At 43.3% G+C, this 576,716-nt stretch overlaps 1 protein-coding gene across 2 annotated transcripts; it reads right to left on the minus strand.

The window, feature by feature from the left end:
* Positions 1-13,623: 13,623 nt before the first annotated feature.
* EGFR (epidermal growth factor receptor) lies at positions 13,624-397,544 on the minus strand. 2 transcript variants are annotated; one of them, XM_029589569.1, is made up of 28 exons: positions 396,954-397,544; positions 150,028-150,179; positions 141,199-141,385; positions 140,377-140,508; positions 135,956-136,021; positions 132,444-132,562; positions 125,068-125,209; positions 124,168-124,284; positions 121,548-121,674; positions 121,375-121,448; positions 110,071-110,161; positions 108,259-108,458; positions 100,578-100,710; positions 99,089-99,179; positions 92,858-93,015; positions 86,756-86,794; positions 82,948-83,089; positions 58,931-59,053; positions 52,350-52,448; positions 47,203-47,388; positions 40,868-41,023; positions 38,150-38,225; positions 34,768-34,914; positions 30,550-30,647; positions 29,535-29,702; positions 29,205-29,252; positions 21,084-21,192; positions 13,624-20,822 (listed from the first exon to the last, which is right to left on the minus strand). In XM_029589569.1, the coding sequence occupies exons 1-28, from the start codon at positions 397,045-397,047 to the stop codon at positions 20,449-20,451; spliced, it is 3,648 nt and encodes a 1,215-aa protein (XP_029445429.1). In that variant the 5' UTR covers positions 397,048-397,544; the 3' UTR covers positions 13,624-20,448. The 2 variants fall into 2 exon arrangements, with proteins under 2 accessions (XP_029445429.1, XP_029445430.1); XM_029589570.1 differs by having other exon boundaries at positions 21,084-21,189; positions 396,954-397,543.
* Positions 397,545-576,716: the final 179,172 nt, after the last annotated feature.

A 576,716-nucleotide genomic window follows, 5' to 3' on the forward strand; every position in this document is an offset into this window, starting at 1 on the left:
TTGAAGATACATCTAGTAAAACTAACAAGTAGTTAGTACCTTTATCAAATCCTCATTGAATGATGTCAAAATTAGATCTTAGCAAAAGTTCTGTACTGTGTTTCTTGCGAAATCCAAATTGATAGGTATCTAACATCTGATGATCATATGAAAATTGTTCTAATTATAGCAACACAGCACATCCAATAACCTTTACTGGAAAAGTTATAGAGAAAATGGGTCTATAGTTTTGTAGGTCTTTTACATCTCCCTGAGGATATATATATATATTTTTAAACAAAGATCGAATGGATGCTTGTTTAAGCTAAGGTGGTAATTCACCAACTTCTAGAGACATATTCAAACAATTCTAAAAGCTGAGTGAAAGAGTCCCCTCTTCTAGAGTATATTTCATGCATATCTGTGAGTCGGAGAAGCCAGCTTGAAAAGCATGTGATTGAGAGATATATGACCTTTGCAGAAATTTAACTTGAGGTTCTCTGATGTCCATGTTGGAGGAAAGTGATTTAAGACGTGAATGTTTCCCAAATGCCCGAATCTGATATTCGAAAGCCACTCCCTTGTATCCAGTGAGACAAAGGAGTGACCAACTCAAGCTCTGTATCAAATTTCTGCAATCCTTTAAACATTGTGGATAAGACAAGCTTTCTCCACTCTTCATCCTTAATAACTTCCCCCAGGGAGTCCAAAAAAGAGGAATCCAAGTCTTTCAAGGACAAAGAAGCCACATAATGATGTAACTATATATAAGAAAAATAACTAACATCTGATTAAATCATATCGAATCTTTAACTCCTGAAAGGTAAGTATCTTGCCCTCTTTATCCAGGACATGATGAAAGTGTGTGACACCTCTGAACTTCTACTTGCAAAAGACTACTTCAGTATTGCCAGGAGAGATGTCCAAGTTTCCTTGAATAGGTAACAAATGAGAACACTGTGAAGACTGCTTCAACATTTTATTCAAAGGTGTCCAAGCCCATTTGAGCGTGGATATCAACAGACACTTTGACCAGCCCCTCAGCAGTTTACCATAAGGAGCATGTAATACATGTCAGATCAAAGGGATGGTCTAATGCTTTTTCACCAGCCAGGTCGACATATACAGATTTATTAAATATCCAATCCCTAAGTATTCTCAAACATGCCAAATTATAATTTCTCAAATCTGGAAGTCCCATTCCCCCAACTCCCCAATCCTTTTTCAAGATTTTTAAAGGAATATATGTTTTTTACCCTTTCACATCAAAATAAACATTTGAGATTTCAATGCATCCAGATCTTTCTTCTTGAAGTAGAGAGGGAGGTTTTGTAAATCATATAATCATTTTGGGAAAATTATTAATTTGAAATTATGTAACTGTCCTGCTAAGGAAAGAGGCAAATCTCTTCAAGCCTTAATCTTTTGGTTGGGTTGTTTCATAAGTAAAGAGATATTGATATCATAAATTATATCTAATTCTGTAGATATCTGGAGACCCAAATATCGAAAACGGCCCAGTGCCCACTTCAAGGGAAATGCCTCTCCCCATTGATCTTTTAGGAAAACTCAAAAAGTCAACGCCTCCAATTTATCCTTATTTAATTTAAAGCCCGAAAATGCCCCAAACTGTTCAATCAATTTCAACAGAGCCACCAGGGAAGTTTTAGGATTATTAAGACATTCCAAAATATCATTGGCAAATGCCGCATACTTAAATTCCTGATCTCCCCATTTCATTCCCGTTATCTCCACTGTCTCTTGAATGGAACACAATAATGGTTCTAAAAAAACCAAAAACAAAAGCGGAGAGAGTGGGCAACCTTGAATGGTACCTCTCAGTATAGAGAAAGCAGGCAGTTGGGTTCCATTAGCCATCATCCTTGCTACCAGCATAGGATATAACAGCTGAATTTCCTGTTGAAACTACTCAATTAACTCCATATGTTCTAGGAGATAAAAGAGAGAGTTCCATTCCACTCTATCAAATGCCTCTTCGGCATCACAGCTTACTGCCAGGTAGGGAGTGTTATGATTCTTACACAAAGTCATGACTTTCAGTAAGAGATGAACATTTGTTAGAGCATATCTATAACAGACAAACCCTACTTGGCTAGGTTTAATAACATTTGGGAGAAGCACAACCAACTGTGAGAACTATATGGAGTAGAAGAAACTGCCAGTGTTTTTAATTTGAATTGGGTAATACAAGATAAACCATTTACCTTCCCTGTAGGATGATCTGTGTCCTGTCCTGGGGCTGCTGGAGAGTGCTGGAAAGGTTGTGTGGCCTGGTTGGCCTGAAGTCATGGACCAATTTTTTTTTAAATTAAAAATAATGAGGCCTGGGAGAATTAGAGGGCTCTGGGAGGCCTGGGGATAATGGCCACGATGTTTTTATTTATTGTTGTGGCCCAGAAGAAGAGGCAGTCTTTTGCTGCCAGTAGCTTGAGCCCCGATTAAAAATGAAAGTAGCTGACAGCCGTAAAAAGAAGAGCATTGCCGTGGAAGCCTGGGAAGCTCCTCGTGGCAAGGAAAGCATGGCCAGAGTGGGGAGGGAGCTGGAGCAAGCAACTCGTGAGGCTGCTGCTGCTTTGACTCCCCCAAAGACAGTGGAGCCACAACTGTTATGGGCCCCGGAATCAGGGAAATTTACCTGGTGAGCAGCACGGGACTGCAAGGCATGACTCTGGACAAGAAAAGGGCCTGACTTCTGCCTAGCCATCCCTCTCCCTTACAGGTTGAACCCTTGGGTTCTGTGCGTCTCTGCGGCAGCAGTACAGCATAGGGGTGAGTCCACACAGGTAAGGCTTGGACAAGATAGGTTGGAGACAAGGCTTGGATAAAGGCAGGCTTGGATGAAGACAGGCAGGACAAGGCAGTCAGACTTGGCTGGCAGGACAAGGCAAGGCTGGATACTAAGCAGGACCTGGAACTAGCAAGACAATGGTGAGACAAGGCAAGGTCAGGGCTCTGGTACAGGCAAATAACTTGTGGAAGACTGGGAGCGTTAAGCTGAAAAATAAGGGGCAGATTTTATAACCTGCGCGCGCGGCCTACATTTGTGCGCATTACCTGGCGCACAAATGTATGCCCGATTTTATAACATGCACGTGCAGCCGTGTGCATGTTATAAAATACGGGGTCGGCGTGCACAAGAGGGTGCACACTTGTGCATCTTCCGTGCGCCAAGCCCTAGGGGAGCCCCGATGGCTTTCCCCATTCCCTCCGCTCCCCCCACCTTCCCCTCTCTTCCCCTATCTAACCCATCCCCCAGCCCTACATAAATCCCCCCCACCTTTATTTCAGGAGTTACGCCTGCCTCTGGCGTAACTTGCGCGCTGGCCGGCTGCCAGTGCGCCATCCCCTGGCATGGCCACTGTGCCAGAGGACTCTGTCCCGCCCCCGGACTGGCACCCCACCCCCTGCCCCGTCCCCTTCCTGCCCCTTTTTCAAAGCCCCGGGACACACTCGCGTCCTATGGCTTGTGCTCGGCGCGCGCAGGAGCAGGTTTTCGGGGTTAAGTGCGTAACCCTTTGAAAATCTGCCCCTAAGTGAAAAAGCAAAGATGAAACTAGCCAGAGCAAACCCCTGTTTCCTAATTCCATATCATCTCTGATTATGATGACATTTATATCTTACTCCTGGAGAACGTTCTAAGTGTTAGAGTTTGTGTTTTGGCATTGTTCTGATAACATGGTTGCCATGGTTACCATTTTACATAATAATCCAGGGAAAAATGGAATATGAGTAGTTCAGTAAGTGGGAGAAGACTGCTATTCTGGTTTGTGGGAAGCTTGGCTAATGGCAAGTAGGATAAACAGATAATTAGGATATGTAGTGGCCATCTTAGGTGATTGCAAAATGGAGATGTGGCAACAAAGGAGGAAGAAAGGAAGGGAGCATGGTTGCAGGGAGATATTTGCCTTACATGAAACTAAGCCAGGGCTTCCCAAACCTATCCTGGGAACCCCACAGCTACTCAGGCTTTCAGAATATCCACAATGAATACTCATGAGAATGCTGCTGGGATCTCTCCGAGCTCCCTGGAAATGGAGAAAATACTTACCTGATAATTTTGTTTTCCTTAGTGTAGACAGATGGACTCAGGACCAGTGGGTTATGTGCTCTTCTGCTAGCAGGTGGGAGACAGAGCCAGATCTCAAAGCTGACGTCACCCTAGATATACCCCTGCACTGACCTCATTTCCTCAGTATCCTCCTCGAAAAGCCATTGTGGATATATATCTTTGCATAAACAACTTGGTTAGACTTCTTAAACTTGATTAAACTGATTCAACTGATTTAAAAAACTGGAGACCGCCAGTGCACTCAACTAAGTTAACACAGATACCAGATTAACTGTGGGTGTCTTGAACCAGGGGTAGGCAACGGCTTACCCGTATTTGTTTAGTCTCGTGGTTCGCTTTCCGAGGTCCTCCTTCTCTGGGGCAGCTGTGGGCGGGATGCCGAGTCCATCTGTCTACACTAAGGAAAACGAAATTAACAGGTAAGTAATTTCTCCATTTCCTAGCGTGTAGCCAGATGGACTCAGGACCTGTGGGATGTCGGGCCTCAACATCCCGGACAGGGCGGGAGGCCCCCCATGGCCCACTTAGTACTGCCCTTGCGAAGGCTGCGTCTTCTCGGGCCTGAACATCCAGGCAGTAGAACCAGGAGAAAGTGTGTAGGGAGGACCACATCGCCTCCCAACAGATCTAGGTGGGCGATAGCAGCTTGGTTTCTAGAGATGTGTTTAGTTTTTGCATGTCCGCTCGGGCTTCAGCTCGGGCAACCCATGGAAAACTTTTCCAACGGGTCTTTTTTTTTTTGTTTGGCGATTTTCTTGAAAAACGAAAAACCCACCCCAATCCTTAAAATTTAGTTTATTACAACCTCCCCCACCCTCCGGACCCCCCCTAAACTTGCCTAAAATCCATGGTGGTCCAGCGAGGATCCCGGGAGCGATCTCCCGCGCTCGGGCCGTCGGCTGCCAGGAAACAAAATGGCGCCGGTGGCCCTTTGCCCTTACCATGTGACAGGGGCTACCGGTGCCATTGGTCGGCCCCTGTCACATGGAAGGAGCAATGGATGGCCAGCGCCATCTTAGACCCTACAGGAACTCAAACACTAACTTCATAGAGTGCCCCTTAGTCTTTCTATTATCCGAAAGAGTAAATACCGATTCATATCTACCCATTCTAGACCTCTCAAGATTTTAAACACATCTATCATATCCCCCCTCAGCCATCTCTTCTCCAAGCTGAAAAGTCCTAACTTCTTTAGTCTTTCCTCATAGGGGTGCTGTTCCATTCCCCTTATCATTTTGGTAGCCCTTCTCTGTACCTTCTCCATTGCAATTATATCTTTTTTGAGGTGTGGCGACCAGAATTGTACACAGTATTCAAGGTGCGGTCTCACCATGGAGCGATACAGAGGCATTATGACCTTTTCCATTTTATTCACCATTCACTTTCTAATAATTCCCAACATTCTGTTTGCTTTTTTGACTGCCGCAGCACACTGAACCGACGATTTCAATGTGTTATCCACTATGATGCCTAGATCTCTTTCTTGGGTTGTAGCACCTAATATGGAACCTAACATTGTGTAACTATAGCATGGGTTATTTTTCCCTATATGCATCACCTTGCACTTATCCACATTACATTTCATCTGCCTTTTTGATGCCCAATTTTCCAGTATCACAAGGTCTTCCTGCAATTTATTACAATCTGCTTGTGATTTAACTACTCCTGACAATTTTGTATCATCTGCAAATTTGATTATCTCACTCGCTGTATTTCTTTCCAGATCATTTATAAATATATTGAAAAGTAAGGGTCCCATACAGATCCCTGAGGTACTCCACTGCCCACTCCCTTCCACTGAGAAAATTGTCCATTTAATTCTACTCTCTGTTTCCTGTCTTTTAGCCAGATTGTAATTCACGAAAGGACATCACCACCTATCCCATGACTTTTTACTTTTCCTGGAAGCCTCTCATGAGGAACTTTGTCAAACACCTTCTGAAAATCCAAGTACACTACATCTACCAGTTCACCTTTATCTACATATTTATTAACTCCTTCAAAAAAGTGAAGCAGATTTGTGAGGCAAGACTTGCCCTGGGTAAAGCCATGCTGACTTTGTACCATTAAACCATGTCTTTCTAGATGTTCTGTGATTTTGATGTTTAGACACTTTCCACTATTTTTCCTGGCACTGAAGTCAAGCTAACCGGTCTGTAGGTTCCCGGATCGCCCCTGGAGCCCTTTTTAAATATTGGGGTTACATTAGCTATCCTTCAGTCTTCAGGTACAATGGATGATTTTAATGATAGGTTACAAATTTTTACTAATAGGTCTGAAATTTCATTTTTTAGTTCCTTCAGAACTCTGGGGTGTATAAATCACCGGTCCAGGTGATTTACTACTCTTCAGTTTGTCAATCAAGTCTACCACATCTTCTAGGTTCACCGTGATTTGTTTCAGTCCATCTGAATCATTACCCATGAAAACCTTCTCCGGTACGAGTACCTCCCCAACATCCTCTTCAGTAAACACCGAAGCAAAGAAATCATTTAATCTTTCTGCGATGGCCTTATCTTCTCTAAGTGCCCCTTTAACTCCTCGATCATCTAACGGTCCAACTGACTCCCTCATAGGCTTTCTGCTTCGGATATATTTTAAAATGTTTTTACTGTGAGTTTTTGCCTCTACGGCCAACTTCTTTTCAAATTCTCTCTTAGCCTGTCTTATCAATGTCTTACATTTAACTTGTCAACGTTTATGTATTAACCTATTTTCTTCTGTTGGATCCTTCTTCCAATATTTGAATGAAGATCTTTTGGCTAAAATAGCTTCTTTCACCTCCCCTTTTTACCATGCCAGTAATCGTTTTGCCTTCTTTCCACCTTTCTTAATGTGTGGAATACATCTGGACTGTGCTTCTAGGATGGTATTTTTTAACAATGACCATGGCTCTTGCACACTTTTTACTTTTGTAGCTGCTCCTTTCAGTTTTTTTCAAACAATTTTTCTCATTTTATCAAAGAAGAGCAGGCAGGAACATGCCACCAGTGCGCAGCAGGAAGCAATCTGCAGTGTCATTAAGAATGGATTCCAATCGTCTATCCTGAGTGTCCTTCAATGCAGCCCCTCCCTCAATGGGAATGGTTGTTCGCTTTGAGACAGCACAGACCATGGCGTCTACTTTTGGAAAGCATAGGCATTCCTTGGCCACTGGTTCCAGAGGGTATAATGCATCCAAGGCCCAAACTCTTTTAAAGCTGGCCTCGGGGCATCCCACTCCAGGTCAATCAGTTCCTGGATGGCTTCCATTATCGGGAAGTAGCATGAGGCTTTACGAAGGGACACCAAGATGGTTCCGCCATAGAGTCCGTGCCTGGAATACCCAGAGTCTTCAGAGTCTGGGAAACAAGAGCTGGTAATCCATCCTTGTGGAAGAAACGAAGCATGGCTCAGTTTGGTTCCAGGCCTGGAGGGATTTCTCCTTCTTCCAGGGAGCCGCCATTTTCATCTGAGGTGTCTGGGTCCCTGTCAGGGAGACTCTTGGTTAGGCGAGGCATTCGAGTAAGGCCGGGAGGATTTTGTGCTTCCGGCAGGGGTTGAGCCTGTGTAGCAGCCAGGGCTGATTGTGCCTGCACGAAGGCTTGCAGGCCTTGGAAAAATTCTAACCAGGAGAAGGTCCCTGGGTCCATGTTAATCCCAGGGGGTGTCGGAGTAGGAGCCCCTGAGGTGCCCTCCTGTGGAGAAGCCATCTCGGAGTTGCATAGGTCCGGGGTATGTAGTAATTCCGGTCCCGTCCTCAGACAGTGAAGGACCAGGCTTTGGTCCCCCCCCCCTGAGCTTCTTCACAATGCTGACACAGGCAGGACTCCAGTTCAGGCTGCACGGCTCTTATGTGGCAGGCTGTGCAAAGAGAGTGCCTTCTGTCCTTCTTGGATGCCGGTGCCATTGCCTCTATGTCTAGGCGCACAGGTAATAAGCTTCAATGCGCGCGTGTATTTTTGCGCAGCTGTAGCTATGCGCATGGAGTGCGCTCAGTTGTGCGCACCTATGTGTGCGTCTGTATGGGACGCACACAAGTTAGGCTCATCGACCATCCGGCTTGCCCAGCACGTACCGCCGGATGAGAAGGGAAGATGGCGCCGATGTCTCCCCGTGTGCAAGATGGCACACGGGGGGACACGTGTGTGGACCCTTGCACCGGATCGGGGCCTAGCCCAACCAAGGCTGCTCAACCCAAGTGGTGCTCCCTTTTAATCTCGCCGGAAGAAGGAATTTGTACGGCAATCCAAGCTCTGGAGACTGGAGACCTGACATTTAAAATTTTCTTCTTGCTTGGTCTCGGCGCTTAATGCTCGTGTGCCGGACGGTCTCCAGCTGCGGGGGAAGAGGGTTTTACCTTCACCGCTGCGCTCGGTTATGCACCCGCTGCATTTCAGCCACTCTGGGGGCTACGTCCACGCCGGGAACCGGCTACTGGACCAAGGCACCCCTCTCTGAGGGATATCTGAGATCACCTCAGGAATTCTCAACTGGGGGAGGGACCCTTAGGTATCACCACAGGAGAGCGGGGCTTGATCCTCTTTAATGTAAATTTTGTCTTCTTGCTGTAATTTTCCTAACACTGTGCTAGTGTGTGGGATAGTGTCCGCATCTGCTAGGAGACGGAGAGATACTGAGGAAATGAGGTTAGTGCAAAGGTATATCTAGGGTGATGTCAGGTTTGAGATCTGGCTCCGTCTCCCATCTGTTAGCAGAGGAGCATATAACCCACTCGTCCTGAGTCTATCTGGCTATACGCTAGGAAATCCTGGATATATCTCATCTGCTCCTATTGCCCTGCCCACGTCCAATTTTGCTACTTCAGTTTGAACCTTTTCTTCTGTAAATTGAGTGATATCCACCCCTCTGCTATACCGAATGTAACTCTGCTATCAGTGGTCTATCTTTCCCCATTCTCTTCTTTGCTGAACCGTGAACAAAAGTATTTGTTTAGTGCTTGTTTTTTTTCCCATCATTTACCACATATTCCTCCTTTTCAGCTCTTGGCCTGAAAATCTTGTCACCTTGGTTTGCTGTCTTAGCCGCCTTTTCTCTGTGCATGCCTTCCCTGTCCTTACTGCCTTCCCTGTTTTCCCAGACATTCTTCCCTCTTTTCCTTTCTACCTTTTGGTCCTTATCAAACATCTTTTGAAAACCACACTCTTTTTTGTCTTTTATTTACTTTGTTGCCCTCACAGGGGAGCAATTCTCCAACAGCCCTCCTAGCCATGGGTGCTTTTTAAGCACAGACCTTCAAGCTAATTTTCAGTGGCAACCTACATGGGTAGTTTCTGTTTGTAAATTAGAAGTACTCAGGAGTTGGGTACAACCTTTTTTTTTTATATATATCATCAGGGAGAGGGGTGGGGTATGGGTGAGTTGGCTAAGATAGCAAAGTATGTCTTCTCATTTGAGCATCATAGAAACATAGAAATAACGGCAGAAAAGGACCCAATGATCTACCCAGTCTACCCAGCAAGCTTATGCTTATGCTAGTATCCGCTGCACTGTGCAGATTACCCCCATGCTTATCAGTTTCCCAGACCGTAAAAGTCAGGGCTCTCATTGGATGCCGTGGTAATAGAGAGTAATGTTGGAGTTGCATCAAAAGTATTGGGTTTAAGGCCCAATTTTAAAAGGGCTGCGTGTGTAAAAACAGGGGGTTTACGCGCACTGTGCACATTTTAGAATGACCCCAGTTATGGGCAGAAGTGCCGGGTCCTGCAAAAGGGGCGTGCTGGGGGCGTGGTCTGGGAGGGGTAGGGGCAGGCCGGGACAGTGCCCAAGGAGCAGTAGGTATAAAAATTTAAAAAATGGGGAAGTTAGGGTTAGTTTAGCGGTCAGGGAGGAGAGGCGAAGAGGTAGAAGGGTAGGGTTAGCGATAGGAAAGTTCCCTCCCAGTCTGATCCTTAATTGGAGCTGACTGGGAGGGAACTTGGGGAGGCCTGATTGCGTCATTGTGCGTATTTTTCTAATAACATCTCTGTGCGCGGAGCAGGCCACCCGCCCGCACAGACGTGAAAATCCAGTGCGCATGTGCACGTGGGACCCGTATTTTATAACATGCACGCGCCGAGATGCGCATGTTATAAAATAACCGCATCCATGTGTGCACGCCGGGAACCACGCACACGCATTGTTTTTAAAATCTACCTTCTATTGATTAAGGGTAGTAAAAGCTGCATCAGCAAGCTACCCCCATGTTTATTTGTTCCCCAAATTCATGTGTGCTTTTTGTTTACAGGTCAATAGAGTCCAGAAGACAATATTGCTTCTACTGCTGGTGTAGTTATTGTTCCCTTCCTATGACTAGAAAACATGCCAGGACCCTCAGGCTGTGGGGTATGGATCTAGGAAAACAGGAGGGGCAATGAAGGGACCAGGGAGGTGACCTGGAGGTTCTTATCCACAGGGCTGTAAATAACATGGTGTGTTAATAGTGGAAAGCTTCAGTGCAAATGTTGAATATAAGTTTCCTAATGAAGCACGTGTATGGCACTGTTGCTTTGTGTCCATCTCATCATGCGGATGCGGATTGGCAGTCCACTGCACCATGCTTATGCCAGTGTTGTTTTGTTATTCACCGACAACCATGCCTCTGATTTTTTTTAGGGGAAGGTAAAGCATTCTTCAGAATGAAATCAGGCAACGTATTACTTAAACATTTATTACAATGAAAACATTATGCATTACTATGCTTTACAGACATTTGCAATCCAGTAATATGGGTTAAAGGACACCTTTCTCTGCCAAAATCATATCATGGTGTTTCAGCATGCAGCCTATGTTTTTTCATGCTCAACCTATTGTTTTTGGTTACTGTTCTTGGTTCAGTTCCCCAATTCGATGTAAACCGATCTGATATGGTCTCTACCATGAAGGTCGGTATAGAAAAGTGTTAAATAAATAAATAAATAAATAAATAAATAAATAAATAAAGGCAGCGATAAAAGAAGCAACATCAAGGTGCTGTAGTGGCTTTTCTTGGCATTTAAAATGAATTTATGCTAAATAATGAAAAGAAAGAAAACATTTGTATTGAAAGTTTTGCATTCACTGGTGAAAGTCTGATCTTCCTCTCTGTACTGCTTAAAACATCCCATTATTTCTGTCCCAAAGTTTACTTCTCTCTTTCAGAATTCACAGACCAGTATACCATAGGATTTTTTTTTTTTTTTTATCATTCAGAGCCTGCTTTTTAAAAATGATTTTTCTTGCATATTTGCTTTTAGATGGTTGCTGTGTTAATTTTACTAAACTGCTAATTCTCGGTTTTTCTGCCTTTGTTACTCTCCCGCTCTTCTGTCAAGCTCCCTCTGACACGCATTCTTTTCCTGTGGTTTCTGCAGCTATTAGTCTTTATTGCTTTGTGCTTCCTTTGTTCACCTTCTTTTGTCCCTTTTGCTTGGAGTATTAGGTACCTTCTGTACTCACGTTTGTTCCATTCCCTCTATGACATGGAAAATGGATGTTTTTCTGGGTATTGTCAGCTTATTTAACTTTTTTTTTTTTTTTTTACAATAGCCAATCAATTCTATGGACAAACACCTGCATGATATACAATTACACAACTCCTGCTGAACATTTACCCTTCAGAGTTGTTGTCCAATTAGTTCCCGGTGTGCAATATTCATCCTCTCTAGGAACTCATAGCATATACATATCCAGCTGATGAAGGTTCGGCAGGATCAAATAGAAGCATTTCTGCTACATCCATGAACTAGAATAAACACATTCCTATAAAACATATGTCTGGACATGCATTGCACACACAAAATCACTGCAATTCTTAGGCTGAACAGAGCCTTTTGCTTTTGGTGAAAGTTAAGGAAGCACAACAGGAGACAATGCTTATGCGTAATAAATTATGGGCCCTGATTTAGAATGCAATGTTTCCATCAGTATAAGGTGGGAGATAAAGCACTAGAAATCAGGCCCATGATCTTTAATGCATAATACAGTCACATTACGTCCTAGCAAATTCTTCTTCAGTTGGGCTTTATCTTTGTGGGCCGGATATTCAAAGCACATTTAGCCCTAGATAGCCAGACAAGTGGGACTTATCTTGCAATGTAGCGGCCACTGAGTATCCGATAAGTGACTTATTCAGCTATGTGAACAGCTGGATAAGTTGTGGGAGGGCAGTGGGCAGATCGGGGCAGCACTATGTAGCTGGATATGTTAGCTGGTTATGTAGCGATATTCAACTTTAAGATGGATAAGTTATCCAGGTAAGTTAGACCTGCTTAATAGCATGTTTAAACTTAGACAAATACAACTTACCCACCTAAGTAGCACTTACTATGGGTTTTTTTTTTAACAGTATAGCTGTGCTGCTGAATATCCCATCTAACAGGGTCATTTATGAAAATGCGTTATTGCAATGCGCATGCAAATTTTTTGAATTTATTCAAAGCGGTGGGATTGGGGAGGGGAATGGGTGGGATCAATGAAATAACTACACCTTTTTTCCTGGTGTTAAGCAGTGCGATATGCCCAAAACAGAATTTGTGATATTCCTTTTCAGAGAGAGAGAGAGAGAGAGAGAGACTCTGGGGTGGCACACATAGTAGTCAACTATCTATACCGCTATAGGAGGGCCAGCTAGTAACTGAAGGTGAGGTTTTGCTGGTGGTCTAGGGTTTTGGGACCAGTTTTATATGCACAGGCAGATGTACAAACAGCACAGTACACATCAGTGAAGATTTAATGTGATTTGGCGTAAGGAAAGGTAAACAAAGATGAGATTTCTACAATGTTCTCTCACCCTAGCTTGATAGTACCCTGGTAGAGAATCCATCAAGCTAGGATGAGAGAACATTGTAGAAATCTCATCTTTGTGTGACTTTCCTCACTCTAAATCATGTCAAATCTTCACTGATATGTACTATGCTGTCCCTATGTCTTACTGTGCATGTAAAACTGGTCCCAAAACCCTAGACCACCAGCAAAACCTCACCTTGAGTTACTAGCTGGCCCTCCTATAGCGGTAGAAATAGTTGACTACTATGTGTGCCACCCCAGAGTCTCTCTCTCTTTCTCTCTCTCTCTCTCTTAGAAGGAATGTTTAAGCAATGGCAGTCAGATCTGCTCTAAAGTTCATGTTTTCTCTTTTGGAAAAAGCTAAAGGTTTTAGTCAGATATTCTCAAAATAAACCTGGCAGCCACACTATTTATTTATTTTAAAACGTTTCTATACCGTTGTTTAGTTAGATACCATCACAACGGTTTATAATAAGGCACAAATACTAATGTTGGAAACATTTTGAGTTCTATCCATTAACCAGGTGCCAGTAATTACGGTTACATAGTATTATAATTATTCATAGGTGGGGTAATACATTATGTTCAAACTTATCAGTTACAGATTTAACGTATATAATTTATAAGATCTAATCCTTTGTAGATAAGTGCAAAACATATAGAATAAAAATACAAATAAAAATAGAAAATACATACCCGTATAGGTGTTTTGCAGGTTGCCTTCCATGTTCCTGGAATATCCTACTTATTATGGGACTAGATAAAATAAAATAAATGCTCCCCAATAGTAAAACTTGGTCATTAAAAAATACTGTAAAATTGTTTATATTTATTGAAAATAAAATCATAATATAACATCAATTCTAATGTATTATACAGGCCACTGATATTTTTAACACAAGACTCAGATCTATCCAAAGTTTTCTCCTGTACTGTACATGGGGAAAAAAAAAACCAAAACCTTTTGATAAATCAGGCTTCAATGAACTGCAAGTAAGGGTGTGTTTTGCACAAAATTATTTTACAAGAAATCCCCACAAGCTTAGAAAATACTACCTGCAACAATGATCATTTCTAATTGTGTTGGAGAGAAGAAAAGTGACACATTATTCAGTCCTACAAAGTCTGGATAAATCCTCACAAAGTCCCCTGTGAAAACCAATGAGAAAGAATACTTTTGCTGACACTTAACATACATATGAATAGAATGTTTCCATTTCAATACAATTTACTTACAACAAAGGCAATCCAAGTGTAAAAACACTTCTAAAGCATAATATACATTTTGCTTTTATCAGAATAGACTCAACATACAGTTGACATTGCTTACTAATCAATAGTATAAAGCATATAAAAATTATTTCAGAATTTGTACAATACATCACTATTCCTCAGGTTGAACAATGACCTAATTACAAAGCAGTCTAAAATAGACATTAAATCCATACAATTGCCTTATAATAATTAAGGGCCTTATGCAATAGCGATTTTTTTCCATAGCCTGTAGAATGGGGAAAAAGCCCTTTTGGAATGAGGGCCTCAATTTATGAAGCCGGGGCTTTTAGCATGAACTGATGGGATAGGGGAGGGTCAGGGGAGATGCAGTTGGGGGGATGTCATCTACAGGGAGACACAGAGTTATCTATTTAATTTTTTTTTTTTTTTTTTTTAATATTTATAGGAGCACAGGGATAAAACAGGAAGTTGAATGAAGGACATCAGGTATCCCTGTCAAAGCCTACTTGACTGTCCTTCCTAAACACATATTGTAACTCAGTGAAATATGAGACCCCCATGGGGGCAGGCACAGGAGGAAAATCAGAAAACATGTTTTCAGAGAAGGGTGGCACATGCAGGGAACGGCCTCCCAGAGGAGGTGGTAGAATCGAAAACTAACGGAATTCAAGAAAGTTTGAGATAAGCACAGTGGATCCCTAGTGGTGAAGAGGTGAGGGGAGAGCCAGAGACCAACTCGGTTGTATGATGCATCATCAGGAATGAAAGTGGGTAGACTAGATGGGCTGAACGACCATTCTCTTCCATTATATTCTGTGCTTGTTTGCATTCCAAGGCTTCCACCATACATCCCTGATGAGGGGGAGGTAAGTGTGCTAGCCAAACATTAAGATGCATATTTCCCTAGATTTTGAATGAGCAAGCTTCAAACCAACACCATACTTTGACAAAAGAAACACAAAAGCTACCTCTTAGTTGCAGCTTATCATGTCCTAAGTCTAGTTTTTCTGAAATGCAGCATGGATTGCTAAGACAACACAAATGACATACTAAGTCATCAGTTATGGTTTCAATAAAGCTTAAAAAGAGTTAAGATGTCTCCTATTTCCTTATTCTTTTGTATAAAAATGCCTTCCGTTTTTCTAAGTATGACATTTCAATCCTCCTGAAGTAAAAGGAAAGGTAGGAATGTAAAGCAACAACAGATTAAAAAAAAAAACCCAAACAATTTGAGGAAACCATAAAAAAATAAAAACTTAAGCAATATTATCTGTTAGGGACAAGCATTTACCAGTAGCTAACCAAGGGGATTTGATCAGTGGTCCTGCTCCTTTGTCTTAGTAAGCAAAGTGCACGATTATCTATTTTTGAATCTCCTTTTCTTAACAGAGAACTGGATGCAGCACTCCAAAGGGCTGGTTACATTCACGAACTGTCTGGGGTTCACAAATCCCTCAGCACAGCCAAGGAACGAGGAACTTCTGTGTCTGAACCAGCACTCCGCCTCAGACTTCTGATTTAAATATACGTCTCGCCGGCCTAAAAAGGCTATTTTTAAAAGGCAGCATCATGTCACCATGAAATGCACCTTTACATGAAGATATATACCGTGATCCAAGCCAGGCCACTTCCACTGTTCTCGCATCTATAGGATACAACGTTTAGATTTTTAACAACATGCTATTGCTAGGTTATTTGTATCAGTAAGTCTCAAAGCTAGGGAAAGAGAGCTTGAAAGGGTTTTATGCTTTATGAAGCTTTTTTTCCCCAAAGGCCCAAAGTAGGGAAAGTATTCTTATTGAGTAAGGTCCCTGATGGAGGATAAGCATAAGAGGCTTGGTAATTAATAATTTCCAGAAAGTTTGACTTTCAGGCATAAAAATGTTCTTCATAAAGAACCAAGCAGAAAAGAATGCGGAGAGACTGATTTTTTGTGAAAGGCTTCCTTACAATCAAAACACAACTTGGGACAATATAAGAAATCAGATCTTACTATTATTAAGACTGTAAAAAAAAAAAAAAAGATACATTACTAATCTACTTTAACAGCACCATAACCTTTTCTAAACATACAAATCCATAGTTTCACATTTGGGTCAGCAGATGCAGTAAGCTCTGGTTTAGCTGCTGTGGTGCTTTGCAGTTAAAGTCCCTGTACATCTATCTGCAGGTGAAAAGCAAATGCAATACGCACTTTGCTCTGGTAATCATTTAAAGAACACAGACTACAAAAATCTGAGCCCAAAGTTGAGTTAAGACCATGAAAACTGTAGAATTAAGCCTCAAACTGCATTTCTGTAACAATTATACAGTAATACAGCTATACACAGAGTTCTGATGTAACAGACACAATATATTCAATGAGCCGGACTCAGGTGAAATTCTGCAAAAATTGGAGGTGCAAAAGGTAGGCAAAAGAGTTCATTTCCACAGGACAGAGCCTGAGATGCTTGCTGCCTAGCTGGCCTGAATATTTGCTCTGCGGATTCATATGGCTTATGAATTTTGCAGAACTCGAGCCTGTGTTCTCCTGCAATGCTTGCTCACTGATTTGGGCCTTCATCAAGCCAAACTCCACTGTGCCTCTTACTGCCATGTGAGGAGTCTTTGTTGCCTGATACCTATAAAGGACCAGCCAAAAGGATGCTGTACTACATGAGCTTTCGAGAGCACAAATTCCTTCTTCAGATGTCAAGCTAACACAATCTAAAAAGATTCCAGTTTTCTCCAGGGCTTATATGGATACAAAAACTGTGCACTCCTGACATATTAATAATGCTAACATACGTTAACATGTAATTAAAGCCCCTTGCTACATATTGCTGATAAATGTAAAAGTCCTCTCATTCACAATCACATTTTTTTTTAAACTTGATGCAGTAATCAGGGACAAGGGAACACTTTTATAGTTGGGAAGGGTCCGGTCGACCAAGCTCTGTCACCGCTCCTTTCTTCTCCTTTCCCATACTCGCGCTTTCCTTTCTCTGTCGCCTTGTCCCCCACACCCCCTCTGTATCTCTTCCTTGCCCCCACCCTAGCTCTCTCTCTCCCTTCCTCTCCCATCTGCCCCCAACCTAGACTCTGAGTCTGAGCAGCAGCAATTCCAAAACCCTCTTCTAGTCATCCTCCCCTTTAGCCTGACAATCCCCCTTCCCCATCCTGATCAGCAGCAGGAGGCGAGCAGGAGGGAGGGAGGGTAGGTAGGGAGGTAGGAAAGTTCCCTCCCAGTCCGCTCCTTAATTGGAGCGGACTGGGAGGGAACTGGGGGAGGAGCAATCTTGTCGCCGGGCATAAATTCAGTTTTCACCACCCCTTTGCGTGCGCTGCCCCGGATTTTAAAACATGTGCGCGCATATTATAAGAATGTGCATCCATGTGCGCGCATCGACACATGCACATATTTTTAAAAATCTACCCCTAAGTATATGTTGCTTCATGAAGACCTGCACTGAAGTCTTACTTAAACATGACAGCTTTCAGATCTGAAAACCATAAGACCAGATGTTTTGATATAGAAATATAATTACATAGCAAATTAAATATTATTTGACCTATTCTGTTGGTGGCTGTATTTAATTTTGCCTGTACTTAATGTTGTTCCTATAACCATATGAACAAAATGTTCATATGGTTATAAACCCTACAGAATGGAAAAGCAGGACTGTCACAGGTAGATTAAAAGAATATAAAGCCCCCTGGCTCATAACTTGCTGGTCTCTACTGTCTACATCCAAGATGTTTGGGAAAGGAGTTTTGCCATGCTGCCTGCCACTTTGTCTTTTACTAAGGACATTGAAAACTTTACCACTCCAGGATTGAGTTGAGTTCAGCTCTGGTTGCCATATCAAGGAAGGATCATCCTCAAGCAAAAAAGACGGACAGGACTGTTAGCCAATCCTGAGCTCGCATGTATCTCAGTTGAGTAAATTGACATTGCTTCCTGTTGAGGGTTCCTTCCTGTAAGCCAGCGCAGAAGCAGATAGCACATTGGGTATGTGCCTAGGAGAGAGGTTGAAAAATTCTTCGCCAGCATAACAGAGGGACCAGAAAGAGAGAGACAATGCCAGGACAGAGCCACTTCTAGCTATCTGGAACTACAACCCTTGCTGCACATTCCCAGTGTGTAAGTACAGAATTTAGCAGTTTAATCCACCTTCTGGAAGAAAGACATCCTTATGCAGACCAACTTTCAAACCTGGCCATGGTACACCATTTGCGCATAGGTGGACGCACAGATTTATGCTGTATTTTGTAAACTGTGTGGTGGGATATGCATTTTTTTTTCATTTTTAGTATGCACTAATTTGTTTTAGTGTGCAGTAAATCAAATTAGTACGCATTAACTTGATTTAGTTCACACTAAAAGAAAAACGAACCAAAAAACATCCTCAATAGAATAATAAAAATAAAACAAAATGAATAATAAAAATAAAACGAAACAGAAAATATATATATTTTCCAGCTGCACATCCTGAGCCGCACAGTTTACAAAATACCACATATTTCTGACTCAAAAGTACACACATAAGTTGTAGTACACATGTATATTTGGATTGCAGAAATACATATACTTTCTCTACCATTTGAAAAAAAAAAGCACATATATTTTACACATGAAATAATTGTGACAATTTGCATGTGAAAGCACAGAATTAAATGTAGAGGCAGTCGTATTTTAAAGTATGTATATAGACCGTTCTGAAAATGCTTTCTTGCACATGTACTTGGAATCACCAGTTCACGGCTCCCCTCCTGCCAGTTGACCCAGACCCTCTAGCAGTTCCCTCAGACCTCACACCTAAGAACTGCAGAGAAAACACAAGTCTGATTTCACTTGTGCGACTTCAGTTAGCAGGTGTAAAAGCGTATGGATACGTTTGGCAATCTATGTGCATATACCTCTTACAAAACAGCAGTTTTGCACACGTACTTATGGATCCCACCCGGGGAATTTCCGTAGGCCTCCCCTTTTTTCCCACCGTTAAAATTTAGCCGAGCTGCTTATGTGCGCAACCCCTGTGCAACTCTTTAAAAATTCACCCAAATAAGTCAAGTTTAATTTCTGACTCTGCTGTATCAGAAGCATCAGAGGGAGAATATGTGGGGGCATCCTATATGTGGGGGGATTTTTATGAGAAGACTGGAGTACTACGCAGTGCGTGGAGCAAGTGATCTAAAAGAATCTGCAAGTTGTATTTTCCTATCTGTGTCCAGGGGAAAAAAAATGTTTCATTCAATTCTGAGCCCCCTTCCCTTGGTGCTGGGTTCTTGCGCCCTGCCCTCCACCTTACATTTCTTCAAAGCACTCCATGCTATGTTTCACTAAACAATACGATGGATGTGCCCTATTTTTCTAGAGGGATTGGTTCTATTTAGATCTGGTGTTGCTATTAACAATTCTTGATAGGTCCCTATAAGTAAGAATTGAAAGGGCTGTCCTTGATTTACCTGGGAAAAATCCTCCTTTGAAGTAACACACCCGAGTACAAGGGGAATATTTAGCATTCCATAACTTTTTTAATTTGGCACGCACATCCTTTCAACCTTACGTGACTCTACATTCATGTATTCCCTGCTGGGCCTTTAAACCTCGCCTTTCCTGCTCATGCCATGGAGGAATTTGTGAATATTTGCTAAATTCACGATTGGCTTTCCATGGCAAAATCAAGTCACAGCTATATGATAAAGTTATGCCTGCATCATGATATAGTTCTAACCCCCTCCTCTGTGTTTTTATATAGATATATCTTTATTCCCAGAAGTCCCTAGCAGATAGTTTGCTAAAACATGACTTCACAAAACATGCCATTACTAACTGCTGTTTTGAAAAGAGATTTCTAACTTTTTAAAAATTTATTCTGGATGCTTTCTAATTTTTACTAAGGTTCATCAGACAATTCTAGATTTTCATGTTTTCTGGGAGCAACGTGAAATTTACTCAGATCCTTCTGCTTTGTCTCATGCTAGACAGCTTTATGAATGAGTTTGTGATATAATAATCGAGGGAGCACAGGCAATGAACAAGTTCTCTTTGTAAAGATGGTAAATGTTCAGCTTTACATTTTGCAAAAATGCACCTCATCGCAATTTTTCTGGTACCATCCAGTCAAGTCTTTAAAGAAAAAGATCCAAAAATCGCTTGATAGTCCTAAAATCCAAAACCAAAAGTTCTTACATTGGTTATCCCAGTGGACAATTAGTGTTGCACCAAAGAACGGGCTTTGTGAATTCAGCCCACACGCTTCAGTTCAGAAACATGCATTTTCCTTTTCCCCATTTGTGGCTGTCCTTGTCTGTCAGAGGATGAATCGGAACTCAAGTCATTCAGATTGGACCATGGTGTTTTATTATTATTGCAGAAATAGGTTAGGAGTGGTAGATCCAATATAGAAATGAGGTCATGCTGAAGCCTCCAGGTAGTCACTTGTAGGTACAGCTACCCCTAAGTATTCAGGGTTCTCTGCTGTAGAAACTTTATAAAGGCCATTAGTCTTGACCTCCCATGGGAAGAAGTCCTGCTGGTAGTCAGGATTGTCTATGCTTATTTGGTGATTGGCTTTGCAGTCCCAGTGGTTTGGGCTGTGGAATGGAGCTTTGGTGGTGGGGTTCAGGCTTGTGTTTAGATACTCTGAATTGTTCACCGCCGGAGCGAAGTTCTGATACTGAGACTCAAGAGGGGTCTTTGGATCCAAAAGTAAACTGAAGTTGCTGTAGACTGGATTATGCACTGTAGAATCTGAGTATTTGAATGGATGGCTCTCATTTACATACTCTGAAAATAAAAAAAAAAATGGAGAAAGCAGACCTTATTAATATCACTGAAATTAATTTGTGCTTTTTAAAACAAACTAAAAACATTGAGTAAAAGTTAAATGAAGATTGTATTGTATAAGATGTCTGTATTTAATAAAAGCAGAAAGAAAAGAAAGTAATGTTTCCTATAAATCAGTGAAAATGAAGCAAGCATTCCCGACTGATTATCCATCTAGCTGCACACAAATTTTGGATAATAAACAGTAGTACGTTCACCAACCTGGAGCAGGTAGAAAACTGTCATCCATGTCGTCTTTTGGGCAGATGGCAGTCGGATCTGAACTGTACCTTGGGACAAAGCTGTCTTCTCTCATAGGACACCCCTGCTGCTTTTTTTGGAGTGCAGAAAAATTAGACAAAGTTATAAAGAATGGGCAGAGCCCAGAGAATGCAGCTCTTCTATCAAGGCCAGCAGTACAGCCTTCGCATAAAGACAGACTTCAGCTCCTTGGCTGGGTCGGAAAGGGTGCTGCGAGGTAGCACTCATCACTTATGGTGAGAAGCGAGTCCCAGCCATTGCACAAGACCCTGATTTACTAAGCATTGTTGCCATAGACACAAAATGGGAAAACTCTAGTACATGTGGCCAGATTTGGGGGAGGTGGGGGCAGTTTCCTTCCTAGTATTGAAATCACCCATATATATATATTTATTTTTTTTTTACCATTCCCATCCCCTACATTCTTTACTACTGCTCTAACTCAAAGCCTCTTACTTGGTTTTTTTTTTTGTTCTATGTCTTGTTTGTTATTTCGACTAGACTGTAAGCTCCCAGGAGTAGGAACTACCCCATTATGTGTTATGTGACTTTATAGTGCTGCATACATCTAGTATGCACTCTACACATGAGTAATAATAATAATAATGTCTTCTGGGTTCTATAAGGAATCATGGTCTGTGGCCAACTGCAATGGCTGGAGAGCGAGGAGATGGTTAAAAATGGGTGACAATCCTGGATAGCTGGGAATAAAGTCATGGTACTATAGTTCCAGAAGAGGTTGGTTCAACTGATCTCAGGAACAGGAGGAAATGGCTGATATATATATAAAAGAGATGTGTTTAGCACCCAAGCTCTGGATTATACACATTCTACTGATTTGTTGTGAGAAATCATGGAGGGATTGGATGCAATGCCTGATATTAGTTTAACTCTACAAACCAATGAGAGAACTCTAATGTTTTTACCACATTAATGTACCACACTATATCCAAGTCCATATTTTTTAACCTTTTAATACATATTTATTAGAAGGCACATATGAAATTATAATTCATATACTTTCGTTTAACCTATTTAGTGGGGTAGGGTGGATTGGAGTTTGGGCCTGCAGGCCTGCAAACTTTGAATTTCTTTTTTAGCACTTGTTAAAAAATTGGAATATAACCAGTTAAGGTAAAGTTATCTGGGTATATATTCTTGGATAACTTTAAGCCTACTGGAAAAAGAGTGGAAGAAAACAAAATGTTCAACAACCCTTCAAAGATACCGCACTCAACTTGCCATCTACAAAAAATCGATCACAAACACCAAACGCGACTACTACAGCCAAAACATACATACAACCTACAAAACATACATACAACCTACATACATACAACCTCTCCACCCACGCACCCAGACCTCGATCCATCCCCCTTCCCACCTGCACTTTTCCAGCATTCACCCAGCCTCACTTGCAAGCTTCCAGCATTCATCCAGTCTCATCTGCAAGCTTCCAGCATTCACCAGCCTCACCTGCAAGCTTCACCTGCAAGCTTCACCTGCAAGCCTCACCTGCAAGCTTCACCTGCAAGCCTCTCCTGCAAGCTTCCAGCATTCATCCAGTCTCATCTGCAAGCTTCCAGCATTCACCCAGCCTCACCTGCAAGCTTCACCTGCAAGCTTCACCTGCAACCCTCACCTGCAAGCTTCCAGCATTCATCCAGCCTCTCCTGCAAGCTTCCAGCATTCATCCAGTCTCATCTGCAAGCTTCCAGCATTCATCCAGCCTCATCTGCAAGCTTCCAGCATTCATCCAACCTCGCCTGCAAGCTTCTAGCACTCATACAGCCTCTCCTGCAAGCCGCTAGCATTCAACAAACCTGCACAGACAAGCCTCCAACTTTCACATAGCCCCCCTCATTATCCTTCTAACCTCGCAACATAGTTCTTACAAATGGCCCCTTTTTTCACAATTCCAATTCTCCAACATAATACACCAACTAAAAGAATTTCTTTCCGTCATGCCCAACAACACAACCTTAAATCCCTCTCTTCAATCTTGATCACTCCTACCACGCAACTGCTAGGCCTCACCCTTTTCTCTTTAAGCCTTTTCAATGCACAATCTCTAACGAAAAAGTCTGTAATCTTAAACGACTACCTCATCGACGTGAAACCGGAGATATGTGCAATCACTGAAACATGGTTAAAACCATCAGACACAGCAATAATTAATCAATTACCTACAGAGGCTTACGACTTCTTCTCGCTACCTCGTCATAAAAAAAAGGGAGGAGGTATTCTTTTAGCAACTAAAAAGGACCTCAGATTCTCACTACAGCAATCCAATTCCAATTCAAAACTTGAATTCGGCTTTTTCACCTCAGACAAGCTCCAAATCCTTCTCGTATATGCTCCCCCAGGACTCCTGGAATCAGATGCTTCACCCCTGATCGAATTAACCTCTTCCCTCATCAACTTTGACTCACCAGCTATCATTCTAGGTGATTTCAACATGCACGTAGATAACCCTACCCCATCACCTAACTGTGAAACACTACTCACAGCCTTCTCAGCGCTAGGCTTCACTCAATTAGTTAACAAACCTACCCACAAAGCCGGCCACACGTTAGACCTGATCTTCGTTAACGCTGCAATCAAGCCAGTATCTATCCCAGATTGCACAAAGGTCCCGTGGTCAGATCACTACCTCATAACAACTTCATTCTCTATAAAAGATACTAGCCAGGCTTGCTTTCCTTCGCCCTCCTTCACATACAGGAAAACTTGCTCCCCAGAAGACCTCAATAATCACCTATCACCACAACTCCACCAACTGGACCTTACAGATCTGAACTCAGCACTTCGATCATGGAATACAATCACCGAAACTATAGCTAACAAGCTATGCCCTTCAATTACAAAAAAACCACACCAGAATTCCTCCAAAAGACAGCCCTGGTTCTCCTCAGAACTAAGAAAGCTCAAACTCCAACTAAGACAAAATGAGGCTAAATGGCGCAAAAACCCAGGAACCAACACCCTTTCAATCTACAAATCATCTCTGCATCAATACAAATCAAGCACCTTAAGATCCAAGAGGGACTTTTACGCCTCGAAGATACACGACCTTGTATTCGATGCCAAAGCCCTCTTCAGCTACGTAGCCAACCTCACACAAGTAAACCAACCAGAGATTGCACATGACCAAGCTCAATCGAAAGCGGAAGAATTAGCTCTATTCTTCAGCAACAAAATCAACACTCTTCTATCTCAGCTCCCCACGAACCCCACTGTTCCACTAACCACTCCTCAACCCTCAATCAACCACACTCAGTTAGAAGAACTTGATACAACTTCATCCATGGAGATCCAAGGAATTCTAAGGAAAATGAAACCTTCTTCCCACCCTTCAGACCACATCCCAGCCAAACTACTACTATCAATTCCAGATTCTATCTCCAAAACCCTGGCAGATATCATAAATTGCTCCCTCACACAAGGACTCTACCCTGACAACCTCAAACTAGCCTCACTCAAACCCCTTCTCAAAAAACCAAATCTTGACCCAAACGATCCTAACAACTTTAGACCGATAGCCAACCTCCCCTTCATAGCCAAGATAATGGAAAAATTGGTAAACTCACGACTCTCAAACTACCTTGAAGACAATAACCTACTATTCCCATCACAATACGGATTCCGTAAAACCTTAAGCACGGAAGCCCTCCTCATCTCTATGACCGACCACATCATCCTAGGCTTAGACAAAGGACAATCCTTCCTTCTGATCCTACTCGACCTTTCGTCTGCATTTGACACGGTCAATCACTCTCTTCTCATCAACCAACTAACAGCCATAGGTATCTCTGGCACTGCCCTATCTTGGTTTAGAACCTTCCTCAGCAACAGAGGATATAAGGTTAAGATTCATAATAAAGAATCCTCTCTTCACCCCGCATCAGTAGGAGTCCCTCAGGGCTCATCCCTGTCTCCTACCTTGTTTAACATTTATCTGTTACCCTTATGTGAACTCCTCACTAACCTCAATCTCAAACACTTCCTCTACGCCGACGATATTCAGATCCTGATCCCCATCAAGGAGTCACTCGCAAAAACACTGTCTCACTGGGAAACCTGCCTCCAAAATATCAAACAGCTTCTCACAAGTCTCAACCTGATACTAAATTCATCAAAAACGGAACTTCTAATCATCACACCAGAAAACAGCTCCCTCACACACACTCATCCAACCTTACCAAACACTACACAAGTGAGAGACCTAGGAGTTCTAATTGACAATCACCTAAACCTGAAAGCCAACATCAACAAAACCACCAGAGACTGCTTTTATAAGCTCCAAGTGCTGAAAAGAATACGACCTCTCTTCCACACTCATGACTTCAGAACGATTCTACAATCAATCATTTTCGCAAAGCTGGACTATTGTAACACCATCATGCTTGGTCTCCCTTCATCACACACCAAACCATTGCAAATGGTCCAAAATGCCTCCGCCCGTATACTCACTAACACCAGGAGAAGAGAACACATAACACCTATCCTGATGGGCCTCCACTGGCTGCCTATCCACTTCAGAATAATCTACAAGGCCATTCTCACCATTTTCAAAAACATCCATCAATTAGCCCCAATCGATCTCCATATCCCCCTCCGATTACACTACTCAACAAGACCGACAAGAGATGCTTACAAAGGATCACTTCAAGTACCTCCAGCCAAAACTACCAGACACATCACGCTTAGAGATCGGGCCTTCTCCACAGCTGGTCCAACTTTATGGAACTCCATTCCCCCTGATCTTAGAATGGAACCCAGCATCTCAACATTCAAGAAAAGACTCAAGACTTGGCTGTTCACGCAGGCCTTTCCTAACTCCAACATTACTTAACTCCCTTCAATCAACATACTTCGCTAGGAATAGCATTAATAGCCACCCCTTATAATGTTATTATATATATATATAATTATCTGATCTTCATTTTCCTCCTTACTCCAAGTTATTGTTTCCCTGTTACATGTAACTGCTTTTCTGCACTATTGTTCAAATTGTAAAGTTTATTTTAATTGCACCCCTGTTTCTTGTGAACCTGCATGATGGGACTATCGTCTTGAATGTTGGTATATAAAAAAACTTAAATAAATAAATAAAATAAATAAAAGATAAAGAACGCAACAAATAACTCCAATGCATTATTCAATATCGTCAGAAACCTCACGGAAGAGAACAATAACACCAACACACATACCTCAAACAACCTAAGCCATGACCTAGCTATATTCTTTAAAAACAAAATAAACAAAATAACAAGCAATTTTCAAAACAACACATACACAGAAGACAGGCTCGGAACAAACTCCATAACCCCGTGGTCAGAATTCAAGACCATTTCAAACTCAGAAACAGAAAAAATGCTAAAAAAACCCAACCCTGCTCGCCATGACCTCGATACTATCCCAACACGCAATATGAAAGAAATAGCTCACATCATCACACCAACCTTGCCGCCATCATTAACAAATCGCTAGAAGAAGGAGAGCTACCAGCAGAATTAAAAACCGCAACTATCACCCCTATACTAAAAAAGAAGAACCTAGATCCCACAGATCTAAACAACTACAGACCAATCTCAAACCTCCCCCTTCTCGCAAAAATGACCGAAAAAGCAGCTCTTACACAACTCAACGAACACCTTGAGGACAACAACATTCTCCACGACGCCCAACATGGATTTAGGAAAAACCGAAGTACGGAAACTCTCCTCGTCAACCTAACAAACAAGATAATAAGGGGTTTCGACAACAACCTAAGCCACATCCTCATCCTACTCGATCTATCCGCAGCCTTCGATACCGTAGACCACACATGTCTACTTTCGAGACTAGCCAGCATTGGGCTCACTGGCAAAACCCTCAACTGGTTCAAATCGTTCCTGAAAGACAGATTCTTCAAGGTCACCATTAATAACCAATCCTCAAATCCTCTCCCACTCGAAACTGGCGTACCACAGGGATCTGCACTATCGGCGACACTCTTTAACATATATCTACTCCCTCTATGCCACCTCTTATCAACCATCGGAGTTACTTTCTATATGTACGCCGATGACATCCAACTCCTCTTCCCAATAACATCCACAATAGAAGAAACATTAAGCACCGCAGCCAAACACCTAAGCACCATAAAAGACATGCTGAACCACCTAAAGTTATGCCTCAACATGAATAAAACAGAATGCATACTCATAGGAAGAAATAACCCTATACAATCCTCCACATCCCTCTCTCTACAAATAGAAAATATCAACATCCAACTAAAAAATTCAACAAGAGACCTTGGAATCTGGATCGACAACGAACTCAACTTAAAAAAGAACATCGCTTTCAAAACCAAAGAAGGCTTCCACAAACTTCATATCCTCAAACATCTAAAACCGCTTCTACACCAACATGAGTTCCGAACAATTCTACAATCACTCATCTTCAACAGCCTCGACTACTGCAACTCCCTTCTGATTGGCCTACCAAAATCTACCCTAAAACCTCTGCAACTACTACAAAACGCCGCAGCAAGAATCCTAACCGGAAAAAAAAAAATCTGACCATATCACCCCAGTCCTCAAATCACTTCACTGGCTCTCAATCGACCAGAGAATCAAATTCAAAGCATTAACAACAGTTCACAATGCATTACATTCAACGGACAACACAGCCCTCAAAGATCTAATCCAAACACACAAACCTCAAAGAATGACCAGATCTGCCAATAAACTTCACCTCGAAATTCCATCTCTTCCTCAAGCCAAACTCACCAACACCAGGAACAGAGCCTTCTCAATAGCAGGCCCAAACTTATGGAACAACCTACCACAACATCTAAGCTCAATCCACAACATCAAAGCCTTCAAAAAAGAACTAAAGACATGGCTTTTCAGTCAAACATTTAGAGATGGCGTGGGATAAGAAACCCACCCCCTATTGAACCATCACACCTTGACGCTCCCATTCTTTCGATGATACTTTCTATTAACACTTTTCCCCCTCCTCCCCCCCCCCCCACAACACACCCTTCCCCCACCACTCCCCACACCTTGCCCTCCTCCCCCATCCAACAATCCCAAGACTTCACTTGATTCAACCAACATACTCCGAGCTCCTATTCAGACCCTTCCCAACTATAAATCACTTCTCATGTGCAGCACTTACGTTGTTAATTTCGTTCCATATGATATTTAAAGAATCTGATATACTAACTCTTTTATGTTTTATCTCTCATATAAATCGTCAATTAACATGTTAAATAAGGTTCTATGTTCTGAATGTTAAATACAGTTCTAATGTTAAATACAGTTCTAAGATATTTGTATGTATTAGGTTGTTATCCTGTAAACCGGAGTAAAGGCAAACGCTATACTTTGGTATATAAAAGAATCCAAATAAAATAAAATAAATATTCAAACATAGTTGGTTAGGTTTGAAAGTTATCTGGGAAATGTTACCCAGATAACTTTATTTGTGTATGTTCAATGGGACGTTTATCCTGCTGAATATCCCTGATAACTTATCTGGCTAACTTTAACCAGGTAAGGTATCCATTCGCTGCTTTTCTGAATATTGGTCTCCTTATGTAGAAACATACACAAGAAATTTAGGTGCTTCAGCTCACAGGTATAACTTATGCAGGTACTTTTAGTGGGATAATTTTCAAAGCACGTGCGTTCGTTCCCATTGAAAACTAGTGTAACTTGAAACGCGTATTTGCCACATAAGTTTCCCACAGTATTACAAAATTTTCCTCCCTACTATCATAACAATGCTATGTCAGGGTTTTTTCCTTATCAAATAAAGTGTTGTATTTTCATTTTTATGTTTCTGGATTGGGAGACAAAGGACTGCCTGATTGTCAACTTGGTGGGTCAGGTGAGGGAATGCCTTGTAACACTTTCTTTCCTATCCTTTTTCAATAGCATTTACAGTTCTAGTTTTTGAGCACTTTTTACAGTTTTTCCTGTAGCCTAACCCTATCTTCCTTCCACTGAGCTGCAATTATGCACTGAATTGCAAATGTGAGGACTTCCATTTCCCGGCAATTGCTTTTCAAAGCTGCTTCTTTCTTACCCCTTTCCTGGTGATGCAGTCTGCGTCTGACGTGTTGCTGGTTGTACTCTTCAAAATAAAGAAGAAAAGAGAATCATTGCAGGCCTGGATGTAGGCACAGGCCTAGGGTGCCGGATTCTGAGGGCACCAAACATCCAGACCAAACTGGAGCCGGCTTCAGCTTGCTTTAGGGCCATGAGCCTCAAAAAAGGGCTGTCGCCGTGGCATTCTGCCTGCCTATGGGTGCCAAAAAGTTAAATCTGGGACCCCGAATCACTGTCAGATATTTCAAGTGATGTTTATCTATTTAAACTTTTTTTTTTTTTTATTAAGGATTAAAACAAATCTCACCATTGAATTCAAAAGGGGCGTGTGGGATGTGGCGGGACTGCTGAAGAAGCCCTGATTGGGCATGAGATATTCATCGGCATCGACGATCTCCCCCAATTCCTCCTCGCCCATCACGCTGCGATAAAACTTGGACTCCGTGGGAGTTGGCAGGTGCATTCTTTCATCTCCCTGTCAAATAAAACGAGCACACGGATACTGTAATTTATTAGTGAAAGAGCACCGTCAGCGCACACACACGGAGCGCAGACAAAGATTTTTTTTTTTTTTAAAATCATCTATACATTGCAGCACCAAGGACATTAGAGAGAATCATGCTCAAAACTGTCTCTGCATCGTAGTCAGCCCCGGCTGGCTCAGGCTGCAGAGTCAGCTCCCTCTGATCGTCATGGGACCCTCTTTTAGAGCAGTCCCCGAACTGATGGGTTTGCCTACAGCTGATTAATGAAAAGGAGCCAAGAGAATCTGAGTCATCATGGCTTGTCCCCTGACAATTTTGTGTAATCCCAAATCTGTTTTTACATACAGTAGATTTTTTTTTTTTTAAATATACATATGTATATGTATAACTTTGCTGGGTCCCAACACAGTTAATTCTTAATGCCTGCTGGCTTAATAGTTCCCAGCCTGCTCCTTTAGGCTTCCAGTTCAACTGGAACCAGATCGTACAGGAGCCAGAAGTCTTCATTGGTAACTACCTGGGGTTTCTCCACAATTTTAATCTATCCCACTTCCCATCTAGCCCACTCATTGCAGCAAAACTCCCCCAGCCAGAAGCCACAAACTGCAGCTTCCGCGGAAACACAATACATTTGCACCTTGAGTAACGTCGCTAGGTATCATGATTACCTTCCGGCCGAGACTCTTTTGCCCTTCGAGGGCTGAGAATGTTGATCCTACAACACCCCCTGCCCTGACAAGCCCAAGGAACAGAAGCTAGGCAGGGGAATCAAATCCAGGTCTCCTATACAACAGTGTGCGAGTACGATATAATGTTAAGGTCCGAGCACTCACGTACCTGTATAACCAGATAGCGCTGTGGGTCACGTGCCATTTTGGTGAATTCTGCTATCAATTCGCGAAATTTGGGGCGGCTGTCTGCATCAATCATCCAGCCTGCAAGGATGGCAATAGAAAACACAGCAGAATGTAACTGACAGGATAAAATATTAACAACTTTTAACTCACAGGCAGGATTCCAATTTGCTTACACATTTCAAATCATGTATGTATTCTTTTTATGGGAAGACAGGCTACAGACTGCATTTATTACCTATGCTCTGCAGTGTCAATGGAAATTACATTCTGTTCTAATTTGCCATGTTCAGGTGTGTATGATATATTGTGCTTTTATGAGTCTTTAGGCTTATGGGCATAAACTGCACGTAGCATCTAGCACGCTCAAGCTAAAGCCTTTTCCTCATTGAGAGCAGCTTGTTTTGAGAAAACAAAATTAGCCATTGCTTTCGGTGGCATACCTAAAGTATTTGGCACCTGGGGTGGATACCTCTTTTGCACCCCCCCCCCCACCCAAGGTTCACTCCTCCATCCCCCCTCCCCAAGTGATCTCCAGTTCCCGCCTTCCTCACACAGGTCCCCTCTCTGTCTCTTTCTCTCTCTCTCTCACACACACATATCCGTGCACAAAGGCTCCCTTTCTCTCTCTCGCACATGCTCACCCCTTTTTACAGGCTCCCTCTCTCTTTTGCATACACTCTCATACACCCCTGCACACAGGCTCCCTCCATTTCTCTTTCTCACACACACACACACACACACACACACACTCTCTCTCTCTCTCTCACACTCCTGCACACAGGCTACCTCCATTTCTCTCTCATACATACACCCCTGCACACAGGCTCCCTCCATTTCTCCTTCTCACATACACACACACACAGACACACACACTCTCTCTCTCTCTCTCTCACACTCCTGCACACAGGCTCCCTCCATTTCTCTTTCTCTCTCTAACACATATACACCCCTTCACACAGGCTCCCTTTCTCACCCCCCCCCCCACACACACACATGCAACATCACCCCCCACACACACACAAACAAGTGTGCTCCCAGGCTCTTACTTAAGTAACCCCACCTTGGTATGTGTGTCCTGCATGAGTGAGGCTATAAAAGAATTTATAAGTTCTTTGGGGCAGGAATCCTGACTAGCTCGTCTCTGTTGCTCCTTTCCAAGGGTGTAGATCCCTTTGGCTTGGGGGGAAAGGGTTCCTTTAGGGTCCCAGTGCAGGGCTAATGTCCTCTTGGTTATCCCTGGGAAAGGGGTCACTTCTCTTCCTGTGTGCTTTGTGCCCAAATAAAGACTGGGTTAGTGTAAAACTTAAATTTACTAAATAAGATAGTTGCAGATGGCACAATAAATATGCTCAATCAAAAATCGACAAACCTTCCCACAGAAATATAAATGTGAACTAGGAGTACTTTTTTTTACAATTTTTTATATTTTAAATGGAGAAAGGCATAACCCTCATAACAACAGGCTAAATGCAGCACTGTTTTCTGCAACTTCCATAAGCCTGGGCATTGATTTAATCATCAGTTTATGACTCCAACCACCTGAAATTAAATTTTAGTGATAAAGTGAACTTGCAGTGAATATCAAAACAATTTGTAAAAAGCCCTTATCTTGAAACAATGGTGAGCGTTTGATTTAATTAACTCTCCATTGTCCCGGTAATATTGAAAAGAAGAGGACCAAAACCAACACGGTCCGTGTTTCGGAAGTATCACACTTCCTCCCTTAAGGAATGGCCTCTTCCTTCTTTCAGAAACTATCCTTAACGTTTCATCAGGGGGACGGCCATGCCCAGGCTCCTCATAGGAAGGGATTGGAATTTGAATAAGTCCTCCCCACCCACTAACCTATTCTAGCTAATTCTGTCCTGGGCATACTGGTAAGTAAAGATAGACTGGCTCTCAGTTACACACACACACACAGGCCCATGTGTGGTCATTCTGGGCCTCTCCCTTTTCAGCTGAAGGAGGGATGGACTCCGCATGTGGCTACACAGTCTCTCTCTTCCCTGTCTTCCACCATAAGCGGGATGGGCTCCACTCCTGGCATGGTGTGCTTCCTTCATCTTCTACCGTGAGTGGGATGGGCTCTGCTCGTGGTGCACTGGGCTGCCTCCATCTTCTGCCATTAGCAAGATGGGCTCGCTCGTGATGCGCTGGGCCGCCTTCTTCTGCCGCAAGTGGGATAGGCTCCATTCATGGCACACCAGATATCGCCGTTCTGCTAGTGGCCGCGGGTCGGACTCTTTAGATGGCACCCCCCTCCTGGCTGTCACCTGGGAAGGACTGCCCACGCCCCCCCTCTTAGTACCCCCTGATGGCTTTTTCCCATGGCATTTGAGCATGTTTAAGCTCATTCATTTCATTGACATGGTCTTGGTTTCAAAATTTATATTGTAGAATTATTTGTAGATGCTCTTAATTTTACTTTTAAGATTTAATTTATGGATTTTCTGTGGTTTTTTTCATTTACTTGATTTGTACATTTATTTTGATATTTGTTGATGTGTATTTTGAAGAATTGCCTGTTTATTAATTACGCTTTATGATTATTTATTTTTCTGATTGGTACATTGCTCTGAGAGATCTTATGGATAGGTGGTAAATAAATGCAAGCTATAAATAAATAAAAATAAATATAACTTGCATAAAGACATGAAGGTGAATTTTAAAAGCCTGGCATGCGCATTAATTAGGGGATGCATGTGTGCCAAGAGGATGTAAAAAGCCGGTGAGATATGCCAGAGTGGACACATCTCAGAAGTTTTCAAAAAGGGGCAGGTCATGAGCATGGTCAGGGTGGGGCATGGGCGTTTCGGGGCATGAACCTGAGATGTGTGCACAAATACTTATGTGATCGGGATGCACCGAGATCCCCTACCGCGTAACTTTACTTCTGCTATGAATGACATATAAGTTAAAAAATGTAAAGAAAAATAGACAGATCAGCGGGGTTTTAAGGGATAGGATAACTGGAGGGGGGGGGGAGTGAAGGCTATTAAGAAAGAGGTCCTCCAAATTCCCCTAGTTTAACTGAGCAAATTGGGGACGAACTGGTAAAACTGAGAATAGACTCAGCATGGGCTCCTTTAAAAATCCTCTGATTTATGGGGTAGAAGTGGCATTTGTGCGCACATGTGAGTGCCCACTTAAAATCTGGGGCACAAGTGCGCATGGCCAGGTTATTTTATAATATGCACGCCATATTATATCGGCCACGTCCCTGTGCCTGGGCCGATATACGCGCACCGATGTGCTCCCGCGCGCCGGTTTTAAAGTTACCTTCATGGTAATTAGAGGTTTCGGTACTTTCCATGTACTATCGTAAATCCAAAATGAATTACCATTCAGACTTGCCTTACATATTTTTCGCCTTGTTACTGTACTTGCTTCTTATAAACCATGTGTTGATGTGAATATACAGCAGTAGTCATAATTAAGAATCAACAAAGTTTGGTTTTATTATCAATCCAATTTCCTTAGGTGTTAGTTTAGTTTATTGATCTTAATATATAACCCATTTATGGGAGTTTAAACTTTGAAAATCAGCAGAAAATAAAAAGATATAGGGTGGATATTGTTTAGATGTGTCGCAGATTTTTCATTAACCCATTTTTTATAGATTATTCCGCATGTGTTATGGAAAGAGTGGCCCCTTGCTGTGCAAGTTTGAGTTCTTCAAATATACATTTTCATGAACAGCAAAGCAGCTGTCTTGTCAGCTTTATTCTAGGAAAGAGATGTTAGTGTGGTCCTAGTTTTCCAACTATTATCCCAATACATTATGTAGGTCAAGAAATAATAGATTTGCATTGGGAAGGGAGCAAGAAATCCAACTTGAACTAGCATGTGACGGATATGACTGAATGTCGGTATACAAAAAACAAACAAATAAATAAATAGCTTGGCAATGCTGTAGTAAGAAAAACTGACCATTATTTGAAAGCAGAACATAAAATATTTTCTCATCATTTTCAAAACAAAAAATGGCTCTACAAAATCAGGAAGATTTATCTCAAATAAGAGACCCCCCTTCCTTTAATTTATGGGTAGAAATAATTAAAGGGTGATTTTACTGATATAAATACTATAACTCTGACAACATGCTGCCTTCTGTACGTATTCAGTGTAGTTTCAGAGTTTCCACTATTCCAGTATATATATATTTTTTCATGTACTATGTTCCCCTAAAAGAACTCACATTTCACCATAATCATGTAGACGTCAATGGTGCAGATGGGGGGCTGGGGCAGACGTTCTCCTTTCTCCAGAACGGATGAAATTTCGCTGGCTGGGATTCCATCGTATGGTTTTGACCCAAATGTCATTAATTCCCAAACTGTGACACCTGTGGAGAGGGGAGGAAAAATATTATAAAACGCCAACGTGTCTGCCATTATTTGTTACAGATCTGGGGCGCGATCCGACTCTGAATGTAGCTGTTGGGACTCCCCGCTGGTATTCATCCAGGGGGGAAGTCTGAAGAAAGCAGTGACAGAAACATTCAGAAATCTGACAGGCTTCAATGAATTACAGGGAGGTGAACTTTTTATACAGAAAAGGAAGTTCAAGGAAAAAAGGTTTTGTTATGATATCTGAGGGAGGAAAATTCAGAGGAAAGACATGATACTACTTCCTTACTTGAAAGGCTGGTAGATGCCCCTAGTAACCTATCAGCAGAGGTGGTGGAAACCAATTCTATGACAGGACTCATTACCAACAGAATTGAGATTAGAAGCCAATTTTCAGTCAATTAAAAAAAAATCTTAAAACATGGTTGTTCATACAAGCATTTGGAGAACAAGGAGAATAATATAAAGCTGAATTTAGAGGATTAAAATGTATTATTCTATTCTACTTTAGTATACATTTATTTAACCCCTAAGAATTATATCTAGATCTATGATACAGTCATTTTTTAACATTTTATTTTGGATTATAATTGATTTGTTTGATTTTATTTCTGATGTTTATTTTAATGTTTTACTATGATGCATTTTTATATGTTATCAATCACACACTATCTTGGCTCTCACACACCTTATGTATTCCGGGTACCCAAATTGTAAACAATATCTCAAAGTGCTGGTACACCTGGTACTTTCTTCAAATATTTAGGAATAGCTATTGTCTCACAATAGTTTTGTAGGACCACTGCTCATAGGGTCAAGGTATTTTTACCGGACTCTTTTATGGTTTCTGGTCCAATTTGCTTTATATATTTTTTCAAAATCTTTTAATAATTTTTTTATATAACTTTTACTTTCTGTCACACTGGTGAAAATTCCAAAAAAGTCACATTTGAAAGTCTATAAGCTGTCACTTTTCTCAATCCCGATGAAAATTAATTCAGCAATAGTACTTATGCAAGATAAGTACTATTACTGAATTAATTTTCATCGGGATTGAGAAAAGTGACAGCTTATAGACTTTCAAATGTGACTTTTTTGGAATTTTCACCAGTGTGACAGAAAGTAAAAGTTATATAAAAAATTATAAAACAATTTTGAAAAAATATATAAAGCAAATTGGACCAGAAACCATAAAAGAGTCCGGTAAAAATACCTTGACCCTATGAGCAGTGGTCCTACAAAACTATTGTGAGACAATAGCTATTCCTAAATATTTGAAGAAAGTACCAGGTGTACCAGCACTTTGAGGCATTTTTATATGTTTCATTATGATGTATTTTATATTGTTGTAAACTGGTATGACTGTACCAGAATATCGGTATATAAAACAAACTAAATAATTAATTAAATAAATAGGGATTCAAGCATGTTTGGGAAAGGACAGTGGTAGAATCGGGAAAGGGAAGTTACACTACTACACTGAAAACAATCCACCAGGCACTCCCTGGAGGAAAGGTGCTAAGAAGAAAACAGAAGGGGCTGACAAAGGATGCATGACCTAGTGAGTATAGGCAATATGGTAGCTGGGTTGGAACCAGCAGACTGAAACGTTCCACAAACTGGCTGATTCAGTAGCAGCAGGCTGGTATTGGCCAGGTACAGTCTAGTAAGGCCATGGAGACCTAGATGACTGAATAGTTTAACACAGTGGTCCCCAACCCTGTCTTGGAGGCCCACCAGCCAATGAATATGCATGAGAGAAAATTTGCATGCACTGCCCCCATAACATGCAAATTTTCTCTCATGCATATTCGTTGTGGATATCTTGAAAACCTGACTGGCTGGTGGGCCACTGGTTTAACAGCCTCACTTGTTTTGGTAGCCATATAGATTATTAAAAAGTTTGCTGGTAAAATGGGTGATCAATGTGGATAATGAGACGTGGACTGAAACAAAATGAACAAATAGTCACGAGATGCATTAGATAGCACTTTTAAATAATCCCATTAAAAAAAATGTTAGCAGCTGCTGTAAATGTAATTAATAAGATATGCCTTCTTCTTAGAACCTTCCCCTCAAACATTTGATTGCTTCTTCTAGTTCACTGCTCTCACCAAAACAGAATTCAGCAGACTTGTTTGTACGGATGGTTATTAGACCCCCTATACTTGTGCCACTCTGATATATATGTTACAAGAAAACAGTAAGAATAGCAGAGATGTTCCAAATCAGTACTTTATTCCAACAAAGAGGACAAAACTATATGAAGTGAAACATCTTTCAACCAAAGATCAAAATCAAATACTACCGGAAAGGTGTCCTATCAATGAAATTAACAAGGACATGGACACAGATCTCAAGACAGCACTGCTGCTTGAAATCAAACATGATCTGCAGCATATCAACAGAGACTGGTATAATATCTTGGAGCGACGTGTCCAAGTAATCCTGACCAGGCTTTGTTTGTGTGTCCTAGCAGTCCAGTTCTGTCTGGATTCCACCCTGGGTTTTGGGGTTACTACCACCAAGCTGGTTCAGGCCCCACACACATAGGCAGATTAAGGAAAGTACCAGAGCAGTTGCACTGCCTGTAAAGCTGCAGCAGCGATGTTAGCAGTGGCAATCGGCTGGGGCACCTTGATGATGTTTCGGTGCTGCGTGGTTGGGGAGGGAAAGATAGCTCCACTAAGGCGCCACAGACCCTTGCACAGGGTTAACCTGGACGGAGCGCTGGCTACTACCTTATGAAACTTGCTCGGCAGATTGGATGGAGGCATTTGGTCTTTTTCTGCCATCTATGAGGGTGGTGGGGAGACACACAGCTCTTGATCCTCAAGCTGACTGTGAACAATCGAATGTAAAGATATGCAATGCTTTATGTAGTAATGATTAAATGGAAACCCAAACTCACAACATGCACAAGGGTTTGATTGTCCAAGGTCAAATACTAATTTAATGTTAATAAAATGTGATATACCGCCATTCGCAAAAATGTTCACGGTGGTTTACAAGCATGTCCTAACTGACAGAAATCTGCTTGAAGAAGTTAAGAACATTTCAAGAACGCTTCTTACTGCTTCTCCTACGTAGGGAAAGGAAAGAAAGAAAACAAATCCCTTTGACACGGAAGAAATACCTTTTCTCGGTAACTTGTAATTCAGACCAGTGTGGGATAAAATGAAGCGCGTTTATCCTACCTAAGAGACACTGGAATCTTCTCCTTAGACTCACCGTAACTCCACACGTCGCTTTGGTGGGTGTAGATTCTGTGCAGAATCGATTCCAGAGCCATCCATTTAATAGGAACCTAGATGGGTGGGGGTTAAGAATCAAACTGTAAGACAAGCAGCCCACAGCAGCTGCAGTGTGCTAATACTGAAAGCCGAATCAGGATAAATCAGGACACAAATGCATGACAAAGAGCAGCACTCTGAGCTGACATTTGAGCAGTCAATGACTGCCTGCGTATTGCTATTAATTCTCATGGTGGTTGTTTTTTTCTTCTACAGACTTTCAGGGCACAGTGGCATCGCTTACAGATGTTCGGGCCACACTGATGTAGCAGATGGCTTCACATGGCACTGGATGTCTTTGGTTCATGCAATGTGCGTGTGATATCATTTGTGACAATAGAGGTAAATCTAGATCCATTGGGGGGGCCAGCTCAGTTGCAAGAGATCTGGGTTTGATCCCCGGGCTTGGCTTCAGCTCCTTGAACCAATCTGGGCTGCGGATACTATCATGACAATGCTCAAAGCCCTCCCCGGGGAATGAAAGAAGGAGTCCCAGCCATCATACAATGGCAACACTTAGTACAGGGACTGCTGCAATTACCCCCTAGTCAAGGATCACTGTTGCAGTGGCTGGGCTCGACAGAAGTGTGTGTGTGTGAGAGACAGAGAGAGAGAAGAGAGTATGTGTGTGTGTGGGGGGGGGGGGGGGGGGGAGGAGAAGGAGCTAGAGATAGGAAGAGGTGGAATGAAAACTCGTGATATCATTGCCATGTAGAAACTGGTCTGATTGAGCTGACAGCCAAACATGCTGAAGATATCTGATGGTCCAACTTCCCCCTTCCTCCACTCCACCCGAAAATGTATTGATCAGTGGGAACTAGGGAACTGCTTAAATGATTTAAAAAAATGATTTGGTATTAAGATGATTAGTTGAGGATTAGAGGATGGGCATTACTTGTGTACTTGTGAAATACCACAGGATATATGGATAGTGTAACTTTCTCTTAACACAATAATTAGATGTGTTAGGGTGAGGCTGCATCCTCCTGATCCCTACCCTAAAGAGCTTACAATCTATTCAAATAATATAAAATGTTATATTTAGCACATTTTGTTGTGTAGCCTGTATTAGTTTAATGCATTAGAATTTAATATCATACTAGCACAAATTATGGCCAGCTTTGTAATATATGTGATTAGAAAGAGAGAGCAGGAGAGAGCCGGTCACAGGCAGCATAGGACAAATGAGGCAAATTCAGATGTATTTTAATTTTAGAAAGGATCTCAGAGGAAGAATGAGAAGCTCAGAAATGTATCAGATGGTGTCATTTTCAGTCCTCACCATGGGTATCTATGCTGAAACAAAAGCATGAAATGTGGACAAATAGAGCAGATTGTTTTCAATCAGATGGAACCATAGAAAGAAAGGGATAGATGGGATTCCAAGAGCTCAACTATCCCATCCTCTTTTCTAACCTGCTTTCAAAAACCTCTAATGGAGATTATTCCACCACTTCCCTACGTAGCCTGCTCTAATGCATAACCACCCTTACAGTCAGACAGTTTCTCCTAATGTCCAACCTGTTGCAATTTAAATCTTCTGCAATCTGTTCTTTCCTGCTCTCTTGCAGGCCAATGCAATATAGTGTGCTCGGCCGAGCGCTTTACACATGCTTGGATGCTCGTTTTGGACACGTGTCCAAAATCCCTCATGCAATAAGGGGGATTAGCGTGTTCAAACCAGCGCGTAGCTAATAGCGCTCATCACATGCAAATTCAGGTTGATGATGCTATTAGCTATTACCCTCCGATGCAAAAATTGCACGCGGCCACTGCACCCATTTTAACGCCTGCCCGGGAGCAGGCGTTAAAGCATGGGCACTCAAATGCTGACAAAAAAAACAACAAAAAAAGCCTGCTTTTTGTGATTCCTCCTATTAGTATCCTAGCGATACTAAATAGGAGGAACCACAGAAAGCAGAATTATGTGCCGCTCAAGGGCTTAATAAAAAAAAAAAATCCTGCTTTCTGAGGTTCCTCATAGGGGGAACCACAGAAAGCAGCATTCCCAAGGTCTGGCCCAGTCGGAACCTCTGCCGGCAGCGAGTGAAGGAGTGAATACATTAATATTAAGTGTTGGGCACTTGATATTAATTATTCACTCCTTCACTTCCTGCTAATTGATGCATTCACTGTCACATGTCAGTGAAAGGAGCAATCCCCTTTCAGACGGCTGTCCTGAAAGGGGATTGGTCCTTTTCACTGACAAGTGTCAGTGAAAAGGACCAATCAGGAACAGCCCTGCCTTTAGTGGGGGCGGGAGCTCTGGCCAGGCTGTTCTAGATGCACCTCCACTTCTCCTGGGCGCCTGATAACAGAGCGCTAGGGACGCACAAATTACCCTTTTTAGTGCAGCGGCTCATTTGCCTATTGCATCAAGCACCCAGGACAGGTGGATGTGCGCACGTATTTTACGCCCTGATATTGCATCAGCCTGTTGATGTTTTTTTTTAGAACAGATGATTCAAATCAGGTATGGCACCAGCCTCCTTAAAATGAGTACAGAGAACACTAACATTTTAATTTGCTGTTAATTAAAAAAAACAAAACCCAAAGGATTCATGGATTTTGCACTGGCATTTGTACAAAGAAGCAGGCATTTTAACTGGCAGCTTAGCGTCTCTCTGCATGAAAACATGAACGGAAGCCCTCTCACCTTGCCTCCTTCTGCATGGTACTCTTTTTCCTCGGCACCCAGCAGTTTGGCCAGTCCAAAATCCGTTATCTTTACGTGTTGGGGAGTTTTTACCAGGACGTTCCGGGCAGCCAGGTCCCGGTGCACCAAGCGGCGCTCCTCCAGGTAGTTCATGCCCTGCAACGAATGTAGAATGCAGGGGGTTTTATTTTATTGTTTTCACGTAACAGACATCGTTGGCAACAGTTTATGGGGAGTGGGGGAAGCTCAATCTGAGAAGAATCAGTGCTAATTTACTAAGGTGCATGAGGGCTGGGAAAGTGTGAATACCACCCCAGACAAACAGCATAACAAAGTTTCATTAAAAAATATGGGAAAATGAGATAAGTAAGAAACCATACCTAAGTAGAACAGACCTATTACCTCTCTACGACCTTGCCAAGAGGAATAAAGAGTGCATTCATCACTAGTATATAAGATTACCCTTATATTATTTTATGAGTCTTCACCTGCTCAAAATACTTTTGAGTTTACCAGAGAAGTCTGCTTTGGTTACTCAGCAATTCCATTAAAAGCCCCAAACTGGTGCAAACAAGCAGCACAGCTGGCTCCCTCACAACTTCTGGGTAGCACTGCTGTGTTGTTATTACGTGAACCTTGAGGGGGTCTGACACTACTAGTTCACAGGAAATACAGTTTATGGAAAATATAGCATACCACTGGTCTGAAGCACCAAGATACTTGTGAGAAAAAGTCCCTTATTACCAAAAAAAGACAAGAAAAGGATATTTATAGCTCCAGCTCAGCACATCTACGTTTGAACTCCCCTTTGAAATGCTGCTGTGCTGAACTGGTCTGAATAACCCCACAGTGACTCTAGCAACATGAGACAGATTATGGTCTTTCAGGCACTGCCCCTTTAGGGTCAGGGTGGGACCTCAACCTCCGGACTGACTGCAAAGTTCTTTCAACCAGCTGAACAGTAAAAAGGGGTTGCTTTATTTGCCTTTCATAAAAGGAGAGGGACTTAAGTGAGAATTCCCTGTTTTTTGGTTGCCCTGGACGTGACATCTGCACCTCTGACCATAGATTCTGTGAATTCAGCCTGTGAACCGAGCCAAGAGCCATGCCTATATAGTTGCTTAGGCTCTTTCAAGTTTCTTCCTTTAAGGAAGCTCCAGGCATTGAAAAAAAGCAGCTACAGAAATGTGTTGGTGGATAAGAACACACATGGTAATACTCATTCATCCAAATTTAGGATTAAAAAGCAATTTCTGGCAGAAAGTTATTTCCTAACTTCAGGAAATAAAAATAATCCAATTTTATACTGAAAACATGGCTCAGAAAGGGGGAACTAAATAAGCCCCTTTCTATATGAGTTTTTCCAACTGGCTCCTGGCTCTGAATTATGGCAGGTTAAGGAGCCACAGAGGCCTCCCCCTCCCCCAACAGCAGGGTAAGGCCCAGGCATAAATCCAAGCGCATGACCATCCCCTTACTTAGTCTGCCAGAAAGTGACTGAGAGTATAGTTATTTTTCATATTTTTTCTGCTCCTGAAATAAATATGCTTTATTGGTATATGGTAGTGTCACTTCATGGTGTCAATTCATGTATGGAGAGTTTTTGGTTGTGATGGGTATTGCTCTGGAATATGAGAGTATTGTAAGTAGATAAATAAAGAAATAAATAAGATGTATATATGTACTGAGAAGGAGGGGTAGGAGGGAAATGTGTGCAGTAGTTTGGAAGCTAGCCATATGACAGCACGGGGGGGGGGGGAGAGGAAGAGCAGCTCAGAGTCTTTTAAGCAGCTAGCAATGCCCGTGAGCCTGCCAGAAGCTTATAAATGTTGGATGCATTTGGGTGAGTAGGTGATAGTGGGCAAGCCTAAGAAGAGAACAATGGGCATTCATGGAGCATCTCTTCTTCTTCTTCTTCTTTGATTATCCCTTTTTTTTTCAGGCTGTAGTAAATATTTCTTTTTTTCCCCGACGTATCTACCAGATATCTGATTTTACAACCTTTAAAGGGGAGTTTTAAAATGCATGCCTGCGCCTAAATTAGGAGCTATGCGCGCATGTTGCACGTACGTGCACCCGCCTGATTTTAAAAGGCACCCACGTATGCGCACAAATGCCGATGCGTGAATATCTCACTGCAAACCAAAAAAAGGGGCACGGTTTGGGCAGGGCGTGGGCGTCCTGGGACGGAGCCAAGGGATGTGCACGGAAGTACTAACGTGCCTGGGTGAGCGCCCAGGTCTGGTGCCGCGTAACTTTACTTCTGCTACTGAGGAAGTGTACGTCGAAAGAACACAGTCTGAAGGCATTTCACAGGTGTTTGAGGGGGTCTGGGTTAACTGGGGTGCATGGAGGCTCGAGAACTAGGGGGGGATCTGGAGGACCTAACCGTAGACTGGGCAAACTGGTGGACGAACTGATGAAAGTGGTCACGGTGTTGACACGCGCCTGCTATAAAATTCTCCCACTTGCATCTGAAACCCGAATTTGCGCGGCTGTGTGTGCCCGCTTGCAAACGTGGGCGCACACAGCCTATTTTATAACATACGCGTGCGTGCATGTTATAAAATGGCCGCATATCTGGGTGCACCACGATGCACAGGTGTACATGTGCGCCCGTTTGAAAGTTACCATCGTATTGTTCAGGATTTTTTTTTTTTTCCCCAACTATTCACCTTCCAGAGGCCAAAAAGAATTTGGGTGACTTGAAATTAGAAATGTTGGTAGGGATCATTCTCCTCTTCTCTACTGACTACCTGTAGTCCACGGACTCTCACCGAGTACAGGTGATACTACAATGGCTGGCTCTAATGTAAAATTTCAGATGAGCCCAGTGCTACATAGAACAATTCCGCTGAGTAAATAAATATCCAGGAATTTTTTTTTTTTTTTAAAGTGGCAAGGAACAGAGAGAGTTGCTTCCCAAACTGCTTCTGACTTCGGACTCGATTCACAAGATTTTTCTCCAGTTGTTTCCACGGGGAAAAATCCATGGGCCAGTAATGTCATCCAGTACCCTGCCTTTATAAAACATACACCCACAATCGTTGCATTGAGTGTGACAGTAGGCCTGGTGATTGCACATCTGATATTTGGACTTTAGATTTAATTACATTTGCCTTTCCAAATTCAAGCTCAAGTCGAGTTACACATTCAGAGCAAAAAGCATACAGTGTGATTTTTATTGGGGAAATTTGTTAAAAATCTTACTTTATATTTTTCTTAGTTCTTCCTCTTTTTCCTGTTCTACTTTGATCACTGTATGTAGTTTACATACACCTAAATCATTTAAATATTCATAAGTGTGCAGCTGCTATGTTATTTCCTGTCTAGACTACATTATGGATTCTCTCACACAGTAAGTGGCAGAGCAACAAACCATAGGCCAGATTTTTAAACCTGCGGGTGTAGATTTGTGTGCGCAACCCGGCATGCAAAAACCTACCCCTGATTTTATAACATGCGCGCGTAGCCGCGCGCATGTTATAAAATCAGGGGTTGGCGCGCGCAAGGGGTACACACGCCGAGCCCTAGGGGAGCCCCGATGGCATTCCCTGTTCCCTCCGAGGCCGCTCCAAAATCAGAGCGGCCTCGGAGGGAACTTTCCTTCCACACCCCCACCTTCCCCTCCCTTCCCCTACCTAACCTGCCCCCCATCGCTATCTAAACCCCCCCCCCCGACCTTTGTTGACGAAGTTGCGCCTGCCACTGGGCAGGCGTAGGTTGCGCGAGCCCCCGGCATGACCTCTGTGCCGGAGGCCTCGGTCCTGCTCCTGCTCCGCCCCTGGCCCGCCCACTCCTCACCCATTTTTTCAAGCCCCGGAACATATGCATGTCACGGGGCTTGCGCGCGTCACCGGGCCTATGCAAAATAGGCTTGGCGCACGCAGGAGCGGGTTTTTGGGGTTACGCACGTAATATACGTGCGTAACCCTTTGAAAATCCGCCCCATGTGTGCTTACGTGCGAAAAGTAGCTTTCCTAGGGATAGGTGGTAATAGTTATACCCTTCCAGAATTACATAAGAAACATTAAAAGCAGGTAATCAAATGCCTTTTCATTTGGCCTTCCAGTAACCCACCGCATCCAATTAGGGTTACCAACTGGCTCCAGATTCTCCCAATAGAGTTAATCTAGTCCTGGTTTTATCCCATTGCATGTAGGGACAAGTAGTTGTGCTTTTCTTAAGAGCTGCAATAGGGGAATCAAAACTGCAGTTCCTTGCATGCAGTGGGGTAAATCCAAAACGGGATCAATGTTGTTGGTGAATCTGGAGCCGGTTGGCAACCCTGTATCCAAATAAGAAAATCACATTGTACCTTTAAGTTCCATCCTCAGCTGACCAGTACAATGGCAGCAATTATAACCCACTGTGAGAGGGAATTTAGGTTACCATAACTTGCCAAAAGGGAAAACTGAAATAAATGCAGCAGTAAGAAAGTATCTGTTCAATTCAATGGTGAGAAGAAAGGAGAATGTCACAGTCCAAAGAGAGCAAAGTGCTGTCAGGCCATTCTGCTGCATGATTCACTCGGAGGCATTAAATTGTAGTGCATGGGGATCCTCTCTGCATGAAAGGTTAATTATTAATCCAAAATATCAATACACCAAAATGTTGAAACAGGCAGGATTTCAAGTGGCCACATTCACTATAGGTTCCTGACCACCATAGGCACACAGGTCAAGCCCCTTTAAAGCAGTAGCGGGCAGCAGCTGTATGTGCAATGTGGTTAGCTCTATTTTGCTACTACCATAGGTTGTGCCTTTCCTGGGCTCATTTGTCCCAGGGACTGGAAGACCTGACCCCCCTGACCTGAACTGAGCTTCTCTGCTTGGCAGTGCGCAGTACTGCTGCTCAGCCGCCGGGCTGCTCCATTTGCCAGACTTCGTGGAATGCACATGGGCCTTTTTTTAGAAGCCAAGTGGAAAAAGGTTTTGATTTCAATAGCACAGCTGTACCAAAAGCCACCCCCTAGAACAAGGGAGGTTTATTTTCCAGCACGGTATCCCTTTCTTCCTTTGTTGCGGCTTGGCTTATTTACTTAATTATTTAAAGCTAGTAAATCTGCACCAGGTAAAGCAGACTAATTTATACAGAGAGGGGGTTTGGAGAGCATCACGGCTCTGTTCTCGAATTCATGATTTTGCAGTCACCAGCTCTCAAAAAGTAGCTACAAATATATTTTAGTTCAATAAAAAAATGGAGCACCCACTACTTGTTGGCTAACCTTTATTTCTGCAGACCTAAGACTAACACAGCAACAACAGCCCAGAAATCAGGACCTTAACATTTTTGTGGGCATAATGTTCCTCTGACCGTATTCCGTCACCTTCAAACGTGGGAAAGGATTAATTTCAACAAGCAAGAATTAAGATGCACTCGGTGGCAGCACTTATTGGCCCCCCCCTCTCCCAGAGGCGCGGGAAAGCCAGCCGCCGCGCCACAGACACAGCAATGGCCGGGATTCAGGCAGTGCGCCAACCGGGGTTCCAAAGGAAGCCACAGCACTCTACCAAGAACTGTCCCAGGGAGAGGAGCTTACACAGGAAAACAACGCTCCCCTCCTAATTTCCTGAGGACCCTGAATGAAGGCCTGCAGCACCTCAGCTTTGGGTCCCAAATCATAAATGGCAGTGAGCAGGGCTCCACGTAGGTTCCAACTGGAGGAAGCTAAGCCAGCAAAGACGCTCCACGTGACAGCAAAGCTGCCTGATGTTCTACACCTGGAAGGCAGCTGTGAAACGGCTATGTGGGCATTTTATTTTTTTTTTCACAATTGTTACTATCAGAGTGACTTAAACTTCTCTTGATTATGAAATTAAAAGTACCGTGGGCTGTTTTAGTTTTGATTTTGGAAGTCTTCTGAGATTTGCTGCTGTAAAATGGTACAAATCGCAGGCCGCTTGAGGATGACAACGAAAAGTAGGAGGCCCTAACTGCCCCAGTGAGATGGCGTTCGTGTAATGCCAGTGTCAGAAAGGTGGTGCTGTTCCACTCCTCTTAGAAGTGGCTGCATGTTTTTTCCCTTCTCTCTGAAGCATTATGCTGTCAAGCATATTGGGGCTGTGTTTGGGTTTCTGTGCCACATAAAAATCTAAATAATTATTATTATTAAAGAACTCCAGCCTATCATAAAGCCTACTAAAGTACCTCTAATCCCCTACCGTGAGAGTACGTGCTGCTAATTTATACTATTTTTGTAACATGTTCTGAGCTTCAGAATAGCAAAAACATTTGCCAGGCCAATCTCCTGTATCTTACTTGCTAAAAAAAAAAAAAATCAAGCAAAGCCGCCGCACTCTTCACGTTTAGTAAGAGGATTTCGGCGCAGTTACCTTTGCGATCTGCACACACCAGTTGAGAAGATGCTGGGAGCCGATGTTGTCCTGGTGCTCTCGGATGTAGTCCAGGAGGCAGCCGTAAGGCATGAGCTGCGTGATGAGCTGCACGGTGGACGTCAGGCAGATCCCCAGCAAGCGGCACACGTGAGGGTTCTCCACGCTGGCCATCACGTACGCTTCCTGTCCACACGGAACACAAAGGGCAGCTTGAAATGCCAATCAAAGAAGCACAGCGCTGCTGCTGCGGGCCTGCGCGCGCAGGGACCAGGGAGCGAGTGGGGCTTTAGTGTACAACTATAAAAACACCCCAGAAACCAGACAAAAACGCCCTATAGACAGAAAGTTCATCCAGGAAAACGGAATTTAATTGAACGACAGGAAACAAAAATGTTAGCGCATGGAAATGCTGACTCTAGAAAGGGAAAAGTGTTGCGTCATGGGGCATATTAGAGCTGAAGAAACCAAGAGCATGAACCGGCAGCAGCAAGAAAAACTGTGGTATCCCTCCATTGGTCATTCCTCCACCCCCACCACAAGCTAGGCAGCAGCTTTTTACCCAGTATTATTAGCTAGAAGGGCAGGTGTATCAAAAGTTTGCTGTTTCTTGATGGAAATATCTCACAGTTTTCAAGGGAAAAATGCTGGGGTGAAAGTGGATTCAAACCTTTGCTACATATACGTTTCAGCTGCTGGGATTTAAAGGAGACAGCAAGGAGCTGCTATCCACCAGGGCCTCTGGCTTCATCTGCTTTGTCTTGGGTGACAGAAGTAGTAATTTGCCACATCAACAGATGTAATTTTTTTTTTTTTTATCTTGTGTCATTATTTTGTTATTTTTATTTTGTTTTTAGTTGGTTACTGTAGATTTTGATGGAAGCTCAACATTATGCTACAGCCATTATGATTTTTTTTCAGGACTCGTACACTCTGCACAACCAAAACCCCCCATCCCTCTGGAGGTCCATTTTCAAATAACATTTAGATGAATAACGTAATAGTTATCCGTCTAAATGGCTTTCCCAGCTGTATTCAGCTTTATCTGGCTAAATTCTAGCCAGCTAATATATTAGGAGGCTAGAATTTAACCGGATAAGTTAGGGGCGCAACTGGGAGGAGATGAGTTAGCTGGCTAAGTTAACTGGTCAGCTCAGATATTCAGAGTTAGCCGGATGACTTAGCCGGCTAAGTCTGGTCGTCAAAGAGCTGCCCTAAAGTTAGCCGGCTATAAATAGTCAGCTAACTAATTAATGGGCTGATACAGTAAAGTCCGCGGGAGAGCGGGCAAAAGCCCGCTCTCTCGGCGCACGCACAGGCCACTCTCCTGTGCACGTGATTCTCTATTCAAATGAGGCCCGGCGGTAAAAACTGGCAAAAGGAGGCGCTAGGGACACTAGTGCGTCCCTAGCGCCTCCTTTTGGACTGGAGCAGCAGCTGTCAGCGGGTTTGACAGCCGACGCTCAATTTTGCCGGCGTCGGTTCTCAAGCCCGCTGATAGCCACGGGCTCGGAAACCAGGCGCCGGCAAAATTGAGCGTCCGGTTTTTGACCCGACAGCTGCGGGCCGACTTCAAATTTTTTTTTTTTTAACTTTTTGAAACTTTTGGGACCTCCGACTTAATATCGCCATGATATTAAGTCAGAGGGTGCACTTTCCCGGTGCCCGAAGAAATTAGCGCCTACCTTTGGGTAGGCACTAATTTCTGAAAGCAAAATGTGCGGCTTGGTTGCACATTTTGTTTTCTGAATCGTGCAGGAATACCTAATAGGGCCATCAACATGCATTTGCATGTTGCGGGCGCTATTAGGTTCGAGGGGGTTGGACGCGCATTTTCGGCCCCTTACTGAATAAGGGGTAACGCTAGCGCGTCGAAAACACGCGTCCAATGGTGGGTTAACAGTGCGCTTTGCTGGAGCGCACTGTACTGTATCGGCCCGTAAGATAGCCAGCTATATTCAGTGGTGTGTCTGCAGTGCTGAATATGTCTCCTAAGTTAGTTGGATAGGTTTATCTGGCTAGCTTTGCTATCTGGACTGTGTCTGAATATAGACCTTACTTCCTGCCCAATCAAGCTTCCATATGCTCAGGACACAATCATTTCCCACTCTCCTATCTCGAGGTAGCTCTGAGCTTCTCATTTATCACACAGCCTGTAAAGCATCTGACTCAGGGACAAGGGGGATTAGGAGCTGGACGTATGCAAGCTTGATGTGTAGGCCAGACACGCTGTGGCACGTTTCCAGAAGGACTGACGCTTTCCTTGACTCCAACTGCTCTACTGAAGCCAGCTGCTCAGTCCTGAGCAAAGAGGAATGGGCTCTGCATATTTCTCCGTTCCTTCACAAACTCTTGACAATTTAAAAGTAACCCTAAAAAAAATTGCTGGGCTCGGTATTTTTTTCCTTTAAGTTGTTTATCTTGGAAATTGCTGAGGTAGAATACGACCTGCTGCAAATATGCTTGGTATTCTGCTTCAGCTTCCTGAATTAGCCCTGCCGTAATAAAGCCATTGGGCATAGAATGGCTAAGAGTGAAATGTATGTTCAGGCCTCCCCCCCACCCGAACACACGCAAATACACAGTTTTATTTGCTGGAGCCTAAAGAATTTCTAAGAATAGGCTGGACAGTAATTAACCGCTTTTCTCCCATGGCCTCCGTGTGACCGGAGAGTTAGTTATTTAAAACAATTTTCCTTTTCAAAGTATTTCAGATTTTTTTTCACCTAAATAATCCAAACTGTGTCAAGCATTCCACACTAACAAGCTCAGCCAGATGTAAACAGTAGGAGCTCAATGTCAGCCATCCTGCTTCCACCAAGAACACACACACTGCACAGGGGGATAAGCGAGCTCTCAATTTGCCACATTACCAGGTTGTTCTTTGGAATTACTCTGAAGTGCCGATGAAAAGCCACATTAATCTGCACTGCCACCACCTTTCTCCGTGCCTTCCTGATATCTGGGGCCAAGTACTGGGCGGACTGACATCCCGGGATAACATGGAAACAGGTCAGCAACAGTGCTTGAGGAGAGAGTGAGCTCCGTGAGTGGGTGCCACTGTCTCATTATGTATGTAAAGGATACTTCAATTTCCCTTACTAACATTTCCTCCGGTTAACACTAGGGGGATCTTTATCATCTTTGGAGACCATCCCATAGATTTTCTTTCTCCTGCCCAGAGTCCTGGGATTGGTCCAGCTCTGGCTATAAAACCCCCATGTCTGAGGAAGAACAGTATAGTTGGATGTAGATTTCCTTTGGGTAAAGATGGAGCGTTTTTCTGGTGGATCCCCATAGACAAACCCCCCCCCCCCCCAGCCTGCCCCATTGGGATAAGCGAGGATGGTAGCCCAACTAGAGCCTTCATGGACCTGGAGGGTACTGCCTTGGCAGGAAGAGTTCAGAAGAGAGGATTTGGGGCTTTAAGAGAGTGGGTTCTGTTTTGACTTGCTCCATTCTGGGAGGGATTTTACCTCCTGCCTGAGGGGAGTGTGCTCTGTGCCTAGTTAAAGCAGACTCTGTGGTTGCCCAGGTGCTGCTTTGCCCTTTGTCCACTAAAAGTGGGTTCACAATAGTGTCTCGGGAGTAAGAATAGATTTTTTTGGAGAAGTTGTATTTTGCCTGTGAGAAGGCGAGAGGCATTTTTTCACCATTTTCCTGCCTATTTTTGGAGAAGAGAGTTTTCCTTTCCCATCCCTGGGAAGGGACTTTGGACACTGACTCAGAGGCTGAAGCTGGAGAAGGAGTCCGTGGCACTTGGCGTTTTCATTTTACTATGCATTCTCATATTTTTTTGCTATTTTGGTTTGGATTCCATTTTTTAAGTTGCAATTAATTTTTCTTTTTTTTTTTTTGTAATTTAAGTTTTATTCCAAGTTTTCTTTTGTAAAATTACATCAAAAAAGTCAAAACATGAGAAACAATCCTCAAATCCCCCTCCCCGCCTCACTGCAATAAGAAAGTTGGACTTTTTTCTTCATTCCAGGTTTGAAAAACCAACCAAATTGCCTCCAACGTCTCAGTCCTGTTTTGCCGTATTGCTGTAAGTTTTTCCATCTGATGAATGAATAGAAGAGCTTACTGGGCGCATTTTTAACTTCCGATGCGCTGCTATTTCACAGCATGCTGCAATCAGAATCTGAGTAACCTATTTGGCAGTTTTTCTTGGCATCCCGGGGATTGAAGCCAATAGTAAAAATGTGAATACATTTTGTAATGTCTAGAATTTAATGCTTTGTCGTGTCCCAATATCATTTAATTATTTCCTCTGTGCCCACAGTCCCTCCAGCAGTGATCAGATGTATCTGAAAACATTGTTCTCAAGCGTGCTGGCGTGTAATACCATCTCAGATAGACTTTTAAAGAATTTACTGCCAGTTGAGCTGATATAGACGTTTTTGCCACGTGCTATCGAATACTGCCCCAAATCTCATCATCATCAGAGCAGCCAAGATCCCTCACCCAATCTTTCTCATGTTTGAGATACAGTAAATTTTTCATTGAACACCACTCCAAGTCTCTGCCTCTTCTTCCTAGCCAGCCTTCTGAGACCTATATAAGTGAGTACCATTGAAGGAGTTTCTTGAGGAAGCAAGAAACTGTACAGGGTGTACCCAGCCTCAAGAGCCTAGGGCACCGAAGGCTTGTCCTCCCCTGCCGGTGGAACCCCAGTGGTGTCAGTGTGTGAATGAAGAAAAAATTGAGAAGTCCCGGACAGGGAGTTTGACCCTGGGGACTTTGTGTGGCCCTATATTCTGGTACAGCCGAACAAGGGGTTACATGTAGAGGTGACTTCATTTTGCTATCCTGGTTTACAAAAGAATACTTTGTTGTCCATCTCTATGCATGCCCTCAACCATGACATGCAACTCTTTAGTGACTATTATATAAAACAGCAGGGGCACATTCAGCCAATCAAAATGCTCAAATGGCTGACACTCCTCCTTCCTCCTCACCCCATGCCAGTGCAGTTGGTGATGCCTGCACTAGAACGGCAGCTGGAGAGAGCTAACCTAGAACTGACTGTACTGCCGCTATCCGCTACATTTGCAGTGTTGTCGTCTCCTTACAGGTTAAAGTAGAAGGGCAAGGTCACAAGAATGACAACCAATGTTTCAACAATTCAAAAGGAAATATGAACTCACATCAAGGATTTCTCTGTTGGCCTTGGGAGATGTGGCCTCTCTCAATTCCTTAATGGCAACAGGAATTTTAACACTCTCTCCTTCTGGCACCCATAATCCCTGCAAAAAAAGGATTAAGGTTAAATGTAATAGTAGAATAGCAGCATAATTAAATATTACATACATATTACAGATATTTGTATCATTTGCAACCAGACGTATTCTTCTTCAGTGTCAGTCATAAACATATTGAAAAGAAGTAGCCCCGAGGTGCCTCACTAGTTATTACCTTCTCTGGAGTTATGGTGCTTCACCAGTTCCCTCATTCAGTTGACCACTTTGGGGCCAATGCTCAAAATGATGCTGAGCCACCAAGATAGCTGGCTAGATTGCGACTAAAACTTGGCATAGCTCTAGCTGGCTAAACTCAGCCAGCCAGTTTTAAGGCTCCTTTCACGGTGCCTAGGCCTAGCTGACTGATTTAGCCGGCTATCTGAAAATTAGTGCTAGCTGGATAACTTTGCTCCCCTGTCCTGACACCAACCTCCTTCCCTCCCAGAACCTCCCAGAATTTCAGCCACTAAATGCAGCCATCTAGTTTTACCTAGGCAGATATTTTAGCAGCAGCTCTGTAGGGTGAAATTTATACCCTGACAGATTTAGCTGACTAACTCTTGGATAGCCAGCTAGATCTAGCTTAAAACTGGCCCCTTTCTCTTTTTGTAACACACTGTCTAGTTTGATTACCAATCGTATCAAAAGCTTTACTGGAATGCAGATAAGATACATCCACTGCTTCTCCCTGATGCTTTACAATTGCCACTTCAAAGAAGTCAATTGAGTTTGTCTGGAAAGATCTTCCCTTTGTGAACCCATGTTTAATTTCCTGTAATCCACTTGCTTCAAGGCACCACATTATTTTTTTCTTTAGTGGAGGTTTCATAGCATTAACCACTACTGAAAATAGCCTGGCAGGTCTGTAGTTACTTGCCGTCTCCTTGTTCTCAAATTTTGTGGAGTCAGACTACACATGCTCTCCCATCAGTTCCTCAGAGCCTTCAATTTCTCTAAAGGCACTAGGCTGATAGCTCCCTTAGGAAAAAAGAAATCTGAAGCTTCAATCCTTTGGCTGAATCCTGAAGCTGCAATCCTTCAGCTGAATGAATGTTTGGCTGGTGACATGGCAAATTGTTGCTAAACCCTAACAAGATGGAAATTTTATATATTGAGCTCTTGAATGTGGCTGGATTACAGAGCTTGTCAGTGATTGATGGGCTATTTCTTACACTGGTTTCAGAAGTAAAATCCCTGGGAGTTAAGCCTGACTTATCTTTAAGCCTGGATTCACAATGATCTGATATAGTGTGTGATGCTTACTGGAACTTGAAGTTTGGGAGATGGCTGCACCAGTTCCTTGAGTTGGAGGCATTGAAATCTGTTTTCTATGCCCTGATTATCTTGCAAATCAATTATTGAAATGCTCTATTATATAGGTTTGCCTGGTCCATCCACTTGGAGACTCCAGTTAATACAAAACACTGCAGCAAGAATTTAAAGGGTAGCCCACGGTGTACCCCTGTTAGGAATTGTGGACTCTTGGCCCGAGGTGAGGGTTGATGCTACCCACAGGTCCCCACTGTCAGGAGGCGAGGCTGACCAGGAACACAGGCAAACTGGGACTTCGCCAGTACCGGCCCTCATTCCCCGAATGTCGAGCCCTTGGGTGCCGGGGCCGGCTGGACTTAGGAGCACCTCTGTGTGGCTGGTCCCGGAGAGAGCAGGCGACTGGATGCAGGGAGTGTCCAAGAGGTCAAGTACAGTCCAGGACCGGAGCACTCTCAGAGGGAGAAGGAGAGAGAGTCTCAAGGGGTGCAAGGCTACTGCAGCTCCGAAGAGTGAAGAGCAGGACCACGTGGGAGTGGCCTGGAGGTGATGCAGGTTTGGAGGCTCGAACCAGGGTATGCTGAATAGGAGCTAGAGTGGGGAACCTGCTGTAGCAGGTGCCAGAAGAGTAGCAGGGCAGAGGTACTGCTTGAGACACAGCAATGCAGTGACAGGACCTTCTGTAGTAGAAGTGCTGGGAAGTGCCCCGAGGAGCGGGGACACCGAGACACAGTCCGGTAGAGTTTCAGCGCTGAGCCTTGGCCTTGAAGAGTAAAAGCACTGGAGCAAGATCCTCAATGTAGAAGTGCCATGGGAGTCCCAAGGAGCAGAGGACAATGTGGTAGGGGCTCACATATAGAGGCGCTGAGCCAGGCCCCGAGGAGCGGGAAGCGCTGAGAGTCCAGTTGAAGAAGCGCTGAGCTAGGCCCCGAGGAGCAGGGAGCGCTGAGGGAGAGTCCCGGTGACGTAGCGCTGAGCCTGGCCCTGAGGAGCGGGAAGTGCTGAGAGAGAATCCAGGTGAAGTAGCGCTGTGCCAGGCCCTGAGGAGCGGGAAGCGCCGAGGGAGAGTCCCGGTGACGTAGCGCTGAGACAGGAACCCAGGTGGAGAAGCGCAGAGATCTGAAGAGCAGGAACAACAGGTCCGTAGAAAAGGAACTGGCACCAATAGGAACCAAAGAACTCGTTGCCAAGTCGGTTAGTGGTGGCTGGAGGTGAAGCTTAAATATCCTGGGCCTGTGATGTCATCAGCCAGGGACGAGCCTGAGGTTCCCGCCATTGGCCCTTTAAAGGGAGGATAGAGGGTGCACACTCATGCCTAGGGAGGCCCAGGGTCGGAACGCTGGTCGGCGGCCTCCCAGCCACCACGTGGAGCACAGGGAGCCAGGAGGAATGCGGTGGCAGCAACTGGTCACCACCACGAGTGTACCGGGGTTAGTGAGTCAAGCATGACAAGACATGAGTTGAGCCTGCCACGGGCGGCTGCGGCCGGCAGCCATAACAACTCGTTCTTTGCTTGGATTGCATTGGTTACCCATTGCAAGCAGAAGCAAATTTTAGATACTTGTCTTGGCATTTTGGATGCTACATAGAAAATGTTCCCCTCATCTTAAAGACAGGATGCAATGGTACAGACCACTGAGGAATTTAAATCCAGGCAGGCAAGATTGCTAAGTGTTCGACCTTTATATCAAATTCATCACACGTGACTATTACCCAGAGCTTTTCCTTCAGTGGTTCCATTATTGTGGCACGATATTTCTCTAGAAATTCGATCAAAGTCTAGTCTGTTAACTTTCTGAAAGAAGTTAAAGACTTGGCCATTTTTACCAATTTAGTAGGTTTATTGCTTTAGCCTTGCCTGGGTCCTGCTGGCCTGAGCTTCTCAGGTGGTGCTGGTTTTCTGCTTTACCATTATATTTTGCTTTTAGTTTAAGCTGCGATTTAATTATAATTAGTGATGTATATAATTTAAGTTTCTTGTTTTTGTATTGATAAATTTTACTGTTCACATTGGGGTGAATTTTAAAAGCCTGGGGCGCACCGAAGCCAGGAGATACTCGCAGAAGTCGGGCCGGCACGCAATGCGCATTTTTTTTTTTAAAAGGCGCCCGCATACACACCTGTCTCCTGGCATGCGCACAAAATGTTTTTTCCCAAAAAGGGGTGGGAGCCTGGGCATGGTCTGGGCAGGGCATGGGCGTTCCAGGATGTATGAATGAAACCAGCGAGTAAATACTTATGTGCAGAAGTGTGCGCTGGGGTCCCCTGCTGCATAACTTTACTACTGCTATGGATGGGGTGTAAGTAATAAAATAAAAACATCTAGGCTAGTCAGTGGGGCTTTAAGGGTTGGTGCTAACAGGGTAAAAGGATGGCTATTTAATTAGGGGGGATTAGGAAGTCCTTACTTGGGCAAACTGGGAACAAACTGGGGAAACTGGGAATTGCCTTGGAACGCATGCCACTTACATGGCTGAGGCGGCATTTGTGTGCACATGACTCCTGTCCTACTAGTGAATGATTCAGGTCTGAATCTAATTCTGAACCCACACTGTACCATGATCGCCGGACCCTAAAAGGTGAATTTTAAAAGCCCGGCGCGTGCCAGAACTGGAAGATACGCCGACACGTTCAGCCAGCGCATGCCGAGTGGATTTTAAATGCCGCCTGGATACGCGCATATTTGCCGCTGCCTGCACAAATGAAAAGTTCAAAAAGGGGCAGGGTGTGGGTGTAGTCAGGGAAGGGCATGGGCGTGCCTGGATTTTGCATTGAAATTAGGGCACAAATATGTGCACAGGCGCTCTCCGGGGTCTCCTGCTGTGTAAGTTTTAATTCTGCTATGGATGATGTATTCGTTGTAAAACAAAAACTTCCAGGCAGATCAGTGGGATTTTAAAGGTCAGGTCTAACAGGAGAGAAGGGAGGCTATTAAACCAAGGAGTTTGGAAGTCCTACTATTTCCTTGGGTGAACTGGGAACAAACTGGGGAAACTGGTAATGGTGCTGGTGCACGTGTCTTTTGAAATGCCCTCACATGTAGTAGAAGAAGCTTTTGCATGCATAGGTGCATGTCCACTTAAAATTGCACGCACATGTATGCACATATAACATATGTATGTTATAAAATGGCTGCGTCCCTGGGTGCGGGCTGACAAATGGGCGTCTGCACGCCGGTTTAAAAATTACCATCCTTGTTTTCTGTTACAACGAGGTCAGTGACACTATCTCCATTTGTCAGTAGCAGATCTAGTAGAGTTTCCTCTTGAGTGTGCTTTTCAGCTATTTGCCCGGAGAGGGTAGGCACTGCTTGTTGAAGCAGCAGCTTGTAGGTTCCAATCCACATTTGGTAGATAGACGTCACCTACAAGTAGGATCGCTCCTTTGTGTGCTATCCTTACAATGTCTCATCATTGCCCCTTCTGAAGGAATTATTGCCTGGAATGGTTCTGTCCCAATTCTGATCTCCATTACACCAAGTCTCTGTGATTGAAACCATATCCTAGTTTGCCATCTGACAGAGTGGCCTCCAGTTCACTGATTTTATTAACAAGACTTTAAACATTCGCACACATGATTCTCCAAGACAATACTTCCTCTCGCTTGATTTCCTTGATTGTCCTTACATTTTTTCTCATTAACCTTTCCATTAGCTAACCCTCCTCTGCTTCAAATGTCTGTCTTATAGGTACTGTTTCAGAATTGATGTGGGGCATGCAGGGCTGGATTTAAAAGTCTGGCGCCCGTAGGCAGAGTTAGAGAGTAGGGGTTGGGAGATCCTGGAGTTTAAAAAGTGGGGGATGTCCTTTCCTTCCGCCACCCGCTATAGTCCCAGAGTGCTGTACTAGTGCTCCTTTGAAGTGGACTGCTGCAGGAGGCTCCTGCTTGGCACAGTTGCACTCCTCCTTGGCCTGGATATTTGGAACCTTCAAAATTTGGTGCCCTAAGTAAGTGCCTATGTTGCCTATGCCCAGGTCTGGATTTAATTGATAATCTGAAGAACAGTATCTACTGTTCATATCACTGAGAATTATAAAGGCTATTTTTTAAGCTGTTTTTAACCAAGTTTATTACCCTGGTATCTTATATATGTCAACTTTATTCTCAATGCCTACACACTAATTGGAACTGTTTTTTTAATGAAAATATTTATTTAATTTTTTTAATGAAAAACATGTTATTTTGAAGTAGGTAGAAGGTTTCATACATGTGTGTAGGCGTCCCTGCACAGTTAATGCAATATAATAATTAACCTCCTACCGCCTCCGTGAGAAATGTTTGCTCTTTTTTTGCAAATTTAAAGTCCCAAAACTTTCACGACATCCATGGTATTATTGGCTAGATGTTACCTTCATCGATGTTTAAGCATTGTAACTTGACGACTTTCAAAGCGGATACCTTCCAACCTCCTGTGTACACAGGTCTGGATTTAGGCACAGGAAACACAGGCAACTGCCCAGGCCACCAAATTTTGAAGGCGACAAATATCCAGGCGATAGAGAAGCCTGCTTCTGCTTGCTATAGGACCATGTGCCAGTGCAGCTTCAAAGGGGCACTGCCATGGCACTCTGCCTATGGGTGCCACACCCTTAACTCTGGTCCTGCCTATGCCTAAATCTAGGCCTAGGGGCATGTAACCCTTCAGGACTTTCACAATTGACCTCAAGTCTTTTCGCTTGTCCCATCTACAAATCTCCTGGGATCCACTGGTGGATGACCATCTATATAATTTAAGAAACCCTGGACTAAATCACCACGGATAAAAGATATTTTGGAAGATGTAAACTTCCTCAAGTAGAAATGCTTAGAGATGCCCTATGCAGAAATAATAAGTGACACAACATTAAAAGTACTCTAGAAATTAAAGAAAAATTAAGAAATGGCACAGTATGCTCATGCTCAGTGTGCTCTTCGCCATTCCATTTCCCTAGATGGTATTTAAGGAATAACTCAATAATATTAAACATCCTTTCAAGGTGTTATAATATAGTAAAGCCCAACACATTTTCCTACTCTCACAGCATCTTACAAAAGGCCTCTCATGGTAATAGCTATTACTTTCTATATGAGCTTATACTTCCCAGTAGCTGCTTAATCTGTAGCAAACATCAAAATCCAAATTGTACAGTGATTGTAAAATCAGGGTGTGTGTTTTCTTCCTGAAGTATATAGCACTTCACCGCTTTCATGCAGATTTACACTGAATCAGACGCTCTTACCTTGTACACAGTACCAAAAGCCCCAGAGCCAAGGACTTTGAGTTTTCTAAACTCGGTCTCCTTCAAGATCCTCAGAAGAGCTTGGTTTGGTGCTTCTCCACTGGGGGTGAGAGGTTCAACCAGCTGTGGAAGAGAAAGCAGGGGAAAATAAATGTTGTGCATAAAACAGACCGTATCATGAGCACGACCATGAAACAATCGTATATGGCGCAATCACAGAAAAAATGGCATGCTCTTGTCAAGTGATGAACATTCCAGTGCAGAAAATGAAACCCTGTGTTTGAATCTGCTTTTAAAAATTACTATGACTGAGAACTGCCTGGCTCTTCAGTTTCCTTCAGTTCTAGGCCATCTGAGTGCTGGAACATTTCTGCAATAACTGGCCCCTTATTCAGAGCTGGTTACAGTGTTGCTCAGTATGAAAAAGCATTGGTGTTACAGAAGACAGAATATGCTTAAAGGAGACAAATTTTCAGACCTAATTTTCACATCGAGACAAAGTTCTCGGGTTCCTTTTTTTTTCCAGAGGGAAAGTACAAACGTAACTTTCCCTTCGAAACTTTCAGATGCGTGCTCCTACTTTGGTGCGGGTACATTTTTGAAGGGTGCGGGTACATTTAGAGTAGTTAAATCACAGGCAGACTGTGATACATTACAGGAGGACCTTGCAAGACTGGAAGATTGGGCATCCAAATGGCAGATGAAATTTAATGTGGACAAGTGCAAGGTGTTGCACATAGGGAAAAATAACCCTTGCTGTAGTTACACGATGTTAGGTTCCATATTAGGAGCTACCACCCAGGAAAAAGATCTAGGCATCATAGTGGATAATACTTTAAAATCGTCGGCTCAGTGTGTTGCAGCAGTCAAAAAAGCAAATAGAATGTTAGGAATTATTAGGAAGGGAATGGTTAATAGAACGGAAAATGTCATAATGCCTCTGTATCGCTCCATGGTGAGACCGCACCTTGAATACTGTGTACAATTCTGGTTGCCGCATCTCAAAAAAGATATAGTTACGATGGAGAAGGTACAGAGAAGGGCAACCAAAATGATAAAGGGGATGGAACAGCTCCCCTATGAGGAAAGGCTGAAGAAGTTAGGGCTGTTCAGCTTGGAGAAGAGACGGCTGAGGGGGGATATGATAGAGGTCTTTAAGGTCATGAGAGGTCTTGAACGAGTAGATGTGACTCGGTTATTTACACTTTCGAATAATAGAAGGACTAGGGGGCATTCCATGAAGTTAGCAAGTAACACATTTAAGACTAATCAGAGAAAATTCTTTTTCACTCAACGCACAATAAAGCTCTGGAATTTGTTGCCAGAGAAGGTAGTTAGTGCAGTTAGTGTAGCTGGGTTCAAAAAAGGTTTGGATAAGTTCTTGGAGGAGAAGTCCATTAATGGCTATTAATCAATTATACTTAGGGAATAGCCACTGCTATTAATTGCATCAGTAGCATGGGTTCTTCTTAGTGTTTGGGTAATTGCCAGGTTCTTGTGGCCTGGTTTTTGGCCTCTGTTGGAAACAGGATGCTGGGCTTGATGGACCCTTGGTCTGTCCCAGCATGGCAATTTCTTATGTTCTTATGTTCTTAAAATAACAGGTATTGATTTGAAAGCCCAGTCCATGAGTGTTATTTTCCCCTTTGAACCTAAACATGCCCCCCTGGGAATGCCTTCTCGGAATGTGCATGCTAAAAGTCTGTGAGTGATGGAATGCTATGTGCACATTTGGCTGTGTTGAGGGAATGAGTTTTCATATGGCAATTTACATGGATATTGGAGAAATTACTTACCTAATAATTTTGTTTTCCTTAGTGTTTATGCTCCCCTGTGAGCAGATGGAGACGGAACAAGCTGTTGTTACAGTATATATAGCCCTGCAGTGACCCCAGTCTGCTAGCATTCTCTTCAAAAGCAACTGTGGACAGACTAGCAAAAACTAAAAACATAACCAGAACTGTACTCAACCAACTATAAACACTGAACTTATTTAAGATTCTAGGTATCCCAAGCTAGGGACTGGATGAACACTTACCAGTAATCCCCTAGGACTCAGAGCCCCACAGGAGGACTACTGACACACTCATGCGGCAGCCGAGGGTGGGAAGCTAAGTCCATCTGTCTACACTAAGGAAAATGAAATTGTCAGGTAAGTAATTTCTCCATTTCCTAGCATGTAGACAGATAGACCAGTGGGATGTACCAAAGCTACTCCCCAACAGGGTGGGAGGCTGCCCGCGGTCTGGTCAACACTGCACATGCAAAGGTTGGATCCTCCCGGGTCTGCTCATCCAGATGATAAACCTAGAAAACATGTGCAAGGAAGATCATGTCGCAGCTCGGCAGATATCGACGGGAGACAACAGACCAACCTCCACCCATGACACTGCCTGAGTCCTAGTGGAATGAGACCTAACCTGAGTAGCAATGGCTTTCCAGCATTCACATACACAGTCATGACTACCTCCTTAATCCAACGAGCTATGGTAGCCCGTGAAGCTGGAGTGCCCTACTTACTCCCACCATGGAGAACAAATAGATGATCTGTCTTTCGAAAAGACTCAGAGACCTCCAGATACCACATGACAAGTCGCTTGACATCCAAGGAGCACAAGAGGTGAAACTTCTCCGCAACCATGACCTTATCCAGGGATGGCAAGGAGATGGACTATTTCAAATTAAAGTCTGAGACTTCCTTCGGTAAGAAGGATGGAACAGTACGCAGCTGTAACATCCCCAAAGGAATGGCAAGACAAGGCCTGCAGCTCAGAAATTCGATGCGCAGAATATATAGCCACTAGTAACACAATCTTCAAGGTCAACAACCTTAAGGAAAGGGTACACAGTGGTCGGAACATAGGGCCCGCCAAAGAATCCAGCACCAAATTAAGACTCCACAATGGTACTGGTAACCTCAAGGGAAGCCTAAAATGCTTTACTCCCTTCAAAAAATAGGCCACATCAGGATGAGATGACAAAGAAACAGCATTCACCAGGCCTGTGAAAGATACAAGAGCTGCAACCTGCACCTTCAAGGAATTAAGGGCCAGTCCTTTATTCAATCTATCCTGCAAAAAATCCAGAATGAGAGGGATCTTAACTGAATAAGGAAGAGTACCCCACTCCTCACAACAGGCCTAAAAAACTCTCCAAACCTGCACATAAGCCAAGGAAGTGGAGAACTTGTGAGCATAGAGTAAAATGGCAATCACTGCAGAACAGGCGTGCCCTCTCAAGGGCCAAATGTAAGACAGAATTGAGTCAGATCCTCGTGAAGAACCAGACCCTGCTGTTACAGATCTATGTGCGGCAGAAGATGAAGGGGGGCCTCCACCACGAGTCATCATATATCTGCATACCACAGATCCCTGGGCCAGTCTGGCACCACAAGGAGTACTAGACTCCTTTTGCCTTCAATCTTGTGAATTATCCTGCCCAGCAAGGGCCACAGAGGAAAGACATAAAGCAATCTGTCTTCCGGCCAAACCTATATGAGAGCATCTATTCCCAGGGACCACGGATCTTTCCTGTGACTGTAGAATCGAGGAACCTTCGCATTTCGAGAAGTCGCCAGCAGGTCTAGGAATGGAAGGCCCCAGCGATCATAATCAGCTGAAATGCCTCTCCTGGGTCCAGATTCTCCCTGATGAGAAAGTCCACTCTTAAGTCGTTTTGCCTGCAATGTGAGAGGCCAAGATCATTTGCAGAAGACCTTCCACCCATTTCATCAGCTGGTCTATTTCCTGCGATACTTGCTGGATCTTGGTTACTCCTGGTGATTGATATAGGCCATTGTCGTTGGATTGTCCAACATCACATGAACCACTTGATCCCACAGCCTATGGCTGAACTGCAAGCATTGCCAGCCATACTGCCCAGGCCTCCAGGTGATTGATGTTCCAGTGGGACTCTTCAGCATTCCAATGCCCCTGGGCTGTTTAGCTCCAGACATTGAGCCCACGAAAAGTGGAGACTTGCATCCAGGTCAGAGAGGACAAGGGAACTCCCTTTCTTAGATGATCCTCCTGCAACCACCACTGGAAGTGGAAGCAGATTTCCATCAGCAAGTGGAACCAAACCACATAGTCCTGACACTGCGGGTTCCAACAAGATAGCAGAGAGCACTGAAGAGGACGCATATGCATCCTTGCCCACAGTACCACTTCTAGAGTAGCCGTCATCAAGCCAAGCACCTGTAGGTAGGTAGGACCACACCATCGGGCGTATGGTGTTCATCAACTGACGCACTTGAGATATCAATTTCTGGATCCGAATTTCCTGTAGAAAAACTCTGTTCTGTCCTGTGTCAAACCAGACCCCTAGATATTCCAACTGGGATGGCTGAAGATTGCTCTTGGACAGGTTTACCACCCAACCGAGCTCCTGCAATAAGGAGATCACCTTATGTGTCACCAAGTGGCTCTCTTCCTGAGACTGGCTCAAACTAGCCAGTCATACAAATACTGGTGCACCAGGATTTCTTCCTTTCATAAGGCCGCCGCTACTACCACCATAACCTTGCAAAATGTTCTGGGAGCGGTGGTTAGACCAAAAGGCAGCGCCCGAAACTGATAATGGTGCCCCAACACCGTAAAGCATAGAAAGTGTTGGTGTTCCAATCGGATGGGAATTTGAAGGTAAGCCTCTGACAGATCCAAGGAGGTCAGAAATTCCCCCAACTACACTGCCATTATCAAAGAGCATAAGGTTTCCACGCGAAAATGAGTCACATTCAAGTGATGGTTGACCCTCTTGAGATCCATGATGAGACGAAAGGAGCCCTCCTTTTTGGGCACAACAAAATAAATGGAATATCATCTCATACTTTCTTGAGATGTGGGCACTGGAACCACAGTCCTCAGTGTGAGGTACCTATGAAGCATGAACTCCACTGCCTGCTTCTTCTGTGGGGCGTGGCAAGGGGACATCATGAACTCGTCCAGAGGAATACTGTGAAATTCCAGCACATACCCTTCTCATATCACCTCCAGGACCCACTGGTCCGATGTGATCTTGACCCACACCTTTGATAAGCAAGAGAAAGACGTCTCCCTATTTCTTGTTCCAGAAGATGGGTCAGAAGACCTTTATTAGGTAGCTCAGAGCCTACTCCTCTCTTGGGCAGTTGGGAACGAAAGGACTAAGATCTACTGAAAGGCCAAGTCCACTGAAAGGTTGTCCGTCTGTAGGGAAAAAAATCTCTTGGAACCCCATAGATGACCCCTCATACCAAAGGGGTGCTGCATCTGCTTCTTATCCTCTGGCAACTGAGGAACCAGAGGCTCGCCCCACTATCTGGCCAGTTTCTCCAACTCGCTTACAAACAAGAACGAGCCTTTAAAGAACATCTTGATAAGATTGGCTTTGGAGGCTGCGTCAGCTGACCAATTTCGCAACCAGAGTTGATGCCTGGCCACTCTCACCAAAGCCACACCTTTGGCTGAGGTCCGGACCAAATCATAGCCTGCGTCTGCTAAAAAAATGGTAGCAGGTTCCATAACCGCTCTGGAATTCCCTCCAGACTCATCAACCTCCTGAGAGAGAAACAGACAAGATCTCATCACAAGGGCGCAACAGGAGGCAATCTGTAATTTTATTGCCATTGCCTCAAAGGCTTGCTTAAGAATAGCCTCAATCCTTCTTTAATGTACATCCTTCAAAGTTGCTCCTTCCTCTACAGGGATAGTCGTCCGCTTAGACATGGTACATACCAGAACATCCACTTTGGGAAAATGCAAACACACTCTCACAGCTGGATCCAGGGGGTATAGGCCTTCAAATTTCAGCCTCCATTTAAAATTTGTCTCTGGGGTGTCCCATTCTAGATCAAATAATTCCTGAATGGCATCCATCACATGGAAAAAACAAGAGTAAGTAAGGAAACCAAAATGGGATTCTTCTTTGGCTCTGACATAGCATCCGAACCAGGGACACCCAGCTGTTTCAAGGTCTGGGAAATCAGGGCTGGCAGTTCATCTCTATGAAAGAATCCCAACATGGTTCAATATGGTTCCAGCCCTGGAGGAATTTCCCCATCTTCCAGGGAATCAGGATCAACTTCATCATCAGTGCCATCTGGATTCCTGTTGGGAACATCCGCAGGGAACAGAGGCAAGCCCTGGCACTTAAGCATAGGACTGGAAGAGGGAGGAGCCACAGGCTGAGGGTCTGACCAGACAGAACTGGGGGAATCAGAGGACTGCACTGAAGAAAGGCTTGTAAGCCTTGAAAAAATTCCATCCACAAAAAAGCAGCCAGGTCCAGACCAAGCCCAGAAGGAACTGGAGTTGCTCCCACAAAACTGCCCTCACCAGTGGAGGAATCCATCAAGGGACACCCCAGATCTGGCATCCCTCCAGTCAAAGCTGCGACCAACCTGAATGGGAAGAGCCAGGCTTAGCAAAATCCGAGGAAGACAACTATCCCTGAGTGTCTGAGCAGCGCTGACACAGGTTAGAAGCCAGGTCAGGCAGAGAAGCCCTTAACACAAAAAGAAAGATGCTTAGGCTTCTTGCTTATCGGCGCAATTGCAGCGGTAAGCATGTGTCAAAATGGCTTGCATTCAAAAAAGAAATGCTTCCAAAAAATAAGTGTCAAGAAGAAGGTGAGGCATGCCTCATGCACAACCTGCATGCCAAGTTAAGCGCGTAAAAAAGTTTGTGCGTGTAAAAATCATGCACAAAATCAGAGCTCACAACGCGTGTGCAGAGCCAATGCACGCGCACACTGATGGCCTATAGAGGGCAGTAGCACACGCACAGGAGCACACAAAAACAGCTGCTGTGGCCTACTACGCGGTGTGCAAGAGCAAAGTCTAAGTGCTGGAGCTAGGCCATGGGGGCTACCCAACCCCAAAGGGAGCGGGAATGACCATCAATATGGCACGACGAGAACTGAAACCCCTCTAACTGACTCTGATTCAGGTTAAACCTTTTTTTTTTTTAAACCTTACCTGAGCTTAGTGTTTACCGGCTGAGTACAGAGACGGTCTCCGGCTACGGAGGTAGAGGGCATCTATCATCACTGCTGCGCTCGGCCTCCTGCACCCACTGCCTTTCAGCTAAGTCCACATCGGGAAACCCAGCTACCAGACCAAGGCACACCTCTGAGGGGCCACGGAAATCACCTCAGGAATTCTCAACTGGGGGAGGGACCTTTAGGTATCACCGCAGGAGAGCGGGGCTTTATTTTCCCAAATTTAGAATTTCAAATTTCTCCTTCCAAAAAGCTCGAAGCAATCCCCATAGGGAGATGCATGTCCACCATCTGCTGGAGATAGAGAATACTGGCAGGCTGGGATTATTGCAGGGTTATATATACTGTGACATCAGCTTGCTCCATCTCCATCTGCTGGCAGGGGAGCATAAAGCCACTGGTCCCGAGTCCATCTGTCTACACGCTAGGAAAAGTATGTTTAGCTATGGAGAAGCTTTGGAAGTTGTCTTCCAAATTCAATAGCATTATTCTGAGGAGGTAGTATGGTGGAAACAATTATTTTATTTCATCTTTGCATACTTCTATTCTTTTATTAGGATTGAGGGGAAAAAAAACAAGAAAAAGAAATCATGGCTATGAACATTGCACAGAGTATATGGATACATTGTTTGGGTGACTAGATATTTATCATATACCGAAACAATCAATAATGATATTGAAATCCACTCCTGGCTGAAGAAGAGAAAAAAAAGACATGAAAAAAATAAACAGATGGAAAACAGAAAGAAAGTAAAAGGAAAAAAAATGTGAGGAGAATATCCTAATAAGTAGTTTCACACAGAACTAATGGAGAATACTTTCTGGAAGAAGCACACATGTAAGGTGAAGCTAAAACCAATTCCCCTGCCAGGATATCCTTGAACCCCCTACACTGAAAATGTGATGTGGATTGGATTGGACACTGACTACAAATGTTATTAGGGGGAACATGCACACACAAACAGGGCAATCCCATAAGCCTACTTTTCTTCCATTGGAAAGGAGGCCATAAAGGAGAAAGGAGACAGCTATGTCTGGTGAAAAGAAAATACAGTAGCAAGAATGCTTTGATGGTAGAAAGCTATAATTGCTTATACTCAATAACTGGTTGCAACAAACCTAAATATTTATTTATAACTTATATACAGAATATATATATATATTTTTTTTTTTCAAGGTTTAACAGGGTGAGCACAATTACAAGCCATGCTGAAAAAACTAATTTTTTAAAAAGGAAAATGAAAATACAATCACAATTTAATATCTGATAGAAAACAAAATTCTCTTACATTATACTAACTGAAATGTATAGCACAGACAAAAAAAAATCCAACCTACCCAATAGTAAATGCAAACTTTGAAGATAAAAATGGAAGAATAGAAGAAACGCTCTCATGGTTCTTGATGTTTGACAAGCAGGAAAGCATTTAAGTGATCAGGATCATAAGAAATGACACGTGATTCTTATAAAACAGTCTTCATTGAGCTGGTACCCTAATGTAAATTAAGGGGATCATTTATCAAAGTGCTATATGGCGTTTTCCCATACATTAAGGCATTTTCACATGTGTTAAGCACCTTTAACGCATGCGAAAGCACCATAACGCATGGTGCGATGCAAATGAGAAAAATAGGAGGAGTTTGGGGCGGGATTTCAGGCCAAGCTCACAGTTTTGCGAAGCCATATCGCATGGCTTTAACACAAATTTTAACTACAACTTTTTCATTTGTGTAAAACTGTGTGTGCATTGTGATGTTTTCACAAATGCTGTTTTTAGCTCCTGGAGAGCCAGCCTAGCTGTCAGGGCCCTTCTACAACCAGAGGAGGGGGGGAGAGAGAGAGAGAGAGAGAGAGAGAAAGAGAGAGAGACTAGCCTAGCCATAATGCCCTCATCCTAGGTATTAATATCTCTATAGGAGGCCCACCTAGTAACTCGAGGTGAGGTTTAGGTATTAGTGTAGGGGTTAGAGGCCACTTTGACATTCAAAGTGAGACGTACGAACAGAATAGTGCTCTCTTGTGAAGATTTGATGACCACATCAAGCTAGGTTGAGAGAACATTGCACAAATCTCATCTTTGGATGAGTTTTCTCACTCCGAAGGTCGCACTGTTCTGTTCGTACGTCTCACTTTGAATGTCAAAGTGGCCCCTAACCCTTACACTAATACCTAAACCTCACCTAGAGTTACTAGGTGGGCCTCCTATAGAGATATAAATACCTACCTAGGATGAGGGCATTTTGGCTAGGCGCTCTCTCTCTCTCATTGTAGAAGGGCCCTGACAGCTAGGCGCTATCTTAGTGCTTCGCAAAGGTAGTAGCGCAAATTGCGATTAACTGCCTATTACCATAAAACACTTTTCCTATCACATGTGAGGTTTAGTGCATTTTGATAAATACAGGCCTAAGCTTGTATTCTTATTATGTATTGCCACATACCAATACTTTTCCTCCATGAAGCTTCAATAGCCCTTGAGATATCTGTAAACATTTGTATCTAAGTACTGAGAAATGATCTGTCTTTACACAGAAAATAGTGGGCCTCATTTTTCCCATAGACACAGAATGGAGGAAAAGCCTCAGTGAATCAGGCCCCTTGTTTGCTAAATTAAATTCTTATCTAATTGTAAGTGAACTCTACTAGTAATATAGTCCTATTCAACGAAAGTTGAAGAAAATCTTCCGCCAACATAGTATAATCAATAACTATTCCCCAAAGGGGTTAACGCCTTAGAAGTTCTAGTAATCTCAGATTGTTTTAACCTCCTTTATTTATTTATTTATTTTTTAACAATAGAGCTAGGCAAATAAAACGTTTACTACAAAGGCCATGCTAAGAATTCTCATAAAAATGATGAAATAATTATAAAGGATATAGAGTCAAGTTTAGAAAAATTAATTATCCTGAAGTTCCTTATTTTCAGTAAGATTTCTAAATTTTCAGTTTTTCTCCAAAGAGGGAAATTATCTTGTATGAATGAATTAGACAAAGCAGAAAGTCTCAGAGTCTTATCTTCCAAATCATCTACCTTCCATTCTGCGTGTGTGCGTGCTTGTGACGGGGAGGAAGAGGGACAATTTCCTTCTGTTGCTTTGGGCTTCCAGCTCAATTGTTACTAGGACTGAGATCTGGCATCATGGACCTTCATTTGCAACTAGCTTGCGATTTTCTTCTCCGTTTTATATTATCTTCCAACTCAACTAGCCCAGCCATCACAGTGACAGCCTTTGGCTAGGGCCCTTGCATCAGGAATCCTGACCTGGTTACTTAGCTGTTGCCATTGCACAATGACTAGCCCTCTCTCACCCTTCTCCCTCCCCGGAGCTGTGAACATTGCCTCTACAACATCCCAAATCCTGGCTGGCCCAAGAAGTGGAGTGGACTTCACCCAGAAATCGAACCCCGGTCCTCCACATGGCAGTACATATCACTGCCACTGAACCACTGGGCTGGTTTTTGATTCTGGTTTGTTTTTTTTGACTGTTACACAATAAGGTGGATTTTAAAAGGCCCGTGCGTGTAAATCCCGGGGTTTATACCCAAAAAGAAACACTGACAATGGGGCAAGAACTTCCTGGCTTCTGGTGGATCCAGTACAAGACAGGGCAAATGGTGCACAATTTGCTGAAATTAGATTTGTTTCCTTGAGCCAATACACTACTGAAAATCTATTGTTCTCTTGTGCGCTTCAGTCTACGCAGAGGAGATTGCTTGATATTCCATCTCCAAAAAATGGTCTGACTAGTTGAATGGAGGGAGAGGGCATTCTTAATGGTGGTCCCAGAACTCTGGATTTCCTTGCTCCATGAGCTTCGGCTTATGACTTGCTGTAAAAGATTTAAAGCATTCTTAAAAACATTTTTATTTAGGCAAGCATATGCAATACCTGATTGGTATTAATGCAGGAGTGATTCTCTAGCACTGTTTTGTTATGCTTGCTTTTTTATGCATGTTAGATTTTATTTTTATTGATGCGATGTGTTTAAATATTTGTAAACTACCTAGTGATTTTGATCATAGGCGATTCATAATTTTTAATAAAGATAAGAATAAAAGATAAGAACTCAAGAATAGTGTAGATAGCTGGCTGGTGTCATGTTGGATATCTTGGAGCGCAAAGATAAATATTTACAATGGGAGCCTCTAACTAGACTGGCTAGCTTTTCCATTGACTGAATATAACAAATTTGCAAATATCAATGCAATAATGTGAAAGAACACAGAGGCTTGCAGTGGGCTGCCACCATTAGTTGAGCAGCCAGCAAGAGAAAAAGCATTAAGCTCTTTTTGGTGAGCATGCAGAAATGTAAAAATGCAAATCTAAACATTTGGGGGGATACAGCTTCAGTGATGTGCCCTCTTGCAGTGAAAATCCTAGCCCAGAAGCCCTGTGTATAATAGGGCAGTCCCATCACATGTGGCTGAAAGTGCCCCTATCTATCTAGACTGCCTCTCCAGCATACATTGTGCAGCTTGGCTAGAGCAATAAAGGATTGATACAAAATGTTGTAGTGTTTCAAGGTGTACAATGCAGAGGAAAAATGAATTAAGAGCTTCCCATATTTCCACACAACAGGAGCAAAGTTATTACCTAACACCTTTCCTACCGGTAGCTCTCTCTGTGGCGGAACATTGGTGAGCTAACTTTCTCCATTAATATCACATATTCAGATGAGGTTAGTTTATCCCGCACACCCCCTCCGGTGCACAAAGGGGCTCTGGTTTCACTTTGTTTCATTCTGAGTGATTACCACTGCAGCCCTCTGGCCTGGGGACCGCATTTTTTTTGACAAAGCTTTGAGCCTTAGTTTTCCTTTCATGAGGGTTGCACACTGATGCTGTCTGTTTTCGTGCTGCGGTAGCAGTCTGGGCCCCCTGAGCCCCGCCAGCCGGTTTAAGAAGCATTCCAGGAATCAAACAACGACAAGGAATGCAAGTTGTAATAGTATCTCTTGAGCATAAAAATAAGCACCACAGGGGATACCAGAGTGGCAGAAAACGCCTGCACTCTAAATAAAGCAGAGGGATAATAAATGATAAGATATTACATGTAGATGTGGATTCTAGGTTTATTCGCCTGTTTAAACCCAAGTTCAAGGCAATTTACACTGCATCAAGTAGGGCTATAGAAGTGATAAGAGGTAATAGTAGAAGATTGGTACAGTAGGCATTTTCCTTCTCTACAGGTGTCTGTACGTACGTCTATATAGATATATAGTATAAATATGCAAAGGCGCTTGAAATTTATAGCATTCTAAAAGAAAAAGAGGCCCAGAAACGTGTCCCCGTCAAGACCTTCCAGATCCGTAGACATCAAGAGCTAGTAGTCATTTGTGCTATTAGATGTAATTATTCATTGTTACAGTCTAAAGAAAAGTAACAGAGGACCGTTACTTGATATGAAAATTGCAGAGGAAATATAAAGGGTTTCCTGAAGCTCAGACTCATTTTCTGCCTTTGTTTCACTATTTCCTCCCTTCCAGGCACTGTCAGATCTCCGGCTTCCCTCTCACATCAAACCCAACAGCGATTTGTTCTTTTTCATATGTTCTGCCCATTTCCCATAGCGATTAAGGATCCGATTTTTTTTTTTTAAAGCAAAACTGCCTTTAAAAAAAATATGATTCATTTAGCAGGTAAAAGAAAGAAATCCCTTTTAACAATGTATTATCCAGTTTACTTCACATGGAAAATATGTTTGAAAGTATTTAATAAATTTTTTATATATTAGAAATTTCTGCTGATACACCAGGCATAAAATTAAGTTTAGGAAATGTTATGTTGCAAAAACAAAGTAAGATTAATAGAAAAAAAATACAAATGAAATTTTCCCAGTACTAACATCAAGTCCATAAATTGCAGGAAAGATATTAAACAACTGAGCCATAATACATCTAATATTTAGATCTATCTCTGTCTAAATATATCCAATAAGATTCAAAGAATTATTTAAGAGTCAGATTTATCATCCAACATTCTCAACTATATAGGTTCATAAAAAATAAATATATTCCCTTGCAAGGGAATTTAATAAAAAGGTTGCCCCGGTGCTGAACTCATGTCTTGGAACTGAGAACAGCTTTTCTCTGAAGCTGTGTCTGCCTCCAGAAGTCAGGAAAAACACTCACTTTACCTCCTAAAAAGGAAAGAGATCTATTCTTGAAAAAACATTTCAGAGCTAGATCCCTATTCTTTTGAAGAGCAAAAGCAACAACCAAGGATTCTCTGGCCAAAATATCTAGATGTTTCTAATAAGGCAGATACATCTAAACCATGAGAGGAAATTAACAAATCAGCAGAATCCTCATGAATATTTGAAGAATGCCTTTGAAAAGAAATATAATATACCTTATATATTAGTGGGATATTTTGAGATGGAATCTCTAAATTTTCTATAAAATATTTCTTACTCATCTCATAAGGAGATAAACATCTGCTCCATGGAAAATAAAAAAAATATGTTATTAGGAGTAGAGGAGAGTCCAGTAGCTGCAACTGGAGCAATTCCCCATTACCCATCCACGCTGGCTCCTGAAGCTATTATGTCATCAGCTTCATCAGACAGAGTTACTTGAGAGTCCACAGGGAGATCCATGATTAAAGATGGTTGTGAGGGAGGAATTCAATTCTCGGGGCTCAACAAACATTGCTTGGAGGTGATATTGAGAAGCCTTCAACTGTTGTCCCTCCTAAAGCTTGCCCAATTAATTGAACTATAGGGGAAGTGGCCCAAGAATCTAAGGGTCCTGCCATTGTAGCTTCAGTCACACTGGGAGAGGGCATATTCTTACCCTTACCCCCCCCCCCCCCCCCCCCCCGGTGAGTCTGCTGAGACTCAAACGAATGGTAGAAAGTTACAGTTTCTGTAGCCTTCCAAGTGTGCCACAGCTCTCAAGGGGCACGCCCCTTTGGCTTGCACTTAGGCTGTGCACCATAGACACACTGATTTTATGTGCTGGAGTCGATGCTGGTGTCAGTGTGTGTGTGGGGGGGGGGGGCACAGCTCTTCCTCCTCTTGCACACCGCTGGCTCAGAGCTGAAAACACTGCTGCTCCTCTCACCAGGTCCTTCCTTTGAAAGTATTTTTAAAGCTTCTGCTGCTTAGCGATTGCCTCCATTATTCAATTACAATTCTGTAAATCCGGCATTATTTACCACATCTCCTATTTCTAATGGGGGCCTATTCACTAGTACCGTGAGCTTTCCGTGTTAATTCAGTAACACACCTTTGTGAACAGGACTGTGAAGACGATAAAGTTTCTGCTACTTTATCAGTGCTATAACACATGCAAAGTATGAACCCAACATGACCTGCTAGAGACCTGTTAGATGTGCCCCCTAAAGCAAGAAGATTTTTTTTGTGCGTGTCTTTTTGGCCATCTTTGTGGCCTTTTCTCCCCATCTCCCCCCATCCCAGGCAGGGATGCAACCCCGACGGGAGTTCGCTGGTTTTCTCAGCTTTCTGAAGCTCAAGCTTTTGCGCCAGTGGTCGACGAAGCTTCCAGCTGGCAGTTAACTATCTGCTGATGGGACATGAGGACAGATTATTGACTGGTGTTTTGTTTCCCTTTTTTTCTCTGCCTTCCCAGTAGATTTTGGATACCACCATTTATGTTCGATATAACTGGGGTTACACTATCTTATTGTACTATCTCTAGGAAGTGCTTTTCTTATTGCGAAGACGCTTATGGTAGTGGGGCGGGAATGGGGTCATTTGCACACCAAGTGATTGCCCTTAGTTTCATTTGGGGTTTATCTAGTGGGATTATGGGGGATATTGGGGGTGGAAAAATGGGTTTCTTCATTTTTCTCCAACTTGCTGCTTTTGAGTCAACTTATGTATTTTTTTTTCTTGTGTGTCAGTTATCCCTTTAGAAGTGTGATGCCAGAGGTTTAGGTGGTGACCTGTGCTGGAAAGGTCTCTCGCCTCTCTAACTGATTTTCACTCTCTCTACTTTGGTTTATGGGGGAACTGTGGTTAAATGTGGGAACAGGGCGTTAAACTCATTACTTGGAATATCTGTGGGATAAATTCTGTCGTTTAAAAGGACTAAAATTCTCACCTATTTGAAAAAGCACTCTGCAGCTTTTGCTTTCCTAAGCTTAAATGGGACTGGGTGGGTTTGATCCATTTTGCTTCGGTTTCTACAAAGTCCACTGGAGTTGCTATATTAATGCATAAAAAAGTCCCGATTACCATTCAGAAAGAGGTTAAGGATCCCAATGGTCGTTTTTTGATACTGGTGGCTCTTTTTAACAAAAAGCCTTTGGGGCATATACATTACAAAGTACAAACACTTTTAGTCAGATCTATCATCATTTATTTCCTTATGTAGACCAGGGTTTAGTGGTGGGAGGTGATTTCAGTTTGGTTCATGACCCACTATTGGATAAATCTCACCCGGCTAAAGCAGACAAGATTTCATGGGGTAAAGGCATATCTTTTCTGGAGGATTCGTCACATTTGGTGGATGCCTGGAGGGTGCTCCATCCCTCCGAAAAGGATTTCACCTACTTATCAAGAGCCCACTCTACATATTTCAGACTAGATTAAATTTTGATAGGTCAAGATATTTTCTCTAGAACCACTGATGCTCATAGAGAAGGGATTTTGATTTCTGACCATGCCTCTGTTTGGTTAAGGCTTTCTTTTTGTTCTGAAGACCAGTTGTTTATGGGCTGGCATTTTCCCCTATTATTTGGTGAACGATCTCCATTTCCAGGACTCTTTGAGACATAAATGAAAGGATTTTTGAGACTAATAATACGGTACTTTCCTTTGATCCTGGTTCTATTTTGGTATACAGCAAAAGCTGTGTTAAAGGGTGATATTTCATATATTGCACATAGGAGGTGGGTTCTTGATAAACAGGTGTTACAGTTAGAATCCCTTTTGAGAAAAGCAAAAAGTATATTGTTAAACGCTAATACCCCTGTGCATAAAGAAAATTATATAGCTACACAAGTAGTGTTGAATTCCCTACTCCATCAATGACTCACTAAAAGTAAACAGTACTATCAGTTTAAGCTTTATCAATACAGTAATAAAACTGGTAGACTCCTGGCCAATTTGATCAAAACCAGTCGAGGCTCCAAATATATTTCAGCTTGGAAAATGGAGACAAGGCGTTTAATAAATTTTAATAAGGAGATTCTTCATTGTTTCCAAAATTATTATGCTGCATTATATTCATCAGATAGCTGTGACATGGCAAAACGCAAACAACTTTGCAAGAAATTGAGGATCCCTAAATTTTCTGATGAGCAATTAACATGGCTCAATAGAGCAATTACTAGTGAAGAAGTCCTAGTTGGTATTCATCAAGCTAAGTGCTTTAAATCCTCAGGCCCTGATGGGTATAGTTCAGAATTTTTTAAGGTCCTCATCGATTCTATATCAGTACTTTTAAGTTTAGTATTCAATGCTTTGATAGATAAAGGTCAATTTCCGGCGCATGCCAACTTGGTACACATCACAATGTTGCCCAAGCCTGGGAAGGATCCTCTTTCCTCTTCTTCTGACAGGCCTATATCCTTATTAAACTTTGATCAGAAGCTTTTTTCTAAAATATTGTCTGATAGATTGGCGGAGCTTCTTCCATCCATTATATGTCCTGGGCAAGTTGGATTTGTTTGTAGAAATTCAGCATTAACGAATGTGCGATCATTATTAACAGCTATAAATCTCTGTCAACGTTCAGGAGAGCCCTTGTTTGGTAATTAGCTTTGATGCTGAAAAGACGTTTGACAGAGTGGAATGGGGCTATTTATTTTATGTTCTTGACCGTATGGGGTTGACCGTTTTTTTTCTGAAAGCTATTCACTTGCTTTATTCCCAACCAGAAGCTGTAATTACGACCAATGGCATGCAGGTGGAATTATTTTCAATCACTAGGGGAACCAGACAGGGGTGTTCTTTATCCCCTCTTATTTTTAGTGTCTTTGGAACCATTATTGGCATTTATTCATAATTCCAAATTGGTGAAAGGGATGTTACTAGGTACACAGGTTTTTAAGAATGCCGCCTTCACAGATAACATTTTGATTTTTCTCACTAGCCCGGTACCATTCCTAAAAGGGCTGATGGGCATATTTAAATATTTTGAGGCCTTCTCCAGTTTTAAATTGAATGCTGACAAGTACGAAGCGTTAGCATATCCAGATACGTTGCCGAGCTCTTGGGGTATAGTTTTTCTTTGTGCTGGGCAGACAAAATGTTTTGATACTTGGGTCTCCAAATTTCCCTAGATGTACCAGCCTTTTATGATTTGAATGTTTGTACCTTAGTTGCCACTATCTGAGACAAGCTGCTAGTATGGCATGATTTGCCACTTTCTATGGGAGGCTGAATAAATACTTTTAAGATGGTCTTCTTTCCCAAATGGTTTTATGTTTTTCAATACCTACGCATGCAGTTGAAACAAAGAGACAAGAAGCTCAAAGATACTTTACTGAGGAACTATATTTGGCGGGGAAAAAAGCCAAGGATACCCTTAGAATGGTTAAAGCGGAAATGGGTGCAGGGTGGTATGGGTCCCCCAGATTTAGAGACTTATAATCACGACAGCCTTTTGTGCATTGTCAGGGATTGGCTTATGGACAAATCACGTTATGTGAATATTGAAGGAGGATGAGCTCTGGGAGCACCTTTGGATTTGCGTTACATTTTACAGGCTAAGGCTACTCAACTCTCCCCACAGTTTCTGCATAATATTTTTATTACACCGATAAGATGGGCAGGGTCTAGGTTATCTCAGTTGCTGGGAACTTCGGCACATTGCTCCCTTTTACTACCAATCCATGGGAACTTGGAGTTCTCGCCAGGAATGGATTCCTTTGTATTTTGTTTTTTTCAGACTAGGAGGTTAACACAGATGTTTCACTTGCTAGTCTCAGAAGGTAAGGTACTATCTTTTGAGGTATTAAAGACTTGTTTTGGGATGGCTGAGACTCATTTTCCATATATTGAACTTCGCCATTATGTCAGGTCACTTCCTAACTCAGCTTTACAATCTTCTGTCCTCGATCTTTATGATGATTTATTTCTTTTTGAAGATGCCCATTGTTTATCTCTCTCTCAGCTTCATGAAGCTGATAGGTGGAATAAGGATGGGGTATTCCAGGTTCACTCCCAGGATGTGCAATATAATTTTCGACATTTGTCAGAAGTGTCTGTCCATATGTATTACTGAGGAATACAGTATAAATTTCTCAGAAGGGTCTACGTGTCTCAGCAATTGGCTTTCTGGGCCAAACTGTCTCCAACAGATATTTGTTGTAAATGTAATCAATTTGTTAACCATTTATCTCATGCTTTTTGAGAGTGCCCACTCATTCAATTTTTTGGAGTAAAATTATGATTTAGAACATTTGCTAGACATGTCAATTCTCTTTAACCCCTTGACAATACTTTTTGCTATTTCCCAGGCTTTGACAGTTCAGAGAACTGGGAATCGATTGCTGGTCAAGAAAGCTTGTGCATTGGGGAAAAAACGAATTTTAATGCACTGGCAAAATCCTGAAGTGCCTTCGTTTTGGCAGTGGTGGAATCTTAAATCTTTTCCATAAAATGATGCAAATGGATAATTTCTTATCTCATCATTCAATTAAGCTTCAAAGGCATTTTATGCCAGTTTGGGGCAAATATGTTCAAACATTATCTCACAGACCTCGCAGTCTTATTCTAAATGGTTAGGAGTTTTGTTTATGGGTTGACTCAAGGTTCTTAAGAAATGATCTTGGGGGGTGGGGGGCTTGCTGAGGTAATATTGAACACATTATCTGAAGGTGGGACAACCATATTTTTTGCTGTTTTTTAAATCGTATGCTCCTTGATGCACATGCAGCATACGTCAAGCGATTTTATTCTTTTGCCTTCCTACCTTCTTTTACGTGATTATATACTCTACTCATTTAGAAAATGTAAAGTATTTTGGCTATGCTTGGTCTTCTTCAGAGTCGCAGGTAGGCCAAGTGTTGTACAGTGGTTTCTTGTTTAATAATAAAATGTGTTATACTAAAAAATATACAATAATATATTTTGTGTGTGAAATAATTATAACAATTCATGTGTTAATAACCCAGACATAAATGTGAGGTCAGGTACATTTTAAAGTGTGCGTGTACACCAGTGGCGTAGCAAAGGTCTCTGGTGCCCGGGAGCCAATGCATTTGGGTTGCCTCCCTTACACACCCATCCTCTCCCACCACCGCCATCATCCTCCTCTTTGTAGAAATGCTAATGGTCACAGAAACAGCAGACATTTCTACCTGTGTGTGGCTGGAAACAAATACGAAGAGAGGCCCCCGGATGCCCCCTGCCTCCTTGCTATGCCACTGGCCTACACTGTTCTGAAAAATGCTTACTTGCACACGTGTTTGGGGCCACCAGTTCACCTAGATCCTCTAGCACTTTGCTCTGAACCCCCACCAGTTCATCCAGACCTCCCACACTAAAACTGCAGACATAAGGACAAGTCCAATTTCAATTGCACGAGTCAATTAGCAGGTTTAAAAGTGTTTGGACGAGTTTGGTAATGCATGCACGCATACCTCTTATGAAATAGCGTCTTGCGTGCGTACTTCTGAACCCTGCTCCCATATGCTCATAGACCGTCCCTCCCCCCCGTTACAATTTACACGCAGAGTTTATAAAATATCATAGATGTGTAGACGTGCTACTTACATGTAAATGCTATTTTTTTACATGCACCACCCCTGCAAAAGACTTTGAAAAATCCCTCCTTAATAAATATATTCATTTTCGATACAGATGAAGAATGAAAGAAAGGGGAGCCAAAGCAGAGGAAGGGCTATAACCGAGACACAACTCGAGCCGCTGTTTTGAAGAATGTGTGCAGTACTGGGGAGGGCTGAGGCTGTAGCAGGTGCCACCCACAGCACAGGAAAGGAGGGGGGATCTGAACCCCAGAACTCAGCACAAGCATGCCATGCCGACCGCAAATAAAGGGCTGAACAGAGAGGGCGATCTAGGCCGAGTCTCCATCAGCTATGCTGGGGGACACGCTGGCGAGTCCCCCAGCATAGCTGGGAATGTTGTTTTGAAGGGCAAAGCACTGCATGGTTAATGCGTTACAGCACCACAGCGCTGGATTTAGGCCCAAGCTAACAAAGTTCCAGCTTTGGGCCCCAGAGTAAGAGGGGGTTGCTAAATATACATTTACTAAATTTCTGGTTTTGCATTTTTTTTTGGGGGGGGGGGGGTAATGCTATGGGACCTCTTTAACTTGACATAGCTTTGGGCTTCGGAATGTCTTAATCCAGCCATGCAACTGCTGCTGCTACTTGCTCCTCCAATATTGCAGGACCAGACTGAAGGGTCCTAACTCTTAAAATAGTTCTGCTGCAAAGAAAGCTTTTTAAAAAAAATCAAGGACTTAAGTGTGCCTTATGTTTGCAGTAAACATATGACTTGGATTTACAGTGTAGGCCAGAACTCAACAAGAAAACCTTGCACAGAGGTTAGCAGATATCCACAGGTCATCAGGGACTGACTTCAGACTGAACTGTCATTTTCGCCCTTTTGAACTTCAATAGTATTGCAGAATTTGTAGTCTTGATTTTTCATGAGAAGTGTCAGACCAAATGGGTCTGTCTGAAATGGGATGGTATTATAATGAAACCAGACCTGGCTGAGTCAGTCCTGCAAAGTTAATTGTGGTTTGTCTGCAAGCTCTTTTTAGTCTGTCCCATTCTCTCATTTGATTGGCCTGTGATTTTTTTTGTGGGCTGTGCACCGCTCAACAGCTGGCTCCACATTCTGAGGACCAGGCGAGTCAGCCCTGCTTTCTCAAACCTTGCTTGCTCCCCCCCCCCCCCCCCCCCCCCCCCATTTTTTATACTAACAAACGCTTAGATTGCTTTGAAGCAGGAGTTGACTAGGCCTGACTCACCTGCTTCTTACAACCTGAAACCCAAGTGGTCAGCCTTTTTGGAGAACAAACTGGCCACAATTCTACGAAGTTCATGCTGCACAAAAACGTCTGCACAGAAAGAACAAACTGTAGGTCACAGCCAAATATTCCCTGAGACAGACTGATATCTTTCTTTTTGCGGTATGAGAAAAAAAAAATGCCATGGGTTAATGCTTTCCATATTACATAAGAATTTTGCAGAACTGAGATCCACGGGCCCAAGGGTATTTGAGAGCTGAAGTCTCATATTGACATGGCTAGATCAAATGCGCATGCTCTACATGTCTCTTCTAATTTCTTTTGTTAAGCAGCGATTTCACTACATGTAAATGATTTCTCTTTGAAGGGTTTCTATTAGAGTCAGCCCTGGGCATGCTGAAAGCAGACATTTTCTCTCTCTTTAAAGCAGGGGCCGCAAACTACAGCTTGCAAGCCACATCTGCCCCCCGTGGCCACATTTCAACTCAACCGGCGGGGCAGGAAGCCACGACAGGAACACGCTCTGCCACCCTCGCCTGCCCTGACAGCGACACCGCAAGCACGTCCCATACTCGTGGGCCCGCATTTCCTCGATGCATAAGATCTCAGCAGCGAGGAGAGGAAGTTTTGGCCTCAGGCTTTTGAACATGTTCGCGGTGCCAGAGCCGTGAGCCCAGCAGGAAGGGCTCCCTGCTGCTCATGCAAAGTGAGGCGGCAGAGGGAAAGAGGATAAAGGGGTATGGATGCTAGGGATGGGGGAAGGAGCAGGGAGCTGATTTGGGGGAAGGGGGGGGGGGGGAGGCAGGGTTGCCAACTTCCAAGAAATATTATTTTATTACTGACACTCTATCAGAACTATCAGAAAACAAATATCTCGGGAGGGGATTGGGGGGGGAGGGGGAGTGACCCCTTCAAAATGTTTACTGAGTGGGGTGGGGAGCCCTTCGAGAATTTGCCAAGCAAGGCGTGGGGAGCAGGGATCCCACGCAGCCCACTCAGCGGTCTTAAGTGCTCTATGTGGCCCTTACTTCAGAACAAATTTCTGATACATTTGTTTATTTGAACTATTTCTAGTCCGCCTATACTGACTATGCCATGCTAGGCGGATTACAAGGCAACCATAAAACAACAGGACAGCTTTTTGTTCGTGGTAAAATTAACACCGCATGACTCTCCTCGTCAAGTATTAACTAAAATGTGCGCTATCTAATAAACAGTTCCCAGTGAATTTTCAAAGCCTGCCATTTCCATGATGACAGTGGAAGCAGAAATACAGTGCCAGTCAGGAAAATGAGGGCCTAGCCAGTGAGCTTCCGGCTCACTGGCCACAGGAGATTCCCCTGCCAGCTGCGTGCTAATGGACAGCACTAGCTATCTGATCTAACCATGACTAGTACAGACGTGACTCAGTTACATAAACACACTGCAATCCAGTCCCCAGATTATGCATTTGTGTTAGAATAATTTCCTGTCTCAATATTTCAATGGATGTTCTTAAAGGAGCTGTCTCTGAAGATTAACTTTGAAAGGTCAGATGCCACTGGCAAAAATAATCATTCCTCATTGGAGCACTGCTCTTCAGAAAATAATTCTCTCCAATGCGACTCTGCTTTTGGAAGCACAAAAAGGACACATGACCCAAAGGCAACTTGTGATATTGATCAAGACCAAAACTTTGCTTTCTAGAGAGTAGCATAATAGGAGGAGGCACAAATTCCAATCCTCAACTCAGTGTAGGGGCTGATATCATGAGCGGAAAATAGAGAAAAACGGCTTGTACATTCCCTCAGCAGCTACTGAGTAATTGTCTAATGTACTATACTTAATTTAAAAAGATTTATTTCCCGCTTTTACATAGTTCAAGGCAGGAATACTTTAGCTTATGCACTGTTTCTCTTAAGTCATAATGTGCAAGAATATTTTTTTTTCCCCGAGTTTTAGTTCTGGTGAGACTTCAGTGGATGAAAGTAGCAAACATTTTTCAGTAGAATTCTAAATATAGCTAGCTGTGTTTCCTTGTTAAATTCCTATTTGCAAAAAAAGCATAGGGTAATTAAAAGTCAATTGATTGGTTGTCCATCCTCCAATGACAATAGTTTTGGTGTCTGAATTCATTTGTTAGTGTACTGGAGGAAAGACCATTTGGTGAAATGAGGGTAAAGACCTTTATGGAAGGATAGAAAAACTGCACCAGATTTATAAGCAAACACATCCCATTACTTCTGATGGCAATAAAAACGTTGGCGTAAAACTCTGGAAGCACACAGTGAGAAATACCATGCATTGAACCTTCATGAACCCTATGATCTTGTTAAATAAATATCAGCACTATGAAAAGAGGAAAAGGAAACGGTACAGAAACATGATTTATCCGGTAGACAATCCATGCTTACCAATCCAAAAGATACATTATGAGCCTTGGTTCTCCGCTGCATTCATTCCAAACAAATCAAATTTACTTTTCCAAACCCAGAGATGAGATACCCATGAAAGGCTCATTCTTTAAGAATACGCAGCTGAACCACCAACAGTTAAGTTTCAGTTTAACTGCTTTCCCACAAGATTCTCAAGCTGAAATATCCACTGTTAGTAGTGTTCGCTCCTAAACCAGAGGACTGGACTCTGAAGATGTTCATCAGAGCTAAACAAAGGGTTTTCTTAGGTCATCAGAATGCAATGTTTCCTGATGTGTCTAGGCTAGGCATAAGTTGTTTCTCACTAAAATTAACAGGAGTTGGTTAATTCGCGAGCATCTTTTGTTCTGCAATTTCCCTGCCAATGTGAGAGGAAGTGTTTTTTTTTTTTAACCTGACCAATTACACTTTTTCTTATTGGCGAGGGTTAAACCAACCAGCAATGCAGACCATGGGTAGAAGCGTATTTGGAAATGTTTTGAGGAATTTTTATTTCTTTTCAATTGCTTTTTTTTTTTTTTTTAAGGCTCCCTCCTATTGAGCTCTAATAATATATTACTTGTTGCTATCATTACATTTTCTTTGTCATTATGTTTATTTTCTATTAAATTTTACTTATTTCTGTTTGCCATAGAAGTTTCACATAAAATTTTTTTTTTTGTTTTATGATGAATATTATAAATCCAATAAAAAAAAAAAAAGAATACATACCTCCCTTTCTTGAAGTAACCTGCGCATTGTACGCTTCCTCTGGATGCGGATCCGGCGCCAAAAGAAGCCAGCAGCCAGGCACACCACAAGGAATCCAAGAATTCCTCCAACTATTCCTGCTGCGATGAATGGGACTGAAGATCTGGATGACAAGAAGGAGACCAAAATAACTGGTTACACTGCCCTGCAGCATATCATTAATATACAAAAGCAGAACAAACAACACACTGTGCATGTATGTGTCGCTCAGCAATCTCATCCGACGACGGTCACGGTCCAGACTCATTCAAACCACAGTACTGTATGAAGCCTGCTTACTAGTGGCAGGAGTCTGTATTCTGATTTTAATATTCATGCCCCATAAGGAATTTCAGTTGGGCTAATTCCAGCAAGTGCAGCGATGGCGGCGAACTGGGGATACTGAAGAGTTGGTCTCATGAGCCTGGCAGCACAGAGGCTTTCCTCCTCCCCATCATACATGCTTATTGTACAGCCTCTGCAGCAGCTGCAGTCAGTATTTAACATGCAGGGCTATCACTGCAGAGTCTACTTTGCAACTTCCCTGATTGGGGGGGGGGGGGGGGGAAGATGGAAGAAAGGTAGTAAAAAGTGGTATTGGGTTCTGGTCACTGATGCTCTTCTGCTACTGTCGTTGACAAGCATAAAATATTTTAGGACTCTTAAAATAGCAATTTGCTAAATACTTTCACAAGTACCAAACCAAAGCCTGTTTTTCATAAGTTTACCATTCAATACAGATGGTGGGCTATTTATTAAAGGGGACGAGGGAGGAGGGATGAGGAGGGACTGGGGATAAGTAGATTTCTACTCGCAGTGGGAGGAGGACGGTATAGAAGGAGGGGTGCTGATCCATGCCATATATTTTTTTTTGTCTGGTAACCCACTGTTGTGTCACTGGGGTGGGGGTTGGGGGGGGAATAGAGCCGATTAAGTGTTGCCAATGCTGTAAAAAAAAAAAAAGGCAATGTAGCCTGGTGCTGGGATCCCTTACCCCAGAACAATGGGCCATGTTCCCAGATAACCCTAACTATGCTTATGACCTCGTCTAGGGTAAGGTGAATAACTCATTTGGCTAATCCCAAATTTCGGAGTCAACTAAATAAGATGGTAACTTTCAAACATTTAATATGCGTGTGTGGGTGAGCTGTGTAATGTTGGGTTTCAGCCGCGCAAATGAGGGAATTTTATAACAGGCACACAATGCCATGACCAGTTCTAGGTCTGAGAGAGAGAGAAAGATAAGTAGGGAGTGCATTGTACAAATCATTTCCACTTTTACCTTTCATTGCTCCAAATGACAGAAAATCTTCACTGATGTCAACTTGCTGTTCATTTCTCTGACTGTGTATTTAAAACTGCCCCCTCCCAAAAAAAAAACTATCCCACCCCCCAGATCTCACCCTGAGTTATTAGTGCCCCCTCTTACCATGGTATAAATAGTAAACTTACATAGTCTCTACAGAGGCTTGCTCAGTCTCTCGCTCTCCCCTGCCCTAAACCACCATTTGCGATAAAACCCTTTATGGTTGGTAACGTGCCTGTGCTGGATTAATCAGCATGCAATGCAAAAAATAGCACAGGCACAATACACTTATCATTCATTGCAGAAATTACCTATGTGATATGGGAGCAGGGAAATTAGCCTAACCACACCCCCTTTTTTTAAATCACGGGCGCTATTTCCGCTATATTTGTGGCATTTTGATGAATCCAGGGGTAATTACTGGCAATATTCAAACATTGGCATTTATCCAAATATTATTAACTCAAAAGTTATCCAACTAATTGCTTTTGAATACTGACCTCCGAGTTTAGTAAAATAAGGGAAGGGATTACAAATGGGAAAAGAAAATATTTGGATAAACTTGATAAAATAAAGAATCATTATTGTCAGTTCGTCAGTGGTGATTTTCTTAAAAAAAAAGAAAGGTACTGTGTGAAAGCCAGCAATGGTCTTCCCTTTTTATTGCAGTGGGGAAAAGAAGCAATCAGCCGCAGTTCAAAATGCTTTCAAGGCAATGAACTGCTGCAATGTGGCAGAACATCAGCACTGAACAGGGCCCATTTACGCTAAATATAGCTTATCAGAGGGCAAGTTTTATAGAGCGCCACAGTTTAAATTTTAGAGAGCAAGTGGGGTCCGGGCAGGGAGATGGTTGCTGAATACAAGTTCAAGCTGTTTATGTGCAGAATCCTAATGGAGGTATTTCAGTCTGGCTTAACAATCTCTCTGGCCGTATTCATATCCTGTTTAAAAACTCATCCTCTTTGAAGCTGCTTTTAAAGTCAAAGTGCTTCTCCACCATAAATACACTTCCCACAGCGACCTGTTTGCCATGCATGCTTGTCTTGACTAGACTGCAAGCTCCATGGAGCTGTATTTGCTCAGTGTTGAATATGCCTGGAAGCGTTTTGGAAATGATAAATAACAGTATTATAACCAGTAAGGTATGTCTCTTGGAACATGGTGTATCTAGGTTCAGTAATTAAAATTAAGAATATATTACAAGTGTTAAAAAGACACAAGGCACAAATAGCGATACTTTGCGAAACACATTTAAAAGATTCCTACCCACATATGTTACTTACTTATGGAGCAGCATGGCAACACATGCTCTTCTTGTTCCAAAGGATGCAAAAATGTAGCTCCCTACCCCGTCCTCATTTCAGTTTCAAATGTTCTAAATCATTTAAATGTTTTCTTGGAGCAAACATTATACTCTTAGATATAGCCACTATAAACCTAACTTTCAAAGCAATTCACTGTACTGCGTTTGTGCAGGTAAGTGGACATGTAGAGATTTATCCTAGTACTTTACAAATTGTGCGGCAGTAACTGCACAGTTTATAAAATACCAAGCGTGAGCTGCCATTCCGTTTTACCAGTTTTGTCCCCAGTTTGCCCAGTAAAGAGAGAGAGGTCTTCCCATCCCCCCTGGTTTGATAGCCTTCAGTCCCTCTCCATCCTTGTTAGCCCTGAGGCTTAAAACCCCGCAGATCTGCCTAGTTTTCTTTCTTTTTTAACTGCACGTCGTCCATAGCAGAAGTAAATTTACACGGCAGGGGTCCTCGGCACGCGCCGGGTCGCGTCGGAATTTCCGCGCTTAGCTATGGCTCATGCCCCGCCACGCCCATGCCATGCCCAGGCCGCAGCAACGCCCTGCCCCTTTTTGTAGATGGGCATGCTGCAGGAGACATGCACATTTTGTGCTGGCTTTTAAAGATCTGCTCGGTGCACACAAGCCCGACTTATTTGCCCATCCTCTAATCAAGGTACATGCCAGGCTTTAAAATTCACCTTAATGTGCAGCCACAATCAGTTTGAAAGTTACCATCCCTGTGAACAGGGGGTTCAATCTGCTGCAATAATGAGGTTAACATTTTTTAAACCAGCAATTTTAAACAAGCAATTTGCACCTTTTTGGTAAATAAGCCACACCGTCTATTACAAAAGAGCTTAGATTAGAAAACAGAATGTAAGTGCCAGTCATAGTCAGCCAGAAGAAGGATTCATTCCTGGTTTTAAAACATGTAAACATATCCAAAATTATAATTTTCAATATTTTAATGTATAATTTATTTTTTTTTTGGGGGGGGGGGCATCTAACTTTGATTGCCTGCACGATTAGATTCTTGCAATGCTTAACCACTGCGTGCACTTCTGTTTAAACCGTGAACCTGCCAGAGGAAAAACGTCTCCGTGCACTAAGATTCTGCAGGTCACAGATTTGCACCAATGAATATCACTGGGCAAATTATTATGTTCACTAATTATAATGGGAATTACCTTGCAATAGCACAACCTTCAATGCCATGTCCCGTACATCTGAAAAAAAAAAAAAAAAAAACATTAAAAAGGAAATGACTTGATTATTTGCTGTTGCTTTAGAACATTTTTATACCCGTGGTATTGCAGTGTAACAGACTGTCCAGTCATTGCCATTAAGCCCTGGGTGAACCATTAGTAAAGTTGTATCACTGCAGGTTAGAGAACGGGGAGGAGGTTACCATTCAAATACAGCCCCTCCCCCTTTGAGGGTGCTGGAATGGTCAGCCCCCTAGGAGGCAATAAAAGCAGCTCTCTACAGAGAGACTGGGGGCAGTCCCTTACGGTTTTTGTTTGGAGATAAGTGGTAGTGAGGAGTTTTTCCGAGTTGTTTGTTTTTTTCTCAGGCCCAATCAGAGGAGTCAGACGCATCCTGCCTGGGGATTCTGATCAGAGTCGGGAGGCTGTTCCTTTCCTTCCACTCGCTGGCTGGTTGGGATTTCCCCTTGGGTTGATTTTTTTTCAGGCGGTGACACTTTTTTCATGGTAGGGAGGCCTTGTGAGGCCTTGGGTACCAGGTGGGCTCAGGGCACGGAAGGATCTGTCCCCTCCATACCCTCAACAAGGAAGGAGAGGTGTATTGGCGACCTGCTGCCAGGAAGAACTCCGGAGGTTAAATTCTGTTGAAGGGGGAAGGTTTTGAGCTGCAGGAGGAAGATTTTTGGCTGCCCCCCTTCCTTCCTGCAGTGGAGTAGTCTGCCTGTTCCAAACTGATCCCTCACATCTGGGAATTCTGAGAGCGTGAAACAGGAGAATAAACGAAGATCACCAAACCACGAGTAAGAGCAAACTGAGGCCACTGAGGACACCCATCAGGAGTCTTCATCCCCTGGGTAGAGAGGGGAATAACTCTCTGTGCAAGGTTTTCCTGCCCAACCAAAGGATGCCCTGCCCATCTGGGAACGCCACTTAGACAAGTCCTGGAGGGTGGATGTTTCCCTTTCCGGGCATTGACGTTCATGCACAGATAGAGGGGGAGGGAGGACTGTAAGAAAAAGGATAAACAATTGTGGTGCTGAGGATATTTGTTATTACTGCCATTTTTCAGCCTGATCGCCCACCAATAAAGAACTTTATTTTGGACACTAACCCAGTGACACCTTTGTGGTTTTTGAGCACAAACAGCACACACAATGAAACACCTCTCTCTCTCCCAGGGATCAGGACGTACGAGAAAGGCCCCTTTGTCACTCTGGACCTTGAAAGGGTTCCCTTTCTCCCATTTACAAAGGATCTACCCCTGGGGATGAAATGGGCTAGTCGAGCCAGCCAGAGGTAACAACCCCGAAGAGACAAAAAAAAAATCTTTTATGGCTCCATGGGAGTGCAGTCTGCACCTGGGGATGGGGTTACAGTAATGGAACCAGGGCTGGCTTCCAGAACCTCCACAGAGACTTTCACTTTGAAAATGAGGCTACAGGTCCATGCAAGCTGCCCAGGAACAATGACATTTGCCTCTTACACACATAAGAAAGAAAACATAAGACACTTCAGAAGCCCCAAAAGCAAGGGTAGCAATGAGTTTTTCTTTCTTTTTTTTTTTCTTAATAGAAGATTAATTAACATTTTTGCTTATCAAATCGCACATGCTATACTATTTCTAGATAGATTACAAAGCCAAGAGCATGCACAAATCTAATTGTTCAGCTACAATGAGTGAATGAAAAAGTCCTGGAAGAAGAACAGAGAGAGAGAGAGAGAGAGAGAGATGAGACTTGATCTGTGTATGTTGGCACACTTGTCAATAAGGAGCTGGAAAAAAACCCCTGTGATATCATCTGCAGATGTACATTTGTCACTGTAATTCTATTTTATGTCATAACAGACCACAATCCCACGGTGCATACAGGAAGTTTGGTTTCAAGAGTACAGCTCTTGTATTTTAGCTGTAGTTATTCAGATCCAGATTTTACTAACTGCTTACAAATAAATTATGAATTGCTACTACACCATCAGTCCAAATTCAAAAGCTGCTCCACTCTTCCCAGGTGTCTTGAAAGCTATAAGCACGTGTCCCATCCTATTTGGAATGGTGTGTGTGGTGGTATCCAACAGTGACATAAAAAGGCAATTCATATTCTTGGCTGCCTCCCAGGACATGCTAAAGCACAATCTGCTCTACAAGGCTCGAAAAGAGCATAGAAAGATAGAAACAGAGAAATGTGAAGGCAGAAAAAGATCAGACGGCCTGTCTAGGCTGCCCATCCGCATCCACTAATTCAGCTTAAAATTTCTATCACTCCCTCAGAGATGCCATGTTTATCCCATGCTTTCTTGATTTCAGATACTGTCTTTGTCTCTACCACCTCCATAGGGAGGCCGTTCCATGCATCCACTACCCTCTCTGTAAAGAAATACTTCCTTAGATTACTCCTCAGTCTACCCTTTCACCCTCATCTCATGATCCTTCCTTCCAGAGCCTCCTTTCCATTGAAAGAGGCTCACCTGCATGGATATCTTGGGGGTATTTAAATATTACTGTCATATGTTTTCTATCCTGCATGATGTACTTCTAAGTTTTCTTGTCACTTCCAATTACTTGTTCATATTGGGGCAGATTTTAAAAGTTACACACGCGGCCTATATTTGTGCGCTACCCGGCGCGCACAAATGTACGGCCTCAGAGAGAACTTTCCTTCCCCCCCCACCTTCCCCTCCCTTCCCCTACCTGTCCTGCCCCCCAGCCCGAAACCCCCCCCGTATCTTTGTTTTTGAAGTTACGCCTGCCGAGTGCTGTGCCGGCGTGCGATCCCCTGGCCGCTATGCTGGAGTCCTCGGCCACGCCTCTCAAACTGCCCCTGGACCACCCCACCACGCTCCCGGACTGTCCAGTCACGCCCCCAGACCGCCAAGCCACGCCCCCGTCCCGCCCCCTCAGAAAAGCCCCGGGACATACACGTGTCCCGGGCTTTACGTGCGCCGCCGGGCCTTTTGAAAATAGGCCGGCATGCGTAGGGCTTTGAAAATCTGCCCCATTGTATATAGGTCCCTTTTGTTAAGCAGCAATTTCACTACATGCTCTAATGAGCTAGCTTCATATTAAGTGATAAGTAACATAGCGCTACTTAATATGATACTATCGAGGTCCATATTCAAAGACTTTGGGTAACTTTACAAGTTACTCGGAAAAATGCTGAGATTGCAATATTTATTTCTTCTGACCTGCTAAGTTTCATCGAGGTAATTTGTCACCCACACAAAATTTACCCGCATAAACAAAGGAAGTGTTGGGGGTGGCCTGGGGATGGCGCTTCCCATTAAGCTGGCGAGCACTGATATTTAGCGCTATCCGGCTGCAGTTAGCCAGGTAAGTTTTGTCAGAAAAATCACTGTCCTAAAATTTCCTTGGTAGCTTTAACTGGGTACATTCAGCACTTCCCCGAGTATATTCCACTGAATATGTGGGTAAAGGTGCCCTGTTTACCGCCCTGCTGAATATGGACCTCTTAGTAAGTGACAGCAGATAAGACCATCCAGCCCATTCAGTCCAAACTGAGACCTTTTTCTCTTGAGTTTTTTTACCACTTGGGTAGATGAGCACACAAACTCCCATTTTCATGCCACTTTATTAAACTTGAAAATCGTTTTTCAGTTATCACCAGTCAATGTACAGCAATCAATAATTACAATTACAAAGCAATTACTCAGCAAAACATCATAAAAGAATTCAACACACCTGCTCCATCCCCCATGCCTTCCCGTCCGACTTTTCTATGCTGCTCCTACCACTGCCGTTCACAACTGTCCCAAGTATAATCCCTTTCTTTCATCTCTCTTTTCCGTTAGCCCCACCAGTCCTTTACCACCATCTTCTCTGCCGGTCTCAAACATTTCTAAATTCTGTCACAGTTTTTGGATGCCATTACCTCTTCCAAGTATCAATCATTTTTCTCACTACAGGAACATTTTTCTCACGCTTCCTCTATACATTTTCCTCCCTGCAGTTTCACATCATGACCTCTTCTGCTGAAAATGTCACCTTCCCATACTTTATTGAAACCTGTTAAATATGGGAACATTTCTATTATGTCCCGTTTCCACCCCACCCCCATCGTTTCTGACTTTTAGCAAGCATGTTCTAACCCTTTCTTTGTAGGGTTTCTGTTTCAGCCCCTGTATTTCTTTAGAAGCCCTTCCCTGAACTGCTTCCATCTTCTCACGGTCACCACGAACAAAGTACTTAAGATGGGGGGGGCCTCACAAGTGGCCTATACAGAGGCAATATTCCCTCCCCTTTTCCAGCTAATTATATCACGTTGGTTTATTCCATTGACTGGTTTACCTTGAGCTCATCCGAGAGGATTATTCCCAGACTTCCAGTTCTTGACCTTCTAATGGATTTTTGTGACCTAAATTCATAGCTTTAAACTTTTTCACGTTGAAGTTCATTTTACAAACCCCAGAGCTTGGCATGTCGATTCTGTTTCAGATCTTAGTATCCTATGCAAGCCTTTCCCCTCAAGCCCTTCTGCAATGCTGCTCTTAAAATAAATTGAAAAGAAAATATGGGTGCACAGGCTGAAAACTTTTGTTGCATTGCAGGGAGTTTCCCAGGCAAATGTTGTTTTTTGGGGGGACTTTTTAAATTTTTTTTTCATTTGGAGAAATTGTGCAAACTATTTCTCAACAGGAAAGAAATGAAAAACAAAGTCCAAATTTCAGGCTCACTTTTTTTCCATTTCATTTACGAACAAAATGAAACCAAGCAAGGTTTTTTTCATTTCATATGCGAACAAATGTACATTGCTACAAGAAACAGTCCCAGTACCGAGCCTTGTGGAATCCCACAGATTGCTTTGCTTTCTGTAGGGCGGACTCAATTAATCACCACTCTCTGCATCCTGCTTCTCAACTATTTCCTCACTCCCTTCCCATTTAGCTTGCTTAGCAGTCTTTTATGCATTAAGGGGTAGATTTTAAAACATTGCGTGCGTGCGTCCATGTGCGAGTGCTACCTGGCGTGCACACACGGACGCGCGATTTTATAACATGCGCAAGCATGTTAAAAAATGCCAGGTCAGCGTGTCCAATTAAGGAGCGGACTGGGAGGGAACTTCCTAACCCCCTAGCCTGATCTCCCTTCCCCTTCCCCAATGCTGCCCTCCCCCTTTCCCTGTCCTAAATCCCCCCAAAATCGTTAACTTCCCTTTTGCGCCTGCTTCTGAGCAGGAGCAAGTTGCGCGTGCCGGCACCCTGCCGGCACACGATCCCCCAGCACAGCAGCAAATGGCCGCTGTGCTGGGGGATCGTAAGTTATTTAAAATCTGGCCCTAAGTGTGTAGAAAGCTTTACTGAAGTCCAGAATCACAATATCTACTGCAGCCCTCTGATCCACCACTTTTGCCTCTTCATTCAAGAACCTATTCGAGTTTCTCTGGCAAGATCTTCCCTTTGTGAAATTGTGTTGTCTAGCATTCTACACTCTTACTCATTTCAAGGTGCTGCCCTGTCATTTTTTTGAGTAGCATTTCCATGGTTGTGCCCACTATTGACATTAGACTAACTGGTCCGTAGTTATCTGCTTCCTCACTGTTCCCTGCCTTTGTGTACTGGAACCACATTCACTCTGTTTCGGTCCCCTGTCTGCAAGGACAAACTGGACAGAGCTGCAAAAGGTGCCATCAACATACTCCTGACCTCATTCAGTGTCCTGCGGTATATACATCATCGGGTCCTAAGGGCTGAAAACCTTCATTTTTTAAGTACTTCAAGTACTTCCTTCCTTGTAATTTGTTTCATAATCTTTTTCACATTTATCAATGCTGTTTTCCATCTTAGAACCAATGTGGGACTGGAATATTCTGAACGTATCATAATGGTCACAGGGAAATCTTAAAAACTGATTAGGAACTTCCAATGTTTGAAGACCTAAGCTTTTGTCTGTTATGTATTTGTATTGATTTTATGTTATTATGCATGTTATATTGTAACCCATCCTGAGCTTAGGAGAGCGCAGGTAAGAAATATGCTAAATAAAATAATAAAATAATATAAATAAAAATCGAAAATGCTTCTGACTTTTTTAAAGGTTTTACGCTATAAGGAATTAGCTTTTGTACTCACCCACTAGTACAATTAGAATGGCACAGTTGGCAGATATTGGTTTTATCTGCATATTTCCAGATCTGGGTATCGTTTTCTCCCATAATTCCCGCTGGGCAAGATTTAACACAGTGAGGACCATCTCGATAATGAACACATGCCATACAGTTGTCTGGACCCTGTATGAATGTGAAGAAATTCATCTGTAGTCATTTGTATCTGATCATCTTGCTGGTTAGTTGAAACACAGGGAGGATAACTTTCAAAGACCTCTGCGCAGACTCATTTACATGGGCATGCAGAGATCTATTATAGTATTTTATAACCTGTGCATATCTGATCTGTGCAGATTAGAAAATACACATAGAACTTCTCCTCCTCATAAGCAAGTATGTGTAAGCACATGCGAATATTTGCAATGGGAGGAAAACGCTTACTTTTTAAAAAATCTACATTATAAGCATATGCATGTATATTTTACAGGCAAAAAAATTTTTACTTGTATGTGCAAAATCTTGATGTACATGCTGAAGTAAGTATATTTTAAAATATGCATGTGTACTTGAAATCACCAGTTTGCTGATAACTCTATCAGATCACCCAGTCCATCTCCAGTTCAATGAGACCTTCCTAGTACTTCACCCTAAACTCCTCCCAGTTCACCCAGATTTCCCACCCAACAAAAGCAGATCGTCTGCTATCAACTGTGCTGGTTTATTAGCTGTAGAATTACGTGAATAAGTTGGCCGGTGTATTTGCGTAAGTCTCTTATGAAATAGCGACTTTCGTGAGTATCTCTTGGACCCACCCTAGAATGCCCCTAGACCATCCCTTTATTGCACAGGTAAAAAATGTGCACACAAAATTAAAAATACGCGTGCACTTTTGATGTTTAAAAATACCATACACGCGCATATAAGCAACTTACGTGCGTGTAAGCTAATATTCTGTGCCTAATCCCTTTCAAAAAAGTATTCAATACCTTCATCCAAAACAAAAATAAACTCTGAAATCATCCCAAAACCAAACAAATTCAAAACACAACACATTTACGTTAACGGTTATTCACCAGGAATACAGTAAAATGTATAAACTCTATGATTGCTTATACTAGTTTACGTTTAGTTTGTGTGGTGATCTTTGGATAGGAAGAAATGATGCTGAGCCCACACAAACACTACAAGGGCACGTTTCTATGAGGAGCAGAAGTGATCTAAGAAACTTCTAGTGGCCTCCTTTCCTTTATGGTTGTGAACTTGACCCTATATTCTGTGAAATATGAAAGTGTGTAAAATGTTATGTACAGGAGAAAATCTCCAAGGAACAGAGATGACTACCCCTCAGGCTGGCTGGAATAATACTTCTGTGGCATGAGAATTAAATGCTGTGTCTCAGTAATTTTGCCAGAGATCTTTGTTTTTACTGCCAATGGGCGGTCAACTCCAGCCCCCAAGAGCCACAAACGGATCTCGTTTTCAGGATATCCACAATGAATCTGCATGAGATAGATTTGCATACAACGGAGGAAGTGCCATGCAGATTCATTGTGGATATCTTGAAAACGAGATCCGTTTGTGGCTCTTGAGGACCGGAGCTGGCCACCTCTGGCCTATGGTTTAACAAAGAAAGATTACCCCAGCTTTACATTTTCTGCAATGTTTTTATCAGTCCACATATGTTCTCTTGAGGAAGGGGAAGTGGAGCTAGGAAAGTTTGCAGCATGGATTCTGGCAACATTTATGATGTGAACTCTAAGCTATCCAAGCTGTTAAGAACAAACACCCCTGGCTATTTAATTTTATTTATTTGCTTCCATTTTATACCGCTTCATCTATAGAAGCTCAGAGCGATGGGATTGAAGACCAGCAGTACTTCACAATAAAAATGAATTGAAACCTAGCAGTAGTTTGCAATAAAAAGCTAATCACTGTTAATCCCTTTGATATTATTCACAATGATCTTTTGTTCATTGGGGCCATAATGTGTCTTATACAAACGCACCTGTAAGAATGTTTTATTTCTTGTTAATTTCCAGTTGTGAACAGATTAATAGTAATTGTGCACTCTAGCCAGTGTGATTGATTTAATTGTGATATAGTCAATAGTGAAGACTATTTAATAAGATTGTTTCTCTGTAAACAACTGTAATTGTATACATTTCAGTGAGGCATGCAATTGTTTAATTGGGATGCGAGTAATTCTCACTTCAGCTATAGAGTACAGAATGGCCCCAAAAGAAGGCAAAACAGAGATAGGAAAAGCCTTTTTATATGAGCGCTAGCAAAGAATCCTGAAATTCCCCACAAAGTAAAGATATTAGGAAAATCCGAGGAGAGAGACAAATGGTTTAGTCTGGCAAGTTTTTTTGTGTTGGTATAAAATACTTCAGCAATATCAGAGAAAAACTGGAATGGTTAACCTACAGCTAGAAGTGGCAAAAGGGTATTGGAATTCAAGAAAGCATGGGGGCATATTATAGAAGATGCATGGCAGAGGGAAAGTGAGAGTAAAGGCGGAGAACAAGTTGGGGCTCTGGTTTTGTGGCAGGTAGAGGAACTGTCTATACTAGACAGGCATAGTGGTCTTGGAGAGGGTAAATAGTGATTTACCCAGGTAAAACTGACCTCCCACAGGACTGCTAAAAGTACCTGTATGTTCCACAGCATGTACAATTTTAGTTGCTTTTAAGGGAGGAAGATCCCAGAGGCATGCAGCACATTGAGAGTAGAAAACAAAGTGTGTGGGAAAACCTATCCACACAAAAAGTCCACAGCTACTCTCTCTTTGAAATTTGGTGCAAGATCCGAAGGTGAAAAGTATTCAAAGGCTTTGCCCAAAAGCAGACAGACTGAAATGTGCCCCAGAAATATTCGGAGTTAGCAAGATGCCTTAGCTAAGTCTGGTCAGGTCAAAGAGCTAACTTAAAGTTAGGTGGCTATAGTTAACTGACGAACTTTAAGATATATGGATATATTCAATAGAGATGTGAATCGTGTCCTCGATCGTCTTAACGATCGATTTCGGCTGGGAGGGGGAGGGAATCGTATTGTTGCCGTTTGGGTGTGTAAAGTATTGTGAAAATCGTTAAAATCGTGAGCCGGCACACTAAAACCCCCTAAAACCCACCCCCGACCCTTTAAATTAAATCCCCCACCCTCCCGAACCCCCCCCAAATGCTTTAAATTACCCTGGGGTCCAGCGGCGGTCCGTAGCTAAAATGGCAAAATGGCGCCGGCTGAAGACGACGCGATTCAATAGCAGGAGGCCGTTTCGGACCGCCGCTCTACCCCAGGGTAATTTAAGGCATTTGGGGGGGGGGTTCGGGAGGGTGGGGGATTTAATTTAAAGGGTCGGGGGTGGGTTTTAGGGGGTTTTAGTGTGCCGGTTTTCCTGCCCTCCCCCTTCCCCCGATTTAGCTACGGACCGCCGCTGGACCCCAGGGTAATTTAAGGCATTTGGGGGGGGAGTTCGGGAGGGTGGGGGATTTAATTTAAAGGGTCGGGGGTGGGTTTTAGGGGGTTTTAATGTGCCGGTTTTCCTGCCCTCCCCCTTCCCCCGATTTACGATTTTTTGACGATAAATCGGGGGAATTGGTATTGTATCGTGGCCCTAACGGTTTTTGACGATTTAAAATATATCGGACGATATTTTAAATCGTCAAAAAACGATTCACATCCCTAATATTCAATAGTGTGGACTCACTATTGAATATACCTCCAAAGTTAGCCAAATAAGTTTATCTGACTAACGTTGCTAGCTGGACTGTGTCTGAATATGGACCTCATTTTTTCACATTTCTTTTGAGCTTCAACTTCATATGGCGACACCTTGTCCAAGAGCTTTTCATTCTTTGGAAGATGCTTCTTTCTGGAATTCTACTGAAGCCCGCTAGATATCTGAACGTTTGTATCATCTCTCACTTTTCCCTTCTTTCTTCTAGACAGTATGGGGCGGATTTTAAAAGGGTCATGTGCATAAATCCTCAGGATTTACGCGCGTAACCGCTCCTGCACACGCCGAGCCTATTTTGTATAGGCCCAGCAAAGCGCTCAAAGCCCCGGGACGAGTGTATGTCCCGGGGCTTTGTGAGAGGGGTGGGACGGGGGATGGGGGCGGGACCGAGGCCTCCGGCACAGTGGCCATTTGCTGCTGTGCCAGGGGATTGTGCGCCGGCAGCCGTAACTTACAAAATATAGTGGGAGGGGATTTAGGTAGGGCTGGAGGGCAGGTTAGATAAGGGAAGAGAGGGGAAGGCGGGGGGGCGGGCGAAGGAAAGTTCCCTCCGAGGCCGCTCCGATTTCGGAGCGGCCTCGGAGGGAACGGGGAAAGCCATCGGGACTCCCCTAGGGCTCGGCACGCGCAAGGTGCACAAGTGTGCATCCCTTGCGAGCGCCGACCCCGGATTTTATAATATGCGCGCGGCTGGTAGCGCGCACAAATGTAGGCCATGTGCGTAGGTTTTAAAATCTGCCCCTATATCTTTAGCTTCTTCGGTCTTTCTGTGGTCTTCCTTTAAATTGCCTCAACCTTGTCAATGTCCTTTTGTAGATGTGGTCTCCAGAACTGAACACAGTTCTTAATATGGGGCCTCAAAGAGATCTATAGAGAGGTAATATTACTTCCCTCTTTTTATTATCGTGGGGACCCTCTAGGACCCCACCATCAGCTTTGTCCCTAGCTTATGCCCTAAGTTAGGACTATGGTACGAGGTAGGAGTTGGCAGACCATCCCTGATAAGCACTTTCACTGAGGCTGCTTGGACTGGTCAGCTGGTCTGCATAAAAGCAGGCAAGGAGGGAAATACGTGTGGCAGGTTTTTTTTTGTTGAGGTTTGAGGAAGGAAGAGAGTCTTGGAGGAGCTCCCAAATTCAGGCCTCACAGTCTGATACCAATGAGAAAGGAGGCGGCAATTCCCCTGGCCCGGTACCCAATTGGTTTGGCAGGGGTCATCTCAGGAAGAAGAGGAGGGCTTGTTTTTGGGAAGAGTCTTTATTTTGTGCATGGATCCTAATCCTACCTCTGGGAGGGATTCTCCCCTCCCCCACCCCCCCCAGAGGAGGTCAGGGACAAGAGCTGGGTTTTCCTGCCTGCACTACAAGGATGTATGGCAGAGTTTGGCCATCAGGGAAGTGAGTTGAAGTGTTGAGAAGATTTTGTTCCTGTTTTTGGTTGGGAGGAACTTTTGTGCCATCATTCCTGCCTAGGAGAAGAAGTAAAGACTTCTTTTAGCTGTGTTTTGGAACTTTCTAACCCAGAGGTACAGTTAACACCAGGGACGAGACAGGAGATCCCAGTCCCCACTAGGAGCCCACCTTCTATCACTGGAAGTACTGGGTCTTTTCCCTAGTGCCTGCCACCTGAAAGGACATGAGCTCTGCTGAGCAAACCTGAGTTGCAAAGTGCACTTGGAAGTTTCTTCCTGAGATAATCCATTGGATATTTGTTGCTGATCAGTTTGAAGATATTTTTGGTTGTAGTAAAATTTTTTTTTGAATACTCCACTAGCGTGTCCAGTGTCATTTTGTGAATAAGAGGTCATCCTAAAACAAAGAATCTCAATTGTGATTACAACTGCGAGATAAAGAGACGGAGAGACTGTTTCCCTTCCCCCTTGATTGCACTGGGTCTTGGAGGATTATCTTTCCCCCTACCAGAAAGAATGCCAGCACTCAGCGTCTATGGACAGAGAGAGAGACAGAGAGAGAGAGGAAGAGAGAAGGAATACGTTTGTGGCCCCGGGTCACCGTGAACTCCTGCATTCAGGACACCCACTGAAAAAGGGGGTTACACTAGTGCTACCTTTCTTTATGCACTCAAATGTACTATTTCCCAACCTCTTTGTCATACTGACTGGTTATCATGAGGCCATCAAAGATGACTCTGTAAATGCATAGTATTCTGTGGGAGAATGCTTCTGTTATGCATTTCTCTGAGACATACAGCAAATGAGGAGAGAACAATGGTCAGTGATGTACCAGTTCAGCAGAAACACTCTCTGTGGTATTTTCCTGTCCTGGATTAAGGAGTGACTGGATGATACTGGATTGGTTGCCTTTCCAGTGTCCATTTATTTCACCAGTCCTCCATTTACCTCACAAGAAATAAGAAATATCATACTGGGTCAAACCAAAGGTCCTTCAAGCCCACCATCCTGTCTCCAATGGTGGCCAATCCAGGTCACAAGTATCCAACAGAATACCAAGGAACATATCCAATCCTTCTTGCTCATAACGGGAAGGAACAGTGCCTTACCTCTGCTGTGCAGGTAATAGTGTTGTTCTGTACTAAGCACTCTGGATGACATGGAAGACATTTTGAGTCACTCAGATATTCTCTTGGCTCCCTGAAAAGGAAACAGAAAAAAAATTAATGAAATGTCCAGTTTTGTTTTTTTTTTCAATTAAGTGCTAATGTTTTTGGGTCTAGTAGTTGCAGCTATGCTTAAATAAAGTACAGGACCTGGGTGTCTAATCTAACCTGGAAGCATAATCGTATCGAAGTAACGTGGTAACAACTCGGACAGCATAGATTTCAATTCAGAATTCTAATCAGTGATTCACAGTGGAACTTCTTTTCTAGAGACTACACTGATTGTCCTGACGCAGGGACCTGTTTCTTCCTAATTATTCCAAGGAAGCAAAACTCCTAGAACAATGCCAAACTGCTAGGTAGCCGGGGATATCTTAGTGCATTGCACACGCATCATTCTCAGACTCACAAGGGCAAAGAGGACATAATACCTAATTACATGCACCACAATGAAGTGAGACTTGAAGTGACACAAATGCTTTTGCATGCCCGTTACTCTACAGTGTGCATGGTTGACGTGTGTTTCTCATGTTTATGGCATGCACAGCAATGCACTTTCCATGAAAAGTTAGGACTTCACTACAGCACATACCATATGAGAAAATATGTCACTACGCAACACACATACATACAAACACTCACCATCCAGTCAAAAATGTACCTGCACTATTTAAAAAGAATTAACTTACAAATACTTCACAAAATATTGCACAAGTTAATTATCTCACACCCCATATTTGCACATGAATATGAACTTCCCCCAGAATTCTGTGATTTACTGCCAGTTCAAACTGTCTGGGCCAAATCTGAAATGTGTTGGGTTTTTTGTTTTTTTTAATTTCTATTTTGGGTGTTCTATAAGTAACATGAAAATCTAGCATGCATCAAACATACATTTTATACTATAATTTGTCTTGGCACTTTTCCTCCAATTCCTCTGGGCTTCCAGCTCAACTGGATCCAGCATCTAATGAGCTACTGCATCATGAGCCCTCATTCACAACTACCTGGGGATTTACCCCTGGTTTATATCCTCCTCTCAATACATGGTGCTGACAACCTGCTTCTCCCTTAATTCACGGCAACAGCACTGTGGACTGATGATACTGTGCTGCTAAGGGGTTGGAAGGTCCCAAACCCGTCGGAGGCTTGACCTATCTAAAAACAGAACTAAAAACATCAGAATGCATTGGGATACAAGTTCAAAACCCAGAGTCAACTGGGTCACTTGGCAGCTCTGTGTGCCAACCTGATTCACCAGGGAGTATACAAAAATGTAATTTTCTGAATAGTTTTGCTTTGGGACATCAGAACTGGAAGACATGTTTGAAGCTGTTGCATACTCTCTCACTCTTTGCTGGGGTGGTGATGTACTAAAACATAAAGAGAGTGAAACCTCTTCCTTGATCTCTGAGAAAATAGTAAACCTTACCCTTGCTCCAGGCTGCATGCCTCCACACATTTGCCCAAGCGACTTACATGACGACAGGTAAAGCACTGGAAGGGCCCGGGGCCCCAACAGCCTTGATCAGAACATAAGGAATCACAAAACTTGTCTTCACTCGCTGGAAGAGATTTAGATTAAAAAAAACAAAACAAAGAAACAAACAATGAATCTCAGGAGGCATAAACCACTTACAGGTATTGTACCTGTATATTAAATAATTCCTGCATCACTTCTAGAAGTCAACAATTTTATTCCCCTACCTCAGGTAGGATCCTTTGTACTTATATCGTCTCGGACAAATGTTTCTCCAACTTGCTCTTAAAGTTTTCTAATGATGGAGATTTCTCCTCCAAGCTAACTTGTTAGAGTGCACAACAACTCAACTGCTTCCTAGTGTCTAACCTAGACCTCCCCCTTCTCTACTATAAACCCATTATTTCTTGTTCTTTGCTCAGCAAGATGGAGAACAGCTGATTTCCATCCTCACTGTAGTTCTCTCCACCCCCACATTATGCATTTAAAGACTTCAATCAAGTCCCCCTCAGTCTTCTCTCTTCTAGGCATCTGACTTATCATTCAGCCTATGGTTTAATCATTTTGCTGCTTTCTTCCGAATGTTCTCTAATTTCTCCACATCTTTCTTGAAGTGTCACAAAACTGGACCCAATATCTCAACGATAGCCTTACCATTATTTCATGAGTCTTTTCCTGTAATACTCCTATTGGCTGAATGATTAGGCCTCCCAACTTTATGTCCTTTACTTTGTATGTTCTAATCTGTATTTTATGACATTTTTACTCACATTTCTGTGATTTCTATATTTGAGTTTTTCACTTTAAATAATATGACTCAAAATCTATATTTTAAATACTCGTTCCTTTTTTGTTGACACTTTGCTGGACATATGACTAAGGGAGCATGCATCCCCTAAGCACAGCAGCCAGGATTAAAAGCTAGACAAAATGAAAGGAGAAACCTCACGTTGAGGGAAAAGAGTTGATGAAAAATACAGTTCCCAAGAGGCTGTGCAGATTAGGAGACAATGGGATTCAAGAGCAGACTCAAGGAAGGAAAGGGGAGATACAGGAAATATGATAGAAACATTTAAATACCTCAAAGGTTTCCATGTACAGGAGGTGAGAACCTCTTTCAACAAAAAGGAGATGCTAGAACAAGGAGCCATGGGATGAGGGTAAAGGGGGGGGGGGGGGGGGGAGACTCAGGAGTAATCTTAGGAAATATTTCTTTACAGAGAGGATAGTGGATGCATAGAATGGCCTCCCAGTGGGGATGGTGGAGACAAAAATGGTATACGGGGAATCTCTAAGGGAATGATGGGAATTTTAAGGGCTACACATATTATTGGACAGATGAGCAGACTAGAAAGGTCATATGTTTTTTTTTTTCTGCTATCGTGTTTCTATGTTTCTAAGGCTGTAGAAAGAAATGGGAGACTTCCTGCAAGGGAAGCTGAGCAGGGACAGCTGCTGTGGGAGGGAAACTAGAGATGATTCCCCAGGAAGCAGAGTCCCTTGCCAGGTAAGCTGAGGGAAAGCTCTTAAAAAGTGCAAGGTCCAAGAAGGGCTAAAGCTGGCCCAGAGGCCCTAGAGGGGAGGCAGGCAGGCCCAGCACTACAGGGTATACAAACTGTTGGGAAGAGAAGAAGCCCATGTGGCTGATGGTGGGCCCCATCCCACAGCGGCTGAAGAAAGAAAAGGTCCATTCGGCCACCAGTCGACTCCATCCCATTGGCGAATGACGAAAGAAAAGAGGCCCATGTGGCTTCTGGTGGACCCCACCCCAAGGCAACTGAAGTCTAAAAAGAGGCCTGTGCAGCCATCGACCACCAGTGAACCCCATTCCCACCAACAATGGAAGAAGACCTGACCAAGAACAGAAGAAGAGGGAGCCCATTCTGCTGCTCCTTCTAATGTGTCAGCCCTGTGCTATTCAAAACTCATGAGGGTGGCACTTCCTCTTTGCTGAACTCATGATGCATGAGATCAGCATGGAGGAAGTGTCAGCCCCACGCATTTCAGTATGATGGGACCAGCACATGAGGAGCAGCAGCAGAACCTGCTCCTGCATTTTTCCAACAAGGCACCAACAGCAGCAGCAGCAGCAGCAGCAGCAGCAGTACTGAAGACAGGCCCTGGTGGAGCTGCTGGTGAAAAGAGGGAGTCTGCCTTGGTTATGTGTTTATGTATGTTTATGAATGGGAGTCTTTCTAGGTTGTGTGTCTATGTGAGAAAAGGAGCTTGCCTGGATTGTACAGTATGTGTGTATGAGAGAATGAGAGCCTGCCTGGGCTATGTGTATGTGTGAGTGAGTATGTGTGAGTGAGTGAGAGAGAATGGGAGCCTCCCTGGGGTATGTGTGTGTGTGTGAGAGAGAATGAGAGCCTGCCTGGGCTATGTGTGTGTATGTGTGAGTGAGTGAGAGAGAATGGGAGCCTCCCTGGGCTATGTGTGTGTGTGAGAGAGAGAATGGGAGCCTGCCTCGGTTATATGTGAAGAAAGCTTATGCCCACTAATTTATGACAAGCTCAGAGTGACTGGAAATCCAAAGTTTTCAGTTATGGAGAATGGGGGATCTTTCTGTTTTTATTAGTTTTAATTATTGGGTGTTTGATATGTCTGCTATTTTGAAATATTTTATTGCTGTTTGAAAAATTTGTAAAACATTTTGGGGCAGATTTTAAAAGCCCTACGCGCGTAGGGGGGTTACGCGCGCCGAGCCTATTTTGCATAGGCCCGGCGACGCATGCAAGCCCCGAGACACGCGTATGTCCCGGGGCTTGAAAAAAGGGGCGGGGCAGGGGAGGTCCAGGGCGGGGGCATGGCCAGAGGCCTCCCTAGGGTCTCTAGGCCGGTGCGTGCAACCTACGCCTGCCTGGAGGCGCAAAACAAAGTTATGGGTTTTTTTTTAGGTAGGGATGGGGGGTGGGTTAGGTAGGGGAAGGGAGGGGAAGGTGGGGGGGGGGGGGCGGAGGGAACAGGGAAAGCCATCGGGGCTCCCCTAGGACTCGGCGCGTACAAGGTGCACAAGTGTGCACCCCCTTGCGCACGCCGACCCCAGATTTTATAACATGTGCGCGGCTGCGTGCGCACATGTTATAAAATTGGGCATAGATTTTGCATGCACAAATCTATGCCAGCGCGTAGGTATTAAAATCTGCCCCTTTATGGGTTCTTGAGCATTGGATGTTATTCTATTCATCAGTTCTTTGGAAATATTATTTTTATTAGTATGGTTTTACTATTATAGATATTTCTTAATTTTATTCATTGATGATTTATGAGGACTGGCGATGCTTCTATTTTTCCATCATTGCATTGTATACAGAGTCTGACTTGTTGCAGTTTCCAGTTTAGTTTCTGACTACATGTTTTTGTTTTTACTTTTTTGGACTCTCTATTCTCTGTTAGGTGAAAGTCTGTCTGTGTTTTGCATATGTGACCGAATTGGCGTATTCTGCTAGTGTGTAGTTTCTTTCTAAGGATCTATAGCAGCCTGGCTTATTCTGTTTTCCTAACAGAAGGTGTATGGGTGGTTTAGGGCCTGCTGTTACCTTTGCAGTGTTGCCTTTTCATAAGTAAGTTTGTTCCTGTTTGAATACAAGTAGTTAGTACTGTTTTGATATGGATATTTGCTAATTTGTAATTGTAATTCAGTTTACTCAAGGCTTTCCCAAGGCCAAAGCCACACCCAGCACACCTTGCAGTAGGCCTAATACCATATGGGTTCCAAGTGTCTTTTTTGCAGGGTTTTCTGGGTGGCATAACAGCAATACATGTATTTCGGTACAACAAAACGGTGCTGGGTACAGGGCCAGCTGGTACCATTTTTACATACCGGTAGGTGGGGGAAGGAGCCCCTGGGGATCACTCCCAGGGGCGGATTGGCCTATCGGGGGATTGGGCATCCCCCGGTGGGCCGATCGCTCCAGTCATGTGGTCTGCCGTGCGCGGCCGTGACAGAGCCGCGCTCGGCAGACCACGTGATGTGTCCTGGGCCGGCCTGGTCCGACATCGTGAATCCGCCACTGATCACTCCTATCCAATTTAGGCATTTTGGACTTGCAGATGGGGTTAGATAGGTTCAGGGGGGTGCTTCAATTTTGAAAGTTTGGATCGCCAGAGGCAGTAGAACTTTTTTTTTTGACAGGGAAGGGGGAACCTGGGACAGAGTGTGAGGTTGACAGTTTCTATTGTGTGCTGGTTATTGGAAAAATAAAAATTCTCTGTTGAAAGAAAGAGAACGAGGAAGGGGACAGCATAGTAATTGTTTGCCCAGGGCGGCAAAAAACACCAGCACTGGCCCTGGAGGCCCGGCAGCCTTTACAGGTAAGAAGGGGGACGAGAAAGGACTGCAACTTATGTTTAAAAGGGCTATTTTCCTAAGAAGTAAGATTGGAAGCAGTACCATATTCTTCTGTGGATAAAGCAATATGAGCATTAAAGCTAATCCTGCAGATCCTCTGTGTCCTGTTCAGAGTAAGGGAGAACCCTTGTGTCTGGCCATATTTCCACAATACATGTTATGAACACGTGAGAAAAAGAAATTTGCTTTTGCTTTTTTTGGTACTTTTTAAAATTTTTGTAGATTATTTATTTTGTTGCTCATGGTCTGTTGTCACTTTCTGACCCATATCTGAACCTTTGCATCACTCAGTAACTGTTCCTAACTCAAAACCCTCCTCATTAGTATCAATGCATATGAAGGACGCTCCGTGCTTATAACTTATCTAGTGTTGCTTTCAAGGACTTCCCCTTCCCCCTGCCTGCTCTTCTATCTACATCATTTGCCTATTTGACAGACTCTCTCTAAATCACTTCCATCAGTTGCAATTGTACATCGGGAGGGTTTGAGATAAAATTATGCCAAATTGTATATATTTAATGTACCCCCCTAAAAATAAAAACCAGCAGCACATTGAAAAAGGCAGGGGATGCTGTACAGTGTAGCAAGAAAGGCATCAGGTCATACTTTTTTTGTTCATGTCTTTGCAATCCCAGTGAGAAATCCTATTAAAAAATGTTCTGGCCTGTCAGATTTTTCCAATAATGGTAGATACAGATATATGTGCATGTGATAGAGGCCACCGAATAATTCGGGGAAAATATGACAACCGCTGGCTGACAAAAGGTGATTATTTTCCTGGATTAAATTCCATCCCCAGGGCTGACCCTAGGGACGTGTGAGGCCCTGGGCAAATCAGCCGGAGCCGGACCTTGACAGGGTGATGTGCACGTGTGTGCCATCAGGAAATGACAGTACTGGGGATAGGGCTAGCCAGCGGCTAGCCCTATCCCCAGGTCCCCACTAAGAACGGACCTGTCCGTCCTGTGTTTTTGTATTAGCCATAGGAGGTCTCTGTAGTTAGTAGCAACTGCAGCCCAAATGGGCTTAAAAGCAGCTCAAAATAGTAGAGCCAGAGGAGACACCGACTCTCTTCTCAGCCACCACCTCAAGAATATCTAGACTGATTTCAGTTAGTGGTTCAGCTTGCCTGAAGAACTGTGAGATCTTTGGTAAGACTAATATTTTGCAGAAAAAAAAAGTCTTTGGCTTGGTGCAAAGTTGGGTAATGAGTGTGTGAAAATGAAGATAAAAATATGTCAGAAACCAATTTTGTAAACTTGTGTTTAAATGAAGCAAGTGCTAAACGCCGGTAATCAGAAGAGTAATTATAGAAGAGAGGTTGAAGCTGGGATTCAATGCCAGGAAGTGCAGAGAGTCATGCATTTGGGGTGCAGAAATCGAAAGGAGCTGTAAGTGATAGGGGTGAAAAACTGATGTTCATGGACCTGGAGAGAGAACTCGGGGGTGATAGCATCTGACAACCTGAAAGTAGCAATGGTTGGGAAACACCGGTCATGGGGAGTTCTAAGGAGTGGTTCAGAAGTACGTGTGGTAGGTGCTACTTTGTAAGAGATGAGTGTGTGATCATTAGCAAACTTGGTCATAAATGTTTTCATCTGCTAAAAGAGTCGTGTAAGTGAAATTGGACTTGTCTGTTGTCTGCAGTTTTTGGGTGCGAGGTTTGGGTGAAATGGGGACTCGGTGAAGTGCTAGAGGGTCTAGGTGAACAAGAGAAGGACCAGGCGAACCGGTGATTCCGAGAACTTATGTAAGTATTTAAGAACATAAGAAATTGCCATGCTGGGTCAGACCAAGGGTCCACCAAGCCCAGCACCCTGTCTCTAACAGAGGCCAAACCAGGCCACAAGAACCTGGCAATTACCCAAACATTAAGAAGATCCCATGCTACTGATGCAATTAATAGCAGTGGCTATTCCCTAAGTAAACTTGATTAATAGCAGTTAATGGACTTCTCCTCCAAGAACTTATCCAAACCTTTTTTGAACCCAGCTATACTAACTGCACTAACCACATCCTCTGGCAACAAATTCCAGAGCTTTATTGTGCGTTGAGTGAAAAAGAATTTTCTCCGATTAGTCTTAAATGTGCTACTTGCTAACTTCATGGAATGCCCCCTAGTCCTTCTATTATTCGAAAGTGTAAATAATCGAGTCACATCTACTCGTTCAAGACCTCTCATGATTTTAAAGACCTCTATCATATCCCCCCTCAGCCGTCTCTTCTCCAAGCTGAACAGCCCTAACCTCTTCAGCCTTTCCTCATAGGGGAGCTGTTCCATCCCCTTTATCATTTTGGTTGCCCTTCTCTGTACCTTCTCCATTGCAACTATATCTTTTTTGAGATGCGGCAACCAGAATTGTACACAGTATTCAAGGTGCGGTCTCACCATGGAGCGATACAGAGGCATTATGACATTTTCCATTTTATTCACCATTCCCTTCCTAATAATTTCTATTTTCATAATGGTACTTTATAAAATACCTACCTCTATGATTAATTCTGGGTGTTTACTCACGCAGTGTCACAACTATGTGTGTGAATGTTTATACAATGGGTAAAGAATATGTTTTATTGCATCGGAAACATAGGCTTGTACTGAAATATATGCACACACATTCCGAGCTGAAATACATGGCACTCTATAAATTGTACAGCTCTGCTGCACAGTTCATAAAATACTAGCATTAACCTCTGTGCATCAACTTACGTGTGCAAATGTTGTACCATGGTTTGATTTGAAAATTGGTCTCTCTACTTGGGCCTTTTGGCTATCAGATGGGGAGGGTGCAATTAAGGTTGCGGATGGGTGGGAAGGGTGGGGTGAAGGGGCAGGGGGTGGCTTGGTGAATTTACATAAAATATTGATGGTGGAGGAGGAGGTGGCCTCGGGTCGCTATGGCCTATATCTGTTTTAAAACATTTTTGGGGTTAGGAGGGGGTAGCCCACAACTACTTTGTAGTACTTTAAGGGAATTAGGCCTTGTAGGCTCAGAAGGTATTATTTTTTCAGTTACCCAGCTAGGTTCAGCATACATCCGTTTAGGTTTAAAGCTATCAGGCTAAAGTTAGCTGGATAATTTTAGGCCAGATAACTTGTCCGCTCGACACTTTTCTGAACATTGACCTCTCTATATTTATATTTGGCTCTCCCTCAATCCTTTGATTTGCTAGTAAAATGATGGGTATCTTCTACAAGATGACAGAAAGGTCTTCTGGGCCAGAATGACACTATATATGCGCCATAAAATGCACCCAGGAAAAACACCATCAGTCACTTACTGCAGTTAATAGCAGGCTTGTTGCTGTCAAATTTTAACCGCTGACTGGGTGCTCTGAAGAGATTAGTCCAGTTCAAGGAATCAATGTAGCAGAGGTGCCGGTTATTCTTCAGGACTATGTCCCCATCACTCACTTCCTTCAAAGAGCACAGTCCCAGAGCAGTTATGTCAATGTTCGCTACACCAAGAGCAAACTGACCACTATAATGAAGAGAAAGATGTATTTAGCTAGTGTCTATGGACATTTGTGATATTGAGAAGACTTGGTCAATATGCTGCTTCATTTTTATAGGGTTTTGTGTATTCAATTAATAATGCCAGTCCTCAGTTACTAAGCATTTTTCCCATAAACACAGAATAGGAGAAAAGCCTTAGTAAATCAGGCCCCACTGCTTGAAGTAAAAGAACATGAAACCGGATTGGTGCTTTTCAGAAGGCAACAGCAATAATTGGAGAAAGACTGCTCCATCTGAGGACTAAAATACCAATTTTTTTACATGTATACTCTTTTACAAGCAGAATCACCTTTTCTTTCAGCTGACCCAAGGCTCACTGTACATTCACGGTTCTTAAACTCAAGTTCTCGTGGCTCCCAAAGCACGTCTGTTTTCCGGGGGTAACTGCAGTATGTTTGGTTTCAGACCCAATACTGAATATGCACTGGCACCTCATGGCTGCTCATTATGGTTTATCCTAAAAAACCAGGCTTGTTTGGAAGCCCCAAGGATCACTGCTGTGCACACCAAAATTGACTTTTTAAAGCATAGGTTTTTTTTTTAAGCGGGCTATTTTCAAATGTTGCGTGTCAAACCTGCAGGTACCTGCGGGTTTTGCACCGGTTTTCTAATGGGACAACCACAAGCAGATGTTCCTTTTAAAAACTGCGCTGGGGCAAAGTGCCCGCAAAGATCCACACCAGCTTTTTCTGTGGGTACTTTTTCCATACAAAACAACACGCCTAGATTTGGAAATGTAATCTCTGTGCGTTATTTCCCTCCCCCCCCCCCCCCCCAACTAAACGTGCCCCTGGTCCCGCCCACTTGCACACAGGTGAAAGTACACGCAGTGTGGATCCCTGTGTGTACTTTTCCCTGGGGAAAGGATAGGCAATCTTTAGACAACCAATTTACCAGTATAAATAGTTCCTTAAAATGGGCCTTCTCATATTCTAAAGTATTTAGCACTCTAGTGAAAGGTGCAGGAATGATAGCTCTGGAAAGTGGAGGCCGCCACTCATCCAGAGAACAGCTGCAGCACAGGCGGTGGCGGTAGCAGCAGTGTAAGTTTAGCAGCACTGCCCTGGCAATGTACCTTACCCCTGCTCTGGAGGAACCGCTATTAAGGCATTAAGGCCAGGGTTCGAGTCCTGCTGTCGCTCCTTGTGACCTTGGGCAAGTCACTTTACCCTCCATTGCCTCAGGTACAAAAACTTAGATTGTAAGCCCTCTGGGGATAGAGAAATACCTACAGTACCTGAATGTAAACCGGTGTGATATCTCAATTGAGATTGAATGTCGGTATATAAAAATAATAAATAAATAAATAAATAAATAATAAATGTGCCACTTTTTTTGCGCCTCTGCTGAGGCTGCCAGCGGTGTCAATGAGCTCAAATCTTTTTTCTCTTAAAAGTGGTATGAACACCAGTACATTTCACCCCGGCCCATCTTTATTTGTCCTCGACCCAAGTTGGATTTTAACAGGTGACTCGAAAGTATAAGGCTCTGTAACTAGTATTTATTTACTTTTTTTTTTTTTTGACTCCTCTGGCTTTAAACCTGCTCCGTTCTCAGAAAAAAAGCAATTTACTTACTGTTGTTTTGTCCTGCCACGAATAATTTCCACATTTTCAAAAGGACTTAGATCAGTTACATTGGGAGCCCATGTCTGAATCATCAAGGATCCTAAAACATGTAACACAGTAACACAGCAATAAATCCTGTATAAATACCAGCCACATCAGACTCCTGCGGAGAACAAAGATTAATTTTTCCTTTTCTCAAACTTTTACATGAATTTTTGCTTGGAAACTTCCTTATTTTTACTTGAAAACTTCCTTATTTTTTTTGTTAAGGCATAGAGGGTTTTATTTAACACTCCTTTGTAAACAGTTTACTTTCAGGCCGCCTGGAAGGCGGTGATGCATTCTGAGAGCCTGGCACTTGTTAATTTTTTTTCCCCTGCAGCCCTAGATTTACTTTCTTCATGAAAAGCAAGGGCTACCCTACAGTTATTATACATATCAGCCAAATGTATTTTAGTTGAAGGCTTTTCCTGCTATCACTGATATTATATAGTAAAAGAAAAAAAAAAAGGAATTGTGATGGGTGTAGTGATGGGTGTACATAACACTATTGTGTCATATTAGAAGTTGGTAAATGTTGATATCATACAGTACCTGAGGGAAATTCATGTAGTACAAAATGTGAATATTTTATAATTAAAACCATAAGGCCTCCTTTCTTACTCCTAAATCTCCACCTTTGCTACTCAGTCTGTCTCACACACTCAGTGTGCAGGAGGGAAAAACTACGGGATATATGTAGTATATAGAAGTATGTTCCTAATGCTTGGAAAGGACCATTATACTAAACATGTTCTGTGCTCTTCCTTATAGTGTCGCTCTTCCCTCAAGAACACAGGAAAGAGGGGGGTTTTCCCTTCATATATGTGTGGGTATGTGTGTGTATATTTTTATTTGATTTTTGGTTGGGGGGAGGGGCATTTTTTTTTATCTACAGTAGCCACAAGAGGTAAGGCTGTATGCCTAAGCCCTTCAGACTAGACCAGCAAAAATGTACAAATTAGAAGCTGGAGCTGAACTGCACTTGATCCAAAAATCCATGGACTGCATAACTGGGCTTTGAACTAGAGATGCAACCAGCCAAAGATGGAGGTTCTCTGTGCTTTCTTCTAATCCTCTTCTACCCATTCCTGGGTGTCAAGAGTTAGGCCATCACAGCGCCTGTGACCCTTTCCTAGGCAGGATATGACAGAGGTTAGCCTTTGCCTTCTGCAGCCCACAGCCCCTGGTCATTGCCGATGCCCCCTCCCCCACAATCCAGGTATTGACCGGGCCTGATCCTGCTGCAAGTTCAGGTTCCTGAGGAGAGATGAAAGTGGTATGGATTAAAAACAACCTGCTCCTGAGAGAAGGCTGCTAGGCTGAGAAGAGCCAAAGGTAATCCAAACTAGCTCACCTCATCAATAATTCCCACGGTGTATTACTTTGTGAAAATAAAACATGGATTTGTATTGAAATCCTTTCATATTTAACACTACTAATCTCTTTCTGCTCTGTTATAATGCTATTTGACAAATATTGAAACACTGCATTTGAATAGGTAAGAAAACTGATAAATGGGCGATGCAGTCACTAGGTCGTCAATATTTAGTGCCACTTACTAGCCAAGTTCTTACTTAACCGGTTAAGTGGCGCTGAATGAATGAGTGACACTTAGCCAGCTGTTTAACCGGCTAAACAGTTGCAAACCAATGCTATACCATGCGGTGGCTGCAGTGCACGGTTTAACCTATGATTGGATGCACGTTTTGGATGCAAAACGGGGTTTAGCGTGTCCAAAACAGGCATCCAATTGCGCTCGTAGTTAATTGCACTCATCACATTCAAATGCATGTTGATGAGGCTATTATCTATTCCCCCCATGCCAACAAAAATGCACCGAGACGCACATTTTTACTCATCAAAATTAACGCCTATTCTGGAGCAGGTGTTACATTTTGGAGGAGCCCAAAAAGTGGTGATATTAAGTCATAGGAACTAAAAAAATTAGAAATGCCCCCCCCCCCCCCCCCCAAAATAAACAAAATGTACCGGTGGTCAGGTTAGGAAAATGGATGCTCTAAAATTGAGTGTCCGTTTTCCTAATTGGCTGACAGCCACCTCTCCAAGATAGTTGGAGAAACTTATCTGGTGAAATTGACCGAGATATTCGGTGACATGGCCACACCACTGAATATGCTAAGTTGTCTTACAGTTAGCCTGATACATTTGTCTGGCTAACTATAAGTGAATCACATAGTTGTCCTAAACTTAGCCATCTAACTGAGCTGGATAAGGCTGAAAATCGGCACTTATCTGGCTACATTAACCGGATAATAGCTCTGCCAGGAACACTCTTGTTCTGTCCCATCACTTTCCCGGCTAACAGGCCAATGCAATTTCGTTGCGCGTTAAAGAGGCGCTCAATCATGAGCGCCCACTCCCTGAACGTGTGCCGATCCACCTCTCCGGGGCGCCCAATGCAAAATGCAGATGGATGGCCTTGGTAAAAAGGAGGCGCTAGGGGAAATTGCATTGGCCTGTTGGCTGGAAAAGTCAGGGGGCGGAACGAGGGTCTTTCTGGCAGAGCTATTATCCGGTTAATGTAGCCAGATAAGTGCCGATTTTCAGTCTTATCCAGCTTAGTTAGATGACTACGTTTAGGACAGCTATGTGATTCACTTACAGTTAGCCAGACAAATGTATCAGGCTAACTGTAAGACAACTTAGCATATTCAGTGGTGTGGCCGTGTCACTGAATATCTCAGTCAAGTTAGCCAGATACGTTTCTCCAGCTATCTTGCTTGGCCCCATAGTGGCTGAATATTGGCCTCCAGGTATTTAGGGGGTAATTCTGTAACTGTCTGGATTGGTGTGAAGTCTGTGAGGACTTTTCACCAGTTTTCAATGGGAAAGGAGGCATGTACGTTCCTGCCAAAACTACCTACACACACACACACACACACACACACACACACACACACCTGCTAATTTGTACACAAGAGTTTTTCTGAAACATTTACATGCATATTTTTAAAGAGAGTAATTTTCAGCAGACGATGCAGTGCAGACTTTATGCAGAATTTTCAAAGTGGCCATATGTGCCTGTCCAGTTTGGAAATTCCCGGGTTGTGCCAGTTTGTGCCCAAGCAGGTGTAACTTTCTATATATAAAAATTAAAAATATATGTGTCAATGCTTTCCTCGCCCCAACCAGGCCCTCCTGCAGCGCGTACCGCAAGTACGGGGAAAAGTACCTATTGCATGCAAATCCTGATTCACGCCGACTTCCCCCCCCCCCCCCCCCCCCCCCCCCCCCACCAATTTCCGTCCCCCTCTCCGGTTGATTTTCAGAAGGCAATTTACACTCAGAAACTAAGGCTTATGCACATAAATCCTTTCCAGAATTACCCCCCCCCCCCCCCAAAATGTTAAATACAAATCCCTCTCCAACTCTGCCTCTGCCCACTATGGGTAAACTTATGCATAGCAGGTGGGCAATTTTTCTAAAAGGCCATTTTCCTGGGCAAAGCACTGTTCTGCCCACAGAAATAGCTTTGAAAATGACCCTCCCTGAAGGCAATGTGCTATGCAGCCAGCAGCTTGCAGCACTCTATGCCCACGGGGGCTGCAAGCAGATTTTTACAAGGGAAACTAGAAATATCGGCTAGTCTGCTGGTGCTGCCGGGAGGCTGTTGCCTTGCACACTTTGCAGGCACAGAGCATGCCGAGAAAAGCAGAAAGAAGCAGGCGCGAGGGTTCCCAAATGAAATCCTGGCGTGCGCTTCCACCAGCTCCCTTCCCCCAGCATAGCCCCACCCGTTTTCCCCCTGAGAAAACCCTTTTAAAAATGCCCACTTCAAGATAAAACTTTTTCTACCACCTCCCAAGAGCAGAATACTTACTAATATGGAGGGCAATTTTCAAAGGTACTAGGCCTCAGTAAACTGGCCTCGCTGAAAGTTGTCCCCCCTCCCCTACCTCGGCGCAGCTAGCAGCACACACGGGCTTTCACGGCGCGTGAACCTTTAGCCTAGTTAAACAGAGGCATTCCTGGGGCCTGTGCATAGGTTAGGCCAGGTAACGGCACGCGTACGTTGTCGTTTTCAACCACACACGCACTGTTTTGTTCCCAAGTGACCGCTCAAAAACAGCAGGCGCAGAGTACAGGCGCCATTCGCACGCACAAACTTGCTATTTGTCAAAAGGGAAGCTACCCCCAGGGGAGGGAAGGGAGTGACAGTTGTTGTGCGATGGATGCACGAAACTGACAGTTAGTAGGGCCGCTGAGTAGGGAAGTAACTGGGTAACTTTACTCGGATATTCAGCAGGCACTTCGTCGGGGGCAGCTCTGCCGCTGAACATACCCAGATAACGTCATCCGAGTAACTTTAGGACAGGAATTTTTCCAGCCAGACCTCCCCGGTTATCTTTAGCCGGGGTAGCGCTGAATATCGGCGCTCACCATCTAAACTTTTACTGTGCACCTGGAATGCCTCCAGCACTTCCTCTCTTTTATCTGGCTACGTTCTGCGAGGGCCATGAACTACCTGGACAAAATTCAGCTGGAGGGCAGGGGGAAGCTTTTCAAATTTTGGCTTTTTGTCCGACCAACTCCAAAAGTTACCTGGACAAAGCGTTTGAATGTGGACCACCATAGCAGTCAGACTCCATGACTCCAGGGTTCTGCAGGGAGCCTGCTGCGTGGTCCCCAGCTGAGGATTGTTGCAACGACTGGGTTTAGTGAGTTGAGAGAGAAGTTTAAACCAGGAGAGAAAAACAAATGAAGAGCTCATGGCACTGTAACCCAGAGAAGGTCAATACTGATTGAGCTGAAAACCCAAAGGAGCAGAAGGAAACTGATGGCCCCCCCCCCTCCCCCCCCCCCTATGTATTTATTTATTTATTTGTGAAACTTTTTATTTCAAAGTTTTCAAGGCACAGCACAACCGTAGCAAAGAAAATTAACATTGTATAGAGCTGAGATGGTACAAGGGCAGCGAGAAATAATTGGCAGTGTAAATTCAGAAGTTCAAACTTCCAAGAGAATCAGCAAATATCACATTGGGCCAAGGGTGAGGTGATTATGAAATAGATCTAGGTCCGAGACATATTCCCAGCTAGAAACCTAGGGTAGGGCTCCCATACAATATGGTATTTAAATACCTCATGGCGCAGAGTACATCTGAGTTTTTCCAAATCAGAAATAACTCGGACCTGGTTTCTCCAATAATCAAGACAGGGGTTCCTTTTCCAGACGGTAGCGATAGTAAATCGGGCAGCTAGCAACAGATGGCCAACTAATTTCCTAAATTTTTAACTTTAAATATTTTTCTTAAAAAAGATTTTTGACCTGGCCTCATTGCTTAGGCCAGAGGTGGGCAATTCCGGTCCTCGAGGGCCGCAAACCAGTCAGATTTTCAGGATATCCCTAATAAATATGCATGAGAGAGATTTGAATACACTTTGCCTCAGTTGTAGAAAAATCTATTTCATACATTTTCATTAGCGATATCCTGAAAACCTGACTGGTTTGTAGCCCTCAAGGACCACAATTGCCCACCCCTGGCTTAGGCCATAATGCTACGGCATATCAGGCTTATGCTGAACTCTACAGTCTGATAGACTGGGGAATATCGTGGACATGACACACTTAACTGACAATACAATAGTGACTTCTGCTGTCCAACAAGTAGCACTAAAGGGACAGTCTCATAGGAGATGTCCCTTCCAGCCTTCAGTCATTGAGGTGAACAGGTGGTCACTTTGGTAGACTGTCTGAAGAAAGACAAGGGAATGAAAATTAGGGGAAAAGAGGGATTTAAAATTTCTAGGGAGCAGCAGCTGTCCATCCTGGTCCTGCCCAGGAGAAGCACCGCAGGCCCCATCTTTGGCCACCCAGTCTCTGTCACCTGACTGCTTGGGGGCCTACAAAGTTCGGTGAGCAGCAAGGAAGGCTGGTTGTCCGTCCTGGTCCTGCCTGGGAAATGTGCCACAGGCACCATCTTTGGCCACTCAATCTCTGTTACCTGATTGCTTAGGGCCTTCAAAGTGTGGCGGGCAGCGACGCATCTAAGCTGCAAGCCCCTTACGCCCAGTTTCTTCTCGGTGGAGATGGAAAGAAAATAAAGTGTAAGATTGTTTCATCTATAAGCTCTACACCTGTACAAGGGCTTATATGTGTCACAAAAGTAAACAAAAGAAAGAGAAATAAGAAACCGATCTGGTTCTCAAAGGAGGTGGCTGATAAAATTAAAGAAAAAGAACAGCATTCAGGAAATATAAAGGATCCCAAAATGAGAAACACAGGGAAGAATATCTGGTGAAGACAAAGAAAGAAATCAAGAAAACTAAAAGTCAGGCAGAAGAAAGGATTGCCAAAGAGGTAAAGAAAGGTGACAAAACATTTTTCAGATATATCAGAGAAAGGAGAAAGGTCCGAAGTGGTATAGTGAAATTGAAAGGTGACAGAGATCAATGTGCAGAGAGAGACAAAGAAATGGCCGAAATATTAAATAAATACTTCAGTTTGGTGTTCACGTAAGAAGACCATGGAGAAGAACCATCACTAGTTAACAAGACTGTGGATGGGGATGGAGTAGATGATACTCCATTTACAGAAGAGAATGTATGGGAAGAGCTAGGGAAACTGAAAATGGACGAGGCTGTGGGGCCGGATGAGCTACATCCCACTATACTGAGGGAGCTCAGAGATGTGCTGGTGAGTCTGCTGATGGACCTGTTTATTAGATCCCTGGAAATGGGAGTAGTGCCGCAAGACTGGAGAAAAGCAGTGGTAGTCCCGCTTCACAAGAGTGGGAGCAGAGAGGAGGCTGGAAACTACAGGCTGGTTAGCCTCATCTTGGTGGCGGGAAAATTAATGGAGACTATGCTAAAGGAAAGGATAGTAATTTATCTACAATCCAGTGGGTTGCTTGAACTGAGGCAACATAGTTTCACTAAGGGAAGGTCCTGTCAGACAAAACTGGTTGATTTTTTTGATTGGGTGACTAGAGAATTGGATCAGGAAAGCACGCTCAATGTGATATACTTGGATTTTAGTAAAGCTTTTGATATAGTCCCACATAGAAGACTTGTGAACAAAATGAGAAGCTTGGGAGTGTGAGTCAAGGTAGTAGTATAGATTGCAAACTGGTTGACTGATAGGAGATAGCATATAATGGTAAATGGAACCTACTCTGAAGAAAGAACAGTGCTAAGTGGAGCGCCACAGGGATCATTTTTGGGACTGGTTCTGTTCAATATCTTTGTGAGAGCTGGCAGATGGGATAGAAGGTAACGTTTGTCTACTTGTGGATGATTCTAAAAGCTGCAGCAGAATGGACACATCTGAAGGAGTAAAGAGATTGAAAAGTGATTTAAGAAAACTTGAAGCGTGATCAAAGATTTGGCAGCTGGGATTCAATGCCAAGAAGTGCAGAGTTATGCATCTGGGGAGCAGTAATCCAAAAGAGCTATACGTGATGGGCAGTGAAAGACTAATGTGCATGGGCTGGGAAAGGAACCTTAGGGTAATAGTGTCTGATGATATGAAGATGTCAAAGCAATGTAACAAGGCGATAACTAAATCCAGTAGAATGCTGGGCTGCATAGAGAGAGGAATAATTAGTAAGAAAAAAAGAGGTGATAATGCCCTTGTACAGGTCCTTGGTGAGACCTCACCTGGAACACTGCATTCAGTACTGGTGCCCGTATCTCAAAAAGGATAAAGTCAGGATAGAGGCGGTCCAAAGAAGAGGGACCAAAATGGTGAGGAGTCAGAAGACTTAAGAGGAGAGGCTGAAGGACCTGAATATATATTGTATTGTAATGCTCTATTGTAATGCTCTATTGTAATGCTCTTTTCTTAGGAATGTCAGACCCTTCATTATACCCACTTCAACTGATCCAAAATTCTGCAGCCCGGATACTAACCAGAACTTCTCTACGCCACCATATCACTCCTATTTTACAATCGTTACATTGGTTACCCATAAAGTTCAGAGTAAAATACAAAATCCTTTCCATTATTCATAACTTAATTCATAATCATAATCATACATCCACCTGGCTCTGCTCACTATTACGCATATACAAACCAACACGACATCCAAGATCACTTAACCAAAATTTACTAGATATCCCTTCTTCTAAACAAGCCAGATTAGACCTCACCAGAAAGAGAGCCTTTTCAATAGCCGGTCCAATACTCTGGAATTCTTTACCAAACCATCTCCGCTTAATATCCAATCCTTCTCATTTCAAAAAATCTCTCAAAACCTATCTTTTTCAACTTGCATTTAACACCTCATCTAACTAAATTCATTCACCAATATCTAACCTACACTCATAAACCCAACTACACCCTCTACAACCTCCATTTATGCTATTTATAACTTCAATATACCTACTCATTCATATGCCTCCAATTAACATAGCCTCCTTCTTTTCCCTTTATTACTATACAATTCCTACATTGTACTTTTTCCCTACCCCCTCTGTTCTCTTTTTCCCCAAAAACAATAAGCCCATGGCTCCAAACTTTATTTTTTAAAGTCTTAAATACTAGCGCCCTGTCTAGCCATTGTCTATTTTATGTAAAGTTTAAAAATTCTATTTTATTTTGATTATTTTACCATTGTTTTAATTCTGTGAACCGTTTTTGACAAAATCTATTTTTTAAAAAAACGGTATACAAATGCTTTTTAAATAAATAAAATAAATAAATAAAATAAATATACACCCTGGAAGAAAGAAGGTGCAGGGAAGATATCTGAAAGGTTTTAATGATGCACAAACATCAAACCTTTTCCATTGGAAAGAAATCAATATAACTAGGGGATCATGAAATGAAATACCAGGGAGGATGACCCAGAACCAATGTCAGGAAATATTTCTTCACGGAGAGGGTGGTGAATGCCTGGAATGCTCTTCCGGAAGAGGCGTTGAAGACGAAAACAGTCAAGGAATTCAAAGGGGCATGGGATAAACACTGTGGATCCCTAAAGGCTAGAGGATGGAAATAAAGAAAAGAGTGCATGGGGGTAACTTGCTGATATGGCAGTTGCTACCCTTAACAAATAACAGTAGTAAGGCTTAATGCAACTCCATCATTGCTCTCTGCTTCAACAGCTGTGAGTGAGAAAAGGGGAATTGGATTCAAACAACAACCAACAAGGCCCCCAACTTTTATGGTTTGGGGAACAAATACACATTGGGGTAACTAGCTGTTAAGGCACTTACTACTACCGTTAATCACCAAGCCAATACTTTTGATGCAACTCCAACATTGCTCTCTGCTTCCACAGCAACAATTAAGGGAAATTGGATTCAAATAGCATCAGAGGGCCCTAGCTTTTGCGGTCTGGTAAACTGATAAGCATGGGACTAACCTGCACAGTGCAGCAGATACTGGCATAAGTTTGCTGGGCAAATGTTTCTGCTATGTTTCTATGTTAAGAGGAAGCCCCTATAATGACTTAGAAGCTGTGTTTCCATTGAATACTATATCACCTATGACAGGTGTTGATGGACAATTTTGTGCCATTCCAGGGCCTGTACAATTTTCCATGAGTGGGGATGGGAGTAACTTTGCTACTTTGGCTGCTTCTAAAGAGCCTGAAGAACATTTGGAGAATTGTATTGCGAACTAAAACCTCTATTTCTAAGGCAATTTCTCAACTTTGCCAATTTTCATCAGCTGTTTCCTCTAAATTACTTGAGTAGATAGCAGACTGGGGTCCACTGAAAGCAATTTGGGTATTCAAGTAGTAGCAATTACCAATGTACAATCCTTTTTGGCCTCAGGAATTAAAGATAACCTGAGTCTTCATTACAAGAGATCCAAGAACCTTGACTTGCTGAATTTTCCAAAGACCAGATTGTTATAGAATTTTACGGGAATAAATTTGTTTTTCTTGATCCAATTAATTTAGAATCTTTCATTATGAATAAAACACTTGAGAAATCTTGTTGGATATGTACTAGGAATTTCAGTTTACTGCTCTCATGATGTGGACTTGTTCTAATTAGATGACGGATTAGTTTAGTAATATATTTTACTTTTTCTTCTTTTCTGTTAACTTTTAAAATTCTTTGATTTTATTGGCAAAAATTGAATTAAAATAAATTCTGAATAATTTTTTTTATTCTTTTGCTTCCTTTCTCTAAATATTTTTCTCCATTTTTTCTGATTTTTCATTTTATTTTCCTTTCCTTCAATTTTTTCTCTTTTCATATGTCTCTTCTTACCCTGCCCTCTCTCAGTATAGTCTCTCTGCTCTTTTCAAATGTGTGCCCTTTTCTCTCATTTGCCTTGTTTCTCCACTCTAGCCTCTTTTTGCTCTTCCCATCCTTCCCTTCCAATCTCTATTCTCCCTCCCTCATTACCCCATTCCTGCCAGTCTGCCCTCTAGAGTTTCCCTCCCTGTTTCCTCTCCTCTTCTTCTAATCTTTCCTTCAGTCTGCACTAGCTCTCTCTCCCTCCAGTTTTCATCCAAATCTCATCTTCCTATTCAGTCTCTCCTTCCACTCTTAATCACCCTCTCTACATCAGCTCTCACTACCGCTGCAGTTTCTAGGGATGTGCACTCATTGCTCCATTTGTTTCATTCATTTCAGCGGGACATGCATAAATCATAAATGGATAGTAGGTGTGCAAAACTGAGCGTATGTAGGCGGCCACTTACATATGCACATACCATCAGTTTTGTACGCCTACTTATCAATTCGTAAGATACGTATGTACCGCTGAAATGAATGGATCACAAATGCACATGCCTAGCAGTTTCCTCCACTTTTTCTCCACAGTTGGCTCCCACCATTGTACGCTTCCCTCCTCAGCCAACTCCTGCTGCTGTAGCCCCTTCCCAGGCCAATTCTTGTTGACACCACATAGCTTTTTGTTATCTTGAGCTGCTTTTTTTGTATGGGGAGAAGGGAGGGTGGCAAAGAAAATGCAGTAACAATGAGAGGCTAAAATGGTAGCGGTTGACATTGGGACTGGCAGGATGCTAAGGTAGTGGAAAGAGGAAACAGCCGGTAGCAGCCGTAGTCATGGATTTGACAAGATTCGATGGCAACAGGCAAACTCAGTATCAGAGACATGGAATTGCATTGTTACTTAAGTCAGTCACAATGTGCTAAGTTACATTTTGAGCTGACATACTTCTCTGATATTGTATGATTGAAATGTGTGTACAATACCATATTTGTAGAGACGAAAATGAACAGAACCGAGGATGGCTTCACAAATGGTTTTCACTGCATATTATTTCATGTTTCCCTCTATTTCAGCCATCACCAATATTACATTGAAGAATCCGGGTTTGCTCACCTGTTATTTCTTTAACTGTTTTAAAGATGTTCAGTTTATCTGGGTTCAAAGGTGCGGTTTTGGTCAAAGTGTCACTAGAAATCAAGAATGCAAGAATGAAAATTACCAACCTTGGTAATTATAAATCACAAATATAAATGAAACCAAGTAATTTTGACCAGGTAATAACTTACCCTCTAAAGGTAACAGCCAGAATAACCACGTCTCCATTGATCTTGGTGCAGTTTTTGAAGGAGTCAATGTTTGAATCATTAATAGCAAGAACACCTTTAAGTTCACCTATCCCAATTCCACTGCAAACTAGAGAGAAAAGAAAGATTAAAGAAAAGAAAAATCAGTAACCTGTCAAGTTTAAGAAACCTACTAAGCCTCCTATTTATGACTGTTTCCATGGTATTTTGGACATGCATGTTATGGACAAGTTAATGCTGCTCTCTAGAAAGAAATACCCTGACTATAGAGCTGCCTGGAGAAACAGAAAAAGCAGAAAATGTATCCTTGTTTTCCATACAGCAGATGCAGATGAGAATAGAGCCCTGTCTCATGTACGCATGTGCCCTTGCGTATGACTTTTTCTTCTGCTTGTTATAAAATCGAGCGTCCATGTGTGCGCACAGAGTAGCACACGCACATGGACGCAGGCGCGCATTCTTTTAAAATCTACCCCTATATGTACACAGTTTGGTTCCATATTAGGAATTTCCACTCAGGGAAAGGAATCTGGATCCCTTGTGAACAATACATTGAAATCCTCAACTCAGTGTGCAGTAGCAGTCAAAAAAAGCAAAGAAATGTTAGGCACTATTCAGAAAGGAATAGGGAATAAAACTGAGAATTTCAAATGTCTATTTGTAGATCTATAGTGTGAACACACTGAGTATTGTTCTGGTCATCCTATGCAAATAAAGATATAGCAGTACTAGAAAATGTACAGAGAAGGGCACAAAAAAAAGGGGGGAATGGAATGGCTCCCTTATAAAGAAACACTAAACAGGCTAGGACTCTTCAGTTTGGAGAAGGGATGACAGAGAGAGAATACTTTGAAATGTCTGTACCAAATGCCAGAAGTTTAAAACATATGATAGGAGAATTAGAATGTATAGCAATGAATGAAGAGGTAGACATAACTGGCTGGATAACCAATGGGGCTGTGTGATACCAGAGTACAAATTATATTGCAATGATAGGGTGAATCAAATTGGTGGACAGTGGGGATGGTGTCATATTTAAGGATGGCATAGAGTCAAATAGGATAAAGATCCTGCAGGAGACCAAATGTACTGTGGAATCTTTATGGATAGAAATCCCATGAGTAGGAAGAGTATAGCAGTTGCCATACTCTGGCCAGTATGACAAGACAGATGATGAGATGTTATCAGAAATTAGAGAAGCTAACACATTTGGATTTCAATGACCCCAATATTGACTGGGTAAAGATCATATCAGAACATGCAGGGGAGGTAAAGTTTATAGATTAAATAAATGACTGCTTCATGGAGCAGCTGGTCCACGAACTGATGACAGGAGAAATTATCTTAGACATAATCCTTAGTGGAACACATGATTTGGTGCAAGAGGTAATGGTAGTAGGGCCTATGCAAAATAGGTTCGGCGTGCACAGGGGCACTTTCTTGGGGTCATGCGCGTAAGTTACGCGCGTAACCCTTAGAAAATCTGCCCCTCTGATTTTATCTAGTCTCGATATTATCTGGCGAAGTTTTGACTCTGGAACGGACTACCTACTGATGCTTCTTGATACTTTCACAGTCTTCTGCACCCTGAATCATCCTGAGTTGAAACATGACAGCTTGGTCACCAGTCCTGGGCAGACTTCTTACTCATATAAGTCACAAACTCATTGTATAAGGAATACACTCCAAACATATTTTTATTTATTTAGGCATTTTATATAACCATCGTTCCAAAGACGAAAACAATGGTTTACAAAATCGGTATTCATATTCATTTTCAATGGTCAATTATCACATAATGTGTGTCTACATTCGTTTTCTTGTTCTACGTAACAGCGAATTTTCTAGTTATTAGTCAAATATATTCTTGGATATCACTATAGCTGCTGTATAATCAGGTTCATATTCATACATTATCTGGTTCACATAATAGTAACAACAAGTTCTAATTCACCTCAACATAATGATAGAAAATACAAGTTCTAATTCTACTCACAATGCACTTTAAATCATTCATTACTATAGTTCATTCTGCTACAATTATCTCTGGTAATGACTTTGCTGTGCATAGGTATTTCACATTAAATCGTATGCATTTCTGAAGAGCTGTGTTTTCAGATTGTGCTTGAAATTCTTTTTTCTATTGTCTGACGTATTGACTCAGGAAATCCCACAATTTTGGAACTCTGTAATGGAGAACATTCGACTCTTGTTTGTATTCGAGGTGTGATCTGAGTGGAAGGTACCTTTAGAAGTCCTTGTATTGTGATCTTAGGTCTCTCTCTGTGGTGTATAGAGTTGAGTTGTCACTTCTGGTAAACATGGGTTAATATTGTTGATTATATCGAAAATTAGAGAATACTTTATATTGAATTCTGGATTGTACAGATAGCCAACGCAGAGAAATCAGCGAGGGGGTGATGTGTTCGAATTTTCCTTGTCCCTGATAAGAGTCTTGGAGAGGCATTTTGGACTAACTGTAGTGGTTTTAGAAGACTTGAGGGTAGGCCTAGTAAAAGGGAGTTGCACTAGTCTAGGTTTGAAAATATAAGTGATTGTGAGTGTCGAAGCACTCCATGGGAGTTCTATCACTTCACTGTACCTTTTTCACAAGGGCCTTCACATTTTTTACATTTTCTGACACCATTTTCCTCCACTTCATAGTAATCCACAGTACAGGAGCGAACACAAGATCCATGATCTATCACAACATAGTTATCTGTAATGAAAGGAAAACGATATCACTAGTACAATGTAGTAATAGAATGCTTGCATTAACATTGCACACTGTAGCTTGTCTAATCAATAAGACAGAGAAAAACAATCCAGATCTATATTCATTTTGTGTAACAAGGTATTAGCGACATGACCAACAGCAATGCTGTGGTGTCTTGGGTAATTTTCTTTTCGGATTCAAAATTCAGAATGTGATTTATTGCAGTAAGATTTTATGTAGAGTTTGGGGGATTCAAAGTGGAGTATTTTACATACAAAATCTGTGTGCCAATACAATGGCTGCTTCTACTCTCTGATCCCTATAGCAACTATTGCTGAAGATCAAATTCAACTGTGGCACAAAATGCATATCGCTGAAGTTAATTCTGCTTAATGGACACTGTTAATGTGCATGTGCACATTATATATAAAAAATATTTATTGAAATGTATTTATTGTAAAATATGAATGTTTCCATTTTTCTGAATAGGTACAGAAGAAACTGAAATTTAATCTGTATTTATTTTGTATTTGGAGAATGAGCTGTAAAAATGTATATATGTAACTCCATTTGAGGGAAAGCCTACATGCCCCCCTTGTTATAAAAGAAAATAAGAAAAAAAAACAAACAAGAAATATGGAAAATAAAAAAAATAAACAAATTTATCCTAGATATAGGAAGCAGATGCAATTGATCTTGTGTGTAAAAATTTACCTCCTCCCCCCCCCCCCAAAAAAAAAAAAAGAAAAAATGTGGATAGCTGCAGATTTTCAGTCAGTAACTCACATGGACATTGCTTCACACAAGTGGCTCCAAAGCTATATTTTCCATCTGGGTTTACATCCATTTGGTAGGTAGTGGGATTGTACACGAACAGTGATGGGCAGGATTCCTTGCATGTCCCATCATCTTGAAACTTTTTACAGGCCTGCCAAAGAAGAAAGCGATGTGATGCCACATGAAACACACAGTTCTGCTTGAGTTTTGATAGTACACATGGAAGAGAAATGTGGTAACTGCACGATAGTTTGAGGGACATCAGCAGTGCATAAGGGTCTTAAGTGAAATTAGGGTTGGCAACGTAAGTACATTTAGGACACATGGAACCAGATGGTCATGAGGTTCACAGTCAGTGGTCAGTTCTCTCTGCTAGGTGGTACAGATTATTAAGGAGGTAATTTTCAAAGGAGTTAAGCATCTAAAAGTATCATATCATAGGAATTTTCAAAAGCCTGTTTATGCATAAACAGGGCTGGATTAAGGCCAACTGATGCTCTAAGCCCAGCCCAGCCATGGCGCCCCCTTGGCCCTTCCATTGTTTAACTGATAAGACATTGACACTCAGTCAGTGCTGAAGGTGAAATAGATTAAAAATTCAGTTTTCTTCCAGGCCATCCCGCAGGCCAGACCCCACAACTATATTAAATATAATTTAAAAAAATGTATTTAACACTAAATAGCAGTAAGCAACATAAGCAAATTATTTACTTATTACTAGGGGGCAAGAGAAAAAATTGCAAATCATCAGCACTCTGTGGTGCCCCCTTCCCTTGGTGCCCTATGCACGTGCTTATTTTGCTTAATGGTTAACCCAGGGCTGTGTGTGTACAACCTTTTGAAAATTCAGCCTCATGGAGTTAAAGGCATAAAGGCAAGTATTTCCAAGAGCCCATTTGCCTACGTAAAAGCCAGCTTTATTTATTTATTTAAAATCTTTTCTATACCGTCATTAAGTTATTTACCATCATAACGGTTTACAGGCTGGCACAAATAGGCAAAACAAATGTTAGTACTTTAACAGCGGTGCCAATAGATAACCGGTAACAATTTCATGTCATATAATGTCCATTGAATACATGTCTCGTAGTTAGCTTACATGTAATTTGTTCTTGTACTTTCAGGTTAAATCTACTTTTATCAGTGAGAGTTTAAAAATAAATCCTTCTGAAATCCTTCTGAAAATTACCTCCTGTGAGCAGATAAAAGGAAACCAATGGGTGAAGCTATGCTGCAGTATTAAGACCATAATAATCAAGACTACTGCAATGTCTGTGGTTCTGAAACAGGTCTGTTTTGATTACAGGAATACCATTATGTTTGCAAGGCCGATCCATAGGAAAATTTCGCAGTAAGGGCACACAGCATTCTGTGTTTAAGAACAGTTGCAGAAATAAAATCAGAGAAAGCCTGCAGAAGTATGACTTTGGGAATGCTTTCCAATATAGATTTGTATAAGGGAGTATGGGGGGGGGAGTATGTGTGCAGGATATAGGGGTATGTGGGGCATGTGTGTGTGTGCAGGGGGTATTTGAGTGGGGGTCTGCTGGATGCGTATATATTTTCTATACCGACATTCATAAACAAATATCACATCGGTGTACAGCTTATTTATAAATGCCCTATTAAAAGCATTTGAATAAAGGACAATCAACAGAATGAAATTCATAAGGTTATTAAAAGTATTTATATATATATATATATATATATATATATATATATATTGTCTCTGGGTATGTGTCTGATGAGGGTGGTATGTGGATATGTATGGGTGCGAGCTATAGGTTTATAGATTTCAGATTTCATTACTCACCTTTACAAATCTGAGCTCAAGGTGTGTTACAAATTCATATACAGTAGGTATTTCCCTGCCCTAGAAAGCTTAAAATCTAAAGAGTCTATTTACTAAGGTGCCCTATTGTACTACAGCTTAGCTGAGTCAGCAGAATACCACACGATGATGGCCTCCCATCCTTGGACTGCCATCTTTTAAAGGAGCTCCCATATAATGCACCCAGACCTGATTAAAAGATAAACTTGGTGGTCATGGGCCTAGGCCTCATACCCCAGTCCCCCTAACAATACTTAGCCTGTGTGAAAGGTAAGACGACGCTTAGGCCCTTCCCCTGATTGAGAACCCCTCTCTTTCCACTCATCCAGCTCCCAGGAAACCCCTGAATCTTACAGTATATCCCTGATGTCCAGTGGGGGAAGGAACAAGGTTCATCCATTTCTACCCCATTGTTGCATTTTTCAAAATGGCGTCAGTTGACCCCTGATGCTTCTTAGCCTCTCTGCATGGGGTGGGATAGGTCATCGAGCATGAGGAGGCAACTTGTGCCATTTTGAAAAATGGCACCAGTGTGGCAGGAGCAAATGGAGGTCACTCCTGGCCCTTTAGACAACAGAGACTTACCCTAAGTTTCAGTGGGGGTTTTGGAGGGTGGAATGCGGAGGGGCATGCAAGGTGGGGCAAATTTTATGGAAGGGGTGGGGTCTAAAAGCTTCTTTACCTTTCACATTTTCGGCATAAGGGGCCCATCACAGGGTAGGGGAGAGCTGGAGCCCAGGGCCCATAGCCCACTAGACCATCAGGTTTATTTTTGAATCACACCTGAAGGGGACTATGGGGGCCACTTGGCCATTTTAAGGGCAACCCCTGAGCGCTTCAGGATGCTTGTTAGCATCCTCATACTCCTGGGGAAAGTTAGCTACACCTCTTGTGTATTGGTGTGTATGGGGGGGGGGTTGGGTTTGTGTGTATGGTGAGTGTGTGTGTGTGTGTGTGGCAGGTGAATGGGAGTGTGGGTGTCTGGATAAGTTGATGTGTGTGTTGAGTGTGTGAAGGGTATGAATGTATAGGAGGGATGGGGTTGTTGGGGGGGGGGGGGGTCTTGGTATGGAGAGTGGGGATATGTGAGGAGGGATGTGTTTATCGGAAGTTGTGGATATATATATGTGTGGGTGGACGCTAAGTGGGCAAGGGGGCTGAGATGTGTGTGTGTGTGTGTGTGTGGAGATCTAGGAGTATGTGTGATGGGTGTGTGTGTAGTGAGTGTGGTGGTTTATATGTGTGTGTGTGGTTGGATTGTTATTGTGTGTGTGAGGTGTGGGGTGTATGTGGAAGGATGTTGGGTATGATTTTGAAAGCGTGGGGGAGAAGGCTTTGAAGGCGTGTTTTGGTGCTATCCCTTGCCAGCTGCTTCAGTTTTTTTGCCTGTCTGCCTATATTGCCCTGGGCTAAAGTGCTGGAAGGGGAGAGGGGGGAGGGAATGGGAATTTTGGAATGGAACGTTGGTCAATATTTTGTAGCTTCTAACAGTTTCCCATAAAATGCATGGGGAATTTTTTCGGAAGGCTCTGTTCTCTGACAATACTGATCCAATGTTTCAGGTTTTCAAACTTATCTGAGATATTAACATTTTCTTCCTGCATGCCAAGTTTGATGAATTTCTGTTCCTGTCATGGAGAGTTATTGTGCCTATGGACGGATAGATGACAGACAGAGGGACATTGATTCCTTTTCATATACTGTCTGTCTGTCTTTGCAAAATTCCATATGCTGAAAGCATAAAAACCCAGATTCTTTAGGAATACTGAAACTCTCAGTCATTTCTACACAGTAGCTGGGTTCCAGGTCTCCATGTGCTGGCCGAGTTGGTTTAAACTATTTAGATCCCAGAGAAATGATGAGGAATACCAACAAGGTATCGGGGAGTTTCCAGCACCGATCTCATTCTCCCTCAGTCCCATTCATGGAAAAGGTCTCTAGTCACAGTCTTTAAGGCTGATATACAAATTGTCTCCTGGATGTACTGCATTCACCTCGCAGACTCAGCCTGGGAGTTCGGCGTGTTGCTGGAATCTCCCCATATGCTGCTTCAGGAGCTAGCCTGCAGAGCGTCACATGTTAAATCTGCCGGGGAATCCCAACATCCACAGGGGATCTCCTAACTGTTCCATGTAAACCGATATATGATATGATCTGTATCATAAATGTCGGTATAAAAAAATAAATAAGTGGATTTTCAGGGGCCTAGGGTACACCGTAGGCAAAATACTTATTCAAACAGGACTCCCTGATATTATACACCGTACAGGGCTCTCAAAATTACAACAGAGCACTTTATTCCACTGTGTAGAAGCTACATATTCAGAGACTGCTTGTCAAAAGCATTTATGTGCATAAAACCCAGTTTTATGTGTGTAAATAGCCTTTTGAAAAGCTACTGGGGTGGGGGGTGTGCGTGTGTGGGTAAAGGTATGCGTGAAACTTCATTTTGCACTTTTACCCGCGCGTGCAAGAGGCGTTCCGGGGGGGGGGGGGGGGAGGGAGATGACAGAGTTGGGCAGGGAAAGCATTTATGCGCACACTTTTGATTTTTGAAAGCATGCGTGTCAATCTACCACACACAAAGCTGCTTGGGAGGAGGTGCGGGCCCCGTGCGTGCCCGTCTGTGCGCGGGCCTGGTGTACCTGCGATTTTTCAAGGCAGATCTTTTGTGCACAAGTCCGCTTGGAAATAGCGGGCTGATGTCTGTGGGGTCAGGAAGTACCCGCAGACTTTGGCCCTAGGCAGACTGTTAAAAACCTTACCCTTTGGGGGTGGGGAAGTCTACTGGAATTCAAAAGAGGGGCTGCAGGGTGTAGGCATCCTGTACTGCACAGCAGTGTGTCCAAAGCACGCCAGCCTTCCACCATTCTGCTGCAAGCCAGCTGTTTGGCAGCGAGTTTGGCTCTGCTGTATTATGTTGTGCATTTGGCACACAGGGCAAGGTCTCAGGTATAACTCTAGAGCCCACAGACAACTGTTAAACCATGCTCAGTTGGCAGCTTGAGAAGATGTAGCTGTCTGTTCTTATTAACGTATACATTTTTTGTTTAACCTATGAATGTTGTTTGTGAGCCGCTTAGAATATCTGGATAATGCGGCACAGGCATTTTCTAAATAAATAAATAAATTAATTAATGAATTAATTAAAATAAAATAAGCAGAAGATGGAAGACTATAAAGTGCTGTGTTTAGCATTCTGACTAGATCCCCGAAGGAGAGCAAGTCTCCTTTCCAGAAGAGCTGGGTATCACCGTGATTTCAACCTGTTACTCATTAACAGTGGGGTAGAGACTGCTGATGAGAAGAGATTTGTATCCAGTTTTGAAGAGGGGAGCGTATTCTATTCTGCATCTCCTATTTATGTATTTTGGAAGAAAGAGAATTTTCCCACTCTTTGGGGAAGATTTTCAAAGGGATACGCGCATACCCCCCAAAAACCTGCCCCAAGCTCCCCCTGCACCACTGTCCATTTAGCAATACATCTTTTGGGCTTGCCTGTGACTTCCTTTTGCCCTGCAAGGTGAGAGTAAGTTTTACAAACCAGGTCGAATTCTGTCCCTGTATTACACTGATGACCTTTATGGATACGATCTCTCTTGTCAGGGTTACTGCTTAAGCCACTGCTGTCCATCTCAAATATGTTATGTTCAACTTCCCTTTGTTGTTTTTGTGTGCAAACTCTGGCATAGTGATCTTTCTCACCATGATTTCTCCATGTTGTGTCATAGGTTGGACACTTGAACAGCTTCATGTCATGCCCCACAGTAGTCACAGCTTTCAAGTGTATGGTGTGCTTTCTCTCCCACTTTACTGCTCGGTTGCCTTCTGTATTTTTGGTAGACCGTCCGTGATTGTGTTTACTCACATGATGCACCATTTCAAGCTCAGTGTTTGAAATGGAGTGAGTGCTTCCCCCTCCCCCCCCCAATATTTATACATATATGTGGCCTCTTAAAGGGTTAATATGCAGGTTCTGAGCTTTCTCATTTGTAATTCCTTGCCTTTGGTGCCTGTGACTGATTTGCATTCTCACATGAATCAGCCATTTTTTTGCAGCCTGGCATTATGCTGATCTACTGTCTCTGCAGAGGCTTGCACACATTTGTAAAAGAAGAATCATTCATATATCACATTACTGGTGGACAGAGGGCTTTTGGAGTGCATGCAAAATTTTGCAAGGCTCATCCTTGACGGCTGTGACATATGCAGATGCACCTGCAGCATATGGTCGTCTTTGTCCACTATAGCTGGCAGGCTCACAACCCTTATTTTCTTACCTTTTTCATTTAGGCCTGTTGCAATTTCATAATTCTCCTACTGTGCTCTGAAAAACAACAATTGTTGAAGACATCGCCTGCCATTTTCATGGGCCCAGGGATTGGAATCGGAGTCATGGCTGAAATGTGTGTTTCTTGAATTGTGCCGATTCTTTGTTTACCAGGGAACTCAAAATTTCTGACACCAGGTCTGAGTGGCAGAATCACGGGCTTTATAACAACTTAGATTTTATTCTGAAAGATTGAGAACATTTACAGGCGACTGTAGCCGCCCTCCTGGCACTGATTTCCTCCTGTAGCTTGACCTCTGATTTAAAGCTGGTCTGCTGAAGAACTGCCCTAGAGGATGTGGACATCTATCGTAACACATCGTTTGGTTATATTTTCAAGAAAGTCACAATTTAGATTACAAGCATTTGACTGGAGATGTGTGAACTTTACAAGTTGTGAACTCATTTGTTGAATCTGCAAGAACATTTTGGAGTCCAATATCTTACTCCTGCTTCTTTGGGTTTCCAGCTCAGTTGGAACCAGAGCTGGGATGTGGTGTCACAAACTTCTGTTCACAACTACCAGAGGTTGTTTTCCCTGTTTTTATATCCCCGCTCACATTGCCCAGTCATTGCAGCTACAGTCCTTGGCCAGGGGCCATTCCCCAGAGTTCTTTCTGGAGCTCTGCGATCATGGGCCCTAAACCTGGCCACTAGGTGTCACTATTGCACAATGAATAGGACACCATCCAAGCCTCCCCCGCCCCCCAAAGGTTATGAATGCTGTCTCTGCAGTATATGCAGCCTTGGCCAACCCAGGGAGTGGAAGACCTGACTCCAGAATCAAATCCAAGTCCATTGCATGGTAATGCACAGCAATGACATTGAGCCATTGGGTTAGTCCCAAGCCTGTAGGAATTTTTATGGGCTTTGTATAACATTTTTGGTAACACCCCCCAAAAAAAACAAACGCAATGTAGATGTCCATCAATCAGCGAATCCGCTTCTGATTTCTAGTGAATTTGCTGCATTGTGGAAATCCATGGCCATCAGATCTGTTGCAGATTACCAGCGAATTGTTGAATTCACACTGAATTTCAGCAAATATGTTTGATTTTCCCCAGATTTGCCTGGAAAACACTGATGAAATTTTCACAGCAGATCTGGGGAAAAATCCAAAACTTTTAACGGATTCAAATAACGCCGAAAATTTGCTTTAATTCAACTTGTCTACTGACCACTTTGCACATCTCTACTTTTAAGGTGATATAATCTCAGTATTACCAGGCAGTCATTTTCTCGAGGTCCTGTGCAGCCGGAAGCACACTGACTGTGACAGCAGTCACTAGGAGCCTTTCCCATGCATCGGCCAGAGCACTGCGGGGCACAGATAGTCTTTGTCACTGAAAAACAATAAAGGCCAGCAGTTACTCATTGCTTTTATCCCTCAGATACACAAAACAAGAGATATTCGGTACTGTAGACTTTCTGATATTCCATAAGAACACAGGAACATAAGAACATGCCATACTGGGTCAGACCAAGGTCCATTAAGCCCAGCATCCTGTTTCAGATGGTGCCGGCCCGGGCCACAAGCACCCAGCAGATCCCAAAAAGTAGATCTAATTCCTGTTACTCGCTGTCAGGAATAGCAACGGCTTCCTTTAGTTCTGCCTGGCTAATAATGTGTTACGGACTGTTCCTCCAGGACCTTGTACAAACCTCTATTAAACCCTGCCCTGTTAGTAGCCATGATTATGTCCTCTGACCACAGATTCCACAGCTGGATAAGGCGTGGTCCTGGTGGGAAATGGACGTTTCAGACCGTGAAGCCGAGATGCGCGCGTAAAATACTTATGCAAAGTGGCGCGCGCCGAGATCCCCTGCTGCGTAATTTTGTTTCTGCTATGGACGACGGGTAAGTTAAAAAATAATGAAAGCTATGCAGATCTGCCGGGTTTTAGGGGCCGGGGGTACCTGGAAGAAGTGAAGGCTGTTAAACTTGGGGGGGAGGGGGGTTAGAGGATTGCTCTCTTAACTTGGCGAACTGGGCATGAACGGGTAAAACTGGGAACAGTGTCAGGGCACGCGCCCCTTTTAAAATCCCCCGATGTACACGGGAGAAGTGGGATTTGCGTGCACATGCGCACGCCCACTTAAAATTGGGCACACGTGCGCACGGCCAGGCTATTTTAGAACATGTGCGCATAAACGCCCAATTTATTAAAAAAAAGCCGCGTCCCTGGCGTGCGCCCTCACGCTGGTTTGAAAGTTACCATCTTAGTGCATAAATTAACCAGAGCCCTGTAACAGACTCATATTGCAGGGCGAAAACAGCAGGGAGTCATTGTATCCTTTTTATGTAGTATTTACTTAGCAGCATGGGTTGTGTTCTGTCGTATACTCTCAGAAGCAATTGGTTTCATTTTAAGTTTAGTTCTCATGTTCTCTTTATGACCTCATATTTCCTGTCCCAAACAAACGGAGCTGAAACAATTTGCACTGCTGCACAAAAGTTAAAAATACTAAATCAGGCCCATGGGGGCAGAAGATTCACCGTCTTCTGTCAAGTTCTGATACCAGCTCCATAATCATAATTGCTGTCCTAAGCTTCAAAAAGATGTAAAAAAACAACAGCTGATGCCCAAGGCTTTTGTGAATGGGCTTCTTTATGTTCTGTTCTGCTCTTCTTGGCGTCATTGGACCCAGTGATGCTGCAGGGGGTGCTGGGGAGTACGAGACCTTTCCCAAATTCACCGCGCTTCATCTGCTCCCGGACACAGGATGGGAATTCCACAGCCATTCTAGTCCCTGCGGTCCCGCTACCGATAATTCTGCTCCTCGGACGATGAGGCAGAGGTGATGGCTCGGCCCCATGCCTTAAACGCACAGAGGGGGGTACAAATTAAAGCAGGTAGACCAGAAATTGAAGGATGTAAAACCCATGGAAGAGACCAGAGGGAGCATCGTTTACAAAAGTCATTTCTAAGGGTAAAACTGCTCTTTACCCATGGAAAATGGGCTTTTTAGAAACATGACCGCCTGACATGCGGGGTAAAAGTAGGCATGCATGTATGGTCTCCATTCAAGTATGTATATCCACCACACTTACGTCGGTAACAGGAGGAGGCGTTCCCAGGGCCAGGTCTGGGGAAGGGTTTGCACTGACACACGTACCACTTAAGTTTCAAAAGCATGCACATATTTTTTTCTTGGGAAAAAACTACCCGCCCAGCTTAGCGCATGTAAACTTGTGCCGGTATTATTTTCTGGAATAATCTGCTCAGGGAAAGTTCACATGCACTTTTCCTTTGAAAATGAGTGTAAAGTCTGTGAGGTAAAAAGTACCTGCAGACTTTGCACCAATGTGGGCAGATTTAAAATTAACACTGTTCACATTAAGGACTAGATGTGCTAGATGTTTCCCCCCATTTTGGACCCGTTTTACTAATGCTTTTGTCCCCATTCTGTGTCTATGGGCATAAAACTCAGAAAATCAGGTCCTTTGTGTCTAAGGCAAAACAATGCTTAGTACGTCAGGCCCTAAGTAAGTTAAAAAGAAATATCATCCAGTGAATGAGAAGTTTCAGTCCACAGAAAGATTCAACAGCCATATAACACCAAGTGCAATGATATCGTGTCTTAAGCCATTGGGAAGTGTCAAGTGGCCCATCTTAGTGGGAAAATATACCATTCTGGTACAATGTGAACTCCACTGCTACGGTCAGGATCCTATTGGAGTCTCTCTTCGTGTTTCTGCTAGGGAGGGAGTTGCAAACATGGAGTACAAAGAAACCCTTATGCTTATTTCTGCTGTTCCTACAGTGCAAGTGTACTGGGGAACCCAGAGCTTTATAGAAAAAAAAAAAAAAGATTATTCTACAGGGATCCATAATTTGTCCATTCTGTGTATTTCCACTGACCCTAGAGATAATCAGCTTTTCGTAGGAAGCATGTATTGTATGAATCAGCATGGTAAAAAAAAAAAAAAAAAGAGCCACGCCTGTGATGGATCTCCAGAATATACTATTTTTATTCTGCCTTTGTCTATAGCACTTTACAGGTTTTGACCACAATGGTTATTAGACAGGTCATTTTGCTAACCTCAGAGCGGTGAAAGACGGAGCCCTTCAAACAGGATTTATACCTGTGGAATTAGGCTACAGACAGATACTGGAAGAAATCTGCTGTACCCTGCCAGTTACTGGGCCAACTGAAGTGGGTCCTATTGACTTCAATGAAGCTGCAGGCAGCTGTCAATGTTTTATTTACTAAGACCTGGTTATTCCAGGCATCAGCCATTCTCTTAGTAAAGAAAGTATTTGATTACTATGAAGGATATCAGATCATGAAATAATTTATAAAGGGTGGTGGTAGTTGTATACAACCTGGGATATTTTAAAAGCTAACCTGAATGTATAACATAGAAACATGCCCATCCACTCAATTAATTTAGCATTATAATTCCCATCACTTCCTTAGAGATCCCCTGTATTTATCATATGTTTTCTAGAATTCATATACTGTTTTTCTTTCTACCACCTCCACTGGAAAGCCATTCCATGCATCCACCACCCTTTCCTTAAAGAAATATTTCAAGTCTCCCCCTTTCATCCTCATTGCATTATATATATAAAGAGAAAACAGATTACTAGATCCAGTAGCAAAGAATAGTCTTATTAGGATTTTGCATGCATATACAGGAAGAGAGCATCAGCACAGATACGACAAACTCTCCTAAAACAGAGCTCTCTATAACGCCATAGAAGTGCTTAATGGATAATTTGTTGACTTACATTTCTGGCAGTTTTCAGGACCTGGACCCCAGCAGGATGTGTTGCATGACTTGTCACACTTTGGACCTAGGATTAAAATACTAAATTAAACCAATGAAATGCTAATCAGAGTATAACAGAGCAGAAAGCAGTGACTAGCTGTTAAAAATCAATTGATATTCCATACATTTGGTATTCGCTATACAAATTATTATTATTCATAATACTACTACTAATAATAATTATAATCATGATAATATTCTTCATGTATAAACATGTACTCTATAATACCACAAATTAAGTGTAAATCATATTAGTGAACTTAATAGACAGGAAAGATCTGACAAGTCTGCACAAGTTTTCTGCTGCAGCTTAGATATAAGATGTAAGAGACACTTTCACGGTGAAGTATTATGATAATTAAGTGCATCTCAGCTGCCTCAGGGAAACAGACAATATAGAGAGTGCTTAACACAGAAAGCACATTAAAGTTACTATAAGAAAAATGACTGGGGGCATCTTTATGAACAATAGAAAATAAATGATGGCAAAATAGTTTCTCTTTATTTTATTTTTTTGGTATCTGTTTTACTCATACTTGATATCATTCCTGACAATTCAAAGAACTTCATATCAAATAATACTAAAATCTAGCTTCATACCAAAGCATAATACAATAAAAAGCAATAACAAATGAAAAATCATTTAAAGAAAACATAATAAAACTTTAGTTTTAAACAATAAAATTCAATGTCTTCAATTAAAGTAGCTTATCAAACACTCATTACCCAAGTATGAACGTCATGGTAAAGGCCTTAGAAAATTACTAAGCTTTTAGGCATTTCCTAAATGTCCAATAGAAACCCTCAGAGAATTCCATAGAACAGGCCCTACAGCACTGAATGCTGACCTGGTGTAGACACTAGCCTCCCCTGAGTAATGAGGAGAACCTCTGGCAGATCTTTGGGAGATATGTAAAAATTCTTAGCTGGATGATAGTGAATTAGTAAATCCTCCTAGATTTGCAGATCTCATATTGTTCAAACATTTCTATAGTGGGGTCATGATCTTAAACTTGCTGTTTAAAAGTCACAGTCTTCTCCATATGGATTGTAGTAATTGTTAATACAGAGAATTACAATAGTCTAATCTACTCATCAGTAAGATATGTGTCACCATTTCAAAATCAGGCTCAGAGAAAAGTAGATGCAATTTTCTAATCAACCAGAAGGCCATAAAAGAATTTCCACCATGGAAATTTGGGAATTTAAAAGCGCTTAGCATTTAAAATGACTCCCAGATTATGAACAGCCTCACTAGCTTGTAAAGTCACAACCCTAAATGACGGGCAAACTTTCCACATAGACATCAGAGATTTTGGGGGATTAACAAAAAGAATATGCAATGTTAACCAATTTGATAACTCGGCCAAGCAGGTGTTCATAGTTTTTATTGGGGACTCCTCATCTTCACCCACAAAATCATAGAGATGGATATAAGCATTCAACTACAAGTTCATAAGAACAGACAGTAAAGGGGACGGATAAGTATGAAATAACAAGGAGGGTAATAAAACCCCAGAGGGATCAGAGAACAAGAGAATAGACAATTTATCTCCCATTTAACCCAGAAGGAGAGTTGTAATAAACAAAAAGACCTTAGCCAACAATTCAGAGTTCCTAAAACTCCAATGAAATGAAGTTGTCGTAATAGCAGGTCATGGTTCAGATAGGTCGAGATACTAGGCGAGTGTCTCTGCCCTCATCCACTTGCATTTGTACATCATTGGACAGGACCAACAAAGTTGACTGTCCTGTGACCTTACTGAAATCTGGATTGCTGAGGTTGCAGGACCTGTTGTCTTTTTTTTTTTTTTAAAGGAAATCTATCATTGGTGAAAAAAATGCCTTTTCCAAGATCTTCCCCAAAAAACCTAAATTGGAAATCAGCAGGTATTGTGATGCTTGTGAAACATCAAATCCATTTTTCTTTAATATAGAAATGATTATAGCCCTCTTTAAATTAGCATGGAATCGTCATCTATTATGACAGGTGTTGACCATATTCAATAATAAAGGGAAAAGATGTGAGCCATTTCGAACAAGATTAGATGGAATGGAATTCAGGCTGTAAAAATCACATTCCGAGGCTGAACAACTTTTTCTAAGCCAAGATTAAGGATCAAAAACTACTCCACCCCACCGGGGCCTAAAGCTAAATTGTCAGACCTATCGATCTGGGATGAAAACCTCCTGAAGGGCAATGAAAAATATTCCTTAAATAGAGAGCAGGACCCAGCAGGCCTTGAGCCCCTGTCTGAACAAGGGAGGAATGTCTACCTTCCAGCTGTCTAGCTGGTGACCAAGTATAAGAAAAACATCATCTAATGCTGGAGTGCTCAAACTAGTCCTCAGGTCTCCCCCAGCCAGCCAGCCAGTCGGATTTTCAGCATATCCCTAATGAATATGCACAAGAAATATTTGCATACACAGGATGTAGTACATGCAAATAAATATTCATGAAAGATATCCTAAAAACTTGACTGGCTGGGGGGGGGGGGGAGGGAGGGAGGGGAGGGACTCAAGGCCCAGTTTAAGCTCCACTGATTAAATGATAAGTCATCTGGCCCAGGAGATTCTAGGTCCTTACCCTGTTGGAATACCAGTGAATCAGGAATAGCCAAAACATTAGTCTTGTAATGCTTTGCAAAAACTTCATATGAGATACCATCGGATCAAATCCCTGGGAACTTGGAATTTCCACCAGACGAGAACTTAAGTTAACTGAATCAATTTATATGAATGAATGAATGAATGAATGAATGCCTACCAAACTTAATTGTTTGGAAACATATTGCCACTTGGCCTTTTTTCCATCTCTGCCTGATAAATATGTATGAATTCCTTACATCTAATCAAGGATTCCTCTGAATTACAACTTCACCATTTTTGTTCACAAGTCTACCCCTTAAGAATGAAAAGGTCGTCAAGAAACTGTGGAGAAAATTGATACCATGTGTAGAGACTTTCTAGGTCTCCACTAGATGGCCCTAATCTAAGCCCTGAGATGAGAGATTTAGAAGAGGGGCATACTATTCTGAACAGCACCTCCTCTGAGGCTTTCAGGAGTGGTGAGCTCCTACGTGTATAAAGGAGGAGGATAGAAAGTATAGGGAGTAGTGTGGCATTTTTGGTTGAAGTTTGAAGGGGGAAGTAGTTTTTTTCTTGTACAGGCCCCATAGCCTATCATTTTGAGAGAGAGAAAGAGAAGTTTTATTTGCCCAGTGTACTCCTTGCCTGGAAGAGTCTACCTCAGGTTTTTGGATTGAAGTGAACTGTCTTATGAAGTCATTTTTGGGATTTGTTGGTTCCTTTTGTGTATCCCTGGTGCTGGCCAGAGGTGGGAACAGGTCCTGCCTTGGGAGGGTAGAGAAGACCTGCTGTGCGCTCCTCTCACATCCAGTGGAGGGACAGTGGTGACTCGTCACAAGAGAGAGTTTTGAGAAGATTTTGGTTTGGTCCTTTCCCTTGAGTTGGGGGGAAAAAGTTGGGCTTAATAATGCCAGCTGCTGGCCAAATTGTTCAGTCAGGGCCTGCACCGATCTCCAGGTTTTCTGCTACCCTGCAGTGATGGCTTGTATTACTCACTCCATGCTAGCCTACTGGCTCTGGTAACAACAAAAGTTTTCTTGAGGGGCTCCACCCTTTTCTGGAACACCCAGGCAACAACTTTCCTTCTCCTTGCAGGCAGAGCTATTCTCCTTAGCCTGCTGTAAATCAAACTCTCAGCTGCTGCTGCAGAGATGCCCAACAAAGGATTTTTACAATGTGAACAGGACGCAGACCCTGACAGACAGAAGTCTAAAGGGTGTGGGTGGCGATCTGAGGGGGGTAGTGGGAGTTATATTTTGTTGATGGAAGGAGAGGGAGGGATTGCAGGTACTAGTGGGCTCCCCCACAGTCTTTTATGAAGCTGGACTGGAGAGTGGATCATGGGGGTTCCCTCCCTCCAATCCTGTGATTCTTTGGAAGCTGGACAGAAGGAAGGATCGCAGGGCACTGTTGGCACCCCCTCCCTTACATCCAGTTTTTCACTTTGAGTGGGAGCGATGAGGATTATGGACGGGGGCGGGCCCTACATTTGTGTTTCATCAAAAAGAGTGGGAGATGACTTAGCTAAGTTTTGGGTGCCTCGGCTGATTTTAAGATGAAAATGAACTTACCTTAGCAAAATTTTGCATGTAGGCATTCTTTGAATATTGACCTTATTGCGATTTGAGAAAAGTATTATACTCTAAACAATTCCATTACAGTTAGTCACTGAAAATGCAACTTGCATATGCCATACAGTAATGAGGCTGAATATCCCTGGATGAGAGAGAAGTATACAATAGTTGTGATGACCTAAGAGTCAGAATGCTGTAACAATTCATGAATACTTACATTTTGAAGGACTTCTATTATCCAACGATGTTTCATTTAATGCGCTGGGCATGATAACATCATCCCACTGGATTGTGTTCAAGTAGCAAAGTTTTGGGTTCCTGACAATTTGAATTGTCCCTGAAAGAATTTCTGCAACACACAAAAAAGAGGATCAAGGGGACTTGGAGGTCCATATTCAGCCACTGACCAGCTAGAAAAGTCAGCTGGATAAATGCATCCATCTAACGTAGCCGGGATATTCAGCACGCAGCAAGGGCATGCTGCTGAATATACCTGTCTAACTTTAAGATAGCCGGGTAAGTTTATCCAGCAGACTTTAGGACTGCTCTTCAGCCGAAAATCAGCATTAACTGGCGGACTTAGCTAGATAATAGCACCTCACCCTGGAACACCCCCTAAAATCCCCACACAAAGACAGATATATTTTTAGTCAGGTAACAAGTCATCCCACGATGTCAGGGGTGGCCAGACCGGCTGGATTTTTAAATCCCAGCATTTGTCCAGCTAGCTGCCAAACTTTGCTGGATAAACGCGTTGAATATGGACCTCAGTCTTTTTTTCAGCTAAGCATACTTTACAAACCATTTAGCAAGAATGCAACAGTGAAGTGTAGTAGGTTTATCAACTGTGTTGTCTTCAAATTTGTCCTGCATACTTAAGCTTTACATTACCGATACTATAGTATTTGTTGGGCCATGCAGCCATATTTAAAGGCCCTGGTTGTGATATTAACAAGAGACATTTACATATGAATTACTAATTTTTTTTTCCAGAAAATTTTTTTATTTTTGAAATGATATAATATGTGTTCCCTCTCACCTGTTAAATTCCTCATGTTCAGCTCTTCCAGGCCTTCTTTTGAATCAGGATCCCTATTACTTACAACCACCAGCGCAAACTTGTCCTCATAGAGCGTGTTTCCTCGGATGATTCTGAGATTTTCCAGAGATATTTTTTGCACTCTATTAAGAGCTATCAGCACATAGCCGCTAACCTCCTGTATGGTCTAAGAAAAACCAAACATAAGATACAAGATGGAATTTCTCTGACATTTTCATAGTTTCACTTTATTTGTAAGAAAAATGGGAAGAAAAGCTTGAATGACCCATGCAAGTTTGGTTTTCAAAATAACCAAAATTATTTGGTTTAAGTTGAAAATCACGAGGCCCATATGATTGCTTCTTCTGATTGCTCAACAACTTCTGACGTTTTCCAATCCAGGAGAAGATGAAACGTGTGCATGCTAACACATTAAGAGTGGGCAATATTCAAACAGCAAACTGCTCTGAAAATTGGCCTTATAATGTAATTAAATGAGAGCAGGGCACAAGCTAAATAAAAGCATCTGATAACATAGTAATAGACTTAAAAGTTAAAAGCACACAAACACACTAAGGGCCTGATTTTAAAAAGCATTTGCACACTTAAAATTGTTTTACATGTTTACATGCACTTTACTCGAATGGGCTTTTGAAAATTGCTAAAATATACGCCATTGAATTATTTATAGGATTTACCCATGCAACTGCACTTTACTAGAGTAAATGACTTTTAAAAATTGCTAAGAACGTATGCTACATTTACGCATGTAGTTCTTTTGAAAATCCACTTATAACTGTTAACATTGCAGCTTCTTTTTGTTTTAGGTTTTTTTGTCCAGTAGCTTCCACCTAATCCTTTGGGCATCTAGCTCAATGGAAATTAACTTCTATTAATGCGCCTGCATTCACAACTACCTAACATTTTCTCTATTTTAGGGCATCCTTTCAATTCAGATGAGGCACTGCGGCGCAATCGTCAACTGGGTGTCATGCACCATGGCTCCCTCTGGAACACTGTACTCATGGACCCCCTAAATCTAGCGTAGGTGTTACACAAGGACTGGAACACCCTCCCATCTCCCATCCCCCCGGGGCCGTAAACCCCGCCTCTGCAGTATCCCCAGCCTGGGTCTCTTCCACATTGTACACTGTAACGTCATGTTCCGAACTGAAGGCCAAATGGATAGCTATGCATCTAATAAAATGCTAGTGCATGACTACTAGAGACAGTTCTGGAAGAGAACTAAGAAAAGAAATACTATGACTACAAAAACAACATTGAGAAAAATAAAAACGTTATAATTGTTATACAGATGACATCGTGAAAAATAATCAAAGTTCTCACTGAAAAGTAACACAGACTCATGCACTGAAAATAATCTGAGAAACCATGCCTTCACATGCGAATGTTAGAAAAGTCCAACACCATGTCTAAAAATCTGGATCCGTATGAATTAGGCATAGTACTCATGTTGGTGGAGGGGTGTAAAATGAAGCTGGGGAGTGTGATATATGGAGAGTGGATAAGGCTATATTTATTACCTCTGAAATATTAGCAGGCTCAAGGAAATGAAATATTCTTTTTTGATCATATTCTCTGTAAATTCTTAATATAGCTTTACGCTGTTTTGTTTTTACAATTACAGAAAAGGGTCGGAAAGGAATGGAGAATAAAACTTAGGATATCATAATGCCTCTGTTTAGATCTATGGTGCAACCACAGCTTGAATGCTGTGTGCAGTTCTGGTTGTCCCATCTCAAAAACAATATGGCAAAACTAGAAGACTTTAATAGGTTAGGGCTGGTCAGCTTGGGGAAGAGACAACTGAGAGGAAATATGATACAGGTTTATAAAATCATGAGTGATGAAGAACAAGCTAATAATGAACAGTTATTTACCTTTTCAGATAATACTAGGACTAGAGGACAATCCATGGAACTAACAGACAGCAGATTTAAAACAAATTTAAGAAAGCATTGTTTTTCAGCCAGCCCAAAATCAAGCTGTGGAAGATATGGTCAAGGTTTATGGGGAGATTTTAAAAGGCCGGCGCGTGCAAATCCTGGGAGATATGCACATGGCCAGGCCGCTCGTTTGCCGAGCGCATTTTCAGAGTGGCCCGGCCAGGCACCTATTTCCTGGTATGTGCTGAAGTGCCGGGCCTTTAAAAAAAAGGGTGGATTAAACTCTTTCCCACCCCCCCTAAAAAAAATGGTTCTCTGGCAACCCTGCCTGGCCTTCCCAGACCTGCTCCGTGGAGTGGGGTAAGTTCCAAAACAACAAAAAAAATGAATTTAGTTAGGGTGGGTTTAGGGGTCGGGGAGGAGAGGAGAGGAGAGGGGAAAAGGAGGAAGATTAAGTAGGGGGGATTGGGAACTAGGGATGGCCTGATTGCGTCACCACGCATTTTTTAAATAAAATACTCCCCCCTTGTGCACTGAGGTCCCGCAATGTATCGATTTTATAACATCCATGCGTCTCCGCGCACGGATGTTATAAAATTGGCGTGTCCATGTGCACGCACCTTTAAAAATGTACCCCTAACAGCATAGCTCGCTTTAAAAAAAAGGTTTTTAACAAATTTCTGGAGGGCAGGTCCACTGACAATTATTAGCCAGGCAAATGTGAAGATTGCTTATATTCAGACGTAAAAAAGGTGGCAATGGGGAATAGATTTTCTCATTAAGATTTGGGAGGTACTTCTGAGTGACCTGGACTGGCCACTGTTGGAGATAGGATAATGCGCCATTGGTCTGACCCAGCATGGTAATTCTTATGTTCTAATGTTGGTGTGGGGCATTGTAGGGGCTACAGCACTTTCTATTATGCAGATGATGTGCTACAAGATAATAGGGATATGCAGTCACAAAATTTTCAGTTCGGTTTACTTTTTCATTTCAGGGTTTATTTTTTTTTTTCCCCCCCGATTTGATTTATTTAATTTTTTTTTTTTTTCAGTTTGGTTCATGCGCCAAACCAAAGAAAAACAATAAACAAGAAAAAAAATCCGAACTGCTAAACTCTTCCCCACCCCTCCTCAAAAAAATAGTTCTCTGGCAACCCTGGCTGGCCTTCCCAGACCAAAATTGGGCCCTGGGCTGGAAGTGGCACCAAGGCTTGGCCCAGATCTGGGTCTGAGTCCTTCACAAGTGCTGGGGTCCGGGAGTACCCCCCAGGACCCCTCTTACCCCTTCCTTCAACAGCAAGTCACCACTATAATTATGGATCACCCTAAGATTATTTTTGTTTTGCCTGTATGTAAAATCTTATCAAATGTCAATTGTAGTTATCGAAGACAAATAGTTCTTCAGTTCAGGATCCATTTCTCTTGGAGAAGTACAATTGACATTTGCGAAGGTTTTATATACAATCAAAACTTTAAAAAAAACCCAAAAACCTTTGACCTATGATTATAGTAGTGACTTGAGAGAGAGAGTCAGCAATTCAATGTATGAGTGTACCTCTTAAAATGTATTTATAACCAAGGTCTTGTACATTAGTATTTAGAAGTGGATTTGTGTTTAATTCATGGTAGAATTCCTTCCATCAAGTAGTTCTATATTTAAGTAGTGACAAAGAAAACAGACATTTAGGGAGCAATTTTCAAAAAGATTTCCATGTTTAAAACTAGGCTTTACACATGTAAATGCGCTTTACCTATATAAGTAGGTTTCTGAAAATCACTACAATATATACAGGGCTGGGGTAAGGGTATTAAGCGCCCTAGACAAACCTTCTGCCTTATGTCTGTCCCACCCCCCCCCCCCCCTTTGCGCTGCCCCTCGGTCTTGGCACTGACTCCTACTTCATTTGTGCCCGCTGCGTATATGTTTCTCAGGACCGCGGGCAGGATGGGCACTGCTTGCGGCTCACCAAATCTCTACTCCTCTTTGCTGTGAGCGGGATAGGCTCTGCTTTCAGCCCCACTTGGCTGCCCTTTGGTGCCCCTAATGATCGGCGCCCAAGACGACTGCCTAGTTCGCCTAATAGGACGTGCCGGTCCTGAATACCTGCCATTGAATTGTCCATAGGTTTTACACACATAAGTGCACTTTAAGGGGGTAATTTTCTAAATGATTTACACATTTAAATGTAACTACTATTGTAACAATTTTCAAAATCCATTTACACATGTAAGGCGCACTTACATGGGTAAATACTATGGACAATTCAATGACATATACTGTACCAATTTTCAAAAGCCTACTTACATGGGTAAAGTGCATTTACACTTGTAAAGCCCAGTTTTAAGCATGTAAATGCTCTTGAAAATCAAGCTCTAAGGGCCTCATTTTCCAATATTGCATTGGTATCGCATGCAATACCAAAAAGGGGTGTACCTTATGCTAATAAGCATGTGTATCGCAAATTGTGATATCAGTTATGCAAAAGGCTGTTATTGCAAGTTGCACTATTAGCCCAATTTGGGCTACATTGCCAGTATATATTGTGGTTCACGATGTTTCCGGACAGCCTGTTTCAGTATGCTGCAGGCTAGGGGGGAGAGAGAGAGAGAGAGCGAGAGAGAGACTTGCTATAGTGCCTCCTCCCTAGACAGGTATTTGTATCTCTATGGGAGGCCCACCTAGTAACTCGAGGTGGGGATTAGGTATGAGTGTAGGGGGTTGGGGGCCACTTTCACATTCAACGTGAGATGTACGAACAGAACAGTGGTCTCTTGTGAAGATTTGCTGGCCTTCGGAGTGAGGAAACTCACTCCAAGATGAGAAGAAGGCCAGCAAATCTTCACAAGAGACCACTGTTCTGTTCGTACATCTCACGTTGAATGTGAAAGTGGCCCCCAACCCCCTACACTCATACCTAATCCCCACCTCGAGTTACTAGGTGGGCCTCCCATAGGGATACAAATACCTGTCTAGGGAGGAGGCACTATAGCAAGTCTCTCTCTCTCTCTCTCTCTCTCTCATACTGATACAGGCTGTCTGGAAACATCGTGAACCGCGATAAACCTTTACCGGCCTCTAGCGCACAACGTAACACAAATGAAAGAGGTGTAGTTATTGGTCATGTTAGGAGCCGCGCTAACACTGCGGCTGTTTCGCGGCACACGATAAATCCTCCCTACTTGACATTTGCTCCGCCCCCTGAGTACAAAATTAAAAATTTGCATTCGCAAATCGCGTTAACGGCTGTTAGCGCGATTTGTGGAATTATGACCCCCTAAGTGTGTATATGGGCTCTTGGAAATCGCTACAATAGGATGTTACAATTACATGTCTAATCCCTTTGCAAATTACCTCCACTAAGTGTAATTTTCAAAACCATTTAGACACATAAAATATGGGTTAATGCACATAAATAACTTACTATAAAATTGCCCAGGGGTCATGCACATAAAAGTATGTGCATAATCTGATTGTGCATATGCTCACAAAAGAGGCATTCCAAGGATGGAGATGGAGTGGAGTTTGGATCTGCATGCATAATTTTGATTTTAAAAAATGCATGCACCTGAATTCACATGCACAGTTTCCGCATTGCAAAGAGCAGGTGTTAACTTTGTGTGGGTGAGTCTGCGCATGTTATTTTACATCATTTTCAAAGCAAACTTATTTGCATGAGTTCACATTGAGAACTGGTGTAATTTAAGTGTGCAGTTGCTGCATACATTGTCCATGATGTTACAAAATTACCATCGAGGGTAATTTTCAAAAACATTTTCATGGGTACAACAGTGGGGGTGGAAATGGGAAGGAGTATGCATTTACAAGCATACTTTTGGAATTTTCAATAGCATGCGGATAATGTTTAAAAGGATTTATGCACGTGAAAGTAGCATGTATCATAGCAATTTTCAAAAAGCCCATTTTCGCACGTAAAACCCAGTTTTAAGCGTGAAAATCCTGCAGATCACCCCATATGCTTGGACATTTTCATGGGAACTTTGTGCATATGTTTCAGCAGATGGAACTGCAGTTGAATGTGGTGGGATAATTTTCAAAGTGGACTTGTGTATGTAAGTCCGCATGGAAAACTGAAATCTAGGCACGTGTTTGCAGGCTAAGTTATGCGTGATGTTGCAAAATGATCCCCTTGCATCATTTCCCTAAAGAATACACAAAAGGTGTATCAATATGTTTAGCAGGTAGCCGAATGCATCAAAATATATCAACTACTCAAAAGTACAATCAGAAGTAGTTCAGCAAATTAACAATCTCGCCCCACAATGGCTTCGACATCTACAATATTGTATCTGTGTCAAGAGAAATCTTTGCTTATCATATTTTGGTATTACTAACAATGTTCATTTGATTTTCTTTCAAGATGATTCTCCCTCTTCTGTTGTGGCTCCTAGCTCTTGGACTGGCACATGCTCCTCCATACTGTGCTGTATAGAACAATCAATATTTACCAGCCTAGGAGGATGTACTGGGAAGTGAAGTTTCATAACTGTAGAACAAAGAGCTGCATTGTTTGTGAAGGGACTGGTCCTCTCAGATGTGCACTGCTGCCGATAAGGGAGTGAAGGCAAGGCAAAGTATGCATTGGGGGAGAAGAGGATTTTTTTTGGGGGTGGGGTTGCTTCCTAATTTAGATGCCTTTTCTGACCTCTGCAGAACATTTTCTAGCATGTCGACATCGATATAAAAGTCTTTTTCTAACCACATTTTCAATTTTCGGTAAGGAACCACGGGTTCCTTTCCAGTTGTCTTGTCTTTCCCAGAGGAAAGGGAACTTTGGTCGAAATTCTTTGACCAACTTGATAGATATCAAGGTAAATCCAAGAAAGTTCAAGGCTGTAATAGCCTGGAGAGAATACGAAGGTCAAGGGAGGCCCTTGCATGTGTCAAGATTTGGTTATGTAACTGTTTTCAACAGACTTAACCAGAAGAAAATGGTACTATTTGTCGGTGTGTCTTTATTCATCAGTGAAGTAATTTCTTTTTCTGGAACAACACTTTCTGTGTGGTTGGTGGTTATGTATGGATTATATTCAGGTGCAATAACACTTAAGGGCCCTGAAGCATCACCTCCTCTCTGTTGAAGGCAGCTCCTCAAAGTGCCCCCCCCCCCCCATATCCTGTGAGCAATTGGAAGGTGGGTTACGTCTATTTCTAATTTTCTTTCCTTTACCCCTATTGATTCCTGTGGAGCTGTGTCACATAAGTGGTGCTGATTATATTTAAGTGGGACAGGTACGGATATTTGTATCTTCTTGCCCTTACATCAGCCTGATATCATTGTGTAAAAATGGCCCGGGTGCTTCCTTTGCCCAATTCCAGATGTTAGTAATGGTCATAAAGGGACCTTCATTTTCAGCTTTTATTTTGGTTTTTCCTGAGATTTTCAGTTATAACAAAAAAAAATAAATCACTGCAAAAATGACTTTTCCACTGATTTTTCACCGGTGTGTTATAACAAAGTCTTTTTCACGCTGATTTGTTTTTTGTTATAACATTGAGATTTGCATGAAAAATAAAATAAACACTGAAAACCAAGCTCGTTACATATATTGTTAATGACGTTGATAATGCATTATATAATTTGGAGCAGAATAGGGATGTGAATCGTTTTAGGACGATTAAAATTATCGTCCGATAATTTTAATATCGTCTTAAACCATTATGGAACACAATACAATAGAGATTCTAACGATTTATCGTTATAAATCGTTAGAATCGTGAGCCGGCACACTAAAACCCCCTAAAACCCACCCCCGACCCTTTAAATTAAATCCCCCCCCCCCCCGAACCCCCCCCCCCCAAATGAGTTAAATAACCTGCGGGTCCAGCGGTGGTCCGGAACGGCAGCGGTCCGGAACAGGCTCCTGCTCCTGAATCTTGTTGTCTTCAGCCGGCGCCATTTTCCAAAATGGCGCCGAAAAATGGCGGCGGCCATAGACGAACACGATTGGACGGCAGGAGGTCCTTCTGGACCCCCGCTGGACTTTTGGCAAGTCTCGTGGGGGTCAGGAGGCCCCCCACAAGCTGGCCAAAAGTTCCTGGAGGTCCAGCGGGGGTCAGGGAGCGATTTCCCGCCGCGAATCGTTTTCGTACGGAAAATGGCGCCGGCAGGAGATCGACTGCAGGAGGTCGTTCAGCGAGGCGCCGGAACCCTCGCTGAACGACCTCCTGCAGTCGATCTCCTGCCGGCGCCATTTTCCGTACGAAAACGATTCGTGGCGGGAAATCGCTCCCTGACCCCCGCTGGACCTCCAGGAACTTTTGGCCAGCTTGTGGGGGGCCTCCTGACCCCCACGAGACTTGCCAAAAGTCCAGCGGGGGTCCGGAAGGACCTCCTGCCGTCCAATCGTGTTCGTCTATGGCCGCCGCCATTTTTCGGCGCCATTTTGGAAAATGGCGCCGGCTGAAGACAACAAGATTCAGGAGCAGGAGCCCGTTCCGGACCGCTGCCGTTCCGGACCGCCGCTGGACCCGCAGGTTATTTAACTCATTTGGGGGGGTTCGGGAGGGTGGGGGATTTAATTTAAAGGGTCGGGGGTGGGTTTTAGGGGGTTTTAATGTGCCGGTTTTGCGATTTTTAGATTTTTAGATTTTTCACGATTTTTCATGATATTTTACCCCCCCAAACGGCAACAATACGATTCCCTCCCCCTCCCAGCCGAAATCGATCGTTAAGACGATCGAGGACACGATTCACATCCCTAGAGCAGAAGTCAGCCTTAAAAATATTTTGGTATTGCCAAAGTACAAAGGGTCTTTGAGCCATTCTATTTTAACCCAGGATGGGACCATTATTGACAATATCTTTCTGCTGGAAATTTTTTTAAGCCCCAGATTAGAGTGACTTGCTCTCATTGCCCATCTGATTCCCTTTTTAGCTGTCTACTAGAATTGCATTTACCTTTAGGAAGGAGAGATCATAATTGCGCGGAAAGTGTGTGATCTCCAGGTTTCCAAGCACCACCTCGCAGTTGTTGAAAACTCTCTGAAGGCTGTTGAAATGATCATCCATAGTCGCCATCTGTGTTAGCTTATTGCTCGCACCCTGGCAAACTAAAGTGAAAAAACAACAACAACAAAACATCAACTAAATAAACAGACAAACAAACTAATAAATAAAATGAATCCAGCAGGATTAAAAGTCATCAAAAATTCTTAGGATGTTTTCAGACTCCAGACATCCCCTCCCCCCTCCCCTCCCCCTTCCATCTTGTGGAGCTCTCTTAGCGCTGAGGGTTCAAGGTGTTATGCTCCTTTTAATGCAAGAAAAGAAAAAAAAAACGGTAGGTACAACAAGTTCTAAGCAAAGGAATTCCTTGCTAAATGACCACGAATACACATTTAACATATTCAACATGAAGTAACATTGAAAAAAAGAAACACCCCAGAGATTCTTCAGCTGAAGATGTATTTCTCTAAACTGTAGAACACGTCGGCCTGACCTACTATATGCAAATAGATTTATTGCAAAAAGAAAATAAGATGATTTTAGCCTGCTTTACCTACTTATAAATATTCACCAAAGGAAGGAACAGATATTTTTTTGCTATTGGTGTGCGCTGTGTGTAGTCTGACACACAAACACACTACAAAGATTGTCGATCAGAAATACTAGGAGCCAGGGATATATCCCAAGGAGAAGTCATGGAAGACCCGGAAACAGATTATGTAGTATGCAGTCACTGAGGCAAACTTACACAGCTGTAAAAGAATCTACATGTCAAACAGCAACAGATCAATGCTGGAGGTTCCCACAAAACTACAGGGCCCTGTGTATTCAGACTGAAGTCAGCAAAAGAGGAAGCAGATGCAGGTAAGAAATGCTGCTCTCCTACCAGCGGGAGAGAGGGGGGAGAAAGAGGATCATGCAAAAGGGATGCAGGAAATCTATCATGCCAGGAAGGAGGCGCGGGGGAAGAGAGGATGGCATCAGGAGGGGTGAGGGGACTATTAGGGAGAGGTGAGGAGTGACCAACTCCAGTCCTCAAGAGCCACAAACAGGCCAGGTTTTCAGGATATCCACAATGAATATGCATGAGATAGATTTGCATACAATGGAGGCAGTGCATGTAAATCTTTCTCATGGGTATTCATTATTGAAATACTGAAAACCAGACCTGTTTGAGGCTCTTGAGGACCAGAGGTGGCCATCCCTGTATCAGGAGGATTATTAGAGTCATGATCATGCCCAAGGTAAGGGGGGAAAAAGATCCCAGCTGGGTCCAGTCAAAGTGCAGGGCCTGGGGTGGTGGATCAGCTTCACCCTACCAGCAGGAAAGGCCCTGGATCTGAGGCACTTCCAAACAGAATTGGGACCCCGGCCCTGTGTACCAGTGCCTAGCAATGCCCTGTGTTGACTCATCTTTTTGTAGTTTCTCTAAATACATGGCTTCATGTTCTGCCCAACTGTAATTATCATATCAAAATCATATAAAATAGGACATTTCTTTGGTAGAGTCTATCAAGGGCCCAGGTTTGAAGAGCATGTACACTAAAGCCAAAACGCTAAGAACTAGTAAAACAGAGCAGGAAGCTAATAAACCACAACCCCCCCTATTTTGTAAAAGAATCATTGGGGTTATGTCTAAAATAATCCCTCTAGGGCAACATGTATTAGTTCTGCCAGGTTGGCATATTTGAATGTATGCACCTCACGGTCTTCTATTTATAGAAAAAATGGATTATAAAAAAAAAAAAAGTATGCAAATATAGTTATGTCCTGGGGTGAGAACTATTTGCTCGCAATGGAAATTGCACCAGTTATACGAGGTATATACAGGCAGCTGAAACCTGGCTTGGATGATCAAATAGTAATGTGGTGACTTCTAAATGCAAATTTGGCTGCTTTTTGATACAGTGCTACAAAAACCAACAAGAAAAGCTTAAATAAGGTTAAAACAATGCTCTCCCAATCCAGGTCTTATGGACTATACAGTCAAGGATAATGGTGAAAGCCAGTTAATACTGAATGCTGCTGAAAGTTTTAATAACATTATAATACTTAAAATATCTAATCAATATGGTACTATACAATATATCAAAACTGGGGATTGTTGTCCTATTTACACAACTGTTTTTCATGCAGTATCAGCTCCATCCTTTTCCTTACAAATGCTACGCAGTTAACACAATGATCAATGAACAGAAGCATCAGAACACATTTCTGGCGTTGGCTGTGACCCTCAGCAAAATCCTGGATGGCGTCCAAATCATCACAGACATTTTAGCCGTAAACGAATATCACTAGGATCCTATATGAATGACCTGAAGATACCTTTCAAATTCATTCCTCACTCTACAGTTCAGTATTAAATCACTGAATAAGAACATACCACCAAATGTAGAGACTCTCACAGCCCCTCGCATACTACTACTCATGGGACGGATTATGCGAGTGTATCACTCCGTGGAGTAGCATTTGTTGGAAGGAAAATGCAGCGTTTGTCTGGCCTGCTCTCTGGGAAGAGTGGTAGAGGATGGAGGGTTTGTCTTTCTGCTTCAGTTCGGAGAAGAAAAGGGATACCTGTCCTGGGACCCAGAGAGCAATAATTGGTGTACAATTTGTGGAGGAGTAAAGAGAGAGTTCAATCAAAGGTGCTCTGTCAAACCCAAAGGAGAGGATACGTATCCTTATGAACTGCACAACGTACAGGTGCAAGGGAAGTTTGCAATGGCAATGGCAAGTTTCATTTTTGTTATAAGAAAGTTCTCGGCGACAAGGGAGGCTGAAGAGATCCAATGAATTTGTGTTTTTGACTGTTTTGTGTATGTGCTGGACCGTAATTTTTAAACTATTTTCTTGTTATTGCAACTACTTTTTCTCATTTTGCTTCAGTTAACTCCAATGAATTGAAACCACACGTTTATATCTGGGGATGTTTCGGATGTTGATTGTATCCCGATTCCTCAAGAGCCTGGGACACTGGCTCCTCCCTGACCAAAGACCCCTGGGGTGGTGCTGAGTGTTTCCCAAAAGCCCTTTGCTGAAGGAAGGACCCTAAAAAAAAAAAGGAGTTACACAAATAAGAGAGATGTGCATCCGTTTGAAACAAATGGGTAAAACATGACGAATGAGGCCATTAGTGTTTCACTCATGGTCCCCAGAAACAAAATTTAGGGCACCCAGAAAAATAACAAACATTGTTTTGTTTCCCATTATAGTCTATGGGCAAAGTAAAACTGCAGGTGCCAGCCAGCAGGTTTTTTTTGCTATCAGCATAGCAACCAACCAGTGATGTCACGGTTTCCCAGTCTTTCTGGAGCCAAGGTGGGAAAATGCAGGGAAAAAGACAGAAAGGAGGAACAACCGGTCTATAGCTGGCACCTATAATCAAGTGATGCTGACTTCCTCCCACTGAAAGATTTGAGCATATGAAAACACCATTTTAAGATCACTTCGGTGTTGTATTTCAAAAGGGAAGGCTATGATTTCTGAAGTTCTGTCTGAGTGACAGGAAAAGCTTTTCCCAAGAGAAAATAAGGATAGAGAAGAAGTTGGGCAAAGGAAGGCTTTGTTTTTATCTTCATTCCTGTGTGAAAGACAGAGGCTCAGGGACTATAAGCTAAGTTTCCCATCTTCTGGATGGTTTGATTAGTTTCATGCCCTACACAGATGCAGGTCTCAGGTCCAATGGAAGATCACTACAGGCCTTCTCCCGAGATCTTCTCTGGATGTTCTCATGGTGCTTTGTGGTTTTCATGCCACTCTTTGAGCTGCTTTCACCCTTGGGGTTTTTCCTGACACCTTTGCTGCTTTGCTTGGGGTTTTTCCTGACACCTTTGCTGCTTTGTTTCTCCTTCATGATGCCTTGGGCTGTTCTTGTCACTCTTGGTGCAGCTTTGCCCCTCTTATGCTGTCTTGAACATAAGATATGCCATACTGGGTCAGACCAAGGGTCAATCAGGCCCAGAATCCTGTGTCCAACAGTGGCCAATTCAGGCCATAAGAACCTGGCAGGTACCCAAACATTAAATAGATCTCAAGCTACTATTCCTTATTGATTAATAACAGTTTATAGACTTCTCATCTAGGAACTTATCCAAACCTTTATTAAACCCTGTTACACTAACTGACATAACGACATCCTCTGGCAATGAATTCCAGAGTTAACTATGCATTGAGTGAAAAAGAATTTTCTCCAATTTGTTTTAAATGAGCAATTTGCTAACTTCATGGAGTGCACCCTAGTCTTTCTATTATCCGAGAGAGTAAATATCAGATTCACATTAACCTGATCAAGTCATTTCATGATTTTGTAAGCCTCTATGATATCCCCTCCAGACGTCTCTTCTCCAAGCTGAACAACCCTAACCTCTTTAGCCTTTCTTCATAGGGGAGCATTTCCATGCCCTTTATCATTTTGGTCACCCTTCTGTGCACTTTCTCCAGTGCAACTCTATCTTTTTTGGGATGCAGCATTCAAAATTGCACACAGTATTCAAGGGGCGGTCTCATCATGGAGAGATACAGAGGCATTATGACATCAACCATTTTATTTGCCATTCCCTTCCTAACAGTCTGTTTGCTTTTTTGACTGTCACATCACACTGATACGACGATTTCAATGTAATACTGTTACGACTGTCACTGCCCGACGTCTCCACTCTGCCCTCCTTACCTCTCTGGTGACTCCTCCTGCGGTTGACGGACGTTTGGCTGTTGCGGCATCTGCCTGCCGTCATCTCCGGTGTCTCCGGACCATCTTGGGCGCTGCCTCCCGCCATGCTGTTCAGCTGCCTTAGGGCGCGCGCGCTGCATAGCCCTGTTTCAAGTACCTTCAGTGGCGCGAACCTCAGGGACGTCCCCCTGTGATGATGTCATGCATCCAGGATACAAAAGGCCTACGCGATTGCTAGCTAATCGAGTTAGCAAAGGTTTCTGAACGGATGGGATTCACTCTCCGTACCTTGCAACTCTGCCTCCTTTGGACCTACTCTATTTGGGGTACCCGCTCCTCGGGGGCCTCTCTCTCTTTCTTATCTTTCAGGTCGCAGTCTGGAACCGGTACTCACTCCTCGAAGGCCCATGTTCCTGGACTCGCTACTTGGACTCCACTTCTGCCAGGAAGACACCGCTGCCTATAACATCTGTGAGTTAAAACCTCTATCTCTCAGAGTTATTCCCTGGAACCAGGTACTCGCTCCTCGAGGGCCTGCCTTTACTCCAGCTCCTGTGCTCCTCACTGAGAGACCACTGCGTGAACGAGGCTCTATTCCTGAACCCTATTATCTATTATCAACCTATTATCTATTATCAACGAGGCTCTATTCCTGAACTCTGCATAACCTGCTACTACTCACAATATCAGTTCTCTCCATTACAGCACAGCCATTGTGGGATCGCTGTTCCAGAGCCTGAGGGACTACAAGCCCAACAGGGCTACTTTCCAGCTCACTACTGCCACTTCTGCTGGTTCACCAATCCTGTATAATAAAAGAACTAGTGTGTGTGTGTCTCTTACGCTGAGCCTGACCTGTGGCCCCTCACGGGACTTCCCCCCATGGGCGTGGTCATCTGCCACAGGTCCAGGGATCCACCCAAAACCCTTACAAATAATAACAAATACCAACTTTGATTCCCAGATCTTTTTCCTGATTGGTAACTCCTAAAATGGAACCTACATCCAATGTAGCTATACAGCACGAGTTATTTTTGCCTATATGCATCATTTTGCATTTGTCCACGTTAAATTTCATCTGCCATTTGGAAGCCCAATCTTTCAGTCTGACAAGGTCTTCCTGCAATTTATCACAATCTGCTTCAGATTTAACTACTCTGCATAATTTTGTGTCATCCACAAATATGATCACTTCACTCGTCATACCCCTATCCAGATCATTTATAAATATATTAAAAAGCACCAGTCCAAGAACAGATCCCTGAGTCACTCCACCGTTTACCTTTTTCCATTGTGAAAACAGACCATTTAATCTTACTCTCTGTTTCCTGTCTTTTTACCAGTTTGCAAGCCACAAAATGACATCGCCTCCTATCCCATGACTTTTTAGGTTTCTTAGAAGCCTCTCATGAGGAACTTTGTCAAATACCTTCTGAAAATCCAAATTCACCACATCTACCAGTTCACCTTTGCCCACATATTTATTCATCCCTTCAAGAAATGTAGGAGATTTGTGAGGCAAGACTTCCATTGGGTAAATCCATGCTGGCTGTGTCCCATCAAACCATGTCTATCTAAATGTTTTGTGATTTTATTCTTTATAAAAGTTTCTACAATTTTTCCAGGTATTGAAGTCAGTTTTACTGGTCTATAGTTTTCCAGATCACCCCTGGAGCCCTTTTTAAATATTGGGGTTACACTGGCCACCTTCCAGTCTTCGGCTACAATGGATGATTTTAATGATAGGTTACAAATTAATTGCAATAGATCTGAAACTTCAGTTTTGAGTTCTTTCAGAACCCTTGATGTATACCTTCTAGTCCAGGTGGATTTACTACTCTTCAGCTTGTAAGTCTGGACTACTACATCTTACAGGTTCACTATGAATTGGTTCAACTCATCTGAATTGTCACCCTTGAAAACCATCTCCGGAATGGGTATGTGCCCAACATCCTCTTCAGTAAATACCGAAGCAAAGAATTTGTTTAGTCTTTCCACGATGGCCTTATCTTCCCTAAGGGCCTCTTTAACCCCTCGATCATATAACAGTCCAACCAACTCCCTTGCAGGGGTTATATGGCACTGTTGTTGGTGTCTTTTGCCCCAAGGTAGTAATTGCCGCTCCTTGCAGGCTACCCCCAAGCTTTTTTATTTATTCCCATCCTCTAGCCTTTAGGGATTCACAGTGTTTATCCCATGCTCCTTTGAAATCCTTCACAGTTTTAGTCTTCACCACTTCCTCTGGAAGGGTATTCCAGGCATCCACCACTCTCTCCGTGAAGAAATATTTCCTGATATTGGTTCTAAGTCTTCCTCCCTGGAGTTTCAAATCGTGACCCCTAGTTCTACTAAATTGTTTCCAATGGAAAAGGTTTGTTGATGACCATGGATCATTAAAACCTTTCAAGTATTTGAAGGTCTGTATCATATCACCCCTACTCCTCCTCTCCTCCAGGGTATACATATTTAGGTTCTTCAACCTCACCTTATAAGTCATTCGAGGGAAACCACTCACCATTTTGGTTGCCCTTCTCCTCCCATCCGCTTCCATCCTGTCTTTGTCTCCTTTGAGATAGTCTCCAAACTGAGCACAGTACTCCAGGTGAGGCCTCACCAAGGACCTGTACAAGGGGATTATCACTTCCCTTTTCTTACTAGATATTCCACTCTTTATGCAGTCTAACATTCGTCTGGCTTTGGCTATCGCCATGTCAGATTGCTTTGTCTACTTCAGGTCATTAGACACTATCACCCCAAGGTCTCTCTCCTGCTCCATGCACATCAGCCCTTTACCCCCCAACACATACAGTTCTTTCAGATTACCACACCCCAGATGCATGACTCTGCACTTCTTGGCATTGAATCCCAGCTGCCATATCTTTGACCACTCTTCCAGATTCCTTAACTCCCGTCTCATTTTCTCTACTCCTTCTGGTGTGTCCACTCTGTTGCAGATCTTAGTATCATCTGCAAATAGACAAATTTTACCTTCTATCCCTTCCGCAATGTCACTTACAAAGATGTTGAACAAAACCGGTCCCAACACCAATCCATGTGGCACTCCACTTAACACCATTCTCTCTTCAGAGTAGGTTCAATTTACCATCACCTGTTGTCTTCTATCCGTCAACCAGTTTGTAATCCATGCCATCACCTTGGAGCTGAATCCCAAGCTTTTCATTTTGTTCATAAGTCTTCTATGTGGGACTGTGTCAAATGTTTTACTAAAATCCAAGTAAATTACATAGAGCACTCTTCCCTGATCCAGTTCTCTAGTCACCCAATCAAAGAAATCAATTAGATTCATCTGACAGGACCTTCCCCTGGTGAATCCATGCTGCTTCTGATCGAACAACCCACCGGACTGTAGCTAGTTCACTATCCTTTACTTCAGCAGAGTCTCCATTAATTTTCCCACCACTGAGGTGATGCTAACCAGCCTATAGTTTCCATCCTCTTCTCTGCTCCCACTCTTGTGAAGTAGGACCACCACCGCTCTTCTCCAGTCACTAGGCACTACACCCTTTTCCAGAGATCTATTGAACAGGTAACATAGTAGACCCGCCAGCACATCTCTGAGTTCCCTCAGAATTCTGGGATGAACCTCATCAGGCCCCATGGCTTTGTCCACTTTCGGTTTTCTTAGCTCTTCCCATACATTCTCTTCCGTAAATGGAGTTTCGTCTACTCCACCCCCTTCTACAGTCTTGATAACAAGTGATGGTCCTTCTCCAGCGTCTTCCTTAGTCAACACTGAACTGAAATATTCGTTTAATATTTCTGCTATTTCTTCATCTCTCTCCACACATTGATCCTTATCCCCTTTCAATTTCACTATAGCACTATGGACCTTTCTCCTTTCTCTAATGTATCTCTGATGTATCTCCTCCCTGAAATCCCATAACACACTCACCACTTATCCAACTAACTACTTAGCCAGATATGTACTTAGCGGCTAAGTAGCAGCTGTTGCCTGATATTCAGCTGATACCAATTAGTCGGATAAGTCCCTACTTATTCAGCTAAGTAGTGCTGAATATCGGGCCCTATTTTTTTTTCAGATGAAATGAACCAAACAAATTTTGGTGACCAGAAAATGAACAAACCAAAATGAAATGTTTGCCACTGCACATTCCTAACATATAAACAGCAGGTCTTACTAACGATGAAAGCAATTTTCTGTTCTACTCTGCTGAGAGAATGAAAAGTAAACAGACAGAAAACAGGGAACGTTTAGTTCTGTGATCTTTTGACTACCAATGAATGCCGATCAAGTATCTTTTAGTGTTGCATAAAAATGAAGCCCTTTTAGAAAGAGGAAAATCCCACAAACTAAGAAGCTGATCAGCCTTAACATATGCAACTAAAAGATCTAAAAAACAGAAGCTATTATGGAAACTTTGCTGAGGGTAGCGATGATCATAATTACTTAAATTAATTTAACGAATAATATCATTGAAGGAATTTTTTGGCAATCTGGCCATGGTGGGAGTTGTTGAGGATGCTGAACCCTGGAGTACATTACTATTTCATATTATGTTTGAGAAAAATAGAGTATTGTGATTTGGCAGCAACATTATGTAACCATCAAAATTCTTTAATGCACACATTGGAAGTAAACTAATATTTTGGCAACCTTAATAACACTGAATTACGGCCAACCCAGTGGCTTTGTGGCAGCGCTGTTTCTCTGGTTTGATTTCCGGATGAGGTCTTCTGCATCCTGGGTCAGCTGAAGACAAGGGTGCATCAGAGGTAGCATTCACAATCCCTGCTGGTGGTGGTGGGAGAGGGGAGAGAGGAGTCATGGTCTTTATTAAGGGTGTCACCTTTTTGAAGCCATGATATGGGGTTCTGAAAGGTATCCTGGTGCACAGATCCCAGCCTCAGGACCATTGTTACGATGACCAGACTAGGAACAGTGGGAGATGGAGTCTATTAAAAATGGAGAAAAATCCCTGGGCAGTTGTGAATAAAGGCTCATGGAGCCAGAATCCCAGTACAGGTTCCTAGAAAGGAGGGTCTACTGGGTCAACAAGCCCCCAAACCAAAGCAAATACTTGATGACATCACTGCAGTCTTACTGTAATTTCAATTGAGAGTTTATAACCAGTTTTTAAAAAGGATTTAAAAAGTTTACTTTTTAAATAAAAGTGACATTTTTTTGCTCCTAGTGTAGCTGTTAGGTTTAATGAACTAAATGAGAATTTGCATTAAGCCATCTCAAGCTTCTGGGACAGAGCATTATGGGGGAACTGCTGCAAGCAAAGCGAAGGAGATGGAGGAGAAAGGGATCTGGAATCAGGTAAAGTAAGAGAAGGTGAAAGAGGAGAGAAAATGCTCAATGGAAGCGTGTGTAAGAGCAGGGCCAGCGTGTCCATTAGGCGAACTTAGGCAGTCGCCTATGGCGCCAACCCTTAGGGGGCACCGAAGAGCAGCCAAGTAGTGCCGCAAGCAGAGCCACTCGCGGCAGAGGAGCAGAGATTCGTCGGGACGTGAGCAGTGTGTGCTGCTCACAGCCCTGAGAAACATACTGTGGGTGGCGTGAATGAGGTAGGAGGAGTACCGGGCGCAAGGCAGAAGTCGTCTAGGGCACCTCCTACCCTTGCCTAGAGAGGGTGTTCCTAGTGACTTGAATGGAGCTACATGGCTGTGGGCAGCAGTCAACTGGGTTTAATCCTGCCTGAGGCAGGAGTAATTTATTCAGCCTGGATGGTACATGCACAGGAATTTTTGAAGAATAGCATTTTTTGGCTGTGCTGATGGGAAACAGTTGAGGGTGAATACACAGTGTGGTCCATATGCATTCACCATCCAGATAGCAGAGTTATCCAGTTAAACGTATCTGGCTAACTTTGAAGGTATATTCAATAACTTTAGGACAGCTCTTTGGCGTGACCAGACTTAACCGGATAAGATCAAGCTACTGCCCTAAGTCGAAGGTTTCTAGAATTATGTTTAACCTACTTAAACCCATAATGGAATAAATGCCCCCAAAATCAATTTGGTGCCATTGGTCAGTGCTGCCCTTACTCAGCTAACATAACTCCTCCCCAAAACAGCCCTGGAATGCCCCTAAGTTATCTAGCTAAGTTTTAGCTGGCTAATAATACAGTATATCCGGTTAAATTGTAGCCAGATAAGTGACCAAATATTCATTTAGCCGGATAGCTTCTGAGATATCCAGTTAAATGCCAATGAATATGGATCTCAGTGTCTACAGTGTTCCCACCCACTAAGTGACAAGAATGACTCTGTACAGGCCAGAGTCAAGTATTCCTTTCGCCAGTGCAAATATCTCTTTTTGCAGCATTAAAAACATGCTGAGGTCAGATATTAGGCCATTTATGTATCTTAGGGATTGAGCAGAAAGGAGCCCTATGTGTGCATGTGCCCAGTACACCACACAGGTTTAAGCCTGCCCTTCATTTACAGCCATTTTCACAAACTAAATGTGGCTAACACTGGGTGAGCTGGCAGGGCAGCTGCCATGATGAGGATTTATAAATCTTGGACACCTCCGACACACAAATAACCTGTGGGCCCCAAAATTGGCCTCTGAAATACGAAATGAGAGTGATTGGTGACAAACGGAGTTTAGACTGGCCTGAGTGCCAAAGAACACTAATTTCATGTAACAGTTCTTGGCAAGTAAAATATAACAATACACAAAATTCCCTGCTGGAGACGACATCCTGTCTCCAAGCATCACATGACAAACCTATTCATAATATCTTTATTAATAACAGATTTGAAGCATTATTAAAGGCCTTATTTATCTGAAGATCTGAACTAACATTTGTGAAGTGCGAAAATGCTAATTAATGTTTTCACAGTCATTGCTTTGGCTCTGAAATACAGCTAAATTTAACACACAAGAGGTGTAGGAGCAAGCGGATCAGAATGAAGACGAACCCATCATCTAACCATAGGTACCGTACTTGCAAACTAGCAATGTTGGGTTTTCTTCAAGTCGATGTGCGAGTCCACCATAATACAAATGAATGATGACAGAGGTGCATCAGGATCCCATGTCCATAAATTACTTTTATAACAATCCTGCATGTACAAGAATAGTGTAAACAAAGTATAAGCCCTCTGGGGATAGGGAAATAGCTTCAGTACCTGAATGTAATCCACTGTGAAGTGTCACAAAAGGTGGAACAACATAGCAACATAAGATCATAAGAACTGCTATTCTGGGTCGGACCAAGGGTCCATCAAACCCAGTATCCTGATTCCAACAGTGGCCACGCCCTGTTACAACCACCTGGCAGGATCCCAAGGGCAGAGAGGTTCCAAGCTTCTTATCCCAAGAATAAGTAGTGGATTTCTGCAACTCCAGCTTAATGATGGCTTATAGACTTTTCCTCCAGGAACTTGTCCAAACCTTTTTTTTTTAGAAGCAGCTACACTAATAGCTTTCACCACATCCTCTGGCAATGAATTCCAGAGCTTAATTATGCATTAAGTAAAAAGATATTTTCTCTTATTAGTTTTAAATGTATTACCCAGTAAGTTCATTGTGTGTCTCCAGACTTTGTACTTTTTGAAAGAGTAAACAACTGATTAACGTTTACTCATTCCATTCCACTTACATCAATTAATAATAATCTCTCTTTTAAGCATTTTTCATCTAAATGCAGTGCTCAAGAAATAGTCCAGACTCACATCACCTCTCTATATTTTTCTTAATAAAAAAAAAAGAAAAAATGGCAAAGGAGGTGAAGTGGCATCCAAACCTGTGAAAGGACAGAAACAAAATACCAGTAAAGAATTTTGTCCTCTGCTGCTCATGCCTAAATCCAGGCCTGCCTCTTTTGGCAGGAGAACTGGGGGCAGAAGGGTAAATATTAATTTTTCTGTTAATAAGCTGCCAGAATAATAGAGAAAAGTAATAGTAATCTCTTTTAATTCTGCTAGTGAAGGATAACCAGAGAACATTTTGGGAAAAACTAATCTCTAACAGTACATTCTTTCGGGAAGGAATTCCTGACCTGCCCACATTTCACTTTCTTCTCACAGGCCTGAAATGCATTCCATCTGCACGACAAGCACACAAACAGAATGCATTTCAGATCTCATTTGGGGGAAGTCAGATGGTCACCTTTAGCAATTCTGACAATGCCCAAGTCTGAATTATTAGACTAAATCCACAGAAAGCTGGACTTTAAGACAATGAAGACAGGGCCTTAGCTCTTGTAAGCTAGACAAGAAAAGTTAGTCCAATTAGAAAGGTATCACCTTGTTTTAAAAACGTGCTTGTTAACCTTCATTGCTGTAACCCCCATCCCATAAAATATTTGTGTTACTCGTTGGTGCTGAAACCTTCCCTGGCTAGCTGAACACTGACTCTTCCTTTCAGGGCCTGGGTCCTTTGTCGAAGGTGGGGGAAGGGGGGAGGAATTACTCCCAAGGCTCCGAGTGCTAAGGGTGACACCGCCTGTTCCTCTTCTTGTCTCTGGGAGAGGAGTACTTGTGTATCCCAGGGTGTGCTGGATGTGCCCAATAAGACAACTGGAGCCACGGAAGTGTCCACATTAAAGTTTTTACTGTCGAAAAGGTATGAAAATGGCACCCAAGTCATTCCACAGCACCACACTCTAAGGTCGATTTTAAAAGTTCCGCACGTGCGTCCATGTGCGCGCAGTTCCCGGCGGCAATCTTTTTAGGACACGTGCGTGTCGGCACGTGCATGTTCTAAAATGCGATATCCACGGGCACACGCGCGCCGGGTTTTAACATCTGCGCGTCCGCAGCTCGTGCGCGCAGGGAGGGAGAAATTTCAAAAGCACGCGCGGCGACGCGATCGGGCCTTTGCCCAGTTCCTTCCCAGTCCGCTCCATTTAAGGAGCATAATGGGAAGGAACTTTCCTAACCCTATCCTGATGTTTCCTTCCTCTTCTCCTCTCCTCCCCAACCCCTAAACCAACCCCTAGCTTTCCCTATTTTTTTTTATTTTAATACTTACTGCTCCTCCCGAGCAGAAGCATCTTCCGTGCACCAGCCAACTGCCGGCGCGCCCTTCTCCAGGACAGGGGCCTAATGGCCACTGTCCCGGCTGGCCCTGCCCCTCCTAGATCCCGCCCCCCCGGTCCACCCCTTTTTGTTGTCCTGTCACTTCTGCGCGTAACAGGGGCTATGCGCGTGGCCGGGCCCGTGCTGAAATGCACGCGCCGTGCACAAGGCCCAGCCAGGGCCCCCTTTTTTTTTTTTATGCACCTTTTAAAAAAAAAAAAAATCGGGCCTTATATGTTCTTTTACAATCTTCTCCTCGATCTGTGCAGGAATGTCTGATGCCAAAGCCAGAGAAACTTCCACCCTCCAGGGCTTGGAAAAAATAGAGTCCGCAGGTGGGCAGGGGGTCCTTTGGGATGGGCAGAACAAGCCTTCCAGCTGGTAAAGATACAAAATTATTGTCTCTGCACAGAGAGAAACTATCTCTCTCCCCAGAGGGATGAAAGCACTGGATGGGTGTCTCCAAGGATGTTAGGCTTTGCCTTTACTCGCAGATAGTTGATTTCCCAGTTTCTTTGTTTATGATGAACTCTTCCCCAAAAACTGACGATAACACCGGAGTGTATCCTTACAGCAGGTTATTGGCATTCCCCTTCCTCGTGGTGGGTATGGAGGGCAAGTCTTTCTTATCCTGCACAGCCCCAGACCCAGGGTTCCCCGTTCCCTCAGCCCAGGGTCTGGGGCTGTAAAATTCCTATCAATTAAAATGTAAAATTAAAAAAAAAAAAAAAAAAAGTACCCAGGGGGAAAGATCCAGAGCAGCCAGGGAGTGGACTGGAAAGAAAACTCCCAACCCTGGTCAGGACCACCAAGCAGAGCTTGCCTGGCTCCTCTGACTGGGCCTACAAAACAGTCTCTGAACTCTTCTGCAACCTAAAGGGACTACCTCCCACGCTCTAAGCAGAACCCTGCTCTATATCCTACCCGGGGGGGTGGCCATTCCAGACACGGCAGAGGGAGGGGCTGTATTTGAATGGATACCTCCCCCTTCATTCCATCCTGTACTAAACTAGCTGACCATCTAATCCCAGGGTTTGCTGGTAGAGGGACAGCAGTGTCCGCTACGTTTCCATGCAGACAATGAATTAAAAAAATGCAACTAGAGGGTAAAAGAGACTGAGACGTGGCCCAAATTCCCTCATTTTTCCCCAGTGTCACACATTCCCGGTCCTGACACAGCCTTTGCAAGCTCTTGTTTGCAAAGGAATGGTACCCGACTGCCATCATGGAGACGCCTCTTACTGCCAGCTTTATGGTCCCTATTAACAAAGTTGTCCCTCTATTTGGTTTCGACGACTACCATTTTATCTTCTCGCATAGACAAATTTTCCCTTAATACCATACTCACACTAGAAAATCACAACCAAGAAAACATCATCAGGATTTGCATAGTTTGCTCTGTATAATAGATTATTTTACTAGGGCTGCCCAAGCAACCACAGCCAGTGTCAGACAGACTGTAGCTGGGAGATACAGAATACGCAAGAAGAGGCTACTTACACACACATATAAGCTAATTTTTATGGGCATTAGGATTTGAAAATTCACTCCACTATAGGGGCCCTGCCGTGGCACCACGACAATCCTTAACTATGCTGTTAGCATTAATCAGGACACGATTTATAGGCGCATATTTTACCACTGCCTTCCGTTCACATATATTGGGCTGGGCTTTGAATAAAACATTGGGGACATCAATTCCAGTTTCTCATGTGGTTTTCTGGATGTTAAGTTTTTACGTGGCATGTTTATAGAACTTCTTTTAATATCTGTACATTATTGATTTCTCACAGAAAACACTATCTGATGAGAAAAATGTTCCTTCTAAGTGCTGGAAGTAAAAATTTTCACAAATGCTGGAACTGTTTTTTTATTTGAACAAAGCAAAGAAAATCTCTTTTTTTTTTCTGGGTGCTATCTTTCTTATCTAGTTTATAGCTTGTGCTATTGTAAAACCAGTCCTATATTTTATCGGAAAGAGAGATTCAGCTGCTACGCTTGTTTAATAAGCAGTAAAGCAGGCTAATCCAGGCAAGACGCCCGAGCAAAGATTTTAAAAGGTAAATTTGTTGTAAAGCCTATAAGGAGAGGTTCTATGATCCAGTAAAGCACTGTCACCCCTCCCATAGAGGCTGATGGCACGTAATCTGCGCCTAAAATCACCAAGGTGAGTGCGCAGGAAAAAAGCACCGTTAGCATGCGTCAGCTAGGATAATGCACACTGTTTTGCACTTTTTACATGTGCAATTTTTCTCTTGCGAGTTTAAGCTCATAATGATTGCTAGTGAGCTACGGTGATGCAAAGTTATGCAAAGCAGCTATGAACACAGAGCTGAAGTATGAATGACAACAGCTGCACAAACTCACTATCACAAAAATTTAGCTGCACCACTGGGAGATGTAATGAAGGGTTTTGTGATGAAACTCATAGGTAAAGTAACTGATAATACGTGTAATAAATGCGAGACAACGTGGCATGGATGCCTCCACCTTCTCTTCCCCCAGCACGCCGTGCAGTCCTCTAGGAGCACAAGTACGCACAATGCATCAGGCCTTAAAGGCCCCGCGCCAGGAAAGCACCATTCGGGCGCCTCCTGATACGTCATGCGGCTGGGTAATTTAAACCCAGCCGTGGCTCCTGCACTTTGCCTCAGCATCAGGTCTCCTGCCTTGTGTAGTGTATGTTGCTTACATTCCTGCTTGCCTTACCTCGTCCAGCCTGCCTTGCCCTATGTCTGTCTTTACCCTATGGGAGTCTTGCCTAAGATCTGCCGGCCTCCAGAACCAAACGGCTCAACCTGTAGGGAAAGGGGCAGGTAAACGTCAGGCTCCAGACTCAGCCTCGTCCCAGAGTATGCTCGCCAGCTGTCGGTGTAGGCCTAGGGGGGGTTCGTTCCTAGGCTGGGCCAACCACACCACAGAACTAAGGGTCCACCTTTATTACACTTTACTTTTGCATGTAAAATAGCATGTGTGTATTTAAAAATAGGTAGGAAAAATACGTGCGTTCAATGCATTGATATATGTGATTTCAATGCATTGCATGTACTTGCACATAAGCATACATAAGCACATATGTGGTAGGCGATCAATAAATTTTAATAAATGAAATGAAAAATGAAATATGTTGTGGGGTTAAGATGTATTTTATAAAATGTGCATATATCACACACCTGGGTTATAAAATACTTGCATATATCTGCTTGCAGCCATATGTGCAATGCCTATGCCGACACTCACATTTGTTTGAAAGTTATCCTCAAAGGGTCTTATTTCGACTTCCAAAAGGAGTGGAGCAATATTTTTCCCATTTTATATTGACTTTTCTTTCTAAAATTTGCTCTTACCCAGCAACGAACAGAATGCATGTTTTCTGGCGCCAGGAACCCAGTTCTAAAAACAAATGAACTGCTGGGGTCGACTGTCTTTTGAATGTCTGAAGACAGGCTTATGAAAAAACAGAGAAGCAAAAACGCCAACCACTTTGCCTTAGGATATGATAACAGAAAAAGCAGAAGAAAAAAAAAAAGACAGACAAACAGCATGTGCTGTACCCTAGGCACTGAAAACTATTCCTGGGAGCAGCCCTATAAACGCATGACTTGACATTTCCAATGCACACCAATGTAAAGGAAACACACACCAGAAACAAAAACACCGCCCCCCAACTCACTACCGAGTAATGCTGCACCATTGTATGACCATGCCCTGTGAACATGTGACAGCTTTGGAAAGATTAAACTTAGCAGGTAAATGCAAATCTTGCAGCTAAAGCCTGTGTGTGCGTCAGCTTTCGCAAAAGGCTTTGATTCTAATTTGCGAAGCTGCAGATGGCAGCGTTTGGACACGTGAGAGCACAAGCGCGCCTTGTGGCATTAGCAAGCTGGCAGAAGGTCTGGTAAGATCTGCAAATACGTCGGTTTGCATAAGCATCTGCTGGGCTGAGCAAGATAATATCTGTTAGCAGAGCCAGTTCATTGCAAGGCTTAGCAGTTTACGACTGGAAGTTTTCAGTTGCGTAATAAGTACATCTTGTACCATCCATACTTTCCAAGGTCCCTTTCTGATCTGTTCATGTACTGTTCAGGGATGGGGAAGCCGGAAAGGCATCAGCCTCTGAAAATGCTTCTTTCTTAAAACCCCATACGCGCTCCCCTGAAAATTCCCAGTTTGTCACATGGTTGTAAAAAAAAAAAAAAAAATAAATAAATAAATAAATAAATACATTGGGAGTTGTGGAATTTGTTGCCAGGGATGTGGTCAAGGCGACTAGCATAGCAGGATTTAAAAGAGGTCTGGACAAGATCCTGCAGGAAACATCCATAACACATTATTAGCCAGGTAGAGTACAGAAAGCTACTGCTGTCCCTGGGAGTGAGTAACAGGAAAGCGTTTGATGGGATCTGCCAGGTACTTACATCCCACACTGGCCCCTGTCAGAGACAGGATGCTGGGCTCAATGGACCATAGGCAGACACAGCATTTCTTATGTTTTTATGTTCCTTCCTCCCTTAAAAATAAAAGTATCTTGCTACCACTATGCCCTTGAAGTAAAAAATCTCAATATGCTTTCTCCGCTCACAGAAACTCCTTCCCGTTTAATTGTTTTTAAATCTGCAGCAGAGCTCCTGTCATTCGGGATCGCTTAAACAGTGAGCTGGACATTAAAGTTACACGAAGCCTTTCCTTCTTGCAGCCTTAAGGGTGACAGACAGACTATATTTTCAAAAGTTTAAGTTATTTCATGAGGCCAAAGAGATCCAATTTTGGCACCTAAAATTCACAGATGACTTCCAATCCGCATTCTAAGTAGCAACACTTGTATGGATCTGTGTTTCTTTCCACTCCCAGCCATGCTCCTTGCTTCTACTGGAAAATCTCTCACCTTAAAAGCACTGAAAGGAGAATCTGCATAAAAGGTAAAAGTAAACTTTCATTCTCAGGTTGCGGAACCTTTAAGTGCATTGTACCATGGAAGATGTAGGGATGCCACAGGTAAGCTGGCGTTCGTGGCCCCAGCAGGATTGACTCACCAGGTAGTTGAGAGTGGGGAAGAGATTCTCACTGCAGCTTCATGGCTGATGTGTAACAGTCTTCCGTGTGGTTCCCAAAAGTCCACGTGTACGCTCCTGCACCCAGACCACATCGGGGCCTTGCTATGCTGCAACCGGTCAGCTGATGGGTGCATGGACACGTTGGGGGGAGGCCACCAGGTGGAGTATTTGAGTGGGGCTGGGATGTACATCAGCCTCTAGCCTCCCACAATCCTCTCGATTCCTATCCACCCTGTCCCATAATGCAGGAAGAGGGATTGTGATATAGTGGAGTGTGGTGCTTTAGCGACAGTAAATAGGTTGAATGTGTTAAGGGCTATAGTCATTTGTATTGTTTGGGGATGGGCACAAAAAACATTTTTTGGTTTGGTTCATTCTTTCATTTTGGCCTTTTCTTCGTTGTGTATTTTTTTCACTTAATGCACAATTAAACTCTGGAATTTGTTGCCAGAGGATGTGATTAGTGCAGTTAGTATAGCTGTGTTTAAAAAAGGATTGGATAAGTTCTTGGAGGAGAAGTTCATTGCCTGCTATTAATTAAGTTGACTTAGAAAATAGCCACTGCTATTACTAGCAACAGTAACATGGAATAGACTTAGTTTTTGGGTACTTGCCAGGTTCTTATGGCCTGGATTGGCCACTGTTGGAAACAGGATGCTGGGCTTGATGGACCCTTGGTCTGACCCAGTATGGCATGTTCTTATGTTTTGTTTGTTTCATTTGTTTTTATATTTTATGCACGTGCATGCAAAATGGCATATACAAAACAGAATTGTATGTTCCTAGGTTATACTTATGTGCACAAAATCTAATTTTGTTGTTGGAAAAACATATGCGAATAAACTACCAAAAAGAATAACAAATACACATCCCTATTGCTTATTATAAATTACCATGGTCTGGTTGTATTTGCTTGTAATGTCTGACATATTTATACTGACCTTTGAAACTGGTGGGGTGGGAGTTAGGCCTGAGTGGTTCGTACGAGGGGGAGCCCTGACCGCTGTAAGGGATGCAGATTCGCAGCTCCCCAGGCACGGCAGGTATTTGACTGTCCCTAGGCCCACTTGGCCCTGGTGAGATAGCAAACCCAGTTGATCCCTGCTAAGGTTGTGGCAGCCTTGTTTGAGCATGGCGGGCTCCCTAGTGATGTCCAGAGATGGGGACAGACTTCGTAAGAGGACTAATGCCCTCCTTGCCCGTGGTAGGCCATGGGTTCCATAAGCCCACAGGTCCTCGCATGGCCCATGTTTGGTGCTCACCTTCCCACAGTGAGGGAAGAGGAGCGATTTGGGGAAGGCCTTGGGTCTTTAGGTTAGATTCCCTTGCCAAGTCATTACTATTCCACTCAACCTAACGAGTCTCTGTGCTTATTAGTTGTGCATATTAATTGTTCTTGTTATAGGTTAGGGTGAGGCTGGGTTGGTCATGGCTACTAATGTTAGAAATTTTTAAAGAGAGTTAAAAAAAAAATACATAGCTAGAAACAGTATGATACTGATGGAGAATTGTAACATTTGTCTGACAAGTGCAGAGCAAGCTAATTTTCTTTCCAGCCCTGTACCTAAAGTTATGTGGTCGCTGTGTTGGTCCACTCAAATATGCAGACATTAAAGGTCCGCCAACAGGCTGCAGGCGACTCCTTTTCACACGTTTGCATTTTGCACCAACCTGATGATGGGCGTACATCCCTGGCAAAGTTACTCGCAGACGTAACACACGTCAGTACCCTAAGAAGGCACTGCCTGCAACAATTCTGCACAGGAATACCGGAAAACTAAAGCAGCAGACGTTAGCTGCGGGTGGCGACTCCAGCAGAACTGAAATGATTTCAGCAAAATGCAGCCAGACGCTCACCACGCCGGAGACAGCCGGAAACAGCATGGAATTCCTTCTGTGAGCAGGGCAGAGGGGAACAGGTACAAACCTGAACCCTTCCCAGCAGAGCCCAGCCCCCGCCTTAAAAAAAAGGCATCTTCAGAGCTTTCACAGGCAGTGGTGCTCTGCTGAATGCACTGCTCTAATCTCTACTGTGGTTACCGCGTCTATTTCTCACATATATAATATTACACAAACAGAAAATGTTATGCAGAGTCACAGAGATATCACCTTACTGTTGATGCACGACTCTATAATATATACCTTTTCTTTGCTTGAGGTGGTGATACTGAGCGAGAGCACGAAAGAGCAGTAATAGAAGATTACCAGAAAGGCTTAGTCGTCTACAAAGACAGGTGTGTTTAGGAGAAAACTCTAAACATCCCCATGACACGTGCGCTCTCACCAGCATTTTGTAGCACGCTTGCGATGCCGTGTGCTGAGGGGCCTGGCTCTTTCTCAGCCTTGGGATGAGCGAGTCACGCATGCCACACCAGTATCACCACCAGGGACTTTGGCTTAACGTCTCTGCCCTGCTGGAAAGAGCAGGTACAACTAATCACGAATAAAGAAAAACCATGAAAGCCTGCAGAGGCTATGTAATAAGATTTTAACAAGTCGCTGACAAAATCCAACCTTGCACAGCATATTCTGAGATATGTGAAGGTGTAGGGCAAGCAGATAAAAGGCAAAATAACACAAAAGACCCCTCTTTAAATAGGGGGCTATCTATGAGTGGGAATACCCGTTGCCACACAAGCTAAAATGTCTGTGATGCCATAAGAAGCCATACTGAGGGCAAGAGTAAAGCTAAGACTTCAAATACAAATGTTATGTTAAATGATGACCTTAGGGGTAAATGATAAAATCTATGAGTACATGGAAAAGAAATTCAAGCAGCACAATCCAAACCTGCTCAGGTGAACTTTCATCACAATATTCAAAACAAAATGAATAATTTTGGATTATCCTGAGCATGGGAGCCAGACAACGGGTGAGAAGAGGAACAAACAGGCTGTCAAAGTGCTCTGATTATGCTGATTAACCAATACCTTGTAATCTGATCATCTTTCTAAGTAACAGATTAAAATAGAGATTTAGAGGTCCACATTCAGCTGCATTTAGCCAGATAATTCAGAAGATATCCGGGCACTTATCTGGCTTAATTCTATCCAGATAACTTTTTATCCAGTTAAAATTTGGCTGGATAAGTCAGTGGTTCTGCGGGCATAACTGGGAGGAGTCGCGTTAGCTGGGGAACTTATCTGGCTAACTCTGGATGTCCCGTAATACCTGTTCTAAAGTTAGCCGGATAAACTTATCCGGCTAACTTTTAGATAGCCGGGTATATTTAGCGGTGTGTGTGCTGCTGAATATATAGGCTAAGCTAGCCGTATAAGTTTATCCAGCTAACTAGCCGAGAATATGGACCTCTACATTTTTTTTCGTTCAAATAATCAGATTTTTTATTATCAGGGATAAAATACTACAGATTAATTTTACTTACTTTCCTTTTATTTTTGCATTTTTATGACTGAACAACCTCCCTACTCTTTCGCCCCAAAGGGTGGTAACTCAGTAGACCTGACTGTCCAAAGGTGCTCTCCCTATTTTATGCATATGGCAAACACCTTTTGAAAACAGGGTCTCCTAAGGTGACGATGCATTTGTGTTTCTGCATTAGGAAGATTTCAGCTTTTCTAAAGCAATCCAAATATAGGGTTAGATGTACGAAAGGGATTTTTTTTTTCCTTTTTGTGCCTATGCTATGAGAAAAATGCTTAGTACATCTGGGTCCACAGTTGGGGATTAATCAGAGATAACTTTCCAGGAAAATCTGTTACTGATTAATTTTATACAACAAACAATTGACCATGAAGGCATATGACTTTTGCTAGAAGCTAATTGCATTCTTCTAATTCTCATTAAGGGCAATCTTCATTGTACAGTAGTAAGGTTAACATCAGTTAAAAGCATTTTAGTTTTAAAATACCCTGGTTTATATTTTTAAAAGTCTTCAAAAATCAGAGTGTAAGATATTTCACTCCAAAAATGTATTTTTCTTCCCTGAAATCTGGAATAGTTTTCTTATTATGACTTTCAAAAAGATGAGAACACTTCCAAACTGAGATACGGATTTTTTTTTCCTTTTCTTTTTCTTTTTACTTCCAGAGCGTAAACTAACTGAACCCATGCGTAAGTATTTAAATGTTGTAGGAATTCTAAGAGCACCCCTGCAAACTCTCAGTCATGAAAGAAAGGCTGCTGGAGGTGCTGAGTTAAAACAATAAGAGTCTTTGATGCAACCCCAACATCTCCCCATCCTTCCACTACTGTCAAAAAAGCAGCCTGAGCAAAATCTCCTTCCCCTACGTTGGAATGTTTTAGTTAAACCATTCTCTTGCCTCTGTTAGAATGGGATGTTGCAAATGTTTGATAAGAGACTGCAAAGGTCTCCAGTAAGATGATACTCTGAAGTAGAGGATGTCTATGGGTTGCAGCAAATCAGTATGGTGCACGGTCTGACTGTGTCAAACTTTAAAAGGGAGCAGTTAAAACTATGTTATTGCATAATGGGTATTCATGCCACTCCTTTTCTCTAAGGGGCAAAGCAGCAAGCCTGGATTTGATTTGTGATTCTAGTTACTCGTGGGAGACCTGCTGTAGCAGTACTACAGGCACAGGGAAGGGGGGAAAATTGGCGCTCTTCCTTACTATTTGTGGCAGCAAAACAAGCACAGCAGTGTACAACACTTCCATTTCAAAGGTTGTACACACATCAGCTCTTTTGTCATCTTGGATATAGTTTATGCTCCAAATCTACTTTTTGAAAAGTCAGCTACAGTTCCTTCCAAAAAATAACTGATTGGAAACATCAGAGAGACCTAACAGCATCTGCCTATGGGAGATAATACAGTATGACTAAGAAATCTTCAATAACTTGTTAGCAGGAAGTCAGCATTGCCTACTGGATACTGCACAATATAACACCAACCTCAGTATCCCTGTGAGGCCTGGTCCCCACGGAATGTGAACCAGAGACAGCTCCGATCAAAGGATGGGTGTCCTGACCAGTGAACTAACCCAAGAACTCAGAAAACAAACAAAACTCCCCCAGGTCTCGAGGATAGTCTCTGGACCCTGAGGAAATGGATTGGCTGGAGGACTAGTAAAAAGGGGTTTCTGGGAACAAGAAAGCTGTTCTCAGCAACTTGAGGGCTGGCCAGCTTTTGCTACAGTACATCAGTTTTGTGTTCTGACTCGGTGCTTCACTTACTTACCCCACACCGGAACTAGGCCTACCTGCCACAGAGCTCTTGTTCAGGACTGGAGCTATTGGATCCCTGTATGTATAACCTGAAGTAAATGCCTGCTTGTCTGTCTAAGTGTACATCCCATAGCAGACTTGGCAAGCTGTATGGAGTGGAATATTGTAAAGCTAAGACAATTTTGCAATGGTTATTTTTGTATAGAACCATGACACACTCTAAACTTTTATCTCAATTGATTCTACCCCTCCCCAGCACAAGGTAGTATTACTATCTCATTTCCCCACAGGCTAATTGATAACTGCCACACAATTTAAGAAGGCCTTCTACTTTGATAATTTTTTTTGTGAGGGGAGGGGTAACAAGGATTAAATAACAATACTTGTAAATTGAGAATTATTCCCTCTTTTTGGAGTAGTCCTGGCTTAGACGAGGTCTTCAGTTGAGACTGTAAAGGGCACAAGGCTTTTCCCTCAGCTGGAAGAACAACTGTTCATTCTTTCAGAACGTACATCAACAGAAAAGCAAAAACGCCGCCCCCTCTTCAACTCTGTAAACGCACAGAAATGCCGGGTCTTGCAAAAATGACACCTGGCAAGTTTTAGAACTCAAAGGGCTTTTTGACTAATCTTCCAGTCTTCTTGATCACCACCATCTCGTTTTGGAAGGCCCTGACAGCAAGTGTTATTTTAATCTCTAGTAGATGGCATATCACCCAGTGGAAAATGACAATATAAAGCCTCCAATGAGAACCCCCCCACACACAAAAAAACACTGTTTGCACTTCCGATGCTACTAATTTAGAGTTTGCTCTTTTTCTGGTGACATGCAAGATGTATTTTCTTCGGTCAGTTACTCTTGCCAGTACTTTGTATGTGGCAGAAGGACATGAAATTGTATAAGAAGATTATATGGATTTTAGATTTTTGTTTTGTTTTTCTTTTTACTATGACATTGTAGTAGGAAACGCAATGCTGAGTTCTAGCAGCTGTATTCATCCTGGAGAAAACCGGATTCTTATTTTTTGCAGTGATACATTTCATGGGCCAAACAAAATAATTACCAACAGCTAGTGGTTTGCTTGAACTATGAAAACTGCCTCAACCTCTTCAAGACCAAAGAATCTGAAGGGACCTGCTCAGTCTTTAAAAAAAAAAAACCAAACTCATGTTTGTTGACATTATTGTATAATTTATATGTAGGTACAATGCAAAATATTACAATTTGCAAAGAATCTAAGAAACATTCATATGCATCAGTAGACTCCTGAGATTTTAATAAATGTTCTGTTTTTAAATCCTGTGCTAATGCAATTGGCAATTGTACTCTTGCAAAAAAACAAAAAAAAAATTAAAATGCAGATTTGGATTTTAGCACACCTTTCCAAACAATGCTCAAGGCAACTTACAACATTTTTAGAATTCAGGTACAGTAAGTCCCTTCCCCAATACACTTATAGTCCCGGTGAGTACCTGTGACAACAGGATATAATGTGACTTGCCCAAGGTCACACAAGTAGTGACAGTGGGAGAAGTGGGATTTGAAAGCTTAGCTTCTCTGGCTCTTAGCTCATTGCTCTATCCAGTCCACTAAGCATCTCTTCCCCACTATTATAGGTAATAAAATGCATTGAGGTGAAAAAGTTTGGGAGAAGACATGTTCCAATGGTTTGCATGGTGGAGGAGCCTAGGGCTAGATATTCAGATGCTGGATAGCCAGATAAGTAGGATTTATCCGGCTATCTTGTGGCCGCTGAATATCCGGTTATGTTGTTCAATGGCTGCTAGATACCTGGATAAGTCACTTATCTGGCTTTCTGGCAGGCCGGCTAACTTGGGAGTGGACAGTGGGTGGATCAGGGCAGTGCGACTTAGCTGGCTAAGCAGCGATATTGAGACTTAACCAGATAAGTTAACCGGCTAGTCTAGACCTGCTATTGAGCATGCCTAGACTTAGCCAGATAACACTTATCCGGCTACGTAGCGAGTTGTATGCGGATATTCAGCGGCACAGCCATGGAGCTGAATTTCCTTGTAGCTTAGCCGGATAAGCTGGCCTTTGAATATCTACCTCCTAGAGATTACAGCAGTGGGCTATGAACCAAGGAAGTCAGAGTCCAAATCCCACTACTACTCCTTGTGACCTTGGACAAGTCACTTTACCCTCCATTGTTTCAGGTACAAACTAAGGAGGTAATTTTCAAAAGGATTTATGTGCATAGATGGGCTTTTGAAAATGGCTAGAATATGCGCTATTTTTACGCGCGTAACTCTTTTGAAAATTCACTCCTTAGACTGTAAGCCCTCTGGGGATAGGGAAATACCTACAGTACCTGAATATGATGCTCCTTGACGTGCCCGAAAGGAAGAATATAAAATCAGATAAAATATATCAGAAGAATGCCCTATGAGCAAGAAATATTCCAGAGATTGCTTTTGTTTATCAGATTTCTCTCCCGTATCATGCCCTGTTAATGTCACGCCTCATGCTTCTAGGGGAGTTACAAATCTCAACAAATGTAAAATGTTATCACTTCTACTTCCACACATCTAAGACCAAACACACAATACTCAACATCCTGACCAACATGAGTTGAAGCCCTACTCCCCCCCTTTGACCTGGGGTAATCTTGAAAAAGCATCCTCCCTTTCCTGTGTCCATTTTCCCAACCGTAACCGAGTGAGAAAAACGATATTGTACTATCTCCTCTTACCAGTTTACAATTTATTATGTAGAACAGACACCTAGATTAGCAATCGGACTTCCTGCTCCAGAGGTGGCTGCATGCATTTTTTGGAAAAAAAAAGTCTGATTTTAATGCATGATGAGATCCAGTTTGAATAAAAGGTATCAGGCAAATGCAAACTAGAGTCATTACTAGAGGTGACAAATTAAAAAAATCTGACTGTTACCTGGCTGCCCTCATCTGTGAGAGACATTTCTTTGTCTGTCATATTTGGGAAATGCCTTTCCTAAACTGAAGGAACAGTTAAGCACTGTTTCTTGTCTCCAGTGATTTGCTGATATTGTTAAATACAGTATGATTCAATGCAATTGTTCTCCTCTGCTCATCAGATCTGGTAACCACTAGCATCTTCTAAAGAGGTTTGCATGTTCTCAGCCACGATCTTCCAGGCAGATGTAAGAGGGGAAAACCTTTTCTTCATGGCAGGTCTGCATTTTGGGTTATCCTGCTCCAGTTATGAAGGACAAGGCTCTAGGATTATGCCTTCCCACGGCTTCAGTCTGACTAGCACGTGATTGGTGATTTAAAGGAACTTCAAGATGCAAATTTTTATTTATATTTTTAAAAAGCCACTTCATTCTGAGTGGCATGTCAGCCATCCACACAAGTATGCATGCACGTTCTCACACACACATACACACCCATACACACATCTAACAATGGCAGGAAAAAGGCATTTACAGTAGAGGCTGATTTTCCCCATTATGCAGTTATGGGATAAGACCATGGTGAATCAAGTCCTGAATGGAGCATTACTAAGTGATCTCCAATTAAGTGTGTCCCAGTAATGCAGTACAGAAGGGTATGCAATGTAACTGTATTTTTCTTTAAGTAAACATTTTGGTTAAGGTGTCATTAGATGTATTGTTAAGTGCTTCTATTCTTCAGTCACTATGCTTGAAATGTTAAATGCAAATTTTAAACAAGGAAAAAAAATTGCTGGATAACAATAGCAAGAAGGCTGTTGTACAGATGAAGTAAAGTGTCTAAACAGTAGCTACCTTTCAAAAGAGGCAACAGCACTGCCTTCAAAAAAGGCTGCATGGGAGATTGTATCAGTGCTACTGTCTAGGAAGAGCTCAATTGCAAAGGATGTTTTATGTTATCGCCTGATCTATAGTCCACAAACACAGAGACCCAAGGAAGAAAAGTCTAGGAGCAGACAATAAAAAGAAAACTAGAAGAGATTGAACGAAAAGATATTATCAACTGGCAGGATATATCACAATGGGGAGAACCAGTTTCTTAATTAAAGTCACAACTATGGTGAAATGTGAAATGATAAAACCTACTCTGCCCTTCTTGGAGTCCAGGAAAGATTTTCATTGGCTAGGATGAAAGAAAACATATTTGACATTTACCTACTTAATTACAGCCTTGCAAAGATGCTGTAGAAACATTTCTACTCCAAGAGATCTAATGTCCCGTTGCATTGGGGGAGGGGTGGGGAAGCTTTTGCTGCTCCTGTATTTCCTTACATCAATCTGGGGGAAACCCTGCCTCTTTGACCCAGAAATGATTGTGTATTCCTAAAGAATAAATGCATCACAGTATTCAAATCCTGTTCCAACAGAGAAGTCACAAGCAAAGTGGCCCAATTGGTTTCCTCCTGTAGGGAGAGGCTGATCTAACATCTAAACTCTGCTGATTCCCTTGTGGAAGATCATCCTGTCCCTCATCCCTTTTCTTTGTTGGTAAATACCAGTGAAGATTAGACGCAGGTGGTAACACATCTGATGGATTTTTTTAAAGACATTTTTCAGCTTCTCCGGAGGTGGCAAGGCAGTGACTCATGAAAGAGGAAATCTGGGGGGCGGGGATGACACCTTCCTGTTCTGTCCCCACAGAATTAATACAGTGCCACGGTACTGGATGGGTTGTAATTGGCATTCAAGGCCTCCTCCATGTCCAAGAGCCACACCCTCACATGCACCAGGGCCTTCCACCTCTGCCTGTGCCACAGCGCTTTGCTTAACAGCGTCCACCCATTCTTTTCTTGGCATCACTTCGGGGCGAATTTTAAGAAAGAGCTGCTGGCATGAAAAGGCCCGTATGGGAGAGAGTCTGGGGCCGTGCGCTAGTGACTTCTGTTTTAAAACAGCCCAATTACGTGCCTATATGCGTGAGCAACCAAGGGCGTGGGGAAAAAGGGGCAGAATCGGGGTCTATCAGGGTCGTTCCATGGTGGGGGTGGGGCCCAACATTTATGCGTGTAAACCCATACTTTAAATCAGGCGGCTGCAGCGCCCGGCGGGCTGTTAGCCGCCCATAATTACTTCTGCTCTTGACGAGGCGTAAGTCTGAAGAAAACTCGTTTTAGGCCAAAAACCACTGGGTGAGGGGGTCTGGGTAAACGGGGGGGGGGGGGGGGGGGGGGCAGTGCAGGCTGAAGAACCAGAAGAGTCTGGATGAGCTCGAGAGAGAGACTGGGCAAACTGGGGGACTAATGGGTAAAAGTGGAAATGTCCTTCACACACCTATGTTTTAAAATCTGCTCACCTGTGCATAGTAAAAGCCGAAAAAAAGTCCTAAGGAAGATGCGCAAACTACATTTGCTTGTGAAACCACTTAAAATTAGGCGCACGCATATGCGCACATGAGGTATTTTAAATCTTGTGCATGCAACTGTAGGCAGAATTTAACATTTCTGTGTATGTGCGCTTGTATGCACGTGCGCGTGTCAATGGGTGCCTACACGCTTCCTTTAAAGTTACCGTCTTTGTCTGTACTGCATTGCCTATGGTGTTGCTTATGTAATTTTTTATTTTTTTTTAACGTTGATGAATTTTAACTAAAATCATAATTGCACTGGATTGTCTGTTGGGAAAATGTCACAGTACTTAGGAAATCAAGATAAAGGTGTGAACAAGAATGAACACTACCAATGCATGAACATGAGATTTTCCAGGTGTAAATATCGGAGATAATGTCTACATTGTATTTTTTTTTCACCTACCACTATGTATAGTAGGCAGCTGTGGGGGCCTATATGGAGAGTACACAGAGGCAAGCAAGAAAATCTATAGTATATTTGCCCTGCAAAAGCAGTGTGAAGACCGTGGTCTCATCTAGAGTAAACATTCATCCTTAACCATTTTTTCTCCCCTTAAATTATTTGTTTGCATGTGTGTACTCACAGGAGGATGAGCAATCATGATGAAAAATACCATATTATCTCTTCTATCTCTTCATGTGAAGCAGCTCCACATATACACTTGCAAAGTTGATCTCTACACATAATGTATAATTTTATTATTTGCAAGGATGACCATTTTTCAGAAAAAAAAATTGTATCGTATTTACTAGAAAGAGTTAAAGTTGGGTTTCATTAAAGCAGAGTTGGGTTGGCAGAGTGAGAATTGGTTTACTGTTTAATCACGTTCTATATAATTTGCAAGCACAACAGTTTAGTTTTACAGTAGGGTTTTCGTGGTAACCAGAAAGGGGTACCTGTACAGTGCACTCTTGCCAGGATATCATAAGAAATAGCATTGTGATTTCATGAAAGTATTTATTTATCCTACTCCTTTTACTCGTATACATTGTATTTGCCTCTATTTCACTAGCAGTAATAACTAAAACTAGCAGTAATAACTAAAAATAAGTAAAAACTAGCAGTAATAACTAAAACAGGCTTGTGCTGGCCCTGGTTTTTTTTTTTGTTTTTTTTTAGACATTCTGATTGTACGGCTGGGATTGGCAGCCTGGGCCTCATTCAGCTGGCAAGCACCAGTCTGTTGCAAATGAACTATTTCAGCTTCAGAATTCTTACTGAGCAGCAGAAGGCACAGAAAGATCCCTACACTGCCAGCCTGCAGAGGAGACTTACAAGCTCCTTTCTAGCCCTGTCATTTTTTTTTTCTGCCCTCTTTTTTCGCTGCTTCCAACGTGCAGTTCTGAGAGATCATGCATATCGCCAAGGAGAAAGAAAGGATTCACAATTCTGTGATCCTGCCTCTCTCCCTTATGCTATTCATCATTCAACCCCCCTTCTTTCTGCTGTGATGGTGCCACGAGCCAGAAGGCTCTCTCTGCCATGCACTGACCCTTGGGTATCAGAAAGAAAACCTGCTCTCCCCCAACCCAGAGGGAAAATGTAGAGAGGCCCGCTCCAGCACGCCTGCCTCCAAAATGCTGGGTCCTTTGATTGAGCTGATAGTGTGTATATTCTCCTGCCAGTCTATCTACTGAGAGAGAGAGAGAGAGACTTACTAAAATACAGTAACCCACACAGCTTATTTTTTTTCTCCTAGAAAAACAAGGGAAAAATAATCCAATGATTCCAAACAATATATGACAAGTAACTGAAAACAGGGCTTTCCTTACAAGACGTTGAGTGCTGGCATTCTTGTCTCGCACAATACTTTTGGATAACAGATTGTTTTACTGTGGAGTTCAGAACCGCTTTTGAACTCCATGCAGGGCACTTCCACCTACAACTGCGGCTAGCTGATGCTATTTTATCCATTCCTTATGATGCCCTTTGAAGATGGTATAAAATGTTGGATGGCTTCTAATAAAGAATTCATTTAAAATGTGCGGAAATGACTTTTTGTAGAAGACACTAGCCTTTCCCCGAAGATGGTTCTTATTCAGAGAACTGAAACAGCCAATTATATCTGTCCAATTAAATAACTAGCTGTCACTAAAAGCTTGGGAACGGCAGGTTCCTGGCTCTCTGGTGGAATTGTGTGCTTTATTCTAGGCCTCTGCAGATAATAACCACATGCATTCAAGACACTCCTGAAGCTAAGCAGGACTTCAAACAAAACAAAGCCTTCATACGAACTTTAGTTTGATGAGAAAAAATTAGGCCCTTGAAACATTTCTGTAACTCAGGCCATGCTTAAAAGAATGCAGTAGCTTGTACAGAGGAAATTAATCAGACATTTCAGGACGTGCAGCAGCTGCCCCAATCTGCACTACACTACCATTATTACAGGTGAGCAATGTAGCCCAAAGACTCATGGCACCATCTGAGATATGATTCATAAACATTCAAATGTACATTGCTATTACCCTTCATGTTCCTCTTTGCAGGGTATAATAACCAGTTAAATACTTACAATAAATACAATATGGGACGGTTCTAAACGCAGACTGTGGGGGGTCCATGCATTAAAACAGTCTTAGCCTGCACATAATAACAATTTTAGCATGCTCACTAAAACAGCTCCTCACATGCAATGCACTAAATAGTTTTGCACTGCCACTACAGTGAGTGTGCAATCACAGCATGCATACCATCTCCAAAAGTATAGTATGCACACTAACAGCAGCATGAAGTTCCCTGTGTTATCCTGCCCAATGTAAAAAGTGCAAGGTGGGTACTGAAAGGACTTCAAAACTCAGCAGACCAACCGATTGCTGCCTCAAATAAACATTTATTTCCATGGCTGATAGAGCTCTACATTGGCTGCTTGTCATTTCATTCCCAGTTTAAGCTGATAACTATGATCTTGAGGGCACTCAGGGATATTGGCCCCATGTTTCTAAAGGTTTTGGTGGAACAGTATATTCCAGGGAATCTGTTGCATTCGGCAGACAAAAGAGGGGATAGTGAGCAGTGATCTAAGCTCTGCCATCTCCAGAATACACGCAACTCTGTGACTGGCCCAAAGCTGTGGTTCTCCTTTCTGCCATCAGAATGGAAAGCAATCTGAAGGTATTCAGGAACAAAATTAAAAGCAATATGTTTGAAAAGGCTTTTCCAGCTGTATAAAGCATGGTTGTTGCTGGAGCTTAGTGTTTGTTAGCACTAGAGAGCAAAATATTTTTATAGAATTGATGCAGTATTATTAGGTGCACGATGTTATTCTTGTGTTTTTATACTTATTTATGTTTGCTTGGTTTTACATTTCTGTTTTACTTTTTTTTTATTATTTAAATTTTTTTTTCTTATTTGTATGATTGATGTCTGTGTTTTAAGTTGTGATCTGCCTAAAGTAACACTAGTTGTGCAGTTGGAACAGAAACTGTTTAGTAAATAAAGACTGGGCAGGAGAGAGCACCGTTCTCTTCCGCCCTGCTGCCGCTGCTTCTCAAAATGGCTCAGCTCTCCTCTCCCACTGCCAGCATCGTTTCTTTCTTTACATGCAGGTATGCACTAATCAGAGCCTACATCCACTAACTTCGCAGGGAAGCCACCGAGCATGCACACTAGAGCCTCAGTACAAAGGCCCCCATATAGTAAGAACAAAAGAAAGTGGGTCTTTATTAAAAAATAAAAATAAAGGGTCATGTAGATGCTGTTTTTAAAGTGGTGTTCCTTATCAAAGGGCACTTCTAGTCATTTACCTCTTAAAGCCTCTAGCATCCCTGTTGCTTTGTTTCCCTCATACTTTAGCACACGCATGCAATGTGGGCATTTTGCTCTTGCTGCCCAGTAATGACTCAGACTCCAGAGCAGCTCTGTCAGGACACAAAGTTCATCATCTCAAAGATAAAAACTGTGGCGTTCTGCTTTCCAGTATGTCCCATTTTCTGTCCAGTAGAAACCATTTGAAAATAGCCTTTTATTGCTGTCATATTACAGCGATTGCTCATTTAGGGCGTTCCATGACACCGATTAACAGGAAAGAAATCCTTCTGTCAGCTCAGCTAATCTTACCACTGTGTAGCAATCAACCTATTCCAGAGTTTACTATGAGCTTATTATGGCAGGCCAGGTTTTTTTTGGTTTGGGGTTTTTTTTCACTTGCAAACATCTAGCTTAGGGATCCTCACCTGTTCATTGTTGTGCCTGCTTAAGCTCATCTTTAGGCCTGCGACGGTTTAAATGGGAGTCTGACAGTATTCCTTGCTGCCAGAGCTATTGCTTCAGCAGCGCTCATCAGTCAAGCCTTGCTAAGCCAGAGCTGACAGCTTCCAAGTGAAGATGTTCTAACTTGCTGTGCAGCACTTACAGACAGATAAAGTAATGTGCTTGCCACGTTAGTACACTTCGATGCATGGAGAAGAAAAGTTTGACAAATGGAAAAAAAATAAAATAATATAAGGGGGTACCTTTTTATTGGACTAACGTTAATCCCTTTCTGGACCAGTTCTCAGAAGCTAGCACTCCCGTCCTCAACCTGAGCTAGTCACGACATAAAATGAATCAATCCAATGCAAAAGTATCATTTTATCCTAATATTTTTTTTTGGTTCCTAAGCTTCCTTGTCTAATAGCCCTGAATGTCCTCCTGCCTGAAGCATTTGGTTTGCTACATTAACCATCACATTGCCTCATGCGCTCTCATGATATTCCATAAACGTCTGGGCATCAGATTGTGCACCAAGGAATTTGATGAGAAGCTAAGTTAGCTGATGGCTTAAGCAAGGTCCTGGTTATGCTCTGTGCCAAGCTCCTTGTGATACTGAATTACCCCCCGCCCCTCTGCTCCCCCTTCCCCCAAAAATATAGGCACTAAATCTCCCTGGCAAGGTCCAGAAACTACTTTACCTGTAATTATACTGATCCCATCCACTTAGTCAGCCAGTGATGGATCAGTGATAGTGCATAAATTATCAGTCAGCCAGCGCGCTCATGTATAAAGAACAAATGTTGAACGAATTCATTCCTCCGACATTACTCACTGGTGACTCTACTTATTAGCACAGGTACAGATGCAGAATGCAGCTGCTGATAAAGCAAAGGCAGAAGCCTGAACAATGCAGTGCCAACAAGCTGGGTGTCTGAACAAATCCATTTTGACTCTAAAATGCTGCTCCCTGATCCCATATGATTCCTTGATGAGAGACCTTGATTTTTACCTTTCAGCTCCCACCACCTCAGCAGGGGGGTGGGGGGGGCCTGATTGCACGGCAAACCGTAGGACGCTTCAGATCCTTTCATTTGCATCAGTACTGCTGCCTGCGCTGTGCCTCGCTTCTGAAGAGTGCTTATTTTATCTGGCTTTCCCCCTCGATGTCAGTGTCGAGTTCCATGGTTAATAAAATCGCAGGCCAGGAAGCTCACTGCAATTTCTAACAAGGAATTCACGTGAAGGCTTTTCTTTTCTAAACCACCTTATCATTGCAAGACATGTTAAAAGTTGGATTAGGTTTAGTCCCGTCATTACCTCTGGGCAGGGCTATCCTTTGCCGTGTGTGTGTGTGGGGGCAATCGGAGCTTTTGGGGGCCCCGCACTGCCACAGTAGCTCTGCATTGCAAAGTCTAACAGCCCTTTCCGTTTCTCGGTGGGGCAGAAGCTGGGCCTTCTCCCTGGCTCTTCAGTTTCTGGGGTGCTCACACCCCCCCCCCACCTCTTCAATATTTCGGGGTGTCCCAGGCCACGCAGCTCGCCTAGGGTCAGCCCTGTCCCCAGGGCACAATCCTGGGTCAGAACTAAAGTGACATAAAACAATGTAGACATTTCCATGAATCAGATGTTCTTGGTTTCAGTATACAGGAATCCCAATTTTATGAATCCATTTATGAGGAAGGAGGTCCACTGATGATAGGTGAGTTCAGAAGCTCTGTTACAGGCAAAGGTTGATGACTCTCAGTTTTTGTTTTCCTTGTTTACTTTTTTTTTTCTTTGAAAACATTTTAAAAATTTTCTAATAGATTTATATGTTTAAAGGATAAAAGTCTTTTTTTTTTTTTTTTTCCAGTTTTGGGCTAGATCCATAAGCTTCATGGGAAAAAGTCATTTTGGAAATTTTGCGCTAGAGCTGTAAGTTTTATGGGAAAATGTTATTTTGATTTCGAGCTGCTATACCAATATACCTGCCTGGAATATTTAGTGGCCGTAAGTTAAATGGTTCTGGGGGTAATGTGTACATAGACTGGCAGGCTAAGCAAATATATACTTTTTTTTGTAGAGAAAAGTGCTAAAAAAGTAAAGATGTACAATATCATCTCCCCCCATCCCCCAAAAGGCAAACATTATTTATAGTGCATGCTCTCCAGATACAATAGCAAAGATGACTGAGGCCTGGCAGCCGTGAGTGGAGCCCATCGCGTTTGCGGCAAAGATGAATGAGGTCCGGTGGCTGCGAGCAGACCCCATCCCTGAAGAGCTGCTTTTGCCAGAAGAGGAGAAACAGCCTAGGTATATGTGCAGAGGGGAGGCGAAGAAAGCATTTTGGGGGAGGGGTTAAGGAGCTGAGTGCAGAAAGATCTGACAGGCTCGGTGAGAGAGGGATCCAATGTGTAAGAGTGTGTGTGTGTGTGTGTGTGAGAAAGAGAGGGAGCCTGTGTGAAGGTGCATGGGTGTGTGTGAATGTGGCGAGACTGTGAGGAACTGTGTATATGAGTGAGAGATTGGACACTGGGTGTGAGTATGAGGGATTGAGGGTTCATGTTTGTTTGTGATAGAAGGAGCCTGTGTCAGGGTGTGAGGATGTGATGTATGTGCAAAAAGGAGAGGGAACCTGTGTGCAGGGGAGCATAAAAGAGAGAGAGAAAGGTAGCCTGTCTGAAGGTGTGTGCGCGAAAGAGAGAAGGAGTCTGTGTGGGTGTGCAAGAGAGAGGGAACCTGTATGAGGGGATGTGTGCAAATGAGAACGAACCTATGTGTGGGTGTGTGTGCGAGAGGGAGTCTGTGTGAGGGTACGGGTGTGAGTGCAAAAGAGAGGGATCCTGTATGAAGGGGGTTTATGAGAGAGGGAGGGATGGTGCCTAGTGAGAGCTGTATGAGAGAGGGGGTCGAACTCTGGGAGTGGAGGCCTGGGGAGTGGAGATAGAGTGAAAGGAGTTAAACCTAAAGGGGAAGGGGAGAGATAGTGGAAAGCAGAGGAGTTAGGGCTTGAGAGGGCAGAGTGAAAGAGGTCTGGCCAGGGGAGTAAGGAGAGGGGCAGAAGGGGCACTCTTACAGTGTACCTCTGGGGAAATTCTGCTCAAAATAATTACAATTTTGCATCTTTGAGTAATAACTTTTCTGTATTACATTTCAAATTAATTAGTTAAAGACTGATGTGTATTGTGTTATTTTGACCAAAATAAAGAATGCAGAATGTTGCAGAATTTTAAATTTTTTTTGCGCAGAATTCCCCCAGGAGTAATAGCAGGCATTACACTTTCGAGCTCAGCTGCTACAACACTACACTGCATAGAATCTGGCAATGTGAAGTCGCCGTGGTTCTGTCAAGTTGTCACTGCTGCAACAGGATGAAAAGCAGCATTATCTTTCAGCTGCTAGAGTGAAGCTAAGTGGCGGGGCCAGGCCTGCTTGAAGTTAATTGTTGTATCGGCTGATCCCGCGTGCTGTCTGAAGTGCTACCTGCAACGGAACAGGATAATGGCAAGCTATTACCCTTGGGCTTCCCCAGTTACTGATACAGAAACCCCCACGGTAGCTAAGAACAATCATTTCTTAGCACTTTCCTTTCCCATGAGCCAGCCTAGGGTGAAGTCATGCTACCCTCATCCTTTTCTTGCCTAACTACACAACAAGAGCCTCAAGCAAAGAATTCCCTGCCCCACCATGTGACTCCACCTCAGAGGGAAGCATGCAGCTACAGGTTAAAGGTTAGGAAAGGCGTCGGATCCAGTGGTTGGAGTTGATGACGTGCAGTTAAGACTCCAAACCTGGCTCCCTTTGTTACGTTATAAAAAAGTCATTTATTTCACTAAGCCTCAGTCTTACCCCCCTCCGTTCCTCTTCCAGTTCACTATAGAAGAAGCAATGCGGTTTGCAAAACCTGAAGAAGTGGCCTGGATTCCACGGCAGAAATGCTCGTGAATATCTTTCTGGCTTCAGCACTATTCAACAGTGCAAAGTTGAATGAAAAAGTATTACAAAAATGTATATCATCATTATACAATGTTAAATCCTTTTGTGTGTGTGTGTGTGTCCCCTTCATGCACAATGGACACTTAACTTTGCCAACGGCTCTTCAAGGTGTCCTTTTTGTGTGCTACCCAACAAGCCTTGTCGTTCTGTTGGTGAATAGTGGGGTTAGCAAACGGGCTTCCCAAGCAGTGACTTGAGAATACCCAATTGTGTCCAATTTACGGTGTTTTCGCTGAAGCTCTCTCTTTTTTTGTATTTCTGGCTTCTGTTCAAAATTAGAGTGACAGACAAGGGCTAACAAGCAGAGCATTGCTAACATGCTGCCTTGTGTCTGTTTTATTGTAACAGCATGGGTGAGAATGAAAAACGAATTAGTGGCAGATAAACTTTCTGATCTCTCCGTGCAAACTGTATGTGAGACTCCTGGAAAATGGAAAATAACTTTAACATGATACCAGAGAGAGATCAAAGCTATTGCGGTGTGCAACAGATATGGTTACAGTCTGAGAAAAAGATGGCAACCAGGTCTTTAAGTCTTTAAGAGATGGATATTACAAAAGAAAGAAAAAAAAAAAAGCTGTGCTCTTAAAGCTAGGGACACGAGTTAAGCGCCTGTTTTCAGCCAAACTTAAAATCCTAAGTTTTCAGCTGAAAATTCACCTCAATTTAAGACCTAAAACAGGCTTACTAATAATGTGGCTAGATTTAGGGTCTTAAGGAGGTCATTTACTAAGCCATGGTGTTTCCACCTCCCAAGGCAGTAGCACGTGATAGAGGTATCTCTTGTATCGCCCTGGCTGGGGCCATTTTGAAGAGAGCGAGCGCTGAGCCTGAAGCTTAGGGGGCTCTCCGTGGCCCCACAAGACCACCGGATATGCCCAAGGAGATACGCTAGGGTAGGTTGGAGGAAAATGGATGCTACTGCTGAGGGGTGGCTCTTTGAAACCGGGGGGGACGGGGACGGGAAATATTGAAAACGGGGGAGTTGGGTAATCAGCGCCTCTAGAGGCAGTGGGAGTCAGGCAAGACTCTTGGAGTGGGATGTTTACACATGTTGTCGGGGAGAGGGCTTTTGGCCCACGATGGCCCTTTAAGAACGTCTGGAAGCATCAAGATGTGCGTTTTATGTTCTGATATTCCCCAGGAATGTTAACCACAACTCCCAAGTTGTAACAAAGTTTCTGAAAAATAACACAGCTTGCGGTTTTTTTTTTTGAGGCAAGCTACATTATTTGATTGGCATAAAATTACCTAGTAATCAGCTGCTTTACATGCATTTGCAAAGCTTATGGATGCAAAGCACATTATTGCTGAGTTAGGCATTTATCACCTGTTAAACACTGTTTAACTCGTGATAAGTCCATAACACGGCTTAGGAAAGAAACCCCTAAATTAGGTGCCTAGTACTTGAAAATCAGTGCTAAGCATCTCACTTTTTTCTCCACCCCAATTCTGTTCTGATGGCTACCCACTTTTAGACTCCTAGATGTAGGCGCCCAGTTAAAGAAGGGACAGCCCTGGCAAAATGGCCAATTCAGGGGCCTAACTCTCAAAGTTATACACCTCAACCATTTGAAAGTAGACCTGTAAGAGCTCAATATTCAAAAGATCCAGGCACCTAGAGTTTTTGAAAATAAAATAAAATAATTTGTAGCTTTTTGCATCTAAATTTAGGGACCTAAAAAAGGGGGTAGAGACAGGTTGGGTGAGCAAAGTTAGGCACTCAGCACTGATTTCCAGTGCTGTGCTGCTAAGTTAGAAATACCTATACCTGGCCTTATTTTGGGCACCTAATGTTAAAGTTAGAGGCTTATATTAAAAAAACATTTAGATGTCTATTCTCGCTGAACATAGTCACTTAACTTAGGAGCCTAGATTGGAATGCCGGGTGCTCTCTCAATTTTGGGCTCTAAGTTTCCAACAGAACATGAAGCCAGGAAGTCAGGCATACCATCCTCCCAATGGCCGTGACAGAATGAGTGCACCTTAATTCACAAACGTGCACAGAGGGGACTTACTGTGCACCCCCCAAGATTGCATTCCTACCCACTGTGGGTGGCAGTAAGATGTCTGCTAGTGGCAATAACACACAGCAAGCGGTAGTGCTAGTGTGTCGCAGTAAATGAATACTTCATTGCCTTTAGGGAATAGCAGTAACACAGACACTTGTCATATAATCAGCAGATAATCTTTTCTTGACTGAAATTTTTTTTCAATTTTTTTCTTTCCACTTTTTTTTTTGGCATTGCTTTTAATTCCTAAGACATACAAATGACAGTAGAGTACACACCAGGAGACATATAAGCAGACACTGACAGCAACTAACAGCAGCAGCACAGTATAGTGCTACGACTACTTACTCTAACCTCTGCTAGTGCTTCTGACATCATTTCTCTTCTGTGACTATTTTGGGGCCGGATTCCTCAGAGCTGTTTTCCGTGGCAGAGAGCGCTTATTAATGAGGCTCCAATGAAGGAAAGAGGGTCCGCGTGCTGGGGAAAACAGATTCTTCTGAGAGCAATATTCAATAGCCCACACCGCTGAAAAGTATGGGAGAATCTGTGTCCTCATAAACCTTGCAGGTAATTTTCAGAGAGGAACTACCAGGGAAGGTTCATTTTGAAAACTGCCTAGAAATGAGCGTTAGGGGTGGGGGTAACAAAGCATGGATGTGCTTGTATCTCTGTCGTCTTGCTTTGATCAGTGTGCACTATACCATTTGTTAAAATGCAAATGCAATTTTTAGCGTGCACTGAACCATTTAGGGCACACTAACGTGCGATGACGGCAAACTAAAACAAAAACTAAATAACGAAACAACAACAAAAAAGGAACAAAACATAGTGACAAAAACAAATATATTTTGGCTGCACATCCCTAGTACATGACCATATACTTTGCACTGCTATTTCTGAGGATGGCTGACTGAGAGCCTACTCACTGCAAGGAATCCCCCTTGTTAATCCATGTTGGGAGAGCCCTCATGTAGCTGCTGTGCAGGTTGGGGGGAGGAGGGACAATTTTCACTCAGGGGAATCGAGCCAGGGACTACTTAATTACCTAATTCACTTTGAAAATTGTCCTTTGATTTTTTTTTTTTTTTTTGGAAGCTCAAATTTGGCTTCTCCAGGCATTAGTGAGGTCACAAATTTTTTTATTATTATTATTTTTGGCTTTGTACACATCTATTTTACCAAGTCCAGAAGGCTTATGTTGGATTTTTTTTTTTTTTTGGAGAGGGGAGGGTTGAGGGGGGTTGTTGCTTGTTAAATGGCAGTTGACTCCTAAATACTGGCAAATATTCACACATATTCCCTAAATCAATCCACAACCTGGGATCCCAAACATAAACCTTAGCGTGGAATTACAAAAAGCACGATGAAAACACAGAGGGGCTTTGCAGATTAATGACCCCCCAATGATCACAACTGACTCTTTTCTACCTGTCGCAAGCCCAGCAGAGGCCCAGGCAAAAAAGGAAAAACAGTGTCACCTTTGCAATAAGTACAGTGCCTGCCTTAGGCGTCACATGTCAGGCAGCAGATTACAAGATGCAAATTGAAGACTGATTCCTGGCACAGTATGCACCTCTGATTCATTTCCTTCTTCGTCAAAACCTTCGGATACCTGGTCAGAACAATATTTTGTTTCCTGTTGAACCCATTACCTGCTCACTCCCCCATCTGAAAATCAGAGGAGCTTGAAGCCTTCAAACTGGCAAGCTCATTGCCCAATGCAAACATTACAAATCCTCAGCAGTTATGGATATCCACAGGGCAGTGCAAACCCTTCCAGAGAAACTGCTCTTGTGCAACTTTCTGAAACGGATGAAGGAGTGTTTTTTTTTTTCTCTCTCTCTCTCATCTTCGTGTTGTAAAGTTGCACCTATTTTCAATAGCTTCCCTGTACTTGGTTAAAGATTAACCCAAATTACGCTATTGGTCTTTTCTCTAAATGAACCAAATGTGTATTATAAAAAGTCACATGTGGTAAGCTGGATGCAAATATTGGCACAGAAGAGGGAAAAAAAAATGAGAGGTAAATGCTATTGCCCTTCTTTGTAATAATTTGTAATTGGCTAAATGGAAGTACAAACATAATTTCTTTTCCACAGCTGCGCTTCTCAGAACGCTGATATTCATATTAGCTCCCCGTGAGGCAAATTAGCTCAGATGCTTACAAACTCTGAAAAAAAAAAAAAAAAAAAGAGCCTACATGATTAGAACGGCTTCATAGCAGTGTTTTCAAATCTGCAAAGGTCCTGGGAAGGTGGACAATGCAAAGCTAAGCCCCCCCCCCCCCCTACAGTCATCTTACAATGTTGCTGGGGCTTGGATTATCACGGGGGACTTGCTCTCAGCGTCGCACCATTCAGAGAGTACAGCCAGTGGTGACTTGGAGAAACCAAGACCCCTGGAGAAAACTCTGGCCTGCTTCAGCCATCAGGCATGCGGGCACATCACAGACGCTAGAGGAAGTGGCTTCCATCAGAAAACTACACCACATCATGTGCCCTGATGTCAGGCTCCGCATGTCTTGTCTATTGGGATATCGGAGTCTTGCCGCTAAGTGAGGATGTGATTAGATGGACTGGGGGAGTGTGGGATGGACAAGACTACAGGGAGATAAAGGGAGGCAGAGGTGAGGCAGTAGAATACAGCAGTGGAAGAGGAGGAATGGGTTCACCCCCAACACAAACCAACAAATTAACTGAACTCTGAGGGCCAAACAGCCTGATTTTTCATGTGCACCTAATGTGATAAATGATACCGCAGACTCTTAAGAAGCAATGGAATCCCAGAGACCTCTGTGGGTGGCTCCATGCCGAGCAGTCCAGTTACCTGTGAGCATCCGCCAGCCCTCGCAGTTTATCCATGAGAATCTGGAGCATGTTAAGGAGGAATGGATTCCATGATGGGCCTTTGAAACCTTGCCCTACAGCTACAATATCATGCACTTAACATATCACTCATTCTTTAAAGACTGGGCTGCTAATCAAATTTTGAAAACCGAACTTAAGTACACCGGAGCTCATCTCCAAACAATAGGAAATATTGCCATGTCAATGTGTGTTTCTGCTGTTAGTAATACTTTCTTCAAACAGAACCAGAGGGAACTACTAGACATGTCGCTTTCAAGTGACTATTCCATACAACAACATGTGGAAAGAGAGAAGACCCTCGTGTCAAAAGGATGCCATCAGATACCAAGACAATGAAGCAGAAAGATACAGAAATTATTCCCAGTTGTATTGGCCACCACCAGCCTGATTCAAAAGGAACTTCCAGGCATACCTTGATATGCTGCCTGTGCATAGTACATCTTATAGGCTCCAGAAGGAAGCTTATTTTGGCACAATGCAAGTGTTAAGGTGAGAACTAGTAGGGATGTGCATTTGTTTGCGACAAAATAGGAAATATAGATGATATTTCCTATTTTGTCACGTTTCGGGGGGTCGACGAAACGATAGGAAAACACACAAAATTTCATGTGGTTTTCTTATCGGTTTTTTTTTGGGGGGGGGGAGAAAGGGAGGGTGGGGGTTGTAATTAATTAAATCTGAAGGGTTGGGGTGTTTTTGTTTTTTTTTATTGGTTTGGGACAGCCGGAAAAAAAATCGGCCCGAACCGCAGGAAACAAAATTTGAGTAGAAAATTGAGCTCATACTCAATATACTCTGGCTTCTGCGTGAAGTTCATTGTTGTCAACGTGTGCTATGCACAAAACATACCCATTTGGAGACATTACCTTAAACCCTTCTAGGCTTCCAAAAATGTTACACAGGCTTTTAGCTTTGGAATTCAGTCAGCTAAGGTTCCATGTACTCAGAAATCCCCATGCTGCAAGAGTTAATTCACCAAACGAAATAAACTAATCAAACTAATTACTTCTACAGTATTTTGCATGTAACAAATCACATCCTCAAATCCACACATCATTTCCTCATACTTCTCCCTCCTACTGTAATCCTTGAATCTCTTTCGTTTAATGGAACGTGCTTATTTCTTGTACTTTACTAATGACTACTAAATATCTGAATGTTTCTATCATATTCTCTCTTTCCTTCAGTGAGTACATTTTGAGTTCTTTAAGCCTCTCTGTGGATGCTTTGTGTTGCAAGCCCTGGCCATTGTAGCCATTCTCTAAACATTTTCCATCCTATCAACATCTTTTTGCGACTATATGACCTTCAGAACTGAGCACAAAGACTGAAATGGGATCTTACAAGTGAGCCATACAAGGGCAATATAGCTTTCCCTGCCACTTTATTACTCTGATTGACAACTTTTAGGATCCTCGCTTTGATTGTTGGGCTATACAGGGAGGAAGGCGGAGGCCAGTGGACGGTTAATGCAGAAGACTACGAACCAGGGAAGCCAGGATTCAAATCCCTCCAGCATTCCTTGTGACCTTGGGCAAATCGCTTCTCCCTCCATTGCCTCAAGTACAAAGTAAGGGGGGTCATTCACTAAGCTGCGGTATTTTTCCCTGAGGGGAGCTTAGGATATGCTCCGGGCCCCCAGTTCACCACCAATGCCTATTTGGTAAGTTGGGGGCGGGGGGATCAGGGGGCTACTACACCACCAGGGAGCTTGTTTTCTGAGTAAGGAGGGGATCCAGATGGGGGAGTCCACTGGACCACCAAGGCAATTTATTTTTTTGGGGGGGGTAGGCTAGAGTAGGGAGAGGGGGTCCTGGGCCCTGGGGACTGGATTTTTTCAGTGAAGGGTGGGACTTTATCTTTTCTTTAAAAATGCCCTTTTCTCTGTGTTTACTACGGTAGGGGCACCTGCAGGGGCAGTGGGGTTTGAGGTGGGACAGGGGAAGTCTAAGCAGAACCCCAGGGGTTCTTACAGCTAACGGGGAGGGGGGGGGGGCAAGCAGCCCCTTTAAGTTTAGGCTGCGGGCAGGGCCGGTGCTAGCTTTTTGCTGCTCTGTGCAAACAATTACTGTGCTGTCCCCCCCTCCCCCGATTCATTCAGTGTCTGTCCCGGGCCTATAAAAAAAAGAGCCCAGCTCCCTCCAGTAATCTTATTTTTTAAAAAGCCCCAAATGAAGCCCATAGTCAAGAAAAGAGTATTAGGTACGCAAGGCAATCCTTACAGCCTTGCACAAACACACATCCCCTCTACAGATGCACACAAACACAATTAAATTATACATTTATAACAGATTTTACATGGAAAAAACATTCAAAAGTCAATCTTCTGAGGCAAAAATAGCACTTACAACATGCAAATTATATTTACATGCACTGCTGTGGTATCAATCAGAAAACACTGCAAAAAAGACACTTGGAACGCCTATGGAATTAGACTTTTTGTAATGCGTACTGCATGCGGGCTTGGCGCTCAGAAAGCCATGAATAAATGGAATTGCCATTACAATATAGTAAACCTCCCATATCAAAACAGTCCTAATTGCCAGCACTCAAACAGTAGCAACCTTTTCTATGAAAAGGCAACACTGTACATATTACACCAAGACCTATAACACCAATACACCAATATTAGGAAAACAGAACAAATCAGACTGCTGTAGATCACTACAGATAAATTATGCAGTAGCAGAATACCTCACCTCAGTCACACATGGAGAACACAGACAAACACTGACCAAATATAGAATAAAGAGACCAGAAAGTATAAATAGAAACATGCTAAGAAGACCTGAACTGGAACCCACAACAAGCCAGCCTCTGTAAGCAGAGCAATGGAAAAACAGAAACATTACCATTCTTCATAAAACATTAAATAATAAAATCAAGACATCATCAATCATAATAGTAAAATCATAGTCATAAAAAGAATAAATATTTCAAACTAGTTAAATTAGAACATCCAAAATTTCCCAAACACCAATTAAATATTTCAAAACATTTGATGAATAAAAAAAAATCCAATAATTAAAATGTTCTAATATTTCCCCCCCCCCAAAAAAATTTCAAAACAGCAGAACATCAAATTACACCCAATAGTTAAAACTAATAAGAATGAAAAAATCTCCTGCTCTCTGTCTCCTTTGATTTCCAGTCACCCTGACATTGTCGTGCATTGAGCCACACAAACTTTATCTACATACACACAGACACACATATACATGCACACATATTCATTCTCTCACACAATCCCTCTCATATACATGCCTATGCTTTCACACACACTCCCTCTCTCTCCCTTACAGACACATGTGTATGTGCATGCCTGTGAGAGCCTATATGTCACATAGGCTCTCACAGATACACACGTACACATGCATACAGGCACTCACACATAGGCTCTCACATAGACATAGATATACACATGAATCCAAGCTCTGACACAGACACACACTCAAGCTCTCCCACAGACACACACACACACACATGAACACAAGCTCTCCCACAGACACACACACACACACACATGAACACAAGCTCTTACACAGACACATGCACACAGGTTCACAAACACACACGCACACGGCCTCCTTTCTCCAGGCCATGATGGGATGAGCTCCACCATGGCCTCCTCTTCAGTTGGGGCTGTGGTGGAATGAGCTCCACCACGGCCCTGCCAGCCTTCTTGCAATTGGAGCAGGTGGGAGCTGGAAAGCTGTGAGCGAACACTTGCAGCTAAGAGGGAAAACTGCCATGGCCTTTCCTCATTTTTGGCCAACGGCAGGTAGAGCTCTGCCGGCGGCCCTGCATCTTCTCCTACTGCTGCCCCCTCCCCCCCCCCCCCCGGTGTGCTGCCCTGTGCAAATGCGCAGTGTGCACACCCGGTCATGATGGGCCTGGCTGTGAGTGCATCGGGGACGAGAGCTAACATTCTGATGCACCTGCGAGAAATCAGCTCTAAATTCTGAGTTGTAGCTAATTTTGATTCAAATAATGCAGCTTGCTTCGGCAAGCTGCATTATTCAATTAGCATAATTTAGTGTCTGAATGAGCTCATTAACATGAATTTGCATTCTAATGAGCTCATTTAAATACACACAGTGCCAGCCTGGAATAACTTGAGATATTTGAAATATCCCCATGTCAGGCCATTTAGCATGTGAAAAAAAAAAAGCATTTATTTTACACAGGAAAAGGCCTAATGTGGCTTAGAGAATGAAGCCCTTAGGATTATAAATCCTCTGGGAATGGGGAAATACCTATGGTACATGAATATAATCTTCTTTCCTGTGGCTGACCAGTTTTGAAAGGTGTAATATAAGCCAGAAGTCAGGCCAAATCTGGACCATAGACCCTGATGGCAATGAAAAATAAAACAAAATACCCTGAAATGTAAAGAAAATTGCTACTACGAATTCTGAAGCAATGCAACCGTGTGAATCTGTTTGGTATCAGACAAGTACATGACCATTTGCTGGCTGAGAGAAGTCCCTGCAGCAGATGGTTCTGTCTGCAGAACAAAATGTAATGGGAACCCCATTTTAATAATAAGCTTTGATGTATTATCCTCCATTAAAGTGTGCATTTTAGGATAACCAGTGCTTTCACTATAAACTTCATTGGCTGTAATTGACCATATTTATGTTGGCTATAAATTACTTATATACTATAAGGAGTCAGAGCAAAAGGTCATTAATAAAGTTCTTAGTTTCATTAACCATCTGGAGCTTTAATTAATTAAGCTGTCTCAAAGGCCAAAAAAATAGAAAGGTCTTGGGTTTTTTCCACTTCCCTGTTAATCTTTTGATTACAATTTCTCAGTTTTTAGTCAAAACATGTCCTCTTGCCAGTCTGGACTTTGTGCTTTCTGTATCACTTGTCATCATGAGCCTTAAGTAAATGTTACAACATGATCAGGATTAAAATCTGATAGGGGGAGCACGAGACAAATGAAGAGGGGACCAGGGACAGTTATCAGAGAACTCCAGGTTGTCCGGGACCTCTGCCAGTTCTGATTTTAATCTCCCACCCGCTGCACACGTGGACCCGTCATTTTGCTCGTTTCTAGAAAACTTGGAAAAAAGTTTCTCTTTGTAATGGTACAGAATCAGAATTGATTTCTCTTGGGGCTCTGGAAGCGCAGGCAAGTGTCAGCAAGCAAAGAGTCGTCTAGACACTGCACGAGATATCATCAGGATGGCCTTGTACTTAAAGTACTTGTTACTAAACTACCCAGTCCTCAGAGCACAAGCAAACACGTACTGTGCAAGTGCCCCAGCTCCATAGCATGATCCGCAGATAAGGCTGTTACACTGAGACAGAAGCCAAAATCTTGCTACAACAGGGATCATCAGACATTATTATGAAAAGCTTCACATGCTGGAATCTTTCTCAAAAAATCCTCTTCCTGCATATCTTTGCTGCAGTACTAGGCTGGGAAACAAACGTCTGCACTTTTCAAATTCAGCAAAAACAAAAGGGTAATAAGATTACCCCTTATAATAATAAAAGCAAAACCAAAGAATACTTTATACTCTTCAGAGTATCATGAGGACATGGATGCAAGTCCTACCAGAGGATCTTTAATCCATCCTTTTACCTCCGTTGTTTTTTCAGTTTAACTCTCCAAATAAGCAGGCCGATGCCATGTCATGCGCTGAGCCGACAGGCTAACGAGGTCTTGGACATGCGTTTAGCACGTGCTAGGCTACCACCCAATGCAATAAGGGGATTAACACGTCTAAAATGTGCTTCCACGTAGCTAATAGTGCTCATCACAAGTAAATGTATGAAGATGAGGCAATTAGCTATTACCCCGATGCAAAAAATCCCTGTGCGCCAGTCTTATATGTTCTGAACCATCTACAAACCCCCCCCCCCCCCAACAAAGCCACAAAAACGCCCAAAATACTGGGAAGCAGCATGAAAAAAATGTTTTTGCTGGCGGTTAGGTTAGGGAAACGGATGCCCATTAATTGAGCATCTGTTTTCCTAACCAGCGCACAGCCACTTCTCCTGGGGTGCCTGATGCCATGGACGCGGTAGGGACGCACAATTTATCCCTAGCGTGTTCTTTTTAGCACGACCCCTCATTTAAATAATACATTGCGCTCCCAGCAGAGGTGGCTGGGCACACGTTAGGAGAGCGGTCGTTCAGTCATGAGCACCAGTTTTACACGAGCCGATATTGCATCAGCCTGAAAGTTTGAACATTTTTGCTTGTACCTTATCAGACTTTATAGTTTATTTTGGAGTACACTTCTTTGGTGTTGCAATTTTCAAATTGCCATCTTACCAATTCTGACTGTGTCCTATAGATATAGATATACACACATATATAAACATATACACACACACACATATATATATTTATTTGTCTAATTTATTAATGAATTAATTTAAATGCATTTATTTTAAAATATTTTTTAGTATGTTGGTTACTGTCTAAATGATCTGCAGCCTTTTCTTTGAATTTAGTAGCAAAGTTGAACTGGACATGATACAGGGGATCTCAACAGCAGTGGACTAAATGGCTTTGCCAATGGCAGAGAAGGTCAAAATGTCCCCCAGAGTCCCACGTCCAGAGGATGATGTCACGCACAAATAGGTTTTCCATACGGCAGCTCAAATCATTACTTGCACTGAGATGGACAGTCTTATGTAGTAAAGTTATTTAAGGTGAAATACAGTAGAGCTCTCATTTCACTTTCTTATCAAAGGGGGCTTAGGAAACTCATTTTAAGATGCAAAATCAACTGTCTGCATGCCAATTTGGAACGCACGTAAAATGGATGTAAAACTGAGGTGAAATGTACTGCAAGCAAGTTAATCCAGGGCTGACCTTTATCATGGCAGACATCGCTGGTTGTATTCCCATATATGTTTTCGTGCTATGGGTCTTTGTTAGACTCAGCCTCTGCTCTGTCCAGCTAGCAAACAGAACACTCACACTCTTACCACTTGATTAATGAAGAGAGAGAAACTTTACATTTAAAAGTGGTGAGAAAACTGACTCCAAAATCTCCAGGGATCAAGAGGAAAAAAAAATAGGGGATGAGAGCCCAACCATTTATAAATGCATACAGGTTTTTTTTTTAAGTTGGTTATGCCTTTTATTGGGGCAACCTAAAAATTATTCATAGATAATTTTGTATATGAATTTTGAGATCACACAAATGCCTTCTTCAGGTATCACATTTAATTAATGGACTTCGGTGATCATGACAATTCATTTACAATATCCCTGGATAAATCACAGGTTGCTCCAATAAATGGCATTATATCCAGCAACAAAAATAATCATCTGTCCATTATGACTGTGTGGGAATGAGTGGTGATTCTGACAGGCCTGGAGGCAGAAATTGAGTCTGACTCCAGCCTTTCTTAAAACATGCATTTTATTCACAGCTTCAATCATATACACACACAACAGTAAACTGCCTTTACCTTCAGACGGTGTACTCTCTCTCTACTCACAGTTGTGCTGCTTTGTCTCAGCTCAGTGTTTGGACAGCGTTATGCACAGGAGATGCCTTCCTCCCAGAGACCTGGGCCTGGTCTGGTTATCCCCACCTGCCCTGCAGGATCCAGCCCATAGAGCATGCTCTCCTTGAGGCATTTAAGATGGACCAGGCATCTAGCCTGGTCCCGCACAGGTAAATAGGGGAAAACTAGGGGCACTGCCTCACATACCCCTCCCCTCAGCTTGGATCCATCAGGCCAAGTGTCCTTACTCCCTTCTAGATCCCCATCCAGGAGAGTCCAAGACCTCCCAGTCCCCTTCACCATGTCATGACCACCACCCAAGTGTGTTGTTCATGCATTGCACATCCCCAGGCCTTTAATTAAGTCCTTTGCTGGCTCCAGGTTTGAATTCCACCCTGATGGAGCTATATGAATTGACTGGGGAACCACCAGTGCTGGTTCCTCTGTATCCTCAGTTACTGGAATCTCCACAGCGCCTCCTTCTGGGCTCTCTATGGACTCTTCCTCCAGGTTCTCCGCAGTGCCTCCCTCTGGGCTCTCTGTTTCCTCTTCTGTACACTCTGGCCCATTGCCCATGCTGGTCGCTGGCTCCTCCGCAGCCTCACTCACTGGCTTCTCCACAGTACCACCCTCTGGGCTCACCATAGCATCGCTCGCTTTCCTTTCTGTGCCCTCTCTCCCTTGTCTCTGGACTGCTGGTAGTGTTTGGGCACCCTACAGCATCTTCCTCACAACCTCCTGGAATGCCGACTTCCAACTTCTCTATACTGCCTCCCTCTTGAGCAGTCAGTGTCACCCTCCCTGGGGTTCTCTGTGAACCCTCTCTCAGGGTTATTCACAGCCCCCTTCTCTGCGCTTCTCATGGGAGCAGTCTCTGGACTCCTGGTATTGTTTGGGCATCCTACAGGGCTTGTTTTGGGACCCCTATAGGGCCAATCTCCAGCCTTGCTTCTGGCAGGCTAGGATTTTCTTTCAGCTCACTCACTAGCCTAGCATCCTCTGGTCCTCCTCCCACTGGGTCATCTTTGCTGAAATTTCTTGTAGTTGAGAGACCAGCTACTGCCATTCTATAGTGCCCTCTCCTGAGCTCTCTGCATCACCACTTCTTGACAAGGCTACAAGGCCCCACTCCACATAGAAGTTGACGACGGTCCAGGTCTGCTGAGTCCTTGCCAGGCTTTTTTGCAACCTTTTATCTTCCCTCTTGGAGAGTCTGGATCAAGGCCTCTGTCATGCTCTCTGACTGCTGCATTCTGGTGTTGCCATACCCTGGCTACTCTATTCCAGGTTTTCTTTCTGGCTGCACACCTAGCACTGCGGAGTAGCTTGCTTCCTTCTACAGGGACACACCCTGCCCTCACACACAGCACTCTCAGCTAACTCTGTCAGCTTTTCCAGGGCCACATCCTGCTCAGCACAGTCTTCCGCACCAGTGTTTCTTTCACTTTTCTTTTCAAGGCAAAATTTTTTTTAAAGCTGTTTGACCAGCAATAACTTGCTCACTATTAAATCTCTATCTTCCAGCAGGACTTCTTCCTTTAGCCGGTTCTACCCTAAAACCTCCTGGCTGTCCCTGCAAGCAGGTCCACACAGTTTCTGCTCTACCTGACACTTTAAACTTTGGGGTTATTTTTCCTTCACTGCAGCTTCTGAGCCACACCCTTTCACACAAGCTACAGTGCTCTGTGCACCCCTGTGCTCCGTACTTAGTTTTAGAGCCACAGGCCTTCTTCATAATTCTTTCTTTACTCCAAACAAACACTTTCTTGGAGGCTGGGGTTTTTTTTTTCTGTGCAAAGCTTTAGAAAAATCCCATGCATGACACCATACATGGAAAGGAGCAGTGATTCCCACAGGCCTGGAAGCAGAAATTCAGTCTGATTCCAGCCTTTCTTAGAACATGAACTTTATTCAAAGCTTCAGTCATATACTCAGCGGGAGACTGAATTTACCTTCGGACAGTGTACTCTCTCTCTCTCTACTCACAGCTGTGTTGCTTTGTCTCAGCTCAGTGTTTGGACACTGTTATACTCACAGGAGCTGCCTTCCTCCCAGAGACCTGGGCCTGGTCTGGTTATCCCCACATGGATCCCAGCTCTTATTCCACAGTCTCTGGTCAAGCTCTGAGCCCTACCTGCTGGATCCCACTCACAGAGCATATTTTCCTTGAGGCACTTAAGGTGTCTAGCCTGGTCCTGCACAGGTAAATAGGGAAACAAGGGGTGGTGCTGCTTCACAGACTACTAGAATTCTTGTTAGTTTCAACAAATTCTTTCCTATCATGCAGGCTTTTGCAACTGTGTCACTTTTCCATTTCAGGAATTCTCTTCACAGTTTGTATAAAATGGACTGCAGTGAAAACTTTCAAATGTATGTTTGGAGCTCTGTAAAGTAGATTACACCACAGTGGTTAATTTTTGACCTTTTCTTTCTATTTCTTATATTTTCTTGCCGAATACAAATATATTTAGCATTCTGAGTGAGATGCTCAATTAAGAGTTTCAAGGTATTGACTTCCTACCTGCCCTCTGCTGCTCATTTGAGATATTTTACATTTCCTCACAAGTGTGCTAACTTCATAAAAATATTTTATTTCAAGAAGCACCATGAAGATGGACCTTTAGACATCATTATTCAAAAGGACACAACATATTGGACAGCTGGATTCTTCAAAGCAGCAGCCATGTCTTGGAAAATGTTCTCCATAACACTGAATCTGCTGTCTTGCAAACATATTGTCCACAGTAAACTTATATACTACATCAGGAACCCTTTATGATACAAGAGAAGATTGAGAAAGCTGAGAGATTAATTACAGCAAAGTACTTCTTATCCAAAGACCCTTGATCTGAAAACTCCCAATACCTGGAAAATGTGTGGCTCCAGGCTCTACTCCATATCCTAGACCAGAGCACAATGCTGGAGTCTTGTCCTAGGCCTGAGCAGATGCCAGGGCCTCAGCTGAGCCCTCTCCCTGAATAAACTTACCTTAAACTAGGGTATCCACAGAAGCGGCCAGTCCGGGTCCAGATGCTGGGGCCCAGTCCAGAGGTGGGTCCCGACAGCTGGGCCTTGACCCAGACTGAAGCCAGAAGCTGGTTCCCGATGCCTGGGCCTTGGCCAGAGACCGGGCCGAGACCCGATACCACTGCCCAGCCCAGCGGCCAGATCCTGATGCCGGGGCCTCATCTTGGACCCAAGCTCGATGCCAGGGCCTGGCCTAGAGGCTGGATCTTGATGCTTGAGCCTCGGCCTAGGGTCGAGCCCACACCTCAGAGCAGCTCCGATCCATCCAACGTCCTTTTTTTCTTCAACTGAAGCTGTCCACTGGGGTCACATCAGTTAATCAAGGAGACCACAGTTTCAAAAGGATATAAACAGGATGTTGTCCAGAGGGTGCTAAAATGGTCAGTGGTTTTCGTTCTAAAGCATATGGAGATAGACTTAAAGATCTAAACTTGTATACCATAGCGGAATGGCGAGATAGGGGAGATATGATAGAGACATTCAAATATCTCAAAGGTTTCCATGCACAGGTGGGGAGCCTTTTTCAATGCAAAGGAAGCTCTAGAACGCGGGGTCATGAGATGAGGTTGAAAGGGGGTAGACTCAGGAGTAATCTTAAGAAATATTTCTTTACAGAGAGGGTGGTGGATGTATAAAACTGCCTTCCAGTGGAAGTAATGGAGACAAAAACAGTATCTGAATTCAAGAAAGCATTGTAGAAATACAGGGTGATCTCTAAGGAAGTGATTAGAATTATAATGCCAAATTAATTGGTCAGATGGGCAGACTGGATTGGGCCATATGGTCTTTTTCTGCCGTCATGCTTCTATGTGTCTACTGTATGTTTCTAACCTCTATTTATTTAAAATTCCATGTAGGGAAAATCTGCATCCCTCTTTTCCAAAATTATACAAATGAGTTCTTGTGAATTTTATTAATTCATTTAGGGGTAGAAATTGGAGCGGCCTCGGAGGGAACGGGCAGCACATGCAGGGCTTGGTGCGCGCAAGTTGCACAAATGTGCACCCCCTTGCACGCGCGCCAACCCCGGATTTTATAAGATACGCGTGTATCTTATAAAATCCAGTGTACTTTTGTTCGCGCCTGATGTGCGAACAAAAGTACGCGCGCGCGCTCTCTTTTAAAATGTACCCCAAAGGTTTTAAGCCACATAACACCTGTAGCTTAAAAAATCCTGAATGGATCATTGATTTGATTTGATTATTAAATGTCAGGCAAGTGTCAATCAGTACATCTAGACTTTTGACAGCCAGATACACTTATACCACAATGTTTTCAATACAAACAGGTTGATGTATTACAGCAGGGTTACCACACTGTAGAACTAAAATTTCAGTTTTTGACAGGTTTAATGCCAGTCATTGTCTCAAGACTAACATACAACAAGATAAAAACAAAGACGTTTCATCCCATGAGGAGCCCATCTGAACATAAATTTGTATGTCATCTGCATACCACTGGTATCACAAACAGAGCCCAGCTAACAGTCTGTAAACATGTGACATGTAAATATTAAATAATATATCCAGAGGGTATATCAAGAAGAAGAGCAGCTTGACTCAGTCCTTGCTTGTTGTCTGTCTGAAAAGATATGATCTGAAACAGTTTAAGACTGTGCTCGAGATTCCACACTCTCAGTCGACACAACAAAACCAGATGATCGATGGCATCAAATGCAGATGAAATATCACGCACACAACACAATTAACCAGAAATGCATCTCTGCCAAGGCACTGCTTTACGCTTTCATGCACAAATAATGCAGAGCACTGTGTATACATGCGAAACTTGATTACTGACAGGTTTAAACTTCTCAGTTATGTGAAAACTGGTATCCCAGTAACTGTAATATGTATAAATGTAAATATGTGAGATGTATGCTTTTTTTGAGTGGTGTAGGGATAATTTGTTGGTTTTAATTTGCAGGGCTCTAAGTGATGCTATATAAAGCAGTGGACCTTCAATGAATCACATTAGCAGCTTGGCACGTCTCCAAGGACCACATTCCAATGTTATTTTTGTATAAACTTAATATATCTGTATTAATTCTATTTTTTGCTCTGTGCTCTTTAAATTTAAAAAAAAACAAAAAAAAAAACAAAACCTGGCTGTGTGGAAGAGCACCCTGAGGCTCTGATTGAATACCACTGATATAAGCCTATCTACTTCCTGATTTTGTAGCTGTTGGAGGTACTTTTGGAAAAGAACCTGATATACTCAGCTGTAGGGGTATTACTTTTTTTTTTTTTTTTCAAACTGTGGCCTCAAAAGAAACAGAACCTAGTCAGATGAAGCCAAGAAAGTGCAAAGTCAAATTCTTTGAGGTGCAGCTGGAGATTTGGTATGGGGGTAACCACAAATGAGACCAAACTATGTGTGGTACTCCTTGGCCAAGCGTACCCATTGCACAACATTCATTTTATATATTTAGTTAACATAACAGCATGTCTTTTTCTCTCTCCTGAAATACAGGTCTGAAGTTATAATTTAAGGAATAAGCACATTTATGAAATATAGCCTTCTTCTGATCCAAGCAAAATATGTATTCCCCCTTTCTTCTTAGTCTTCAGTTATTTTCCCTCCTGTGAGCATATTCTGAATTTCTGAGAAAGTGAATTTAAAACTTGCAAAAGCCATAGGAAAGTATGGGCTGACTTTAAATTCATTTAAATATTTTACCTTACATGTTAATATCTCAAGAGGGATTTCCAATAATCCTACATGTTTCAATCTTGGTAAACACTTTCTACTCTTAACATAGTAACATAGGGGATCAATAATCAAAGGGTTTGTCCAGGTAACCTTTGGACGACACCCAAGATCTGAATGTTTTCCCCCCATTCCCCGGCAGAATTTTGTGCAGGCAACGCGTTACCTGCACAGATTTTACCCGGCTGCAAAGAGAAGGCATTGGGGAAAAATCTGGGGGCATGGACAAACAGGGTCATTTATCAAATAGCGAAGTGGCCTTATCATGTGCAGTAATGCCCTACCGCACGTGTTAACGGTCACATCATGGCAGTATTATTGAAATGAGGGGAAGGGGAGGGGTGTGGGCGGGGTTATAGCCCGGCAGCGCTGCAGGCGATAATGTTTTCTACATTATACACCGGCAGCACTGCAGGAAATAACAACACCTTTTCCCGTGGCACCATGGGGGCGAAAGTGTGCGGCCCGGCGGGTGAAAATGCACTGCCGTGATGCGGTTGGCTGCACAATTTCGCCACCCCCCCCACCCCCCCTTTTTTTTTTTTTTACCTCGGCTCATCATTCTTCTATAAATATATAAATATAGCAGAATGATGAATCTAACTAAAGGTTAGCTGGATAGGAAAGGGCCAGAAAAATGCCCCCTTTCCCCACGGGCTGTGAATGCTGCCACCACTAAATATTTCCAGATGGGAAAATGTTAATTAGTCTTCAGTTGGTCAATTTTGCTGTTTTTCTCCCCTTTTTCTGAATTTACAGATCCAATTCATGCTTTTGATCCTGCAGTCATCTTAACTGCATTACACCCATCCTGTTTTACAATGCAAATATGGTTATGTGCGTAAATGAGAAAGTTAGAAATCTTACTCATGCTGACTCATACAGGAAAGACGGTCAAGCCTTTTATTTTCAGAGAGCATCATACTGTATGCCCTACCCTCTTCTTGCTTAATGCTGTGTGTGCACATTTTTACAGTACTACTAGATGTATCCTGCTCCGTACAGGCACATGAAAGAGGCAGACCCTGTTCTAGGGAGCTCATAATCTAGTTAAGACAGGGAAGACATAGGGGAGAATCAGGAATTAAGATTTAAAGTGGTCTCAAAAAGTGAGTATATAGGTTGGATTTGAGGACAGGAGCCACTTGATCAAATTTAGTAAACAGGCAAAAAGTCAGATCTCTGCTCCACTGACATCTATTTAAGAAAAGCAGGAACACAGGCGGGTGAGGGGCCAATGTTTTCTCTTTCTTTCAAAGCCAGCCATTTTAGTAGTATGCTAATTCACACAAAACATACAAACAACTTTAAAACAAACAGACTAAATATTGCACCAGCATTTACCACTCACTACCATTTAGAAATCCAAATTGTGGAATATGGTCCCTAGAAAAGCGCATTTCAGACGTATGATTAAAACTTGTTTTTTTTAAGATGATGTTCTGTGTTTTAATCCAAGCATTATTTCTGACAGGATTTTAGTGGCCCTCTGCGTATTTATTTTTTCACTTTTTTGCTATTTATTTTTATGTTAGGATTTTAGTTACTCTCTGCTTTTATTTTTGAAGCTGCTTGTTGTCCCTATTTATTAATTTAAGTGATTTTTGAATAATTCATGTTTTTATAATATTAGATTGGTATGCATTAGGTAATTAATCTATGAGCGTTTTAAGGAAGTTTTCTATGTAAGTGCGTTACATTTATTTGTAGAATACGAAATATGCTTATAGAATGCCTTTGGGCAATGTTGGTGGAAAGGCATTTGAAAATTGATTAAAATAAATAAAAAAATCTAAATAAAGCATTCAGAATGAAGCTATCTTCTTTAGCTGGAAACAGCATGGAAGAGCAACTAGCTAGATTATTCTACCTTTAATCTAAGAACTCTTTGTCAGTCCTTGATGGCCCTTTAAGGAACTCTGCCATTATCCAAAATAAACAGCGTCAGTTTGGTCAGTCCAGGAAGAAGGGATTTTATATATAAACATCTCCACTTCACTGAGGGCAGAAATAAAGTGATAAAAGTATGTAAGATATCCTGAAAGTCAGTCTTTTTGCAGAGTTAGAAACTGCGTATCTTTTGCCCAAAGATTGAATTTTCTGTAACTTCAAGGAAGGGGAAAAAAGTCCAGAGTAAACCAAAAACTTCTAGAAAAAGCACTGTGGGAATTTTACCCTGAAAGTGCTAAATTTAAGAACTGGGGGAAAAAAGTCTCACAATGCCTTATGCACAAGGTTTTACTGGCACAATTTTCTCCTGTGCAAAAGATTCTCTGTTTTCAAATTGTGCAAGCAAACTAACTTGCAGATATTATATACTTTATTTGCGGTTTTTTTTTCTTTTTTGCACAAAACTTAATTCTGGCCTGGAGTAAATCAAACATAGGAGTAAATCTCTAGGAGACAAATTGAATCTCTCCTATGCTAACCCGGCTATTGCTCATGTAAGCATAAGAAAACTGCTTCAGGTCAACTATCTCTGGGTATTTTTTACAATTTTTTATTTAAGTTCCTAATACAAAAATTATGTACAGTGCAATAACTGAGTGAAAAAAAGTACAAATTTTCATGACTACACACACACATTATCGGGCGGATTTTAAAAGCCCTGCTCGCGTAAATCCACCTGGATTTACGTGAGCAGGGCTTGCACGCCGGCGGCCTATTTTGCATAGGCCGCCGGCGTGCACAGAGCCCCGGGACGCACGTTGGTCCCGGGGTTTTTTGAAGGGGGCGTGTCGAGGGCGGGACCGGATGACGCGGCGTTTCGGGGGCGGGATCGGGGCGTGGCGCCGGCCCGGGGGTGTGGTCCAGGCCTCCGGACCAGCCCCTGGGTCAGAAGACGGCGCGCCAGCAGTCCGCTGGCGCGCGTAGATTTACGTCTACTTCTCGCAGGCGTAAATCTAGGGACAAAGGTAAGGGGGGGGTTTAGAAAGGTCCCGGGGGGGGTGGGTTAGGTAGGGGAAGGGGAGGGGAGGGGAAGGGGAGGGGAGGGCGAAAGGAAGTTCCCTCCGAGGCCGCGCGGCTCGGCGTGCGCAGGCTGCCCAAAATCGGCAGCCTTGCGCGCGCCGATCCAGGATTTTAGAAGATACGCGCGGCTATGCGCATATCTTATAAAATCCTGCGTACTTTTTAAAAAAAATCTACCCCTATATATATATATAGATATATATAGATATATATAAATAAAAGGCAGATTTGCATTAACATAGTTCTTTAACTGGCTATGTCCAGGACATAATGTGCTCTATAACAACTCTAAATCCTGTTTGGATCTTTCCCCCAGTATTTGGGTAGATACTTAGGAAGCTCAGAAATGATGCTATTGTTTTGGTTACATCAAGCAGCAGCATCAGCAAAAAAATATTTCTTGATGGGAAGAGGGTGTGAATTTGGTTGAAAGTTAAACAAAATCATTAAGATTTTGCCTGTTTAGTCTGTGTTATTCCATTCTTTATGAATCACTAGTGTTTAAAGATCATAAAGGATTGTCTCATTACCAATTCACCATAATAAATGTAAATATATGAGGGCTTCACTGCACGGACTCTCCTTAGGTCTGATATACTGATATATGTGAAGTATGTATGTTCTGCTACCTATACAATAGTGAAGTGGATTACGGAATGAGATTTTCATAAAAAAGGGGATGTGACCACAATGAAAAAAAAGTGCATGCTTTTTTAACCCAAAAAATTGTAACCAAACATAGAATGTAAAATGCATAGGATGCAAGCACATAAGAGTAAAAGACAATATGACTGAAACAACAAAATAATTTACATTGATATTTTGCAAGAATTTGGAAAATTGTTGTTTCTTTGTTTTGTAGGTATCTCCATTTGTTTTATTAGTTCCATTAGTTTATTTAGGAATTTGTTATATAGTTGTATTGAGATTGAATTATATATTTCTGTAATTTGTATGTAAAATTGTGTACATCACTTTGAATGATTTTTTTAATCTGGAAAGTGATTTATGAATGCTATTAAATGCTATTAAATAAGTACATGTTAAACATTTGTTCATTTGTTTAACATTAAAATCAATGGGGGAAGCAATGCAGCCTATTTTGAGCTTCAAAATTGAGGTTTTCTAATCAATTCTATATAAACTTGTGTGTAGACATCATCATAAGGGGAAGAGAGCTCCAAGGTACCAAGATTGTAGCAAAGTAAATACCAAAAGTGACATGAATAGCTTAAGGCCCCGTAAAGGGGCAAAATGGTACCAGCAGTAGCAGGAGTTCTCCAAGGCACCATCAAAGCAGCAACAAGACTGTCAAGAACACACAAAGATTTCAAAAGAGGGAACCAATAGCAGCTGCTTGAACCCCGAAATAAAGTACAAGTGAGGCAAAATGGTACCAAGTGTGGCATGAACATCCTAAGGCACCATGAAGGGGAAGCAAAGTAGCAAAGGGACAGAAAAGAAACCCAGGCACAAAGAGTAACAAAGTCTCTTTACATGAGAGATGCAAAGTAGCTACCCACAGTGGTAGGAACACCTTAAAGTGTAGAGCCTAGGGTATAACTGCAAGAAAGATTAGCAGCAACACCCCCAAGGCATAAAGTCTGGGGTATGGCAACAAGGCTGAGTGGCAGCAACACCCCCAAGGTGGTTCATCAGTAGAATGAATAATATATAAATACCTGTGTATAATTTAACTCAGTTTTATTATTGCTCTTTTAATTTAACACATATACAATTCACAATTTATATTAAAACCAATACTATCACTCATACCACATTCACACATGCACATTCACATACCACAAAAAAAAAAAGATATTGCACCTAATTCTAATACAGCAATTCACCTATTACCAACATATTAAAATACATCCAACATTATTACAATCAGATAGCACCAGTTTTATATTGTATATTCCATTTAGTATACATCAGTAGAATGGCAACATGACAGAGTGACAGTAAGAAACTCCAGGTGCAAGGTCTTGGTATGGCAGCAATTTTGAGTGGAAGAAAAACCACTAAGATGTAGGATAAGTGGTATAGCAACAAGGCAGAGTGGCATGGGAGAAGTATGTCCTCCTAATGAAGCACTTGCTCCTTGTCAGATTTAGTACAAGAGAATAATCTGTCATCAGTATCATTTTTGTGACATAAACCTTTATTACATTCCCTATTTGAAATTGACCTTTGTGTTTCTTGTGAAATTTGCTCTCTGATTTAAATTTTATTCACAATCAGAATATGACTATGATTCCTCATTAGTATGGATTTTCTGGTAATTGGTGAGATTCACATGCTTAAGAAAGATTTTCCATTATTCTGCAGCTGAACACAATCTTTTCCCTTTGTTGATTTTCTGGAGTTACATTAGTTTTCTCTTGCTACTGAAACCTGTCTCTCAAACAGAACATGCAAAGGGTCTCTCTTATGCATGTTTTCTGTTGTATCTGCACTTCTTCCTTCTGAATGAGGGTTTTGCTGTAGTCTGCATATGTATATTTATCTGTCTTCAGTATTAGATCTCTCAAGGAACGGTGCCCTACTAAATGAGACCACAGAATAATTTACAATGAGGAAGCTTCAGACCAGTTGTTAATCTAGAACATGGCCATGCCCCAAGTATCTGGGGTCTGGACCTTGGAAGGCTCATAAGAAGTTGATGGGGAAGGTCCAGTGTTTAGACAACTTGATGGCTGAGGGCTACAGGGTGGAGCAACACCTCCAAGGTAGTATACATCTAGAGAATACAGGAAGGCAGCGTATCAGAAGGACCTTCATGGTGGTACATCTGGAGCACAGCAGCTATAGTTACCAGTTAGATACCCATAGACTTGAATGGGAAACAAAACGAATGAGACAAAAGTTTTTGGTTCATTCGTGGGCACCCTTCATTCATTTCAGGGGTCCATAAATGAAACAAAAATGGACTCATTTGGTGCATTTTACCCATTCATTTCAAATGAATGCACATCCCTACTAAATAAGCACATTCTGAGACTCTTACATGGGAGCACAAGTTTAGGATACAGATGGAACTTTACAATGCTAGAAATGTAACCTGGTGGTTACAGCAGGGCCTTGTGACATTAGACGCCTCAAGCTTGCTTTTGTTCTCCACCGCCCACTTTATGACCTTGCACAAGTCACTTAACCTCTCTGGGTCTTGTGTGCGAAAACATGTACTGGCCTGGGAAGCTTGAAATGGTCCACCTGTTTTCAGATTTTAATCAAATGATCTTTAAGATAAAGCTCATCTGGTCATGTGCTTTGTCTTGAATAATACTGCACGCAATGACAGTCCTATAGAATACAGAGCTATTTTAATTTTATTGGCAAAGTTATAAAACAATAGTATATTTTATTGTGTCCATTTGAGATTTCAGTCATTATGAAAGAGGGAAACTGAGTGAGAAGCCCCTGCAATAAAGTTTTAAGCACATCCTCACAAGCATGTTGATAAAGAATGAAACCAGCTACAAAAATACAGTGCGGCTCTTTAAAGGAATATATCCAACACATGACTAAACCTGCTGACAAAGTGAACTCCCAGTGCAAGCAGTAACACTGTTTAATTCATTTCCCATGTACCAAACTCAAACCTGTTTCACCATGCAGTATAACGGAGCCTGTTAAAGAAATTACACAACCTAGTGATTTTCTGGACATGGGATTTGACAGGTACCTTCTAGCTCTCAAAATTACAGAAGCAGGTTTCATTTTTCACCGGCTTTGAACTTCCAGCTCACACACATCCTTTCCAACTGAGAAATGTCAGGGTTTGGCACTTCCATGTCCCCAAGGAAGCACACATGGGAAGCAGGCATTAGGGCTGAGCTCTAGCGCCAGCACGAACCCTCTCTGCCATGAACTTTTCATCACAGGAAACAAACTCTGCTTTCATCTCAAATCTGCTGTCTTTGATGAGGGTACGCTCACGCTCTTTGGCTCGATTTGCTTTCTTCAGTGAGATTGGGAATTCATGGTTAAAGAAAAAAAAAATTTTCGGGCTGCCTTAGTGGCTGAGTAGCAAGTGCCATGCAGAGGATCAGATTCCTGATTCAGGCCTTCCGTTCTTCGGGTTGGCTGGGGCTGGAGATGGTGCAGAGGCAGTCTTTACAGCCCCTAGAGTAGGGGTGTGTCTTGGGCCCTCTCTCAGTGCTGACACCTCATGGCCACGATTAGGATCTACATTAAGCCAGGGGTGGGAAGGAACCAAAAGTTTCTGACCCTCGGTCGCGGACGTTTTGCAGCGAGGGCTCAGCTGAGTTGGAAAGGATTACAAAAATAGTGGGAAACCTCCCAGGTATTTGCGAAGTAAAGCTCGTGAAGCCAAGATCCCAGCCCTGGTTCTGACTGAGCTGGAAGCATACAAGAGTAGGAAGAAACTACCAGATGAAAACCCCTTAACTTATACCTCAACAGGGAGGGTAAGTCTACAACTTCCTGCAGAATGGTAAAGCCTGCATATAAAATATGCACGCAGATTTTACCGAGGATTTTCAAAGCCAATTTATTTGCATAAATTCCATAAATTTATTTATACATTTATAAATAAATTGCATAAAATATTTGCATAAATTTGCATCCTTCCTTAATTGGCCAGATATGTGAGGAACTGTCCCCACACAAATTTGCACTTTCTCCAAACAAGATATAACCCCTTGTGGGTGGAGACTAACATGCATGCTCTGGAAAATACAAAAGCATACACATAATTTGTACCCCTGCCCCAGCACGTGCCCCCTGTGCATGCAAAAGTACCCGTGAAACCAGATTATGTGTGCACTTTTATGAGCACTGGCCCCCAGATGATTTTCAAAGCTCCACTTATGAACATAAACCAAGGTTTTATGCACCCCAGTTGCTTTTCAAATCAGGCTTAAATAAAGGATAACTTTCAAAACTATTCACGGTAGAGCCATATATGAATGTAAGTGGACGTGCAGAGATTTACCCTATTATTTTCTAAACCGTGAGGTATAGCTTAGTTCTGAAATGAGTACAATTTTCAAAGGGGTTACGTGCATGAAATGAGCATATGCACATGAAAATGGCCTGTTTTCACCTATGTGCTATTTTATAAACATAAAAAATACAATATTTATTTTTTATTTTGCACACACATTTAGCTGTGCATAAAAGGGGTGGTCTAATGGTATTCCAGGGCGGGCCAAGAGGTGACGCATGGAAGTTGCTATTTTATAAAATATTTATGGGGATACATCGGGCAACTTATTCGTGCAATTTTACATCTGCTAATTCTCCAGCGCAACTGATATGAAATTTGCATGTCGTCTGCTATTGTTCGGTTGGAGGTCTGAGTGAACCAGGGTGGTCTTGGTGAACTGGAAATGGACTGGGTGAACTGGCGGTGGTGTCAGCAAACTGGTTATTCCAAGTACACGTGCATATTTTAAAATGTAGCTGCCTCTGCATATAAATTAGGGTTTTACATGTTATATATTTTTTGCATGTAAAATATACCTGCGTATGTTTATGAAATAAAGTATGTGCTTTCCTCGCATTAGAAATCTTGGCACATTCTGAGTCATATCCATGTACATACTGTTCATTTATGCATGTTGCCTGAACAATTTGGACTAACAGGCAAATAAAAGGGACTTATTGAATGGTTTCAGAGTCACTTGAACAAGAAGCTGTGGGTGTTTCAAAATAAATATAACCAGCAACCGTGCAAACCAGAGGTATATCTAAACTGCTCTTTCCAAGAACCTGCTGCGTAGGATGAGAGATCCTCCACAGAAGTTCACATGCTCAGGGAATGTGACTTACAAAAGTTACAGCATCACACCACTATTTTACTGTGTTAAAGAAATGTAACGTGGTGACATGGGAGTTGTTGGTATATAAAGGTCTCTTAGCCCATCTACTAAATCACTACAGACGCTATTTGATCTCAGGTCAATTCCCTCCCTTATCCTTATCATTTTCTTTCATATCTGCCCCAGACATCCTTCAAGTTTGTCAGTGTTTCGGTAGGTGATTTCAGGCATCCATCATCCTGTCAGTAAAGAAGCATTTCCTCACATTTCCCCTGAGCTCCCACTCCTTGCAACTTTGTACCATGACTTCCTTTCTCCTTAAGCTTTTTCGACTATGGAAAATGGCACCTTCTCGAGCCGTATTCCCTTCGCACACTTTGATCTGATCAGATGAAACATAGCTCTAAAATATCTTCAGTGCCTGGGATGTATACAGTACAAGCAGATGCATCATTTAATCTGTGGTGGATCTGTCCAAGAATTACTATCTATTTACCATGGCTTTATGTATTTAGGTTTCATTTATTTACATGGTCTTTAAATATTTTTCTTAGTCTGCAAACAGTTCCGCCTGCAAGTCCATCCCAACACACTCTACAGGTCTGCATGAGTACCGGAGCATGTAAGGGAGAGCAGAAGGGAGGAAGAGGCAATCCGTAGGAACATTTTACTAACAAAAGGAATAAACACGCCTGCATCTGAACCCTGCAAACCCATCCTTGGTTTATCCAGATGTGTGGCTATATAAATCACACTTAGTGCACTGCTACTGCAGTGCAGTTTACGTCATTCAGATCGTGCCTATCATGGAAAATTCCTAGAAAGGATACACTCATTGGTCTTCACATTATCTTTTAAACTGATGGGAGGTACTGCTACTGCCCCTTACTAAGGACAATTAGCTAACCTCCCATTCATAGCCAAGATAATGGAAAAATTGGTAAATTCACGACTCTCAAACCACATTGAAGACAACAACCTTCTATTTCCATCACAATACGGATTCCGTAAAACCTTAAGCACGGAAGCCCTCCTCATCTCTATGACTGACCACATCATCCTAGGCTTAGACAAAGGACAAGCCTTCCTTCTGATACTACTCGACCTCTCGTCTGCATTTGATACGGTCAATCACTCCCTTCTCATCAACCAATTATCAGCCATAGGTATTTCAGGCACTGCCCTATCATGGTTCAGAACCTTCCTCAGCAACAGAGGTTATAAGGTCAAGATTCATAATAAAGAATCCTCTCTACACCCCGCAGCCGTAGGAGTCCCTCAGGGCTCATCCCTGTCTCCTACCTTGTTTAACATTTATCTGTTACCCTTATGTAAACTTCTCACTGACCTCAATCTCAAACATTTTCTCTACGCTGACGATATTCAGGTCCTGATCCCCATCGAAGAATCGCTCGCAAAAACAATGTTGCACTGGGAATCCTGCCTCCAAAATATCAAACAACTTCTTACAAGTCTCAACCTGATACTAAATTCATCAAAAACGGAACTTCTACTCATCACTCCAGAAAACAGCTCCATCACATACACTCATCCTACCGTACCAAGCACTACACAAGTGAGAGATCTAGGAGTTCAAATTGACAATCACCTAAACCTGAAAGCTAACATCAACAAAACCACCAGAGACTGCTTTTACAAGCTCCAAGTGCTGAAAAGAATACGACCTCTCTTCCACACACATGACTTCAGAACGATCCTACATTCAATCATTTTCGCAAAGCTGGACTATTGCAACACCATCATGCTTGGTCTCCCTTCATCACACACCAAACCATTACAAATGGTACAAAATGCCTCCGCCCGTATACTCACCAACACCAGGAGAAGAGAACACATAACACCTATCTTGATGGACCTCCATTGGCTGCCCATCCACTTCAGAATAATCTACAAGGCCATTCTCACCATTTTCAAAAACATCCATCAATTAGCCCCAATCGATCTCCATATTCCCCTCCGATTACACCATTCCACAAGACCGACAAGAGATGCTTACAAAGGATCACTTCAAGTACCTCCAGCCAAGACTACCAGACACATCACGCTTAGAGATCGGGCATTCTCCACAGCCGGTCCAACATTATGGAACTCCATTCCCCCGGATCTTAGAATGGAACCCAACATCTCAACATTCAAGATAAGACTCAAAACGTGGCTGTTCACGCAGGCCTTTCCTAACTCCAACCCCATCTAATCCCCCTTCATGCAACAAGCTCCGCTAGTATTAGCGTTAATAGCCACCTCTCACAATGTTATTTATACATATATTTTACTATCTAATCTTCATTTCCCTTCTCATTCCAAGTTATTGTTTTCCTTGTTATATGTAACTGCTTTTCTGCACTTTTGTTAAATGGTAAAGTTTCACCCTTGTTTCTTGTGAACCAGCATGATGGGACCACCGTCTTGAATGTTGGTATATAAAAAACTTAAATAAAAAAAAAAAAAATAAATATGATACACACAACCTATGTAGCCTCCATGAGAAAGTTACCCAGTGCCTCACATTCATGCTTCCTTTCCCATGATACAGTGTTCACACAAAAGAATACTAAGTGCCTTGTTTTATCTGCACTGCAATAAGCCTTGTTGAATATGTTGTCCTTGTTTTAAATTACATGTTTTAAAACGATTACGTCCTTTACTCTTTTTTCGTGACTATCAATCAGTGCTTCAAGCATTGATATTCTCAGGTTTAGACTATTGTAACGGTCTATACTTCGGTCTGCCTGAACCTGTTGTCAAACCTTTGCAGTTGATTCAAAACTCTGCTGCAAGAGTTCTTACTGGAAGTGCCATGAAACATCATATCTCTCCTATTTTGCAAAAATTACATTGGCTGCCAATCAAATATAGAATCCGGTATAAAACTGCAATGATAATACACTCCTTATTAAATAACTCAGATTCTATTTGGCTATGCTCGACTTTACGGGTACATAAACCTACAAGAGAACTCAGATCTGCTACAAAACATTTATTAGAGATGCCATCTGTAAGAATGGCTGGGCTAAATGTTACTAGACAAAGAGCCTTCTCGGTGGCTGGCCCTATTTTGTGGAATTCCTTGCCTAACCCTTTAAGGCAAATAGCAAATAGGAATGACTAAGAAAGCATTAAAAACATATCTTTTTATAGAAGCGTTTGGAAATAGCGGTCTCTCACAGTAGCTAACAATTTATAGGTGATGATAACCCTAGTGCTGGTATTATCCCTATAAGCTTTCCTGATATGATTTTATATCTTAATTTCGAACTGTTCTAGTTTTGTTAAAATAATAATTATTATTTATAGTGCTCTTATTCCTGATATAGTTTTAAATTTTAATTATTTTATATTGATCATGAATTTGACTGTATTTTTTTTTCTAACTATGTTTATTTTTATTTTGCTATCGTTAGCTATTATCCGGAAAGGGTTTTGATATAGTATGATCTTTATTTTAATTTTGGTTTCTCAATATTGTAAACCGTTTTGGTCAACATTGTATTGGTAAGATGGTATATAAATACTTTAAATAAATAAATAAATAAATAAATAAATATAAGAACAAAGTGACACGCATAGGTAGCATGTGATTTGCTTGAGATTCGCATGAGATTCTTCACTTTGACTCTGATAAGGTTCCTTCTACTAATAAAGCTTATTTTCTTCCTTCTGTTAATAGAGTGCTAATCCATATTGATTAGTAGCACTTTATGGACTTCTTCTCTAGGAACTTATCCAAACCTTTTTTAAACCCAGCTACGCTAACTGCCTTAACCACATCTTCTGGCAATGAATGCTAGAGCTTAATTGTGCATTGAGTGAAAAAGACTTTTCTATGATTTGTTTTAAATGTGCTACTTGTTAACTTCACAGAGTGCCCCCTAGTCTTTGTATTATCCAAAAGAGTACATACCATTTCACATTTACCCGTTCAAGTCCTTTCATGATTTTGTAGATTTCTATCATACCCCCCTCAGCCATCTCTTCTATAAGTTGTACAGTCCTAACCCCTTTAGCTTTTTCTCATGGGGGAGTCGTTCCTTGCCCTTTATCATTTTGGTCGCCCTTCACTGTACTTTCTCCAGTGTAACATATCTTTCTTGAGATGCGGCGACTAGAATTGCACAAAGTACTCAAGGTGTGATCTCATCATGGAGTGATACAGAGGCATTATGACATCCTCCATTTTATTTGCCATTCCCTTCCTAATAATTCCTAACATTGTTTGCTTTTTTGACTGCCTCAGCACATTGAGCTGATGATTTCAATATAATATCAACTGACGCCTAGATCTTTTTCCTGGTTGGTAACTCCTAAAATGGAACCTAATATCATTTAACTACAGCAAGGGTTATTTTTCCCCTATATGCATCACTTTGCTGTCGATTTTAAAAGAACCGTGTGGGCGTCCATGTGCGCGCAGTTCCCAGTGTGCGTACATGGACGTGGCTATTTTAATGCACGCATGTTATAAAATATGGTTCCCGTGCACACACGTGTGCTGGATTTTAAAATGCGTGTGTACACGTGCGGGCAGGTCGGGACTCGCACGCGGGGGGGGGGGGGGGGGGGGGGGGGTAGAATTTTATAAACTATGCATGGCAACGCGATCGGCCGATTCCCAGTTCCCTATACCCCTTCCTACTCTGCCTCCCTTTTCCCCTTTTCTCCTTGACCCTTAAAACCCCTTTCCCTACCTTTTTTTCCTTTACTTCAGAGCTTACTTCATCTGCCGGAGTGCGCTTCCCTGGACAGGGCCTAATGTCTGCTGTCCTGACCAGCCCTCTCCCCGCCTAGACCCCGCCCACCCCTTGTCGATCTGCCAGCACTTCCGTGCGTACTGGCAGATATGTGCGTGGCAGGGCCTTTTCTAAAATGTTCTTGGCGCGCGCATGACAAAGCCACGGGCATATCTGCTGCATTTTACATGCATGCGCATTTTTAAATTCAGCCATTTGCTCTTGTCCACATTATATTTCATTTGCCATATGGACAGCCAATCTTCCAGTCTCATAAGGTCCTCCTGCATTTTATCACAATCCGCTTGTGACTTAACTATTCTGAATGTGTCATCTGCAAATTTGATCACCTCACTCATCATACCCCTTGCCAGATCATTTATAAATAAATTAAAAAGCACAGGTCCAAGAACAGATCCCTGAGGCACTCCACTCTTTACCTTTTTCCACTGTGAAAACAGACCATTTAATCCTACTCTTTGTCTCTTTTAACCATTCTGCAAACCATAAAAGGACACCGCCTCCTATCTCATTACTTTTTTCTTAGAAGCCTCTCATGAGGGACTTTTTCAAACGCCTTCTGAAAATCCAAATGCACCACATCTATTGGTTCACTTATATATATATATTTATTAACCCCTTCAAAAAAATGTTGCAGATTTGTGAGGCAAGACTTCCATTGGGTAAATCCATGCTGGCTGTGTTCCATTAAACCATGGCTGTCTATTTGCTCTGTGATTTTGCTCTTTAGAATAGTTTCCACAATTTTTCCAGGCATTGAAGTCAGACTCACTGGTCTATAGATTTGTCTTCCTCCCACCTTTGTTAATGCACAACACATCCATTCTAATGTGGACAGTTTTGTCAGGCAAGCCTCAAAGTTTGTGCAATGCCTTACACTTTTATTTCTTGTTTATTTCAAGTTCTATTCTGCTTCCCCTGTCTCCTTATAGACACTAGAAGAAAGGCACAGGGCAAGCAGCATCTTGCCATTTTCATTCTTTAATCTCAATGCCAAGTGGTCATTGGCAAAAAATGATAATAATAATAATAAAAATTGATGCTAGCCTTTGATACATAAGCTCCTTGAGTCTGATAATACAAGAACTAGGGGGTATCTGTTGAAAGTGCCAAGTAGGTTTAAAACAAACAAAAAAAAATGTCTCTACACCACACATAATTAAACCAGAATTCCTCGTCACAAAACATTCTGCAAGCAGCATAAACAGGTTAAAAAAAGAGATTAGGCATTATCGTGGACTTGACCAGAATGTAAGGTTGGTTTTTTTGTTTAGTTTTGTTTCGTGTTCTATAATTTGATTATCTACATTTTTTTGTTTGCTGCTTAGGGTTATAAATATGAATGAATGAATAAATAAACTGAATAAATGAATAAATATGTTGACAGCTTCTGCTCAGTGTGCAGCAGCAGCCAAGAAAGCAAAGAGAATGCTAGGGATTATTAGGAAAGGAATAGAGAATAAAAGAGAATATTGTAATGCCTCTGTATCACTCCATGGTACAACCTTTTCTTGAGTGTTTTGTGCAGTTCTGATCACCACATCTCAAAAAAAGATATAGCAGAATTAGAAAAGGTACAGAGAAGGGCAACCAAAATGATAAAGGGGATGGAATAATTCCCCTATGAAGAAAGGCTAAAGAGGTTAGGACTCTTCAGCTTGGAGAAGAGACATCTGAGGGGAGATATGATAGAGACTTATAAAATGAGTGGAATGGAATGAGTAAATGTTAATCGGTTGTTTACTCTTCCAAAGAGTATAAAGACTAGGGGGCACACAATGAAGTTACTAGGTATTACATTTAAAACCAATAAGAGAAAATATTTTTTTACTTAACGCATAATTAAACTCTGGAATTCATTGCCAGAGGACGTGGTGAAAGCTGTTAGTGGAGCTGCATTTAAAAAAATTTCTGATAAGTTCCTGGAGGAAAAGTCCATAAACCATTATTAAGGGGGACTTGCAGAAATCCACTGCTTATTCTTGGGATAAGCAGCATGGAATCTATCTGTCCCTTGGGATCCTGCCAGGTACTTGTGACCTGGTTTGGCCTCTGTTGGAAACAGGATACTGGGCTTGATGGACCTTTGGTCTGACCCAGTATGACAAGTCTTATGTACTTACCAAACATTTACAGAAAATAAATAACCTGTGATTGATCAAATAAAACAGTGAGGGATGTTACCTTGGATTCAGTGCACTCTAAACCAATTCTTATATGTATTCCCTAGGCTCACATTGCTTATCGCTTTCTGAAACAAGACAGGACATTTGGTCTGACCCAGTTTGGCAATTCTTTTTTTTTTTTTTTAAATGGCATACTTTCCTGAGGGTAAGGCGCAAACAAACTTTATTATATACTATATATCCCTTAAATATATTAATCTTAACTAAAGAGCTTTCCCCCCCCTTTACATTTTTAAATCAGGTGCCTGCAAATTTAACAAATCAATTCATTTTAGCAGATAAAAAGTACATAAAAAGGAAGGGAACTCTTTGTTTTCAGCAGAATTCCCTGATCCAATGAGAAGGGCTGGAGCAAACTTAAAACAAGCAAAAGAAACCCTTATACAGGAGGGGCGAACCTCAGAAGGATATCTGCTCACTTTACATCCATTTAATCCTCAATCCAGCCTCTTGCAGATACCAAGATAGAAACAAGGAGCTAATGCAAGTAACGCTGTCCAGAAGCCCATCCCTCTGTAAAAGTGCACACACCTTGTTTTCACTTGCTTGTGGATGATTGTTTATGATGTGCACTCACTAGCCTTTTTTTTTTTTTCTTGTTTTTGCAATGTGGTATCCTAAATGCATCATCTGTGCAAGGCTGCCTGCTGCCTCTGGGTTACCTAAAAGGCCAACCCATGTTGGAGTGAGGGTGCATGGTTTGCAGTAGGCTGCACCAGGTGCAAGGGACGCAGATGCTTTTGTACCCATGCGTTTTGTGGCTCCTTTTCAAAGAGAAGCTATCTGGCTACAAGGTATATGGGTTAAAAAAACCCAAAAACAGTACCCACGTACTGTGTGCTTTTTTGTTTCTGTGGGCCCAATACACATTGAAAAATATGTGCATATATTTAACTATTAAAGCTACATGCTTATGTTTCCTCCCTCAATCTAACCCCAGCACCCAGAATGCTCATTTTTCCCCCCAGCAGCTAAATATAACCACTGCTGTTTCGGGGGAGGGGCAATTTTGTAACCCAGAGATCGAGGCGCTTGACTTCTTGATTGGGAGTCAAGATCCCTCTGACAAAATGTCCTCCGTGACCTGCTTTAACTTAGGGAAATCAGAACTGCACTTCCATGCATGCAATGGGGCAAAACCAGGATTGTAAATGCTCCTGTGCCAGGTAATATGGAATCATGTGATAACCATACATCGACACCTCTCACCATACACACTGAAAAACTGGATGGATAAGTGTATTGGGCAGTAGGCCATGCAAAGAAATTCCAGGTCAGCAAACACGTTTCATAAAACACATGTTCTTCAGCTCTAACTTCCTCTATCGCCCAGCTCCCTTTTTTTTTTTTTTTTCCTTTTATTAAAAGTGGCGGCCTGGTTAATAAAAGAAGCAACCCAGAAGCACCTGAAATAACAGGGCATTAGCATCCGGCTCCTTGGGAGCTATCTGTGACTCATCAGCTGGCCTCGATGTGAACTGGAAAAATAATTTTTAAAAAGCATCAAATAAAGGCGCACAGCTTCGTGGCTGAAGTTCAATAATCTGACACCAGGGTCTCTAGCGTCGCGCAGCTAGAAAAGCTAGCAGAAAAGCCGCACACTCTTCTCACAGTCGTCTTAGTTACTATCATTAAGAGAGGGTTTGGGGTTTTGTTTGTTGTTTTTTTTTTAGCTTTAAGGAGACTGCAGTCGATGCCCAGCCCCAACAAACTGCAATTTACCCCATTCCAAAAAAAAAATGATAATAAAGGAGAGTACTCAAAACTTTGAAAAGAAAGTAAAGCAGCTGCATGACTGTTGCTCATGACCTGCCCGGCTCCGTGCACACCACAGGTTCCTCTCTGGCTTTGGGGAGCCAGATGTGGATGGAAGGCAGAGGAGCAGGATCCCGGATTCCAGCTGAGAAATGGCCCTAGGGAAACAGTACAGGGGGGGGGGGGAGAACCTGCTTCTCCCCTCTCTCTCCGGGAGGACCCCCTTTTGTAGATGTGACAAATTAAATGCATTGCAGCGTGCCCCCGTTTTCATTTCGAGAGCCACGGCGGTGTGACCCTTAAGTCCTACCCCAACCCTGACCCAAAGACGACCTGTACTCTGCCAGGGATTTCTGAGCAAAAAAATGGAAGACTAGATATTGTTCTGACATTCTTGGCTCCTGCCCTTGAAATATTGAAATGTACAGGGAAATAAATGAACGGCGAGACCAGAAAGGCAATCCTCTGAGCGAAAACATCACCGGAAAAAGTCCAGCTCCAAGGGCACATGCGTGGGGTTCTCAGTTTTCCTTTTATAGTACACGCTTTAAACAGGTAATCCGTACATTTCAGGAAGAAACTGAGCAAGGCTAACACTTACCCCCCCCCCCCCCCCCCCAATTAATAAGAATTTGTTTTGTGCAATCCCTGGGAGCTTTTGCACAAAATAGATTCTTGCTTTAATCCCCTGTCACGGAGATCACAAAGAACCCCTAGGATTGTCCTCCCACTGCACAGCTTGAAAACAGGATAACAAAGGGGGACCTGCTGTCGGCATGTTATTCCTTCCTAGGTTCACTTTACTCCCCCGGGAAAATACCAACTATTCTACTCACCCTCCCACAATCAAATGACAGTAAGTGGGATTTTCTCATCCACCCAGAAGCCCGTCAAGCCTTAGAACAATAACCACGTAAGAAACAGACCCTGCTTGCAACGGCCCGTGGTGGGTGGCCTCCTAACATATGTCCTTCCACCTAGGCTGCATACAAAATGAGACAGAACAAGGAATATTGTCATCATATTGGCCTATGGTAGCTGGAAACACTTAAGGACAGAGAGATAAAGTAACACTGAACAAACATTCTTCAGGCAGAAGAAACAGAGCAAATGCTGGAAAACGTTCAAGGGAACCAATTGGTCAAGTATATCGTTTATATTCATCTGCAGCACTTGTCCTATTAAAAAAAAAAAGGCAATGTGATACCGCTCGGGTAGGTATAAATAAAAGGCCACCAGCATTTAGGGTGAAGAACCTGGATAATTGCAGTGAAGGCCGCACCCAAGGGATGAATTTTCATGAAGGCTTCAATAAACAGGAGAGGGGGCGAGGTGGCGGCAATGGACTGAGGAAGCCGAGTCCACCACAAAGGTGCACGTATTAGATAAAAATAAATAAAAACCATATACAGAAGGCGGTATTGAGCTCAGAGAGAGAGAGAGAGATGACTCTGGTATTGGCGGCAATGTAGGCTAATAACAGACTAAAGATATAGCAGAGCCAATGTGTGCTAAGCAGAACAGGGAAAGAGGAGAGCTCTGAAATCAGCACAGGGACTGCACAGCAATCACAGACGATAACTTCTACACAGGTGCGTGAGCACACACACACGCGCGCGGGCGTTCATCGGCCCGCACCCAGGGACGAGGCCATTTTATAACGTACGCGCGTATATGCACGCTTCTTATAAAATAGCCTGACCGCGTGCACGTGTACGGGCAATTAAAAGTGCACGCGCGCCTATACGCACAAGCGCGACTTCTAGCGCATAAATGGGGTGGATTTTAAAAGTCACGCATGCAGACTCCATTACCAGTTTTCCCAGTTCGTCCAGGGAAAGGACTTCCAAACACCCCCCCCCCCCCCAGTCTAATAGCCTCCCTTCTCACCTGTTAGCCCCGCCCCTTAAAACCCCGCCAATCCATTTATCTTTATTTTATAACTTACACGTTATGCATAGCAGAAGTAAAGTTACGCGGCAGGGGACCCCAGCGCACACTTGTGCATGCGTGAAGTATTAACGCACTAATTTCAAGTTAAAATCCAGGAACGCCCACGCCCCGGCCAGGCCACGCCCACGCCCCTTTTTTGGAACTTTTCCATGGTGCGCGCAGTGGCAACTATGCACGTACCCTGGGCAGCTTTTAAAATCCAACTTGTGAGCTTATCTCCCGGTTTAGGCGCCCGCTGGGCTTTTAAAATTCACCTTATAACATGGAAAGAGTATTTTTAGCTGAGTTTTGGATCTTCGGAAGCAGGAGGAGTGTGCAGGACTACAGGCTCGCTGCAGGTGCTGAGCTGTTTATAGAGCAAACAGTTTTCCAGGCACTGATCAACACTTCTTCAGATGATAAAAAGGCAATGAAATGTTACCAAGTACAGCAATGTGCCGGCTTCTTATATGTGGTTTCTAATAATTAAATTCTGTCCACCTCAATTATCTCAAACCACAAAGTTTGCTAAGGATTAGCCAAAAAGAATTTCTAAAGAAAGCATGACATGCACTTGACAACTTGTGGCACCTAAGGAACATCTGTCCTTTTCAAAATGAAACAGCTAAGATTTTAAAGTCCTCATTTTTGCCCAGGGAGCAGTTACAAAATGAATGAGAAACAATGCCGCCTAAAACAAGCATTTGCCAAAGAAGGAACAGACAACACGTTTGAATAGCATTCAACCTGTCTTGATTTCATCCCTGCCCTCAGAAAGTCAGACTGATAAAATAAGGACAGCAATCATGGCAATGTTACAGGAGAGGCCTTCCCAGTTACTGTGCACAAAGAGGCTTGCTTCCAAACATTTAAAAGGAAATTGAAAACTTATCTTTTTGGCCAAGCTTTTCAATAAAATTAAGGATGGACTCCTTACGCTCATTTCTGGAACTGCTATATGGAGACGTGCTGATTTTTATTTTTTGTTCAGACAAAACAGAATTGTATTGCTGTTTTCAGTTGGAGGCATAGTCTAGTAGAGATATGTATCATACCAGCAATCGTTTCCGGTTTCGTAGAACCACGGGAAATTTTGTTTCCCGCGGTTCTGACCGTTTTTTTTTTCAGCTGTCCCGATCCGAAAAAAAACCCCAAAACACCCCGATCCTTCAGATTTAATTATTTACAATCCCCCACCCACCCGACCCCCCCAAAACTTGCCTAAAGTCCCTGGTGGTCCAGCGGGGGTCCCGGGAGCGATCTCCCGCTCTCTGGCCGTCGGTTGCCAGTAAAAAAAATGGCAGGCTATCGGTGCCATTGGCCAGCCCGTCATATGGTAGGAGCAATGGACAGCCAGCGCCATCTTAAAAAATAGCACGGGCCATCCATTGCTCCTACCATGTGACAGGGGCCGGTCAATGGCACTGATTGCCCTTACCATGTGACAGGGGCTAAGGGCCATCGGCGCCATTTTGATTAGTGGCAGCTGACAGCCCTAGAGGGGGAGTTAGCGCTCACTAACCCAAAAAACGATTTTTCACGGAAAAAAAACCCTGAACCGCAAAAAACGACATTTCCTGCGGCGGCCGAAAAACGACACGAACACAAAAAACGATTCACATCTCTATCTTCAGCAGCTATCTATGGGCCCCAGTTCAACTGTACTAAAGGCTGACTTGTGAACATGAGTAGATCAAAAGGGTTTTTCTGGATACATATCTCCACATCTGGAGTGCAGCAATGCCTGGAGGTACGCTGCTCTTCTCATCCTCCTTATATAAAGTGGTTTTCTCTCCACTAACTCCACCCCAGTGCTGGCAAAATTACATTGGTTAACAATTCACTTTAGGGTAGAGTACAAAATATTAATGTTAAGCCAAAAAATTATTTACAATCCTGACACCATTTGGTTGGGCACAAACCTACATTTACATCCACCACCAAGCTGCTTAAGATCAGCAAACGGGGACCTGCTAGCAGTTTCCATGAGTCAACAGGCTTATTTAAGGGAGGTACCGGAATGAGCAATATCTGTAGCTGGGCCTATATTGTGGAACGCAATGCCGGAACAGCTCCGTTTTATCAAGGATGGAATAACCTTCCAGAAAGATTTAAAGACATGGCTTTTTAGGACTGCATTTGAGTCTACTATACAGATAGGATGAAAAATATTAAATACCTAATGAATCGACTGAAAAGAAGGAAGGGAAAGTAGAAATTTTTGTATTTTTATTGCATGAGAGTTTATCCCATATCAGGCGTCATTGATTGAATTGTGTCTGTTTTATTGTAAGCCACCACGATCAGTGGAACGGGCGGCATAGAAATAATTTTAAATAAATAACTTGATTTCAACTGACTTTACCATTCAAAAAAGAAAAAAAAAATGACTGCATAATTTTTCTTTTGAAGTTAGAGTTTACAAAGTCCATATTTGGCCGGCCTGGTTGATTTTTACTGAAGAGATGCTGATGGACAGCAGAACCTTAAAACCGGCAATACAACTGCCAGCCATCCCCTGACAGCTGGCAGGCCCAATGCAAACGTATTTGGTGCCCTAGGCAAACCTTTGGTCGTTCACCACCCCTTCCCCCCTTCCACAGCTTAACTGCTGGTGGCAGTGGCTCTAGCACAGCACTCCCTTCTTTGACAGCATTGGCTCTGGTACAGCAGCCCTCTAGACCTCAAACTGGGAGGATTTTGCTGCCCCCAAAATCTTGGCGCCCGCCTAAGTTTGCCTAATGGAAGCACCAGCCCTAACCGTCAGCCTCACTGGTTAGCAGATGCTGCCCACCAGCAGACCTCACCTCCACCCCCCCTCTAAAACTGTCATCTCCTCGCCCCCTCCCAGCAATCATCTCCCCAACTCCATTCTCTCTCATGCCCTTCAGCCCTACCCCAGTCGGTTTTCCTTAGCAGCATCAGCAGCAGGGTACAAGCAAGCACATAGGGGTAGATTTTACAAATCTACGTACGCTGGATTTTATAAGATACGCGTGTAGCCGCTCGTATCTTATAAAATCCAGGGTCGGCGCGCGCAAGGGGGTACACATTTGTGCACCTTGTGCGCGCCGAGCCCTGCGCACGCTGCCCGTTCCCTCCGAAATCGGAGCGGCCTCGGAGGGAACTTTCCATTCATCCCCACCCCCCCCCCGCACCTTCCCCTCCCTTCCCCTACCTAACCCACCCCCCCCGGCCATATCTAGACCCCCCCTACCTTTATCAGAAAGGTTACTACTGCCTCCGGGCAGTAGTAACTTACGCGCGCCGGCGCGGCAGGCCCCGACACAGGCTGCTGTGTCAGGGCACTCGGCCATGCCCCCGGACTGCCCACACGTCCCGAACACGCCCCCGATCGGAAACCGCGCCCCCTGGCCACGCCCCCGACCACCCCTGTTTGCAAGCCCCAGGACATGTGCACGCAGTCGGGCAAAATAGGCTCGGCACGCGCAGGGGCATTTTAAAATCCGGCCCATAGTTTGTATGAGGCCAGGCTTGCAGTAGCTCTGTCCCCACCGTGGGTTCCCCTTTTCAAACAGGAAACACACAGCAGGAGTGCATGGAGCCGCTGCGGGACTGAAGAGTACGTGCCGGTAGGGAAACAAAGATGAGGGAGCTGGCCTGTTTCTTCCTCGAAGAGCAAGTTGGTAATCCTATTCTGAACGATGTAGTTACCGTTCACCGTGGGCTGTAGGTTTACAGTGAAACATGCCATTGCAAACCTGGCACATTTTCTGTCCAAATTAATTGACTACAGTTTGAAACAAATAATTTACAGGATTTACAGGATTTGAAATGGCCTTCCCAAGGATGCATGAAAATGTTCTTCTGCAAGCTTGCTGCCTAGTATAGTAATTTACAATCTGTATTTCTAACCAAGCAAATCCGCTTCATGTCAACACAGACTGGAAGGTCAAGGGGAAAAAAAACCAGCCACCACTAACTGGAGCCCAGAATTAGTTTCCATATCTATCCAACAAGAGGTATTCTCTCTCTCTTTTTTTTTTTTTTAAAGCATTGCTACTAGGAATTAAAAAAAAGGTATGTAAAGAATGCAATTTTCAGTGAGAAGAAGCAAAATTATTTATGAGCCTTCCCTCTACATTTTGTTCAGAGTTTTATTTTAGTCCCAGGAAGATAATTGTGTCTAAAATGCCAGCAAGTTCCTCCCGATTAGCAGTTCCCAACATAAGGAATCAATGCAACTCTGCTGGGCTTTATCGGAATCCCATGAGGTACCACGCCAAGGGATGAGATCTGCCGGGGGAGGGGGGCGGGGCTTTTGTGGTTATTCCTCGAAATCATAACCTTTCATTCCAAAAAATATATTTAGTGGGTAATTTTGCAACAGTCCTCAAAGTACGTACCTACTTTTTTTCACCTGAACATTATCTCACCAAAACCACCTGCACACATTCACTCCTAATTTGTGAGCAGAGGTTTTTTTGGGGGAAAAATTGCATGCAGGCTTTTCAAAATGCAAAAGAGTCTACACGGAAGTGCCATCTCCTCCCCAACCCCCTCGGCATGTCTCCGGTGACTGCAGGCTAACGACACGCATGTTTACCCACATATCGGGCCATTGCTGTGGATAAAGCACTGTTTTACCTGCAGAAATGGCTTTAAAAATTACCCTCAGGAATGCAAGAAGCCTTTGGGTCCCAAAAAGAAAAGAATCCCTAGGTATGAGATCAGGAAAGGAAGTAACGGGGAAGTTAATATTGGGAAGAATCCTTCTGTCACATTGTAAGACATTCCAGCTGCAATATATGCAGTGTACAGCCCTCCTGCCTTGGCTCCGATACATGTACTGTAGCTACAGTGCCTCACCCTACTTTTTGTTCATTTTATAACCCTTACAAGTAGGTAGAGGGATACAGCGAATGACTAATATGCATTTAGAAATCAAAATACATGAGAAAAACTGAATTAGCACCCAGGTCTTTTCCAAATTTCATTTTTCTCCCCTACGAAATGTCTAATACAGAATAGGGAGTAGTTCTTTTAGAGTATGGGGTGAAAGCCAATCAGCTTCCTCTGCAAAATCTCTCCGGAGAGCAAGAGGAGCTGGAGTAAGAATCCTGAATGAAGTGAGAGCGAAAAGGGCCATGTAATTTACTGCCTCTGGCAGGCTGCTCAGAAGCCACAGCAGAATTTTTTTTCTCTCTCTCTCTCTCTGCTGAATGGAGAAGCAGAAATATTTCCTGTGCGCTTCTCTCAGCAGTATCTCCACTTCTTCCGGCAGGATGCAGCCCCCCTGCTTTTCTCCTGCAGTCTGAAAGGAAATTCATCTGGTGTTAGCCCACAGGGACAGAGTTAGTCGGAGCCATTACAAATCCCAGAAAAGAGGTCATCCTTGGTATCAGCTCACTACATTGATGCCACTTCCATAGCATAAGTCTCTACAGTGATTTCTCTCCTCCCCACATGTTTATTTTACTTCCTAATACATGCAGAAACCAAATGCCCGAACTACAGGAAAGAAAGCCCTTCAAAAGCAATACTATCCTCGTGCTTTAATAGCACACTGATGCCATCCTTGCATGCAAACAATTCCAGAACAATCAGGAAATTTGTAAGAACAAAGTATATTGGCACATTTATGATATAAGAATGGTTCTCTCTCATTCTCCGTCTTGCAAACTAAGCTTAGGAAATCAGGCCCTAGGAATTAATGCTGGATAAATGGGACAGGATCCATACATGTCATAATGCCTCTGTATCGCTCCATGGTGAGACCGCACCTTGAATACTGTGTACAATTCTGGTCGCCGCATCTCAAAAAAGATATAATTGCGATGGAGAAGGTACAGAGAAGGCGCTACCAAAATGATAAGGGGAATGGAACAGCTCCCCTATGAGGAAAGACTAAAGAGGTTAGGACTTTTCTGCTTGGAGAAGAGACAGCTGAAGGGGGATATGATAGATGTCTTTAAAATCATGAGATGTCTAGAATGGGTAGATGTGAATCGGTTATTTACTCTTTCAGATAATAGAAAGACTAGGGGGCACTCCATGAAGTTACCATGTGGCACATTTAAAACTAATCGGAGAAAGTTCTTTTTCACTCAACGCACAATTAAACTCTGGAATTTGTTGCCAGAGGATGTGGTTAGTGCAGTTAGTATAGCTGTGTTTCAAAAAGGATTGGATAAATTCTTGGAGGAGAAGTCCATTACCTGGTATTAATTAAGTTGACTTAGAAATCAGCCACTGCTATTACTAGCAACGGTAACATGGAATAGACTTAGTTTTTGGGTACTTGCCAGGTTCTTATGGCCTGGATTGGCCACTGTTGGAAACAGGATGCTGGGCTTGATGGACCCTTGGTCTGACCCAGTATGGTATGTTCTTATGTTCTTATGGTTACAAATAATGTTTCCTTTTTTTTTTCCCATGTGATGCATATATCCTACGTGAAAGTCCATTTATGCACCTGTGTTTAGTGCCTTTTAATCTTGTTCCTTGGTTTTCTCTCTTTTTTTTCTGATAATATATTTTACTGTTTATCTCTCTTTTTTAAAATAAAAAGCAAGCAGCTCTTCTTATAACCATAGCACATCCCTTATTTTATTCTAAATTTCCCTTACAAAACATTCTTGAGAATCCATAGAGCAGTTCCTTGATCTAAGTAGATTCCTAAAAATCAGAGGAGGAACAGGCAAAGAAGGTAACTACAGCCATTCCCTCAGGAATAAAATAAGAATTGCCAAGGAAAGGACAGAGAGATTGGGCACAGCAAATAACCAGGAAGAACTTGTTACTCTGAACAGCGGTTTTTGGATTTGGTGAGGTGCTTTCAGGAGCAGTGAAAGAGAGGCTTATTCCCCTCCCCCATGCAGGAACCCCAGGGGGTTATGGGGCTTTCCCTTGGCCATGAGCCTTCTCCATGGGCCCCTGTGCCCAGGACCAAATCAGGGATGGGCCCAAAAAGCAGCAAGGTAGGCAATCTAGAAAAGCCGTGGGCAAATGTAAGAGAGTAGATGCCAAAAAAGATGTCTTTTTCAAAATCTTTATTGGCTGGAGACGTATGAAACCAATAAAACGCCCGACTCAGGCCGAGTTTCGCCACTACCCAGTGGCTGCCTCAGGGGGCTTGCAAATAACTTTGTCAAATTTATATCCAATTGGAAATCATTCTTATAGGTAGTCAGACATGAACCGCAGCATGGACGTATCTTAATGATGAACAAAGTGGCTCATAATCTCTTGAAGGCTCCATGCACTTAATGGTGCCTCATACGTTTTGTGCCGCCGGTCAATGTCATCATTAAGATACGTCCATGCTGAGGTTCATGTCTGCAGTGATGCACTAAGGGGCCGTCCATAAATGACATCACACTATTTTGGCAGGGAATCAACCCCCTCCCCCTTTCCTGTCACACTTCGTCACAAATCTCCAAACCCCCTTGTCACAAGAGTGGTAACCCCCTCCCCTATCAGAGCGAGATGTCATTTATGGATGGCCCCCTAACAGCTGGTGACCCAATAGCAACACAAAGTCCAAAAACAACACAAAAAATACATCTCAATCGCTTTTAGCAGCATTGCTCTGCCCTCCCATGGCCCAGGTCATGCCCTCCTTCCTTTGGGACCTCCCAAGTCACTGCTGTGAAGGCCACATTTCTCCTGTATCACAGTGACTTTCCCACTCTGGTGAGCTTAGCTTCTTCGTACCTCCTCCCCTAGATGAGCAGTTTCCTCCTTTCTCATACTCCCACTGAGGACAAAACCTTTTCCTCAGGATAGATGAGGAATTTTTAAAAGACCTTTGCTGTCTGGTAACTTTTCCTCTTCTACCTGTTGAACCCTAGGACCCTTTTTGTTCCTGGAAGTACAGGGTGCTCCAATCTTGGGCTCCAGGCCCCTTCAACTGGACAGGAATTCTTCTATGTCCAGACGCTCCTCAGTTGTGAGAAGGTCCCACTACTGATAATTTCCCTGTGAAAGACTCCACTCGACCAAGTGCTTGGGGACGTGGCACCCTCACTGAGGGTTCCCTCAGGCTGCAGTTAGCATACTGGCTTCTCCTGACTTCCTATTAGGAGTCCATGAAAATCTTCTCCGACTTATGTGTCACACGGGCGCAGCAGTTTTATCAAACCTACTGGGGAATGTCAAAGCGCCTTAAACAACTCTTGCCTACAATGACCTCACGAAAAGGGGCAGGGTCTGTTGAGACAATGGTGGCCATAACAGTTAAGGCCAAGTCTACTAGTAAGGAGCAAATTTGGGGGGGTCCCTTTACACTTCACTTTTAATTTTCAGCCTTTTGTACTTGTGTTTAATCCTAAAGGATGCCTGCTTTGTTCATCACCAAGAAAAGGGACATTTTAATGATTTTAAAACTGAATTACCTTTTCTGTTGGTCTTGTTGTTTCTACTAATGTTTTAAAATACCTAGACAGCCGAGGTAATGAGTTACTGAAAATGCAGGCAGATCCTTTCCTTGTTCTCATACCAGGGGAAACAAATGTATCCTTTAAATAGAGTTCCAAAGTACCAGAAGGACTAGGTGGCTATGGTTAATTCAAGCAGCATTAAAGCATTGGTATTAGAGTTGTTGTTTGACCCAAGTCAACCCCTGAGAAGTTTGTCCAGTTCTGGTGTAAAACCCCATTGCATCCATGGATTTGCAGCTCTGACCTTTCCTAGAGAAACTGGAACCAGAAGAGCCATGGATGGCAGAAGGCAAAAGCAGAGCAGGCGCAACCTCACAGCGTAGACCTGCTAGGTAACCCTAGCTGTCACTTACGATCATTCAAGTGTGAACCACAATAAGGACCTCCCAGGGTGCAAGCATTTATCAGATCACCCCTTTCCCTCCTTCCCCAGACATCTCATATGGGGGCTCTGGAGGTTGCCACCATCTAAGGGCTCCTAGGTGAGGACTGTCACAATGATGGAGAGGGGGAGGTGCTTAGATGGAAAAGGGGAGAGAACGTCCAAAAAACCCTTAAAAGTTGTGTATAAAGGCTTGTGGCATCATAGACCCATTTGGGGCAGGTTTCCTTTGAGATAGATGCCTAGGAGAACAGAAGGAAGTTGTTAGTCTTAAAAAAGCAAAACAAAATTCCCTAAAAAGGAACACCACCGGTCACCCACACTGATGCTGTTTTCCCATCTGTCTCTATGAAACCCCCCTAAAAGGGTCTGGTATTCTCTTCATCGCTGGATTAATTGTGCTGTAGCAGTCTCTCCTCCGCAAAACCTTAATGCAGAATACAGATTCAGAGTACAAAATGTTTCTCAACTCATTTGCCATGAAAGCAACTTTCTGGCAGCTACGGAAGTTGACAATGCAGAAACCAGGTTTTATGTGGTTGGTTTTGGCTCCTTAAGATTTACTTTACTATCATATTTTGAGAATATCAACTTATCTTAAATGGATTTGCCAAGATTATGGCTAAAAAAAAATAAATTGTGAACTTCTGAAATAGTATTGATAATGAAGTAGTAGGCCCAGATCCACTAAAGAGGTTTTTTTTCCTATTTTGTGTCTATTGGGAAAAATGCTTAGTATGGATGTCCCATATATTTTAAAAAGCACTTCTGCATCGAGAATCCCTTTCTTTACAAAATCAGATCCTCAGGACACAAACAGTGAAGCTTGTTAAATAAAAAGTGGACAATGGCAGTCACCGGTGCCATAAGTAGTAGTAATAATAATAATAAGTACAATTGAAATTTTATTTATTTATTTATTTAACATTTTTATATACCGGCATTCGTAGGACACATCATGTCGGTTCACAATTAACTGAGAAAGGAAATTACATTGAACAAGGGGGTTTAACTGGGAGAATTGGATAATAATTGGATAAAAGGAACAAGGTAAAAAGCGAAGAACGAGAGAAAATATAACTTAATTGGAAAGATATGGGTTTAAAATTACATATTACATATGTGAACTTATTTACAACGTTGGGGGGAGGGGTGAGGGGAGAGGGAAAGGGGGGGAGAAAATATGCGAGAGGGGAAGTAAAGGTAAAGGAGAGATTGATATGGTAAAGAAGGCGGGGGGGGGGAGGCTGAAGAGGCTAAGAGGCGGGGCGGGGGGGTGGGGAGTGGAGGGGGGGAGTTAGGGGGAGCATGGGGTGTGCTGGAAGGGTTACCAGGGTGGGAAAGGTGGGAAGGGCTGTATATAGAAAGCAGGTTCCTGTATGCGTGGGAGGCCTAGGGTTGAGAGGAGTTGGGGTAGGCCTGTTTAAACAGCCATGTTTTTATTCCTTTTTTGAAGTGGCTCAGGGATGGTTCTAGTCGGAGTTTGGCCGGGAGGGAGTTCCAGAGGGAGGGGCCTGCGATATGAAATTGAATAATCATGGAGGGAATCCATGCTGGACTATGCAATGTTACTTTACTTATAGCAGACTGAATTGCTGTTGCAGGAGGCACGGTACAGCAGAGTTGCTTACCTGTAACAGGTGTTTTGCTAGGGCAGCCGGATGTTAGTCCTCACACATGAGTGACATCATCGGATGGAGCCCGGCACGGAAAACGTATGTCAAAGATTCTAGAACTTTGATTGTGCACACTGAGCATGCCCAGCATGCTACTATCCACATGGGGTCCTTCTTCAATCTTGTAACATAGAATTAGATATAAATTAAAACAAAAAATAGGACAAACCCAACTCTGTGGGATGTTGGGTGGGTTTCATGAGGACTAACATCCTGCTGTCCTAGGAGAACACCTGTTACAGATAAGAAACTCTGCTTTCTCCTATGAGGATGGTAGTTCTCACACATGGGTGAATCCCTAGCTTCAGGCTGCTCCCTAAAACAAAAGGGGACCAACAAACACCAACCAGGTGCAATGGGCACAACAACCACAGTGCTGTTGGTAACAGAGGGGGAGACAGCCTGAACCCAAACAATGGGCCCTAGGCAGGGAGAGTTTGGTTCTACATCTCAAAGAGATTCCGAAGGACAGACTGGCTGAATATACTATCACATCGGCCATCCCTATCAAGACATTAGTTAGATGTGAATGTGTGGAGAGAACTTCACATTGCAGCCTTGTAGATCTCCTCCACAGAAACTGCTCACAAGTGGGCCATCGATGTTGCCTGGCTCTAACAGAATGAGCCTTGACATGACCCCCAAGATGCTGTCCCACCTGGGCATAACAGAAAGAGATGCAGACTGCTAGCCAATTGGATAGTGTCTGTTTGGCAATGGCAGCTCCCAACCTATTTCTGTTGAAAGAAATAAAAATTTGGGTGGACTATCTAAGGGCTTCTGTCCGCTCCAAATAGAAGGTTATGGCTCTCTTGCAATCCAAACTGTGCAGGGCTCATTCACCTTGGTGTGAATGGGGCCTGGGAAAGAATGTTGGAAGGATGATTGAATGGTTAAGACAGAAATCCGTCACCACCTTAAGCAGGAGCTTAGGGTGATATGCAAGACCACCCTATCATGTTAAAATTTGGTATAAGGTGGATAAGTCACTAAAGCCTGGAGCTTGCTGGCCCTGTGCACTGAAGTGACCACCACCAAAAATATAACATTCCAGGTCAGGTACTTCAAATCACAGGAGTGCAGCAGCTCAAAAGAAGCTTTCATCAGCTGAGCTAGCATCATGTTCAGGTCCTGAGACACAGAGGGAGGCCTTAGGGGTGGCTTCAGTTGAAGCAAACTCCGCATGAAGCATACAACTATCAGCTGAACAGAGATGGGCACACCATCTACATTTCGGTGGTATGTGCCAATTGCACTGAGATGAACTCTAACAGAGTTGGTCTTCAAGCCAGCCTCCAATAGGTGTAGGAGGTAGTCAATCAGGTTTTGTGTGGGGCAGAACGAATCTAGGGCCTTCTGCTGACTCCATACAGAAAATCTCTTCCACTTCAGCCCATAGGACTTTCTAGTGGAAGGCTTTCTAGAAGCCACCAGGACCAGAGACACAGCTCCAAAAGGATAGAGCAGCTAAAGAATTAGCCTCTCAATATCCAGACTGTGAGCAACAGGGCCTGGAGGTTGGGATGCCACAGCTTGCCCTGATCTTGTGTGATGAGATCTGGGGAAGTTCCCAGACTGATTGGTGTCCAGATGGACAACTCCCGAAGGAATGGAAACCAGATCTGTCTCAGCCAATGAGGGGCAATGAGAATCATAGTCCCTTGGTCCTCGTGAAGCTTCAAGAGAGTCTTCATTACTAGAGGAATCGGAGGATACATGTACAGAAGACATCTGCCCTAATGTTGGGCAAAGATGTCTGAAGCTGGTTTGCCATCTGACCTGTACAGGGAGCAGAACTGAGTCACCTTACTGTTGCAGGGGGAAGTGAACAAGTCCACATCTGGGTTTACCCAGAGGTGGAAAATCTGGTTCGCTACCCCCTGGTCCAGAGATCACGCATGTGGTCTGAAGGCCTGACTCTGTCTATCCGCTATCAGATTCAAATTTTCCGGCCAGATACATGGCCCTGAGTACCATCCCATGGGACAGGCTCCAGGACCAAATCTGAACTGCTTCCTGACACACAAACCTGTGCCTCCCTGCTTGTTGCCAATGCCAAAACCGACTGGGAGGCAGGAGGGCTGGCCAAATCTTCTTCGGATCCCCAAGGTGGATTGGTGACTATGGAGACCGTCATGGACCCCCGGCATCGATGGAGGGTGGGCACTCCTCACTGTGGGGTTGCTACAGGGGCATCATATCATGAGCCTCTGCCTTCATAAGCCTGGCACCGTGCATCAAGGGTGATTGGTGCCGATGCTTCCTTGGATTCCTTTGGTGCTCAGCCTGGTCTTTCCCCAGTGCCGAGGTTGATGATGATGAACCCGGCCTGGATGAGATAGACAGGGGCTGGTCTCTGGTGCCCCTATCAGCCAACGGCATCAAAGGTACCAACAATCTGCCAATGTCAATGGCTCGATGTCCATTGGTGCAGCTCCAAGGTCCATCAGTGCTGATGCCACTGATGTCTTGGACTTCCTCAACCCAAAGAGTTTTTCCATCTTGTTGAGCTGTGCACGACATCCCTTAGGGGCCATTTGGGTGCACATGCGGCAACCCCAAACAAAAGTCACAGAATTGCCACCTGCTATGATCATGTACATGGATTGTGCAAGCCTTTAAAATCTTCATCAACAAAACAAATGTGCCAACGATTGTTCTAGTGCTAATGAATATGCATGAGAAATATTTGCATACATAGGAAGCTATATATGCAAATAAATCTCATGCATATTCATTAAGGATATCCTGAAAATCTGACTGCTGGGGGGGCATCCACGAGGACCGGTTTGAGCACCCTTGTAATTATTAGATGCACTTAGCATGCGTTAAAGTTTGAGTTTGTGCTAATGTGTTTTGATAAATAGACCCCGTAGAAGGTTCACTATAATTAAAATAATGTGATGCCCCCAGGCAGACACACACCTCATGGGGGTCTGTAATGGACATGGTCCTCAGACACTGGAGGCACTGATAAAAACCGGATGAGGCCATGAGAAAAAAAGAAAGAGAAAATTAAAAATGGTGACGGCAGGCTGTTTCCACTAGCGGGCACCGAGGTACCATCACCAAGGGGGAAACGGAAGCAAAATTAAACTTACCGATAGACTAAAGGGAACCGAGAGGGATCCAATTTCGATGAAATTGCGAAAAACCCCAAAAAGAACGGTGGAAAGGTTTCCAGAGGCAATTTCTTAAAGAAAAGCCACAAGCTTGCTCAACCACGAAACGAAAGCTCTGTGGAAAAAAAAAACAACTAAAGAAGGACCCTGTGTAGACGTGGATTAGGGCATGCTGGGCATGCTCAGTGTGCACAATCAAAGTTCTAGAAACTTTGACATAAATTTTCCATGCCGGGATGATGTCATGTGTGAGGATTACAATCCTGCATGTCCTAGGAGAATAACAAGTTCTGATTCTTCATACTTAAGATTTTGATGCAAATTTAAGAGGACGCCCAAGGCAGCAGCTCAAAGGAGATCATTATATTTTGTGCAATGTATTTATTATTTACTTTAATTGTCAAAATTCTAACTCACAAATTTTATATGGGAAATTCCTCAAAGGACAAAAATAGTGGCTCCACTTTATAAAAAATGGGTCAGGAGTCAACTTTCATCCAGTAGAATTTGGTTTTTGTAACAAAGGTTGGGCAGAAGACTTCAATTTGTAATAACCAAGGTCAGTTATCAAAAGTGTTGACACACAAAGGTCTACTTATCAAAATGCATTTTAATGTGTGAGTTGGCAGTTCTTCTAACACACGAGTCACTAAAGGATGTAAAGCCCTTAGTCAAATTGTGTTAAAAGCATCACTTTCTGTTTACTACTGAGAGTGCATTAGTGCTGCCGTTAACAAACACAACTCCAACCATGTAGTTAAGTAACTGTGCTAACATTAACAAATGCATTTGTTAATGCAAGTGTGCTATATTTAAATTAGTTTATTAGCATCTTTTTTGTAGTCTATGTTAACAGTAACACATTTTTGTGATCATTAACACACCAGGGATGTTCAAACTGATCTTCAGCCTCCACGGCCAGTTAAGTTTTCAGGATATCACTAGAATCACCAAATTCCTTTACATCCTAGAAGTGCCGCCAGCACATTTTTTTGCCGCTGTGTTCTAGGCTCCATAATTAAAAGAAAACAAAATGTTTTTGGTACACAAATTGATGCTCTGTAATAAGTACAGACAAAAATTCTGCATTTTGTATATTTATTTCAACGTTTTGGTATTACAGTCTGTGACAACAGTAGTTTGTGTATTGCTGGTATTATATGATTACAATAAAGGAAATTATTGAAGATCTTTGGTTTGTTGATAGTAAATGTTTTAAAGTTAACATAAAATTAGCTGAAATAACCAACAAAATCTTAAAAAAATAAAAATTAGAACATTTACTATGCAAATACAGTATAATCTAAAAAAATATGCTAACAAACCGCACCCTAGAACGGCCACAGGCACATTTTTATGCCGCCATATAGTAGGTTCCATCAGTGAAATAAAATACATTTTTTCGGTGAACGAATTGAAGCTCCGTTGGATACAAGTGTCAGAATGCAAATAGAAGTAAACGCACCTCAAAAGGATGAGTGGAAATTGAGAAAATTCACTGGCGATCTTAGGATGTATGACTTATAGAGCAAAAACTGAAGGGGAAGGGTTAAAATTGTCAGGAATTAAAGGTCAGCATTAATGATGAAAAGTCACAGAATTGCCACCTGCTGTTATCATGTACATGGATTGTGCAAGCCTTTAAAATCTTCATCGACATAAAAAAATGTGCCAGCGATTGTTCTAGTGCTAATGAATATGCATGAGAAATATTTGCATACATAGGAAGCAATATATGCAAATAAATCTCATGCATATTCATTAAGGCTATCCTGAAAATCTGACTGCTGGGGGGGCATCCACGAGGACCGGTTTGAGCACCCTTGTAATTATTAGATGCACTTAACATGCGTTAATGTTTGAGTTTGTGCTAATGTGCTTTGATAAATAGACCCCATAGAAGGATCACTATAATTAAAGTGTCTTAAACAATTTTTGAACCTAACTTTTACTACAATCAAGCCAGAACATTATTTAGTGCAATTAATTTAGAAAGCATAAAGACTAGTCTGAGCGATATGAAAGTTTATTACTGCATGCTGTAAAGCCTTTGAAGCCTGTCCTCAGGAAGCAGGATTAAGGACCTGATTCAGCACGTTTTTCTCTTTCTGAGGCTAATTTTCAAAGGGACCTCTGGGGGGTAAAGCACTGCTTTAGAAAAATGCACAGCCAATATATGTAAAAAAAAAAAAAAAAAAAAGACACGCATACACACTGCATGCACCTCAGAGGCGAGGGAAGCAGTGGGATCTCAGTAGGGGTTGGGACTTTCACACATATTTTTTTATTTTACAAAGATTGCATGTACATTCTATTGGCCAGACTATGTGCATTAAAGAGCAGGTGTGAGTCTATGCACACAGTTTTACCCAGATAATTTTCAAGGCGGACTTATGCACTTAAGTCCGCATTGAAAACTGAGGTAACTTATGTGCATATTTGCTAGTTAATTTATTGTGCAGTGTTATACCATTACCCTTCTGTGTCTATGGGAAAAAGTTTAGTAAATCAGGCCTTAAGATGCTGCATGAATTAGTGCATCCCAAAGTGAGGGAAGGCGAGTATCAGATGTTGATTATTCAAAGACCCCTGCCAGGATAAGCTGAATGGTGTCAAGAAAATCACATGATACAAAGCCAATGTTCGTGAAAACCTGCAGTAAGAATGAAAATGTATTATTGTCCAGTTACAGCTGGGTTCGTCGGGTCATGGAGAGAGTATCAGAGAGGTGGTACGTATATATTCGAGAAAGGATGAAGATTAGTATTCTCATGTTCTAACCGCTAGTCTAGTAATGGTAAATGCTGGTCCTTGAGTGCCGCAAACAGGTCTGGCTTTCAGGAGGGCTAGACTATGTGTAGCTCCTCTCCCATGCTCCCACTGCAAAAAACAGGAGACTCTTAGCAATGTTCATTCCTGAGTAGTGGGGGGTGTTGATTCACTTCTAGGCCCTGTGAGTTTGCAGACTTGGTCTTGAAGAAATCAGTCTCCAAATTTGGAATGTATTTCCAACAGAAATCTTTACTGTAATATAACCACTTCGATCATGATAATCTGGCATACAGTACATTTACCTAGTGATCAATCTGTATTTTCCATTCACAGATTCATACGTCACACAAACAAGATCCTCTTTCTTCTCGATCACAGGATCTCCCATTAGTTAGGCTCTGGGAGTTCTTCTCTCTCTTAGGATCCAAGGTACATAAAATCCACAGAGCTGCACTGATCCTCTGTAGGATACTCTCCTCTCCTCTTCCTTTAGTTTATCTACCATGTTGGTACTAATTTCTCATCTCACCAATCGTCAAGTACAATTTGGCCAGCAGATTACACTGACTAGGGAAGACAACAAACTCTTTCTCTCTGAAGAAGCACAGTAGACTGCTGTTTGGGTTCCAGATCCCTTCTGGATACCTAGATTAGAACTCTCTTGAACTCAGGACTCTTTCCTTCCCTGAGAAAATCCCAAGAGATATCTTCTACTATCTGGGAAACACTCACTCCTCCTTATTCCTTGACTAAAGGAACTTACAGTAAATAGGAATGGAAAGCTTCAAACTTACTTTTCCTTCCTTAAATCTGTGCAGAAGAAAACCTACAAACCTGCACCTTAGGTCTGCAGATGTTCCTATGCTGTCTGTGTGCCTCCTTGCTTACTCCTGAACATTCTGGAAACACTAGGGGGGTCTCTATATATCCCCACAGGCACGATCCATTTGGGCAGCCTCTGAAAGGGGTGCTTTTGCCAAACTGACTATACTAATCACTTATATTATAAAGTATGTCCTTTGTGAGGGAGACATACCTATTTAGCATTGAGTCTAAGAGGTTTCCTATGTATACAATTAACCTGTTTTTTTGTATGAAATATATGCAAACATCTCATTAATGCTTCAAGGGTAATTTTCAAAGCTATTTCTGCAGAGTAAAACACTGCTTCAGCCACAGACATGGGCTTTCATAAAATTGCCCTCCTTGGGGCCGATGTAATACAATGTACTCAGCTTAGTGCACAGCTTGACTCATGGTTGGATGCACGTTTTGGACGTGCTAGAATAACTCCCGAAGCAATAATGGGATTAGTGCATCCAAAACACGCTTCCAAACCTGCATATAGCTAATAGCACTCATCACATGTAATTGCCATGTTGATGAGGCTATTAGCTAGTACCCCCCAATGTAAAAAAAAAAAAAAATCACAGTGCACTCAACGCACATATTTTAACCTTCAAAAATTAACTCCAGCCCCGGAGCTGGCATAAGGTCTTGAGACCCCCCCCCCCCAAAGCATCAACAGAAAGGCAGAAAATGCTGCTTTTCTGTGGCTCCTCCGACTTAATATCGTCGCAAATCTAAGTAGGAGGAACCACAGAAAGCTAGGTTAAGAAAAAGGATGCTCAACTTATCAGCGTCTGTTTTCCTAACCCGTGGCTGTGCGCATACCCACGTCTCCTGGGCGTCCTTTTTAATGTGGCTGTTCATTAGCATATCGCATTGCGTCGCATGCGCAGGAGAGGTGGATGGGCGCGCTTTAGGGATACGGGAGCCCAATTTGAAAGACCATTTTTAGCACGTCCATATTGCATCTGCCAGTCAGGTCCCTAACTTTACCTGCATACTGAGTGCACTTACATGCCTTAGCTTTACTCACAGTAAGGACAGGCATTTCCGGGGGCGAGGCTGAGAAGGGGGGGGGGGGGTCCTGCACTTCCACGCATACTTTTGAACTTTCCAAAGTCCACACGTACGTTTTCTCAGAAAACGTTAACTATACAACCGGGCAGGTGCTTACGTGTGCAGTGAATTTCCCTGGGGAAAAACGTCGTCGTCATCATCATTGTTTATATATGGTCACACTTTTCCACCATAAGAGTTCAAAGCGTGTGACATGTAGCAGTTCAACAAAAGGAAGCCTGATTTATACGGGGTTTAGAGTCTTATTTTAGCAGGTTTGGCGGGTTAGTGCGTCACACTTATCCTCTTTCACAATGAAAGCGTGTGCGTGTCTTCGCTGTGAAAACTGGTGGAAAAATCCGTGGGCACAACTTGGTACTCGCCGGCTCCGCACCCACGTTGGCAGTTACAAGATTTCTCCCTTTTTTGCGAAAGCCAGGCCTACTTGTGTCAATCGAGGATCAGCGTCTGCTGTCCCTACTTTCAACAGCTCCCTGAAGAAAGCAAGATAAAGCCGGTGGCCAGCGTTAACAGCGAAATCGATTGTGCGGCAGAACCTGCACAGTGCACAGAACATCTCCTCTGCTGGAGCCAGGGCAAGAAACAGCGTGGTGTAACCTGACTACTGCAACAGATTCGGGAAGACGATCCTATCTAGTTCTAGAATTCCAAGCATCGCTGCCAGATCCATTCTCTGCATTACTTCAAATCCATTTACGGCAGAAAGATCAGTTCTGGAAAGGCTCAATAAAAAACATAAACAAACAAACAAATAAATACATGCATACAAAATGACAAAAGAAACAAGATATGCAATTCTGGAAAAGAAACATGGTCAAATTACACACATTCAGAACTTGTGTGGGTGCATTATATCATTTCAGGCAGGCTTTGCTGTTAAGAGTTGGAAAACATTATCTGCTATTTGATTCCAAAAAAAAGTGAAAAAATAAGCACACTCCCACTCTAGCTCTCATAATACCGCCATCAGCATCAGTAAAAGGCACAGCAGCTGTACTGTGATTGTATCTGCTTAGAGAACAGTGAACCATTGTTTGTAGGACTAAAGACTTCTACAGATGTGTGTGTGTGTGTGTTTCTCTCTCTCTCTTTCACACATGCACATTCACATACATATGCTAGAATTACAGAGGGCTTGTTGCCAGAGAAAACAAGGCACTGCAGATTAAATTAGCCACTGCTCACAAAACGAAGCCACTATTACACCACCTCAGCACATCTGTAGGATAGGCTGCAGCCACATTGCTCTTGAAAACTAAAACCAGCTGGGATTGGATACATTTGTGACTGTGACCTCATAATTTACCCTTTATTCTAGGAAACACTCCAGGACTGAAACAAAAATAATCCATAGAAACAATCTTAACGCAGCCACCAGTATTAACAGGGCAGGAAAGCACGCCACATGTGGCTCACACACAGCAATGTGTGCTCCACCCTGACACACATTTCTCATGACGCTTCATTCAAGAACCTGCAAAATGTACCCAACATGATCATGGCTATTTATATCACCAGGTCTATAAATAATTTGTGCTGTGATTTTGCTCATGAATTAAAAACATGACACCCAACAAACTGGACACTTGCGAGTTTCCAAATTGTTTTGGCTGCATTTTGCCTCACCGTTTGACTAGTTAACAAAAAATTCAAAAAGATATTACAACTCTGCATCAAGGGCCCTTTCTACTACACTTTTTCTTCCATTTCTTTTTTAACTACTGGAAAAATGCTCAGCACACAGGGCTCCGACATCTAAACCACATTTTGTTTTCAGATCATATTACAGCATTTACAGGCAGCAACTGAAATCGTCCTCCTCATTCATTCCTTGAGGGGATACCAGATCAAGAGGCCATTGTACTAAGGTGTGCTGAAATTCATACAGAAGTCGTGGCTTTAGAATCATAGAAACGTGTTGCCAATAAAAGACTGTATCGCCCATCCAGTCTGCCCATCCGTCCAATTCATTTAGCATTACAGTTCCCCATCACTCCCTTAGAGATCCCGTGTTTACCCCACACTTTCTTGAATTCAGATACTGTCTCCACCACCTCCACTGGGAGGCTGTTCCACGCATTCACCACCCTCTCTGTAAAAACATATTTCCTAAGATTACTCCTGAGTCTACACCCTTTCACCCTCATCTCATGACCCCTCGTTCTAGAGCCTCCTTTCCATTGAAAAAAGCTCACGTCGTATGCATGGAAACCTTTGAGGTATCTGCACGCATTCATTTTCTACTGAGACTCAAATGCAAATAGAACCGGTCGAATACTTGCATGCAGACGTTTCCTATAGACATCTTCATTGAGGTGCCTATAGACATCTTCATTGAGGTGCCAGAATGATGGCTACTGCCTGGAGACAATACCCTTATTCAATAAACATATACATGGTTACTGTGACTCCAACATCACTCTAAGCTTCAACAGCAAGAGGAAATATGGAAAAAAGGATTGGCACTCACAAAGAGGGGAGTAGCTGGCTTGTTACGGCAGTTACTACCCCAAACCAAATAAGCCTAATACTTCACTTTCAATGCATATCCAGCATAGTTCTCTGCTTCAACGGCAGGGCTGAAGAAAAACTGATACTTCACACATCCAGCAGAGCTCTCTGCTTCAACGGCAGGTGAGAAGAAAAAAGGGTTCGCACTCACAAAGAGGGGAGTAGCTGGCTTGTTACGGCGGTTACTACCCCAAACCAAATAAGCCTAATACTTCACTTTCAATGCATATCCAGCATAGTTCTCTGCTTCAACGGCAGGGCTGAAGAAAAACTGATACTTCACACATCCAGCAGAGCTCTCTGCTTCAACGGCAGGGGAGAAGAAAAAAAGGGTTCGCACTCACAAAGAGGGGAGTAGCTGGCTTGTTACGGCGGTTACTACCCCAAACCAAATGTGCCTGATACTTCACTTTCGATGCATATCCAGCATGTCTCTCTGCTTCAACGGCATGGGAGAAAGACTGATACATCACGCATTTCCAGCATAGCTCTCTGCTTCAACGGCAGGGGATAAGAAAAACAACCAATAAGGGCTGTATAACATAGTCTGGGTAAAACAAATAAGCATGGGTGTAGCTTGCTTATTGTGGCGGTTACTACCCCTACTACCCCTAACTAATCAAGCTAGACATTTCACTTGGATGCAGCTCCATCACTGCTCGCTATATTAATGGTGGGGGTGGAAGGGAAATAGAACCAAGAGCTAAGAGAAACAGATAAGTATGAGAGAAAAAATGTGTGAGGCTTGCTGGGCAGACTGGATGGGCCATTTGGTCTTCTTCTGCTGTCATTTCTATGTTTCTATGTTTCTATGTAGGAGATTTATGAAGGTATGGGAAAGACTTTTAGAATACCTAAATTTAGGTGGCAAACAAGTTTCTTCCTAGAATTCAGCTGAAACCTTGCAATCCTGACCTGCAATGCGACACTTCTACAACAAAACTCATGGGCAGACAGTACTGAAGAGCCAAGTGTGCCTGGTGGATTTGCTTATTAATGAGAGTCATTACTTGAATGCATTGCTCAGTTCCTACTATTGTACAGCAGGCACGTGGTAAATAAGTGGTCTTTGTAACGTATCACAAAAACGTAATGAGGCCCAGTGCATACTGGATTTCCACTGCACTGTGAGATGAGAAGCAAATGAGTTCTTTCTACACACATATTATTTAAAGGAAAATGTGGATATTCAAAAATTTGTGACTCTTGGATGGGCTTTTCTAAGAAAGTTCTAGTATGTGCTTTAAGCCAGAAGAGGAAAGCTGAAGCTTACACCTGGGGAGAGCAATATTCAAAGCCCCTTCTGAGGGCAAAACAGCATTTGACCTGTAGAAGTTGGGAATGTTGAATATTGTCCAACCACTCAACAGGTAAAAATATGTGCTTTTTTGAACATGCATAGTCTTACCCAGAGAGTAACTATGTGGGTCTGTCTAATCATTCAGTTCTACCTGCGTAGTTTCTGACTGGCAAATTAACGAAAAAGAAAGCAGCTGCAATAATCAAAGAAAAAGCCTAAATGGAATTTTTCTTTGATTATTGATGCAACCCCTTGGGATGTGGCCAAGTTTGATTAGTGTCCCCATGGGCCTATGTACTAAGTATTTTTCCCTTAGATGGAAAATGAGAACAACTTTTTAGTACATGAGATCCTAAACTAATAAAATGATATGGATGGACAGTCATGATTTTATGACTTTCAAGCAGCTGTCTAAATTACCAGGCCAGTTTTTTTTTTTTTTTTTAATTAACTGATAGCCCTTATTAAACCATGGTTACTAATGGTATGAAATTTATTTAAAAATCAGTTTTGAAATTAATTATAACAAAAAAGAATATAAAATACCATTTTCTATTCTTTCCCCATTCTCTGATTTTCAGCTAACAATAACTCGAATCAAGTGCAAAGCAATTGATATATAGGCAATTTTCTTGTTGGTTACCCTGAGCTCTAATTTTTCAAATTGGTTAAATTGTGATATATACTGCAGTGAAAAGAAATCGATGTGAAGAGATTGATGTGAACTAATTAATGTCAATATTTTATTTTTCTAGAAAAAATGCTATACTTGTTTTTTCTACATATATTTCTGTGTGCTTCTCCCCCAATCAAATCCTTCCAACCTAATTGGATTCCCCCTCAAACACTTTACTGCAGCCAGAAGCTTGGAGCATGTCTAGTGTTGCTTTGACATAAGCTACCACCAGCATTGCTTGTTCCAAACAACTCACCTCAACTCAGAAGAGAGCCATATCATTAGGAAGCCCTAAACTCTGGAACACACTCCCAATCGAACTTAGAACACAACAAAACTTAAAAACTTTCAAAAAAGAACTAAAAACCTGGATGTTTACCAAAGCCTAGTAACTCACCCAATGACTCTCATACACCACGTCCATCCTACTGATCCTATGCAAACATGTGGAACCAATGCAAGCACGTAATAGAACACATAACCAAAACTGTATAGTTTGACATCCGAACTACGTTTATAAAACAGACAATATCTATGTTAACAAGCACAAGAACCTTTTTTGGAAACTCTGTTAAACATCGAAACTTTGTAAACCGTTGTGATGGCGAAACCGAACGACGGTATATAAAACTCGATAAATAAATAAATAAATAAAATACTTTGATAGCAATGGTGGAAGTCCCGGGAGCTGGGCCATTGTTCCAAGATTCTGGTATTGTAAGGGGCTTGATGGGTGGGTGGGAGGCTTTGATTAGGTCGATGGGGGGAGAGAAAAGGGCGGGCTTTTGGAGGGGCCTTTCTTATCACTATATTTTGCCAATTTTCTAGGGGGTAGTAGGGAGGGTGGCTTTTCAGGAAGAAAGGTAGGTGGGATCGGCCACAAAGTGTTGACATTTGATCACTGAGGTTCAGGATTGCAGGACTGCTCATTTTTTAAAAACGTTTCCATCACTGGTTAACCAGCTATATTCTTCAAAGGTGAATTTTAAATGCCCGGCACACACCATAACCAGAAGATACGTGCAAAAGTTGACCTGGCATGCTCCAAGCGGGTTTTAAAAGCCGCCTGGATGCGCGCATACTGTATACATCTACTGGCTGAATTTCTAGATAATTTTTCTTTTTGCAGCTTTACTGTATAATGTTTTGCAAATGAGTAACAGAAATGTCAGGAGATAGATTAATAAAAGCAGACACCGATGAACAGTTTGAGGCCAACCTAATGCATCATCAAACAATCTTAGAAAAATGGCTTTAAATTTTGGTCAATATCACTATGAAGGCTCTTGCCCAGGACCGGATACAGACAGCATGCGCTCATAGGCAATTAGGGAAGGGGGAAATCATCCATGCCCTCCTGCCTGAGTTGGGTGTGGGGAAAGAGAAGGCAATCCTTCCTGCCAATCCTCTCAGGGGGTCCCACCTCCCCCTTATCACCAAATCTTGGCTCCGACTCCAGATCGCAGCAGCAACTCAGCATGAAGAAAACTCAGTTCAGAGCATGGACCCTGCAGCTCCCCGCCTCCTCCACTTGCATGGGCTTCCTGTTACTAGGGAAACCAGCGTGAGAGGTGGGGCGCTGCAGGCTATGTCAATACTGGAAGGCTGATGAAGGCTCCACGCTGACTTTTCTCTATGCTGAGCTGCTGCTGCGATCTGGAGGCGACGCCGCTAGAGGAGAGATGTGGCGCCATGTCGTCAGACTCACATAGAAACTGGGTAAATAAACGAATGCGAGACACTTTGTCCCAGTGATTGCTGAGCCACAGTAACTGTGAATCAGATCCTAAAGGTTCTGGAGCATCATTGCCGGCGTCAGCTCCAGCACCTTTAGGAATCTGGCACCAGAGGCAGTAGCCAATGTTGCCCAGGGCTAAATCTGGGCCCGCCCTTGCCCCATGTTGCATTTTACTGCTCTTAAACTGATGCCAGAGTTAGAAAACAAATGTTTTTAGGAGTGACACTTTCACTGAGCAATGGCCAACGTGCCATCTTCGCCTACGGATTTCCCTTAGAATGGGTTCTTTTGTTTGCATATCTTTTTAAATTATAGACCACACTCGAACATGTCGCCGCTATTTTTTATTTCTTATTTTCTGATGCAGCAAAGGGGACCCGCTTCATTGTAGCCGTTGGAAAGCTAGAAACTGCTATGGTCACTGACGTACTCTACAGCTGCTCTTCTTTGCTCTTCCTATTCTTTTTTTTTTTTTTTTTTATGTTCACTTCAACAATTGAGGCGAAATGTTCCAAGCTTTGTCCCTCAGTGACAACCCTGTGGCCAGATTTTGGATAACTCAGAAATCCCTGTGTAATCGAGCAGTACAGCTGCCGGGCAAAACTACAACACTAAACTACAGTCTCATGGAGCCCCATAACAATTAAAGAAGAAAAACGGCACCTTTTATAGAGCAAGTAAACGAATGGGACAGAACCCACTGTTTCGGCTACCTTTCAGCTTGATTTCAGATAGGCTAAGAGAATATGACAAACTAAGTGTGAACACACTTCAGAGCCCTGCAGATCCGATTCACAGTTACTGGGACATAGCAGTCACTGGGAAAAAATGTCTCTCATTAGTTTATTTACCCAGTTGCTACGTGAGAACTGAGGTTTGAAATTAGGCCCAATGTACAGGCTCATACAAATCTACCACGGAAATATTAGTGCTATGATCTATCGTTATTCTCATTACAAATGCATCTGTATGGAGGTTATATCCAACTCATTGTAATAAGCAAAGAAGCAGGCTCCTCTGACCAAAGTTTTGGAGTTTGCCTCTGACCAAAAGGAGGCATTCGTAGATTTAGAAGTATTTTTTAAACCTGTACAGTAAATGTGTATTCTTATTGCAGTCCTTTTGTATAAAAAATATTTAAAGGGGATTACACTGTCAGCATTGACATGATGCCTGCCACCCATTTCCTCATCCCCACAAAGCCTCCACACACTCACTGCAAGTCCTAGAAGAGCCATGAGCATCAGCATGGCCTACGCCAGTGGTTCCCAAACCTTTCCTGGGGATTCCTAGTCAGGTGGCTTTTCAGGTCATCAGTGTATGCCATATTGGTAGTGTTTGCCAAATTGGTAGTGAATGAATATCTTCTCATGTATATTCATTGTGATTATCCCGAAAACCTGTTGGAGAACCCCTGGGCTAGGATATAGACAGCCACCATGGAAAGGGATCCCAGAATCTGGGGATGTCCGAATGAGTACAATGATCTCTGTTTTGAGCTTTCGTTCCCCTAGGGCCAGAGCCTGACTACACCTTCAGATGTCCTAGTGTGAATTACTGACAGGCTAATTTCACTTATGTCAGCTCCCCGAATGTCTCCTGGATTATACATGCACTCATTGTGTCACTTTCTTTGATTAAACAGATTAGTGCCACCTCTTTGGCAATATGATTCGCAAACATTTGTGATGAACCCCGCTCCCAACTTAGGGCAAAGGTATGGTATTGGCAGGCTGGAGCCATTTTGGAGAACGTCCATGCAGTCTCCAGAGATTAGGTGTGATCTAGGTCCCTTCGAGAATACCAGGGCAATTTTGGAAAGGCCTGGGAAAGGGAGAGTAGGCTGGGGGGGGGGGGGGAACAGGCTTCAGTGGAGGTATTTTGGAAACAGGGGGGAGGTTTGAGAAGAGTCAGGGGGAAGGGCCTGCGCCGCAACATTTGTTAATTACATTTTTTTTTTTTACTTTGGCTGTGTCAAGCAGCGGTGGGGGTGGGTTATTTTGCCACACTTGGGGGGGTTATTTCGGGCTGGTTAGCCCTCTTAATTGATGGCCTTGGAGGCATCAAGATAGGAGCATGAAAACACTAATGCCTATTTGAAAGTTAGCCATAGCTCATGAGTGGCAGCTAACTTCGAATCAAATAATGCGGCTTGTGATTTTTGAGGTAAACCACATTATTTGAAAAACATGTTTTTAACTGGTAATGAGCTGACTAACATGCATTTGCATACTAAAGTGATCATTACCAGAGTCACTGTGCCAAGAGTGGATAATGCTTGGAATTTGGAATACCACGTGTTAGGTCATTCACTGCACGGTACATGCCTAATGCACCTTAATAAATTTATTTACTTATTTTAAAAAATTTAGAGCCTGCATTCTTCAACAGTTTGAAGTGGGTTACAAATTTAAATGCTCATAAAATCAAAGAATACAAACAAACAAAAATCTACAGTAACAACGCTCAGGCGTGATAATTATGTCCTGCAGGCTAAGCAAGATTATACTAAACTTAACATCCAAAGGCCTCCTTAAATGAATAAATCTTATTTCTTCTGGAAACGAGTTCCATAGAACCAGGCCCATTACTGAAAGGCCCATTCCCTTGTCTTGATGATATATGAGCAAGCTTCAAAGATGGCTTCTCCAAAAAGCCAAGATTAGTCGAGCGTAGGGCACGTGTGGGTTGATAGATGTGCAGAACTGAATTAATCCATAAATTATCGGCTATTATTCTAAATGGTGAATATCAAAGTAGCAATCTTGAATCTGATGCACCAACAGACCGGTAACCAATGTGGATACTATAAAACAAGTGTAATGTGAATATAGGGACTTGCTCCAGTCCAAATCCAGGCAGTAGAGTTCTGATAATTTGTAAAATTATTGGGAAAGGCAATAAAAAGAGAGTTAATGTGCAATAGTCCAATGATGGAAAAATCTAAGGAATACATTTCAAAAGGATTTACATGCTTAAAACTGGGTTTTGCCTATAGAAATGCACTTTACGCGTGTAAGTGGACTTTTGAAAATTGATACAATATATGCCATTGAATTGCCCATAAGTTTTACTCATGGAAAATTACCTCCAAAGATTGAAGAATAGTACAGAAGGTATTATATGGCTCAAGTTGATGAAATATTCAATTTGAAAAAAGTGGATTTGGCTACTGATTTTAAATGCTGACGCACAGAGAGGGATGAATCCGACATGATTCCTAAATCGAATGCTGCTTTTTTTTAATAGATATGGATTGGCCATCAAACACAAAGACTGAGGGAGAATCAGAGGCAGTCTGCCGAAATAGAAAAAGCAAGTCAATGGTATTGATGTTTAATAATAGCTTGTTCTGAGAGAGCCAGCATTTAATAGTTGTAGAACAAATAAAAAGGAAATCAAACATGTGTTTCCAAGATCTCCAAGGGGGAAAAAAAAAAAGCTGTATGTTGTCTGCATACAGTTTGAAGTTGACTCCCAGGGTTGCAAGCAATTTACACATTGGCAGGCGATATAAACTAAAGAGCATTGCGGAGAGAGCAGATCCTTGTTAAACGCCAGCAGAAGTTGTGTATCAGTCAAAAGTAAAATGGCCAATCTGTACCTTAACTTGTAAAAAAAAAAACAAAAAAACATTAAAAAGATACAATCCCATAGCCTAGAAATGGATTTTCATGTCAAAGCCAAACCTTACATTTTTTTTTTTCAGTTTATAAAATCTGACTCCAAAATGGTACCCTTATGACCCCGACGCACAGTCAGGATGGTGGCCCTGAGGAGCCCGCCTTCGGCCCTCAATGCAGCAGTGCTGCTCAGTGTCCAATGCTGTCATAGCACTACCTTCTTTGCCTCTATGGCGCGCTGAAACGGCGTTAACACAGCAGATGCTGCTATTCTTCCACTTCCAAACCCAGGAGAAGAGTGGGTGGGAAGGTCCACTGTAGAAAGAGGAAGAGGATGCAGGACATAAAGTGCTAGGCTGCAACTCCCAGTTTGAAGCAACCTTCTCGGAGCATTCAGGGCCCGGTTTTCAAAAGCATTTACACGCTTCAAATTGGGATGTACACGTGTAAATGCACTTTACCCGAGGAAGTGGACTTTTGAAAATTGCTACAAACTATGCCATGCCATTGAATTGTCCAGAGGATTTACCCACGTGAGAGCACTTTCACACATAAATGGCTTTTGAAAATTGCTACAACAGTAGTTGCACTTACGTGTGTAAATCCTTTTGAAAATTACCCCCTTAAAGGGTAGATTTTCAAAGCCGCGCACACATGGACGTGCCGATTTTATAACATGAGTGTGGCAATGCACACATGTTATAAAATACAACATCCGTGCACATGCGTATGCCGGATTTTAACACCCGCATGTGTGGGTGGGCCGCAACTTGGGTGCGTGGGGGGGGGGCTAAATTTTATAAAATACGCAAGGTGACGCGAGGAGGCCTTCACCAGTTCCCTAACCCTAACTTTTCCCCTCTCCTCCCTGACCCCTAACCTAACCCTACCTAGCCTCTAATATTTTTATTTTAATACTCACTGCTCCTCTGGTGCAAAGGTTTCTTCCACGCGCCAGCCGGCTGCCAGCGCATACATCCCTGGGACAGGGGCTAATAGCGCTATCCCGGCCCGCCCTGCCCCTCCCCTCCCTACCTAGATCACACCCCCCGGGCCGCCCCTTTCAGCAGGTGTGGCACTTCGGCGCGGAACAGGGGTTACGCACGTGGCCGGGCCCTTTGTAAAATTATGCACATTGGGGCGGATTTTCAAAGGCCCGCACGCCGGCGCACTTATTTTGCATAGGCCGCCGGCGCGCGTAAGTCCCGGGGCTTTTGTAAGGGGGCGTGTCGGGGGCGGGGCCTACTGACGCGGTGGGCCCGGGGGCCGGCCCGGGGGCGTGGCGCCGGCCCGGGGGCGTGGTCGAGGCCTCCGGACCAGCCGCCGGGGATCGGAGGACAGAGCGGGGCTGCCAGCCGACGCGCAAAGTTACGCCTGCTTCCAGCAGGCGTAACTTTGCCGACAAAGGTAAGGGGGGGGGGTTAGATAGGGCCGGGGGGGTGGGTTAGGTAGGGGAAGGGAGGGGAAGGTGCAGGGAGGGCGAAGGAAAGTTCCCTCCGAGGCAGGCTGCGCGGCTCGGCGCGTGCAGGCTGCCGATTTTGCGCAGCCTTGCACGCGCCGACCCCAGATTTTATAAGATACGCGCGGCTACGCACGTATCTTATAAAATCAGGCGTACTTTTGTTTGCGCCTGCTGCGCGAACAAAAGTACGCACTCGCACAACTTCTTAAAATCTGCCCCATTACACGTAACCCCTGAAATGTACGCACTTGGCCCTTTTAAAATTGGGCCTTTAGTGTCCACAGTTCATGACTTCTCAGTGCTATAGGTAGAACGACTGGTTGTGGTGCACCTCAAATAAAATAGTCATCCTTTTTCAGTTATAAGCAATGTCTTGCATCACTGGCATTTTTTGAAACATATTCTATAGTAAGACATCATGACAGAAAAAACTTCTGATGGTCTTCCACTATCTGGACCAGCCAGGATAGGGGCTGCTGTAAAGGCAGCATTCACAGTCCCTGAGGGGAGGAAATGTTAGTCATTGTGCAGCGACTACAAATGATGGCCAAACGTAGGATTCACGACTGCAGGGCTCTGAAAACTTCACTGATGCATGGCGTCTGGCTGAGGATCATCGCCGCAATAACCGAGCTAGGGAAGCTAGGAGGGGATGAAAAATATTGGGGGGGGAGGGGAATCCACAGGTAGTAATGATGAATGAAGGCTCATGGTGATGATGAACCTCTACAGGCCAAGTTACATTTTGGGGCTATTTTGTTTATAATAAGTTACATAAATTTGTGGATAATTCCTGTGCCCAGTTTACCCAAATTTTCAATGTGAATTTATGCATGTAAGTTCGCTTTACAAATTATCCTGACAAAACTATGCGCGCACACACACACACACAAACACACACACCATTACGGATGCTATTGGGTGTGCATAGTTTTGTTGAGAGAATAATATATGCATACTTTTTAAAGTCAAAAAGTAAGCGAATAAGTTCCAGCCATGCCCAGACTCCAACCCCTGGAACGCCTCCCTCCCCTATGTGCACACAATGTGTCCGTGCTGAATTTTACCCAGGTAACAGTCGCACAATTTTCTATAGAGCTATTTCTGCAGATGTAGCAATACTGTACCCACTGCAGGCCTTTTGAAAACCCTCCTCAATTTTTTTTTTTTTTTTTAGAGATCCTCCAAATTTGGAAGGATTCTTCAATTGTAAAATATTAAAATAATAATTAAAAAGAAAAAAAAGAACACTATTTTCATGTTAAATACCCACATCCTCTGAATTTAGGATGTTTTTACATATTTGTTTTGCAAGTCAAATATTTGCTAATGAAGATTAACAAAAAAGCCCTGCCTCTGCCTCACTCATGCAAGTTCTAGTTAAGGAAGTGAAAATATATTTTGCTGAAAACCAGCAACACTATTTAGGAAAAAATTCCACTTGTGTTTACAGAGTGCACAGGGTGCAATATGTTCTCCCACGTCAGTAAAGGCTATGAGAAGGTTACTCTGACTAAGATTCCCTTGAATCACTCAGTTATCAGTTTAACTAGAGTAAATATTAGTTGTTCTTTACACTGTCTTCTCTGTAAATACAGAACCACGGAAAGGCAAAGGAGAAGGCCGGCAGAAATTGTTGTTTGAAAGGCTGGATGGATTGCTTGCTTGCTCCCATGTTTTTGTAAAGTGCTCAGAACTCTTTCAGAATGGCAGTGACAAAGTACAAGGTTTGACACTTGGGGCCTTTGATAAAGTCAACTGCACTTCTGCAATCACTACAATAAAAGAGTTGGTTATCAGAGGGTTTTAGTCTTCACAAGTAGGGAAAACTTAAGTTACGTAGGTCACTTTTTTTTTTTTTTTTACAAAAGTCATTTTTTTTTTTTTTTACAAGAGCTTTAGCAGCCGTCAGAGGAAAAGACAATAAGCCCTTTCCTAACAGATGCAGAATGCAAAGGAAGGGGCAAAAGTTGCCCAGGCACACATCCCTACCTACCCTCCACTGTTCCCCCTCAGACCAAGAAGACGCTGGGGTCTACTTTTTTTTCTCTGTAAATAGTTTCCTATTGTTTATATATGATGTGTACTGGCCATTCTTCTATGAATGTTTTGTAGAGGGTTTTGCATGGCTGAAAAGAATGGTCAGCTGAAAGTTAAGTTCCACGTGTGGTCGGAAGGAGGAGTGTACAGTAATTGATCTCTGGGTACATTAGGAAGGGTGATGGGAAGTGGATTATATGAGGTAGATCTCTGCTATGCTTTATTCATTGTGAGTGACCCATGCTTGCTCGTGTAGTTTTGCTATATGTCATCAGTGTCTTTGTTTACAGATCTCCCTACAGTCCTGGGCATCCATAGAGCCATAGATGTGTGCTGTGAGTTAGGCAAAAGAGAATTATACACGTGGAAAGTGATTTGTGTGCAGGTGTAAAGTGTATAAAGTGGAAATCTGCGCTAGGAGAAAATGAGTGAGAGAGATGAAAGTTGTGAATGAAAGTGAATGGAGTGATTGCTGTCTAGAGACTAACGTAGGTGTTAGGGTAGGCCCAAGCAGTTTGTAAAAAGCAAAACACCAGGAGTCCCTTCTGGGAATACAGTAATGACTCTTTAAATGCAGGTTTTGCACTGAAAACTTGACAGTAGTTAAAAGTAAGGAACAGAGGCCATGTGGAAGACCTGGATTTGATTTCCAGGACAGGTCTTCCGCTACCCAAGTCAGTCAGGGCTGGGATTGATGTGTGGGATTGATGTGTGGGATTGATGTGTGGGATTGATGTGTGGACCGTACCCAAGCCCAGGGGGAGTCTCAGCCAGTAAGTTTCACCCAACGGTGAAACTTACTGGTCAGACACAGAGCCTAGGATTGTAGGGTTCTGAAGGGCACTCTAATGAGTAGCCCCTGGCCACTGATCTAAATTGCAATGGCAGGGCTGAGTTGTCAGGGAATATAACATAAGGGGGAAAATACCAGTGTAGCTTCAAATGAAGGCATATGGCACCATAGCCCGACGGAGGCCAGTTCTGGAAGCTCAAAGGAGCAGGAGGAAAGTACTGAGTCCAAAATAAAAAGAATAATAATCATAACAAATAAGTAGGAAAAGGTTGTTAAAAACTGAGTGTTTGCTCTGGCTAGCTTTCCGAATTTTCCACACACTCAATATTTTCTTTACAGTATGACAATCACTTCCATCAGCACTCAGGGCCAGACTTACATCAGCTTGGAGCAGAAGCAAGTATACTCAGGTGTGAAGGCTTGTAGCTATTTGGGAGAACATGGGCATATCTGTGGTTGGACTGAAAGCTGTAAATGAGGGCATCAACCGTGGCAGTTCTTTCTGTGTATTCCAAATAGATTTCTTCATGCTATGGTAAATAATTCTTGTCCCCAAAATATTTGCTGTCATGATAGTTACTATTTGCTGTTTTGGCTCTATTTGCCCTCCAGGGGCCAAAAAGTCCTTTGTGTCATAAAACAACAACAAAAAATTATCGGTTAGATAGTTTAAAATAAACAAAAGGAATAACTTCTTAACACAACACATAGTTAATTCACACAAGAACGCATTGCCACAAGATATTGTAGAGAAAGCAGTACCACCAAATTCAAAACAGAGACAAGGATTAGAAAAGTCAATCATAGACTAATCAACATTGCAGTCAAGGATGCCACCCTGGGTTTACTGCACCCCTAACCACGAGTGCTGGAAACATGCCCCACCTCTTCTATGCTTTTTCTAAGTACCTACATTCAGTAAATGTAGGAGAGAGGACACTGGATTAGATGAACCTATGGTGTGAAGGAGCATGGTAGTGTTGTCTTACAGAGGTAGTCCAATGGCTTAGTAAACACAAACCCATCTAGATCAGAACACAGCTGGCTCATCTGCCAATGTCACCCTCTAAAATTGCTTCCCTCTAACAGGTACCACCTTATATCCTAAGGAGTCCGTATAAAGTCTAGAGGTTCAACTCGACCAAACTTTCAAGATGGCACCCCAAATTTCAAAATGAGTAAGATCCTCTCAATACAGTCTGAAGCACCTTCAGCTCCTACAAAGTACTGCCATGAAAATGTTGTTAGGTGCAAAAGCAACTGATCACATGAAGCCTATTCTACATCATCTTCACTGGCTCCCTGTAGAATGCAGACTAAAATTTAAAATTCTCTGCTTTGTCTACAAATACTACAGGTCCCTGAATACCTTTCTCAACTTCTCTACTCTTGCATGCCTCAAGGGAACTCCGGTTTGCTGACATGGCTCTTCCATCTTTCATCTCCTTCCCTGACTGTTGCCAGATTGTCCTGCATGAGACTCCGTGCTGTCAGCTGCTACACACCAAACATTGGGAACACAGCACCACCAATCCTGCGCCTGGAGCCATGCTATCTCAAGTTCAGGAAAAAAACGAAGACATAGCTTTTCAGTCAGGCCTTCTCTTAAGATCCACATCTTCGACCCAACTTCCCAAAGCCTCCAAGAAGAACTGTGTTATACCCAACAGGGACACAACTGGATCTGGAAACTGCTCCCAAATATAATGGATCCCAATGCTTTATTATTTGCAAATTCTGAGAAGACTGTAAGCTTTTCTATTTCCTCTGTTCATTTAAATTTATTGTAACCTACCTTGAGAATGTATGTTCATAAATAAATTAATTATGTTCATATGTTAAGTAAGGGGTACATTCCTTCATATTTCAGGCCAATGTCAAAAACCTTAATACATAAAGAACGACAAGAATGTACAATCATTTTGACAAACGGCTCCATGCGTAAATAATTCTATACTGTTCTTTTTGTTTTTATCCAAACCACCTATATTAAAATGCTGTTTTTATGACATGGATATTGCATATATTTATTGTTGTTCATTGCTTCATAATCTTTTTAGGTAAAGGCAATCTACAAATGTGAAAATAAATAAATACAATTTGGATACATGAAACTCTCAAGAATTCATTTGGTTACAATGCACTCATTTTATTTTGATGTTTCGATTTTCTCTGATTTGATATTTTTATTTGTTTTATGTATTGTTTTATATTATTGTAAATAATGACTGCTTTATTACACCTTTATTTATGATTGTTTACTATATTTATGCTTCTCCAATTTGTACCCTGCTTTGAGCTCTAGGGTTAGGCTATAAATAAATACAAAGTTCAAGGATCCCTGTCAGCAGATAGGGATTTTATCGATCATGCTTGTTGGATTGGTTATTTGACTAATGATATTCGGCAAGAACATGTTTTGTTGCAATAGGATGCTTTCAAGATCACCCATAGATACGAATTTGGTTCAGGAGATTCTTAACTTCTAAAATTGGTTTCTAAAATTGTACAGGTTAAGTTAGACAGATCCTAGACAGATCAGACACTTGATCCTGTTTCTTTTTGAATGTTACTGGCTGTATGTTTACCAGCAGTAAAGAGAACCTTTACCACTAACAAAGACGTAGAGACAGAATGCAAACACACACAAGGAAAGTTAAATATTCGTGCAAATGCATGACATTACTGCTCAGAGAAATGAAAGCCGAGGTAATATAGACACGCAGTCAACAGACTTCCAAATGGCGAAAAAAAACAACCCATGGCAACTTGTTTTGGCTCCATTGATTTTTAGTAAATATATGTGCATATCACACAAAACCCGTGTGTGAGTGGCACCAAAGAGTGGGTGGTGTTACGCCCGTCGGTCGCAGATGGCTGTGACTGCTGTTGCTCACCTATTTCTTCATAGCCTTGACCCCGTTTGGAAGACTGGCAGCCTCCACCAGCTACCACTGTCCTGCCTACCACTCCCAGGCCTCCCTGGATGGTGCGGACACTGACAACCACCATCTTGCCCTTGGAATCCCTTAGGCGTGCGCGCGCACAGATCAGTCTTAAGCACGTCATGGCGGGAACCTCGGGGGCGTCCCCTCCGGATGATGTCATTTGTGCAGGACATTTAAGCCAGCTGGCCCTGTCTACCTACGACTTGGCAACGAGTTCCCTCATTACTGAATCCACCTCACTTGCAGAGGACCCTTCATTCCAGTTTCTGCTTCCTTGGCGTGAGACGTCTCGGGTACCCACTCCTTGGTGGCCCTCCTTCCATCATTGCTATCTGCTCCTCGGAGGGCCTGGCGCTCAGGACTTCTGCCTGCCCCATTCCTTGGGGCTTCTCTGGAACCATCGCTACTCCTGTCATGAGTACCCCGCTCTGCAGACCATTATCTTTTCTACTGAGGACCTCATCGGTGTACCCCACTCTGCAGACCACTACATCTCTACTGAGGACCTTCTTCGGTATACTCCGCTCTGCGGACCATTACCATCTGTACTGAGGACCTCTTCGGTGTACTCCGCACTGCGGACCATTACCATCTCTACTGAGGACCCTCATTGGTGTACCCCGCTCCATGGACCTCTACCACCTCATCTCAACTGGAGAACCTTTGTCGGCGTACCCTGCTCTGCGGACCTGCAGTATCATCTATACAGAGGTATCCTCCTTGGATATCCCCCATTCCACAGATCCCATGGCACCTCTGTGTCTGTATGACTTTCTATTGCACCACCACTCTGCGGGTAGTGCTGCTCTACCTCTTTAATAAAGACTCTAGACTTGAACTGTGTCTGACGTCACTGTGACCTCGCCTCCTGACGGTACGGCTCACGGGGCTCTTCCTCATGGGCGGTACCATCTCTCACCTCGGACATTTAATGGAGTTTTACAAGTACTATGACAACTGAACACAAATATGCATAGCACCTCACCAATGCTATTAAGGCCATAGATAGTTATTTTCTGTCAGATCATGAGTGGCTTAGCATATTGAGGGGCCAATTTAATAAGCTGAGTTAAAACTGTGCGTTATTGAGACATTTTAGTGCTAGCTGTTTCTCGAGGGATTTACTAAACTATGGTATATTTCCACTCCCCTTGACCCACAGTCCTTAAAGAAATAGCTAACACCAGGTTCCAATTCCCCCCGGCATCACATTCCCACATTAAGAGATTCTCCTCTGAGCATAACTCCCCTGCCCTCCCATTCCCAAGACAGAATATGCACTTAGCTCTTTCCCAGGCCCAAACCACACCTCTCATCCGACTTACAAGAAAAAGAGGTCTCTCTTTTACCTTCGTGTAGCCTGAGATCCTCGGGGCTGGAGTGATGCTTAAATTCAAAATGGCACCAGCTGACCCAAGGGATAGGAACTTTAGGCTACCTGCCCCTTTAAGGATCGCCTGCTGGTGCTCTCGAAGAAAGTTAACTACTCCTCTTAACGTGTAGTTATCTTTTCCTGGCTTAATGTGAATTGTGATGTTTAGCACAACCTGCAGTAGGCCATCTTAATATTAATGAGCTGCTTTGTATGTGACTCAGCTCCTTAATAATTTGCTCACATTGCATTAGATATTCTTGGCGATATTGGTAGTGCTTGCATGAACATTATTGATGAGTATTAACGCTGTTTTAATGCATGTTAAATGCCAAATTCAGCATTTAATGCAGATTGCTCCATTATAGCTTCTTAGTAAATAGGTCCCAATCTGAAAAGTATACATCTGCAAATTCTTTGGAACAGCAGACCGCAGACAATTCTCCCCCAGCTAGCTGTGAAAAAATGTGGACTTTCTCTACATTGCTTCTTTTTTTTGATGTTCCACATAGGCAGCGGAAGTCATGAAAGCTTATATAAATGTTGACCATTAGATAAGAGGGTCATTATTACATTCTAGGACTTCCTGAATGGCCTAGAATAACAGAGACAGCGCTGGCTTCTGCCTGAAGGGAAGGAAGCACAGGATGAGTACAGAGCACGGAGGCAGCCAGCCACACACTTTTATTTTTGAAGGCAGTTCATGTAGCTGAAGTAAAGGAAAGGAAAGCAGAGTCACTACCGCAAGGCAGGAAACCGACACATTTTACACATCATTCCAGCTTCGGTACACCACCAGCTGCTTCAGCATTCCCCAGCTGAAATGCAATGCATTCCTTCACTCCAACTGGCTGCGAGAGCCTTCACACTGCTATTAATGCAGAGGAAGCACCTGCCCAGCTCAGGGAAAGCTCTCATATGCTCATACAAAAGGGTCTAATTAACAGCGTTAGCAAACAATATAAGCATGATGCAGTAGCACACTCTGTGTGAATTCTCTATGTGAACATATATGTGTACATAAAACTGATTGGTCTTAGTAGTCAGGTGCCCTTTAATGACACACATTTTTAATTGCAGGTTTCACTTTTACACAGGAAAATACGTGTTTCACTTTCAGTGAAAAAACCTGCAGGAGACTTATGCTCATAAAAATGTACTTTTAACTGCCATTAAAGTGGAAACATGAGATTGAAACTGTGAAACATATACTAGTGGAAGACTAAAATCACAAGGCTCCTGAGTGTCCGAAACACTCTGTCTCTTAAAGTTGATAGCAGAGAGGGTAATGTTCAAACAACTCCGCATGGCCCCCTTATATAGCCATGCAGAGATCTACAACAGTATTTTTTTTATAACCTGTGTGTGTGAGGTAAGCACAGATTATAAAATACACATATGTCTACCCCTCAATATATGCGCATATGTACTGTTATGCATGAATACCTGCAATGCACTGAAAGTGTATATTTTAATGCAGTAAAAGTATGCACTTTTCCTACCTATTTATAAACATATGTGCATATGTTTAATGTGATAAAATAATTGTGACTTGCGTAAAACTCTGTTTACATGCAGAAGTTGCTTTATTTTAAAACAGCGATTCTCAACCAGTGTGTCGTGACACACCAGTGTGTCGTCAAGATTGCTCCCCGGTCTCCTGCTGGCCCAGTTCCTCTTCCCTCCTTTTTCTCCACCAAATAAGAAGCAAACATTCTTCCACTGCTGCCACTGCCACCCGGTTCGGAATGGCAGCAGTCTAGGTGGAAGCTGGCATCTATAGTATGGCCTTTTCTTTTTCCTGCCTCCACAGCCCAGAAGAGGATATGCAGTGGGTGCATGAGAAGAAGAAAGGGTCATGTTGCATTGAAAAGTAGTAGCAGCAGCTTCAGCATTGAGCAGCAACAGTCAGCATGTGTGTGTAAGAGAGAGAGAGCATGTGTTTGAGAATGTGTATGTGTAACTGTGATTGACAGCATGTGTTTAATAAGAGAGAGAGAGCAAGCATGTGCAGTGTGAGAGAGACACTGGTCAGGGAGGTGCCTGGTGTATGTGTGAGAGACAGAGAGAGATGGTCAGGGAGGTGACTAGTGTGAAAGAAAGTGAGAGACTGGTAAGGGAGGTGACTGGATGTATGAGAGAGCATGGAAATGAGAAGCCTGTGTAAGTGAGACAGCACGGGAGTAAGAAGCGTGTGTGGTGTGTGGTGTGTGTGTGAGAGAGAGAGAAGCGCTTATGCGAGTGAGGAGCTTGTGCGGGTGGAGAAAGTGAGAATGATGTGGGAAGCCTGTGTGTGTGACAGAGTGCATGGGAGTAGGAAGCCCCTGAGTGTGAGTGCATGAGAGGGAGAGACTGGTCAGGGAGGTGACTGCTGTATGTGAGAGAGAGAGACTGGTCAGGGAAGTAAATGGTATGAAAAAGAGAGCTTGGTCAGGGAGATGACTGCGTGGCAGACAGTGATAAGATGGGGAAGTGACTGGTGTGTGTGAGAGAGAGATTGTTCAGGGAGGTGACTAGTGTCAGAGAGAAAGAGATTGTTGCGGGAGGTGAATAGTGTGTGTTGGGGGGAAGAAAGAGAGATAGAGAAACTGGGCAGGGAGGTGATTGCTGTGTGTGTGTGTGTGTGTGTGTGTGTGTGTGTGTGTGTGAGAGAGAGAGAGAGAGAGAGAGAGAGAGAGAGAGAGCCTGGTTAGGGAGAAAAAGACTGGTCAGGGAAGTGACTGGTCTGTGTCTGTATGTGAGAGGGAGAGACTTGTCAGGGAAGTGATTGGTGTGTGTATGAGTGAGAGAGACTACAAGGATGTGACTGGGGTGAATGAGTGAGAAAGACTAATTAGGCAGGTGACTGCTGTGTGTGAAAGGGAGAGATTGGTCAGGAAGGTGACTGGTTTATATATGTGTGAGAGAGACTGATCAGGAAGGTGACTGGTGTGTGTGTGTGTGTGAGTGAGTGAGAGAGACTGATCAGAGAGGTGACTGGTGTGTGTGTGTGTGTGTGTGCTTGTGTGTGTGAGAGAGAGAGACTGGTTGTGGGATGTGACTGGTGTGGGTGTGTGAGAGAGACATGGTCGTGGCCCATAAGGAATTGGACCGTGAAGACAAAGCTTCAGCAGCCACTGCTTCTGGTGTGTGCTATTGGCCTGCAAGGGAAAAGGAGTAGGAGAATTGCTGGAGAGGGTAAGTAAAAGTGGCTGTATAGGGAAGGTCCTACTTCTGCTCTGCACCCATTGGTGGGGTGGGGGGGGGGGGTTCTGTGGATGCAGAGTGCATGTTTACATTTAGACCTGTGACGGCTGTGTGTTCGGTGAGTCATGCATGAGAGAGCAGTCTGTCAGATGTGTACTGACAGAAAAAAAGATTGAGAACCATTGTTTTAAAACATGTGCACATAATTGAAACCACCAGTTTGCCGAAACCTCCACCAGTTCACCTCCATCAAGACATTCCTTCTTCACTCCGAACCCACCTCAGTTCACCATGACTTCCCACCCAACCAATTGCCAACACAATTGCGCAACACAATTAACAGGTATATATGTAAGTCTCTTATAAAATAGCAACTTGCGTATGAAGCTCTCAATCCCACCCCAGGAATGCCCCTACACTTCCCTTTTTTCCGCTCATAAATGTGTGGGTGAGACTGAAAATATGTGTGCACATTTGATGTTTTTAAAATACCATGTACACGAGTATAAGTCACTTACGCTCATATATACTAATTTCCCTGCATAAATGTTTTGAAAATTCACCCCCCAAGTGTGATAATGTGGCCGGCATATTCCTTGATAGAGTATCCTACATGCAGCAGGCTGTAAACACTGATGGATGTTTGTAGAACTTTAAAATCAACCAAAGTTACAAGGAAGTAATATGAGCAAACAATTACTTTCCTAAGAATTCAGTTGTCAGCAACAACAAACAAAACCAGCTTTTTTATATGTTTGTTTCTAAGTAAAAAGGAGTATTAATTTTTGATAGCTCCTCCTATATGTGGTCACTTCCAGCATCATGACTCCATGTAAATCTTGTGCCTGCTGTGCCGACCCTCTGGGTGCAACACTGTGCCACACTGCATCCCTCCTGATTCTGAGCATCTCATTGTACAGCACTGCATCCCATCCTGATTCTCTCCTGGTGCCACACTGTACAGCACTGTATCCCGCCTGATTCTCTAGACACAGCATTGTTAATTCCTCTGACAATCAGAGAGGAACATAATCAAAGAAATAAAATGAGTACAATAAATGTTCATGTATTTTCCTAACTTAGGCAGTAAATTCATGTAAATAAAATACAAAGAGACTGACTTAGCACAAGTCATGTTAGCATACACCCAAAAGGGTTAAGTTATCAGGAGGATGATATTCAAAAGGGTTTGTTCAGCTAAGGGGCTGAAAAATAGCAGGAATAAAGTTAACAAATAACTAAAAAAAAACCCAACTGTGTCGAGTAGATATCAATTCCCCCTCCCCGATTCCCTATTTTGCTAAACGGTGTTGGCCAAATTCCCACCTCCTGAAACTCCAGAAGTGATCTGCTGGGCTGACTACAAAGTGCAATACAGCTGAGAGCTCCTGGCACATTAGTATTAATTTACTCCCTTCATCCTGGTGACAAGAAGACAAAGTCATCTAGCTAACTTTAGGAAAATATAGTTACTCAGTTCTGAAAGGGGATTGGTCTCTTCCCTGACAGCTGTCAGGAAAGGGACCAATCATAGACATTTTACTCAGAGTAAAGTGAATAAATTAATACTAATATGGCAGGAGCTGTCGGCAATATTGCACTTAGTATTCAGCCTAGGCAGCCCCTTTTGTGGGGTTTGGGAGGTAGGGATTTCCTTAAAGGTAGGGGATGGGGGATCTGCACCTGCTCAGCATACTGGGTTTTCAATTTTATCAATATTCAAAAACCCAGTGAACAGCAAAATTACCCAAATAAGTTTATAAGGGCAACTTTAACTGAGTATATATTCAGCGGGAGCGCTACCCAGTTATGTCTCACTGAACATCCCATCCAATGATAACTGGTTAACTAAACCAGCCAACTAACTACCCTCCACACCACTGAATATTGACATCCATATGTCCAACGCGTATGCATGTATTTTTCAACATGAATAAGTAGACAGATTGTTTGACTGATTACAGAACCCCAGAATGAAGCAGAAATGTTAGCACCCCGGTCATTTATGAAACATAATGAGCACAATATTCATAAAACATAAAATGGATAAACTCGTCTGGTTAAAGATAGTCAGATAAGCTATCAGAGCAATTCAGTGGGATAAACGTCCTGCTAAATATCCTGGAAAAAATTATCTGGGTACAAATAGCAAGATAACTTTGAAGCCTAACTAGCTATGTTTGACTATTGCCAGTTAGGCTTCAAAGTTACCTGGTAACATCCTCCCAGATAACATTTAATCTTTGAATATAGCCGAAACTTTATAAAAAAAAACAAACAACAACTTTGCGGGTCTACCGGCCCAATATCTACCTCATACCCTGATCAAACAAATATTGGCCTTGCCGGCCAAGTTGCCATACCCCCAAGTCCCCCCAATATAATTCCAAACATTGTGGGTCTATAGGTCCAAAGCTTCCCTTCTCCTCCCCCCCACCACCAAATTTGTTAAATAGATTTCTGAGATAGGTCCCACCCAAAGCCTATTCACTCCCTTCCCCCCCCCCCGTCAACCCTACCTGAACCTGTCAGCTGCATCTGGAATCCCCCCAAAACCCCTTTACTGCCACCAGGAGCTCAGAACAATTGTCCGGCTCCCAGCATTGCTTTGAAAGCAACAAAGTTAATGCTACCAATCAGCTTTACTGTCAAAACAAAGCAATATTCTGATAGCAATACTGGAATGATCATTCTAAGCTCCCGGTGGTGGTTATGGATTTTAGGGGTTCCAAGTCGGGTGAGAGGAGAGGGGAGAGGAGAGAGTGAGCTTCTGTGGGGACCTACCCCATAATTTTATAAAGTGAATTGGGGGGGGGGGAGGAAAGTTGACATTTTGGAATTATTTTGTGGAACTTGAGGGGATGGGGGCTCTGCCAGAAGCATCAATATTTGTTTCGCTGATGTGGGGCGGTTAGAACTGCACATTTTTTTAAAGCTAAAATTGCTTCTTAAATGGCTATACTCTTTAACCCTACTCTTGACCAAATCTTGAGTTAGCCAAATAATGTATTCAGCTAATTCCAAATATCTGAGTTAGCGGGATAAGTTATTTGACTAATTCAATTCCATCCCAGAATGCCTCTCAAGTATCCAGATAAAATCTATCTGAAAATGACTTATCTGCATAAAATGGATCTGATTAGGTACTGACAATATTCAAAACTTTACATCGACCTCAAAATAAACATAAATATTTATCTTTGTTCTTTTTGTATCTCTTATTCACTCTGAAATTCTACATTTGCACCATTTTTATTTGTAATTGCAGTAATTAATTTAGACCCTTTACATCATAAAATTACTCAGTTGTACCCTAATTCATTCTTCTTTGTTATAACCTTATCACTTTTGGACCCACGGCTATTGCAATTTTGGACTTTTCTGCTGTAAAAACAATCTTTTTTTTTTTTTTTTTGTAACAGGCTTAAAACTCTATTGCTTGTAAATGATGATGATATAACACTAAGTACAATTAGATGATGATAAAAATAATTATAGAAAGTAGAATTCATAAAACATAACATAAAACAAGTACAGTTCACAATACAACCACCCAACAATATGCCATGAATCAGTCACCCAAGGGAAATAATAATTTATATTGCTATGACTGGAGGGTACATAAACACTGCCATAATTAAAATATTTGCTGGAAAAGCATCATGCCTCGTGAATTTACAGTGCCATCTCATATTCTCCTGACACCAAATCTATAAATATATTATTTTCCTCCTATAGAAAGATACTGGGTACTTGCCAGGTTCTTATGGCCTGGATTGGCCACTGTTGGAAACAGGATGCTGGGCTTGATGGACCCTTGGTCTGACCCAGTATGGCATTTTCTTATGTTCTTATGTTCTTAATGGAAACCAAGCAGGCAAAAGAGGAGGACGAGAAGACATACTCCTGCTCTGAGCCCATTAGAAGGATTGTTATTCCCATCTGCTTGCATGCTAGCGTCACCTCTATGAAGTGCTGCAATGTAAGTGAACAATGCAACCAGCGCTCTTACTGCGCTTTATAGAGAAGCATTAGCAAATGCGCGTGGAAACAACACACATTCATTGTGGGAGTTAATATTAATATCCATTGGTACAAGGGCCCCAGAGAGAGAGAGAGAGATGAGGGTCATGCATAATTGGTAGGAATTTAAAGAGCGTTATTTTTCTTAAGACCACAGACATTAAAATATGCAGCTGAAAGGTACTGAAAATGACTGAGCTTGACGCACTCTTCGTGGCTTTGGGATTTTTTTTTTTTTTTTTTCTCAGATCGAAGTTGACAGAGTGCGTGGACAGTTAGAGCTATTATTGCTGCCGGTTCAAACACCGCATAAAAAAAAAAAAAAAGAAATTCCTCACCAGACGTATCACTGTTCCAGCAATGAAGCAGTTCTGTTTTGACAGAAGGAAAAACCAAAAGCAGCCGCACGGGCCTACTCGTGGCAAAAATAATTTGAAATCTGTCGCAAGTAACAGGGCAGCAACTTCTGCAGTAAGGGAAGCCTCCGGATCTGATTTCGTATTTAATTTTTCTGGAAACTTTAAGAGGGGTGAGGCATAAGAGAAAGGGAAGCTGTTTTTGGTAAAGTAACGGGGTAGTATGAAAATGCCCAGGCAGGTTTGTGGCAGCACCCGAGACTGCAGGTCCTCCGATTGCCACTCAACAGCTGCTCTACAATTCAGTGGTTCAAGCTTATGTTTTTGAATTTGGAGAGCTCTGCCGAGGCAGAACATTACTCGGAATTAATAAGAGCTCACATTTGCTTACCAAAAGAAAATCTAAGTTAAACTAAGGGCCTCATTTTCAACGGAGTTTACCGCGTGCGATAAATTCGCAAATCGCGATATCAGCCGTTATCGCGATTTGCGAATGCAAATTTGTCAGGGGGTGGAGTTGGGGCGGAGCATATGCAAAACTATCGTGTGCGGCGAAACAGCCGCAGTGTTAGCGCGGCTGCTATCACGGATAATAGCTACAACCCTGAAATTTGCGCCGAGAGAGAGAGAGAGAGAGAGAGAGAGAGAGAGAGAGAGAGAGAGAGAGAGAGAGAGAGAGAGAGAGAGAGAGAGAGCGCGCCTTACTATAGTGCCTATGCCCTAGACAGGTATTTCAATCCCTATGGGAGGGCCACCTACTAACTCGGGGTGGGGATTAGGCATGAGTGTCGGGGGTTGGGGGCCACTTTCGCATTCCACATGAGACGTACGGACAGAACAATGGTCTCTAGTGCAGATTTGCTGGCCGTCGGAGTGAGGAAACTCACTCCAAGAAGAGATTTGGGCAACATTCTCTCCACCTAGCTTGTTGTTGCCCAGGTAGTGTTGCCCAGGTAGAGTGTCTCTCTCTCTCTCTCCCCCCCCCCCCGGCGCCTGAAACAGGCTGTCCGGGACTATCGTGGCCCGCGATGATTGAAGTGCAAAAACCGGCAAATATCGTGCACTGCGATGAAACACTGAAAGAATCATCGCACACTGGGAAAACATCGCGTGCGGTGCTAATGTTTTCGCGAACAGCGAAAACATCGCCGCACGCGATGTTTCCCCACTGCACGAAAGAAGCCTCATTTGCATTGGTAACGCCCCCTAATGCGTTACCAATGCGATATTGGAAAATGAGGCCCTAAGTTAAGGGGAGAAAAATATTCCTTGGAGGTTCCTCTACCTTTAAGTAGATCTTGTCGTCTTTCACAAAGTGCCTGATAATGCTGCCATTTCAAAACTATACTTTTCTGCCGCCTCTAGTAGCAGACGGCTTGGTGGCGTATTTCTGAAACATTAGGATTGCATAATGGCTTCTGAGAGGGAAAGGCTCAAGCAGAAGGAACCAGAGGCGTGATTTATCAAAGGTTTGTTCCACTGGAAAAAAGAAATGCTTGGATAACTTGGGCCCTCATTCCTATAATGGTAGTTCAGAAAACTGAAGCGTAAGAAGAAAAACTGGCCTGGTCAAGATCAGAAAGTGTACGGCAGGGATGTTTGATATTAATGCATTCCAACAATGGGGCCTATGGAACTAAAGCCTGAGCTAACAATCTTTCAGGTGCGGACACTAAAAAAGTTATCATGCACACTAAAATGCATGCACATTAAACATTTTTCGTAATAATGCTATCGGCATGCACGCTAACCCAAAAAAAGCAGAGGGCCTACAGTCCATATGTACTAACATGAGCATGCTCAATTTTCTTTTTCTTGTGGCTTCTTTTCCTTGCTTCAAACTGGTATAAAAGTTAGCTGGGCATATGGAGCTGGTTGTCAGTACTGAGGGAAGATGTGGGAGAGCAACTTGATCCCAGACAGGAAACTGAAGGAGAGCAGAGTGCGGCAGGAGAGGAAAAATCAGGCACGTGCATGGCTTGTGTTGTCTCTTGCACTCTTTTGTGTATGATCTTTCCTTTATTTGACCATCATTCCAGGTCTGTGAGTGACAAGGGGTGTGAGTGACTAAATGCACCTTTCTGTCCGTCTGTCTTCAGGAGTGAGAGGATGTGGTCAGTGAGATAATGGGGCATGGAAGGGACGAGAGACTGAATGCATGGGTGGGTGAGTAAGGAGCATGAGAGTTGATGGTATGGGTGTGTCTAGCGAGGAGGGAAGGGAAAGAGGTATTATTTATTTATTTAGATTTATATTCCGCTTTTCACACTTTTTTCAGTGCTTCAAAGTGGATTACATTCAGGTACAATCTAAGTTCATACCTGAGGCAACAGAGGGTAAAGTGACTTGGCCAAGGTCACAAGGAGCGACAGCGGGACTCGAACCCTGGTCTCCTGGTTCATAGCCCACTGCTCTAACCACTAGGCTACTCCAGAAGCAGAGTGCAGGCTACAGGAAAGAGATAGCAGTGAGGCAGGGACAGTGGCATAGCAGTCAGGCCAGAAGGTGCAGTAGGGAGTACCCATAGCACAAGTTCAATAGACACCAGGTGCAGGACCACAAGATAGCACTTCAGGAGGAGGAAGGTATGAGAGAAGGACAAGGGGGAATGACTCCCAAAAGCACCCCCCCTTCTATGTTAATTGAGGACTTAGAGGATGTAGAGGAGGAGGAGGAAGAGGAAAGAAACAGGAAATGGAGGTTGGACCAAGCACTCAGGACACAGGCACATGACTACGCCAATGGACGTTTCACTTCACTCAAGAAGAAAGCAATCACATTCTGGAGCCGATGCTGGAAAACTACAGTGTGCTCTTTGGCAGAGACTCTACAAGAAAATCCCTGGCAGCAAAGAATAGCATCAGACGTCAGTAGCCTTGCAGTCATCCCTAGCACAATAAAACACGTTAAACATCAATATCAGGACATTAAAAAAAGACACCCAAGTAAAAAGCACAGAGTTGCCTCCTTGTTTTCTTCTGCTGTTCCTGTCCTCATTCTGCCCCAGGGCTCACTGGCCTCCTCCCTCCTCTGGCTCTGTCCCTCTCTTCTCTTCCCTCATCCTCCTCTCTCTCTCTCCGTCTCTCTCTCTGACCCCTTACCTCTTCCTCTTCTTCTTCTACCCCTCTGTCTCTCCTTTCTTGTCTACTCCTCTTCAGAGTCGGTACAAGGGTATTAGGCGCCCTAGGCAAATCTTCTGCCTTGCGCCCCCCCCCCCCAGTCCAAACACACAACTAAAAATTATAGATTTATAATAATAGATTTTACATGAAAAAGGACATTCAAAATATAATTTTCTGAGATAAAAGTTTCACTTACAGCAGTGCATGTAAATATAATGTACATATTATCAACCAGAAAACCCTGCTAAAAGGCAAAAAAACCTCTTGGTACTCATATGGGATTAGACCTATTGTGATGTGTGTTGGGTTTAGGCTTAGTACTCAAAGCCAAGAGTAAAGTGAATTACAATTACAATATAGTAAACCTCCCATACCAAAGCAGCACTAAGTACCAGCACTCAAATAGTAACAACCCTACCTATGAGAAGGCAACACTATAAATATTATACCAGGCCCTAAAATATCAATACATCTCCTATTACAGAACCAGCCTAGCTGGTATAGAATCCTACACAGAAACTACACACTCTTTGATCACACATGCAGAACACAGACAAAACCTCACCAAATACAGAATAAAGAGACTATAAGGTAAAAATAAAAAATGTGCAGATGAAAACTGAACTGGAAACCACAACATTAGATTATGGATGCAGCGCAACAATGGGAAAACAGAAACACTGCCATTCTTCATAAAATATCAATCAATTAAATGAAGAAATATAAAACATTAATAAGAGTAAAACCATACTAGTAAAAGGAATATTTCAAAATAGGAGACAAATGGAATGACATCCAATAATTAAAAACTCATTCAAATAAAAAAATATTGTTCCAAATCCAAAACAAAAATTGAGAAAAGCACACACATCAAATATTAATACCCAATGAGTAAAACTAAGAAGGATATAAAATGAATCACTCACCATACTGATTTACAGATGCCCTGAGATTATAAGGATTAGCTGATGGGGCGGGGGAACGGGGGTTGTTATGCACAAACTTTCCCTTTTCACTCTCATATACACACCCATAATTATACATATTTGTTCTCTCTCACACACAAACACACACAGGCACTCTCTCTCTCACACACTCACATACACATTCCCTCATAGAGGCTCCCTCTCTCTCACACACACACACCTTCCCACTGTCTCTCTCTCATACACCGCCTCATACAGACACTCGCTGTCACTTGCACACACACACATCCCCCCACTTCACACAGGCTCCCCCTCTCTCTTTCATACACACCCTTACACAGGCTCCCTTTCACTCGAACATACACATATGCCCTCTCACTTTCTCACACAGGCTTCATACACACACAAACAGAGGCACCCTTGCATACACACATTCATCCTTTCAATCTCTCACTGGCTCACAGGCTCTCTTGGTCTCTTCCTTTTCCTTCTGCAGGTGTATGGGCTCTGCTCCCAGCTCTCCCAGCTTTGTTCTTCTGTCTTCAGCCATTCCCAGGCCCCTCTGTCTCTCTCTCTTCTGCCGCAAGCGGCCTGCCAAGTCTCTTCTCCTCTCGGCCATAAGCGGGATGGTCTCCACTCAAGGCCCAGCACCAAGTCTCTCATCCTGTTGGCCATGAGCAGGATGGGTTCCACTTGCGGCCCCACTCGGCTGCTCTTTGCCACCCCCTAATGGGCGCCCTAGGCGACTGCCTGGTTTGCCTAGTGGATGCACCGGCCCTACTCCTCTTTCTCTCTTTCCTGCTCTTTCCCTATCTCCATCTGAACCCTGTCCTCTACGCTCTTCATCCACCAACACTAACTGCTACAGAAATCACATCTCCTGCATCTTAAAACCCACAATCACCCTGTTAGCTGAGACCTTGAAATAGTTAATTCTTGGTCCAAGACAGGTGTGAAATTTTAGGCCTTATCCAATGCACGCTAAATAGTGCATGGAGTGGAGCATACCAAACTAATTCCCATGCACCTACTAAAGTCTAATTTTCTACTAACATTCCTTTATTTGATGGCACATATGTGCTCATTTTAGCATGAGTGGGGCTACTGTCATTCAGGACTGCGTTAGCATTCACTCTAGTTCCAGAGTGCATGTGAAATGGTCTTAGCACACACACACACACACACACACACTAAACTTTAATGTATAGGCCCCAATATTTAAATTCAGTCCCTGTCCCATTCTGGTTCTGAGCATAGGGACACATGGGGAGGGCCATGGACCACGACCAGGGGTCCTGCACAGGAGGAAGCAGAGTCTTTTCAAGGCTCTTAGGGTTTTCATCTCTCTGATGTTCTTCTGCACATCACTTTCACACACATCACAGACCACTCTTCACTCCAGCGGGTGTTGTTCAAAAATAAAATCTTTTACTGTAACTAATGGCAGGCTGAACAAAGTCCAAACAAAGTCTGGCGCATCACAGTACAATGCATGAGTTTGCAACATAAATCCAGAAATGTACAGCAGAAGCACAAGCTATTCCACATTCTGCTCCATGCTCCTTCCCCACCCAGGTAAGCTCTTTGTGATGGGTACTCTTTCTACTCTGGGCCCCCCCAGCACCTGTTGGATAACTGAAATCTTTTTCCTTAAGGGTTCTTCTTCTCTTCCCCCCTTTCTTGAGTCTCTGGCTGATTTTAGTAAAACTGGGCTTTGACTCTGGTGGACTTTCCCAGGCAGGATGCTTCTCCTCTGGCACCTCCCAGTACATACATCCCAGCTTCCGGGGAAATCCCTTCCTTCTCAGAACTCTCCAGATCTAAAGCTCTTTAGGACCTTTTCTCTTTCACTCCTTCTGGACCCATAGGACCTCCACACCTGGAATCCTCCTCCGCAATCTCCTCTGAAACTTCTCTGTGACGAGAGGCTCAAACAGAGCCACTCTGTGAAGAGGTAGGGCCACACACACTCAGGACTACAGATCTAGGAATCCCTCACTCCTAGCGTCTCCCAGTGGATGCAGGGGCTTTTATACCCTCCTAGAAACCCTTCCCAATGGGGAAGTGGGTCTTCTTAACACTCTAAAAGGCAAATTTTAAAAGCCATGCACGCCAAAGCCGGGAGATACGTACACAAGTCGGGCTGGCGCACGACAAGCGGATTTTATAAGCCGCCCGTGTACACATGTATCTTCCGCTACGTACACAAGTCAAAAGTTTTTAAAACGAGGTGGGCATGGGAGGGGAAGACCAAGAGATGTGCACGTAAATACTTCCATATACAAGCATGCACCAGGGTCCCCTGCCGCGTAACTTCTGCTATGGATGGCGCGTAAGTTAGGAAACAAAAAAAAGTAGAGATGAGCGAGGTTTTAAAGGTCAGAGTTAACAGGGTAAAAGGAAGGCTATTATACTAGGTGGGTTAGGAAACCATGTCCCACACCTGGGCGAACTGGAAATGAACTGGGAAAACAGGTAATTGCATCGGCGCACATCTACTAAAATCCCCCCACTTAAGCGGTAGAAGCGGCATTTGCGTACATATGTGCGCGCTTACTTAAAATTGCATGCACATGTGTGCGCGTTCAGCCTATTTTATACCATGCACGCATATACGCACGTATGTAATAAAATGGCCACATCCCTGGACTCAAGCTGGCAAACGCATGCACACGTGCGCCCGCGCGGCTGTTTAAAAGATACCATCTAACACTACAATAACATCGCATGAAGGCAAGGTCTAGTGAGATCCCATCGCTCTGCCGGGACTCAGACCAGCCGAAGTCTGTTGCTATCCAACTGAAAAAAGGCAGGGGCTACCTTCCAAGTGGCAAAATGGGGCAACCCATCACATAAATAAAAGCAAAGAAAACTGCATTGTATTCTGCAGAGTACTCTTGTAGGTCGTACAGCAGCACAATAAAGATTTGTTTAATATTTAACATAATAATCAAAGTGACATGGCAGGATAAACTGAACAGAAATCGATAACTCACCTGTTTTTAAATGGGTAATCACATAACATTCACCTCAGGCAATCATTTTCAAAGCCCTTTAGTTCTTTATTGTCACACAAAATCCTGCACGTGGTTTTCACTTTGCTTTTTTATTTTTTTCAAAGCATTTTTATGAGGACCCCTGTAAATTTTTAAGAGCTCATCATTTAATTATTTAAACTGAGTGAACAAAAAGCTGCAATTAAAAAATAAAAAAATCAAGTGGAGAGCTATGATTTCAGTTCAGTGAGTTCCCTGTTACTTTGCTTGACAATTGCATCCACATGTTTATTTCACCGAGGAAAAAGAAAGTGCCCGAGGGAGCAATGTTCCTGTGTACTTCTCACTTCATGGAGGCAGAGAAGGAGTATACCATTTCCTGAGATCTGAATCTCTTCCCTTCTGGATTGCTTTACATCACATTATTTTTATGCTCACTGCTTTCTCCCCCTCCCTTCCTGTAGATGCGCTCTTGGTGGGGCATTGTGTTTCACCAAAGGGATAATACTGACCCCTTTATTCTTTGTTGCCAGGGAACTCCGGTGAAGTTAAGTTGACAACTTACAGTTTGCTACTAGTGGAGGGAGAACACTTGCCTAAAGTGATCATGGAGCTGAGAAGAATGAATCACATGTGAAACATGAGTCAGATGCTCAAAAACATGAAAATCAGGGGGATGGGAGTGGAGGAAATAGAAGTATCTGGAACTGTATTGATTTATTGTTAACCAACTTGATATCTCTTGAGGAAGGTCGGTATATAAATACCTGTAAATAAAAAAATAAAATAACTCGATTGGGCACTCCTGTCAGCCAATCAGCAGAGATTCCTGTTAGCTGTGGTAGTCCTTGGGTAATAAATGGACCAATTCAAAGAAATTCCTGGTAGCAAATGATCAGGCTTTAGATGTTCTGGACCCAGGCTGCTTTTTACCCAGCAAGTCAACACTGATTTTTCCAGAGGAAAAAGGAAGTAAAAATGCAAGCACTATTGTATTGTGAAGAAAGGACAATAGTGCCAACTCTTAAGTAAAATATGAATCAATAGAGAACTCAAGACACACTGGTGATATTTGGCCATTTAGGCAAAAGACAAGCTGATGTAAGTCGCCAAAAGGTGGTGTTTTCAACTCAGCCCTGATGCAGCGCATTTATAGCAGCAAAACATGATGTTTTGTTTGGCATAGTGGCATAGCCACGGGTGGGCAATAGCCCACCCATTTTGGGCTCAGGCTCACTCAATCATGGCTGTCCGACACCAAACAAGGCCTGAAGATTGGCCAATACCGACTCCATTATCACGGTGGCTGAAGGAGAGAGCTCGCTGAAGTAAGGTCGCCATGGGAACCCATCCCTGTGGCGGTGAAGAAGGCTTGCCAAAGCAAGGCTGCTAAGAGAGCCCATCTCAGTGGCATCGAAGAAGAAGTCCCACCGAAGCAAGGCCACTGCAGGAGGGAGCCCATCCCCATGGCAGCGAAGAAGTCCTGCCGAAGCAAGGCTGCCACGGGAGCCCATCCCCAAGGTGGTGAAGAAGGCTCCCCCAAAGCAAGGCCGCCAAGGGAGCCCATCCCCATGAAGGTAAAGAAGGTCCCGCCGAAGCAAGGCTGCCACTAGAGCCCATCCCTGTAAGGTGAAGAAGAAGGCCCGCCAGAGTAAAGCCATGGCGGGAAACCATTTGTGAGAATGGGAGCTTGGGTCTGTGTATATAGTATCTATGTGTGAGAATGGTAACCAGGTTGTGTGAATAAAGTATGTGTATGTGAGAATAGTAGCTTGGGTATGTGTATGAGGAAGGGAGCCTGAATGTGTGTGTGTATATATGTGTGTGAGAATTGGAGCCTGCGTGTTTTGTGTTTGTGTATGAAAGAATGGGAGCCTGGGTATTTTGTGTTTGTGTGTGAGAGCTTATGTATGTAGTAGAACATGTGAGAGTAAGAGCTTGTATGTGTAAGAGAGTGTGAGAGAAAGCATAAGCCTATGTGTGTGTGTGAGAGAAAGCATGAGCCTTTGTGTGTGTGAGAGAGAGAGGAAGGGAAGAAGATAAGGGAGAGAGAAGAAACGGAGAGAGAAGAGTTGACCCTGGAGAAAGAGGAAAATACTGACAACAGGAAAGTGGGAAAAAGAGACCGGGACCAACTGATTAGGAAAATAAAAAGATCAAACACAAAGGTTAAACAAAAATTATTTTGAGATTTTAGCAATTGGAATATGACATCTTTGGGTATGTGCATTTCTTATAATTTTGTATTTTGCTCTTTAACATTCCACTGTTTAGAGATTGGTTTCTCAGGTCTTCTATTTCAGTTTTGCTTGCATGTTTCTATTTCTAAATTATAGTCTCTTATTTCTGTATTAGTTAAGGATTGATCTGTGTTCTGCTTGAGTGTGACTGAGGTGCAGTATTACTGCTAGCGTGTAGTTTCTCTGTAGGGATTTGTAGCAGTCTGGCTTGTTCTCTGACCTCAGTAGGTAATGTATTAATGTTCTAGGGCCTGGTGTAATATTTGCATTGCTTCTTTTTCGTAAGGTTGCTGTTATTTGAGTCCAGAAAGTCAGTGCTGTTTGATATGGTATGGCAAGGTTCTAGGCGCCTTTTTTTTTTTTTTTTTTATTGCAGGGTTTTATGTTACTTCACAAAATGTTTAGCAGTGGAGGGAGTCTTTTTTTTTTTTTTTTGCTGAGGTGACTCCAGAATTTAAATATAGGTTTTTTTCCTGTTGGGTTGAAATGTGAACTGTCGTAGTTTTGCTTTGCACCCATTCTTATGATTATTGCTGGTTTATTGTAGTTATGGTTAACTCTGTCTTTAAGGAAAGAGGATTCGTGAAAGAATACATTGATATTCGTTTTACGTTCTTTGCTTTTTACCTGATATTCTTGTATATTTATAAATTGAAATAAATATAAAATAAATTAATACAGATTAATAATGCATTTTTAATATTAGTAAGTGCTTGAAATAATATAGTTAAAATATTCTAAAAAGTTTCACTCAAGATGCATAAGGGCTGTTGTGGACTACTAATGCTAAGGCATTTTTTATCAATAAGAGTACAACTAGTAGGGTTCAGACCAGTATGCCTACAGCCCAGCACTGTTAACATAGGGCCCACACAAAAAGTCAGTTCTGGCTATGTCAGTGGTTTGGCAAAACAAGTAACAGTATTGCTGCTTCACTGGACTATAAAATACAACAAAACTGTGAGACCCAGGCATTGTTGAATAGTGTGGAAAAAGACTGTTGGTTATTTAAAAAAATTTTTTGAAGAATTAACATAAAAATCTTTTGGAAAGAGTTTTTTGTTCCATGGTGGCAGCTTAAATGCAAGCTGGATGCTTGAAACTGCTGATGTTTTCCACAGTAGCTGTCTGAAGTTTTCAATTTTCATGAAGAAAAATTCTTAAAAATAAACTGAGAAAATTTTAAGGGGAATAAATGATGGATACTTGGGATGCATGATATGTTAAAAAATTGTTTATAAAGGGTTTTTTAAAGAAAAAGAATATATAGGAATATTGAAGATTCACAATAATATTTAAAAAATGCTAAAAAATATATAGCAGAAAAATATTTTTGGGTTGATTAATATATACCAAATATCACCAGTGTGTCTTGAATATTTTTGGCTGTTTAACAGATACACTAGAGAGCCTTTTTGATCGGTGATGTATCAATACAAAACTCTCCTATCTATTCCTCTTTAGCAACTGAGTATACAAAAAATCTGCATACAGCCTGACAGTGGAATGATTCACCAAATTTCTCTTTCTTTTTATGTGTCCTTCAATAATTTGAAATGTGCTATTAATATTATTGAGTGCTTCTGCTTGTCTGTCACAGGACATGTTCAAATGATGGTGTTAAGAAGCAGTAAATTGCCCCTCGTGAGCTATGGTTAGATGTGTGCCTCCATCTATACAATCATTCAACACAAAGAAAACCTTCCAAAACATCCCTATCACCTTCCACCTCCCACGACAAGTGGGATTTAATAATTCCTAGGCTTAGGAATTATTATTTCTTTTAAGGAACTTTAATTATCAGTGGCTGGAGCAAAACCAACCAAAATGCTCTAAAGGCTTATGTGCGCCTTTCCAAAATCTTGTTTCATTTAAAGTGAAATACAAATACTTAATAACTGTATCCAAAATACTGCACCATATTAGTATGATTCATGGTTTGCACAACAGCCATCATTGTTTACGTTGATAAAATCTACATCTTTTTTTTAGATTGCTAACATAGAATAAATATACTAATTAAACACAAATAACCTTTTGTGACTTCTGCAGCCCTTGTTTAAGTTCAACAGGAGAGGTTTGCTGTTAGTTATAATTCCTCCTGCCTGGCAGTCATCAGATCAGAATACTACTGAGTGATTGAAAAAGCAGGGATACAACAAAAGCATAAAAACACAATCTTCTTAAATTTCTCCTAACTGAATATGCTAGGAATCAAAACACCAGCTTTTAGAGAAGAAGAGAAAGTCAATGGAGGATGAGAGTGGGCCAAGGTAGGAAACAGCAGCAAGAAAAGAATGATCAGGGGCGGATTGGCCCATTGGGGGATCGGGCATCTCCCGGTGGGCCGGTCGCTCTAGTCACGTGGTCTGTCGAGCGTGGCTGTGATAGAGCCGCGCTAGGCAGACCACGTGGTATCTCCTGGGCGGTGAATTCCCAGGCCGGTCGTCAGCAGGAATCCGCCCCTGAGAATGATAACAGAAATTGAAATACATCAGTGTACAGCACTATAACCAATCAAACCTGCTGATATGAGAGCATCACTAGGTCACAAATCTGGTAAGATTATTAGAAAAAGGAGGATCTGAAAACTGCATAAAATTATTCCAAAAAAGAAACAGACACATATGGACAGATATTTAAAAAAAAGCTGAGGTACTAATTTTAGGCCTCTATGGCCTAGATTCATCATTTTGCGATAAATATAGCAAAAATAGCACCTGCGAAAAAAAAAAAAAAGGGGGGGTGGTAGGGTAATATATGTGTGTATGTATGGGAGAGAGAGAGAGACTATGTAGAAGCTCACCAAAAAGTTAACTGTTTATACTACTGTAAGAGGGGGGCACTAGTAACTCGAGTGAGATTTGTGGGGTGAGTTGGGTTTTAGGGGGCAATTCTGCATGCACAGTCATATGTACAAGTGACATATCTTTTTATGAGTGAGAAAAATACAGTAGAGCACTGTTTATCTGGAATGGTCACAATTATGACCATTATGGAGAAAGAATATTCTGGATAATGGGAGTTTTCTGCTAAAATAATTTTGGATAATATTTTTGCAGATAACGAAGTCAACCAATTTTTGGACAACAGAGATTATCTTCTACATAATACATCATGATCCAGATAATGAGAGTTTCCAGTTAATGGATCTTCAGACAAACGGTATTCATTTGTAACATCAATAAACAGGAGAAACACTGGCAAAATGCCGTAATATATACTGTAGGTGATTTCTAAAAAATATAAAATGAACATCAAATGACAAAGGCATAAAACATGCATACAAATATCATAAAATAAAAACAACTGCCACTAGAAAGATATATGACATAAAGAACTTCCCAAATTTCTGACATGTTTCAGTCAATGATTTGTCTCAAGAGTTAGCATTTTGAAAGGCAACATCTGAAGAAAAAGGTGTTCTTAGTCAATAAAGAAATGTCCAACATTATAATATGTAATATAAGTGAATTTTAGTGTGATTATATATTAGATGTCAGTTATTAAGGACTGAAAGCATGTACATGCCAGCAATACATCACCTTTTGAAGATAACCAGCAAAAGAATACACAATAGTAATCAAATAAAAAATAAATCTCTTCTTCTCAAAGCAAAATGAGCTGTTTCCATTGGGAAAGAAATATATGCACTAATGCACTAATTTTCTTTGTCCATGCACTAAAAAGCTTCTTTAGCAAATATACAAAATAGTGTGCATCATGAAACCCCCATGCTAACTGATCCAAAGTGAAAGGGTTGATTAGTAAACATCTCACTCTCCATGGCACAAAGAACAAGGAGCCTCAGTGACTGTGACTGACCTCACTCCCCCATAGATAAGAACAGTAGACTCATCCACCCATTACCTCCCTGCAGACAAAAGCAACTTTCTCAATTTCACAATCACCACCCTGAATCCACAGTTTTATGAAGCTCGGCTCATGGGACCTTCCCGCGAGTCAACTCACTTACCCCGGTGCTGCCGGTGCTGACTGCGGTTAGGACCCTGCCATAACACTGCTCCCTGACCTTTCTCTAGACGTGTGCATGCCTGATGAATCTCAGCCGTGGCATCCTACGATGACATCACTGCTGCTCCTGTACTTAAGGCTCCTGCGGAGGAGCCACTGATGCCTCAGCAATGAGTCTTCTGCCTTGTAGTGCATCTTGGCAGCATTCCTGATTCCTGCACCTTGCCTTGTCCAGCCATGCCTTGTCCAGCCTTGTCTTCTCCTGCTGTCCTCGTCCAGCCTTCCTTGTTCAGCCTCGTCTTCGTCAGCCATCCTCGTCCAGTCTTCCTTGTCCAGACCTGTCTTGTCCTGTCTGTCTCGGCCAGTGTCTCCCATGTGTCTGCGCTTCCCTTGGCCTGACTCTCCAGATCTTGACCTCTTGCTTGGACCTGACCACGATTGCCTGCCACCTGGACCGGACCCCTTGCCTGGAATTGACCACTCTTATTAGCTGCCTGCCCAAACTTTGGCCTGTTTCTGATGCCATTAGTCTGCTACCTGCCCTGACCCCAGTGTGCCTGTGGACTATAGCTATCTTTTCCACCCTAGGGACCTGCCTAGGTCCTGCCATCTGTGAGAACCCAAGGGCTCAACCTGTGAAGGAGGCAGCTGGTAAAGGTGAAGCTACAGACTGTCCCACTACAGGGCATGTTTTCAAGCTGCCGGCATAGGCGTCATGGGTATGTCCTCATGGCTGCGTCAACAGTGCCTTAGCACAAAGGGCTCACACACCTGCTACCCTTCACATACTTAAGAACATGGTCTCGGGAAGCCTGATCACACCCCAACTCAAACTCTTACTCTTCCCAAGACATGAACACAGTCCCCACCAGGTCAGAAGCTCAATAATTCCCTTACCCACAGACAAGAAAAAGGTCATCAGCAGCCCATGTACCCCCACATCCCACATACAGAGAAAAGAACAAAGTCCCCAGAGGCTCAATAATCCCTCAAGCCCCTGCATGGAAGAATGAGGGGCTTGATAATCTAATCCCCCCCCCCAATATACAGAATCAAGGATATGCCAAGCCCCGACACTCATTGGCACCCCCTCCCCCAGCAGGAGCCTCCTTAATTCCTAGCCCTTCTAATGAGGGCCAAACAAAAGTTGTGACAGGAGAGAGTAAGACTTCTTGTCCCACTGCTGATGACTTTGAAAATACTGCCAAGAGATCCTTCATGCTATTTTTGCCCCATATTGGTTCAAAGCACAGATCATCAAATCCAGCATCCTCTCTCGGATAGTGGCCAATCCAGATCACAACTACCCAGTAGGATCCCAAAAATAGATCCAATTTAATTGAACACTGAGTGAAAAAAATGCTTTCTCTGAAGTTGGTCATTGCCAATTTAAGCCATTGGTAGCAGAGTGAGAAGGAAGCCATGCTTTCTCCTGCCCTGATCTTTGTTTGGTTATCATCAGAAGGGGTAAGAAGTGAGAGGGAGGACTTGCTAGGGAAAGGGAGGGAGAAGGAAAGGGGATGAGGAGGCTCAGGGCACAGGGTCCATGATCTCCCCTGTATCCCTCTCACACTGGGGAGGGGGGAGTGATAGGGACCCATTTGTTCTTGTCTGTGGGGGGAGTGACTATGAAACATTATGGACCTTGATCTTGTCTGTGGGGGTGGGAATGGGTTTGATTGGGCCACCAAATCTCTTGTTCATGGGGGAGGAAGATAGTGATCAGGACACCAAAGCCCTTGCTGTGTCCAGGTTAGGTCTTTGGGGCCCATCAAGACCATTTGTTCATGGTTTTCAGAATGAGGAGAATTTTGCTGGGAATCAAGTCCTTACTTCTTGTGTCAAGATGTGGGAACTTCAGGACACTGGAAACACCTTGAACTTGTTGTGGAGTTGGATGGAAGAGTGCAGGAGATCTGGGCACACCTCATACCTCTCTTGATCTGGCACTCGGGGGTGGAGGGGGGACCCTAGGCAATGAAATCCTCTGAGCTACCCAGCCTTTTCACACTGGGCTGGTTAGCATGAACAATTTAGAGATGCAGCATGCATTCTAAATGGTTAAGCCCTGCTCTGATGTTACATTTAGTAGGCTCACAGTAAAGAGCTCAAAGATGAGAACATACCACACTAACTCTCCTGTTTCATTAGTATCCTTCAAAGATACATTCCTCCAAACCATGCACTGCTGAATGATTTTCAGCTTTCCCCCTTGTTCTAGTTTAAAAGCTGCTCTATCTCCTTTTTAAAAGTTAGTGCCAGCAGCTTGGTTCCACTCTGGTTAAGGTGGAGCCCATCCTTTCAGAAAAGTCTCCTCCTTCCCCAAAAGGTTCCCCAGTTCCTTACAAAACTGAATCCCTCTTCTCTGCACCATTGTCTCATCTACGCATTGAGACTCCGGAACTCTGCCTGCCTCTGGGGTCCTACACGTGGAACAGGGAGCATTTCAGAGAATGCCATTCTGGAGGTTCTGGATTTCAGCTTTCTACCTAAAATCCTAAATTTGGCTTCCAGAACCTCTCTACCACATTTTCCTATGCCGTTGGTGCCCACATGTACCATGACAGCCGGTTCTTCCCCAGCACTGTCTATAATCCTATCTAGGTGACGCATGAGGTCTGCCACCTTCACACTAGGCAGATAAGTTTCCAGGCGGTCCTCATGTACACCAACCACCCAGCTATCTACATTTCTAATAATTGAATCACCAACTATAATGGCCAACCTAACCCTTCCCTCTTGGGAAGTAGCCCTGGGAGACTTGTCCTCATTGCGAGAGAACAACACATCACCTGGAGAGCAGGGTCTTGCTACAGGATCATTCTGCTACACCAGGGTGATATTCTCCAACCAGGAGAACTTTCTGATCCAAGGCAGCACTGCCAGACTGGATTTGGGACTAGGCTACTTGGTCAATGTACCTCTCTGTCTGCTTCAGCTCCTCCAAGTCTGCCACTCTAGCCTACAGAGATCGGTCTCCTTCCCTGACAGCCACGAGTTCTTTGCACCAGGTGCACATATACAATCTTTTACTGGCGGGTAAAAATCATACATATGATACTCAATGCAAAAGACCGGAAAGTGACCCCTCTTGCTGCTGGACTGATACCTTCCTCTAAATTTTGTTGAGTTCCTAGTTAAGTTTAGGATACTAAGGGAGTTGGAATTAGAGTACTTTAAATTTACTTTGTATTTACTAATTAATCTGCTAGAGTCCTACAAGGGGATGATTAAACTCTCAATAAGGACTAGTGCAACATTATGATTTAGATAAGAGCCTGATTTTTAATGAGAAAGTGTCTCTTGCCTAAAATTCAAGGGTTGAGATGGGGTGGGTGGGAAAGAGACACTAGAATTAACTCCCTCTACCTTGCTTATTATCTCAGACACACACAAACTCTAAAGAATATATCCCACTATTTCACCTCTCTCCAAACTTTTTACGTCCTAAGATTTACCAAAGCTATACTTACCAATCCTCTTCAACCACCACTAAGTTGATCTTCACTCAAAGGACTGAAAGATTTGAGATTCGCGCACCATTAGGCACGCACTTCCGATCCTCTTCTACTGCAAAGGTTGTGGGGCCTCTGGAAGCTGGGGCTGTGGAATTGAAAACCTGGATCGCTCACTGTAACCTCTGGAGTCCTCTCCCAGGGGATGCTGGGAGCAGTATGCAGATGAGCCTTCCAGTCCTCTTCCACTGCAAAAGGTGTGAGGCCTCTGGAAGCTGGGGCTGTGGAATTGAAAACCTGGATCGCTCGCTGTGACATCTGGAGTCCTCTCCCAGGGGTTGCTGGGAGCAATATGCAGATGAGTCTTCTCGTCCTCTTCGTCCAGAAACCTGCCAAACCATTTTTAAACACAGCTACACTAAAGCTTTCTCCACATCCTCTGGCAATGAATTCCAGGGCTTTAATTATGTATTCAGTTTCTTGACCTAAGTCTCTAGCCCCAGCCACCAGACCATTCTGGCATGACCCTTTTCACACAGAGTGGTCACTCAGCATTGGCAAACACAGCTATACAATTGTTTTGCACAGTAATTATGACTTGCTAACAGTATATATTTTTGATCCTGCATTCTGTACAAACACTGCAAAAGGCTCTGAGAGTCATTTCACAAAAGAAAGCTAAGATTGGAAGAGGGCATTTTTTCCCTCACAATTCTCGTAAAGAAAGAATGTGGCAATAAAAGACGTCATTTTCAGAAAACAAAAGTATTCTGGGATGTTATTAATTACACTTAGCTAAATAAGCAATATGCATGGCAAACCTCTTTTGTTGTTGTCTTTCTCTGTGGTCATACCACATAGACACATCAGCGGTGCTGAAAATCTTAATAGCTGCTTCTGTCGCCTAGTCCTACACGCTTGCACGCTTTGCAAATGCATTTTCTTAAGCTTTGTTCCATCTGTTTTCCCACAGTCCATCAATACTTGCAGTGGAATGGCAAGCAGTACCCCCCCCCCACCTCCACTGCATAGCGCAGTTGTGTTTTTGTTTTTTTTTCTGCAAACAGCTTTCCATTTTCAATGTCAGGAATTCAATCCCAAGTCAAAAGTTGTCAGAGGTAACAGGAAATTGAGAAAGTGATTACTTTTGATCAGCACATGCTCCACTTTCAGCCAATACACTATTCCCAGGGAGGATAACTTTAAAACACGAGCACGTGCGCCCATCTATGCAGCTATAGAGATGCACGAACGCATGCATATGTATTTTATATCATGCACACAAATGTGCACACATACATACACTACCTAAAATATGCTTAAATCTACCTAGCAACATGTTTGCATATCTGAAATATATGTGATACGTATTTAACATAGCTGGATAAGTTTTGACTTATTCAGTTTAAGTGGCAGCAAAACCACCACTTAGCTGGATAAGTCAAAATGTATCTGGATAAGTGGTGCACATTTGCTATGCGCACGTATTTGTGCTCCTAATTTTCATCCATTTACATAAGGAAATTTAGCTCACGTATTTTCCTTGGCATTTGTCAGCCTTTACATATGTAAATCTTCAAAGCAAAACTTATCTAACTTGAGTGGGATCGGCATTTAAATTTGCCGACAGATGGATTGGAGGGACACTGAGCTAATCCTGCGTGTCACTGCGCTTGGTGAAACAAGAAGTCATTGCATGTTTTGTATTCTTTCCTGATTAAAAAGAAACATGCAGGAAAGTAATCTGAAACCCTCACTGTCTAGTTTATCTACACCTGCATTTATTTGAAGAGTTTCAAATTCAGTAAACCAGTCAGCAGCAAAGTTATCCAGGTAAAGTTACCTCCTGAATATACTCGGCCACAGTTTCCCAGATAAAGTTATCCAGATAGGGCTGTCACTTGGCAGCTTACTGAATATTATTTTAAATGATGGACTGTGAGCCATGCCCCCCATGTATTAAAAAAAAAAGCAGCTGAGCAGGACTGACCCCACCCTCTCCCCTAAGTTAACGTGATAATTTAGAAATTCACCACCCCGCCCTCACCCCTGAATGCCCAAAAAGTTCCCCAACCTACAGTGAGAGAAGTAAACTCTTTACCTTCCTCCTCACTTCCTTAATATATAAGTGCCAGATCTCTTGTGTGTTCATTTAATCACTTCACTGTTTACTGATTGGCCCTTCGCTAAGAGTTGATTGGGCCATGGCCCAATCAGAACTCACTTTCACATACCAGCACTTAAGGGTAGGGTTACAACAGCCTGGAAGAAATGCAGCATGGAAAAGGAGGTAAATGGGAAAAAATATCTACTAAAAATTAGAAATTAAAAAAAAAAAAAAATTGTACTTCATCCAAGCAGCAATACTTAAGTTCCTTGGAATTAAGCTTTCCTCTGATGGAAAATTAATCTAAAATAAGTCTAAACTGCACTGTCTTTTTTGTTTAAATAAAAGTCACTTGGAAAATATGTTAAATAAAAACTCAGGCTTCCAAGTTTATATGGCACTGTGATTGTTCTTACCCTTGATCAGTCTTGTTGTTACCATAAAGGGCTCGCTAGCTATCCAAGATTACACACACACACACAAAAAAAAGGAAACCAACAATCTGATTCATTAAGATCTTTTCCCTAGAACAGGAAAAAGCCTTCATGAAACACTAACTTGCAAGACACATTACTGAACGACACGGTACTGAAGTGAAACAGTGGTAAGGAATCCTGTAACAGTGCCGGATAATGCCTTCAAATCCTCTGCTTACTTTTTTCTCTTTTACTGCTGAATTCCTCATGTAGTTCTCCTTCCTTTTCATTTCATGCTATTTTTAGAGCCATCCTCCCTCAGTGATACTTTCAAAACATCCCTCCCTTGATCTAGATCTTTGTTGAGGTGATGTTAGTGCATTACTGTTGATGGCAAATTTGTTGAAATCCATAGAGGCAACACTAAATATAGAAGGAGCTTCTGTAAACGTTTAAAAAGACTTGATCTGGATGGGAAATCGAAGAGGCACTTCATATCTCTCTCCCTCTTTTATTCAGCGATTTTCAGCCATTAAGGAATTTAATAACTAGAAGATGGCATGCAACTCAGAAATCTAACATTAAGTAAAAAAAATGTTAAAAAAAAACCAAAAAAAACCCCCAGCTGGCACATGCCAGAAAAAGAGCAGCACGTTGCTATCCATCTGGCTTTGTATGCCAGTAAGGCACTCTGCCTCCTCAGGGGCTGAACGGCTGAGTGTTGGAGGAAACAGGGAGCATGGCAAATGCTAAGAGGGGGGCGGGTCTATGAGCCTGACAGACAGAGGCACTAGCGCTGTACTACATTTAGCTTGGGCAGGAAACTTTCTGAAAAAATATATATATTATATATGTATGTTTGCACTTGAGTTTAGGCTTGTGAAATGCAAACATTTGGAACTTTCTAAAATGCCTGAAAACCATTGAAAACGGAGGGCTAAGAATGGAAACCAGGAGCACAGGCATTGTATGTGCATGAATTACGAAGCGGCAGCAGCCAGCGTTAATGCTCTACAATATTGCTGTGTTTTATGCAGTCTGTTTTTAAAGAAATTCTCCCATGCTCTACTTAAGCAAAAACAAGATGCACAATTGTTCTGTCTTTCAACTTGACCATATGTATGAAAACAGAAATTCAAGCGAATTTTATACATGATGCACACAGAGCTAGGACTTGAAAGAAGTGGGGTACGGATGGCATGATGAATCATCATCTTTCTGTCTCTTCTCCCTCCCTTTCACTCTCATGTTTCCTGCTGCTCCTTCTAACCCCTTTCTCATAAAAAAAATTGCCCTCACCACTTACCATCTCCCATTTCTCTTTCTGCCTTCTTCTTCAAGGTTGATCTCTGTCTCTGCCTCCCCTTTCTCAGGTACCTTTCCATCAGCTTCAAATTCATCTCCGTCTCCCCACTTAAGTCCCCTCTCCTCCTCAGTCATTCCTCACAGGTTTCTCTCCATTTTCTCCTCCCTCAACTAGGCCCCTCTCCATCTCCATCTGCCCTTTGACTCCTCTATATTGTTCCCCCTCAGTCCTCTTAGCTTCTTCTCCAGCCCTCACCTCTCCAGGTTCCTCTCCTTTTCCCCCTCCTCCTCAAGTTTCCTCTCCATTGCTCCTTCCTCGTCTTTGTGTTTATGATATGGCGATGTTAGTTCCTGATGGTTTATTCTTACTAGATATTTCTAGCATGGTTAATTGCCAGACGGTTCCTTCCCAATATTAAATGTTTTATGACAGAGGAGTTTGTTGACAACCCGTGTGTCAATAAGTCAATCTGGAAATGATTCAAGAGGAAGTAGGTTTGATGGCTGGCCGACAGAGTTTGCACTGTTGTGAATTCTTCTTGGCTAAAAATTAGCAGCATACGTCATGGCGGCTAGAGAATTATTACAAAGGTTTTCTCAGTGTCTTGGGGCACAGTACTCTGGGCAGAGTAGTGTTAGGCCAGCAGTGTGCTCCGCATCCCCTTGGCTGCTCTTCTCCCATGGTGAATGCTTTGGGGTAGATTTTAAAAGGTGCGCGCGCTACCCGACGCGCACACATGTACTCCTGATTTTATAACACGCGCGTGCAGGCGCGCGCATGTTATAAAATCAGGGGGGGGAGGGTCGGCACGTGCAAGGGGGTGCACAATTGTGCAACTTGCGCGCGCCGAGCCCGCTCTGAGCCGCGCTGCCTTCCCCCATTCCCTCCCAGGCAGCAAATCAGAGCGGCCTCGGAGGGAACTTCCCTACCCCCCTCACCCCACCTTCCCTTACCTCCCCCCACCCCCACCTTTTTCATCTTCTTTTATTTGTTACAAAACATACTTTAGCCCTGGGGCCACAGTTATAGTGATGTCTCCTTTTCCATGCTCCAGTAGCAAAGGCCTGAACTGGATCACGGCAGTGGTTCATTTTGCTTGCAGCCTGAATGCAAGAGACAACATCGGGCCACACTGGAAGCCTTCCTGTCCTAGGGGGCTTGGCAATGACTAAGCCGGGCCATACCTGCAGTCTCAGTTTCCTCCGTAGCCTGATGGTGGCTAAGCCAACCCAGATCTGCAGTCTTCTTCTCCTCTTGTGGCCCCAGAGGGGGCTGAGAAATGCCACATTTTGTGGCCCAGCGGAGAGTGAGATGGACACGTCTGTGCACCTCATTCTCTTCTGCTGGGCGGTGCCTGCAACCTTGCTCTCTCCACAGCCCGACAGGAGCTAAACTACGCTGCAGCATCGGTCTTTATTCATTGCCTAGTGGTAGAGAGCAGGAATCTAATTTGGCACCAGGGCAACCAGCCAGGCCTAGGGATTTTTCCACCATGTGTCATAATATACATTATAATACAATAGATCAAGGACACATTTGAGATGTTTATATTGTAACATTACATACATGTAAATGTGTTCCCATCGGCATTAAAAAAAATTGACCTTGTTAAGAGCCCTGTACAAGGATTCTTGTTGTAGACTTAAAATAAGTGAACACCCTTATTGAAGAAGACTACCGGACAGTATATGGAGTGGAACTAATTTGACAGGGTCTATGCTACAAATGCCTCCAAACATATACTGCGTTATTCTCAGCGGCACACTGTCTTCCAGTGCTGTCAGAGCAGCTGCGGAAGGCACATTATAAATAAGTGATAATAATGCCAAGATTCTGTTCTGCCAGATGTTTAATGCTTCCGGTAATTGTACTGTTTGCATGTTTTTATTTTTTCTAATAAATTTGGTGCTCAGGATGGGTGCCAGACTGGCAGCACAGGACACCGAGCTCCTGCATCTCGCCAGAGGACAGCCACAGAATGGGCGGCAGCAGCAGTTCAAGCTCTCCCACAGGGCCTCAAGCTGGCGCTGGAGGGACCACCTCTGTTGGAGGTCCCTCCAGGATAATTCAGTATCCTTAACCTCTTCTGTTGAGAATACTAATAAATGAACCAATTAAGGCGGCAATTTTCAAAAGGAGTTATGTGCGTAAATGTAACTACTATTGTAGCAATTTTCAAAAGCCCACTTACTCGAGTAAAGTGCATTAACGCGAATAAAACCCAGTTTTACTTGAGTAAATGCTTTTTAAAATCAGACCCTAAGAGCGGAACTGTGACCACCATCTCATGCATTCCGGATGCTTTGAGTGTCAGCCTTGATCAGTCCGAGGCACATTTGAACCAATAAACAAAAAGGTGCAAGGTCCTGTGACTTTGTGGCAATCCCCGCAGCCTTCAGGTCCCACGTTCTTTCCATTATTTCAAGCTGCACTTAAACATTAGCACTCGTACCCCAAGATGGTAGTCTAAATCTAATAATCACAAAATCATCCTAAAAGAAACGGGGTCCTGCTCGAAGGCTGCCTACAGAGTGACGGACTGGAATACAGGACATTCTGAGGCAGAGGAAAACAATGTCACATGGCATGAATTCGTTTTCATAACTTATAATAATGAAAACATGTTTTCAGACATGATAGTAATAATTAAAAATAACATGGGTTGGGGGCCCAGAGTGCCACTGCAGCAATCGTTTGCAGTGGCCCTAAAGCAAACGGGACTGGGCTCTTCTTTCGCCCAGGTATTTGGTGCCTGGACAGTTTCCTGCGTTGCCTAAGCCTAAACTTGGGCCTGAGAACAACAGAAATGTACAGAATTTTCTGTCCAGTAAAATTGTCATCAAACAGCTCTGCAGGTTCAAGATCAGAACATAAGAACTTGCCATGCTGGGTCAGACCAAGGGTCCTGTTTCCAACAGAGGCCAAATCAGGCCACAAGAACCTGGTTTGTTCAGAAAGTTAAGTCTTTTTCTGGTGTCAGTCACCTAGTGCCAGGAAATAAAATCCCTAAAAATACACTGAAAATGTACAAGCTTTGCCAGAGACTCATCAAGAACATATATTATATTTCTTAAATCACACCATTTCTATTTTATTTGTCAGAGTTTTAAAGCTAGAAGAAGGCTGGGTTGCACAAGAGAGAGGTTAAAGCAGCAGGAGATGATGATGATGCTCCTTGTACAGGTCCTCTGGTAAGGCCTCACTGGGGGTACTGTGTCCAGATCTGAAATCGTATGTCAAAAAGGATAAAGATAGGATGGAAGTAGTCCAGTGAACGGTGACCAAAATGGTGTAGTGTGTACGCCAAAAGGCTTATGAGATGAGATTGGAAGACCTAAATATGTATACCTTGGAGGAGTGAAGAGACAGGGGAGCTATGATACAGACTTTTAAAATGTCAAACGATGTACAGGAATGAAACCTTTACAGATGGAAAGAAAGCTGTAAAACTAGGGGCCATGATATGAAACTCCAAGGGGGGTAGGCTCAGGAACGTAAGGAATTATTTCTTCTCAGGAAGGGTGGTGGATGCTTGGAATGCCCGCCTGGAAAATCTAGTGAAGACTAGAACCGTAATGGAATTCAAAAATAAACATAGCTAGAGGATGGAAATGAAGAAAAAGGGTAACCCATTGCTAACATTTCTGAATGGAGGTACCTGAATGCAGCAGAAGGCATGGGGGCGGGAAGGGAACTTGCACAGAGTGGCAGTTACTGCCCAAGCAACTTGCCGAGCAGAATGGATGGACTGTTTGGGGGTTTTTTTTGCCATAATTTACTATGTTAACAGGATATGAACAGAAAGAAAAAAATGACAGAACTGGGTGGAAATCATTTAATAATATATAGTTACTTGGTACAGCATATGTTATGGTCGTGGACCCTTGGGCCTGCTGAGATGGTGGATGTAATACTGTGTGGACCCACAGGAGCGTGACAGCTGGGAGGTGGCACTGAAGAGAGTCTGGAGGAGGCTTCACCACTGGAAGCCCGAGGTCCCCCCAGGAGGAGCCTGTAGGGACCTGAGCCTCTTGGACTTAGGCGGGACCCTATGCGACCAAGGATCCGGGCAGCGGCCAAAGAGGCAGATGGTGAGGACGGCTGGACCAAGGAGGCCGGAAGAGTCTTCACTCTCGGAAACCTGCGGCTCCCCCGGGAGGAGCCCGTGAGAGCCCGAGCCGCTGGGATTTAGGAGAATCCTCTGGGCCAGCAAGTACCGGATACCTGAGGTGGAGGAGAAGGCCAAAGTCAGAGTCCAGGAACAAAGCTGGGTCAGAAGCCAGAAATCAGAGATCCAAACCAAAGCTAGGGGCGGAAGCTGAAGACGGAGTCGTGGGACAAAGCCGGGTCGGAAGCCAGAAGATACAAGAGACGATCCAGGATCTAAAGCAGCAACTAGAACTCAGCGAACTGAGAGAACCTTGTTGCAAGACGAGGTATGGCTGCAGCTGCCAGGTTTTAAATGGCCCGCCAGCATCTGACGTCATCAGGAGGTTGTTCCCGGGTTTCCCGCGCTGGCCGCTTTAAATCTGAAGCCCCGGCACGTACGCACCTAGGGGGCGGGGCCAGCCGCGGATCAGCGCCGGCATCTCCCTCGCAGGGAGAATACCACGGAGGGCCGCGTCTCCGGCCTGGGAGGCCGAAAGGGAGGTGTACTTGCGGTCGGACTGGCCGCGTGGTAGGTGCAGGTCCCAGGGCACGGCCCGGGACCGTAACAGCATATTCTCTTAGATTCTGAGTTGGGGGACTTATACTTTTAGTAGTAATGTTTCCAGTTGCATCTTGTTGATTCTGTTGACTCTTCTGTTCCCCATCCATCAAGTTTCTCAGGTGACCCCAGCTATAGGTCTGCCTTCTAGTTCTATCCAGGCCATTTACACCATCTGGAGAATTTGGACTGAACATCAGCCTTCTATAGCATCTGGCACTGGAACTTAGACACTGACTGAGCATTCAGATCCAAACAGTATCAGTAGGAAAGGCTTTATTAGCAAGGCCCTGCCTGTCATCACAGCCTCCCAACTCATCTGATGGTGTCATGAAGGTAGATAAGATACCATTCCACCGCAACCTTATGCCCTGCCTCTTTCTCCATTTCTCAATGACAATATGTACCACCCCTGTTATCCCGGTTACCAAAAGCAGCTGGCTGCAACAAAGAACATCAATGGCACGTTCAAGTCAGTCAATCCCATGGAGAAATCTTTCATTTTTGGATGCTTTGTCTATTTTATGCCCTGGATATGAATGCTAGGCTTCTTTTTGGATATACTTTTCAGGCAGCCCCCCTTTCTTCTCAGAGCACCCCAATCGATATGACACTTTTGTTTAAAGGTTATGTCTTTGCCGATGTGGAAGTCAGCATAAAAGTCTTTCTAATTTGCTTTCTTTGGTTAAAAACATAAGAACATAAGAAAATGCCATACTGGGTCAGACCAAGGGTCCATCAAGCCCAGCATCCTGTTTCCAACAGTGGCCAATCCAGGCCATAAGAACCTGGCAAGTACCCAAAAACTAAGTCTATTCCATGTAACCATTGCTAATGGCAGTGGCTATTCTCTAAGTGAACTTAATAGCAGGTAATGGACTTTTCCTCCAAGAACTTATCCAATCCTTTTTTAAACACAGCTATACTAACTGCACTAACCACAGGCAGGACTGCAGAAGTACAGGCAGTCCTGCCTGTTAAATTGGTTATTACTAGGCTGATCGCAGGAAGCCTTACACATTGTTCACGTTTCTACAGCATAAGTCACAATCTATCGTTGATCATCCTGGATAATAAAAAGTGGCTACTTTGACATGTTGGATGAATTTGGTCCAAGGTTTATACAGAACACTTGGAATTTGTGATTCATTGTAGCACTTTTAAACTCATGCAAAAAAAAAAAAACAAACAACAAAAAACACAAAATCAACCAACTGCTTAGGGTCTGGTTCATACCATCTGTCTGACTGTCCATCTGGAGGCCTAATAACTTCCTAATAACTTCCTAATAACTGCTGTACCTTATGCACAAGTCCAAACTTGTGCATAAGGTACAGCAGGGTCCTGGCAAGTACCTTATTGAAAATGACTAAATCTGATAAGGGAGAGGTAATTTTTAATAGGCTCAAAGTTGAAAAGCCACCGGAAGTGCATGCATTTCTTTCCTTGTTTGAAAGAGTAGTATTCAACTACATTTTATTTTCAAAAACAAATAATTTGAAGTATTCTTGAGGTTTTTAGATATCAAAATCACAAGATTAATAAGATGCTAATTTAAAAAAAAAAAATGAAAATAAATTATTTTTTAGAAGACAGTTACTTAATAACACTTTCTCTACTGAAGTCCTTTTGACAGAAAAAAAAAATCTCCAAATTAAAGTTAGCATAGATTTCTAGTGGTGGGGAACTATCAAGGGGCTCAATGCCTGTAACCATATCCCTACCAGCAGGAAGAAGGCATGCTGATGACATCAGAAGTAAGGCAATGCATAAAGAGCAACATCCATCGAAGGATAATGCAATTGTCGGTCATCAACATGTTGGGTCTTACCTCATATTTATTAAATCAAAGCCTCAAAACCAAACTTGTGCAAACAATGATGTAAAATCAGCTTTCCCAGTCATGCTTTAAATCTTACTGACTGAATTAAAAATCATAATTTTTCAGAAACATTCACGTTATAGCTGAATCCAAATGGTGCATTTCAGCACCGAACCTTGAAACTCAGGATTTCGCCCAAAGATTTCTAAAACCTTGGCAGTGGAAGAGTTCGACTTTACCTCATAAAACCGTATATTTAAAATATCGAAAGAAAAGTAGTTCATTTCCCTGCTAAGCTTGGAGGTGATTCAAAATAAACAGATGCGCACTTTTGTTTTAAAACATCGTGGCACCAAGGATGGAGAGTCATTCTGAACGTTCTCCGTTCTGCATTATTGGACTTTCCTTCTTTAACTTCTTTATCAACGCACAAAGCATCTAAGAACAAAGAGGACCAGGCTCATCAAAAGGCTTTTGTTGTTTTCCTGCTGGCATACAAGAGACGAAAACCCTTGATGAATGGAGGTCACAAGGTGTTTATTTGGAACCTGTCCAGAACCACATTCCAGATTTGCCCCCAACTCTTTGCAATAACAAATTGGCATACGAAGGTAAGACTCTGGCCGGCTGAAGCTCTGGATCAGTGCATTCCAAACTTCTGCCTGTTAGTGCCAGCAAAGATAACTCCTGAGTGAGAAAATGTGTGAGGTTGTTTGTTGTGGGTTTTTTGTTTTTTTTCAGGGGAGTTGGATCACAAGCACTCAGCTGCATGCACAGGCCTCTCTTTGAAGAGATGCGGGGCTGGAGTTGTGTAAGCCCAGAATACTACTGTTCTCTCCTCTAAATTGAAAGGTGGTTGGGGTGGGGCCAGAGAATGGGGAATATGAAACATTTTGGCAATTTTAAATCTTCTAGTGGCTGTGTTGGTCCCAAGGAGCACCTGGAGCCTTTGTGGATTTTGAATCCTTAAAAAGGATCAACAAGAGCATTCCAGATGAAGAGAAGAAAAATCCTATTTGTCCTCAGAAGCTCCTGTATTACAATCCACTTTGTTGATTCTTTAATAGGCATTACAACTACAAAGGCTCCACTTTAAAATCAAAACTCTAAAGGGTAGATTTTAAAACCCCTGTGTGCGTAAATCCTGGGGTTTATGTGCGTGGCCAGGCCTTACGCGTGCCGGGCGAATTTTCAAACGGGCCTGGATATGCAAATAAATCCTGGGCCCTGAAAAGGGGGCAGGACAGAGGCTGGCCGGGCAGCCGGCTGGTGCGTGTAAATTACTTCTGCTCCAGAGAAGCAGCAAGTAATCAAATAAAAAAATTCCGGCCAGGTAGGTTAGCCTTAGAGGGCGGGAAGGAGAGGGGAAGGAAAAGGAAGGTCAGGCAGGGGTTAAGAAAGTTCCCTCCCAGTCCGCTCCTTAATTGAAGTGGACTGGGAGAGAACTGGGGATGCCTGGATTGCGTTGCCGTGCAGAGTTTGTAAAAGTTCCCCCCCCCCCTCCCAATGTGCCAGCGTGCGCATGCTATAAAATAAGCGTGTCAATGTGTGCGCACCGGGAGGTGCACGCATGCACGTATTAAAATCTACCCCTAAGTTGTCGTGAAGCTCATAGGAGTGAGGAGTAGTCGAGTGGTTAGAGCAACAGGCTATGAATCTGGAAGCCAGAGCTCAAATCCCGCTGATGCTTCTTTGAGACCTTAAGCAAGTCACTTCCCCCTCCATTACCTCAGGTGAAGACTTAGGGGTGAATTTTCAAAGGAGTTATGTGTGGAAAATTAGCATAAACACATGTAAATAGCTTGAAATCATGTGCATTCTATTTTATAAACATAAAAAAAATGTGCATATTTTTTGTTTCACACACACATTTACATGGCAAAAAATGAGGCAGTCTAGATGCAGTCAGGGGTGGAGATAAGAGGTACATGCTTCAGTTGCTATTTTATAAGAGACTTATGCGAGTACATTAGGTAACTTATTCAGCCGATTTTACACCTGCTAATTATCTCGTGCAATCGATGTCAGGCTCGTTTGTTGTATATTGGTTGGGTGGGAGGTCTGAGTAAACTGGGGGGGGGGGGGGATGAGGATGAAGAACTAGGAGGGACTCAATGGCCTGGAGAAGGACTGGGTGAACTGGTAGATAGATTTTACGTGTTATTTTTTCCATGTGCACAATATACATAGGTATGTTTATAAAATAGGTAGGAAAAGTAAGCTTGTTTAAAGCACTGCAGGTATTCAAGCATAACCAAACATATGCGCAGCTTATTAGATTTCTGAGTAGATCACCACGCGATCATATACACGTGTATATAGGGCCACACAGAGTTCTTTGAAAGTTAATTAGATTGTAAGCCCTATGGGGATAAAGAAGTACCTACAGTACCTAAATGTAATCCACTTTGAAGTATCAGAAAAGGCAGAATATTAAAAAAAAAAAAAAGAAAAAAAAGTTATGTACATTTAAAAAAAAAAAAAAAAGCCACAGTAATCTATCAAAGCTAAGAGACTGATATATTAAACTGCATGGCTAATAAGGAATACATTAATGAAGACCTCAAAGCATATATATTTTTTTCCATTAATATCCACATTAACTATACGCCGTGGCCTTAAGGTGCAGTAAAATTTTGTGTTACGGCATTACATGTACACATTTTAACGCACATTATTTTTCACTGCACTACGAAGTAATAAGCTGCTTAGAATACTTTCCATCTCCTTATCTCACTAGTAAACATTTTGCATTAACCGTAATGGAAGCTAGCTTATGAATCTTAACAGCATTGTTATCATGCATTAACTGCTTGCATCACAGTTAAGACCATTTTCTAAGCGGTCCCCTAATATTCATATTAAAGTCTTGTTGCACAGCTTTTGCTTACAAGTACCTCTTACTTTGTGTTGTAGAAATTTTTTATTTTCTGTTAACAAATAGCCAAAATTTAAAAAAAATGCATGCACTATCAGCAATCTGTCTTATCATTAACAGCTGTGAGCTCCTGAGAGCAGAATATTGTAGCTATGGTCACTTAGCTTGCAAAATACCATGTAGCCTGACGAAGATATCTAAATAATAAATAGATGTATAACAAAAATATAATTACTAATGCTATCCTAGAATTACAATATGCTCCTATGCTTCTTGCCTAGTTCGATAGATCTAAGTTTTGGCAAAATAACGCGAGGATATCAGCTCAGTGCTGTCAATGAATAAAGACATTTCCCATGTAGTTTCTCGTTGTTTGCATGGATTTAAAGCCATAAAGAGTACACATATTAGCATTTGGCGCCCTGCTCTTCAATGACAACTTTATATTTCATTTCATTTATTATGTATATACAATCTTTCCAAAACGAGCCTGTCCAAGTTGATTTACAGAAAATGTAAAAACCATATATAATTCATGCCAATAAAAACAGCCCAATCCTCCCAATCACTCCTACCCTATTCACCCACCATCTCCATACTTTTCCAGCAATCTGCACCTTCAATAATCCATTAGCCAGCCGCCTAACTCAGCAACTGGCCTGGACATAAGGTCATATCCTCAGTCTCCAGCACCCCAAACCAGCCCCTCCCTCCTTTTTATGCTTTATCCATTCCCATGTTACATCCATACTCCTTACTGCTAACTCAAGAAGAAAGGTTTCATCTGAAAAAAAGTGAGTATCATCTGGAGGTCATTTGTTGGCCCATGTCAGGGATCCATAACCCTAGTTTCAAGACTTGCAAACAACTCAGGTTTTCAGGATAATTATATTGTGCAAACTAAGCAGGCTCTCACCAAATGTACGGAAAGATATCTGAGTAATTATCAGCCTGGATATTCAGAAATCCAGACCTGTTTGTGATTCTCAAGGTGGGCATTTGCATGTCCTTGACCGAGAGACTATCAGGAAATAAAACTTGGCACAAATGCGTGTGTGTGTGTGAACAAAAATATTTCCTCAGAGCTGGAGCTGGCTCCTCTAGGACAAGGCTGAAATACATTTGCAGGGCATCTGGATAAAATGATCTCGTCTGCTGCTGCACACGGTATAGCTCTCATGTAGACAAAGGAAGGGCTTGAGTTTCAAGTGCCATCCATTCCACACCTTTCACAAACACTACATTCACCCAGGGGGAAGAAAAAGAAGTCTTAGGACTGGAGGCGATGACAGGCATGGTCTAGTACCATTGGTAAACGAGCAGGATTAGAATGGAAATGATTCAATGGTAATCCCTTAGAGGCTGCTAAACCCTCACATGCTCTCCCTTGCAGAATGATCTTAATTAGATTGAAGGCTGGTAAAAAGCTTTTGTTGAGCTCTCTTGTCTCATAATACAGTGCAAAAAGACATGCAGTTGGTAGTAGTTAATTTGACACGCAGCCTTATATGAATAACACATGAATCGGCTGTATCCTTGTCCATGTATTTCAACCGCTTCATCAACATGTTTAAGTCAATAGCTAATGAAAGTGTCATGCCACCAACAAGCTGCAGCATGGGACGTAAGACCTGTACTCAGAGTAACCTTGCCAATAAAAAAGGAAAAAAAAAAATCCCCTGCTGACAAAATGAAGTGACATATAGGAAAAGGTACATTGAAAACAAACGACATGAATTATCTGTGTTTTCATGGCTGAAAAGTAGGAATGAGGCAAACCAAACAATGGCTTCCCTAAGTCTGACAAGATAATTGCATAACGATTACCTTGTAGTATCTTCATCTAAAGTTAGCCTTTAGAATACAAAATCCTACTCCTAGCTCAGAAATGGTTTACATGCTACTAGAGAGTCTATGCAGCAAAATATTGCAGCTATGGAACAAAGGAGAAAGACTGAACAAGATTGCATCTACTCTCCTAGCCTCCCATTAAAATGTTTCCAAAGCAGAATTTGTTTTCACGCTTCAAAAAAAGAGGAGCATTTCATTTGGTAAGTGTTAGTGCAGACTCAGAGCATGATTTTCAGTGATTTTAACAGTGTAATGGAGGTGTTTTGTTGCAGTCTTCAAAACAACAACTCATATTCCCTTGAATTCAGTTTTCCCTTTGGTCTTTATTTCGTAGACAAAAAAAAAAAAAGGTGATCTACAAATAAAGACCATATGAAGAAGCAATGAAGTCAAGAAAAGGCAAACTGTTATTTAGACTACACTAAGTACTGCTGATTTAGCAAAGGTTACCTGTAATTGCACTTATTAAAATACATTTTTTATTACATGTTTATAAACTTTGTTTCAGTACAATAAGTATGTCTCTTTTATTATGCCCCTATAATTTGCTTATAAGACTCGCTCTCGGATTCCAAACTTTGGCTGTTCGTGTTGTAGTGCCTAAGTCACGTGCATGGGTGTAATGCCTGCAGGTGGTTCAGATAAGGTCTAGTGCAGCAGCAGCCAAGTTTAACTGCCTTCAGGATGATGGGAATGGCTACTTGAAGGACCCTTCTAAACCTTTATACACTAATATCACCCAAGGAATTAAATCTAAAAGCAAAACCAAGGGACCTTAATGATTTTTCCTTGTAAAAAACAAAAACGTGTTTGTCATGGCTTATTTAAGGAATTTCAATCACAAAACTCCACCCAAATTACACAATGTGTATTCCAGAAAACCTCTATATGCTAACACAAACAATAATCAATGGTTTAACTAGGGTATATTTTATACCATATCAAATAGCCATACTCAATAGAAGGAATGTGTGAAACTATCAAATGTTGTAGGACCCTTACTCTCAGAGTCTATATGTCAATCAAACTCTCATTTGGTACAAGATCACTTTACTTTATTTAAATCTACTTCATTTTGTTAATTTTTTTGTAATTTTAAGTTTTTGTAAAAATATAAGAGTTTCCCAGTATACTGACGAAATGCAAGTTGTATAAATCATGGGAACAACATTTCATATGGCAAGCATCTACGCAAATCCCAAGTCCCAATCCAAAATTCAATATATTTCAAAAAGAGTACTCATCTCAAAATATTAGCTGAAAGTCCCGAATCCCAACACGATCGTGTTTCGAACCAAAAGATCCTGCTTCAGGGGAAATATGTTCTCAAAATTTCAATTCTTTTCATCAGCATAATTTTCAATCCGTTCTATCAGCGAAATTCTTCAGACTGGCTGTTTTTCATTCAGTCGGGATTCGGGACTCTCAGCTAATATTTTGAGATGAGTACTCTTTTTGAAATATATTGAATTTTGGATTTGGACTTGGGACTTGCGTAGATGCTTGCCATATGAAATGTTGTTCCCATGATTTATACAACTTGCATTTCATCAGCATACTGGGAAACTCTTATATTTTTACAAAAACTTAAAATTACAAAAAAATTAACAAAATGAAGTGGATTTAAATAAAGTAAAGTGACCCTGTACCAAATGAGAGTTTGATTGACATACAGTCTCTGAGAGTAAGGGTCCTACAACATTTGATAGTTTCACACATTCCTTCTGTTGAGTATGGCTATTTGATATGGTATAAAATATACACCAGTTAAATTATTGATTATTGTTTGTGTTATTTAAGGAATTAACATTATTACCATACTTACTAAAATGGTTTCATTTGGCCAACATAAAATTTCTGGCTGTACCTCTTCCTGGGCGAAGGACATTTGTAAATAAAAGGTTGAGAATACTGAAATAAACCCTAGGCATCATCTTTATTTATTTAAAATATTTTTAGCCCTCCTCTCCACAGTTCTAAGCTGGTTACAGTTATAAATGTTCATAATGAACATTTCAGAATTCTTTATAAGTCAATCACCATAATCTATAAATCCATCCAACAAATCGCTCCTCTCAACCTACAAATCCCTTTCATAAAGCATACTTCCTCCAGACCCATAAGAGAGTACTACAAAGAGTCTCTGCAGGTACCGCCCTCCAAAACTTCCTTCCACATAACTTATAGAGATAGGGCTTTCTCCACAGCAGGACCCACTCTTTGGAACTCCATACCAACGGAACTTAGACAAGAACCCTGCTTATTGACATTCAGAAAAAGACTCAAAACATGGCTTTTCAAACAAGCCTTCCCAGACTCAGACTAAAAATAATTCTCTCTGATTTTCAAATTCCAAGCAACAATTTTCTTTTATAACCATCCTGATAATCTTCTTCTAAACTTTATAAACACCCAGTATCTTCATTACTTATGATTTCTTCTTTATTATTAAAAACTGCATTTTTGAACTGAACAACTCATTGTAAATTATACAATTAATTTTTTTTTTTTTTTTTTTTTTTTTTTTTTTTAAACTTTACCTTCTACAGGTTTATACACCATGTTAAAGTTACTATCTTTTCTTCTTCTTACTCCCAGTTGCATGTTTCCTTGTTTATTGTAACTGCATTTATAATATGTATATTACATATTTGTTCTTGGTTCCGGTTATTACCCCATTGTTTATTGTAAACCGGCTTGATGTGATGTTATCACGATTGCCGGTATAGAAAAAATTAAAATAATAAATAAATAAATAATCAAATTATTTAAAACATAACAAAAACTTAAACTAAAAATACAACATAAAATGACTCCAGTCCTAGTCTGTAAAAATCCCCTTATCCAGAGTCCAGGTTAAAGCTGCTCAGGCTCTGCGTATACTTTATAGCTACACAGGGTTAATTTTAGGGAGTAGAAACAGCTATCAAAACATTCTATAAAAATTAGATATTATTATTAAAGTCTTGGGTTTCATAAACCCAAAGATGTAACACTTCACAATATGCATACAGAGACTTTGATTTCTACCATCTATCTTGCAACATTTTCTATGTAATTTGCCTTGTGCCTTACTCTAGGAAAATGGAGGAATTTCAAATGAATACAAGAAATAAATGAATAAATAGAATAATAATGTTAAAAATTGTCTGAACCCATAGTGATTGCTTGGAAAATGAACATTTAAATCCAACTGACAGGATCCTGCATATGGAAATTAGATTTTTTTTAAACATTTCTTTTATTGTGATTGATCTCTGGATTATCAAATCCTGTACTTCAAACCTAATTTGGCAACCAAACAGAATAAATGGAAAAACAAGGGGGAATGGACTGTGACATGTGTGGCTTACTGAAAGTGGATCTCCAGAGCTGCATGGCACTTTGCAAACATGAGACCTTTGTGTTCATTTCTGACAGCTTTGTGACTTACGAGTCAGACATGCTCAGTGTACTGGTCAAGGATAATCATGATGATGATTATTTTATTAGGTTATCCCTTGAGGGATTCTTTCAAAAGAGTGACATTACTGGACCATGCCCATCTGACTGTCTGCGGCTATTAGATCCTGAAAGAATTACCTGGAGCATTGCATTTCGTTGCAGTTACCTTTTTCACCACATTAAAAAACATAATAGATTTCTCATAACAGAATTCCTATTGGCTCAGAAGAAAGTGACACGTTATTAAATAGGCTGAACACACATATATATGCACACAATTTTATATGAATGTGTGCACATGTGTAAGTGGGGGAATTTTATAAGGGATGCATGCCGATGCCATCACTAGATTTCTCTGTTCTAAATTCACCCAATTAAGGGATAGGACTTCCAAACCCGCCTTAGGTTATTAGCTTCCCTTTTCCTCCTGTTAGTTCCAACCCTTAAAACCCCACTGACTAGCCTGTTTTTTTGGTTTGGTTTTTTTTTTTATTACTTACACGCATTCCATAGCGTTAGCAAAGTTACGCGGCAGGGGACCCGGCGCGTGCCTGTGCGCATTAAATACTTACGCCCACATTTCATGTTAAAGTCCCAGATCGCCCATATCCAGCCCTTGCCCGGCCCAGACCATGCCCATGCCCCCCTTTTGGGCTTTCTCCCTTGTGTACCTACCAGGAGATACGCGCATACTCAGGCAGCTTTTAAAATCCACTCGGCACGTGCTGGACAGGCAATACTTGTATATCTTCCAGTTTTGGCTCGCACCGGGCTTTTAAAATTCACCTATAAGCCAGATAGTTAAGTAGCGCTTTTAGTCTTATCTGTCTATCTGACTTATCTGGATAAGTGGCACTTTTTTTAAAAGTGCCATTTATCCAGATTTTATATGGATAAGTAGCACCTGCTGCTACTTATCCATATAAAATCAGAATTTATCCGAATAAGTTCAAAAGTGTCTGTCTACATAGCAGCAAAGGTACGACTTAGCCGATTAAGTCACAGTTTAGCTGGATAAGTGTGCACAAATGATATACCCACATATTTTTCTTCAAATTTTAATGGGATATGTAAGTAGATTTTACTTGCGTTATTTAGACGTATTTACCACCCAAAAGTTGGATTTTATCCACGCAAGCCGGGGGATTTTCCAACATGTATGTGGCAATGAAATAAGCAGTTTTACCAATTAATTTCCCAGTTCACCCGGTCCCATTGCAGCTCGTGAAGACCCTCCTGGCGCTTCAACCTGAAGTCCCCCCATTTTACTCAGACTCCTACCCAGTCATTTTTTCACTAATAAGATGTTTACGATCACTTACACCTAATATGGAGCCAGAGTACACATTAAGCAAGTACGGGGCCATATTTACATGTATAAATTCCTTATTAAAATAGCAACTTACTCATGTAAACGTTGGCCGCTCTCCAGAACGCCCCTGGCCCGCCTCTTTCTTATATATGCAAATTTACTCATGGACCCTGATTTACGCGTGTATGTCGAGTTTCAAAAATACCCTAATCTCGCGTATACGCTATTTTACACGCCTAAGTCCTTTTTTTTTTTTTTTTTTTTTTTTAATACACGCGCAACGTTTGAAAAATTCACCTTTGAGATTGCAAGCCCCCTGGGGATACGGAAATGCCTACGGTGCCTGAATGTAATCAGCTTTTGGAATCTAAAGCAAATAAATAAGTTTATAATATGAACTAAAGCACATCTCGTGAGCATACCGCTCTGAGGCGACCATCATGTGATCGGGCAGGCGGTATGTGAGAATAATCAATAAATAAGCATACACATGGAAAGCTTTTCCAGTCACACTTTATGCTTTTCGCAAATTAGCAAGCTGCTGTGGTGGGTGAGAGGCCCGGAATGGATAAGCTTTTCCAGACAAGTGGTCCTTCACCCCCATTTCAAACTTCCACGGTCAGGTCCCCCATTAAGTGTGGGTTACTGAAAGCGACGGGTGGCTGGTAATTAAGGGGTTACATAAAACAAGGCTGCTTTCCCTGGGATTAGCTCACCAGAAGGGCTCAGATCCTAAAGAATGCTGTTCCACTCAAAACAACACCCTGGAGCAAATCAAAGTAATGATATATTTTCCATGTACTTAACAAAAGACTACAGCTTTGCATAGTAGTTAACAATAGAACATGGATTCCACCACATTCAAACCATTGTTTGTTTGTTTTTTATATAGCTACCTTTTTTTTTTTTTAACAGATAGAGCTTTAAAAGTCTTTTATTTTTTACCCAGATATAAAAGTTCTGGTTTCACTTGGGCTTTGCCCTTCCATTAGCCCCAGAAGGTTTGGAGCACATTCCAGAGAGTATGCAGATTACTGCAGCTCCTGGCGCTGTGCTAACCTGTGTGCCAACATGTTCACAGTCTATTTATTCTTCTACTTAACCCTAATTGTTGAAGAGGTGGTAACTATAGCTTCCAGAGTTTAAGCCAAAAGGCATTGATCAGAACAATGCTCACAATCTTGCTTCAGCTACCCTGCTAACCCATCTCTTTTGTATAACAAAAATTGCTGACAACACATTTTACATTCAACTTTGCTTTACAGTGGACGCAGAGAGTTCTAATTGACCTTTGGGCTATCTATATCCTGCTCATGAAAGGCGAGCTGGATTGAGATCCAGAGGCAATACTGTTTCTTTACCAAGGCAATATTATTTCCTAGATGGTGACTTCCACTGATTTCATTAACAATAACCTAGCTCACAGGGCACTTACCTAGTAGGGTCGCCTGTAGCTAGAGAGACACAGAGAAGCTGCAACAGAGGCAAAGACAGATACATTGTGCAATCAGCTAGGATGCACTTTGAGTAGCCACGTAGTGACTGGAATATTTAAAAGCTAGGTTAATTCCTAACAGAAACATGTGAATATCCACTTTAAAAAAATGCTTCATTTCCTGCAGCTTGCATCTTCTCCCTTCTAAAAATGCCATCAGTGATGAAATGAAGTGCATGTTTCTAGCTCTATCCGAGATAGCCAGCGAGTGGAAATCCAGGGCTTCCTGCCAAATGCAATTTGGCACCTGCCTCTCTTGGTTACGCCTCTCATTAATGATCAGATAGAAAAGAAGGATCACAAAAGTCCTCCAGCTTCGTGTTCTCACTCTTTTTTTTCTTATTTTCTGGCACAATGATCACCTGCCCCGAGTTACTCCAAAACCCTGGCTCAATCTGTGTACCCAAGTTGCCATGGAATAGATGACAACTTCACACAAGTCTCAGTGATTGCTATCTACAGTGTATTCTGCATTTTTTGCAAGCTCTCACTTCAGGTGAAAAAAAAAATATCGTTCTGGGTTTTCTTGGTATAAATAAAGCTGAAAACAACAACTAACACCTGTTTGCTGCTCCTGCAGTCTTTCCTAGAAGTTTATATAATCAGTGACTACTGTTACTTCCACTGAGCGGTAAATATCACTGTTATATGTTTTGGCCAGTTTAGATTTGAGAAGTATCTCCCTAGCTTGGGATAGCTTTAAATGGACATCAGGGGTTCAAAGAATATTGCCTGAACTTCACTTGTGCATGCAGGATATACAGAAATTTATCCCACGTGCTCCCTCTTCTACAGCAAGTAGCAAGGATTCATTATTTGAGTTGTCTGCCATGGCCCCTTCTATTTATTTTGTGTTGCTTTTCAGGATTTTCCACGGTATAATGAGGGGAGAGGGAGTGATCGGGGGGGGGGGGGGGGGAGGGGGGTGTACAACAGATCACATGCTGTGCTGCTGGGACAAACCAACCTTATCCTTGACAAACTAGAGTGACCAGTCTGATGTTTCAACACTGGAGTGAGCGTGTGGCTGCTTCCAAAGAATCTGCACTACTACTACCCACAGATTTAGGCGTTGTTTCTCCCTGACAGGATTGGCATACTTTGGAGCGCAGGCTTTACCTGGCATCGTATGCAGGGTGTTCTGGACATACTCTCACAGTCTGGCAAATTTCCTGTGTGTCGTTCACAGCTTAATACCTGGGGGTCTCCAGTATGCTCATGCCAGGGTGATACCAACAAATAATCCAATCTGGAGATTTCCCCATCACTGGTCCCTATTACAATCTTTTTTTTAAATTTGGAGTGATAGGGGAGAAAAGGTAAGCCAGCAAATAATAAGGGTAAATATGTAGTCAATTTCAAGTAAATCTTAGTATATCCATTAAAAAACATGTTTTATTTATTTAAACAACTTATGTATTAATTTGTAAAAACACGTAAGTGCAAATCAGCTTATATTTATTTATTTATTTATAACTTTTATATACTGACATTCAAATGAATATCACATCGGTTCACATATAACTGGGGAGCCAAAAAACTAGTTGGGAGAAAGGAAGGATAAAGTTACAATTAACAGGATTCGTAAGGAACGGGGAGAGAATGAGGAACGGTCTAAGGGACCAAGTGTGTGTAATCGCAGGAGGATACAGCAAACTTAAACAACTTTATAGAGAGAGATAGCAACTATATTACATATTATATTGCAAATATTTTACATATATTACATATTATATATAGCAAATATTTATACAGCAAAGTATCACAATAAAGAATAAATAAAAAATATTCACATACAACATGCTCACCAGAGTACTCACGCATACCCACACATACAATCATTTATAAAAACAGGAATTACAAAAAGTAAAATGTTGTATGTGTTCAGATTTTACTTTTTGTAAATCCTGTTTTTATAAATGTATGCGTGAGTACTCTGGGACATTAGGCCCTGTCCCGGGGAAGCGCGCGCCGACAGCTGGCCGGCACGAGTAACTTACTTCTGCTTCGAAGGAGCAAGTAAGTTATAAAACAAAAAAAAAATCTAATAGGTAGGGGTTAGGGGAGGAGAGGGGAAAAGATAGGAAGGGTAGTTAGGGGGATAGGGAAATGGAAAAACCCTACTCCTGTTGCCGCTCGTTATTTTGTAAAAATCCCCCGCGATGCGCACAGAAGAGGCCACCCGCCCACACATGCGTGCACGGACATTAAAATCTGGCAGGCATGTGTGCGCGGGAATCATATTTTATAACATGCATGCGCCAACAGGCGCATGTTATAAAATAGCAGCATCCATGTGTGCGCGCCGGGTACAGCGCGCACATGGACGCATGCGCGCGGGTTTTAAAAATCGACCCCCAAAGGGAACAACGCAAGCAAAAACCTCTGCAATAGGATGCAGTTGAACTTTTGGGTGAGAGGGCTGAATTGAAAACCTGGTCAAATCTCCCATGCTGAACATTTCTGTAGAATTTTTCCTCATGGTATTTCTTCCCTTCAGAAGTACGTAAGCACGGTAACTTTGCAGGGTTTTGCATGATTTTGCTCTACATTTGTCTGAAACTTAATCTGGCCCGATATGTACATCTGGAAATGAAGACACTCAGTTGGCCTTGGCCATGGCATTGCATGCGTCCATCTTAAGACGTAACAGTCCAACCCTCTTTTCAAAGTCTTCTTAAACAGGTGAGAAACTGTGCAGGAAATATTGTTAGGAAAACTATACTGACTTGTTAGATAATATTAGCAATAGCGCATTGCACGGTGTGGCTCGCTGCCCTAAGGTTGCACCTCTCACACTCCACTGTTTAGCTTCCTGCCTCCTCACACACATACCTGAGAGATGCAATTACAGAAGGACAATGAGAGCACTGTCACATTTTATTTCTCAACAGATGGGGAAAGGCAAGACAATGCACGGTCTTGTGCAGCCACTCTTTCGCATGCAGTAGGGTACCAGGGCTTGTTCATTGTTTATGCCTCCGTATCTGTGAAGTGTGTCCAATTAAAACTTACAGCTTGCCTTCTATGGAAGAAATTTACATTCCATTCTTTTATTCCATTTAGCTAAACCCAGCAACTTAACTCCTGGCTATTAAGGGAAAACAAGACACAAGAGAAGAAAAGGGGTGGGGGGGAGGGAAGGGAAAGAATGAAGGGAGAAAGAGAGGCTTACCTCAGGTGAACCAAGAACAGAAGAGAAAAATCCTTCCAAATTCACACATTCTCCAATAAATCAAGCACGCCGTGCAGTCATCTGCTGCAGGAAACTGTGTGCTGAAGATAACTTTCAAATCTCAGCCCAGCCCGGCATTTCCAAGCATACTGACCCCCACGGGGTATTGCAGTGAAACTAGCTGTTACTTTTCGGGGAAGTCTGTAAAGGAACGAAGACCTCCACAAGAAGAAAAGCAAGGTGCCCGCACGCCTAGAAAGGCCTGTGCCTGCTATAGAGCCTTCAACTGCCACGATCTCTCATTTGTTTCTTTTAAAAAAGTAAGGCCTACTCAAGGTACCACATTCAGCGGCCGATTCACTAAAGCACAGTAAGCCACATTTATGTTAGCACAGGTTATCACACTTTAGTGAATCGGCCTTTTAGCCTGCCTCAAGAGATGTGAAATAGACTTCTTGAGGATAGTACAACATTTAGTGCTTGTTTCACTAAGGCTTTCCCCCCCATTTGGTATCTATGAGAAAAGACCTTTGTGAATTAGGCCCTTACACTCTGCCTTCACAAGATACTATTCCAGCCTAGCCCGGAGTTACCAAGTGGTTTGGATTCTGAAGGCAAACCTTAGGCCAGTTCTGGCTTTTAGATTCCCCACAAAGTTGCACTTTGGTGCCTGTGGTGCTGCTGTCAAATGGAAGAAGCTTGTCTGCAAATCTTACAAAACTGCATCCATTTATTTGCAGCAGGGATCAACCCACATGGTTAAGTTCATCCGTGGCCATTTTTGGATGAAATACAACCACTATACGAACACTATATTCAGAGCGGTCATGCAGGCTTAGAATTATAAACAGGCTGTCTGCTGCCGCCACCAACCCCACGTCATATGCTCCTTTATAGCTCAGTCCCCAAGTGGGGGCTTCCCAAACCTGTCCCAACCACCCCTACCCACAGTTAGGTTTGCAACCCATCCACAATGAATATGTATGAGATCGATTTGCACAGAGTGGAGACCCATCAGATGCAAATTTATCTCATGCCTATTCACAGCCTGGAAACACAATTGGCTGTGGGTTCACCATGACAGGGTTTTAACCCTGTCCTCTGGGGCAATGAAATGCAAAGAGGAATAGTGTTTTAGCACACACACGAGTGCACTCATATTCAGCCCAAAAGGCTGCAACAGGCATGGCGGGGTAAGTGGGTTGCCTGCGCACTGCCAGCTGTTAAATTGCAGCTTGCCTGTTGTTTCCCCTTCTAAGCTGAAGAGTGCTCCCTCCGACAGTGCTTGGTGCAATAATAAAAATCCAAAGTGAGTTTGTGCTTGGGGTGGCAGTACCCCTGGTGTCGTTAGATGTTCTGCCTGCAGAATTCTGCCAAGACTGGCCAGACATCCAGAGACCCGCCTCCAGCTTCATTCCCCCAAAATGACGGAAGAATGCACTCAAGAAAGAACAACGTCATGGTTGATAAACTAGTTATGCTTCTAAACATTAAAAAAAAAAAAAAAAGCCCTGAAAACAAAGGCTTTTTTTTTTTTTTTGGGTCTGGCATGTCTTTAAGCTCCCGAGGACATTTGAAGAAAGAGGCTGCACACTTACCAGGTGAGTCAAGTCTTATAATTAATGCTTACGTTAGCAGGAACACTTTTCAATCAGCCCTGTTTCTATAGCTTCCAACTCGAAGCATTCTGGGTTATGGAGTCCTACATTCTGCATTAGTAAAAGGAGATGGCAAAAACCCCACATGCCAAGCCATGGATGTTGAAAAAGCAGGGACTGACTGAAAACATCCTTGGAGAGGGTTCCTGCCCAGGTGAGCCCAGAAGAGCTAGGCCAGCACCCAGGGACACCAGTGTAGCCGGAGTTCAGGTAAGAGTAAGCAGAGTTCAGCAATCACAGTGGCTGGGGCACAAGAACTGCCCAGGCAAAGAGCAGAAACTGGGCGAGCGGACATGCAGGTGCCCTGGTGGCCAGAGTGCAGGGGCAGCGTAGGCTGAAATGTGGAAATTGGACAAGCAGAAACATAGACACCACTCATGTTTTCAGCCCCTTCTGATATACTTCAAAGACTCAATACCAGGGCTTATTCCTGACTCAGCCTTGCAAACCCTGGCGTGGATCTTCCAATGGGGGGGGGAAGGATTACTTTCAGGGGCCAAATCTCCAACAGGTACTGAGATTTGAGAAGGGAGTTTTCTAATCCGTGTTGGTAAAGCCTCCTGGGATCTCCCCATTCCTTCTCCTGAGGTTTAAGGCTTTCTTGCAGGCTGATACAATACAGTGCGCTCCGGTGGAGCGCACTGTTAACCCGCGTTTGGACGCGCGTTTTCAACGCACTAGCTTTACCCCTTATTCAGTAAGGGGTAATAGCACATCAAAAACGAGCGTCCAACCCCCCCCCCCCCAACCTAATAGCGCCCGCAACATGCAAATGCATGTTGATGGCCCTATTAGTTATTCCCGTGCGATTCAGTAAGTAAAATGTGCAGCCAAGCCGCACATTTTACTTTAGGAAATTAGCGCCTACCCAAAGGTAAACGTTAATTTCTGCCGGCACCGGAAAAGTGCACAGAAAAGCAGTAAAAACTGTTTTTCTGTGCACCCTCCGACTTAATATCATCGCGATATTAAGTCGGAGGTCCCAAAAGTTAAAAAAAATTTAAAATCGGCCTGCGGCTTGAAAACCAGATGCTCAATTTTGCCGGCGTCCTGTTTCCGAACCCATGGCTGTCAGCGGCAAAATTGAGCGTCGGCTGTCAAACTCGCTGACAGCCGCCGCTCCTGTCAAAAAAGAGGAGCTAGAGACGCGCTAGTGTCCCTAGTGCCTCTTTTTACCGCGGGTCCTAATTTGAGTATTTGTTTTCTTACTGAATCGCACGCACAGGAGAGTGGCCTGAGCGCTCGACCACTCTCCCGCGGCTTTTACTGTATCGGCCTGTTGGAAGGATGCTGGGCTCCCTGACTCTAAAAGGATACTTTTTAGTACTTGAATATTCAATGTTTGATCCTTTCTCCTGCTTACCTCTCTCCTTCTCTCCTCTGGATTAGAGCACCAAAGGGCAGTGCTCTTCTTTTCTGCTTTTTTCTTTTCACACTGCTCGTTACCTCTGGAAAGGCATCTAACACTCACTTCTCACTCCATCTGCAAAGATTTTTGTTCACATTTGGAACTCAGATTAGGATCTTCTTTCCCTCAAGACAAGCTTCTCAGGGTGAGAAGTTTACTCCCTCCCCCAAGGTAGGGATACTCTCCACCCCACTGCTGGATTCCTCAGGAACAGCTACTTATAGTAAAGTATCAGAAGCACCATCACTGTGTGGCCCTCTATGTTCACTAAAGGATGCTGGAAACAATGGGGATATAAGGAAGACTTTTTCCTTTCTCCAAAGATCAAATTCCAGCAGAAAGACGAGAGACTGGATCTCTCTCTCTCTCACTCTCTATTGGTTCCAAACTCTCTGACCAAAGTTTTCTTGGACTTCTCTGACCAACATCCTGGACCTCAAAACTATGGCCACTCCTAGAGGGGAATGGCATAGCAGATGGTTCAGTCCACTCACTACTCTGACTCATAATATTATGTCCTCCAGTGGGAGTGAAACAGACCTTAGTGAAGGAACTATACGCCCCCTTACACGTTCTTAGGTAGGCCATGGTGCATGAGTGCGGAAGTTAGCCTGACTAAGCAACTTCCTGACTGCTGTGTTTGGCATGAACCTAAATACTGCATGTTCCCTGGACCATGCATTTTCCTTGGGGCCATGGTCTCCTGGATGCTCTACCAGGGTCATGATTTGCTATCCTTCCAAGTCACTGGTGCTGTATGGCAGACTGGGGACAAAGTGACAATTAATTCTCTCATGTGGTAGGTATTGGATTGTGAGTCAAAGCAATATGTTGCGCTGGAGGTGGACCCTTGGCCTGGTGCAGGATTGGTACGGCCCTCTCAGGGATCCCAGAGGGCATCTGCCGCCAGGAGGTGGAGCACACGAGGAGACAGAGGCTGACAGGAACTTCTCCAATAACAGTCCAGGGGCTCCGCAGGTTGAGCCCTTGGATTCTCGGACTGCCTGAGCTTAGGTGGGCCTCTGGGGGTCTCCCGGAGAGATGAAAGAGAGGTGTGCGGCTGTTGATGAACAGGCGAGCTAGACCGGAACTGAGAGTACCGGAGACCACGGGAACAAGGCAGGAACTGAAGGTCCTCCAGGTAGGATAGGCAGCGCCTAGTGGTCCAGCTTGAAGAAGGCCGCGAGCGGTGTCGAAGCAAGTGGGCCTGATGGTCACAGGAGGAGCAAAGAGAGTGTCCGAATGGAGCACAAGGGTCAAAGCCAGGGTATCCGTCCGAGGATGGTCAGCCAAAGCGAGGGTCGGTTCCACGTATCAGTCCAAGCACAGTCAAAGGTAAGCAGAGGTCAGTTCCAGGTATCAGTCCCAGCATGGTCAAAGGCAAGCAGAGGTTAATTCCAGGTATCAGTCCAAGCGAGGTCAAAGACAGGCCAAGGTCAGTACCGAGTATCAGTCCGAGAGGGTACAACTTGGGCAGTGGAACGTGGAACAGGGCTCAGGAACAAAGGAATTCAGGAACAGACGCAGGAACACTGGAACAAGCCCAGGAACAAGGAATGCAGGAACACCGGAACAAGCAATGGCAACTAGCTTCACCCTGAAGTGTCGACCCAATTGCCAAGGCGAGGGACTGAGGTGCAGGCCCTCGCTCAAGTACTGTGCTTACGTGACATCATCAGGGTGCGCCGCAGAGCAGTTTCCAGCCCCATGCCCTTTAAAGGGCCGGCCGGTCCATGCGTGCGCGCCTAGGGGCGGAGCCAAAGCAGCGGAGGACGCTGAGCCCCAGCGTGGCGCGGAGAGCGAGGCCTGGGACGCCGAAGCGCTGGAGGGAGCCGGGGACGCCGCTGCCCAAGGCCGAGGACGCAGCTAGGAAGAAGGTGAACAGGCCCGGGCGCACAACACAATAGTGATAGTGGCGTAACCCATGTGTAATATAAAAGTGACATTCAAGCTGCTAATTTATAATAATGGAATTTGTTTCTAACTATTTAAAAAAAATCACTAAGAGACTAAACAGCTAGATAAAACTTTCTGACTGCAGGTAAAAATGCAGCAATACTGTGCAGCCTCTTCTGTCAAATGATGTGCATGGAGCAGGAGAGAGACCTTGGGGTGATAGTGTCTAATGATCTGAAGTCGGCAAAACAATGTGACAAGGCGATAGCTAAAGCCAGAAGAATGCTGGGCTGCATAGAGAGAGGCATAACCAGTAAGATAAAGGAGGTGATAATGCCCTTGTATAGTGGCCTTGGTGAAGCCTCACCTAGAATACTGTGTTCAGTTCTGGAGACCGTATCTCCAAAGAGACAGAGACAAGATGGAGGCGATACAGAGAAGGGCGACCAAAAAGGTAGAAGGTCTTCATCAAATGACTTATGAAGAGAGATTGAAGAATCTAAATATGTACACCCTGGAGGAAAGGAGGAGCAGAGGTGATATGATACAGACTTTCAGATACCTGAAAGGTTTTAATGATCCAAAGACAACTACAAACCTTTTCCGTCGGAAAAAAATCAGCAGAACCTGGGGTCACAATTTGAAACTCCAGGGAGGAAGACTCAGAACCAATGTCAGGAAGTATTTCTTCACGGAGAGGGTGGTGGATGCCTGGAATGTCTTTCCACCCCCCCTCCCCCTACTGCCATAAAACTTGGCGGCTTGATGCATCTAGGAGTAAGTTAGGCATATAAACTCCAGGACTGCCTCGGAGCATTCCTAAGGTTATCCGGCCACTTGTAACCGGATAACTTGCTACTTATGCAGTGAGGGAGGGGGAGGGGGGAAATGATCTATTTATTCATTTAGTTTGCTGTTTCTGACTTAGTTTAAAAACTACGGATGACTGGACACTTACAACAAATGGGAGAAAAGAAAAGAAATGTACAGGGCTACAATTTTTGTGCCAGCAGGCAAGGGACTGAGCAAATGGAAAACAGAGTGCCAATCTCTCACCAAATCGGTCAATTAATAATGGCTGTTTCTGCATACACGTTTATTTGAAGACAATGGTTGTCATAACGCTATGTATAAGATTATGTTTGGAAGCTTTCCCATGCTCCATGAAAGCCTCTACTGTCTGCAGACCAAACGTCTTCCAGCTAATTTCAGTAACCCACAAGCAAGAAAACACTGGCTCCAACATGATTCCGTCCTTCCCCTGCCTGAGCTTCTCACATACGTCCGCGGCCAGACAAAGAGCGCTTCTGTTGTTAGCGCACCAAGAACCAAGACTGACCTCCGATGCACAGAACTTGGAAGGGACCCTCCACTTCCAAACAACACTGCTGCTTTTCCAGCCAGCGCCGCATTTAGTTTGGAAGCGACGAACCACATCATAACCTCCGTTCTTTCCCCAATTGTAACCTGACTGGAAAAGGCTCTTTAAAGGTAAAGAGGCAAAAGGCATGGCAAGTATCAGATTACAATTAGCATTCAGATGAGAAAGCTGGGAAACTACACAGACACCGATCAATGACCTGTTTTATATTTATTAATAATAATAATAATATATATTTATGAATTATATATATTATCATGCTTTCTATATGTTGTACTGTACTTTATTGTGTTGTTTGTCCAAGCTTTGGATACAAGAGTAATGTAAATATTAGTTCTCGTCCCTCTATTTTCCAGATTCTTCCTCATGACCTAGGCCCAGCTCCTGGGGTCTCCATAAAGGATCATGTACTCTATGGTACAGACTCAGAGTGCTCTCCTCTCACTGTCATCTGACTGCGATCTGCTTAAAGTCTATGAATCGATCTGTATCACAAGACAGTCGGTTCGTTTTTAACCCCCCACCTCATTTTAACATTGCGCTGGCACGCCTCTGTATTATACATCTCTTTTTTGCTTCTCTGGTTATTTTGGGGCTTGCCTACAGACTTTTTTTTTTTTGCGGTGACTTTAGATAGGGCTCCTGCATTGTGCCTGTCCACTGGCCTGTGAAATAGGAGATTAGGTTTTGAGATCAGATAACATAGAAAGAGGATGAAGGTCACAAAACAGCAGCTAGAGAGCTGGCTGCCTTCTTATCCTGGTACTTTTTTTTTTTTTTCTCTGTAGATAAACAGAATTGGTTTTAAACTCTTCATAAAACATGGAGTAGGCCTTCGTTACTACCACATACAGAAGCAGCAAGCTTTTTTTTTTTTTTTTTTTTTAAATCCCTGTTTTGCTGCATTTTTTATACGCCATCACAGACAGCACACGCTCAAGTGACATGTTCCTTTTCAAGCAAGGAGGGCTGGAAGGACCTCTCTCTCTCACGCGAGACTTGCCCTCCGCACAATTCCTTCAGCTGCTAGGGGTCACCCCAGTCATCTTCCCATCCCACCCCGGGATTCAGCACATCAACCCCAATGGTGCATCTGACTCCTGCCAAACGAGACTCAAACACAAATCTGTGGCCACGCCATGCGGATGGACCAGAAGCTCGGTACTAAAAGAAATCTGCATGCACTTCAGAGGGACAATAATTGTACATGGCCCATACCAATGAAACAAGTTACTTTTAAGTTTCTGGGGTTGTTTTCTGGGCAGGATGTGATATATATATATATTTTTTAAGCTGCCATACTGTAGTTCCACTGCATCCTTGAAAGCAGCCACGGTCAGAAATCACAGGTTACCTCACACATAGGGGGGTGGGGACGATGCAATAAAGTGCATTTAGACAAGCACATGGGTCTACACGCAGTTAGGCGCACATTTTGGACATGCTAGACTAGCACCCACTGCAAAAAGGAGATTAGCACTTCCAAAACGCACACCCAAACCAATGCATAGCGGATAGTTCCCATCACATGTAAATTCCATGTACATGAGGCTATTAGCTAGTACCCCCCCTGGTGCAGGAAATCGCTGGGTGCTTAGCACACCCTTTTTAACACTGCAAATTTAACTCCAGCCCCAGAGGTGGAGTAAAAAGTCAATCTGCAAGTCAAGGACTCATGAGACATAACAAAAATAAAGTCTTCTGTGGTTCATCCTACTTAGTATCGTTGTAACACTTAAATTTACTGCTTGCGGTGTTGAAAAATAAATGTACATTGGCTGGATTTAACAAAAATAAATTGTTCTGGATGCACAGTTTAGACGCCCCTAGCAAAGGGCACTTTAGCTATGGGTGTCTTCGGGCCACCTCAACGAAATAACGCAGAAATCAGCCTGAAGAATTGGGATAAAGAAGAGATGGACGCTCATATTAACCGCCTGGGGCAAATGTGGGCGCCCGATTCATTTGAGTGCTACGGACCCAAACTTCTCCCCAGCGCGCCTTTTGTCACGCAGCCCCTCATTTACATATTGCAATGGGCACCCAGGGGCTGTGGCTGCACATTAGGAAAAATGCACTGCATTAGGAAAAGGGGCGCTCAATGCGAGGGGGGCCCCCGTTTTCAGCGCGCGTCTGATAGCATCGGCCCCGGGCCTTCGAGATCCACACTGCCTGCTCTGTTGAAAATGAGAAAAAGCACACAACATGAACAAATTAAGACCCCATTTTACACCAGGTCATCCATGACACCGATGTGAGAGTGGCTGCTCTCCAGAAGCTCAGGAGGGGATGCAGAGGAACCACATGATGCGTGTCTGGCGATCCAAATAATGGTGCAAAAGCGCAAAACTGTAACAGCCACAGGGAAGATAACTCTGCCTGTCCTGACGGGACTATCGGGGTCTTACACGACGACAGCTCCTGATTTACTGCACATCAATGACCTGCGTTAATGGGCAAGGCTATGCGCTGGGTTTATGACCCTCCCCCCCCCCCCCCCCCCCAAGGCCTATCATATGACATCGAGCCCTGCGGAAGGCATTGTCATCCTCAAAGAGTAATGATTACATTGCATAAAGAAGAAAAGAGAACAGAGACTCGAGGTCCCGCAGCCACCGCCGCACGCTGCCGCAGTGCTGTTCACAAAACCTCATCCAGAAATAACGCGTGCCGTGGAGGCACCTCCACAAGATTGCCATGCACGCAGTGCAGGGCCAAGCTGTGACGAAAACTGACCCGGTGTTTGTAAACCCCTAGCAGATGTCACTTTCTTTTCAAAGGAGAAGAGCCATCCGAGGAAAACCCCGAGTTTAGGCTGACTTCTGAGCCACATCAAAACATGCAACGAAGAAATGTCATAGTTACGTGTGGGATGCTGACGACGTTCCCCACCTCCATCCCCCTGTGCACGCTTTTTGGTAAAGCGGAATAAGAAGGAAACCTTAAAAGCAGTCAAAAATGTTAAAAGTATGACATACGGCGTGGAGTCTAGGGGAGGCTGTTTATATTCAGGTAATGACTTCTGTGTTTTTCAACATTGTTTTTTGTTAAACAGAGGCGAAACTCCCCAAGTGTCTACCAGCATTAATATGTAACCATAGTTCCACTGAAGCACGCTTAATCATCACACGCTTAACCGCCCCACCAGAAACTCCCTTGCTGGCACTCTCCAAACTCCCTCACTTAAAATTGGACACCTCACCGCCACTAGGGATAGAGCCTTCTCCATTGCGGGCCCTACCCTCTGGAATTCCCTACCCGTCACTCTCCGCTTAGAACCATCCCTGAGCCATTTCAAAAAAGGAATCAAGACCTGGCTCTTTAAACAAGCATACCCTAATTCCACCCAATCCTAGCCGATGTTTACCCATTATTCACCTTATTCCCAACCTAGCCTATACCCTTACCTGATACTTTTCAACCACCCCAGAACTTCCCCCCCCACACCCCCCTCCCCTGCAACCTTCCCCCCCCCACACCCCCCCCCCCTCTGTAACCGTCACTGTGTATCAAGTGCACAAGCCCCGCGCTACTGTAATACTTTTCAACCACCCCAGAACTTCCCCCCCCACACCCCCCTCCCCTGCAACCTTCCCCCCCCCACACCCCCCCCCCTCTGTAACCGTCACTGTGTATCAAGTGCACAAGCCCCGCGCTACTGTAATCAAGTTCCACATGCTAAATGTGTCAAGTGCACATGCCATGTAACTCTGTATATTAGTTCATTTGCACATATAACCCTAACCGAATGCAAATAGTTGTATCGCTGCTTGTTAAATATCCTCTCTTTTACTTGTGTACTCACCCAGTTACCCCCTCCCCTGTTCATTGTAATTTCCTTTCCTTCTCAGTTTTTTGTAAACCGACATGATGTGTCCTACGAATGCCGGTATAAAAAAGTTATTAAATAAATAAATAAATAAATTCATCTAGAGCAGACCTCACCCTGCTCAAAGCGGAACTGTTCTGCCACAGGTCAACGGGAAGTTCAAGCATTCAGAAGGGCCATCCGATGCTTATTTGATTCGGGACCCGGAGAGAGGGATGGGGGGGTGACTCCTCTCTGGCAATATGCGACTCGGATGTGGTGGTGGTGGTGATGGGCAGGGTAGGGGGAACCTGCAAAGATCTGATGCAGACTTAGAACTGTCCGGAGAGTCCCTGATCCTTAATGATGGAAGTGTCCCGTCTGACCTGCTCCTTGACGGCACAGAAACTCATGGGCTAGCGCAGGGACAGCAGCATTTGGGGCACGGGAACATAGAATGGGAGCTTGGGAGCCATGCGACAGCGTCCAGCGATGACCCCGGGAGCCACCGTGTTTCTTTCCTGTGATAGCGGTTTTCTTGCATGAGCGATCTCATCATCATACGAGCAGGCTTACAGCAGATGATCCCAGATACAGAGAAGGGGGCATCTTACTCCACAGCCAGAGCTATTTTACATTCCAGTGTGCTGCTGCTGATTAGGTATTAATAACTCACTCACGTTTAATGATTACAATTAGCATAAAAAATATTTGCACAGGGAGTAGGTGACAAGTGATGCTTGTCCATTGCATTTAAAGCAAAGTGTCTTCTTTAAAAGCACGTGTCTAGCCAAAATGTTTAGGTCAAGGCTTAGGAGTGAATTGCCAAAGGTGTTACGCGCGTAAAAGTAGCATATCTCATAGCGATTTTCAAAAGACCATTTACATGCATAAAGTCCAGTTGAAATTTACCTCCATATTGTTGTTTAAAGTTTCTAAACACGTCCCTAATCCATTCATTCTCAACCTAAAGACAGAGGAAGCTGTGTACTGAGCCTCCTTCCCATCACAAGTCCAAGAAAGCGACCTGTTAACACACATGAAGCATGAGCACACCACAGATCCCAGACAGGGGAAAAAAAAAAGGCAGATTTCTTACCCATACAGAGAGCAGCCATTCTAAAATGCACACACTTTTGTTTTATTCCAAAAAGGACTAAAAATAAAAAAAAATAAAAAAAACATTAAACAAGGAATGGAGACCAAGTAATATGGCTGTAATGTTGGGCTGACCACGGTTCCCTGGCCGTGGCCGACCGATACTCACCCCGATCCCGCCTGGATAGCATGGGAGGCAGGGAGAAAGAGAGAGGATGAAGCAGGACAGAGGAAGACCCAGCAGAGGAAGGAAGAAGGGAAGAAAATAGAAAAAGGGAGGGAAGAGAACCAATAGAGAGGGATGGGGAGAGAGAAGGTCTGGAGAAGGTAGAGGGAGGGAAGAGAACCAATAGAGAGGGATGGGGGAGAGAGAATGTCTGGAGAAGGTAGAGGGGGGGAGAGAACCAATAGAGAGGGATGGGGGAGAGAGAATGTCTGGCGAAGGTAGAGGGGGGAGAGAACCAATAGAGAGGGATGGGGGAGAAAGAATGTCTAGAGAAGGTAGAGGGAGGGAAGAGACCAATAGAGAGGGATGGGGGAGAGAGAATGTCTGGAGAATGTAGAGGGAGGGAAGAGAACCAATAGAGAGGGATGGGGGAGAGAGAATGTCTGGAGAAGGTAGAGGGTTCCAATCAACAATTTTTGCCTATGGCACCATTTACCCTTGAGCTGGCCCTGGTTATGACATCTTTTGTGGGACCAACACAACAAAAATTATCCACAGATGCTTCTCAAGAAAGAACCCATGTGATGTAGAAAGCTCATGTAAAACACTGTCTTTGGGAAATTTTTATGGTGGTCTAATAGGAATCCACTTTTGTCAAGGATCGATATGGCTCCTGCAACTCCAAACTTTTCATAGCTAAAACATTCAGGTTAATAAATGTAAGAGTGTAGTACAGTATCTTTGACCAGCGAATGCTTGCTTCATCTCACAGCACATTCAAATAAGTTAGCTTCAGATAGAAATCATTTTAAACTTGCTTGGCAAGGCTGTTAGGAGGATTGGTCACTGGTGGGTCCTGGCTGGTTCAGATGCTTGTGCTTGGCCCTCAAAAGGGACTGGAGGGCCCTGATGGCAGAAGCAACAATCCTGCCCCATGAGGAAAAAAGGGTTGCTGGGAAAAAGGAAGCTATTCCCAGGAACTTGAGGGGCCGCTGAGCTGCCGTGTAGCCCAGCTACTTAGAAATCTGGGATATCTGGACTTATAACCGGAGCTGACCTGTTTGCAAATATGTTTTCTGAATGTGAATTACTTGAGGTTAGATCTGAAGACACCTGGAATTGCTATTTGACTTGCACATGCTTTAGCTCCTGCTGTAGGACGGCTTGCATCTAGCTTGAATCCGCTGTATATTTGTGTCATTTTCCTATGTTTAAAGCAAGACTTGAAACCCTGAAAGGGACAGTGTTCCAGTACCTTCATGCTCAAAACCTGATAAAAGGAATGTGATCTAACAGACCATGGAAAGCATATTAGTGGCATAAACATTTCTTTGCACTTTTACATTCTAAGGTTAGTTTTATCTTTTCAGAAGAAACAAGCTATAAATTCAACTTGGATGTAATTATTTAAATCTTTGCTTTAATTTCATCACTGTTGTAGACCAAAAATGTACTTAACATTAGAACTTTGAAGTTCAATATGTTATATCCCATTTACAGCAAAACTCAAACTATTTCCTTTTCTTCTTTTTTTTTTTTTTAAGATGAAAATAATTTCTCTCTCTGAAATGTCTTATCTCACAATTGGTTCGCAGCCACCCTGCTCCTTGGTTCAGGAAAGAACAAACACTGCACTGTACCTTGGGGTGGCCGTATGTCTCCACGGCAAAATGGACCCCCCAATAAAGCCCTTACTATGTCACAGGGCTGTGACATAGTAAGGGCAAAGGGCCATCGACGCCATTTTGACTACTGGCAGCCGACAGCCCAAGTCCAGGAGATCGCTCCCGGACTGCTCCTGGACCCCCGCTGGACCACCAGGGACTTTTGGCAGGTCTTGGGGGAGTCAGGAGGTTGGGGGTTGTAGTAAATTAATTTTGGAGGTCTTGGGGGGTGTCAGGAGGGTGGGGGGGGGGGGGTTTGTTAGATTTTTACTTTTTTTATTAAAGATTTGTCTGCGAGCCCTGGACCCCCGCTGGACCACCAGGGACTTTTGGCAGGTCTGGGGGGGGGGGGTCAGGAGGGTGGGGGGTTGTAGTAAATTAATTTGGTAGGTCTAGGGGGGTCAGGAGGGTGGGGGGTTGTAGTAAATTAATTTGGTAGGTCTAGGGGGGTCAGGAGGGTGGGGGGTTGTAGTTAGTATGGCTCTCACGGAATTACATTTTAAAATATGTGGCGTTCATGGCTCTCTCAGCCAAAAAGGTTCCCGACCCCTGATCTAGGCCTAAGTTTGCATCTGAGGCGATGGAGGATGAAGTGACTTGTCCAAAGTCACAGAAAGTGGTAGTGGAATTTGAACTTTGGCTTACCACAATTCACAGTCCACTGCTCTAACTCTAGGCCACTCTTCCAGAAGCATTGGTACATGCATTTTCCTCCTGCTGCCCCCTGAGGCAGCAAAAGATGTTAAAAAAAAAAAAAGGTTTAAAAGTTGCAGGTCTTGACTCACCCCCAATAGTTCCAAACCCCACCCCCTTTTGTAGAAACATGATAGGGACGAAAGTCTGACTAAGGCCCGCTGGCATCATTTTAACAATGACGCAGACGGAGTCAAATGCCTAGGAGATGCTTTGTCAACCACTAACCACCATGGAACTTTAAGGAAGTGCTTGGGGGGAGGGGGAAAATAGGGGGCGGAATTGGGGATGAGGCTGGATCCACATATTTAACTTTTTTTTTCAATTTTGACAACTTTTGCTACCTCAGGGTCTAGTAGGAAGAGGAGGAAAGAGAGGATTTTTATGAGACCCCCTCAGGGGTTTTTACCAGTCCATTTGGGGAAGAGCACTGGGTGTCTCATGCTGCCTTTAAAAGATGGCCACCCTAGGATGTGGGGCTGCCATCTCACAGTTGCTTGGCTGCAGTATTTATCCCAGTACTGTTATAGTGTTGGGAAAAATACCACAAGCTTCACAAACTACCATGGCTTAGTAAATCGACTTCTAAGCTTGCATCTGAGACAATGGAGGGTAAATTGACTTGCCTAATGTACCAGTAGGAGAAGTGGGATTTGAATCATGGCACTGAAATTTGTTCTAAAAATGTTTTTTGCATCAATAGCGCTTACATACTGTAGTAGTAGCAGCGTGCATCTTAACTCTCAAAAGTACTGAATGGATACTGGCTCTCAAAGTCCCCTGTACTAACCAGCCCAAAGTGAAAGGGAGGGTTTCATTGCCTCACCTTACATCAAGGTTAGACTCCCACTGCCCCAACAAGTGTGGACCCCCCAATAAAGCCCCCCCTCCAATGATCCTGATTCCACCCCTCGCAAAGCAAAACCACCCATAAGCCAACTTCCTGATCTCCTCCCACCTTCCCATCCTTCCAGAATAAGTGATTACCATTCTGAAGGGTCTCATTCTTCAATTGCAAGAGAGACATGAAAACGCTCCTGTTTGCATCTAGGTGTATCATTCAGATCCCTGCAGTAATGTCAGCAGATGGGGGGATGTCTCCTTTTGGTGAAGACTGGGATCCTTCAAAATGGAAAGCACTCATTACAGAGGGGTGGGGGATTGGTCCAGGGGGCCATTCCATGGGGAGCTGTCTCGAGGCAGTGTGTGGGCCAGCACTGAGGGGCTGGGAGCCTTGAGACTGTCTTGGGAGGGAGGAGGAGCTGCCCTTGTTGGGGGGTGATAAAATCCCTCATGTTAACTGACCCCTGCATTTTCATTAATACCTGCTTTTTTTTAGGCTTTAGGAGGCACGCACAAATAGCAGGTGGAGCAAAACATACCATATTTTTTTGCAAGTGCCAGCGAAAGTTAAATTTGCATAGCATGTTGCCTCATTTTAGTCCAGGCATGCGCTAATTTTACAGCGCACCCACTAATTAATTCGTGGCGTGTATTGGGGGAGCTGTTTAGCATGCATGCTAAGCCGTTACTGCATGGCCCGCCAGCTATACTACATTCTAAATGGCATTAGTGCGCATACTAGCTAGCACACTGCTAGCTCCCTCACGGTGTGCTCACTAATACAAAAAACTTTACAGATACACATCCCTTGGAGGAGACTCTGGCAAGCATGTTGTTAAACATGAATAATATTGCTTCCTGCCCCTCTTTTAAGTAGTTTACACTTTGGACATACTAATAGCTTAGCATCCTTTAAAAGAAAGCTTTTGGGTGCTGATCTCCTCAGTGAAGGCTGAGCAGACGGGAACGTCAGAAGCTGGGATCTGTGACTTGTTCAAACAGTACTGAGAGCTCAGTCACTGAACATGTTCTGACAAACAGTTTTAGGAGACTCTAATATGAAAGTACAGATGATGGCTTTAAAAGCAAGCGGAGTAGAGAATGCCTGCTGTTTCTAAAGGGAATGTGAGGCCACAGAAGGCTCACTTTGGATCTGCTTTACCGTTTGCTTTAATGTTTCCTGATGGCATGAGATCATTTCAGGATGGGTTTTCCTTCAGTGACCCTAAATTCCATTTAAGTTAAGGATAATTAAACAAGGAAAACAGATGCTGATTTCATTTACGGTATTTGTGATAAACTTAATTATATTAGGAAACCAGGTTTTGATGAGTGCCCTCTACAAAACATATTAACAGTCACTCAACCACAATAAAATAACTCAAAGAGTAAAATGCTAGTGAATATGAAAGACTCCTTTACACCTAGATGATATACTCTGCATATAGTATACAACTCTAAATACTGTATTTATATACTTCTTTTTCTGACTCATTTTAATGGAACAAAACACATGATACAGATTCAGATTCAATAGAATGGATGCACATACAGTACGTTAAGCTCATGCTGAAGAGTGTCACTTCTTTTCAGATGTCTAGCTGACCTCTCCGAATATGTGATTAACTTACGCAAGCTGCCAGTACAAACGACTCAAGATAATGACGCGAAAGATGGCATCAACCCTATCGTGTCTCTCAAGTCAACAAGCACCGAGGGCTCATTACAAAACATTACCAGACACATCACCAAAGTTAAGACACTGGCAAAAAACCAAAACAAAACAAATGGGTATCAGTCTTTCCAGTTTTGTTACTGGCACAGAATGGCAAAGTCCCTTCTGGAAACAGCAGCTGTAAACACGAAGCCCTGATTACCCTCTATTCCCATCTAGGCTATTGACTCAATAGTTGATGGCACTGAAGTAGCCATTCAGTTTATTTTCTGGAGTGAGACATGACATTTGTTTAAAGCACCATTTCAAACGTGTCAATGTAAAAGTTGGCCTTGTTGGTGTACGTCATGCTCTACACCCACAGGAAGGTAAAAAACCAGCCCTTTATTAAAAAGATATTTCCCTTAGCAATCTAAGGGCAAATTCATTCAGGTATTCTGCTCTTGGCTCGCCTTTGAGCCCTGCTAGATCTTTACCAAGTGGCCATCAAACCACAAAAGAAAACAACTTTGTAGTTATGAATTATTTTAGCTCCTCTCGGTGAGGAACAACAACATCAGTGCTGAACAGTGATGCACTCGCATTTTAACATAGCTACATTTTTCCGGTCCGTTATGTTGCAAGGTAACTTTACATTACTGATTCTTAGAATACATGAATTTAGGCTGTGGCATTATCCTTGTATCCATATTTAATCTCTATAGGAAGGGAGCAATTGGCTATTGTGTGCACTATGCTTCGTGCCCTTGGACATGTAAATGTCCTTTATCAGAGGGCTCAACTTAAAAGATTTGCAGTAAGAACCCAACTGTAAAAGATACTATCCATCACTTTATTAATTCATATTTATAAAGAACAATGCTTACAGAAATAAAATTTAGGTGAGATGTTACTTTTGTATTATCTTAATAATACATTTTTGATGTGTTCTCTCCAATGTAAAAGTGGAGTGAAATGCTGCTATCTTATTCTTCAGAATTCATCATCAAGAGAGAAATTTTAAAAATTACCCAGGCAATATATAATAGTTTAAGACTACATATGCATACATATATATTTAACATGCACTTTAGACAGGAAAAACTTATGGACAATTCAATGGCATATATTGTAGCAATTTTCAAAAGCCCACTTACATGGGTAAAGTGAATTTACACATGTAAAACACAGCTGTAAGGGTGTAAATGCTTTGGGAAATTACCTCCATTTTTTTTTTTTTACTTTATATGCACACACACACACACACACACACACACCAGCTATTGTGGACAGCAGAAATTAAACTGGGAAGGATTAACTTGATGCAGGGGAGGAGTATGTTAAAGTTTATAACAGCAAAATTCATCCAGTTTATAAATAATCCAATCAGCAAGGAGCAGCAGAGATTGCAGGTTTCAAAATCAAGCTTGGAGAACAACTGATTTTACATTTCTCACATCTATAGTATGGCGGCGTCGGCGGCGTCATCTGCTTCAGCAGTGCAGTCAATCATTGTTACCAATGGGTCTGGGGGTACCCCCTCTCCTCATTAATTTTACAGTGAAAAAATTATTCTGGCAGGGGTGACAGGTCCAGAGGCCGGTCTTATATATAGCACTACAAAACTGAAGAACGCGTGCATGGAGGTAACTTGCTGGTGCGGCGGTTACTACACTTGGCAGAATGCATGGAGATTATTACCCTTAACCAATAAGCCTTGATGCTTTTAATACAACTGCAACACTGCTCCCCACTTTGGCGGGGGGGGGGGGGGGGGGGGAGAGGGGAAATGGATTCAGACAACAACCAAGAGGGCCCTGACTTCTACAGTCTGAGGTACAGATACCAGATATAAGGGAAGAAGCACTGGACTGTTTCTATGGCCAAGCCCACAAGCAAAGCACCTCAAGCAGCACTGTCTAAATTCTCAAGAAAGCTCCATCACCCAGTAAAAACGTTTTACTGGCTTGGGGATAACTGCATGGAGTGGCAGTTACTACCTTAAGAAGTTTGCTGGGCAGACTGGATGGACCATTTTTCCTCTTCTGCCATCATTATTATGCTTTGTTAGAAATCTGCGCAAACTTGTACAGTTAGGAGAACTGTTTCATCTCCAAGTTTAGCTTCAGAGCAAGTCTTTGTGGATAGCTGCGGTATCTTGCATGTCCGAACCTTGTTAAGAGCTCATAAAGGATTTCTGACACGATTAATGCATTAATTGATTATGGGACCCATGTATTTGGGACCCATGTATTTGGGACCTGCATTTGTAAACACAAGTGCATTAACATGCATTAAAACACATTTAGCATGCACTTTACCTAACAATTATGGTGTGAAGGCACCTAAGGCATGCGTTACCAGCGTGAACAAGGCCAGCATTAAACTAATACCAACATCCATGCTAATGAGTTGATGAGATACAAATTTAGGTCAGCAGCCTCACTACACTAAAGAACAGGATTGGATTGCCGTGTACTCTCTCTTTTGTTGTTTAATGCAATTCATTAATGTGAAAAACAACCACACCTTCAGAGGTACAGTTACGGTAACTTCTTGCATCACAAATTTCCATTAACCCAGGCAGCAATGGAGGCATTACACACGTCATATACATCAAAGCCAACTTTTCAAAACGATTGGAGGGGGTTAAACTCAACACACATTACCTCTCCCTGGACACAGTGAATGAGTTCACTCAATACTGGGGGTGCTTATTTAGTCCACTGGGTTTAACACAATTGTTAGTGCACACATTGCAATCCTCAAGCTGATGCATTAACGCCCAATTTTCACTCCTGCTGCTGCAGACTCCTATAGGAATTATTTCCTGGCATTCTGTTTGAGGAAATGATGAACAAACCCATGAACTCATTACGACTAAGGACAAATGATTTGTAAAAAAAATGTATTCACTTTGCAGTTCAAACAAACACATTCAGTAAAACTCCCCTTTCTGTTGTGACTTTTATTCCATGACTGTGTTTACATTTTATTGAAAGCTCATGCTACTTCGCCATTCCACCATGTATTTAGCACAATATGACCTAGTTGCCACTGTGCTAGTAAACCCCAAACTACTTTATTAATTAGCCATGCCCTCTATAATTAATGAGACCACTGTGGTGCTGAACCACCAGAAGCCATGCAAGCATTTTACCAATACATGTAAGGTACGAAAACAGCATGAGCAGCTATAAAATAAACTCTGGGAGGGTGATTTCTTCAAACCCAGGGGTGTGATCATAAAACAGGCTCTTTAAAAAGAGAGTGTAAAATGACAGGAAACAAGATTATTGCACAAAGGGTGCAATTATTTTCATAAGGAAATCTTTTGTTTCTTTTTTAAAGAAGCAGCTCCATTTAGACACTTCTAGATCTCAACCTGTAGATTTCTTGGCTCTGTAGATTCCTTGTTTGCTCTTCCATTGATGCTTCCTACTTTTTTTTTGTCTTGTGACATTTTATTCTCTATTTCTTCCTACTTCCAGGGCCGGTGCATCCCAATAGGTGAACTAGGCAGTCGCCTAAGGCACCAGCCATTAGGGGGCGGCAAAGAGCAGATCCCATCCTGCTCGCGGCAGAGAGAAGCAGAGTCTCGGTGGGCAACGAGCGGCTCCTCTGTTTGTGTGAGTGAGAGGGATTGTGTGTGTAAGAGAGAGCAATGGTGTTAGTGAGAGAGAGGAAGGGAGCCTGTGTAAGGGTGCCTGGTGAAAGAGTCAAGGAACATAAGTGTATGTAAAGAGGGAGTCTGTCTGAGTGAATGAGGTCGGCGCTGGAGCCAGGGCCTGGACCGGGGGAGAGGAGGGGCGGGTGCAAGGCAGAAGGCTGTGTGCCTAATATCCTTGCACAGGTCCTGCCTACTTCCTTGGAAGTATCAACGTTCACCTTTCTCCTAACCACAGCCCATTTTGAAGGTGCTCCCGTTTCCTCCCTGACCCTGCTCTTCAGCCGTGCGGTCTGAGCAGCAGCCGTGACATCTGCAGGAGGCGGGCTCTGAGGGAGAGTCCACCCAGATGTGTCCCGATTTACTCAGGATTCAGAGCGGAGCTGGAGTTGCTTTCAGAAACTTGAAACAGAAGCATCCATTCAGGAAAGGTCTAACATCCAAACAAAACAAAATAAAATGGAGGAGAATAATAATTTTGTTTAAACACCAAGGGGCCGATGCAATAAATGTGCATAGAAAGCGGGCATTGAACAGTCAGCGCCCGCTTTCTTAACGCGCCCCAGGCGCCCTCAAGCGCACCATGCAATATTTAAATTAGGGGGTTGCGTTAGCTTGCGCGCCCCTAGCACCTCCTTGCTAATGAGAACCCGATCGGTTTTCCTAACTCGGCCTTCTGCTGGTTAGGAAAACTGATGCCAGGGGTTGAGGAAACAGACGCTTGTCAGTTGAGCATCCGTTTCCTGCACCCGACTGTCAAGGGTTTTTTTGGTTTTTTTAACTTGTTTCTTTAAGTTTTTCCTCCTACTTAATATCCCATAATCAGTTGGGGGCCAATGCAATCCGCAGTTGGACGCGGGTTGAATAGACGCTAATCATTTCTCTAATGCAATAAGGGGATTAGTGCCTATTCAACGCGCGTCCAACGCAGAGTGAATCCAATAGCGCTCATCACATGCAATGAGGCTATTAGGCATTCACTCCTGCCTGAAATAGCTGCCTGCTCAGCTATTAACGCCTGCCTGAAACAGGCATTAATAGCTGAGCGCATTTAAAACAAGTACAGAAAAGCAGAAAAAACTGCATTTCTGTACTTCCTCTCATTTAATATCCGTCCGACTGCGGCGCGCACTGTATTGCATCGGCCCCCAACTGATTTATCTAAAATAAATACATACAACACGTTTTTCTACTTCTACTGCTTCAGATCACTGTTACGCTCAGGCTTGTGAACCCTTGGCCGAAGGGAGGATGGTATACCTTTTGGAGGATCCGTAGGTTCTCTCGTCGGGAGGCGAGGCAGAGCAGAAGATGGGATGAGCTGACCCTTGGCACTGGAGACTGAGGCAGCGGCGGAGATAGATGAAGAGACGAGAAGAGGAGCTGTGTCTTCACCCCTGGAAGTCTGTGGTCCCCCCAGGAGGAGCCCGTAGGGAATCAGACCGCTGGGACTTAGGTGGACCTTTGAGAGATCAGGGGTCGGTGCAAGGGCTGACTGGAGCTTCGCCCTGGAAGCCCGTGGTCCCCCCGGGAGGAGCCCATAGGGACCCGGGCCGCTGGGACTTAGGTGGGCCCTTGGAGACGGTAGTCTTGAAGGAGTCCTAGGTTGAGTGCCAGAGGGTTGTCGCTCACCAGTCCGAAGTCGTGCACCAGAGAATCACCGTAAGCCAATCCGAAGTCAGGAACCAGGAACACCAAGACGAAACAGGAACCAGAATCCAAGCTCAAGGAACTCACCGAAGCAAGCAGACTAGACAGCGTTGGAGGACGTTGCCAAGTCAAGGAATGAGCAGAGGAAGCCTCCTTTTGTACTTCCCCTGCTCAGGTTGATCAGGAACAGGTGAGGCTGGTTAAAGGGATCAGGGCCCTTTAAATCTGAGAAGGAGGCGCGGCCTCGCGCCTAAGGATGGCGGCGGCCATCTTGAATTTCCTCCATGGAGGAAACACAGCTGAATGCCGCGAGGGAGGAGCAGGGACGGCTCCTCCTGCGGCGATCAGCGTGGGGACCCGTGCCGGAACAATGGGCCTAGCGTCGGGGGCTTCCCCTGGAATTCCCGCGGCGGGTCGCCGTTGCAGGTGAGGTAGGGGATCGCAGCCGTGGCCTCCAACGGCTGCGGAACACAACAATCACAGTATATACAAACAGAAACCCTATACTGGATAACACAAATATCAAATAAGATACTATGGTGGGGTTTTTTTGTACTGAGCCGTGATAAAATCTGATTAAATATCTGCAATATCTGATCTCTTTTTCACATGAAAGAACGCACTGCATTTTCATGCTGTGCGCAATGATGAATAAGGTATGCAAAGCTATTGCAGTGTAAGGTGAGGCTCAGCATACTGTGAGACAATTTAGTAAAGCGGAGTAAAGCCTCCAAGGGCATCCCCTCTAGTAGGAAGGAGGGGAAGAAGCAGGAGGCCTGAGAGAGCCCCCATCCCCCCTCCTCGCCCTCATAGGGAGTGAGGGATGCCTCTGAAATCCCACTCTCTTCCTCTTTATATGGCAAAGGGATGGGGAGAGGAGGAGAGGGACCTGGCGGGCTCAAACCACCTCATCCACTTTTCCTTACAAAGGAAGGCGTGGGAAACCCATGGGTCTCTTCTGCCTGTCTCCTGCAGAAGAGTCGGGTAAGGTCCCCCACTTTAGTGCGAGTCTCTAGCATGAGGGTGGGGAATGCCTGTAGCTGTCAGTGACCAGGAGGGGGAGTTGGAAGGCCCACAGGTTCTGTTTTGACACCCTTGAGGTTACAGGGGTAAAGGATTCTTATGCTATATGACATGTTAATGCAGGGTGCAATATAATTATTGCACATGTATCATACTAGTTATAAATATGTCATACTACTTTTCAGTGTGGGTTGATAAGTGCATTATCGCTCTTCAGTACATTCCATCATCATCATCATCATCAACTGCCACCTTGGAAATAAAGGTAGATGGTGCACTAATTGTCTCTGTGCTCAGCCTTCCTCTTTGCTTCACTCATGTCTCCAGATCTTTTTGTTTTATCTTTTTTTTTTTTTTTTACCTGATATGTTCTTTTCTGCTCTTTTGGGTCTCCAGCTTAATCAGAACCAGGAATGGTCTCCTGGCCCCATGAGCCTTTATTCTCAACCACCTATAGATTTCTCCCCTATTTCATATTCCCTTTCCCCTGGATACCTAACCTGGTCATTGCAGCGATAGTCCTGGGCCATAGGTCATGCACCAGGGCTCCTTCTGGAAAACCCTGCAATCATGAGCCCTGAGTGCAGCTGCCTGGCCTCACCCTTAAGCAGGGATCAGGAATCCTTGACCCTCCAGGAGCTGTGAATGTTGCCTCCATAGCATCCTCAGCCCCAATCTACCTGGGAAACAGAAGACCTGACTCTGAGGTCAAACTGGGGGCCTTTCAGTTGGCACAGTAGGCACTGCCACTGAGCCGCTGGGGCTGGCCCATGTTTTCAGAGCTTGAATATGTTTTTTAAATTTCACTTTTATTGCTAACATTTTCATAAATACATTAAATATTATTTAAAGAAATACCACATTCATATAAGCAAATTGACAGGAGAAGACAAAAAACAAAATAATAAACTTGAAAAAATAATCAAGACATGAGATCTAGGCCACAAAAAGGAGGAAAGATGTTATCCATGAGATCAGGTAGACTAAACTATCTGTAGACATCATGGCTCAACTTATCCCTCCTCAGTTGCAGTTAACTTTTCTTAGCGATAAATAACAGAGCTTACACAGCTGAGGCATTTATCCAGGTGGAATCTTCAAGACTTTACTGAAACATTTCTAAACCATCTCATGGGGAAAAAAAGCCTCCTACCAGGAAAATTCACAAATAGTAAATTCTTGTACCTAGAAAAAATCTCTAACAGCTTTTAGTCCAAAGAAATACCTTATCATTGACTACAGCAACATTAGAAGCTTGTAATGTAGACATTTGAGATATTAAAGCCTTTATCTGAGTCATATGTTTATCCAAAAGAGAATCATGCAATTTGATGAAAATCTGCAAAGTAGAGTCAATACCTGTGAGATTCCCTTCCAAATGATCCAAATGAGCTGAAGTTACTGCAAGATCTTCTAAGGAAATAGACTTAACTGCCAGGCATCTGGCTTCCTTCAGTATGGCAAAGGGATTGACTGGACACAGCTTCAGTTGACTATCTCCCATCTGAGCCATCGCTCTCAATTCTCTGCTTTCCTCCTCCTTCTCAACCATCAAGTGCAGAGCAGTCAGTTCAAAACACTTCATAGCAGGAAGATGTTCACCAGACTTCCTCCCAGCTAAATCTCCTGTTACCTCCGTCTACGTCAAGTCCACCGCCATCTAGGCTGGAGCATGTTTTGACCACATCTCTGAGGCAAAGGAAGCCTCTTGGCAAAGGTGGCAGGATCGATTCCGCAAGACTGAGCAAAATGTTTACCGCTTGGAGGAGACGCTATTGTTCCAGCTCTCAGTGTGCCTCCAAGAGCTACCCTCGTTAGTAGGCCAGTCAAAGATTGAACTTACATGTCCAAGGGTACAACAGCAGCAGTCGGAGTCTCCACCTGGTGGATTTTGTATCTCTCTTTCCTTTCATTGATCCTTTATGCAAGGTAAAAGAAAAACTGAATAGGAGACCTGAACTCATCCCTCAGCATCTACGCAAAGCAACCCCATCTTGTTTTCCCTTTACCATTTTTTTTACTGGTCTCTGTTTTACCCTGTCTCTTTTTCCCTTAGTAGATTGACCCAAAATATTTGCATTTTGTACCTATGGCAACTGATTTCTGAAAATAGAAATGAAAATGTACTGTGTACCATAAAATACCTTATTTCTTACAGTAAAGCACAGGGTTGTGCCCAATTGGAAACATTTTTTGGCAGTAAAAGCATACATTCAATTTCAAGATGGTCACATTCAGGCTAAATCTCAATATTACCGTCTTATACTGGAAAGAATCAGGACTTTGGCATAATCCAATTTGGAATCTGTTCCTAATGAATGAATTTTAATAGCATTTGCATGTCAGCTATTGAAGTCTGTGCTTAACTACTGTAAAGTTTATTATTCTAAATGGGATGTAAATCTATTGAACTTCCTTTCGGCTTTAATTTTGTTTCTAATTTTATTTAAGCCAAAACGGTCTTTTAGAAATGCTACTGGGTTAAGAGAGGTCAACTGCACAGAACAATCTTTGGATTTGCTTATAAGCATTGTTTGTGTTATAAACCCATGCTGGAACCCAACTTTAAAATCAAGCCTCACTCATGCTGTTTGCTTCTTAAATGCTGTACAGAAGAGGATTTTTTTCTCCACCGCCTATGAATTATCTCTAGCAGTCCTCCCCTTACTTTGATCCAGATGTTAGCACAACTGGCATTTAACCTGTTTTCTCACTCATTTCTAAGGTAACAGGATAGCAACTTGTTATAAGGGACAGATCAAACCAGTGGTGGATTTACCTCATGCTACCTTTGGGACTGAAATTCCTGCTTTACTTAGACCAGTGTTTTTTTTAGTCTCAGGAGAGTGGAGGGTCCCTAGGAGATCCACGGGTCCCGCTCATAATGCAGCCCTCCCCCTACCTCAATCATTCTCCCTCAGAGCTTCGCCCTGCTTCAGTCATGCCCCTCTCATTGTTTTCCCCAACCTCAATCAACCCCCGGTCAGTCTCTACCAGCCTGACCCTACTCCCACCAGATCTTTTCTTAATGCATGCTATTGGCCTCAACCCGGGACAGTTGTTCCCTTTCAGCATCTCATGTTTCACAGCCCTCTTTCTTGCATCATCTTCTCATCTACACACTGAAACTGTAGAGCTCAGCCTGCCTCGGAGGTCCTGAATGTGGAACTGGAAGTGTTTCTGAGAATGCTACCCTGGAAGTTTGGGATGTCAGTCTTCTACTTAGAAGCCTACATTTGGCCTCCAGAACCTTTTCCTACACCTTCCTATATCATTGGTACCCACATGCAATGACAGCCAGCTCCTCCACACAGAAGGATCCTATTTAAGTGATGTGATGCCTGCCACCATCATACCAGGTAGGCATCTTTGCATAATTATTATACTGATCCAAAACAAGGTAAAGAATCCAGTTTTCTCCAGGACCAATACTGTTACTGGAGCCCCTCAAAACCTATAATATAATAATGCAGGAAGTTGATACCACGCTGCCAGCATTCAAGTAGGCTTTCTTTCCATGGACTTCTAGACCATTTGCCCTATAGCATTATCCTGGCCAGAAGATTTTAAATAATCTTCTCAGGAAATCCTCACCATGGCCACATCAGACTTATTGGCTTCAGCTTCAGTGCATACATTACAGCCTCATCCCATCTCTTTGTAACACATTTTGACGTATCCACGGAAACTTAGTTACGTGCTTGCTCTATCGAACTGCTAGCTCTCCATGACCAGGTACTTTAACCATGTCAACATGGTGAATACGCCACCCATGAAAATGGAAAATGTCAAACGTCTATGATAAATATGAATATAATTGCTTACACTAGTGATGGGCACAGAACTGTCGTCTCATACCTGCCTATGCATGGGACTGGCAGTTTTTATAAGCCATTTACTCAGGTACCTGAGAAAGACCTTTACTTAATTTCAGAATAAATCACACTTGCTGCAAAGAGCAAAGGACCCATTAGGATGACATTGAGAAATAACATCTGCTAAGTACAGCGGTGCCCGGCTGAGAAGAATGCAAAATACTATACAAAACAACATGTCATCCAGTCTGTGAGCAACAGACAGCCAATAGAATGACTTGAGCAATGACTGCCTGTGATCATTATTTTTTAATATTAATGATCAGGCAAGCTTTATATCATCTGGAGGCTGTGAATTTGATACTTTGGCAGGCCTATCAATAAAGAACTGCAATAGTCATTGCGTGTAGTAACAAGTGACTGCAATAAAGTATGAAGGTCATCTTTATTCAGATAGGAATGGACATGTTGTATTACCACAGATGGAAAAAGTAAGTTTTCACTACAGTACTAATATACTTTTTCTTTGTTAAAGCAGAATCAAAGCATACACCAAGAATTTTTACTTTAGTGTAGGGGAGACCAATCTGGAATTGAGGATTATCCAAATTCCAGTGTGGGCTTTTTAACCACAAGAGTTCAGTATTAAGATTTAATTTAAGTTTATTATTTAAAAGCCAGTGTTTAATTTCCTGTAAACCAAAGTTCATATGAGCTATGGATTCTGAGTGAATGGTATCCAAACAGGAGTAAATTTGTATGTCATTAGCAAGGCCAGTGCAAGAGTATTGGGCACCTTAGGCGACCCTTGCGTTGCCCCCCCCCCCCCCCCCCACCTGTTTCGGCGCCGACTGTGTGCTTCTCAGGGCCACGAGTAGCACGCTGCTCGTGGCCCTGAGAAGCACACAGTCTCTATTTTTCTTTGCCGCGAGCAGGATAGGGCCTGCTTGCGGCACCACGTGGTTGCTCTTCGGCGCCCCCTATGGTTCGTGCCCTAGGTGACCGCTGAAGTTCGCCTAATGGGCACGCTGGCCCTGGTCATTAACATACAAAACATATGAAAGACCCCAGGACTCCATCAAGGTGGCAGAAGGAGCCAGATAAATATTAAACAAGGTTGTGGAAAGTAAGGATTTCTGGAGGACTTAGAATTCAATTTCCAATACTGGAAGAGATGTCTCCTCCAACAGACCTATTGAGTTCTTTGCAGTAAGAAAAGGAAGAACCAAGTAAGAGCCTTGCCCTTGACACTAATATCTACCAACTGTGTCAACATCAGTTCATGGTTATGGTTTCACAGGAGGCAGACAAGTCTAATGAAATTACAACACATTCTTTCCCAGAATCTAAATTTCTCATGAGCTTGTTACCAATGGCTAAACGTGCAGTCTCTGTGCCATGTTTTTTGGCAAAAGCCTGCTTTCCTAACTGCCAAAATACTATTGTCCTCGAAGAAATGCAGCTTTCTAAATTTTATCACCCTCTCAATTAATTTCCCTATAAACCAAAGATGGGAAATGGGTTGAAGGCCAAAGAATTGAAAAAAATCTGAAAAGCCTTGTTTTAAGACCCAATAGATTACAGCTCTCTTAAAATGTAGCAGAAAAATACCTTCCTCTAGATATTTATTAATAATGATGTTAGATGAGGAATCAATGCTTGGACAGCATCTTTAATAATAACGGCAGGAAGTACATCTAAAGGAGAGTCACCGGGTTTGGCCAAAGAAACTAGGTCCTGGATACCCTTAAATGTAAAAGAATGAAATTGATCACTAGTTGATAAAGTACCCAAGTTAGGAGAACTTCTATTCCTGCTGTTGGCTATATCCACAGAGTTACGTGAACTGCCTGCAACAATATTTGTGGGCAAAGAATTTTTAATTGTTATAATTTTGATATTGAAAAAATTTGCCATATTCTTGCCTATTACCTCATCATTGGCATAGACTGGACAAGAATTTAAATAACGGCCGGAAGGAGCCCACAAACTTTTAACAATATGATACAGGTTATAAGGTTTGTTATGAGAAGAGGCAAGCTTAGCAGAAGAATATGACGTCTCTCTCTTAATTTATGACTGTATATGCAAATCTAATGTTCAAAACTTTGAGTTTTGATTTTTCATATCGTCTTACAATAGAGTTATGATTAAGCAAATGTGAACGGCCAGTGGCTGGATTGCTGAATGAGGTAATGGATAGTGAAAAGGGATCATAACTAACTGTACCTCTTCTGGGAGTTATCTTTGGCATTTTCTGCTTGTCCTTAACTATATTTTGTTAAGACAATTCAAAACTTCATTGTGGCAATATTTGTTATTCTCGAATCACTGCTTCTTTGGCTTCACTCTGGTAAAATTCTAATCACTCTGTCGCTGGTTTACAATTATTCATTTTGGAAATCTGTTCTCACCATCCCCGTGGAGGTAATTTCTTTTTCCTCCTTTTGCACTGTGAACAACGCTGGATTTTTAATCTTCAACCTGTTTCCCCTGCTGGTTTAAACAAAGAGATTGAATGGCAGCCATGTTTAAAAATGTTGTTTCCAGTACTTGTATTTATTTTCTGCTTTCTGATTGTCTCTCTCCCTCTAGCCTCTGATTGGCCTTTGTAAACTCATGACCACTTGGCACCTTTTTGGTTCTTTTTACCCCTGTACTGTATCTTGACTGATTGTTGCCTGCTTAGCCTAGTTCTGTAGGAGTTCTTGCTAGTTGTTGCCAATAAGTATCTATCACTCTATATTACTGCTTTAAGTTGTATTGTCTTTTGTATGGTCTACCCTATTAACTCCTTACTAATTTTCTGCATTCTCTTTGTTTCACTAGAGAGTTGCCCCCTTAAGACAGCTTTGCTGCGAAACATGGCTCGTGTCAGATTTCTCCCTTCTTTACCAACTGGCAGCCTCTGTTGATTTAAGCTTTGCTTTTGAAGCTGAAGATTCTGTGCAGCCATATGAATAAATCATCTACTTGATTCTACTACCATTTGGTGTACGATATTTGTATTTGCCACACCTCTTGATTGATTTTCATATCTAGAAGGCAGACCGACTAATATAGAAAATATCTCCTGAAGAAGCTGCATCTGCTACATGAGTTAAATGCTGTATTTGATCTATGCAACACAAAGGCTAAGAGACAAGAAAAAAAAAAAAAGCAATAAAGGAGGCCTATCAAAACAGGAAAAACAGGTAAAAAAAAAAACCCTTTCCATCAATGTTCGTTTATGCAATAATAAGCATAATGATTCTGAAATTTCTTTGAATTTTGGCAGCACATGTGAATCCACGTGCACTGCTACAAACCCTAGTAGCTGGCAGGCATCTTCTCATATTGTTTAAGTCATCACCATTAAGTGCTGTATGCTGTACAACCAGAAAGGTGATTGTTTGACAATTATTGTTGTATCATTACACTAGTACACAAGACCACTCCCTTAGTGTAGGCACATATTACACAAGGTCCTTATGAACACGAGAGAGAGTTCAAATTTCAAGACAGCATTCTCTGGCATGAAAGAACAATTAAAGTTGGTTGGAGATTCTCAAAGGTACATGTAAGTTTCAATGACAAAACTAAAATGACTTAACACCTTAGCATTTTCACTCTTTCTGGATAGCATCCGTTAGAGAATATGGCAGTCTCTATACTAATTAAACAATCAGAGGAAACACCAACAAGGACCTGGTATTTGTGAAATTGGGTTGCCTAGGATCCTATAAAATATTTGCTGCAAAATATGGCATCATTCTATCCATCAGTACTTTTTTAGTTTACCCACCACTGATCTCAAATCAAGCGGTCTGATGTGAAAATAAGAGGTGTCCATAAAATAGCAGAAGGGGCAACATTTTCCATAAAATGTAAAGCTCAATGACAAGGGTTCATCATTTGAAGGTGAAGGGAGGGATGGCCTCTATCTGGGAAGTATCTCCACCATGCTAAAATTCACTGTGGAACTGGCATGATTTCCACAATCAAAACCAAACCAAAAAAGGTGCTGAAAAATGATAAAAATCATTCTTTACTATAAGATTTTTTAACAAACTGGTATCAGACTCAGATGTACCTAGTGTAGTTCCACTGCTTTATGTCATAAATGAGGTGTGTACAGGGTGTGTGAGAGAGAGAGAGAGAGAGAGTGTGTGTGTGTGTGCGTGCGTGAGTGTGTGTGTGTGAGTGTGTGTGTGCGTGTGCGTGTGTGTGCGCGAGTGTGTGGAAATGGGGGTCAGATATCAGAGAAGAGACCCAAAGCATTCATAAAAGGAGAGAGATGAGGAGATAAAGGGGTTTTAGGAATGCAAGGGGAGGCAGTGCACGCACACAGCTGGGGAGAATGCTGATAGAATTTGCTGCCCTGTCTGGTCATGTCAACCCTGAGAATACCTGCTGCACAGAAGGACCTTACATACTGGGCAAGTTCCATAATATGTTTCTCAAAAACTGAATTTACATTCTGCTGTAGCATTTGTCAGGAAAATGAAATAGCTCCAAAAAAAAACCCTTGTGTTATTACTTGTGTAAAAAGACCCCCCCGACAGCTTCCTAAGGCTTCCTTTGTTTTTTATGGGAAAAAAAAAAAAAGATTTTTCCATAATTCTTGTCCTGTTTGTAGGTACACTTTTGTAATGGAAGTTTAAATCATAGCAGTGGTTTAAGGGAAAGCATGGTTGGATATTTGGACATTTTAGAAACAATCCCGATATAAAAATAAAACCATAGCCTGTAGTAAAAGAAAATGTGACAACTCTCTCATAATGTCCACTGATACACTGGACGTACATGTCCTGAAGCATAATTTCAGATTCCACATACATTATGCAATTTATAGAACAGTACTATTATGTTTTAATGTCAAAAACGCCACCCAGTTACCACATGTCCATTCTACAATGCATCTCACATCCAGTGGCTCGGTATTAATTAAAATCGATACAATTTTCACTTCAGTTGCTCCATTTCAAGCAATCTAGTAAAGAGTATTGTCCAGTCATCCATGCAATGGCTTTTGTTTTTATGATTTCTTTTTTCAAAATGCCAGAAATCAGAATTTAAAGTAAGCACTTAAAATATATTGAGCTTATCATCATCAATTGCACTTGTCTAGGAAAATGGCTGTAAAATGTTGCTTTATCTATGATTTGCCTAGTCAGATTTATTTACTTCCTTCTTACTTTTCCGGGTAATAGCTTTATGAGAAATTATCTGAGACACGACGGACCTGCATTACGGAGTGTACATAGCGGGACCCATACGATTCAATTAAAATGCATTTTGTCCCGCAGCTCTGAAGACCTGAGGTTGCCAGTTTCAGATGACCAAAAGTAAAAGCTTCTTTTTAATACCTTTACATTTCTGTAACTTTTTTGCAAACATTATTAGATCAGTAGATCTTATAAGAAAGAGAATCCAGTCATTCATTCTGTTTTTAATTAACAATGACAAACCAAGTTTTTCTTTAGCTTCTATTTAATTTAACTTCAAGCACTGCAGAGCACCAATATTCATATTGATCCTGAGGAAAACTGGATTATTTGCAGGATGTGATATCTTTTACTGCACCCAATAGAAGAATAATCGAAAGATGGTGCTGCACGTGAGCTTCCGAGATCACACAGGCTCTTTCATCAGCTTCATCTAATTCTTTGGTCCAGCAAAAACTGTCACAACTTGCAAAGAATTCACTTGATTTTTAGGAAAAATACAGTTTTTATAGACAAGTTGATACTAACTCCCCAACAGACTAGTAATTATAGCTTTCCTTCCAATCACACATACCCAACAACAAATCAGCAACTGACCATTGACAGAATGTATAGTATTTGGTGTCACTATGGCAGACTGCAACACCATTAATAGAGTTTGAGTCTCTGGTACATCAGGGCTATTCGAATATAGATTACGGGACGGGTGTGCATGGAAAAAAATGTTCAGGTCGATTCATTTCATTTTTGGTGCATTTTGTGTCCAAATTTGGTTTTATTTTTATTTTGGATTTTGCAAGTTATTCATTTTCGGCAATTCCTAATGAACTAAAAATTGACTTGTTCATCATGCTTTACCTATTCATTTCAAACGAATGCACATCTATGCTATGAATACAGCACTGTAAAGATGAGCTGGTTCCCTGTCGAGATCCAAGGTTCAGCAATGCAATCATGGCTTCCTGCAAGCAAAAGCCCAAATTTTAAAAACCTGGCGTGCTCAAAAACCGGGGAATATGCACATTGGCCAGGCTGTGTGCTCGCCACGCGCATTTTCGCAATGGCCCTACCACGCGCATAGCTCCCGATACGCGTGGAAGTGCCGGCCTTTGTGAAAGGGGTGGGCGCCAATTGGGACTGCGGCCATTAGGCCCTGTCCTGAGGAGGTATGAGCCGGCAGCCAGCTAGCACGCAACTTACTTCATCTAGTCAGATGAAAGAAGTTACAAAATAAAAATACAAAAAAGAAATGGGGTTTTAGGGGTCAGGGAGGAGAGGGGAAAAGGGAGGCAGAGTAGGAAGGGGGATAGGGAAGTTCCCCAATTAAGGAGCGGACTGGGAGGGAACTGGGAATGGCCGGATTGCATCACCACGTTTTTGGGTTTTGTTTTGTTTTTTTAATCTCCCCCTTGCGCGCATGAGACACCCACCCGCCTGCACCTTCGCACGCAGATATAAAAATCGGCTGCGCATGTGTGCACGGATATCGGATTTTATAACATGCGCACGCAGACGCACACATTATAAAATTGGCGCATCTCTTAAAACCTACCCCAAAGGAAGGACACCTACAGGGTTTGGTTTTAGCATATTCCCATCTCATTTACATACAAAAGATAATCATAGTTAATCCACTAATGGCATTATGAAGGGAAGGGAAGAAAAGCACAAGAGATTCTTGAGCAGTCAAAGAAAGGAACATTATTCCCTGTAGTCTGTTCAGATGGCTCACTAGTTAGCAGTCTGGAGAGAGTCCAGTGTTGTTGGATTTCTTCAGCATAGTGTTATGTGATCCCAGCACCATCAATGAACACCCATTTGTGTACATAGGAGGTAATATTAGAACTCTATTAATAGAGTCTGCTCCAGTGACAATGTTATGGTTAGGGTTACTAACGTGCTCCAGATCATCAGGAATAGGCTTAGCCATTTCTAGTTTTGCCCCAGTTCTTGTGCGGGCATGTAGCTCTCTAATTGCTTTATTAAAATAATACAGTACTACAAGTCCATATACATTAGAGATATCAACTATTGTTCTTTGAAAGTCAATACTGTTTGATTTTCAGAATAACAAAAAATATGTGGAGTAATGTCAACACAGACAAATAAATCTCCCTGAATATTTATTATACATATCTCAACACAGATACTTGCTGTAGATCTTGAGGACCAAGTTTAACTCCCCTTTAATATGCGAATACAACTAAACTAAGATTGGCTTAGCCTACCTATGATGCCCTGCATCCCTATGGTAACCCTAAATATGGCAGCATTAGAGAGGGGCTAGAATATCATCAGATACAATCCTGGAAATTTTAATGAAGGCTATCGCTAGGATTCAGATCCTCCCCCCACATTAAGATCTCAAATAAGTCTCCCCATGAAAAAAATAATTCCCAGTGATGGGGCCTTTTCACAGGAAGAAAGTGGTCACACAGGACTGTAGACTAAACTATCTACTTCAGGATTGTCCAAAACTTAATACATCTGCTTATTAGGTCACCAAGAGTAGGGAGGAGTACACTTTGCCAATAACTGTATTAAAAACTCCTGTTCAACAAACATAGTCAGCCCCATGTATGCCAATATCACAGCTCCAGATCTTCAAGTTGCACAGTTAACTGATGCCTGAAAGCTGTTGAATTTGCAGTGAAGCAAGAAACTGATGCAAGTTAAAAAACATTTCAAGGCACTGCTTCTCTTCCAAGCATAATGACTTGCAGTAACTGTAGGCTATTTGCATGCAACTTGCTTCTTTCATACTCAAAAGCAGAGACAAAAAAGCCTAGATTTTTGGATAACGAAGATCTCAATCCAACGGATGAGTCCTGAACTGGGAAATTTATAAGGGCCCAAAATTGGCCCATTAATAATAATAATATAAAAAAAGTATGACGTCAATATCCAAAGTGTGTTCTGCGCTATTTATCTACATAAGAATAGCTTATGCAGTTAAGTAGCGGACTTTGAATATGCGCCTATGTTCAGCATCCACCCTTTAGCTGCACAAGTCACTTATATGAGTAAAACGTTAGCCACATAAGTTGTAGGCATGTAGTGGGCGGATACAGGTGGAGTGAGTTAGCTGCATAACTTATGTGGCTAACTAGTGATATTCTTCTTATCCACATAAGTTAACCAGCTAAGTTACAGCGGGTCTAAACTTAGACAGTTATAATTTATATGGGTAAGCATGGATATATACAGGTATATTCAGCGATGCAACTGCTGAATATATATCTTATAACTTGGCCAGATAAAAATCTGGCCAAGTTACTTAAATGGCCAGCTTTCATATTGACCTCTGTGTTGTGAAAAAGAGTGCCTTCTGGCAATCAATGAGGCTGATTTCCCAAGATAAGGGGAGTAATTTTCAAAAGGATATATGCACTTAAAACTGGGTTTTACATGTAGAAATGCATTTTATGCATGTAAGTGAGCTTTTGAAAAGTATGACAACATACAATATATGCTATTGTATTGTCAACAGGTTTTATGCACATAGGTGCACTTTAAACATGTAAATGGGCTTTTGAAAATTGCTATGACAGACTATTTTTACACTTATAAATCCTTTAGAAAATTACCTCCTATTTTTAGTTTCCTATATACACAGAATGGGGAAAAAAAAGCCTTGGTAAATTAAGCCCTATTGGGTGGAGCATGGGGGGTGATCGTGCCCTCATTAAAAGTAATGCAAATACGTAAATAGTTTCAGTGCAACTACTTTATAACCTCCACATGCCCTTATGCTTATGTGTTGTAAAAGAAATGTAACCTCTGTACGAGAAAACCTTAGACCCAAATGCACAAATATAAAAATTCAGACCCTATTTACAAAGCTCTTTAAAGAGTTCAATAAATCTAAGTGTCGAGGGTTCCCCGTGAAGGGAAGCTTAATTTCAAGGCCCTTTTGCATTGTTCAACAATTACACTGCCCCTTAAGTCCCTTGTAAACAGCATGGATAATCTACAAATGTCTACAGCAGTAATAATCCCACTGGAAGCAAAGTGGTTTCCAGCTTAAACTGATAGTTGATAAGATGGTTGAGAAGTTCTTTACAGCTGTTTGATGTTAAATTCAATTGATTTACAGGTTGAAATCAATACATTTGTGACCGTTTTCTTCCAGTAAAAAGTCTTTAGAATGTGTATGAGCTAATTTCTTAATGATTTTATTCTTTCACTTTTCCAATGAATCAGGCTGAAGTGAGTGTAGACCTTCTCCCAGTTTTCTTTCAGTACCAAGTTGGCACTCTCCTCCCAAGTGCAGTCCACCTGGGTCAGTAGGGAAAATCCTCTTGAATGATACCTTAATAACTCTTTCTTTCTGGCAATGGATGTGAATCCATTCCTCTGTGATGACACAGCTTCTCCTTGGGTCCTTTCTAGGTGAAAAGACTTCTCTAACCCAGAATAAACAAAAATTGCTTCCCTGGGCCCTAGAGTTCTCAGTCAGTAAAGACAAGCAAAAACTCTTAATGAAAAGGAGAACCAAATAAGCAAAAGTAAAGGTGGGGGAAAAAAAAACCCTTCCTTTTCCAGCAACAAAACTCTGGACCAGGAAACAAGACTAAGACACTCTGTTTCCACTTTGTTACCAAGGTCTCTGTGAAGAAGACCCTCAGAGTTCTTTTCCAAGAAAACAAACAAAAAGTAGCTGTGAGACAGGGCTGACTCACAGCAGGGCAACTCCAGAAAACTTGAACTAAGAATCCACACACTAAGATGGTGGCAGGGGTTTACAAAGGCTCTAGCACACACCACCTACTTCTCTCAATCTCCACTCACTAATCTCTCTATACCTTCCCAGAATGACTGGTTCACTCCTTTTGGTAAGGAAACCAAGGGTTCCTTACAGAAACAAACAATAATTTGTTGTGTAATGTCTTCTTTGCATCATTAAAGTCTCAAGAAGTCTTGTTTGCATTCCTCAAGATAATATAATGAGTAAGCAGATGAGGGAGGATGATGACCCAGGTATCCAAGTTTCAATACTCTTGTCTTCTAACCACACGCTAGAATACGTCAGAAAAAAGACCTTTACTATTTATTAAAAAAATAAAAATAAAAAAAGAACCTACTTGGTTACCCCAACAATGGTGCTGATGAAAAAATACAACCCTATATCCGATAAACAAGGCAAGTGACGTAGTTTCTAATGCTGGATGTCCATTCTTGGATTAATAAATCAAAGTTATGCCCTGCTACTTACTTGGCATATAGAAAATTGTAGCAATGTTTTGGTTTAAAAAACAGTGTGTGTGTATTTGCATATTACTTAAAAAAAAAAAATGTTGCAATGCAGAGATTTCAAAGGCAACACCCAAGCACAGGCACGCTACCTGCCTCTATAAACCTGCCATGCTGGATTCATGCCACTAGCAGCTTGCTGCCTTCTTACACTTCACCATGTAAAGCTGTTTGTTGTTCACAGTAATGCAAGTGATAAAACCCCAAGGATTGTCCAAATCATTTTTTATAAAAAAAAAAAAAAAAGCAATGTTGGGGAAATTGTACGAGTCGTGGTTTAATAAGTACAAAACACGTGTACATCGTTTCCTTAAAAATAACTGCATGGGTAAACTTGTAAGATACTATAATAACATTTTATTTTGTACCAGCAGCTTTCTCCTGCTTTCCTGGGCTTCCAGCTCAGCTGAAACTGGCATTAGCCATAAGCCTTGTATAGGCCAACCACCGCAGCTTCAAAACCATGAATTACAGCTCCCTCTAGAACCTGGCACAAAAGTGCTGTTAGTTGGAAAGTAGGTGTCACTGTTGCTTGAAGGCAGAGGCCCCTCTCCCCTCTGGGCTGGGAGTGCTGCCTTCAGAGCAACCACATTCGTAGCCTGCCAAAGAGCAGAAGCCAAAACTGGGAATCAAAACTGGGTCCTCTGCATGGCAGCATGCAGAGCCATAGGGCCAGCCATTCCACCGTAACATTTTCTTTAAACTACAACAATTTGTCTTCAAGAAATGCACTTGAAAAGTTACCATTTTCTCTGTGCTTCTTTTTCCCAAGGGCCCAGGCTGGATAAATGTTATTCAAATGCTAACTTTTGCTGCCTAATCAGTTATACCTCGCACTGCTTTTACAGTCTTTCAAAATGTTTCAAAATCTTTTTAATGGACGTGGCAATGTTTTACAGTGCGGCAAATTTAGCAAAATCGATTTTGTGTACTAAAATTGCTAATGCTGCACATTAAATGGGACAGCTTGCACGATTTGCGCTTTTTAACATGCAGAATCTAATAATCAGCTTCACAAATAGCTATTTTTCATGGGCAATTTTAACTTTAGCAAACTTTAATGGCTATTCATAGATAATAAGCGCGACGTAAAATTATACAAAGCATCTTACTGGCATATCCTACGAGCGAAAAAGGCCTTGCAAACTCCATTTCACAAAAATGAACTCAACTAGACCTCAATGAGCATCATTAAAGCTTTTGCAAAATATCCCATAGAAAAACTGTGCATGCTATTTTGCTACCAGGTTTATTTGCATATAAGTCCCAGTAGCACAATAGTGCGCACTCAAACAGGAACAGTGTGTGAAGTTCGCTGCACATTAGTGCGTAGGCCTCAAAAGTGTCCCCCATCACGATTGGTTTTCTGTTTGCAGCCAACAGCAATGACATGCAAAGGAAACACTGACTTCCCAAGAGCAAGTCAACTGGAACTGGCTCCATCCAAATGTGAATCTCTTTCTTATTACATCACTGCTGAAAACAAGTATCAATGTTCAAATTCTTATTTTACCAATCCAGGCAACGCCCCTAAGTTTTCACCAGCCAGGTATTAGCTATCCCTTTTATTATACATTGCCTGACCTTGTGTGCGGTGCTGCCTACAACTAAACAATAGTTAACTTTATTACAGAGTCAATTCCCAGGAAGACACAACTGCAACAATAAGGCACAATCTATTTTACAGGCCCCGCTTGGCAGCAGTTTGCATCAGGTTCCTTTGCAGCAAGGAACAAAGACTTTTTTTTTCGCTTGACATTTATGGTTTTACTGTAAAGGGAACTCACAAACAAGTCAATCAGCTCAACACATGGTTACATAAAGGGCTGATCCTCTGCTTTGCTGGCTTCTGATAGCAAGACGATAAAAGAGAGCAGGCCATGAATATAATGTGATTTTAAAAGTAGGGAAATTCTCTTCCCTATCAAGCATGATGCACCAAATGGAAAACATAGGAACACTCCCCCCACTCTGACAGAAGAAAACAGTATCTGGACTCCTTTCCAACCAGGGCTCCCCACCTGCCTGCTGCACCAAATTCATTCGGCAGCCAGCACCAAGTAATATTGCCAAATATTAATCCCTGATTTTCTTAAGGCTTGCTTATAACACATCACTGAATGAAGAAAGATACTGATTTCTTTTTATCCATGATCCTTTTACAGTTGCAGTAAGGCAGTATAAAGCACATATTGTTGTGGGAGATTGGCATTTTTCAAGTGGCTGAAGACACAAGGTGTGCCACTAGAAACATATGCCCTGTCCTTATTGCCTAATTATACATTTCATAAGCATGGCATAATGAATTTGGGCTGCGAGCCCTGCGTTCGCGCTGGCTGACACCCAATATTTGGTTGATTCTGAAATCTATTACTGTTGCTCTCAGAATTAACCCCATTACTCCCTGCAACAGTTCTGAACCAGTTTGCTTGTTTGTTTTTTTAATGGAAATTTGTTTGTTTTTCCATTTTGGCTTTTAAGCTTTATTTAAAACTTTTTCTAGTAAGAAAGAGGTCAGTATTCAAAGGGGTTAGTACGACTAAGCTCGGGATTTAGCAGGACAACCCCCGAGTTTTTAAATTTCCTGACTCACTTAACAGACACATTTTAACAGAGTAAATCATTACTCAACTAAAACTTGGCTGGATTAAAAAAAAAAAAAGGCAGACTGGGGGCCACTCCGATATCCAGCACTAGCCAGGTGGCTAACTTTAGGGAGATAAAATTACTCAGTTCTGATTGTTCCCTTCACTGACAGTTGCTAGTGGAGAGTTGATCTTTCCATGCAGAGTGAAGTCAAGACATTAATAACGTGCAGGTAGCTGTCAGCTCTATGGCACTTAGTAGTCAACCTAGGGAAGACACTTTTGGAGGTTCAGAGGGTGGTGACTGGGCTGGGAGCGGGGGCTTGAGATTTAGCCAAACACCATTTTTCAAGACAGGGGGATCGGGGAAAGGGGATGGGGAGGTTGATTGGTAGAGGCTAGTTTTGTTTGTTTTATTTTTTTAACGTCACCGGCTATATTCAGCATACAGCTGGTTAGGTTTAAATGCTACCCAGGTAAACTTAGCCGGATAATTCTGGCACTTGCCAGAGCACTGAATATGGGTTTCAAGGAATTTTCAAGCTTGTCATTTCCTGAGGCTGGGTTGGATGGACTGAATCAATGCCATTTTCCTTGGATTGGGTTTCAAGGAGTACCAAATAATAGTCCTTGATTTCCGTGACTATAATAGTAAGCTACATTCAGTTTTGGACTCTCCACTGACACCTGAACATTCTCAAAGAATGAAAAAAAAAAAAAAGAGAGTTTGCAAACTTTATTTCTGAATTATTGCCTGTCTGCATATCTGGGCATCGTTAGCCTGGTGAAGATGTTACACATGACAGAACAGAAAAACAAGGTTGTTTAGTACCTGAGGCAAAGAACAGAATGGCAAGATGGATAGCATTTATTAACTGAGAGACAGAGGAGAAAAAAAACAGAAAGTAAAAAAAAAAAATAAATTAAAAAAAAGCTTGCACAGACATGGCCTAGCATGCAAGGGTCTGACAGAAAACTTGCTCTAGGCATACTTGCTAATCAGTTAGAGGTTTTTTTTCACAATTACAAGGAACTTATTATTCCATATCAACTGTTTTTTCATTATACAGTTTATATTCCTATTGGCAATTTTGGTTTAGGTTTGTGATCATGCAATACCACATTATAAGCAAGGCTTGGGAAAATGAGGGATTCCAGTAATTTTCTATGACTGTGCAGTCTTGCCTGTCCTCTGAATGACAGCCTGTAGCTCCCTTTTAACATATAGCTGCCTGATCAATTTGTGCTTCTGAATTATATTCTTCTGTGTTACTCCTGGATGACTGAAAATGCAGCATCCTCTGATGATTTATCCTTTTTTATGTTGCGCTCTCTTAACTTGCTCTTTGGGCAGTGACACTGTACCTTCAGGCCTGTCACAAAAGTGCAGCCAGGACATGGTTTGCTTGCAGCTTATGAAACATCTGCAGCCCTTCTTAACATAGCTGCCTCAGCCTGTCATTTCCTCATCGGACTGCACGATACCCCTGATCAGATGACTCTAAGGTCCAATGGAATGCAGGGGAGGAACTGACCAATGAGAAAGCTAAAAGGACAAAGATTTCAAATCTGATGGGGTTTTTGGGAGTTCAGTTGGAAAGCGAGAGACTAGGACAGCAGACGTACTGCCTGTGATTCTGTTCAATTATGTCTGCTGCTCCTACAGGGACTAATACAGTGAGTGAGTATCCCAGTTAGACTGGGCAGCAGGAGATTAGCATATGGTTTGGGAAGAGGCTAGTTATAACGCGAATTCTTGGCTGAACCTGTATTGCTGCTGTTCTGGCTAAAAGCCGCTGCCAGACCCCTATGATCTGTGACTGGGGCACTGCTTGCTGCCACCAATGCGCAAATGATATAGGTCCCATAGACCTGAGGGAAGACCATTACTGGGCGGTATCAATTGGAGGGTATGAGTAATCATTCTCATACACCCATAGGGTAAGAGGTGTGGACCTTGCAGACCTTACATTAATCAGTGAGCCATCAGAATATACTCCAGTAACATCCATCATCACCTTAAAAGCATAGTTTTTCACTTTCCCCAGAAGTCAACTTGTGGATTACAATGAAGCCCAAGCTCTAATTTTAACCTGTTCATCCCCAGTCCCAGCATCATACCCCAGGGTCAGAAGATGGTATCCCTTTGCACATCCCAGGTGAACTCTTCACATGCTTCACTATTGCTTTCTGCTATGTATATAGCACAGAAACTGCCTTCTGAGGGGCTGGGGGAACTGTCTATGTTTATGCATGGATATGATTGGGTCCAGTTATTAGTAGAAATAAATACCCTTGAGGGGATACAGTGAGTTGACTAATAATGTAAAAGTGGACAAGGCCTCGGTATTTCTTTTATTGCAGACCTCGTTCTTGAAATAATTAGAACTGTGCTGTTTTATCTTGATGTGTTCATTGGCTCACAGGAAGTGGGAATTGGGTGCACTACTAGAATATCCATTTTAGGGTCAGGACCCCTCAGGATCTATTCATAGAGGGGGATCCATCATTATATAAACCATACTTTCAGGTGGGGCAACATTTAGAATCACCACAAATATAAGCTGCAATATTCTGGTTATGTACAAATATCAAACAAGGCCAATTACTTAGAGATGGGTTATCACAGTGGTCCCCAACCCTGTCCTGGGGGCCCACCCGCCAGTCGGGTTTTCAGGATATCCACAATGAATATGTATGAGAGAAAATTTGCATGTTGTGGAGGCAGTGCATGCAAATTTTCTCTCATGCATATTCATTGTGGATATCCTGAAAACCTGACTGGCTGGTGGGCCCACAGGACAGGGTTGGGGACCACTGGGTTATCAGATCAAATACAAATGTATAAACCTCCCTGGGGTTTTTTGTTGTTGTTGTTTTTTTGTTGTTTGTTTTTTTTTACAGCGGACATAATTGAACAGAATCACAGGCAGCACTTCTGCTGTCCTAGTCTCTCTCTTTCCAACTATCAATACTGTAATATGTTCTTTGGTTTCAATATGATAATCATCAGTCCTATATAGTCCACAATCGGTGATATATTTTTGGAAGTTTTTCAATCACTTTGCACATAAAAATGTTTCTATTATGCTGCACAATTGTACTTAACCATAGTTTTGAAATTCACAACAGCCATTGCTTATGACCTCTGATGCAGATAAGATCAAAAAACAGGTTTGTGTCGGGATAGGATCAATGGTTGCTTTGAATTCAAGACATTTGTTGAGTATAATTAATCAACATAATAGGAAAGTGATTGAAAAACTTCAAAAATGTATATCACCAACTGTGTGTGTGTGTGTGTGTGTGTGGGGGGGGGGGGGGGGGGGGACGGGGACTGATGATTATAGTATCAAAACCAAAGAATTTATTATAAGTAATGATGATTTCTAGTATGATAAGTCTTCTAAAAAAGTTTTAAAAAATATCAGGGAGACTTATACATTAATATTCCAGGTGTGGTCATCAGCGGCAGCCTTCACTTTCATGGTCTGATGATGATCTTGCCACTGCCTAGTCAGTGGCAATGTCTGATTAGATCATAAAGGAAGCAGACTGAAGTGTAAAGACTTAAATGTACACTGAGTAAGAAGTGTCCCTAAGCTCTTAAAAAGTATTGATACGCGTTTATACAGCAGCAACAATGATCAATGATATTTGCTACCATGCAGCATGACTTACACAATGCCTATCCGCCCCACCCAGCACCTATAGGAACAATGGCTTCCAGTTAACAGTATTTAACATACGTTGTCACAGAATGCTGTGCATCAGACGTCAGCCATGTTATCTTTATGTACGTCACTATTTTCTAGGGATGTGCATTCGTTTTGGTCGAATCAGACAACTTCAACGAAATTGTCTAATTCATCCTGGTTTGGAGGACCGAAAAACAAATCGGAATTCTTCCGAAATTTCAGAAAAAATTGTTTTTTGGGTTAGCACGCGCTAGGTCCCCGAAAAAAAAAAAAAAAAAAAAAAAAGCCTAAACCGCGAGAAAACAAAATTTCCTGCGGTGGGCTGATGATGATTTCTAGTATGATAAGTCTTCTAAAAAAGTTTTAAAAAATATCAGGGAGACTTATACATTAATATTCCAGGTGTGGTCATCAGCGGCAGCCTTCACTTTCATGGTCTGATGATGATCTTGCCACTGCCTAGTCAGTGGCAATGTCTGATTAGATCATAAAGGAAGCAGACTGAAGTGTAAAGACTTAAATGTACACTGAGTAAGAAGTGTCCCTAAGCTCTTAAAAAGTATTGATACGCGTTTATACAGCAGCAACAATGATCAATGATATTTGCTACCATGCAGCATGACTTACACAATGCCTATCCGCCCCACCCAGCACCTATAGGAACAATGGCTTCCAGTTAACAGTATTTAACATACGTTGTCACAGAACGCTGTGCATCAGACGTCAGCCATGTTATCTTTATGTACGTCACTATTTTCTAGGGATGTGCATTCGTTTTGGACGAATCAGACAACTTCAACGAAATTGTCTAATTCATCCTGGTTTGGAGGACCGAAAAACAAATCGGAATTCTTCCGAAATTTCAGAAAAAATTGTTTTTTGGGTTAGCACGCGCTAGGTCCCCGAAAAAAAAAAAAAAAAAAAAAAAGCCTAAACCGCGGGAAAACAAAATTTCCTGCGGTGGGCTGAATCCAAAGCCCGAAACGAATATTTTACCTGATGCACATCTCTACATTTTCTTTACAGTATATGATTTAAAAAAAAAAAACCAATAAAAACAACATAGGTTGTTTGGTAACAATTTTAGAATTAAATCAGAATTAAATTAACAATAATCCATTTAAGGGTGTGGTGCTGTTGGAAGCACATCTAAAGAGCTTTGTGTCAAAAGATAAATACACACCCACGGCAAGAGCTTCTCCCCCAGCCCCCACCATGCCTTACTTCTTAAAAGAAATATTGACATCCATATTCAGACACAATCCTGCTCGCAAAGTTAGCTGGATAAACATATCCAGCTAACCTTGGAGGTATATTCAGTAGTGGAACTGCACTGGCTAACAGTTATGCCCTGGCTAAGAGAGAGAGAGCACCTCTTTATAAGGTAAGGAAACATTTGCCTTGTACACAGTTTATGATGCTGCTATAAGCAGCAAGCACTGAAGATATGTCCAGCATTCTGAGTTTCCTCACCTTGCACTGCCTTAGTGAACAAACGATTTCATAGATAGGTGTAATTATGGCATTGAAAACATGCTTTATATTTGCTTCGCAGGCTTTCACCAAGTTCACAGAGGCTTTCGAGTTCATCAAGCCTGGAAAACTATCCAGAAGAAAAATGCCTTCTTTAACGATCCTACAAACTACACGTGTTTTAGCAAAAGAAGAATTTTAGCAAAACTAAATGTAAAAAAAAATAAAAAATAAAAAATTATCTCAGCGTTTATATAGCACCCTAAGCAGGGCATTTTATAACCAATATTAGATATGTCCAGTGAGTCCCTGCCCCAAAGAGCTTGAAAACTACTTGAGGCAATGGGAGACAAAATAACTTGCCCAAGGTCACAATGAGTGCTAGTGGCTGAAAAATGATTTGAACCCAATTCTTCTAGGTCCCCCCCCCCCCCCCCATTAAAGCTAACCACTAGAACACCCACTTTTCATACACAGCATTGTGCCAAACAATTACTTCTGCAACAAATGCAAAACAACTTCAGAAAACGAGATAGTACTAAAAAAAAAAAAAAAACCCAAAAAAAAACCCAGGGTTAAACATCCTCCAGTCCCTGTGAGCACCAAGCCACTCGGGTTTCCAGTATATCCTTAATAAATAGGTGATAGATTATGAATAGAATTCTAGGAGTGTGCATGCAAATTTATGTCATACATATTCCTTAGGGATATCCTGAACATCCATGCGGGACTGGCTTCTAAGATACTGGCGATTGCCAATGCTAACCCCTGCTAAAAAAAAAAAAAAAGCTCATACCATCTCCTATGGTGATTAGTAGAACTGAAGGAATACTTACTGAACTCGGAGTACATTCCTGCCCATCTCTCTCTCTCTCTTTTTTTTTTTTTAGTCATTCGCCCACGATGACTTTGGGGAATTCTGAATACTGCCATACTGCTCTACCGCATGTTAAATCAACTGCCAGAAATGAGCAGTCCTGAACCCTGATTTGTTCACTTTCTTCTAGCTTTCCAAGAGCAATATCCTGTATGGAACAGCCAAGTTAATACAATGTTTCCACTCAGGCGCTTGCCAGAGTGCATGCCATAGTCTTGAGTATAAATAGTGCAATAATGGTGTCTAAGGGATTATATACAGAGAGTTTTGAGTAGAGTTTTTGGTTAGCAGAAAATACTGCTTCAAAGAGCAGGGCTTTCACTAATTTCCTGAAGAATAGGAGATCTGGGTCAAGTGTGATGTGAGGTGGTGCCAGGACTGATCCTGGTGTTGGTTGATTTTGGGGTTGGCACTTCTAGACGTGCTTGGGTTTGTAAGCACAGCAGGGCATAGGTATATAGAGAATGAGAGATCTCTCAAGGTAGGTTGGGGCCAGACTTTTGAGTGTTTTATACTCTAGGACTAAGAGTTCGCATTTAGTACAGTAGAGTGTCAGGAGTCAAGATAACCCCTGTTCTAAAAATGCTATGCAGTCAAATTTATTTACTTTCATTATCATGCAGCTACAAGGCCTTGAATGAGCTGCAGGTGGCAGTTTAGGGTACTGGGAATTCTGGCATAGAGGAAGCTACAATAGCCCAGGTGAGAGATTACTGAAGCCTGGGCAAGGTTTTGTCATCCAGGAGAGAGTCAAAGGTGGAAGAAAGCTGTTTTGAATACTGCTCAGATCTGGGCCTTCGTGGCGAGTATAAAACCTAGACTATGTACTCGGGAGTTGAAGGTTAGGGTTGTTCCATTAAAGGTCACTTTGGTTCCCTGAATCCAAAGCACCTATCTCTTTTTTTTTTTGTACTTAGGGCAAAATCTTTAGTAAGTGACCCCCTATTTTGTGTCTAAGGGGAAAATGACCCCTTAGTTTGGTATAGCTAGTTTGCAATTTTAAATTAAGCAGTCACTGAAGTTGTTAATGGTTGAGCCTCGGTTTGTGCTGAGTGGGATCAATAGTTGTATGTCGTCGGCATAAGAGTAGCATGTAATTTGACAGTCTCTCGTGAACTTGCCAAGGGGAGCCATGTGAATGTAGAATAATACAGGTGATTGGATGAAGTCTTGTGGAACACTGCAGGAGAGTACATGAGGTTTTGAGACAGCTGCTTGCAATGTTACAGACTGAATGCAGTCAGTCAGTTAGAAAGTATGTTAACCGGGCCAGGGCTGGGTCTGTCACTCCTAGGTCACCCAGTCTGGAGATGAAGACATTGTGGTCTACTGTGCTGAAGGCTGCTGAGAGATCCAAGAATATTAGCATTGCCTGTTGTCCATTATCCAGGCACAGTCAGACTTCATCTGCCAGGCTCATTAGCATGATTTTGGTACTGTGGTGAGGACAGGAACTGAATTGGTAGGGGTCCAGGGCACTGGTGGTGACCAGGTAATACAGAGAGCTGCAATAGCACTCTGTCTTCTCTATAGTTTTGCTAAGAAAGTGGAGATCTGAGACAGGGCGGTAGTTATTTGGATGATTTGAGTCCAGATTATGTTTCTTAATGGGGCAATTTTTCCAGATGGGTTTGTTTTGCACATCCCTTGGCAGGAATGAACCTCATTCAGTGTGAGAGTCTTATTATTGCTTTTTTTTATGGCAGTTTGGAAGTTGAGCCTCAGTTAGTGATGTGTTGATGATGGTGGCCTGGAAGTGGTGGAGCAGTCATGATTAAACAGGATGGGCAGGGTTATTCCAGGCAGGTGGCTGGCCTGAGGAAAGTGCTCAGAGTGGCCACATCTTCTTTTAGTAGTGCAGTGAAGTTTGTTACAAAGCATAGTGAAGCAGGCTGTTGTGTTTATAGAAGACTTCCCATTGGTCCCCTGTCCAGCTCATATCGGATGTGTGCAACCTTTCCGCTTTGCAAGGGTGCAGGGTAGGAAGGAGGCTGATCCTAAGAGCTTGTTCATGAGCTTGAATAATTCTCTGAGTGAGATCTCTGCTTGGTTGATTGCACTCATGTAATAGGCTCTTTTGGCTTCTGCAGTGGCCTTGTGGTAGGCTGTCTGATGCGGTCTACATTTGGTTTTATCTGAAAAGAGTTTTTGATTTGCGTCATTTCCGTTCTAGCTTTCTGCTAGTTCTTTTAACTCTTTTAGTTATAATGAATGAGGGGGTTGGTATGGAATTGTTGTTGTGTGTGATTTTCCATGGGGCTATTTTACCTAAGGCTTTTTTGAGGTCTGCATTCCAGTTATCTGTCCATATGGTTGTGGAGGGTGAAGTGGGGAATCTCCCATATGGGTGGGAGGATGTGTAATAGAGATAATGGGTCGAGGTGCAATGCTGTTGGACCACTCTTATGCAATACTGTTGGACCACTCTTATGATCTCTTCCAGTTTCATTTTCTAGGGCAGTGCTTCTCCCAGTCCTTGAGGCTCACTTAACCAGTCGGGTTTTCAGGATATCCACAATGAATATGCAAGATTTGCATAAAATGGAAGCAGTATGTGCAAATCTCTCTCATGCATGTTCACTGTGGATATCCTGAAAACCTGACTGACTGGGTTTGCCCCAAGCACTGGGTTGAGAAGCACTGGTCTAGGGTGGTAGGTGTGGGTACATTTCAAAGTGCACCAGGTGGTGGTCTGTTCAGGAGAGTTTGATGGTTTGTTTATTCTTGATTTGCTGTTTATTTTGAAATTAGAGTAGAGGAAGAACCAGGTCCAAGGTGTACCCAGCTGTGTGTCTGTTGGTTTACTAGTTGGGTTAAGCCTAGGGTCTCTAGTGAGGTTAGGAATTCTTGTGGGGTGTCCAGTTGTAGTTTATCAACAGGGATGTTGAAATCTCTCTCTCTTAGTGTCCTTGGGTGTTCTAGGATGATCTCCGATATGAGTTGTAGGAGGTCATATAGGGTTACAGTGATGGTTGTTGGTGGGTAGCACAGTAGGAGGATTCCCCACTTGGGATGGGCACCTGCCTAAAGGAAGATGGTATTGATTTCTTCTGGTTCGCTCTATTTTAAAACATCCCTGCCAACTACCAATGATACTTCCCCAATCCCTTTTACAGTGAATACTCTGTTCAAAACATAAGCAACAGGTACAAGAGGCTTGGGGAGACAAACCCGCCTCAAAAATTGCCCAAAAAGGAAGCCTTGGCCAGTCTGAAGTAGATCACCATCTCAGATGCCACACAGATAGAAAGGGTCATCATGGGGCAGGCACACAGGACCCATCTGTTAGAAGAAAGAAGTGAGACGCTAAGGACAACTAGGGGAGCGCATCCTGCATGCCTCTGAGCTAGCCAATGCATGACAACATTAAAAAAATATATATATATTTTTTTTTTTTTTAATTTGCAGGCTGGTTTTGACTTTGTGCATCACAAGATCAGAAGCCAGCCCATGATTTTTAAAACTACTTGTGCTAGGGTCATCACAAGGGAGATGATGCAAGGTCCAGAGCCCATCCTGCAGGCTACCAAAGAGAAGAGGTGAGGCACCAGGGCCACCTAGCCGAGGCATTCAGAGACAGACCAAGGAGGAATAACTCGTGCCAGCTGCAGGGGACTCCCAGGAGCCTCTCCAGGGATGAGCATCACACGCTGCCTATGGAACAAAAGTACCCGATTACTATTTCTTCTTTTGCCTTGGCTGCCTTCACGCATTCTTCCTTTTCACCTCTCGGTCTTACATCGATATATCTGACAAAAGTCTGGCCACCATGCTTTACTGCCTCAGCTATTTTTGCCTCCCCTTCGTGCTTTTCCTATTTCCTTCTGCCTTTCCAAATGTTTTTCATCGTCTTTCAGAAATTCTTTATATATCCTTTGAATGTCCATGCTTTGCCCTTTTCATCCGCCTCTTTTGAGAAACGCAAGTCACTTGTTGGTTTTTAATGCCGGCAGTGCATTGGGCTTTAGTGTCCTCTCTCAGTTCTGCACAAAGAACTGCCCCTCCCCAACAAGACAGACTCAAGCTTTGCAAGAACATGATAGAAAAACACCGCCACTCTTACAGGCTGATCCAGTACAGCGCACTCAGCTGAGCGCACTGTTTAACCCGCAGTTGGACGGGCGTCCACTACCCCTTATACAATAAGGGGTTTAGCGTGTCCAAAACGCGTGTCCAACCCCCCCCCCCCCCCCGAAACTAAAAGCGCTCATCACATGCAAATGCATGCTGATGAGGTTATTAGCTACTCGCCCCAGATACAGGAAAAAAATGCGCACTCGATCCGCACATTTTACGCAGCCCAAAAAAAAAAAAAGTGTACAGAAAAGCAGAAAATACTGCTTTTCTGTACAACCTCCGATTTAATATCGTGGCCATATTAAGGTGGAGGAACCAAAAGGTTAAGTGTGCCGGCAGGTCAGGTAGGGAAGCGGACGCTCAATTTTACGAGCCTCCATTTTCCTAGCCACCTCTCCTCGGCTTCCGCGTTATTGTCCGTAGCGCCTCCTTTTTAGCACGACCCCTCATTTAAATACTGTATCTCGCGCTCAGGAGAGGTGGCTGGGCGCATGTTAGGAAAACGGATACTCAATTGAGCACCCATTTTCCACGCAACCTTACTGTATTTTTAGGTATTTTTTGCCTTTCCAAAGCAGTATTATGTTTTACCTCTCTACTATGTATTTTTGTAATTTTTAACAATGTATGTTTTTATGTAAATCTTCTCGGGCATTTCCATAGTTGAGTGCACTATACAAGCCTTTTAAATAAATAAAATAAATGAATATGTATTTAAGACATTTGTTACCTGCCCTTCCTGGTTCAGGGCAGGGAACGATAAAACATACATAAGAGTTGTAAAATAAAACATCTATTTTCACATATGGTTTAACAAACCATAAGCATTTCAAAGAAGAACATGCTGGCTAAGTGATGTCACAGGCCAGTCTGAAAAAATAAGCCTTGAAAGCTCTTCTAAAAGGACTTACAGGCCGATATAATTTCAGCGCGCAAAAAATGTTCTGTCCAAACTGGGTGCACGTTTTTTGAATGTGCTCACATTCACCTGTCCTGGGTGCTCGATGCAATACGCAAATGAGCTGCCGCACTAAAAGGGATGCGCGAGGGGTAATTTCAGGACAGCCTTCTGAAAGGGGATTGGTCCTTTCACTGACATGGGACAGTGAATTGCCGAGTGGCAGGAAGTGAAGGAGTGAATAAAGTAACATCACTATTAATGCAGTCACTCCTTCACTCACTGCCAGCCGGGGTTCTGATTAGGCCAGATCTTGGGGATGCTGCTTTCTGTGATTCCCCCTATGAGGAACCACAGAAACCAGGAATTTATTTTGTTAAGCCCCTGAGCGGGACATAATTCTGCTTTCTGTGGTTCCTCCTATATTTAGTATCGCTAGGATACTAATAGGCGCAATCACAGAAAGCAGGATTTTTTTTTTCGTCAGCCCTTCAGCGCACATGCTTTACCGCCTGCTCCCGGGCAGGCATTAAATTTGTAGCGTCAAAATGGGTGCCGTGACCATGCAACAATTTCTTTTGCAACAGGGGGTAATAACTAATAGCCTCATCAACATGAATTTACATGTGATGAGCGCTATTAGCTCCACGCTGGTTTGGACGTGTGTTTTGGATACGCTAATCCCCTTATTGCATGAGGGGTTTGGGACGCACATCCAAGCATGTATAAAGCCATGCGCTCAGCCGGGCACACTATATTTCATCGGCCTTTTAGGGGTTTTTTTCAGACTTCTATAGGGAGGGAGTTCCAGAGAGTAGGGGCAGCAGTTGAAAAAGCGCTCTCCCTAGTTTCCTCAAGATAAGCAAGCTTTGCAGAGGGTACGTCAAGAAGACCTTGGCTGGAGGATCGTACTGATGGTGTGGGTGTGTAAAGTTTCAGCGCTGAGGAGATCCTTGGGGAGGCGACAAGCTTTTGGACTAATTCGAAAGGACTCTCCAACCTGTCTCTTCTTTCCGGTTCCTGCAATGGCAAGTTTCTGAAGAAGATCATGATTTAGGTTCACAGGGTTAAGCCCTTAACTATAATCCAGAAAAGGAATTTATCAGATCTAGGTCATGTTAAGATTTCAGACAATCAGGGTGAATCGGTCAAATACAATCTGGGAATGTGTCCCCTTTTAATCTTAATCTATAATTTTTTTTAATGCAATGTAGGACCGTGATCCAGCAATGCCTGTCCCTGGGAAAAGCCCTACGTAATGGGCAGGGTTTCGCTGTCACAGTCCTAGGGGACAATTTTTCAGCCTATCTCCATATACAATAATAATTTTGCCTTATTTTAATGCGTTTCATCTGAGCCAGGCCCCAACCCAGTTAACAATGATGACAATAATGAGAAAAACAGATACAGCGATGTCTGAGGTGACAGACCCATGCACTGTATTACAGCGCCAATGAGATAAAAAAAAAAAAAAAAAGAGAACATTAATAGCCTTAAAACTGAATTATATTTGATCAGGAAAGAAGAGAAAGTAAAGTAACTTGCTTGGTCTGCTAGCCTGAAGTCCTCAGCACCAGCCTCTGTGCTCACAGCCATTAGATCCCACCAAGACAGTCAGGTTTTCAGGATCTCCTTAAGGAACATGCATGCGACATATCTGCATTGCACTGCAATGCATACAATATATGTCTCATGTGTATATTCATTAGGAGGTAACTGGCTAGGGGGGGGGGGGGGGTAGGGCGGGGGCCTCCAGGCAACAATTTGAGCACCACTGCCTTGGATAACCACCTTTGCACTCGCTGCCTTTGCCAACTGACAGAAAGAGATTCAACATTTTTTCATGCATGAGATTTCTGAAATATAAAAGCAGGACCATGCAAAATGCACGCCCTACACTAGGTGGGAGCAAATGGTTAAGTTGCACGTACTGTCCTGCCAGCAGTAGTAAAATGTGCACACCATGTGAATGGCAGCTGAGGGCTCAGTTGATTTTGGCAGGAGGTGAAAAAAACCTGATAGGTAAGAAGGCAAGTTGTAACAATTTTAGAACGCTCATATTTATTGACACTAAAATTTTAAAGAGGCAGCGCTAGCTAAATCTAACTTACCAGGTTCTTGGCTCTATTACTTGCCCCTCCTGTTCATATCTCTAAGTCTTTAGAATCGAATCCTACACTACCGTATATTTCTGTGATGTTGGGCATTTAAAATTATAGCTACATCTCTTAAAAACAAAAGGAAAGGAAAGTTGTCCTTGCTCGAGTTGACCCTTTCGTTACTGATGCTTTTGATGTGACACCTGCACAGGATCAGAATTGGCACAACGTTGCCCCGAGTATTAAACTCAGGAGAACGAAAGAGTGTATTAATGGCTTTGTTGGTCTTTTCCTGGAACTTAATTACCTGTACATTTTTTTTTCCGCCACTTTTTGCTTTAAAAGAAATAGGAGACGATTCCCCTGTTGAGAAGCCGTGGTGGCCTGTGATTTCATTAAACCAGCAGTGCTGCACAAAGCAGGCGCATTGCCTTCAGGCTCCATGCCAGCTTGCACTGAGTCGCTCCGCGCTGTTCCTGTAGTGTGTAAAGCTGAAGTCTTGTTTAATATTCACTTATTTTTACATGAGCTAACAAATGTCAACAACAAGAAAATTAGCCTTCGAGGTTATGCAAGCAACTCTGTCCTGACTAGATACATATTAAATTGGCAGAGCAGCCTGGGTGTGATTTGACCAGCAGCGAGCAACTTGACGCCTTAGGTTCAAGCTCCTTCCCTGTCGTTTTTTGCATTGTGCGTGCTGCCCTGAGAAAATTGTTAAGACCCTATCGAAAAGTTAAGCCCTTTTGTTTTTTATTTGGTATTTGTTTATTTTTGACAGTGCCCTTAACTTAGCAGCCTCAGTTGAAGAGGTGCTATAGCAGGCCAAGCTGAAGGGTATGGGCTTACATGGAAGGCACCATATGAAAGTTAATTCCTTTCCTATATACATTCTTAAACCACAGGTCTTGCACCTGGTAATATCAAAGGGCATGCTAATATTTAAGAAACGCTGACTTCTTCCTTAAATAATTCCAACGTAAACATTCTCAGTACTCACTTGGCATTAAACTTAAACTAAGCTTCTTGCTTTAAGAGGAAATGAAAAGCCTTTCACAGAAAACTCTAGCACTGGCCTTCACTAAGCAGTATTTTAAATGCACATTAATGTGGTGAACACACAGATTTTCTATCTTAAACGTTGATGAAAGTGTTTGCTGTACTGCTTGGCTGCTAGTTGGGTGCCGCAGGTACTCTGCCTTTGCCCTACAAAGCCTGAAGACAGCTGGGGGAAGCAGATGCAGATTTTTTTCTCACCTACTCCCCCCCTGGTCTGCTATTGCCTTTGCAATTCAGACACTTCATAGTTGAAAATCCATTTATCCTCTGCGCCTCCAGTAGGCGGAATCCGAACAGGTCATGCCATTTAGTGTCTGAACTTAGAGGCACTTTCGGAAGAATTTTTCATCTGAATGACTCTCTGTATGTCTCCCCAGCAATGAAATATTTTAGGCACTAAACCCAAACTTCCTGTGGTTATATGCTAAAAAAAAAAATATTAAACCATAATATGTTACTATGTAAATATATTCCTATAAAATCTAAAAAGAACGAAATGTAAGAAGAGGGTTCCAATAGTATGATAATTATTTGTTGTCTTTCCCAACCAAGTGTAAATGCACACACAGATGTGATTGCATTTTTTTTTTTTAATACTAACTGGTTATCCTATTCTTAATATTTTCCATGCACGGCAGAAATGGAACACTGAAAGACATCAACTTGCCCTCCAGTGTCACCGTTCCATTGTCACCCCCAGCCACAGAGAATGACCTCTCAGAGCCACGGGATAATCCTGCAGATAATTACGCCTAGATGCTGGGATTTTAGTGCAATGAGGGAGAAAGCAGAGGTCAGACACAGATCGATGGTGCAGCATCAGAGCCTCAACAGTTAAACCGGGAAGGGGGAAAACAACAACTTGGAGATTCTTAATAGTGTGAAATATAAAAAAAAATAAAATAAAATTCAGTAAACTTAAAACCGATGCAGTAAATATGCACTGAAAACTGTGAGTACTGCTTAGCACTCTTGCATGGAAATCCTATACAAATGAGGGCATAAAGCAGCGCTCCCCAGTTCAGAGAGGTGCGCCAGCCCTGACCCAGGTTCTCTTAATGCTGGAAAGTTTACTCCTTGTCAGAGGTGGAATAAAAGTTTCCAACATTGCTGTGCTGGCACAGAAAATCAGGGACAAGCGAAGAGAAAAAAAAGGTTTTTCTGTTGGCCCGATAGCTGGATAAGCCTGTATTTGGTTGGTTGCCGCCACTTAGCCGGAGAAGCATGGACTTAGCCGGCTATCTGGCCACAGTTAGTCATGCCACTTAGCTGGATAAATACAAACTTATCTGGTCAGCAGAAAAAACCCTTTTCCCCCTGTGATTCCCCGCCACCCCCCCCCCCCCCCCCCGAGACACACACACACTTCCTGAGTTAAAATGTGCAATTGCTTTATTTTTATCTTCCAATGTATTACCATAGCATTAGCATACTGCATCAGGAGTTAAAAAAAAAATTCTTTGCACAGTTTAACACACAGATTATTGCATCGGCCTGTCTGTAATCTTCAGCCTTAGAAAAGTGAGGCATGCTATGTAGCACATCCAAAAGGAAATTTGCACTGCTCCAAAGCATTTCAAGTATTTTGAATTACAAGAATTCCCAGAATGGCAAGTTTGTTTCTTGCAGCCCAGAAACAAGCTGAAATGGCAGGTGAAATAATGTGCCTTCTGATATCTGCTGCAGATAAAGAGCTTTGGCTGATTATTCGGTGATTAATTAAACCAAGTGTCACAAATGTAGTTATCACTGCTATCCAGGCAATGACACCAGTGGCATTTCTCCTGAAAAGAAGAATGGTTCTTTCACTAGGAAGATGCATTCAATGTGATGGGATGATTGCGCAGGCAATATATTTCACATCAGTTTTTAGAAGAACAATCTGACATTGCAATCCACCTATCCTAGTTCACAGGACAAGAGAGACAGTCTTTTAGCACTTTCAGGATGGCGGAGATTCTGCAGCCAAGAGCGATCATTAGCAAATTGATGAGGTCCAGTAGTTTATTTTATTTTTATTTCTAGTAAGGTTTAGAACCTGTGAAAGGTGCCAAATTGCCAGCACTGGAAACCAAAGCCCTCCATCTAGTCACAGAATAGACACAACACGAGCCGCGGCAGTAAAAACCTTCCCATGCTGCCTTGCCAGTGTGCCAGTCCTGCTCTGCAGGGACGGCCTCCCAGGATGAGAGGGCAATACAGTCCTCCCTTCCTCTGTAGTCTTTGGCCTCTCTGCTGAGATTAGTGACATCAGCACCAACTGGTTTCAAACCGTGATGATAGTTTTTAACGTCACATGCAACTGCCCACTGAGAACTCCAACTCGCCTCACATAGGCCAAACAGCTTGCACATGGTAATGGTTTTTGGCCACAGCTGATTCGCGCTAGATTATTACACTACTGTCATCATTATTTTATTTATTAAATTATTTGGATTTATTGCCTGCCTTTTTGAATAAGAAATGAACCCAAAGGTGGCGTACAACAAGTAAAGGGGCAACGTACAGTATAATCCAGGATTATTTGCATCTTGGCATAGAATAAGATGCACAACATTATGACTAAACCTCAAATCTGTATTAATGCCTACCTTAGATTAATGGCCAATAACACAATAAACTTAACTTAAACTAAGTCCACAAGCATTTCAAACCAAATACTACGTTTTAGCAGCATGTTCAGGCACTCCAGAGGAGTGCCCTGGCAGCTTATTGCAGTTGTTTCAATGCAATTTCCAAAGGCGGCAAGCTTGGTAGGTAAGGCCACCTTCCATATTGCACAGCTGACTTGTTTACAATCTCCTTGTGGTATGGAATAAAAGCCTCCACCCTTATCCAGAGCTGAACTTCTGAGCATGCAGCAGTCTGACGGAAAAGTATACTTGTTCTGCAGAAGTGCTGTCGGTGCTCTGTGTAGTTTTAAATCTTTGCCTCACGCCCATTGCTACGCTTTTTAAAACAAAGAATGTAAGCCATGCACCATTATAGGTTCAAATGTCAATAAACGGTGCCAGAGACACAGTACTTCAAAACACTTCATTCTGGAGTGCAGGAGTATTCAACTCACATGCAAAACTGAGGCCGCCATACTCGTACTCTTGGATCTAAGTTTTTTTTTTTTTGTCCAAAGGAATACTTCCTGATATGCTTCTCCAAGAACATGGTGCCAATTCAGCAGAATATGCTCGGAGAAAACAGACTAGTCTTTATGCTAAACTGCAATAGACTGTAGCAGTTTGTCACAACATACCATAACAAGTTTACAGTCAACCCATGCCAATACTGTAGCACATCCAAACCTCAAATGAAACCAGTTTCGGGGATTCTTATGGATGTTTTTTGCTTGGCCTTAACAGAATGGAAGGAATCATTTGAAAACAGCACCTAAAAAGTCAACAGAACAATTTAATTTATTGAGATGATTTTTTTAATGTTAATTTACTGTAATATCCTGCAGTTCTTAAGCTTTTTTTTGTGTTGAAAACACCTTGCCTAGCCTACATAAAGAACTATCGGGACAATATCAGCACCCTCGTGTCGACATCAAAGGAATCCAATGCTCTAATCCTGCCTCCCCCAGCCCCTTATCATGGGAAAGGACTCCAGGACCCCCAATCCACTCCTCTCCCAGGCTCCCTCCCTCCCCTCATGTCCATCTTGTCAGAGGTCTTCAAAATAAAAGTGGGGGGGGACAGCCGTGAGCACCAAGTGACGTCTCGCAATCCTTTCGCCCTGATGCCACCTTGGATCTCAGAGTAGCGAAGCAGGAAGGAAGCGTGCTCCTTCCTACCCCCAATTTCCACTTTGAAGACATCAGAAAGCATGGGTGGGGGGTGGTGGAGGTAAAGCAGGGCAGGGGCCCAGGAATTGGATCAGGGTCCTGGAGCTCCTTGTTTGCAGCCCTTGAGGGTGAGGGGTGATTGAGGCATATCCCCTTGTTTACAGCACTCAGGAGGTGGGAAAAGGAACAGGAGGAGACTGGATGTCCAAGACTGGGGTGGATCAAGACATCGGAGTTCCTTGATGCAAGCACTTGGGGGATGGGAGCAGCCCCTATCAGTGACTGCATTAGCCGCTGCCCATAAAGCATCTGCGTTAATCAATTCAAAAACACCATTTGAACACGTTAGGTACTAAAGCAGGGATGGCCCACTCCGGAAATAACTACACCTTTTTTCTGGGCATTAGGCCTGTGATAGCTGTGCATTATGCCCGAAACGGTATTTATAGCAAATCCCAGTTTGGGGTGGGGGGAGAGGAGAGAGAGAGAGAGAGCCTCTGTGGAGGATCACTTATTATTGAACTTTTTATACCACTGTAAGATGGGGCATTATGAACTCGGGGTGAGGTTTGTGGGGTGGGCAGTTTAACATGCACAGTCATACATATGAACAGCACAGTTACCATCAGTAAAGATTTAATGTGATTTGGAGTGATGAAAGGTAAAAGAAAAGTAGATTTGTACCATGTTCTCTCTACATGTAAATTGATGTTAATAGAGCGAGCAATAAGTAATGAATGATGTGATGTACATTGTTAGTAGAATTAGAGCTTGTATTCCTGTTAAGTCAACCATGAATATGCACAAATATGAAGTAGAATATACATTAACTAGTGTAATTCCCTAAAATACTTATGATTTTGAATGAAAACATCTTTACGTTGCAGTGTTGAACTAAAAGGTGAATGCTAACTCACAATATGTGATCACTGACCGTGAATATGTATGCGGATCTTGTAAACTATTGTGATCTACGTTTCGAACGACGGTATATAAAATGCCTAAATAAATAAATACCTAGCTTGATGCTCTCTACTTAGCTGCAATCAAGGTAGGTAGAGAGAAAAGTGTAAAATTCTGCTCTTCTTTTACTTTTCATCCTTCCAAATCACATTAAATCTTCACTGATGGTAATTCCGATAAAATCCTTTGCTGCTGCGATAAATTACTCAGTGTGCGATAATGTTATCGCGCGATGCGGTATGAGGAAAATTAGCCTAATCATGCCCTTTTTTTTTTGTCGTGGGCACTATTTTTGCTAGGTCTGGATAACTTCAAATAGATGTAAAGTTATCTGTCTCCGTTACACCTAAAATATATATTGCTACGGGGTGGGGGGGGGTAACCTGTGTTCACGGCAGGTTACAGTGTAGCATACACAAGAATGAAAAACAAAACTAAAAGATAACCAAACACATAAAATATATTAACATAGGCACAGGCAACTGGGAATTAGATTCAATTGGCTGCATACTTGAACTGAAAATTCTAAACAATAGACTACTATCTGGGTTTAAATACTAATAAGTGCCTATATCACCAAGGACTCTTAAATGGGAGTTTAAATAGATAAGTTTTAAGTGTTTCTTGAATTGCTTCAGACCTATAATTCAACAAAGCTGTTCAAGGCAAGGAGTTCCAAAAGATAGGGCCTGCTATTGAAAATATTCTATCACGAGTCTCTCCTAGACATGAAGATTGAAAGGAAGGGATTTCCAATGTCCTCCACCCATTTCATCCCCATTTTGTAATTATTTTAAATGCCTTCCTATTGCCCCGTGCGCCTCCCCCTCCCCGAGCCTCCAAAACCCCTGCCGGAAGTGAGGTTAATTTCTTACCCACTCCCGGCACCTCCAGCACGGTTCTGATAAAACAAGCACTGGAAGCGTAAGCTACCCGCTCACCGACTTGCTGAATATGAACTTCTAAATCTCCATAAAATATAAATTATAATATATATATATGTACACATGCATAACTGGTGGCATAATTCTGAGAAAGAGAAAGCCGTCAAACTTGTGTACATTATGATCTGGCAATGAGATATCGACACTAAAATTCAACTTTATCCTCAACTTTCCAATCCAATGAATTGCATAACCTCGATCCTGCTTCTCTTATCATGCCATGCAGCTGCTTGTATACTACAGCTTTCTGCCAAAATATTTCCACACAAGGACTCTCCGGGGAATTTAAGACTGCTGCTTTTATGATCGCCTCCTCCCTCCAAAATTAAAACGGTTTATAAAAAACTCACTTCTGCCGTTCTACTACCAAAAAAAAAAAAAACCAACCTGTTCTCTTCTAGCATGACATCACTGGTCAAATAAAGTGCTGAAATCCATTGTATTTTATTGTGCTGTTGGTTTTAGATAATAAGTAGGCATGCAGCAGGCTGATAGAGCAGCCCGCAAAAGTAAATGTTTGCTTATTCTTGCCTGTGCAGGAACCTCCCTCTATTAAACCTTTAAGGACCCATAGTAGCCTTTACCTTTCCATGTTGAGCCAACAGTTCAAGGAGTTCAGATACAGGTGAATTTTCAAAGGACTCACGCCTGTAAATGTAACATACTATCATTGCAATTTTTAAAAACCATTTACGCGGGCTAAGTGCACTCACAGGTGAATTTTAAAAGCCCTGTGTGTGCCAAAGCCGGGAGATATGCGATTATGTCGGGCCGGCACGCGCTGCGCGGATTTTAAGAAGCGCCCGAGTACACGCGTGTCTCCCGGTACGCGCACAAATGGGAAAAGCAAAAAAAAAAGGGGTGGGGTTTGGGCAGGCTTGGTTGGCCCAGGTCTGTAACATGAAACGTACGTGTGAGTATTTACATGCACAAGTGTGCACCAGGGTCCCCTGCTGCGTAACTTTACTTCTGCTGAGGATGGCGTGTAAATAATGAAACGAAAAAAAAACCCCAAGGCTAGTTAGAGTTTTAAGGGTCAGCGCTGAAAGGGTAAAAGGGCGGCATATTAACTAGGGGGGTTAGGAAGTCCTATCCTGGTAATTTGCGTCGGCACGCAAATCTAATAAAATCCCACCACTTATTCGATACAGCCGGCATTTGTCTGCACATGCGCACGTCCAGATAAAATTGCGTGCACGTGTACAGCCGATTTTATATCATGCGCGCATATGTTATAAAATGGCCGCGTCCACTGCGCGAGCCGGCATACGCGCAGACCATGTACACCCGCTCGGCTGTTTGAAAGTTACGGGTCCCTATGCGGGTGAAACCTATTGACAATTTTATTGCATATGTTGTAGCAATTTTCAAAACCCCATTACCTGGGTTAAGGGCATTTATTTACACGTATAAAACCCAGTTTTAGGTGTGTAAATGTGTTTGAAAATCAGGCCCTATGTTTACCTTCTAAAAACTGAACAATTTCATGTTTTTTTTAAATTTAGAGGTATTTCACCTTTCTGAACGTCAACCTAACAGGATGCAACATTTTCCAGAAATAAAATGAACAACATTTTGGAAGCCAAATCTTGCTACCTAAATGATGGCTGTAGATGAAGCGCTGGTTCAAGTCGGTTATGGAATATCATAAAACCTCTCTTTGCTTAGCAGAAAGCGAGCAGTGCTGCTTATTTACTTAATAAATAAATCTACAGTTCTATACATGCAGCAGTGTGCTCTGATGAAGGCCATCAGCTGTGTCTTATGGATTCAGGAGCAAGGATGACCTTTGTTTAAGCTGCGTGGTCTGCATTATTAGGGGAGTGAATGGAAAACAAAGTTTGTGCTGTTTTTCATTTGTTTTCTCTTGAGGAATTTTTTTTTCTTTTTAATAGTGCGTGCACCATAAAAAGAAAAAACAACAATTTTATTTTGTTTCCGTGTCATTTTCAAATGACTGCATACATTTCACAAGCACAGCCCTCTTCAGTACCCCATGCCCCCACAGAAAATAACCCTAAATAACCCTGGACAGCCTCATCATTTGGCCTCACCAATAAAAAAAGATCACATCCCAAACTCTCCCTCCGATACCAGAAACATCCTTGCCCAACATTTGCACATTTGCAAAGAATAATGTCAGAACAACAACAACAAAAAAAAAAAGCCAAACCCACTTGCTTTCTTTTGACACAGTTGGGTTCTTTTTAGTTTTATTTTTTTTTTTTAAATCTTCCCCATCATTCATCGTGAAGAAGCAAATTCAAGTTTAATGTTTCGTGGCAGTGCTTTAGTGTTTTTCAGTGCACAATGAAATCAAAGAATGACTGATAAATCAATAATGAGCCGCCACACTACCCTCCAACCTAGCGGCCAGCAGAATGTTGAGTGAATCCAGGGCTGGTGCAAGGGTATTAGGTGCCCTAGGCGAACCTTCTGCCTTGGTCCAGGCCCCGGCTCCGACCTCATTCACTCAGACAGGCCTCCTCTCTTACATACACTTACGGGCAGATTTTAAAAGCCCTGCTCGCGTAAATCTGCCCGGATTTATGCGAGCAGGGCCCCTCGCGCGCAGAGCCCCGGGACGCGCGTAAGTCCCGGGGTTTTTTGAAGGGAGCGTGTCGGGGCGGGGCCGAATGACGCGGCGTTTCGGGGGCGGGACCGGGGGCGTGGTCCAGGCCTCCGGACCAGCCCCCAGGTCGGATGACGGCGTGTCAGCAGTCCGCTGGCGCGCGTAGATTTACGTCTGCTTCTAGCAGGCGTAAATCGAAGGACAAAGGTAAGGGGGAGTTTAGATAGGGCCGGGGGGGGGGGGGGGTGGGTTAGGTAGGGGAAGGGAGGGGAAGGTGAGGGGAGGGCGAAAGAAAGTTCCCTCCGAGGCAGGCTGCGCAGCTCAGCGCGCGGAGGCTCCCCAAAATCGGCAGCCTTGCGCGCACCGATCCAGGATTTTATAAGATACGTGCGGCTATGAGCATATCTTATAAAATCCAGCGTACTTTTGTTTGCGCCTGCTGCGCGAATAAAAGTACGCGATCGCGCTTTTTTAAAAAATCTACCCCTTAGGTTCCTTGCCTCATTCACACAGGCACCCTCCCTCTCTCTCACTAACACCATTGCTCTCTCATACATACACAATCCTTCTCACTCACACATACAGAGGCGCTGCTCGTGGTCCACCAAGTCTCTACTCCTATCAACCATGAGTGGGATGGGGTCCACTTGCAGCCCCCCCGTATGGCTGCTCTTTGCTGCCCCCTAATGGCTGGTGCCCTTGGCGACCGGCCCAGTTCCCCTATTGGGATGCACATCCATATGCCCAGCCGAGTGTGTAACCCCCGTCTTCCCTGCGCGCAGGTGGGGCAGATTTTTAAAATTACGCGCAGGGGGTACATTTGTGCGCGCTACCCGGCGCGCACAAATGTACACCCGATTTTATAACATGCGCACGCTGCCACGCGCATGTTATAAAATTTGGGTTTGGCGCACGCAAGGGGGTGCACACATGTGCACCTTGCGCGCGCCGAGCCCTAGGGGAGGCCCAATGGCTTTCCCCATTCCCTCCAAGGCCGCTCCGAAATCGGAGCGGCCTTGGAGGGAACTTTTTTTTTGTTCCCCCCCACCTTTCCCTCCCTTCCCCTATCTAACCCACCCCCCCAGCCCTACCTAAATCCCCCCCTACCTTATTTTGTTGAGTTACGCCTGCCTCTGGCAGGTGTAACTTGCGTGCGCCAGCTCTCTGCCGGCGCGGCAGGCCCCAACACAGGCCGCTGTGTCGGGGCACTCGGCCACACCCCTGGAACGCCCCCAGACCGCTGCAACACCCCCGGACACGTCCCCGGACCGCTGCCCTACCCACGGCCCTGCCCATTTTTGCAAGCCCCGGGACATACGCGCGTCCCGGGGCTTAGGCTCAGCGTGTGCGGGGGGGGGGGTTAAGGGTTACTCGCGTAACCCTTTTAAAATCCGCCCCAGTGGATTTAAAATTTAGCTGTTAGTGAATGATGGCAGATAAAGTCCAAAATGGTCCATGTAGTGTGTCCAGCCAGGTTTTAGGGTAGTAGCAACTGCTGCTCCGTGCAGGCAATCTCCAAGCCCTCTTTTTGAAAACTTGCCACACAAGGAAAAAAAAAAAAAAAAAAAATCTACAATTTATTTGTTCTCTTACTTTTCACAGAGCGCGCACATGGAGGTGCACGAGTATTTTTTAAACATCTACCCTTATTTGATTTATGTTAATCAGGGGTGACTTCAGACTTGTACCCCATCTAAGCTACCCTAAGGCGGAACCAATAACCCATATCCTGCACATTTAGGTCTCTCAGAGAGGATGTTCCAGCTAGTAATACGCATATCATGTAGAACTAATGTGCATGTAGCATCTCATAAGCTGCAGGCTCTAAAGTATTGGATCCATGTTGCCCCATCTGCCATGATGAATGGAGCCCTTAAAGCAGAGCAATAATTAGGCAAGTTGAAAGGAGCCAGACAGACAAAAAGCCTAACCATCATCTGAATTTCCATATATGCAGTAACTATTTTCCAACTGATGATCGCTAGTAGGCGTCTGCTGCTCCAGTGGATTACCTGCAGGCACTTTTAAGGCTGAAAAGGGAATGGAATGAGGCAAGAAATAATCATCTGGCCTCCAAGGCTAAAGATAAAACTAAGTTTTGAGGGTTGGACCCTGTGGCTACTCCGTCCATTGGGTCAGCTGGGACTGACCTGGGCCCACCGCGGAAAAGGAAATTAGATGCCATAACAGTCAGGCTGGCTACAGAGCGTGCGCCTAAAAGAAAAAACATTCCTCCAGCTCTCAGGACAGTTAGGGTTACCTAGTGCTACCTGAGCACGCCATCCGGAGAGAAGAGAATCAAAGAAGGAGGGGAAAAAAGGAAAACAGCAGATAGAGAAAACAATATCCGGTCCCAGCTTCCGATGCAACCACTGTGGCGCATTTATTTTGAAAAACGCTCAGCGTAGATTACAACATATTCACAATAAAAGCATTCCCCCTCCAGCAATGTCAGCAGCCCTTCTGCCCACCCCCTCCCCCCACACACACCTTTTCTGCTTTAATGAAACAGATATGTCTTCAGCCCACATCAAAAGAGCTGGCAAGCAGTTCCACATTTGTAGCACCTTGCAGGATGAAACAAGGGCCCGGGCCCTAGCACAGGTAACCTGGCGCATTAGCTGGGACCCACCAAACACCATGCCAGCTGTAAATGTAAAGAATGGCCTGGATAACGTACAGGTAATTTTCCAGCCAGATAAAAAAAAACTGGGCCCATCTCTTTTTCGACTTTAAATGCCAAGATGAAAACTTTGAAAAAAAAGAGTCCATCGAAAGACAGGTAACCAATGTAATTTCACAAGAATAGGGGAAATATGATATCCGAGTCCAGCTTTGACCACTACCAGGGGAGGATTGGCCTATTGGGGGATCGGGCATCCCCCGGTGGGCCGGTCGCTCTAGTCATGTGGTCTGCCGAGCGCGGCCGTAACAGAGCTGCGCTCGGCAGACCATGTGGTATGTCCTGGGCCGGCGAATCCCCAGGTTCGTACGCTCTATGATAGAGGCCTACCCAATCTTTGCAAAATCTGACAGAGCAAAACAAAATATTGTATCCTTTTCAGCTTTCTCAAATAATAAAAACCCACCTTCAGGACTCCAGCCACCCGCCAATCAAAAGTCAAACCTGAATCCACCCCTAAACTTCTCAAGGGATTAGTAACTGGAATTAATCTCCCCTCCCCCCTCCCCCCCCCCAAGGGCCTGGGGAATTCACATTTTGCACCCCAGACCAACAGAACCTCTCTCTTCTGGGCATTGAGTTGTAACCTGTTCCAGCTCACCCTCTTCTGGATAGCCTGTAAACAATCGCCTAATTTACCCAAGTACTCCTCCCAGGTCTCACCCAGCAGGATGTAGAATTTACATTTTACTTTCAGCTTGCTGCGTATTACAGGGCCATTGTCACTGGTTTGCCTTAGGGTTTCTCTTATGGTAATAAAAGAGAGCAACATGCACCGAGCTAAGTCAATGTGACTCCTGGGACACTGAGAGCGATGTCTGTGGGTAGAAAATAAAGTGTACATACATACATCAAGCTACCCTACCATATTTTCCAAACCAATAATAAACTGCTAGGGGAGGGGGGCAATATTCAACCGCTGAGCGGCTCGGCTAGTTAGCCAGATCAACCTGTCAGCTTAGCACAACCAGAATTAGCTGCATAAATTAAACCGCTAACTCCGAATATTGGAATTAGCTGCTGCTGCTGGAGTTTTGTCCATCTAAATGGCTTTTGAATATGGACTTCTTAGCGTTTATACAGTTTCCTGGGGGAAGTAGCAGGTAAAAACAATATAGATAAAAGTAAAATCTGCCAAATGCAGTTCTTCCAGTTGGCAAAAATCGAGTTATAGCAAAAAAAAATTAAAAAATAAAAATCCTAAAAGCCGGTGTCTGTTATGCTCCCATTAAAGAAGTCTGATGTCATAAAAATCTCTTTGTGACCAGTATTTTGAACAGCCAAAGGCTCAAAGCCTCAGTTTTGCTTCTTTTAGAGTTGCTGAAAGGAGCTCCCCTTCTCGGCTCTGTGCTCTAGCATTCTCTAAGAAACACAGACTTGCACCCGTATAAACATTCACAAAGGCAACACAAACAGGCACTGAGGAGGATGGGGAGAATGGAGGTGAGGGAAGGGGGAGGACTGATATGGGGGTGGGGGGAAAATGGCTCCAAGGAACCCATGGATTGGGTAGGAGAGGGAAGAACTGAGACCTGAGGGGGGAAAGGGGGCAGGAAAGGATTGAGGGATGAGCACACGCACACACAATGAAAGTATAACTTTGGAAATGTTTGTGTACTCCATGGAGAACACCTTTCTAGTCTCAAGGGAAAAGGGACTGTGTGTCAACTGTGCTGTGACATTTTCAAGCTCTCAAACCCTTTCATTTGCAAATGGGCAATTTTCTTGCAGATCTGTATATATATTTACTATTTATCTGCTCGACTGGATCAGAGGGATAACCCAGTCTAAACACACAAGCATCGCTCGATAAACAGTCAACCCATGGGGCCGCACCTTCAGGCCGATGCAATATAGGCGCGTGTAAAACGGGCGCTCACGATTGAGCAACCGCTCTGCTAACGTGCGCCGATCCACCTCCCCCGGGCGCCTAATTTTATATTGAATGCAGCTGCTGCAGTAAAAAGGAGGCACTAGGTGGATTTGTGCGTCCCTAGCGTCTCCTCGGCATTAGGCACCCAGGAAATGTGGCTGTCAGTGCGGATTAGGAAACGGACGCTCAATACAAGCGTCTGTTTCCTCCCGGCACAATATACACCCACAATATACACAGCCTGGCCCGTGTATCTTGTGGGTGTATATTGGGCGCCCAGAAATATATTTGTGGAAATGTTGTTTTTTTTTTTTTTAACTTATTCTGCTTTCTGTGGTCCCTCCTACTTAGTATCGTGACGATACTAGTAGAAGGGATCACAGAAAGCAGGAATTTCGTTTTTTTGACAATGAGCCCTTGAGCACGGCGGACCTTTACGTCAGCCCCGGGCTAGCGTAAAATTTGCCAAGTTGCAAAGACGCATTGGCTGAGCGGAAAATTTTTTGCATCGTGGGATTTAGCCAATAACCTCATCTACATGTACTTGGATGTGCGCTTTGGACGCACTAATCGACGTTTTGCTTCGGGGGTCACGGACATGCGTCCGAAACACGCGTCCAATCGCATGTTGAGCCGTGCACTGACCGCAGCAAACGGTATCACATCGCTCTGCTTACGCTTTCAAATTGTTTCTTATAAGCTCAGTTGCCAATGGCAGTGCCTGCTCCTTGGCTGGAAGGACCTATCAAGCCTGGAGTGTGCTCGATAGGCAGCTGTGTCTCCAAGCAGCGCCACTTGCACATTTTACAGTTAATCTGTTTCACCTGCATCAAGAAAAGAAAACAAAATGTGCCGTGAAAAAGGAGGTGAAAGCCGACAGCTGAAGAGAAAGTGTGATTTGCTTCTCCAGCCCCGATTGCACGCTCACATTAAACATACTGCCCGGCGTGTGTCAAAAGATAACACGCATGCTAGTAAATCGTGCCGCTTCATCCCAGAGTGCTCTCTCAGGCATGCAGTGTACACTTCAGAAACGTGCAGGCAAGCATTCTTTTCTGACAGCGCAACAAGGATACTCAAAAATACCATTCCCATAAATTAAAATACGAAATCCAAAAAGGTCTTCCCCTGGGATTTCTTATTCCTTATTGGGAGGTTATCTGGAACACAATATATATATATATTTTTTTTTTAAGTTGAAATTGGTCTTACACTACAGGCAGTTTGTCTGTGGTTTTTTCACTCAGCTTAGTTTAGAGGGCTTCATTTTCACAATATTTTTTAATTGGTTTTCAGAAAAAAAAACAACATTTCATTTCCTTTTCCTGTCGAATTTTCCTTTTAAATGAAATGTTTTTAAAAATAAGTTTACTTGTTCTGTGTGATCTTGGATACTTTTTTCTCACTTTTTTTTTTTTTTTTTAATTCCCCACCTTCCACTCCAGATGGTGTGTTTAGGTGGCTGGAAAGTCCTTTCTGGCCTATGAACTAGGAGTAGTGTCTCCCCCAAGGCCTGGTTCTAATGGAGCAAGGTTACTGGGCCACAGCACATAGTGTTTCAGCCTGAGCCACAGGGCCAGGCCATAAAGGATTAAATTTGCACTTTCTGAAAAATGTATGCTGCTCCTTCAGCTTATACACCAATTCAATCTACTTCTGGTTTGGTATGTTTTGTGGACACTTATATGCTCTAGGAAAGAATAAACTGGCTAGCACATGTTGCAATATCTGCTGTGTGTATTAAATGGTCTCCTGTGTGCTTTTACTGTTGTCACAGTGAGACACAATGAGGTTTGATTTCTGCGAGTGGACCGGGGATGCTGCAGTAGAGAACAACTCCTGGCTGTAACCAGTGGATAAAGACTCCTGGAACCCTCAAAGCACCAGAGCCAGAGGCTCAATACTGAGGAACAGAAATGTGTCGGGAGAACAAAACGGAAGAACATTTAAAATACATATAAAGTTGGTCTTTCCTCCTAATGCTGCGAGGTATTATGTTTATGTAGGGAACATTTCAATTTAGTTGGCTAGGTCAAAGTGTTTCCTTCTGGTGAAAACAGGATCCCGATGTGCCGTACATTGTATTACTCTAGGGACAAACACGCAAAAGCACTTCTAGGGTCAATTGCCTAGAAACAGGCTGCTGGCACCTGGACAGCATGAATGCTTCCAGAGGGGATGAAAGAATAACAAACATCATTGCTATTATGCTTTCTATTACTATCGGAAAAGATTTATTTCTTCGCTTGATTTGTTGATTTTGTTTTGCTTTGGAATTTTATTTTATTTTTATTTTTTTTGCTGTAAAATCTGAAAACTACTAACCATAAAATGAGCCCAGTTTCTTGGGTAAAGGGTAGGGTGTGTGCATTTGAGATTGAACTGCATGAAAATTTCACAAAAGCACTATCTAGATAGCCCAGGTGCATGTTTAGCTGATTGCAGACTGCTTCTTGGAAATTAAACATTGAGTGCTGCCACGTGGTCAACTATCAAAATGTGCACAGCATTTTATTGTTCTGAAAAGGAGCACGACACACCAAGCCTTGCAATTGCTCTATTTTCCAAGAGTGACCACAATGTTGGGGGGCACAGAGAGAATCTTCTAGGGGTGTGCATTCGTTTTGAACTTATATGTAAAACGCTACTTTTTTTTTTTTTAACTTAAAAAAGTGATGAGGCGAAAACGATCGGATTTCCAACTTATTCAACATAGCTTGGCCAGCTTGGGGAGGTCAGGAGGCCCCCCCCAAGCTGGCCAAAAGTTCCGTTTTTGTCCAACGAGGGGTCCGGGAGCGGAACCGCAGTGGACCACGTGACGGCCGCGTCACTCCGACGTGACGCGGACGTCATGTGCTCCTCGCAAAGGAATAGAGGAATGGCTTCCTGACTCCCCGCTGGACCACCAGGGAGTTTTGGTAAGTCTTGGGGGGGGGGGATTAAGGAGGGTGAGGGGTTTAAATTTTTATTTAGGGAACCGGTGCACGTATGGACATAGACTCAACTTATGGAATTCTCCATATGTCCATATTGACCGAAATTGACCCCCCTTTTCGACTTATGGACTTATGAACATAAACTTTTTGTCTGCACATCCCTAGAATCTTCTGCTATGTATGCAACAGAGGGGAGCTCTTGTGGTATGTGGTTCTGTGCTAGACACACTCTCTTGGTTCTTGTTCCTGTCTTTTATCTTATCTAGCTGAGTAGTTCCCACCTAGGTGAGTGTTGGTTGGTTAATATCTGCTGCCTCCACCTAATATTCTATGTCTTCCTCCCTTTACTAAGCTAGCCTTAAGGTGCATTGCCAAATACATTTATAGTTAAAATCCTGCTACATTTGCATCTCAGTTAACAATAAACATAGGGAAACCATAAAGGGAGGCATATTAAGAAAGAGCTCATAAAATATGATTAGTCATTTGACAGAACAGAGTCGGTTTGCTTTCTTTGTCATAATTGTTACATTTTTGACTGGCATTTAGGGAAAGGCCTGGCTGAATAGCCATGCCTTAACTCTTTTCCTGAAGGTAAAGTAAGAAGTCTCAAGGCGCAGAGATAGAAATATCTTAATCCATAATTTTAGGGCACAGCAGATGAATACTCCCAGTCTGGTGCAAGTTAATATGGAGGAAGCCAGAGAAGGAAAAGAAAGGCCAAAGCTTTCTTGTGGGGAGAGATACTCATGGGTCATGTTTACACATCTGAAGACAAAGCAAAAGAGTTTTGAATTGTATCCGGTATTCAACTGGGAGCCAGTGCAGTTGACTTAAGATAGGCCTATGGGATCAGTTGCTTTAGCCTCTACCAGGATTCTGACAGCTGTACTTTGCAAGAGTTGTAGGCATTTGCGATGATATTGTGAGATACCATGGAACAGATTATTGCTATACTCAATGTGGTTGGTTAATGCATGTATCACAGTGGCAAGTTTGTGCTTAACTGAAGTAGTTGCAAAGTTGGCACCATATAGTGTGAGTCAACAATAAACTGAGATCAGAACCAAACCACAATAAAACAAGGGTCCTGGAATTCATACTGACAAGTGATTATGTTAAGGAAGTTCTATCAGATCCCTGGATCTAAAAAGAGTAGAGAGGAACAATGAAGAAGAAAAAAAAAAAAAAAAAAGAGATCAATACAATTCTCTATTGGGATTACAACATCAAGAGCAGAAAGGCTAGCATTAAAACAAACAAACAAAAAAAAACCCACAGGAGAAAGACAGACAAAAATACCAGGATAAACAAAGGGAGGCAGGGAAGGCGATTAGGCTAGAAGACGAGAAGAAGAAGAAAGCCACAACAATTCTACATTCTTTGGCTCAGTTTACACAGAAAATAGAGAAGGAACTGTGCCCAAGGCAGCAAACAGGGCATAAACAATTATGAAATATGGTCACAGGGTAAGAAGACTGCTTAGTGGGAGCTCATGGTTTTCTTGCGAATTTGATTTTTTCTTGTTGGTATGAGTGGGGAAAAAAAAGGAAGGGGAAGGTTTGGAGTATCCCTCCCTTACTTCTAGGGGCTTCCCCAGCCAGCTCCATATTGACTCCTTCTCTGTTCAGGTCATTGGGTTCTTGTTGGGTGTAGACTCTACTTGCAGTGCTGGAGAGGCTGTGGCCTGCTTGGAATCTGTGGCTTCCCTCAGCCCCAATGTGCTAGATATACCCCTAAAGCTTACAGCTGCTTTCACTGTAGCCTCAGAAGTACTATTTATTTATTTATTTTTAATTTTTATATACCGACCTTCTTGCATAAAATGCAAATCAGGCCGGTTTACACTGAAAACTGAACAAGCAGGAAATATAATTCCTTACTCAAATACATAGAACATCTAGAATTACGAATGTAAAAGCAATAGACCACATATAGGGGGAAGGAGGCCATACACCTCCCCCCCCCCCCCCCCCGACAAGCTGTATAATCAAAGAAATCTGTAAAAGGGAATTTTCACACAGTGCAATAGGGCCACACCTGGTATACATATACAGTCAGGTAACAGCTACCCCAAATCGTGAACACAACTCAGTATTCAATTAGGAGAGCCCAAATGCTTCACTGAATTATGCAAAAATTGTAATTAACTGGGCTCAAAAATATAAATGCCATTCAAACTTCACAAAACATTTGCCAGGAAAATGAACAAAAAATTCTGCTCCAACAGCAGAAACATCACTGCACTGAGAAATATCAATATAGATAAATGAGCTCTGACTGACGTGCCGCAAATGCGCAGTAGAGAGCGGCTGTGATACATATGCGTGGACGGGAGAGCTGTGACAGATGTGCGCAGATCTGACTGACGACGTGCCATGAAACAAAACTCTCGCCCGTTCCAAGCTGATGTGGCAGCACAATTTCAGGATGGACCAGGCCCCTCCGGCAAAACGAATAATGGTGTCCTGGCTGGGTTTCCACCCTCTATCTGCAGAGCAAAAGCTTGCAGGAAACATGGGGAGTGAAGGAGGGCTGAGGGAGAGGGAAGGGGTTATGGATGAGGTGAGAGGGGAAGGAAAGGGAAGATGAGAGGGGATGGAAGGAAAAGGGAAGAGGATATGAGTAAGTGGGAAGGGTAAGACGTTGTGGAGAAGAGAGCGGCTCTGACTGACGGAATCTCACCCATTTGAACGGGCCTAACGGCTTGTTTTTTTTTATAAATTTGGTTTGATTTACTTTTTTTTTTTTTTTTTATGTGTGCTCTGATTTTCTGTAATGGTAATTATTGTCAATATATTATGAAATGTATTATAAAAAATAAAATTTAGAAAACAATTATAAAATGATCACAAATCCAGGTAAACAGGCAGAAACATTAAAAAGATACTAACACACCTGAAATTAGATAAGGCAAGGGGACGTCATTGGATATATCTCAAAATATCAAGGGAGCTCAAAGAAGTGTCAACTTCTCCCTTCACAGCTCTGTTTAATTCATCTTTACAAAAAATCAGTTTATTGAGTCAAAGGGACACCAAAGCGGTTATCGACACTGTAATCAATTAACAATCACAACACTTCAGTACCTCAAAAAAACATAACACAGGGATAATCAGTGCTCATGTCACCACTTCAACCTTTTTCCCCCACTCGCTCTCCTACCCCCCCCCCCCCCAACATCAACCAAAAAAAAAAAAAAAGTAAATCAAACCAAATTTATAAAAAAAACAAGCCGTTAGGCCCTTTCAAATGGGCGAGATTCCATCGGTCAGAGCCACTCTCTTCTCCACAATGTCTTACCCTTCCCACTTACTCATATCCTCTCGCACAGTTAACAAGTTAACAATCTAACTGCGGAGGCTGGGTGTTAAGGAGTTCAAAAACAGGCTCCAAACCTTCAGAAACGTCTGTCATCGCTTGGGATTACTTCACAGAACAGAAAGCTTTTCCATAAGCAAGAGTGTACGCATTTGCATACGTCACATTTCTTAGCCATTGAATCAATATATATGTTTTTATCATACAGTATGCTTTCCATACAAATATTAGTAAATCATTATCAGACATATCATAATCATCAAAGATATCTAGCAGCCCTAACGCGACATCCAATGGGCCAGGGCATATCTTTGAAAGCAGGGGAGATTCTGAGGGGCAGGAGGAGACCAGATGTAGTCTCACTCCATAAAAGTGGGAACCAGGAGAATATAGTTAACTACTGATGGTGCACAAACATTACAGAAACACCATTAAAGGAAAGGATTGAGCAGTACTTTAAAATAAGTAGATTGCATGACCCTCGACAACATTGCTTCACAAGGGGGAGATAATGAGAGATCTAAATCGCCAAAGCTCAAGTTCTATAGAAGATTTTAAAAATAAATAAATAAATAAACACAACAGGAACAGCTCTCAGCAACAACTGTTAGGTGAAACCAGGAGGAAGCAGAGGTCGAATCAGCAAAGAGAAAACATCTATAGTCTTCGTCAAAAAGTATTCAGAAAGCAAAAACGGCCATTCTCAAATATTTGTACTGCCAAATATTAGGTCAAACAAACCACAACTCCCACATAAATCACAGGAACAGAAGGCGGCACCTGAGGTGCATTTCACAAAAGTGTTATCAAGAGTCAAGCGTCAACAGGCCACTAATGAACTGGAGCAAACTAATCCTGAAGGGATTTTAAGCTATGGTGCCTGTGATGTTACAATTAAACAGCATGGAGTGACCATGTGCAGACAATCTCTCAATGTTATAATTTCATTTAACAACCTTGAAGAGTTCAGGGCTGTGCTTATGATTATTAAATAGCAGGAAACTTCAGTTCTGCCTTTGAGCTTGGTCCGGGCACAAACATGATCTCCAACGTTTGTTGTCCTCTCCTACTTTCATATTTCGCCTCTGCTTGTCCAGGTATGTTCAGCCTGGGTGGCCTCTGGGTTCTTCAGGCCCCATCTAAGATTAAGTGTCTTACCATTCTCTTTCCACTCTCACTTTCCCTTTCACTCTTCACCTTAATGATCTATCTCGTGTTCCTTCTCCTAGTACGTGTGACCTCAATGTAATCTTTGATCTCTGCCTCCTTTCCTTTTCTCATGTTTCGTGCCTTACTTATCTCTGGTGCCAACTTGTTTTTAGCCTGCTTTCCCTAAGGAAGAAGATTTTATGAGATAGCCATGTCTGTGTGTGCGCCTCCATTTGCTCCCTTCCCCTAATAACTTTTATGTTTACGGCCCTGTCGACGCCACATTTTTAGGATATACCAGGAGCTCCAAGGGGATCCTAGCAGAAGTCATATATTTTTTTTTCGTCCACCTGTATATGCATGCATTCCAGAAAGAAGGCTGCACAGCGCTTCTAATTAGCATTTCCAAGAACGTGCTCATTTATGGCTATTTTCAAAGCAAAAAACGCTGCTCTCTTCCATGTTAATTAAAGGTAATTGATTACTCACCGCCATTCGTGCTTGAACCCTCCCACCTCCCCACTACCTAGTAAATGCTGCTTGGTTCACTGTTCAACCCCCATATTCACTCAATCTGCCTCTGTTTCTTGGCTCTCCTAGGCAATCATTTGCTTTTTCCCCCAAAGTTCTCCGCTGGTTAAAGCAATAATATAAAAAAAGCAAATCATATATGTGCAATAAAAGTATGTATGAAACACAGCTTTGTTTTACAAACTGAGATAATATATTTGTGTTGGCCCTTCTGCAGAACGCAGGGGGAGTTGAGGAGAATAGAAGAAGGGGAACACACACAAACAAAAAAAAAAAAAGACATGCAAGAATAATTCTGCACTGGTTGACTATTCCCCCCAGGCTGGTCTTAATATTTTTGCTAGAATCTTAAAAAAAAAAAAAAGTCACCTGCCAAATATCTCCAGATACTTACCAGTTATACACAGCTTAGGGATACCGTAGAAAAGAGGCTATAAATATGAGAGCAAACATTTTATCTCAAGGGTGCAAACACATGTGTGCACTCACTGGAAAATGTTTGCACCTGAATCCTTGGGCTACCTGGCATGAGGGCGTAGTTTTGCAGCACATTTTTATTCTCGATTTATCAATGATGCAAAAACCAATCTACATCAACAGTGTCCAACAAATATTTGGTAGTGGATCCGTCATTGAGCTTTTGGGTTGCCACCTGCATGTATGGATCGCCCTGAACCGCAATACATATGGAAGAGGGTCCTATCTATTGAACAAAAGGAGGCATCAAGGGCTCACTGAACTGCGCAGGTGGAGATGTGCGGTCAAAGTGCCGTGTTCCAAAATCCTTCCCCGAACTTGCATATGATGGAGGGACCGAAGCAATGCAATAAGATGCCCACGCAAACTGGGCTTTTGTACTGAGCACCCGTTTTCCTAATGCATGCACAGCCACATCCCCTGATGCAGTATTCAAACGAGGGAAATTGGGGCAGCGTAAAAAAGGGTTGTGCGAAGGGAGAATTGTGCATGTCTAGTGCTCAAAAGGGATTGATTGCATCGGGCGCTCAATACGAGCATCCGTTTTGATCATGCTTCTTTTTGGTTATTTTGCCGAGGAGCTGATTCCAGTGCTGAAGTTCATTATATCAGGCACCAGTTGCTACAGGCGTCTAAATTGTGGTCACAAAAAAAAGTGTGCTGCTTTTTTTTTTTTTATCAAATCAATACACATTTATATTTCTCCACTGCAAGCAGTAAATTCAAGAGCCGGGATCATACTAAGGAGGAGGGCACATTTATCGCACCACAGGGGACCTTATTTTGTAAGGTTTCTCATGAGCCCTTGAATGCGAGTTAAACTTTACGCCACCTCCGGAGCTGGAGTTAAATTCCCCGTGTTAAAAAAATGTGCATTGGGCACCCAGCCTTTGGGTGCACTTTCCTGCATCAGGCGGTAATAGCTAATGTCCTCCTCTACATGGAATTTACCCGGAGTGGGGTAGATTTTATAAAAGTACGCCCGCGCGTGCTTTTGTTCACGCGACCGGCGCAAACAAAAGTACGCCAGATTTTAATAGATACGCGCGTAGCCGCACGTATCCTTTAAAATCCGTGGTCGGCGCACACAAGGCTGCCCAAAAATCGGCAGCCTGCGCGCGCCGAGCCGCGCAGGCTGCCTCCGTTCCCTCCGAGGCCGCTCCAAAATCGGAGCGGCCTCGGAGGGAATTTGCCTTCCACCACCCCCCCACACCTTCCCCTCCCTTCCCCTACCTAACCCACCCCCCCCCCCATCCCTATCTAAACCCCCCCCTACCTTTGTTAGAAAAGTTACGCCTGCCTGAGGCAGGCGTAATTTGTGCACGCCGGCTGGCAGGCGTGCGATTCCCCGGCCCGGGAGCAGTTTTGGAGGCCTCGGCCACGCCCCCGAAACATCCCCAGGCCGGAACCACGCCCGTGGCCCCACCCCCCGATGACGCGCCGCCGCGACACCCGCCCCCCCCCAGGAAAGCCCCGGGACTTACGCGCTTCCCGGGGCTTGCGCGTGCCGCCGAGCCTATTCAACATAGGCTTGGCGCACGCAGGGGGAGCTTGGGGCAGGTTTTTGGGAGGGGGTGTGCGCGTATCTCACGCACGTACCCCTTTGAAAATCTGCCCCTTTGAGCATTATCAGGTACGCATTTGTTAAGGCACACATTTTGGACGCGCTAATCTCCTTCCTGCATCGGACACCAGTGTGCTCAAAATGCACGCCCAACCGCAAGTAAACCCATGCATCGGCCGGTCAGTTGGCCCAGATGTCATCAGCTGGCTATCAAACCCCAAAATACGACTTTAAAATATCTTGCAGCTTTTCTGCCCTTGCTTGACTTGGCTATGTGAAAGAAGAGCAGAGCTCTATACATCCATAACTGAAAAGTTAAGGAAAAAGGGTCGCGTTTTCAGTCAGCTGTTGGTGACAGAGGAATACAATCTGGTACAAAACCGCATTTGTACAGGTTTAAAACACTACTGCCATAGCAAAGGACAATATATTTCTCCCCGAGAACCTCACCCTTCTGCTACTGATAGCATGCCGATGGCCAGCCTTATCATTAATTCATTGGGCTCATAATTACAGCCTGCCTACAACAAAAGAAATGGGGACCTGCTTAATTAATAGTTAATTTAGTGGGGAGGGTGGGAGGTGAGCCTTGCTCTTTAGTCTATGTTCACAGAAACGTGTTCACCGCTTCAAGAACGTGCTAAACCATCAGCTGCAAAATGTCAGTGGAAGATTTCATAAGAATATATTGAGAGACTTGACAAAGCCATTGCTATGAGGTCACTCTCGTAGCTTTTCCTAAAACCCCTTCCCGACTCTCTTAATACTATTTCACAACAGGCTCGCACTTTCTTTTTTTCTGTTTGCTCACAGCATATCTGCTGTTATCACTGCCGTGCAATTCCTTCTGAAGGATCAGGGTGCAACCATTCTTTAATTCCTATTAATCAGAAGCAGGCTTGTCTTCTTTCGGTTTTATCACAGCACTCATGTCATGGTGAACTGTGCAAGCCAAATATTTTCGAACACTACCGCTACAAATGGTTTTACTTAGGGTAATGTGTTCCCAACTGCATGTGCCTAGAGGAACTTAAAACCTTCAGTCATGGCACCAACAGCAGCCTATCCTTTTATTATACTTTGTTCTATGGTAAGTTTGGCGTCCGGCCGCACTGCTGTCTCACAGAAAACATTTCCAAGGACATTTCCCGTACAGCAAGGCTTTTTTCTCCGGGGTTATGTGCCAGTACAGAGTAGCGGCATCTTTTCCCTCCATCTGCTCGATTTACTCTCTGTGGTCCCTCAAAAAAAGAAAAAAAAAAACCCAAAAAAATCATGCATCTTGCATGTGAGTACTGGCAGCTTTTTTTTTTCCAGAAAGATAACACAGTATTAATTTATTTTGTTAGTTTTGGCACTTTTTCAATCACCTTGTCTATGGACACCTTAAAATAATTTACAAACATAATAATAATATTAATAAAAATAATAACTCAAAGCACCGTTGACCAAACCCACCAATAACTTTAATATACATATATTTCAAATTTAATCACAATGCATTCTTAGAAAATACAATTAAAGCAAAATCCTCAATTTCTTGAGCCACTTTACATCGACCCTACTTAATGGGTCGAAACCCCTTAAACACCCCCCCCCCCCCAAATAAAAATCCAACCTTCCCAGATTTCCTATGCTCATTAAACCATTTCACCTCTCCTCGTTTTCCACAACCCCTTCAGTCACCATACATGCCATATGGTTTCTGAACTCTATTCTGCAAATTCTGCGGTTCTTGTATGCCGCAGGTCACCATAAGCATTTCAAACGGGCTTCAAGGGTGTCGAGAGCCGTTTGTAAGGTATTGTAATCTCATATAGGCTAGGATATCGTTTCATACTCAGTGACTGCCACTAGTTTGTCATCAAGGGGGGGCTACCGCCAGCTGCACGTCACTCAGCGTGAGGCAGTTTTTATTCACAGAAAATAAATTTATGAGAATAAAAGGGCCCTAGAGCCCCCCCTTTGGGTGTGGATTTCATTATTCACCTTTCCAAACCTGTGCTCAAGGGAAGTTGAAGTTCAGGTAAGGCCCCTTTCTCCAGGAAGAGCTCCAATCTAAGTCAGTATGTGAGGCAATGGAGAATAAAGTGACTCGCCCAGTGTCAAAAGGACTGGCAGTGGGGAAAGCACAGGACCTGAACTCTCGTTTCCCTGTTTCCCAGCCTGCTATTCTAACCACTAGTACATCCCTCCTCCACCGCTGTTAGTGCATCACTGATCCTATTCCAGTGACTGGGAGTCTCGTGTTCTGAAAGAAGAAGGGTTGTGGTGCAGTATTCCCGAGCCAGCACACCGCACTCTGCCAGGGCATTCCACCATCGGCCCTACTATCTTAAAACGGAGCCACAGCCGTTGGCCCCATCCAACCTGTGGCCCGATTGCAGTTTTAAGCTGCTGGTACTGTGTCTCCCCCTTCAGCCTCTGCTCATTCTGCAAGCTCTGTCAGGCAGGGAACTCCCTTACCTATTGTGCAGGTACCACGTGTGTGTTAATCATTCATTAGGTCTCTGTTTTATCTGTGTGTACTTTGTATAGTGCCGTGTACACTATATAGAAAAAAAAAATTTAATAACAAAAGTTACATCTATAGAAAACCCAAGGAGCAGCCACACAACACAGGCAACCTTTCATGGGACTAGCTTTTGAGATTTGCTTTTTTTTTTTTTTTTCTTTACGCGAGTCTGCAGCTGCTTAGATAAAGAACATAAGAACATGCCATACTGAGTCAGACCAAGGGTCCATCAAGCCCAGCATCCTGTTTCCAACAGTGGCCAATCCAGGCCATAAGAACCTGGCAAGTACCCAAAAACTAAAGTCTAAATACCCAAAAACTAAGTGGCAGGACTGACCTGCAGCAGAAAAGCCCCATGAGTCAGGGAAAACTATCCGCGTAAACCCTGAACTTTTTTTTTTTTTTTTTTTTTTTAAGGGAAGGCAACATCCAATTCCAAAGGGGATAGCAAGAACTTTCTTTTGCCAACTCATGGGTATCGCTGAAAAAAGCCCAGGGTGGCAGAACAAGCATTGCCCAGCAGAATGGTGCAATGGAACAACAGTGCACCGCCATGGGGCTGACATGAGGAAGAAATCTGGCTCCTCACAGCTGATCTACAAAGCCCCGCCCGCCAACAGGCGCAGAATGGACTCCACATTTCCTGGCGCTAAGTCACACAGATCTCACTGCCACGTTCTCCTGTGGATCCTAAAAGACTTCACAAAAGAATGGCTGCATGGACAGAAACCAGCCATTAGGTAATGTCTTCATTATCCGCAAGCAGAGCAATGCAAGGAGCTCCACCGTCTCTTTCCATCTTATGGGGAAAGTGTAGATGCTGCATATACGGGGAAAGACGTCTGAAAAGAAATAATTGTGCCCAGCTACTCTCAGGGATGCGGGCGCTTCAACAAAGTCCCAACATTGAAGGGAGACATTTATTACCCAGACAAGCTAAGAAAGGAAAGAAAAACTGCCCATCGCGTAACATTTATTTATTTAAAAAAATCTTATACATCACCTTCTGATCACAAGATCAACAAGACCGTTCATACTATTAACATATACAATTCATAACATAACAAATCTAAAACAAGCAGGAGCATCTTCTCATCACAAAATAACCTTAACCCATTGACCTCCCTCTCATCACCTTAATGACCTCCGTCCACTTATAGAGAAATCCCCCATAATCTTCCAAACTCCCATTACCAGAGGAACAGCCAGGTCTTTATTTATATTTTTTAGGAAAAGTCAAATAATCTGGTTCCTGCTGAATCTCTAATGGTAAAATTATTCCATGCTGTAGGCACCCTCACAGAGGACGTTCTTGCTCTCATCTGAGCTTCTTGTACCATCTTACACGATGGAACCTTCAATAAAAGAAACCCCTGATGATCTCAGATTCTTACTTGGATGGTACCACTAATATATGCTGATTTAGACATGTTCCTGGCAAGCAGCACTATCTATCATGTATCAATTTAACAGTAATCTTGTGGAAGTTCTCTTAGCTCTATTCCCATAATTTCTTCGTGACCCTGGAAGCAGTCCTGTTCAAAGTGGTGCCCTTGAACGCACAACCTGATCAGTCCAAGTTGGCCTTGGAGCCACAAGGGGCGTCATTCAGCCCACCTGAACCAACGCGCTGCCAACCTGAGTGATACAGGTCTCTCTGACACACGTGTGTACAGGCACTGAGAGAGTGCAGAAAATGCAAGGAAGCCACTTCAAGAATTCTTGGTGCTGGAACCACACCGCCATTAGATGACTTTCAACCACTTCTACCAAGCCATTCTTACTTTTCATGATGGATTCTTAATTGGAAAACAAAATGACTTAAAACTGAGGATCTGATGCAAGTTCTGTTTCATATTTATTAACTACCAACTGGCTACAGTTATGACAAGGGAAAGATAGGGAACACCAGGCAGATGAACAGGGAATTGGATGCATATTATAATTGGAAACAGAGACACAGATGTGATTATTGTACAAGCATCTTTATTCAATTAAGTGCAATTGAATAAAAAGTTGTTAGTAAGCCACAAGAAAGATTTTGAGGATATTTTTTCTGTTAATAAAAAAAATGCTATGTGGCATATTGGCAAACGCAACATGAGAAATCAGCTAATATCTACTTAACTGGAAAAAAAGCACAGTCCAGAAATGCACAATCTGTTCATACAACCCGCTGCTTGGTTGTTTGTTAAATTTGGCTTCTAGTCATAATAATAAAAAATATATTAGGTAGGTAATAATGCCAAAATTTTTCAAAAGCAGAGGTGCCTTCTGCAAGGAAAAGCCAACAGCCAAAAGAACCAGTGGCACCAATACAAAAACACTTCCGCAGATCTAATTAAAAATCATCTCATTAGGAAAGCAAACTTATAGGCCATAAACATTGTCACAGCTGTGATATGGGCATCAACACAAACATGTATCTTGCAACGATTAACAACACTTCCCAATGATCCAGATAAACAGAACACGACGGAGCAGAAAAAGGACTATTGGATGTTTGCCCAGTCAATAGCTCATGAATCAGATAATAGCTGAAGGGATTATAGCTTCTCTTGTCCTTAATCTTTTATGACAATATCCTAAAGGGTGGACAGACTACTACCCTCTACGAAAAAAATATTGACATCATATGGGAAACAGAGAAAGTAAGCTTTGGAGGCAATATTGTCAGAAGAAAAATGTTTTTGACAATATAAAATTGTATAGGTTAGTTTCCCTCCCTTATGGTCAATATGCGTAATATTGAAACATCCAAGCTTCTGATGACCATTAATAAAAATAGATAGTGCAATCTGGCTAGACATCAGTAGCCTTGATTCTAAAGTGGCCTGGACTTTAATGAGGTTGTATGTTAAAGTGCACCCTCTGTTAATCTCATTGTATTATTACAACCCAGAGGAACTCGGCTCAATTTAAAGCCAACCATGTGCTTTATATATATTTATTTCAAAACAACATCTCATACAGTTTAACAAAAAGTGCTAAGTGCAATACATAATATCCCCGTTAAAAAACATACTCACATACACACCATCCATACCCTCACATACCACCACATACTAAAAATCCCCACTAATACATAAATATTGCTAATACCCCCCACTATATAACCCTAATATTACAATGCATCCTTTATATTAAAGGATGCATTGTAATATTAGGGTTATATAGTGGGGGGTATTAGCAATATTTATGTATTAGTGGGGATTTTTAGTATGTGGTGGTATGTGAGGGTATGGATGGTGTGTATGTGAGTATGTTTTTTAACGGGGATATTATGTATTGCACTTAGCACTTTTTGTTAAACTGTATGAGATGTTGTTTTGAAATAAATATATATAAAGCACATGGTTGGCTTTAAATTGAGCCGAGTTCCTCTGGACTTTAATGAGCCATCAGAGTAACTCCATGAAGATGTTCTACAACAGGTGGATTTGCAGACATTTTGGAGGGCAGCGCCTCTTGGAAATAGCTAGCTTGGAACCAGCAGATTAACAACTCCCCAGTAACTAATGGAGTTGGTGTATCAGCATCTTGGTTTCTGGCCGGAGACCATCCAGCAAGATGACGGCGACTTCGGCAGCAGCACGTTTGGTCAACAACCTCATTAATTTGGGCAGCTGGTTAGACAATTATAGAGCTCTGTGGCAAAGATATGGTGGGGGTAGGGGCTGGATGTTTTATTAAGTGTAAGAACTTCTATGCTCATCTAACCAGGATGGAAGAGACAACAATAAGTGACTTGGAGATGGAGCAATACCCTACTAATGGTTGGTGGGATACATCCTTAGCAGTACGGTCAGAAATAAGTTGGCAAACTGAATGGGCTGGTTGGTTCTTCTCTGCCACCTTCTACTATTTATTTATATATCTATAGTTAATCTATACTATATATAGTCTATCATTTTATCATGTAAAAAAGCATACCTTCCATCATTCTGCAGATCACTATTCCAGAAATGACCCAGCAGCTACCAGGTGATGGGAGAGTTTAGACCTTCTCAACATCATCCAAAGAGTAGCTTGCAAAGAGGAAATATGAAATTGCATCTTACATGGCACGACAATGGCTCTTCGTGACTCTGTAGCTTGAAATCCCAATATCCATTATTTTCATAGGAAAAAAAATGAGACTGAAAATATCACTCCGAGCAAGCATTTTGGAGAGCCCTCCAACATGTCTTCAGTTTCTCTCTATCTCCTCCGCCCCCCCCCCCCCCCCCCCCCCCCTGTCAGGAGCGCTGGAACCTATTGTAGAACTCTTCAGGGAGTTATTCTGACTCATTGAAGTCCAGGCCACTTGACAAGCAGTGCTATCTGGAAGAACGCTTTCCAGGCACCATCCTATGTCTGTGCTGCCAAGGAGGGAGACTGTAGACCAGTTCTGGTACCTGCAGCACTGATTTAAAACAATGTTAGCAAGCAGGGACTACAAATGCCACAATGCACTGGGACCTGAGTTCAAGAACCAGGAGGAGCCTAAAGTCTACCTCCTTGAACTGAGCCGCTTGGCGGATCTCCTGCCTCTATGGTTAAGAACATAAGAACATGCCATATTGGGTCAGACCAAGGGTCCATTAAGCCCAGCATCCTGTTTCCAACAGTGGCCAATCCAGGCCATAAGAACCTGATTGTCAATTGGCTCCTTTTCTTGAGGACATGGAGATCCAACCCTGGTATTAACCCAGCTGCCTGCAAAGGCTTGAACGTCTGCTTTCCCCAAGAAAAGAAAGACTGCAAATCCTTGCATGCAGGGAGTGAAAGCAGCACTAGATCAGCCTAACCTGGAAAGTAAAAAATGCAACCAGTTAGCAACTCAAGTTTCCTTAAAGGGTCCTTGGAGTCCACATATTTCTAGCTCCTCACAACTGCACTTAAGACTTGTGTTTCTGTTATTTAAGGGGGAGGAGGGGGCAGTACCTAGCCGCAACATAGGTCAGCCTCATCACTATAAAGAAACATTAAAGCCTGATGCTGTTAGGGGAGAAAAGCCCTCACTTCTCACTACGCTCCCTTCTGCCCACTGCTTTTATGAACTCAAGCTTGCTGCCCTGACTAGGGAATAATGTAAAACCAAGGTAAGGGCTGTTATTGCAGAATGTTTCTATTGTATAATGCAGCAACAAATGACCTCATTTTAACTCATCAAAATATTCGCCACTCCTTTGCCATATTAACTGGGAGGTAGAGTCAGATGCTCCCGTTGGTAAACAACATTGCTTTCAAGTCAATTCTTCACTGCTACTGGCTAATTTAAAAAAAATAAAAATAAAAAATCACCGACGCCCTTTTATGCATTCTTTGTGAAAGTGACAAGAAGACATGATGGGGGGAGACCGTGTCGGTCCGTCCATCCACATAGCAAAGCAGACTGATCCAGCACGAGAGGCACCACGAAGGCAATTGTGCAACTTCTCTGCGCTCCCGGAAGGAGTAGCCCTTTCCAAACTGGTTGTGTTGGCAGTCACTCATACTGCTCAGGCAGCCCTATTCTTACCTCTAACCCAGGCTGGCATCAAAACAGTTTATCCAAGATGCATAATAAACACACAGCAACTAAAGTCAACTCCCCAAAAAAATTGCATACTTGACAACAGGCATCGACTTGTTGGATGGAACGCAAGCCTCTCGCCTTTTGTGCAATTAGATCTGGCCTTTCTTGTTCCAGGAGAAGTGTGTGGGTTTTGGTTTGGTTTTTTTTTTTTTCTTAATAGTGTGGTATCACGAAATGTTTCATGTGCAGGGAAAAAGCCTGGCAAACTTCACAGCCTGCAGGTAGATTACCCATCTTCTTCTTTTTCACAGGCTCCTTCCCAAATCTTTACTACTGATTTCTCAATACAGTGCGCTCAGCAAGGGCAAGCGACCCTAGCGCCTCCTTGGGGCCGATGCAATAAAATTTGTGGAAAGCGGGCGCTGACTTTTCAGCGCCCGCTTTCTTAGCGCACGCATGGAATAAACAAATTAGGGTGTCGCGCTAGCAAGGAGGCACTAGGTTCGCTAGCGCGACCTTAGCGCCTCCTTGCTAACGCGACCCCGCGGTTACCGGCGGTCTGCCGGTTATGAACACCGATGCCAATAAACTCGGTGTCGGTTTTTCATAACCGCAGTCAGCCAGTGCTGAAAAGCGACGTCCAGCATATCGGCGGCATCTTCAAAGCGGCCGGCAGAGGGGTTTTTTTTTCTTTTTTTCAGTGCGCTCAGCTATTAGCGCCTGCCCCAGGCAGGCATTAATATCTGTGCGATAATTGTGCATCTGAGACCTATGTACGTCTGAGCCTATGACTGTTCAGCGCCCACTTTCTAGCTAATTTATTGCATTGGCCCCCTTGTGAGTCCCAGTTGCTTCCACAACGACCTCTAGAAAAGCAATGTATTGCAAGCTCCTGTTCTCACATGCTATACATCAGATTACATTTGGGGAGAGAGCAGCGCAGCAGGTTGCCAGCTACCCAGTACAGTAAAGAAGGAACACCCACAAGATGATATGCAGTCCGAAAGCAACCAACATTTATAGGATAAGGTGCTTGTAAACGTAAAAAAATGACAGCTATTAAAAAGGGGTTATACGGGGCTTCCCACTTGTTTTCCGAGGTGAGCAGGAGGGAACTAGAGAGAGAGCACAACACCAGAAACTCAATTTTCCGTGCCAGGGAAGTTACGTTTCCCCCTAAACACTTCCCACAGCTGCTTCACTAATGCTCAAGGAGGTTTCATTACAAGCTCCAGTTCTGCGAGGTCTCATTCTTCCCATTCATATTTCCAGCAGCGCTGCCCCTAAAGGGATCCCATAGCCAGGGATCCCTTCCTCTCTGGCTTCCCAACGCTACACCCACTGTCTGTAACCACAGTCGTTTTAAACAGGGCATACTCCACTGTAAGAGCAAATCATACACATGTTGTATATATATTGCATCTCCTCTGAGACAATGATAGCAGACGCCAAAATCTCAAATGGCAAACAACAGGCAGCCAAAGTGGCTGATAAGATAAAACACGACATGACATTACATTACACACACAAAAAAAATCCTTTATATTCCCTGACCTCCTGCTCCACATATGATTTCAAATAACTGTAATAAGCAGCTGTTTAAAGTTGCTCTCCCCCTCTATCCACCCACATAGACGGAAATGACCTCCCTATATTCTCAGAGCCTTCAAAAGTTAGAGCAAGCGCCACCAAAGAAGAGCTGGCGAGGTCCCCGAGTCAAGCGTGGACGGGACTGAGGGTTTGTTTCTCTCTCTCTTCCTGATCTCACAGCCGAGCAATAAAGGCAGATAAAAGCCTCGATAAGCTCTCTCCTCCGGGAAGGGAAAAAAAAAAAACAACCCAACAACCAAACCCCAGCACAGCAGGAAGAGATTGGAGTGGAGTGGTTTGGTTTTGCTTTACTTTTGAAAAGCTCCAGGAAGCTGGAGCCGGTGCCCTCCCCACCCCGGGGCTTACCTGAGAGCCCGCCGCCCAAGCATGCGGAGAAAGAGGCAGACAGACACCGGGGAGCCCCGGCCACTTCCTTACCTCGCTTTTCTTCCAAGGCAGAGCCCAGCCACAGCTGGCCGATGGCAAGCAGGAGGAGCAGGCTGGCGGCCACCCCGCAGCCCACGATCGCCATGGTTGCTGCTTGACCTCCCCACCCAACTCCTGCCGAGCACTTCTGAAGCCCAGGGCAGGTGCTGCCCAGCCAGCGATCCTCCTCCTCCTCTTTCCTTTCCCCGGCTTCAGCGGCTTCTTCTTCTCCTCCTCCTCCTCCTCGCCACTGCCCTTAGTCCAGCTTCAGGGATCTCTCACCGCTTCCTCCGGGCTTCTGCCGCTCTAATACAGCCCCATGCTCGGGATGGAACCAGTCCAGGGCGGGGGAGGAGACAAGGTAGAAACAATGTGTGGGTGCAATCCAGCTGTCACTTCTCAAAAGTCAATAGCTCCGGGAGTGCACGAGTTGCCCAACCTGAGTTGTGACGGCTTGGGGGCTGGCGGGCTCGTGTCCCCCCCCACTCGCAGAGCAGCACCCGGTTAGTCCGCTCGCCAGCTTTCCAGGCACTCACTCTACGGCTGCAGCTGCTGCCGCCGCCGCCGCCGCCGAGCCTGTCCTGTGCGAGGCTAAGCCGGCGCACTCCCCACCGTACCGTATTACCCCGAGTACTCGAGCACTCCCATTACCTGCGGCGCGCTTCCAGGCTGGCTGCAAGCGGAGAGCGCACGCTTTCGTCTCCCAAGCAGCGCGCCCCGGTTAAGGGGTTAAAATTCGAACCGGGGGGGGGGGGGTGAAGACCCCCGCAGGGAGCCCGGGGCTTGGTTAGTGTGAAAACTGGGCGAGGAGGCTGCCGGCCGGCCGGCCGGGCGTGCAGTCGGGTGGGTTTAGATCGAACAATATCCGGTCAGCCACCCACGAGGAAATACAGCTGGCTGAAGGCACTCTCTCTCTCCCACTAAAATAAAGAGCTGCAAAAATCATTCCCCTCCCCAACGCTTTAGTTTTAAAATGTAGGACGATTAAATAGCATGTTCGCCAGTTTTTCTATGTAGCCGCAGCGGGGGTAGAGAAATCCTTATGGGAACCATTTTTGGTGTGTCGGTTTCTCAAAGTGATCCTCTGTTGAGTACATTTTTGTTGATCTCCGTTTTCTCCTTTTAGGACTGCAAGGTTTGAGATAAACTTTGCTTAATCTGCATGGTTTCCTGGAATACGGGATTAACCTGAACATATGTTAAGCCTATCCAATTGATGAAATTGCCAGTGCACACAACCTTTTCCAATTCCCATCGGTCTGAGAAATCTAAGCGAGCTTTTATTTCCGTCTGAGCTCTACAAACCGTTTTCAATTAAATTTACGGTAATGAAAAATGCAGCTCTCTAAAGACTTAAGTATTATATCGTTTTGCTGCTTAATAGTGGGAAAAAAAATGTTTATTCAAGGAAGGGGGGCAGAAAATTCTAAGGATTTTTTTCAGACCCTACCAGTCTGTGGTGCAACTGCAGAGCAACCCGATTTTTCCCGGAGAAAGCTGGATTCTTTGCAGGTGATGGTGGTAGCTTGCATCAGAGCAAAGGTGCTCTGATGAGACATAGGTCTCTTCGTCATATTCCTCCAATAAAAGATGTCCCAGCCTCCAAAGAATTCAGATCTTACCAACAAAAAAAAATACATTTAAGATATGATCTCTAGTATTTAATGCCAGACCGCTTTGCTTCCTCCTGTCAAGTAAAATGTGTGTATTCCAGTTGGTGACAGCGCTCCAATGTTGCTAGTCTGCTCTCCCAAGAGAAAGGCTTATGAGATGCCATCACTGTGTGAGGACTTGTGCACATCTTCATGCGTCTCCCCCTCACCCCTCCGAATACGTTTTCTGTTTAGGGTCGTATAGACAAGAAATTTTGAGGGTGCGACAAGGATGACATTTCTGATCGGGATAGTGGTGTTTTTATTCCCTGGATCCACAGCACGAGCATGTGCCTCCTGGAGTATAGGCTGAATAACATGGGCGGGTGGGACAACCGGCCATTCCTCCCCGCACCCCCTTTACAAAAATAGACACAAAACACAATTCATGGGTTAAACCAGGCTGCAGTTTATTAATGTTGCGGGTGTGGACCCTTGGACCGAGGTGAGGTTGGCGCTACCCTCAGGGAGGAGCCCTGCGGGTCCCCACCGTCGGCAGCAGAGCTGGCTGGAGCAGAGGGCCAATAGGAGCTTCACCAATACCAGCTCTTGTTCCCTCTTAGGTCGAGCCCCCGGGTGCCGGAGCTGGCTGGACTTAGGCGCGGGTCTTTGCGAGGAGATGAATCCATCACAGAAGAGACAGTTGGCCAGCGGGAAGAGAACAAAGTCAGTCCAAGCAGAGGTCAGGGCGGGCAGCAAGCAGCAAGACGAGAAGCAAGCAGAGGTCACAAGGCAGGCAGAAATCCAACATGGTTGAGAAGAGGTCCGAAGTCAAGCCGAGGAGACAATCTGGGGGAAGGAAAGCAAGGCAGAACAGCAGGGAGATACCGAAGACAAACGAGGGGCCACCAGACGAGACAGGAACTCCGAAGAAGCAGAAAGGGACCAGGAACACGAGGACAAGGCACTGGAACAGAAGCAGGATCAGGGACGGCGTGGCAAACAGCTACTCCGAGGAGTTCGACCTATTGCCGAGGTGTCTGAGGGCAGGGCAGAGCAGGCCTTATATAGGAAGAGACAGGTGATGTCATCCAGGGGCACCGCGGAGGATTTCCCGCCATGGGCCCTTTAAAGACACTCGAGTCGCTTGTGTCTGGGGACGTCCTGCTCAGCTGAGCGCCGTTCCTAGCACAGTACATCAGGCCTGCACGATGGCCGGCCGCATCTTCGACTGGGACCCAGCTGCGGAGTCGGCAGGCTCCCTGCGACCCAGGGCTGGAGGTAAGAGTGGGCAGACGCAGGATAGACCCATGTCTGGCCAAATGCATCAATTAACACACCAACTGGAACCCGAGCCTCACTATATTCATACAATCACCTCCTTCCCCCTGACACGACCCAGCAGTATTCTGCTTCCAACTCCCCCCCAAACCCACCCTAACTCACACACACAAACACACACACACACACATGCTCTCTCACTCATGCACACTCACAGACAAACATGGTCTCTCATTCTCACACTCTTTCTTTGTCTCACACACAATTCCTTGTCTTGCTCACACATACACCCTCACACAGACTCCTATCTCTCTCTCTCACACACACACACACACACACACACACACAGGCTCCCGCTCTCTCTCTCTTTCACATACACACCCACTCCCCTTCACACAGGCACTTTCTCTCACACACACAAGCATGCACCCTCACTCCCTCACACACACACACACACACACCCTTACGCATATACACACTCCCTCACGCAGGCTTTCTTACATACATACACATGCACCTTCACTCCCTCTATCACTCACATAGGCTCAAAGGCTCTTTTTCTGGGCCTCTCCTTCTTCTTTCACTGCAGGCAGGATGGGCTCTCTCCAGGATAGGCTCTCTCCTCTCTGTCTTTGGCTGTGGGCAGAATGGGGTCCGCTGACGGCCCACCGGACCTCTCTTTTAATCTTCAATCATGAGCGGGATGGACTCTGCTTGTAGTCCTCCGGGTCTCTCTCCTAATCTTCAGCCACAAGAAGGATGGGCTTCACTCATGGCCCTGCCATGCCTAATCTTCGGCCACGAGTGGGGTGGCGTCTGCTCATGGCCTGCTTGGCCTCTCTCCTAATCTTCCTCTGTGAGCTTGATGGGCTTCATTCACTGCCTGCTGGGCCTCTCTCCTAATGTTCGACCGCAAGTGGGATACAACTCTGCTCTTGGCCCTTTTGGTTGCTTTCTTCTGCAGCTTTGGCCCCCAGCCTTGGGCTTGCGCTGGCAATTTTCCCGTCCCTTAATAGTTGATACTCTGGGCGACCACTTAGTTCACCTAATGGATGCACCGGCCCTGATTATATCCTAGGTTGTTGGGCTTTTTTTTTCTTGCCTGGCCAGTATATAGAAATTAGTGGTGGGGGGAGTGGGAGGGGGAAGACCGAAAGAGTTCTGCCTTGATGTTAATTAAACTCAGCACTGAACCTGATCACTAATTGCTATGTTATTAATATATTAAGTACAGGTTATGGGAAACACTACAGTTCAAAAAAAAGACCTGGGTAACAATGGCTGATTTCTTTGGAAATTTTGTGGAAGACTGTCGGGTGACACATCAAGACTAAAATTAAATCAGTTTATCATAAACTAGCTGAAATAATCTAATATTACTCAGATTGTCTGGTGCACAACTTATTTAAATGTTAAAATCAAATAGCATCAGTAGCATGGGTTCTTCTTAGTTTTTGGGTACTTGCCAGGTACTTATAGCTTGGATTGGCCACTGTTGGAAACAGGATGCTGGGCTTGATGGACCCTTGGTCTGTCCCAGCATGGCAATTTCTTATGTTCTGATGTTCTTATGAAAAAGATAACTATCATTTCATTTCATTAACTAATTAACAGAAAGCATTTTAAAAATTAGAGAACCTCTCCATAAACTACATTGGCAGTCTTGTTGTCTGACAGCAATAGTATATTTGACTCTAGTGAGCGCTACGTACTCCTACCCTTGGGAGAAACAGCCCACTTGACTCAGTGGAGTAAAACGTAGTTGGAAATAATAGAAAAACACAGCTGTCCATGGGAGAATCAGCGATTTCGCTTGGTGGATTAAAAAGTGGTAGGAAATACTTCCTCCGCCCGAGACCAGCACTGTCCCCCATCTCTACACATCCTCTTTTTCCCCCTCCAGCTGCATCTGTCCTCTTCCTTGCTGCTCTTCTGACCTACGGCTTTTCTTCCCATCCCATGAGGCATCTTCCATGTTGCCCTTTGGTCCGTGGCTTGTAGGTGTCGGAATAGGTTGGGCTGCAGAAGCCATGGCACCCCCCCCCCCCTAAAAACTTTGGCCCTGCCAGCAATGATTCTTCCCCTTCCTGCTTCCCTTCTCCTGAGCAAGTGGTGCAGCTTGCTTGCAGCGGAAGTTACGTCTTAAAGGTGTAACTTCTGCCGTATGCAAGCTTAAAAAGGCCTTTTTTTGGCTCTCTTGCCCTTTGAGGCCCTGTACCTGCATTCCCCCTGGAAGAGAAGCCTCATTGGTGGCAGGTTGGATGGCACATTACTTCCTATCCATGCCCCTCTTCCTCACGAGCATCCTCTACTGCCCCCGCTCCCCTCACTCACTCTTCCTTTTCTGAAAGAGGAGGAGGCTTGCGGCCTTGCAGCGCTTCAGTTTGCTTCCGCCCTCTCAGCTTCCGGTGCCTGAATGATGTGAAGAGAGGTGAGGGAGGGGACTGTGGGGAGAGGGAGTGAAAGAGTGAGGGATTGTGGGGGGGGGGGGCTCAGAATGAAGGAGGGAGGGGATGGTGGAGAGGTGGGATGAAGAAGGTGCGGGGATTGTGCAGGGTGAGAGTGAAAGAGGTGTTAGCAGATTGGGGCAGGGAGGGTGTGAAAGAGTGAATGGATTGTAGGGGGTGGGTGTGAAGGAGGTGAGTGAGGGAAATGTGTGTGTGGGGGGGGGGAGAGTAAGGGGATTGGGGGAAATTGAATGAGGGAGAGTGAGGGGAGTTATTCTTCCTGCATGATTTTGAAATTAGCGTTATATGGTTATTTGGTTTGCATGAAGAATGTATGTAACAGACTGACAGTTGGGGGACGAAGTTTGGGGCAATTTGCATGGATCCTCCAAAAAAAAAAAGGCATTCCACTGCCCCTGCCAAAGCTTGTCTTTTAAGTCCTACAGGGCTTTGCAGACATAGCATATTGTCTCTGAGCCATGAACCTTCTACTGTTCAGGATACTCCTGGTGGCCACAGATATGGCAGGCCAAACGATGGACCCACAGAAGCCAGCTGTACTACGGTATGCACTCTGTTGTATACCGTAGTACAGCTGGAGTACCATGGCCTGAATGTTCTATTTGTCCTTTGAATTCCACAAGAAAAGATCATAGAACTTAAAAAAAAAGCCTTTTTTTTAAATTGGGTGGGGTTTTTTTTGGTGTGAGGTGAGGGGTGGGGATTAGGACAACTTTGACAATATTCCCTAGGACCTGCTTTCCTCCACGATAAAGTAAACCTTCAGGTAGTCTATTCCATAAACCAATTCCTGCTGATTGGCTTTAAGATTTCATTTAGACCAGGGGTCGGGAACCCATGGCTCGCGAGCCAGATATGGCTCTTTTGATGGCTGCATCTAGCTCGCAGACAAATCTACTAAATCAGTGTGTCGCCACACTTTCCAGTCCCCTGCTGACCCAGCTGCTCCCCGGTCCTCCTCCGCCTGGGCTTAAAATGCTGTCAGCCCGGGCGGAACGCGGCAGAATAGCTGGGTCTTTGTGTCTGCTATTTTGAAATATTTTGTTGGTATCTGGAAATGTTTTATATGAGTTTTTAATTATTGGATATTCCACTCATCAGCTGTTTCGAAATATGTTCTTTTTGTTAGTACAGTTTTACTGCTGATGATTTTATATTTCTTGATTTGTTTTATAAGGATGGGTGATGTTCTTTTTTTCTTTGTTACACTGCATACAGAGACTCTGGCTTGTTGCAGTTTCCAATTCAGTTTTTTCTGCATGCTTCTTGTTATGCGTTTTGGTCTCTTTATTCTGTTAGGTGAGGGACAGCACGTGATTCAGGTGAGGTTTTCTGCTGGCGTGTTGTTTCTGTGTAGGACTCTATAGCAGTCTGACTTGGTCCGTTTTCCTAATAGGAGATGTATTGGTGTCTTAAGGCCTGGTGTAATATTTTCAGAGACTTATTGTACTTTAAAAGTGTGATCTTACATAAAATGCACACATTTACTTGTATTTCGTTTTAAACATATTGTATGGCTCTCATGGAATTACATTTTAAAATATGTGGCGTTCATGGCTCTCTCAGCCAAAAAGGTTCCTGACCCCTGATTTAGACAAAAGCCTGCTTGTAGTACAGATACATAGTAACATGGTTTACAATGGCCTAGAAAGACCAATTGGCACATCCAGTCTACCCAGACTGAGACTCTTTCTTTCCAGTTTTCTATGGGATGGGGAGATGAGCACACAGTTCCCATTAGGGATGTTCATTTTGTTCCCTTTCTGTTTTTTGGTTTTTTTTTTATTTCTATTTTGATCTTTTTTTAGTGTATGCAATTTTCAAATAATGTATATTAAAGTGACACAAATTTTAAAAGACACAATTTTGTTTGTGTTTTGTATTAGTTTTGGTTAGAAACGACAGAAAATAATATAAAAAAATATCAACTGCACTTTCCTAGTTCCCATTGTCTAAACCAAACCAGCTCCATCCATTTCCCCACCCGTCCTCTAAATCCCGCTCCTCTTTCATTTCTTCTCCCTGTTATCCCCGCCAGGCCTTTACCACCCTACTCTGTACCTGTCTCAAGCATTTCTAAATTCCATCATGATTTTGGTTGCCATTGCCTGTGCCTGCAGGCTGTTCCAGGCATCAGCCAATCTCTCAGTAAAGAAATATTTACTCATCTTTCCTGTACAATAGTAATTAATCTTAGTACACTGACACTACATACTTTCACATTTTTTTTCCAGGTTTTGAATTTACAGCCTTCAGGCAACAAACCACTGAGCTAAAGGAACATCCTTCCAATTAAATGGAAAATGATCTTCTCTATGTTAACCTGATAATTATTTTTTCCTCCTCATTCTAGTCACATGAATGGCCAGCGGTGGCTTGAATAATTGGGAGAGGGGGTATCCTTTTGTGAGGGGGCGCTCTTCCCTAATATGGATCCTCTCATTCCCTTCCCACACTCCTCTCTCTCACTCCCATGATCCTCTCTCTCTTTTTGTCCTGCCCGATCTTTCACCCCTCTGCCCAATCTCTCTCTCAAGCCTACCATATAATTCTTCCTCAGACTCTCCCCTGTTATCTTCTAATCTTCTGTTACCCCAACCTCTCTGCCTGTGCAATTCTCTCATTCTCCTGCAATCCTCTTGCTCTCAACATTCCCCCATGCAATACTCTCTCAAGCTCCTATACTCATCTGCCTCCTCCTCCATATCCATGATCCTCTCTCATCCCTATCTCCCAGTCATGTGATTCTCTCTCAGACCCTCATCTAATTCTCTCTCAGGCCTCAAGCCTGTCCCTCATCCTCTCTCACCCTCCACCGCTCTTTCTCTGGCACTGCCACTAGCAGGGGGAGAGTCCTGCATCATGCTGCTTCTGCCTTCTCCACTGGCCAGTTTCACTCAGTTTGAACCATAGTCCTGGTAGGTCCCATGAGACTAGATGGCCCCTCACTTTCAAACTGTAAAATGAAGCTGACTATCAAAGATGGCAGATAGAGCATAAAGTGCCTTTCTTTGCCTCTTGGTTGGAGGGTAGGTGCTAGGGATCATAGTAGGCTTGAGGTCTAGGGCACAGTGTCAAAACTGAGGGTATTTTCCAACGATGCCCCCCAAAAATGCCACATGGTTGCAATACTTCAGAAATTATTATATGGGCACCTCTAAGTTGGACAACCTGGCAGCACGTTTTTTTGCTTGTCGGCTTCCAAAGGAGAGAGGGAAGGAGCCACATTATATTATTGCTCAAGCAGGACAGGACACACTGATGAGCAGGGGGCTAAAGTGACTTGCCTGAGAACAGGCAGAAAACTGGTGGGAAAGCAGGAATTGAAATTCAAACACTAGGAGTTCTGACTTGCACCTCTGTTCTTTTAACCACTGCCATTCCCTCTCCCCCAGGGCAGGAAGGGTGGTGGCAGGTAAAGTTTAGTGCTGACAGATGGGAATATATGGAAAATTTATCTTGGCGAGTATTGAGATCATTAAAAAAAAGCGTTAACTTGGCCGCTGAGATTAGAACTGTGAAATTTCCTAAGCCAAACTCCTCCAGCAAATTAGGCATTACAGATCTGGAACTGGAGAGAGTAATAGGGCATTTTTCTTTTAGTGTTTTCACTGTATTCAGTGCAGACCAGGGCTGCAATCCCTGACTGTCGTAGGAAGCCTAAGCGTTATATTGTGCCAAAAAGTACAGCAAAGATGACAAGCTCCTGCATAAGAAAGTCCACAACTAACAGCAATAACAAAGATTTGAAATTCACTACTATAACTTATTTGTTATAAATGATTTAACACTGTATGGTAGCCCATATTTATAATATTGGCAAAACATATATAACCCCCTCTTGGTTTAAAGACCGAATTCAGGGGCCACACAGTCCCTAAGGCCAGTCTTAATGTCCCGGTCCTCTCATTATTTTCTCCTCTCAAGTACAGTTAGCCACTGGGAAGCTGGGGTTCCACTGGCGGGAAGGAGGCATAAACCCCCGGGGCCCTCAGAGCAGAGAGGAGGTGAGGGGAATAAAGATGAAAACATGGTTGACCACTCTCAAATACCTTTCAAGCACAGTTCAGAGGGTATTCACATAGGAAAACTGACTCAATGGCATCAAAAGAGGAGGCCATTGGTGAGACCACGCTGCCAAACAAGATGGTAGAGGCTACGAAGTCTATAATGCAGCAGTTAGCTAACAAAATTCCTAATAGCCTCTACTCCAAAGTAGAATCAGTTGTCAATAGAGTCGGGCAACTTTTTTCTACATCGGCGAAACGAACATGTGACTTGACAGTTTGGAGGAGCATGTGGAAGAGATGGAGCTCTCGCTTACCTTGACCTGACAAGACCTTGATGTGTTGGAAAGAGCCCATAAGCAAATGAACGAAAAGGTGGACGATATAAAAAATTGAGGTCGGCGTAATAATTTATGCATTGTTGGCCTACCAGAGAAAGTGGAGGGCTCAGATACAGCAGGCTACCTGGCATGATGGATTCCCAAGGTCCTACAAATGGAGTGCAAGCATAGCTGGTTAAAAATTGACAGGGCACCAGCCCCTGTGTATAACGGTCATCCCAGGTCCCTGATTCTGAAGTTGCATCATTACGGTGACAAAAATAGAATATTGGATGCTAGTCGGAAGATGAATGAGGTCCTATGCCAGGGCCACAAAGTGTATTTTTTCCAGGATTTCTCGCTTGAAGTGCAACGGAAAAGCCAAAGCTTTAGGGTGGTAAAAAATGAGCTCCGATAGAAAGGGGTCTAATATGTGTTGTTGTACCTGGCCAGACTGCGAGTACAGTACAAGGGGGAGATGTCCATCTTTGGCAATGTGAAGACGACTGAGCACATTGTGCAGCAACTTGAGCCAGGAAATCTTGGAAGAGTCAATTAATGCAACTGGGGAATTGGCTGCCTTAACATCATATATCCTTTTTTCTTATATAGATAAATGCTGTCCATGGCATAAAATGCTAGATGCATGAGAAGGGAGTTATGCAATTATGTGTGCGAGTGCTGTAGTGGAGGTAGGGAGGGGAGATGGGCTGAGATTGTTGATATTTCTCTTTTTCATTTGATGTTTTTTCTTTTTCTTTTATCATTTTTTCAAACATGTCTGGCCTGAATGTGTGGAGGTGGAGGGCCACATCTCAGGCCATTAGTTTTATTTTTTTCCTTATCGCAAGTACGTGGCAGTTGGCTTCTGCTGATCAAGCAGTTCCCTTCAGTTCTGATGGGAAGGATAATGCTGATGATGAGGTATTGCTCTGTGCACGGGCAGATGGTGGCTTAGTCATAAAGAGCTCCAGAGTGGCGATCTGTGCTACGTTGTTCCCGCTGCTCTCAGCAGTGGCAGAGCCATGAGTAGGCATGGGTGGGCCACATGCTAATTTCATGGAGTGCCCCCTAGTCTTTCTATTATCTGAAAGAGTAAATAACCGATTCACATCTACCCGTTCTAGAGCTCTTGAATAGACCGTGCCCGGCTGTGTTGGGCTTTCAAGTGGGAAGTGAGGAGCATATTTCTCTATACATAGACGATGTCCTCTTGTTTCTCCTGAATCTCAAACTGTCAGGGCAATAGGTGTTAAGCTTTCTGAAGGAGGATGCAGACGCCTGATTACAAAGTTAATTTTAATAAATCTGAAATATTCCCCATAGGGGTAGCGACTGAAAAGGATATCCCGCTCTGTTTTTCAATGCTCCAGAAGGCTAAGAATAATAACTACTTGGGGGATTTGTATGCCCAGGGATTTTGCACCCTATACAAACACAACTTTCCACCTATGGTTAACAGGATACAAGGGGATGGTCAAGAATGGAATAACCACTTTTTTGCCATGGGCGGGTCTGATTAATTTTATTAAAATGAATGTGCTTCCTTGCCTTATTTACTTATTCCAGTCCGTTCCATGTTATCTACCTGATAGCTTCTTTTTTTTTTTTTTTACTGTTAATAGCTTCCTTATTGAATTTATGTGGCAGATCCACCCGGTCTGGCCACTAGATGCCACAATCCCTGTTCTTAACATCCTTTTTCTTAGGAACCATCTGTACTCTTCAGTCCCTGCCACATAGAGGTTCTGATTGGTTGTGTCAGAGCTATTTAGCCCAGCCATTTTAAGACACTGCGGGGTAGATTTTCAAAGGGTTACGTGTGTAGGTTACGTGTGTTACCCCCGAAAACCTACCCCAAACCACCCCTGCACGTGCTGAGCCTATCTTGCATAGGCTCAGTGGTACGCGCAAGCTCCGGGACGCGCGTAAGTCCCGGGGCTTTCCTAGGGGGGGGGGGGGGTGTCGGGGGCGTGTGTCGCGGAGGTGCGTCATTTGGGGGTGGGGCCGCGGGCGTGGTTCCGGGCCGGGGGCATTTCAGGGGCGTGGCCGAGGCCTCTGAAATAGCTCCCGGGCCGGGGAATCACGTGCCGGCTGGCCGGTGCGTGTGAGTTATGCCTCTGGCAGGCATAACTCACTCGCTGGCAGGCATAACTTTTAAAACAAAGGTAGGGAGGTTTAGATAGGGCTGGGGTGGGGGGGGGTGGGTTAGGTAGGGGAAGGGAGGGGGAAGGTGCGGGGGGTGGAAGGAAAGTTCCCTCCGAGGCCGCTCCGATTTCGGAGCGGCCTCGGAGGGAATGGAGGCAGGCTGCGTGGCTTGGCGCACACAGGCTGCCGATTTTGGGCAGCCTTGCACGCGCCGACCCCGGATTTTAAAGGATACGCGCGGCTACGTGCGTATCTATTAAAATCTGGCCTACTTTTGTTTGCGCCGCGGGTGTACTTTTATAAAATCTACCCCTGTGGGTTCAGTTTCAGAGAGCAGCCAGATAGTAAGGATGCATTTTTTTCCACACTCTGGTAGGGCTTCCCAGCCTTTCCAGAAGACGTTTTCTTTCAGAAGAGATACCGCATAGTGCAATCCCTGCCAGAGGGTCCTTCTCGGTTATAAGTGACAGGGAGCTAGATTTGTAAGCCTGATACCCTTTAGAGGCAAAAGGGCTCTCATCCAGGGGATCAAATATCTGTGAGTCTACTGTAGACCCTAGGTAGGCAAGCACCAGTGATGGATCCTGCTGCGAGAGACAGTGAAGGCAGAGAAGCTATCCAATTTACACGTTAAAGTATTTTTGGACTTTGAGTTAAGTGGGGAGGTTTTTGGATCCCACTGGGATTTTGGAGCTGTTTGAAAACCTGATCCCTGCTGACTTTTCCCTAAGAGAAGTTCACCTAGAAAAAAAGCAAGAATAAAATAACAACTGAATTAAAGGAAGGAAGAACATGAATCAGGAGATCCCATTCAGATTTTCACTCATCAAGGGACCAGGACAGGCTGGGAGTCCAAGGAGGAGGAGAAGATGACTAAAGGTAGGATTTTTGCAATGAGAGGGGACCCTATCACTAGGACTCTAAGGGAACAGCCGCTGGGAGAGTATGCGCATTTAAAATCACCATGGGCTCTACCCAGATGTCTGAAATTAGGACACCTACCCAACATGCAGAAACTCCTGTATCAAGAATCAAATGTACACTCATTTTTTGGAAAATGGACATTAACTTCATGAATCAGTAAATTATTATTTTTACACCCATTTCTGGTCCTGTCTAATTCTTGCTGCATCTCACCACATAGGAAGCACTAACAGATACACTTCAGAGATATATACTGGTGACATTTTTTCATTGTCTGCGCTTTCCCCTGTAAAAAGAATCCCCCCCAGGGATTGAGAGTCAGTGTGAGATGTGAAATGCTAGCCGGAGCCGCCCCATTAGATAAATTAGTTATGTGTCCTGAAGGGAGTTACTACTCCCTAAAAAAGGGGTTACATCTATATGGCATGATAAATGCCCTTGCATCAAGCTTCAGACACTATGGCGGCCTAAGGAGAGGGGTGGGATGAATCTTCCTAATATACAAGCATTTTACTGGACAGCATGCTTACATTGGGCTATGTTTGGCTACACAGGGATAAAAGTACTCTGTGGTATGCCCTGGAATCATACTTAGCAGAGGGATTGGATCTTTCCTGCCTGTTGTTAGTACCCGGTGATTCATCAAATGCTAGAAGGGCAGGATGAACTTGCGTTAATATATCTAATACTCTTTGTTGCGCCCGTCAGTCGCAGACAGCTGCGACCTCTGTTGCTCACCTCTCGTTTCCCTACACCAGCAATTCTGGGAAGAATGGCGGCCTCTGCATGCAAACGCCACCTTCCCCGGTGTCCCTGGGATGGCGTGGGCAATCCCGTTCGCCATCTTGAATTGTGAATTACCTAGGGCACGCGCGGGCGTGCCAGGCTTCTCTTATACACATCATAGTGGGAACCTCGGGGGCGTCCCCTCCACATGACGTCACCCGCCAGTGTATTTAAGCTATCCGGCCTATGCTTCCTACGAGTTAGCAAGGACTTCCTTCCTGCTGAATTCCACTCCACTTGGAGACGCTTCGCTATTTGCTACACTGAACTGTTCCTGATCTCCTCAGGAGCCTTGTCGCGTTCTGGCTATCTGCTCCTCAGAGGGCCTTCCTGCCTGGAGAATCCATCTACTCATGATTGGGACACAGCATCATTCAGCCTTGTGAGTATGCTTCAAGTTTGCTACCATCTTGCTGACGGAACCTCCGGTGTACCTCATGCCTCGGGCCACTACTGTGCTCTCCTCAGCAAACCATCTTCGACACTTCAGAGTGAGTACCTTCATCTACCCAGCTCTGCTGTCCTCCTGCACTTCTCTTATCATCGACAGTGCTGATTCTCGGCATTCCCCAAGCTGCGGGCCACTACTGGATCTACCCTGAGAAGTGTATCATCTGAAGGAGGAGTTCCCTGCGTACCCCGCTCCACAGGCCACTACCAGGGATATCATCACTGAGCAAGCTTACTACCCTGGACTGTGTCTTCCTTCCCACTCGGTGGGTACTTCACCTACGTTCCAGGCTAATAAAGTCTCGTTACTATCTGTGTCCGTCTCAGCTGAGGCCACGCCTATCATGGTGAGTCCCCACAGGGCTCCTCCCTGTGGGTGAAGACAGCTCTCACTACAAACTAGGGTCCACAACCACACCAGAACATAACACTCTTAAGGTGTGGAAGGCAGTGGGGAGATGGTTGGGACTGTCTTTTGGTCCTATTTCTCTCCTATCTCCACTGAGAAGAAATCCCTTAACAGTTCATGCCTACAGTAAAAAAACTGCAGACTGGTGGAGGGTTAGTCTTAAATTTTTGGGTCAGTTATAGGAGGGCAGGGATGTTCTTCAGTCATTTGAGGACTTTTATGATGAGCATGGCTTGGGTAGAGAGTCTGTGATTTATTATAGAAAGATTGCGGTGGTGATTGGGGATTACAGAGAGAGGGGAAGAGTTCCTGCTCCTTCCTTCCTCTTCAAGAAGCTTTTCTTGCAGGAAAACGTTTCCAAGAAGTGTATTCCTTTGCTTTACAAGGCTATCAATGGTGTTTTGATAGCCAATGACCCTCCTTTATCCTGTATCAGAAAGTGGAACAGAGACCTTCATTTACAATTGTGTGATAACGACTGGAAACATATTTGGCAAAAGGCTCACAAAACATTGATGTGTTGTAGAAGAGTGGAATTAATGGTTACGATGCTGCACCATACTTACAGATACCCCCTCTACTATACTACCTTTTGTCCTGGCTATGTTGGTGAGGTTGTGGATTAGAGGGTACTTATTATCACGTGTGGTGGTCGTGTCCTATGGTGGCCACTTTCTGGAGGAGTCTGGGAGGCATCGTATCCAGAATTCTGAGGGTGGAGAACATTCTCATGTGCTTTTTGGGGGTGGGGGGGGGATGGAAATTACTAACTTGTAAGAGAATATTAGCAGATCATCTACTGCATAGTAGTAGATTCACTATAGCGATATTATGGAAGCAGAACCCCACTATGGCTGCATGGAGTAAGCAGATGAATGAGATCGCCTTAATTGAAAAGTTGACTTTTAAATTGAAGCATAGGGATACAATATTATGATAACATCTGAAACTGTTATTGGGATTATTGGATTAAGGTAAATGGTGCTTAATGTTTGATATGCATTGTATGTGGTCTCTTTACTCCTCTTTACGTTTTACAGGAGTTAGGTTCCTGGGCAGAAAAGCTGCACAATGAAGCTTCTAACTTGGACTTGGTTTGCTTTGTTAAGGCTCGTGGACGTGCTGTATTATCACTACACATGCTGTGCTGACTTTTTCTCTGAAATAAAAAGTGAAAAAAATCCCAAAACAGAATCCATGCTAAAATGGAAAAGTTCATTAACATAAAAAGCAAAATAACAACTCCAAAGGCTGCAGTTTCTTTTTCCATGATGCTCCTCCTCTTAACTCTTCTCTGATCTGAATTAATTTCCAGTATGCCTTCCCCCATGAAGGATGGAAAAATTCTCCTCTCTCACAATCATTAGCAGGAGGCAAAAATGGGAAAACTCTCCTTGTTTCCAAACTAGGTATCAAAACTTCTTCCAAGCCAGCAGGCTCTGTCCCCACTGCTAACTGGTCACAGGGGCGAGGTAACGAGAAATCCAGCCCTTCCAGCAAGGGTATGCTGGCCCTATTCTTGGGAACTGGTCAAAAATCACAGAATTCCCAATCTATCTATTAAATTCTTCAATTGGCAAGTCAGGAAATGCACCCAGAACTCCACTCCAAAACACCTTCCCCAGCTCCACTCACGTCAACTCCTCAGTCAAGATGGGCTCTCCTTGAGAGCTAGATCTGAGCATGCTCACCCAGTATATCAAGGGCAAGATCCATCCCAAAAGCGAGATGGCTAAAAAATGGGGGAGAATTCAAGTATGCAAAAATCCCAAAATATTATCACTAAGGAAAAGTTTAGTGAGGGTGCACGTCACACATGTCCTAAGAGAGAAACAGAGAATATAATGGTAAAGAAGGACTGTAAGAACTATTTACTCTGCTCAGTTTCATTCATGGGGAAATGTAATAGACCTCAGATGATCTCTGGCTTTTTCCCTCGCTTCTTAACAGCCTATTTATTTATTTATTTAACATTTTTTTATACTGATATTCTTGTAACAAGTTACAAATCACTTCGGTTTACATTGAAACGAAAAACAGAGCATAAGGAGTATACATTATGCATTACATTAAACAAGGAAGAACAAACTTGGAAAAAAACTGAGAAAAAAAGCCTAGAGATCCTTTATGCTTATTCCATGCTTCCTTGAAATCCATTACCATATTTGTCTCTTTCGTCTCTTCTGGGAGGCTGTCCCATGCATCCAGTACGCGTTCTGCGAAGAAATATTTCCTGATGACAGCATGGGATCATTGCCAAGTACTAGGCAGGAATGTTGCTTCTAATTTTTGAAAAGCTACATGCACAAAAATGTTCTTTTGTGTAACTTTTTATAAGCTGAGTTGAAATTTGTTTGCTATGAATCAGTATAATACAAATAATATTGGGATTTCTTTTGTGCACTATGTTTTGCTGTGTATTCAGGATTCATGACCTGTGTTCGCGCATATATGTGCACAACTTAGAGGGAACAATGCTAGGCAGGTATTGATAACTAATGCCTCTGGCCACTGACAATACTCAAAAGAATTATGGGTAGATTTTGTAAGGTGCGCGCACGCGTCCATGTGCACTCGCTTCCCGGTGCACACATGTGGACATGCCGATTTTATAACATGTTGGCGATGGCTCGTGCATGTTATAAAATTGGTGGGCCGTGCACACATGTGTGTGGTGCGTGCAAGGGGGAGGTAAAATTCTGCGAATTCACACGGTGACGCATCACGGCCTTCCCCAGTTTTCTCCCAGTCCGCTCCAATTAAGGAGCGGATTGGGAGGGAACATTCCTACCCCCTACCTAAACTCCCTTCCCCAAAAATCCTATCTATGTGATGCGTGAGGTCCATCACCTTTGCACCAGATAGGCAAGTTACTAAGTGATCCTCATGTCCACCAGCCACTCAGCTATCAACCTTCCTAATAATTGAATGACCAACAATAATGGCCGGCCTAACCCATCCCTCCTGGGCAAATGCGAGAGGATACTACATCATCTTGAAGGCAGGTCCTAGCTACAGGATTGCTTCCTGCCAGATCAAGCTGATGCTCTCCTTCCAGATAACCTTTCTCCTCCAAGGCAGCAGAGGGGCTACCAGATTGGAGGTAGGACTTCTCTACTATGTCCCTGAAGGTCTCCTGTATAAACTTCTCTATCTCTCTTACTTCCTCCAGGTCTGCCACTCTAGCCTCCAGAGATAGGACTTGTTCTCTGAGGGCTTGGAGCTCTTTGTACTTTGTGCACACATACAACCTCTCGTCAGCTGGGAAATAATCATACATGTGGCACCAACCACTCCACAGCACTAGGGGTCTGCTGATACTAAGTTCATTACACCCAGAAGAAGAAGTTGTGTCGTGTGGGCTTGTGCAGGTGGGAAGGAGGAGGTGCAATTGCTGTGGCTGGAATAAGCAGAATCAACATTGGCCCAAATGGCCATAAGAAATGAACAGCATTGGACTTTGCCCCGGGAGAAAAAAGGAGGAGTCTAATCGGCTGTGTGGGCTGAAGGTAGAGGCCATTGCCACTTCCATGTATTGGAGGGGAAAAATAGTGAATGTGTATGCATGAGTAAATGAGAGAGAGATTTGTGTATGTGTGAATGAGAGAGCATGTGAGTGAGAGAGCGTGTGTGTGTGTGTATGTGTGTATGTGTATGTGAGTGAGAATGAACATACATGTGTTAGGGAATGTGTATATATAGAGAGTAGACAAAGTTTGTGTGCAGCCCCCCTCCCCCCATTAATCCAGGACAGTGTCAGGATGACTGGAAATCACTGGAATTTTTAAAATCCATATTAGTTTTAATTCTTATTAGATGGCGTTATTTGATATGTCTGCTGTTTTGAGTTATTTTATTGTTTTTGGGACCTTTTTAAACATGTATATATGAGTAATTATAGAATGTTATTCTATTCGTCAGCTGTATTGACATATTTATTTGTTTTATTAATGTGATTGTATTGTTTTAGGAGGACTGGCAATATTTCTGTTTTTCTATTGCTGCCCTGCATACAGAGCCTGGCTTTAGTGGTTTCCAGTTCAGTTTTTGTCTGCATGATTCTATTTATACTTTATGATCTATTTATAAGGTAGTTTCTCCAAATGGGTTTGTTTTGTGCATACCTTGACAGGAATGAACCTCATTCATAAGTCAGGGTATGTTGGGGATGATCTCAATCCCCCATATTTACTGCTATTGCCCTTCTTAGTGCTTGCATTGTATTCAAGAGATCCTCCTTCTGTAGTTCATAAGATGTAATCTTAACAGGCAACATATCAAGATGCACTTGAAAATTCTTCTTAATCAGGCCAGTGGCACTCAATATGATTGGGGCTATTTCTATATCTTTCTACCACAATTTCTTGGTCTCTGATTGCATCTCTTGGTACTTAAGGATCTTTGCTTTCTCCATAAAATCTATGGAATAATCGCTGGATACTGATACATCTATCAAAAATGCCATTCTTGTGTTCTCCTTCACCACAACATCTGGTTTTTTGCGCTTCGATCTTCCTATTGGTGGGAATAGGAATGTCACAGGTGATCACAACTTCATCATTATATTCTATTAAGGTTGTGCTTCCAGCGTTTGTGTGGTAAGTCCATGTTATAATTATACAGCTTCCAATATATAAGCTGTGAAACTTTGTTGTGCCTCTCTGTATACAGGCCTTCTAACATCAGTATGATATCCAGTGATGAGATGTGTAACAGTTTCTAGTTCTGTTCCGCAGAATCTGCATTTGTCTGTTTTACCAGTCTTTTCTATGCTGGCTATGAATCACCTTATCCACAGTCCATTATCCTGTGCTGCAATTACCAAGCTCTCTTTATTCACCTCTCTTTATTCTGAGGGTTTGTCTGTGTTCTGGTGTGTGATGGAGATGAGGTATTCTGCTAATGTATAGTTTCTTTGTAGAGATCTATAGCAGACTGGCTTGTTCTCTTTTCCTAATAAGTGGTGTTTTAGGGCCTGGTGTAATATTTGCAGTGTTGCATTTTCATAGATAGGGTGTTACAGTCAGCGGCTCGCAGGACAGTCCTGCAAGTCATCTCTCTTACTCCGGATACTGCCTGAAGATATTCTCGGGCGAGAAGCCGCTTCAAACATCAAAGCCACTCCATGCGCCTCGCATGCCGTCATAGTGCCAGAATGCTGTCATGCTTCTCTTCCTTCCAGACCTTGTCTTAGGTGTGTGCGCATGGTGCGCAATTATCCTTAAAGGGCCCATGGCAGTAATAGCCTGGTGGCACCCTCTGATGACATCACTGCCTTGGTGTACTTAAGCTTCTCCAACATTACGGTTCCCTGCCTCAGCATCGGGTCTCCTGTATCCTTAGAGTGCTTTTTGTTCCAGCGTTCAGGTCTCCTGTTTTCCTGATTTTTCGTGCCTCATCCTGCCTTCTAGCTTCTTCCAACCTTGACTTGTCCTGCCATCCTGCCTGACCTTGTCTATCTTCCAGCTTGTCTCATCTTGCCTTGCGCAGCCTGTCTTGTCCAGCCTTGTCCTCTCTTTCTGCCCTTGTCCAGTGTATCTTTGTTATCCTTGTCCACCCTTGGCTTGATCTCTGGATATCTGACCTCACTTGGATCTGATCATGATTGCCTGCTGCCTGGACCTGACCTTTAGCCTGTTTTTTGACTTTGCTTGCTTGCTGCCTGCTCTGACCTCAGCATGCCTTCGGGCTCTTGTTCACTCTGCCACTCTAGGGACCCACCTAAGTCCTGCCGACCTCCAGAACCCTGCGGGGGAGGTGGCTGGTAAAGGTGAAGTTCCAGTTGTCCCGCTACAGGGCAGGAAGTGTAGGTTGACCTGCAAGGCTGCGTCAAGTACGCCACAGCAACAAGGGCTCACTCCACGCCATTCATCACTTAGGGTTCTTACTGTCTGAGTGCTGGCAGTTAGAGCAGTTTAGGTATGGTAGGTTTACTATATTGTGATTTGTAGTTCATTTTATTCATGGTTTTCTGAGTGCCAAGCTTAAATCCAACACACTTTTATTGTATTTAAAAGCTGTTGGTTCCACTACCTCCAACTCATTGTTCAGAGCAGATTAAAAATAATAGGCTCCAAGTATCTTCTTTTCAGGGTTTCCTTCTTGGCACCACATCTGTGCATGCTATTGTAAGTGATATTTTACTTCAGTAAACTGTACTTGGAACGTCCTTTTTCATGTAATATGTTATTATAAATGCATAATTTTTTATTGTGTGTGATGAGGCCTGGGGTTGGGGGGGGGGGGGGGGGGGGGGGAGGGGAAGAGCAGGTGTAAGGTCTTAGGTTGTGCTTAGGGTGCTCAATAACTTTGCACTGGCCATGAGAGAGTGCATCATACACAGACCACTGACCACTTCCCCGGGGTGCAAATGCATTCTCTCGTGGACAGTGCAAAGTTAGAGGCAGGTGGTAGGATTCCCGGGAATGTGGCAGGGTTGCCAGCTTCATAGAACTGTTATCACTGATATTCTATTTACCACTCCTCTGAAAACACTGGCTCCTGCCTGCCCCCTTCCCCAGCATTTCAAATCCTCAAAAGGGGCCAGACTCCATGGGGAACTCCCCACTTGGCTCTTTTGGTGATTTGACCTGGGCCGCGCCCTTAGAGAGGGGAGGGGGACCATCTCATCCTTTGCCTTAGGTAGCAGATTGCCTTGAGCTGCCCCTGTTTATGACTGAATGTAATCAGGTATATTTAGCCACCTAAACCAACTATGTAACTAATCGTGGAGTACTGCCCCATGTGTTCAAGCACCCTCTGTCTGTGAACGCAAATATTTTAAAAAATGGCACTCTGGAGCTTTTATCAAGATGGTCCTAGCCCAGGAGGACCTCTTTTACCCCCTGGGAAGAGAAAGGGAGGGGACATTAAGAAGCAGAGAGCTGCCTGGGCCCGCCTCCTCCAAATCCTGTATCCAGTAAGCACTAAGCAGGCTTTTCTTTGGTGGGTAGCTGCTGTCTTATTTGGGGGCAGGCTGGTTACCAGTTGTAGGCAAACAGTAGTCCAGGACTTCATTAAACTGGGGACACTGACACCAAATAGAGTAGTCGGGAGGACATTTCTCCAATGATTTGACTCTGGTAACTAAACAGTTAACCCAGGTAAAATGGGGGCCTCTCCCTCTGAGGGTAAACCTTCTTGTCTGGTAAAAACAAACTAGGCACTTTGACCTGCCCTGAAAAATGCCAGGGCTAGGGGCATGGGGACCTGTAAAGCACATGGAGTTTCCCTTTTGAAATGTGCCACCGCTCCTCCTTGATCACCTCTCACTGGCCTGGGATCTGAAGAACAATGCTGAGACCGACCCTTGTCAGGGTGGCATTTGTATGGGGGAGAGGAAGAGAGATTGACAGGAAAGTAAATTCTGGTGGTGAGGACTGATGACTCTGCACTGCGTTTAATTATGGTCCCCAGTCCTTAATGGCAAATACAACTTTTTTTTTTTTTTTTTTACAGGAAATTCACAGCTCACTGGGACCTCATCTGGCCTGTGGAGGCAGGCTTGCTCTGGCAGATCCATTGTGAAGTTCTGGCTTCGCAGGGTAAGTGCTAATGTGTTATAATCCTCCTGTTTAAAGTGGGCCAATTCTGAAACAGGGACAACTCTGCAGCTTAAACCACTTGTGGGGATTTTAAAATCAACTTACTGCACCCGGTCATCCTGCTCCCTCCTGCCCGTGCAATAGCCTGCGTACTTTTATTTGTAGTAGAGAAGGACAATTTTCAACAGGCCTTTTTTCCAGGGGTAAATAGATATTTACCATTGGGCAAAACTTTGAAACAGCTATCTTATGAAGATTACTGTCAGCTGGGTGTGTAAACAATTTCTACACTAGGCCTTTTGGACCACATACATTAGAGTACATTTTTAAAGGGAAACAATGCATGTTGTTTGCCATTGTCACTTAGTGCTTTACTAGTAAATGCACCTAAAAGCACCATGTACTTTACCATCCGCTATGTCTTGTGTATGTGTGTTTTGGGGAGCCTGGGGGATCTGTTCATACTTCCCACTCTTTGTCACCATAGCTAAGTTTAGCAGGGGTACTAGGGTCTTTTGCAAAAGGGGTTAACTGTTTTGAAAATGATGTTCTTGCACATGGCTTTGCTAACTCAAACACTTATTGCTCATGAATTCCATATGCTTAGTTAACTGGGCAAGTCACTTCACCCTCCATTGCCTCAGGTACAAGCTTAGATTGTGAGCCCTCTGGGGTCGGAGAAATACCGTCATTACCTGAATGTAATCCACTTTGAAGTGTCTGAAAGATGGAGTATAAATCAAAATAAATATTGACTTCTTGCTAAAGTTTCGGGCCATGCAGGTTAACAAAAGTCTCGGGCCTATATGTGCAGGCTATTATACAGAGCGATGACACAATCTGTATAAAACTACAGATGTCAAATGCACACACACTCATGTTCGAAGACTTTTTAAGGATACTTTTGGCATATAGAGGTTTTTTTTCACAGCTAGACTCTGTGCCGCTGTAAATGTCCAGGCCTCTCCAAGAGTGTACACAAGCTTTCATTTATTTTCCAACTGCCTTGCAGTATAATGTTTCCTTTTTTTCCTCTCTTCTGCGGCATCCTCCCATGTTCCGGTGCCCTCCTTGCTGGAGGAGGAGGAAGAGGATCAGATGGCAAGCCTCAGCAGCAGAAGAAGAGGAAGAGGCCGAGGAAGAGGAAGGCCCACCACTTACTGCAGGAGCCAGACTCCCATTACCCTCAGGAGTACCCTCAGAGAAACCTTATTTAATATGGCACAAGTACAATACCCAAACAACAAAAGGAGTATTTCTGCACTTCGTAAATCATCAATCCAAGGGGAAAGTGCAGAAAAACTATATGAAAAATCCACACTTGAGTCACAGTTTGTATAATAAATCTTTAGTTGGTATGGCAACTCCACAATTCAAATATAGCATATTATCAAATTTTAATCAATCCCCCGACACGGTCCCATGTTTCGCTGTGAGGCTGCATCAGGAGGGATGGTGTTGCGATTCGGCCTGTGGCAGGAGCCATAGACCGCCTCTCCACATCCTCCCTTCTTTATTTCCCGCGGCAGGAGCCGCGCTGCACTTTTCATACAGCCCGGAGGCCGTCACTGCTTTCCCATGTGGCTGGAGCCGTGTTTTCACCCCTCAAGCGGCCCGGAGGCCGCCGACCCCCCCCCGCTGACTTACCCGGCAACAGGGAGCCACCCGGGTGCGTCTGCATGTGGCAGGAGCCGCGCTGCTATCTTTTATGCGGCCTGGAGGCCACCGGTCCTTCCTGGGGCCCTCCAGGAAAAGAGGGCCTGAAGCCCCAGACTCTCCTGCGGTAGGGAGCCGCCCTTCTTCCAGCTTCAGCAGCAAGGGAGCCGCTTCCGGCATCAAGGCCTGCCCTGAGGCCTTCCTTCAACTCCTGCAGTGTTCAGCATGTAGCAGGGCTGCTGTCCAGGGTCCTGCACAGCTTCCTGTTTCTTCCTAGGGTGTGAGGCCGGCTCTTCTCTCTATATTTAAAAGAACAGCTTGGGAGTAGTGCACCACTGATGACATCCACCTTCCTCTTCAATACAAAAGGGGCTAATCGTCATTCCCTCCTCGCCTTCGCAAGGAGCCAGTCCTCCTTAGGACTTCTCTACCATCCATCTTCTCAAGGCTTGTGTTCTTCGTTGGAATTCCATGTTTGTCTTCTTCGTCCATGGTCTCTCAGCTTCGTCTTCTACTTCAGACATCTTCATCTTCAGATTGTCTGGACGTTTCCCCATTATCTGATGTCCTCGTCTTTGTCCACCTTCATCCTGATCTTCAATCAATTCAGATCTTCTCCGTGGCAATGTAGCCTCAGACGTCTGGGTTTAATTGTCCTCGTCCTCGTAGAAGCTTTTATCCTCAGGCTCCAAACTCCGAGTCCACTTGAGCTCCGTCCTGAGTGAGGTCTCCGAGTCCCTGGATCTTGAGACCTTCCCAAACCCCTACTGGATTTCCTCACTGCTATCATTGCCTAAAGATTGGACTCTGTTCTAACCTGTTCCTCAGCATTCCCCTTGACTAGTCTTCGTTGGTTCATGCAAGGCTCGCCTTGGCCCAGGCCTCACTGGAGCCATCGATATGTCCTGTATGGGGAACCACAAGCGTGGTCTGCGACCAGCCATGTTTCATTTTTATAATAATCACATAGGGCCTGATTTTCAAAAGCCTTTATACACTTAAAACTGTAAATGCACATATTCCATTGAATTGTTAATAGGATATACACACGTTAAGTACACTTATATGGGCAAATGGCTTTTGAAAATTGTACTATAGTATAGTATATTTACATGCTTAATTCTTTTGAAAATTCACCTGATACTGTATTACATTAATCATTGATTCATCTTTACAATACTAAAGATAATTTGTACTGCTAAGGCAATCAACATATCTTATAGTATTTGGCTTTAATTAACTCATGAAAAGCCAGTAACCATCATACTTCAAAGAAACTTTAAAACTGAGATGCCACATGTTCATTCTCCTCAATGTCATTAATAGCACTTGTGACAAATGTCTCCCAACCTAGTCTCAAGTGATTCTTTTAGTGTCTTTTTGTGACTATTATATTAGGCTTCATCAACTAGTATATTAGCATACTTTTCAATGCTTTTGGCTTTACATATAATCAAAGGTCACATTCATCTACTAGATAATGGAGCCCTGACTGACGTGCCGTAAATGCGCAGTAGAGAGCAGCTCTACCGCGCATGCGAGCACGTCGGCCAGAGTAGAGCGTGCCCCCCCCAAAAAAAATGGCGCCTGCTCCTTAGGAGCAGGAGCTGCGGCAGCAGCAGGAGCAGGAGCGGCGGCAGTGACGAGCGGGAGGAGCAGGAGTGGCGGTGGCGACGAGCGGGAGGGGCAGGCGGCGGCAACGAGCGGGAGGAGCAGGAGCGGCGGCGGCGACAAGCAGGAGCGGCGACGGCGACTTTGGTGAACTCTAAATCCTTTTTTGAACACAGTTACACTAACTGCACTAAACACATCCTCTGGCAACAAATTCCAGAGCTTTATTGTGCGTTGAGTGAAAATGAATTTTCTCCGATTAGTCTTAAATGTGGAATGCCCCCTAGTCCTTCTATTATTCGAAAGTGTAAATAACCGAGTCACATCTACTCGTTCAAGACCTCTCATGATCTTAAAGACCTCTATCATATCCCCCCTCAGCTGTCTCTTCTCCAAGATGAACAGCCCTAACCTCTTCAGCCTTTCCTCATAGGGGAGCTGTTCCATCCCCTTTATCATTTTGGTTGTATCACAGTAGGTTCAGAGTAATTTTGGTTGTATCACAGTAGGTTCAAGAATTTAATGCTTTGTATTCACAGTCCCTGTTCCTGCTGCCAGGCAGTAGCAAAAAGGTAAATATCTTTTACTTTAAGATTGTAGATGTAAGTGTCTTGTTATTTGAATTTTCTTTTCTTAAACCTTATCTACTCAGAGTTGTCTTGTAGCTGTCTCTTTCTTTGTCTGTGCAGGTGTATACTCTTGAGCCTGTGTACTTCCCTGTAAGTTGGTCTTGCTAGACTGTAGGCTGTGATGCAAGTATACTTAGTTCAAATTCTTAGCTTGGTTTCTTTGTAGCTGGTTCCTGTATCCTGATTCTGTATTTTGGTTCTCTCCGGGTCCTGAAATTGATGTGGATGCTGGATCTGTGATTTATATATCTTCTTTCTTCTTTATTCAATGTGTTACCTATGCTTTAATTAAATTAAAGGGAGAAGGACTAACTACACTCTTCACGACAATCTTCCAATGGTATTCTTAAAGGCTGTGTTAACTCAGTGTGGTCCTGAAGACTTGTTGATACTGTATTTCTAGCTAAAGGGAAAAATAAAAGAATAAGCCATTTTTTCCTTATTCTCTCTGTGTGGACAGAATAAAAAGATGGTTAGCGTCTTTTACAGCAGTTGCACTGACTGTAGCATTCACATTGTTTGTATCTGCAGCAGCTTCCTTCCTTGCCAATAACTGTGAAGCAAGGGTAGTTTTGCTGGTTCTCAAGTTAACTTGGATTTCCTTTACTAAGGATGATCAAATTCAGCTGTTGTCCTGTGTAAAGTTTAACAGTCTCTGAGGTGGCAGATTTCTGCAGGCTTTACCACTGACTGGCTGTGGTAAAACTCAATCTCACACAGTCTCAGAGATTTATTTATTTATTTATTTAGAAACTTTTATATACCGGTATTTGTGGGGACATCATACCGGTTCACATAGTAACTGAAAGATTGGAAAATACATTGCAACAGGGGAATGTAACTGGGCGGGGGGAAGAACAGAAAGGCAGTAGGAAGGATAGGAGAACAAGAAGGTAATAACCAAAACAATTTACAATGAAAGTCTCCTTAATATAAGGAGGTCACCTGAAAGGGGACTGCGAGGGGGAGTGGAAGGAGTTATTCTGTGTAAGCATGGTTGAACAGGAGAGTTTTTAATTTCTTTTTGAATTTAAATGCACAGGGTTCAAGTCGCATGTGGACAGGTAGTGTATTCCAGAGAACGGGCCCGGCAATAGAGCTGGCACGGTCTCGGGTGGAGGAGAGAAGGATGTCACAAGAGATAAATTCTTAAATTATTCTGGAGTAACAACAATAGTGTGTTCTTTCTTTAAGGGACTCCCACATATAAATCTTTGATTTCTTAGCAGAACAGGTGTTATCAAATCAATATTCAATTTCAAATTCTTCAGCAATAAAAATTATACAGTCCTGACTTAATAAGCTGAATTTGAATAAATGTGCATCTTTAGCTGGGCAATTACCATTAACTAACTCTTGAATTTTATCTTCTGTGCTCAGCATATTCAATAAACCAAATATAATTATTATTTTGTAGTATTTTCTTCCTTAAGGAACAAGAGCAGGACCTGTGGAATGGGAGGAGCAATGCTTTTGCCTCTGTCCTGTTCCAGCTGTTTTTTCTTCTTTGCCTCTTTCTCTTTTTTTTCTGGTATTTCTTCCTCTTTGCTACTTTCTTTCTCAGTTTCTGCCTTGCTTCTGTCCAAAGCACATGTAGCCAGACCTTTTTTCTGACCTGGGCTACCTACCATCTGCTGATAATGTCAGAAACTCAGGGGTTCTCTGGGGTAACATTTACAATTACATAAAACTTTCCTTTTTCCCCTGTTTACAATAGCCAGCAAGAATGATAATTTTTGGCACAGTCTATATCAGGGATGATGAACTCCAGTCCTTGAGTGCCACAAACAGGCCAGGTTTTCAGGATATCCACAATGAGCATGCATGAGAAAGATTCACATCCAGTGGAGGCAGTGCATGCAGATCTTTCTCATGCATATTCATTGTGGATATCCTGAAAACCTGGCCTGTTTGCAGCCCTCGAGGACTGGAGTTCACCATCCCTGGTCTAAATCATTGAAATAAAGTTCAGTAACCTTAATTAAACTGAAGCACTGCAGGAAATAGGGTATCCTTCCACTGGCCTCTTCACTGCATTTTCTCACGTGGAGAACAATTTGTGGAATTTCTAATTACTTGACAAGCTGCCAAGCCTGAATCTCAGCAAGGAAGTCACAGTGAAATCCTGAACTAGATTCTTGCCATTCAGTGGATCAGAGTAACAATTTGTATTAAACTTATACAGTAACATTGATTTCCATTGATTAACATAACTCATCACTTTATTATAAGGGTCCCTGTGCCTCTTTTAGGTAGTTTTCTGTTTTAATCTGTTTTAATGCACTTTAAAAGAGCTGGAGAACAAGGATGTTTTGTCCCTTAAACCACTTAGAAACCTTATCCAAAGATACAGGTAAACAACATCCCCTACACATGAATCCAATATTTTTCAGTTGATTTTTAACAGATTATATATTTTTTAATACAGCCACCATCTTGAGTTCAGGGCTTCAAAAATTATGTGGTGGTCTCCTAAGGGCCACCCATCTAAATTCAGGGGGTTATTTTACTTACTTGTATGTTTTTCATCTGTTTTTTAACTTTATTTTCAACCATGGGAAAGCCCGTCTCCCAGGAAAGGATGTGACATCATTAGCCCTCTTCATTCTCTTGCAGCATGTGGCCTGACTTCCTCTCTGCAGCAGGGGATTTTCCTGAACCAGTTGCTGGATCTAGCCTCCTACATGCAAGCTCCAGTTCACAGGACTGCTGCTACCAAAATGAAAGTAAACATTACAGTTCCTGCTCAGACTCTTAATCTTTCTGCCTCTTACAGACAGTTGATTTCTGGCTCTCTAACTGCACTGGGTTTGCAAAAGGCTGTCAACATAAAAACACACAGCATGCTTCTTCTGCCTGCCTAGCACTGCTTTCTGCAGCACAGCAGTCAGATAACTTTTAATTTGTTTTCTTTTTTTTACTCCTGTCCATATTTGGATAGGCCACAAGGCAAAATAGAATAGCAAGACAAGACTTGCCAGGTCAAGGAGCTGAGATGACTCCATGAGGAGGCAAGGAGGGACTGGACAGGCTGAGTTAAGTAGGGCTGGAACTGCTGCGTCAGGCAATCAGTGAGGAGGTGGCTATGACAGCTGTGAGCAAGGCTTGCTGAAGACCTCTGCTGGTGTGGAGGCTACATAGCAGACAAAGCTGTGTCACAGGGAAGATGCATAGCAGGTGACATACAGGCTATCTAACCAATCTCATAAATGAATATACATGTGATATAATCAAACTAATCAAAATGTCCTCTTGCCATATTTCAATCAAACCCAAACATTTTTTTATCTTATTTAAAATGAGAGGGACTTAACCATTCTTTCAAATTATTTCTTCTACTATATGCATTCCTTAAATGTGCTGAAGTAAAATAAGGATGCAACTGTAGAATGTCCCAATGCTTTTAAAGTATCTTAGTAATATTGGCAGACAAATGCGTATCTTTAAATATACCAGTAATCAAATTCTCTGTAGATTAATCAGATCTTTTGGTATCCAACAATACAGATCTTTGAGAATATAGTCATCTCTTATAAGCATTGCAGATACAATGTTAAGGATAACTACGTTTAGCTAAATTTAAAGATAAAACCTCTGAATTTGCTTTTTAATCCACAATATTAGATTCTACTTGTATTATAGCTATTGTTTTCCACAGATAAGCAGGGCTGAATTAGCCATGCTTTTTGAGACACCCCCTGCTGGTTCTCGGTGGGAACTTCTAGCAGCTAAGTTTTAGTTGCTACACACCTGCGCGCTACTCTTTTTGCACAGCCAAATGGACTCCTTCAAGTTTCTTTTTTCCCTGCGCACGATTCAGATGTGACTTCTTCCTGCTCCTGCCTCTCACCTGAGAACCCCAAACAGCACTTTTCAGTGCTAAATATGGCCCCGAAGGCCATCGGTTTTAAGTTTTGCAGTTGCGGCAAAATTATGTCCACCATGGACGGACATAAAAATTGTTATTTATGCCTCGGGCCTGACAATGACATGGTGGCTTGCCACAATTGTGGGAAGATGTCTCCCAAGCCCAATGACAATAGGCCGTGAAGACAGCACACCTGAGGGAGAGTGCTCGGGACACATTGGGGTCCTATGCCCCACAATGTTCCATTCAGTCTTCCCCGGCCAGGGAATCCAACAGACCAAGGGACACAAAGAGAGCCTCGTCCCTTCAACCCTCCTCCACACAGAGGGTAAGGGATGGTGAAAATTACATTGGGCAACCATCTTCCAAGCAGGCCCATAAATCCCCGACGTTCAGCTCCTCCCAGGCTATGATACACAAGATTCTATATGATACTAGAGATCTGGGCTTTATTCTGGATTCCGAACTGAACATGAAAGCATCAATAAAGGCAACCATAAAAGATGGCTTCTATAAATTAAGAGTGCTAAGAAAATTGAAGCCATTATTACATATAAACGATTTCAGAATTGTGTTACAAGCCCTGATATTACCAAAAGTAGATTACTGCAATGCGTTATTTATTGGGGTCCCGTTATCAACTATTCGCCCACTGCAATTATTGCAGAACGCTGCGGCCCGACTCTTGTCTAACACAAATAGATGTGACCATGTTTCTCCCGTGTTGATGAAGCTACATTGGCTTCCTGTACAGTTCCGTATCCAATACAAGTGTCTCACACTAATTCATAAAGCCATTTATGGCTCTAATACTGAATGGCTGAATGCTTCTTTACGCATTCATGTTCCAGCCCGGAATTTAAGATCACTTGGGCAGGCACTACTTACAATTCCATCACCCAAATTAGCTCATTTGGGATCAGTGAGAGAGAGGTCATTGTCCCTGGCAGGTCCTAAGCTGTGGAATTCCCTCCCGGTTGACATTCGCTTAGAGGATAACATCAACAGTTTTAAGAAACTGATAAAGACCTGGTTATTTCAACAGGCGTTTATTCAAGTTAATTGATCGGTTACCAGAAATATAAAATGGAGGAGTGATGAAGGAATAAGTACAACATCAAAATGGTTTCAAGGGTATAAAAAAAGGAATAGGGATAAGGGAGGTTGGGTAAGTTTAGGCAAGGGGTTGAACGTGGATGGGTTCCCATATTTTCTTTACAATTATTTTAAATTTAATTATATTTTAAAGTGTTTTTTAGTGTTTTAATTGTATATTTTAATACTATTTTTTTAGACTAATAGATTATTGAAAGAATGTAAAAGTTAAACTGACAAGTTGCTCGTATATATTTTTTGAATTTGCTACTGCAAACTCCATGAATGTAAACCGCCTTGACATGTATTTGAAAGCCGGTATATAAAGTTGAATAAATAAAAATAAATAAATGATGCATCGTTGGCGTCGGGAAGACCGCCATCAGCGCAAGGGGATGCGTCGAACCGAGACAGAGATCCAGCGTGCCGAACCTCGGTCGATGCACGACCTCCACTGACTCATCCAACGCAAGGCACAGTTTCCCTGAGGCTTCTGACATCGACACAGCTACCAACACGCCCGGTGCATAGCGGTGCATCAGTGATATACCTACACACATGACGCAAAAACAGGGCAAGGTAAAAAGGAAGACCCACCACATGGCTCCTGAGGCATCGGTACCTAAAAAATACCAAGCCCCTCAGAGATCCAAGCAAGTATCTTCTCCACCATTACCCATATTACTTTCAGACTATTCAGCAAGTTCAAAGGAGGATTCCCAACATCACCATCTACACTCCTCTTCCTCTGCCTCTGCTCCTCATGATGACTAGTCACATCGCACCAGGAAAAGGTCTTCCACCTCCAGACATTCTTCTCAGAGTGGCCTTACAGGCCTCTCTCCCCCTCCAAAGAGGAAAAGAACTACTAGACCTCCCAAGGAACTTCAGTGATTAGCGTCACAAACTACTAGACCTTCCAAGGAACTTCAGGGAGTAGCGTCACAAACTCCTCCAGACCTTCTTTGATTTGCTGGTCCATGCTCAATACCCTAAGTCCCCCTCCAGTATTTCTGGAGTGAACACAGATCGCTTAACACATCCTTCTCCTCAGCACTCAGATCATCAACAGCTGAGTCCTCTGGGCAGCCCGTCTTTTAACCAGCCAGAAACTCCTTTTCCACCGTCTCCCACAGGAATACCTTCTGACCTCCCGGATGGGTCGCTAGAGCTGACATCTCCACCCGAAGATCTAACTTTCTCTAGATTTCTTGAAAAACTGGGCTCCGTATTAAACCTTGAAACCAAGAAGATCCCAGATCCACGATTGGAGGTGCACGACCTTCTCAAGATATTCGACACTCCAGCTGAACCTACAGCACTTCCGTCTCACTCAGTACTCGAAGAGATCATGGACAAAGCCTGGGAGGCCCCTTTCTCCATGCCCACCATTTCTAGGAAGACTGAGCTGAAATTTAGAATGTGAAAATTTCATCACTTTGCCGTCGTACAGCTTCCACATGCTTCCATTGTCGAAGAGTCGGCCATGAAAAAGGCCATTTATATTCAAATACCCCGCCAGGCAAAGACAATCATTACCTGCATGACTTTGGGCGAAATGTGTTCCAAGGATCAATATTAAATGCCAAGGTGCAACAGCTCCAATTTTATATCACACAATACCTCTACAAGTGTCTACAGCGTTTAAAATCTTCTGAGGACCAACCATCTGGGTCAGACCGGCATGGGAGATGGCTGAATGATTTAGAAGAGGGCTTACATCACCTATTACACAATGTCTATGACATTGTGTAATAGGTGATGTGTGGCCTTCGACATATTGGCCCACATATCTGCAGCCACTATTGTCGCAAGACGCATAGCCTGGTTACGAGAAAGCACAATCCTCGAAGATGTCCATGACAAGCTCGCCGATCTTCCCTGTAAGGAAGATAATTTATTTGGTGATAAACTTTGCAAGACTGTATCACAACTTAAAGAACAAAGTGTGACAATATCCTCTCTTACCTTCCAGGATCCATCGGCCTCCAGATGTTTTTACCCATCCTACAGAAGGTTTTTCTATCCACGGCGCTCTTATAGGCCATACCCTCCATACCACCCTCCTTCCTATGTCGCCCAGAGGACTCAGCCACTCCAAACACAACATCAACTGGGCAGACCCCGAACACAGTGTACGCCCAAGCCATGCATTAATATTAGAATTAAAATGGATACTAAGAACATTCATAACATAATCACTAAGATAAACATTGATATTGAAAATAAAAGGCTCTAAAAAGCATAAAAGTAAAAAATAAATGATCTCTCACACTGTATATGCTTTTTCGAAAAGCCAGGTTTTTAGATCGTGCTTAAACTCAAATAAAGTATAATGTTAATTTTTTGTTGCATAGGCTGTATCTTAAAGAGCATAAGGTATGTTCCTTGTTGGGGCATCTCCTCTGTCACTCTCCCCATCTAAGTTCCTCAAGGGGTACTAAACGTATGTGGGGGAAAAACTAACCTTCTATACCAATGGCAGAGGTAACATCTAGTGTGTGTTTGTGTGCTTTCTTATAGCTCTAGGGGAAAGGCACACTTACAAAGGAGCCTGGAAAAAACGGATGTGTGTTTAAAATAAGAGTGTATAAAATGTGTGTGCAAGTGCAAGCAGGGTCCCAAGATTTCACCAAGTTAGGATGTAATAGTTTTCTATCTCCTAGGGATGTGTTCCTCAAGGCAGGGGCTGTGAAAATGTTTAAGCCTCCATGGTGTGGGCTGGGATCACCTAACAGTGACTGCATCCATGACCACAGTACTTGGCCTCCACAGTGACTCCCAAAGTCCATCCTGCCTGCGTCCTGTGTCCCAGCAGTGGAAAATCCATTGGGAGTGTCTTTGTAACTTTCTCTGCTTCTGTCCCTTTCACGCCTCTTCAAAAGACAGGGTAATATCTCTATGTCAGTGGTAGGCGGGCCCAAAAGTGTAAAGCATGCTTAAACTGCTCTCTCTCCTTCGAAATTCAAAATACCTAAGCACTCTGCAGCCTGGATTAGGCCGTGCTTCTGCCTCAGGGACTCCCACCTGGAGTGTAATTCAGGGTAGGGGCAATATAGAATGCTATGCTCCTTGATAGCTTTGTACCCAAGGACTAGTAATTAGGGCCATCTAGTGGATACCACAGGGGAAATGAACCAAAGGACAAAACACACAGAATGCCAGAGTTTGACATTTACCTATTTCTTTTTCTAGAGGAGCTTGATGATAGGTGTCCACTGTCCAGTTCTAGCACTTAGACAGCTGCAAAGGCAGTACTGGTGTCTGTGGGTATTCCATGACAGCTTGGATGAGGATGGGGAGGGAGCCCCTGAGGATCAGCAGCAGCCCGAAGAGGAGGAGGAGCAGCAGCTACAGGAAGAGGAGCAGGAGGACCTAATGGCTGTTCTGCTACACAAGACAGCATTGCTTCTGACCGGGGCAAGACCCTGAACCTGAAATGGTCACCAGTCAGGCCAAAAGGCTATTACGGTCCAAAAAAACAGACCGGAAACTGATCCAATATTGCAGTAGCGACCAAGACAAGAGGATCAGTGAACACCAGGAGTTCTTTATTCTGCACAAAACATCATAAAAAGCCCGACTCAGGCCGAGTTTCACTCTTTGAGCTGCTTCAGGGGCTATTATGTGTATTGCCGGTGGTTTGTCTCCATATAGCAGTTCAGCTTCTTAGGAAATGCTTAAACAATTACCACCACCGGTATCAAATTTGATCTCTGCGATCATTCAAACGCTGGCATCTATTCAGTCATCCTCCTGTTCAGACAAAGCTGAGCCAGTCGCCGAAGTGTTAGCGGCAGCAATCGAATGGTGGTGGTAATTGTTTAAGCATTTCCTAAGAGGCTGAACTGCTATATGGAGACAAACCACAGGCAATACACATAATAGCCCCTGAAGCAGCTCAAAGAGCGAAACTCGGCCTGAGTCTGGCTTTTTATGATGTTTTGTGCAGAATAAAGATCTCCTGGTCTTCCTTGATCCTCTTGTCTTGGTTGCAAGAGGCTGTTAATACAGCAAAGCTGCAGCCTCTTGGAGGTGATATCTAGGCTGCATGATGTGGTGAGACAGGAAGCAAAGGGCTTCTGTGGCACCATCCAGGAGGAAGTGCAAAGCCTCCGTGAGACCATCAGGGAGGAAGCGCAGGGGATTCAGCAGGTGGTATGGGACATTTGCTGCACAACAGATGAGCAAACTGCAGTGTGGAGGGCGATGCTGCAGAAGATGCCCCCCTTTGCAGCTGCAGCCACCAGTGGCTCCATGGCATTTTATGGGGGTCCTGGATGCAGTACCTTCCACCTTACGGTGCACCATTCCCATGGATGGCACCTCTCCATGCTGAAAGTCCCCCTGTGCCCCAGCCACCTGCACCTCAGCCTGCACCAGCTTTTCCCTGGATGGCACCTCAGCAAGCACCACTCCCGCCTGTACCAGCTGTCATGCTTCCAGCACCAGCATCACCACAGCCAGGGCTCCCTCCAGCTGAACCTTCCTGCAGCCATGAATTTGAACTGGCACAAGCTCCTTTGCCCTCTGAGGACAGTGTGAGCAGTGACAGAAGTCCACTGTGCAGGAGCTCCAGGTTGGGGCAGCCTAAGCTTCCTGAAGCCAGAAAAAGAGGCCGGCCAAGGAAGCGATACTTTACTTTGTCATCCTTTATTTTGCTGTAATTTTTTGTAAATAAATTCACTATCATCTTCTGAAATGTCTTTCAATCAGAGTGCTCCTTTGTTGTATAGCCTGCCTTTGACTCATACGATATATCTCTTGTGCCTGAGTCAGATCCTTTTTTCCTCCTCCTCCTCATTTTGTGGATGGCCCATCTCCGGAGAAGGCATATGTCTGTTTAGTGCAAGATTATATAGCATACAGCAGGCTAGAAAGATCTCACACACTTTATGGGGTGGCTGTAAAGAAGGCATCCTCCTGATCTGTCCAGTCAGTGGAAATGTGTTTTAAGTAAGCCAAAGGTTCTCTCTATGACAGCCCTGGTCTTGCAGTGTGCCCTGTTGTAGTAACACTCAGCTGCAGTCCCTGGGGTAGCAATGAGGATCATGAGCCAGGTATTGAGTGGATAGTTTTCTGTCACCTGTAGGAGAAGAAGGCACAGAAAATATGGGTTAGATAGACCTTCTGGGTTTGAGAATGGGAGAGCTCACAGGGCTAGTTTAGAGCAGCCCTGCCGTGCCAACAGTCAAGCAACCTAAATATAAGAGAGACAAATGGAAGCGGTGAAATGAGTATGTGGTAGAAGTGAACGGTGCCTTCCTACCTAGAAGCCCTCCCCAGTGATGTGTCCTAGCTGGAAGTGGTCATGAATTCTTGATTGTGAGAGAATGTAGGCATCGTGAGTGGATCCTGGAGACTGGGGCACAACATTCATGATGATGTCCTTGGCATTGCAGACCACTTGCATGTTTAGGGAGTGGAAGGCCTTGCAGCTGCGGTACATGGCTTCATCTCCTCCTGGTGCCCTTTTATTTATTTATTTATTTGGCACTTTTATATACCGATATTCATGTAAAAAATTACATGTAAAAAATATTCATGTAAAAAATTACACATCACTTCGGTTGGGGACATGAGTGCAATCAATAGCTTCCAAGACTGAGGGGAAGTGTGTGATTTGATAGAAATCAGTCATTATTTGGTGGTGTTCCTATCTTCTTCAAGGGAAGGATATAAAGTGTTGTGTTTTCCTGAGCAAGGCAGCCAGGACTTGCTCTATAAACCTAGAGGTGGCAAACTGAGTGTTTCCAGATGTGACCCCTACAGGGGTTTGGAAGGTGCCGGTAGTAAAAAAAAAGGCCAATGCGGTAGTGACCTTGACATGTACTGGCAAGTCATGGGCCCTTTGGGTGGTAGGTTGTAGTTCTGCCTCTTACAGTTGGCATAGGTACTGTATGGTTTCCTTGTTAAATCTGAACCTGCGCATTACTTCCTCCTCGGACAAATCCAGAAACTGTGTCTGAGTCCTGTAAACTCTGTGTAAGGGGTACCTCCTTCTCCTCTGTATTCTTCTTCTCCACCTCTCTCTTTCTCTTCTGAGTGCAGCTTTTGTAATCATAATTTGAAAAGATACACCAAGTATGACTATCCCCCTCAATAGCTGTCTCCTAGTCTCCTGTTCCTGTCTCGTCCTTATCTAATACTTAAAGCACCAGTGCATACATGAAAATCTGATTCCCTGCCATACCTGTTTTAAACCCACATTCAATAGCTGTTAGCCAAGTGTTATAACCCTGATAACTTCCCAGCCTCCACCAGTAAGTCCCAGTCTGTCACTGAAACACTCCCTCCCACCTCCTGCCTGTCTCCTGCGTCCACTGACCCAGAGCGAGGAGTGCAGGCATGGAAAACACCCGAGCAAAAATGAAAGTTTACACTGCCTCGCATAAACATGCAGTAGCAAATATACGCGCATGTGTGCACCCGAACGCGCCGTCTCATAAGTGCGCGGCCCTTATAACATACGTCAAACACGTATGGCAGTAGGCCGCCCCGACACACCCATTTTTGATGTGTGCATGTTTGTACTTGCAAGCATACATACGCGAACAAATACCGGCCACACAAATAACATGTACGCGTGTTGGAAAAACACACGCGTATCCAGGCGATTTTGTGCACACAGCACTTTTAAAATTTGGTCATTAATGAATTGCGATGGAGCTTAATGTGGTCTGGGACGTAGTTCTAAATAACTTAATATAATATCTAGCGTGTGATCTTGTGGAATATTGGTATAAAGATTTCGTTATGGGTTTCTTTTTTTAATTTTGGGGGTGGACCATTTCAGGTCCATCCCCAGATCTTTTTTTTATTATTTGTTTGTTGTGTTTTTTATTGTAAACAAACCCCCCCCCCCCCCACCTGAACCTGCCCCAACCTTTCCCTTTTAACATTATATTAACTCCCCTCCGCACTGCTGAACACCCTAGCCCACCCCAGGAATCACCAATAGCCCTGGTGGTGTAGCTGGGGGAAGCCCAGGAGCGACCTCCCAGGCCGGGGGCTGCCATTACTCAAAATGGCGCCAGCTGCCCTTTGCCCTTATCTTATGACAGGGACTGCCAGTGCCAATGAAATAAACTGGGACAAACATCAAAATAAAAGAAAAAAACATCAAGAAAGGAAGAGGTTGGGTTACCCCTCTCCCTCCACTAAAAAAAACAAACTATTGCTGAATTAAAAAAATTAACCCCCAAGCATTCCTGTATCCCTCCCACCCTCCCCATACCTGATTTTACCCCATCCATTGGATCGCAAGAACAATAAGTAGTTAAAATGGAGAAGGAGGTATTCTTAGTTAGTCCTGCCATGTCAAGTCCCATTTTTAAAATGGTGTTGGCTAATGTCAGGGCCAGCCAGTGCCATTTTGTAAACAAAACCTGATAGGACAGGAGTGATTGGGAATAATTCCAGCCTGATTTCAACCACTCTTTGTGTCCGTGACCCCATAGATGGAGTAAAATCAGGTCCAGGGAGGTTGGGTTAATTTTTAGGTTTTAGAGGTGCTTAGGGCTTTTCTCCCCATTTCCAAAAGAAATGGAAATGGGGCAGGGTCGGGGGATGAATTTTTTTAGTATATTTTTTACTTTGCTTTCAAATAAAATTAGGTCTTTCTTACATCTTTCATTTTGTTAGAAAATGAATGAGCATCCAATGAGTTTGCATGTCAGAAAATGGATAATCATGCATATTGTTTGTAATAAGCTAATAATAATAATTTAATAATGCTTTATTATACACATATGACATCCATTTTGCCACTGTTTGATGCCCCATGCAGCCTCTGCTTCAGCTTTGAATAGTGGGGTTTTTTTTTTAATTAACTAAGGACCTTCTTTCTGAATTCAAACTGGATTAGCCAAACTTTGATGTGATCTATGTAATCATTCAACAAATAATGTGGTGGAGAAGGTGAGCTGTGTGCTGCCCTTGTGTTCTATTGCTACCTCAGCTGCTAAACGACACCTTTAACTATTCTGAACAGGACTTCAATTCTTTGCTTCTGGATGCCCCTCTTTTTTTTATGAGCCCTTGTCTGCCTCCTTGTTGATTTCTTGGTTGGAAACTATATTGCTACAGAAAAGAGTCCCTCGAGCCAAACTGCATGTGGCCACACTAGTGAAATACTGCTTAGTAACACATCCCCCGCAGCCTCCACATTTGGAAGGAACCTAACCTCCGTGCAGAAGATCCAGAGCTCCTGAAGATGTGGAACCAGATTCTAAACAAATGTTCATTTGATTTGATGATTTTAATCGTAGAGACAATGAAACGTTCCACGATCTCCTATCAAGAGAAAGTCAATTCACAACTCGATGATTTGAAACTTCAAACCTCCGGGGACGTCTTTAATGAACAGCTTGCTGAATTCAAGGAAAACCTTGAGAAATTTTGCTTAGGCTTAAAGGCCACCAAATATAAAAAGTTCCTTAGAGACAAAGTATATTATTCCAAGGGGTTTGTCTACACTTGGATGTCTTCTACTTGTCTCCTATGTAAATGTGTTGCTTTCACTAGTTCTTCAGACGACTCCTCTGATGATGAATTATGCCCTGCTACTCACTATCCCGCCTCCTCTTCTGTTCCTTTGCCCACTGTTGCTCCCCCCCCCCCCCCATTTTTTAGACCAAGCCAAAGACATCAGACAACAGCAGTCAGCCAGTTCACATCGTGGTTTTAGGGGTTAATCACGACAACAGAATCCCCCCCACATGCATAGAATGATGCAGTCCAAACAACACATGACGCCAAACCTATGGTAATAACACATCACATTGAGTTCAGCGATGTTCCTGTGTTTAACTTGTCATCCAGACCATTATCAGTCTTGGACATTCAGGTACTCCAAAGGGGCCTCTCTTTTGTCCCGACCATTAGGGGGACCAAAATTTTCCTGAATGATATGAATACAAATTTGGAAACACTTGGAAGTTATCTCTAGTGATTGTTTGATTTGACCACTTTCACAAAGATCCAAAATTTTAGCGCTATACCTATTGCTATATAATCATTTCACATGTTTCTACTTTTAAAGTTTCCATCAAAGGTAAATAATTAGACACACATAAATTTGAAACAAATACGTAAAATGTGACAAATGAGCCCATATTTGTTTTATCACCCCCTCCCCAAATGACTGGAGGGATCCTATGAATAAATTAAATACCTTACGTTTCCTACTTAAATCTATGACCTACTGAAGTCTATGGCTCTGCTCTAAGTAAATAAACAGGTACAGGTAACTTATCAACCAGTTCCTGTGTGTGTGATATCACATCCTTGTCAGAGCCTTGTCAGAGCCAAGGCAGGATAAGTTGGCAAGGAAACCACAAAGAAGACAAATCACAGTGAAGCATCTTTCTATAACAGCCTAGAGCTGCTATGTGGATCAAGTGACACTGAGGTCCTCCCATTGTAAAGTCTGAGCATGTGCAAGAAGCAATCTGTATTTTCTCTCTATCTCTTGGCAAAGAAGAACATACTAGTAGAGACTTTCAAAGAGTTTTAAAAAAATGCTCTATGGAGGGATTTAGAAATGCTCTATGGAGGGATTTGAAGATATGGCACATTAAGGGTTCTCTCTAGCTCAAGTTCTGTTTCTTACCAATAGTGAAGTACAAGGGTCGACCCTGGGTTTTTCCCTCTGATTTCAGGAGCCCTTCTGCTATAGGTCCTATTGATCGCTATAAAGTCAGGCTGGAGACTCAAGGTGCCAACCTCAGGAAGCTGCCATTGGAATGTCCTGTTGAGATGGGATGTCACACAGGTGATCCTGGCCATAAGACAACTTTAAGCCCTGACGTTAGTGCTCCAAACCCAGGGAGGCAGCTACCTTAGCATGTACAGATGATGTCAGAGATCATGGTACAGCTGGAGGGAGGAAGTTGGAGGCCTTCTTTTCACACTTTTTGGTCCTTTTGTTGCAGCCAGTGGGGGGGTCCTGCTGGAGCAGCGACAGTTCTGCAAGATTTGGGATTGGAGTGCTTTTCTGGAACTGTGCTGGGTAGTGAGGGTCTGGAGCCTTTATTCAAGGTATAGAATCACAGGACACTGTTCCAACTGAAAATTTCAGTTTACCTTGTCCTAAGCATTTTAGTATAGAATCTCTTTGGAGGCTCTTATGGTAATGGGGCAATCTCTTATTACTCAAATGTCTAATGATCATATGATGGCCCTTGTAACAGAACAAGACATTGAGTTTAAAACTGTTAAATCATATATGGAATAAGTTGAAAATAATTTAGTGGAACAAAAGAACTTAATTAGTTCTGTTACTCTTAAGGTCAATATGGGTATGTCCAGGAAAATATAATCCTTAGAGAACTATTTTAGGTACTGTAATCTACATCTAAACTTTCCTTAGTCACATCAGTGGAACTATTTAAAACTCCAGAGTAGAATATTCTGCCTGTCTCCAAACTTTATTCTGTATCTCATTCTAAAAGGGATGTGGCTGAAAGTCAGCATGTGGTTCCTGGTTAGAGATATTGATTTTCTAATTTAACAGGCTTTTTGGAAAGGTCTGAAGAAGAGCTTGCCTCATCTGCTACTTTGTTGGTCTCTTTAGATTTTGATTCAGATAGGGAATTGCTGTTATGGATTTTCTTTAAAGTAAAAAACATTTCCTTTCTTAATGCATTTAAATAACTCTTTCATTTTTATTTTAGTTTACATTTGGTTAGCCAGTGCAATTATGAGCAAGATTTGATTCTCTTATTTCTGACCATGGATAATTCCAAAAGACAGTAAAATATCCTTCCCCACAGAGGACTCTTCTTGCAAACTCTCCTTCCTTGGCAGTGTTTTAGGGAACTTTTAATTGTATGTGGTATCACAAGAGCAAACCTTTGGTTCCTGGTAAATAATTTTCTTTGTGGTTAACCACTAGAGTGACAAAAGACTCTGTTTGCTGCTTGCAGGCCGGTGCTTTCATTAGGCAAACTAAGCAGTCATCTAGAGCAGCAGAAGTTTTGTGGGGGGGCAGCAAACAGAGGGATTCCATGTCAGAGCCATTGCCACCAAAGAAGGAAGCACTGAGCTGGAGTCACTACCACTGGTAGGAGGGAACACTGTTCTGGAACTGCCTCCAAAAGATAAGTTAGGGGGAAGGAAGTGCATGACTGAAATTTTGCCTAGGCTGCCAAATATCTTTGCACCAGTCCCCATTTGCTTGTGTTATATCTTAAAAAACAGAAGGAGTCACAAAGTACTGTACACTGAATCAGAAACTTTCTAGGAGAAGTAAAACTTAGGAAAACCTTTTTGAAGTGACCAGTGTGGGATGGGGATTAGGTCATGCAGACCCTTCTATATCTGTGCAGGGGAGAGATGGAGAGAGAATTAGGATTTGTGGTTCCTTGGTCTTCAGGCAAAGGTGTGGGGGGAATGGAGAGATGCTGTGAGGGTACCATAGCCCCTTTACTCTGTGTAAGGGGAGGGTGAGAGGATAAAATCTCTTCTGCTAATGAGTCCTCAGTTAAAGAGTAAGCTACTATGCATGGCCTAGATTTTAGAGTTAATGTGTATGTCACGCTACTGTGGCAAAAATTTACTGGTAGATTTTAAAAGCCCTACACACACAAAAGCTGGGAGATACGCTCGTGATTTGGCACAGTGAGCACCGTGCAGATTTTAAAACCTATGTGGGTAAGCGTGTATCTCCTAATATGCACATAAAACTTTTTTTCATCAAAAGGGGCGAGGTGTGGGCATGATCTTGCGGGGGGGCATGAACAGGATATGGGCAGGCCAGAACCGTCCCAGTAATGCTGTGTGTGTTTATGCACACAAGGCCCCCATTGAGGTCCCAAACCGTATAACTTTACTTTTGCTATGGAAGGCGTGTAAGTCGTGTAACAAAAAAAACTAGGCTAGTCAGCGGGGTTTTAAGGCTCGGGGCTAATAGGGTAAAAGGGAAGCAAGTTAGCTAGGGGGTTTAGGAAGTCCTCTCCTTTACTGGGCCGAACTGGGAACAAATTGGGGAAACAAGTAATTGCATCAGCCTGCGTAGCTACTAAAATTCCCCCCAACTCGAGTCGTCATATACGCGCAGATGCATGCATCAATATAAAATTGTGCACACGTGTGCATGCATAGAGATGATTTTATAACATATGCGCGTATGTTATAAAATTGCTGCGTCCGTGTGCGCACGCTGGCAAATGTACGCACATGTGCGCCCGCGCGCGGGTCTTAAATTTTACCTCTTAATGTGCATGTGGTAAATTTTGTTACAAGGGTCATTAGGTGTCGTTTTACTGTTCATGTTAAATTTTTACAGACTGGCACTCAAACATTTTGATGACTAGTTTTACTGCATAGATCCTTAACTTGTGAATATTACTGCAGTTCTTGCAAGCTTTCCTCTGTGTGGGTGCTGGGAGGGAATCACAGCTTTTGCCCCCCCCCCCCCCCCCCCCCCCCACACAGTTTTGCAGCATTGAAGATCATAGGTACTGGCAGCCTGGTAGTGAATGATGTGCTGCAATCTTCCTTCTTGCTTCTGAATTCACTGTAACCATTTCCATGCAGGCACAGCCTTGGTAGCCTTTAGCAATGGGAGGTCTCTACTACTTTAGGGAGCAGACTAACACCCTTCAACTGGGCTGATGGGATTCACTTGCCATCCAAATCTCTGAGCAGATGGGAGATGGATATCTTCCTTTCCCTTCTACATTTCTGAAAAAAAAACCAAACAAACCCATCACGGCCCCTACAAAATTCACATACTATATGTCTCCTCTTCAGATTGGGTCTTGATTGTCTCTGAGCCTATCCAGTTCCTGACATGCTGGGATAACTGCTCTGCAAATTCCTAGATGTAGTGTTAACCCCGCAGTTACTGAATAAAAACAGGTTCCAGGAGAAAGTGAACTAATACTACCATGTCCAGGATTAGGAGAAAACCTATTAACACAACAACAGGTATATAGATAAACCTTGGAGGGTAAAACAGTTAAAATAGACCAAGCCTAAAGGAAATCTAAATGTCAGTGTACAAACAGGATTTAAAGTTATATAGGAAAAGGATGAAGATCGAGGCAGAATCAGTGGCAATGTTTGATTCTTATTGAAAATGGTCCAAAGGTAGAACAATCTAAGAATCTAAGAAATGCAGCAATTCCCCCACTTTATATATATATATATGACTTGTACATGGAAGCACTCACTGCTAGGCATGCAATAACACACTGTATAGGATCGTGAGTGGCACAACCTATCTTATCATGAACATTTTACAAAATGAACTCGTCAATCTCATCGTAATGAAATGATCCAGAAACAAACAGGTTCTGTTGCTAATATGAAACAAGCTACTAGGCAATCACCTTGGCAAATGAGAAGCTGGGGAATAATTGTTCTCAATGTCCCAGTCAATGCTGTTTTTAATTAACAAGGCTATGCCTTTCAGTTTCTTGCCATAATTAAGCCCAACCTCAGCAGAAGTTTTGTTACATTGATTTGAGCTTCTTAGGCTTATAGCAAAGCACTGTCCTTCATATTCAGAACAAATGGCAGGAATTTTAGCAAAACACCTGAGAGCAAAACTCTCACCATTTTTCAATCTTCTGCTAATGTCTAAAAATAAAAAGAGGCAAGTACAAATATTTTCTGTGTAAGTAAGACAGTATTTGGATTCAATGATAATGAATTTCAAACAGATGAATTGCTTAATAGTTTCCTTATTTAATAGAAGATACATTTATTAGGACTGGAAAGGAAACATAACTTTTAGAACAAAAATAGTTTTTATTAAGAAAAAGAAAGTAGGGGATGTACAAAATAAAAATAGTGAGATAGTCACAAAGAGGCCTTCGTTCACTATCGTTTGCTACATCTGATAGATCACCCAATTTATAATCCAACCCTACTACATAAACTTACTAAGGTTCATATTCAAAATCATTTAGCCAACTAACTCAGAAGTTAGCTGGATAAAAGAATATTTGGGCACTAATCCTGCTAAATTCTAGCAGGCTAATAAGGTAACTGATTAGAATTTAGCCAGCTAAGTTGGGAGTGTTCCAGGGTGGTAACTGGGAGGAGTTAAGTTAACCGGCTAACAGGCCGATACAGTAAAGTTCGCAGGAGAGCGGGCAAGTGCTCGCTCTCCCAGCGCGTGCACAGGCCAGTGTCCTGTGCACGCGATTCAGTAAACTAAAATATTTAAATTAGGGACGGCGGTAAAAAGAGGCGCTAGGGACACTAGCGCGCCTCTTTTTGGACAGGAGCGGCGGCTGTCAGAGGGTTTGACAGCCGACGCTCAATTTTGCCGGCGTCGGTTCTCAAACCCGCTGACAGCCACGGGTTCGGAAACCGGACGCTGGCAAAATTGAGCGTCCGGTTTTCAACTAAATCTCCTCTCTGTGCACATAGAAGTACAAGAGCAAGGGCTTAATCTTCGAAAGGATTCCACACGTTGAATCAGCACGTGTGTGTGTTAGGTAGTGAATACATGGGTATGTGCTATTTTGAAAACATTGTGAGTATGTTTGTACTTGCTGTGTCGTTCGTAAATGTTTCCAGAGAACTTAAGGCGTGGTTCAGGGGTGTTCCAGGGCGGGCTAAGAAAGTATGCACACAAGTTGTTATTTTGTAAGTGGTTTGTGCACACAGATTATCAGACTTGTGCATACAATTTTACACGTGCTGATTAGGTTGCAAAAGTGAAATTCTGCTTGCCTTTTATCTGCAGTTTTTGGATAGGAGGTTTTAAGAACATAAGAACATAAGAAATTGCCATGCTGGGTCAGACCAAGGGTCCATCAAGCCCAGCATCCTGTTTCCAACAGAGGCCAAACCAGGCCACAAGAACCTGGCAATTACCCAAACACTAAGAAGATCCCATGCTACTGATGCAATTAATAGCAGTGGCTATTCCCTAAGTAAACTTAATTAATAGCCTTTAATGGACTTCTCCTCCAAGAACTTATCCAAACATTTTTTGAACCCAGCTACACTAACTGCACTAACCACATCCTCTGGCAACAAATTCCAGAGCTTTATTGTGCGTTGAGTGAAAAAGAATTTTCTCCGATTAGTCTTAAATGTGCTACTTGCTAATTTCATGGAATGCCCCCTAGTCCTTCTATTATTTGAAAATGTAAATAACCGAGTCCCATCTACTCGTTCAAGACCTCTTATGATCTTAAAGACCTCTATCATATCCCCCCTCAGCCGTCTCTTCTCCAAGCTGAACAGCCCTAACCTCTTCAGCCTTTCCTGGTAGGGAGCTGTTCCATCCCCTTTATCATTTTGGTTGCCCTTCTCTGTACCTTCTCCATCGCAACTATATCTTTTTTGAGATGCGGCGACCAGAATTGTACACAGTATTCAAGGTGCGGTCTCACCATGGAGCGATATAGAGGCATTATGACATTTTCCGTTCTATTAACCATTCCCTTCCTAATAATTCCTAACATTCTATTTGCTTTTTTGACTGCTGCAGCACACTGAGCCGACGATTTTAAAGTATTATCCACTATGATGCCTAGATCTTTTTCCTGGGTGGTAGCTCCTAATATGGAACCTAACATCGTGTAACTACAGCAAGGGTTATTTTTCCCTTTATGCAACACCTTACACTTGTCCACATTAAATTTCATCTGCCATTTGGATGCCCAATCTTCCAATCTTGCAACGTCCTCCTGTAATGAATCACAGTCTGCTTGTGATTTAACTTCTCTGAATAATTTTGTATCATCCGCAAATTTGATATCCTCACACGTCATATTCCTTTCCAGATGATTTATATATATATATATATATTGAAAAGCACCGGTCCAAGTACAGATCCCTGAGGCACTCCACTGTTTACCCTTTTCCACTGAGAAAATTGACCATTTAATCCTATTCTCTGTTTCCTGTCTTTTAACCAGTTTGTAATCCATGAAAGGACATCGCCTCCTATCCCATGACTTTTTAGTTTTTGTAGAAACCTCTCATGAGGGACTTTGTTAAACACCTTCTGAAAATCCAAATACACTACATCTACCGGTTCACCTTTATCCACATGTTTATTAACCCCTTCAAAAAAATGAAGCAGATTTGTTAGGCAAGACTTCCCTTGGGTAAATCCATGTTGACTGTGTTCCATTAAATCATGTCTTTCTATATGCTCTACGATTTTGATCTTGAGAATACTTTCCACTATTTTTCCTGGCACTGAAGTCAGACTCACTGGTCTATAGTTACCCGGATCGCCCCTGGAGCCTTTTTTAAATATTGGGGTTACATTGGCCACCCTCCAGTCTTCAAGTACAATGGATGATTTTAATGATAGGTTACAAATTTTAACTAATAGATCAGAAATTTCATTTTTTAGTTCCTTCAGTACCCTAGGATGCATACCATCCGGTCCAGGTGATTTGCTCCTCTTTAGTTTGTCAATCTAGCCTACTACATCTTCCAGGTTCATGGTGATTTCGTTCAGTTCGTCTGAATCATCACTGCTGAACACCATCTCCGGATCTGATATCTCCCCAACATCCTCATCAGTAAACACGGAAGCAAAGAATTCATTTAGTCTTTCTGAAATGGTCTTATCTTCCCTAAGAGCCCCTTTAACCCTTCGGTCATCTAATGGTCCAACCGACTCCCTCACAGGTTTCTTGCTTTGGATATATTTAAAAAAAGTTTTTATTATGAGTTTTTGCCTCTATGGCCAACTTCATTTCAAATTCTCTCTTCGCCTGTCTTATCAATGTTTTACACTTAACTTGACAATGCTTATGTTTTATCCTATTTTCTTCAGATGGACTCTTCTTCCAATTTTTGAAGAATGATTTTTTGGCTAAAATAGCCTCTTTCACCTTTCCTTTTAACCATGACGGTAATTGTTTTGCCTTCCTTCCACCTTTCTTAATGCGTGGAATACATATGGACTGCGCCTCATTTTAAACAATGTCCAAGCCTATTGAACACTATTAACCTTTGCAGCTGTACCTTTTGTTTTTTTTTCTATTTTCCTCATTTTATTAAAGTTTCCCTTTTGAAAATTTAGTGTTAGAGCTGCAGATTTACTTATTGTCCCCCTTCCAGTTATTAGTTTAAATTTGATCATGTTATGATCTCTATTGTCAAGTGGCCCCACCACTGTTACCTCTCTCACCAAATCATGTGTTCCACTAAGAATTAAATCTAAAATAGCTCCCTCTCTTGTTGGTTCCTGAACCAATTGCTCCATGAAGCAATCATTTATTACATCCAGGAACTTTATGTCTCTGGCAAGTCCTGATATGACATTTACCCAGTCAATACTGGGGTAATTGAAATCTCCCATTATTATTGCACTACCAAATTGGTTTGCTTCCCTGATTTCTCTTAGCATTTCATCATCTGTCTGACCATTTTGTCCAGGTGGACGGTAGTATACTCCTATCACTATACTCTTACCCAACACACTTGGGATTTCTACCCATATAGATTCTACTGAGCATTTAGTCTCTTGTATGATCTTTATCTTGTTGGACTTTATACCCTCCGGACATAAAGTGCCACACTCCCACCAAGTTGATCCTCCCTATCATTGTGATATAATTTGTACCCTGATATAGCACTGTCCCATTGGTTATCCTCCTTCCACCAAGTCTCTGTGATGCCAATTATGTCAACCTTATCATTTGCCGCTATATACTCTAACTCTCCCATCTTACTTCTTAGACTTCTGGCATTGGCATACAGACATTTCAAAGTGTGTTTTTTGTTTGTTTTAACAACCTGCTTTTCAGTTGTTTGGGATAATTTGGAAATCATTAGCTTTGGTGATATTTTACAAATAGGCTTATGGACTATGTTTGCTTTTAATGGAACCTCTCTGTTGGGATGCCCTAACTCTCCTGTTTCATTAGTACCTTCTACAACATCCACTGGCAGAGGCCCACCTAAGACCAGCTGGCCCCTGCACCCAAAGGCTCAACCTGCGGGGAACGTGGGCTGGTACTGGTGAAGCTCCAGTCGGCCTCCTTCCCCTAGTCTGTTCTGCTTCCTGATGATGGGGACCCGTGGGGCTTGCCCTACGGGTAGCGTCAACCCCACCTTGGGCCAAGGGTCCACCACCAGTGCAACAATCGCCCCTTAAGTGCCATTTTAACATTCATACTAAGACAATTTTTTAAATGATCATGGTGCTGGCCATCCTGTAAGTGTGTTGTACTCGCGGTACTGCAAGCATACGTGGAGTTTCCCTTGGAAAATCCATCTGGCCAACAAACAGCAGGTCCCATGTACATTTGCACCTGTTTTAAAATAGGCTTAGGTATTTATCTGACCAGACTTACCCAGCTAATTTTGTCCAGGTAACACTAACATTCTGTGGTACCCAGAAAAAGTGAAACCATGTTCCAGGAATGCCCCCAGTGCCAGTTTTATGTGGGCAGCATGTTGCCTGTACAAAATGTAACTGAGGAGCAGGGGAGAATATTCAGATCACAGGTTTTATCCAGCTAATCTCAAAAGTTAGCTGGTCAAACCCTTTGACCTCCTTTATATTAGCATATACTGTATATAATAATACTCCTAAATACATTCATATATGCACACATACACACACAAACAAACAAAAAAGTTATCTTTCCATTAGTTTCAGTGCATATTGTGTTTTAGTATCACATGATTGTCCCCAACATGAAAGCAAACCAATAAAGCACATGACAGGCTGGAGTTACATTAAAGGCTCTTATACTAATTGATGCCAAAGGTTTCCATGTAAGGTTTGAGTAAGCTGTTGTGGCAGACAATAAAATGTTTACTTTCTGCTCTGTGATCATCTCTATATTGTTATTTTGACATGTGGTTTCCTGCTTGGCATCAAGAGATAAAGATATTGGAAAGTACTCCTGAGGACCCAAAGAGCAGGAGCTTATGATTATAACGGAGGACAGTAGGTTTATATTTCAGCATATACAAGAAAAATCCCAGGGCTCTTCTGCTAAGAGATCTGTGAACTAAAAGTAAAATAAACTTGAGAATGTAAAACTTATAATCTGTTTTGTTCAATTTTTGAATAAGAAGCAGTCACTGGATCTCTCTTCATATATATCAACTGAATAACAAACCGTTTTCCTATTCATATATGTATTGATAATATTCTGGAAGAAAAAGTCTGCTAAACTAGCTAAATCTGTATTACACAGAGAAAAAGAGAACCGAGGTGGATATGGGTGTGGCCAATATGCTGTGGTATTATAAAGTGACCACATTTCCAAAATTGTTTTTATTGTGGAATTGGAGACTATACAGTCAGTTCAATTAGAGCAGTGGTTTATGAGAAAATATTTGGCTCTATTGCTCTAGACTCCCAGATCTTCTGTATCTCCTAAACATGAGTTCAACCCTTTGTTGATTTTACAATTAAGATTTGGAATACCTTGAAATGTAAGCTGAAAGGGTTTGTTTCTTCTTCAATGCCCATCTAGAATAACCTCCTTTCCTCCAATATTTTTTTATATCTAACAAATGTTGTGATACCTTTGCTTTGCAGCAGAGATTGAATATTCCACATACAATCATTCCTAAATGTCAGTTTGATGTTTTAGAGATCATTGGATCTTGAGAGATGTTGATGGGGCCAGCACCTCCAAAGACAGATTTGTGATAATTCAGATTCAGTTCTCTCAGACCTGAAAACATAGTTTTGGTTTCAAAAGAACGTATTTGTTGATAAGTTTTATGGCTGGTTGGGTATAAGATATTCCTTTAAGAACATAAGAAATGTCATACTGAGACAAACCAAAGTTCCATCAAGCCCAGCATCCTATTTCTGACAGTGGTCTTCTCTTTCTTTGGATACATGGAGTGACCTATCTTTTCTGATAGGTTCATTAGAGTGAATGTTGTGGTGTTTTGAGCCTTTCTTTTGTCTTTTCTCAAAAACCACTGCTCTAATTGAACACACTACAACTATCTATGAACTTAGTTATTATCAGAATATTCTGTCTTTTCACACTTACCTCATTTGTCAGTAGGCTATACTATAATACTATTAACACTCTCTCCACACCATGTCCTGCCTAATAAAATGCCTTCTCTTTGTTCTGTATGTATTTGATGAAGTGGACTCTGTATATATTTGATGAAGTGGACTCTGTTCGCAAAAGCTCATGCTTCAATAAATTGGTTAATCTATAAGGTACCATCCGATTCCTGTCATTTTTTGCTACAGCAGACTTTTCACCACATGGAAGGCACTGGATTCGACGTAAGAAGTGGAAATCCCTCAACCTTAAGAAAAAACTTGTTCAGATACAGATGGATATCTTCTATTTAAATGCAAACAACAGGACATTATCCCTAAATAACTCAGGATAAAATATCCTCTAAAATCCATATAACCATACAATCTACAGAGACAAATTGTGCTAAACTTTCTCAAAATACTACTCAATCACCTAATCAGCATTCTTTATGATAGACAAAGCCAAATCATCAATGAACTTATATCACAAGTGGAGCCAACATAGTACCACTTACTTCCCAACTGAACAGGATTTCTCCAACAAGAGACAAGCCATCTACTACAAACATTTCACGATGCTCAAGGAGAAGAAAGAGGCAAAAACTATCCAGACTCCTATATACCGTACCAAGTCATACAACAGATACCCCAAACCACACCAACATTATTAATCTGTCCAACCACACACTCAGTCAGGCAGATGAAGGTGTCCTTTCGTGGAGTTTCTCCTTCTGCTCCACCAAATCTACACAGATAATTCAATTCTGTGGTGATCTGGAATCCTATTTTCGCCATCTCTGACTCAAGGAATACTTCAATAACAACCAACACACTAACACACAGCCACATGTGGAAGACGATGCTGACACACCTTCTCCACCTACTCAGAACATCAAAAACAGAAACACCCAATGGCCATCCTCAGATGGGTGTAACACTGGACTGGAGTTTTACATTGAATGCTTCTGATGACATGCCCAATCTGTAATAATCAATAAACAGCATTGCTTGCCCCACAACTTCAGCTACATAGAATAGAAAGCACCATAGCCTCCAAAACAATCCAGACATCATTATCAAAGAAGCTGACAAAAGAGGAGCTGGGTTGTCATGAATAGATTGGACTACACATGAGAAGTAAAGAGACAATTCTCCAATACAACATTTTATAAACCATTGCCCTCTGACCCTACTGTAGAATCCTGAAGGGATTCCCCACTGGAATATGCCAACAGATTTACCTATACACACCCCAGGAACCTTAGCTAGGTACTTTCCATTACCCAAAATACACAAACCAGGGAACCCTGGATGCCCCATTGTCTCCATCATCAATACCTGGAGTATCTGGCTGCATAGACTCCATCCTCAGACCTTATGCCATCAGCACTCCCAACTACCTTCAAGAATCACAGATTTTCTGAGGAAACTCCACTCTATTTGTCACCTCCCAGACAATACCATTCTGGCAATAATGGATGTTGATTCCCTTTACACCAATATCCTCCACAAAGACAGACTACAAGCCATCAGGAATATCATCCCCCATAACTGATCTGGCCAACAAATTTTGCCATTTTTGTCCTCACATACAACTGCTTTAGATTTGAAGAGGACTTGTACCTGCAAGTCAATGGCACTGCCACGAGTACCCACATGGCTCCACAATGCACCAACATTTTCTTGGCAGACTTAGAACAACATTTCCTCAATACCTACCCCCAGAAGCTGGTCCTCTACCTAAGATACATTGATGACATCTTCATCACCTGAATTCCACCAAGAATTCAACAAACTCCATCCCACCAACAACCTGAGCCTAGAACAATCCATACAGCAAGTCCACTTTCTGAACACCACTGTCAAAATATACAAAGGACACATATGAACCACATTATACCGAAAGCCCACTGACTACCATACACCCACACCACCAATTAATCTGTCCCTATGTATTTAATGCTCATTGCACAAAAACATTTTTTTGTTTTTAGGAGGAAAAGACTTCAGATGCAAAATTCAAGTAAATTCTCACTGATTTGGTAGAGGGCAAAATTACAAGTCAGAAAAACCTCCTGTTTTTTTGTGGTATTGCACCTATCCTTCCCATTTATTATATCACCATATTTTTCTTTTTAATTTCCTTATTAATTTTTTTAAAAAGTCTCAGGAAGCAACTGAATTATTTCCAATGAGCCTCCAACTCCAATATTTCTCAACCCATTTCCAATTATGTAACTATAGTTTGGTTGAATTGCTCCCATTTTCAAAGATATTTCTCCATGTCAATGAAATCCTTTTCTTTTTATCGATTTTCAGAAATAATTTTCCAACCTGCCCAGTATTTCACCGTGAACAGCTGCTTCAGGGAGTAAAACTTCTGCTTCCATACTTCCAAAGTGACAATGTGTTTGTTTTATAAAACAAGCAAAATGCATTTGTGACCGATTCCTACAAATGAAGTGATAACTTTATGGAAAAACAAATAGATATAATACATGCATTTTCCTTTGTTGATAATTGGGAATCTGTTGTGTTTAATAGTATTGTTTGTTTATACAGGTAGTTCTCAGACTTTAGAAATAATTGGTTCCTGAAAACCACATTTTTAGATCAAATTGTTTCTCAAAACTGGTTGTCCCATAAGAACAATGTTATAAATGGGGGAATGGATCCAGCACCAATGTATGATCCCTATTTTCTCCAACATAACCTGGAATTTAGTAAAATATAGTACTGAAAAATGCACAGACACATTTTAAAGCATTTCATTTTTTAATGTCTGAAGAGGAATGCACCAAAACAGGCCAACAATGTTGCAGAGGTGGACTCTTGGATCGAGGTGGAGTTGACACTACCCATGGGGAAACCCTCACAGGTCCCCACTGTCAGGAGGCAGAGCACACTGGGAAGCGGAGGCTGACTGGAGCTTTGCCAATACCAGCCCTCGTCCCTGCAGGTTGAGCCCTTGGGTACCGGGGCCGGCTGGTCTTAGGCGGGCCTCCGCGTGGTTGATCCCGAGGAAGAAGTTCAAAGCAGGATGCCAGGAAGCAGCAGAGACACAGAGTCCGAAGGAGCTGAGTTCAGGGCAGGGCCTGGTTCCAGAAGCCTGGACAGGCTGAGGCAGGTTAGAGCATGAGGACAAGTTAAGTCGGGGCTTATAAGTAGGCAGAAGCCTAAAAGAGGCCAAGTCCAAGTAAAATGCTAGAGGCAGAGTCAGGTTCAAGCTGGAGTCAAGACAGGTGGCTGGAGATGAAGTCAAGTACAGGCTGAAGTCAGGGCAGGCGGCTGGAGACAAGGTCGAGCACAGGCTGAAGTCAGGGCAGGCGGCTGGAGACAGGATCGAGGAACGAGCCCAAGTCAGAGCCGGGAATCTGTCCAAAGTGTGATCAAGAGCGAGAAAGGGTCAAAGCCAGGAATCCATCCAAGGTAATCAGGAACAGGTAACAGGTACTGGAACTCAGGAACTGGAAACAGGAATGCAGGGCTGGAACAGACGAGCACAGGAACAGGAACAGGAACAAAGGAGAAGCAACTAAGCACACGACAAATGTGGAGACCCGTTGCCAAGGCAAAGAACAAGTGGCGGGGCCTGCCTTAAATAGCAGAGCCTGGCAGCGTCATCATCCAGGGTTGCGGGAAGGTTTCCCGCCGCGACCCCTTTAAAGTCAGGAAAGGCCCTCGAGCGCGCGCCTAAGGCAAATGGCAGAGATTATGTGGTGGCGGCGTCTCCCCTACACGCACGTGGGGAGACCTGACTGGAACCAGAGGAGGCTGCGGAGCAGCCAGAGGAACTTGGGGAAGTGGCAGTGCCTACCACTGCTAAGGAAGAAGGGCCAAGTCCGGGACCAGGGGGTGAGTAGGGCAGGTTGCAGGCCTGCTGTGGCCGGGACACGCAACAAACAAACAAATATTGCACCGACACTGTTCAAAGAAGTACCCAGAAGTCTTCCTGTAGGTGTCACCTCACCAGGCCTTACAGTTAACAGTTTGCTAGCACGCATCTGCCAGTAGATGTTTGTATGTCATAAAGTCGAAACAAATTTTACAAAGGCAGAATAACGGATGTGTATCTAAAATGTAAATTCAGATTATTGTAACTGAAACATCTTAAAATTCAGGACTCCTGTATACCAATAAAATTTAAATTAAGAAAAAAACTTCTGGAAGAGAGAAATCAGAAGTAGTGGAGGGATAACTGATGAAATTGTTAATGGAAAAATAAGAAAACAAAAAGAAAATCAAGACATAGGGTAGTAAATCATCATGTTGGAGAGTTGTGTGCAAAGGCTCACAGTCTTGTTATCAAAATCACTGTCCCGTAAGCTATTATGGCAGAGGCAGACTTGGATGTGGTAGTGTGAATTGGGTATAAAGAATTTTATTTACCTGCTTGTTGGGGGAGGGGGAGTTGTTCATTGGCCCGATGTAGTGCTGGAGTCCTGAAACCTGAAAAATTGGCCCTATATTTTTTTTTAAATGAAGCCTGAGGTGAATTTGAGGGCTCCAGAAGGCCTTGGAGAATGGCTGAGGAGGGAGAGAAGACTTCCTGATGCTAGCAGCTGAGAGCCCCGATTTAAAAATGAAAGTGGCTCAGCCGTGAAGGGAGGAGCAATGCAGCTGGAGCTTGGGGAGCTCCTTATGGCAGGAGAGATGAGGCCCAACTGAGGCAGGAGCTGTAGCGATCTTTGAGGGGAAATCGTCTGATTGCTTATCAGCTGAGTCTTGCTGCGCAGCTACAGAAAAGTAAAGTAAAGACAGCGGCAGCACTGGGGATGCTGTCACTGCATCTGGGAGACAGAGCACAGCCCCAGGCGAAATGTAGCATAGGCCGGGGTCATTGCTATCATATTGAGTGATGTCAGGAAGCAGAGGGTGGCCACAACAGTGCCTGTTGGCACTTTAAAAGTAAATAAAAAATAGAATAAACAATTTTTAAATTAAAAAATCTGGCAGTTTTGATGGGAAGTTTGGGTAGAAGTTGCCACATAAGTTTAGAAATTCTGGGAATCACCATGGTGAACCTGATGCCAACTAATTTGCATAATTTTCTTAAATTAATAAAAACTCAATTTTTATCAGTGGTGGCCAGTTAAACTTGAACACAACCAGAGAGAGGGTACCTAAAGTGAATGTCTAATTAAATATCCATTCCATTTGACACAGGGTTCCCTGGGGACATAAAAGTCCACACAAAGTTCCTCACAACTGCATTTGGTGGGTTTAGTCACCAGTAGGGATTATATAAAATTATATTAGGCTATTGGTTTGATATAAAATGTTTCCAGTTTTGAATTGTTTATATACATTTATTTATTTTATTTATTTAAAAACTCTTCTATACCGTCGTTAAGTTAATTCACCATCACAACGGTTTACAGAAAGGCACAATAAGAAAAAACTATAATTGGTATAGAATACAAATTATACATGTGCCAACATAGAACGGTAACATATTTTAATAAGAAAAGACTATGTGTTATTTAAAGCTTATATGCCGGTTGAAAAACTGTCAAGCGGTTCAAATCTAGCATTAATATGCAATTGGAGATATTAGAGGAAAAAAACTGATTACTTGGTGCGTCATTATCTTTCAACTGTTTTCCTCCTTCTCTTTGGGGTAGATTTTCAAACCGCGCGATTTGGCCTACTTTTGCTGGCGCATCAGGCGCGGAGCCGCGCGTATCCGCTAAAATCCGGGATCGGCGCGCGCAAGGCTATGGATTCTGTATAGCCGGCATGCGCCGAGCCGCGCAGCCTACCTCCGTTCCCTCCGAGGCCGCTCCGAAATCGGAGCGGCCTCGGAGGGAACTTTCTTTTGCCCTCCCCTCACCTTCCCCTCCCTTCCCCTACCTAACCCACCCCCCCGGCCCTGTCTAAACCCCATCCTTACCTTTGTCGGGGGATTTACGCCTCCCTCTGGGAGGCGTAAATCCCCGCGCGCCGGGACGTGACCTGGGGGCGGGTACGGAGGGCGCGGCCACGCCCCCGGACCGCCCCGGGCCGTAACCACGCCCCCCGGGCCCACCCCCAAAACGCTGCCGACACGCCCCAAAAACGGCGCGGCGCTCGGCCCCGCCCCTGACACGCCCCCTTCCGAAAACCCCGGGACTTACGCGAGTCCCGGGGCTCTGCACACGCCGGTAGGCCTATGTAAAATAGGCTCACTGGCGCACAGGGCCCTGCTTGCCTAAATCCGCCCGGATTTGGGCGGATTTAGGCGAGCAGGGCTCTTAAAATCCGCCCCTTTGTCTTTATAAAAAGTTTGTTTAAAAAGCCAGGTTTTCAGACTAGTTTTAAATAGTTTCAAATTTCTCTGCAGCCTTATTTCGAGTGGCATGGAGTTCCATAGTAGAGGACCAGCCAGTGACAGTGCTCGATCCCTTACTTGTGTGAGGCATGCTGATTTAACAGAAGGAACAGTTAGTAGAGCTTTATTAGCAGATCTCAGGTTTCTTTCGGGAACATGTACGCGCAGTGCTGTGTTAAGCCAGTTGGCCTTTTCATCATGGATTAATTTATGAATTATACACAATGCTTTGTATTGTATTCTTTGTTCAATTGGAAGCCAGTGAAGTTCAGCAAGTGTACCTGTGATGTGGTCTCTTTTCTTTTTGCCTGTTAAAATTCTAGCAGCGGAATTTTGCAATATTTGGAGTGGTCGAATAGTAACTTGATGTAGAGAGTCCATCAAGCTAGGTTGAGAGAACATTTCCCAAATCTCATCTTGGAGTGAGTTTCCTCTCTCCGTCGGTCCTCAGATCTTCACAAGAGGCCACTGTTCCATTCGTACGTCTCACATTGAATGTCAAAGTGGCCCCTAACCCCCTACACAAATACCTAACCCTCACCTCGAGTTACTAGGTGGGCCTACTATAGGGATACAAATACCTGTCTAGGGAGAGGGCACTATGGCTCTCTCTCTCTCTTTCTTTCTTTCTCTTTCTTTCTCTTTCCCTTTCCCTTTCCCTTTCCACAATGGTTCCCTGGTGGTTAAATGCAGGAAATACATCAGGTTTGGCACTTATCACAAAGCAAATCCAGGCCCATATTTGTACCTGTAACTAGGTGTAAGCAGGCATGAGGATTGACACTAACTCTTAGACTAAGCACAAAAACGTTTATAACATTTACTCCTGTTCAGGAAGATTTTGAAAAGTTCTAAAACTCCTTTTGATGCACCCTATATGTACCAAAGAAGTTTTATTCAGATGTTAATGTCCTAAATAGTATATTTACTTAGGTTAAGTACTATTTTTAATGGCATCCCTAAATTCACGACTGAAAAAAGGGATCTGACACTTTAGAATTTGAGAGATCCTGACTGAAGCTGTGCTGAGAGCAGTGGAGCTGCACAACTGGAGCCCTCATTTAAGGCCTAGCAGAAGTTAAAAACACATAAATTAGTTAGAAAATACATAGGTTTGTGTGTGGCCGAATGGAAAATAACAATTAACCTATATAAATCTATAAAAGAGGTAATAAAAATAATTTTTAGCTAATTATAAAAATTTGGCAAACTGTGAAATGTATTGGCATTTTTAGAGTTTAAGATTGGATTGAATGAAAGGAAATGCTGTTTAGTGTGTTTACATTAAAGTTAAAGAATTCTTTAAAGCACTAAGCTCATATAATTCAGGTTGATCCCCCTGCAGATAAAGGAGAAAATAAGATTGAGCATACCTCAAGCTGGCCTTTCTTGCAGATAAAAGAAAGGAGATAAAGACATAATCCAGTGATTGTAAATATCCCTTTATAATTTTTAAAGGCATTATTGACAGGAAAGGTAGTGCTCAATTAAATGACAACCTGACATGCTTTTATTAAAGAAAAGTACCATATAAATATATATATATATATATATATATATATATATATATATAATTGGAACCTCAGATTGCAAATATATCTGAAACAATTCCTATGTTTGAGATAAAAGAAGATTAACTATAGCTGGTATATATTATGAGATTCCAGTTCAAAAGAGATAGTGTGAATGCTTGTGTATAAAGCATATGTGTATTATTATTTTGACTTCCTCCAAAGAAAACTCATCTGAATTGACACACAGTCATGAGATACAGTATATCTATTTGCAGCTCCCTCTCAGTTTTAGACAGGGATATTAATAATTATTGTTTATTTTGTAGAGCTAGAAGAAGAGTCCATTAAGACATCTGACACACACGCAGTATACACTTAGCAGGTATACTTTTTAAAGATAGCATAGTAGGTCCCTCATACAGATGATGTGGCTGAAAAGTGGAGAGTGAAACTTCAGGCCATGTTTCCTAGCATCAACCCCCAGAGTCGAACTCAAATAGCTAAAGCTATTCTATATTCTGGGTTCCTGAAGCCTCACCCTCTAACAGCAAAATCTAGCCCCTACCCTCAAGCTCCTGAATCGAGGAAAATTAAGCTAAGTGCACACTAAAGAAAAAGAAAAGAATTAGTAAAAAGGAAAGAAAGTTAAAGACAACCAGTGAAAGATAGAAGATACACACATACAGAAAGGGAAATACAAAGAGTAAGTCTACAAACAAATAATACTCACCTGAAAAAGTCCTTTCATACTTGAAGGAAGGAATTCTTCTTGGGACACCGTTGAAAAAGAAAGCAGACAAAGAATCAGTCCTTAAAGAAACCATAAATAATATAACCTACTTGAAACACAAAAACATTAAGAGAGAGAAAAGATCATTACTTAACTGAAAAAATTGTTGTTGTTTATGAAGTTATTGATGTCTTTTCTGGGAACTGGTTTCTCAACTATCTGTGTAACAATTATAACAAAGTTTTGAGACTGAATACTACTATTATCATATGCCAGATTAGCTCTCTATAAAATGTATTTTAATTTAAAAATTGTATTTATTTTCAATTTAATTTCTATAATTTATCTAATTCATAGTGGGTTTTCTTAAGTGGTAATAACACCTAAAGAACTGTATACATCCCTATGTACTATAGGGAAATCCTACCATATATCCTCAAGCTGCACAAGTGACTATACTAAATTACAGCTTACCACCCACGAGATCTACAGTAGCAATCACAGATAACCAAGATTTGGGATGCAACCATCCTAGGTTAGAATTTCTTCAGAAGAGACAGAATAGGGCAAAAAGAGGAGAAGAGTAATTTTTTATATTAGGAACATAATAGTAGCCATTGCCACTGAGATGTAAGGACAGCATGGAACAGCTGAATTATTGTGAGCTGTCTTGGAAGATTTATACATGGAAGTGATATACAAACCTCAAGCCTAGGCAAAAGGGGCAAATTCAGACATGACAAGAAGTCATAAGGATGGCACACAAAAAGGAGACGCTGCTTGTAGACAACTACAAGTTTCCAGATGTGGATTAGAGCTTACCTTATGGAACATCAGCTCTATATCCTGTAAAGAGCATTCCTTTGGCACATAGGAAGAATATATGCGAGGAGATGGTACTGATAGTTGGAGGCAGTGTAAGTGACCTCATGGTAAGGGAAAATTTAAGGTTTTGTTATCATTCTACTGTTTGGCTGAAGCCAGATCTGAATCTAATATTGAACCATATAAGGACTAGGACTCTAAACTTTATAATAAAGAGTGATAGTGTTACAGAAGCCCTATCTGAAATTCAGGACCTGAGGAATACTAAGAAACTATGAACATAAATGCATGCATTTATATATTTAAGACAGGCTTGCAAATGGAAGAGGAGACCAACTAATATGGTTTTCTAAGGAGGTAGAAGAAATAAGAAAATTAAAAAAAATCTCATGGAGGAGAATAGACAAAATGATCAGGATAGACAAAGAGAGACAGGGTGGGCACCTAGATAAGCAAAGGTACAAACAAAGGAAAGTATTAACCAATTAATAAAAGGAAGATAAAGAATCTCATCTAGTAGAAATGAGGGAGAAAACAAAAGGGGGAATAGTTAAGATATAAAGAGAAGTGGTTTTAGCAAGGAGAGTTATCAGTAGAAAGCAGACATAATCAACAAGTTCACTTGATCAGTATTTTCTGAATAAGGAGAAGTGATGTTCCTAAGGCAGGAATCAGGAGCATAAATGATCACAAACACATTTACGGAGGAGGAAGTATTTACACAAATGAGAGTAAATAGGCAATAGCATTTGATGGGTTAACCCAAGATACTGAAAAAACTAAGAAATATGCTGAGTGCATCCTACCCAGTTATGCTCAACTTGTGTTTAGAGACAGGGAAGGTTCCAAGGTACTGGAGGATAGCAGATGTAGTCCCACTCTAAAATAATGGTAACAAAAAGGAGACAGGTAACTAGCTGTACAAAGAAAGAGTAAATAATGGCAGGAAGTGAAGGTAAATGATAAACCAAAGGCCAATTGGTGGTAATCTTGCTGACTGAAGCTGCAACTCTTCAATGAAGGATCATCTCACTGGTTGCCTCACCCCTAGGATTCAGATGAGACTGAAGCATTATTTCCTACAGATTTTACTTTGAATCCCATTATCCAGCAGTCAAATAGAACACTAAGACTATTTCTATATCTTGGCATTGTAAGAATATTAGGAGAGTGACTTTAGCTCAAGATTTTTCTCAGGATCCTATTATTCAAGAACCAAACACGATACGATATATGAATATGACATATAATACTCTGCCATAATAATTACTACAGAAGTACTTTCACTAGAACTTGAAATCTAGATATGGGAATGTAGTAGAACATGAGCATCTATGTGATCTTTTATTTTTTCTGCTGAAATATTCTCGAGGACAGTGAGTTTACCTTAGGAATTTTCTATAGATTTGAGGCTCAGGAGATGGTATTTTTTTGGTCAAGTCATGAAAGAGTTCATCCATGCAGAGTATTAGTGAGTTTTGAGTGATATAAAAGTTGACTGAGACACCAGAGAATGTGTTTGGATGTTGAAAATACATCTTGTAAGATGTTTGATAGAGGTAACCATGAAGACTGTGCTCAGCCTTGGAATTTGAGGTTCCACAGGAGAGGGATTCTTACCCTTGTAAGAGAGAAGGGACATCCAGGAGTAGTTCAACTCCTAAACTACACCTACTACAGGGGAAGAATTAGTCTGAGATAACCTGCAGGTTTAGCCCTCGACCTACTCAGCTCTTGGGCAGGAGTGGCACAACCGCATGACCTGCCAGGGTTCCTGCACAGGTGGGGAAGAAAGTCTTTCAAGGCCCTAAGAGTTTTTTACACACTTGCGCTCTTTTGCTGTCTACCCAGTCGTTCCAAAAAGTACCACACTAGCACTCAGATTGTTCTTTCAAAAAAAATCTTTACTGAAGGTGGTGAGCAGGTATAACATAAAGTTCAAAAATAGTACACCCAGCAGTTGATAGTGTACCAAAAGTAACAAAGTCCATAAAATACAAACAATAAATTCAGTCTCTTTCCACAATACTCCTCAGAATTTCCAAAGATAGTCAGCTTTTAGCAGGAAGATACCCTTCCTCCCTGGCCCCTCCCAGTACCTGGTGGTAGCAGGCTATCTTCTTTTTCTAACACTTTCCTTTTAGATGAGCTTCTAGTTGAAGAAGGATTATTTTTTCAAAAAAGCAGGGCAGTTACTGTTCTCTTCAAACTCCTTGCTGTGAACTTCTCCTCTCGCTAACTAGCAGAAGCATGTGGTGGCTGAATATGGACTTTCTCATTACTACTTTAAATGCTGCCTGCCTCATGCCCAAAGACAGTGCTATTGAAGACCATCCCATTTACTCAATGATGGATTGCCACTTGAGATGCATGACTGGGGACTTCTAGCCTGCCACCTGACTGTTAGAAGGAGCTGTGGGATCAACATGGGCAAAAGGCTTCCTCTTTTCAAACCCTTTCCTCTGGCTTTTACTTTGAGTGGCAGAAGGTGTCCCCAGGCTAGTACTGCCACCCTCCCCTATTGCCAAAGCTAGCAAGTACTGCTTCTGCAGGCAATGCTGCATACCAACCTTTGTCAGATGCCCCACTTGTTGCAGAGCACACCGTCAGGCCGGGTTTTGGGTTGCTCGGAGGCGCAGTCCCATCTAAGGAAGATGTGAGCCCTTGGACCGCGGCATGGCTCAGGGAGGAGACACAAGACACACCGCAGGATGTGAGCTGGTATGAGCATGGGTGGAGCAGGAGCAGGGCTGAAGCAAAAACAAGGTGAGGATTCTGGAACAGGAACTAGGCAGGCTCAGACTTCCACTGGACCTACATGCACCAATGAGATCCAGCAATGCAATGCTGATCTCGAGAGTAGCCCTCTGGCCACTTGATAGCCCTTCCAGACCTGTCGCTAGGGAACGACAAGAGCGTGAAGCCAGACAGATGCTGAGGGCAGGAACATGAAGACTTGGACGAAGACTCAGGATAGTCAGAGGATTCAGACAAAGACTTGGATACTCAGGAGACTCGGATGAAGACTTAAACAAGGACTCAGGAGATTCAGAAGACTCGGAGGACTCAGACAAGGATTCAGGAAACTCAGAAGATTCAGAGGACTCAGACAAGGATTCAAGAGATTCAGAAGACTCGGACATGGATCCAAGTTGCTTGGAGGTTTCAGGCAAGGATTCAAGAGATTCAGAAGACTCAGACAAGGATCCAAGTTGCTCGGAAGTTTCAGGCAAAGATTCAAAAGGCAGGCGAAAGTACTGGGTGAGAACTGCATTGTAGTGTGCCCTACACAGCTGCCCATGGCTGGTTGTGGACCATGCTGTAGGCGAAGCAGCTTGCAGATGAAGATGTGAAACTGAAACTGGAACATGGCGAAGATTCAGTAGAGACCTGCACCGGGGCGCGTCCTACACAGCTGCCTGTTGCTGGCTGTGGACCATGCTGGAGCGGAGCAGGTTCTGGCAGAGTCTTAGGCATGGATGGAAGCAGGCACAAGGGAATACCGTAGACCGGGACAAGACTCAAAACTCTGGATACTCAGAAGCAAGGCATTAAAAACAGAAGTCTCCCGGATGAGAAGAAGGCCTTGTACCATGAGGCGCCCTTCACAGCCATCCCACGGGCTGTTCACGGACCACGACATGGCATGCCAAGAGAGGTGGACAGACAAGGGACCTGGGAACTGGACGAAGAGCTGAAGATGAGACGGACGGATTTGAGACAGGGACGTCGGACATCAGGAACATGGAACATGGCACCTCAGGACTTGGGGCATCAGGACATCTGGACACAGAACATCTGGAACATCAGGAACAGAAGACAGGCGACGAGGGAGCTCCGACGAGGGATGAGACCAGAGACATCAAGGAGACAAAGATCAGGAACACGAAGAACATGGAATGAAGATCCATCAAGGCACAGGAGACCACGGAAGACCTGGATCGGAAGGAAGAACACAGACGATGTCCAAACCCGATCCGAAGGCACTGAAGGAAGGCAGGCAGGGCCCTTTTATAGGGCTGAAGCAGGACGTGGTGGATGATGTCACGCCAAAGGGCCGCGGGGCTTTTCCCACTGCTGGCCCTTTAAATCTCAAGAGGAGGCGTGCGCTAGTGCCTAAGGTGAGGCAGGAAGAGATGGACAAGCTGGTGGCGTCCCTACTACGTGGGAGGCCCGAAGAGGAGCGGCTCCCTCCCGTGAAGATGGAAGGAAGAGCAGGCACTGGCAGGGATGGCTTCCCTGCCGTGTAAGGATCCCGGCAGCAGCTCCAGCCACGAACATGGAGCAGGAGCGGCAGCGGCGACCTCAGCTGCAGAGAGAAGGCTCCCGATGGCTCAGCTCTGCCACGGCCTCTGGGCCGTGGAGGACAAAGTCGGCAGTGGTCTGCCGTGTTTCGGAGAGCAGGTAGGTGGGGGGGGGGGGTGTCTTCCCACGGCTCATGGGCAGGCCCACAACAGTACCCCCCTCAAAGACCCCCTCCCCAAGCCTCCTATCAACAGCTTGGAAGGGTGGAGGCGCACTCCATATTGTCAGGGGACAATCATGGGTCCAAGGACAGAAGTTGGAAGTTCTTTGCAAGGAACTTTAGTGATGGTAATACTATAACTGAAGACATGGTGAAGAATGTTGAAGATCCAGGCAAGACGTAGACAAGACACTGAAGACATGAAACAAGCAGGGTATGGGATTGTGGGACAGCAGGCTTACATCTCACGTTCTAGTGATCAAGGTTGCAGAGATCGAAGACAAGGAGTCCAAGATGAGCAGGAGAACAAATGAAGGTAGCATCTTGGAGTGAAGATCAGTTCTTGGTTTATGGTGGTTAGAACAAAGGTGGCAAGAAGACAAGCATCATCTTCATGATGGTAGCATGGGAAAGGTGGAACAGGCATCAAGCTGGATTTTATAGATGTGAGGCTGGTACTCCGGAGTGTAGTGGACAAACTTACATTTGCTTCTGGATATACAGTGGTGTCAGGAGGACTCGGATGGAAGTCCAATGAACATGGCTCAGTCGAAGGAGATACCCAGAAGACGGTGAAGAGGAGGTACCTTTTAGGACTGAGTCAAGGAGCCACTTATGATGGATGGAGCTTCAAGGGACAGGCTCGAAGACAGCGGAGAATTCCAACGGGTACATAGTGAATCCCCACATATGGATGGCCAAATGAAGGCAATGGTTAATGTCCCAGCAGAAGTGAATCACTGGTGGAAGACACCGGAGTTGGAGAATACTCAGTGATCTCATTGAGGCATACAGAAGGCTTCCTGGGGTGATAGACTGAAGATAACCACATGGTTCTCATGGATTCAAGGATGGTAAAGTTGAATCGCCATGGTTCTCACTGAAGACAGGGTCCCATCAGGAGGACAAATAGCACAGCAGTGCAGGCATCCTGGACTATTGGAAGGGGGTAGTGCAGTCCTTAGCTTAGCAGTGAGGCTGTACAGCAGAGCGGATGGCAGGGAATCAGGAACATTCCAATCCTGATTCTGGGTGCTTGGAATGCTGCGAGAAGGATGCTGGAGGACTCTTGGTGGCGAATTCTGGATGCAGAATACCTGGCGATGGTGATCCTGGGTAGAATCTACTTGCACGAAGCAAGGGCTGGGTTAAACTGAGGATTCAGGGTGATTTGCTGAATTGAGGTCATAAAGGTGAATGCAGGAAGATGACGTCTGCGAAGAACCAACATGTAATCCATAGCTGTAGTCACTACTTGTGGAAGCAGAGAGATGAATTAAACTGAAGATGGCCCCATGGCAAGCACTAGGACAATGCAAGCAGGGAATGAGTTAGAAGAAACAAGATGAAGACAGGTCCAGGGTGCAGGCGCCTCCCGCAGGTTGAATGAACCCGGAGTGTTGATGTGGAGTATACTCAAATGGAAGTACTCCCTGATGCTTGAGGACTCTTGACATTGAAGGTGCTGGACGCTAGATGTGGAACCTGGGTGCAGGCGCCTCCTGCAGGTCACACGGAACCCAGGGAGCTGGACCATATTGTGTTGCGACCATGACCTACAGGTCCTGGTATGGGCGTGGCCGCTAGCTCATGGGAGAGCGAGAGCCCCTGAACCACGTTACGACTCAGAGAGGAGCCCCGAGCCAACCATGGGAGATGAGAGCATGCAAGCATGGGTGGAGCAGGAACAAGCAGGACTGGAACTAAGGCAAGGAACTCGGAACAGGAACCAGGCAGAATCAGCCCTCCACTGGACCTATATGCACCAAGGAGACACAGCAATGCAATGCTGATCTCTGGAGTAGGCCTCTGGCTACTCGAAAGCCCTTTTGGACCCACCGCTTGGGAACAACGAGTGCATGAGGCCAGACGGAGGCTGAGGGCAGGAACAAGATGAAAACTTGGAACTTGGAAGGACTCAGACGAGGACTTGGAACTCAGAAGACTCAGACAAGGATTCAGATTACTCAGAAGACTCGGACAAGGATTCAGGTTACTCAGAAGGTCTCAGGTTTCAGGACTCAGGCGAAAGTACTGGGTGAGAACTGCATTGCAGCTCGCCCTACACAGCCACCCATGGCTAGTCGCAGACCACGCTGAGCGAGAAGCAGACTCCAGGCGAAGTAGTGGAACTTGAGACTGGAACATGTCGAAGATTCAGTAGAGGCCTGCACCGGGGCGTGCCCTACACAGCCGCCTGTGGCTGGTCGCGGACCATGCTGAAGTGGAGCAGGTTCTGGCAGAGTTTTGGGCATGGATGGAAGCAGGCAAGGAACTCCGAAGACTGGGACAGGATTCAAGACTCAGGATTCAAGACTGGGAACTTGGAACTCGGAACTTGGAACATTAAAAACAGAAGTCTCCCGGAGGCTTGTGCTGCAGACGAGAAGAAGGCCTTGTACCATGAGGCACCCTGCACAGCCATCCCACGGGCTGGTCACGGACCACGACATGGCACACCAAGAGAGGTGGACAGACAAGGGACCTAGGAACTGGACGAAGAGCTGAAGATGAGACGGACGGAGTCGAGACAGGAATGTCGGACATCAGGAACATGGAATGTGGCACCTCAGGACTTGGGGCATCAGGACATCTGGACACAGAACATCTGGATCATCAGGAACAGAAGACAGGCGATGAGGGAGCTCCGATGAGGGACGAGACCAGGGACATCAAGGAGACGAAGATCAGGAACATGAAGAACTTGGAATGAAGATCCATCAAGGCACAGGAGACCACGGAAGACCTGGATCGGAAGGAAGCACACAGATGATGTGAAAACCCGATCCGAAGACACTGAAGGAAGGAGGCAGGGCCCTTTTATAGGGCTGAAGCAGGAAGTGGTGGATGATGTCACTCCAAAGGGCCGTGGGGCTTTTCCCACCTCTGGCCCTTTAAATCTCGAGAGGATGCGTGCGCTTGCATCTAAGGTGAGACAGGAAGAGATGGACAAGCTGGCAGTGTCCCTACCACGAGGGAGGCCCAAAGAGGAGCAGCTCCCTGCCGTGAAGATGGAAGGAAGAGCAGGCATCAGAAGGGACAGCTTCCCTGCCATGTAAGGACCCTGGCAGCAGCTCCAGCCATGAAGATGGAGCAGGAGCAGCAGCGGCGACCTCAGCCGTGGAGAGAAGGCTCCTGATGGCTCTACCCTGCTGTACGCGGAGGACAACATTGGCAGCGGTCTGCCGCGTTTTGGTAAGCAGCGCGTGGGCAGGCCCACAACACCACTTGCTTCCTTCAACTGATATCCTTCCTGCAATGAATACACTAAGCAAAACACAGGTCCCCCTCACTTTAAAGTGCCTCCAGATCAGGGATTTCTTCCTTAATCCCTTCTCTACATCCTTGAGGACTGATGTTGGGACTGGAGTTCAGGTCAAGGGTGGACCCTGAGGAAAAATGGCAGCAGCATCACTCACACTCTCTACCTGCACTGCCTGATCTTCCTGGTGGATGATCTCAACAACATCAGTATCATCTCTCTCTTTCATCATCTTACTGGAGGGTAAGGTGCTACTGACTAAGCTCTCATATTCTCTTTGGTTACTAGCTCTTCAAGTTCTGGTTCAGAGAATCCCAGACAAGATTCTTCTTCAGAATCAGTTGCTGAAAATACTGTCTCCATTGCCTCAGGTGTCATTTTATGATACTTTATGTATTGTATATTTTATTGAATATTGAACATTGCTTTGTGCAATTTTAATCTGTAAAAGTGATTGATAAATGATAGTAAATGAAATGAAATAAGAAGCAGTAACCAATGTAGAAGATCTTATGGCTATTGCTCTTTTCCTGCCTCTGCACTTGCCCCTACCCTGCTACTGCCAATCTTGGGGGACTGTCCCACCTTTTAGCCCTCCTCCAAAAGAAGAGAGAGAGGAACAAGAAGAGGTGGCACATGCTCTCCAAATTTTAATTTCTTCTGACTTGATCTGCCTTCCTCTCCTGCCATTGTGCAATAATTTAAGTCTCTCTTTAATTTAGGTACAGGACTGACTTTTTAATTGTTACCCCTGCCAAAGCTTCTAACCCTGTCAACATTCTCTCCTTTCTCTTTTCCTGACAAGACATAATTTATTGAAGTGCACTGCCTACTGGGGGTTTGGATATTACAATGAATTTATTTATCGATACTGTAACTATTGACCCAGTCGTCCTTATCTGTCCTTATCACACACACAGATATAGACACATATACATTATATGTGTGCTGTGCTAGATACACTAGTGCTGACTGACTCCATACATATAAAAGCTGTTAAGCACTAACAGAACCAAAAGGACTGGCAGCTTGGTAAGACTCTTCAGTCTCTGAGTGTGCACTGCTCATTGGTGTTCAGGCAGACATAGACAAAAATATCACTAGCATTGTTGGAACTGCAATCTCTACACTGCCCCAGTGAAGAGAAAAATCAAATTCAGCAGCAGTACATGGCTTCTCTTTCTGGCATAGTGAGTGTGTAAGATAACTGCAGTACAGAGAGGATCAGAAGCAGCACTTTACCAGTGCCAAAGCTTTTTTTTTTAAACTTTTTATTTATAAATTAAAATTATACAATATCAAGAAAAAAGACTTGAAAAGGCATTATAACAGAGATAGGCTTAATAAAAAACAAGGAAAATACTATCTGAATAAATTATAACAGCATAAGACTGTAGATCTAGTCTATTATACAGGATTCCATTTATCAGTGCTAAACTAAGTTAAATCTTGTGTTGTGTGGATCGGACAGCCTTCGAAGGCCTTGCATTCTGTTGTGTGACACAGGTTTTCCGTGTGCCCTTGGGCCTCGGCCCAACCCCAGATGGATCCAGGACTGAACCAAGGGTTGGCGACGTGTCCCAGCATGGCAGAACACGGTCTTACCCTCTGCCAGGCCTGCAAGCTCCCAAGGCCAACAACAAGATGATGTTGGTAGGTGAACGGTCCTCCAACCGTTCCAAGCCCTTTTGGACCTGCCGCTTGGATCGGCATGGAACAGCAGGCCGGCCTGAGGATGAGGGCCTTGACACGAAGACATGACACCAAGGTTGATGCAACGGCATCACAGACAAGACGAGGAACTTGACGAAGTCCTGATGAGACGAGAAGCTGGGAAGGTAGACATTGGCACTGTCTCTCAGGGCGCCCTACTCAGCCCACCTTCATGAGTGGACCCAATGGGCTGGTCGCGAACCACCCTGTCCCACTGCGTGCCCTACACAGCCCGAGGAGGCTGGTCACGGACCACGTGGAGAGCGGGACAAGTGCAGGAGAGGATCCAGTTGAGGCGGGACTTCGACAACGAAGCCGATGTCATCTGAAGCATCACAAAGGCTAGCAGAACAGGACGGCTCAGGAGCACAGGACATCAGTCCACTGTCGGTATCTCCCAAGATGGAGAAGCATCACCTGGAGATCCACAGCCGGCAGAACAGAAGGCACCAGAGCAAGAACAAACACCAAGGAGGGCTGGAACACCAGGAAGCGAGACATCAGGAGACATCAGGAGACATCAGGAGACATCAGGAGATGAGACACCAATCTCCACCTTGCACTCAACACCTCCAAAACTGAAATCCTTATCCTAACAAATCAATCTTCCGACTCGATCCACCATACGATCCAAAACGCCTCACAAGCTCAATCACTACCACATAGCGTCAGAGACTTAGGAGTTTACCTAGACAACCAACTAAATTTGAAATCCCACATTAAATCACTGCTAAAAGGAGGCTTCTTTAAACTCCAAACCCTCAAAAAACTGAAGCCCCTCCTTCACGCCCATGATTTCCGCACCGTCATGCAAACCACCATGTTATCCAAACTCGATTATTGCAACGCCCTTTTCCTAGGCCTCCCAGCCTCTACTACTAAACCTCTTCAAATCCTCCAAAATGCCATGGCACGTATCCTAACAAACACAAGAAAATCCGATCATATCACTCCCATACTACAAAATCTCCACTGGCTCCCCATTGCATTCCGTTCCCAATACAAAACACTTACCATCCTACATAACACTCTATACAAAAACAGCTCCCCCTGGCTTGAAGATATGCCTCAATTCCGACAATCGAACCGCCCCACCAGAAACGCCCTTGCTGGCACCCTCCAAACCCCCTCACTCAAAATTGGGCACCTCACCGCCACCAGGGAAAGAGCCTTCTCTATCGCAGGCCCCTCCCTCTGGAACTCCCTCCCGGCCAAACTCCGACTAGAACCATCCCTGAGCCACTTCAAAAAAGGAATAAAAACATGGCTGTTTAAACAGGCCTACCCCAACTCCTCTCAACCCTAGGCCTCCCACGCATACAGGAACCTGCATCCTCCATACAGCCCTTCCCACCTTTCCCACCCTGGTAACCCTTCCAGCACACCCCATGCTCCCCTAACTCCCCCCTCCACTCCCCACCCCCCCCCCCCCCCCGCCTCTTAGCCTCTTCAGCCCCCCCCCCCCCGCCTTCTTTACCATATCAATCTCTCCTTTACCTTTACCTCCCCTCTCGCATATTTTCTCCCCCCCCTTTCCCTCTCCCCTCACCCCTCCCCCCAACGTTGTAAATAAGTTCACATATGTAATATGTAATTTTAAACCCATATCTTTCCAATTAAGTTATCCATGCTTGCTTTCTCTTTTCTCTCGTTCTTCGCTTTTTACCTTGTTCCTTTTATCCAATTATTATCCAATTCTCCCAGTTAAACCCCCCTTGTTCAATGTAATTTCCTTTCCTTTCTCAGTTAATTGTGAACCGACATGATGTGTCCTACGAATGCCGGTATATAAAAATGTTAAATAAAAAAATAAAATAGGACACCTGGACGGGGACCTCAGGCAACGAAGACATGGCGAGACGAGACGAGGAGCTCCACGAAGAACACCAAGGATCTGTTGGAGCGCTGGCAGGCAGGAGCCTCCAGGGCTGAAGTAACTCCGATGCAAGGCAAAGAGGAAATGCAGGAACAGCCTTTTTATAGGGCTAGCACAGGAAACAGTCAGAAGGTGGAGCCCAGGGCATATCCAGCCGTGGACCCTTTAAATCTGGAAGAGAGGCACGACCGCACGTCTAGGAGGAAGAAGCAGGACTATGCAGGACCGTGGACAGTGGCCCTGCACCGACGTCAGCACGTAGAAGCAGGGCTGGGCCTAGAAGGCAGGCCCGACGACGGCAGTGGCTCCAGCCGCTGCAGGAAGCCCCGAGGGCGGCTCCGGCCGCCAATCCAGTTCAGGGCTTGCGGCCTCCAGTCCCGGGGATGATAAGGACATCGGCGGATCCGTGTCGCGTTGAAGATGGAGAAGTCCGCGGTGAAGGCAAGACATAAGGGCGGCCTCCGGCCCCGCAAAGGGTAGCAGAGTCTGTGGGACCGGCCGCGTGGGAAGGCCTGACTTCGGCGGCATCCAGCCGCATTGGGCAGCAGCATGGGAAGCGAGGTGAGTGCCTGCTCGCGGGGATTAGCTCTGCGGGCAGGGTTCATAACAGTACCCCCCTCAAAGACCCCCTCCTCAAACCTCCTGTCAACAGTCCGAGGAAGAAGGTATCAGCCCATACCAAACAGAGGGTATCCGAGGGTCCAAAAGGTGGAAGCTGGTAATCCTGGGGACTGCATGAAACAGGCAAGAAACACAAGAAGACAATGACAAGAGACCGAGAGAGCATGAGACCGAGGGAGCACGAGACCGAGGGAGCACGAGACCGAGGAAGCACGAGACCGAGGGAGCAAGAGACCGAGGAAGCACGAGACCAAGGGAACACGAGACCGAACGAACGGAGACCGCACGAACGGAGACCGCGCGAATGACAAACAAAATAAAACCACAAAAGAGGGAGCAAGGGAACGGAGAGCAAGGAAATGAGGAGCAAGGGAACAAGGGGCAAGGGAAACACATGAACGGGAAGCAACAACAGAAGGCAAGACAAACGAGCAACAAGCAGACAACAGTACAAATGAACAAAGAGAGAACCAACATCACAAACAAGACATTTGTTCCATATGTGCCACTGTTCTATGTAAAGCCCCTTATCTCTGTTGGGCAGTTTATCGTTATATGTAAACCGGAGTGATTTGTAGTCTCTATAAGAACCTCGGTATATAAAAATTAAAAAAATAAATAAATAAATAAATAAATAAAAACCACAAGAAACACCAAGAAGACTTGGAGGAGGGAACCCAGGGTGGGAACCCAAAACCAGCAAACCAGTTGGAGTGCAGGCGCCTCCTGCTGGTCGTACAACCCCAACCTGGCAAACATGACAACAAGTCTGGATGCAGGCGACTCCTGCAGGTCGTAAAAATCCAGACAGCTGGCACCTCCAACAGGTCATAACAAGGAATCCTGAAAAAAAATTTTCGGTCCCAAAGCCAGTCCAGGAACACAGACAAGACTGAAGACGAACTTCAGGAACAAGACAGATCCAACGCCGGAACACGTTACCGGAAACAAGGCCTTACATTTTGTTGTGTAGATCAGATGGCCTTGGAAGGCCTTGCATTTTGTGGTGTGACACAGGTTTTTCGTGTGCCCTTGGGCCTCGGTCCGACCCCAGACGGATCCAGGACCGAACCAAGGGTTGGCGACGTGTCCCAGCATGGCAGAACACGGTCTTACCCCCTGCTAGGCCTGCAAGCTCCCAAGGCCAACAGCAAGATGATGTTGGTAGGTAAACGGTCCTCCGACCGTTCCAAGCCCTTTTGCACCTGCCGCTTGGATCGGCGTGCAGCAGCAGGCCAGCCTGAGGATGAGGGCAGATGGAGACCTTGACATGAAGACATGACACCAAGGTTGATGCGACAGCATCATAGACAATGGTTAATGCGAAGACATGATACCAAGTTGATGCGAAGACATGACACTTGTCATGTCTTCGCGACAGCATCAGAGACAAGACGAGGATCTTGACGAAATCCTGACGAGACGAGAAGCTGGGAAGGTAGACATTGGCACTGTCTCTCAGGGCGCCCTACTCAGCCCACCTTCACGGGCAGACCCAATGGGCTGGCCGTGGACCACCCTGTCCCACTGTGTGCCCTACTCAGCCTGAGGAGGCTGGTCAAGGACCACGCGGAGAGCAGGACAAGCGCAGGAGAGGATCCAGTCAAGGCGGGACTTCGACGATGAAGCCGATGTCATCCAAAGCACCACAAAGGCTGGCAGGACAGGATGGCTCAGGAGCATAGGACATCAGTCCACTGCTGGCATCTCCCAAGACGGAGAAGCGTCATCTGGAGATCCACGGCCGGCAGAACAGAAGGCTCCAGAGCAAGAACAAACACCAAGGAGGGCTGGAACACCAGGAAGCGAGACATCAGGAGATGAGACACCAGGACACCTGGACTGGGACCTCAGGCAACAAAGATATAACGAGACGAGGCGAGACAAGGAGCTCCATGAAGAACACCAAGGACCTGTCGGAGCACTGGCAGGCAGGAGCCTCCAGGGCTGAAGTAACTCCGATGCAATGCAAAGAGGAAATGCAGGAACAGTCCTTTTATAGGGCTAGCACAGGAAATAGAAGGTGGAGCCCAGGACATATCCAGCCGTGGGCCCTTTAAATCTGGAAGAGAGGTGCGGCCGTGTGCCTAGGAGGAAGAAGCAGGACTGTGCAGGACCGTGGACAGCGGCTCTGCACCGATGTCAGCGAGTAGAAGTAGGGCTGGGCCCAGGAGGCAGGCCTCGACGATGGCAGTGGCTCTAGCCGCTGCAGGAAGCCCCGAGGGCGGCTCTGGCCGCCAATCCAGCTCGGGGCTTGCAGCCTCCAGCCTCAGGGATGGTAAGGACGTCGGCGGCGGATCCGTGTCACGTTGAAGATGGAGAAGTCCACGCCTCTGGCCGCGGTGAAGGCAGGACATAAGGGCGGCCGCAAAGGGTAGCAGAGTCCGTGGCACTGGCCGCGTGGGAAGGCCCGACTTCGGCGGCATCTGGCGGCATCGGGCAGCAGCATGGGAAGCGAGGTGACTGCCTGCTCGCAGGGATTAGCTCCGCGGGCAGGGTTCATAACATCTTGAAACAGGAAAAGAAAACAGCACAGAGAGGTCATATAATAATTAAGGACATAACATTATACCAATTCTATAACAGTTGAATCAGCCAATGGGGATCTCAGATCTTTTTTTAGCATTTAGAAATGCAGTGAGCTGGGGAAGATCAAAAAATACATATTTATTGGATTGAAATTTTACAATAAACTTGTTGGGATATTTATCAACAACAACAACAACAATAACAAAGCCCCAATTTGCAGAACTGCTGGATGCATCAACAAAAACTGTTTACATTTCTTTTGGGTACTCCTGGATACATCAGGGAACATTCTTACATTACAATTAAAAGGCAAATTTCAATTCATTTCAGTGCCAGCAGTAATAACACTCTATGTGTTAATTTTCCCCAGTTTGGATCACACAGTAAACAATCTGGAAATAAACATCCATTACTTTCTCTCAGCTTCTTGTTACACTTCAGAAATTTTACATCACTGGAAACTTGTGACTCTCACCTTTCTATTCATATGATTCATTTATAGAAGAAATATTTCTAGAATTAGAGTTATAGATTTTAGACTCAAAGCTAGAAAGAACTTTTCCTCTTAATAAGTAAAGAGGATAACTTTCAAAGCTGCACTCGTATGCCCATATACACTTATATATATGTGGGCACCTGCAAAGTTGCTACAATATTTTATAACTTGAGTGGCTACGATATGTGCAGGTCATAAAATACAAATGTGGTAGAAAAAGAGACTATCTACGAGGTCTCTCTAGTAGTAAGCTATTTATATCTCTATGGGAGGCCCACCTAGTAACTCGAGGTGAGGTTTAAGTATTAGTGTAGGGGTTAGGGACCACTTTACATGCAGAGTGAGACACATGAACAGAACAGTACACTCTTGTGAAGATGTTATGTCCTTCAGAGTGAGGAAACTCACACAAAGATGACATTTGTACAATGTTCTCTCACCTCGAGTTACTAGGTGGGGCTCTTATAGTAGCATAAATAGCTGCTTACTATAACACCACCCCCAGAGGTTCGTTCTCTCTCTCTCTCTCAAAAAAAATTAATGATTGCATTAGGGGCATAACACACAACATCATACAGCTTAATACAATTGAAAAAGGAGCAGTTATTTTAGGCATTAAAATTGTGCAATATTGTGCGTTTTGGCTTTGCAAAGTGTGAAGCCAGCCCACTTTTTCAGAAATCCCACCCCGGATTCTGCTCCAATCCCTTCCCTTTTAAAAATTTGCATCGCGCCATGAGTTTATGGTGCTTATCACGTGCGTTAAGGTGTTTTCACACGCGTTAAGGCATTTTTCGAATGTGAAAAAGCATTAATGCATGCGAAAACTCCATAATGCAAGTTGAAAAATGACCCTAAATGTCAGATAGCTGGAGAAGTATAAAAAACGCCTCTAGTTAGCAGCTGAATCAGATAACCAGCTAAGTAGCAGTTGCAGACTTATCCAGCTATCTGATTTAGCTGAATAAGCAGCATTTTAAAGCTTATCTGTAGTGCTTTTTTCCAGACTTCTCCAGCTATCTTACTTTCAGGGTCATTCATCAATCACATTAGGGGCCTAACACAAGATAAGGGGTCTAACACGGTCATTTTTTTCACTTTTAAGATGTTTATGATCACTTATTCCTGATATTGAGCAGAAGTAACTATATAAAAGTATTTGCCAAATTGACATGCACAAATTGCTTTTTAAAATAGCAACTTACTCACGTAAATGTTTGCTCTTCCCCAGAACACTTTTTTTTTACATGTGTAAATTTACTTGTGGACCCTGATACATGTGTGTATGTTGAAGTTTTTAAAATAGCATATTCTCATGTATATGCCATTTTACATGTGTAAGTGCTATTTTTTATATGCACAACTTTTGAAAATTCAGTTAAAAGAATTTTGTAGCAGTTGGAGCAGACATATCTGCACAACCAGAGGTCACAACTCCCCTACTGGCTGACTGTGCCACGCTTACTGTACAATGATGACACCTGCTGGGCAACCATACAGTACCCTTGTGATTGAGCTCTAAAGGGAACCACAGTTGGCCAAAGATTGTCACTGCAGTGACTGTGTTAGCAAATAAATTGGAAGGAGAAAAAATGGAAGCAGGAAAGAAAGGTCCATGATGCCTCAGAGAACCCCTGGCAATAACCAGGTTTGGTCTGGAAGTTCAAGCACTGGGAAGAGACTAACCGGCTGCCTATTCCCACCTCAAAAAAATACATCTTTTCCGAATATGTTCATTTTTCTGTTTTTGATCGGAACACAATTAAACACACTTGTCATTCCAATGAGTTCCAGCACTGCAGAACAAAGAAGACACTCAAAAAACACGACTCTTTTTAATAAAACAAATATCATAAAATGAATATATTTGCTTACTGCAGCAAAAAACTAGAGGGTACATACTGGGAAGAATGACAATGTATCAATCTAGCCAAATGTATGTTAGAGATCTGCATTCATTCTGTTCATTCTTGGAGGTTTGTGCATGTGAATTTTTTTTATGCAAATTGGCTTTCACTATATTTAATTATAAGGATTGTTCCAGTACTGCTATGTTCCTACAGAGCAGTGTGTTACTTGAAAGTGACAGGGTGGTCAATCCCCTAAAGGGTGGGTCAGCAATCAACTGGTAGTATAAATTGGTGGCTCCATGAGTCACAGGAAGAAGTCCAGGTATCAAAGCAAGTTTTTGGAGTAAAGAGGAGTCTGCTGAGTTCTGGAGGCTTGGAAGAGGCAGGAAATATAATGGATCCCAAAAAGAGGAACACAAGGAAGAATATCTGGTGAAACTGAGGGAAACGAAGAAAGTAATCAAGAAAGCAAGAAGTCAGGCGTAAGAAAGGATTGCCTAAGAAGTAAAATGAGGTGACAAAACATTTTTCAGATACATCAGAGAAAGGAGAAAGGTCCAAAGTGGTATAGAAAAATTAAAAGGTGACAAGGATCAATGTGTGGAGAGAGATGAAGAAATGGTGAAAATATTAAACAAATACTTCAGTTCGGTGCTCACTAAAGAAGACCCTGCAGAAGGATCATCGCTAGTTAACAAAACTGTGGATGGAGGTGGGGTAGACAAAACTCTATTTACAAAAGAGAATGTATGGGAAGAGCTAGGAAAACTGCAAGTGGACAAAACCATGAGGCCTGATGATGCTCATCCCAAGATACTGAGGGAGCTCAGAGATGTGCTGGCAGTCCACTGCATGACCTGTTCAATAGATCCCTGGAACAGGAGTGGTGCCAAGTGATTGGAGAAGAGTGGTAGTGGTCCTGTTTCACAAGAGTGGGAGCAAAGAGGAGGCTGGAAACTACAGGCCGGTTAGCCTCACCTCGGTGGTTGAAAAATGAATGGAGACTCTGTTGAATGAAAGGATAGTGAACTATCTACAATCAGGAGGATTGCTGGACCCAAGGCAGCATGGATTTACCAGAGGAAGGTCCTGTCAGGTCCTGTCAGACAAATCTGATTGGAACGAGGAAGAGCACTCGATGTGATCTACTTGGATTTCAGCAAAGCTTTTGATACGGTACTGCATAGGAGGCTTGTGACTAAAATGAGAAGCTTGGGAGTGAGCGCCAAGGTGGTTGTGTGGATTACAACCAACTGGTTGATGGATAGAAGACAGAGTATAATGGTAAATATAACCTACTCTGAAGAGAAAATGGTGTTAAGTGGAGTGCCACAAGGATCGGTGTTGGGACTGGTCCTGTTCAATATCTTTGTGAGTAACATTGCAGAAGGGATAGAAGGTAAAGTTTGTCTACTTGTGGATGATACTAAGATCTGTCACAGAGTGGACATGCCAGAAGGAATAGAGAGAATGAGATGTGATTTAAGGAAGCTTGAACAGTGGTCAAAGATATGGCAGCTGGGATTCAATGGTAATCCAAAAGAGCTGTTTGTGATGGGGGATGAAGGACTGTTGTATTTGGAGCAAGAGAGGAACCTTGGGGTGATAGTGTCTAGCGATCTGAAGATGGTGAAACAATGTGACAAGGTGATAGCTAAAGCCAGAAGAATGCTGGGCTGCATAGGGAGAGGAATAACCAGTAAGAAAAAGGGGGTAATAATCCCCCTGTACAGGTCCTTGGTGAGACTTCACCTAGATTACTTTGTTCAGTTCTGGAGACTGTATCTCAAAATGGACAGAAACAGGATGGAAGCGGTCTAGAGAATGTTGACAAATATGGTAGGTAGTCTCCATCAAATAACTTATCAGGAGAGGTTGAAAGACCTAAATATGTATACCCTGGAGGAGAGAAGTTGCAGGCGAGATATAATATAGACCTTCAGATACCTGAAAGGTTTTAATGATGCACAATCGACAAACCTTCCCAGTTGGAAAGAAATCATTAGAACTAGGAGTCACATAATGAAACTCCAGGGAGGACGACTTAGAACCAATTCAGGAAATATTTCTTCACAGAGAGGGTAGTGGATGCCTGGAATGCCCTCTCAGAGGAGGTGGTGAAGATAGACGGTGAAAGATTTCAAAGGGGCATGGGATAAACACTGTGGATCCCTAAAGGCTAGAAGGATGCAAATGAAGAAAAGAGTGCGGTGTGGCAGTTAATACCCTTAACCATGGGGGTAATTTGCTGGTGTGGCAGTTACTACCCTTAACCAACCAATAAGCATTCATACTGTTGATTCAACTCCATTTTTGCACTCTGCTTTAACGGCAGGGGGAAAAGAGGAAAAGGGGAATTAGATTCAGACAGCAACCAACAAGGACATTGAATTTTACAGTCTGGGAAAACAAATAAGCATGGGGGTAACTTGCTGATGTGGCTGTTACTACCCTTAAGCAATAAGCCTGATACTTTTGATGCAATTCCAACATTGCTCTCTGCTTCATTGGCAAGAGGTAATGGGGAATTTGACTCAGACAGCAACCAACAAGGGTCCTGACTTTGACGGTTTGGGAAACGAAATATGGGAGAGACTTGTATGGCTCAGCAGATGCTACCATTATGGGGATGACCTATATGGCACGGCAAATGCCACCATAGGCTTGCTGGGCAGACTGAGTGGACTGTTTGGCCCTTTTCTGCCATCATTTCTATGTTTCTATGTGCTCTGACTCAGGTCTCCAACAGAATCTGTAGACAATGGAATTCCCTCCCTGAAAGTGCATGGGGTTAATGGAACAAGGGAACTGATACAATAACGTGATTTAAAACTGTGCACTGAAACTCAGCACACAGTTTCTTAATACACAGTTAATTTTTTTTAAACTCCAGATGCAGTCAACTATGCTAATGCACTGGAAGTTAAAAAGGTGTACTGACTGGAAAATGTGCACAGAAACCTGAGTTAAAATGTGCCCGCAACACAAGCTGAATGCAAATTTTTTTAACTCAGGAAAGCAGGGAAATCTCTCATAAGTGATTTATAAGCACAAAAGCATGCTTTCTGCGTATAAATCCTGATTTCGGGACCTGGTGTCAGAATTTCAGCTTCTGCCGATAGACTGTCCCAAGTATTGGAAACTTAACTCCACCTCTGCCGAGGAGTAACATTTCCAGTGCTAAGAAAACCTGAGTTAAGCTAGGGTACATCTCTGCTTGGGGGGGGGGTTATAATTAATGCCCTCATTTGCATGGGATTTCCATGCGAGGGCACTAAGCAGGATGCACAGTTTTACACACATTTTTTGTGCATAAAACTCCTTACTGCATCGGGAGTAACATTAGCACACAAGGAATGTGCATACAACTGAGGGAAAATCTGCACTCTGCTGAACATACCTCATTGCATTGACCCCAGGAAGATTTGTTCCTGGCATACCAACCATCTATGAGTAATTATTTGAACAAGAAAAGGATTCTTTTACATCCTTGAAAAGGTCTGAAGATTCAGAGGACTTTTTTGAGAGTAATAATGGTGTCCAGTATGAATTTGAAATATACTTAAGCAGCCTAAAGAATTATGTCTGCCTATGTCAGTTTTGGTAGCTTGAAAAACTATCTTGTTTTGAGTTATTCTGGTCTGAGTCTGTCTTTAATTAAGAACAGAAGATGTTGCTATACTGGGTCAGACTAAATGTCCATCAAGCCCAGCATCTTGTTTCCAACAGTGGCCAATCCAGGTTACAGGCATCTGGCAAGTACCCAAACATTAAATAGATCCCATGCTACTAAAGCCGTAATAAACAGTGGCTGTTCCCTAAGTCAATTTGATTAATAGCAGTTTATGGACTTCTCCTCCCGGAACTTATCTAAACCTTTATTAAATCCAGCTACACTACCTGCCATAACCACATCCTCTGGCAATGAATTCCAGAGCTTAATTGTACATTGAATGAAAACAAAGTTTCTCCGATTTGTTTTAATTGTGCTACTTATTAACTTCATGGAGTGCCCCCTAGTCCGTTTATTATCTGAAAGAGTAAATAACAGATTCACATTTACCAGTTCAAGTCCTTTCATGATCTTATAGACTTCTATCATATTCCTCTTAAGTAGCCTCTTCTCCAATCTGAATAGCTCTAACCTCTTCAGCCTTTCCTCATAGGGGAGCCATTCCATCCCCTTTATCATTCTGGTCGCCCTTCTCTATACCTTCACCAGTGCAACAAAATCTTTTTTGAGATGTGGCACCAGAATTGCACACAGAACTCAAGGTGTGGTTTTACCACGGAGTGACACAGAGACATTATGATATTCTCTGTTTTATTCACCATTCCCTTCTTAATAATTCTTAACATTCCATTTTCTTTTATGACCCCCACAGGGCACTGGGCTGATGATTTCAATGTATTTTCTATTATGACTCCTAGATATTTTTCCTAGGTTATAACTCCTAATATGGAATCTAACATCATGTAACTACAGCATGGGTTATTTTTACCTATGTGCATCCCCTTGCACTTGTCCACATTAAATTTCATCTGTCATTTGGATGCCCAAACTTCCAGTCTTGCTATGTCCTTCTGCACTTGAGGATTTTATTTTAAACATTTTATTTATCTCATTATAACATTATTACAAAGCCAAACAAAACTTTGTTCAGTAACATAGTAAGAAACTTCAATCACCAGTTAGAACCCCACAATAGTATTTCATTGAATAGACCACAAAGCACAAGGGGAAGACAGAATTTAAAGGAATAATAAAGAAATAAACAAGAAAAAAAAAAAAAGAAAAGGCAATTAGCATGAAAGAATCCTGCAATTAATTATACAGCATCTACCCCAGAAACTAACCATGAGATGGAAACGATAACAATTTCTTTGAGTCCACAAAAGTCTTTCCAAATATTGGGGTAGATTTTAAGACCCTTTCCTGTAGATGGTCCAAAGGATGTTAGCCCTATTTAGTTGTGTTGATGTCAAGTCCCATTTGTCATAACCTTTCCTGCAGTTACTCCATGTTATCTTCCTTCCTCCTGATTCATACCTGGGTGGTACCTTTATTCTCCTCTGCTGCCCTAATGATCTCCTTGAGATGGTCATGGATACAGCTGAGTGGTGCCACTGGTCTTCTTCTTACTCCCCTTACTTCTTTTCCCTAAGAATGAATATAAATTCATTCCTCCATGAGGACACTGATAGTCTTAAGGTTCTTTCCCTGTGAGAGATACCACTTCCTCCAGATGGTAGAAAACTGTGTCCCTGGGTCCTAAGGTACTCATGTAAAGAACAAAAAGGAAATACCTTAAGAGAAGGGACACCAAACAAGAGGCAGGAAGGATGGAAAATCTTCCTCTTCTTTACAGAAAGGTTTCTAGCAACTATGGAAAGATATGTAAAGGTACTCTGTCTCTTTCTTTTACTCATGTTTCAATTTCAGAGACCCCAGACCCTAGGAAAATAAATTATTTATCTACATATATATATATGTATGTATATATATATATATATATATATATATATATATATATATATATGTATGTATATATATATATATATATATATATATATATGTATGTATATATATATATATATATATATATATATATATATCTATCTATCTATATATATATATATGTATTTATTTATTTATTTATTTATTTATTTATTTAGAACTATTTTTATATTGCATACTCATGCAGATAAAAAAGGGAACAGCAAAGAACATGCTGTCCCCAAAGAGGGTCAAATAAAAATTCAAAAATTTAAGATGGTGGCATCTAAGACTCTCACATGGGTGAGCTAAAACCCACAATATGACTACTACATTTGTTTCCCCCTCTAAAATTGAACCATTTCTCTTAGGAATGTAGTGGGATTCCCAGTTGGCTTGCTGGCTAACAACAAGGAGCTACAATATTGGGATTCATTCAGCAGGAGTGGGGGTAGGTGGGAAGTTTGACTTCCTGGGCCCTAGGTGTGGTCATCTACATGGTCATCCTTATTTACTCCCAATTCATAGTCTTAGTCACTGGGCAGGGGATCCCCCAGGAGGGAAAAAGAGAACAAAAAAAAGAAAGAAAAAGTTACATACACTCTCCATTCTCCATCCTAGTATCCAATGAAGAAAAACAAATCACAAAGTCCAATACTGGTGTTCAATAAACAATTTACTTGAGTTTAAACATCAAAATCCATGCCAAACTAGAGAAAATGAGAAACAGCATCAGAAAAATCAAAGTTAGGAAAACCATTGTCTCTTTGTCCATGACACTGCTCCTAGATGTTCTTCCTATCCCTGCACCAGTATCCATTTCCAAAATCCCTTCCCTTTGGGGAGGGTAGGGTAGTCTCTTTGTAATTCCAGCTTGAAATAAGGCTGGAAAAAGGTGTTGAAACCCAAAGTCCAAAAACTTCCTTAACAATATAAAAAAATCTCAAAAGTTTCATACTCTTCACCCATGCCTCTTAGCAAAGGCAAAAAGAAATAAAACCCAGCCCGTCCAGACATCGGGGGGTTTCAGGAAGCGAGAGTAACAAAATCAGTCAGTTCAAAAAAGCAGAAAAGGTAACTAGGAATAGCAGCTGGAAAGCTATGACCATAAATGCTCGTAGTCTGGGCAATAAAATCCCAGACCTCCAGGCCTTAATGGTGGAGATGGACTTGGACATTATTGCTATTACAGAGACCTGGTTCACTGATTCTAATGATTGGGATATGGCCAACCTAGGCTATAACTTGTTTAGTAAGGACAGACAGGACAAAAAAGGTGGAGGAGTAGCTCTTTATGTCAAAAACAATATCCAAGCAACTGAATTGCAAGGGATATGGGGTAGAGAAGAAGCATTTTGGGCTGTCCTAAAAAACGAAGATGGTACTTCCATTTTTACTGGTGTGATCTACAGGACTTCTCAAACAGAAGAACCAGACAGACATCTGATCGAAGACATCCAAAAGGTAGGAAAGAAGGGAGAAGTATTGCTCGTTAGTGATTTTAATCTGCTGGATGTCGACTGGAGTATCCCTTCTGCGGAATTAACAAGAAGTAGAGAGATAGTGGATGTCCTTCAAAGGGTTCTGCTCAAACAAATAGTAATAGAACCCACGAGGGAGGGTGTGATACTCGACCTAGTGCTCACTAATGGGGATAATGTCTCTAATGTCCAGGTAGGTGATCAGCTGAGCACCAGTGATCATCAGACCGTATGGTTTGCTATTGCAAACAGGATACAGAGAAGTCACATGAAGACTCAATTTTTGAATTTCACAAATGTGGACTTTGTCAAAAGGCAACAAATCTATATGTTAGAAAAGTAAACAAAAGTAAGAGGAAAAAGAAACCAATCTGGTTCTCAAAGGAGGTGGTAGACAAAATAAAGGCAAAAAGAACAGCATTCAAGAAATATAAATGATCCCAAAAAGAGAAGGCACTAGGCAAAACCCCAACACTCTTAGTAGTAAAAAGTGGGCCCCTAGTGGGGACTGGGATCTCCTGATCTCTTTTTCTATTGGTAACTTGGACTTCTGGGGTAGAAAGTCCAAAAGATAGCAAAACCCAAATGTCCTTCTTCTTCTCATAGGTAAGAACTGGTGGCAAAAGATTCCACCCAAAAGAACAGGAACAAATTTCTCTTCTCCCAAAATACTCATCTGTTCTCTGCTACCAAGACATTGCTAACCTCCCTTGTATTTTAAGTTGGGGAAAAACAGTTCTTTTTTCCTGACCTTCTCCAGGCAGGGGGAAAATCCTCCTGAGGCAGAACCAGGTTCCACAGAAAACAAAAATTATTTTCAAAAATAACTTCTCCCAAAATCTTCTCCACTTCCCAGAGATATCTCCTAACTGTGGGGTGATGGGTCAAGAATATACCTTGCTCCCTGGGTACCAGGTTGTGGGGCCTAGGATGGAGAATCACTCCATCACTCTTTCTTCTCCACAAATTAACCAGACTGCCAGTCTGCTCCTCATGTTTTGCCTGCTTTTATACAGGCTGGCTGACCAATCCAAGACATCTTGCAAGGGATTGTTTGCTAACTCTTTCCTCCTTGATCCTGAGTGCTCAAAGTAGTGAAAATTTGGATAGTGGAGACCTAGAGTGTCCCTACACTAGAGGAGAAGATGGTGGATGGAAGCCAATTGATTTTGGCTGTCACCCCCAAAGGACAAATGAAATTTATGGTGGAAAAATACAAAAGCAAGGAGTTCTCCAGTCTACTCTATAAGATATATGAGGAGAAGTTTAGATTGGCTAGTGTTTTGATAATTGCCAGCTCTTGTGGCCTGGTTTTGCCTCTGTTGGAAACAGGATGCTGGGCTTGATGGACCCTTGGTCTAACCCAGCATGGCAATTTCTTATGTTCTTATGAGAGCAGATATGAGGCTATATGGAGTATAGATAAGGTGAAGAGAAATAAATGGAATGTTATGAGCTCAATTACACATAGTTAAGTAAGTAGTAGAATTCCAGATCTGATAGCCTTAATGGCAGAGGCAGATCTAGATATTGTTGCTATCACAGACACATGGTTCAATGAATCCTATAAATGGGATATTGTCATATTCGGCTACTATCTCTTTAGAAAGGATATAAATGGCAGAAAAGGCGAGAAGTAGCTCTTAATTAAAAAGTAATATTAAAGCAACTGAAATGCAGGGGAGAAGGGAAAGGAAGAGGTGCTATGGGCCTCTCTCGAAAGAGGAGATGACACTTCCTCTACATCAGTGTGATATACTGGCCTCTGATTCAGGCAGAGGAATTGAAAAGAGATGGGGTTAAAGACATCTAAATGGTAGGACTGAAGAGGGAGCTAGTTTTGGTGGGAGATTTTAATTTGTCAGATGTGGATTTGGAGTATCCTATTTGTGGAATCACTTAAAAATAGAGAATTTGGGTAAGTTAGGATTCTGATATGCTGAATTTTTTTAGAATAGAAATGGTTTCTGCTACATCATACTGGGCAGATTGCTGATAATTCTATTCAAATCTTCATCATCATGCTGTCTGCCCCTTTCACTTTTCATATGTAATGACTCACTGGGATTCATTACCTATAGAGCCCTTCGTTCGAGAGATTGGTAATGAAAGGGAGGTACCATTTATTTGCACCCCCCTCTCTTTGAGGGAGCTGGGATGGCCGTCCACCTGGGAAGTAATAAAAGCAGCTCTCTACTAATAGTCTAGAGGCAGTGTTTTCAGTTTTGGATTTTGGAGGCAGTATAGGTGTGTTGTTAGGAGTTGGATTTTTGGCCTACTTGGAGGATATAGGCAAGCCCTGCTTGTGGATCCTGAGTAAGGTTGGGAGACTGCACTACTAATCCATTAACTGGCTAGTTGGGCTTACCTCTGGGTTGTTTTGTTGGGTTTTTGTGCCTTTTAATAGTAGGGTGTTGCTTGGGTCCAGGAAGACTTGCCCCTCTGCAACCTTTTCAGGGACCAGAGGTATGGTGGTGACTCAGTTCAAGGAGCTTCCGTTGTTTTGGACTGAGTTCAGGGAAAATATTTTGTCAGAAGAACCAGTAGGAAGATTTCTGCTCCCTCTTTCTGCCTGAAGAGGAACACTGAGAGCTGCGGGTTCCTGAGAGGATCTCTCCCATCGTGAGTTTCAGAAAAGCCAGATAGAGAGAAAATCTGTTAACAGTGAGTGATATCATTTTGAGTCCTTTTGAGGACACCCACTTAGAGTCTTCACCCCCTGAAGAGAGAGGAGTTGAGACTCTGTGCAGAGATTGTGTTTTACCTTTTTCCAGTGTTGGGGAGTTTTTCCTGCCAAACAAGGATATCCTACTTGCCTGGGATCCTCATTAAATTCAAGCCCTGGAAAATGAGTTTCTCTCAGTCCTGGTAGTACAGATCCATGCACAGATAGAGGAAACCAGACTGTAACCTGAGATTTACTGTGATGCTGAGGACTGTATTAATTGTGCCATTATTTCATTGAATTAACTAGCAGTAAAGAATTTATTTTTGGAAACTATACCAAAGCATCTGGTGTTGTTATTGGCACTTACAGCATACACAGTGGGACAGAAAACTTTACCTCTCCCAGGGAAAAGAAATCTAGAGGGCTTATAGGAGGTTCACGTAGGTGTGCATCTAATTTGAGTGATGGTGGCTGCCTTCCCCTAAAGGGGATAGGTTTGAGGTAAGGACTTAAAAGGAGCTTCCGCAACCACTGGGGTGGAGTTATAGAGGGAAGCAGTGAAGAGAGCTGAAATGGTGTTTGAGAAGGAGATTAAGGGGATTTCTAGCTCAGGAATCCTATTAAGGAGAAGAGTTGAAGAGTGAGTTGATCAATGACAGGTCTGAACTACTTTTATCCTCCCAAGTGTGAGGTGATTATGTAGCTCCAGATTTATTTGAACAATATCACTTGGAGCCATCCAGAGGGATTTAAGTTCTATTAAGAAGGGAATGGATCCTTGCTGGGAAGGCCCAAGGTAAGGTAACCAGAGGATTTCATGGCTATTGAAATGCTACCCTGAAGACCTTGGGGTTAAAGCAGGGCTTCTCAAACTGTGAGTTGGGACCACAAATGAGGTCACAAAACCTTCTTTTGGGGGTCACAAGTGCCTCAAATGGCAACACTCTTCAGATGTGAGAAGCAGCAGCATTAGTGGAATGCAATATGGGGCCTGTGAGCCAGCACACACTCACAGGCCCTGCAGTGGCCCCCATCCTTTCATGAGTTTCTGTTGTATTAGGAAGCCCTAAGTAAGGAAGGATTGGGGGTCATTATAGGGCATGTGAGTTTGTACTGGATCACAGGCCCCATGTTGACTTTCCATTATTAATGCAGCTGCTGCTTGTTGACCACTGTTAGGCTTAGGACCAGCCATGAGGAGAGGGCTGCATATATATGGGTCCATGAAGATTACTATGTCTCCTCTATCTTCCCCACCACTGAACCTACCCACGAGAAAAATATAGCCCCTGTCATTAGACTGCCTTCTCTTCTCACGAGTTGTCATTCACCTTTAGCCTAGGCCTAAAAGAAAATGTTGCTTCTGACCCTGGCCCAAGGGGATGTTTAGGGATGGTACTGTTTGATGGGATGGCTTGGATGCAAGAGGGATTTGAAGGCTGGATCAGCTGGAGAGGGATTGGCTGTGAAGGGTAAAATATGGGGAATGAAAGAAGATTGGAGGATGTAGGAGAGGAACTGAGGGATGGGGAGAAGTGAGAGGGGATCAGCTGAGGGGCTGTGAAAAAAGGTTGGAGAATAGATGTTAAGGAGGGGATGGTGAAAAGGAGGAGATGAGAGGATCAGTTGGTGGTTATTAGAAAGGCTTGGGAGTGAGAGAAGATCAGCTGGAGGGATGCAAACAGGGCTGGAGGGGAAGGCTGGGGAAGTGAGAAGAGCTGGGGGATGTAAGAAGTGATCAGCTGGAGGGAAGGAGATTGAGAGAGAAGGTCTACTGGAGGGGAGGTTAAGAGAGAAGATCCTCTGGAGGGGGTGGAAATTGAGAGAGAGTGGAATGCAGTGACTGTGGAGTGATTATTGGAAGGGGACTGTGTCCCTGCTAATTTGTTTTGGTCATCTTTTGGGGCCATGTGAATTTTCAAGTACTAAAATAGGGTCAGATAGGATAAAAGTTTGGGAAGTCCTGGGTTAAAGACCGAGTTTTGTATTAACATCTAAAGGAAGACTGGTCGTACTTTGGATACTGAACTGTATTAGCCTCTTGTACGTGTTTTCACCTTTTTTCCAAGAGTCTGTTTTTTAATTTTTCCTTGGCTATATTTTTATAAGCTTAAGGAAGTTGTGATCATTTTGCTATTTTCTGGACTTATCAATAAATTATTTGTTTTGAACTACATTCTAAGGTGTGGATCTTGTTTTGTGTCTTCCCTTGGGCCTCCCAAAAGCATTCTGGTCCTCAATTGGTGAACTTTGTGTTGCACCGGAGGTGGACCCTTGAGCCGAGGTGGGGTTGACGCAACCCGTAGAAGGGATCCTACGGGTCCCCACTGTCGGCAGGCGGAGAGGGCTGATGGACGGAGGCTGGCTGGTGCTTCACCAATACCAGCCCTCGTTCCCCGCGGGTTGAGCCTTTGGGTACTGGGGCCGGCTGGACTTAGGTGGGCCTCCATATGTCATCGTCGATGGAAGGATCGAGGTCAGCCCAGAGGCAGCAACAGAGGAAAGTAAAAGTCTATATTGGACGAGGCGGAGTCCCGGAGACCCGGGCACCAATAGAACCAATGTCAAACAGGGGGTGCCCGAGCAAGAACAGGCCGAAGCCTGAATAGGCCAAGTCCAGGATGTAGACTGAAGAGGCGTCGTAGGGCAAGCTGGAGTCAGGGCCGGCGGCAATCTGGAAGAAGTGGCAAGCAAGACTGAGGTCTGGACGAGGAGAGAGTCAACGGCGTGGTCAGGCAAAGCAGAGGTCCGGGCTTGGAGAGAGTCAACGGTGTGGTCAGGCAAAGCAGAAGTCAAAATCTGAGGAGGCAATCTGAGGATAGGTTGAAGATCAGGAACCAGGAACTAGGAGAATCTCTAGGAGGCAGCGAGTACTCGACCAGCGAGGAGACCTGTTGCAAAGGCAATCCTAGGGAGCAGGGCCCGGGCTTAAGTACCAGAGCTCCACTGACGTCATCATCAGGGGCTGTGGCTCGGTTCCCGCCGCAGGCCCTACTTAAGACACAGTGATGCGTGCGTGCGTGCCTAGGGAGAGGCGCGGCACTGAGTGATGGCGTCTGTCCGCAGGCCACGCAGAGAGGCCCGAAGTGGAGCACAAGGATCGTAGCTGAGCTGGAGGCACCAGGGGTGGCACGAGGACGGAGCCAGTCGAGAGACCAGGCACTGGATTCACTTGAGAGAGGTAAGGGGGTCGAGCTGCGGGTCTGCTGCGGCCAGCACGCGTAACATTTTGGTGGTCTGTACCCCATTCTGGGGCTGTAGCAGTGCTACTCATCACCTCTGCAGTATTCAAAGGTGACCTTCTCAAAAATGGGTGGGGGGTTACACATATATCTTTTAAAGCTAAATTTTCAAAATCTTTAATGGCAGGCATCTAAATTTGCAATATAGATGTCCAAAGTAACTGGTCACTAAATAATTTTCAGATAATCAGGTTAAGTTAAAAACCTAAGTAGAATTACATGGCTCAATATGGATGTTCAGAAAAAGTAGGTGAGGGTATAAGTGTGACCTTGAAATTAGATAGCCACAATGAATATGCATGAAATTAATTTGCATACATTGGGGGCCCAGGGTATACAAATGTTATCTCATACATATTCATTGTGGATATCCTGAAAACCATAGTGGATAGATGTATCACCAGCAGAGGGTTGAGAACCACTTACCTAGAAACATGAAGCAGATCATATCATCATTAAAATACCTACTGGACAGTCACAGAGCAAGAGACTGAAACCTCTCGGCTGAATTTTAAAATGGCCACGCATGCAAATATCAGTACTTACGCGTGTGGCTGGGTCCTGTGCGTGCTGCATGCATTCTCACAAGGGCCCGATCAAGCGCGTAAGTGCTGATATGTGCACAATTGCTGGGCCCTGAAAAAGGGGCGGGCTGGGGGCGTGGTCTGGACAGGGAGGGGCAGGATGGGATGGAGGCCGGCTGGAACAGTGTGCACTGGCAGTTGGCCTGCATGTGTAAACTACTTACTGCTCCAGGGGAGCAGTAAGTAGTAAAACAAAAAAAAAAAAAATCTGTAAGTTTTTAGGATCGGTTTAGGGGGTGGGGAGGAGAGGGGAAGAGGGAGGGAGTTTAGGTAGGGGGTATTTTATTTTATTTATTTAGATTTATATTCCGCTTTTTGCACTTTTGTCAGCACTTCAAAGTGGATTACATTCAGGTACTGTATGTATTTCCCTATCCCCAGAGGGCTTACAATCTAACGGGCCGATACAGTAAAATTGCGGGAGAACGGGCGAGCGCCCGCTCTCCCGGCGTTTACACACACCACGTTCCTGTGCGTGTGATACAGTATTTTAATTTATTAAAATTAGGGCCGGCGGTAAAAAGAGGCGCTAGGGACACTAGCGCGTCCCTAGCGCCTCTTTTCGGACAAGAGCAGCGGCTGTCAGCGGGTTTGACAGCCGACACTCAATTTTGGCGGCGTCGGTTCTCGAGCCCGCTGACAGCCACGGATTCGGAAACCGGATGCCGGCAAAAATGAGCATCCGGTTTTCGACCCACAAGCCGCGGACCTATTTCAATTTTTTTTTTCTATTTTTTTTACTTTTTTTTTTAACTTTCGAGACCTCTGACACACTTTGTTAATTGTAAACCGGGTTGATGTGATGCCTGTCATGAAACTCGGTATAACAAAAACAATAAATAATAAATAATAATAATATCGCCATGATATTAAGTCGGAGGGTGCACAGAAAAGCAGTTTTTACTGCTTTTCTGTGCACTTTCCCATTGCCCAGAGAAATTAGCGCCTACCTTTGGGTAGGCGCTAATTTCTGAAAGTAAAATGTGCGGCTTGGCTGGGAACCGCACACACAGGAATGCACATGCGCACCTTTTAAAATCTCCCCCTCTGTATTTCTTCCTATGGTCCTGGCCTCTGACTCAGATATATATATATATGTTCTGCTACATTTTCATCCTTTAGCATTGGTCTGCTTGAGATTGTAAGGGGAAGGAAAAGGTAGGTAAGCCATTTTTGAATAATGAATCTGGGGTAAACAGGTTTTGGTGTTTATTTGTCTAAGAGAGACAGCTGCTTGTTTCAGTATCATTTAGGGGTAACCATATGTTTAGTTCTGAGGAATAAGGCCAAAAGACAATGATTTGGACATTTTCTGTACATTAGAGAATAAAGACTATTAGCTCAATATTGATCACCTTTGTGCGGGTAACATTTTTAGTTATGCATATAAAACTGAGCCCTGTTGTCTGCATACATTTTGTGAGCACAATTTTTTGTGCACACAAAATTTATCTGCACAAAAAGGGGCATCAGTGGAGGCATTCTGGGGGTGAAGCTAAACTTTAGCTAGTGAGCATATGTAAAAGTGAATTTTAAAAAATTGCACCAGTACAAATGAGCATGTATGCGTGTAGATAGCATATACCCCTATATGTGCTGTTTTATAAACCTCTAAATACCTGCATAGCATAGATCAGGTTCTCTGAGTAAATTTGTGTGTGCAAGAAAGGTGCATTCCCGGGCGAGGCCAACATTTATGCATGTAAGTTGCTATTTTATAAGAGATTTACATATGTAGATTTGGCAGCTTACTTGCATATATTTGCACCTGCTCTTTTTCTGGAGTAAGTGATCGTAAAGAGTGAAATACTGACGGGGGGAGGGGGGGGGCCTAAATGAAATTGGGGGATTTGGGGCTGAAGAGGGTCTTGATGATCTGCAGAGGGACTGGGTGAACTGGTAGTCTAATTGGCAAAACTGTTAATTTCATTGCCGCATGCATGTTAGAAAATCTCCCAACTTACATGCATAAAACCCAGTTTACAGTGAAGTGGGTAAATGTGTGTAAATTACACAGATAAAATCTTCATGCGCATGTTTTTAAAGTTAGACATAAAAATATGCAAGAATATTAATTGCAAACACCGGGCTGGATTTTGCCATGAGCTGAAAAGAGAAGGAGAAGCAAGAGACAAGTGAAATCATCCCTGCACTCTGAAGTGACTATACAACACAGGGGGTTTTGGCGCCTAAAAAACATAACTGCCGAAGGTGAAGGGAGTAAAAAGGAGACTACATTTTTCAGTCGCCTAAAGGGAGCTACCAAAGAGAAGAGCAGCTAGGGTAGCTCGCAGGAAGAAGCGACTGAGACCCAGCTCAAGTGGACAGGGCTCCCTTCAATCCCTGCTGGAGTTCTGCGAGAACAGCGGCCGTCCAGCTGGGGGACCCCCAGAGACCAGAGGTCTGCAGTGCTTTCCAGGTAAAAGAGAGGGGAGAGAATTGCCAGCCTTGAGGGATCCTGGCCTCTTTGGACAAGAAAATTATCTACCTCGACCTTTCCTGAACAGCGGAAGGAGAGGAGAGAGAGAGAGAGAGAGACCGCCGAGCTGAGGCTTGTGCGCACACGCAATGCTGCTGCAGAGAAAAAACATAGCAGGTCAGTTAGAGGCGCTCAGTGGTATCCTCAAGTAGCTTTCTATGCCTCTCGTCTGTTGGACTTAAGAGTGGCAGCAGAGTCAGACTGAAAGAAAGCAGTGCTAAAGTCCCAGGAGGAGTTTTGTCTTACACACAGTACAAGTATGAAAGTTTTATAGTCTGCCTATAGCACACTTAATTAAGGTTGCTGCAGTACATTTATACAGGAACTCTGAATCAACACATGAACTACAAGTAGAGTTCATTTGGGGGTTGTTTTTTTTTAACTTTTCTGCTTTAGAGATTATTTTCTGGCAGGAAATCTTTTGAGTTGCATATGGAGCCCCAGATATCTCATATGAAGTGTTGATAAAATTGTTTGTGGTTGTCAATGCATTGCTGAGGTGTGATATTTTGGATTTCTAAACTGTGCACTCAATTAAAACTTCACTGCACTATGTAATGTTTCTTTTTCTTGTAAACATGCCTATACTTCAATAATCCTAGCTGAATGTTGAGTTTTTATAATTTGCTTTGTTCCTCCATTCTTATTTGTTTCTAAATAAAATTGTAATTGTATCTTTTGGTGGTGGTTTTTTTTTTGATACTTTGGGGTGCCCTGGTTTTCACGAGGGAGGGGGGCCCATGGACCAAGAGTGTTAGGGCAAATATAATGTGAATCCTGAAAGGGGCACTACATATACTGTGATATGGGGCATAGTCTCTCAGGGTCCCTACAGGGCTGGTTTCTACATTTAGAACGTACAATTTCATACATCAATGGGTTTTCTCTTGCCAGACTCTCCCCTGCGCATAAGTCTTAAACCTCTCACAATAAAGCCAAGGGGTTCTTATCCCTAGCCTGTGGCTAATCCTTGATGTTATGAGTTTAACACCAGTCTCAATCAGTAAGCAAGGCTCTACGCAGAAGACTGAATTCCAATGTATTCAGCTTCCCTGTGTCTTTGACAACCATGTAGGGATCTCCCCTTTTTAACTCAAAACAAAACCTGGAACTGGACTTTCATTTCCTTGTGGAAACTCTTACAATGTTCTACATGTTTCCCAAAAAACTTGCACTATTCCAGTCCTTCATGATGACTCCAAACCAAGCCATAATTCAATCCCCCAAATTCCTTTTATTCAGTAACAGCTAACACTCAAGCATAGCAGTAACAATTTGAAACAGGTATGTAGCAAGGCTTAAGACAGCTCAACCTCTGAGTTTCCAAGCAGATTCAAGCATAAGGTGAAAAGGATAACTCGTAGATCTGTTAATCCTGAGCTGGCTTGCACAGACTAAAAGGATTCCATGCCAGAGTTTCCAAGTGATTGACTAAAGTAACCCTTACAGCACGGAGTTCTAATTTATATGGCTTGCAGCACAAGTTACATACAATTTAATGAGCAGGGCTGACAGGCTCTGAGAGCTGGGCTGCTCAGGATAACATGGAAGACAGGCACCACCTCAGGCTGCTTAGATCCGCTGGGGGGGGGGGGGGGGGGGGGGGGGGAAATCAGGGGCTATGGCTGTAGAGCAGTTGAGGAATTTTGAATAACACTGCTCTACAGCAGTTCCCTTATTGGGCAGGGACCACAAGGATATTAGGGAAATGGGGGAGGAGTTAGGGTGTTGAAGTTTGGTCTGGGAATTTTTGCTGGGTTTCGGTTTTGAATGCAGTCGGGGGTAACTAAGAATTTTGCCTTCCTTGAACTGTTCCTGATCGTAGTCGCATTGCACTTGTGAGGATCGTGTTTGAGAGATCACAGAGAAGTTTAGCGATGTGACAATTTGGGAGGAGTTGATTAATAGGCAATCAGTGAAGTGCAAATTGGTGTTGGAACTGTTGAGGGAATTATTTTGTATTGTATGATATTGAATGTAACAGCTTGGGTGAGGCATGTGCTGGCTGAGTATGTCTCATGGCATTGCTGATTCTCTTTCTCATTTTAAGTGGGTGCTGTTTTGGAAGCTCGCTCCTACCACGGACCCATGCGGGGCACCAGTGCCAAGTTTCCTTTAGAGGTTCTGTTCCCTGAATCATGGAAGATGTTGCAGGCATTTCTAGCCCTATGAACTCGGGCGGGGTATTTGAGTGGTTCATACAAGGTAGTAGATTTTCTTTTTCTAAAAGTTGGTCATGGGGGCCAGTATCAGATGTATTATTGTATACATATTGGATACATATTGAAGATGATTGGAGTCTGGTGTATTCAAAAGCGGCATGTGTCGAGACATATATCTGGGTTTTCTTTTTTTATGAGAGTTCATAGTTAGGGGTTCCCAATGGGGCACTTTATAGTGCGGCGTCTTTTGATAGGTTGGTCAAGAGATATGGGTGTGAGGCAGGACAGCAAGTTGCATATACAACATGAAATACTTTTAGAACTATGGGATGCTACCCCTTCTGTTTATATGTCTCAGTTTAAAGTTCATTTGTTTCAAGGGGCATTGTTTTGGGGTTTTTGGGGTGCATTTCGGGTGAGCAAGCTGGTAATCAGTGCAGAGATTGGGGCTGATCATACAGGATTACAGCTCTGGCATGTGCAGGTCAAGAGGGATATCATTGATTGGTAATTCCATGCTCAAAAACAGATCAGATGGGGAAAGGGGTTACGTTTAGAGATGTGAATCGGAACCGGAATCGGTTCGGATTCCGGTTCCGATTCACATGTGGGTTTTTTTTCCATCGGGCCCAATCGCGGTTTTGTTTATCGGCTGCGCCCCAGCCGATAAACAAAAAACCCACCCGACCCTTTAAAGCTAACCCCTTAGCTTCCCCCACCCTCCCGACCCCCTCAAAAACCTTTTTACAGGTACCTGGTGGTCCAGTGGGGGTCCCGGGAGCGATCTCCCACTCCGGGTCATCCTCCCGCTCCCGGGCCATCGGATGCCACTAATCAAAATGGCGCCGATGGCCCTTTGCCCTTACCATGTGACAGGGTATCTGTGCCATTGGCCGGATCCTGTCACATGGTAGGAGCACTGGATGGCCGCTGGACTTTTGGCAAGTCTTGTGGGGGTCAGGAGGGTCCCCCAAGACTTGCCAAAAGCCCCTGGTGGTCCAGCAGGGGTCCAGGAGCGACCTCCTGCACTCGGACCGTCGGCTGCCAGTATTCAAAATGGCGCCGATAGCCTTTGCCCTTACTATGTCACAGGGGCTACCGGTGCCATTGGTCAGCCTCTGTCACATGGTAGGAGCACAAGATGGCGCTGGCCATCCAGTGCTCCTACCATGTGACAGGATCCGGCCAATGGCATGGATACCCTGTCACATGGTAAGGACAAAGGGCCATCGGCACCATTTTGATTAGTGGCAGCCGACGGCCCGAGAGCAGGAGATCACTCCCCGCACCCCCACTGGACCACCAGGTAATTTTAAAATGGTTTTGGGGGGGTTCAGGAGGGTGGGGGAAGCAAAGGGGTCATTTTTAAAGGGTCGGTGGGTTTTTTTTTTATCGGGCCATCGGCGCCATTTTTATTAGTGGCAGCCAAAATGGCGCCGATGGCCCGCGAGCAGGAGATCGATCCCAGGGCTTCCACTGAACCACCAGGTACTCGTAAAATGTTTTGGGGGGGTTCGGGAGGGTGGGGGAAGGTAAGGGTTTAGTTTTAAAGGGTCGGAGTGGGTTTAGGGGTTGTTTTGGTGTGCCGGTTTTCCTGCCCTCCCCCCAAATAACTCCCGTTAGTGGACACTAACCCATTAATGATTTTTCACGATAAATCAGGGGAATTTCTATTGTATCGCGCACTCTGACGATTTTTGACGATTTAAAAAATATCGGACAATTTTTTTAAATCGTCAAAAAACGATTCACATCCCTAGTTACATTAGTTTTGAGGGCTGTAGATGGGTTGCGGACATGTCCATAGCCAATGCGGTAGAGTACTTGCTGATGCATCCAACTGGAGGATAACAATTTTTGACTCATGCAGATCACAAACCTTTAACTAAATATCAGTTTGAAATGGTCTTGAGATCAGTTATCAAATGGATTGGATTAGATGTGACCGTTATGGCACTCATTCTTTTTGAATTGGTGTAGTTATTCCAACTGTAGTATCTGGTCTTTGTGTGGGAGTAATTCAAAGGATTGGAAGGGGGAAGTCAGATGCTTTGAATCATACATCAGGATTGTAGCTGGGGAAGTGTAATTGTGGGGGTCTAACATTGCTTTTTCTTCTTTAGATAATAATTGGTTGGGTCATCATGTTTGGATTGTGGGGCATTCCTTTGTGGTTTGGGCATACAGGTATGCCTGTCAGGGCCCTTATGGTCCACATTTGGGTCTGGCAGCCCATAGAGTGACTTTGCATTGGCTAGGATGTCAAGGAATGCATTGGTATGAGTTGTTCCCTCATCTGCAGCATTGGTTGGGTTGCAGAGTACATCCTGAAGTCATCATTATTCATTTTGGGGGCAATGATTGGGGAAAGATGTCAGGTCGCCAATTCATCAGTATGGTGCAGAACATTTAGCCATGTTATTGAGCTGGTTGCCCAGCACAGCAGTTTGTTGGTCAGATATTATTCCAAGGCCTGCTAAGATGATGCAGCAAATTTGGGGTTTCAATAGGGCCAAAGGTTATTCAGCAGATTGGTACTTGGCTCTGTGTGCTGGGAGGCTAGCACATGAAGCATGTTTGGTTCTGTAATATGGATATGGACCTTTTTCGTGCAGATGGTGTTTATTTATCTTCTATAGGGAGAGATTTATTTAATAATGGCCTTGGAAAGCATGCTGCTGTGGGAATCTTTAGCTGCATCTGGGAGGGGGGGGGGGGGGCATGGGATAGGTGTACCTTCCCATGCCTGTGGTGGGTTGCCCGAACCTTATTAAAGTTTCAGTGGTGATGGGATGGGGTAGCCTGCATGGGCATAGGGCCGGCTCTTGGAAACTATCCATCAGTTGGAGCAATTGGGGCAGTTGCTCTGGGAACAGCTCCTTGCTGAATGGTAGCTGGGATTGTGCATCAGGTGGCAAACACTGCCTGAAGCTGCAGGCCTGGTGGCCTGGGGGAGTGTTGGCTTGCTGGCATGTGGCAGACAACTACCAGGGCTTAGAACTGGTTTTTGTTGGCTCGGGCTTGTTTTGTTATTACTTGTATTGAAATAAAGCTGTGGCCTGTTGATTCCCAGCAGTGGTGTCTTGTCTTAATTTTGTGGTGAAAGAATTGTGAAAGGGTGGATGAAGGGAGAGGTTGAAGTCCTGGTTACCCATGTTATAACAGGATACATTTCAAACTTAAATGTTCAGGGTTTTCTAAACACCACAGTTTCCCTAAAAAGCATACAAAAACAGAGCTGATCGAGCACGCATGGCTCAAAGCAGTTAACTTTCTCTATATGGCTGCAGCATTACAAATGTTAGGGGTTTCAAAGCACAACTATGCTGTCAATGTATTTTTACATCATGGTGAGTTTTGTAAACACAATCTGAATAATAAGAAAAGTCAGTTTTGACTCACCCATAATTTTCCTCAGGTGGCATTTAATAACTAGACAAAGACCCTTCTAATATAGAAAGGTTCACAAACTTATTCAAAATTGTAGTGTCGGTGGACCCCTGAGCCGAGATGAGATCGAGACTACCTGTAGAGAAAGATCCAATAGGCCTTCGTCATTGGAAGGCAGATCACGGAGCTGTGGTGATTCGGGGCCCAAGAACAGTGGAGTCCGGTGAGCTAGCCAAGGGTTGAGACAAGCAGCAGACAGTGGAGTCTGGTGGACAGTCCAAGGGTTGAGGCAAGTGTCAGACAACAGAGTCTGGTGAACAAGCCAAGGGTCAAGGCAGGTGACAGGCAGCAAAATACGGTGAACAGTCCAAGGGTCGAGACAGGTGGCAGGCAGCAGAGTCCAGAGAACAAGCCAAGGGTCAAGAACACATGATCAGGATCGCAAGGCAGACAACCAGCTTCTCCAAAGAGATGACCTGTTGCAGAGGCAAAGCTGAAGAGCAGGGACTAGGCTTAAGTAATCCCTGCTTGATGACATCGAGATGGGGACCATGGGAATTTCTCCCGCCGTGGCCCCTTTAAGAGCCTTGGTGAGGCACGCGCGTGCACCTAAAGTTGCTGCCGAAGGTCTGGTGTCCATGCTGGCAGCATTCCTGTGCCGCAGGGAAGAAGCACGATGAGCTGCAGAACAGGAGGGGCCGTGACGGGTGAGGGAAGCTGGCTTCGGGACTCTGCAGCGGGCAAGCGCAAGAAAAATATCTCAAACTGAGATTTCAACCCGAAAATGGGCAAGGTTTGTCAAAGCCCGTTTCAGTTCAGCGGAAGCAACACTTTGGAAATGTTCCCAAAGTATGTGGACAGAATCTTGAGATGGCATAGCTATAGAAATATCTGTATTGGAATGAGAATGCTGAAGCTTGTCCACCTTCTCAGAGCAAAATGTTGTAAACTGTTCACAATTGGAACCTGCCAATTTCCCTATACTCCCTTGGATAATAACCTAGTGACTTGATGCTTGGAGAACTCATGGTGATCAGGAAATCAGCTCGAGTCAGAGAGATGCAGCCTTCTGTAGCCAAAACTAAAATCAGATCCTTTTCTGTTCCGAAATAACATGCTCAAACAATTCTTCTGATATTTCCCTATAAATACAGTTTTCCTAATAATAAATGTGTGCATCAAAAACTGGATTGTTTTATTAAAAAAAAAAATACTAAACAGTGGAAATAAAAAAATAAGTAAACTGTACCTGATAGATTACTTTACTACATAGCAAATTCAGATTACCTTCTGTCCTTCTCAGCCCTGGCACAGCTGGATCCCTGCCTCTGGTGTATACAGATTCTGTCCCTTGTATGGCTACAACCTGGATTCTAAAAAAAAAATATCTGGCTTAAATCCAGGTTGAACAAAAAGGAAAGCTGTCATAGGCTAGCTTGGACTTCATCAACTGGTCCCCTGTCTCAGATTGCTGTCATAGGCTAGTCTGGAATTAAGCAACTGATCCTCTGCCTCAAATTGGTTATAATTAATGAAAATGTCATCTCCTCTGACGATGTGATGTCATTAGGGTAGCGACTGATTGTCAGCCAATGGCATGGCACCAGTTTCCAGCTGACAGGATCACTTGCTTCTCCATAGATTTATTGGGATCTACAAAGCTCAAATCTCTCTCTCTCTCTTTCTTTCTTTTCTCCCTGGAATTCCATGTCTCCAGGAGAGGAACATATGTTAATATTGCCATGACAACCACAGCTATAGCAAGGGGATAATTACCTGAAATCTTTGTGTTTTTTAAAAGAACATTTGGTCCCTCTTGTAATGAAGCACCATCTTTCCAACTTAAGAAATAAAAATGTTGCAGGGAGTTCTTGCATGTCTTTCTTGTAACTTACATTAAACCTTAGGTATGTATTCACTTTTAGCTGGCAAGGAGAGAACAATTCAATTAATAAATGCTCCTTACTTATTGACTAACACTGCAACAGGAAGTACGAAGATGCAAAGGTGGTGATTCACAGGGTAAACAGGAATTGAATCCAAAAGCATTTTTAAAATTTTATTTATGCAGTTTTAATAAACATACAAAGAATCACCTTTGCATTGAAATACATGGACAAAAATTCTAAGCAAAAATTCTAAATTAAGAAATACTAAACAATATAAAGATTATTTTGAGTTATTGTCCATTTAGACAAAAAAATAGAAAGAAAAAGAGAGGGAAGTCACAATGGGCCTCATTTTCCAAACGGATCGCTCGCGGTAAGGGATGTTTCGCATGCAAAATGTCCTATTTCGCGTGCGATACCAAAATGGGGGCGGAGTCAGCCCCAGAAGAGGAGGAGTTGGGGCGTCACCAGGGCCGACTCCACAACGATGGCGCGCACAGCGAAAAGGTAAGGGCCTTTTCGCTGCCTATTTCGCTTCCAATAGCTACACCTTCTATGGTGGCGCTATTGGGTTCGAAACCGGTAGCGATCGCACTGCAATGGTGTGATCGCTGCCGGCTAGCACAGGCCCGCCCCCTGTTTCGGCCCCCCACCCCTCATCTTCTAAAGTATCGCAGGCCTGTGATACTTTAGAAAATGAGACCCAATGTTCTTGAAGATTAATTTGATATGTTTTTAGTTCTTTTTAAGTGTATTTTTGATGATGTATATTGTTTTTGTCCATATTGTAAATTTTTAATTATGTATGTTTTATCTTTGTAAACCGCTTAACCAGACAGGTCTCTGCCCAATTTTGCGGTATATAAATCTTTTAAATAAATAAAAAATACAATAAAATCTAAGGGAGATATAAGGAAAAGAAAAAAGAAGAAATTAGCTTAGCATGCAGTCAGACTATATATTTTCATTACAGCTGATAATTATAGTGATAATTATGGTGATGCTGGAGAGGAGGTTAATAGCTGTTTGGAATAAAAAAATGCGTTATGCTGTTCATGAGCAAAAAAAATATAGAAATCATTATTATACTTAATATGACATTTACAGTGGTATCTAAGGGAAAAATCAAGTCAATCAATGCTCAAGATTCAAGCAGACATGAAACATCAGGTGCAGAGTCTGATGTTCACATTTACAGGTAAATTTTCAAAAGCTTGCATGCACAAAAAATGTGTATCCATGCATATGTGATGCATCTGCACACAATTTATATTTTATAAACATGTCACATATTTATTTATTTATTTATTTATTTATTTAAACGCTTTTATATACCGACAACTGTTTGCACATCGTGTCGGTTTACAAATAACTTAAAACCAGGGTATATATAGGCATAGCCTTTACATAGAACAGTGAACAAGTGTAAAACAGTAGTAAAACAAGTACTAAATAAATTTGGGGAGGGACTCAACAGGGAGCAACAAGGAAGGGATGGGGTGGGAAACAAGAAGGAGGGGGTGAGGTTATATACAAGGCATCATAGATATGTACAATGTTGTTTCAGGCGATTTATATATTTTTATATTTACATATGTGCATATATGAGCCTTCATGTGTAAAAGTATGCATTAAAAAAAGTGAGTTTGTTAGGGGCATGTCAAGGCATGATTTACATGTATGCATGTGCTTTTTTAAAAGCAATTTACATGTGAACATCATCAAAACTATGCAAGTACATTTACTACTGCACATTCTACAATCACTTATTCTCTCTAGCCTCGACTACTGCAACTCCCTACTGATAGGACTCCCAAAATCAACCTTAAAACCACTGCAACTACTACAGAATGCTGCAGCTAGAGTCCTAACAGGCAAAAAAAAAAATCAGACCACATCACCCCGGTACTCAACAGTCTACACTGGCTACCGGTTGAAAAAAGAATTGAATTCAAAATCCTAACAATCTTACACAATGCAATATTCAAAGCAGACAACACCGCCCTCAGCAACATCATACAGATACACAGATCACAGCGCATGTCAAGAACCACAAGTAAAATACAACTAGTCATACCATCACTTCCCTCGGCTAAGCTATCCAACACAAGAAACAGAGCCATCTCAATTACAGGACCGAAATTATGGAACTCACTCCCAGACTACCTGAGCTCACAAAACAACATCAAAACTTTTAAAAAAGAGCTCAAAACATGGATATACAGTCAAACTTTCAAAGATGGTATAGGTTAAACACACATAACTGAAATAACACACAACCACCTATGGTTATGATAGATCAATAACAAGACTATTATTGAGGACAGTTAGTCTATAGGTCACGGAAAAGAATGTTACTATATTTTACTCGCAGTCTTTCTAAAATGAACTATTATAAACTCATCTCATTTTCATGATCCAACTTATCCTATCTCCCCAGTTATATCATTTATCATTTATTGTCAAAATGTATTAATCTGCAGATATTTAATTTAAGCTGTTAACTGTTATCTGTTATGATTACAGTTATACCTTGTTTGTTTCCTTATTGCCAAATTGTATTAATTTGTTATATCTGTAAACCGGAATGAAGGCAGCTAGCTAAATTTCGGTATATAAAAGCAAATAAATAAATAAATAAATACAAATGCCAAACTTTCATGCTGTTTTGCTACTTGGTGTATGGCAGGATGACTTCCTGGGTGAGTGAACATGGAAGCAGGCTATAGGATGGCAGTAAAGTTACATGGGACAGGCAGGACTATTCTGGGTGAACTAGGATAGATGGGGTTATACCAGGGGGTGTGAGTGAGTATTCCTGAGACCGACAGGGCTATACTAGGGGGTGGGATTTCATGGGCTTATAGGAAATCATGAATCAATAGTTGAAGAGGGAAAGAGAGAACAAAGTAGGAAGAGGAGGAGAAGGAGGAGATACTCTTCATAGGGCACAATTTTTGGTTCTCTCAGAAGAGCAAGTCATGCGCAGGTTTAGATTCAACAAGAAAACCATGCTGTACCTATGAAAGCATTTAGAGCAGGATCTACATACACCCTTCCATCCACAGGGGCCATGCCTTGTCTGTACACGTCAAGGTTGCAACTGTTCTGCATTTTTGGCTACCAGCACTTTCCAGACACCTCTAGTAGTCACAGCCAGAATAAGCCAGTCTGCTGCCTCCTTGTGTATAGAGCAATTCCTGGTGGCAATTCAAAAGAAAACACACCAATATATCTCTTTCTTTCAGAGCAGACAACAACAGCAAATAATGATTGATATCTACCAATCTGCATGCTTCCTCTATGTCTTGGGGGCTATTGATTGCACCCATGTCCCTATAAGGACACCATGGGATGACAAGGCCACCAACTGCAACTGCAAGGTCTTCCACTTCCTCAACATGCAGGCGGGATGCCAAGGACATCATCTTGGATGTGGTTCCCAGTCTACATCGTCTCGCAGTCAGGATCTCATGACCAGTTCCAGGAAGGGCACTTCACTGGGGGCTATCTTCTAGGAAGGAATGCACTTACTACTACCACAGCACTGCAACTAACCTCATATCTAGGAACACTGACAACATTAGTCCAGGAGGACCGCTCCAATCTTGACCAGGGAACTTCTCCCTGCCCAATATTAAAAGATATAAAAATATCTAACTCTGCTCTTCTCTGTGTTCTCCCCTACAAGTGATAGAGCATATCTACTCAAAACCTGGCTCATGATCCCACTAGCTAACCCACAGTCTGCTGAAGAGGCTCACTACAACAGAGCTCGCCAGCGGACCAGGGCAGTCATCAAAAGAACATTTGGCCTACTCAAAAAATGTTTCCAGTGCCTGGACAGATCTGGAGGATGCCTTCTCTACAATCCTGCTAAGGTCTTTGAGATCTTTCCAACCTGCTGCATGCTTCATAACCTGGCCAAACCCAGAGGCCTTCCTCCTCCAGAGGGACTACAAGATCATCTAGATGAAAAGGAGAAGGAGGAGGAACACTACTTCAGTTAAGAAGAATTGCAGGAGATACACTCCCAGTCTCAACAACAGGCTATACAGGAAAGGAACATTCTGATACAAAGACATTTTAGACAGTGAAGGTGCATTTATTTACCTGATTTGCAAAGATTGATTAGAAAGTGAAGATACCTTAATTTTCATGGACTGGTCAATGTGTTGATGAAGAAATTAAATTATTTCTGGGCTTGTAGTTCAGACTTCCCTATTGCATTCCCTTAAAACAGCTATAATACTAGCCCTGCATATTGAGTGGCAAAACCAGCATTGGATCAATCTGTTCTGAAATTAGTGAGCCACTTGTTTTTCCTGCTTTTCAATGCTCATTCTAACAGGCTTGTGCAACATTTTATATTTTTAACCAGTAAGGGGGAGGAACATTTTGTGCACCTTGATATATGGTCCCATCCCTTTACCTACATCTTATATGTGGATTCAGTTGGTCAGTATCCCATAAGTATTGCTAGACCTTGCCTGTCAGATATCAACTTTGTGTCAGTGTGCACCATTCCTCCAGTGGGTGGGGGTCTCTTCAAGAATGCCAGCATAGAGACTGTATAATAACAGAGGAGGCACAGAAGACATTTTAGGATAAGATTAATAAGAAAACACTTCTGGGAAGTGTAGAAAACTGTGATGTTTTGCAAGCTGTCTTAGGCTTTTAGAAGGGCTATAGGACAGAACAGTTTGCACTCTAGCCTTTTCTCCATATAAAAATGCCTTATTCATAGTGCACAAAAAATTAACAGAGTCAGTCTACTTACCTTAGCAGCATAAATCAAGACTTCGACATTCACAGATATGGGAGAATGTCTGCCTTCCTCCACCCCAGGGCTTCTTTGTTCCCTCCTTGACTGCTCTCTTAATCCCCCTGTACATAGAAACATCCTGGGACCATGATTCCCTTCTGGACTGTGTTTTAAGATAGACCATGCAAATATGTCTAATCCTGGTCTTTTAAAGGGGTCTTGATATACATTTCTTTATAAAGTTAAGAGAAATAAAGAGCTTCCTGCAAGCTGAAGACTAATGTACAGGGAGGTGTTGCAGGCAGGGGCATCTTGTCTGGGAACACTCACCAAATCCGAGTCATAGTTCACTAAAAGCTGCCCTAGACTGAAAGGAGAACATAATCTAGGAGTAGAACATTAAAGTTAACTCACAACTGCTGGGGGTGCCCTAGGTAGAAGTGGTACTTGTTGCAGAGATCTAATCAGTCTAGTGAATATGGAGGTTACAAGAATGTGGATTCTTGTAGTTTTTGTGTGAATACACATAGTATGTCAACAGTATACAGAAAAGGTTCCTGGTTAGACATTCATTTCCCAGCCATCACTCAATAAAGCTTTTCACTTTCTACCACTGCACAGATGTGCAAAGTATTTTAATGGAGAAATTGCCTCCTGAGCAGGACAAGTCCTTGTGATGATAATGCATAATAGCAATTAGATTACTCTGGTTTTTTTAAGTGGGAATCCCAGTTTTTCAAGAGAAACTTAAATTACTAAAGTGATCTGCACAACCCCTGAAGAAGGAAGGAAGTTTCCTTCTGAAATGTTGCAATGTTGGTCAAAGAAGACGACTGTTGAAAATATCTCGGATATTAGATACACTTGTGCTTTATATTTATAAGGGCCCATCCAGTGCTGTATGATACTCATTCACAATTAATGTGCATTTCTGTCCCACATTTTGATTGTGAGTAAGATTTCACACATGTATATGTGTAGTACCTGATTGCTTTTAGCTGGGATCATAGGTCTGAGAGACCTCAAATAGCACATGTTATCTTAGATATATTGTAAAACGTAGGCAAAGTAGTCGTCTAGCAGGCAGATGTCCATTGAAAGGTAGGCCTTTGAAAGATATATGTGAGGTTATGTTCATGAAGAGATTGGCAGCTGGGAGCTGGAAACTTTCAGGAAAGAAGGTATTAATGCAGGTAGGCCTTCATCTCTGTAGTGTAAGAAAGATAGCAGCTCTTTTCTGTGACATTTGAAGCTTATGGGACATAGACCTTGCAGCAGCAGCCAGCTTCAAGTGAATGCAGCTCCTATCTGAACATCTATATGACACCACTTCTCTGTTGTAATCAGAAAGGGCCACTTTATGTGTGGTCCTTGTCTCCCTATGCAATGCTTTTATTAAAACGGACACATAGAAGGTTTTTCCCTGTATACACTAAAACCTTGCTTGTGGCTTGGCTGCACTCATATTTGTAGTGCTTTGGGGAGGGAAGTAGTATATATTGACTTATACCTCTGATTTGTGGTCTCTCTTACTGGTTTCTCTTTCAGGGGTGCAAAGAACCAAGTAAATACATAGCTGTAAGAGGATGATAACAATTAGCAGACAAATCTGCATGGCAAGCAACATGCAGGTCTATGTGTGTCAGAGAGTTATGGCTATAGGATATCCTGAAAGGGACTTTCCTACTGTTGTAGGAAATGAACCATAGCATGCAGCAAATAACACAGACACTCCCCCCCCCCCCAGATTGATTTAAAAGCTATGTACACATTTAAAAAAATAAAATGGGACACAGGGGTTGGACAAACTAGGGCGTTAACAATGTACATAACAAAAAAATGGCCCAGGGACCTTGGGAGGCTAGTTCCTGAAGGCCTAGGGGGCTGTTGCTGTTGATGGTGGCCTCAGGTCCATCAGCTCAAGAGCTGTTGTATAGATCTTGAGCTTCAGCTAGTTGCTCCACCAATGTGACCAGCCTTTTGAGGTCAGCTCTAACCCTTCACAACTACTCCACCATCATCTGCATCCCCTGTCCAAAAGCCTCTTCACCCCCATCCCATATCCTAATTGCCCCAATTGCTTCAACACACTCTTATCAACCACAAACCCCTACCCCCATCCACATTCCTACTACCTACAATCTGCATAAACCACGTGGGCAGGAGGCTGAAAGATTAAAATCTCTTTGCAGGCTTCTCCAAGCCTGCTTCAGGATCCTGGCATTTTACCACACTCCCCGATGGGGGATAGTATGGGCACATTAGTCACCACAGGGATGCCAGTTGTGACACATCCCTGGTGGTAAAACTCAGCTGCCACGCAGATGTAGGCAGTATGGAATGAACCCGCCCCGGAAAAACTGCAAGTTGTGTGTAACAAATTTTCTAAGGCATAGCCACTGTTTTCATATTTTACTCTTTTCCCACTCTGCACAGTGTAATGCATTTGAAATATTTTGTTTCCTTGTCTTCTAAATACTGCTGCTGAAAATACTGCAACTTGCTGTTGAAAGGAATAATTCTTATAGTTAGACTTTCTGTGGAAAAGCACGTTGGAAGTACAGCGAGGCAGTTCATATGCAGGATACAGGCAAGCATCCAGCTGACAGAGATTGAATGGTGTGTGGTATTTTTTCTACAACATGCATGGGCCTGAATATTGCTTGCACATGCAAAAAAAGAAAGCTGTACTCTTTACTAAACAAAGCAGGGAACAGTGCTTTAAATATCTTATTACAAGAACGTAAATCCTCAGTAGAACAGCCATCTGGATTTCATTGTTTGGACAGATTTATTGCCAGCAGATTATAGCATGAATAGAATTTTAGAATATGTAAAAAAAAAAAAAACACCTTTGTAGCCTAATAGTAAAATGAATAGAAAACAAAAGATCCAATTTTTGACTGTTTTGATTTGTATCTGCAAGCGATTCTTAATTTTGCAAGTTTTGTATGACAGAACAGTCATAGTAAGTCCACATTTAGCTTTCATGCTCAGGTGTGAGCATCTGCCATCTTACCCTGTCTTGGGGCCCTAGAGCCAAAAAGACTTTGATAAGCCCCTTCCAACGCCAACGAGATTGTGGACTGATCACCTGATACTGACGAGACTGAAGAGGAGGGAAAAGGAGGATCCCCCTCCAATGCCAACAACAGGGCCAAGGCTATCTATTTTGCTGTGTTCCTCCACCTCCTAATCCCCCCTCCCCCCACCAAACACACACACATATACTTCTCTGGTGAATGGTAACACAACCCTTCATTGGCTTTTCTATTTTCAGTCAAAAACTTCAAGTGACCGGACATTGCTTGCAAGTATGACGGTTTGGCAAGTGTAATCAGGGGTTAAAATGTAGAAATGTTACAATAAAAAAGTTTTCCTGTTTATGCTCTGGAGCTAGTAGCTGCTACTGTCTCTTTAAGTGGAGCTGGGAGCTCATAGCTCAGCTAAAAAAATGTTCCTATGGTTGTGTGATGTCACACAAGAGAAGGCATGAGGCAGTTGGACGAAAACAGAAAAACTGATGATGATTTCATACAGATTAGAAGTTGTTGCCCAGAAAATAATCATAGCAGGAGTTCCACAAGAGAAATGTGAGGAACAAAGAGGCTGATCACTCATATTGTTAGACGCAGGGTAAAATGGACATTTATTGCTTGAGAACAGCATCACTAGGGTATCTGAGGACTCTCTTATAATATGAGACAGATCTGAGAAACAAAAGTAGTAAGGGGAATTATTAAAACTCTTTTTCTGATTTAACATTAAGAGTTGGGATAATGTTGGGAGTACATGTGTGAGAAAACCTGAGCAGGCCACCCCCAAGTTTGAAGCAGACAAACCCCAGAGGAATCCAGAAGGGCTGAAGCCAGCGTTTCATGGCACAGCCTGTATGCCTGCTTTAGAAAAGTTGCTGAAGTGTGACAGAATTTGCAAAAGTGGAGCTTGTTGGAATAGTTACTGGAAGAGGACTACAAATATTAATTTTGTTTTGTATGACTGACCATAAGCGGAGATAAGGGAACTATCAGAGACAGTGATATGTCTCACTCAAATCAGTGAGACATACTCTCTAGTGCACAAGACAAACTGCTGTGATTTGAAAGTATGGGGAGGCAGGTAATTTCTGAAAGACAGCAACAGGATCAAAAGGGGCTGAGAAAGCTTGCATCAAGGGACCTGCTTCACAGCATCCGCATCTAGACTGTGGGACTGGATGATAGAAGCTGTAGACCACCTTCAAACGGGCCTCATCCACGTGTAATCATGAGCTCATGACCATTGCAAACATGCACACTTACATGAGACCAGAAATCCTCATCAGAATTTTATTGCTTTGGGTAAATCATACCAGCATGTTGATGGAAGATGAGATGCTATAAGAGTATTCTTCTATTGGTGTTCCTATGTGTTGTATAACCTGCGTGTAATGTGTGATGCCAGAGTTCAGGAGGAGTCTTAGAAGAGGTTTGACCCTCCTCGGCAGGGGCGGATTGAGGGAAAATAGTGGCCCGGGGGATTTTTCTCCATACTGGCCCATGGGTACCCAATTACATATACAAAAAAATTTACATATATAATTAACATATATAATTAACATATTTAATTTACATATATATGTACACACCCCTATATTTCAGCATGGTCCTCCCGTATCAACACAGTACTATTTGCCAAAACTGAAAGAATAACAACCCCACCTATGAAAAAGAATACTACAAATATTACACCAGAATCTAAAATATCAATACACCTCCTATCAGGAAAACAGAACAGGCCAAGCTACTACAGATCCCTACAGAGAAACCACATGCTAAAGAATGCTTCCTCTCAGTCTTTGCATGCAGAACACAAACTCTCACCAAATACAGAATAAAGCCACATAAAGTATAAATAGAAATGTGCAGACAAAAACTAAACTGTAAAACGTATCATGCCAGACTCTATACAGTGCAACAATGAAAAACAAAAATGTCACCATTCCTCATGAAACAATCAAAATCAAGATATATAAATCATGAATCATAATTATAAAATCATACTAATAAAATAATTTCAAAACAGCTGATGAATAGAATATCCAATAATTAAAGACTCAAGGAAATTTTGAAACCTTTACCAAACACCAATAAAATATTTCAAACAGCAGACACATCACATACTACCCAATAATTAAAATGGTATTCAAGAAAAATGAACTTAAAAAGCCACCTTTACTTACCCAAACAAGCAGTTCTCCTACTCCTTTCCCTTGCAGGCGACGCCAGAAGCAGCAGTAGCTGCTGAAGCTGTCCTCATGGTCCTCTTCCTTAGGGACCACAACCAATCTCTTCGCTCTCTCTCTCACACACACACCAGTCATACCCTCAAGACCAGTTTCTGTCTCTCACACTATATATCCGAAGCAGAAAGCCTGTGAGGGAGTCAGTTGGACCGTTAGATGATCGAGGGGTTAAAGGGGCACTTAGGGGCGGATTTTCAGAGCCCTGCTCGCCTAAATCCGCCCAAAACCGGGCGGATTTAGGCGAGCAGGGCCCTGCGCGCCGGTGAGCCTATTTTACATAGGCTCACCGGCGCGCGCAGAGCCCCGGGACTCGCGTAAGTCCCGGGGTTCTCCGAGGGGGGCGTGTCGGGGGCGGGCCCGGTCGTCGCGGCGTTTCGGGGGCGTGTCGGCAGCGGTGTGGGGGCGGGGTACGGGGGCGTGGCTACGGCCCGGGGCGGTCCGGGGGCGTGGCCGCACCCTCCGTACCCGCCCCCAGGGTCGCGGCCCGGCGCGCAGGAGGCCCGCTGGCGCGCGGGGATTTACTTCTCCCTCCGGGAGGCGTAAATCCCCGGAGAAAGGTAAGGGGGGGGGTGTAGACAGGGCCGGGCGGGTGGGTTAGGTAGAGGAAGGGAGGGGAAGGTGAGGGGAGGGCGTTAGAGGATTCCCTCCAAGGCCACTCCGATTTCGGAGCGGCCTTGGAGGGAACGGGGGTAGGCTGCGCGGCTTGGCGCGCGCCGGCTATACAAAATCGATAGCCTTGCGCGCGCCGATCCAGGATTTTAGTGGATACGCGCGGCTCCGCGCGTATCTACTAAAATCCAGCGTACTTTTGCTTGCGCCTGATGCGCCAGCAAAAGTACGCCTATTCGCGTTTTTTGAAAATCTACCCCTTAGAGAAGATAAGGCCATCGCGGAAAGATTAAATGATTTCTTTGCTTCGGTGTTTACTGAAGAGGATGTTGGGGAGGTACCCGTAATGGAGAAGGTTTTCATGGGTAAAGATTCAGATGGACTGAATCAAATCACGGTGAACCTAGAAGATGTGGTAGGCCTGATTGACAAACTGAAGAGTAGTAAATCACCTGGACCGGATGGTATACACCCCAGAGTTCTGAAGGAACTAAAAAATGAAATTTCAGACCTATTAGTAAAAATTTGTAACTTATCATTAAAATCATCCATTGTACCTGAAGACTGGAGGATAGCAAATGTAACCCCAATATTCAAAAAGGGCTCCAGGGGTGATCCGGGAAACTACAGACCGGTTAGCCTCACTTCAGTGCCAGGAAAAATAGTGGAAAGTAGGGATGTGAATCGTGTCCTCGATCGTCTTAACGATCGATTTCGGCTGGGAGGGGGAGGGAATCGTATTGTTGCCGTTTGGGGGGGGTAAAATATCGTGAAAAATCGTGAAAAATCGAAAAATCGAAAAATCGCAAAACCGGCACATTAAAACCCCCTAAAACCCACCCCCGACCCTTTAAATTAAATCCCCCACCCTCCCGAACCCCCCCCAAATGACTTAAATAACCTGCGGGTCCAGCGGCGGTCCGGAACGGCAGCGGTCCGGAACGGGCTCCTGCTCCTCAATCTTGTTGTCTTCAGCCGGCGCCATTTTCCAAAATGGCGGCGAAAAATGGCGGCGGCCATAGACGAACACGATTGGACGGCAGGAGGTCCTTCCGGACCCCCGCTGGACTTTTGGCAAGTCTCGTGGGGGTCAGGAGGCCCCCCACAAGCTGGCCAAAAGTTCCTGGAGGTCCAACGGGGGTCAGGGAGCGATTTCCCGCCGCGAATCGTTTTCGTACGGAAAATGGCGCCGGCAGGAGATCGACTGCAGGAGGTCGTTCAGCGAGGCGCCGGAACCCTCGCTGAACGACCTCCTGCAGTCGATCTCCTGCCGGCGCCATTTTCCGTACGAAAACGATTCGCGGCGGGAAATCGCTCCCTGACCCCCGCTGGACCTCCAGGAACTTTTGGCCAGCTTGTGGGGGGCCTCCTGACCCCCACGAGACTTGCCAAAAGTCCAGCGGGGGTCCGGAAGGACCTCCTGCCGTCCAATCGTGTTCGTCTATGGCCGCCGCCATTTTTCGCCGCCATTTTGGAAAATGGCGCCGGCTGAAGACAACAAGATTGAGGAGCAGGAGCCCGTTCCGGACCGCTGCCGTTCCGGACCGCCGCTGGACCCGCAGGTTATTTAACTCATTTGGGGGGGGTTCGGGAGGGTGGGGGATTTAATTTAAAGGGTCGGGGGTGGGTTTTAGGGGGTTTTAGTGTGCCGGCTCACGATTCTAACGATTTATAACGATAAATCGTTAGAATCTCTATTGTATTGTGTTCCATAACGGTTTTAAGACGATATTAAAATTATCGGACGATAATTTTAATCGTCCTAAAACGATTCACATCCCTAGTGGAAAGTGTTCTAAACATCAAAATCATAGAACATATAGAAAGACATGGTTTAATGGAACAAAGTCAGCATGGCTTTACCCAAGGCAATTCTTGCCTCACAAATCTGCTTCACTTTTTTGAAGGAGTTAATAAACATGTGGATAAAGGTGAACCGGTAGATATAGTATACTTGGATTTTCAGAAGGCGTTTGACAAAGTTCCTCATGAGAGGCTTCTAGGAAAAGTAAAAAGTCATGGGATAGGTGGCGATGTCCTTTCGTGGATTGCAAACTGGCTAAAAGACAGGAAACAGAGAGTAGGATTAAATGGACAATTTTCTCAGTGGAAGGGAGTGGACAGTGGAGTGCCTCAGGGATCTGTATTGGGACCCTTACTTTTCAATATGGGGCGTATTTTCAGAGCCCTGCTCGCGTAAATCCGCCCAAAACCGGGCGGATTTACGCGAGCAGGGCCCTGCGCGCCGGGAAGCCTATTTTACATAGGCCTCCCGGCGCGCGCAGAGCCCCGGGACTCGCGTACGTCCCGGGGTTCTCGGAGGGGGGCGTGTCGGGGGGCGGGGCCGGAGCGCGCGGCGTTGCGGGGGCGTGTCGGCAGCGTTTTGGGGGCGGGTACGGGGCGTGGCTACGGCCCGGGGGCGTGGCCGCGCCCTCCGTACCCGCCCCCAGGTCGCGGCCCGCGCGCAGCAGGCCCGCTGGGCGCGCGGGGATTTACGTCTCCCTCCGGGAGGCGTAAATCCCCCGACAAAGGTAAGGGGGGGGGTGTAGACAGGGCCGGGTGGGTGGGTTAGGTAGGGGAAGGGGGGGTAAGGTGAGGGGAGGGCAAAGGAAAGTTCCCTCCGAGGCCGCTCCGATTTCGGAGCGGCCTTGGAGGGAACGGGGGGAGGCAGCGCGGCTCGGCGCGCGCAGGCTATACAAAATCGATAGCCTTGCGCGCGCCGATCCAGGATTTTAGTGGATACGCGCGGCTCCGCGCGTATCTACTAAAATCCAGCGTACTTTTGCTTGAGTCTGATGCGCAAGCAAAAGTAGGCTGATCGCGCTTCTTTTAAAATCTACCCCTATATATATAAATGATCTGGAAAGAAATACGACGAGTGAGATAATCAAATTTGCAGATGACACAAAATTGTTCAGAGTAGTTAAAGCACAAGCAGATTGTGATAAATTGCAGGAAGACCTTGTGAGGCTGGAAAATTGGGCATCCAAATGGCAGATTAAATTTAATGTGGATAAGTGCAAGGTAATGCATATAGGGAAAAATAACCCATGCTATAATTACACAATGTTAGGTTCCATATTAGGTGCTACAACCCAAGAAAGAGATCTAGGTGTCATAGTGGATAACACATTGAAATCGTCGGTTCAGTGTGCTGCGGCAGTCAAAAAAGCAAACAGAATGTTGGGAATTATTAGAAAGGGAATGGTGAATAAAACGGAAAATGTCATAATGCCTCTGTATCGCTCCATGGTGAGACCGCACCTTGAATACTGTGTACAATTCTGGTCGCCGCATCTCAAAAAAGATATAATTGCGATGGAGAAGGTACAGAGAAGGGCTACCAAAATGATAAGGGGAATGAAACAGCTTCCCTACGAGGAAAGACTAAAGAGGTTAGGACTTTTCAGCTTAGAGAAGAGATGACTGAGGGGGGATATGATAGAGGTGTTTAAAATCATGAGAGGTCTAGAACGGGTAGATGTGAATCGGTTATTTACTCTTTCGGATAGTAGAAAGACTAGGGGGCACTCCATGAAGTTAGCATGGGGCACATTTAAAACTAATCGGAGAAAGTTCTTTTTTACTCAACGCACAATTAAACTCTGGAATTTGTTACCAGGGGATGTGGTCAGTGCAGTTAGTATAGCTGTGTTTAAAAAAGGATTGGATAAGTTCTTGGAGGAGAAGTCCATTACCTGCTATTAAGTTCACTTAGAGAATAGCCACTGCCATTAACAATGATTACATGGAATAGACTTAGTTTTTGGGTACTTGCCAGGTTCCTATGACCTGGATTGGCCACTGTTGGAAACAGGATGCTGGGCTTGATGGAACCTTGGTCTGACCCAGTATGGCATTTTCTTATGTTCTTATGTTCTTAATCATCTCCCCAACCAGTCTCTCTCACTCACACTCACACACAAGCACACACATACCAGTCATCTCCCTGATCAGTCTCACACATACACATGTCACCTCTCTGGCCAGTCTCTCTCAATCACTCAATGCTCTCGCTCTCTCTTACTTACACAAAGGCTTTCAATGACACACATGCTCTCTCTATTTCACTTACACACAAGCTCTCAATTACACACATGTTCTATCTCACAGCCACAAGCCAGCCAAAAACATGCTCCATTTCTCTTGCACACACACATTGACACACAGAAGCACCCTCCCTGTCTCATATACACATTACATCACAGAAGCACCTTGCTTTCAGACTTGCAGCATATTTCACTTTTACTAAAAGTGAAAGTGATGATCCCAACCATTAAATAAGAAAACCACATTCCTATCAGAAGGCGAAATGACACCCTTCCTTCAGGTTCTGTCCTCCCATGGGACAGCCACCCACACAGTACAGCTTCTCTTGTTTTACACTTCCAGGCAATAAAGCAAGTGTCTTTCTTCAAACTATCAGTCGTATGATTATTCATGTGGGAGATATGGAACCGAAAGACATCACTAGTCAACTTCCCTTTTAAATGGGAAGATTCCAGTCTTAGTCATTTAAAAATATACATTTTGGGGTAGATTTTAAAAGAAGCGCGATCAGCCTACTTTTGCTTGCGCATCAGACTCAAGCAAAAGTACGCTGGATTTTAGTAGATACGCGCGGAGCCGCGCGTATCCACTAAAATCCTGGATCGGCGCGCGCAAGGCTATCGATTTTGTATAGCCTGCGCGCGCCGAGCCGCACTGCCTCCCCCCGTTCCCTCCAAGGCCGCTCCGAAATCGGAGCGGCCTCGGAGGGAACTTTCCTTTGCCCTCCCCTCACCTTACCCTCCCTTCCCCTACCTAACCCACCCACCCGGCCCTGTCTACACCCCCCCCTTACCTTTGTCGGGGGATTTACGCCTCCCGGAGGGAGACGTAAATCCCCGCGCGCCAGCGGGCCTGCTGCGAGCCGGGCCGCGACCTGGGGGCGGGTACGGAGGGCGCGGCCACGCCCCCGGGCCGTAGCCACGCCCCCGTACCCGCCCCCAAAACGCTGCCGACACGCCCCCGGAACGCCGCGACGACCGGGCCCGCCCCCCGACACGCCCCCCTCCGAGAACCCCCGGGACTTACGCGAGTCCCGGGGCTCTGCGCGCGCCGGGAGGCCTATGTAAAATAGGCTTCCCGGCGCGCAGGGCCCTGCTCACGTAAATCCGCCCAGTTTTGGGCGGATTTACGCGAGCAGGGCTCTGAAAATCCGCCCCTTTCTAACTTTAATCTTTCATCCAACTTTTCAAAAGTTGAACTACCAGCACAAAAGTTTTTTTTTAAACTGGCAGATTCCTCTCTCACATACATACCGTATACACACACACAGAATCTCCATTCCTTTCTCACATACACACACACACCCCGTTCCTTTCTCACATATACACAGAAGAACCCTTCCGATCCAAGGTTGAACAGATGGTCTCCGGCGGTTAGCAGCACCGGTGTTCACTTCTTCGGCCCCCGCCGGCCTCGATTTTAATTTCTTCGGCCCTCTTGGTCTCCGGCGGGGGCCGAAGAAATTAAAATCGAGGCCGGCGGGGGCCAAAGAAAAGAAGGCACTGCCCAGTCAGCCCCCGCTTGAGGCTGGCTGGGAGGCGCCCATCTTCTTTGCTTCGGCCTCCGCTGCCGCCACCGGCCTCAATTTTAATTTATTCGGCCCCCGCCGACCTTCGGGGGCCGGCTGTCTCCAGCGGAGGCCGAAGAAATTAAAATCAAAGCCGGCGGAGGCCGAAGAAAAGAAGATGGGCGCCGCCTAGTCAGCCCCCACTTGAGGCTGGCTGGGAGGCACCCATCTTCTTTTCTTCGGCCGCCGCCGGCCTCGATTTTAATTTCTCTGGCGGGGTCCTGGCTGGGAGGTTCCCATCTTCTTTTCTTCGGCCGCCGCCGGCCTCAATTTTAATTTCTCTGGCGGGGTCCTGGCTGGGAGGTTCCCATCTTCTTTTCTTCGGCCCCCGCCGGCCTCGATTTGTTTTTCTTCGGCCCCTGCCGGCTTGGCCTCCGGCAAGGGCTGGCTGAAAGGCGCTGAGGCTGGGCTGAAGAAGAGCCACGAGGTCGAGACCACGTGACCAGGTAGACCGGCCCACCGGGGGATGCCCGATCCCCCGATAGGTCAATCCGCCCCTGCTCCTCGGTGTGAGATGTCATGGGTTTGAGAAAACCTCTGTGCCCTTTTGCTTCAGGCTTCTTCAGGCCTCTCCCTCCAAGGGGAGAGGTTCTTCCTGGGGTTCCTCTCCCAACAGAGAGGTGCTAAAGGATGCTTCCTCTCCAGGGGAGCGTGGCTGGGGCCCAAGGTCAGGATGCCTAGGCCTTCAGGAGTAGGGAGATCTTGCCTTGGGGGTCCAAGAGTGATTCTGGAGAGTTTACTGAGGATTTCTACGTATCCTGAGGATATATGACAGAAGGGTTGCTTCAGTGTCGGTGAAAGTCAGAGGGAAGACTGCCTAACAAGGGAAGGTCCTAAATGCTGCTGACTGGAAAAAAAATAAAGATTAAGCCAGAGGTTCAGCTGTTTGGAATATGAGAAGGGAAATAGAATTAAAGAGAAATAGAAAAAAAAGAGAGTTGCATCCAGAGAAGCAGGTACCAGGGGAAGTGCCTAGAAGGAGGGGGCGCCTGACCGAGAGAACTTACATGCCAGGATATGCAGCATTTGCTACAATTTGAGACTGAGTTTCTTTTTGTGCTAATGGGCTTTATTTTTCTGAAATGATGGACTAAGCTATGACGAGTGAATCGGCAACTATTAAGGGATTTAATTTTTTTTAACTATTTGCAGAGGAGCTCCAGGTAAGAGAAGCTCTTAAAAGGCCTTAAAGTCTGACTCTTTCTCACCTTTGCAGGAAGAACCTAGGAGCATGAGTACTGCTCTGGCCCATGACTTCCCCCATGAGTCCTTAATGCCAAGAGAAACTGGGGCACGAGCAAAATCCCTGGATAAAAATATTGGAAGATTTTGCAATAAAATGCACAGTGTTGAAAATGATCATTGAGGTCGATGTTCAAAAGCCATTTAGATGAATAACTGAAAAGTTACCTGTCTAAATGGCTACACGGTGATATTCATCGCTGTATGTGGCTAAATTTTAGCCATACAACGATCTATGCGGTTAGAATTTAGCTGCCTAAGTCGGTGGTGTTCTGGGGGCGGGTGGGAGGCATTTCTGGGTGGAGCAGATTTATCCGGCTAACTAGCCGAGCTGCACAGTGGCTGAAAATGGACCACATTGTGTCCTAAACCCCTGCTACACTTGTCAGTAAGGTCAGGAGCACTGGCCACTGGAGCTTGATCTCTCATTCAAGGTCTCCATTACTGGATGTCCAGCATTTTGGCAAGAATAGAGAGAGAGTGCTTCCTTCATCCATTCCAGTTCTGCAAGCGCTTTGACATCAGAGCTTATCACACGCCTGTGCTGGCTTGACAATGTCACACACCCCTGCTCTCACTGCTTTAAAATGGGATGCATGCCTGAGTTCAATGTTCAAAGACTCAATAAGTGGCTATGTTACCTAGTTAACTTTACCCAATATTCAGCAGCATTTATCCAGTTAGAAGTGCCACTAAATATAGTGGATAAAGTTTTCCAAAGTTGTCTGGTTAACTTTAGGACAGTGATTTTTTTTTAATCAGATCAGAGGTGCCTGGCTAACTTTAGTTATCCAGAACTGAATATCAGCACCGTTCATCTAAAGTTTAACCTATCTGGGAATGCTTACAGAGCTGCCTTTATATGCAGATAAATTTGTGTGTGGGCATCAATTTGCCTAGACAAAATTTATCATCTCAGCAGAGGAGTTGGGGGAGGAAATAATGTAAACCTCAAAGATTGATCAAGCTAAGTTCCATAGTTAGCCGGACAAATGTTTTGAATATAGAGTTCATGGGGGAAACCATACCATGCACCACCTGTGAAAACTGGTGGAGGCCAAAGAGGAAATATTGGCACATCCTTTTCTTGCCTCTTCTTTTAAGCCTGCAGTCTCAGCTCTCCAGAAAGCGCAGTTGTGCCTAAGTAGCCGAAAGAGCACTGATCCTAAGTACTGGTAAATTAACCCCTTCCCCAACAGTGACTTTGCTAGACACGGTATAATAAGGCAGGCACTACATGCACTCGCTCATTACCTGACAGAGACAAGATGGCAGCCACAGGGAGCGTCCCAACCGCCACCCCCAGCACCTGCTTGTCTACATTCATCCAACTAGTCTTCTGGTACCTAGGATGAGGAGGACTACTTCCGGCAGGTCCTCTTGCTGTCTCCAGTATCTAGGCCATATCTTGTCTTCTGTCTTTCAGTACGAGATGGGTAGTGTTTGAACATATTGTTGATGGGTTCAGTACAGTGGGAAAACTTATGAGGAAGTTGGGAACTGTCCAGTAAAGCCACAGACCTAGAAGGCTGGCTGTTTAGATTATTATAGTCATGGTTGAAAGAAATGGGGGGAGAGGGGATCTGGATCCTGGATCGGGGATGGGATTTTGTGCGTTCATCTATCCAAATCAGTGGAGCATTTATGAAGAAATAAAAGCTGATTGGCAAAGCAGTGATGTCCTGTAAGGAATTAAGCTTCTACAGCTGGGAATTCACCCTACAGGGTGGACAGAAATCAGTACCAATAGTTCTTTTTCTGCTGTCATCTATTACGTTGCTATGTGTGCTATTAGTGAGCATGTGAATCTTGGTTCCACTTGGTGGATTCAGTCCAATTATGTGTGTCTTCTTGTTTTTGGATATCTTTGAGACTGGCCCGGGCCACATGATGCAGTTGCTACTAGTCCAGTGGCCAGAGTGGAATACCCTGCTTAAGTCTACGGGCGGTCTGATATGAAGGGGGCTGATAACAGGCCCATGTTTTTGCATAGGCAACATAGGCAATTGCCCAGGGTGCCAAATATTTAAAGCATCACCAAGTCTTGCCATCGGTGCTGGTCCAGAGTTCAAACCTCCTTGACAGGGAGCCCAGTGGTGATTCACCCACAATAGAAAGACGTGTATGTCAGGGGGGTGAAATTCCAGTTGTGAGCAGCGATGGAAATAGAGCTGGAGACAGTATTAGCAAGTATAGGCTGCCTCCTTCTCTTGCGTTCTCCAAATACCTTTTTTCAGGCCCTTCTGAATACATTTCAAAATTGCCCAAATATCAGCCAAATATCCTCTTTTATGACAGCTCGTACTTAGCATAAGTTGATATTGGTCAAATGAGTGCCCATCTGTTGAGGGCGAATTGACTCTAAAATGCGTGGGCAGCACATGGTGAGGAACAATGTGACCTCTGCAAAATATATTAAAACTGGGTAAACCCTGTAAGGCATAGTTTTGTTCACTGAAATTCTTTTGCTTTGTCAGGAGTGCTATTTTTTTTCCAAGCACGTTTCGCGTATAGCAAGCGCGCCTGTTGAGGCGGGTATGTCCATCTGTCTTTCTGCATGCGTGTGTGTATGTATGTCTGAGTGCATGCGTAGCCACGCATGCAGCATGCCAGTAGGAAGAGCCAGGATCAGAGCATGAGCAGCAGCGGGAGCCCTGTGCTACGGCACCCACTGCTGCTTGCCTGCCACTGAACAGTGACGCCCCTCTCCCCGCTGTCTTATGAGAGGTGGAGGAGCAGCCAGAGTCTTGGCCCCACTGCCGCTTCAAATTTCTACCAAAATTGCAGAGCTCTAGGCGGCAGCAGTGCCTTATTGCAATGCTGAGTCCTGCACTTTTTAACTTGTTTGCATTTCACATCACAAATGACATTTCTTACACATTAGAGGGCACATATACTGTTTCTAGCTGGACTTACTAAGTCTTTATTTCATTTTAACTTGAGTTCTTACTAAATTCAAGACACAATGCTGAGGTAGCTCAGATTTACCAATATAAGGGGGGTCATTCTTTAAAACGCGATGAGGCCCTATCGCGTGCGTTAGGGCCTTTAGCGCGTGTGAACGCTCTAACGCACGCGATAGCGACCGTATCACGGTGTTAAAATTTAAATGAGGGAAAGGGGAGGGGTTAGGGCAGGGTTTGGGAAGGCTCAGGAACATTCTTTCCTGTACCGCAGCAGTAATGCTGGAAACAACACAAACGTTTACGGTGGCGCTATGGGGGCAATAGTGTGGGGCATGCCAGAACTGCTGCAGGCGAAAACGCACCACCGCGATGTGGCCGGGTGCACACTATCGCCCCCCCCCCCCCGCCACTTTTTTTTCTTCGCGGCTCATCATTCTGCTCTATTTAGAGCGGAATGATGAATCTAGGCCTAAGTTTGACCTCAATGTAACAGATTTGTGGCCGCAGAGAAATGCAGCAGCTGTGGAGATTTACTTCTGAACACATATTTATTTGGATTTATTACCTGCTTGTATTTAATACAAAATTCACGTAAAGCGGTTCACAGTACATTAGAATAGTTGCAAATGCACAAAGGTCATTTGAGGTTTTGCAATACAGAGTGTACTGCAGAATTTTAAATAGCAGCAAAAATCACATTATACAGTATGTCTTTACTGTTCTGGAAAGTAATAAACAAGAAAGACGTGCCAGATATATCTACGGCCTATGTCATAGCTTTAGGGTTTCATAGATTCTTGCTCTGTCACTTTTACTTGAAGAGACACCTTGCTCTTAAGTAATTCCTGCAGCTGCTGCTGAGATTTCTCCCCTGATAATAGATACCTGTCAGGAGTAGCCTCTGAGGACAAATAAGAAGGCACACTTGGGGTGTGTGAGACAGAATACGATATCACTGTTGACCTGGGATAACAGAAAGAACTAGAAATACTTCTTGGAGTGGTTGATCAAGTTTTACTGCTCTTACTGTCAACATCACAATCAGAACTACCTCCTCCTTGGTTTTGCTGCCTTTATACTTTCAGGAAACCCTTGTTCACAATAATGCTGCGCCTAGATTCGCCAATAAAAACTCAGGTGTCAAATTCAAATGTTAACTCATTGTTGCCCAGAGTTAGAAAAACAGGTTGGTGCCAGAGCTGACAGGCTCCATGGGTTTAACTCTTTTAGAGCCAAGGTGTTTGCAATAAAGGAATTGTGTTTTGTGTTGTGCTTTTTTTTTTTTAGTTCTTCCCCTGCCAACTCTGCAGCTTTCTCAACACCCCAATCCTTGTTGCCCTTCTACTACCTTCTCATTCTACTACCCCCATCCCCCTTTCACTTATCCCTGCTCTGCTTCTGCTGTCTGTCCTTTTTGGTCCTAGCTTCCATTCTTTCCTCCTCCTCAGACAATTTTATTCCCCTGCAAAACTCCTTTCCCTACTAATATTTACATTCCCTAATGGAAAGCCTTAAAGAGCTCAGAGCAAGCATGCCCAGCCCTTCTTATCAAGCCAAGCATTAGAAGAGAAGTTGAAAGATTTACTTTTCATTTATTTTTATATGTAGTGATTCCCCCAGAATGCTGGTGGGCTAAATCTGAGGGGGGCTATACCATTTCCAGGAATTTCTCTTCCTTCCCTTATCACTCATTCTCTCAGACCTATCTCTTAGCTCCTGGGATTGCAGGTAGGGATGTGCAGCAGGGACAGATTCGTCCCATTCGGGATTCGGATTCATAGGGGCCCAAATCCGTTGCATCCGTTCTTGGGGGCCCCCGATCCATTCATATGTCAAAAATGCATTCGCTCCCCCCAAAAACCCCATCCCAACCCTTTAAAGTTATTCATCTACAACCCCCCCACCCTCCTGCCCCCCCCCCCAGACTTGCCAAAAGTACCTGGTGGTTCAGCGGAGTTCCTGGAGCGATCTCCTGCACTCGGGCTGTGGGGCTGCCGGTATTCAAAATGGCGCCGATAGCCCCTGTGACATAGTAAGGGCAAAGGCTATCGGCGCCATTTTGAATACTGGCAACCGAGGACCCGAGTGCAGGAGATCGCTCCCGGGACCCCCGCTGGACCACCAGGGCCTTGGGGGGGGACTCCTGACCCCCCAAGACTTGCCAAAAGTCCCTGGTGGTCCAGCGGGGGGTTCCGGGAGCGATCTCCTGCACTCGGGTCCTCAGTTGCCGGTATTCAAAATGGCGCCGATAGCCTTTGCCCTTACTATGTCACAGGGGCTATCGGCGCCATTTTGAATACCGGCAGCCCCATAGCCCGAGTGCAGGAGATCACTCCTGGAACTCCGCTGGACCACCAGGTACTTTTGACAAGTCTTGGAGGGTCAGGAGTGTGGGGTACCTATTTGTTGGTGATCCGTTGTATTCAAGGGGTTTGCCATACATTTCGGAACCCCCACAAATACAACAAATATGGCATATACATTGCAGATTCACAATACGTCGAAAACGAATGCACACCCCTAATGCCAGGTTCATCCGGCAGGCAGGAGGGTTACTCCTCCAGATCCCCTGGTACAGTGATGGGAGATCACAACTCAGTCCAACTTCACACACACTTTGGGTCAGCGAGTATTCACAGTGACTAATAGTATCAGAGGTCAAAGGCACTATTAAATGAAGCATGGAGTCCAATGATGATGCTCAACTGAAAAATCTTTAGTTTAACTTAAAAAGGAGGAGGTAAGAAAGTATTGAAAGCAATGGTTTCTTTGTCCATGGTGCATTCAGTATCCACTGTCCTTTATCTAACTGATCCAGTCTCTACAGTCTCCACTATCTCTTCCCTATAGAGGGTAGGATGATTGCCCTCAGTACAATCATAAATAGGGGAGAAAAACAAAAAATCCAGATCTTCCAAATATAGCTGTCTCAAACATATTTCTCCCATCAGCCCTTTCCAAAATCAGCGGCTTCATCCACTGTTCACTGGCAATAAGTAAAAGCAACCTGCAATGTCCACAGAAAAGGGAAACTGATCTTACTGCAAAAACTGAGCTAAAAAATCTCCTAAAAATTCTCCAGGCGGGGCGGGGGGCGCAAACATTAGCAGGGTCCAGACGGGGCGGGGGCGGGGTTAGAGGCTCCAGGCACATTCTGCTGTTTATTGAAGCAAAGGTGAAAATCAGTCCCAACCTTTTAGAAACAGGGTCTTTGCCTATATATCAGGATCTGGAAAACAGGGTCAAAAATAACAAAAACTTCTTCACGTCAAACTTCTTCAAAAATCTACTCTTCTCCAAAACTCCAACTCCGGGGTCAGTCCACTTTGTGGTAGCAGACCCCTCCTTGATCAGACTGCCAGGGATACGGAAAGACCTCCTTGATCAATCCTTGGGGAAGAACGACAACCTTTGCACATGCCCCAAGGCTAAAATGTACCCCTTAAACACCTCCCACAAAAAGGTGAGGTAAAAGCAAGGTGAGGATCCCAAAAATACACAACCTGAAAAATAGGGCAAAAAATAGTAGGTGCCACATCCCTCTTCCCACCGCCCGGAAGCAGACGCAAAAGGTAAATTAAAAATGTTTGTGGGGGTTAGAGTAGGGCTAGGGGGAGGAAAGGTTAGGGGAAGGGGTGGGAAGGTCAGGTTAGGGGGGAGGGAATGGGGTAAGGCAGCGTGGCTCAGCGCGTGCAAGGTGCACAATTGTGCTCCCCCTTGTGTATGCCGATCCCTGATCGGTGCGCGCAAGTTATAAAATCAGGTGTACATGTGCGCACGCCATGTAGGCCGCATGTGCTTCTTTTAAAATCTACCCCTATGGGTATAAATCAGCTGTGCAAGGAAAAGTACACAAGTAACTAGATTGTGCTTATACTTTTCCCTGCACTTGCGGGAGGTGCTCCAGGAGGGGAAAGCATTTACACACATACTTTTGGTTTTCGAGTGTATGCACATAAATTATATGCAGAAAGTGACACCTGCTTTGCAGCAGGTATAACTTCCTGTGATTATGAGTACACGACACGCATACATGAAACACCTGCAAGTTTTCAAAATGGATTTATACACATAAATCTGCTTTGAAACTTTAGGCTAAAGTCTGCAGATACAAATGAAATGAAATAGGAAATGTCAGTTGTAGTTGCTATTTCATTTCATGACATTTTACAAACAAAAGAAAACAAAAACACAACACAGTTTACTTCTGTTTTATTTTGAAAAAAAAAAAAAAGAAAAGAAAAAACCCTCCTGAGCAGACCGGAGACTTCATTGAGGCTTCCTGGGGTCTCCCCAGTGCTTCCCCAGGGTTGACTGGCTGGGACTTCGAATCCCTCTCCAAAAAGGTACTGGTGACTGGGAACCATCTTGGCCTGCACTTACCCCCATTCACAGGGGTCCCAGGCGAGAGATGCCCACTCACCTCCTACCCCTAGGTTGTCCCAGAGACCGATGCCATAGTGTGACATCAAAATGGCGCATTCTCGGGGCTGGCTGGTGCCATTATCTTGTACAACCGTATGTTTTCTAGGCCATACAATAAAATTGGGCCAGCCAGCCTTGAGAAGGTGCTGTTAGATGATGTCACACTATGGCAACGGTCTCAAGGCCAACTGATGCCATTTCAATGCAGACGACCTAGGGGCAGGAAGCGAGTGGGCATCCCTCCTGCCACTCTGGATCCCCACAAATGAGGTAAGGGGGGGGGGGGCCCGAGGTGGTTCCTGGACCTGGGACTTTTTGGGGGAGGGTGAGTAGGTGCAGGAGAGCCTAGGGAAACCCTGTTTCGTTTTAAGTAATACATTTTTTTTAATGTTTTTTTTTGTTTCTGAAAAAGAACAGAAATGAAATAAGCATTAAACGAAATGATACCAAAAATGAAAACAACAAATTTTAGAAGCTACACACTCCTAATACAGAGTACCCACAGACTTTAGACCTACACTGAATGCTGAAAATTATCCTCTTACGAACCCATAAAGGTTGTCTGCATTTGGGCTAGGGCGGAAGTTATTCAAAACACCGTTCCTCATAGTGACCATTGCCTTAAAATTCAGGGAACATTTAGCTCTGACAAAGGCAGTGTGCTCAAACCTTCCCTATTTTTACTAATTAATTTTTTCCCTCTGGTGGTTCACCCTCTATTTACACCCATAAAAGTGATCCATCTAAGCCAGTGACAGACTCTTTCATGATCCAAAATAATGCTTACAATTTTAACCTTAAGGAAAAGCATTCCCGGTCATGTGTACATTGCATTTTCTACCCCCAGACACATTTTTCTACCCCCCAGACAAATTTAGCCCATATGAAAAGCAAGTGTAAAGTCGCCAGGCAGTTTTCAAAGGGAAAGTAAAAACAGACTTTTCCTTTGAAAATGTGTTCAAAGTCCACTTGCAGACTTTGTATCTTGTGAACTTTTTTTAAAAAATTGCCCCCATACATCATATCTCCAATTCACTCTTAGATTGTATTCCTCAGAAACAGACTACATAAAAGCCAATATTATGGAGCTGGAGAGTGGAATAATATATTGTGAGGGAGTGTTCCCCTCAGTAAAATTGTTTGGGTGAGATCTTGACTTTTGACCCTTTCTCAGAGACAAGGTGTGAAACATGGGTATGGTTTCTTTTTTTTTTTTTTTTAATTATTTTTACCCAACAGTCTGCTGTTTACAGGTTACAATTCAGCTCTAGAGCTTAAGTCATCAAGGCGTTTCAGACATAAGCATAAGGATTTAAACCCCAGTCACGTAACTACATGTAGCCAGAGGGCAAGTAATGCTTCTATACATTGGCAAATTGTTTTAAACCCCTACCAGCCAGCGTCTTAAACAGAAACTCCCTACCAGTAAATCTGCTTTCAGAATATGTGGCTCAGAGAATGAGGTCTGTATCTCTGAGAATCTCAGATGCAATTTTTCTCCTATCAATTCCCTGCCAGCTGTTGGCTTTTCTGCTTTCTTCTTTCAGTTTCATAATCACTTCCACCTGGCTCCCCAGGCTGGATTCCCAAGTTTTGCCCCAGAAAGATTTCAGATACTCTCTGACTTCTAAATTTCTTTCTCGTGCCAGCTGTCCAAAATTCAGGAAAGGCATGTATAGCCCCTCTTCTGATATTGTCCAGGAACGCAGTCCTATGGATGTCCTCTGGGCATGGATTCTCTGAAAGGGGAGGAGGAGGATAGACCTCTGGGACCAAAGGCTGAACCTCTTCTATGGGTGCTAATTCTTAGTAAGGGTAATGTAGATTGATGTACGTGCCAAATATAAACAGTATGGACACTCTGGATGGGTGTTTTAATGTAAACATTTTAGTGCTGTAGATCTTCAGTACAAATCATTTGGCACAATACACATTTAATTCTGGTTATATTCAAGCTCCAATATTTTTTAAACCCATCTCTGTGAAAGTACCTCCAAGTATTGGTGTACTGAAATGGTCTCACCTTTCAGTTCCTATGCATGATAGGACCTCTTACTAACAGATTGACAGCAGGAAAGACCACAGTGAAATTATCCTGGAAAAATTTGGGACTTATTGCCATGTTCCAATTCTTCATATCCTTGTACCACATAACCATATTTTCCCTGACCTTCTAGACATTCAGGAATGGGATGATTGCTCATATGAGGAATGGCTGAGACTCTTACTATAACTCCTCACTGACATGGGCAATTATTTATTTATTTATTTAAGACTTTTTATATTCCACCTTTAGCAAATAAATTTGAACAACAACGGTTTACAACATTGAGCATAAAAATAATAAATACTAAACTTTCATAAAGTGAAAGTAAAAATAAATAAAATAATAATAAAAGTATGAATAAAATTACATAGTAACATATCAATATCAATATTACTAATATCCTTATACCTAAAGATATTAAAATAAACTTAAGTTAACTTCAAATTTAACAAACATAAAAGAAATAGGAAGAATAAGCACAGCATAAGCACAGCATAATAAAACAAGAAAAACTGCCTGGTCTCTTAGTTAGTGGTTCTGAAATCTTCTCTAAAGAGATATGTTTTTAATGATTTTTTGAAATCCTTACTATTTGAGATTTGGTGTAGGGCATTAGGTAGGGCATTCCAATGTATAGGCCCTGCTACAGAAAAAGGTCTTTGACAGGTAATGTTTATTTGAGGATCGAAGCTCTCTAGAGGGTTTGTATATTCTCAAAATAGAGCAAAGAAGAGTTAGGGTTATTTAATAATGAGTGAATTATGGTCAGTATTTTGTACAAAATCCGATATTTTATAGGCAGCCAATGCAGTTTACATAAAATAGGAGTAATGTGCTGTTTTAAAGGGGTACCTGTAAGAATACGAGCTGCATTATTTTGCATTAACTGTAGCGGTTTAATTGTTGACTCTGGTAAACCTGGTGGGAGACTTTGGTGACTAGCTCAGGCCTAGCTCCATCCAAGGGCTTTCTCAAACCTGGCTTCCCCTTCTCATATCTCTCTACTGCTTCCTCAGATGCACTCATAGACTCATAGACTCTTCTCAACTTGCACCTCCCAAGAAAGGGCCTATAATTTGATTTCCTGGGTGCATCAACCTTCTCTACCACTACAAGGGATGGGCTCAATAGAGCTCTATGTGGTGAAACCCATTTTGGCTCCCTCTCTTTCTCCTTCCCTCTCCTCTCAATGCTGATACCACTCCCTTCTGACTTCAGAGGGGTCCAGAGCGCTAACTGTGGCCCCAAGAATGCAGTTAGGGCATTAACTGTCCAGCATCTCCTCGGTGTATAAATTTGTGCAGCAGTGAAAGCATTGCCAATTTAATGAAGGAGAAATACAACCACCCTCAAGTGCAGCAAAAAAGAGGTTATTTCAGTGGTCTATATGAGCTCTTCAACCTGGATGGCGAAAAGGAGTTGGTTTTTATGCTAGGTATGCTAGCTATGCTGACTGCAGACACTCCGGCTACCAAAGGCCTCTCTTCCTCAGGAAGTGATGTCAGACTACTTTCTCCCACCCTGGACTGGAATGGGTTGGACATCTTGCTCACCTGATGTTCTTTTTCCTTCAATTCTGACAATATGTTGCTTATGGCTTCTGTGGTAGTGCCTTGATTAGGGCCTAACATCATTGCTACTTTCTTGGTACGCTACACATGCAGCTTCTCTCTTGCTCATCATGCTAAGCCCAATGCAAAGAACACTTGTTTGGTTTTATAGCAGCTCACTGTTTTGTCCCACCCATGTTGATGTTGTCATCAAATACATGTGCACTAGGCCTTTCTTCCTCAAGTGTTCAAGTGCTTACACCTTCCTAGGCCCACAGTGGCCATTTAAAAAATGTTTTAAAGTGCGTCAAAATAGTAAAGCATTGTGGTCCATATTCAAAACCCATTTAGATGGATAACTTAATAGTTAAACCAACAAACAAAGAGCCCTGGATAGGTCCTGATTATCAAAGTCAAGAAACAAAAGGAACCACCTATAGAAGTATTTAACTTGGCTCTATCAAAACAAATCCAAAGGATTTAACCAAATGTATTACAAATAGTTGTATTTATTGTAAGATGCCGCATCTGCAAGCCTGGCGACGTGTTCAACTGTGCAATGTTGAACTGTCCGGACTGATAATCATCTGCGGCTCTTACTGGCTGTTAAGCCTATGAAAGTTATTCATAAATGGAACAAATATATATAAAAAAACATTTGGAGTTTATGAATATCTTTCACAGGCTTAACAGCCAGTAAAAGCCGCAGATGATTATCAGACCGAACGGTTCAACATTGCACAGTTGAACACGTCACCAGGCTTGCTGATGCGGCATCTTACAATAAGTACAACTATTTGTGATACATTTGGTTAAATCCTTTGGATTTGTTTTGATAGAGCCAAGTTAAATACTTCAATAGGTGGTTCCTTTTGTTTCTTAACTTAATAGTTATCCATCTAAATGACTTACCTGGTAATATTGTCTTTATCCAGCTAAATTCAAGCCGGCTAATAAGTTAAGCAGGTAGAATTTAGCCAGATAAGTTAGGGGTGGTTCAATGGCATTACTGGGTGGAGATGAGTTAGTGGCCTGGATTGCAAACTGGTTGATGGACAGAAGACAATGTGTGATGGTAAATGGAACTCTCTCTGAAGAGAGAGTGGTTTTAAGTGGTGTACCACAAGGATTGGTGTTGGGACCGGTCCTGTTCAATATCTTTGTGAGCGACATTATAGACGTGATAGAAGGTAAAGTTTGTCTTTTTGCGGATGACACTAAGATCTGAAACAGAGTGGACATGCCGGAAGGAGTGGAGAGAATGAGACGGGATTTAAGGAAGCTGGAAGAGTGGTCGAAGATATGGCAGCTGAGATTCAATGCTAAGAAGTGCAGAGTCATGCATATGGGGAGTGAAAATCCGAATGAACTGTATTCGATGGGGGGAGAAAGGCTGATGTGCACAGAGCAGGAGAGAGACCTTGGGGTGATAGTGTCTAATGATCTGAAGTCAGCGAAACAATGTGACAAGGCTATAGCTAAAGCCAGAAGAATGCTGGGCTGCATAGAGAGAAGGATATCGAGTAAGAAAAGGGAAGTGATTATCCCCTTGTACAGGTCTTTGGTGAAGCCTCACTTGGAGTACTGTGTTCAGTTCTGGAGACCGTATCTCCAAAGAGACAGAGACAAGATGGAGGCGATCCAGAGAAGGGCGACCAAAAGGGTGAATGGTCTTCATAGAATGACTTATGAGGAGAGATTGAAGAATCTAAATATGTACACCCTGGAGGAAAGGAGGAGCAGAGGTGACATGATACAGACTTTCAGATACTTGAGAGGTTTTAATGATCCAAAGACAATGACAAACCTTTTCCGTCGGAAAAAAATCAGCAGAACCAGGGGTCACGATTTGAAGCTCCAGGGAGGAAGACTCAGAACCAATGTCAGGAAGTATTTCTTCACGGAGAGGGTGGTGGATGCCTGGAATGCCCTTCTGGAGGAAGTGGTGAAGACCAGATCTGTGAAGGACTTCAAAGGGGCGTGGGATAAACACTGTGGATCCATAAAGTCTAGAGGACGTGAATGAAGAGCGGGTGGCTTACGGGAATGACGGCTACTGCCTGGAGAAAATACCCTTATTCAATATACATACACACGGTTAATGCGACTCCAACATTGCTCTAAGCTTCAACGGCAAGAGGAAACGTGGAAAAAGATTTTCATTCACAAAAAAGCGGGGAGTAGCTTGCTTGTTACAACGGTTACTACCCCAAACCAAATAAGCCTGATACTTCACTTTTAATGCATATCCAGCATAGCTCTCTGCTTCAACGGCAGGGGAGAAAGTCTCATAGTTAACTTTCAATGCATATCCAGCATAACTCTCTGCTTCAACGGTAGGGGAGAAAGACTGATACTTCACACATATCCAGCATAGCTCTCTGCTTCAACGGCAGGGGAGAAAGTCTGATACTTCACTTTCAATGCATATCCAGCATAACTCTCTGCTTCAACAGCAGGGGGAATGAAGAAAAGTGGATCTATATACAGACAACAACCAACAAGGTCTGAATTATTTAGTCTGGGTAAACAAATAAGCATGGGTATAGCTTGCTTATTGCGGTGGTTACTATCCCTAACTAATTAAGCTAGAGATTTCACTTAGAGGCAGTTCCAACACTGCTCTCTACATTAATGGTGGGGGTGGAAGGGAAATAGAATCAAAAGGTTACTAAGAGCCAAGAGTAACTGATAAGTATGAGAAAAAAAAAGTGCAAAACTTGCTGGGCAGACTGAATGGGCCATTTGTTCTTCTTCTGCCGTCATTTCTATGTTTCTATGTTAACTGGATAACTCCGATATTTAGGCCTGGATTTATCAAAATGCGGTAAGTATGGCATGCGATAGCAAAAAGGGTGTGTTTTATGCTAATATAGCATTTATCACAATTTGCGCTAATTACCTGTGTGAAGAACTAAGTTAGTGCAAATTGTGATACCATTTTCAGATTCTGTGATAAGTGCCAGACCTGTTGTATTTCCTGCATTCAACCACTGGGGGACCATTGTTAATGGTCCCAGACACATGGGGAAGAGAGAGAGAGAGAGAGAGAGAGAGAGAGAGAGAGAGAGAGGCCATAATGTCATTCCCATAGGTAGGTATTTGTATCCCTATGGTAGGCCCACCTAGTAACTCGAGGTGGGGTTTAGGTAAGAGTGTAGGGAGTTAGGGGCCACTTTGACATTCTACGTGACATCTACGAACAGAACAGTGGTCTCTTGTGAAGATTTGATGGCCTTCGGAGTGAGGATACTCACTCCAAGATGAGTTTCCTCACTCCAAAGGTCATCAAATCTTCATGAGACCACTTCTCTCTCTCTCTCTCTCTCTCCCTCCCCCCCCCCCCAAGGCTCTGGACCCTTCAATTCACCTGAAATAGGCCTTATGGGAGACATCGCAAAGGGTGATGAAACCTTACCGCACGGTCAGGGCCTATCGCATGCGTTAACGGGGCTTTTCGCATGCGATAAGTCCTTAATGCATGCGAAAACGCCTTATCGCTTTTTGATAAATGATCCCCTTAGTTAGCTGGATGATGTAGCCAGCTAAGTCTGGTCGAATCAAAAAGCTGTTTTAAAAAGCTGTGTCTGGATATAGATCTAATTGTTTTTCTCCTCCAAAACAATTGATTTCACACCACTAACACTCTAGCTCCACACTGGGTGCCATTTTTGTGTAGCCCCATCTTCTGGTATTATCAAGGAAGGTAGAAGTCACACTCAGTCCTGGAGCTAAATCTTTGATCAGTCCAATAATTCTTTCACATGGATTTTATAAAAGGGAAGAGGGTAGAATTTCAAGGCCCAAGGTGTAGGGAGTAAACTTCTTCTGTGGGTGCTTTTTTTGAAAAGTTTTCTCAGTAAGCAGTCTGGAGAATCTTGATGGGTGTTCCTATGTAAAAACTTCACTGCTTTAGATCTTCAATAGAAATCATTTGATACCATATACATTTAAATTTGATTTCATCTATGTCCCAAAGTTGTTCTCCAAATATTATGTGTGAAAGTGTCCACTGGTATGGGTGTTTTGAAATGGATTCAAACTGAAGGTCTGGGAATGTAAGTATCCCAGGTATGCCAGGGGTCTCCTAGATGTAGTAGAATCTCTTCCAAATAATAACTGATGTCCAGGTGTGTTTCAGATTATCCAAGCCTCAATCCTCTCCTCCTCAATCCAGGGTAGAGACTCCAGTGGGGGTCCCCAGATAGAAAAAACTTCTTACTTTCACTTCTCCTCTCCAAATAGTAACTTGAGATCTTTCAGGATGAAAAGTCCAATACAGCAGACAAAATACAAAACTCTTATTTCCCCACACTTGGGCAGGAAGGATAAAAAAAAAAACGTCCTCCAGAAACAAATGGAAAAAATCTTATCCAAAATAATCAATCACTCACACCACTGGGTATGAGAAGGAACTGAAAAGCTTCTCTCATCCTAATCTTTCCCTGAGGCAGGGAGATTTTTTTCTCCTTGAGCAAGGAGCAGGGGATCCAGGAAATTCACCTAAAGTAATCTAACCCGCTTCTCCTGTGTTCAGTGACCCTCCCGCTTTCGGTGACTGAGTGTTACAATTTGAGAGTTTCCAGATGTTATTGTTAGGGTATACTTGATGATTTGCCCAACGGAGCCAGCTAGAAATATATCCTCCTTCCCTCTCAGGTCACCAAATCAGGACAAAAGAGGTCTGGAATCCACTCGAGCAGTCCATCTTGATATGAGAGGGAAGGCAGAGATTTAAGATAAAATGAGATAGTATCAAAGAAATTAATTATTTTTATAGATGTTTAAATTGTATTTGTAAATAAGATTAATGCAAACTGGCAGCAAATATATTTTAACTCAAGCAAACTGTGCAAAAACAAATAATAAAACTTTCTTTACTTTTGCAGGTAAATATACCCCAGAACCGATTCTGTTTATCAACAAAAAGTGCTTTATAAGATAAGTATCTAAAGTTCTGTTTGCAAATAGTGTTTTCTCTTAAGCTTTTGTGTACTTATGCACTCAACAAGAATGTGATTCTTTCTAAAACTTTTATTTTTCAGTTGTTCCTGTTTCTTTATCTACTTTAGTGATCACTTAGGTAAGTATCAATGATTCCTATGTGTTTGTCTCTATGTTGCCTCATGTTTGTACTTTCTTTCTGTCCTCTGTTTTTTCTCTCTTTCTCCTTGCTGGTGGTGTTTCTTCCTTTGTCTTTTAACTCTGTTTTGTGTATATCTCTCCCTCTCTCTCTTTCTCTCTCTCTCTCTTTCTCTCTCTCTGTCTACTGTTGTGTGCACACTTAGCTTTTTTAGTTCTCTGCAGCTGGAACTCATTGTTTATTAACAGAGCTAGGGGGCGCTAGTTCAACTCTCTATCATGGCTAGATTTCAGAGTTAGGGGTTGTTATTTGAGAGCAAGACTTGAATAGCTACAGAATTCTTTATTCTCATCTCTGGATCCTGGTCCCCGGAGCTCTCGTATCATGGATGCTGGCACCATAGACCTAATATGCTAAGCGTTACAAAAATAACAGGAGAGAAGCCAGTTTAGAATTTATTATAAAGTCTTCACTTTAATATTTAAATTCATTCATTCAAATGATACTAGTGTGACTGATGCAGTGTTATATCTATATACCCTGCAACAAGTATTAAGAGCCCAAAATAAAGGGTTTTTTGTTGTTCCAACTTTATGGAATGCACATTTGACATAAAGAAGAGATTGTGTGTTTTCCATAGCTTGTCCTAAACTAAGGAACTCATTACCTGAGATGTTGCATACATTAACTGATATGAAGATATTTAAATGTAAGTTAAAAACATGGTTGTTTAAAAATGCATATTGTTATGAATCTGCCCGCGAGGAGCGCGGGCAGGCCCCTTACCCCACGCGGCCAGTCAGGCCGCTGACGCTGTTTTCTTCACGGCAAGAGTGCCGCCGTCGCCAGGCTCCTCTCCGGCTGCCACCAGTCCTGCACGGCAGGGTCGGCCGCCAGGAGCTCTCCCATGTGGCTGGGACCTCTGCTGCCGCTCCTGCTCTCCCCAACGCGCTGCAGCCACTCCCGGAGTCTTCAGCTGACAGGGAACTGTCCCTGCCAGTGCCTGCTACAGCCTGGGTCCTTGCCTGGCAGGGAGGCCGTCCCTGCCGGTGCCTGCAGCCATCCTTCTCTCCTTGCTTGATTTCTTCACAGCTGGAAGCAGCTCCTGCAGCCTACCTTCCTCCAGCTTCTTGGCAGGGCTGCTCCCACTGCCTGCCTGCTTCTTGGGCCTTCCACGTGGCTGGGAGGACACCATCAATGATCCTGCTTCTCTCCTCCAGCTCTCCGTAGGCGCAGGCGCGCGCTTCTCTCCTGCTCTTCAAGGGCCAGTCAGGTGTGGCCCCCTGCTGACCCCTCCCTGGGCGTTGTCCTCTTCAGCCCTACAAAAGGGCTCAGTGTCCAGTCCAGCATTGCCTTCACAAGGAGTTAGACACTCCTGTGATCCTGCTGGCCTTCATTCCAGGAGTTGTCCCTGTTCCAGCACTTCTTCAAGGTCCTGTGTTTCCTGTTCTTCGTTGGAGCTCCATGTCTTGTCTTGATGTCCATGATCCAGTTCCTGTTGTCCATATTCCAGTCCAGATGTCTGCCTGCTGTTCCTGATGTCCATGATCCAGTCCTGAGGTCTGTCTCCTGATCCTGTAATCTGTGTTACAGTCCAGATGTTGGTTCTCCTGATCCTGATGTCCGTGGTCCAGTTGTCCTGAACCCCCGGTTCCTCGTTGCCACTCTTCCTGGCGTGCCTTGTCGTGGTCCGCGACCAGCCCCACGGGCGGGCTGTGTAGGGCGCTTCATGGTGCGATGCCTTCCTCACTTCTCTGGGAGACTTCCGCTTCTGTCCTTATCCCTGGTCTACAGAGTCCCTTGTGCTTGCTCCGTCCGTGCCAAAGACTCTGCCAGAACCTGTACCATCCCAGCATGGTCAACGACTAGCCACTGGCGGCAATGTAGGGTGCGCCTCGGTGCAGGCCTCTACAGCTTCTGAGACATGTTCCTTTTCTTTGCTCCACATTCCTTCTAGAGGCTCTTCGATTCCAGCGTGGCCCGTGACCAGTCCCGTGGGTGGACTGTGTAGGGCGCGCTGCAGTGCAGTCTCAACCCAGTACTTGCCTGAGTCTTCCGAATGCCTAGTACCTCGTTCCTGAGTCTTCGTCTGAACACCCAAGTACCTTGCTCCTGAGACTTTGTCTGAGCACCCAAGTACCTTGTTCCTGAGTCTTCGTCTGTGCTTCCAAGTCCTCTTCCTGAGTCTTCGTCTGAATCTCCATGTTCCGGTCTTCGCTGCCCTGGCCTCCATCCGGCCTGCTGCTTCTTGCCGTACCCTGCGGCAGGTCCAAAAAGGCTTGGAACGGTCGGAGGACTGTTCATAAGACCATCGAAGTGTGCAGGTCTGGAGGAGGGTCAGTATCTCCAGTCATCTGTCTTCAGTCCAGCCTCGCTCCTGTCCAGCCCATGCTCGGGCATGCCTCGCCTGCCAGGGCACCTCTTCGGAGTTCTTCTGGGGTCGAGTCGTGGTCCAAGAACACACATCCCCTGGTAAGCGGAACCGCTCTCCTAGCGCTTCCTAACACATATAACCTTGTTTAAGAGAGAAGTGAGAGAATTCAACAAGTTATGAACAGTACATGATGATGGAACAGACTGGGAGGGAACTGGGGATGGCTCCGATGCGTCGCCATGTGAAAGTTGCCAAAATCAACCCCCCCCTTGCGCGCACCACCCCCAATTTTATAACATGCGAGCACAGGTGCATGCATGTTATAAAATTGTGCGTCCATGTGTGCGCGCCGGGTAGCTTGTGCATATTTTTTCAAAATCTAGCCCATACTGTGCATATCTTCTGCAAGAACACCAGTATGTAGCCCTAAGTTTGATCTGGCTGGCTTATTGTACTTATTGCTAGCTAGGTTTGAAAACAAAGGATAATTAATTGGCCCTAAATGGTAACACCAGGCAAACTTGTGTCTACATATAGACTTGTAACACAAACATCATATGTTGTCTCAGACTCTCAAGAATCTTTAAAGGGAGGTGATGTGTTTTTGTTTGAGTCAGCTCATAAATTTATTTTCCTTGCTCTGAACTGAATCTTGCTCTTTGAATCTTACAACTTAATTTAAATATTCAGACTGGAACTCTTAAAGGCTGTTACACTTTTGTAAAGTGGCACTCCTGTAATGTCCTTCAACTCGGGAATATGCAACTTTCTCTCAGGGGATGTTTTAAATTTATATCTCCTTGCCATGCTTTTGCTCTCTTAAAGTTGAATTTTGAAAGAGATGCGTACACAAAAAGTAGCAGATGTGACACAAATATTGCATATTTGCGCTAGTGCTATTTCATAAATCTTGCACATAAATACACATAAAAAAGTACTGGTGAGTCAATACATTTGCGAACATAAAAAAGAGGCAGGTCAGGGGCATTCTGGAACGGGGCTAACATTTAAGCATATAAGTAGCAATTTTATAACCTGTGCATGCGCCACGCATATGGCTGCTACCTGTGCCTATTTATGTAACCCCTGTGATGATAGAACCCTGATAACAGTTCCAGAGGCCATATCTCACACTTCTATTTAGATAGACACAGTCACTGTCCCACAAAATTTATATCTAGGGTTTCTTTCCAAGCTCTCACATTGCTCTTTACTTTTCCCAATGCTAAGTCTTTTGCATACAGCACTGATAATCTCAGCATAGACAATAATAAAGTAATTATTCAATGAGACACATGAGAGTTGTTTGGTGATTTCCAACCTTTCTCTTTTACTGATATGTGCAATGATGAATTAAAGTCTTTACAGCTATGTACTTTACTTTCAGGATGAAACAAGCCCCAGAGTATCTCTTACCTCTCCTTACTCCCTACATTCCAGAACGAGAGCTCCGGTCCTCACAGATGGCCCTTCTTGCCACTCCTCCTCTGATATCCGCAAAACTAACCTGCATGAGAAAGAAGGCCTTCGGCTGCTCTACTCCTAAACTCTGGAACATGGTCCTACTTCCCATCCATTTTGAACCATGCTACCTCAATTTCAGAAAAAAAGCAAAAGCATGACTATTTGACCCAGGCCTTTTCCCAGCTTTCTCGACAAATGATCTAATCCTGCCACCAATAAACTTATCATGGAGGGCAAACAAAGCTCCTACACTAATACAGATCAGTCTCAAACCTACCTCTACTTGCTAAATTAATAGAAAAAAATGGTACAAAAACAACTAGCTGAACATCTAGACAACAATAACATACTTTATCCCTCACAACATGGCTTTAGAAAACATTATAGCACCGAAACATTACTAATCTCTCTAACAGATAATGTACTACGAGGATTTGATAGTGGAAAACACTACATTATGATACTATTAGACTTGTCAGCAGCATTTGACACAGTAAACCATACCATACTACTAAAAAGGCTAGAAGAAATAGGACTACAAAACAATTGAATGGTTCAGATCTTACCTAAACAATAGATTTTTTCAAGTACAGATAAAAAAACACAATATCAGACAAAATCGAGCTAAAAACAGGAGTACCCCAAGAATCAGCACTCTCGGCGATACTATTTAACATTTACCTGTTACCCCTATGCCACCTCCTGGCAGGACTAGGTATCATACATTACATATACCCTGACGACATTCAACTAATTTTACCCGTAGATGAAACAATTGAAAAAACATTAAATCTAGCAATGATGTATCTAGATATAATTAAATAGCTACTAAACCAAATGGAGCTAGTGATTAACATCGAAAAAACTGAATTTATACACCTAGAACGAAAAAACATTGAGTTGATTCAAAACCCCATCAGACTTAAAAATGATCAGAAAGTGGAGCTAGCCGAGAAAGCTCAAAACCTAGGAGTAATAATTGACACGGAACTCAGCCTTAAGCAACACATATCACTGAAAGTTAGAGAAGGCTACGCCAAACTTATGGTCCTCAGGAGGCTAAAACCCTTATTAACCCAAACACACTTTCAAACAGTTCTACAGGCACATATTCGCTAGCACAGACTATTTATGGGATTACCATATTCAACAATAAGACCACTACAAATCTTACAAAACTCTGTTACCAGAATACTTACAGGTAAAAGCAAAAGAGATCACATCACTCAAACACTTGCCAAATTACACTGGCTGCCAATAGAACAAAGAGTACAATATAAAACACTATGCACAATTCACAGACTAATCAATGAAGAAAAAGCTGATTGGTTAAACACAGTGCTACGCTTACATGTCCCCCAGAGACATCTTAGATCAGCCAATAAAGCTCTTCTAACCATCCTCTTGGTCAAGAGAGCAAGACTGACCCAAGTAAGAGAGCGAGTACTATCCTTAGCCGGACCAACATTATGGAACACAATGCCACTCGAAACAAGATTACAGAGAGATTTAAAACTCTTCAAAAAAAGTTTAAAAACATGGCTTTTCAAAAAAGCATTTTACAGTGAGAACGGAGAATAAGAAATATAAATGAACAGGCAAAGGAACATCAACACACAGCACAAAGTCACTTAAATGCGTATTTGCATATTTTATTATTTTTTCTCATACTTAACTACTAATGTAAGAGAAATTCAGTATAAAGTACAATACTTGTATGGTTACCTTATTAATCATACAAATGGACAAGATCCATGTCACTTATCATATACCTTATATTATTAAAACATGTAACCAAAACTTTATTGGCACTTTGTTAGAAATATTTTACCCAGACTTAAATATACGTGCCTCTCTGTAAACCGTTGTGATGGTGTATTACTAAACGACAGTTTAGAAAAGATTTTAAATAAATAAATAAATAAATATTTTTCTGTCACTTGTTTATACTGCAGTCATTCTGCGTTGTTACTTAACTATTTGCCGACGCTTTCACCACTTGGCAGGAGGTCAATAGGGCTATTGTTCTTTTATCTGTTTCTGTTTTGTCCTATACTTTATGTTACGTTATATTAGTTCTGGTACTGTCTGTCAAAGTTTGATCTATACCTTGTACTACGTAAAATGAAAATAATTCTGTACTGTTGGTCTGCTCTGATACTGAGTTGTTAAACTATTCTAATTTATAGTAATTTGCTTCAAGTTCGATCCGGATAAAAGCAGAATATCAAATGTTTGGAAATAAATACATAAATAAATAAAATAAGATAAAAAGGTTTTTAGTAAGTTTATGACTTCTTATGGTCTTAAGTTCAGATGTTTCCCCAATTTACATGGTTCCTTTATTTAAGCAATATCTTCCTTCCCATTTATTTATTTGCCTATTTCTTTATTTATTTGGACCTATTTATATTCCGACAATCTGAAAATCTCAGCGGATTACAATCACATACATAGGGGCGGATTTTAAGAGCCCTGCTCGCCGGTGAGCCTATTTTACATAGGCCTACCGGCGCGCGCAGAGCCCCGGGACTCGCGTAAGTCCCGGGGTTTTCTGAGGGGGGCGTGTCGGGGGGCGGGCCCGAACCGCGCGGCGTTTTCGGGGCGTGTCGGGAGATCGTTCTGGTGGCGGGCCCAGGGGCGTGGTTACGGCCCAGGGCGGTCTGGGGGCGTGGCCGCGCCCTCCGGACCCGCCCCCAGGTCGCGTCCCGGCGCGCTAGCGGCCCGCTGGCGCGCAGGGATTTACGCCTCCCTCTGGGAGGCGTAAATCCCCCGAAAAAGGTAAGGAGGGGGTTTAGACAGGGCCGGGCGGGTGGGTTAGGTAGAGGAAGGGAGGGGAAGGTGAGGGGGAGGGCAGAGGATTCCCTCCGAGGCCGCTTCGATTTCGGAGCGGCCTCGGAGGGAACGGGGTATGCTGCGCGGCTCGGCGCGCGCCGGCTATACAGAATCGATAGCCTTGCGCGCGCCGATCCAGGATTTGCGCGGCTACTCGCGTACCTACTAAAATCCCGTGTACTTTTGCGTGCGCCTGATGCGCCAGCAAAAGTACGCCTATTCGCGCGGTCTGAAAATCTACCCCATAGTCTTCAAGTAACATCAAAAAAACATGAAATACATGATTAGCATAAAATTACACATAGATAAAATCAGCAAAACATCAAATACAAAGGTTTGCAGAAATTCTAACATTAATCAGCAAAAGCAAGATTAAAAAATGAGGAGGTAATTTTAAAAGGAGTTATATGTATACCTGTAACTACTATTGTAGAAATTTTCAAAAGCCATTTACCTGTGTAAAGTGCACTTATGCAGGTAAATCCTATGGACAATTAAATGGCATATATTGTAGCAATTTTCAAAAGCCCATTTACTCGGGTAAAGTGCATTTACACATGTAAAACCCATTTTTAAGCGTATAAATGCTTTTGAAATATATCCCCTGAGTTTTGAAGAGTTTTCTGAAATGAAGAAAGTCTTACTCAGCCCTAATCTCTGTAGAAAGAGAGTTCCACAATTCAGGACCAACAATTCTAAAAATTCATATTCTATTCTAAGAAATCGGAGCGGAACTTCCCTTCTGCGTCCCCCCACCTTCCCCTCCCTTCCCCTCCCTTCCCCTATCTACCCCACCCCCCAGCCCTACCTAAATCCCCCCCTACCTTTGTTGTGCAAGTTACGCCTACTTGAAGCAGGCGTAACTTGCGCTGTGCCTGTCTGTCCACTGTCCAGCCCTTATGTCACTACAAGGGCCTGACCTCAACTGATATGTCTGCTCGTCCAGCCCTTACGTCACTACATGTCTGTCCACTGTCTAGCCTTTACGTCACTACAAGGGCCTAACCCCAAATGCTGTGCCTGTCTGTCCAGCTCTTAAGTCACTACAAGGGCCTGACTCCAAACGCTGTGACTGTCTGTCCACTGTCTAGCCCTTATGTCACTACAAGGGCCTGACCACAAACGCTGTGCCTGTCTGCCTTTGCCCTCACCATGACGGCGATCGGCGCCATTTTGAGACTCAAAATCGCGTCCCGCCAATACTCAAAATGGCGCCGATCGCCGTCATAGTGAGGGCAAAGGCGATCGGCGCCATTTTGAGTATTGGGATCGGATTTCCAGCGTGCAAGGAGGTCACTCCCGGACCCCCGCTGGACTTTTGGCAAGTCTTATGGGGGTCCGGAGGCCCCCCCAAGCTGGCCAAAAGTCCCTGTGGGTCCAACGGGGGTCCCGGAGCAACCTGCCGTCCGACGCCAGGACTCAAAATGGCGCCGATAGCCTTTGCCCATACTATGTCACAGGGGCTACCGGTGCCATTGGTCAGCCCCTGTCACATGGTAGGAGCACAAGATGGCGCCGATGGCCATGTGACAGGGGCTGACCAATGGCACCGGGTAGCCCCTGTGACAAAGGCTATCGGCGCCATGATGAAACTAGCATCGAGGGTGTGAGTGAGTTCCCGGACCCCACCGCTGGACCACCAGTGAGTTTTGGTAAGTCTTGGGGGGGTCAGGAGGGTGGGGGGTTGTAGTTAATTTAGTAGTAACGTATTTACAGATCGACAACTTATTGAATTCTCCATACTTCCGCATGAAACGGAATTGACCCCCCCATGAATACCTATCGCGTACGCAACGAAAACATTTTGCCTGCACATCCCTATGAGGTGACCACTGGGGGAGCTCAAACTTCAATGAAGTCTATTTCTAGCCCAAGCTATGAACGAAGTACTTTTAGCTTACAGATTACAAAAAGAGTTAAGACAATACCCTCATAACTATAGTAACCAAGTCAACTCACCAATAGTTTACCTTTGCTCTGTGGGGTGGAAAACACCATGCTTGGTCATTACCAACAACTCTTCTTACTTAATTCCACGCAGGGACTTAGATTGCGTCCCTCTTGAATGATAGTACAAAAAGTAAAACAAGCCCATGCCCAAAACCAAAATAACCAGAACATGACTGTGACATAAACAAAAGGGAGGTGGAAGGGTCACAATTGGTATGTACCTCCATATCTTGCTACCACAATACAGAATCAGCAAAAAAATACAATATCATATTTTCTTATTGAAAAATAAGAACCTAAGAAATTGCCATGCTGGGTCAGACCGGGTCCATCAAGCCCAGAATCCTGTTTCCAACAGAGGCTAAACCAGGCTACAAGAACCTGGCAAGTACCCAAACACCAAGATAATCCCATGCTAATGATGCCAGTAATAGCAGAGGTCATTCCCTAAGTAAACTTGCTTAATAGCAGGTAATGGACTTCTCCTCCAATAACTTATCCAAATATTTTTTGAACCCAGCTACACTAACTGCACTAACCACATCCTCTGGAAACAAATTCCAGAGCTTAATTGTGCTTTGAGTGGAAAAATAATTTTCTCCGATTAGTCTTAAACGTGCTACTTGCTAACTTCATGGAGTGCCCCCTAGTCCTATTATCTGAAAGAGTAAATAACCGATTCACATCTACTCATTCAAGATATCTCTCCTCAGCTGTCTCTTCTCCAAGCTGAACAGCCCTAATCTCTTCAGCCTTTCCTCATAGGGGAGCTGTTCCATCCCCTTTATCATTTTGGTTGCCTTTGTCTGTACCTTTTCCAATGCAACTATATCTTTTTTGAGATGCGGTAACCAGAATTGTACACAGTATTCAAGGTGCGGTCTCACCATGGAGCGATACAGAGGTATTATGACATTTTCCATTTTATTAACCATTCCCTTTCTAATAATTCCTAAAATTCTATTTGCTTTTTTGATTGCTGCAGCACACTGAGCTGACGATTTCAAAGTATTATCCACTATGATGCCTAGATCTTTTTCCTGGGTGGTAGCTCTTAATATGGAACCTAACATCGTGTAACTACAGCAAGGGTTATTTTTCCCTATGTGCAACACCTTGCACTTGTCCACATTAAATTTCATCTGCTATTTGGATGCCTAATCTTCCAGTCTCGCAAGGCCCCTCTTGTGATTTAACTACTCTGAATAATTTTGTATCATCTGCAAATTTGATAACCTCACTCTTCATATTCCTTTGCAGATCATTTATAAATATATTGAAAAGCACCGGTTCAAGTACAGATCCCTGAGGCACTCTACTGTTTACCCTTTTCCACTGAGAAAATTGACCATTTAATCCTACTCTGTTTTCTGTCTTTTAACCAGTTTGTAATCCATGAAAGGATATCGCCTCCTATCCCATGACTTTTTAGTTTTCTTAGAAGCATTTGACTTTGTCAAATGCCTTCTGAAAATCCAAATACACTACATCTACTGGTTCACCTTTATCCACATGTTTATTAACCCCCTTCAAAAAAATGAAGCAGATTTGTTAGGCAAGACTTCCCTTGGGTAAATCCATTTTGACTGTGTTCCATTAAACCATGCCTTTCTATATGCTCTATAATTTTTCCCGGCACTGAAGTAAGGCTCACTGGTCTATAGTTTCGCCCCAGGGGCGATCTGGGAAACTATAGACCAGTGAGCTCCAGTCTTCAGGTACAATGGATGATTTTAATGATAGGTTACAAATTTTAACTAATAAATCAGAAATTCCATTTTTTAGTTCCTTCAGTACTCTATGATATATACTGTCCGGTCCAGGTGATTTGCTACTCTTTAAATAGTTTGTCAATCTGGCCAGTACATCTTCCAGGTTCACAGTGATTTGGTTCAGTTCATCTGAGTCATCACCCTTAAAAAACATCTCCGGAACTGGTATTTATTTATTTATTTATTTGAGTTTTTTCTATACCGGCATTCGCGATGGGAATCGCATCATGCCGGTTTACAATTAACAAGGTGTGACAAAAGGAAATTAATAAGAACATTAACAGGTGCTAAAAGAAAAAATAGCAGTTACAATAAAACAGGGACATAATACAACTTGGAACGGTGAATAGGCGATAGTAATTTAACAGTGAAAAATAAAAAATAAAAACCTGCCAATTTAAAAGAGATTGTAAAATTAAGGAATTGGCAAAGTTGTTGATTATCCTGTTGGGTGGTTAGAGTTAATTAAGGTAAATTAAGGTTCAGTTGGTGTCTGGAAAGGCATCTTTCCAGATGGTATCTCCCCAACATCCTCATTAGTAACCACGGAAGCAAAGAATTAATTTAGTCTTTCTGAGATGGCCTTATCTTCCCTAAGAGCCCCTTTAATCCTTCGGTCATCTAACAGTCCAACCGACTCCCTCACAAGTTTCTTGCTTTGGATATATTTTAAAAAGTTTTTATTATGAATTTTTGTGTTGCTATCCCGGTCGCCAGACTAGCGACCGGGCGCTTACCTCCGTGCCGAGGCCCCCGCTCGTGTCGCGCTCCGCCGGGGTTTCAGGCCTGTGCAGCCGCATGGCAGCGGCGTCTCCCTCGTGGAGACGCCGTCGAGGCCGATTCTAACTCCTCCCCCCTGCCGAGGTACGCGCGCGCGCGAGGGGACAGCATTTGTAGGTCCAGCACCCGGAAGTGCTGAACCGCCCCTTTCCTGACGTCAGAGGCTGGCTGGCTATATAAACCAGCTTCAGTCTCTCTTACCTTGCCTTGCAACGAGGTCGCTCCTGTGAGTACTTAGTTGCTTCCCTGGATCCTGCCTTGCTCCGTTCCTGCTTGTTCCAGTCCTTGTTCCTGTGGTTCCTGCCGTGCTCCGTTCCTGCTTGTTCCAGTCCTTTTTCCTGTGGATCCGTTCCTGTTTGCTCCTGTCCTTGTTCCTGTGGTTCCACTCCAGGTTTTCCAGCTTTTCGTCTTCAGCCAGCCTTGACCTTCGGACTTCTGCTTGACCCATCTTGTCTTCAGCCAGCCCTGATCTTCGGACTTCTGCTTGACCCTTCTTGTCTTCAGCCAGCCCTGATCTTCGGACTTCTGCTTGACCCATCTTGTCTTCAGCCAGCCCTGATCTTCGGACTTCTGCTTGACCCTTCTTGTCTTCAGCCAGCCCTGACTACCGGACCTCCTAAGTCCCAGCGACCCGGACCCCTACGGGCTCCTCCTGGGGGGGTCTCGGGTTTCCAGGGCGAACACTTGCTCCTACCCGCCAGATCCGTACCGCCTCCCGGCTCCTTTTCCATCGTCTGGTTTCCACTATCCAGACAGCCGGGCCAAGGGTTCACTAAAACAGACTTTTCATAACATTTTGCCTCTACGGCCAACTCCATTTCAAATTCTCTCTTCGCCTGTCTTATCAATGTTTTACACTTAACTTGACAATGCTTATGCTTTATCCTATTTTCTTCAGATGGATCCTTCTTCCAATTTTTGAAGGATTTTTAGCCTCTTTCACTTCACCTTTTAACCATGCAGGTAATTGTTTTGCCTTCCTTCTACCTTTCTTATTGCTTGGAATACATCTGGACTGCACGTCTAGGATTGTATTTTTAAACAATGTCCATGCCTGTTGAACACTTTTAACCTTTGCAGCTGCACCTTTCAGTTTTTTTCTGTTTTCCTCATTTTATCAGTTTCCCTTTTGAAAATGTAGTGTTAGAGCTGTAGATTTACTTATTGTTCCCTTTCCAGTTAATAGTTTAAATTTAATCATGTTATGATCTCTATTGACAAGTGGCCCCACCACCGTTACCTCTCTCACCAAATCCTGCGTTCCACTAAGAAATCTAAAATAGCTCCCTCTCTCATTGGTTCCTGAACCACTTGCTCCATGAAGCAGTCATTTATTACATCCAGGAACTTTATGTCTCTAGCAAATCCTGATATTACATTTACCCAGTCAATATTGGGATAATTGAAATCTCCCATTATTATTGCACTGCCAAACTGGTTAGCTTTCTTGATTTCTCTTAGCATTTCATCATCTGTCTGACCATTTTGTCCAGGTGGACAGTAGTATACTCTTACCCAACACACATGGAATTTCTACCCATATAGATTCTACTGAGCATTTAGTCTCCTCTTGTATGATCTTTATCCTGTTGGACTCTATACCCTCCCAGACATAAAGTGCCACACCCCCACCAAGTTGATCCTCCCTATCATTGCGATATAATTTGTACCCTGACATAGCACTGTCCCATTGGTTATCCTCCTTCTATCAGGTTTCTGTGGTGCCAATTATGTCAATCTCATCATTTACTGCTATACACTCTAACTCTCTCATCTTACTTCTTAGACTTCTGGCAGTGCCGTACTGTATAGCATCTTCCACACACTCAATGATTCCTGATTTCCTTGGATTAAGGAACATAGGAAGAGAGGCAGAAGCAATCCCTACTCACTTTTTTACTGCTATGTCTCTTTTAAAATAGCACCGGCTGGGCACCAAACCGATGTCAAAATGTTATGGTCTCAGGGCCGGTTGGTGTCATTTTCTTGTAAGGCCATATGATTGTACAGCTGTACAAGAAAATGGTGCTGGCAAGCCCTGAGAACGGCACCATTTTGATATCACTTTGATGCTAGTCTGAGTGCCAGCTAGTGCCATGATTAAAGAAATGTGGTGGGGCCCCTTTCTTATGTATTAATTTGTTTTTTCAAAATATTTATAACCCACAACTATCCAAAGTACTAGGCAGGGTATATAAGTACATTCATAAAATACACATAATCATACATCTCATAAAACATGGATACTTGACATAGTATTTACAAATGTTTACATTGCATGACTCATATCAGAAGTTGACAATGATGAACCATTTACACCTCCTCAACCAGTAACATTAATGGGCTGGCCTACTGTCCAACTGCTTGAGAGAAAAAGAAAGTCTTCAAATGCTTCCGAAAAGACTAACTTGAAGCCTTAGCTCTCAATATGTCTGGAAGTGAATTCCATAGTTGATTTCCAGCTGCAAAGATAGTCCTAGACCATTTTTCAGCTAAAAGGGAATACTGTGAGGAGGGAGTAACTAACTGATTCTGCTTATCAGACCTCAAAGAACATAGGGATTGATACATTTTTAAAAAGATGCTGGAAAAAAACAATGCATCCCCACTTAAAGCCATGGTGTTAGAATCTTAAATCTAAGCCATGGTGTTAGAATCTTAAATCTAAACCACCACTGAATTGGCAATCAGTGCAAAGCATAAAGACCTGGTGAAATGTAAATCTGTCATATGATGTGAGATGTGAACAGTAGCAGTCTTAACAACTTACAGGGTTTTTAGAGTGAATATTAGAAGACCTATGTACAATGAATTACAAAACTATTTGGAAATTACTCACATTTATAAATGACTTAAGCATGCATAACAAACGAAGCTTAAAAAATACAGATTTTACTACAGCCTTCACTTGCAGATGCATTGGAAAAAAGCGATCAAGAATAACACCCAGATTGCGTACAGATGTAGAGACTGGAATTATCCAATCCTCAGATGGAACATTGGAGAAAAAAAGCTGCCAAGAAATATCATCTCTGTTTTCTTGATGTTCAATGCAAATTAGTTTACAGTAATCCAGTGCCTAATTGCTTTAAGGCATTCAGCGACTGATTAAAGTGCATCCTGTAATGTAGTAGTAAAAGAGATAAAAAATTGTATATCATCAGCAGATAACCGAAACCCAAGCCGTAAATCTGATAATACCTTGCAAATAGGACAAATGTAAATATTAAAGAAAAGAGATGATAATGCTGATCCCTAAGGCATATCAGTGGAAACCAGAAACAAAGGGGAGTATATAGATCTGAGTTTAACCTGCTGCTGCTGATCTATCAAATAGGAAGTAAACCACTCAAGGACAAGTGAAGTGACCCCAGTCTCTCTAATGAGCAACTAACATCCCTTGATTAAGGTATCAAATGCGGTTGATACATTGAGTATCACCAAAATAAATTTGCCTCCTGAATCAACACCATGGTGGTATGCCTCAAAGCTAGATATAAGAAACAGTTCTGGTTTGTGTACTGAACAGAATCCAAACTGATTCTGATCTAGCAGGTTGTTATTATCCAGATGATCTTTAAGAGGTCAATATTCAAAGCCATTAATATGTTTAATTCAAAAATTGCCCATCTAAATGTCAAGTTTTGAATATTCCTTTTGCTTACCCAGCTGAAAGTTTGCAAGAAAGGGGGAGGTTTGAGTTAGCCGAATAATTTACCTGGCTAATTCCAATATTTGAAGTTAGCTGAATAAGTTAATCAGCTAACTCAAGACACGCCTGTTAGCAGTTCTAAAGTTATCCATAAGTGTTAGCAGGTCTAAAGTTAAGTGCTGAATTGCAGGTCAAACAAAAAAAAAAGTCATGGGCCTAGTTGCCTGTTTACATTCCCCCACTCACCCAAGCTCCCTAGCAACCCTAAACCAACCCAAATCAAATGTTGTACTCATATGGAACTTACTAGAATTTCTATCTTTAAGGATGCTGCAGTTCTGTGAAACTAAGGAGAGAGTGTTCTTTTTAGCAGGGCCTAAGCTATGGAATTCACTCCCAGAAAAGCTGAGGGCTGTTTACAGTTCTTTAAATTAGAGAATATTTTAAACGCACATTTGTTTACTGAAGCTTTTATGTCTTTCTCAGAAACAACGAAATAATTGGGGTCATGTCTATACTGTCAGCTGTTTAGCAGATATCTATCATAAAAATGTTAGAATATAAAACTGAGAGCTGATCTCTAATATTGTTCATTAGACTGGTGTTCCTACGGTACAGTATAACTGGTATCTTTGTTAGTTTTAAATATTTTATTGTTTAAGTTTTTAGTTTATGTGCATTTGATTGTAACCTACCTAGTACATTAGATAAACGAGTCATAAATATTTTATATAAATAACTGAATAAATAAATAATATTATTTATGGAAAATTCACTCCATTGGCAAGACTCATCAAGCGGCATAAACACAGGGAAATTGTTGATACAAACTAGAAGGATAGGCTATAGTAGGCGGAAACATATACGTTGAATTATCTTGGGTAGGCACATATCAGGGTGGTGAGGTGAGTGAATGCACAGTAAAGATTGTCAATCCAAGAAGACTCAGTAGAGGCGTCGAGGTGTAGTTGCAGTTCTAGAGCAGTAGGATACATCGGTTCAACATTGCAATGATACAGGGAGGGACAGGGAAAGAGGAGAGGCACAGTAAGGGAATGGGGGGCAGACAGGGGAGTACAAAGGGGCGTACTAAGGGGCAGCCCCTTAGTTGCGCTCCTTTGGCGTGCAACGCTCGGCGCACGGCACCGAAGGTCGGCGCTCCCTTTTAAAATCGGCATCCAGCCCCGATGATGAGGTGCTCTGAGGGCGGGTCCAAGGCCGTGAGGTGCGCAGGTAGCAGAGAGGGCCTTAGCAAGGCTGCGTGGTACTAGAGGGGGCTCCTGTGACCCCGGCGGCTCATAGCCAATCACGCAGGACCCCTAATCTGGCATCAGAGAAAGTAAGGGAGGAAGAGGGCTGCTTACGGTCAGGCGCTCCCTTTTAAAATTGGCGTCCGGCCCTTTCCCCCCTTGCTCCTTGCACATTGCTTGGGAGGAAGGGAAGCAGAATCAAGGAAGCAGAAGTGCTTTTCTCTGCTGCCTGAGATTGGGCACTGGCCAGTAGAGACATTGCTGGCCTAGCCCCGTGTGCTTAGGAAATGGGCCCCCTGCTGGGTCGAGCCGATGTGTGTGTGTGTGTGGGGGGGGGGGGGGGGGGGGAGAGGTGCGGGGGGAGCAGCTGTCCCTTTTGCTCATAGGTAAAAGTAGCTCTGAGAACAGAGAGACAATGAACAGCTTCTAAACAAAGCAAGTGTGAGAGGTTCCATTTACTGTCATACCGATGCAATATCGGCTCATGTAAAACGGGCGCTCATGAGTGAGCGTTTGCTCTCCTAACGCACGTCCCGCCACCTTTCCTGGGTGCGCGATGCATTATTTAAAAGAGGGGTCACGCTATAAAGGACGCTTTAGGGATAAATTGTGCATCCCTAGCACGTTCATGGCATCGGACACCCAGGAAACGTGGCCGTGCGCCAGTTAGGAAAATGGACGCTCAATGAATGAGCATCCATTTTCCTAACCCATTTACAGCCACGGGTTAAGAAAGCAGACATTCAAAATTTGTTTTTATGCTGCTTCCTGTAGTTACTCAGTATCAGGATGATACTAAGTTGGAGGAACCGCAGAAAAGCAGTATTTTGGGCTTTTTGTGGCTTTGTGGGTGGGGGGTGGGGTTAGACAGCTCGGAACATGTAAAGACGTAATGCCTGCCATGGGCTGGAGTTAAGTTTTGTGTGTTAAAATGCGCACATCGGGTGCACAATGCTTTTTTGCATCAGGGGTTAATAGCTAATAGCCTCATCTACATGCATTTACAAGCGATGAACGCTATTAGCTATGCGCTGGTTTGGACACGCTAATCCCCTTATTGTATTGGGCATCCAATATGCGCATCCAAGAGCTCGTTAGCCTGTTGAACTAGGCTCAGCGCACGATATAGCATTGGCCTGTGTGTATGAAATAAGGACAGTAAACAATTACTAAATGCTTGGACTTTCAAGTTTAGTCTTTATTTTGTAGTGGCTTCTTGGAATAAAAGTACTAACTTGCACATTCTGTTTTTCCCTCCTTCCACTGGTAACATTCTGTGGTGTGATGACTGAAATTCCATCCTCCCCACACCCCCTCACTCCTCTTGAACTGATGAGGAAACCAAATCCAGGAATTAAAGCTAGGTGTACTACCACTAGACCATCAGGTTGGTTCTATTCATCATTTTCACTGATTCTAAAGATTGTTACCCAACTGCTGTGGAATTACATTTCCCAAACAAATAAACCAAACCTTCAAAATATTCTTTTCAAGTCACCTTAATAATTTTTAAATCACAAGAAAATACTGACTGTAAGCTTATCAAGACTGTCTCACTTAGATACACACCATTCATCCAAACTACATCTCCATGGATTCAAAAGAAAATTGGAGAAACCACAGGGCTGGCAGACTAGTTGCTTCCTGCCCAGGGACATAACTGCACAGAAATCAATCCTGGAAAAAGCTTCATGCAGCAAAACACAATTGCAGGAAATGATATTTACATCCAGTTTATTCATTAACTTGAATTTGCAGTTCTTAGCATCTGGGCTACTATTTTTTACGGTAAATACCAACATGTATGGCTGTTTTCTGAGGTCCTGAGCAGAACTCGTAAAAAGTCTGAAATAGTTTACCCACTTCCACTGAGCAATATCTGAGAGGATTAAAAAAAAAAAAAGTGATTTTAACCAGAAAGCTGAGCAGATCTGGCCAGGAAGTCATACCAGCAGGCATACATGGAATTCTATTATCACATGTAACAAACAACTTTCAGAAAAAGCACATTAACGTTACTAATACTGTAAATACTGTAAATACTCGTTTTTTCTTAATGTTTTTATCAGCTTGTTCACTATCCTCTACACTTTGCTATTGTTTCTCCCTCCAAGTTCCCTCGCCTTGTTATAATGTAATTTCCGATCTACTGTTAATATGTGAACCGGTGTGATGTCCCCACTAACGCCGGTATATAAATGTTTTGAAATAAATAAATAAATAAATAAATAAAATGAAATATATACAGTACCTACCTCTGCTCTTTTTAGTTTGTTTTCAGAAGATATAAAATGATCAGCTGAACTACATGCACAAAGCTAAATGTTCAATAGAACACCTACTGCAAAATTAGGCACCTACTTTACGACCTGCACAAAATAATCCAATTTTCAAACACGTTATTTATCTAAATTTAATTTCAGAAGTGGCTACATACAAGCGACTAAATAAATGTGTAAATTTAGGTGAAACAAAATGGTGGAGAAAAGTTAAATGTTTCGGAGGTATACTGTCTGCATGTTTACTGTATAAAATGTAACGTACTCACGCAGCAAGGCCTTTTCATTTGAAGAACTTCAACACAGGTGACTTATAAACGAATTGAGCTCCCTTGATATGGGCCATAAAGTAACTGAGTAGAAACTGGTTGTGGGAGGTGACAAAGGATTGTGGTGAATGAAGTTCAAGGAAAGGGAGGTGACAAGTAATGTGCTGCAGGGATTAGTCCTCTGTCCGATTCTGATGGAAGCCCCATCGGGAACAGTTTTGTCTTTTTGCAGATGATTCCACAACATGCAACAGGGTAGACTCCCTGAATGATGTGGAAAACATGAGAAGGGATGTGGTGAAGCTTAAAGAATGGTATGGAATTTGGCTGTTAAAATCTGAGGCTAAAATATAGAGTTATTCATTTGGACTGCAAATAAAATGTAAATTTTCAAAAGTTTCATGCATAAAAAACAACATTTGTATGAGTAAAATAGCACATATGCAAGTATATGCTACTTAAAAACGGCAGCATACACATGTAAATCAGGGTCAATGAGTAAATTTGCATATGTAAAAGGGAGGGGCCAGAGGCATTCTGGGGAGAGGCCAACATTTCTGTGAGTATGTTTCTATTTTACAACCTGCCAAAGTAACGCACATAAGTCTTTTACTTGCATTTATTTACAACTGGTCATTACCTGGCATAAGTGATTTATGCAATGCATCTTAAAAGTGAAAAAATGACTAGTGGGTGAAATGAGGGGACTTCAGGCTGAAAAGCCATGATGGTCTTTATGAGCTGCAAATGGACTGAGCAAACAAGTAGACTCATTGATAAAACTGGTTATTTCATTACCACATGCATGTTAGAAAATCCCTTGACTTGTGCATGTAAAAGCCGATTTACAGGGCATAAATGCATCTATATAATGTGGGTAATATCTGTTCATGTATCCCTTTAAAATCTGAAGTACAAGTACGCAGTTATATCATTTCTGCGCACTTAGCCAGCTATATTCTGACATCTCTGGCTAAGTAGCAGAGCTTTTTTTAAATTTATTTATCTAGGTATCTTACATACCCAGATAAGTCAGAAAAGCTCTATTTAGATGGACAAGAAGTACTTTTCAGACTTTTCCTGCTAAATAACGTTACTTAGCCAGATAAAGCGGAACTTATCCAGATAAGTGTTGCTACTTTTCTGGATAATTCCGAACTTGCATGACTCATGGTTTTTGCATACTTGAACATTTGTGTGTGCATATGTGCTCGTATTTTATAACCTGTGCATATTGTATGCACTCAGATTATAAAATACATTAGCAACTTTCCATGCGCCCATACATACGTGTAAATGGGCGCAGACAAGTTCTCTATATTCCATATTCCCTCTTAAGATGCATCAAAGCAGTATAGCAACCAGGCTAGAATTTGGCAAAGCAAAAGTACAATATGCATGCCTGAGATGCAATGACTTCATAGCAAAGAAAGTCTATGTTTGGTTTACAAAACTAGTTTTAAACATCAGTGCAACACATGTACCATTACAAATGTGTGGTGTTGTCCCCAAAAAACTATTCTTCCAGCCCACACAAGTTTAACAAATGGCTGAGCGAAGCTAGGTTACTGGAAAACAAATGAGCATTTCACCCAAGGTATGTGAGGCAATGAGGTTTGAAATGTTTTGTATTACACTTCAGCAAAGGATAGAAACCTTCCCCAGTACTTTAGCCATATTAACTTTTCTGTACTTGAATGATATAACTGAAGCTTATTCTCTACATGGAGGATTCTGGGGATATCATATCATATATAATTTGAAGGCAGCCGTAACCAGATGTCTCGATTAATGGTATCTACACTACGAGATGCATATGAAGAATATTGACAGGAACAGATGTGTGGTCATAAAACCATTACAAATATAGGAAACAGTATTTTAGTTTATAGATTCCTCTTGAATGAATCATTAAAGTATTTCATTTTTATGTAACTTCTGAGTGCAAATAAGTGCTTGAAGTTATTTGAAAGACAGTTTGAGGGAGGTAGACCTATCATGATAAATATACTGTAAGTAATCAGGGAGCTGCTATATTCGACGTTGTAAGTGTGCATTAGCAGTACCATGAAGCATCTTATGCAGAAAGCATGAATTAATAAGAAAACGTGTACACCACAGAGTGTATAAAATTTCCAAAGGCACATTTACATTAAAGTGACTATCTTTTTTTGACAGACATAGGTAGAAAGTATCAATTATGACTCTTATTTGTACTTAACGCTCAAATGTAAACTTTCATCCAAATCCCTTCGCTGGCTTCTCGGCTGATAGTAGGTCAGACAGATAGACAAATGGATGGACACATCCTCCCCAGAAGGCATTTTTTTCCCCTTTTATAAAGAATGCCTAAAAATGGGATTTTAGGGTTGATCTACATTTTAAATTAATTCCCAGGGAATTAGTGCAGTTCAACAAGAGAGCAAGTGGTCTGGATAAGATTTAAATATCAACATTGGAACTTTAACTACAAGCTATATTGTGTAATATGCTAAATAGTGAGATGGACTGCTGTATGTTTCTGTGAAGTAGTACGGTTGCCATTAGTCCACGTAGATGCTTAGAAATAAGTCAGCAAACAAAATGTAGATGATACCATTTTTATTGGACTAACAATATATTTGTGGTGGGCTTCTGAGATCTTTATCAGATGAATGTGAAATGCGCTAAGGATGATGTTGCCTGAATGTACAAGTAAATTATAGGTCGGGTTACAGCATCAGAGTTTGCTTTCAAAGTTGTAAAAGAAAAGGATGTGGGAGGAAGGGGATGTATTTAGGAAGAGATGAGAAAATTGAGAAGGACAAAGAAACAACAGAATTTACAGCTAAAGAAAAATGTTCTGGCACTGAGTGAGTAAGCAATGTCTCAGTTACATCCCTTTGGGATTGTTTCAAAGTGTTTGATCATCATTTTTAATTCAAATGTCTTAAATTCCTTGGTGTTTTAACATTCATTTTCAGTCTCCTGATGATAAGGAAATTGATACAATAGTCAGGCCTGCAAAAATGTTCCCCCACAGACGCGGCCTCCTTATTCTTCTCTATGATGTGATAAGTTAAAACTGAAATTCAAAGAGAAGAAAATGGTATTAAACTCTGCAGACTGTATTAGCATATAATAAATTAATTAGAGATTGGGTGGAGGCCAAGTGGCTTCACACTTTTGTAGATCTACAGGGAACACTTAGATGAGCTCTGCTTTTCATCCAGTGACTCTGGGGCCACTGTCGGAGTCAGGATGCTGGGCTTGATGGATCATTGGTCTGACACGGCTTGACTCTCCTTATGTTCTTAATCCAGGACACTGCAGTTACCCGCACGTGACAAATAACATTGAAGCCAGTAGAAAGGCATCATCTATGAGTGGTTTGTTGACCTTTATTTTGTGTTTCTACAAAATGTTGATTTCATTGGTTCTTTTATATCACAGTTTCTGATATTTAAACTTACCCAGCTCAGGACAGCCCAAATCACTCACACTAGAGAATTTTTCTGAGGCACACAGATGCCCTTGGTCAAAAGCCAGATAATTTTCCTTTAGTCACATTTTTTTGCACTGATATAGCAATCTCCCTTTAAAACAGACACACAAGGGGTTTAAATCAGCAAAAATTTAAAACTAATTTAGCCCCTTTCATTTCTGTTATCATGTGTCCACTCTATGCACAGATTTTTCCCTTTGAAACAGAAACAGGTGAAATACACATTTCATTGTGGTCACTGTTGCGTTTCTAGATTTTTGCTTTGTATTTTTTATTCTGGGTCTGTTCTTTGGAAACAGTAATAATTTGTTGCTTATAATGTTAGCTTACATGGGGTAACATTCCATGTTTAAAGACAGTTTGCGTCACTGAACATAATATCAGAATTACCTGGTTTGTATGTGTGTGTATAATCATTTAATGGAATTACTTTAAAATATGTAGTATTTCTACTGCTGCAGGAAAGTCATCTTTTCCCCTCTCTGTATATATTGGTTATATCTGCACCTGCAGAATATGTCTAGTAAAATACTTTCAATGATAAGTCACGTGATCCCAAAGTATATAAAAATATCAAAGACTATGGCAGATACTTGATGGGTCAAACTATTAGGGATGTGAATCGTTTTTTGACGATTTAAAATATCGTCCGATATATTTTAAATCGTCAAAAATCGTTAGGGCCACGATACAATACCAATTCCCCCGATTTATCGTCAAAAAATCGTAAATCGGGGGAAGGGGGAGGGCAGGAAAACCGGCACACTAAAACCCCCTAAAACCCACCCCGACCCTTTAAATTAAATCCCCCACCCTCCCGAACCCCCCCCCCCCAAATGCATTAAATTACCTGGGAGTCCTCCGTAGCGGCGGTCCGTGGCTAAATCGGGGGAAGGGGGAGAGCACGAAAACCGGCACACTAGATCGTGAGGTCTTCAGCCGGCGCCATTTTTCAAAATGGCCACCGCAAAATGGCGGCGGCCATAGACGAAAACGATTCGACGCAAGAGGTCGTTCCGGACCCCCGCTGGACTTTTGGCAAGTCTTGTGGGGGTCAGGAGGCCCCCCCAAGCTGGCCAAAAGTTCCTGGGGGTCCAGCGGGGGTCAAGGAGCGATTTCCTGCCGCGAATCATTTTCCGTACGGACAATGGCGCCGGCCATACGTGTATGGCCGGCGCCATTGTCCGTACGGAAAATGGCGCCGGCAGGAGATCGACTGCAGGAGGTCGTTCAGCGAGGTCCGGAAATCTCGCGAGGGTTCCGGACCTCGCTGAACGACCTCCTGCAGTCGATCTCCTGCCGGCGCCATTTTCCGTACGGAAAACGATTCGCGGCAGGAAATCACTCCTTGACCCCCGCTGGACCCCCAGGAACTTTTGGCCAGCTTGGGGGGGCCTCCTGACCCCCACAAGACTTGCCAAAAGTCCAGCGGGGGTCCGGAACGACCTCTTGCGTCGAATCGTTTTCGTCTATGGCCGCCGCCATTTTGCAGCGGCCATTTTGAAAAATGGCGCCGGCTGAAGACCTCACGACCTAGTGTGCCGGTTTTCGTGCTCTCCCCCTTCCCCCGATTTAGCCACGGACCGCCGCTACGGAGGACTCCCAGGTAATTTAATGCATTTGGGGGGGGGGGTTCGGGAGGGTGGGGGATTTAATTTAAAGGGTCAGGGGTGGGTTTTAGGGGGTTTTAGTGTGCCGCTGGACCACCAGGTAATTTAAGGCATTTGGGGGGGGATTTAATTTAAAGGGTCGGGGGTGGGTTTTAGGGGGTTTTAGTGTGCCGCTGGACCACCAGGTAATTTAAGGCATTGGGGGGGGGGGGTTCGGGAGGGGGGGATTTAATTTAAAGGGTCGGGGGTGGGTTTTAGGGGGTTTTAGTGTGCCGGCTCACGATTTTAACGATTATGACGATACTTTACACACACACAAACGGCAACAATACAATTCCCTCCCCCTCCCAGCCGAAATCGATCGTTAAGACGATCGAGGACACGATTCACATCTCTACAAACTATACTAAAGCCATTCTTAATTATAAAGAACAACAGTGGATTTACAGGTTAATTGAATTCAGTATCCCCTAATGGTTTAAATGTAGCCAATGAGTGGTACACATTAACTTGGTTTCTGTCACTGACATTCATCTTGACGTCACTAGAACTACTGCATATTTATAAGGTCAGTATTTCCGGTGCGGTCACAGGAAAAAGAACGTGGTAACGCCATGTTTAAGATCTGAGAACTACAATTACAGTAAGTCTATAGTTGCCACCTATACTGGAGAATTTTTGTCCACTTTGAACTTATTTGCATTGTATACTATTGAGCTTGATCTGTGATATATATCTCAATATATATATTTTATCCATAGACGCTGTTATTCAGCCCTTGAAAAAGAACGGCTTTGTTCGAAACATGGACCCATGTCGGGCTTATTGAGAATAAGAGACTTCAGAATCAACTAACAAACAGAGTGTATACTTAAGTTAAGTTGAATTCACTGAGCAAATTTAAAAGCCAAAAAAATATATGCTCACATGTAACTGACCTATGATTATAAGTAAGGCTGAGTCATATAGCAATACTGCTCCTACGATGAAGCCTATTATGACTGGTCAACCGCAAAACTAAAGCGTCTTTTATATATTGTTAGCAATTTTAGTAAAATACTTTTACAGAAAATAAACAGAGACAGTAGCAATAGGTCACAATTAGAATGCTTCTCAGTTACACGTTAAGCCTGATGATTTAGTGCCAATTTAGCTTTCCTAGTAAGCTCATGTCTCCTCTCCAGATCCATTGTGTTCAAGATTATTCAGAAGGGCTGATTCTCTTGTGGGGGCCTTCTCTTGACCTATCCCTTTTTAAGCACATAAGAAATGCCATGCTGGGTCAGACCAAAGGTCCATTAGGCCCAGCACCCTGTCTCCAACAGTAGCCAGTCCAGGTCACAAGTACCTGGCAGATCCCAAAAAGTAGATCTATTTCCTGTAACTCATTCCTAGGAGTAGCAATGACTTTCTTTAGTCTATTTGGCTAATATTTTTATAGACTTTTTTCTCTAGGAGCTTGTCCAAAATTCTTTAATATCCTGCAATGCTAGTAATCTTGATCACATCCTCCAGAACAGATTTTATAATTTGATTGTGCGTTATGTGAAAAAGTATTTTTTTAAATTTATTTTAAAGCTACTGGTTGTTAGTTTCTTTGAGTATCCCGTTCTTTTAGTATAATTTGAAAAAATAAATAACAATCATTTATTTACAGCTTCACTCCACTCCTGATTTTAAAATCTTCTATCATGTCCCCCTGAGGCTTCTCTTTTCCAAGCTGAAGAGACCTAATCTAAGTAGCCATTCATCATAGTAGAGATGCTCCATCCCCTTTATCATTTGTGTTATTTACTCAGAAGATTTAGCAAGAGAGAAATGCAATTTGGGCAAGGAGGGATCCCTTCTTTCATGTGTGGCCTGTAGAAGCTCTACTTCCACCTCCACTTGCAATGGCAGAGAGTGTGTGTGTGTGTGTGTGTGAAAAAAGTTCTCCCTTGGATTATATCACTAACCTCATTTGTGCTTATGTAGCTGCTATTCTGGGTAACTCTCCTTATTCAGCTATGAGGTTCTTTCAGGCTTTGGTGTATCGATTGTAGAAGTAAACCCAGGGCTGGATTTAAGATTTTGGAGTCCACTGGCAGAATGCCATGGTGGTACCCCTCTGAAGCTTTGCCAGCACATGACCCTAAAGCAAGAAGAAGATACTCCTCTGTGGCCTGGAAATTTGATGCCTACTTACAGGGTCATTCAACAAATTGTGATGGGCCATTATCGTGATTTGAACTTTTAAATTTGGGAAAGGGGAGGAGTTTGTGCGTGGTTTAGGGAAATTGGGGGCATGTAGTGCTGCAGGCGATAATGTATCGCACATTATTGCCTGCAGTAGCACCGGAAACAGCTACAGCTATTTCATTGCTGCTACGGGGGTGATAGTGTGCAGTGCGGCCACAACTGTGGCAGGCTAAAACGCACCGCCGTGATGCAGCCGCCTGCTCACTATCGTCCCCACACCCCTTTTTCTTGTCGCGGCTCATCATTCTGCTACATTTATAGTGGAGTGATGAATCCCCAGGCCTAAATTTGGCACCCTAGGCAGTTGTCACCCATGCATTCATTCATACCCACAGACACAAGCTCTCACCCAGGCTTCCATTCACACTCACATACACAAGCTCTCACTCAAGCACCCATTCACACCAGCTCTCACCCTGGCACACACACATACAAACAATCTCTCACCCATGCATCCATTCACACCCACAGACACAAGCTCTCACCCAGACTTCCATTCACACCCACAAGCTCTCACCCAAGCACCCATTCACACCAGCTCTCAACCTGGCACCGATTCACACCCACAGTCACAAGCTTTCACCCATACATCCATTCACACCCACAGACACAAGCTCTCACTTAGGCACCCATTCACACCCACACACACAAGCTCTCACCCAAGCACCCATTCACACCCACACACACAAGCTCTCACCCAAGCACCCATTCATACCAGCTCTCACCCAGGCTTCCATTCACACCCACACAAATAAGAACTCACCCAAGCACCCATTCACACCAGCTCTCACCCATGCATCCATTCACACCCACAGATGCAAGCTCTCACCCAGGCACCCATTCACACCCACAAGCTCTCACCCAAGCACCCATTCACACCAGTTCTCACCCAGGCTTCCATTCACACCCAAACACACAAGCTCTCACCCAAGTACCCATTCACACCAGCTCTCACCCTGGCACCCATTCATACCCACACACACCAGCTCTCATCCAGGCTCTCACCCAAGCACCCATTCACACCAGCTTTCACTCAGGCACTCATTCACACACAGACACACAAGCTCTCAACCAGGCACCCATTCAAAGACACACAAGCTCTCACCCAGGCACTCATTCACACACAGACACACCTGCTCTCACCAAAAACTTATTCTTTCTTCATTGCAGGGATGGGCTTCAGTTCCTCCGCGGCTTTATTCCGGCGGGCCTTCTTTTTGCGCCACCAAGGGAATGGGCTCCCGTGGTAGCCTCGGTTGGAGTCGGCTTTCCTCTTTGCCGCCATGGGCTATGCTTCGTTGGAGATCAACACTTGTATTCCTCCCACCCCACCCCTGGGCTAGGCGATGCCTGCCACACCAGCCAATCAAAGGCTTCCTCCCTTCTTCCTACTCCCACTGGTAGGTAGAAGGGAGGAGGTTTCCGATTGGCCTGCGCGGGGGCAGGCAGAACGAAGGAGGCTTCCCATTGGGCAATGGGGGTAGGAAGAAAGGAGGCTTCGAATTGGCCCGCGGGGGCTGGAAAAAGGGAGAAGGGAAGTACAACAGGCAGTGGGACATCGGGAGATGTGACACACCTGCCGGTGTTTGGTGACACACTAGTTGAGAAGCGCTGCTCTAAACAGTTGTTCAAACTCTGTAATGTAGGTCATGGGTGTAGAGTAAGTAATTTTATTTCTCAACTTGTAAATACTTCATTATCAGAAGGACATTTACCATCTGCACTTAAGGAGGTGTCAGTCCATCCTATTCTGAAAAAGTCAAATCTGGATCCATCATGCTTGGACAATTATCACCCAATATCATCACTTCCATTTCTAGCTAAAGTGACTAAAAAGGTAGCTCTAAAGCAACTCTGGGAATTCATAGATGTGAACTATTTTCTAGATGATCATCTGTTTGATTTTCATCTCAGCCATAAAATGGAAACTCTACTCTTGTCCAGTTTAGGTGTATTTCACCATGGCTTTCATTCTGACATGGCATTTTTTCTTGTGCTTCTAGATATATCTGCTGCATTTGACACTATACATCATGACACCTGCTTTCATGCCTTTGTTCAATGGGCATTTCAGTCACTGTCCTCAACCTTTCTAGATAATTGCTTACAGAGAATATTCACTAATAATGTCTTTTCTACATCTTTTTCATTAGTGACAGGGGTTCCTCAAGTCTCCACACTCTTGGGACACTATTTAATATCTATATTTTCTAGAGATGTGAATCGTGTCCTCGATCGTCTTAACGATCGATTTCGGCTGGGAGGGGGAGGGAATCGTATTGTTGCCGTTTGGGGGGGTAAAATATCGTGAAAAATCGTGAAAAATCGAAAAATCGTAAAATCGCAAAACCGGCACATTAAAACCCCCTAAAACCCACCCCCGACCCTTTAAATTAAATCCCCCACCCCCAATGACTTAAATAACCTGGGGGTCCAGCGGCGGTCCGGAACGGGCTCCTGCTACTGAATCTTGTTGTCTTCAGCCGGCGCCATTTTCCGTACGGAAAATGGCGCTGGCAGGAGATCGACTGCAGGAGGTCGTTCAGCGAGGGTTCCGGCGCCTCGCTGAACGACCTCCTGCAGTCGATCTCCTGCCGGCGCCATTTTCCGTACGGAAAACGATTTGCGGCGGGAAATCGCTCCCTGACCCCCGCTGGACCTCCAGGAACTTTTGGCCAGCTTGGGGGGGCCTCCTGACCCCCACAAGACTTGCCAAAAGTCCAGCGGGGGTCCAGAAGGACCTCCTGCCTTCCAATCGTGTTCGTCTATGGCCGCCGCCATTTTTCGGCGCCATTTTGGAAAATGGCGCCAGCTGAAGACAACAAGATTCAGTAGCAGGAGCCCGTTCCGGACCGCTGCCGTTCCGGACCGCCGCTGGACCCCCAGGTTATTTAAGTCATTTGGGGGGGGGTTCGGGAGGGTGGGGGATTTAATTTAAAGGGTCGGGGGTGGGTTTTAGGGGGTTTTAGTGTGCCGGCTCACGATTCTAACGATTTATAACGATAAATCGTTAGAATCTCTATTGTATTGTGTTCCATAACGGTTTAAGACGATATTAAAATTATCAGACGATAATTTTAATCGTCCTAAAACGATTCACATCCCTAATATTTTCCCATTGTGACAAACATTGGCAAATCTCAATGTAGGATATAAAATCTATGCTGATAACATTCAGCTTTATCTCCTTGCCTAGAGTTCAACACTCACTAAGATGATGAGCTATCTGCCATTAAATTATGGCTTACTGAAAAGCTGGCTCTAAATCTGACCAAAACTGAAATCTTGTGATTTTCTCATTTTCCTCCTTCTGACTCATGTATATTATTGACATTCAGGAATACAGTTATTCCTATCTGACACCAGGCTGATAACCTGAATGTACTACTTGATTCTTTGCTTCTGCTTTGACCACAAATTAACGCATTAGTGAAAAAATGCCTTCTTTAAGTTATGTTTGCTATGGAACTTATTTTCCTTAGAAATCCAAATCTTCGATGGACATACAATGCATTGTTACATCCACTGTTTCCTATTGCAATGCTCTCTATCTTGGTCTACCATAAAAGTACCATTAGGATATTGCAAATAGTTCAAAATGAGCAGTACATGTTGTTATTGAGTATTCTATATGGGAACATATAACGCTTATACTAAAAAGTATTTACTGTTATCAGTGACCTGAGGGATTAAGTTTAAGAGTATCATGTTGATTTACAAAGCCCTCAATGTTTCAACACTGTCCTGAAGATATCCCAACCCATTCATATGTTATGGTTATCTTTCCAAATTTTAGTTGACATACCATTCCCAAAATTAATTTGGCTCATTAAGGTCTAGATTCATCATTCAGCTATAAATATAGCGGAATATTTAACTAAACAACTGAAATTTAGCTATTTTTGAAAGGAAGGAGCAACAGTTCAGCTTTAAGACCCTGATGTTGCAGTCGGACACTGCTGGCGAGGTAGTGGACCCTTGGGCCGGCCCACCGAGGGTGATGGGGCAGGCCGGGAGGCGGAGCCTCAGACAGGAGGTGTTCACCCCGGAACCAGGAACCCCCCAGGAGGAGCCCGTAGGGCCCTGGGACCTTGGGACTTGGAATATAGTCAGAGAGTCCAGAGGCAGAGGTGCGCTTAGACCGGGACCAGAGTAAACTGGAAGTATAGGAAGTCCAAGGTACCCGGGAAGCAGGAGCCGGCAGTACAGGGCCGAGGGCCAGCTGATGACAGGGCAGCGGGCGGCAGTGGAAACTGTAGCAAACCGGAGGCTGAAGCAGGCTGTAGCTGTAGTGGGGTCTGTAGCAAACCAGGACTGGAACGGGCTGTAGCTGTAGCAGAGTCTGCAGCAAACCGGAGTCAGAGGCAGGCCGCGGGCTGAAGCGGAGTCATAGGCAAACCGGGGTCAGAGGCAGGCAGCAGGCTGAAGCGGAGTCAGGAGCAGGAAACCGTAGAGAACAACAGGAGCGCAACTCAGAACAACTAAGCAGTTGTGAACCTCGTTGCAAGGTGATGAGAGAGAGCCTGAGTGCCAGTTATATCGGGACTTGGGCGTGACGTCAGCAGCACGGGCGGGGCCAAGCTTCCGGGAGTTGAGCGCTCAAGATGGGCGTCCTCGCGCACGCGCGAGACTGAAGAGAAGCAGGCACGTAATGGCGGCCGCCACGTGGAGTGAGAGAAGGCCTCGGGGTCCAGAGTCAGTGGAACGAGGCGGTTCCTGAAGCGGAGGTAGGCAGGGTTGAGCCCAAGGCGAGGGGAAGCGGTGGCGACCGCAACACCTCAAGGATTATGTTCCTGAAGATAAGGTTAGCAATGCAAAATAAAAGCTTGTGTGTCTTAGGGGGTCATTCTTTAAAATGTGATAACCACCTCAAAGCAACAATAAGATTTAAATGAAGGGAAGGGGCAGGGTTTGGGCGGGGTAAAAAAATGTTTTATTCCAGTACCATCGCGGGCAATAATGTTTTACACATTATTTCCGGCAGTAAGAATATAAGAACATGCCATACTGGGTCAGACCAAGGGTCCATCAAGCCCAGCATCCTGTTTCCAACAGTGGCCAATCCAGGCCATAAGAACCTGGCAAGTACCCAAAAACTAAGTCTATTCCATGTTACCGTTGCTAATGGCAGTGGCTATTCTCTAAGGGGCGGATTTTCATACTCCACGAATAGGCCTACTTTTGTTTGCGCTCCAGGCGCAAACAAAAGTACGCTGGATTTTAGTAGATACGCGCGGAGCCGCGCGTATCTGCTAAAAACCTGGATCGGCACGCGCAAGGCTATCGATTTTGTATAGCCGGCGCGCGCCGAGCCACGCAGCCTACCCCCGTTCCCTCCGAGGCCGCTCCGAAATCGGAGTGGCCTCGGAGGGAACTTCCTTTTGCCCTCCCCTCACCTTCCCCTACCTAACCCACCCACCCAGCCCTGTCTAAGCCCCCACCTTACCTTTGTCGGGGGATTTACGCCTCCCGGAGGGAGGCGTAAATCCCCGCGCGCCAGCGGGCCTCTTGTGCGCCGGGCCGCGACCTGGGGGCGGGTACGGAGGGCGCAGCCACGCCCCCGGACCGCCCCGGGCCGTAGCCACACCCCCGTACCCGCCCCCAAAACGCTGCGGACACGCCCCAAAAACGCCGCGACGACCGGGACCGCCCCCGACACGCCCTCGACACGCCCCCCTCGGAGAACCCCGGGACTTACGCGAGTCCCGGGGCTCTGCGTGCGCCGGTAGGCCTATGTAAAATAGGCGCACCGGCGCGTAAATCCGGGCGGATTTACGCGAGCAGGGCTCTTAAAATCCGCCCCTAAGTGAACTTAATAGCAGGTAATGGACTTCTCCTCCAAGAACTTATCCAATCCTTTTTTAAACACAGCTATACTAACTGCACTAACCACATCCTCTGGCAACAAATTCCAGAGTTTAATTGTGTGTTGAGTAAAAAAGAACTTTCTCCGGTTAGTTTTAAATGTGCCACATGCTAACTTCATGGAGTGCCCCCTAGTCTTTCTATTATCCGAAAGAGTAAATAACCGATTCGCATCTACCCGTCCTAGACCTCTCATGATTTTAAACACCTCGATCATATCCCCCCTCAGCCGTCTCTTCTTCAAGCTGAAAAGTCCTAACCTCTTTAGTCTTTCCTCATAAGGGAGCTGTTCCATTCCCCTTATCATTTTGGTAGCCCTTTTCTGTACCTTCTCCATCACAATTATATCTTTTTTGAGATGTGGCGACCAGAATTGTACACAGTATTCAAGGTGTGGTCTCACCATGGAGCGATACAGAGGCATTATGATATTTTCAGTTTTATTCACCATTCCCTTTCTAATAATTCCCAACATTCTGTTTGCTTTTTTGACTGCCGCAGCACACTGAACTGACACTTTCAATGTGTTATCCACTATGACGCCTAGATCTAGTGTACCCCTTTGAGAAGCTTGGATACAATTGTTATGGAAAACAATTAATTTAAACCAGAAATAACACTACCTTTTGCTGTGGCACTATGGGGGTGATAATGTGCGGCGTGGCCGCAACCGTGGTGAGCAAAAATGCATTGCCGCGATGTGACTGGCTGCACACTATCACTTTCCGCCCCTTTTCTGGCCACGGATCATTCCAGAACTTGATTGGGCGAGTGAAAAAGAATTTTCTCCAATTTGTTTTAAATGTGCGACTTGCTAACTTCATGGTACGCCCCCTAGTCCTTGTATTATCTTGTATTTTCTTGAAAGAATAAATAGATTCACATTTGCACATTCAAGTTCTTTCATGATTTTATGGACTTCTATCACATCCTCCCTCTGCCATCTCTTCTTAAAGCTGAATTGACCTAACCTCTTTAGCCTTTCTTCAAAGTTTAGATTAGTTGTTTTCCATAACAATTGTATCCAAGCTTCTCAAAGGGGTACACTAGATCTGTTCTAGTGAGTAGCAAATATTCTTCTTGTGCTATCACAATGTGATTAATTGAAGAATATGTTTTTAAAATTGAAAAGGAACTTGTCCTAAAATTCCAACAATAATATTGCAGGGTCTGTTGGTAGTAACTGTCTCACTACCTCATGAATCCATGAGAAAACCTTTGTTTAGTGTATTTGGATTATCAGGCATTGGTACCACAGTTCAGCTGGCATGAGTCAGATTCTTTAATTCACATGTTTTTGTAATGGCAGGAATGGCGACAATAAAAGTGGTATTTAGTACGTGGCAAGGCAATAATGAGAGGCATAAGAACACTAGGGTATATCTGATGAGGGGCTGAGATATTATCTTAGAAGGTGGGGGTGGGGAGGCCATGACCTGGCCTTGGGAGATTCGGATCTCTGGTAAAACATGGATTAAGTCGAGTGTGTGCGTATGGAAAGATGGCTGAGAGGAAGCACAGTTGGGTATTGTTAATCATTGCTCTGCCATTGCTGTTGATTTATTGTTTGTGGTGTTATTTCTGATATTTATATTGTATGTCGCCTTGGGGTCATAAGATAAGGTGGTTTTGTAAATGCAAATAAACTACACTAAGTAGGAGATGAAAGGTAAAGAAAGTAAACAGGCATGATAGTCTAATCGTGGGAATTTTACTGTAGTGGGGAGAAATGAAATATGTTTACTAGTATTATGTATTAGAAAGGACCACTTTTTATCTGGATTGGTTGGGATCAAATTTGTGCTGGTTAACAAAAATTCTAGATAGTGGGAGTTTTCTAATAAAAGAAATTATGGATAATGGGAGTTTTTCTGGAAACCTACAATATCTACAATATCTGAATGTAATCTGCTTTGAAGTGGCTGAAAGGCAGAATGTAAATTTAAAAAAAAAAAATATATATATATATGAAGTCTACCAATTTTTACATAATAGATTTTCTGGGTAACAGAAAATGCACCAAACCATCTGAGGTTCTTTTGGAAAATGAAATGTTTCAAGTAAAGGAACTTTGGATATAAGGATATAAGGTGCCCTATTGTATTATGGACTTTTAATGTTATAGTACAGCCCAACCCATCAATTGAAAGGTTTTGAGTTAAATTGCCCTTATACCCAGATAATTCACTTCCCTGATAACATTCTCAGTTACTTTCTTATAAATATGAAAGTATTATTCTTCCAGAAATTATAGATTTCTGTTTTGCATATAATCCTCCTTATTTCTCTATTGTTTTGCAGTTGGAGTATGGAAATGTTTTTAAATATATTTAAATAAGGCCGTATGATGATTCAAGTGTGTGCTAGTGTTTTGACATAATATGCCCTTAGTTTGAGCTGACATCCTCAACACAGAATATTCACTATGCTTCATTTGCCCAATTGCAGATGTCAGTGATGTCAAAAGAACGATTCTGCATATGAAAAAGGTATAATAAGTGTCATGAATATTGAAATGAAGCTGATAATATACTGTGTGATTCAGAGAAAGGGTCCTGTCTAAACAAGTCATGTGCAGAGGGTTTCATTACTAATTCAATCTGCACTTATAGGGTAATTTTCAAAGGAAAATACAAATGTAAATGTAACATGCTACCATAGCAATTTTCAAAACTTTGTTTACGCATGTTAAGCGCACTTAGGGGCGGATTTTAAAAGGAGCGCGAATAGGCCTACTTTTGTTTGCGCTCAGGCGCAAACAAAAGTACGCTGGATTTTAGTAGATACGCGCGGAGCCGCGCGTATCTACTAAAAAACCTGGATCGGCGCGTGCAAGGCTATGGATTTTGTATAACCGGCGCGCGCCGAGCCGCGCAGCCTACCCCCGTTCCCTCCGAGGCCGCTCCGAAATCGGAGCGGCCTCGGAGGGAATCCTCTAACACCCTCCCCTCACCTTCCCCTCCCTTCCTCTACCTAACCCACCCGCCCGGCCCTGTCTATACCCCCCCCTTACCTTTGTTGGGGGATTTACGCCTCCCGGAGGGAGGCGTAAATCCCCGCGCGCCAGCGGGCCTCCTGCGCGCCGGGCCGCAACCTGGGGGCGGGTACGGAGGGCGCGGCCATGCCCCCGGACCGCCCCGGGCCGTAGCCACGCCCCCAAAACGCTGCCGACACGCCCTGAAAACGCCGCGACGACCGGGACCGCCCCCGACACGCTCCCCTCGGAGAACCCTGGGACTTACGCGAGTCCCAGGGCTCTGCGCGCGCCGGTAGGCCTATGTAAAATAGGCTTACCGGCGCGCAGGGCCCTGCTCGCGTAAATCCGCCCGGTTTTGGGCGGATTTACGCGAGCAGGGCTCTGAAAATCCGCCCCTTAGTGCAGGTAAATACCTACTGACAATTCAATAGCATATACTGCATCAATTTTCAAAATTGTCGATAGGTTTTACCCATGCTAAGTGTACTTAACGTGGGTAAATGTGTTTTTGAAAATTACTGTGATAGTATGCTACATTTACATTTACTTTTTTTTTTTTTAATTACCCTAAAAACCTTTGACTCATGTTTTAAATTAGTTTGCAGTAGGGAAATTGACATTATAAGATTACCATATCTGTTTATCTGTCCTTCCCCAATAATCTTTGAACCATTCATACAAGGTTTTTCAATTTAAGCAACAGATAATAAAGTGCCTAGTGTTCCCCAGCTCAAATATTTCATGTGATTTTTTTTATTTTTTATTTTGCAATTTCAGATATATTACAATCATATATCAAAGAATAGAGCTCCTACCAAACATTTCTCTTTAAGCAACACATAAACAAATCTTCTTTATCAAACCAGATCTCTATTTAAGGAAATATGGAGCCAAAGATGTATAAAGAATAATGGAGCTCACATTATCAAACACTTTAAATAGGAATACACCATCACATAAGATAGCATCCCCCCATACGTTCCTGACATCTCAAGTCAACCCTTTCCATCTAAGAAGCCCCTTAGTTGTTCTGACTCTAGAAATACATATTTTTCTTCTTGAAATTTTAATAGGCATTTACATGGATACCTTAGTATCATACTAGCCCCACGATTTATCACTTCTGGTCTCATGATTTGGAACTTCTTCCTACGCTCTTGTGTAGAGCGAACTATGTTTGGATAAATCCAAACTTGTTGCCTATAGTATTGAACCGTCCTATTTTTAAAAAAGAATTTCAATACTAGATTCCTATCATATTCAAATGCAAATGAAACTAGTAATGTTCCTCTTGTTTGTATTTCTATTTGTGACGACATCTCCAACAATTCAGAAATATTCATCGACTGTTGTTCCTGCATTTCTGCTCCTGAAGAAACCATAGCTTTCCTAGGCACATAAAATGCTTTCGTAATCACCGGTGTTAACACTTTAGGAATCTTAAGACATTCCAACAGGTAACTTTTAAATAAGTCCAACAGTGACATTTTCTTAATTACTGGGAAATTAACACCCCGAAGGTTCAAGTATTGAAGAGAATTCTCGATGTTCTCAAATGTTTTCTCCGCAATACTTTCTGATTTAATTAAATTTGTTTGAATATTTTCCAACGATGTTACTTTTTCTTCCACTTTCTCTATTTTCTCCCGTTGTAAATTCAGTCTTTTCAGTATTTAATCCCCTTTTATTAGTCTCCAGGAATGCCTGCATCAATGTCGATATTGCAGACTGTATAGAGACTAAGGGCCTCATTTTCCAATATCGCATTGGTAACGCATTAAGGGGCGTTTCCCATGCAAATGAGGCTTTTTTCGTGCAGCGGGGAAACTTCGCGTGCCGCGATGTTTTCGCGATTTGCGCAAACAGCTTCGCGGTGCACGATAAAACAACCATCGCACGAACAGCTGTTTCATGAAAGGTTTATCACGGTTCACGACATTTCCGGACAGCCTGTTTCAGTATATATATAGAGAGAGAGAGAGGAGAGAGAGAGAGAGAGAGAGAGAGAGAGAGAGAGAGAGAGAGAGAGAGAGAGAGAGAGAGAGAGAGAGGAGAGAGAGCGAGAGGGAGAGAGAGAGAGAGAGAGAGAGAGACTTGCTATAATGTCTACTCCCTAGACAGGTATTTGTATCCCTATGGGAGGCCCATCTAGTAACTCGAGGTGGGGATTAGGTATGAGTGTAGGGGGTTGGGGCCACTCACGGAACAGTCCTGAATGCTTTAAAAACAGCCTCTCTGAAACCATTACTAAAAAAAACCTAACTTGGACCCATCCAACCCCATAAATTTCCGCCCCATTGCCAACCTACCTTTCATAGCCAAGCTAATGGAAAAACTGGTCAATACTCGACTCACAGACTACCTCGACTCCCACGACATTCTATACCCATCACAATTCGGTTTCAGGAAACGCAGAAACACAGAATCTCTCCTACTCTCATTAACGGACAACATCCTGATGGGCCTCGACAAAGGTCAATCAATCTTGCTAGCTCTGCTAGACATCTTGGCAGCATTCGATACAGTTAACCACACAATCCTCATCAACCGTCTGATGGAAATAGGCATTTCAGGTTCTGCACTCCTCTGGTTAAAATCCTTTCTAAGCAACAGGTATTACAAAGTAAAAATAATCAACAAAGAGTCTCACCCTGTAGCGGCCAAGCAAGGAGTTCCCCAGGGTTCCTTGCTCTCGCCGACCCTATTCAACATATATCTTCTCCCCCTATGCCAACTACTCAATAACCTAAACCTCATCTACTTCATTTATGCGGACGACGTGCAGATCCTAATCCCCATCAAGGATCCCGTTTCAGACACTCTAAACTATTGGAATAGCTGCCTTCACGCCATCAACCTTCTTCTCACAAGCCTCAGCCTTGTTCTCAATACGTCCAAGACTGAACTGCTGGTCATTTCCCCCAATGATAATAACCCACTAGCCAACACTACTAATACACTATTAGTAAATCAAGTGAGAGACCTTGGAGCCATCCTAGACTCCAGAATGAACCTTAAAAAATTCATTAACAACACCACTAAAGAAGGCTTTTACAAACTACAGGTCCTAAAACAGTTAAGACCTCTCCTACACTTCCATGACTACCGCTCGGTCCTTCAAGCCATACTATTCTCAAAGATTGACTATTGTAATGCGCTGCTGCTTGGTCTCCCGACCTCTTCTACCAAACCTCTTCAAATGCTGCAAAACGCTGCAGCCAGGATCCTCACAAACTCTCGCCGTATGGACCACATCACACCGATTCTAAAAATACTTCACTGCTTACCCATCCGCTACAGAATTCTCTTCAAGACACTGACCATCATTCACAAAACCATATTTCAGCAATCCTCTCTCCAACTCACCATACCCCTCAAACCACACTCCTCAGCAAGACCTACCAGATCTGCATACAGAGACTCCCTCCAGGTTCCCCTGAACAAATCCGCTATACACAACGCCATTGAAAAATGAGCGCTATCAACTGCCGTTCCGCATTACTGGAATTCTCTTCCACCAGATCTCCGCCAGGAACATTGTCATATCACATTCAGAAAAAAATTAAAAACATGGCTGTTCGCCCAAGCATATCCTTGAAGAAACCTTATGGTAACCCACACGGACCAACACCCCACGGTTGCGTCCTCTTTCCGCCGCACAAAGGAACTGTTTTTCTGCTAACTGCGCTCTCATATAACTTGCCTAATCGACTCCACTGTGTAAATTGTATATAATTCTTACTATGTAAGCAATTACTCTCTGCTTACATGCACTGCTCTCCAGTTAGAAATTGTTAATCTATCCCTTTTTTTCTAACAGCCTTGTTCCACATTCCCTGTTGTAACGTAACTTTCGCTTTCAGTGTTAACTGGTTTACCCCCTAGTTTATTGTAAACCGGTATGATAAGACCTGGTCTTGAGCATCGGTATATTAAAAGAATTTAAATAAATAAATAAATAATATGGACTTTATGGACTGTACTTTGCCTTGAACACCTTTTCAGTTATAATGGCAAGTAAAAATATGTTACAAATAAACCAAACATATAAACAGTAAATAAATAAATGAATACATTTCTTAACTGGTTTCCTATATGCAAATATCAAAGTCCATATTTTGCCACTGGCCAGCTAGCATAGTTACCCAGATAAACTAATCTGGCTAACTTTGCAGGGATATTCAGTGGCCTGAGCATGCGGCTATGTTAAAGTTAGCCAGCTACATTTACTGTTCGGCAGTCCTAACATTGAAACTCGGTATTTATCTGGCTAACACAGCTGGATAGTCAGCTCTGCCCAAGAAGTTTTCCACCCCACTCCCCGAGCTTGCCAGATAACTTTTTAACTAGATAAACAGTTATCCAGTTAATCTGGTGGAATTTTCAAATCCCGCCCTTTGTCTGGATGCAGTCTGAACTTAGCTGGGCAAATGGTGCTCAATATGGACTTCACCATCTCTAATGTTTGATGTGAGTGCTACACAAAAATTCAAACAAGCGCGCATGCGTCCATGTGTGCGTGCGGTTCCTGGCACGCGCATATGGACATGGTGATTTTATAACATGCGAGTGTAGGTGCATGCATGTTATAAAATATGGTTCCCGTGTGCACATGCGTCGGATTTTAATATCCGTGTGCAGTTGTGCAGGCGGGTAAGGACTCGCACGAGCAGGGGGGGGGGAGTTTAAAAACCAACGCACCTCAACACAAGTAGGCCTTCTCCAGTTCCTTCCCAGTCCACTCCAATTAAAGAGCAGATTGGGAGGGAACATTCCTATAACCCTTCCTACTCTGCCTCCCTTTTCCCCCTCTCCTCCCCGACCCCTTCCCTACCTTTATTTTTTTTATTTCAGAGCTTACTTCAACTGAATAGATGAAGTAAGTTCCACTCGCTGGCTGGCTGCCGGTGCGCCCTTCCCTGGGACAGGGCCTAATGGCCGCTGTCCCGGCCAACCCCCTCCCCTCCCAGATCTGCACCCCCCCCCGCCCCGGCCCATCCCTTTTCCATGGCCCGGCACTTCTACATATATCGGGGTTATGCGCATGGCCAAGCTGTTTCTTTTTTTTTTTTTATGCATTTACAATATAATATCAAGCATTCACTTGAAAGGCAATATATATAGTATTACAACAAGAACAAAAAATAGGAAAAATTAAAGAAATACACAAATCAAATACCACATATCTAACAAGCCCACAATGAATGATCCAAGATTTACACTATCCATGAGGAAATCATACTATAATAATAAGAATTAGCGATAATGGGTCAGCATATCATATGAGAGGTTAAGTTGCTGCTTTAAGGAGCTCATTAAGCAGAGGCCAGAGAAGAGCTAAACTGGACTCCAGCTTTATCAGAAAGGAAAGTTATTAATTGAGAAGGTTGAAAAAACAAATAAGAAGCCCCTTGATGCTTAATCAAACATTTGCATGGAAATTTTAATACAAATAATGATCCTAATTCAAGCACTTTGGGCTTTAATAACAAAAATTGATGTCTTCTCCTCTGGTTCATCTTGAGAGATCAGGGAATATTTGAACTTTATGGTTCAAGAAAAGCTCTGTTCGATATGTAAAATAATTTTTAAATATCCATTCCCTGTCAGTCTCAAGCAAGAAAGTAATAATAAGAGTTGAAGATGTTGCCAAATTTTCATCTGACTGTTCCAAAACTGCTGAGATATCCATCTTAGGTGTTTCAGTAGGTAGTAAAACTTGCATGTTATTACTCTCCAGTGAACTCTTCTTCAAGGGGGGAATATATTATATCTTGGAAATTATTGGAAGTGTAGCCTCTGGAATTTTTAATATTTCTTTCGCTTCCCCAAAGCTCTGTCGTGGGGCAGAGATGCTTCCCTCCAGCATTGTGGGCTCCGGCTGAGACTCACCAAGGGTGCTCATCCCTAGCACCTCTGAGTCTTGTTGCAGCTGGTGGGAGCATCTTTCAGCGGGGTTAACGGGTGGAGACCTCTCCTCTGGGGATAAAGATGTCAGCAACTCAGGGATGGGTTCGGACCCTTCTTCCCCCGAACACCAGGCAGCGAGCTTCATCCTGGAAAAGCTGCTCCCCGATGAACATGGACATTCATAGGTCCCACCAATGGAAGGGGAGAGAGAGCCTCCGAGGCCAATCACTCTCTTGCCCTTCGTTTGCGGGCCAAGTGCTGCACTGCATAGAGGGAAAGAGTAAGCATAAAGAGAGACGCTCCTGTTCATCTTGCCAAAGCACCATCTCGGATCAGACCCGGCCAAGCCGTTTCTAAAATGCGTTTGATGTGCTCATGGCCTGGCCACGCGTGCAACCACCGGATTTTGCATGCTCAGGCTTCTTAAAATTCAGGCTATATTGAACATTGCCATAACCATTTGCAAATGTCTGCAGACTGAAAGGAAACTGTGCAGCATGAAATATTCACACGTCTTTTTAGTTAAACATAAGATATGATCATTTTTATTCACCGAATGTGGTGAATAACTTTCAGCTGGAACATTTTCTAAGTTCTAAAGTTTGGGGAATTGAGTCCAAAGAGAATAATGAATAGTAAAGTAAGAAATTAACAAGTATGCTCCAGCTAAGAGCATACAGTTGTGCAAGTAGAATTCATGTAGACCTGACAGTGCATGCTCAACCAGTTTGAGTCTCAGCCATTGCAACTACATTATGCCACTCTCAAAGTACACCAAAGCAGAATATCCTACCTCTCATCATTTTACTTGTGTGATATGAGGTCACAGACAGACAGACGGATGGACACCATCTCCTCATTAGGCATTCTTACTACACTTCATGCAAGAATGCTTAAATCCTAAAATGAAATCATGGTCAGTGGAAACTAAAGAATATCGTTTATTGAATCAGGAACTGGGACTCAAGCCAGGGTCTCTGTTAACTTAATTAATTTCAATTAAGATGTAGTCATGCGTCTGAAATATTATTCAGGAGATTTGTATGATGAATTCAAAGTTTCATATTCTTATTTAACATTAAGGAATGCTTCCCATATATAATTCATTGTAACATTTACAAATATAGGTTCACATATTAGTATCCAGACTTTGTCTAAGGATACAGTAGTCTCGGAAGAGAACCATATCCCTAGGAAGTCCCAAACTCTGGAACACCCTCCCAACCGAACTTAGAACACAGCAAAATTTAAAAACCTTCAAAAAAGAACTAAAAACGTGGATGTTTAGCAGAGCCTACCAAAACACCCAATGACTCTCAAATATTACTTCCCTCCTACTGGCCCTATACAAACATATGGAACCAATGTAAGCACGTAATAGAACCTGTATAGTTTGACATCCGAACTACGTTTATAAAGCATACAATATCTATGTTAACAATCACATGAATCTTTTGGACACTCTGTTAAACAAGGAAACTTTGTAAACCGTTGTGATGGCGAAACCGAACGACGGTATATAAAACTCGATAAATAAATAAGCAAGAATATTTAACAGGATATTTTTCTGAGTCTGTAAATTATGGAGATCAATAAAATGTAGTCTCTAGGAATGTCCATTCATTTTCAATGCATTGGCAATCCGCAACACATAAGTCCCAATTCGTTGTAGTTGTGGGTTCGCGAAACGCATCGCGATCCCCCACAAATACAACGTATCATATTAGTTTCATTCTTTTGGCTCGCAGTGATTTCTTAGCGGCCGTTTGAAATAGGAGATAGCAAAAACCAGCCATTTCCTGTGAGTCATAAGTGACCTTACAGCCCTGTCATAGAATGGGTCAGACAGGTTGGCAAGGAGACCAGAATGCAACCTATCAGAGCTAAGCATTTTTCTAATGGGGCCAATCGCCGCTCTCACTCAGTGCCCTGTGATGATATTTCTGATGACGCAGCACTATTTATACGTTAAGCACATGGTGTGCCACCCACTTTCTCAGTGGGGTTGGTCTGGGGAGGTGGTCAGGGGAGGTGGCTGAACTTAGAGCTAGTCTGAGTGTCTCAAATCTGTATTCAATTGCTAGCTACTTTGATAGAATTTTCCATTGAAAAAGATATTTGTTCAATTTTGCTGCAGTGTTGCCGCCAGCTAGCCATACTTTTTTTGACCACACTTTTTTATTGATCTGAGACGGTATCTCTGTCTGTGCCACTGAGAAGCTGCTTGCACTGGCATTTTTCTGTTTATTTTACCCCCTGGGGTAGGTTGCAAGCAGGATTTGGGTGTTGTGGGTGGGAGATATTTTCAATTTCCAGCTAGTTTGATAGAATTTCCATTGAAAAATATATTTCATCATTTTTGCTGCTGTGCAAGCCAGGCTTTTTATTTAACTGCTTTTTTTTATTGTGCTCTTTTAAGCCAAGAAGGCACTGCCTCGTGGGGGTCTGGGGGCAGTTTTCCAGTCTCACCTATACTGGGACAGTGGTGCTCTCTGAAGCCAAATCCCCAGTGGGCCTCTTTTGGAAATAATACTTTTAATTGAAATCCCTAGTAGGCAGTGACATTAAATCCATAATGTCAGGGAAAGCTAGATGTGGTCAAGTGATTGGGACTGGCAGATGAGGCACTTCAAAGGGCAGTGTCAGTCCCCCATTAAAATTAAGAACAAATGCTGCATATGTAAAATACTGTCTCCATGCGCCCAGAATACATGTGCACATATCACTACAATTTATCACTCTTGGGGCTTCTAAAATCTATCAGTATGTGTTTTGTTCTTTATTTTTCTAGTTGGAATCCAGGTCTGCAGAAGATTTACGATGAAAGTTAGGGAGACAGGTATCTGCTGGAGAACAAAGCCTAGGGAAGAAGAGGAGCTGAGAAATCCTGCATTTGGGGATCAAGTCCTTTGCATTTGAACCTATCTATGGGATCAGTTGGTTCCAAGTATGGAAAAAGCCTTCCACTGGGCCCCATCCGAGAACAATCGTGAACACATGATTTTACAAGTTCATAAATTCTAATCAGACGTTTGGTTCACTAAACTGTTACGGTCGTGGACCCTTGGGTCGGTTGGGACAGTGGATGGTATGCTATGGAAGACCACAGCAAGCGTCCCAGCTGGGAGGCGGCAAGGAAGAGACTCAGAAGAGGCTTCACCACTGGAAGTCTGAGGTCCCCCCAGGAGGAGCCTGTAGGGACCCGGACCTCTTGGACTTAGGTGGGACCCTATGCGACCAAGGATCCAGGCAGCGGCCGAAGAGATGGACGAAGGCTGGGCCCAGGTAGCTGAAGAGTCTTCACCCTCGGAAGCCTGTGGCTCCCCCGGGAGGAGCCCATGAGAGCCCGAGCCGCTGGGGCTTAGGAGAATCTTCTGGGCCAGCAAATACCGGATACCTGAGGTGAGGAAGAAGCCGAAGTCGGAGTCCAGGAGTGAAGCCGGGTCAGAAGCCAGGAGTCAGAGGTCCAAACCAAAGCCAGGGACGAAGCAGAAGACGGAGTTGTAGACGGAGCTGGGTCGGAAGCCAGAGGTCAGAAGTCGATACCAAAGCAGGAACAGAAGCTGGAGACGAAGTCGTGGGATGGAGTCGGGTCAGAAGCTAGAAGTCAGACGTCGAAACCAAAACCAAGGGGCAGAAGCTGAAGATGAGTCAGGAAGCAAGCCGAGTCAAACCAGAAGACAGTAGAGATGAACCAGGATCCCACACAGCAATAGACACTCTGTAAACAGAGGGAACCTCGTTGCAAGGCACTGAGGGAGTCCAGATGCAGGGTTTAAATACCCTGAAGACGTCTGACGTCATCCAGGGCAGGAATGATGATTTCCTGTGCTGGCCCCTTTAAATGGGACTCCTCCTCGCGCGCGCGTCTAGGGGGTGGGGCCAGCCGCGCCGGATCGTCGGCGTCTCTCCCAAGTAGGGAGAGACGCGCTGGAAGGCCTGCAGGCCCGTGGAGGCCTCGAAACGGCCCAGGCCGTCCCCGAGGTAGATGGAGGGATCGGGGCACGGCCCGGGACCGCAACATAAACTAAATTTAAGAGAATTTTGACACATTTTGTGTATAAAGAGAAAACAAGAGATTCTGTAAAACAAAAAGGGAAGAAAGTGGGAGTAATATACCATAGTAATTGTTGAATGTTATGTTTTCCAAACATAACATCTTCCTTCCACCAGGTTATCCTTCTTTCCACCAAGTCTCTGAAATGCCAGTTGTATCTATCTCTTCATTCTAACTCTCCTTATTTTTTAGATTTCTGGTACTTGAATACAGACATTTCAGAGTATGCTTTCTGTTCGTATGTACAACCTTCCTAGCAGTTGACAGGGATAATTTGAAATCTTTTAATTCAGTCTGCTCTTTACTTAAAGGCACCAGGGTTACTTTTGCTTTATTTGAAACTCTCTATCGGGATACTCTAACTTACCTGTTTTATTATTTTCCATCAAAGATGCCTCCCTCTGAACCATGCACAGCTGTTCACCTTTCGTCTTTCCCCATGTTCTAGTTCAAAAGCTGTTCTATCTCCTTTTTAAATGTTAGTGCCAGCAGCTTGCTTCCATCCTGGTTTAGGTGGAGCCCTACTTTCAGAGTAGGCTCCCATTTTCCAAAATGTTGCCCAGTTCCTAACAAATCTAAAAACTTCTCCCCTGCACCATCATCTCTTCCACACATTGAGACTCTGGCGTTCTGTCTGCCTCTAGGGTCCTGCACGTGGAATCTGGATCACCCTGGAGGTTCTGTATTTCAACTTTCTTCCTAAAATCCTAAATTTGGCCTCCAGAACCTCATTCCCACACTTTTGTATATCATTTGAACCCTTGAAACTGCTAAAGTCACTGGGAGTGCAGTTCAAGCCAACTGCTCCCAGTAGTATCCAATGTTGATCTGTTAGCAATGCTGGTAGCATATGTTGTTAGTATACAAATAGTAGGATTGATAGTACAAATCAATTCAAATCAGTTTAATGCTATGTCACTGTTATGTATTATTATTATATGTAACTTTTTATAGCACATTTATAAATCCAGTAAGTATAAGGCCTGTTTTTCTTTTTCTTTTTTTTTTGTTAGGAACTGGGCAACATTTTGGGAAAGGGGAATTTCAAATAAAGCAAAAGTAACCCTGGAGCCGTTAAGTAAAGAGCAGACTGAATTAAAAGATTTCAAATTATCCCTGTCAACTGCTAGGAAGGTTGCAAATACGA

Source organism: Rhinatrema bivittatum, chromosome 2, assembly GCF_901001135.1.
Source record: "Rhinatrema bivittatum chromosome 2, aRhiBiv1.1, whole genome shotgun sequence".
NCBI classification, from domain to species: domain Eukaryota; kingdom Metazoa; phylum Chordata; class Amphibia; order Gymnophiona; family Rhinatrematidae; genus Rhinatrema; species Rhinatrema bivittatum.

Coding starts and splice junctions, on each gene's coding strand:
- EGFR (XM_029589569.1), bottom strand. CDS start 397,047: ATGGCGATCGTGGGCTGCGGGGTGGCCGCCAGCCTGCTCCTCCTGCTT. Junction 52,449..58,930: donor CTTTTGGTACTGTGTACAAG/GTAAGAGCGTCT, acceptor CTTTTTTTGCAG/GGATTATGGGTGCCAGAAGG. Junction 47,389..52,349: donor CCAACAGAGAAATCCTTGAT/GTGAGTTCATAT, acceptor CCGTGTGGACAG/GAAGCGTACGTGATGGCCAG.